Source organism: Lutjanus erythropterus, chromosome 2 (genome assembly GCF_056507025.1).
Source record: "Lutjanus erythropterus isolate fLutEry1 chromosome 2, fLutEry1.hap2, whole genome shotgun sequence".
NCBI lineage: Eukaryota > Metazoa > Chordata > Actinopteri > Lutjaniformes > Lutjanidae > Lutjanus > Lutjanus erythropterus.
Window position 1 is genome coordinate 43,094,570 of NC_139318.1, and position 554,137 is coordinate 43,648,706.

At 39.6% G+C, this 554,137-nt stretch overlaps 4 protein-coding genes and 1 long non-coding RNA gene across 6 annotated transcripts in view; 3 read left to right on the top strand and 2 right to left on the bottom strand.

The window, feature by feature from the left end:
* Positions 1-4,137, bottom strand: part of abraa (actin binding Rho activating protein a) — a 7,787-nt gene extending 3,650 nt beyond the window's left edge. Inside the window, exon 1 of the mRNA XM_084740739.1 lies at positions 3,084-4,137. Within this exon, the coding sequence (XP_084596865.1) occupies positions 3,084-3,722 (639 nt within the window). The 5' untranslated portion in view covers positions 3,723-4,137. The remainder of the gene's footprint in view (positions 1-3,083) is intronic.
* Positions 4,138-38,263: 34,126 nt separating this feature from the next.
* lsm3 (LSM3 homolog, U6 small nuclear RNA and mRNA degradation associated) lies at positions 38,264-44,755 on the top strand. Its single transcript, XM_084740752.1, has 4 exons — positions 38,264-38,377; positions 42,173-42,283; positions 42,468-42,563; positions 43,743-44,755. Exons 1-4 carry the CDS (start codon positions 38,357-38,359, stop codon positions 43,821-43,823), a joined length of 309 nt encoding a protein of 102 aa, XP_084596878.1. The 5' UTR covers positions 38,264-38,356; the 3' UTR covers positions 43,824-44,755.
* Positions 44,756-108,060: 63,305 nt separating this feature from the next.
* Positions 108,061-109,984, top strand: LOC146332241 (uncharacterized). The gene is made up of 2 exons (XR_014772624.1): positions 108,061-108,562; positions 109,822-109,984. It is a non-coding gene; the product is annotated as an uncharacterized LOC146332241 (long non-coding RNA).
* A 71,993-nt stretch (positions 109,985-181,977) lies between these two features.
* On the top strand, positions 181,978-222,368 carry LOC146332242 (sodium- and chloride-dependent taurine transporter-like). The gene is made up of 15 exons (XM_084740765.1): positions 181,978-182,217; positions 196,472-196,701; positions 196,899-197,033; positions 205,476-205,564; positions 206,089-206,240; positions 206,789-206,921; positions 208,977-209,111; positions 210,606-210,709; positions 210,816-210,940; positions 213,762-213,874; positions 215,076-215,213; positions 218,206-218,308; positions 219,567-219,667; positions 219,977-220,147; positions 220,257-222,368. Exons 2-15 carry the CDS (start codon positions 196,473-196,475, stop codon positions 220,413-220,415), a joined length of 1,887 nt encoding a protein of 628 aa, XP_084596891.1. The 5' UTR covers positions 181,978-182,217; position 196,472; the 3' UTR covers positions 220,416-222,368.
* Positions 222,369-243,172: 20,804 nt separating this feature from the next.
* grip2b (glutamate receptor interacting protein 2b) lies at positions 243,173-486,692 on the bottom strand. Of its 2 annotated transcripts, none has more exons than XM_084745930.1 (25): positions 486,536-486,692; positions 310,260-310,337; positions 304,798-304,933; positions 302,716-302,861; positions 300,486-300,572; positions 299,269-299,344; positions 290,598-290,743; positions 290,035-290,182; positions 288,003-288,172; positions 278,252-278,407; positions 277,951-278,103; positions 277,674-277,860; positions 270,901-271,046; positions 269,014-269,094; positions 265,964-266,027; positions 265,601-265,746; positions 264,296-264,440; positions 257,990-258,129; positions 256,755-256,949; positions 256,457-256,613; positions 253,139-253,253; positions 251,343-251,556; positions 250,960-251,168; positions 246,958-247,104; positions 243,173-244,585 (listed from the first exon to the last, which is right to left on the bottom strand). In XM_084745930.1, the coding sequence occupies exons 1-25, from the start codon at positions 486,690-486,692 to the stop codon at positions 244,427-244,429; spliced, it is 3,558 nt and encodes a 1,185-aa protein (XP_084602056.1). In that variant the 3' UTR covers positions 243,173-244,426. The 2 variants fall into 2 exon arrangements, with proteins under 2 accessions (XP_084602056.1, XP_084602064.1); XM_084745938.1 differs by lacking the exon at positions 486,536-486,692 and adding an exon at positions 366,389-366,461 and having other exon boundaries at positions 256,755-256,964.
* Between the last annotated feature and the right edge of the window lie 67,445 nt (positions 486,693-554,137).

Below are 554,137 nucleotides of genomic sequence, written 5' to 3' on the forward strand. Positions count from 1 at the left end.
TCCACCTCCCTGGTATTTTCCTCAGCTTGCCAGGCCTTCAGATCAGTGTCACCATATCTCTTTGGAATTTGCTCTATGAAAAGTGAGGACTTGTCACAGAGCGACCTTCCACGAAACCCTGTGAACCCTTAAAGCGATAATACTCCTGATCCTTTTTTTTTTTTCTATTTTGCCACCATCTTTCGTTCTTAGTCATTATTGCTGTGGTGTTTCAGCAGTTGCATATATTCATGCGCTACAGTTCAGAGGGTATTTCCATTATATGCTCATTCATACATTTAATTCATATTTCAGAGGAAAACATACTTTTAATTCCACTGCATGTATCCAATAGCTCTAGTAACAAGCTATCTTATCGATAAAATTTTCAACTAAAACATATGATCATCTTATAAAACCCATATAACCCAGAAGGCAGAACTTGCAGTGGGAATTTTTAAATTATGGTATTGTTGCTTTCACAGGGTTTCTGCAGGTTTCAGCAACATAAATTAAAATAACATGAAGTTAAATCAAACATGATAAAAGTAATGCTAACTTCATGACACGACTTTTAAGATCTCTAAAAATCATGTATAGAACACTGTGAGACATATAAAAGGCCTGAATCTCAGATTATTGGATTCTGGACTTTTTAAGGACCTGCAGAAGCCTTAAAGCTATCTTAATCTCTCTTTACTTCAGTAATTTTATTTAAACACTGAGTCCATGTGTAATGTGCGTGGTGTTACCGGTAAAGTCAAATATACAGACTACACACCTGACTTTGCACGTCTCCTCAGAGCTTTCTAGTGTCTTTTAACTCGTTTTATGCACCTTTACTGTGGTTCATGAACCTTGTTTCCGAAAGCAGAAGACAGACATTTTTATAGAGGAAAAAGCTCTAACAGATCTACTGAATGCCAGCATAAATCAATGGATATACAAAGAGCATGAGGAATGTGCAATCTGCAGCAAAATACAGATTTTTCTGTTATGTATTTTGTTGTTTATTTGCCTGTGACGACATTTCTTTAATGGCCAGATTGCAAAGAAATCTGTTTCACTGTTAAACCAACCTTTCAGTTTTCAAATAAGCACATCCTCTGAGGTGTCAGTGGTAATAAAACAATATTTATCAGCACATTTATTAGCAATGCCACCATCAGGCCAACATTACCATCATTTCTTCTTCTCCTTTAATTATTATTATTATTATTATTATTAACATCTAATTATGTTACATACATTCAGTAAATCAATTTAATTCAGATTGCACATGAATAAAACATATGAAAGAGGAAGGATATTTTATTTTAAGAATTTCTTATTTTTCTCTAACTTATTCTCGTCTCGGTGTCTGTCTCTCGCATGACGTCTCTGGTCCATGTCCCTCACTGCCCTCTCTGCCTTCACCCCATTTTCCCCTCCCTTGGCTGTTCCACCTGAAGGTCAGGTTGGAGAACACGTTGAAGAGTGTAACTATTTTTATTTACATATATTCCATTGCAGCGCAGTCCAGCTTGTGTTTTTATGAGCTGGACCAGCTCTCTGGCGACCCACTCCGCATGTTGGGGGTCCGCCGCCTGGCTCCTTTGCCTTTTATAGGAGAGTTTTTAGTGTTGGAGTTATGCAACTGTTATGCAGTTTGGTTTTGGATTTCTGCAGATGACATCAAAGGGACTTCTGTTTAAACTTGTTTATTCACGCTGTGCGACTTGTGTGTGAATATTTATGCGCTAATTTAGGGTTTTTGTCCTCCACCGCGTGTTTGATTCAGGGGCACAGAATATTTATAGAAATATTTATTGTTGTTGTTGAGAGAGCAGACAGGAGAAACTCATAAGTGTCCGGTCAAAACACTGTCTCATACTTAAAATGAAAGGGCAATTACACAAGGTTTGACTTTTGTAACTCTGCTGCTTAGATCTTCTACGCTTGTCACCAGCAGCACTAAAATGTACAAAGGACCAATTCTCTCACGACCTCTATCGCAATATAAGAGGTCTGGATGTTAGCCAGAGATAAAGTGTTTGGCCTTTTCTGCCACCACTGTGTTTTCACTTGACTTTTTGTACTTTGTAAGAACAAATTGCGAAAAGTGTCCCCGAGCAGCTTTCCCCTCTGCATATAATTTTATTTATTTGGAAAGGACATCAGTTAAATCTGCAATGATATGAGCTGCATGTTGAGATGTTGTTTCATACTACCAAGGCAAGCAAAAACAATTTAAATTCCATCAATGCCATTTTTAAATACAAATAACTGGAACTTGCTCATAAATTTAAGGAATGGACAATAATTTAAAGGACATTTAGTCATTAAAGGTACTATGTGGCATGAGCATCATCCTTCGGCCAAAAAAGTCATGTGACATACACAAAAAAGTTGAAATGAAGAATAACGTTGCTGTCTAGAATCTTCCCATTTTTGTTTTGGAGCATTTGCCCCATTATACTAACTAGCTTGCCATTTATATATATTACTTTACAACCAATGCCAAATCCATGCTGTGTCGCTAGGTCACATGGATCATATTAACTGATGAAGCAATTTGGCAAACTAGTCAACTAACTCAAATAGTATTTTGCCAGCATTAGCAAACAAGCAAGCTAAGGTTAGCCAACTAGCGGTAACTTAGCTATGCTGCATGGATCTGGCGTTGGTAACTCAGTGACGTAAAGTAATTTGCAAAGGGCAAGTTAGCCAATTTACCAGCCAGACAAGCCCCAGGCATCTTCTGAATTAGCTGACAGTATTTTGGTATGTTAGCTGGTTAGCATTTCGTTCACATTAGCAAGCAAGCTAACATTAACATAGCTAACATTGCCTATTTTATGAATGTATCAGCCATGGAACTATGTTATTCATTTGGGGTTGTGTTTCTGAGTATCCAATGAATGCTATTCCAACATTTACTCTACTTTTAGCTCTTGTTTGTACTTTAGCAGCTAAATTCTCCATTATGTTCACCAGCTAGTTGCTAATTTGGCAGGTATATTTAGCTTATCACAGACTTTTGCCAAAAATGGCTGGCTTTTTTTCATGTAAACTGAGGGAGGATAAAAACTTCTTTACATCCATTTATAAATAAATCACTCTACCTTGGGCCTGTTGGTCTGTTTCTTGGGCTGGATGTCAGTTTGCTCAGATTTTGTCTCGCTGTTGTCGCTGAGCGCCGCCTCCTCTCCCAGCCCGCTGTCCTCTGTGTCCACACTGCTGCTCCTTGACCCCAGCTTCTTCTCTTTGTCCTGCAGCATCAGCTTCCTGTCCTGGATGACCCCTCCACCTTCGCCCCCGCTCTGCAGCGCCCTCATCTGGCGCCGCCGTGTCGGTGACTCATTGCCCAGGAATGGCTTTGTCTCTTCGGGACCGGACTCCATCTTGCCGCGGATCGCATTGACCAAATCGAGGCTGCTGCACTCGCTGCGTTTTGGCTGGACAGTCTTGGTCACGGTACAGGCCCGGATCTTGCTCCCACTGCTGTCGCCGGCATCAGCTGTGATTACACGTGGGGTGACGGTAAGTTTGACCACATGGCGTTCTTTTTTGTCCGCCTCATCAACAGAGGAAGGCATCCAGCCGGTTGGGATGCTGTCCTGCTTCTCGGAGTGTTCATTGGCCCAGCCCTGCCAGCTCTTGGCCAAGTTAGCCACCATGGCAGCACATTTTATCTTTCGTACCGCCCGTTTGAAAGCCTGCGGCTCCTGTGGTTTAACTGTGGTGGTCCCACCGCTACTCATGGTGACAGGATACCAGAAGAAACACCACCAATTCCAAAAAATTCCAATAAGATCTTGCAGAATGTGTTGCGGTGAGTCTTTGGTTTGCACTATTTCCAATCAAAGTCACACTGTTTGCAAACTATTTCCAGACTTAAATGTATTAAAAGTACTTTGAACCTCTAAAAATGTACTGGTTGTGCTCTGGTAAAAAAAAAAACAAATTAAGAAACTACTTGTCTTTTTTTGATTCTAGATTCCAACTTGAAACTTGCAATGTTAAGCCTTCCAGATGATTGTGGGGAAAAAAGTCTGTTCGTCTCAGCCTTTATAGTCGGGATGGATCTTCACAGACACATCCAGAGCCTTCCAGATCATCAGTCGGTCAGTGGGTGAGCTGCTGGTGTGAAGAGTGCGCGGACTTTGCCTTTAATCCCCTGATGAAGCCCCTCTGGCTCCACACCGGCCTTTAAATAGGGAGGGGTCGTAAAGGAAGTGATGTTGCATGGTGCCCACGTGAGACAGGAAAGTCCAGTGTCAACATTCTTGATACTCACACAGGTTCAAGCACACACACACACACACAGACACACACACACACACACACACGCACACGCACACACACACACACACACACACAAACACACACAGTAGCTGAGGGGTGGAATTTCTCCCAGTGGGATCCAGGGAACAGGTGCCCAGTGTTTTTAGCTCGGAGGTTTCTGTCCTTGCGCACAAATACTCTGAAACACAAACAGGCCTTCACTCTGAGTCAGCCTGCTATACATGGGGGACCAGTGTGTGTGTGTTCATTGTATATATATAGGGATGTTTTCATTCAAATGCAACTTTCATTTATGGCACGACAAGTAATTCTCTGCAATGTGTGAGCGTTGATTCTTAAATTGTGGGTCACATTAAAGGCAGCTGGAGAGTTTGCCTGCATGTGTGCGCACGCAAAGCTTGAGCTATTTCAGTCTGTGTATATTTGTGAATATTTAAGTGTGAAATCCTGAATTATGATTCATGTACTGTATGTGTGTCCATATTGGCTTTAAATGCAACTTACTCATTCTCTGAGGTCACGGTATCTTCTGTGTCATCTGGTTGTAGTAAATTAATTAGTTTTTAATTTCTGTGTCATGGAAAGCATTTGGCCCGTCCCACGCAGGATTACATGTACCAGTATTTAATCAAAGATCAAAACAGTATAGCATGCATCTTCCAGTAACTGATAATCAGGAACAAATTTATGCGTTTATGGATGTGTTTATGTATCATTCAAATTATTCAAATGCTAATTATTGTTCTTATAAAGGTTTTTTTCTAATATCATGGGTTTCTCAAAGTTGGTGGCTAATTTAAACATTCTAACCAAATCAAATACATACATATATGTATACATTTATTTATTTATTTATGCATATACATAATATATTGTATTAATAATGCCGCAGTGTCTGTGTGGTGCTGTGCTCTCCTGTGCCCAGGTTCTGCCCCTCCCCCCTTGCAGATTGCAGTGATCGGCATCAGGTGCAGCTGCTCTGCAATCAGGACCTGGTGCTTAAAAGCCTGCAGAGTGCAGCCATTCAGGGCAGTGGGCCATTCGGCGGACGAAAGTCTGTGTTTCAGGGCCAGTGGGCCATTCGGCCAACCAAAGTCTGCAAGTCTGTAGTCTAATCCTGCAGCAGCGGGTTAGACTACTCGTGGCAGTTGACAAGTGCTTTGCTAGCGCTCTCAGCTAGTGAAGTCACTTGTCTTTGTGTTTCATGTGTCTTGTTTACCTCCATGGTTGGCGAGGGCACTCGTTTGGGCGTCCTCATGTGCTTTGCTAGTCCCGCCAGCTAGCAAAGGCACTCGTTGTTTTCTGTGCTTGTGTTCTTGTTAGCCTCCCTGGCTAGCATGGACACTTGTTGTCTTGTGTGTGTGTGCATGTGTTGTTTAATTTAGTAGCTTAAGTTAATCCATTTTTATCTAATCTGTTAACCTAATTTTACATATACTGTTAATAAAAGAACCTTTGGTTACACCTTTGTCTCAGTTCTCCTTCCTTGCTTTTTCTCCTGGTTAAATTTCTTTAATGTTACACCCCTCATCCCCTAGCCCAACTTGGGGGACGTAACAATTGCAGTATCAATACTTCTGATAACCCTAAACTGTATATAAATGTCAAGTATCAAATATATGAGCATTATAAACCAATTGCTGCTGTGTGTATATATATATGTATACATATGTTTACATTTGTAATAAACAAAGATACAATTAATGAACCTGCTTATTTTTCAGTACATATTCCACACTGAACAGCCATTATAATCAACACAGGAGAAAGTGTATTAAAACCATTAACGTGGCTGTAGGTTGAGTGACAGACAGACTGAGAGATTAAATAATTCATTAGCAGTATCCCGTCATTAGTGTTCATTAAACAGAATTAAAGGAGACATTTCACCAAAGAAATCTCAACCTATGATTCTTTTCTATTCATGCTTTATTATTTTTTTTATTGCTGCTGTAATGAATGTATTAGAGCAGAAACATGTTGATGTCTGAAGAGGCTTTTAGTTGTGTTTGGTGTTGATCATGACATTTAGTTGAACTTTGTTGCATCACCGTCATGCACAAAACAAAATATAAAGATAACGCAGTCAGGTGTAACTGATTTATTAGCAAACCAAAGTTTATTCCTCAGAAAATGTAAAGTTTGATGCTGTTTGTGAGAATGAATAAAATATTTCAGTCCTGCTAAAACACTTTTATCTCTCTGCAGCCAGACAAAGCGCCTTCTGAGCGTCTGTGGACTAAAATAACCAACCAGGGACCGGGCCGTCACCAGCTCAGGTTTCTGGCATATGTGTGTGCATGTGTATGCGTGTGTGCTTTGGGTTCCCAGCCGTTTGCCAGCAGCTGCCTCACGTGCACGCTCCTGCCGCCCGCTGTGCACGGCAGGCTTGCATGGAAATAGACGTGGCTGGCACTCGAAAGCTATGAGAGGAAGGTGTGAGCGCCGTGTGTAATAATACAAGTATTTTTACGTGACTTAATCAGAGGAAAAGTACTTTTTATACTGTATGAGTCACTGGCTGAATAATAATGTGGTATAGTTCGTCGGTCCCTGCAGGAAAACTCTGCAGGTTCAGCTGAAGAGCAGTGAGCCGGCAGGGAGTCTGTATGTTGCTTAAGGGCACTTTGGCAGAATTTAGGCTCACTGAAATCAAGACTTTTCTTTTTAATTTAACATTTTTGTGACAAAGTAAAGAAAAAACCTAAAGAAAACATACAAATGATGGTATTTAATAAACAGATAAAAAGTAATATAACCACCAATATTCTAAACAGAGAGATATGTAGGTCTACGTATTAAAATACACAACATGGCTGCAACTAATTATTAATTTTATTATCGATTAAGCTGTCTGATCATTTTCTTGATAAATCATTTAGTTGTTTCGTCTATAAAATGAACCCAAGATGATGTGATAATGTCATGTTTTGTAGACAAACCAAAAATAGCATTTGAGAAGATAAAATCAGAGAATTTTTCTTCAGAAATGAGGGGAAAAAAAATTGTAATTGATTGTCAGAGTTGCTGATTAATTTCATAGTTGACATCAATTAATTGTTGCAGCTCAAAAACACACCTTTACTCAGATTTGCTCCCAGGGATTTCACTCAAGAATAAAAAAATGTAGCATTGCTTAATTAGAATTTCTGTATTACACAAAATAAGACAAAAAAAGAAGAAAAAAAGGAAAAATGTAATAAACAAATAAAAATATTAGTAGAAAATTGGTATAGTTTACTCTTAATAATAATAATAATGCATTTTATTTATAGGCGCCTTTCTTGACACTCAAGGTCACCTTACATCATCAACATAAAAGCAGACATAATATTAAAAAGACAATAAAATACAAAAATACAGTTTAAAATTAGACAATGCAATTGTGATCAGAGGGAGTAAGCCAGTTTAAACAGATGGGTTTTGAGTTTGGATTTGAAATGTGGTAGTGAGTCTGTGTTACGGAGGTCAGGTGGGAGTGAGTTCCAGAGCTGGGGAGCAGAGCGGCTGAATGCTCTGCTCCCCATGGTAACGAGACGGGCGGGGGGGACACATGATTATGAGTGTTACCAATCAATATACATCACTTTATTCTTGCTTTGAACATGACTTTGGTCACATACGGAAATCGGAGTTTGCTTTTACAGACTTGTAAAATTCTGTCAAAGACTTTAAAATTATGTCTTTTTGAAATCCCTGACTTATCCTATTTTTCTTTGCCTGTTCTATGTAAACCCACACACTGGTGTTGACATTACCTGTCGCAACAGAACACACCACCGTCTTTTTAACAGAGTAAACGCAAAAAGTTACTTTCTTAACATATTCAATATCTTAGGATGGAGTCAGGTTAACATAAAACATTAATAAAGTCAGAGACATTAAACATAAGATATGAGACGTGTACATACATACCTCACCAAACCTCAATGAATGATTCATTGTTATCTTCAAACCTTTCAGTCTTTTCTGTGGGGCCTCTGCTTTTCCATAGAATAGAATAGAATAGAATAGAACAGAATAGAACAGAATAGAATAGAATGCATTCATTGTCATTGTAAAAAAAATTCTATGATGAGTTTCTTCTAAACAAAGGAGGAAAACAAAATCTGCCATCCTGCAGGACACAAGTCAGCTGAGAAATTACTTTTTGATTCATATGTAAGAGACATCTATTTTCGGATTTCATTCCACACTTTGTTCAGTTTTGTACAAAACCAGGAGGAGTGTCTCATTATTTTTCTAAGCTTTTTTTTTACATATGTGATTCATTAAAGGGAGCATCTCTGAACACTTGGATTTTCTCTGGCTCCTCTGTGGACAAGGTGAAACTTATTCTTCAGAAATAAGAATATTCAGACCTTTACAAACTGTAAAACATACTGTAAGTCTATAAATCATATTATTAAATGTTATAAACTCACTACACCAAAAAGTTTAAGTTACTTCATCTTGAGTTTTACCTTCCTTGGTGATGCTTTATTTTGTTGTTGCTTGTAAGACGTCATTTTGGCTATTTAAAGCTACTGCAAGGAACTTTAATATTTTGTTGACTTTGAAGGCTCCTGTAGGCAGAAACGATAGTCTTTCCACAATAATTCGACAATACTACAAAATATTACATCAAAATTAAGAAAAATCCTCTGCTCCTTTTTGTCTGGCTCACATTTGCTAGGGAAAATGTGAACACAGTCTCATTTAATCTGATTTCAAGGGACTTCCACCTGCCGACAGGCATCGAGAACAACGATACAGAAATATCCGATCTTCTCTTGGATGGTCTCGTTAACCTGCGCTAGTCATATGGAGGTGTAAGTATTAAACTGAAGCTGTTTCATAACCAGTTAAAAACTCCTTGTAGTAGCTTTAAGATATTTTATTCATGCAGCTTTGCATTTGCCTTTTCTGTTTGATTCTGTCTGAGTTTTGTCTCCTTTTCTTTATGTTAAACAGTTGTAGTCAGAAGCTGTATTCCCTTCTACAGTAGTTAGTTTGGACACAAAGGTTCACCCTCATGTTACTGTGTCCACTGTGATTCAGTCATAACTTCACCACAACATGGGTACATACTTTTATCATTTTGCTTGTTCCACAAACACATCTCACATGTGTATCTGGCTGTATTTGATTAAAAAAAAGAAACTGACTGAAGTGTTTGGTCACAAAAGTGTTTCTTTTGACCGAGGTTTTCCTCTAATCTCAAACAGCCAGGCCTCCATCTGGTCAGACTCATGATGATAAGCTGTTGGTTTTGCAGGATGGAGAAACAAGTCAGCACATTCATGGCACATTTAAAAGTATTAATCATTCTCCGGAGTTTGCCTGAACTGAAGTTTTCAGAGATTGATTGATCCGATGTAATTGGGTTTCCTCGGCATTAATGACAAAATGTTGAGAGAGTCAGCAAGAGGCAGGATTTATGAGCTGGACTCAAACGTGCAGCGTTGAAAAGTACGAGCGTGTGAACTCCCTCTGCAATTTATTTTTGCAGACATTAGAATTTCATTGTTTGATTATTTTGTCAAATGTGGCCATGTAACTGAAACAACAACAACCCTGACTGCAGTGCAGTGCTGTCTAGAGCGACTATTGCGACTTCACTGTTAACTCCAGTTGCTTGTTCCATTGTGAATGACACTGGCCGTAACGCCTACTGATTGCTCAAACCAGCTCCAGAGGTGGCTTTGTTTTTCTTGCCAAAATGCACCTTGGGAGTCAGAGGTAAAGTCTCCGAGAGGAACAAATCGACTCAAGTGTAGGTCACTGTCCTGTGCTAGATGGAGTCCCCATTTTTCAGGTCGTAGAAACCTAATTTAATATACTTTGCGATTTTTTTAAAATCTTTCAAACAATGTGAAAAACCGAGAATGTATATTTCTAACTGCTTTACGTAGACTTTAACTTCTACCTCAAAACTTTTATGTACACAGGCTTGTATATTTTATACCACAGGTGTTAATCATTTGTACTGATGATTTATCCAGGAGAGTTTCATTCTGATCCAAGCTGTAGAAGTGCTCCAACAGTGAGTCACATAACGTTGTCTACGGCAGAAATGAATGTGACTTTCATTTCCAGAGCTGCCTGAAATAGCTCCTCTGACTTCACAACTCTATTACCTGCACATTCGCTCCTCTTGAATTTATGTTTATTCCTCACGAGCAGATTTCACGTGGGATGTTTTATGCCACAATATGTTATATAAAATAAAAAAACACACGCCACTCAACTGCTGGTTTTGTACTGGCACCTTTTTTTTTTATTCAGACACAGCCTGATTATATCCTGGATTTTTGTTTTTCCAATTTAAAGTTATTGTGATCTTAATAAATCAATTTTAAGTACTTGATTGCCTTAATTGCCCTATGTCAGCTGGGATGGGGTCCAGCACCCTCATGACCCTTCAAGAATAAGCAGGTACGGACAATGAATGAATTAATGAAATAAAGGGGAAAAAAAAAAAAAAAATTATTGGTTGAAACCAGATCACTAGCTAATATTAAGGACATTTAAACCTGACAACTTTTAGCAATAAAATAAAATTAAAGTCAAATTTTCTGTTCTATGTATTTTCTGGTATTGTGAAAAAAAATGCTGACATGGGGAAAATTCCAGAAAATAAAATTTAGCTGCTAACTGAAATACTAAAACATGAATAGTCCAAATAATTTAATATCTTCACATCACATCACATATTGCACCATTCAAATGCCCAGGTCAGGTTACATGTACACTTCAGTCCAACCCCATGACAGCCCTAATTACCCATCATCACCTCAGCAGGAGGATTTTATGGCACACAAACTCTTAACGTTCTCAACAAAACAGAAAACTGACTTTCCCTCAGGCTTTTTTTCACTGACAAAACATATTTGCACACAGATCACAGTTTTATTTTTGCCGTATGTGTTTCTGTCTTGCATAATGGTTATATTTGTGTCTAATTGGAGGATGTCTTTTTCTGTGTCTGCTGACGCCATCGCTGCAGGAAGGAGAGCCAGGAGTGAGATCTCATTACTGTTTGGTTCCTCTGGCTGAGCCAAGTGCCAGTCCTGGCAGGGTGAGACACACACTGTGACCGTACAGCCTGTGACACACACACACACACACACACACACACACACACACACACACACACACACACACACACACAGTCATACACATTTACACTTCTGTTCTTGTGAGGGCACACAGTGGCATGATGCGTCTCCTAAAACATAACCTTGATCATCCCAGCTACGGGTTTATCCTTACTATTAACTAATTATAACATTGACACCAACCCTCAAACAGCCATTTAAAGAAGTGAGGTCACTTCCTAAAAGTCCTTTATTTTCCATTTCTAATATGTCCTGACAAAATAAAAGATTTTGGAGCAAACATGCATACAAGAGAGCACAGGTTAACACACACACACACACACACACACACACACACACACACACACACACACAAATGTGCTGTCCAAGTCTCGCTGCGAGGAGACAGATTGGAGTCAGTATGAGAAGAGAACGTTTCTCTGGCTGCCATTGACGACAATGACATCATCGCGCAGCCGTGGCAATGAACAATGCGTTCTGATCCGTCTCTGATTAAAAGAGCAACTGTCCCCGGCTCTGATCAGTCTGGATCAAACTGTTAACAGTTACAGTGTGCTACAAAAAAAAAACTTGCACACACTTAACACTTGCCTCTGTCCTCTGTTTTAGTTGAAATTACACTGAATAAAACTGTTAGCATCGTAGTAACGCTGTTGCAAACAGTGCCAACTGGCCAACATGATAATGACCACACAACAATTTTAAAATGATCCATTTAATAAGATGTGCAGCAGGTAAATTTTTGTTTTTGTGTGACATTTATCCTATCATGTGTGCACATTTCTGACAGTGCCTGCAAAAAGTGCCTGCCACTTTCAGCTACAACTATGCAGAGTTTGGGATGCTCTTCACTCCTTCATCTTTAACTGAACAGCCTGTCAAACCACGTGACAACTGAAACCATTAAAGATTCCCTCCAAACGTGTTTTAAGATATATAAAATATTCTGCACACAAAACTTCAATTTCATCGTTAAACATTCTTAAAATTATTCCTTCTCCCACACTGAAAAACCTGGGATATATGATTTTACAAATATTCTTTGAATTCAAAACATTAATTTGCTGGACACAAGATGTCTTGAATTCAATGAAAAGTCCTTTCTCGGAGTATGTGCACCAGAGGCTTCAAGTTTCCAAACTGCTTATCGACCCACAAATAACTCCAACTTAGTTGTGATGTCACACATCCTGACTGTATGAGTATAAGCTAGCTGGTAGGGCATTGACTATTAGTCCACTCTTCATCACATCCATCACATCTTCAGCCATTTTCTTCATCCTTTCATCACCACCAGTGTTTCCTACACTTCTCACCACTTCACCACCCTCTTTAAATATGATGACATCACGATGGGGTCTAATCAGCAAAGACTTTTCACATTTCTCGTGTTTATTGGGCACCTGTCAATCAATAATATTTATCCCTCTCATGATTTAAATAGTTAGTTTCTTGCTTCAGTGCCTCTCATTAGTCTTGTTTATCGGCATTTTCCCTGTGCAATAGTATAACACCAAAGGGATGTGCATGTGCAACTTGTAATAATAATATTATAGAGACAAGGACTTTAGCACACATATGGTGTCAAAGCCACGTGACTTGGAGGTTGTGTTCAGAGCAGCTTTTCAATGAAAGACTTCTTAGATTCAGTCCCAGCCTTATAGTTGAATATAAAGTTAAATATAAAAGTATAATTACTTTTATTCACTCCAAAATAAACAGCGCCGCTGACAACCTCTATGTACTACAATGTATTACAAAAGTCATGGCGATCAGTCTGTGGCGATTCATATTTGTCCTCACTGTCGGACAGTGGTGGACTCAAGGGGAGGCAGGGGACATGAGTGCTCTCCCTAGTTGGCCTCTGTGCTTTTAAATGGTTTAATCATAAATTAGGGGGGTAGACTTTCACCACATTTGCGCCTCACCGTGTACAACTGGTGTCCTTTTTATTATTTTTGCCCCTGACCCCCCAGACGACCTGAATCCACCACTGTTAGGTGACCTGACACTGAGCCCTTTATTTCAAATACCATACATCCAGTCTATGTCAGTTCTTATACTGAAAAAAACAGTGATTCTAGAGTACTGCATGGAAGGTATAGTCCAGTTTGAAAATATATTGTTTGGACAATGGTCAGCAGTGATGTATGCAGGATTTTAGGGTAAAATTATCAAAAACTATTTTTGCATGGTCCTTTTAGTTATTTCATTCAGTTTATTTTTTACTTTACGGGTTGGCATGGCTCAGTATAGAGCTAATAATCAGAAGGTTCCTGGAACCCCACGCTACTTTAGTTGACACCTCGTATGGCCTCTGCTGTCACTGTGTGAATGTGTGTGTGAGTGGGTGAATGTTGGCATGTGTTGTAAAGCACTTCGAGTGGTGGGTAGACTAGAAAAGCACTAAATGAATGCAGTCCACTTGTGTTTGATGCTACCTTAGTAGCACTTCACAGTTCAGGCAAACTCTGATCTTTTCAAAAGTCTCTACTTTCAGTTCCAACTGCTACTACAGTACAATCACTGCACAACTGGTCACAAAAAGGTACCAGCAGGGCAGATAGTCAAAGCTTTTGTGTTTATATTATTTGTGTAGAGGTTTGGTGGAAGACGACGAATGCTGCAGCACTCCCATCGTTTTTTTTGGGTTTTTTTGCCATCATGCGGTAGATGGGACGGGGAAGTGGGGCAGCGGCAGATCAGAGCATGAAGCTCCGTTCACAGCCACACCGTCGCCCAGGCAAGAGGCAGCCTGAGACAGAAATAAACCTGACAGGCGTTCTTTAATTCTGCACTCCTCGCTCTGTTCCCTCTCAGCTGTGAATATGACACAGCTGAGTCACACAACGATGTGTGTGTGTGTGTATGTGTGTGTGACACAGGCAGAGTTTGTTAATGTGCAGCTCATTTGTGTGTGAAGCGCTTTCAGGTGTATGTGTGTGTGTCAACAGAGGAACCTAATAGGATCAGTCAACTTCAATCTTATATCTTGACAATACACCAACGCACCTACGCACATCTTCTCTTTGAAGTGTGTGTGTGTGTGTGTGTGTGTCCTTATTCACTGCTATAGGCTAAGTAAAGCGGATTAAAGCATTTTATCATCTTGCAATTGTCATCTCCAATGCAATCTAACCACTGATGTGACTGAACGGACAATACAGATACTTTGCATGATATGTTCAATATTGTACTACTATTAAAGGAGCAATATGTGCCAAAAAAAATTAGTACTGCAGTCTAAATTGCCAGTTGGAGCCATAGACGTCATATGAAATAGGTTGAATCTCTATTTAATATAAGATCTGTGGTTTGTTTTCACCCGCTGGCTCCTCCCCAGGCACAAGGAAGCTCAGGCAGGTTGCAGTAACACTGCAGGAGCGCAAGACGAGTGCAACATCGTAAATTGACAATAACAAATGACAAAAAGTCCTACACTGTAAGCTGATCAGCTATTTACAACTGTCAACTGTCTATTAATGTAAAGCAACACCCGCTGCTCTGAAAATACACACTGGAGCTGGAGTTCAGTGACCGCCTGCCAGACTCCATTAACAAACAACATTAAACTGTTTTAAACACCAGCACCCTCTACAAGGTTATTAATGAGTTCTTACATCTTATAAACAGAAACCCAGTCATTCAGTGAACATTCGGCATTAATTTGAGCTCCAATTAACAAGAAACATGCAAACTAAAACAGTTATTCCAGCCTGGGATAGAAAAAACGAGGACACTGAGAAGAGTATTTCAACATGTTTTCTTAAGCTCTGATGACATATCATGGTCATTTTATGATTTGTTACAGTAAATATAGCACAGATTTCTCATTTAAATTCTGATGTTTGCAGCATTTACAGCATCAGCACAGCATACCTCTCCCTCCATCATTTTTTTTCTTTTATACTTATTAAAAACATATTTTTTCCTTATCAGCATGCAACAATAAACTGCTACATAACTGATTTGTATGCCTCGCTTGGCTGTCTTTTTTTTTTTTTGTTCTTTATACATTAGCCATTGTTTTTGCACAGCTTGGTCTCTAGTGGACCTCTGTGGTGTGGCTGATAGATTTGTAATGCAGCTGCAAAACTTCCATCCTTTAATAAAGTGTAACATCACCGGCAATCTTCACAACATTTCCCCATCTTTCTCCTTCTCTCCCTTGTCTCCCTGCATCTATTCATCTCCTCACTCCTGTGGCCTTTGTGGAGAAAAGTGGTGAAAAGTATCTAGGTGAACAGCTGTGCAGAGGCTCACTTATAATTTATGTGAGGGGTGTTTGTCACACACACTGCAGCCACGGGGCGTGTGCGTTTGTGTTGTCTGGGGGATGACCTGAGGCTCCTGTGGTGAATTTCACATCAGTGCAGCATTGCATTCTACCAGGCCTTTTGAAATGATGTGATTTGTTTGGACTGATCACAAAGAGTGGACATAGTGAAGTTCCACAACATAGAATTCAAAGTGAACACAAAAATAGCTTAATGTTCTACTAAGATGCAGGGACAGGGGTTTGTGTCTTGCCTCAGAGCAGCAGTTACTGTTGGATTCTTTAAATAATTAGGCAATCTCCAAGAGGCACACACACACACACACACACACACACACACACACACACACACACATACAGTACATAAAGTCTTTGAAGGTGGTGGGTAGTAATTATCTGTACTGAAGACACCACTACTGACTTGGTTCAACAAACACAGGAGATGGGGATTCATGGGCAGAATATATCCATCCATCCATCTTCAACTGCTTATCTGAAAGCGGGTCATAGAGGTAACAGTTCCAGCAGAGAATCCCAGACATTCCTTTCCCCGGCTACATTAGCCAGCTCTGACTGGGGGATCCTGAAGCATTCCCAGGCCAGGGTAGAGATATAATTCCTCCACCTAGTCCTCGGTCTGCCCCGTGGCCTCCTTCCAGGTGGATGTGCCTGGAACACCTCCCTAGGGAGGCGATCAGGTGGCGTCCTTACAAGATGCCCGAACCTCCTCAACTGGCTCCTCTCTACGCAAGCCTCTCACCCTATCCCTAAGGGAGATGCCAGCCACCCTCCTGAGAAAACCTATTTCAGTCTCTTGTATCCGCGATCTCTTTCTTTCAGTCACGACCCACCCTTCATGACCACAGCTAAGAATAGGAACGAAGATTGACTGGTAGATCAAGAGCTTCGCCTTCTGGCTAAACTCTCTTTTCGTCACAACGGTACGGTAAAGCGAACGCAATACCGCTTCCTCTGCTAATCAGCAGAATATAGCATAAAATAGAATATGATATTCATAAATATATTCCATTAATTTATAATCACTTGAAAATAAGGATCGATGTGTTTTTGTTAGCCATTTGTATCTATAGACGGCACAGGTCCTCTTGGAGGCTGCCATGTTTCTACAGTAGCCCAGAATGGACAAACCAAACACTGGCTCTAAAGACGGGCTTTTTGTTGAGTTTTGGAGCCATTGTAGTTTTTCATGCTTCGAAGGGGAGGGCGAGACGAGTCGTATTCAGTTGGTTGCAATCTACAATCTCACCACCAGATGCCACTAAATCTTGCACACTGGTTCCTTAACTTACATAAGTTACATTACATACGTGAGCTTATACATCTAACATGCTTATTTTAACCCCAACCATTCAATTAAATTAAATTCAATCAGTGTTTATTGTCCCTGGAGGCCAAATCTGTTTCAGCATAAAAACATAAACATGACTGACAATAACTACATGAGAAACATTTACTGTACATTTAGCAATGACATAGACACTAGCATCAACAGAGACACAGTACAATGCATTTACAAAAGGTGCAAGTAGAAGAATGTGCACAGTGCAACCATAAAAGATGGACTATAATTCCTTTTTGATGGCAGCAAGTACCTTAGAAATGAAAGAGCCTTGCGCTGTCATGCTCCTAAACCGAGAGGCTCTATGCCTCTGCCCAGAGGGCAAAAGGTGGAACTCTTGGTACCAAGGGTCTGACAGGTCGGCCAGGATGGAGGTGGCCTTTCTGACCAGGTGTCTATTATACAGAGTGGAGAGACTCAGTGAGGACACTTCTGTGATCTTAGAGCAGGAATTCACCACTCTGTGCAGTTTTATCTTACTCCTCACTTTGAGATTCCCAAACCAGCAGGCCAGTGTGAAAGTTAAAATAGATTCTCCTCAGTAAAAATATACCATTGGAGTTTAATGTCAATTATTGTGTTCAATCAATCAACGCTGTCATTGCTAACCAAGTAGTTTCTGTACCTTTATTTTGAAAGTCTGTATGGATGTTGCACATCTGTAGTTGCTATGATCTGCACTTGCAAAACCAATGCTAGAGAGGTATCTACAGCATCACAGTTTGAATGGTAGGGCCGCTGACCAAAGTGCCGTATTTTACATATTGGGAGTGAGAATGTGTTGGCAGGACTGTACTTAAGCAAAGAGGTGCTTTAAGCTTAACACTAATAAAGTATAAAATGTACCATGTTCGTCATCTTAGCATAGCATGTTAGCTTGCCAACATTTGTTAATTAGTAATAATTACAAAGTACAGCTGCTGGAAATTACATTTATTTTGCAGATATTTAGTCATAAAATAAAGTAAAGAAAGGAGGTGGAAATGTCAGAGAATCACCAAAGTTATTAGGATAAATCATCGTGCAACCATGAATGTCTGGACCAAATTTTGTGCAAATTCATCCACCGTGTCTTGAGGAGAAAACTGACCTTGCAGTGGCACAAGATGAAAAGTCAGATTATCACAAAAGTTGTTATAATTCATCATCTGGGACGGTGAAACTTTACTAAATTTCATGGCAATTCTTCCAATAGTTGTGGACCATCTTTTTGCAGAATTGTCCAACTTCAACTTTCTGTCTGGTAAAGGCATTGCAGCTACACACAAACACACACACACACACAAACACATTTTCCATAAGAGGACAACTGCACTGCGTTTTGCTGTTAAATTTAGTTATTAAAGTGAAGTTAAAAACAGTATGAACACAATCATTTCTCTACAATTTCCTCTCTTTTGTCACCACTCTCCATCCATTTACCCCTTTTGCTGTTGTGATAACAAGGAAAATGAGTCTGCATTCTCATAATGGAGATTAATAAGTGATATTAGAAACAGCATTGCCAACATTAATCACTTTTTCAGCTTTTCTCACTTCTTTTCTTTCCCATTTCTTCATTCCTTCCATTGCAATAATCAACCCAATAAGTGAGTATGTAATGGTGGAAGATATTTGATGACACAGTGTTGTAGCAGACTTCCTGTAAGTGCAGTCATATCCAACCCATTAGATAATGGAGCTAATATTGTGATGGAGCAGATAATGCCACCCTCAGCTCTACTTTCTTTACACAATGTGGAATATATGGATTTGAAACATTTCCTGGACACTCAGTTTTAATTGGCTAAAAAGCATCAATAATATTTCAGTGTTATTACAACTATTTAAAACATCTTACCATTGCATATTCTAAAAAAAAAAACTGACATAAAATAGTAAAAAGCAAGAAAGACTGCTAACTCATCGTCTTCAGGAAGCTGTGTCCTACCCGTTTCTCTTGTAATGAGACTGGGCTGGCCTTATGCAGGACAGACACAAGACAAATGCACAGGGGAGGATGTCTGCAGTGGCTCCAGTATACAGTATACAACACTAATAGCAGATATATGCAGATTACACGGATGCCAGATAGTAACAACTGCTCTTGGTCTAACAAGCTGTGTAATAAATGATCCCCTCATTCTGCAACAAGCTCCACTGCACACAAAAAATATTGCTGCTGTCAAATGGTTTTAATATATTCATCATGTGCAGCTACCAGCCTCTTCTTCTCTGGTGCTGATTGGTCAACATCTCTCTGTTTTAATGAGGAGCTCGTGTCAGACACGGACAATTACGTCTCTTGGATCAGCGCTGGTCCTCACTGTTTGGCTACAAAAATAATGCTTTACCTAACACACTCTGAGATTAATGATGTGTACATTTTTACATAGATAGCCTCATATCTAGAGATATATTGCTGCTGTCATTTGTTGTTTGATATATTGTTGATGTCAAATGAAAAGTGAACACATGTTTTTTGGCATGTTTTAATGTTGTAGCTCTATAGGTCTCACCATCCTGTTGGGAGTCTGACACTAAAACACAAGGTACACTTGTAGGGTTTAGGGTAACACCATGTTTGGCATTACAATAACTACGTAACATAACATAACCTAACCTAACCAAAGGTAATGTAATGTAACATAACAAGGTTATCTAACATAAAGTAGGCTAACATAACCTTATGTAATCTAATGTAACCTAACCAAAGGTAACCTAACATAATGTAACGTAATCTAATATAATTTAACCTACTGCAACCTAATTTAAGGTGACCTAACATGGCCTAACCTAACTTAATGTAATCTAACATAACCTAACCTGCGTAACCCAATGTAATGTAACCTAAACTAACCTAAAGTAACCTAATATGTTAGTTACTGACATAGTACCACACACGACTTAAGTTACATGATATAAGTCACATAACAAAATGCAGTGATGCACATAACATTATGTACACATAAACTTTTAAATTAACCTTAAATAACATTTTGTTCTCACATAGGACACAATGCCCACGGTGTCTTATCCCCTGATGGGTTTCCATTTAAGTCACTTGAACTGCCTGGGGCATCGCTTTCAGTCACTCACAGGTACCTTCTGCATGTTTATGAGTCGCCGAGGGGCGGTGACAAATCATTGGTATGAGACAAGTTGGGAATGAGACCGAGCTGCAACTACTGAATGAATTGCCATGAAACTTTATTCAGACATTCATGTCTCCGGGGACCATGGACCGGGACCATCGTAAAGTGGAGCAAATATATACTGAAGATGAAGGAAGAGGTCTGTGTTTGTTGTGCAAGTGAAGGTAAACAAGTAAGAAAAAGGGTCATTCCCAAAAGTTATGTTTTTCTTCAGTGGCAGCAGTAGAGTGGCACTCTTTAGAGCTTTTTCAAAACAGCCATTTTGACTCGAAAAAGTAAACACAGGTGTTACCAGTGATGCTAATTATCCATTCAGGTCAAACAGAGTCACGGCTATATGCCGAGTCTATTTTTGATGGATGCCACGTCAATTAGCACAGAGCAGATCGAATAGGCAGGAAGTCAGACACAGAAAAGGCAGGGAGAATCCAGTTAATTTTCAAAATAAAAGACCCAGTGCAGACACATGAAAAAAAAAAATAATAATAATTTAACCACGTAGCCTCTTATTCATGGTAGAAGCACAAAGACCAAGGGAAGAGGACCTAATCAACAAAATCTGAGCAACTAAACATAATCAGACAGGCAAAACACTCCGCTGCTGTGAAACACTGCTGCTGGGGCTTTGCAGCTGTGCGGAGGACGGATCACAACCGTGGCACAGACGTGCTGTGCTTGGTGGAATTAATCGGTCAGGGTGCTGCTGAAGTGCATGTTGTCTCACTGGTAAGGCACTGCCACATTAAATGGACTTTAATTAGTATCATTGGTAACACTTATTTCATATCAGTGTGGCTGCTGTGGAAAAAGTCTATTTTTCACTCTGAAGTGGTGTCCTTTCTGTGTGTTTCGTTAATGTAACAAGCATGTTAATTTACAAGTGTGAATTATGAACCTTAAGGTGCTGCATGTGCATTTTAAATTTCTTAAAAAAAAAAAAAAAAAAAAAGCAAATTTAGCATAGTTTTTTTTTTTTTTTTACATGTTTTCTTGCATGCCAGCTAAATGTTTTTACATCATTGGTTACTTTTAGTACAGCTTAATTTCCCTTTTTTAAGTTTAGTTAATAGTCACATACACCCCATGGCCTCTGTAATGATTTTATTTTGTAGTAAAAGGTCTCACTCACCTACACAGGTGTTTTGAATTATTCTGTCTAACTGGACCACTGCTAAGGTTGATGGTGATGGAGACATGCTTGAAAGTTTAAAGCATTTTTTGGGGGGATCAGTTTGGTCCTTGTACCTGTAATGTTGCTGACAGTGATATTGGTATTAGAGCCCATGACTGTATTTCCAGAGGTTATAAGATAAGGTGATTGAAAAATAATTTCTCTATTAGGCTCCAACACTTGCGCCTGGTTGCAGCTCAGTGATGAATGAATGTGTTAGCGGAGTCGTTGCTCCATGGAGACGTGCTGCTGGTGTCCATTAGTTTTCATCATGTCGTCCTCCTGGCCAGTAACAAATACTGTCTGGTCTCTGCTGTGAGGAGCCAGCTGACACTCTGATGTATTAATTGGTCTGGATAACAAGCTTCATCATCGCAGGGGACACCTCCCATGTTACGACTGACCCAGAGCTCTGCGTGTGTCTGTAAAGTGTGTGAATGGACGTGTGTTCAACTGTGTTTGTATTTGACTTTGTGGTTATTAGGGAATGCATTATGTCCTCACAAGTATAAAAAGACAAATGTGTGTGTGTGTGCGTGTGTGTGTGTGTGTTCTATAAAAATGTATTGTCCCCCTGACTGTTGTCATTTGCGCTGGTCTATTTCTGTGCTCACCTCTGACTGTTTGGCTTTGACTTTGCTGGAGCACATTACCATTACAAAGAGCCAGTTAATGTGTGTGTGTGTGTCCTGGTGCTCCTCCTCAGAGATGAGCCTCTGACCCACTAATAAGTCCTTGATTCACAAACACACTCACAGATATTATTAACCTGCTCCTCTGGACTGCTGTCTGGCAGCGGCTGGAATTGTGTCCGTTGCATTGTGCTTGTAGCCTCCATTTTCAATACATGTAGAAAGAAAAAAGAGTAACTTCTCAACACGATTAGAGATGAAAACAGTTTTTTATCCCCAAAGTCCCAAGTCCCTCTAATATCACATTTGAATGCAATCTCAACAAATGCTTTAAACCCGGGGTTCTTAAAGTGTGGCCCATATGCCAATGGTGGCCCTCGAAAATATTTTGTGCAGCTTCCAAACATGACATGAAATACATGCATTAATACTTAGCCTATATTTAATGCAATTAAATAATGTAAAAGGGCAAACAGATGTCGCATCAGGATTAAAATGTATAGAATAATTTAGAAATACATCGAGCTCTAAATCGGATGATTCGATTCACAGTGTCCCAGCTGTGTTTACAAAACACACAAACCATTATACATCGGTAACAGGTGGTAATTTTAAAGGTTTCTCAGCAACTTATGAACATATATTTAAGAATTTTTTAGCACAAAATCCTCCTGGAGTGGTGGTGGCACATTGCATAATCTGGTTTAAACTCCTTAAATGGCATCAACAATCTGTTAATTGACCCTTTGCTAAACCCCACCTCCAACGGCAACTGTCCAATCATAGCTTAGCAACCGTAACTAGAGCTGACAAGTTTTTCATTTCTCTACATGTTGAAGGTGTGCAGGAGGGTCAGAAAAGAGCAATACTTGGCTTTTCATGAGTCTGGACGGTGACGTCTTTTTTTGTAGTCTCTCAAAAATGTGAATCACAAGAGCACACGTGTGTTGAATGGATTAAACTCTGTACTCAACTGCTTTTGTTTACGTCTCTAAGGATTCAAAAACCTCGTGTTTCAACAATTACCCCCAATTTTGATGTTAAATCTGCCACTGTAATCACTGTAAACTGCATAAATGCAGTGCAAGAATAGAAATTTTGTCAAGCTTAGCGACAGTAACTAAGAAAGGTGGGGCTTAGCAAAGGGTCAATTGTGATTATGAGTGCAGACAATCAACACAGGTGACTTAAGTTACAACACATGATAGGCCTACCGAAATATTTACATTGGGGATCAAGGGATCTCTTGCTGAGCTTTTCCATGATACATAGATTAAAATTTTTTCACAAATAAGCAACATCACTCTAGCTCCAGGGGTTTGTTTTCCTTGCTCAAATGTTATCCTCTCATCCTTTCTTTTCCTTTCTACAGCTCTCCTTTCTGCTTTTGTGTTACTTGTTCTCCTCTACTGTCAACTTTATCTCAATTTCCTCTTATCCCCTCTTCTTTCATTTCCCTTTATACCTCTCCTCTTCTCTCCTCAGTAGTATAGGACATGTCTAGCCTCATGACAGATAGCTATCATTTCTGCCTGCTCTAATTCACGTTGCTCCAAATAGCCAGCAGTGGGTCGCAGCCTAAATTGCTGTAACTCCCTTCTTCTCCGTAATGGGTTCCTGTCACAGAAAGCAAACAGACACGGCAACTTTTCACCAAAGAAACCAGAAGTTATTCTGGTGCAGGAAACTTCAGCGGCAGGCGTTCTGGCGCTGGTGATTCTGAAAACGGTAAGTAGTCTGATTAATACAGCACATTCACACTCAGCGGTTGTGTTCCTCTCTACTTTAAAGCAGGGCTCTTGACCATGGACTGAGAGAGATGGAGCAGGGACTCCATTGTATTAAATATTTTCAGGTTTTTCTCTTGTTTGTGCTCACCTGTAACTGCTCAGCAGCAGTTATAGCATCTCTAATGTGAGGTGCATTAGCTTCACCCACAGCACTTTTGCTGGTAGTTTCTGAGGTGGTGGGTAGGTCAGAATTTTGCTTGTTAAAGTTACAGGACAATCTATTATGGCTTACAACAGAGTCTGTGCACTGGATAATAATACAGCTAACTGCCAAACTAACTAGTTTACCATTATGGATATGTGCCGCACGGTGGTTTAGTAGATTAGCTCACTCACATGACTGCAAGAGGATTCATGCATAGCCTTTTGTCAGTCCCTTAGAGCTCATGGACCCCTTGTTAAACAGATGCTTTAAAGTTAAATACATAAACAAATCCATATGCAATGTTTCAGCCTTTATCTAATGAAAAAGTTGTCACAAACAAACTGATTTGCTCACTATTCTGCAGTATAAACTTTGGAGCTGCTCTCTGTGCACAAAGTGTGCAAAATCAGTAACTGTTAAATCTCATTGTCGGGTTGAAAATTTATTGAGCACTGACTTGTGGAGTTAGACTGTTTAACCATTGTTCACGATTTCTGTGTTCAGGATTTTTTGGGCTTGTGATGTGCCGGAACCATGGTCCCCTGACGCTGTAGAACCTTTAGCGACTCTCTTAGCACTAATCAGCCCAGCAGTCCACTTAAGCTCACTTCAGTTTCGACAACCCGACAAAAATAAAACCCCACCCTGCCTCTGTCCTCTTGCTCTGGTGGCTCAAACGTGTCTGGACATCTCCAATAAAGCTGCTGGATGGAGTGATCATGTTTCAGGTCATTTTCAGACTGTAGTGGTGTTTGACACACAGGCAGCAGAGTGGACACACCCCCAGTGTTTCAGATCATAGAAATCTGCTCCTTTTTCCAAGATTTTGAGACCTAATTTGATGCACCATATAGAATTTTTTTCAGTCATTCAAATTTAGCTGGGTGGATAATAACACACGATTCTTCTGAAGTTACCAAACAGCTTCAGGAGGGAAGACGAGAATTAGGGAATGCAAGCTTGACAGCATTTTGGGTCTAATTTCAGGAAACTCTGCTCATCTCACAACAAAGCACGAAGACACATTAGCAGAAATAAAACCTTGAAAGATGGTGAAAAGGATGGCGTGCATGACAGCAAAGATGAGTAGCAGTGAAGATGCAGGCTTGGCATCAGACAACAGAGTTTTGACATCATAGTCAAAGGATAACGTCAGTAAATCAGAGTAAAATGCAGGCTTTGCTTATCCTGTGCGAATGTTGCGCAAAACACAGACACGGGGGTAATTTTTTTAATCAGTCCAGGTGATTTTGCTCCAAATAGGGCTTAAATGTAAACAAAAATGTATTAGCGTATCTAGATTTTACAGTGTCTAGATACAAGACATATGAAATGTTAATTAAATCTAATCAGGGTTGAGGAGTCTTTTAAGGGAACCTGAATAAAATAATTGAAACAGCGTCCTGCACGTTGACACTCAGTCACATGTTCTGATTTTGTGCCTCCGCATGATTTGTTGCTGATGCTTGGATGCTCGTTACCAAAGGACAGTATTATTTATGTCTTTTTTGTTGCATTTTGGAATGAATAATGAAGAGTAGATGTGCATGGATCATGTGTGTTTTCTCCCGCAGTCCTCCGCAGACCCTGACGTCCTCATCTCCTCACCAGCCCGCGTTTTAAATAGATCCAGTAGAAATAGCCACAGAGGAGACAAACTGCTCTGACCGAGCAAAGTGCGTATGTGACTTTGTATTTCTGCGTTTTTGCCTGTGCATACATATTAGTCTCTGCACGTGTAAATTCGTCATCGGTTCACTCCATTGACTTTGGCTTCATCCATAATTAAATCCCTATAAATCAGTCTGTCAGTCATTGCTGCAATGTGAGGGGCTGAATGGCATTTTAACGACTGCAGGGCTATTCTAGGGTCAGAGCGACCGAACAGGTACGCAGTTTCATCACTCATTCGGTGCAATTAATTATTCTTCTATACCCTTCCCTCCATTTTTTGACTTTCATCTCTTGGCTCTTGTCAGAGTTTATTTTTAGATCCTCGCATGGAATATAAATTTCATCTTTTTAAAGGATTATGAAGTCGATAATAAACAGCAGTCCGTCGTGGTGTAAACGTGTCCTCAGCTGCTCCCTTGTGTTACGCCTCATATTTAAAAGGGGAAAAAAAGATGCAGTCCATACAAAGTTTGGCTTTCACTCATATTTTAATGTCGACTTTAATGGATAAAGAACAGATCAACATGTACAGGACAAAGACACTTTTTAAAGTCCAGAATATTTTGCCTGGTTCCAGACCTCTGAATCACTGCCCACATCTTCCGATTTCTTCAGTGGTCCAACAGGTCTGGTGTTGTTCTCACGGACAACTGTTTGTCCAGTTGGAAAAACAACTGAGCCAATCACAGCTTTATAAGTGGGGACATCATCTCTTTTTTTTGGCAGAGACACAAAGATGGCCACGAGTGTGGATGAGATCATTGCTATGCATGTTGTTGTTGTTAGTCCACTTAAAATAACAATTAAATTGGCAGATTTCTTCAACCAACATGTCAAATGTAACATTAACTGGTCCTCGCAACTGCTAACCGCTTCTGTGTTGGCTGAAAATGACGTTGGTGGGTCAGAAACGTCACATATTGTTAGAGACCCTTGTAGTTCCGACGTCATGGTTACATCATGGTGTCAGCTGGAGGCAAAAAAACACATAACCAACCAACATTTTCTTGAAAATAACATAACGTGAATTCTCAAATACTGCAAAGATGTGATGATCTGACAGAATATGATGCATTGCTGTAGCTCAAACTACCCCAAAGTATATAAAGTAGTTAGATCCGGATGATATGGATAATGGTGCTTTCAAAGAATATTAACACAATGAGATTTTTGATAAATAATCATCAGTGATGTTGATGCAATATGATATAAATGATAGAGCAGCCTTTGAAACCAACTTTGGAGAGGAAATTTTTGAATTTGTACTTTGTATTTTTATGAAAACAGTTTGGGAGTTTAGGTGGCAGCTCTCATACAAATTCAAAATAAAAAATAACCGTTTACATTTGTGTTTGAGGTTTCCAGCAGGCGATGACGCTGAACAACAGGCTGACTTACGGCTGTGAGTCTGTTCAAGCAGAAACAATGACATCAGTCAGCAGACAAACACTGGTGTCACAACGCTCAGATTGTCCCTGTTTATTTTTAGATTTGGGGCGAAACTGCCAACAGGATATTGTGGTTGTAAGCAGCCATGTTGTGAACGCCATGCTATTATGTCATTTGTCTGGACTGAAATGTTCTGCCATCAGGCTCTGATGCTGAGTGTGAATACTAAAACTGTTAACAAAGAACTGGGGTGAAAACTTTGACTTGAACTAACTGAACTTCTAAGAGATTATTTGTATACCTTTACTGTATAGAGAGAAAGTTCCTCGTACACAAAAGCTGTTTTTCAGGAAGGCTACGCTTTATGCTCACATGGTCACTCATCCATACCTGAAGGCTGCCCACATTTTTTTCAGACCATTTGTTATTAAACTCAAGATCCTCAAGATGCAATCAAGCTCAAGAAACGTGGGGCCAGATATCAGGGGTTTCCGATGATTGGAGAGGTGTGGCTGGAGGTGGTTCAAGGATCCAGCAAGCACTTCAGTTACAGCATTATAATGCCTCATGCCCTTTGAGTGTAACCATAATTTTTCTATTTTGGAACTACGTGTTCTCAATAAAAATATACGGTTGTTGCTCAGGGATGATTCAGCCTTGTTCTGCTCCCTAGTGCAGGGGTTCTCAATTTTTTGTAACTGAAGGCCCACTTCTGATTCTTGAAAAAATTACCACCTTCCCAAAAAACAACAGTAACAAAAAAAAAAAGAAAAAAAAAGAAGAAAATTCAATCACTGTCTACGCACCACAATGCTGACAGAAGGTCGGGTTTAGTTTTTTAGTCCACAAAACACTGCTGGAGTTTTACAGGAAAACAGCTTTGCAGTCTTCCAAACAACTGAAGTGAATGGTGACCATTTTTCAAACAGAAGAAACAACAACAGACCCCATAAAATGCCCCCATACTGCTCGCCTGGCATAATCCAAGTCGTCTAAAGCCCCGACACGCTGTTCACTTGCAGGTCCGCACCACTGTACCATGCACATCCAGTTCAGATGGCGTGCACATGAACATGGGTCTGAGCTTTACAGTGAAGATTTAGGCTAAAATCATGGTGTGAATGACATCTTTCAAGTCAACTTGGCATGTCAGGGCTTTAGAGACCAGACACCAGACAAGCAGTGTGGAGGCATCTTTGTTGACTGGACACCATCAATTTACATTGTCTGGAGGATTCTACAGTGGTGTTTTCCTGTGAAACTCCAGCAGAATTTTGTGGACTAATAAAACTAAACCCAACCTTTAATCAACATGAAAGTGAACAGACCCTTTAAATTTTATTCTAACCACTTGACAGTTTTACTGCCTGCATGATAGGCAAAAATCTTCTAATATGGCATATGTAATTTTTACAGTATGGTAACAGTATATACCACAATATAGTAAATGCTCTGTAAATGCAATCACGAAAATTTAAATAACCATACCAGACTTTACTTCATCACTTTGATTAGCTGCTTCTTTTATTTGGATCTTCCATACAAAGACAAAAATGCAAGACAACACCTGAGTTAAAAACAAAAGACTCAAAACAGTAAAAGTGACGTTCTTTTAAAAGCTATAAGGTTCCGAATGAGAACAGAAATTTCAAGGTTTTAAAGTTAACAGGTGCAGTTAAATACCAGCCCAGTGAAGACGCCTCCTGCTCTATATTTACAGTTTCACTCTGGTCTTCCATGTTTTCTTGTCACTCTTTTCCTTGGGTTCCTGGTTAATAACAAGTTTCTGTCATGTGACAAACTCAGAACACACAATCATCACAATTTGGCCAATCTGATCAAATAAAATTACGACACTGGCAATGATCACTTTTCTAGTCACATGCGCTGAATCTCACCTGCCTCAGAAACAGAACAGAAACTGGGCAACTTTTTGTTTTCGCCTCTTTCATCTCTAAATTTGAGTGTTAATTTCTAAACATGGGTGTGTCCTGTGTGCACTTCACTGACGCCACATTAAATCATTTCCACCTTGGAGTTTCCAGAATGTGAGGTTGCTCCGTGCAGCTGACAGTGACCTGATATCCTTTTAAATAAAAAAAAAGTCATAATGTTTAATTATGTCCCATCAATCATTTTGTCAGATGAGTTTTTTTTAAATGTATGCGTCTCAGAAAACCTTTCATTTGACCTCTCAGCAGCACTGTGAAAAAAGACACTAACAAAAACAAGAGCTGAACTTGAAAACAAGACTTCATCGTCAGAGTTATGAACCACAAACATTGACCCTGTTCTATCTTTGGTAAGGTAATCAGAAAATGCTGTTTTCATGGTTGTGTTGTCTTAACTGGGTCAGTGTTAGAACATTACAGTCCATGTAAATAACAGCCACACACAGAGATGAGTGTGTGTGAGCTGCTGGCAGATTTCTTTAGAAGCTTCTGCCCTCTTCCAGATGGAGAAGATGTTACTCATGTGAATGAGTCAGTGTGAGTAATCTTCATGAAACAATGCAGATGAGCTGCACCGCTGATAAGGTTTGAATCTACTGTATGTGAGTCTTTAATAGGCGGTGTGTGTCTGTGTTTGCATGTGTGTTTGTAGGATGATGACCGGGGACAGCTGCAGCTTGTTTAGACTCCTCTAACCGTGACTCCTCCCCTCTTCTTCACTCACTCAGTCGATGCAAAACACACTATATGGTCAAATGTATGCAGACGTCCCTGTCCGCATACTTTTGTGTACTCTGTCTGGTGCTGGTTCATAGTTTGAACTAGACTCATTCGTTCGATTTGTCCAAGCTGTTCGTAAATGCATCAGGACGTCAATGCCAACATTTTGAGTTGGTGAAATGTTTTTTTCCCAGTTTGGTGTGGGAGACCTTGACTGGTCTGCACAAAGCTCTGACCTCAACCCCATCCACCGCCTCCGAGATGAACTGGACTATCAACTGCGAGCCAGATGTTACCACCCAACATCGCTAATTCTCTTGTGGCTCAGTTAGGGCTGGGAGATACAGCTGAAAACACCATAATAATAAAATGTTTCATTTCACTCAATAAAGATAATTATTTAAATATTTCAAAATGGCGGCAGCTCAGTCTGTAAGGACTTGGCTTGGGAAACAGAGGGTGGTCCAAGTCCAGCACAAACCACAATAGGGAGTGTGGACTGGTAGCATAGAGGGATGCCAGTTCACCTCCTGGTCACTGCTGAGGTGCCTCTGAACAAGGCATCGAACCCCTAACTGTTTGGAGCGCCGCTGTGAGAGGCAGCTCTTTCACTCCTGACATCTCTCCATTGATGCATGTCTACATCATGTTTGTGCATGTGTGTGTATTTTGGGCCTGTGTGTATAAAAATTACAACACAGTGAAAACATGTCATTTCCTCAAGAGAGATGAATGCAGTATGCTCAGTATGTTCTTCCTCTTCACACAACAATAAAAAACATGCAAATAAACAAGTTTAATACAAATAAATAAATATAAATAAGATGTACTTGTGTGCTTTTGTCTTACATGTCACTCGTGCGTGCTCCATTGTCAAGGGATAATGTAAGATGAGATTTATTTTTCTTAATATAGGGCTGTTAAATTGTCATATTATTATTATATGTTATTGTCATATATTGTTACGCACCTTGCGCGTAACAATATATGATTGGTGATGTGATATGATGAAAGAAGTGATGTTTCACGCAGTGTTCAGATGTCCTACTGTTGAACTGGACATTAAAGTGGACCAGATTACACAGATGAAGCTGTTATCCTGCTCTTGTTTTACCTGCAGCTCTAAAGTAGTTTATTTCATTAAGTAAGTTGATAATTAAGGCTCAGAGTAACCAGCATTATAATATAATATGTTGTTTTGTATGTGCATTTATGGAGGTTTTTATTGATACATATCACTGTTGTTTAATCTCACACCAAGTCTCGATGGAGCAGGTCCCTGCAGTCAGGTTTCAAAATGTTATGGAAAGTTTTCCCAGAGGGGTGGAAGCTATTATAGGAACAGACTGATGTCCATAGCTCTGGAATGACTTGTTCAATAAATAGATATGGGTGTAATGTCCACATACGAGAAGAGAAGTTAAAAAAAATTCTATATTAAACCAGCAGTAGAGGATAATTAATGATATAGTTATTCTTCATGAAATGTAACAAGTGGTTAAACATTTCATCAAGTAAATCATTAACAGAATACTCATTGGTTGTAATGTGACCCCTGACCTTTGTCCAATGCTGTCCATCTCTCCTAATCTGTCTCATTGCACATTGATCTGTTAAATCAATGTGAAACTAAAACACATTTTAGGCATTATTTGATTTTAAAATATCCTTTAGAGGAAGCATTCTTCATTTTAGACATGCGGGTGTTATATTTAGAGCGTACCACAGTGCAACAGTTTAAAAACCTAGATAAGTGACATGTTCTTCACTGAAAATGATTATTATTTGTATATTTAAACTTTCCAGCAGATTTCTATTCTACTAGCAGCAGCAGACTGTCCACGCAGGAGGACACAGGGTTTTTTGTGGTTCCACACTGACCTGCTGTGGACGTTGATGTTATTGCACCTGCCTGGTCCTCAACAGTAAATTGTCCTTTTGCAAAAAAAAAAAAAAAAGTCAAAATAAGTGCATAGTTAATGATTCAGTTAGAAATTCCTAATAGCTCATTTGTTGTCCTCTGAAATAAACCTGTCTGGGAATTTATGCATTTATTTTTAGTTGATTTGTTTTGGTGGATCCAGCACAAAAGATCATTACTTGAACTGGCTCAGCAAAAGAGAAAGCACTGATAATTTTGTTTGTTTGAAGTTATATATTATTTGTTACATTTGATTCAATAACAAATAATCGTAGTGTTTGGAGATACCTATTCTACTGCTACATTCTGGAGCAGGAAAGCTTCATCCACACGCGATTATTCTGTGATGGTCAGTTCTTTCATTCTGTACTGGATTAATCAATTTTGGAAATTCACTGTCTGAATCTTGACCCTCTTTCCTCATATCATAACCATTTATCTCATTGCCCTCATTTTATTGCTATTCTCCAGCAAAACATACTTACAGTAATTGGTCCTGCCCAGAATAACCATTGGCCATTTTCACGAAAAGACATTTTAACCTGCCACTGTAGGAAAAGTGTTTTTATCAATAACAAAATTAATAATGGCTGTTTTTTATTTAACTGCTCCAGCCTTAGAATCTCCTGGCAGGTTTAACAATGATAGATACTGACTGGCTTAGCTCCAAGTAATAGTCAGACTTGACGTGCCGGTTTCACAAATTTTTTTTTTAATTTTGCCTTAATTATTTCACTTAGTCTAATGTAAGTAGTGCAGTTTTGCATAACCCCGCCCCACTAGTGACACCTTCTGAAGAGTGTTTTCATGGTAACAGAAAATAGTGTCGCCTGATGACCACTGTTTCCATGGTAACAGAAAATATTGTAACCTGACAACCAGTGTTTCCATGGTAACAAAAATAGTGTTGTCTGATGACCAGTGTTGCCATGGTAACAGAATTAGTGTTACCTGATGACCAGAGGTTCCATGGTAACAAACACTAACAACTGTTGATAAGTGTTTCCATGGTAACAGAAAATAATGACGCTTGCTGACAAGTGTTTCCATGGTTTTTTTGTTTGTTTTGAAACAAATCTTAATTTGCCCATAATTCAGTGAGAATCAGTCCTACTTCAGACACTCAAGATTTAGGACAGTTTTGTGCAACAGATGAAATTAGATATCTGAAGTCTATTAGTTTGAACTTTGCCAAAATCTGTGTGAAACTTAACCAGATACACTTTTAGTTCTCGCAGAACTTATTTCAAGACTGTCCTACTGCTTGTTACCATGGAAACACAGGTCAGCAAGTGTTACTGTTTCTATGGAAACTGTCAGCAGGTGTTGGTGGAACAAGGCTTAGTTATTAGTCTGAACTAGGATAAGAGGGCACTTAATCTTTAAATAGTCTATGATATTGTGAAGCTTTTTGTCTAACATACACCAATTTAAAGCAAACTTAAAACTTGCCAAATACTACAGACCAGTCTAAAATATCTTTGTGAAACTAGTTACAGTGCATGCTGGGTCACTGTTAACTAGAATGCTAAAACAGAGCCATCTTTAATGGTTTTCTCCTCATGACAGGTCAAATTTTCAGGTTTATTGTTGAGTCACTGAACCTCTGATCAAATGCATCGTGCATGATCAGGTCGTGTCCTGATTTAATATTCCCCACAGCAACAGCATTTATATTTACAACTGACAGGCAACATGTGGAACAGCCACTACATGCGTAGGTCTGTAGCTACATCATAACCCCATAATGCAGAACTATAAATCAAACTTAAACACAGACCTAAGGTCTCAGGTTTAAATCTTCAGAGGTTAGCAGCTTTCCTTTGAGGAAACTGATCTTATCTGCACATTTCACCTTTTTATTTCAGGTTTTCTTTCTCCTTCACAGAGGTTACATCATCACCATTTGCCAACACTGAAAGATCAAACAGACATGTCAAAGTGATAAGATGTGACTTTATTAAACAACAATGTGCATCAAATTCAGAAATATTTTAAGACATTCCACTGAAATATGTTACACAAGACTTCCCTAAAACACATTCACATTCTCTTAGCTAAGAACTCAAGTAGTATTTCAAGCATTTCAAATCAAATATATACAAAATAGTTTTACTGTAAACTCACTATTTAGACCAAAAGTTACATCCAGTGAAAGACTTAATTAGATTATACAAAATTCAAACATGTCATACAATTAACATAATCTGCTGCATGTGCATCTTCTTCATACTGTTTATTTGACCATGTTGTTCACAGTGTTGCTCAGCCTAACTTACAACAAAATAAAACAAAGGAAATGCAGTAGATGAGTGAAAGTAAACATAAAATTGTATGTTATGCTGTATGAAAATTAATCTGATCTCTAATCAGTTTAAAATATAACAGAACCTCCCTGGAGATCTACATGATATTCTCACCTTCATTTCTAAAACAGTTCTGATAACCCTGTATCCTTGAAAAAAAAAAAAAAAAAAAAAAAAATCCCGCTTCTACAGTAGTAACAGCCTGAACTATATGAAGACAACTTAACCTCTCAGTCTCAGTCACTCAGTTGGTTTGACGGCCTCTTCCTGATGTCGGGCGCCATCTTGTGGCCGGTCTCTCCAGTAACGGCTCTGATCACAGAGCAGGGAGGGAGGGAGAGAGGGAGGGACACAGAAGAGTGACGGGAGGAGAAAACAGACAAAAACGTTATCACTCTTTCAGTAGTTGAATAATTACACCATCTACCTTTTATAGGTCACAGCCCACGACTGTGTGAGTTAATCATTAATGATGAATGTCAATGATACACACCTCTCACAGCAGCAAAGAAGAGCTGGCATTTCTCACTCGGACACAAACACACACACACACACACACACACACACACACACACACACACACACACACACACACACACACACGTATCTCATGTCTGCGGTTTTAAAATGTGAAAATATCAAACGATACAAGAATGACAGTATAGTATACAACTATTTTAACATTAAATGAGGTTAACCAGGGAAAACTGTCATGAGTTAGTCGTCGTGTTTAGTTTGTAGCAGGGATCTCTTCCACCGCAGAGCCATGCTGTGGCTGAGGGTGGAATGGGTAACACCACTGCTCTGCTCTGCCTCCTCAGCCTGCACACACACCCAGTATGAAGCACTGGGCTGAAGGGGGGAAAAGAGGCATACACATATACATATATACACAGACACACACACACACACACACACACACACACACACACACACACACACACACACACTATCTGTACAGAAATGAAGAAACACAAAGAGGAATAAGAGACATTCCAAAAAAATGAACGAGTTGAAGCTTAATTCAAAGTAAAACATGTTAAAGATGTTCTAAATAAGAACTGCAACCATTGAGCAGTCAATCAAGAGACACTGATTCTGCAACTATTTTGATAATCGATTAATTGTTTCAGTCAGTTTTCGACCAAAAATGCCAATAATTTGATGATTCTAGCTTGAGCCAGAATGAAACTGGATTTCTGGGTATTAGGAGTTAAAAAAAAGAAGCAAAATACCCATTATTTATTTATATATATAAAATCCAAAATGATATCAGGACACTTAAACAGTAACCTTTCTAACCGAACTATGAGTTTAAAACAATACCTTGAATTAAGAAAAAGGAAAGAAGAACAAGACACCAATGACTTGAAAAGGACATTGATAGGCAGTTTTCATAGTTTACAATGTTAAATGTGCCAAACAATTAATTGATTGGTCAAGAATGAAATCAGCTGATTTATCAATAAGCCCTAATTAAAATAGTTTTAGCTCCATTCTAAATAATCTAATCTGTAGTCTTAGTACAGATCATACTCACACGATCTCTTCCAGTAGTTTTCAAGATGGGTTCTGGGGTCGAAATTAAGGATGTTCTGTTAAATTAGAGGACCTTGAGATGAGGTTTTTGGTGAAACTACCAGTGTTGGGGAGCCAGACGAATCTTCTCATCTGTTCTGGCACGCATCAGTGAATTAGTCGGGCGAAGTCAGGGTATTAGTGTTGGGGAAACTACTTTAAAACTATAGGTTATAAAAAGTGTTTCAACTACATCCAATTGTTACACAGAGGTGCAACTGAACTGACCCTGAATAAAGAGTAGGTATGTTTTATTTAGGGACTGTTGCAGAACAGTCCCAACACCTGGAACACAAAGTGTTCAGCGTCTGGGAAAAAACATATAACAAGTGTCCCGAACTATATATGCTTTCCATTGTTTGGTGTTCGAAATATTTGAAATGGCTCAACATTATAAGTGTGCTTATAGGGAACAACTAGCAGAATTTCCGTAACGGTCCATAGTGAGTCAAGATGTTATTAAAGTTACTGAAAGTTATGAAAGCATTTTCATTATGTAGAATTAAAAAAAACCAACTCAATTTGGGACAAAAGTTAGAACAAATTGTGGGACACTTAGGAAAAAGGTTAATTTCAAGCTGTGATAAAGGGTCCCTGGCAAAAGGAGGAATAGAATATTTTCACTTTTATCGCATTTTTTTGAAGTCGGAACAACAAGGACGAAAAAGGAAGTCATCCTAGTTTGATTATTGAGTATGACGGCTTTATTATCTTCAAACCTAAAAGTACTTAGAGAGGACTGATGATCATTTTTGCATTACAATTTTTATATATAAGGAAAACCTATTAAAATCATGATGATGTCACATATATTGAGATCTGTATCAAACAAACATGTTTTCTTACATCTGGAGAACAGATGTGTGGGTCGGGGCATCTGCAGCTCTACAGTACTTCATTATAATGCTGTTTTGGCATACATTTTCATTTAGTTAAAAAAAAATTGCCTGTAATTCGGATATTGCACTATTTGCACAATTCGATAGTATTGAAATTAATCGTGCAGCGCTAGAAACAATCCTGTAAATCTGTGGTTTAATGTGCATCTATTGTGGTGGTCCTTGACATGTATTTACATTTCTGCAGGAGAAACAGAAAACATTCAAATCCAGTTCAAGTTTTTTTTTCACCAAAATCCTGCAAAACGCCAAAAAAAATGCACTACCCCTTAATTTGCCCTCGTATCCAACTGTTCAACCTGCTGCAGGACACGTGGCATAAAGTACTGAGAGCACAGTAACACATGAAGACTTTGGCACAAATCTATTTTATCTGCAGCGAAAAAACAGCCTCGTCCATGAATGTGACACAGTAAAAACGCACCTATGTCCCTGTTGTGTCTCTTTATTTACATGCTAAAGTTGCAGTTTCCATTTTTTGCTGTCTTTGCATGACTTAGCGGTTACAGTGAACAGTCCGTCACAGGACACGGTGTCATATTAAAGCCTGACTTGCATTATAACCCTCTGAAGGTCGCGTTTCGGTGGCTAACGGTTATTTTAACCTGTTTTAACTCAAAACACCGCTGACCTTGTAACGGCTGGAAATTTGAGACGCTGAACTTGTTGATTTACAGTCGCTCGAAATATCATAATGGACTCAGTGAATATTGTTGATACTCGGTGACAAGGAGTGTAAAGAAGTGAAGATACTGATGTTTAGGTTAAATTATCACTCACCATTAACCAGTGGGATCCGCGGCGTGCGGACGAGGAAGATGGGAAGGCCTGGAAAAAGGAAGAGAGAGGAGAGTGGTACTGCTTATCTCAACGTAGCGGGTTGCCAGGTTCGAAGTTTATTCCCCAGCACGCATGTGTAGGATGCAGGGGTGGAAAAAGCATTCACTTCCATTAATTGGCCCACGTGAAAAGTACAATTTCAAAAGTATAGAATTACTTTATTACACGTTAAAGTTCAACATTCAAACTCATACTTCAGATGCAAAATGTACTTAAACTATCAAAGTAAAATTACTTGTTTCACAGACAAATTGCCCAGGAGTGGTTGCATTATATTGTCAGTTAGTATTGGTGCATCAGTGTGTAAGTAGCTTTTTATTGTTATCGGTTTAATCTACGACAGAGCATTGTATTCTCATCGACTCATCATATGTTTGTTTGTTTGTTTGTTTTTTTTAAATAAAAATCCTATTATTAACTAGTAACTGCAGCTGTCAGCGAGATAAACAAATAGCCAGATTACAAGTAGTAATAGTAGAATTATAAAGACATAATTGTTTGAGGATTAATTTGAGGTAAACCACAGCAATAACTTTGATTAAAACAAGTCAAATAAAACGGACAGAGGAAATCAAAGCATAAAAATACACGATTTTGCCTACAATTTGATACACAGAAAAAAAAAACATTTGTAGGAATTAACCATGTCTGGCAGAGTGACTGAAATACAAAACACAATAGAATAATTGAAAAATAATTGGAATAAGACCACTGAAAATGTGAATTTGAATATAAAGACCAATACATAACTTGAATACTGTTGTCTTTATATTTATACTTTGCATAATGCACATCCAAGTCACTTTGTTAGAGAGCAAGTAGGCCTAACACAACATGGAGTGAAAAAATATTCTTAAAGCAAAAGTGTGTAGTTGGTGATGAGTTGATTTCAGTTTTAGAAAAATGCAATGACACTAGTCATTCATGAATTATAGAACCAAAAATTCCAGCTCTGTGAATTAAAAGAACACACAGGCTTGTTATTTATTTATTTATTTATTTATTTTTATTTAGATGACTTGTGCTTACACAGCTCATGTAAGTGTTATATATATAAACATCCGCCTGTTGTTAATGCAGGAGAGAAGATTTACAAACAACAGTGCAGGTCGTCCTCTTGTAAATTGTAATCTGAAAACGCGTGTTTCTACGGACCTGGCAACCGCCGTACCGGTCAGACTACTCTGCGCAGACTCAACACCGATGGCGGACGAAGTTGAACAGGTCTGTGCATCTGCATTAAATTGTAGTTATTGTCTAACACAGCGTGTATTTAATCATTCCGAGAGATGGACAGGAGATAGTTATACTTGTGTACTTGTGTTAGGAGGCATATTGTTTTACTTTGTTTCTGTTTGTTGTGTTTACAGCCGTAGAGGCCTGTCAAACAAGCTAGCTATATTAGCCCGGTTAGCATGTAATGCTACCGTCAGTATAACAAAACGTGTTTGATGCGCGCTGCTCTTTGTTGAACAAGTCAGAACTCGGCTTCACTTTACTTTAAATGCAGGAAAGATTAAAACTGTGAAACAAAAGACAGCATTATGTTAACACTGCTCACAAGTTTTCCTCTTTGTTGTGTTGGACAACAGCTGGGTACCAGTTAAACCAGTTTGATTTGTTTAAGCTAACACATGTCCAAGCTGGTCACAAAACAAAGGTGAATTCTTGAAGAGAAGGTGTAGTAAACACAGCGGTGGGATCTGTGGTGAAGGAAACAACAGAACCTCACTGACTTTCCTCCACAGCTCCATCTCTTTTCTATCTGCTCTCAGAGTGTTGTGTCAGTTTGGTTTTGGTTTGATTTAGAGCTGCAATCATTATTGAATTAGTTGTCAACTATTGAATTAATCGACAACTATTTTGACAATCAAACTTTCTGAGTGACTTTTAAGAGGAAAAAAAAGCCATAATTCTCTGATTTCAGCCCTTCAAATATGGTTATTTTCTAGTTTGTTGAAACATCTGTTACAGTAAACTGGACATGTTAGGCTTGTGGACAACAAACAACACTTGAGGAGGTCACCTTGGACTTTGGGCAACAGTGTCAAAAAATGTTTTATTATTATTATTTTTTAAAGTTAATCTATGTTTTTCTATATTTCCATTTGTATTTTAATCCTTTCACCCAATCTAATGAACCAGTCAATCAAAGAGGGATTTATGTCTAAATCTCTTTATACAACCTTATGGTGTTTTGATGAATAAGTCTTCTTATATCTTGTGTTTAGTTGCCTTAAATGTATTGTACAAACTAGTGATGTTAATGATTAATTTTTTGATCACCATTAAGAATTTAACAAATAAAAAAATGTATTAATCAATAACAATAATCGATAATGTATTAAGAAATAATTAATTGATAGTCCAGAAATAGCAGTAACTGCATTTGTTGAATAAGGAAACTTAAAAATGAAGGGCACGAAAGAAAATATGTGTTGTGTATCCTACTAATGATCAATCAGTTGGTAGCATTTTCAACTATTTATTAAGAAAAATGCCTAAATTTGCAACCTTTTGTAAGAACTGCAGTGAGCATTGCCCTAAATTGCAGCTGCATAGTGTTTGATAGCAGCATTGATTATGTTTACCAATTCACTGAAAGTTAAATTAGTTTCAAAGGGCTGCAACTAATGATTATTTTCATATTGATTGTTCTGACAGTTATTTTCACTGCTTTCAGAAGCTGGAACAAGCAGATGTTTTAACCCTTTTGCTTAACAAATGACTGAAACGATTAGGCTAATTAATTATGTAAATTGTTGAAAAGCACTTTTCTTTCAACTGAGTAATTGTTGTAATTCTGGAGTTACATAACTCTACTCCAACATAACATGTTTTATTTCCAAACTTTTTTGGCCATTTAGTGCAAGATGGCTCAACAGGCTTGTGTTTGTATAATTTTGATAGATTTGTACTGAAGCCCACACTTGCCTGCAGTTTGCTTTGTGTGGATTAGAAACTGTAATTGTGTTACACACACTTCTTCTTCCTCACATCTCTTCTCATCTGCCTGCTCCTCCCATCGCAGATATGCTGCAGCTTCTCTATGTCACCGTTTTTTTTTCTGTGGTTGTGTGCTGGTGGTCTGATTTACTCTCTGATTGAGGGAAAATGTGTTACAGCTCTAAATTATGCATTAAGAATTTCACCAGCTGCAGCCTCAGTTTGTGCCTCTCATTTATTATAATTAGAGTAACGGAGCTGAGCATCTGTTCTTCTTAAAGTAAGAAAGGATAGAAGTCCCTGGTGATCTCTGAAAAGCCCAGATGACTTGTTTTACAACACTTACCTTAGTTTTTGAAGGTATTTCAAAAATCCCAGATGACTGTTTGAACACCTGGATTTTAAACAAATCTGTATGCTGCACTAAAAAGACATTTTAACCAGTTTCCCTAGTTGCATTTCCCATTTTCTCATAACACGTCTTTCCCTTATCAGTTTGTACAATGTGAACCAAAATGATCAGCTATATTTGTCAGTATTAACATTACTTTACATAATTTTCTATTCTCACACACAAGGAATTGTTTTTTTTTCAAAGTGCAGTTCCAGCTGTTTGCCTTTGAAGACATAAGTTGTTGAACAGATTTTTAAAAAATGTTTTGCCATGATGCATCAGACAGAATTGTTTTTAATCCAATGGTTAGAACTAACAAAATATTGTCATTTCACACATACACTGCAACTCTGCATTTATCCAGACACTACCCAGAGGAGCTGCATGTGTGAAGACAAACAAATACATTTTTTGGCCCAGGCTTAACCCTTTCTAGCTACTCAGTCCTAAGTCCTGTGAGCTTCATGTGTGAATAGAGCAGCTCAGTGTCCAGAGTGAGCAAGTGGGCGTTTTGATGACACTGTGCGTTGTGCAGCTACTCACCTGTATATACACTCTTTCATTGATTGTTTAGTTTTCATACAGATTATCTGCAGATCAATATCAGCCTACACGAGTCTACATTTTTTGAGCGTGCATTTTGATCATCATCTGTGATTTGAAAACATAAGCGAGAGAAAGTATAAATGTGCGTCCTGCAAGCAACGCACACCACAAAGCATCAGTGTTTCTTTTTTTACTTGTTCAGTTGGGTAAGTGGGTCCGAAATCTGCTTTCCCAAAGCCAGTATTTCATTACCCCTGTACCTATTGTTTTATTAGCAGTTATCAAATAACAACCAAGACTTACGTTTTATTTATTTATTTTTTATTTATTATAAAAAAGTTCAATAGTTTAATTCCTTTTTACCACCTACCCAGTCAGGCAAATGAGTTGCCAGATTTACTAGCCCAACATGGTATTTGACTTGCCTCAAGCAAGTGGGCAGTCTTTATTGTTGTGTCCTGTGATATCAGTGCAAAAACAGTAACGCTGAATATAGTCGATTAATTGGTTGATTAATTTTCTTGATTAATAGTTATTTAGTCAATAAAATGTCAGGAAATGATGAAAAATGTTGATCGTTTCCCAAAGCCCAAGATGAAGATTTTGTTGTGTCCACAATGCAAAGATATTCAGTTTACTGTTCTACAGGACTAAGAAAACACAAAAACACGTCTGACATGGACAGTCTCCTAGTTGTGTGCTGCATGTGTGAATGGACACAGTTGGATGATGTTCAGTCCTTATTTTCAGGTTATAGTTCAGAATGCATGACCTCTGTATTCAAGTATGGCCAAAAGTAATCTGTTACTACATCTGAATGAGCTGCAAACATGTATTTATACTTGTAGAGGAAGTAAAATGTCAACAAAACAATTCTAATGTTTTGTAAATGTGACAGATGAATAACAAACTTATGAAACATTTCCAGGAAACATTCAAGCCGTGATGGAGGTGTGACTGACCTGAGTACATTTGCTCTTAGGTCTTCAGTGAATTTATGCTGGGCTTGTCTACCTTACAGAAATATAAAAGCATCAGTCCACAGAAGTGCCATTTCTTTTTTTCTTTAATGTTGTTAAAATCAATGTAATATCTGTTTTAGGCCTAACAAATGTCCTTTATGTGTGCTGCAGCAACCGACAACCAACACGGTTGAGGAGCCGCTCGATCTGATCAGACTCAGTCTAGATGAGAGGATCTATGTCAAGATGAGGAACGATCGGGAGCTCCGCGGCCGACTGCATGTAAGCTACAACACACAGTATCTGCTTACACCGTCCAAAAACCACTGAAAGGCCTGGACGTGTGTGTGGTTGTGTCGAGGGTTTTTATATTTCAGAGCAGTCAGCATGCCTACAGAGATTGCCTTTTTAAATATGCAGTTTGATCATCATTTATTCAATACTTCTGGCTGTTTTTGTGTCCCAGGCCTACGATCAGCACCTGAACATGATCCTGGGTGACGTGGAGGAGACGGTGACGACAGTGGAGATCGATGAGGAGACGTATGAAGAACTCTACAAGGTACAACATGCTTTTCTCCCTGTTATAGCCTTATTTCTTATAACTTGAAGAGTACTTTTGTTGTCTTGGCTCCTGAACAAGTCTGGACCTACTTTGCTTCCCTGAAACAAAAGAATAATGCTGCTTCACTGTTATGTTCTACTAAAGCGGCATCATTCCACTTCTAAGGTAGAATTTTCAATGCATATTCCTACAAAGTAACAGCTGTAGGCTCAGATGGCGATACACAAGCTTGCCTGCAGTGCATTCTGGTACATTTAGGAACTGCTGCACAGCTTGTTTGCAGGATAACTATTAACTATTTTCTCAGTTATTATTCCAGCACTGAAGAATTTATTGCTTCAATTGACTACATTTAGCATCAACATTGACTGGACAACCACATGAAAAGTGCCATATTTTCCCTTACAGATGTTAAATCATATGTTGTTGGGTTTTTTGGGTGCAACAGATTGCAGTTGTCACATGTTCCGTATGGATCATTAGCGGACTTCATGTAACCATCATGGTGTGAAAAAGAGTATTACTACCCCTGTTACTTTATACAAGTAATAAAACCCAAATTCTGAATGCTGAGTTGCAGTGAAAGGCAGGACAGATGATACACCATAATAATATTACACCATACTGAGAGTTTCTAATATTATATCCCATATGACCCATAATCTTGGAAAAAAAAGGCTTCAATTTGCTAGGAAGCATAAAGATTGGATTCCAGAGCAATGGATCAAGGTCATATGGTCTGATGAATCCAGATTTACCCTGTTCCAGAGCAATGAGGGTATCAGGGTAAGAAGAGAGGTGGATGAAGTGATGCTCCCATCATGCCTAGTGCCTACAGCACAAGCCTGTGGGGGCAGTGTTATGATCTGGGGTTGCTTCAGTTGCTCAGGTCGAGGTTCAGCAACATTATGACCCAAAAAAATGAGTTCAGCTTTTTTCTTCCTTGATGGCTCGGGCATATTCAAAGATGACAATGTCAGGATGGTGGAAAATTAATGCAACTCTGGACAGAAATAAATGTTGTGACACTGCATAAGCTTATCGAAATAATGCCATAGTGAATGTGTGCCGTAATCAAATGAAACAAACTATTAGAATTTGTGGCTTCGGATGATTTTGACAATATTACTCAAAGTAAAGATAATAGTAAAAGTCAAAGTTTTTGTGTCCTTTTAGTCAACCAAGAGGAACATCCCTATGCTGTTCGTCAGAGGAGACGGCGTTGTCCTTGTAGCTCCGCCTCTCAGGGTGGGCTAACCTGGACTACTTCCTTTTGTGAAGGATCGTTCATCACAGCTGGGAAGTTCGTAACCTCAGCGGGGGAGGACGGTGCTGTCATGACGGACCGGAACAGGGGTGGGGTTCAAACATCTTCAGCCACCCTGAGTCAGACTCTTGTCAACACCGTCCTCTTATGACTCAGAGGACGGATACCACACAAATTCTCAACTTTTTCATTTTATGAGGGCTGCAAAAATATAAAATGTTTTGATTTAAGAAAAAAAGTAAGAGGACTTTTGTCTTTGTTTTGGCAGAGGGACGATTTTTCAATTCTTAATTAGGAATATTATTAAATTTAATTAGGGATTATGGGTGTTTTCAGGCCTCCATTTGCATTCTGTTTCTCAGGATATTTCATTTTGGTTTTGCTCAGTGCAGCAGTTAATAAATTTCAACCTTTTTAGATTTTAAACCAGACAAACTAAATATTATTGTTGATCACCTCTACAGGATTTAGGTACCTCTTATTCTCAGACGCTGCAAGTAGCAGAACAAAGTAAAAATGTCTCATCATGGTTTTGAGAAGCTGAACTGCTTCAGATGTAAGTATGTAAACTTGTTTTGGTCTCATTTGTGTGGCGTTAAAAGAACTATTACCAGACAACAAACTGAGCAGAGGGGCTTTACGTTAGGTTTTTTTTATTTTGAAATGTCTCAAGTGAAGCTTTTATGTTGATTCCAAGCAAAAGTCTTTCCACATTTACTCCAAGCCTGTGATCTGTGAATGTTTAGGAAGTTGTTTGAGTTTCTCTGGGATGGTTTTAGTTTAAGTTTGTTTTATATATATTTTTGTAGTGTTTGTGGCACTTGGAAGTACATCATCATGCTCAGATTTGTCAGATGTGTAAACGTGTTTTCATTCGGTTTTTGGTAACTTGAATAAAAAAAGGCCTTTTGAAAAAGAAGAACGTCTTCCAAGTCTTGTGTGAAAATAACCACCAATTTAAACTAGAGTTATTTTAACCAGAGTAATGTATGGCATGACTTGATCACTATTGCAGGTGCATCAATATATAAGTAATATTATAATTTTTCAGCTACTGGAGTGTCAGTTTTAATTACTTTATACTCATACAGTATATTCTTTCTGCAAGGCCCCTAAAGGCTCATGTTCAATTTGTCAGTTGCTTGTATTTAAGTAAAATTAAATTCAGTTGTTGAGAATAAGCATAACTTAAGTACAGTATCAACTGATGTATATCCTTTATTTTAAACTGTGTTGAATGAAACTGCCTAATTGATACAGGGAACCTGAGCACTGTAGTGTCCCTGCATACGAGGCTGAAACACACATTTTTTTTTGTCCTGTCCCCCTGCAGCAGGTTAATCTACCCAGGCTGTTTTAATGAAGGCATTTTCATTTATAACAGTGCACCATATTGTATAAAGTGTTCATATGTTTTCCATGTAAAATCTTTCAGCATCAAATTCATGGTGGAGTAAAAGGAAAAATATTTCCAAGTACAGTTAAAGCACCAGCATGAAAGACAGGTAGTCAAGTTTAGGACAAGTGCCTCAAAACTACATTTGACTTAAGTAAATGTACAAAATTATTTGTATTGTATTGTTAAATTTTAACCACTAGATGGCAGTATAGATCTAACAAACCATCTGGTAAAGATGAGGATGACCTATCAGGACTGGACCTGAACAGGCTGCTGCCCCACTGCACAGACTGACATTTCACTTTTGCTTAAGAAACATACCTGAGGTCCATAATTTATTACATAATTTTGTCATACAGAAGATCAAACCAAATGTTTTTTGTTACTGCTGCAAATATGACTAGGTTGTAGAAAACAACCAGTCACTTACAGTAGAAGAAATCATGGTCAGAAGAAATCAATGTATAAAAAAAATGTGTGTAATCTTAAACTCATGGATAATTTTCAGACCTCATAGGCACAGCTTTTACATTAAAAGACATTAACAGCTAAAACTGTAAGGTAGTTAATTATAATCACTACAGAGCTTAAAGTATTTAAAATGTGTGGTCGATTTTACTTGAACGCTCAAACTGACGCTGGGATTTTTTCAGGAAAACATGTAGATAGTTATTGGAGATTTCTCAACACTTGAGTGGATGGATTGTGATGAGACATTCATTGTCCACAGAGGATGATTCATAATGCTTTTTGTGGCCACCTGACTTTTATCTAACAGCATCACCAGATCAGAATATCACTTAATCCACAACCTTTGGTTTATGATCAAATACTTGCAAAGTCCCACCAGCCTCAGCTGTACTGTGTGTTTAGCATTAACATGCTAACTAGGGATGCATCTGAATATAAATTTGTTACTCAGAAAAGCAAATAATGTGATTGAAAACATATTTCTTCCATCTGAATATTCTTATTATATGAGAACAAAATATTTCCATAATGTTTTGCAGAAACATTCAGAGTAGTACTATTTTGTTTTATACTATAATAGTAATATATTTCTAATATTCTAGTACTGTGAATTGCTGTATGATTAACACATCAAGAGACATCAACGCAGCATCATTTATAAAACTTTTTTTTTTCAGTGTCTGATTGTTCAGTGTCTCCCAGTTAAAGCGTTGGTGGTGCTGAGGCTCAACTCATAAAACTTAGTTTAGTTGAAAATTTAAATTAAAAAAAAATAGAGGGAGATGAAAAGCACAGCAAGATGATGTGGAAATAAATAATCTATTATATGCCGACATTTTAAATCAACTTGATGTTTCGAAGGTGCAGCAATTGCCAGTGAATATTAGATTATAAAATAAAGCTTTTGGCCAATTTAAGGTGACTTCTGACTTCTGAAACCACGCCCACATTTGTTCTTCTATCCAAAAACAGTTACAGATGATTTTGTTGGTTGAACGGATGCAGATGCAGATACGAATAATAATGTCTTTGTGCACCTCAACACGCTTAACAGTAGGTAAACATTAAACCTGCTAAACATCAGTTTGCTAACCTCGTCACTGTAAGCATATTAGCATGCTGACCTTTGCATTTAATTCAAAGTGCTGCAGCGCGTAAGTACAGCCTCATAAAGCTGCTCGCATGGCTGTAGTCTCTTCGTCTTGTTGAAATTACTCTGCCCTCCAGTCTTCTCTGAAGCCGAAACTGAACTTTCACATCAACTTTACAGTCACGAGCACAACATTCTGCAGAGAGCACAGTTTGCACTTTTACATTAGTTGAATATGTGTGGCATGTTTAGGACTGTGTTCAGCACGGGATGCAAATGAGACTGAACGTACATGCTGTTCTGCACAAAACAAGGCAGAGTAGTTTGGAATGAGACCTGATTAGCCTCTCCATGTCTGCCTCGCTGTCTCCTGTCATGAACACGTGGTTTTAAAAAATTTTACATGTCAAGATGACATCTGGCAGCAGTACTGACACTTAGAATCTTGATATGAAACCATTTATTTCCTTCATCTCTGTGCAGATACTCAGTATCATAACTATGGTTATAAAGGATCAGTTCACCCAAAGTCAAAAAATGGTTTCTCACTTCCCTTTTCTGAGATTTCTGCCTTTGCTGTTTCATTTGTGGTCCTTTGTCGGGGGTAAAGGCCTTATAATGGTTTAACAGTAAGAAACATGGCATTTGTTCGATTTTGATTGCAATATTTTCAAATGCTCATGATGGCTTTGTGGACCACATGGAACCTGGAACCGTCCACCATGCAGCATTTTGCCTGGGACTGGTTTAAAGGCATAGTTCAGGTTTTTTGAAGTGGGGTTGCATGAATTACTTATCCATAGTCACGCCAGTTTGGATCTGACAACACTAAAGATCAAAGATAAATTAAATGCAAAAAAAATTGAAGTCACTTTTATTTGTCACTTATTTTTATCAAAAAGAAAGACAAAGAAAAATCTGATATTGATTTGCTGTCTGTTGTGTTTTGTGTCTTCCCCTCTGCTTCTCTAAACTGGTGGCATGCTGACTGTCATCTACTGCAGGTGATACACTGACTATGTAGCTCATTTAACTCTACTTCCAAAAAAAAGTGAACTATCACCTTTAGACTTCAGCAGCCGTATCTGTTGTCAGAGTAAACCTGTTCCTCTGAATAGTTTACACATGTTGTTGTTTTCACAGAGAAGTGCCAAAGAAAATCGTTCTGCTCTGAATCATCAGTGTTGACAGCAGAAACCTTGACTGTAATTATATTTTCTGATGCTTAAGCAGGAATGTAAACCAGTCAGCAGCACAAAAGCATTATGTAAGAGGAAGTTTTAACTGAACTGAAAGCAGCCCGGCAGTTTGTCTCTAGGACTGAGGAAACCTGGACATTTTTACTGTTTCAGCTGCTGTTTTGTTTTGTTTTTTTTTGTTTAAATTTTGTGTTTCCCGAAGCAGCGTTTGTATAAAATAAGCACTCACCTCGAGGAGGTTCTTCACTGGGAGTATGAAACGTTTTGTTGAGGCCAGCGGTACTCGGCTGCGCAGCCTGTCGCGCCACATCGCTGTCATTGCCCGATATCACTGTACAGAGCCTCCGAGGGGCTATTACTGTAATGTCGCATCAAAAGGACAAGATCTTAATGCACTTTAATGAGGAGCTCAGCATCTTGTTACCTCTAAATGTTTGTAAATGAGGCCTGTTGTGCAAGTCATTTAATCAGGGTAACGGCAACTAGCTTCTTCTGGAGCTTTCAACCATGAACCATGAACCATGTCTTCATCATGGAGATCTATTGATGCAAGTTCACAGGAAATAGGAGTTTGACTAAATAATCCTGTGCTCCACTTACTTATCTTTTCCAAATCATTCAACCACTCATTAAATATTTCTATTAATGCTAATAAATAAATATGAAATATGGAAAATATATAAATATATAAAATATACTGTCTCCCAGAGGAGCTCCCATCTCACCTGTGCATGCTAATAGCGGCAGCTTTAACCGGGGGTGTCTCCACCACATTTCCATTGTTATTCTGATTCAGCTTTTTAGAAGTGAATTCAGAGTTATCAAGTGATGAACTTTGCTTTCTCTCTGACATATTTTCGAGACTTGATGTCTACTTACTCTGTATTTTTAACTAAGCGTAACCATGATGGCAAAGCGGAATAAAGTCTGTTTTTTCAGGTTGCGTGGGGTAACGCTATCTGTTATGTTATCTGTTTGGATTGCACACCATTTGCAACAGCAAAACCCATGAAGGGAATCCTAACCAGAAACAACCGGGTATTCAAAACCCCAAAGTAACTGAACTGAATAATATACTGGACTTAGTCAGCTTTTAACAAATAATTTCTTTCAGAGACTCCCACCCGCAGGATTGAACTGTTGAGGCTTCAGGTGGTCTTACGTGTGAACCACGACCCCCCTGTTACGTGTGGTACCCTGTCCTCTCTCTCTCTGTCAGTCTTGTCCCACTCCTCCCTCTGCCTGCTGCACACCTGAGTGCAATCAGCACTCAGGTAGAGAGAGGAGGAGATAAGAAGGGCAGAGTGTGCTTTAGTTTTAGTCTTTGGTTTTTTTCAGTAGTTAATGGGGAGACACTGGGAGGGACGGCGGTGGTTGTCCCAGCGTCAAAAGAAGGGATTCTTTTGTTCATTTTGGCCGTGGTCTCCTGGCCCTTTTGATTTACCTTGGTTTATGTTTGTGTTTTGTTGAACACTTTGGGTTAATAAAGGTTGTGGGTTCACTGTTACCTTTCGTCTGGTGTCCTTTTGCATATGTTCCTTCCCCTTTGAGCCTTAGTTTACTTTTAGTCTGTAGGCTGTAACAACCCCCATTGCCCATTTCACGCCATGGACCCACTGCCATTTTATCTAGTGCCACCATGAGGTTGATATGTGTGTTTCTGAGTGAATTGTCTCATCAACTATTGATGACTGTTGAATTTTGTACAGACATTCGTGTCCCTTTCAAGTCGTGTGAACTGTAAAAACTTTTGTTTCCCCAGAATCTGGCCCCATCATCGATTAAATATGTTTAATATGTATGAGAGATTAGATTTAACACTAAAAATGTTGATCTTAGAAAACGTGTGTAGATGTAATTGCATGAGCAACAGGGCTGATCTGACACTTTGAGCATTGCCACGGTAATTGACATCCAAATTGGTGTTTTTTGTTCTCTTTTTTTTTTTGAATAGAGGAAGGAGTCGTGTCAGCTGCATCGAAAAACTAACAAAAAACTGATCCAGAGCGGGAAATGGGGCTCCTCTGTGGCCTTTCAATTATCTCAAAACCCGTGCTGATAAAAAACCAGGCGAACACAAGCGGTACGAGTGCACAGAACCGCATCCGTGGGCGGGAAAAAACATCCAATGCGAGGGATCGTTTCTGCTTTCTCTGTTTCAGCACAGAGTTGTGACAAGAGCGAGCTTGACCCTCCTGACGCGCTTGCCACCGCTCAGCTTGTCAAGTGGACTTTGGAGGCGGGGATGGAATAGACAGTGGCTGATGTCTCCCCTCCCGTGATATACAAGTCAAGTGTAGCAGGTCCCAGGGAAATTTCGTCACACCTAATTGTTCTTGACCACACTGGTGTGATTTTGCCGGTTACTAACCTTTAAAGAACAGAGGAATGATGTGACAGGCAACAGGTAATGTGCGTCCTTCCCACGCTTCGAGAGCCGACTACCACCTGTATCAACCCGTCTCTCTCAGGAGACGATGCCCCCTTGCGTTTGCTCGCCGAAGCCCCAAGACAGCTCTAATGGGTTTGGTGAAAGGCACACCACTGTGTTGTGTGTGTTGTCACCTCCGCTACACGGAAGCAGATCTTCAAGTATGAACTTGTCACAATACAATCATAGTAGGGACTTAGCATAGCTGTTTACTGCATCAGGGACTTGAGCCCTCCTGTTCTCCTTCTGGCGTGTTGCCTCTGCTGGCAGCGCCTGTTAGTGTTAGTGGATGACACACATCACATTTGGGGAAAAAAATCTATATTTGCAGAAAAGTTTCATTGTCTGCAACACTTCTGAGTTAGCTGCTGTTCCACAAGTTTTCTCTCGTCAATGTGAAAAGCTAAAACATGCCTCCTGGGTTTTTGATCTATGATTCAATTTGCAGCTCACATGACGCTCATGGGATGTGTTGCCGAATGCAGACAAAATTATGGGAGAGAGGAGGCTGTAAATATAAAAGAGCTTCATTCTTTCACAGTCAGATATCACCAGTTTGTGATTTTCAGCACATTCCAGCCGCAGCAGTCGGAGGTGCTGACAGACAGGACTGTCTGTCCTCGCACATTATGTCATCCAATTCCTCGAAGCGGTCAACAAATAAATACTTAATGACTTCATGCTTCTCGTGTCTTTACGCTCGTGTCAGAGATATTTTTTGACTTCTAATCACTGGAGCTCTGATGTGATGAGGCCGCGACGCTCGGCATTCGCACTCAGGCTAACAATGTCTCTGATGTGGCTGGAGTTATTTAAATCTGCTCCTGTCACTTTTCCTCCAGCACCCAACACTCACACATCCTCCTACCCTCATTATTTATGGATTAGAGGGGCCGACTTGTGACTGGAAGGTTGTTGGTTAGGATTCCAAAAATACAAGAAGTAAAGTAAGAAGTAGCAATTTTAATGTTACTTGCCTCACCAAGTTTTTATTGTGTTTTTATGCTGTTGTGAGAAATGGACACCGGTGGAAAGAGTACTGAAAATCTGTACTCAAGTACAAGTACTGTTACATTACAAAAATGTTTCTCACTTACAAGTAAAAGTACTGGGATTAGAGGAATACTTGGGTAAAAGTACAAAGTGCTTGTCTCAAAAACTACTCAGAGTATTAGTTACTTTGGCCCCATAATTTCATAGTAAATAGGTGGTAATTACCATGTTCTTGCATAAAAACAACACTTGCGAATCATCATGTACTTTACCATGAAATTTTGGGATAATTTGTTGGTAATTTCTAAGAAATTTTAAACATGTCACTTGGTAATTACCACATATATACCATGAAATTATGGAAAATAAAGCGTTATCTTACTTTTTAACGGTTGATGTTTAATATATTATCAGTAGAAGACATTCTTTTGTCATTTTTTTAATCTCATTTTAAGTTTTTGTTTCCCTGTTCAAATGGTTCCACCAGATAAAACAATATTGAATTAGGTGTAATTACTGCCACTTCTAGTCCACATGTCCTGGTTTTCATGGCTTGTTTGTGATCAAATCACACGATTGGCTACAAAAATGCAAATGAAAGGTTTGGACATTAATTCAACTTGTACTCAGTGCTCGGTTATGATTTTGAGAATAACTAAATTGAAGTAAGAGTAAAAGTAAAGACTTGGAAATCATTGGAATCCACAACTTTTTCAAAAAACAGCTTTTCAGAGCCACCTGTCAGTGGTGATTGTTTTATAGGTTCTCAGATGAGTATTTTTAAAGTTTACAGAAAATTATATTTTGAAAGCATGTTCCCAAGTTTTACTCATAGGACCTAACAGACAGAGGGATCATTCAACAGTGTGAGACGTGGTGAACAACATGCAATCTTACTGGCAGTAAAAGTAAAAGGGATTTGGTAAATGCAATAAACTAATATCGTTTATCACAGGTGTGGTGAAAACTATTTAGGATATACGTGTCTTCCCAGACATAAAAGGTATAGATGGATATTTAATGGGCGTGCTGCTGGCGGCAGGTAAAAGGCTTTGACCAAAAGATGGATGATGCATACTGGACCTTCTATACTTCTAGAAAAGTTACCACAGGGATAACTGGCTTGTGGCGGCCAAGCATTCATAGATTGATTTAACAACAGAGATTTATAAGATGGGAAGGGTTACTTTTTCTGTGAAGTCAAAGATGGACATTTTCATACAACACTGGTAAAAATGTGTCGTATGCAATAAGTAAAACCTCTGAGACCAGATTTGATTAAGATAATGAATTGAAAGAACTTTCACAATTCTTATTTATTTGTCATTTATTGTATTTCTGCCAGGTGTGGAAATATCTAACCATAGCATTTATGTAACGACGTGAAGCCAAACTGCTTCAAGCATTTTCACTTATTAATTTTCTATTCTTTGAAATTGCCAGGAAAGGTGTCTATAAACATGACTCAAACTGAACAAACTAAGGATGAAAGACTGTATATTTAGTCAAGATATTATCTTATGGCTCTTTTTGTTTTTGTTCTTTTTTATTTTGGACCTTGAAAAGGTAGCATGTATACATGTCATGTATACAAATATGTATTATGTATATAAATATCTATCTTTTTCTCTCTTCTTTTAGTACCTGTATACCCATTTGTATTACTATAAAAAATTAAATTAAAAATAAATAAATAAAGAGGTAGACCACGCAGCCCTCTGACAGTGTTTTGGTGGTTTTCTTGTAAAGTTAAAAAACTTGTGGTCAGAATTTAACACTGAAAGCAATCCTTCACTTTAACTATGTGGTTTCTATTTTCCTTGGTAACTTGGTAAACTACAACAAGCCTTGACCGTATGCACACACACACACACACACACACACACACACACACACACACACACACAAACACGGCACCATGCTATCAAAAAGCCAAACAAATAATGTTGCAAGCAGAGGTTCCCATTACAATGAATGATTTGAAAAAACACGGTACTGTAAGCTGTGAGTGTGTGTTAATGATGGTAACTTGTATCTCTGGATGTGTTCACATAGCTAAGGAATACAGTTAATGAATAGATTTTGGATGTACTGTAATTTCTAATGCATTTAAAGTGGCGAAACATCCCAAATCTTGTCCACCTGCCAGAGCCCATTTTACCCCCAAAAAACACCCTATCTGGCAACACTGACGACAGCCACCTTTTCACTTCACTTTCAAGTGGCTCTATGCAGAGCGACTATTAATACTTTTGATTTCCAGTGTGGTCACATGCCGCACATTTTGAATATTCCCGTGACCATAACTTCAAAATGTTGTGCGCTCTCTTCTCGTGGACAGGTACTGTGCAGTTGTTTTGTTGCAGCCTATTTACTGAGACTGAACTGAATAAAACAATGTGCTATAAAACCAAAATAATGAGCTAAATGTGGCTGTTAATTCTAAATACATCACCACAAGTGCCCCCTATAACACCTAATGAGTCACTGCAAATGTAAAATTCACTGGGGCTTGACTGGAGCTCCTGATAACGTGCTGCTCTCACCGTGCTGTGTAAAACTTTTCCATTAAGGTTAAACATTTAATTTATTTTTTTAAGCGCTGGGATTGTTAGAGGGTTACCTGTTGGTACATGACTGCAGTCGCAGCGTTGATAAGATCTGAAAATAGACTCATGATGTCACACGTTGTGAAGCATTGTGAACAGGAGTAACTGCCTACAGAAGGACACGTTGCACTCGTACGCAGACACACATGCTCACGTACACACACTCTAAATCTGCCATCGAGGCAAGCATGTGACCGACATACATAAAAATAAACCGAATCAAGGTCCGTAGAACCTTGGATCAATGTGTCCTTGAGTGAATAAAGTAAACACACACACACACAGACACACACACACTGCTTCTCCTGTCATGGAGGCGTCAGAAATATCACTGACCTCCTACTGTCTGCTGCCTATTTCTGTACTTAACACTGAGCAGCGTAACAAAACTAGTGCTTGAGTGTTTAACTTAATAGTCGGCTGTTATTGGGTTTCTGTGGCTGCAGCCAGCTGTTTCTGTGCTGCTGTTTTGCACTGGACTTTAAAAACCGATGCAAAAAAAAATCCCAAATACTTACTGCTTTTATTACAACTAATGTGACATCAGCACGTGGTTTATGTGAGATCAAAACTTTCCTTAGAAATCCAAATTGAACTACATCCCTCTGTGTTTTGTTTTTCCCAAGCGAAGCCTCTCAGAGGTGTCCTTAAATGCAGCTGCATCTCCCACTTCTTGTTAAAATGACCAAAACTGGAATGAATCAGCTGGGAAGGTTTAGCTGGACAGTAAAGCACCAGTAATTTTGTGTTTTAGTTTTGTGACCTGCTAATGTTTTAAAGTCGAGCTGTTCACTTTAAAATGTTTTCTGAGCTGTAAACTCAGTGATGTGACTGTACCGTGATGTTAAAGTTTGGAGAAGCAGAGAGGAGCCAAAAAAACCCAATAAAAATAACACCAGGGACACAGAGATAAATATCAGGGACAATTATCAATGGGACAGTAGAGAAAATCATCTCAAATGAAATCATTACATTTATGTGGCATCATGGGATGAATATCACTTGATAATTAGGTGTTCAGATTTGAAAAATATTAAGTTGACACCAGCACAAACAAATGAAGTGTTTTACTGTGAGCTAAAATGTGTGAATGTAAATTTCCATTGTTGTTCAAATCCAAAAGAGGTTTGCATTTGCATTTATTGATCACAGTTAGAAACAGTGTGTAACTAATATATTCACCAGTGAGAAGCACCTCATACAACCCCACTTCAAATAATCCAAACTGTCTCTTTAATATTTACATTTCTTACCAAATGCATAAAAATCATTAAAAGAATGTAAATCAGCCTCAAACCATGCAGGGCCAGAGCTGGCATGGAGTCAAACAGTTTGGACTTATCTCTGTCATGAAATTTATATTTAAGAAATCATATCATGTCATATTTCCAACTCTCACCCCTACTTAGCCCGTCCTTTTTCCTCCTCTCAGCTCCTTGCCCACTTTCTAGTATTTTCCAAACTTATGCAGAGGGTGGAGTTAGGCTCTGACCTGGGAGGTTAAATTACACTTAAATAGCTGCTGCTGCTACAATAAATGTGCATATGCTCTTTTGTGGTGTTACGTTCTTGTTAGTTCAAGCCTTTTCTGAAAAGTTGTCTAAAAAAACAGAAATCAGTGAGCTCTGTGTGTCCTCTGTCCTCCTGGTTGCTGTGGAGAGGGGAGGAGCGGGAGTCCTCATCAGATTGTGTTTCTCGCTCATTCCCCTGAGTCTGTCTGCATGCTGGACAGTTTAACAGAGTTGAAATATGGCCGTGTGTGTGTGTGTGTGTGTGTGTGTGTGTGTGTGTGTGTGTGTGTGTGTGTGTGTGTGTGTGTGTGTGTGTGTGTGCGCGTGTGTCTCACGTATTACATAACATCATGTCACGGCTGCTTGGCAGAACACACACGTGATCTCATTGCTAAATCCCCGCTATCCTCTTTCTGTCTCACTCTATATTGTACATTGCACATGTAGCCTATTTAGTTTCTGGTGTGTGCGTGTGTGTGTGTGTGTGATGTTTTTGTGTTCATGCAGAAACAGGAACAACCAAACTACTGTGATGACTGTGCAGACTATGTACTTTCTTAAGCGACATGTGGACATTGTTCTTGTAGTTGGTTACAGGTTTTTTTGGCTTATTTAAACAAGGCAGTGGTTGCAGACTCACAGAGGCAGAGACAAAAACACAGCAGGCAAAAAAAAAGAAAAAAAGGATGTATTCATGGTGAAACAGTTCCAAACCCTGATCTTAGACAAGTATAATTACAACACCTCTGTAATACAAACACACAGGGAACTTCCATTTAGAGGCATGTAGAGGCCAGTTAATAATATAGGATTTAGGGCAGCTAATGTGGCGCTGCATTGTCTTTTCTTCACTGGAAGGGCAGGATGCACTTTATATTACGTTTTCTTGCACACTGGGCCATTGTAGAGGGAACCTAAAGTCTGTGTGAATGAAAAAGGGACTTTTTCTTCTGCTGAATTGTGGAGTTAGACCAGTAAACTGTTGCCCATGATTTCTGTTTTCAGAATTTTTTTAGGTGGACCTGAAAACATGGCTTGTGGTCCCCCGACACTGTATAAGTCCCACAAACTTATGACACAGGCTAAAGGTTGAATGAATTAATAAAATACCAACAAAGTGATTGGCAGGCTTGTCTTCACGCTGAACTGGCGATCGATATTCTCCTCTCTCCTTGATCCTCGCTTGAATCGGTGGTTGTTCTGGTCCGCTGTTTGGCAGGCCATCCCTGAGCTCTTATTTTCGCTCTGAGAGAGAAGTGAGGACACCCGACTGCAGCTCTCCCAGAAGACTTTCACTTGAGCGCCATGACGCACATCCCACCCCTACATCTGGCACATCTGACTTCAACGGCAGAAAAACAAGACAAATCACTGTAATTCAGACACACCAGCATTAAAGACACAAAGAGTAATGATATTTAATGCAGGAATCATACATATTTCATGTTTCAATGAACTTTATTTCATCCCTGTGTCATAAATCTCACATCCTCCTCTTCCTCCATGCATCCTTGGTGGAGGGGATAAACATGCAAAATGCAAGTGAGAGGAAAAAGGATGCAATTGAAGAGATCTGAGATGTACTCATACTGCCATCTTTATTTTAGATCAAACTAAATTTAAATTACCTTTCACCACCAGAGGGGGCGACAAACTTCATCATACATCCTAGTAACTAAACAGCTGTGTATCAGTCAGGGTTCTGATTGGCTGCCTGCAGACCTGCTCATAGAGTGTTTGTGTCTAAACTTGTGTTTCTTTGCTGCCTGCATGGTTCTTAAGTCTGATGTGGAATTTGCATAAATCATTTATTATTAAGTGGGAAAAAAAATAGTCATTTCATATTGATACTTAACCCTGTAAAGTCATACACATCATTTTTTTTAAAACATTTCTTTAATGTTACTTACATATATGATATTTTTTTGTATCACATTTAATATGCCGGTCATTTATGACATGTTATTGCTTACAATAATTTATTTTAGTAACAAAAACCACAATCATGACTATACATATCACCCTAAATCCTTTTTTAGTTTCCCTCTGTGCATCAAAATGGGAACCACATCACTGAGAAAAGTAAGTAAGTGAGAAAGCAGGGCTCCATGGTTTGTGTGACGGGGGGCTGTCAACCTCAGTTTTTGTCTAAAAAAAAAACAGTCTAATGCCTTAAGGCTGGGCAACATCTCTAAATCTTTTCATTATATAACAAGAGTCTTGTAACATTAAGAGATGTGATAAAATCAGGTTTTGCTGTAAGATCATCAACACAACTCAGTTTATATGCAAATATGGGCATAGTCATGTTTTTGCATGTGTGATGTGTTTATAAGGTGTGTGCATGAGCCACAACGATAAGATTATTAAGATTCGGAGTTTGTTTTTTTGCATGAAAAGAGTTCATGAACCACTGATGTCAATGACTCAGATGTTTTGTATATCAGCAGCAGCAGCCTGCTCCTTCCAGAAACTTTAAACCCTCTGGTACACATTACATAGACCAAGTGCATACCCACACTTACCAGGGCTGGTAAGAAAAGAACAAAGAGAGTTATTGCTCAAAATTTGAATAAAATTTATTTCAATATTAAAGGGAAATATTCAAGGGCCTTACCTTAACTTTTCATAAGTTTGTTTTTCTGAGACAGTCTGTAGGAATGAACGTGTTAACCAGTGTCGGCACCAGATTGTAAACTGACAGAAAGAGAAACTTTTGGACCATTTTTATGGAGAGACATAATGCAGCTGAACCATGTGAGGAAGGCTACCAAAAAAATGACCCCCAGGGAGACATGTGACAAATTGAAACACTGCTGTTAGTTTCTAGTTGTTTTAAAGTATTGCACCATGATTGAGAATTTGTTATGATAGTTTAAAAGACCAAAAATGGTTACCTCAAGGCAAAACTATACCATATGACCCTGGAGTAACCAACACAGTGAGCTACAATAGCAGAACATTAACATACATTTGACGTCACACCAAAAAAAGAGAATTTTGTTGCTTTTTATTGGGCAGTGAGTGAAGATTTCTGTCTCCATGTCTGAGGTCTTATAAACACTCCAGCTGTAAATCAGACAGCAGCAGCACAGCGAACCACAGGGCCGCACACAACAACTCACTACTGATTTTACTGTTGCAATCACTAATGTTGTGACTTTGCTCCACTCTGAAGTCAAAGCTGCCTCTGACATGTTTTCTCAGCTCATTCTTCTTTCGCTAACCCGAGGTTTGGCACATGCACAGGGCGTTGGCTACTGTCCCAATAAACTGTATTTCACACTGAAAGACACAGGAATCCAAACCTCAGTCTTGGCATGTACATTGAACATACCTTTGCACCTGAGATTCTCACCCAAACAGATACCAGGGACGGGGTTTCTCACGCTTATATTGTATTTTTCCACTGAAAGTTAGTTAGTTAGGCTCCTAAATTCATGCGCTGGGATGAGTAACCATAGCAACAGGGATGCAGTCACAGCCTCTGTTTCATTCAGTTCATTGCAACACAAATAACAATTGCAGTGGCCGTATCAGCCATCCAGCAGTGTTAGTGCTGTCTCATCACATTTCACACTCATACATTTTTTCAAAATAAATTGTTTTCATATGATACACATTATTTAGGACACAAAATTTAGTTAAGCTGCCATACGGTCCTTTAAATTTGCAACAACGCTTACCTTTTCTTTTTGTTCCAGAGCTCCACTGGCAAAAGGCCTGAAGCCTGAGAAAGATAGCCTTTTGAGGACGGCCCACAGGAAATTCAGTCCCAACTTTTTAAAAGTTTCCTTTTGTTTAGACCAGCTATCATTTGTTAAAGTTATTTGTTTTTGTGCATAGTCTTTTTTTCATATGCTTATGTTTAGATATCTTTAAGTCTGGTAGATGTTTCATGTTATTGTAGTCAGTCTCCCCCTGTGTGTTGGTTTAAGGACTAGCACACTTGTATATAACTCTCTCATGTGTCAGTGGCGTTCTTCTGCCTCAGTAGTAATTAACACTGGAATGTGCGGGATCAGTCGACTATTCGATTAAACGTCGCCACCCTCACTAGTCAGCAGTAGAAATACAAGTTGATTAAACTATTTATCAATATTTTATTCATGCACAATACCAGTTAGCTGTTGCCACCCGCCACTAGTCGAGGCTGTGACACCATCAGACGGCAGCTCCTCTCACCGTGCGCTGTAAGCGCGTGTGCCCTGATGGCTCAGGGAACCCTAGCTGCCGAACAGATGACAGCTGTCATGTGGACTGTGACAGAATAAACTGGCGGTAAATAACCACTCGACTGGAGCACCATGTGACTACATTCAGCACAGACACCATCATTAACATGCTGCAAGCAAGCAGCTGCTGCTGCTGCTAGCACTGCTAACGTTAGCCACACTGTGTAGCAGGCTGGCAGCTAACGACAGCGGATCGTTTACCCGCCGACACTGTGATCCTCTTTGGTCTGAAAAGGTGAAGCATTCAGTAAGTTGTTGAGATATTTTGTAGGTTAATGTCCTATGTTTTTATTGCACAGCGCAAAGTGGCATGCACACAGTATTTTTCCAGACAATGTTTAACATTATCAATTAATAAATTATGCTCACTTTTAACTGCATTCTGAATGTTTATTCACTAGTCTGAATTAAATTTTGCATTTAATCGACAGGGAAATTAATCCCCAGAAACATCCCCAATTAACATCACCAGATAATAGACTGAAGTGGTCACATACATGAGGATGGTGATTCACTGATCCCAGGATAGAAAATGTGTCAGATTCGGGAAAAATATGAATCCTTATTCCTCAGCACATGATAACTGCTAACATTACATAGACTGACATTTTGCTCCCCCCTCAATGTTTTACAGAGTTCATATTTTATCGGCAAATATCATGCTATGACAGTTGAGAGGATTGAGTATTTGCATACATAGTGTTTTTCTACTTTCAGTCAGGAATATGTACTACTAGACAGTTTCAAATAGATGTTGCAATTCCATAACTGTGGTCCTCTGAATATGGTGCTAAATGTGTTTTTTAAAAGGAAAATAACCAGTCAAGCCTGAAACCGTGTCAGTCCCACGTCACTACCATGCATGTTGTTTGTGACTGAGCTGGATGAGTAACTTTATGTTACTGTGTTTTTTTTCACAACCAAGGGTTTAAGGATCAGGAGAAAAACAAACTTCCTGAAATTCTTTATAGGTTGGACATCATGATCCCATAGTACCAGTATTTATGTGGTGATACCCTGCTGGGAACCAGGACTATTCTGTCATTTACCATCCAGCTGATGATGAGTGCACAGCACATACAGAGCAGAGAGTAAACAGACAGAACATCCACACTGCCAGCGTGTTTCTTTGGAATTTGAATGAGACGCAAAGCCAAGAATTGAAATTATTTTGATAAAACAAATTATGGCCCTTTTTCTTCAACAAGTGACCCATTGTCGAAGTTGAAAATAACAGCCCGGAGGGATCTGTTATACAAGAGAGCGGGACAGATGGCCAGAAAATACCAAGATGCCACAACCGTTTTACGATGCCAGCGCAGATCTGCCTGCTGAGCTGAAGAGCAGAGACCCAAGCACTGCTGTGTGTGTGTGTGTGTGTGTGTGTGTGTGTGTGTGTGTTTATGAATGTGAATTTGAGGTGCCACTTAAAGTTTGGATGAGAATAAAGTTTCATCTGTTCTGACTAATGTGACTATTATGAAATCCAGGTTACCTATTAAAATATTCCTCGCATGCATTTGTGTTTTCTATACTTTTCTCATTCCTGGTTGCATGCTACAAACACTGAACTGAATCCTCAAACGCAGCCAAACCAGATTCCTCATTGCCAAAACCGAACTGTCTGCTAACCTCCTTATGTACGAACACATGAAAACAGGGTGTGTAATTTGTGGCTTTGTCACTTCATCTTTCCATAACAAAGAATTGAAGAATATTATGAAGCATTATATAATAACCTGAGAAATGAAATCCTCATGATCATCATGAGACTTACTCAGAAAAAAAAAAGAGAGGCTTTTGTGGTGACTCCAGACATTCATACCTGAGAGCTGCCCAGTGTGACCGCAGTCTTCTGCAGCAGCACTTACACTGTAAAAAAATAAACTGTTTATTTAAGGTTTAAATTGATTGAATTTGAAAAACAAGTATTTCCTTGTCAAATAAACTTGACATTTATTCAGTTGTGCTTGAGAAAACATGTTCAATAAGCTTGAGAACCAACAACTCATCAGGCACACTGACAGATGTTACAAACAAATCTGATTTCCTTTTACATTTTCTCAATTTAAAGACTCAGTTCTTCTTCACACAACAACACAACTTATGGCTAAATTCTACCAGCTGTGGCTGCGTCGTATTACAGATGCACCATGTCAGCCGGAGCTGATCGCGGCCATTCTACGCAATGTTTGTGATTCCACCAGTAGCACCTTGGCGCATTGCAGAAGAGGCTTTCCACTTCAAATACAGACCAAATCTATTTTTGATGGATGCTGCAACAATTAGACAAGAGCAGATGGAGCGGACAGGAAGTCAGACACAGAAAAGGTGGGGAGAAGCTGCTTAAATTTCAAAATAAAAGACAGTGTACAGACTTATGATAATAGAGACAGACAGAAAAGAAACTATTTTACCACGAAGCCTGTTTTTCCATGGTAGAAGCACAAAAAGCAAGGAAAGAGGACCCAATCAACAAAATCTGAGCAAGTAAAAATAATCAGGTGGGCAAAACGCTCCACTGCTGAAATGCTTCTGAAACGCTGCTGGTGGGACTTGCAGCCATGCAGAGGACGGATCAGAACCGAGGTGCAGACACACCGTGCTTGGTGGAATTAACCGGTTACTGCTGCAGTTGCTTCAGTTGAGACTTTTGTTCAAGCATTGGCACAAAGGCAATATGTGAAACTTCTTGCAGAGATTTTTTAGTTGTTAAGTTTTGAAATAAACATAAAGTTTTGCAGATCTATAATCTTTTGCTGAGATAATTAACTTCTCTTTATTAGATAAACTTGAATCTCCTGGAAATGAAATGGTTGCAGAACTGTTATTCACTTTCACTGAGTTTATCAGTGTTTTGAAAGACATTTTTTTTTTGGGGGGGGGGGGTCGAAAATGCAAAGACTCAAGAAAAGTAAATTATCTCAACAACATGATTATTTTTTTGGTAAAACTTTGTCAAAACTCAAGAGTTTGAGTTGGACTCAAAAATCTATTGATGTAAGTTGCCTTGAAATTTTGAGTTTTCTCAGCTGTTTCATGTTTACAGTGTACAGGGATATTGACTGAATCCTATATAACCCTCATCATTGTTTTCTTCAAACTATAAAAAAGAAGAGTCTCAGGAGAGTTTTAAATCTCAAACAATGGATGCTGGGAAGTTTGCTCATACACAGATCATTCATTCATTTTCTGTAACCGCTTATTCCCGAAGGGTCACGGGGGGCTGGAGTCTATCCCAGCTGACATTTGGTGAGAGGCGGGGTTCATCCTGGACAAGTCGCCAGTTCATCGCAGACATAGAGACAGACAACCACTCACACTCACATTCACACCTACGGGCAATTTAGAGTCACCAATTAACCTAGCATGCATGTTTTTTTACTGTGGGAGGAAACCGGAGAACCCAGAGAGAACCCACGCAGACACGAGGAGACAAATACAAACTCCGCACAGAAAGGCCCCATCCCAACCAGCTGGGACCTTCTTGCTGTGAGGCAGTAGTGCTAACCACTGCACCACCCGCTCATATGCAGATCGAGTTGATTAAATGCATGTTAATTCTTTGTCATGTGTTCTGAAAATAAATATTAGAAATTTTAAGTTTTTATAGACAAGTGCATATCCCAAAATAATGTCTGGATGCAACCCCTTTGGAATCACCAACATTTTTATTAGTAACTGTAATTTAAATACATGTTTTTGTACAGATTTAACATGTTAAAATTATATTTATTTTGTTATTTCATTACATGTAACTAGTTACATGTAACTTGTAGTAGTTTGTAGTTATGCACTGCTAGTAGACATTTGTTCACTTCAGTTCAGTTCAGTTAAAAACATGAACAAATGAAATTTGTTGCCCAGGTCCAGCAGAATACAGAATAACACCAAACATTTATCCAAATTATTAAGTATGCCAATATCCAGTAGCTGAGAACTCACTGCAATGCTAAGTGCCGCCATAGCAACCAATTTGTGTGGAATGTTGTCATAATCAGTGTATGAATTCTTAGATTACAGTGTCATAGAGTGTTTTGTTTGAATACTAAAATATAATCAGTTCACCTTTGAGTCCAAGTGGTCATTTGTGCCAAGTTTGAAGACATTTCCTTCAGGCGTTCTTCCAAAACATAACGCCTCTGATCACAACTGTCACCAGCGTGGAGCCTTTAAAAAGATTTTTCAAAAACTGTGAAGCTGAGTGTTGATTCCACTTAATTCCTCTATGATTTTTTGTTTTTACAGTGAAGTTACATGTCTTCACTTCAGCCGTAGCTGTTGATGGAAATAAAATATATTTGTCTTCCTCTTTTCCCAAACAGATTCGCTGTGTGGGCCTCAGGATTTAAACCAACAACCCTTTTGGTCGGACGCCAGCTCCTCTAACCACTTGAGCTACTGCCACGGTGCCACCGCTGTCTCTCCTCTCTGTTATTGTGCAGTAATGAAGGCTTCGGAGGCTAATGAGGCTGAATTCCTCTGAAATTGACTACTGGCACAGTCAGCGGTACGGAGAGACACAGCAGCCTCATTTTTATATTGTTTACTCCTCAGAGTTTCACCAGTCAAACGGAGTTTTTATCTGTGTCTGTTTGTTAAACTTTCTGCTAATACCCCCTTACTGTAAGCCCATTAAATAACAGCATTTCTTCCTATCCTGATTTAACCCTCCATGCATTTTCACTTATAAGTTCCACTCATCCCTACACTTTCCTCTCCATCTCCGTAATACTTTCTAACTTTTGAAAACACAGGGTTCCTGCAAATGCATCATAATAACAGCAGGACAAAAAGTCATATTCAATCATATATATATATATATATATATATATATATATATATATATATATATATATATATATATATATATATGTATATATATATATATGTATATATTTGTATTTAAGCAGATTTTCAATGTGACTGAGAGTGTGAGTCAGTTCTTCAGTTTTACATGTGCCTGTATAACGTGACTTCATATGGCCATGTGAGTGTGTTTATTTTGATGTAATCAGTGAGATGTCCTCTCATTCAGCTGAGGGGCAGCAGTGACTCATGGGAGCCAGAATGTTCTAAAAGTGCCCCAGTCATGCCCTGAAATTATTTGTGTACGTATATGTTCTGCTGAAGTTATGATGCATGTGTTTATTCACATCCTGTTTTTAAACTTAACTTACCACTCAGTTTTTTTTTTTATTTCATTCTTATAAGTCAGAATGAAAGGCAATTTACCACCACATTGTTCATTCTGAGATCGCCGTCTTTTTGGTGGGTTATTTATGGTGACTGATCTATCTGTATTTTCTCATACCATTTTAAATCTTAAGCCAACGTACATTCAGAGGGCTGTGATGATAACAGCATTTCCGCAATACTGCAGTCACAAGATGCCTACCGCAGGGTTAACCTCAGTGCAATCATCATCACGAATTTTATTTTGAAGGGTCAATCACATGTTGAGGTCAGTGCATTGACCTATTACTACACCTAAGGATCAGCACTGTCACACACAAGTCAGGAACACAACCTCTATTTGGTTAACAAATCAGGAAAAGAGCCACTGATTGGATGACAGACTCATCCTAAGGCATCTTGGGATTGCCAGCAGGTGGCTAACAACATGCTTTTAACTACAACAACTGTTTTCAAGACAGAGAAATAGATAAACAGCAACAGAAGACACTGGATGTTAGATTTATCATCATGAATTTATTTCAGCATGTCTCCAAAAAAGACGCGGCAGTTCAAGGCTGGATTACAAAGCTTCTGAAAGCGGTACGGTCACATTGAAGCCGACGTTGTAAATACCAACATTTCTGTTAGCATTAGCTTGACGTCAGCCTGTCTTACTCAGCTTACGTCAGGGCTAACAACGTCACTTTTCTAGCAGTTAGGAAATTGCAGATGTTTAGATGCTGCAGCCTTTAGCTTACACACTGTAACCTGAACTGTACATTCACTGCCAGATTGACAGCTTTCTGCTAAGTTTACATCTCTGCTCTGCTGTGAGCAGCACCATCAGTCAACTGCTCGTTCTCCTCCACTTGCACACTGCACACATTTAAGCACTGCCTGATTCTTTAACAGGAGACGCTACGCTTATAAAAGTATTCTTCAATAGAGTTCAGTAAATTGTAATTATTAAGGCAGCCATGGTAAATTCCCATCCATGTTGCTACCTGCCACACAGCAAGAAGGTTCTGAGTTCAAACCTAACAACGAGCTGTTTTTTTTCCTGCATGGTAATTTGGTTGATTGACGACCTTAAATTACCCGTGTCAAGGTGGAATGAACAAATGGCTGCCCATCTGTAGTGTGAACCCTGTAATTGACTGTCAGCCAGTCAAGGGTGGAAGGATGGATGGATGTTGTTACTGCAAACACTGTTAAAGGTGCCTTATGAAGTTTTATTTAAAAAAAAAAAAAAGAAAGAAAAGTTATTCAGGAATTCTCACCAAAATGTGCTGTGTGTGAGGTTTAACAAATGTGTAAAATGTATTGACAGTACCTGGAATAGTGTAAAACCATATGCAGGATCTGAATAACATTGCTTGTGTGCTGGCATGCACACACAATGTGTTTCACTAGCATTAAAGGACCAGTGTGTTGGATTTAGTGGCATCTAGCGTTGCTCTTGCAGAGTGCAATGAATTCGCCTCACCCTCCCCTTCTAGCAGGATAACTGCCTGTCTGAGGGTTGCTTTGCCATCATTTGGAAATGGCTGTGTTTCTGCAAAAATGCAAATGCCTTCTCTAAAGACAGTATTTCATTGGTCCCTTCCGGGCTAAAGTAGAAACAGTCAGTGGCAGTGCAACAGGTCAGAGTCCATGAAAGATGACCCGTTAGAAACATAAACTGCTCATACGAAGGTAACAAAAACACAGTTCTTATTTTCAGGTGATTATACACTAACTGGAACTTACTTATGAATATTATATTCTATTTCTACCATATTCTGCTAATAGATGCCCCTAAAGCTAACACACTGGACCATTAATTAAACTGTTGTTGTTGCCTGAGCCTTATCAGATGCAGGACAGGATGGTTTTGCGTGCATGTGGTGTCTAAATCCTGCACTTTGTGTCCACCAGCCACCCTGACCACCTACTTATGGCTTGCAGTGCATGAACACAGCACCTCTTCACCAGGAACAACTTTCCTGCCAAACATAATATTATCAGACAGGAATTACATTTCCCTAAAAATATAACTGGCAAAACAAACTGGTATTATATAAGAGGAATTTCTGGGACAGAGGGTTAAACCACTGAAAAATGAATGATAACCAAAGGTTGGCCACATGTATGGAAAATCTGAAACTCTGCACCATGTTTTTAAAATTGTTGCATAAATAATTCATGATTCGCACTTGGGAAGATAATGCTTGCAAAAGTAGTGACATGCTCCTTTACAGAACTGCTTCACAAAAATCCCACCTCATCTTATTAACCCCGGTTTGATGGGGAGATTCAGGGGCTTAACAAGCTTAAGTTAACAAGAGCTGCCTCGTTAGAGCAAATGATTACACCTGCTTCTAATCAGGACTTCGTCAGTAAGTCTGTGAAAGTGAAAAGAGCCGCAGAGGTGAGCTGGTCTCTGTTTCTAAGTACTGGTGCTTAGTGTACTCTGCGGGGCTCATGTCCAGCCAAGCTCGCCGTGAACTTAGTTCTGGGTGGTGGGTGCCGTTTGCAAACCTTTACGACTGCTGGCAGTGAAGATAGTTTTAGTGCAGCAGAGTGAGGTTCCTAAGAGTAGCAATGGCCTAGTTAGCAGTGGATTGGGAGTTTGGCGTTCTTGGCTGCTCCTCAGAAGAATAAGAGCCTTCATCTCACTCTGCCTGGAAGCTTCACGGCTTTGGAGCGACTCTTGCTGCGTGAGCCAAAAACTGAGATCAGATGAGAGTCTGGGGGAGGGATCATAACTCCTGGGTAAGTTATGTGATTTTAAATTACTCCATTTCTTGTTGATCACTGGTCTGTGTCGATATCAATTACTTTTTAAATGGCGTTAAAGTTTTATCACAGTAATGTGAGGCAACAGGCAGTCACAAGTTAGAACTTATGCTAAAGTAAAAAATGTATCAGTGGTGGACAGGAGGAGCGGGGGTGAAAAGAAAGTTAAAAAAGCACCGGCTGGATGTGGTGGGGCACCAGCATGTTGAAAGTTGTGATAGTCTTTATCATGTTTTGTCCAGTGGAAGGGCACTGTAGAGGGCATTTTATCCCATTTGTCTGCTTGAAAGGGACTTTAGAGGACACCTTATCATGTTTGTCCTCTCAGAGGGCACTCTAAAGCACTTTACCACATTTTCTCCAAAGGCACCCTAGTGGGCACTTTATCATGTTGCCTTGGACTCTGGGCCAACCAGAGGCCACTTTATCATGTTTTCTCCATTGGAAATGTGCCCTAGTGGGCATTTTGTCACGTTGTCTTGGACACTGGGCCACTCTAGGGGCCACTTTATCACATTTTGTCCACTTGAAGGGGACTTTAGAAGGCACTTTATCATGTTTGTTTGGTGGAAGGGCACTTTAGAGTGCATTTTATTATGTTTTATCCATTCGAAGGTGCACATTTTATCATGCTGTCTCAGGCATTAGGCCCCTCTAGAGGGCACTTGATCAAACTGGGCGCTAAGCCACTCTGTCACATTGTCTTGGATACTGGGCCATACTAGAGGGTATTTATCATGTTTTATTTACCCTAGGGGCATATAAGGAGGCACTTTTGTTGATTACCTCTCTTGCCTGCCCCCTTGAGTTCACCAGTACAATGTACAATAACATATACATGTCAACCTTCTAGTTGCAATTGCAAATTAGAGGAGTTTCTGATGGTTACAATGTCTCTTAGTTAATGAAAAGAATTGCAGAAGTGTTAACAAATAGGTGACAAAATGTGTTCTTGGGAAATTCGGTGTAAATATAATCTGAAATTAATAGGAGGTGCAAGTTGACCAGATGCTAAAACCAGTACATAGACTGCCCTATCTTTAGTTACATCGCACACACACACCTGGGTCCTGTCTCCATGTGCCTGCAGTCACCTGTGTCCATGGACAGGAGGTATGGCGAGGTTGTACCAGCAGGCAGAGCGTAAGGCCTCAGAGAAATTAACATGACAGAAGGTCACATGGAAGAAGGAGCGAGGACACGTGACGACACGTGAATGCAAAAGCACAGCCAGACTCCGCCGGGCTGGAGATACTTTGCAGTCACATCACTAATTTCTTAGCAACCTCGCCCGGCGCTATCATGGAGGGTCATCAGAGAATTAGCTGTATATTAGCTGCATACAAAACATATTAAACAGGGCAGAGGATAAGAGGCAGCTGTGATATAAACAGATAAAATCAATGAACAAATTAATCCCATTACTTGTTGTTGCTTTGATTCTTTATACTTTATTCAAATCTCTTGTACTAATATCCCTCCTTGCATTTGAGATTACATATTTGCCAGTGCACATTGTTTAAAGGCAAGCTGAAATTCTAACTTTTTTTAAAATTCTCCTTCTTACTTATTTTATTTTATTTTTTTTGCATTGTTATTGCTTCTACCTTGTTCCCAATCTTCATACCACAATCACAAAATGCTCAACTATTCCTTTCTATATGTATGTACATGGTCCATTAGCTTGATGCTAACACATAATGGTAATTCCCATTGTTGCGCTAACAGAAATTAGCATAGAAGCAACATTATCTTAACAAATGGATCCATTTCAATTCACATTCTGATGAAACGATGACGTGTGCTCAGACTTTAAGGCATATTTCCTCTGATCTGTGGAAACAAACTGATAGCAGCTGATTTTAATTTGCTAATTCAATCTGCAACTCTGGCTTCATCACTTCTCACTGATCAGGTACAGCAACCTCAAAAGGCCAAAACTCAAACTCAAAATACAGCTATTACATGGAGGAGACATTGTGTGCCACAAGAGGGCAGCACATATATTTATATTTTATATTTTATTTATGAATCATTATTTGTTGAGCAGGAACAGCTAGATGTAGCACTTTATTTCAAAAAGTATATACTTTCTATTCTATTGTGCATTTTATTCACCACTATTATATGCAGTCCAGGGTTTTGAAAGGCCAGTTTTCAAGTTAAATTTTTGTCAGGGTCTCTATTAATTTTGGCCAAACATTATTATCTTCTTACGGCACCAGCTTGAAGAGTAGGAACAGCTAAAGTTTACTTCAAAACATATTTTATTTACTTTTATATTCAGTATAGCAACGATGCTGCTGAAATAAAACAAAAAAACTGACTGACAACTTATGTGCATTGTGTCTGGAAATATAAATCATGATATCGGCTACAGCCTAGAGGTGCATGATTCAACTTTTTCCTGTGGTCTAGTGTTAAAAAAGTGAATTTTGCAATAATACAGAGCGCTAAAATCACAGCTGCGTTCCTGTCATATTGAAGTTACCGACATGTCCCCTCCAATCTCCAAACTCTTTGAATTCAGACATTAAAATCATGGAATAGTAAAGTAATAGGTGACATTTCTCAGGAACTATGTGAGGTTAATGTTATGTGAGTGGAAGTAATGCGCTCTGCAATTAAAATCCTCAATGAATTATAGAATAAATTTTGACCTAAACTGCGGGAGCATTTCACTAAAACCTGTTAAGAGCAAAGCGATGAAAAGTACTGGCCCTGAAATAACCTGCTAATCCTGTCTGGACAGGGGTTCTAAAAATGTTTGTGCCTTTAAAAAAAAAAAAAAAAAAAGAAGAGAGAGGAAAATATGAAAGAAGCGGAAAATAAAATGTTTATTTAACAGCTCACTGACTATAATAATGTCACATTTCATCATTTGCAGACACCTGGTGCCTTTTTTCATGTTTTCCTGTCTGGCCGTATCACAGCTCTCATCTGATTGGTTTGTTGTGAATTGTGAAACATCAAGATGACCACAAGTGTGACAGACAGATGAGGAAGCAGCAGCAGCATGTGGTGAGGTTAGCATGTCCGAGCTTGTTAACGTATACAGCTGCTGGTTTGTCACGACCACGGCAACAATACTGTACGTGTCTGGAGGAGTTAGTTTCACGCTGCTGGCTTCCCAGCAGCCCCTTTGTCTGACTCCTAAAGGGTTTTTGTAACAGTCGGTTACAGGACAATGCACGGGATAATGTCATGTATGCTGTAATTATCAGGGACCAGTGGACAGCAGTTATTTCACAGTGGAAAAATAAAAACATGTTTTTTGGGAAGTGGTCACTTGTGGTTGGTGCTTGCGGACGCCACCCACATTTCAAAATACCAGACGCTCAGAGGATGTTGTGTGAGAGCAACTATATGCAACAGCAGCAACAAAAGTATAATACTGTATGTTTAGTAAATGTATTATCTCTCTTTGCAACAGTGTCAGCTTTTCTGGCATTTATGGTTTATTCTGAGAAACTTGTTGTGGTCCTGGTTAAATATTGAAAAAGTATCTCAGAGCATAAGACAAGACATGAACCCTGTTCCCCCTGTTGTCAAGTGCTTTGTGCACCACCTCAATCATCCACCGCACTCAGTGGTGTGTGGCTCCGTCAGGTTAACAGACCATGCAGTGACGTGTCATATGTTTAAATGAGAGACTTAGACACACCAAAACTTGAGATAAACATGTTTATAGACATTGCTTAAGACATTCTAAAAGTTCAGTCTAATGAGTACTTAAAGTTAGTCTTAGTCTGTTTTGTTTGACTTTGATGGTGGGGTAGGTGGAATAATTCCACTTGGAGCCATAACATCTGCATATTTGCACAAACCATATTTTGGTCTTGTATCACCATGATTCTGTAATGTCCACAATAAGACAGCTGTTGTAGGGTGGCTCTAAGTTTATATAGAGGTGGCAGTGTCCACTTTTTCTGTCCAAAGAAAAAGATCAAATATGTTCAGTTGCTAAATGGTTGTTGTTATTTCGTGTCGTTATTTGTTTGATTCCCATGTGGAATGCTCAATAATATTAGAGCTGCAGCTATTAATCGATTAATGGATTGATGACTTGAGTAATTTTTTTTAAAAAATGTCAAACTTCTGTGCGTCCAGCTTCTTAAATGTGAATATTTTTTTTTGTTTTTTTTCTCCTTTATGACAATAAATTGAAAATGTTTGGGTTTTGGACAAAACAAAACACCATTTTCTGACATTTTATGGAGCAAACAACTATCAATGATTAATCAAGAAAATAATCAACAGATTAAAGCGATAGTTCACCCAAAAATGAAATTTTACTCAACATCTATTCACCCCTGTGCTGATGTGAGGATGGGTGAAGATCTCCAGTTCACAAAACACTCCTGGAGCTTCAGCGGAAAACAGCGTTGCAGCCAAATCCAGTACAATTGAAGTGAATGGTGACCAGTTTTAAAATGTAAAAAGACACAAAATGTCTCCATACTGCTCTTGTGGTGTAATCCAAGTGTCCATAAGCTGTGACATTAAAAATTTGACCCAAAAAGACGCCATTTAAACCATGTTTTTAGCCTAAATGTCAACTGTAGCCTCTCAGACCTGATCCGCGGGTACACAAGCTCTCGCCCAAGCCCCGTGGCTGCAGCAAAGAAATGATGTTCCTTCGTACATTTTTTTCTTTGTTGAAGGTTTGCGAAGTCAACTGTACAAGTCACTATTTCTAAGAAGATCTCTCTCTGTTATCTGAGTTGCCTCCAGGTAGCATGTAAACACAGATGTGAAGGTAGCGCGAGATCTCATATATCTCATGTCGGGCTGCTTGGGCGAGAGCCTGTGTACCCGCTTCAGGTGTGTGCACGCCTGTATTACACCACATGAGCAGTATGGAGACATTTTGTGTTCTTTTTTTACATTTTAAAACTGGTCACCATTCACTTCAATTGTAGTGGATTTGGCTGCAATGCTGTTTTCCGCTGGAGCTCCAGGAGTGTTTTGTGAACTGGAGATCTTCACCCATCCTCACATCAGCACAGGGGTGAGTAGATATTGAGTGAAATTTCATTTTTGGGTGAACGATCGCTTTAATCCACTATGAAAATAACCTTTAGTTGTAGCCCTAGATGATACTTTTCCCCGTTCAATACAGAAACCTTCAGTATTTGCTCATACTGATATTAATACGAGACTCTCTTTCCCTCGCTTAAAGAACTAAGCTGTTGATAATTTGTCTGGATCCATTTTGCTGAATCTAGCCATCTAAACAACATTAAACTAAAACTGTGAAACAAATATTCTACTCCCATGAAGGAAGAAATACATGTCAAAAAAGCAGACATAGAAAATTTAGCAGCATTATTTTTTACTGGGCATCATTATTCAAAAATTGAAAATTCAATTTAAATAAATGCATGAATTGCTGACAGGTGTCGCTCACATTTTTGCTCCTTCATGTAACACATGCAGCTCATCTGTGTCCCTCCAGACACATCTGCCTTTACAACATGTTGCACATTTAATTAAGCACTAACATGATAGTTTAGGGCCAAAACATCAGGCTAATAGATCGTACCAGATTCTTTTTTCTTTTTTAATATCCAATCCAGTGATTTTGGCCAGTGTCAGATCAATATGGACACTGAGTGCAGTCCAACAGACAGGCACAAATGATTTTACATAAACATTTGTTTCCTTATCTGCCTCCGTAGCTTTCTTAAGTGGAGGACAATGCAATGAAGCTATATGTTTAGAAATTTGATGAACATCAGTGCGACATCAGCCTCATGATCACCATCTGCTTGTTTTCCACCCGTGGAGGCATTAATGGACAGCAGGCATCTGAGCCTCAGGAGAGATGACTGACAGGTTTTAATGAGCTGAGGGGGAAGACAGCAGGACTAAACACACACTGAACATCCCGTCTGAAACGATTCATATTTTTAGTTTACTTTAAATTTTAACGTACAGTTTGTCTGTTTCACCTGATGACATACTGTGTGTATGTCTGTAAAATCACCTGTTGCTGCAGTTTAAAACTACATGATATAATGTGAGGTCACTCTGGGTGTAAAATACAGATGAATTCATCATGCAGATGATACAGAAATAAGAAAGGATGACGATTACACTGAAATTTATGTACAAACCTAACCAGAGGGAAACGCTAGTAATGAGGCAAAACTATGAAAGGTCACTTGTGTAAAATCACGAGGATCTATTAGCAGAATAATGCAGAAATTAAATATAATAATCATAATGTGTTTTTGTTACCTTAGCATGAGTTATATCTACAGATGGTGCGGGTCCACTTTCACAGATGTTGCCATATTGCACCACCATGTTTACGGAAGCCCGGAAAGGACAAACTGAACGCTGGCTGTAAATGTGGCCTTTCACATTTTGCATGAGTTTTGCAGTCACTGCGGGTTCTCCTGCACACACTTGGAAGGGGAGAGGGAAATGAGGTGTTTGCAATCTGCAAGCTCACCATTAGATGCCACCAACTCCTTTAAGTAACATGATGACAATAAAATGGTTACGTCAGTGCAATATTTGAATGGAAAATGGTAATATAGTGACATTAATGAAGTAATAACCTGATAATAATGAGGTAATATAGTTTTTTTTACATCAGCATACCTGCAAAATCACATGAACATTCTTGGAAGTCAAAATTGGTTATTATCATATATCTTGTCATCTCAGTAAAATTTTTATTTGTAGTGACCAAAGACTGTCCTCTCCTGAAAAAAAAGCAGCAATGATCAGTTTAAAATGATATTTGTTTGTATTCAGAGGCAAAGCAATAATTAATATGATGTTCTGTAACTGCTGAGGGCTTCCTGAGTGAGAATCATTTACATGCTGATGAGGTGCTGCTTATAAACCCCAAAATGTAGGCCACTCATCCAAAACATGTCGCCAGAGAAAGAATTTAAAATTTACCTGAGGTTAAGATTAACTACAGTCACAAGTACTGCCAATATAAATCAGTGCGTTTACAGTATGTATAAATGTATTACATAAATAGATTAATAAAGTAAACAAAAGCACAGCAGTGTTTTTTTCTAAAAGAAGGAGAATAAATGGACATGTGCTTGAGTTCAGACATTGTAATTGTTACATAAAAATAATTTGCTCATTTTTATGGGCTTGCTTTTATCTGTTTGTCCACATTTTCTAGTCTGCACTCATTTTTGGTTTGAGGTAAAAATTTAATCTTCCAAGGTTGTTAAAATGAAATTCAAAATATTAAAAACAACACGTTTGTGTGTGTGTGTGATTGTGTGTGTGCGTGCACGCGTGTGTTCATCTGAATAGTTCCCGGCAGTAAGCGACCACACAATTTGGGCACAAACACTGACCAAGATAACCCACTAAAGAGAGTGAAGCACGCAAAAATGTCTAATTTTACCAAACAAGAAGTCCTCTTGCAGACGACGGAGGATGAGATTTTAATTTCTGTTTACTTTGTAAATCTGGCAGTTTATGCAGCATCTGCACACTACAAGGCCTGCAGCTGACAGCAGTTCACATATGTGCTGGTTTAGGATTAGCAGAAGGATTTGAGGGGAAAAAATACTTCTTAATCTTTTTATTTTTAAGCTGGTAATAGTTTACGGTGCTAACGCTGAATTTGTGTACATCTACAGTTGGAGGCAGAAACATTTCACATATTTGATCAAGAAAGAAAAAGTCATCGACCATTTTTGGTCTGCCAGCCGTCCCCACAAAAACTCAATTTCATGACACTTGCTCTTTTTCTGAATTGCCCATAATTGACTCGATTTTGGTCAATTAAGACAAAACATAGCAGGCGAAAAAAATATAGATGTGTCACGAGTGTTACAGTAAAGTTGACCACAGATGGCAGTGACAGTGTGTTTAAAATAAGTTTGAAAATAATTAAAGCCAGAAACATTGGCAGAATAAGTAAAGGAATTCTCTGTGATTGTTTTTCTTCATTTTTGAGGCTGATTCCGTGTCTCCTCTGCCTTGATCTCTGTAAACGATGCTTCACTGGGTTAAAAATATTCCAAACTACTTGAGGTGATCCAAACTTGATGCTAAACTTTCAAAAGACAAATAGGAACTTCCACTCTTAAATGAATGAGGAATATTATACAGTAGGCTAAATCTTTTCAGAAGGAAATCTGGTTAAAAGGTGTCGAAAAATAAAGCAATAAGCTCAAAGAGGCTCCGGTTTGGAGTAACTTTAGTGCAGCTGTTTTTAGAAAACAGTTACAAATACCTGGCAAGGTTCCATAAAACAAACACCCAGCAACCAAAACTTTAAAAAAAATAAATAATGTATTGTTGACCAGGCTGTGGGAGTTATGCATTACATGTAATGGGGTAACATTATCTGGATGCACAAAAATTAGATTCAGATTACAGATACATTTAGTAAAAATGTGGATTATTAGTAGGATTACAGTTTTAAAATAGTGAACGATATGTTGCCTTGCACAGTGTGCACACAGGTGCCAATTCATTATCATGGCCTCTTGTGAAACACTGGGTGACAATTTTTACTTTTGTCTTTAAATCAATCAAACAGTCAGTCAATACATAAAAGAAGGAACACCTGGACGATATTAAACACTCTTCTATGATGATTAATCTATTGTTAATCAACTATTAAGTCAATCTGCATAAATTCTGATAATTAGTTCATTGTTTTGAGTCATTTTTTAAAGAAAAAAGGCCAAATTCGCTGATTTCAGCTTCTTAAATACTTTACTCTTCTCTGACAGTAAAATTAATATATTTGGGTTGTGGACAAAACAAGACATTTGAGGACATCATCTTGGGCTTTGGGAAACATTGGGAAAGTGACAGGATTGTGACAGGGTTCATTTATCGATTAATCGTTCATCAATCAATCAATCATTTTAGTCTTTTTTTTTAATTAAAAGGTATTAAATCTCTCTGATTTCAGCACCTTGAGTGTGAATATTGTCTGGTTCTGGTTCTGCATAAGATACCAAATGCACCTGGCCACGCCTTCATTTTGACTTCAGTTTTCGATCTCTCACCCAGGGGTGCACAGATCAGGCATGGGTTCATTTGCTATCTTGCAGATGTGGCAAAAATGGCAGCTACGCTAATGTAAGATAGCAGTGCCTCTTGCACCACTGTTGAAGTAATGCAGTTAGAGGTGTTTTACTTTGTGAGATAATGCGAGAATACATCTTGCCAGGCTTCAAGTCATCCGTTTGTGTGGTGCAGTGAAACAGCGTCCTAGGAGGGACTACTGGCAGCTACGGCTGTGGTTTTAGGTGTGACGCCAGTGAGAAGCATCCATGGAAACAACTCATCTGGAACAGTGGCAGTTCTTCTAAAAGGATGGCGTAGATACTGTGATAGCATCAGCTATATCAGAATTGCAGAGTATTTCTTCATTGAAAGAAGAGCAAAGAAAGTTTTTCTTGATGGATAAGATGTTTTCGCACTCCCTCGAGTTTGATCTGATTGGTTGAAATTAGTCCCTGTTAGACATGCTAGAGAGACGGTCCATCCAATCACCTGCCAAGTGTTTTTTGAAAGTGCCTGCCCTTTTCCAAACAGTTTCTGAAGTTATGCATAAGAAACCACCTGGCATGTCAGGTTAGTCACAGGTGTGTGTTTACAGAATGTCTTGCGACAGCTTCAAACGTGGCTCAGTCAATCACAATCAAAGATTGGATCTGTTTTATTACTGTATGTATAATTCCCATCAAGCATGAGGACAAAGATTTATTGTCCAGGATTAGATTTTTTTTTAGTTAAAAAAAACAAGCTATTCGCAGTCTGTCATGTTTTCTTTTTTTGGCAAAGAAACTTTTGCTATTTTGTCCGATTGTTCCAGAAGCATGTGGACCTGTGACCATGTAGTCTCAACACAAAATGTTTCTATGGTTTCACCACATCACAATGTGTGCAGGTCTTGTGCTGATCCAGCGGGACAGAATTAAATGTTCATGTTCTGTTGTGTTCTGTTCTTTTCTCTTTTTTTTATGTCTGCATCATTTGTTTTTATTCTTTTTTCCTAGTCGTGACAAACGTGAGAATAAAGAGGAACATTTAGAAAGAATTTAATCTTAAACAGTAGTACATATTGTTCCTCAGGGACTCGCCCACTCAGCTTTATGGGCATGAGTGTGTTTTCTTCTTAAATTGCCTGATTAACCCAAACCTAAAGTGGCCACAGAGTATTCAGCTGCTGGTTGATGGAGCTGTTTTGACTGTGGAGCTTTGTGGCAACTGGCCGCCCAGGGTGTCATTGTGCCGCCACGAGGTCTACGAGAAACAGCCGCTGAGGCTTGGACCGCAGTTAACCATGTGGTTCACCACACAGACCAGCATGAGGAAGAGGAGGAGGATGAGGGGGAGGAGGAGGAGGAGAGGCAGAGAGCATGGAACAGAGGAGAGAGTAGAGAGGAGGAGAGAGTTAGGGAGTGACAACAGAAAGGAAAGAGTGAGTGGATGTAAGCTCCAAAATGTCTTTCTTCTCTGCTTTACCTGCTTTTCCTTTGCTAACTCCTTCTTTTATCCTTTACTTCCTCTTTTCCTCTGTCATCCTTTTACTGACATAACTTCTAACATAAATTCATTAGCTTCACATTAATGTGCACATGTTTTTCTTTTGTATATGCAGACTTAGACAGCATCAATGATGATAATCGCATATCCATTTCCATAATTAAGGAGGATAGAAAGGGAGGAGAGGAAGGAAGAAGCAAATGAAAGGCACTGAGAGACAACAAAGGAAGGAAAGTGATTAAGGAATAAGTTGAGAGAGAGGTGATGGATAGAAAAAAGAAAAGTAGTCTGAAGTAGATGGATGAACACCAGAAACACATGAAACAAACAGACAGATGGACAGTGCACTTTTGAAGAGTGACACCCTTTGTGCAGATTTACCTTTAAGCAAAATCTCGTGACCATCCTGGGCAAATTTAGGAAAAATTTGCAAACACCTGATTTGGCTGAGGTGACCAGCTATGTCCTGTCTTCCAGGGTTTAGTATTAGCATAAATCTCATTTGCGTTACACTTTTAATATAAAACAAATAACGAGCAGTGGCTCTGCACGCCATTTACTTTTGGACTACCAGCCAAGATTGAAAGCAAAACCTCACCTTCCACACATAATGCAAGAAAGTTCTCTAGTGTGTTTGCTGCTGTAAAGCCCTGGTCACATTTACACCATGCAATCTTGTCTTGTAATCATGAGTCTTGAAGCTGTTTGCACACTACATGACTGATCTGGGACACAGGATCGCACATTACAAGATCTTTCACCTGAGGAATCCCCTATAATTCTGTCTGCTCCTCAGATGTTGTCATGGAAACACATGCTAGAGGTGACATTAGCTTATTAATACTGAAACATGAGCATGCAGCATGTTACTGTTGTTGTCTCACATAGTCAGACCTGTCTCCACAGCGCTGCATCGGCACTGTGCGGAGATGGAGCTCATTTGACTTACTTTATAACTTTATAGCCACTACAACTGCTTTCTAATTACTTTTTGCTCTTTTTTTCTTCTATATTTGGGCTTTTGCAGCTGCTGCTCCAGTGCTCTTCTGTCTGTCTGTTCTCACTCCTCTGTCTCTGCCTCTGAACTCCTCTCCTCACTCAGCACATGCAGGTCTCGGCCTCTGTCTGCTCTCATTGGCAGAGCTGTTGCATTGCTCATCGAGTTGTCCCTGACGAGATCAGATATTAAATCAGCTTCATATCGGTCTGGGCGTTGGTGAGGCACCGGCGAGGCGTTGCCAGGCTCTGGGTCTTTGAATAGTGCACACAGTGAAATCTTTGTGATATTCAAAATCAGTCAGAATGTAAAATTAGTTCTAGAATCGTGTAAGGTAGCCTCAGTTTAAATGTCACTTGATATAAACTGGATTTCCATTGGTCATTATTTCCTTTTTCATTGGATTAATTTGCTGATCACACAACCCATGTAACTATAATACTTTGACAGTACAAATAAAGTTAAGACAAAGGTTACAAGTCCCCTTTTAAAAGTCAAAGTGTTTTTCCGGCCTCTGCTGGGTGACTTTGTTTCAACTGAAGTGTAAACACTCTTTTGAGAGGGTCTCGAACCACCGCCATTCTTACATGCAGAGGTAAATGCTGCATCATACGTGTGAGTTTTTCTTGGCCAGGAGTTCTTCTGATTTTTTGCAGCTTTTGTCAGCCAGGTTGTTGTTCTGTTCTGGCACTAAATTTGAGAGCAGGGCAGCTTGGTGGCAGACAGCAAGTCAAGTCATGATGTTTTGAAAAGAAGGGAATTAGAATGACGGACATGGCAAACAGTATTCTAATATGAAATGTATTCAATTTTTTTTTTTTTTTTTACATTTTGACTTAAGAAGAACAAGAAATTTATGTATAAAGTGCTTTTCACAGACATGAGTCACAAAGTGCATGTATATAAAGTGCAAGATTAAGTCACATTAAAAGGAAATACAAGACACAATGAGAAGCACACCCTTCCCTTGCATGTTTGTGTTCAATGCAAAAGATATGACATGCTTTTCAGTGTGGAATTCTGGCTACTGAAGCCATTGCAGAAAGAGCCTTGAGACAGAGTAACACCAAGACCTTTTACGCCTGCACGTTCTTAACAGAACACCTTACATATAAATGCTCTTTTAATGCCCCGCGCTCATGATTCACAGCAGCCCTTGAATGTGCGCGGCAAGCCTGGGGATGCCAGTGATGAGTGGAGTCAGTCACAGATCTAGTGGGTTGCTGAGGTAGGCATGTGAACCACCTGACCCTGTGAATTAATAGCTTTGTTCTGAGTGTGGGAAGCTCGTTTCAGAGAGTGATGAGGAGGAGATACTGCCAGTCCCTCATTTACCACTGCTGTCTTATAAAAGTAGCAATACTATCATTTCAAATGGTGCAGTAACAAGTAAAAATACAAAACTACTTTGCTTGTTTATTTTCTTTAAAAAGTAACTAGTAACTATCCACAGTTGAACAGAAAGTACATGGCCTCTGAAATGTGATGCAGTAGAAGCAGACAAAGTACAAGTATCTCAAAATGTATTTGAGTAAATGTACTTTCTATCACTGCTGAACAGTGACTAAATCAGTCGTCAACTTCGACACAGACTTTGGCTCCTCTGGCCTCTCAGTCATCTTATTTTTGGCATATTCCTTACACCATACAAAAACAATTGAAACATGGGAATTGAACCCACATCATCAGAGCTAAAAGTCAGTGTCTTCACCTGTCTGAGTCTGGAGTTCCTTCCCTTCAGGAACCCTTTCAGTATTTTAGCAGCTAGCTGCTGAGGTTCAGTCCAGATTTAAATGTTTATAACAGTTAAAGTGAGCGATATGTTCATGGAGTCTGGCAGACAGTGAGACAGACAGTCACTGAACTCAAACTCCAGTTCTGTGTATTGTCAGAGCAGTGGGCTTTTTGTTTTCAGGATAATGGTTGTCGCTTTACATTGACAGACAATTGACAAAAACAGCTGATCAGCTTACGATGGAGGACTCATCATCGCTTGTTACTGTCTGGTCAGACCTGGATGTTAACTGGATCTTTATTCTATACAGCTTATTCTCATCCTCCATTTTAAATCCTATATGAATAGTCCTGTGTTTCTCTTCTCAGTGCATTTTATATCTTATGTAAAACACTTAGAAATTCCTTGGTGTTGAAAGGTTATATACAAATAAACTTGACTTTCCCTGAACACCCTGACAGAACAGAGGCAGCCATTAGACAGGCTGCTTGTTGCAGATACTGGTCATGTTTTGTATTTATTCTGGAGAGAATGAATGCATGAAAGTGTAATCTCATTTCAGGGTTGTTTTGCACAAATTACCTCAACTCCCACCTGACCAGTAGCACCGCCACTGCATTTCATGAATAAAACTGATTGGACTTTCACAGTCGGTTTTCTGTCACCACCCTGCCTTTAATATCCTCTTTAACCAACACTATGAAATTTGCACTGGACATCACAAATTCATTTACACAAGAGTGAGAAACAAACAACAAATGTGTAACAAAATATATAAAGAAATGCCGGGAAAGCTAATGAGCCATGGAATTTTCTCTTATGTAATGGAAGCCATAATGAGCTCTTGTGTCGCCTCAGGCATTTGTTTACTCGAGATTCTGGCAGGAGTCATATTTTCATGCGGAGCTGATCCAGCTACAGCACACACAATTAGCATAGACTGATGCTTGGCTTGGGTTTAAAGTCTCAGTCATTCTTTAAAAGCTTTATCTTATCAAACTTTTGATCATATAGCCTATATTTCACATAATGTATAAGACAAACTTTTAAAGAGCTTTGGGGTGACAGCAAGCTAAAATTTAGTGGATATTGTTGGTCGACTGACCTTTTTATTTTCATCTGGATTAGACACTGAAGTTGCACTGCGGTCAAGTATTCGACTGGCAAGTTGAAATTCCGACTTTCCAGTTGAAATTGAACGCACCATAATGCATGGGAACTGCATTGCATGGTGTGAATCTGTCCTTTTCATTCTGGAACACAATTTCCACTATTCGGTGAAGTTCACACACTTCATGCAACAAGATCTACCAAAGTTTTTATATCACCTCGACGTCTCTGTCCGTATTTGCGCGGTCATGACCAAGTGACCACCGTTATTGCGCGCAAGAGTGAACGTCACACACGTTCTGTGATTGCAAACTGATCCGTTCAGTTCACCAAAAACAAACAGCGCTCTTCCCCATTCATGCACAACACCGGTCGGCACACGCCCTTTTTTCTCTCAACATCATTGTAAATAAATAAGGGCACTCTCAATGATTCCTCAAGATTAAATAAAGGTTGAATTAATGAATTTAGAGAAAGTGGATAAGGTCAGCAGCAAAACGTATCAGAGAGACCTAAAAAAATCTGTCAATTTAACTGTATGCTAAATTTAAGATGTTTTTGTGTATGTAAATACCTTTGGTGTTGGTAGCATTGTTATTTAAACTGGTTACGCTGATGTTTATTTTGGTGGATGCTTGAATGGAGGATTAGTCTACTTTGTTTAGTTTGCAAATCCATTTGTTAAGTACTGGTGCATGTGATTGGTGACTGTGGCCACATCTGACTTGGTAAGAGCTATGCATCCTCTTTGTAGGCTGAAGTGGTTGATCTCAACACAAGGCCAACCAGTTTGTTCTTTCCACTTGGTGTGATGGAGAGCGTGGCTGAAGGCAGTAGGTTCGTTCCAGATGAACTGCGCTTCACCTCGAAAACTAAACAAGATCAGGTGGCCGCAGGAGGAAGTGGTGACAAAATCTGAGGTTTAGTTGGACAGTTTCCATCAGCTGGAATAAACAGGAAGTGACAGAAATATTTATATCCTGTTGGCTCATCTGTAGTCTGCAGAACATGTTGGGATAGTTATAGCTGAGGAAATAAATCTTGATCACTGATCATGGACGTCTTACACTTTTTAGTAAAAATTGTTCCCAAAGGGTTCTTCCTGAGGGGCTGAGGTTCTACCCTGTACCTTATGAATCTGACGAACTCTTCAGTGGGTTTGTCGGTTCTTTGTAAGAATGAGAAAGAACCCTTTTTAGAAGAGAATGTTCTTCAAGCATTGTTGAAATACTAAAAGAACTCTTTCGTGAAGAGCTCATCAAGGGTTCTTTGACATAATACCATTACAGCATATAAAAGTTCACTGTAGGACCTCTCAAAGGGAATTCTGGGTGAAACATTTCAAAAATGGCTCTACATATAACCTTTTATGTTGGGTTCTAGGAAAAACGGAACTTTTACAAAAGGTTTTACAAGGAACTTGGACAAGCAGACTAACCTTAATGAACTGTAAATGGAAACAACAGCTGAAAACAAAAGCTGAAACATTTATTGTATTTAAAAATTCAATATTTAACTGTAAATCTGAACACCTAAAACACGTGTGAGCACAGTATCGGGATGGCACCACCTCAGCCTCATTTTGAGCCAAGAAAGACCCTGATTTACACATCTGTATATACTAATCTTGTGCTATAGGGCTATGTGCAATTAACACCAGCACTTTATATCATGATGAAATGTGCAATTTTCTGAAGGATTTTACATCAATGTGAAATGGGGCAAAGTGATGTCTAAATCAGGCTCTACATTATCGAGCATCTCGGGCAATGTGCAATTGACACCAGTACTTTGTTACTCAATGGGCAATGTGTAATTTGCATTTGCACCTTCATTTAATGTGTAACACAGCCCAATACAATCATTCTGACCTGTCCAGAATCTAACCCGTTCTGTTCTGGTCACGCCAGCTAACAAACAGGGCTCAACCAGTCTACCAGAACCTGCTCACAACAGTTTAGGTTTTGAACTGTAAAATTGGGTGCCTCTGCTGTGCAAATCTGCCTGGCGTCTTTACTGAGTCCGCTGTTTGATGGTGCGCTGTATCCTCTGCGCACGCCGGAAATGAGTGAGACAGTACAGCGGATCTGCTGATGTGAGGGCGTGTGTCCTAACTAGCCCTTTAATCCCTCAAACTGTCCAAAGAGCCTCAGCCATGACGGTCAGTGGAAAAGACCACAGCTCTTCCCGTCACGTTGTGTTACAGTGGCCAGAATCTCTTAGTAACATCACATCTGCACATACAGTATACTGTCACAAAAATACAAGATTTGTGCAAGAACTACAAGCACGAAAATGACTTGTAAAATCTAGACTTCTCAGCACCCAGCCAAGTAAACACTGACTTGTTAGTTTAATGAAAAACCATATAAACCCCAGAGGACTTGGTCATTTTGCTCAAAGTCAGGAAAATCCTTAATATTTCCTTCTTAATTATTTTAGGTCTACAATAAATGTAAATTGTGTTTATACACTGGGGTTTTGTTTTGTCTGTTCTGTTTTTTTTCCCAGTGAATGAAGTGCTACATTTTTGTCCTGCATACAGCATGCTGGGACTTGGCAGATCGATCCAGTTTCCTAGAAGTCATGTTTATGCAACTGATCTGAAACAGCAAGCACATCTAGGAGGAAAAACTAAATCTGCAGATCAAATTTTTCAAGAAAGGTGTTAGGGAAAGGTTGTGGTCTTTGTTTAATACAAAAATACAGCATTAAGTCTTTAACGCTCGAGACACGATGTGTTTACCATACAAGTATCAAAGTGCTTTGCCTAAGTGTAACTGCATGTCAGAACTGAGGACTCTGCTGACAAGATCCTGCTCTTTGTACGCCCACCCTCGACCCCAATGACCTCCCTGACACATCTGCACAGCACATAAACGCCCTCGCAAAATGCCTCTCATAAACATCTAGCCAGTGTTTGTTTGTCACCACAATGTAATTGGAAAAATATCCGTACAATAAAAATACAATGTAAAGCAAATTCTTTGACACTGGGTTGAACACAACTGTCTGTAAACATCTTCTCATTATATGAATAAGAGAACGAAATTCCAGTGGCATTACATTGCTCTCAAAACGTATCTACTGCTGCAAATCAGTCGTATACAGGTGTCATTTATAGGAGACAGGGTTGTTTTATGTGAGAGAATTTGTCACCAGATTTTTATGAAAGTTTGAGGAACGTTCAGGCATGGAAGTGGCATGAGCTCTCTGAGTGGTTTCAAGTTTGGATGAGTTGAGATTAACTGGTTGCATATGTCAGATATCGTTAAACACAGGATGAATGTTGGGTTTACAAACCGTAACTGACAAATCCTACTCAAAGATGGACCCTTCTCCTCGTCTCAGTGACACCAGAAGCGTACTTTAGCTAACTAAGGTAATTGCCAGCATGCTTACCTGTACTGCTATGAGTTGCCGAGTTTTGGAGATAGTTACTTTCTCTGAGAGTGTAATGGAACCCAAAATAATCTACACACCTTCTTGTGAGAATAGAATAGAATAGAATAGAATAGAATAGATCTTTATTATTCACAAGGATGGAAATTTGGCTCATCAAACACACAAGTAGTTTCATGTAGGAACTATTTTCTTTCAACCGAACTACATCTGCCAACCGTATCACGTCTTTATGCTCTTGACAGCGTGGGATGTAAACATTAATGCCATTCTCCTTGGCTGAACCCTCCTCTGTGAACATGTGCTTCTTTCTACAAGTAAGAGAAAAAATATGTATTTTTTGACCTTTGGGTCGAACTTTCCCTTTAAGTTTTGAGCGACGCAGGATTCATCCGACCCTCCGGGAAATCCGTTACCAAACGGCAGCTTGCATGTGAAAAAGGAATTTGGATGAGCGTGTGGATTTTGGTTTGGAACAGTCTTTTTTTTCCCCTGCTAATACGATGCAAAACAAATCAGACTACAGAGTAAACAGGAAATCAATAGATCAGACGTGTTGTTTTTGTCGTCAGACGGCAGTAAAAGCTCCACTGTGAGAAAGAAACCGGAAGTGTGAGTGGTTAGGTTAGGAAGCTGTAAATATTTCTGCAGAACTAATACAACCTACAAACACGAAGGCTAATGAAGGATGTCTTGGGTTTAGTCCTGTACAAACAGGGGCGTAGCAAATACTGTTCCTGACAAGCTATTTTTATTGTTCAGAGGTTTTCTTTATTAGGAGGAGTTAAGCGAGACAATCGTATCGTTGCCTAGAGGTGATAAATTCTCTCAGCAGCGGCTGAGCACGCTACCATGTAACAGTCAGAATTTTAACTGGTCTGGAAGCACAGTTTTGTTGGTATTTGTCTGGCCTGTCATTATTTTTATGATGTTTATGATCAGTAATGTGTTGCAAACAGCAGCAGCTTGATTCGATTTAATTTGATGTGAGGATGCTAATGAGAGTTTTGGTTTGGGCTCATTTATGAGGCTGGTTGGGGTCTCTTTTTGGTATTCAGTCTATCTTTAGCAGTCCTGATTGTGAGCCGCTCTGCACGCTTGTGGCGGCTTTGGCTTCTCTATGGGAGGATTTTTTATTTTCTTGTCTTTGGTTCCAGTGCAAGGGTGCTGACAAAGTGTCTAGGTCAGGGTCTGTAATTGGCTTCATGCACGAGACTGCACTCTATTACAGTATACAACTCTAACCACTGCTTTCTAGGCTGCATAACTGAAATCCTCTCTGAATAAACAAGTGGTGGCCAGTAATGCTGGAAAAAGAAAAAGTTGAAAAAACACCTCTTAAAGTTTCAAGGCAGCAATCTGACAACATTTCAAATGCCAATTTAACTTGATTACAGGCACTTACAACTTAGATTTACACTTCCATTAAAGGAATAGTTCTGATTATTTGAAGTGGAGCTGTATGAAGTACTTATCAATAACCAGTGTATGTATGCTATATTTAGAATATTTGCACTTCATTACTTTGCCATCAGCAGCCTTTTCTGATGGGAAACCACTTTTATATAAACCAAATATCGCTCTCTCTCGCTCAAGCAGACTCTGTTCAGGAAATCAGGCATTTCACCTCACAGAACGCGGGTGCCGCTGGTCTGCCACTGCCTCGATCTTTTACTTTGTTTGCGCTGTTGTGTGACTCTGGTGAATCTGAACTAGCATTTTAAAACAGAAGTCACATGATAAAACAGACTAACTAACCAATAGAGGCAGCAGTAGACTCCAAACTGTGGGGTAAAATTACTGATTTCGCCAATGGAGTCTGGTTGAGTGAGAGAGTGATATCTAGCTTGTATAGGGGCAGTTTCTTTTTGGACAAGACTATCTGACGGCAAGGTAAAGTGGTCAAAGTATTTTAAACATAGCATACACTTAAATGCTTGCTTTATGAGTACATTAATTAGCTTCCACCAGTTCTCCTGCTGCTTCTCCAAACCTTGGGCATGACAAGTGCCATCTACTGTAGATAATACACTGACTATGACTATGGATAAGTACTTTATACAACCCCACCGCAAAATTCGAACTATCCCTTTAATTTTTGTCAGCTCTCTTTTAAATGATACCACCTTAACAGGACTTCACTTCTTGATTTAAATGTGAAACAGTCGATCACACTATAGAGAAAATAAGTTAGATTTTATTGTCCCAAAGGAAATTTGTTCTATAATAACATATAGTTCCTGCCTTTAAAAGAAACAAGAAGTTCATATATGCATACAATCCATACACAGAGCTGTCACTAGTCTGCATTCACACACACTCAGTGCCCACAGTACTGCCATCAACCAACAAACTGCACGCTGCACATTGCATAACACATCTGCTTTACATAGTCATTATAAAATTACATAGTTAGATTGCAGTTAAGCCTGCAGTGGTGGACTCTAAAGTGTCTGTCTGAGGGGAGAAGTTTGTTGCCATGTGTTGACCTTTGACCTCATGTTTCACTAGAGTCTAAACAGAGGTCAAAAACTGTACCAGTGCTCCATTCTACACATGCTTGCTCGTGTAAATCCTTCTTTTTTTAACCACAAGGGAGCGTCATCTAACTAACCAATGTGGATCAAAAGCAATATGAATGAATGAGCGCAATATCAAAAAACAGTTCAAATTGAAAAAAAAAAAATGACTACTGTAATTTATGATCAACAATTCTTCTTTTTAAATGGTAAAAATAGACTGCAAAACAAAGTGTCTCTAGAGTTAACTTACTCCAGCTTAAAATAACTCAGTAGGCCACGCTGTGCCCACCACTTGGGATTTTTACAAGAGTTAACAAGGTCAAAGTGACTTTAAATAGTTTACTGCAACAATTAAAACGACACTTATAAAACCTGAATCGGTGCCATGTCAGATGCCTTGTGCACCATCTAATCATCTGTCGCCTGCAGCCACATGCAGGCTGGAATCAGTGTCGACAGATGTGACACCTGTGGCTGTGCCAGTGGTTTGACGGCCTCATTCGAAATCACAGTGACATTTTTAATCACACATCTGGCTTGATATTCACCAGTTTATCTGGTTGAGTAAATTATAATAGATTAATGGTTTTAATTAAAGTGAACTGAACTGGAACTGGAAAATTGCTGAAGTAAACGTGGCGTGAAGTGAAAAAAAGATATAGGCTTAAGGTTAGGGTTGTCGTTTTTATAGCGTGCTGCATTTAAAGCGTGTTGGATTTCTGGTGTTCGGTAACAGCACCACCGTGGAAGTGCTCACTTTTATGTTCCAGCTGTAGGCATACAATACTTTCTGTGTTTTGTAACTCGTAGCCCCCTGTGGCGGGGTGATCCTTTTCCCCTCAACAGGTGAGTAGGTCAGAACAATCATCATGTCTGAGTGAACTCCCCACCCCCCCCAAACACACACAGACCGATGTGTGGTCTGATTACAGGTGACCTACATCCCTCCTCTGTGAATCAGGGTGTTGATGTTCAGCTCTGTGTTCTTCGCCGTCACTCTTCTCTTGCTCCTCTGCCTGTTCTCCAGTTCCTCCCCTTTCCTTCTCTTTCTGGTTTCATTAGCTGAAAGTTCATTCATTCATTCATTCATTGTCCGTAACCGTTGATCTTTGAAGGGTCGCGGGGGACTGGGGCCTATCCCTAGCCTAAAGTTATGCTCACATTTGTGCTCTTGCTCCTGTTTCTTCAATCACAAAAATGTAATGAATTAAAGGTACAATTTTACAAATATTAATTGGCAGAATATTGCAAAAGTTGAATAGAATATTTATTAGTATGTTTTTAGTGTATAATCGCCTGAAAATAAGAATTGTGTTCTTGTTTTGTTCTGGTTCCGATTGTAGTCTGTTTTTAATGTTGTGTTATAGAGTTATAGAGTAAAATGTTTCAGGGGAACCCTGAAACACTTTTCTTCGGCCGTGTCTAGAAGGGAACCCTTGATTTGCGAAACTCTCACAAGATTTTGTATGTTGTTCCTGTTAAAATCCATCGTGAAAGATCTTGGGGTTGCCTTCAAGACTCGACCATCAGTTTCTCCCTCCTCTGTTTGTGTCACTTCCACACATTTGTGGTATCTTCTACCTGCGTCGTCACGTACAGCCGTTATCTCACTGTGAGGTGTTTGCAATCTAAAAGCTCAACCGAAGATGCCTCTAAATACTCCACACTGGTCCTTTCTACCTTCTTAAAAAGTACAAAATCAAAACACTTTCCTAACCATTTCAAAGTGTAAATTATCTTTGAAAATGTTTTCTTTTTTTGAGTTGAACTTAATCCACTAATCAATTCGTGAATTAACAGAAAATTAATCGGGAAAACATTTTGATCTCCGACTAATCATGTCAGTCATTTTTTAAGAAACAATCACAAACAATCTCTGGTTCCAGCAGCTCAGACTTAAAGATTTGTTTATGTTTTGTGATACTAATATGATAGTAAACAAAATATCTTTCTTAGATGTGAGGGAGGGGTTTCACAATTTCTTGATGATGAACAAAACAATTAATTGGAAATAAAAAAAGGCAGCCCTAGAAGCTACACTAATATAAAATTGAACCCTGACAACAAACAGTAAGCAAACATGAACAAACTCAAAAAGATAATGTGATTTGAAGAACTTCCTGCTTTTAAAAAAAATACAAGATAATTAAATAATACATCATTCTTAATACTTTTGTATTTATTGTCTTGGGTGATTTTTGGTATGTGAGATGTGTGTCATTACCCTTTTTTCACAGCTGCACAATCAATTCAACCCTTCTAAGTCCCGCCCATTTTTGGTCTGTGCTCCAGTAACAGTTGAGAAAACTTGAGACAGAAAACTGACAGAGAAAACTGAGACAGACTTTTTCTGTCCTGTTTCCTGGAGCCTTCATTGTTATCTGCCAGGCTCATCTGTGTTAAAAAGAAAAACAAATTTTGTAGGTGATTAAAAGACCTCGCTGAAGGACCTGATAAAGAGCCATATCTTAAGTTGGCTAATGTTTACTAGCAATCTACATCAATCGTTAGTTACATCAATTATTAGCTAGCTAGTTAGGTATCTGTGCTGACATCAAGTAACTTAAGATGTGACTTTATGTCACTATTTTCAGGAAAAAGAGAAAATTGACTGTCGTACCAAGTTTGCTTACCTGTTATTGCAACAGAGAGCAAAAAGGGGCGGGACTTAAGACCTATGAGGACAAATAAAGTTCTACTTGACTTGTCTTGACGCATGACAAAGCTCATGTCAGTTTCAGCACTTGCAGTTGAACTCACCACCTAATCAGCATTCTAGTCAAACCATATCACCACACTTTCACCTGCAGTCTGTCACTGATGAAACATTGACAATAAAAGCAAACTTTACTGTCAATGTGAGAATTATTTATTATAATGAGGCTGCAAGCTATTTTCCCGTGGCCTAAATACACACACATACATGCAAGTATGCACATTCAGTCTCACACAAATGCATCTCCATGTCTCCTTAACTCTCTCACTGTTTCTCTTGTGCACACACACACATGCACACACACACACACACGACAGGCAGTAAAACGTGACTTCCCCGCAGAGCTCCATGTGGATCTAACCTCTTCATCCCATCTCCTATAATATTTAAACGAATAATTTAATATCATCAAATATCTGGTTCACAGCAGGAGAGGGCAGGGGAACGCAGAGAGACAGAAGTTCAGGAATAATACATGCACAAGATTTTACATGCATGAGGGATCATGTGTCCTGGGAGGAGACAGAACATTTGAATCTTCATCTGTAGCCTGTTTTCTACACTCTACATGTCAGACTTGATATTTATATTTAATATTAAATCCACTGTACATTTAGTTTCTTGAGGCTGAGATGTTTTCAGAAGTGTACTGTTTGTACTGTCTGCCAGCTCCTCAAAGAAAACATGTTCACCCAAATCAGAAAAAAATCAATTTACATAATGGTTTGCTGAGATTTCTGCCTCCACCCAAATAAAATGAGCAAACAGAATTTTATTTAGAGAAACAGCAATGCTAAATGCTAAACGGCAGCATGTCTTTTCAGAGAGTGTCCCCGTTACTGTGTTAAAGGTTGAACCTGCCCCTTTAAGAAAGAGTTGCTTTCTGGGTCACCTGTACAAAAACAATATTTCTTCCCAGGATGACAAAGACATGACCGGTCCTACTCTGCCTCTGATTGGCTTACTCTGATATATTTACTCAGTCTCACTCCTTGTGCTAACCAAACCAATGAAAGCAACGAGTACTATCCAATCACAGTAGGGGAGGCCGTGACTTCACCATCCTGAGGGAAAAAAATGCTTTATATGTTTCTCCTATAGGCTAGCATCTCACCTTCTCAAAACATTATTTGCTTTGCTTTTCTGACCACTTGGGGGCAGTAGAATTAGTTGTAAACACAACATTTGCATATTATCACCTTATAAATATGTTATGGTGAACTTGTCATCAACATTTAGTGCAGGGCAGGTAGTGTACAGTGGGTTAATCAGAGGTTTTTCCACTTTAGACAGCTGCCTGCTGCTGCTGGCAACACGATGGGAGTAGTGAGAGAGAGAGACAGAACAATAAAGTATCGAGCCAAGAAAAACAGAACAATGAAAGGTGCCAAAATGCCTCATGGAGCTGATGGGAACTCTGTAAGTGTCTATAATAATTAGGCATGTACCAACTTGTTTGGAGCAAAGTTTGTCAGGTTTGTCAGAAGTTGCCGGTATGGTCTACATTTAGAAACAGAGTAGAAGAAGTATGCGTGTGAAAAAATGGAGAGTGAGGAAACAGACGATCAGTCATGTGAGTTAAATCTTCGCTACGTCAGAGCTTATTTGTAAAAAGTGTTTCTATCTCCCATTAAGTGCATTAAGCAACAAAACTTTTTCTCATGAGATACTTCACATCACAATATAGAGGTTAAAATTAGCCAATCTTACTATATATTATTACAGTTTTTGTTGGAACTTTCTACCAAAAGAAAAGTCCTTATGAAACAGCTCACAGTGAGGGTTACAGATTGTCTAGAGTAAAGGGGACGACTGGAAAAGTTTTGCTTTTGAATCTTTAAAATGTAATGTGAGGAGGACCTTTTTAATGAAAATCCAATTTCCTCAATTTTTTCGGGGAAATGGCAGCGGAAACCTCAAATGCTGAGCACGCAAAACCAATAATATCTGCCTGGGCAGACGCCACTAGAGGGTAGAAGATATGTGTCTTGTTATTTGGGTGAACCACTTCTTTTAAAATCACTGAACCAGACAGTTTTCTCCACAGGTGACTGAACATTTCAAAGTCGCCATTGTTGCAGTGACTTGCTGCTGTATACATTTACCTGACGTCTCCTTTCACCTCAGCTGTCAGTGGACCAGCCCTGCAGGTATAACTTTACACTAAACTGACTGATGGCATTCACTGCTTTCCTCTCTTCTCTTATTCATGTAGTTACACTGTGGCGGCGGATCGTTTTCCTCAGCATGCTCCCCTCTCCTGTCCCGCGTCGCCCCGTCAGCTCCTGGTAAAGGATTGCAGGTAACTGAAGACCTTGGCTGACAAAATGACAACAGTGTTACAGACTGGAGCCTCTGTCTGTGTAACAAAAATGCTGAATAATGACCTTCAGATTATCAAGATGTTTTTTTCCAGTTAGATTGGAAACATTGTAATTTTGTGACAAACCTGTTAAGCCTATGAAAACTGACCACTGATGGACGCCCCCTGCTGGCTTGGGGAGGTCATGATGCTGTTTAAATAGATTATTCAATCTTTTTGAAACAGAATAATATAATTTCATCGCTTTGTACATTCAGGATGACCCGTCCCATTCCACTCCGCTTCAAATACGCACAGTCTTTTTTTGAAGGATGCCGTGTCAGTTAGCACAGAGCAGATCGAACAGGCAGGGAAGTCCGACGCAGAAAAGTCAAGAAGAATCTGATTAATTTTCAAAATAAAAGACCCAGTGCAGACTTGTGATCATGAAGACAGAAACTGTTTAGCCACACAGCCTGCTTATCCATGGTAGAAGCATGAAGAGCAAGGAGAGGGGACCTAATCAACAAAATCTGAGCAACTAAAGATAATCATGCCACTCATGTCATCATGATCATCATGCCAAGCGCTTGGTGGAATCAACCGATTAGGTGCGGTACAAAATGTGGCGACAACACAAGGTGATGCTGTGAAGTGGCACCAGCAGAGGAGCAGAGAAGTAGGTCGATATTTCACGTCAGACAAAAATGACAAAAAAGGACAAAAATAGGACTGTGTCAATATTTTTTGGCTTGGTTTGTACAGATTTAAGGAGTATGAAGCATTTTAAATAATATAACAAATGAGGTCACAATAAGAAAAATACCAATATAGATACTGGGGAAATCAAAACCAAAACACTTTTGCACATGTTTTACAGAAAAACACATGTTAATAATAGGTGTAAATGTTTTGTGATCAGATGTACTTGAGCACATCTGGAGGTAGTCTGGCTTCAACTGTGTTCAGATCTTTGGTATCTTTGGAGTAAATACAAACCGTATAACAATCTGGATAACGTGTCTGGATACAGATCACTTGCTTGACAGAATGGGGAAAACAAACAAGCAGTTGGACAGAACACCAGCACGCCAAAAACAAACACACGTTGCTATGGTGATGTATTTTGCAACAAATGGAATTTAATACATCAAATAAAATGATTTAGCCTGTATTGCAAACTCAAACTTAATGTCAAATTCCCTGCAAAACGTAAGGTAATTCTTTCAATTCAAGAATGAATTCAGTGAATTTTTATGAATCCTGTCTGCATGTTTAGAAATGTGAACATTTCTTGTAACATCTTTGGTGCCATTTGCTGCCTAGATCGGCCGTCTTTTCTCCTTGTGTGAGGGAGCTATGTCACATCTGGTTGTAAATGTTGTTGCGGAGGACGAAGAAGAAGAGTTCAAATATTTTAACTTTGGTCTGCAACGTTGCCATCAGTGGTATTCTCTGCCAGCCTCACCTAATTTTACCATCCTTATCTCATCCGCTAATATGATATCCAGTTTGCTGTCTACCATCTGCCTGAATTCATGTGAATGCAACATAAATCTAACATGTTTATTTAGTGAAATATGATGAAAAAAGTTTGTTTTTTTAAATAAAATTTATGACCCAGTTTTAACACTTATTAAAATCATGATTTAATGACTTACATGTTAACTTAAGTTGTACAAATATGTGAGATATGATGCATTTGAAGACACTTCAAGGATTACATCTTACAATAGACAAACGTAGGCATGGGTGCATATCCAGTTTGCTCCAACTCAAAGCAGACACTTGGATCCACTGAATATTTTGAGCTCGGGGAATTATTCATCCCAGATTATTTGCTTCTTCCTTTGTCCTCAGTATCAGGATAAATGCAGGTAAGAGACCTGTTTGGTGTGGATCATTTTCTTGTAGCAGTTGTGAATTCAGCTTTGAGGTCAAGTTGTTCTGTTGGGTTTTGGTGGCAGGTCGAGTTGCTTCCTCTGCCTGTCACAGTGGTTACAGCCATTGTGTTCTGGTGTGGGAGCTGAAATTTAGGAGAGCAATTCAAAAGCAATGATTATTACTGAGGACAAGTTTTTAAAAAGTGTCTTGCAGATGCTGAAGTGCTTTGCTGTTACATTTAAGTAATTTATAAGAAGTGTCTCTTTGTTTCACACGGTTGTTATCTAATTTCATTAACCTCTTGGCTTGCAGTATCAAATAGCTGAATTGCTCTTGAAGGCTCAGGCCCTTGTGCTGCTGCTCTCTTGTCTGGCTGATGAAGGAGGTCTCACATTGCAAACGAAACTCTTGAGATGCTCAGCTGTTTATATAAGATTGTGCACTCGATTCTTCTGCTACTAAGTCTGAGCCCTGCAGCGTTCATGCGCACTCTCTTTCCCACATGTATTAGTAGCCTGCTGCTATTCATCGAAGCATTGTCTCAGTGCTTCAGGGTGCCGCGCAGTATACAAACTGAAACCAGTTGTGCCATGGAGGAATTGGGGGCTTTGAGGCACCATTTTACCATGTGATTTTCAAAACAATTAGCTGTTTTAATTTTCTCAAAAGCATTGCCTTCCCCCCTCCCCTTCTTCTGCAGTTAACACCCTTTAGCACATGCTGATAATCATTTGGTTAGACATTACTGAAATACTGTAAAATGTCATTTCATCTCCTCTGTTGCACTTAAACCTGTCAGAAACATTCAAGTGTACAAAGATATTGTATTGTCTGTCTGTTTGTTGGTCCAACGCTTATTACTATTCTGATTTTACATCTCAACCAACTATTTAATATCTAGCTTGCCTTCAAATTTGCTGCAAACATCGCGGTGCCCACTTGTTAGCATAAAACAGCCCAAATCATGTTAGTTAACTCACAAAATTTAGTTGCTAACATGATAACCTGTTAATGTTCAGTTATGTTAATGTTGAACTATGCAAGTGACAGAACATTAAAGTTCAACTTAAAGTTACTCCAAAGTTATTTTTGAATGTACTATTATGGAAAAACCATAATAGCTAAAGCATTCATACTTGTTGCAGCAGATAGCTAAGGCTTCTGTCATGGTGAACGTTCGCGATGATGTCATTATGTTGCGTTATGTCGAGCAGAAAATGTGGTGACAATACAAGGTAACGCTGTGAAGTGGTGCCAACAGGGGAGCAAAGACGTAGGTTGATATTTCATGTCAGAGAGAGAATTAGAAAAAATAGGATTGGGTTAGTAATTTTGTTGTTGTTGTTGTTGTCGTTGTTGTTGTCACTGGAAGGAATAACCTATGGTTTTGCTCCAGAAATGCTCCTTCAGGTTGCAAATGTTTTGTGTTGGAGCAGAAAACAACATGCTGTTTCAGAATACTAGCATGCTCACGATAGTTGAAATTAAATTAAAATGCCTTTTTAACCATTTTTAGATCATATCCCCAGTCATATTATGCACCCATTTAACAATAGGTTGTATTGTATCCAATCATGTTTTCTTCCTGTAAAACAAAATAATGTGATATGTGCTCACATAGGATTCAACCAACCAGTTTCAAACAACAATATAACATCCACTCATCAATCAATCCTCCACTTTTGGCTGCATAGAAGTAAGATTTGTTATGACATGCCCACTTTTCAACATTCAAACCAAAGTTCCCTGAATCCCATTTGACTTTAAGCGTCAGTACTAAGAATTGTTGACATCGATGTTAATGTGCACTCTGTATGAACGCATCTTTGTGTTCGTAACATAACTATAGACAAAAGCATGAAGGGCTTTAAAAGCTCATACAGCTCAGGTTGATCCCACCTGCTCCCTGGAGCAGCAGCTGCTGCAGCATTGCTGCTGAACTAGATACTAACCCAGTGCTCAGAAAACTACATAAACCCTGCATAAATAAACTGTACGACAAGATTGTAAAACCACAACACAGACTTGCTTTGCTGTCTACTTTTTCTGGGTATTTGAACATCATACTTACGGACACCTGCAAAGCCAGTTATGTCGGTCTGTCTGTCAGTCGTCCTAATTTTTCTAAATTTTACTTTGTAATGTCAAGTGAGCTGACTCTGACATTCAAGTTTCTTTTCTTTAAAAATGCTGTTACCTTGGGAGATAAATGCATAATGTTAGCTGGCTTGGTGACATTGCAGCTTCAGAAAAATTGAGAACACAGTGACCTGACACTCAGCGAGGTGTGTGTGTGTGTGTGTGTGTGTGTGTGTGTGTGTGTGTGTGTGTGTGTGTGTTAGAGATAGAGTCCCAGAGGGAAACCAGGCTGTTGATGTAACACTTGGTCTGAATGCAGACCATTATTTTGCTCTGTGATGGTTAGTAATAGTATCTGACACTGTGTGCGTCTGTGTGTGTTTGATACCTTTAAGGTTAGATGTGCATAACAAACAAATTCTTACTGCTTAATATATGCAGTTTAATCCCACCTAAATGCAATGTACTGTATGTTCAGTGCTTTTGTTTCATTTAACATCTTTAAAAGAGAATATCTCTGAGACATCTTACCTTTAAAGCAATCATATATCACATATTATTTGTATTATAGAGTCTTGTGTCAGTGAAGGTGTCTAATTTTAGAATAAAGCTCTTTATTTGCTGTGTTTCTACTGAAGAAGTGAGTGTGAACACTTCTCAGCGCAGATAACACCTGGCTTTTCGAACAGGAGATGACGTGTGGGATGACAGCCACAGTCGTCAGTCTGCCATCGCTTTGCTTTTTTTCTCAGAAAATCCACTGAGTCAAAACTTTTCATGTAGCATTTCAAAGACCAACGCAACCTCTAGTCGAGAAAATAAGCCTAGAGGCTGCCATTTTGATGTGTGCAATAACTTTGTTCAATTAAAAAAAATACAATGCCGCTGGTATCTGATGTTTTTTTTTAAACATATTTCACAAAAGGCAAAGAAAATATTATTATTTTTCCTGATTTGGGTCACAGTCATATTGAACACAAGGAAATTGCCACTGCTATATTGTTACTCCTTTGCACAGTTTGAAATGCATCTTTGTTGTGGTCACCATTTCTAATTTCTCGACATTAACATACAAGTAATTAATTAAGTAGGGGAGACCAGGGATAGTTGTAACAGTTTTTGTCTCAGCACCTATAACTCACTGAATTTTTGTGTTAAAGCTCTCAAATTTTTGAAACAAAGCACCCTTAGTTATTGCAAATAATGTTTCCTCCTTTTGCTGGTTTTATTACTCACTATGATTTTTTTTTGCAATGGTTCTGGTTGGAAATTTGTATTCATTAATGTTAACATAACATGTTCATTATCATACATTTAACCATTTCTCACTCTGAGTAATTCTGGATTAATCTAAAATTTGAATCAGAACACTGCTGTGAATATTTGCTACACATGATGGCATGAATATTGCTACATATATGAATACATTTTACAAAGATTTAGATTTTTAGGTTTTTGGCGTTATTTCATTTTTCATTTTTTCCTGCACTTGTGTCAAAGAAATACTTTTAATATTGTTCATGTACGAGAAATAACAATTTCTTTCCATATTTGACCATGTTAAAAGTTTTTTTTTTGCTCTTGTCGTTTGAATAGTTTTTATATCAGTGCTTCACTATGTTCTCTGTTTCCTGTCGGTCACAGACCCACAGGAAGAAAAGGAAATATCTACTGTTGAATATAATCCCTTAAATACAAATGAGCAGACATCGAACAAAAGGAAGCCAGTAAAATGTTAAGCTGATAACATACAGCATGCAAAGTTTAAACGGTTATGATATGTGTATGAGGAAGTGAAACTCATCAACATATTTTTAGTAAGAAATGTGTTGTAACATCTTGGTATGATCTCTAAATAATATAACACAAACATAACATTTGTTGCTGTGAGCTTGACTTTTCTACTCGACAGCAATCATTACAGACCGGCATGTTTCACGTCCCTTCAATATGAATTAACCTGTTTCCAGTCCCTTGTGTTATTTTTAGAACAAGGTATGCAAGTTTGTATCGAAGTATTCGCTCCTTTAGCTGCCTTGTTTTATTGTGCCGTATAATCATCCTGGATATTTTGCTTCCCCCAGCTTCAAACCATGTTTGGTTCCTCAACTTCTCTCATTCTCACACTGTCTAAGTTAGCTATGTGGAAAATGAGGAAGTCGGGGGTGAGGGGTCGGAGGGCGTCGTGCTGATGCTGACTGAGCTCCTGGGCTCAGGGTGGAGTTTTAAGTTTTACAGAACATCTGGGGCATTCAGGATGTGGTGAGCTCCATCAGAGAGAGAGTTTTCTGCTCCAGGTTTTTTCATAAATTCGTCCTTTTATTAACTGCAAAATGGGTGTAAACTGAGTTATCTTGAAATAATGGTTTATTTTAAACTTCAAAATTAAATTCTCTCATTTTCATTGCTGGAATTATGGAATAGAAAAGAAGGAAAACATAGCTACCATGAGCAGATAGACAACAATGCTGAACAGAAAGAGAAAAGAGAACCATCTATTGTAACCTAAACTTTATCAAGTGAGAGGTGATTGTTTGTCAGATGATCTGTGGAAACTGCAGTCTGTTGTTCTAAGTATGTTTTAATTGCTTAACACTAGAAGTGCCAGAATGCCATAACTTAGTTGGTTTTATCTTTTTAAATAACATCAAAATGTAAATTTTGTTAAATGTATTTATATATTTATCAGTAAGCATGTAATCACATGTAACCATAATGATTGCATCTGTTCACAGCAGTATTTTTCTGTAGGAAAATAACAATCAGTGAGCTGATTCAAATTTTAGATTAATGTGAAATTACTGAGAGCAAAAAACAGTTAAATGTATTTGATACGATTATAATCATGTTACTTTAACATGAATAATAACAGTTTAACGGTGGCAGTTTCTGTGTGGTCAGGATGACCAGCCAATGGGCAAAATGGGTAAAAATTGACCACATTTTCATCTTCTTTGGTGTAATTTATTTGAAAAAAAAAAGAAAATACAGACACTTTTAAGAAAAGTTTGCTGTCAGAAACTAGTGCCAGTCATCTGAGGTTCACGTTACACCTGTTCTCATTGTCCTCAAAGTGTCTGTTAGACGGAGACAGGAGGAAAGAAAGTGAGAGAGAGAGCAGGAGAAAGAAGCAGTGATGAAATGAAAGGAAAAAATTAAGAAAGGGAAAACTGGTAAAGACACAGGAGTAAAAGTGTCAGGATACTTTCTCACAAATGTTTGCTGGATGGCGTAAACTGCCTCCCCAAATCTGTCTGATCTTGGCATTGAGGAGAGCTGGATTTGACAATTTCTGTAACTTTATGAAAGCTATAAACATAATGCGAATGTGCAGAGTCTGAATTTTATCTGAAGATATCAGCCTCCCACTCCATTCTCGCATCTCATGTTGCAAACATGAGTTTACACAATGACTGGCACACAGAGGAGGAAGCCTTGGCCCAAATATCCTTTCTCCGTTGTCGGGATATCTGCTGACTACACTGGAAGCCCCAAAACATTGGCCGTTGCACCCTGAGTCTAAAACCATCAGACGGCTATCAGATAGCAGATGGATTCCCAGATTGTCTGAAACCAGGAGGTGGAGGTGAGAAAGTATGCTGAGTTTGAACACAGTGCAACACGGTGAATGGCTTCCAGCAGAGACTGAAAATGTGGGCTATTATCCTCGTGTGTATAACTATCATGCCTGCACCCTCTCTGCTTTGCGTGTGCCCATTAGGAACAACTACAAAACAATTTTTCGTCTGTGTGTTTGGACAACACGTTGTAATTCTTTTCCAACATCAGACACACACACAATGGAATAAAGATTTAAGTACTTGCAAAGGCACAACTTGTAAATCAAATGTAAATAGAAGTAGTGGACCACCTCAGTGAAAAGCGAAAGATGGGAGCCTGTTATCACAAACTGATTCAGAGGCTCTTTAACAAAAACCTCCAAAAACAAGTTTGCAATTATTGTCCCTTGAGAAACACAGAATGCAAATGTTTTAAAAGTCAGATATGGATGAACCACAAATATGTTTCATCAAAAAAATGAAAAAGATCTTTAATACCCACATATTTTGTCTCTGGCTCTACACACACACACACACACACACACACACACACTCCCTCCCACTCTCTAGGAAACTGTCTCAGCCCCCTGCTGCACCCAGTAGAGATCAGTTACACGTGTGTGTGTGTGTGTGTGTGTGTGTGTGTGTGTGTGTGTGTGTGTGTGTGTGTGTGTGTGTGTATGTGTGTAATCTTTCTCAGATCTTCTCAAAACAACATACTTTGTCACCACCACCATTTTAACTGACAGGAAGTCAGGATGATCTATATTTATATACAAACTGACTTACACATTCCTGCATGTACACAACCAGTCACAAAGGTTAACTGATGAAACTGTAACTTTGTATACTGAAAACAAATGAATGGAGTTTTGGTTTGAATTGGCTGCACTGTCCTCTTTCATGGAGGCCATGACATTACGCCAACATGCTGGCTCTAGAGAGGGCCTTTCACTCTTTTTGCAAGTTTCATGGCCACTGTGGTGTGAGACCCGTTCTAACCAGACGTTGAAAAGATGTAAATGCATTTGTGTCTCCAAGATGCAAACGCAACCTTTACTTCTTCCAGCTGTAACTATGGCTACATCCACAATACTTCTTTTTTGTTTTAAAACCCATAAGTTTTCACAGTGTCCACACTACCCACACTGTTTTGGGACACATAAAACGTTCATTTTGAAGCGATGCTGGCCCTATTTCAATTTTAAAACTCCCCCATGTAGACACCACAACATGGCTAATGGAGCTAATGACTTCTTAGAAAGTTAGCATGCTCAATGCATCAGTGTTTGAAAGTTCACTATTATATGTTAGCTGCTAGCTTTGGTTAGCCTGCTTTTAGCGTGGCTACTACGTCTTAACTACTAGTTTTGGTTAGCAAGCTATTAGTGTGGCCACTATATGTTGGCTATGGTCAACCTGCTTTTACTGTGGCTACTATTTGTTAGCTGCTAGCTTTGGTTAGCCTACTGTTAGTATGGCTACTATGTTAGCTGCTAGCTTTGGTTAGCCTGCAATTAGTGTGTTCAACCGTGTCTTTAGTCACAAACAGACATTAAAAAATATAATGATGGAAAAGAAAGACAAAGAACACAATGTCATTAAAAAAGTTTATTTAAGAATCAGAGAGGATTATGTGAAAAACAGTCTTGTCGAGCTTACTGCTACTCACTTTAACATCAGTCACATGACTATGTGCCTGCAAGGCAATAAAACTTCTAATTTCCATGTTGCTCATCCCAGCACAGAAAGAGATGAGATTTCTGAGTGCATATGGAAACCTTGTTTACCTCCAAGCTCAATATTTGCAGTGCATTTGGGAAGTTATGATTCATTTTTTTCTTCACAGTTCAGACACTCACCCAGTAAACACCTGGACCTCAGCAGCCAAATGCATAGAACTTTTTTTCTTTCAAACCTGTGATTCAAAGCACAGAATTTTACTACTGCAATAAAAAAAAACATTTGACCTGAGGATCTTCTGCTCTTCTGTACTTGATGATGCACACTATGGGCATTTTTTGAGGCAGCAAGACAATTTTCGCCTCAGCAGGGGTGAATCACACACGGACGGGAATTCTTCATCTCCAGCTGTTCAGAGTGGATGTGACATATTTGTTCTCGGCTCGTGTCAAAACATGTCACATCTAATAAGTCGAACAGGAAGAAACGGAAAAACAGCCGCATTACATTACAAACTACAGGAGCAATATGTAGTAATTGTGCAAAAGTGAGCACAGCAGTCCCAATAGTGAGTTCAAGCCACAGACTGTGTGATAAATAGGTTGAAATCCTATTTAATAAACAATCTATGGTTAAGGCAAGTTGTGTCCCCCTCCTCCCTGGACTAGGCCACGGGAGTGCAAGACGTGCAACATTGTCAATTGACAATAACAGTCGTCGACGAGTCCTTCACTGATCAGCAGTTTATGACTGTCAGTGGTCTGTCAATGCAGTTAAGCCTGTTATCCTAAAAACAAAAGTCCACTGCTCTGAAAATACACACTCTGGAGTCGGAGTTCAGTGACTGCCTGAAAGACTCCATTAACATCAGTTTAACTGTTATAAACGTCTACAGCTTCTATAAGATTTCTTCTGTCTAACAGACACTCTCTCATTCATCAAACTAGGGTTGATAACTATTTATCGATGACCGACTAATCGATCATGTAAAATTTAATGAATCATCTGTCAAATAAACTGAGCTAAACTTAAAAAATGTGGCTCTTTATATGTTTCATGGGCTACACTCCTAGAAATAAGGGTTCCAAAAGGGTTCTTCCTGAAGGGCTGTGGTTCTACTTAGAACAATTTGCTTCTGAAGAACGCTTTTTGAAAGAAAACAAAAGAGTTCTTCAAGGATTGTTGAAATCCTAAAAGAACTCTTTCCATAAACAGCTCTCAGTAGAAGCCCCTGGGTTGATTCTAGATATAATCCTTGGAATATAAAACATTCTCGGTAGAACCCCTAGTTGGATTCTTGTTTGCACCCTTAGAAAGGTAGAAAGGTTCTGGATAGAACCCCCAGAAACATATATAGGTAGAACCATTGCGTTTCATGGATGGTTCGAGGTATAACCCTTTATGTTTGGTTCTATGTAGGACTCTATGAAAGGGATTTTAGTGAACTTTTATAAAAACTTCTACCAAGAACCAAAAATGTTTCCTCTGTGGGGACAAGCTGAAGAACCCTATATGGTTCTAGTTAGCACCCTTGTTTCTAAGGGCGAATGTGACGCTGTCAGAGAATGTTGCTGCGGAAATAAAACTTTTATTGAGGGGAAAAATACAATTCTTGTTTGGTATATGTAAAATGTTTAAGACTAATTAATCAATTAATTGATTCTTAATTTTACCAATGATTGATTAAGGAAAGACCTTACAATTTGCAGCCCTACAGTAAAAGTTTGGCATTTATTTCTACTCTAATTAAGGAGAAATGGGAAATCTAAAACCAGCCCAGAATAGAAAACTTCAAAGGGAGACATGTTTCTTTGATCTCTGATGACATATCATACTCATCTTATAATTGATTACAGTAAATTTATCACAGATTTCTCCTTTAAGGTTGAATTCAGTTTGCTGTTTGTCCTTAGAATACAGTATATTTAATTTGGCCTGTTTGATCTCAACTTAAGCCAGCTGATGGAGTCACCTGCATCTCAGCTTGTCAGAAAGGCACGTCACCTGTTTCGACAGCCAATCAGCTTGCAGCAAAGTCAGACAGTCAAGTTAGTTACAAACTGTTGGTAATGGCAGAGTATTGGACGGGGGAAAGTGAGACTCACTTCCTCAATCTGTCTGAGGAACAGCTGTGTCTGTATCACACAAGTTTTTCGGTCTCGGGGTGGTTATTTCTGCTTTGAAAATAACTGCTGTGAAACAATCAGAAAATAGCAGTCTGCACTCTGTGGAAATAGCCACTAACTGTGATAATGGAAGCTAAAGTTACTCCGAAGTGACACTGAAATTAGCTGTTGATTTCCCCGTTGTTGGAGATGGGGATAAAAACATCTCGAACGTGTGAGTTGAAAACACTGGAGACATTTCAACTCACACGTTCATACAGAAGGCGTCCAAGTTGCCGTAGCATTTATCCGATTGATGCAATCACTCAGTGCTCCATATGGGTGGGTGAGCCATGTGTTTGTAGATAATTTGTGGATAGTTGTAACTAAAATGCTCAACTGGACAATTTGCCTTTTTCTTCTTCTGGCAGTTTTGGCAGTTACTGAGCAGCATTAGGGGCATTACCACCTCCCTCTGGGCTGGAATAAGGCCGACGCTGATTGGATGCAGCCCAGGAAAAGACAGACTGCAGTCAGATTTGTGATGTGACCAACTGAGAAAAGGACTGTAGCCGGGATTTTAGAAAGACTGAGGTCATGCGTCATAGCCATACTAGGGGGAGTCAGGGGTATGTCCCCCTGAGAAATTTTTAAGAACTACAAATCTCTGCACTTTGGTCATATTTGTGTCTTGTCTTATGTTGGATTCTCATCCAATTCTCATCTATGTGCTGGCATTGACATTATTAAGTGATTACTGTTGCATCAAATTAGAAATTAGTCTTTTTCATTTAATTTTCTTATTGCACTGAAATCACTTTCACTGTCATACAAACTGCAGTATCTTTCAGGTTTTGCCCTAAAATCACCTGATGAGTGTTCTAACACTCATTATTCAAATACATCCAAATAATTACCCATAATATAAAAGTTACACATGGTATAACAATGAAAACTCAGTGTGTAATCACTGTCTTGTCTTGAATTCTCTTTAAATTAAATATCTACCAATACAATACATAGTATGTAAGAAGTTGTTCACTGAGAGCTGCTTAGTTCTGCTGGTGAGATGATGCATGCTACCTTTTGTGCACCACACACCATACAACTAAACAATTCATCACTTAAATTTAACATCATAAAACAGAAAAAATACAGAGGATGTGACTTCCGTGTCCTAAATGGTAACTGTGGTCCAGACAGAGAGAAGTGTACGCTGCACAACAACTTGTTCCATGTGGATTTTATCTTGATATGAGACTTTTTAAAAGACAGGTGCAAATTGTGCCAGTCACTGTAAATCCCTAATGCAAATATATATCTGCCTCTGCAAGTGATCTCATGCACAATCATCCAATAAGCAACCCCACCAAAGCAGGGGATAATTATTATGCAAAATGTCAGTTCAAACATACAAACAGAAATCAGCATCATTGAATGTGGCAAACAGCAGCCCAAAGTAATATGAGCTTCATTAATTTGCATTGCAAATAGCTGCACACACATTCGCAGAAGGTGCAGCAGCTTGATAAGAGCAGGAGTTTGCAGCCAGCAGGCACCATGACGTCACCCACACACAGTTCATGCATAGAAGTAATAAAATACCATCAACAAATGCATGCATATGATAACTAAATATGACTGTCAACCTATGATTCTATCAAGCAGCACAGCAAATAAATGTAACAGAGTGCCAAGCTGCATTTCTACACCTGAACACACCACTGTGAACATCCCCTTGCACACCCACCCACGATCTACTCACTGATTTACTTCTGATTCGTGCCACCATTCAATTCTATTCTCTTATCCATAATTCAGTTTTGTCAGGACATACACAGCTGGACCGGCGCGTTCAGCATTCACAGTGAGGCCGTTTAATTTCTTGCAAACGTTTCATCTGCCTGGCACAACTGACAAAATATAAAAAATTATAATAATTTTAAAAGAACATCAGAAGTCAAACTGTCACAGTAGAAAATGACGGCAGCATCAGTAGCTTCAGAGCTAGCTGGTATTTGCCAAACATGCAGACACCAACAGAGCTACACCAGGACATCCATCCATTTGTCTCATATGCATGTTTGCACAAGGGTTAAAGTGAAGTTAAAAAAAAAAAGTGATCCCTGAATCTTGGTTGGGCAGAAACCATTAAGCAGTGTGTTTTGTGGCTGCAAGCTGATTTGGTGAAGATCTGACAAATTCACAAAATGCCCTTATCGGCGTGCAGAGTGCAGCCTTTGCTCCATTCTGTCCTCTACACCTGAGGCTAATAAGAGTCAGCTAATTTACACACTTCAGTTTCAACATTCGCCTTTAGGATGGATGAACAATGACATATGAAATAAACTGTCATCTGTCAGACTTTGACTTTTCTTCATTTCCAAGAACAATAGTTAGAAGAAGGATACCTTTCCAGCTAGAGGTGCTTCGTGCTCAGCTTTCATAACATCTCTGCGTTCCCTCTGGCTGGGTGTCTGATGAAAGAATCTTTATGTAAAAACCTTTATTATATTTCAAGACAATGGTACAAGTATGATATTTGGGGAATAACCCAAACAGTGACATGAGAATATTTTGCGAGGCACATTGTAATGGCTTCAAAATGCTCAGTTTGTAAACCACAGTGAAGGATCTGAACTGAGACATGAGGGCATGTGGTTTCTCTTATTGTTCTTTGGTAAGTCAGTGCATGTAGATCAATGAAGCCATAATCAAACTGCGTCATCAGCACTTTCACAATTTAAATGGAAGCTGCACATTAACATCTGTATCAGATGGAGAGCTGATTCACAGGACGGATTCTTTTCCAAGTCACTGCGATTAAATTAATCTTGGAGTCATGAAGTCACTGATAATACAGAAAGAATTTGTCATATGCAAAGAAAGGAAGAGAAATTAATAGTCTTAATTTGTGTGCAAATACATAAATGCTTCACAATAAAAAAAATTTGCTCTTTGAATGACTTATTAAACACAGAAGCTATTTACAAAATATGTAATAATCTAGATGAAGCCATTTTATAAGCAAACTACATGTCAAAATTAAGTGATAAGTATTCATTTGAAAATGCACAATATAAGAACAACATACGTACATGACAAGTTTTGTCACTGCCCCTTGGCGTCTCATACTGAAGTGTACCCTGGCGCTGCCAGAAAGCCTTTTTACGTGTGGTTAATGGTTAACAGTCACAGTTTGGTTATGTTTAGGCACAGAAACTACCTGGGTAGATAAGATGTTAAGTACATCACGGGACATCACTGAAGCGACTCACAAGACAACAGTCACGTGATGCACATTTCGTTATGTACCTTACAACTTTTAATGATGTTTTGGTCTTCACATGGCCGGTCTCCTGGGTGAGAGTCCTGTGTTTATTGGAGCCATCCATCCACGCCACCTCCTCCAGAAGTGGACTTTCTTCCTCTTCATACTATGTTGAAAGCCTGACGCACCTCATACAGTCGCTAACAGGTACCATGCCTGTCTGTATGAATCGCTGTGGTGTAGTGACAAAATGTCTGTATTTGACAAGTTGGAGATGAGTATGGCTTGAAAAAGACAGATCTAATTCCTCATGAAGCTCACGAGGGGATGCTGTGCCCAGGCTTAAAATCCATCTAACCTTCGTTTGTGTGATGGGTTAAATTTCCTGGGACCTCAAGTCTGTGGAGAAGTGTCCCTGTTGAATGACCAACTTTGTCTTGTTTGCTTATGTCACCTTTAGCACAGCCAGAGTTTGTGTTGTCTTCATATTCATGCTGCCTGAGGAAGAGCGCCAAGTCTGACACGTGTTGCAATCCAAAGCAGCTGCTGATCCAAGGCCTTTCTGTGTTCTCAGTGTCACTGAGTGCATACGTTTTTGGACATATCAGTTTGTGTTTTTTATTCAATAGCTCCATTATCTTTTTTTTAGTATAATCTAAAGAACATTGAAGACATGCGTCACCAGCCTACATTCAAAATGCAATTAATTATATGCTGTTCACCGATTTCAGACAAAGGTGCGTTGTGGAAGCTTACCTGCCTGTATTGTATGAACATCATGCATATTCCACATGTAAAGTAGCTTGCAGCTAAATCTGGTACAAAAGCACCTCACCTCTTTGAGTTTTTGCATAATGTCCCTGACTTAGTTCATAAAATAAAAGATTTCATCTGTCATTTCCTGCAGGTTTGAGTCTCAACTGCGGGCCAGATCGCTGACAGAGATTTAACACAAAGAGTCCAAACTGAGAGGTAAACTTTTGTTAATTCCTCTTGCGTGGCACCGAGAGCCTGAGGGCATTAGTTTGGACACCCTGTCAGGTTTTGGATGAAAGGTTACTCTGTTGTTGGTCTCCAAGATTTAGATTAATGGTCTCTCTCGGAGGGGTCTGCCCTAATTATTCTGCCTCAGCTAGAGCCAGGCCACTTTTCATTTCCATCAGGTTTTCAAAGTGGAAAAATACAGCAGCTTTTCTGTAAATGTCAGATTCCTCCTATATCCTCCGAAAACATTTTTATCGATACATAACACATGAAATAAAACATGCATTAAAGTACAAGTTCAGATGAGTCAAGAAGTGTATAATTGTGATGAATCAGCTCTGGGTTTAAGTCCAAAATACTGTGTAGTGTTGCTTCATTACAAAACAACACTATCCTCTGTCCTCTGTCGTCAGCTGGAAATGAGAAGCTGCTTTTGTTTATGTCTCTAAGGTTTCAAAGACCTCCTGTTTCAACAGTTACCCCTAATTTCAGTGTTATATATGCCACCGTTATCACCATAAACTGCATAAATGGGGTGCAAGATCGGAAAGTTTGGCAGGCTTAGCAACAGTAACTAAGGAGGGAGGGGCTTAGCGAAGGGTCAGTTTTCTTAATGCTGCAGCATTGAGATTTTCCTTGATTGGAAGGGGCCTAATGATAAACCATCAAAAAACAGATTGGGTGATCAGATGGCCCAAAAAATTAAAGACAATCCTGAATTACAAGTAGTTGCCCTGAAACCAGTTTTGATTGTCTTGACAATTACACTAACTACTATTAAATACTGATCGTCAAACATTCTTTTTGTGTCTTTTATACTGTGCTGGCTCTACATTGGCTACAGCAGGGTTGCCTTTTAAAATGTAAAGGTCCATAGCCTAAATGAATTATGTCCATTCTATGACTCGGTTCTAGAGGCAAAATAAAACCCCACTGCTGAACACTCAGCCCAAAAGCAAAGCACCTTCCTCCTGCAGGTAGGAGGAGGAACGAGGAGAGATTGCGTGGATAATCGCCGCCTCTGGCAGAAGTGCTTCTCACAAGCTTATTGGTACCCCTCACTGCTGATTTCGCCCCGAGCTTTGAGTTAGAGGGCACAGCCCTACTTTTCTATTGCAACCAGTGCCTCCAATAAAAGGCCATGTGACCATTCCCACCCAAACGCCCCTGTCCCGAATTTCACCCACTCTCATCTGGTTACACTAGACCCAGATCACTGTGTACATACTACGCTTTTGTCTTTTTAGGGTATCAGGACTTGCATCTCCAAGACTCCGATACCTTCCTGATTGGCCTTCCACCAGCAAGGCTCTCATTGGATGTTTTCCAGAATCAAATCTCTTTGTGAAAACCGAGCTCCAGGATTTGGGCTCACTTACGAGGCTAGTAAATAATGCAGATGAATGAAAATCAGAGTCATGTCTTATGTTTTTATCCCAGTAGGCCTCCGTGTTTGTTCCTGGATGCAGCACCTTATATCAACCGTAGATGAGAGCAGCGTGAAGGTTTCGATCTTCATTACAACCACAGAATGTAGCTTAGGGCGATGTAAGCACACAGGGACACACAGTTCTGTACCAGCTTGGCAACCTGCTAACATGATCTGGCTTCAGTGGGTGTTGAATTATAATGCAGTTATATATGTGTGTGTGTGTGTGTGTGTGTGTGTGTGTGTGTGTGTGTGTGTGGGTGAGATTGTGTGAAAGAAACTGAGAGTGAGAAAGAGATGGAGAGAGTGTGATTAGAGAAGGAGAAGAGAGGTGAGAGTGAGCCAGAGAGAGGGAAAAAAAAAAAAAAGAACATGAGAGAGATGGATGGATGGAGAGAGTGGTGTGGTATCAGTTGTGTCTGAGTGAGCCAACTGCCTGTCAGGATGCTGTCTCATATTCCATACAGAGACTGTCATAACACACACACACACGTGCACACACACACAGACACACACACACACACGGCAGTAATGAGTTATATTATCCTCCGGGCTGCCGGTCAGATGGTTCAGCCAGTTATCTTCTTATGGGCTCTGAGCAGCAGCTCCTCTATATCAAATATTTATTTTATAATGTTTATTGTGTACAAATAATCTATTGTAATATCATTTATAATTAATAATATCATAATTTTTATTCATAGAGCAATCCGTGTTACAAAGTGCTTCAAACAAACAAACAAATTCAAACAGAGGAGAAGTTGTAAAATCATCAGGTTCTGGCTCGGCTCAGTTCAGCTCAATTCACTTTTCGTACCAGGTACTTTTCTCGATTTCATTTTCCACTGCCGACAGTGCCCCTTCACTGTGCACTGTAAAAAAAAGTTGTGAAAAAGGCTTTATTAGATTATATTTTTGAGTTTTTAATCAAACTCAAACTTTTAAGTTTTGAAATTAGTTAACAAGTTAATAAGATAGTAAGTTTTGCCAGAATATAATCTTTGGTTGAGATAATTTACTTTTCTCATTTCGCTGAACTTGAATCCTTTAGTTTTAGACACCCCTAAAAATCTGTAACTCGTTTAAGTGAAAATGAAAAATGGTTTACAATTTACAGTTTTCAGCTGCAACCATTTGATTTTCAGTTATTAAAATGACAAATCAGCTTTACAGTTCACTTGAAATATATTTCTAGGGGATTTCTAAAACTCAGAAATTATACTAACAAAACATCATTAGTTAGTAAAACCTTTTCTAAAACTTAAGTGCGTGTGAGTTGGGCTCAAAACTCAAATATCTAGTTAAGTAAGTTGCCTTGAAATTTTAAATTCAACTTTTTTATTTTTACAGTGTAAGTGGGATGCCATGTGAAACTGCTGTGACATCTTTACACAGGAAGGGATGTCGTTCTACACTCTTGACAGAAATGGGACCAAGTCATTGTTTTGTGAGTCTCTAGTCTTTGCATTTAAAGGCTGAGTCAAGTCCCAAGTCCTCACAATGTCACACAAAGTTGGAAGTTGTGTCTCTGGCTGTATTTCTGGACTACATGTTTTGTGTACTGCAATTTGGTTTTTGTTCACCATCGTGCAGTTTTTGTATGTGAATAAAATTATCTTTGGTATGACTTTTTCCAACCGGAGCTCTGTAACGTAACATTAGTTCTTCATGGTTCTCTCCTGCAACTTGATTGGATGCTGTTAGTTTGGTTCAGTCTAAATGGATCTGTGGAACTGAGTGTTGACTTGCTGAGAATGAATAGTGTTAATGTTATTTGATTTAGGAAATGAAGGGAAAAGAATTAATTCATGGCACACTTTTTAATCTTTGGACTTGGGGGTATCAAGTATTTTCAAGTCAGAAGTCCAAGTGAAGTGACAAGTAATAGGTGTTAGTCAAGTTGAATTGCGAGTCTTAAGTCATGAAATCTGTGACACAAGTCCAAGTCATGTGGCTCGAGTATACCAAGGAGACAAACTTTGCTTTTAAAAAAAAAAGGCTGAAGGCAGCGTGACAAAAGACTGATGAAAGAAAAGGAGAGGGCAGATGACTCTGGTCGGCTGAGGTCAGCGATCTGCAGTGTTTCCACTCCATCTTATTGATCAGCTCAGGTCGCTTGGAACCTTGGCCAAGGCACTTGAACCAGGTTTTATCCACAACCTTGGCCAAAGGAAAACCCCCCAAAAAACTGAGCAGTTTCAAGGAAGCTGAATGACCATGCAGCGGAAATGAGGCATTGGATTGTTTAACTTAGAAACAAGTCTCTTGTTTCCATGCTGAAATTATTCTTTCAGCTCTGGGGTACAGAATATGTTCTCTCAGTTCCACTGCATTATTTCCTTAACTTGTTCGTGGTTAATGGACCATATATATATTTTACTGCCAAATTTGATTCATGTCTGTTTCTAAGGCTAATGTCTGCTAAAGTGGGCGACAATTGAGAGGTTGGAACCAGGGTAGATTTATGATGCTGAAAGAAAAGAAAAAGAGATGACTCTCCATCAACTGATGAAAGATCGTAATTGAACTCAGCTGCTAGCCGCAGTGCAGACCACAGTAACACTACAGCCATGTGTTGTACAGCTGCTGCTTGAGCATGTTTAAATTCCATTGATGGTTCTCTGTGACAAAGTGACCCAATGTTAATGAACACCTTTGTTCCTGTAGGGGATATTCCCAGTGACTAATTTCCTTGTCAATTAAACAGAAATTTAAATTTAGATCAGTTGACAAGTGTAAAAGTAAGAAAAAACTCCGAAAACAATGTCATATTGGTTTGCAGAGTGTGGCTAACATTAGCAGTGCTAACACCAACAGCCTGTTCTCTGTGCAGGTTAACGTCCACATGTCTGTTTTGATTACATATTGATCCAGTAAAGTGATTATGTGGCAGTTTTTTCTGACACAGCTGACATAAAACTTATTTTACACTGATTCCTTGTATACTACATGGAAAACAATATTTTGTGACAATTCCTATGTAGCACATACTGTATAGTACATGTCTGTGACAGCCGTTATCTGGGGACTAAGCAAGAAACAGCATTTGGCTTGCTAGTAAACCTGACAGGGAATTTTAGTAGGCGGCAATGGATGGGGTATATATTAGTTTCACCAACTTGAAGAGTTTTACTACACATTGTACATTTTGTGTACACTGACTGTCTTCTGCCTAACAGTAACATTCAGGGGTCATCAGGGTTAATTCAGCTCTGATCAGATGCTTCGCTGTTTGAGCTGTTGTGAGTCTGTCGCCTGACTCACTGTTTGGTTGGCTCAGTTGTCACGTCAGAATGTGTACTCATGTCTCAGAGGCTTATGTAAGAATGCTGTGTATATAGCTCTGTATGCATGCCATTGTGCATACTATAGTATCCAAGTGCTTTACCTAGTAACATGAGGACAATATATAAATACGATCCAGCACTACAGTAGATGTCATTTCACAAAGGACCGACAAGGATTCCCCACTGTAGTTCTGGACTGAAATGCAGATGATTTTTTGTATATTTAAACAACCTATAAACTGCTGTAAAAATCAATCTGTGAAGTACTTCAGGTGATTTAGCATAAGTAAATAAATATTTGCAGATTTTTCCAGTTACATGCTGTATCTACCTTCATTTTTGACTTAATTGTGAGCATTTACTGATCTTTTTAGGACAACATTCAGTGGGATACTGATGGTAGTGTGCATCCAGGGCTTATGTGTTAGGGATATATATATCCTTCTACAAAGAGCAGCAGAGAGGCTGAGTAAGAAATCAGCCGCTGTCACTGTCACGCTTCACATGACAACTTAAAGAAGTATTTCTATTTTCTCTGACAGTCAAGGGTAGGTTGCATTAGGAAGTCCGAACGGATTAGCTCCGTACCATAATGTTTTCTCATTGTCAGGCTCAACTCATTGTCGACTGTGCACTGATGTATTTGCACTATATGTAGATTTCTGTTGCAAATGCAGAAGTGCAGTTGCAAGTTTATTTATGATGTCTTTTCAAAAGTCTCCTGCAGTATGTCTGTATGTCTGCATGTGTGTGTGTCATGCATGCTCCACCTGACTGTGGCATCAGACCAATTAGAGGTCACTGCTGATCATGTTAAATGTGACTTGAAGGGCATTTTAGGGCATTATTACACACCACCAGCTTGTGTCATATATAATAAAAAAAATAACTTTATTTATATATATTTAAAAAAAAAACAAGTTTACAAAGTACTTCACAAGCATAAAATAGTGTATTTACACAACAGAGTAATATCAGTGAGATCAAGAAATAAACAAAGATAAGAGACAGTTGGATAAATAGAATAAAATAAAGGCACAGGCAAAGAGACTCTACAGTTAAAAGCCATTCTATAAAAGTGAGAGATGTTTAAATTGAATGTCTTATGCTACTGGTAAGAGAAACATAAGTATCTACTGTTTCTTTTGTTAGGTTTAGCTCTGTGTTGTTTGTGTGTGTCTGTGTGTGTTGCGTAAAGGGCAATAAAACAAAACTTTTGTTATACAACCTTGATCCTTGAACTACTGATCATTTTATACACATTCCCGCAAAATTAAGACTGACGTTTAGAATTTTTGGAAACTTTGGGATCGCCACTGTAATAATAAAAGAACTCTACTGAAAACGATGAGCAAGCAAGTCAGGAAGAAGAGGAAAAAAGGGAAACAGAAAAAGAACTGCAGTGGCGAAAAGAGATTTTTACAAAAATGATTTAAAATCGATTTCTTCATTGAGGCCGGGGGAAAGTCATGGCATCAAATTTGAAAATTCAAAAAGTCTTTCTCTGGAGGAGTTTCTTGAGAGTTTTGTGTTTCAAAGAAACTCAGCTGCACAGCATGAGTTTGTAATGATGGACACACCAGTGGGTCAGTGGGGTTTAAGAGGGTTTCACACTCATTTTATGTCTAAATTGATAGTTAACAAGCCTCATGTCCCTGCCTGAACCTGCTGTGTCTTCACCGTCCCTGAGGTCAGAGTCCTGCACATTACCTCGTTAATGAATACATTTTAGGAAATAATAGACTTATTTCCAGACATTTGTACAGTTAATATAAAGCTACAACCAGAAGCTGACTTAATTTAGCACAAATACTGGAAACAGTGTAGTTTTGTCCAAAGTTACTAAAATCCTAAAACTGGCACCTCTAAAAGCTCACTGTTCCTGGCAAAGAGATAATCTGATACAAAACACCCCATATAATGACAAGTTGTCATTTTTACACTTTGGATTTTTTTTTATGGATTAAACAACCAAGATTTATGTTAATTAAAGCTTTGGAGGCACTGGTAAGCAGATTTTGTTACCCTTGGACAGAGCCAGGCTAGTGTTTCCACTTTCTGTGCTAACCTTAGTGTTGGCTGCTGGTAGTAGTTTCATATTTACGGTACAGATACGACAGCGATATCAATCTTGTGATCTAACTCTTGGCAAGAATGTATGCTTTTTCCTTTAACCCCTGGGCTACCGGAGTGTGCCAGTCATAATGTTTGCGCAGGCATCTTTTTCATCTTTAGCATTTTGAGCCTTTCATAATCAGTCGTATCCATACTCATGATAAATAAAAAAAAAAAAAAAAAAAAAAGATTGATTGTTGGAGGTGGATTAGGGTAGGTATTATTAGATTTTCCAGGTTTGCGCAGGTCATAGGAACTTGACACCAGTGTTCATAATCAGTGTTGTTGCTGGATGCTGTTGGGCCTCTGAAGATCTGAAGCATGTCTGCGGAGGGCGTGAGGTCTGCTGATCCTCCTGCCTGCTGCTGCAAATCTTCTGTGGAACGCTGTGATGACAGGCGGCAGCATGTGTTCAGCAGACACACAGAGACAGAGCTGAACTCTACAAGCTGTGCTCATTTGTTGTTATGTCATATGAGAAAATAGACCGTCTGTACCAGATTTTAGTACTATGCTGCCCTTTTTACATTTTTTGATTTTTTTTACTTACTGTAGTTTGATAATAAGCAATAAAAAAAAAAAAAAAAAAAAAAAGGATCAAAAGAGGGGGATTCGCCAAAAATCTGACTTGGATCATCTAGATAAACACAAGTTGCAATGCTCATAGTCACATTTTCCAATTTTTCACTAAATGTTCAAAGTAAATGTAAAGAACAGGGCTCCCACACCTTAAGTCAAATTCAAGCACTTCTCAAGCATTTTCAAGATGCATTTTCAAGCTTTTCCAGCAAATGACTCTATAGATGCTTAGAATGATTTAGCCCTGTTTCATTTCTTCATCACATTATATCCAACATTATTGTGTTATAAACAACCAAAATTATGTTTAATGACTGAATTCTACAGGAGGGTGACAGATTAAATGAAAAAAGTTTCATGCTTCATGTGTCAAATGTGTCACCTGCCTGTAAGTAGACTTGGCATCTTATATAACCTGACTGACCCAATTTAAAATAGTCACTCAGTCACTGGACATATAACATCAGTATCAATAAAACCTTTTCAAGTGAGGCTCGACAGGAGTTATCTTCATTTTGTGCAAAAAGGTCTGACTTTTTTTAATTTCTTCACTTTACAACTTTTGAAAAATTTACATTAAAATTCAAGCATCTCCAAGGATTTCCTGCACCGGTAGGAACCCTCTTAAAGAATTTCGGTCAGGTTTCACAGTTGTGGCTTTTAAAAGTGCGGAAAGTAGTGAGATGCACCAACGCAGCAGAAAATAACACAAAACAAACTGAGAAGCAAAAGAGATAACTTTTAATAAATGTTGTTCATGCACAAATGTGTTGATATTAGGGGTTTCGCATGAAAGTCATCAAGTCACACTGTGGATCATTGTAGACATCGTTGGACAGTCATGTTCAGTAAACAGAATTTAAGGTATTTAGCGAAGGAAAGACTCCCGCTATCTCTTCAAAAAAAGCAGCTGCAGTCAAGACAAGCTTGCTGGGGGTTTAGTCCAATCAGATTGCTGCTCTGCTTTGTTTTCGTTTTATTTATTTATCTTTTTTATTAAATTAATTGCAAGACAAAAGACATGATGACGATAAAGACAAAACAAAACAGTAAATACAGGACAGGACAGTTGGCCATGAAGCAGGAAAGCAAAACAATCATTTGTCATCTTGTGTTGTATCAGTTTCGTGCGTGTGTTTGTGTGTGTGTGCATGTGGGAATAAGTGTGTGAGGTACGGAGGGAAGAGAGAAATGGGGTGCGGGAAGAAAAGGCGAGGGTGGGGAGCAACAATGAATTAAATAGAATAAAATCATTTTTTATTAATGCCTGTGGGCTGGCAGGGCAGACATGCCAAGTCATGCTAGTGGTCTTTTTTTTTTTAATATTTGTTTGTTTGTTTTTTCTTTTGCCTTTTTCTTCTCCTTTCTTATCTTTTTGTTTGTTTGTTGTTGTTTTTTTCCCTTTTCTACCCATTTATTTATCATGTCTAATGCCTGTCCGTTTTGAGACGCCCTCAAAGCTCATTTGTGAACAGCGTCTTTTGACTGATAGCTGTTACTGACTAACGTCTCCTGTGACTGGGCAACTAGTCAAGTACTTTGTGGCAGTAGTGACATAGATGACTACCAAGATGGAGTAGGCATGACTGTGCGTTTTCTCAGCTGCAGCAGAGGAGGTGCCAAGGTGTTCAGTAACCTTATTACAAAAGGTAGAACGAGTGTGAGGAAAACATGTATAATATTTTTATTTACTTAATCTAATGTATTTAAGCCGTTATTCTGATAGAGTAATAAGTCATGTGTTATTCATTTAATCACTTCAAGGACAGACCTATTTATGACTGAGGCCAAACTGACAGTGATGCCAAAGCTGATTTGTAAGGCATCTCTCTGCCGCAATTTGAGGGTCACCTTCTCCTGATGAGAGCGTTTTTCGTGGGCTGAACAATTTTGAAAAAAACATTTGCTATATTAGGGGGAATGGTAATTTTTAATATCACAGTTATTACTTTAATTGAAGGATCTGGACAAATATGTTTTATTTCAGTATGTAGAATATGATGTGTAGGCCTGGACATTTCTTGCAGCACAACAGTATTTTGATATTTTGACACATTTTGCATTTAAAAAATACTGTGCATCGTGTGATTTGAATATTGCAGTAGGCAGGTGCAGCACAGAATGACTTTTTGTGTACAAGCTTTGATTTTATTTTATACTTTTTAAAGGCCTACAACAAGCCTGTACTTCACAAGAAAAGGAAATTCCAAAACAAGCATCAATCTCAGGGCAGCAAGTTGTTTTTCTTCCTTCATATTTCAATAATCAGTAGAGATTAATCTTGTGACCCCTCGGCGTGCTCCTGGCACTACAAATTAGGAACTTCTGAACCAGCAGCAAAAGTCAAATTATGATCTCAATCTCTCAGAATTAAAGAGTCTTCTTTCTCTGCATTCAGCCATCTGTAGAAATTTATAAAGAAGACAGAGGCACCAAATTCTTCAGACACAGTTGACCAGAATGTCTTAGCACTCTTAGCAGCCTGGTGAACACTGTGATCCACACAATGCAAACTTGTCAAACATCGTGCTCCAGAAGAGGGACCAAGTGTGCAAACATTCAGACAAAAGTCTTCAGGCGCAGGAGAAAATACAACTGGAGAACACAAAGGAGAAAAGACTGCACACTGTTAGGCAATGTTTTGGCCTACAAGATGTCCCTCAGGCCAAATGGCAGAGGAGAAAATCTCTGGTTTGCACACTTTGTACCTTTGTACAAAACATTTTGTTGCACCTAGTTCATCTATGAACAATTTCTTTCATTTTTTATTTTTTTATGACTTAACTGTACCACGGGGAAAATTCCACAGGCATGCAAACATCCACAAGCTTTGTCTGAAGCAGTAATCACTGCTAATCATTTAACCAGTAGAAAGCTTAACATGGTATTTTGTCCTGGTTTGACTGTTGCCATGCAGATTGGCAGGAAGGGCTATGATTCATGACCTTATAAGGTCATGAGGGTCCACGGTCACAATGACTGGAATGTGTCTCCTACCAGCTAAGCGATGACAGTTTAAACACACACCCCCTCAGACGTCAGCAACACCTGATGAAATGTGTTTGTGAGTGAGTGTGTGTGAGAAATACATGCACCTGAATGCTCTGGTGTTTTTCCATGAAAGTCTGGTTCTCACTGACTTACCTCATTTCTTTGAAACTGTTATGTGAGAATCATTGCTGCGTCAGGCCGTACAGATGAATAACACTGATCATGCCTGGTGCTTGACAGGTGTTTCAGCCTATTGCACTGAACCTTGGGCGCTGTCTCCACCTTCTTCCACCACTGCTTTATTTGGATTGCAAGTGAACCCAAATCTGATCTTCAAAGCCGACCTTAAGACAGTGGTTCCCAACTGCTTTTCCTTGGAGACCTCACACTTGTATCTTCGTCAGTGGAGGTTTGTTTTAACTCTCTCTTTGTTTCCAACCCAGTTTTAGCAACAAAAGCTCAGAGACCGTCCTCAGTCTCTACTGAGTGATGCATTTAGAGACTTCTGAGTCTAGGACCAATGATTGCAAGGCTCCTGGCTCAATAAAAATAATCTCCAACATATATCTATTTCAGAGGAAAAGGAAGCAGAGGGGCTTTTTGGAAGTGTTTTTTTTCTTTTTCTTTTGGGAAAAAAGTTTGATTTTGCAAATAGAGCAACAAAAGGTTAACCTCAAACAATAGTCCAGCTTGATGTCTGTGTAAAATACTCAGCAGTTTGCATCCTATAGTGGATTTTGGGGTTCAACAGCTATGTTTAGAACAAAGGCAACAACATATCCAGATAATACACATAATCGGAGGTTCTTATCACCAAGATGACCTTGTCTGTGGTGTCACAATGAAGATAGGATGACCAGTTAGTGCTCATGACAGTGAATGAGTGCTCTGGAGTACAAAAACCCTACTGTTCAGAACCATCATGTCATCTAGGAGCAAACTCAACATGAAGTTCATCCAGACTGTTCTCATTACCAGGTCATGCCCCTTGGTCTGTCACACAGACCATGGGTGCATGGATACAGCGTTGGAGGTGGGCCTCCGTTCATTCCAATCAGAGCTGCTCATTGGTGCATGAAGCCAACTTCAGTCTTCTGCATTATGCTTCCACGTTGTGTGGCCCATAGAGAAACCACAATAGAGACTTCCTTCATCCAATCTTCCGGTTTAGCTTATCTTGAATGGAGATGAAATGATTTAGTCATGCAGCTCCTCTCAACTTTCTAAATGTCATTGGGCCGAAAATCCCGATTTACATACATAAAAAAAAAATGTATCTGCAGTTTTAAAGACACTTTTTTGGGCATCACATGGCATGGTTTGGCCACTATGCCATATCGGATTCAAAGCCCAACACGCTTCCTGGGTTGCACAAATGCACAGTGTACCCCTCAGCATCTGTATGAGACACACCGGGAGAAAGTGGTGGTGTGGCTGGATGGGTCAAAAAAATATATGACTGTCACCCAGGAGAGTAGGGTTTGTATCCCATGTGACACTAAAAGTCAGCCTTACCGAAACCAAGTAGTTTTGGTGCCTAAACCTGAAAAAACTGTGATCATTGCACAAAATTAACCACCTGTTAAAAAGACTTAATGGCAGCATCTTATACAGCCACAAAGAGGTGCATCAGTATGAGAAGCTGAGAGATGTGACAAAGACGTCGGTATTTGAGGATTAGAACAGGTTGGCAATTTATCCATCTTTGTATCTATAGGAGAATGACCTGAGCACATTAAAAAGCTTTTATCTCACAGCAAGATGATGAGGGTTGATGTGTAAGAGAATGAGAGAAGAGGAGTGTGTGTGTGTGTGTGTTTGTGTGTGTGTGTGTGTGTGTGTGTGTGTGTGTGTGTGTGTGTGTGTGTTTGTGTGTGTGTGCGCGCGCGTGAGGGAAGGGTTGTGCCTGTGCACAGGTAAAAGTGTGTGTGTGTGTGTGTGAAAGAGGGTGGTAATGAACCTACTGAGGGCGGTATGATCAAGGCTGAAGAAATACACTACATTGCCAAAAGTATCAGGACATCTGCCTTTACACGCACATAAATTTTAATTACATCCCATTATCAATCTGTAGGACTTAATATGGAGTTGGCCAACCCTTTGCAGCTATGACAGCTTCAACTCTTCTGGGTAGGCTTTCCAAAAGGTTTAGGAGTGTGTTTATGGGAATTATTGACCATTCTTCCAAAAGTGCATATGTGAGGTCAGGCACTGACGTAGGACGAGAAGGCCTGGCCCGCAGTCTCCACGCTAATTCATCGCAAGGGTCTTCTATCGGGTTGAAGTCAGGACTCTGTGCAGGCCGGTCAAGTTCCTCCACACCAAACTCGCTCATCCATGTCATGTTGGAACAGGAAGGGGCCATCCCCAAACTGTTTGGAGTATGAAATTGTCCAAAATTTCTTGATATGCTGACGCATTAAGAGTTTCTTTCACTGGAACTAACCCCTGAAAAACAACCCCACACCATAATCTGCCCTCCTCCAAAAACTTTACACTTGGCGTGATGCAGTCAGGCAAGTACCGTTTTCCTGGCAACTGCCAAACCCAGACTCATCCATCGGATTGCCAGACAGAGAAGCGTGATTCATCACTCCAGAGAACGTCTCCACTGCTCCAGAGTCCAGTGGCGGCGTGCTTTACACCACTGTGGCCGACACTTTGCTTTGCACTTGGTGATGTAAGGCTGTGATGCAGCTACTCGGCCATGGAAACCCAATCCATGAAGCTCTCTACGCACTGTTCTTGAGATAATTTGAAGGCCACACTAAGTTTTGAGGTCTGTAGCTATTGACTCTGCAGAAAGTTGGCGACTTCTGCACACTGTGTGCCTCGGTATGCTCTGGCCCCACTCTGTGATCTTACTTGGCCTACCGCTTCGTGGCTGAGTTGCTGTTGTTCCCAGTCGTTTCCACGTTGTTATAATACCACAACTAACAGCTGACCATGGAATATTTAGTAACGAGGAAATTTCATGAATGGACTTATTGCACAGGTGGCAACCTATCACGGTACGTTTGTGAGCTACTGAGAGCAACCCATTCTTTCACAGAAGCAGTCTGCATGCCTAGGTGCTTGATTTTATATACCTGTGGCTGTGGTGATTGGAACACCTGAATTTAATGATTTGGAGGGGTGACCTGATACTTTTGTCAATATAGTATACATTAGCAGAGGGTGTGTGCCAGATAAGGTAATCATATACAGTACACAGTGTGTATGTGTGTGCATGTGTGTGTTAGTATCCTTAGAAATGTGCTGCTAATAACTACTGTTAAAGTCAGACACAAGTTAATGTGGTCGTGTGTGCATGCCGCAGTATGCATGTGTGATTTCTAATGACTAATATCTGACAAAAAAGTCAGATTTTATCTCCGCCTCTGCTTGCTTTTACTTTTTCCTTAGGATTTTTTTTTTTTTGATAGTAATACATTTATGTCTGTAAATAATTGCACTTTTATCTCAATGTAAAACTAATGAGCTCAGTTTTACTATAGTTGGCAGGTCAATCAGGAAGGTATTAATTTATCTGCCGTCAATTGAGTCATAAATAGATTAGGCCATAATGCAGCTGTTTTCGAGATAACTTGACCGACACACCATCCATTGGTTTGACCTTTGTGCTTCCTTGGCTGCTTGATATTTTGGGAATGCCAAATGTCTTGAGTTCTTGTTTGTATTTTTTGATTGAGCCACGAGATCCAATTTGCTGTGAAATCTGCAGGGATGCATTGTGGCTCAAAACAGGAAGAGTGCACTGATCAAACAGGGTCAAAGCTTGTAATCCTGTTTCACAGTTCTACATGGATTGTCCTTATCTTGCTATAACCTCTGATACATATTTGCTGTTATAAGGTCTTCCCCTTCAGAAAAACAGACCAGATGTTTGTCTGAAAGAGAGATTTAATAAGAAATCATGTTTTTAAATAAAATAATGTTCACCCCATTTACACATCTGCTTTATTAGTGGTAGTATTAATATTATAGTTACCTGACAAGGCAGCTGGATTCACAAGATTACTAGATCACGCAAAGTTATTCGTTTGTGTCTGCACCGAAAGTGGTGTAGACAATCAGCATCCTAGGATGGACTACTGGCAGCTGTGTTTGTGAAAGTGCTTACCCTTTACCAAACAGTTTCTACAGACGACTTCCCACATGGTTCTGTGTATCAAACCATCTGGTCCGTCAAGCTGGATCGAATACATGTAGGGCCTTGATGTGTATGTGTATGGTAAGTATTAGAAGAATTCTATGCTGTTGATTGGCAGTACTAGAAAGTATAGTGGACATGCTGGGGTTCATGGTTTGATGGTGTCCTGACCAGTGTCTTGAATTGGAGATGTGCAGCCACTGGTAGCTGGTGCAGGGTGCAGAGGAGCCCAGTAGTGTGGGAAAACCTGAGTAGGTTGAAGACCAGCTGGGCTGCTCCATACTGGATGAGCTGCAGATGTTGGATGGCACATACAGGCACACCAGCCAGGAGGGAGTTGCAGTAGCGGAGTGGCCTGTGTCCAGCTACAAGTTAAATCATCATGCTTAGCAGAAATGCAGCAATCTCTGGAAAATCATCAGCTAAAATTATTCCTCTCTGCACATGGACTTCAGCATACACCAAACAAAACTGAACCTTTGCAAAGCCACCTCAGCAAAGAGCAACTGTCCCATCATAGCTTAGCAACTGCAGGCCTGCCAAGCTTTGCTTTTGCCTCCATGTTGAAGCAGTCTGTCTATGAGTTACCCCATGACTTCCCTCATGGACAGACAGCAGTGTGTAGCTATTGGAAATGTTAAATCTGAATTTGGGCAAATTGCAAAAGGTGTCCCACAAGCCTCAATTCTCGGGCCTTTTCTGTTTACACTTTACATAGATTATATTACTTCATCTATAATAAAATATTCATATTTATGCAGATGATACAATTTTTTACTGTAATACGAATGATGCACTCCACTGTTCAATCCCTCCAAGATTTCCTCTCTTTACAAGTTACACTCAGTAACCATAAATTAGTTCTTAATGCAGAGAAAAATAAATTCAGGTTGTTCAACAGATCTGAAACTATAAACAATAATTACCTCATAATTTCTGCCAAGAATGGTACACATATTAAAAGACTGACAGCATACAAGTATTTTGGTATTTGGATAGATGAGAAGTTAACTTTTAAACATCATGTGTCCATGATTGTGACTACTCCAAGGAAGAAAACTGGGTTATGGGGAAATTTTATACATGTGTGCTGCAGCTGCAATTCTGAAGCCCTTGGACTCCACCTATGACTCCGCTGTAAAGTTTATTAGTTGAGATAATTACAATATCACTCTGTCCTGTACGCTAAGGCATGAAAGAGACTGGGTTTTATTTGTTTGCAAAGTTCTTATTGGTTGCTTACCTCCTTAAATCAATTTAGTGCTGCTTTTTTAGTGCAGGCTCTTATCGAACTCGGTCAAGTGATTGACTGAATTATGCTGCAGGTGCCAGATGTTTTGTACCAAGTTTGAAAAATTGTGCTCTTTGTGCACCTATAACAATATGCAGAACAATGTAAAGCTTTCCTCATTTTTATCGAGAAGGCAAATTAAATGTTTAAGTATGTCACAATTTACTTCCAGATGATGTTGTTTTAATTGATTCTTTATTTATTTACATTATTTCAATTTGAACTGTTTGCATATTATCCCCGCCACACATTGCTTGCATGTTTGGATGCATGATCTTCAGAACTGGAGCTTGTCTGCAGCTGATCTTGAATACTGCTGGACTTCTCAGCCTAATTGTTTTGTGTATATTCACAACTGTGCTCACGGACAGCAGGACAGGTGCTTCACCATCTGTTACCCATCAGGGATCTGCACTCTACTGAGTGCACTCTTCTAGTTAAGGTTTTTACATTATTCCTAAGGTTTCACTGTGGCTTTTATTGTTTGTACTTCTTATCATAAATAAGAAGTTTCGCAAAAATCTTGGGTTCCCCTCTAGGCACAACCCGCCCACCTGTATATTGTGGATGTTTTGTATTGTTCTTTAAGTGTTTCTCATCTGTGTACAGGTGCTGATCACAAATTTCCTCCATTGGAGAACAATAAATTATCTATTGATCTATGGTCATGATCTGTCTTGTATTACAGCTAAATAGTACACAAGACTTCCACTGTCTAATCTGAAAGTTCGAACTGACTGTTATAGGCCCTGTATTGCACTCTGGACTCACAGAGAATGACCTGTCAATCACAATGTAGCCCTGCCCTAAAGCATACACTGCTTTATAATCTATTTTGCTTTAAATGGCACAATAAATTAGTAAAAGAACATCATGCTGTATTGGTGAAAACTAGTGATTGAGACCATAAACTGATTAAGAAACTGGTTACTGAGGTCATATCATGTTCAAATAAGACTCAATACAATCTGACTTCTTTTTTGCAATCAGCAGAATCGCCCCCTGCTGGCCATCAGAAAGAATGCAGGTTTAAGGCACTTCTGCAATGGCTTCACTTGTCAGACCTGGAAGCTCCACCCACTTCTACTTCCTGCACTGTCTATGGTTTCATTATGAAAGTTATTAAATAATCATTGAACATATTCCTATATATTTACTTTATATGATTAGAGATAGATAAATAGGTAGATATACAGACACAGTTTTAGTGGTGAGTTTATAGAGCTTTGTGCATCTGGCTCCAGGGTCTGTACTCATGGCTCCACAACTAGACCTCACTGATGACACACTGAAGATAGAATCAAGACTTGTGAATCTCCCACCTGTGACACTGTCAACAAGAGAAGACATGCCAAGAAAATAACGTGTTAAACTGCCCCTGTGAACATATGGAAGCTTATTGTGTTAATATATATGTGATTATGTAACACTGAGCCGTTAGGCATATTGTATCTCTATATCACACATGTAAAAACACGCTTATACTGTACACTGATAATTTCATTATTAGAACATGAAGTACAGATCCTATGTCAACATGGGAGGTTCTGTTTGTTTTTAGCAGTGAGAACAGATTTGCTGTTTGCAAAATGAGTCATCCTCCAATTGTAAATGGTCACCATTGTGTCCATGAGGGTGAAACTTGTGTTTAAGGGAAATGTAATCAATGAGATTATTTAAGATGTATTCATGTATTACAAAGCAGTAACACACGGGAGACGACGTCTAACTCTGTCAAGAAATTCAGTGTAGCTCCAAATAGTTCATCAAATTTTTTGTAATGGTCTTTGTGGCTGTTTTAAGATCATTATCCCACTATGGATAAGAGAAGAGAGGAATGCGTGGGGGTACGTGTTGGCTTGATTAGCAGGTGCCTCATCCTGTCACATGGCTGTGGTGTTTGTCTGACCTCAGCTTCACCCAAGCTTCAGTAACTGAGTAGAAAAATGAGGATGTAGTTGGACTCTTTTGTTTGTTCTGACCCTGCAGTTCCAGGCCAAACTGTATCACTAATAGTGCTTCATCTGCTGGTGCACACATGCTGTCTACATGTGACAAACTGCAGGTTTTTTTATATTATGAATTATAATGTGTGTGTGGTCAAATGTTTATATTTTAAACTTGTAAAATGTGAGAACTGGAAGTTGCATCTCCAATACAGTATTGATCCATTATCCACATGGCTTCATTAGCCCCCAGTACTATTTCAGAAGTTGAGTGTTTTGTCCAACTGATTTTGCTGACTTACTCAGATTTTGATCATTTGGTAATTTTTCCTTGGTGTTTTGTGATTCCACCATGAATAAGTCAGCTACATAGTTAAATTGTTTCTTTTTTATCTGTTTTTAATGACCCAGAGTCTACACGGGGTCTTTTATTTTGAAAATTGACCAGATTCGGTCTGCTGTTCCTGTGTCCGACTTCCTGTCCAACTCGATCTGTTCAGTGCAGCTTGATGCGGCTCGCTTCAAAAATATATTCTCTTTTTTTCACGTGTTGTTAAAACAAAAATTGCACGAAAAAAGATTTCATGAAACTATCCTATCTTTTTGTGCTGAGCTGATTTAGAGAAGACTGCAGGATCCCAAAGATGTTTTGGCACCTTAAATGTCAACTGTTGATGACTTGCCTTTTGCAAACAAATGTGACACCCAGCTAAGCTCTGATATGCATACAGGTGAGCTTCAATAACAAAGTCAACAGTCAGAATGGGTTAAAACAAGCACTTTTACTACAGCAAGGGTCACTAACATCAGTCACCAAAGGTTAAAAAGTGGAATGTCAGCAGGCCAGTGCACTGGAAGTATAATTGGATAAAACAAAAATAAAAACAAATAAACCCTCTTTTTACCCTAAAAAAACACCGAAACTAATACCATTGCCACAGCAAACCTAAACTAATAGCACCACCAGCTGCAGCACTAGAACGAGATAAAACTTTAGATTAGCAATATACTCAAACTACTAAAAGTCAACAAACAAAATCCAAATAAGCAATACTTAGTCAAATTGGTTTCAACACCAGTCACATTTCCTGGGGGCTTAAGAGAAACAAACCTTTGATCTAAATTCCAAAGATCACATCAAAATCATGCTCGTGTTGATGACAGTTCACTTTCTGTGCAGTTTTCCTTCGATACATGTGAATATTCATATCTATTCTTCCATCAACACAATGCATATAATTGTGGCATAAACACAGTAGTGTTTACATGCCTTTGTGTTTGCAGTTGGTGTGGATGAGCCAAAGAGAAAAGGAAAAAAGAGTGCTGGTGGCTACAGATGTTAGTGATCAGAGCAGGGAAATTAAAGTTGTCCTGTGGCAGTAAATGCACAGTTTGTCCACGAATTAACACCGCAGAAGAAGTTCAACAAGTACGTTCCTGTGTCTTGACTCCCAGCTGCTGGGTAAAGTGAAGGGAGAGTCTGTGAAATTACAAACTGGAGCAGAGAGTGAGCTGCTCTCTTGCTCTGGAGCACACACAGTGCTCTGCCAAGGTTATAAAATGTGGATAAATATAGGTATTCAGTGCCTTTCTACTGGGCACCAACCTCGCGTTTACCCGTGTACTGTCGAAAAACTAGTTTTGGAGTCTAAACAACTTAAGGTCATGTTTACGCCTGTTAGACACACAGCTGCATTTACAAAATGAGAGCATTTCTGTTGTGTGACACGTGAAAAACTTGTCCAACATGCTTATGGTTGAGATGGTACAGCATGTAACACAGCAAAACACACGCACACAAAGAGACAATGCATCATAGTTGTGACCATGCCAGAAATTTAAATTAGTCATTTGATGTTTGTCGTGCACAGTGCCTAAGGTTCAATGAGTAACGACATTTTTTTAACTCGCTGTTCCACAGTAAATAAGCCGCAGAGCTTCTGGCCTTCCATGCGTGTTAATTCAAGTTATGATGTAGCATCAAAGGTCAAATATTATGTAATATGTATGTGTTTGAATGTGTGTGTGTGTGCATTTATTTTCAGTTTTGCTCAAAGCTCACAGTGCTCTGCTCCTCTGTCTCTAATTTTGCAATTCTCTTATCTGATTGTCCTCTTTATCCACTTGACAGATAGGACAAAAACATCCTCAAATACATTCACATTTTCCGTCTTCTGTTCCTCACATGATTGAAACAACAAGACTCCCATCGTTCTGATCAGCAGATCAGTTTTATTTCCCTATTTGACTTCTTGTTTTTTTATTTCAGCTCCCTGCTTTTGTTCTCTAGTTCTGTTAACTATCGTCTTTCTGTCTCCTGTGTGAAAATATTGACATGTTGGTGCAGAAGGTGGCTTTCTCTTGCTGGCTCTGTGTTGTGAGTTTGCCACTGTTCTTCAAGGTTATATTGTTTTTGTCTCTTGTAGGATTTTTGTCTGTGTTGAGCTGTGAAACAGTACCACCAATGATGCATGCTGGAAAAAAGAACTGAAAAACAGCCTTGAAAAAACTGTGGTATCTTGAGAATTTGACAGAAAGAATGTCGGCCCTATGAACAAGTGTTTCAGCCTGTCATTATCAGTAAAACTACTTTTGTAAGAAAACACAAAGAAAAAAGTGATACATAAATAACAGCACAAACACAAGGAAGTAAATGGTTAAAATGTTCTATGTTAACTGCTCAAAATGCATGAAAATATGTATCTAATAACCTTTTTTTAGAATTTAAATGTTGCAGTAAGAGACAATGATGCAGCAGTCTTTGTTATGTGTCTCTAACTCCACTTTTAATAGTTAAATGGATGCAAAGTGAGGCACAAAGGGGACGTATTTATTCTCTTAATTAACTATTGGTTAAATTAAACCAATCAGAGTGTTATCTCCCATTCTCTTTAAAAGCTAGGTGCGCCCACACCTGGCGCATTGTTATTAAAATGGCACATTTGGCAAATTGGAGAAGATAATGGTTTTTTTTTGTTTGTTTGTTTAGGAAAGAGATTAGCTCATGCGTGAACTCAGGGGATACTGGAACAACACAATTGCAAAGAAAAGCAGTGCAGCAGTGACTTTGAAGCAACATGGAGCACATCAAACAGGAGATTACACATAGCTGGCAGGATTAGCAAAATTGAAATCAGCATTTGTCTCTGCTGAGGGACAGGTATGTTGTCCTTGGCAGGTGTGTCTCCACCGTGTCCAAATCTGTGTCATCAACAACACCATATGACTGCATACAAGCATGTACCTCTGTGTTTGATAAGCAGCGCAAGATGGATGGATAACTTTAGACCATGTTTATGTTGGGCAACGGCACAATAGCGATGCGCCAACAATGCGCCCAACCACACCTCATTTTAAGACCAACACAGATGGGTGCAATACAATGTGGGAACTGGGCATGAAAGTTAGAACTGCATCTGTCAGATACTATATGACAGTTACGCTGTGCTTTGCGGTGAGTGTAACAGAGGGCCCATTATCTTGTTTAAGGTTGCGACACGCCAATATCCTACTGTCACCATTTAGGACAATACTCGTCTAACAGCATTTCTTAACTTTCACTTTCCTCACAAATGCACACAAAAACACAAACAAGACTCTGGTGGTTTCATTGTAGATCAAGCTTACTACCACTTAACATGTGATGTGTTATTATTTGTCTCCTAATAAAATATATACAGAGGGATTTGGAGCACATGTTAAACCTGGTTATATGAAACATTTATTATGTTCTAGCCAAAACAAACAGTTACTATATTGGGTAATCCAACCCAACCCTACACTGTCAAGGATACTGAAGTCGGAAGGAACTTTCAGAATCTTGTCTCTCCTACAGTAAATCCTTACAACACAAAACAAAAAATTACCACACTTCTAATTGTGCTGAAGGCAGCACATTAAGCCAACATTATTAAGCTAACTTTAAGCTGTGTATTTGCTGTTTTCACTGAAAATACTTCTGATGTAATAACTGCCAACATTTTTAAGTATCCTCCAAAATCTTATTCCAAACCTCAATCCAGCTACTGATCCTGATGTGCACAGGCTCCAGTGAATTTACCGTACCTCTGTTGCATGCGATGCAGATACCACATAGTAGTTCATGATTGGTTGGCAGAGAGATGTGCTGTCCTCTCAGGTGTGTTCTGGGTTTAACTTTTATTATGCTGGAAAGAGATTATTATTCCAAACACCTCTGAGACAGACAAAGCTCTAAATTGAGGTACTGTGGTAAATTATTCCATAATGCGCATTGATAAGACAAAGACACACAGCTATGCCAATGCTTGAACTCAGAAATGATATGAGAATAAATTAATTGCCATGTAAAGCAGTAATAAAATTCTACCATGGAAACTGTTACGTAACTCTACAAAGGCACCATTTTTGTACCATGAACAGTAACACAGTTGCAAAAGTAAATTTTCATTTTTTAAATAGATATATATTACGGATAGATAGCTAGATAGATTGTAGATAGAATAGATAGAAAAATTAAATACAAATTATTTTTTCGTAGTTACAATGCTTTCCATATACTGTGCATTCTTCAAAATGTAATGTTTAACACACTGGTGTGTGTTGCTCTGTATAACATGCACTGATTTAACCACCCAAAATCTATTTCTAGAATATGATGTACCATCTGTGGTCTTGAAAGGCGGCTCTGAAAACCTTCTGTGCAGCAGCTGCTGTCAGATTAGATTCCTTACAACACCAGTGGATTCTAATATTCACCTGGTTGTGCGCCAGAAAATATCTACATGTCAACCAAAGATTTTTGTAAAATCTACTTCCCCGCTGTCTCTGATTGGATGCTAGTGTGTCATGTTAAGTCTTTATACTTGATGTCTTGGAAGCTGAGCTTTATGTTCAGAACTAGAACATTGTATTCCCAAACTTGATGATCTTGTTTTGTGTTCAGCATTGTTCTATAGTTACACACTGTACTTTTTTTTCCTTTACTTTTTCCACAGTCAGCATCACACGCTTGTCAAACATTGAACATGTTGTGTGCAGTTTGCTGGTGTCATCTTACCAAAACCAAAGCTGACTGATGCTGCTGTGTGTTCCTTTGTATCGGTCTTTGTCCGCAATGATGTATGACATCACCAAGTCCTGTCTCCCCTCTCTGCCTGTGACAGAGGACAGTGTGAAGTGACCACATGCTTATCTTACAGTCGCACTGTAATATTTACATTACAGTGAGTAATCAGATTAGCTGCCAGACAGCTTCTGATCTGATGATTCCTAAAATAGGCTCAAAGCAAAGCGAAAACACAGCACGTACAAGCGTGTAAATGTCAGTGCGAGCTTAGCTGCGAGGTTCGAAAGGTTTGATTTCCACTGAGAGGAAACGCACACAGTCATAGTTATGTATAATTCAGTGTTGAGTTCAACAAGCTGGTGGCTAGTTTTAGTTCAGAGCAGCACTGCATGGCAACTGATAATGTAGATGAAAACACATTCCAACAACACCTGTCAGTGACCAGAGCCCAATTTGATTTATTCGCAAAAAAACCTAGAAGACAATGGTATAAGTCACGTTCATTGCTATTGAGGAAACTAGTTATGTTCCTCTAGTACCCAGCCAACCAAAACTCCTCCAGGGAGCGGCCTTGCTAATTTTCTGGTGGTGCTGCCCAGAATGTCATCATGGAGATTCTGGATCCAAAGCAAACAAATTACTTTCACTCAGCGATGAATGGTTTTATTGATTTTTGTTGAAAAAAAAAACAAAAAAAAACAAGGATGAACACAATTCAGATCTAAACTGTCACCGGTGTGATCCAGAACAGCAGAAATGGTAATTTATGAACAGGTGAGGTTCAGCAGTGAGAGGAAACGATTGTGCCGACCAGGAACAGCTTCTCCTAATGAAGGAGAGACCACAAAAAAATGACACATATCACGAGTTGAAAGATAATAAATATGCGCACATGAATGCCCAAGACTGGAAACATGAAACCATAAAGGAGCTGCAAAATCCATCCAATGATTATCTGAAAAGGTAGAAACTTAAAAATATTCTCATTTTATCTGGCCTCTATTCTTCATTCTTAAATAACAGATGTTCTCATTTTTGTTGTAAATTTTCAAGCATATGCAACCTTACAACAAAATGTCATTATAAATATGACTAAAGTAACATTTCCTTAATGTATACACTTATTTTTTCAATTCAGTTCAAAAATATTTGTGGTATTCAAATTAAAATACATATACACTTAAAGTATATAATAAAAAAAACTCTGAAAATGTATTTATTACACAGCAGAACACTGCTTGTCAAGAAATGCCTGCATGATGCGTTGAAATGAGTCCTGAGACGTCTTCTTTACTTTGAGGTGTTCCTCATGCTACTTCAGCTTCTTTGAGAAGATCAGGTCATCAGTTCTCCCTCTTGCCCCTTTCTCTTTCCCATAGGGGTGGTAGCAGTGGCAAGTAGAGGTGGTGGAGGTGGTGCAGTTCTCTGCCGTTGACTGTTCTGCTTTGGTGTTGTCCCTCTCCAAGGCCTCTGGTCGCTACACCTAATACAGGGAAATCTTCATCATGACACCCTCCAATTAGCACACCGATTTCATGATAAAACTGAAATTTTGTTGCACCTTTCCCTGTTGAATTATTTCAGTCTTTAACTTTTTCAAAGCTGTGTAACTACGTACTTTCTGGATACCCTTTCATGGTAAAGTCCTTCCTGAAACCGGTCACCCTCTGGACTATATTGTGCCAGAAAACCTTTCTTTGGCCTCTGGTTTGTTTTACCAGCTCACTCAGCTCAGCACCACTTTTAGGAAGGTCTGCATTGCTCCATGAAAGGTACTCATTCATCAGATTAGTTCGAAAGAGAGTTTGCGCTGTTGTGAAAGTCTGATGCTGTCTATGTTAACTTTCATCTGCCATGTTTCAGTGTAATATGTCAACCCAGCAAATCATGTTCTAAAATTTTCTGACTTGAGAAGTTGTTGTTGCAACTTGAGGGGCGTGAATTTTCTCAATTTGGAGCTCATGATTATTCCAAAAATACATGAAGGTTTTATAGTCTAGAAGTCGTCTATCATAACCCCCTCCCTGCATGGACTTTGATGCTTTTTACACTTTGTCGCCTGTTATAATTGCTACGGCCACTAGAGGCTGCTGCCTAACAATAAACGTACATATGGATCATGCGAGATGCTTGCACAGGCAACCTAAATGGTCTTTTTTCTGGTGAGGGAAAGCTGTCATTTCCTTTTTTTTCCGACCACAGAATTCATAAACAGCAAACACGAAAAGCTTAATTTAAATGGCAAAGTTTTATAAAGACATCCCCAATATCATGAATATACTTGGATAAATGTTTCTAAAATACATAATGTATTACATACATCCACAAATTTGACAGTTTGGCTTTTTCAGATTTGCAGTTGAAACTGTTGAAATGCCCAGAAATGTTTTTTTAAAATGCTCATTTGCCAGCTGGAGATGTACTTATGAACTCAAACAGTTACATGACCCATTCAGTGCCTTTGTTTGCCTTTTCATCAGATGAAATTCTTAAATCACTCAGAGACAGGCATATAATTTTAATATCCAGGCAAGCTGCGTATAATCTATTCTTGCAACGTTTTAAAAGTTTGAATATGATTAAATTGAATGTAAGCACGCATTGACTTTTCTCTTCATGTTTTGTAGCCCAGAACTTTTATTTCTTACACTTGATTCTGCATTTTAGATAGTGAGCCAAAGGTCGCTATAAAAAAAAAGCTCTTTCACCATATCAGTCACATGCTATCTGCGGGGGTCTGGTCGCTTTATATCAGGAGGTTTGGGCTATAAACAGCAGCTATGAAAAGGTGATGGTGAGAAGTCTCACAAGCTTTAAAAAAAGCTGACATAGTTCTGCACAGTTTGCACTTTCAGACATTTATGGCAATAGCAGTCAAATCAGGCAAAAGTCCAAAAATAAGGAGGAAAAAGTATTTAACTGACAATAAACAAAAACTGAGGACATAAAGTTTCTCAAAAAATGTTCCCAATTTATCACAGCTCCTCTGCTGTGACATTTGGTAGCCTATTTCATGCATTCCAATTAGTTTCCAATTAGTGCTGCAAACATCAGCATTTGCAGACTTAACACTCATTGGGACAGGATTAACATTCCAGTGGGAGGTGGGCAATTAAATGTATGAGGAAAATCATGTGACCCTTGTCGCACAGGGCTCAGTAGAGGATATGCTGCTCTTTGTGCAAAAAAAAAAAAAAATCTAAGACACTTTAAATCATGGGTTCTCTGTCAGGATTCTATAAGTACAATGGCTCAGTTTTCCCAAATTGCATTTGCGTGTGTTGTAATATACAACATGAAATAGGCTGAAAAAATTAACTTGTTCCAATGTCTCATTGTTTTACAGGGTAACTATTAGATGTCAGAAATTCAGCAAAATATTTATTGTGACATTTTGAAATTATAAAATAAGTAAAAGTTGTTTTGAAATCCCAGGTCAGTGTCGTCTGAGGTTTTGTTTTTCTGAGTGCGTGTGAATGTCGGTATGTCTTTCCGTGACTGCAGCAGTGAAGGCAGCTTTGCTCTGAGCAATGCTCAGAGCAATGTGTGGGTGGAAAGAAATTCTGCGCTGGAACTGAACCCCCAAGACTCAACGGCATTCCCGGCTAGATTTGTCTCCAGGCACCACACAGAGAGCATGACAAGCATCCAGCACACGGTGACACACAGTGGAGAGTGACAGGTGGGATGAAGGGGGGCAGATTTATGATCAGTGACCCGCCCACCCCCACTACCACGCACCCCCTCCTGCACGACCTGTCACCAATTTGCAGCATATCTCTGATGGTTAGATTGAGCTTTCAGCATCCATGTTGAAATCAAATACCCTTGTTCTTTACAAAACGGACATCAGAACAAATCATAGACCTTTTCATAATATTTAGGCCTTTGTGTTGTGACTGTAAACGTTTCCTCTTACTCAAGAACTACAAATATGTCAACCGTCTGTTTCTGTAGAACAGTTTTAAGAAATTTGTTGAAAATTGTTTCACTTGGTTTCACTTTTATATTTTTAAAGGCACAATTTTTAAACTTGAACTTGCTGATATTTCTAATACTCATGAATGTAATTTGAGTGAGTCCTGTTTTGATGTCACTCTCCTGTAGTGCGTCTTGTATCACAGTGAAACCATCACTTTTGTTTGGGTCTGCCTGTCTTCCATTTCGACCATGTTCTCCGTCTTTCCTGCATAACAGACCTGTTGACAGCCTCGACACGACTGTGAAAACAATGCGAGCCTTGCTTTCGTTTTCTTATGAGTTTCATAATGACTTCTAATCCCCAGCAATGAGCCTGCAACCTTCCCTGGAACTTTACCCCCCCATAACACTTGTTTCCTTGCGGTAATATTCACTCCCTTCTTTCAACACATCCATCCAACCACGCCCGACTGATGCAGATAAAAACCTCCCTACTTCCCTCTTTCCTCCCCTCTTTCCTTTCCTTCCTGTCTCCTTTCTCCTCTTCTGGCTCCCCAACTCCCTCCACCCTTTCTGCCTTCCTAACCTTTTGTTTTATATATCTAATGCCATCACCCCTTTCTGCCCTTTTACTTTCATGATCCTCTCCCCTCCCCTCCTCCTCCTTTCATCTTCACTCCTTCATTCCATTTTCCTAAAACAATGACAAATAAAAACTGTGCTGTGTCAGCTGCATTTCTTGAGTCTTTATCACATGATGTAGGAGCTGTTACAAAATGAAGGGGCAAACAAGCAGATTATGACATTTCGGAATGAACCTCTGAACTTCAACCTCTTTATTTCTAATTTAATTTTGTATGCAACGATTGTCATCTTGAGTCAAGCCAGTGTGAATGTGTTTTATTGTTGGTCTGATGGATGAGCCCTCCATCATCATTGCATCGCGATATAAAAGTCCTCTGTATTAGTGAGTTTCCATGGAGTTGTTGCCTAAGTTTCATTTTTGACATATGGAGAGAAATAAAAAAAAGAAGAAGCTGTTGCTGCTGTTCATTGCACCACATCTCCATGCTGGAGATGTGATGGAAGCAAGCGTGCACCTGTGATTCAAATCTAGCTGTGATAAATCAGCACAAGAAAGGAAAATTATGCTCCCTTCTCCCTCCAAGGGGGACTAGAATACACCAGTGGCGTTGATGAGCAGGTCCCCTTTGTGTTTGCATCTTGTTGCTCATCTTGCACAAGCACGAGTAGGTGAAACTATACTGCTGCAATTCATGCTATTTCACAGATCAATATTTGGTTGCAGTAACATCTAGAAATGCATTTGGCGAGGTAGGTCAATTGGTAGAACATGCACCCAGTGTACTAAGGATGTAAGTACTCTGCAGCAGCCGTGGGTTTAGGGTTAGGGTTAGGGTTGACTCCCACCTGTGGCACTTTCCTGTGAGTCATTCCCCCCTGTTTCTCCCCCTTTCCTGTCATATCTTCAGCTGTCTATCCATTAAAAGCAAAACAACAGCCCTCAAAAAGAAAGAAAGAAATGCATCAATGCAGCAGCAAATTTAGAGGCTAGCAGATTTAATGTACATGTAAATGATGCAGGTTTCCATTTATTTTTTTTAAGGATTTGCAGACACTTTATTTGAGAGAGACACTTAAGTCCTCTGGTCAAAAAAACTGAATGTAAATTTAATTGAGAGAAAATTCCACATCTTTAATGCTACCTTTCTATAAGTCAGGATTGGGTTATTATTTTTCAAGGGGAGTCAGATAAGAAGTTGATCAGTCCTAATAATGACCGAATCTCTTAGAATGGAATAGTCAGAAGTGTTCTATGTAGGGTACACCGGCACATATACGTCTATGAGCTACTTACTGTGGGTCACCTGCATTCCCATGTGATGGAAGTACATCACATTAAACAACAGTAGAAAAACAATGCAAACAACATGAATGTACGTCATCAAGTGAATAAAGCTATAGTTTAAGACGGTTAATTTTCGGTAGCAGTAAACAAAGCACTGATCCCTGCCAGAATAAAGCCCCTATAAAGGTTTGACAATAAGACCTCAGTTAGATTTTACATGCAGTATTTCTAAGTGGTCATGATGTCATGGAAGCTTTGTGTTTTCTTACATTTTCTCTGTCATTGGAGAGTGTTGATACCGAGCACAACATCGGAGAAGTTTAAAAAAAGGCTCAGTAATTTTCTCTTATTCAGTGACACAATTTTAGCAAAAACCATCTGCACTGGAAACCTTGTGTTTGCAGAAATCTACTCTCTTTATCACAGTGAATAAGAGGACAAAAACACAGTGATTGCTCAGCAGCAGTCTCTTATTCAGAAAATAAAACAAGGTGAAACAGAAGTCCCCTGGATGTAACTCCAGTTCCATGATGAAATTACAGAGTGCTTTGGAAAATATGATTATAGCACAGCCTGATCACGTACAATACATCAGTCTGAGCTGTAAGTCTGAACCTACGCTACTGTGGTATGTAATCAGACAGCCCTGTCGCCTAGAAATTCTGTTTATGTACAAATAATGAGCAACAGCAAATATGTTTTTTTTTTATGCTGCTATATACATAATGAAGACAAGTTATTAATTAACACAGTGGTTCTCGACCTTTTTCTCTTGGAGCCCCCCTCCCCAACTTGTATCTAAGGAAAGCTGAGCCCCCCACCCCCCCACCCCCCCGGCCTGAACGCAGACCTTTATTTAAAGTGCTGCATTTGTACAGGCACTGGAAATCCTTGAAAACACTTGAATTTTAATGTTTTTAAGGTCTGAAAAGTGCTTGGGTTTTAGATAAAGTGCTTGAAACTGTAATTGATTAAAAGTACAAAAAATTGCTGTCTGACTGAATTAGTTAACTTTTTAGATAAAGAAATAAAATAAATCAGATATTTACTGAGCCAGATTGTACAGGAAGGTTATGATTCATCATTAATCAATTAATTGCCAAATAAGAATTTAACTGATTAAACCTGTATTAATTGATAATTAATCAGTGTGCCTCAACTTTTGTTTTGGCAGAGCCATTCTTTGGATAAAGAAACTTTAAATCAAACTTAAAATATTAAAAAAGAGATAACTGAAAATGAGACAAATGTGTATATCTTATTAATTATTAATGATTAATAAATATGCTTAAAGTACTTGAAAAAGGTGTACGAACCCTGAAACTGTGATTTCAGTTAATGTAAAAATCTGATTTTGAGGACCTCAGAGCAGGCAAAGTCTTGGGGACTATTTCCTCACCTTAACCAAAGAACTGTAAAGTTGTAAGAGTCTGGATGCAAATCCTCAAACCCTGAGAGACACAGCTGCGTATCCACAGTGTTCCTTGTACTCTGCAAACAAAACTGACATGTGACTGAATTTACACCTTTCACCAAGTCACAGCAGTTTATATGTATCATCCCTGCTAAGACTTGGAGGTCTCTCCACTAATAAGACTAACTTTTAAAAACTTTCATCTGAACTAGCTGATTTAGACCGCTGGAGTGACCTATTACTTCTGCCTGTACTGCATGTGACAGCATCCTAACATACCTACAGCACTACAAACCTTCCTTAATGCAATAAACTTTAATTCAGTTTAATCATTTTTGCTCAGACACCAATTATCAAACAGTTTGTGAGATTTCTCATCCAGCCTCCTCTGTTCTACTGTCCTTACTGTAATGCTGCAGACACACACACACGTGGTCACACACCCTCGCTCTACTGTAAGGGCTCTTGTGTGCAGCTGCCTCTCTGCTCGTCCCTCATCTATCTATAGCTGAAGGCGATGCTCCAGGCTGTGACTCAGCCTCTATTAATGGGACGGTGGGTTCAGCTGCCTGGATGACTTAAGAGCTTACAGTTACAGTTAGACAAACTAGTTATGCTGGCTGCCATTCACAGGAGCAGGGAAAATTCCACACATAACTCGCTGACGGATTGAAGCAAACTCAACCTGAATGAATGATAGAAAACAAGCATGCCCACTCTCATGAGTAAAGTCCCTGTCTGGGGTTTTTCTCAGGTTAAACTTAAAATGCACAGGAGATTTAACTGAGTTTATGTAGACACTATTCTGCTCATGACATTAGCTGTTTATGCTTAGTGTCACTACATGTCTTAGATGGGTTTATATTGTAATTCTCAAGATAATTAAGGCTTCTCAGAAAAGCCATTGTTTAGCATGTCAGTTGAAATGACATCCACAAGCTTTAAGCACATATACCGCATATATACCATATCTGTATGTATTTATGAGGACAGAGGAGAGTTTCAGCCTTTATAGAATATAAAAGCAATGCTGCTGAATTTTTTATGTCTTACTGTCAACACAAAAAAATCTCTTCTTCTGTCTTTTCTTCTCCCCATTTATGGTGGACATTAAGCTTTATAACAACTGTTCTCATCATCTTATTAAGACCAAATAAAAGTACAATGCTGCCCTGGAATTGGAGGTGATAAACCCTGTCACTTTGGCCTGAAGTTGTTTGTACTTTCTCTTTTGCGCTGTCATTATGGATAAAAAAAACTGGATTATTTTTGATAGTGAAGAAAAAGTACGAATTTGCACTTGTTATCAGCAGAGTGTTGGGTGTGTTGTTGAGTCGATCAGTAGGACACACTCCCCTGTAGCTCCTGCAGATGTGAAATAAAACTACATTTACACAAAGCCAAGAATTGTGTGTATCATATAATCACAGATCATTCTTTCAGAAATTGTATAGCACATAGGTAAAGGCCCACAAAGGTTTTTTTTCTTCTACCTTACGTCTTTAAGTTATGTTTTAAAGGCACTATTTTTGTCAGCGGCACTATGATCTTATAAATTAGTCAGCACAAGCTCGCCTGTCTATTAGTTAAAGCCACATTTAGACAGAATTAGGTGTTGCGGTGAAAACAACAGTCATCTCATTCATTTTGAATGGAGTTATTGCATTTGGGCTGCCGCGGTGGAGGCAGCAGTCAGCGTCTGGAGAGACACAACCTGACGTCACACAGCAGTAGCCAATCACGAGCCGGCAATCAGACTGCTCCCTGAAATATCTGTGAAAACTGGGTGCTATTCAGGCAGAGTTCTTGAACCAAACAATGATAATCTCCCATTTGCGTCCTTATTTGGTTTGCCTTGTGTTCCCAAAGATAAAGAAATAAGTAGAAGCAAATAACTATAAATAAAATGTTATTTCCTGATTGATTCACAGCAGTTATGTTCTAAGGACAAATAAACATCCTCCCCCATGTGGCCACGTAACCTTTATTTGTTTACATATTTGTCAGGGACAGTATATATAGCCATTGTTACATTTAAGTAAAAATGCAACCAATGCAATATACATGGGGCTTTTAGCCATAGGTAATTTGCAGACCTTGTCCCTGGTTAGGCTTTTAATGGATAAAACACAAGATACAACAGTCTAAACCAATGTAAAAGATATGGACTGTCAACCACTACAACCAGTAAAACAAACTGCAAAGACAGAGAATACCAAACACTACTACAACTGACTAAAATCTGCAATTAAGTACAAACCAAATACGACACTTAAGAACAACACAGGTAAAAGAGAGTATGCAAACTATGTAGACTCATGTCTGTGTCAGTGTTGACAGATTTGCCGTTGCTTTAGCCATAGTTCAAACTTTAAAATCAGTTAATGCTTTTAGTTCAAGAGGCAAGGTATTCTGGGAAATACTGTGTTAATGCACAAAACATCTTCCCCGCATCCTGCCTGAGTCTTCTGTGTTACGTCACTTAGAACTGGTCTGCTCGTCAAGTGGAACAAATTGATGCGGGACGTTGTTGAGAAGGTCTCTGTAGGATGTGGGCACAACAGTCTGGTTTCCCATCGCTTGGCCCATTTCGTTCGGTTCATTTTCCTGAGTGTACGTTACTCAGGAGCAGCCTGAAGTCCAAGCTGGGTTAGCATGGCTCTCATCCCCACTCTCCTCCAGTTCTCCCGGGGTGGTCTGTGGTGGTACGTCGTGCTGATCTTGCTGGGTGGTCCAAAGATGTTGTGCACATTGTTGCTCATCTCAGGACCCGCTGATCTTTAATCCAAATGCCACTACTTCTTTTCCACTGCCTAAAAAGTGTATTTCTGTCATGTGTTTCAGCAATTAAGCAGAAAAACGTGCTACTATTTAGTCATAGTAAGTAACATCTTCTGTCTTAAAATACACAGACACAAAGCAAAGTGTTCTAATGATGGCAAGATAATCACCAAACATCAACATTGTGCTCTGCCTCTCATCCCATCTGTGTGTCAGCATTATCCAGGCCGTCAGCCCAGAGACCTTGTCTGTCAGGAGTAGGATGCAGAGTCTCTGGGCTCGGAGGATGCCTTGTTTCCATGCCAACCATCTGTTAACTCATATCCTTCAGCTTGCCCTCACACTCCTCTTTTCTGGAAAATCACATCCGATGGAGACGTCGCTCTCGAAAAAGAGTCTCTGAGGGGCTGCCGTGACATGTGGGCCTATTGTGTGACGTTTTTGTTGTGTAGTTAAATTCAGTTCACAGCATCTTGCTGTGGTTTGTGTTATTGAAAATAACAGCTGCCTCTTTGGCTCCAGTCAAAATGGCCTCCGCGCTTAATGAGAGAGTCATACGATTTTGGACGAGGCAAAAACCAAATCTCCAAATCATGAAGCAATATATCTGCACAAAAACAACTCCCTAGAAGGTAAAACAGCCTTGTCAGCAATGCTGTCATAAAAGAAAATGACAGCAAACAGCAGGTATACTACTTGGTCAATATAATCATTTAGTGAAATACAAGCTTGTAATTTGATCTCTGCGGCCATGCAAATAGTAGAGTTTAAAGTCCTCCTCCTTCCGTGGTAACAGCAACCTCAAAACCATATTATAAGGAAATAAACTACTTAGCCAAATGAACTCAGCCATTAGAAAATGATTAAACGTGAGCTGGACTCTTAATTTATTGATTTTAATTTGGAAAAATCTTCAAGAGCACAATAAAAACATGATAGTAATAGTTATTCTCATGAACATTAATCAGCCAAGCCTCTGCCTGAAAATGTAGAAATCAGTCACAGAACTAAACCTGAAGGCAAGCCAGTAACTGTAGGTGCAGAGGAAATCAGGAAAACGACTCACTTGTGTGTAAAGTTAGTATTAATGGATCTCGCAGAAAAAACTGATATCAGTATCTTCATGAAATATGATTCAAACAACCAGAGGTGGGGGACTCGTCACATGATCTGACTCAAGTCATGCTTAAAGTTGCAAAGTTTAGGACTTGACCTGGAGACTGGAGCTCTAAAGTCAGTGACACGACCACCACAACATCCAACTTCATCCATGATAACAAACCCCCCAATAAAATGTGCATGAATATGTCTTTTTAGCTAAATTACTGAGCGGTCAAACGTGAGCTAACATTCAGTTTAAGCTATGCTAGACTTCTGTTTTCACTTCAGAGCAATTTAGAGCTATTATGATTTCAGAGCTCCACTCTAGTGTTGTGCATTTAGGAGGCTTGTTATTGATAACATCAGGTGTAGGCAGCAGGCAGCAGGCAGCAACAGCTGCCATTAAAGGAGCAATATGTAGCAACTGAGTCTGCATAAATGAGTCCTGCAGTCCAAATAGCAAGTTGGAGCCATGAACTGTAAATTAAATAGATCGAAATCCTATTAAATGAATTATCTGTGGTCAAAACAGGTTGTTTCCCCTGCCCCTTCCTCCCCAGATTCAGGGATGCACATGCAGGCTGCAGAAGCGCTGCAGGAGCCGCCCTGCCCTTCTGAAAATACACATTCTGGACTTTGTGTTAAGTGTCTGCCTGTCTCACTGCCTGCCAGACTCCATTAACATATTGGTCAATTTAACCGTTCTAAACATCTACGCCCTCTGCCACCTACTCATTCTGCCAGCATTCAGCTCTAACTTGAACTGTAATTAACGTGAAAGGAGCAAAAAAAAAACAACTGTTATTCCGCCCCTTAATAGAAATTTCAAAGGGAGACACCACGGTTGCAGCGTTGTTGTCACAGGAGCGAGTATTTCAACTTATTTGTTTGATCTATCTTGACATATTGTGGTCATTTTATGATGTATTAGATTAAATATATAACAGTGATCATGACCACTGTCTTTTAACTAATTTCATAAGTGGAAACCTGGGCAGGTCTTTAGAATTTTTTATGACTTGATTTGTGACTTGATGTAGCAGAGACCCGACTTAAATAACTTAATTCTCACCACAGTAACTTGAGACTTGATTGAGACTTAAATGTTAAGACTTGAGACTTGCACATGTGCGACTCACTCCCAGGTCCATTAGCTTTAGCATGAATTTGTCTCAACCTTGTCTGATACAAAGTCTCAGATACAGCAGCATTTTAATTCAGTGAATGAACTTGAATTGTTGTAATTGATAATGATGAGTGAATAAACAGGATATGCATCATAGTTTTGTAGCCAATATGCTAATTTCCTGCACTGTCATCTCAGTCAGCTTAGCATTTTAGCATTCTAATGTTAACAGTAGCACCCTATCATTTACTGAACCATAAAATGCTCACTTGCTCACAATGGCGTGCTAACATGCTAACGGTTGCATGATAACCAACTCTTGGCGTGTTGAAATCAAAATGGCAACGTTATCACTGAGAATCTGATATTCTCTGGAAACTGATGATATATCCAGCTTAATTTTTTATATTTTTTCTTTATTTGTTAGGTCCATGAGTAGGACATTAACATCACCAGATTTAGGGGTTCACTTCCTGCTGGTTTTAACAAAACAACTGAATACCCTTTGGCACATTTCCGCTGTCTGGATAAAAGCATCCAACAAAAGCATCCAGAGTGATGTAAATGCTTCTGTAAGAGAGTGAGAGAAGCTTCCAGGAAGACTGACAGAGAAAACATTAGACAACATTACCAGTTAACTGTCCATCAATACCAGGCTGGACATGACGTCTCTCTCTAGTTCAATACTGCAACAACAGGAAGATGAGTGCTGTGCTCTCACTGTTACTCTACCGATACAGCGTGTGTCTTCAAGTGTGTCTGTGTGAGTGTGCACACATCCCACTCTCACTGTGTTAACGCCTCTCGCTGTCTGTCCATAAAAATCATCAGAATATATTCTCGCACTGCCTCATGTTTATCTCCTATCACTCTCTCGGATACACAAGAAAAGTGAGGATGTACTGCACTCAGTCTCAGTCTGTATTAATTTATCACTTACTGTCACTTTGTCTCCAAAGCAAATTACAAAATGTAAAGGAAAAAAACTTCTGTCATGAAGGCAGCATCCCCTGCAGATCTTTAAAGCTAGACTTTTGCAGCATCAGTAAGTATTTTTCTAGTAACAATGGGTCAGATGAAATGAGTAATATAAAGCTGGTAAGCTGCCATAAAAAACACAGACAGTTATCATCAAACTCTGCAGCTTGGCTCTGCAAAGCATTTTCATGTCTTTCAATGTGTTGTTTTGGTTTAACGGCATTAACGGCTAACTTTAATGTTTAGTGGTTTGCTCTCACTGTTCTCATCAGCTTCATTTTCAGCTGCAGCAGACAGCTAAAAACAGATAAAGTCACAGCAGGCCTGCACTTCCTGCTCAGCGCCACATGGCAGACAAAGTTAGCAAACATATTTAATGCTAATTAGTAATATCAACAATTCAGCTGAGCCGATTCCCAGGGTAGTTAGCAAAACTAACAATCGAGTCAAGTCAAATTTTACTTACTTAAACAATGTTATATCCCAAAATCACAGATCACAATTGTCCTCAGGGGGCTGTACAGCATATGACACCCTCTGCCCTTAATATTTGACTTTCATTAGCATGGCAGAGCACACTAGCATTGTGAAAAAGATTTTAAACCTCAAGGTGCCTCAGATGTATATTGTGAGACAAGTGATGTAGTTCATTGAGCGATCTCACACAAAATTAAAGAAAACGCAGTTTTGTCTTGTCTTGTCTGTTAAATTATCAAACAATTTACATGAAATTCATCGCATAATTCAAATGCAATTTTTTTTTAAGACAATAAGTTTGAAATGTAAATAATGTAGGGATGTAGAGTTTGAAAGAAGTGAACTTGTTTTGCTCTTCATCTCTGCTTCAGATCATTCAGCTCAAGGTATACAGAAATGCACTGCGCAGCTTTTTTATGCATCTGCGTCTGCGACAGCCCTGACCTGAGGCACTGTGCTTTTGGGCTGTCGGTTTGTCCCCTTATCATGACAGTGGAACGTCCACTAGAACTTAAGGATGAGCTGATTAAAATTCGGTGGTCAAAGGTCACATTTTTAGGCATTACTCAAGAATTCATCAATCTAATTATGGCAAAAAGTCATACCAATGTCTAATAGGATGAAGTAATGACATTTTATAACCAAAAGGTCAAAGGTCAACTTCACTGTGACATCATAATGTTCATGTATCTGTAAAAAATAGTCTCTGAGAGAGAAAAGAGCATGTTTCTTACTGGAAATTATTTACTGGAATCATACATGTCAATATGTTTATTTCATCCAGTTTGATAAAGTATACGCCTCAAAGTCTTCACCACATGTATGAGTCATTCATTTTGCAAGAATGCACTCCTGCGATATTGATGGAATTAGAGTTTTGAACTCATCTTTCATCTGAGTCAGACATAACCACATTTAGGCAGTGAGCTCGATCCACTCCTCCTTCCACATACTTAAACTGTCAGCTCAGTTTACTCCCCGTCTCAGTATTTACTACTCCCAGACTCCCATCTTTGTATCATGGGGCAAGGATAAAAAACAAACTGACCATAAACATCCAAGTACTAAAACTTTCCTAAAATTCCTGAGAGAGAAAGTTTACTTTGCAGCATGAAGGCTTTGCTTTTGTTTCTCTTCTACGATGTTCATACCTCTTACAGTGATGTTTGAATGCTGTTATTTTTCTTTGGATTGCCTTTTTGCAAGGAATGCACCACAGACTTCATTAAAACAGCATGTTCACTCTTGTTTTGACCTCCTCACCTATCCCTGAGGATGAGCTGAGACAATCGGCAAAGGAAACTAATGTGCAGTGCTCATCAATCATCTCGCTCTTTTCGTCACAAAAAAAGGCATTAAAACAAGATATAAATTAAACAGAATGCAATACAAAAAGGCACATGTAATATTTAAAAACAATAAAATAGAACAGAAGATGAAAATAAATGGAAATCGAAAAAAATACATACTTAAAACAGTAATAAGAATTCTAGAACAGTTAAAGTAAAGTTAAATTAATAAAAGGTATTGGCAAACAAAAGTGCTGAAAAAACTGTTAACAAAACCAGGAAAAGACAAAAGTTGTGTTTGTAGTTGTCACAGTCTTGGGGTTCATCTGGTCATTTTCTGTTTTATTTTGTAGTCCTGGTCCCCCTTCATGTGCCTTGACTGTAGTTCCTGTCTTTGTCCTTTTCCCACCCTTTTTGATTATCATTTGTTTCACCTGTGTCTGATTAGCTCCTTGCCTATTTAGTCCTGGTGTTTTTTTGTTTCTGTGTCAGTCTGTCGTTGCATGTGGTGTCAGCCCCCATGTTTTGAACTTTTGTTGCATTTGTTGGACTTTGGTTTGATTTGTGGTTCTTTTTTTCGGACTTTTGTTCCTCATTTGCTCCTGTTGGATTTGTTTTCTCTTTTTTAATACTCTAGTTTAACCTGCCAGCCTCGCAAGTAAGCTTTTTGAATATTGTTTCTTTATTGAAGCACATTTTAAACAGTTTCTGCCTCGCCCCATCTGCATTTTTGGGTGCAGTATCTTGTTTTGTTTTACACACTTTAACAGTAGCAAAGACTAGAACCCATCATAACTGCTGTGAATCCAAGATGACCACAGCTGCAGTCCTGCTGAGTGGTGTCTTAATAAGCAAAAGACATATTCTAAACAATTAAAGGTCTCCTTTCATTCTTAAACCCCTTTTACACGATACAAAAAAACTCAGATGTTAGCAACAGTGGTTGCAACTCAGCCAACCACTGCAGTTTACACTCACTCGAAGGTGTGTATTTAACTGATAAATGCTCCTCTTGAGTTGTTTCTTCACAGTTTTGTTATTTTGTGAACTTAAAGCTTATTATGAAGCACCAAAATCAGGAAATGCATTTTCACCAGCAGTTACTTAACACGACTCCTAAGACCTGAAAGTGAACATGAAACAGTAAAATAAAGTAGATACCTGAACAGTAACATGGGAGAGAAGCTAAACTTTGAATCACAGAGATTCAGTTAGAAGCTACAAAAGTAGTGACAGCTGAACACACACACAACAGGAAAACTTGTCTACTGGTACTGGGAAAGGAGTCAATCACCTATCTGTAAAGGATTTAGCCATCCTTAAAATATATACATGCAAATTTTGGAATAAAAATAACACAAGAGGATTTCAACACAGTAGATGCTTATAGAATTATCACTTGCTCACAATACTTTCCATCATATAAACACTGTGAATAATATCCTAGAATAGGTCCAGTCACTGAATGAGCGCCATCCTATGACCGTGCTGGAAAATGCCCACAATGCACCAGCGGCGGCAGTTATTCCCTTTTGTGAACTTCAAAGAGGTCGTGACAACCCACTCCCTCCCCTTCAGCGAGTCATGACTGAAACTAGCTTTGGCTGTCAAGTTTAATTAAGAAGTAAACCTTTAATCACCTGTTTCCCCCCCTGCCTGTGGCGCACTCAACGTGATGCAAAAGCAGGTGGAAAGGGGAGGTAAACGGGCAAAGAAGAGAGGAGGAGGAGGAGGAGGAGGAGAAAGTGGAAGTAGGAGGGTGAGACAGAATGAAGGATGACTGATAAGAGGAGGGAAAAGGATCAGTAAGATAGACAAAAGAGTAGGGCATGAGGAGAGTTTGGAGAGGAAGAGTGGGAAAATAAAAAAAGGAAGGAGACACTTGGTGAAAAAAAGAAGATGACAATGAGAGGAAGATGCAAAATTAGAGGCGAGTGCAAGGAAATAAGGATGGAGAAAAACTGAGATGGCAAAGAAAGGGAGGAATGGGGCTTCAGCAGATCTCAGCAAGATGGCTGCTTGGTGCCTCCCGTGTTCAAATATCCCTTAGTTTTTTCAATTAAATCTCACTTGTTTTTCAGTTCAGTTTTGCAGCTACTGTCATTGATTTACTTAAGAAAAATTCTGCTAGACTCCAGCTGACTTTTGAGGTACCTTCCCACACCACCCCTGGACATCTGACATGCAATTTGTCTAATACCAACATGTTGCCACTAGCCTTTGGTGACTTACACAGCTGGTGCAAAAGTGACTTAAGTGTTGAGATGGAGCAGTCCACATGTGGAGGAGGTGGGGTGGTTTGATGGCTTAAACAAATGCAGGACTTTTATCCAGGAGACTGGAGCTCGTGTCCCATATGAAACCAAAACATAATTTAAAGTTGTAAGGTACATATTGCTGTGCCACGTCACTTAACATATGTAATGTACTTGTACCGTAAACCAACCCAAACTGCAACTGTTTCTCATTACCTATGTGTTAAAAAGGCAAAAAAGGTCTCATACAGTCACTAAAGGGTACCTTGTGAAGATGCTGAGGGGTGTGACAAAGCAGTGCTGGTAGTTGACAAGTAGGGTGACAACAGGTTGGATGCTCACAGGGTCTTAATAGCACCACAGATGTGACAAAATTTGATTGAGTGGCCAGTTAGCGCTCCTCTGTGTGAGTTGCCAAAGGGGTGTAACAAAATATCAGCATTTGACAAGTAGAAATGAGAACAGGTTGGAATATTTTTCACATTGAACAATGCTTTGACTTATTACAGTTCGAGCTGGCGCTTGCTCGCTCTGGCCCTGCCACTCATCTCTACAGAAGCGCACAGAGAGGATGGAGACAGTACAAGCTCACTGCTTCTGTTAGCAGTCGAGGAAAGTGGCAGATCTGGATGACCAAAGACACGGAAACAATGTATGTGTCCATAGAGTTTCCAAAGGATCAGAGGACGAAAACATGATTGATGATGATGATTCATTGATGCACTGATGAACCTTTGCTACTTGAAATAAGCCCACATCCGAGGCACGAACAGGGACTGTTTGACACCCTGTATTCAGATGTAAAGCTTGCCGTGCTTAATGGAGAGAGAGCTTGATAGGTTGGCTGTCAGGCCTTTCTGATCACTCCAGCAAAGTTTTGTAAGAGACATGAACATATCTTGCTGAAGGATCCTTCCCTTGCTGGGCAGAGAGAGGTTTTAGTGATATCGCCTTCACAACGATTGGATGTCCCAAAAACATGCAGCCACAATTGTCACCAGCATGGTGCCACAAAGAATTTTTTTTCAAAAGATGTGAATCACAGAGGTCCTTTAGCATACAGTCATGAATGTGCACAAAAATTAGGCTGATTGGTGCAGTAATATGTGAGATTAGGACAAACTTCATGTCCGTTGGTCATGCACACAAACACATAAGCGATCATATGTCCACGCCTGACAGCGATTATAACAGTATCATCCATAGTGATAAAGGTCATGTAGGAGAACTATGCCATTTATGTTACAAAGTAGTCCATCAAGAATGCGCACTTGCACAAAAAGCAACATCATCATTGCTGGATGATGTTGATTTTTTGCCTCAGGGCCCTGAATGTGAACATATTGGTTTTGAAATGACTGAAGGGACTGTGTTTTTGAAACATAATGTCAGTTTGAACATAGCATTATGATCAAGAAAGGGGAGAAGCCTGAGGAGCAGTAGAAGGAGGAAAAGGAGGGGAGCAGTCAAGCAAAGTGCCCCGACAACCAGGAGGCAAACTGGGGTAAACACATTCCAGAGGGCATGAGTTTATCCCTGTGATCAGAAAGAGAATATTAACTTAGAAAGAAAAAAACATGATGGCAGCAAGCAAAGGAGCAAATGTTTTTATCCATATGAGAGGTAATAGAGTGGGTATAGAGGAGAAAGAGAGACAAGAAAAAGAGAAAATTAAAGAGAAAGAAATTAGAATAAGAGAGACTATGAGCACGTTTGTTTGGTGAAGTGAAAGTGTGTGTGTGTGTGTGTGTGTGTGTGTGTGTGTGTGTGTGTGTGTGTGTGACAGAAAGAATGTTTGAGAACGCATTTATCCCAATCAAGTGAAAAAGAGATTTGACGTCTGTTTCTAAGGAGAAAAAAATAAGTGACTTAGAGCGTTTAATGAGGGAATAGCAGAACGGGAGCTCAGCCGACCGGATAATACTTCGTTAAGGAGACGCTGATTGGCCTGCCGGCTAAATCCCCCACCAGACCCACGACAATAATGAGGTCTTTTGTTAAGTAACAAGTGAGGAATATAGACGCAAGACAAATAGAGTGGACACTTCTGCAAATATGGCAGAAATTATAAATAATGTTGTAATTAAAATGCCTCCTGTTTTGCGTATTTCACTTCACAACATGAGGCTGAACATAGATGGTAAACTTAATGTGTCTGTGAAAGTGTCTTAATTCTTAATTAGATTTTATCCATGTACAAGACACTTAAATGAAATATGTAAATAGGGGGCTTATGCTAAGCTAATCACCTCCTGCTTCCACCTACGCGATACAATAATACATATACTTCAGATGTAAGAGCTGTATTAAACTTCTCATCTGACTCTCATCTGACTCCTTACAAAAATAGGATGTAGGATGTATCATATAGTGCAGATAGAGGAGAAAATATAAAACACATAAGAAGATGTTTAAAAAAATATATACAGTAAACTATCAAAGATACACAGAGACAACATGGGAAAAATATATAGTAAAACAGAATATATACAGTAGAGGTATGTGCTTTGTAATAATAATATACTGATATAATACAGTTGTTATTATACATATATACTGTAATGGATTAGAAGTAGAGATAAAAAAAATGGAAATAAGAAACATTAAGGAATATGAACATAATGATGATCATAATCTGAAAATACGTTTATTAAACAGTGTAAATAGAAATGCTGTATGACAGTAGAGTCATTGCACAAGTTGAATTATTGCACAGAGTAATTACACTGTCAGTTATTGTACAGGAATATTATTGTATCAAGTCAGCAGTGAACTGCAGTATAAATATAATATAATAATTTATGGGTTAAGTTGTTGACAGAGGGTGAAATAGTCCAAGGGCCACTCAGAGGGAGGAGCTGTACAGTTTGATGGCCACAGACAGGAATTATTTCCTGTGGTGCTCAGTGGTGCATTTTGGTGGTATGAGTCTTTCACTGAAAGTACTCTTGTGCCTGATGGTGAAGTGGGTGTGAGACGCTGTCCAAGATAGTTCGTAGCTTAGACAGCATCCTCCTCTATGACACCACCACCAGAGTTACACAACTTCACTGGCCTTGGCCTTGATCAGTTTGTTGAGTCTGTCGACCTCCGCCACAGTATAGAGAATAGCACTGGCCACCACAGACTCATAGAAGATCCTGAGCATAGTCCGGCAGATGTTGAAGGACCTCGGTCACCTCAGAAAATAGAGATGGCTCTGGTGAGAGAGCGTCTATAGAGCGTCAATGTTCTTTACCCAGTCCAGTTTATAGTCAACGTGTACCCCCAGGTACTTGTAATCCTCTACAATGTCCACACTGACTCACAGGATGGAAACAGGGGTCCCTGGTGCCAGGTCCTCCTCAGGTCCACTACCAGTTCCTTAGTCTTTGTCACATTGAGCTGCAGATGGTTCTGCTTGCACCATGTGACAAAGTTGTCCACAGCAGCCCTGTACTCATACTCATCACCCTTACTGATACGTCCAACTATTGCAGAGTCATCAGAAGACTTCTGAAGATGGCAGATATCAGTGCAATAGTTGAAGTCTGTGGTGTAAAAGGTGAAGAGGAAGGGAGAGAGGGCAGCCCCCATGGGGCCCCGGAGTTGCTGACCACTCTGTCTGACACACACTGTTGCAAGCGCATGTACTGTGGTCTGCCAGTCAGGTAGTCTACAATCCAGGACACCAGAGGAGCATCCACTTGCATTGCTGTCAGGTTGTCACAAACTAAAGCTGGACAGATGGTGTTGGATGCACTGGAGGGGTCAAAAAACATGGCCCTCACAGTGCTTGCTGGCTTGTCCAGTTGGGTGGTTGAGCAGGTAGATGATGGTGTCCTCAACGCCAAGTCAGGGCTGATAGGCGAACTGGAAGGGGTCCAAGAGTGGCTTGACCATGGACCAGAGCTGCTCCAGGACAAGTCTCTCCAGGGTCTTCATGATGTGGGAAGTCAATGCCAAGGGTCTGTAGTTCCTTGGAGCCACTAGGATACAACATCTTTGGCACAGGAACAAAGCAGGATGTCTCCCACAGGATGGGGACCCTTTGGAAACTCAGGCTCATGTTTAAGACATGGTGAAGTACTCAACTTAGCCGGGAGGCACAGGCTTTGAGCACCCTGGGGCTGACACCATCAGGGCCTGGTGGTTGCCCATGACAGACAGCAGAAGAGTCAGGGGGGAGATGAGCAGGGCCTGCAGTGTCAAATATGTTAAAAAACAGATTCAGTTCGTCGGCCACGCTGCCTTCACGTCCTCTGTTGGTGGTCGTCCTGAAGCCAGTGATGGTCCTCATTCCACTCCAAACTTCTCTCAAGTTGTTCTGCTGGAGTTTACACTCCACCTTCCTCCTGTACTTCTCCTTAGCCTCCTCAATCCTCACCTTCAGTTCCCCCTGTATTGTTCTCACCTCCTTGTTACCAGCTCTGAAAGCCCTCTTCTTCGCATTCAGGAAGCTTTGGCTTTGATGTCCTTTGTTTCCCATTGTTTATTATTGGGATAACAATGGACAGTCTTGGCTGGGAGAGCGGAGTCCATACAGAAACTGATATAGTCCATGATGCACTCTGTGAGCCCATCAATGTCCTCTCCGTGCGGCTAACAGAGTGCCTGCCAGTCATTCACTTCAAAACAGCCCTGAAGTGTCTCATAAGCCTCCTCCAATCATCTCCTCACGATATTGTGAACAGACACAATAATGGCAAGTATAAACTCCCTGGACAAATAATACGGCCCAAGTCCAACAGCAAACAATGTCTGGGCAACAGATACATTCCTTGATCACCTCACCTTACCCATCATGAGAGAGGGGAGACATGGCTTATATCTCCTCTTCGTCTCCGTTGTCTCAACCCAGCTCTTTTCCTCCACAGTTTAAACGTTTAAAAAAGGTTCACATTTACTGTATTTTCAAAATACCAGCAACATTGCTACAAAAAAGTCAGCATGGCCAGCTACATTGTTGCCTGTGAAGTGCTAAGCGCTTGTCAATGAGCGCTTGTGTGTGTGTTTGTCAGCGAACATGGTTTGCCAAGTAGTATTTTTTGTTGTTGTCGCGGTAAGCAAAAAGGGGAGAGTTAAATAAAACTGGGAACTGGCTAATGGCAAGTCCATTGTTTATGTGGCAGAGGAACTGTGGGGAGACAGACGGCAGAAGTGGTGAAACTAAAACATATGATTGGATGATGCGACACAGTGTCATTGTAGCACTGGAAATAATCAAGGTCAGTTAAACCTTGATTTGTTGTGGCTCGCTCCTGACACGCAGAACAAGTGTTGTACATCAGTTTCTGGCTTTGTGTTGTTGGCCTGATGCATTTTCACCAGTAATGTGAACATACTGTTAGAGTCACTTCCATTTGGCTGCAGAATCATTCCTGATCTAATGAGTCATCTTGTTTGATAAAAGAATTCAAGACTTTGAAATTCATGAAGTTATTCCTCGCATGATGAAGCCTCTACATGTGGTTGGATTTTTTTAAAGCACAGTCTGGCCCTGCACTGTTTCTTACTGCTCATTAGGTGTTTTGGTCAGTGTTTTACCTCATTTTATTTTAAAGTCCATTCATATACTGACAATACTATATTAGCATTACTATATTAATTAAAATTTTAGTTACCTAACTGAAAGAGAAGTTACCCTCTGTGAACTTACAGTAATTGTGGCTATTTGCAATGAGAGAATGACAGTGACATGACAGTTTGCCTTTGAATGATTGTCCAAATTTACTGAGAAACTGGGACAAAATGACTGTAGTGTCACTTATGATGCATCGGGAGCTCCAATGTAGCCTCTTGTGCATTAAGTTCTTTTCTGTGCCAATGATTGTCCCTTCCCTGGACAGTTGTTTGCCTCTGACATGCTTTGTAGATCTTGTCTGTATAGTAAGTGTCCTCACAGGAAAATCAAGTTAAGAATGCAACTGTATTAAATGCACCATGTACACACATTGCTGTATTGTGATTGATAACCTCGGTACACATCAAGAAAAAGAGTGTGTCATGCATAAACAGACCAACAGACCCTGGAGAACACAACTCTCTCCCACAATGCTCTGCAAAACACAGCCCCTGCCATGGTAACAGATCGACTTTCTGTCTTACGCTCCGCAGCAATGATTATTACCATGGCAACATTATCAAAAGTTGCATGGCAACAATCATAAGCGTGCCAGCCAGATCTGAACAGTAATGCCTCTTCTATCCTTCTTTCATCATTATCATTCTGTGCAGAGAGAATGAAAATGCCACGGTTTAACATCACATGTCCCACATCTTTTTGTTCTAATATTGTTTCTTTATCGTTATGGAAAAGTCTATTTAACTGCAGGCTGTTGTGAAGATGTAATGAAAAAGCTTGATTAATTCATTTATTTGCAAAGTGAACGGCAACAGAGGAAACAGACGAAAGAGAATAACATCCAGAGGCTGTAATGAAGCCATATTTTTGCCTTTATATCACCTGATTGAAATTATATCTCCAGTGAAGCATGAATGTAATATGGCAACATTAATCAAAAGACCTCTTGGGACACATTTGCTGCTGCAGTGTTGAATTTAGATCATAAAACACAGTGCAGCAGCAATATCACAACAGGACATCCTGCCCCTTTTTGTTTGATCAGTCATAAAACTGTCTCAAACGCCGCTGCCAACTGCACCTCTTTCTACACTTTCAGTTTAGCTTCCAACAGTATATTGTCCTCATTATGAGTTCACATGACTGTGCTTGGCATTCATTCACACAATCTTTATACACATTTTGGACAAGAAAAAGGTGTAGAACTAAACTCAAAATTGTACACAGTTTGAACACAACCAACAAATAAGCATTCTGCACCCACCTACAATCTGCTATCCTGAAAAAAAGATGGATTTTGTCTTTTTACCTGCATTAAGCATTTTTTTCCTGGGCTCTGACATATACAAAACAAGAACAAAAAAACCAAAAAAACAAACGTAACATATAGACAAAGGATGAGTGGTCAGGTGGAAAGAAACTAAATAATGTAGGATGTCATTCACCTCACCCCCTTTGTCCAGATAAACTGGGTCCCAGATAGCTGAAAATTCCCTGATTGAGTTTGTCCTCAGGAATCTTTCCAACTGTATGACTGACTTCATATCAGCTATCCATTTCTGGAATGAAAGAGGAGAGGATGACTTCCAGTCTCTGGATGATTCTTTCGGCAATAGTCATCCCCAACATTAGAGATTGTTGTATAGCTGTAGGGAAGCTTTCGGTTGACTGTGAACAGCTAAAGATGGTTTATAGGCCTTGGAGTACTACTCAAATACAATAAATCCCACGAGGAGATTTTCACTTCAGGTCTGAAGTCTGTGCAAGTGTCTCTAAAATAAATGGAAACCAACTGCTGCATGGAATAGAGGACATCATTGTAAGAAAAATGCTTCATGTGCTTTTAAAAATGGTTGCCATTTAGATAACTCATGCATGATTTCCAGTTTAAGAACTGGTCCTTTAAATAATCCTGATGTCATGACCAGAGGTAGCTGTCTGACTGTTCAGAGCTGCATGAAATCACGCATGAATGGAGACGGAGAAATAGGCTGACTAATGAGATTGTGTGCTAAGATGTGGGGAGAGAGAGATGGGTTTAGTTCCATGGAGGATAAAGACTTCAACCTTTAAACAATGTCAGAAGGTTGTAGTGAGTAAAGTCCAGCTACTGTTGCTATGAAAGAGCATAAGCCCATTGTCACAGTGCCCTCACTTTGTTCCAGGAACTGATTGAACAGCTGATACGTCTATTTCTGTTACTTCTGCATCTTGGACATGCAATCTATCTATCTATCTATCTATCTATCTATCTATCTATCTATCTATCTATTTTCTAACTTTTTACAGAGATTTAATCATATATATAATAAAGGCATTTTCACTCAGAACTCGTCTATTTCTAGAACATTTTTCTCTGCTCAGAAACTATTCAACCCCCCATGCCTGTAATGCTGGTGTTTACTAGGAAGTAGTGCATTTATTTCAGTTTAATCCCTCTCCCTGGCCGACCGGGGCGGTCAGATGACAAGCGCTAATCTCTGGACTGCCTGCCCGAATGACTGCCTGCTTACTAATATGGGATTAAAACCTAGCACGCCTCCATCACGTAGCAGGCTCTCAACCCAACAAGTGGGGTGAGTGGAGATGATGACCCTGATGAACCAGAGCAAACAGATGATGAGCTGCGTCACCTCTTTTTCACCCCCTACCACTTTCCTTCCCTCTAAGCCGTCTTTCTCTGTTTATGTTTGTGTTCTGTCTTTGCAGTTATATTTCAAAGCACTTTAAGTCAGATTTTAAAAATGCACCGGGAAAAGGATTTTTAAAAGCTCTTTGATGAGCCTCAGGAGTCTGCCACAATATTACACTTAATTTGTAACATCAAGCAAGGTGCTCAAATTCCTGTAAAACAAAAAAAATATTAGCTGGTATGACAAACTGTTAGCCCTTATCATGGCAGCATACTAATGTGAAATAGTGGGTAAACACAGGTGTTACCAGTGGTATTAATTCAGAGCCTGTCCAGTGGGCCAACATGCACAATAGCAGCACCCTGACACTGTTAAGTCCGCTAGGCACTGTGCAATTTTGGGCTGTCCCAGATGAAAGATTACCAAAAGTGAAACAGCGATATCTTTTGTCATGGCTCCAAAACGATGATCCTACAGAACGTTGCACTGTGAGAGACGTTCAAAGACGGCCGTTCCCACAGTCTTGCGACCAAAAATAGCCTGAGGCAAAATTTTCTCATGATATGACTGTTGCTACAACTTAGATCTGCTAACCAACTAGCCAACCAATAGGAATGTAGTGTATGTCAGTGGACAAAGACATATCATATCAGTAGATGCTACAACATAAATTCGTGCATGCTATTTTAGCATCCTTAGCATACTACAAACATACTCAAGGTTACCTCAAGCTCTCTTTGAAAAATTGTCGTCCCAAGTTGGCATCTTGTCCCTCACTACATTCTCCACATTCTCCTCCTCATCATCTTCTTTGGAGTTTGTTTTTTCATATTTCATAAATTTAGTATTTAATATGACATGTCAAAATGGCGACTGTGAAAATGGGCCATTTGTTTACATCATCTTTCCACTTGTCAGACAGTGTTCCTGTCATTTCAGCATCTGCTGTTCCATTTCCAGGGTCTCATTATAGCCATAATCCTATCTTATCTCAGTTTAGGATGATATTTAGGATTTTTTGTATTAAACCTGCGTTTAAGAAAACATCCTATGTCATCTAAAGACAGGAATTTAGCTATTGCAGAACCATCCAAATTGTCTGAAGAACTGCCTAAGTGAGTAATCCTAAATTAAATTAAGATGACACAGACCATGTCCTAAATTAAAAATAATTGTCAGAAATTGCAGCACCACTGTTGATGGGAGGACAACATGAACACAAAATATTATGACTCAAAGGCTCCTCAAACCGTGTTATGATGCTTCAAATTTCCCTAAACAAATATTTATGGGTACATATCGACTTCCAAGATGATTTATTTTGAATTGATTGACGTGCTCCGTCCATTTAAATGCTTATCACAGGTTGATAGTTGGCAAGAAAACTTCCCAAAAGGTAGTGTTTCCTCTCCTCCAATTCCTCTAACTCACCAAAGTCCAAAGTGAACACCCGTCATTCTAGCCACTGACAAGTGAAGTGAGACAGCTGTTGTCATGGATACAGGCCTTCTTGTCTACATTTTAAGCACAGACACAGGGTTGAGTACTGATTGAGGAATCAAGTTTACTCTACTAAGTTCCCAACTTATGATCAGAAATGAGGTCTGAGATAGAACAGGACACAGCTGTGAGCTTAGGAACTGCTTCTGTAATAGGAAGATAGGATTTTTATCTTCTTGGAAACATAAGTTAAGATAAGACAAGCACTTTTTGTATTCCAAAGAATTTTCCCACCCCCACCAGCACACTTGCTCTCTATTCCCTAATCATTTCTTCTGGACATATATTGGGCAACTTTCCCTCAGTTCCCCACTATGAACCTTTCCCTGCAGTTGGATTCTTTGAACCATGACAGTTCCTTGCATTAAGTGCTTTTTATTGCCTAAACTAACCATTTTGTCATTTCGGCATGGTAACTCAACGAGGGAAGCATGTTCAGAGAATTAGCAAGCAAGCAGAGTTAATGCATTGTGCAGTTTTCCTTCAATATGTGTAAATATTTCTGATTAATTTTTCCATCGACACAAAGCATATGATTGAGGCATAAGTATGGCAGCGTGTGTGTGCAAAGTGGGTGTGGATGAGCAGAAAAGAAAGAGAAAAAAAAAATAGAGCTGGTAGCTGCAGCCAGGTGTTGGCGATCAGTGCAGAGAGATTAAAGTGTAGCAGTGAACCTGTCTAGTGGCAGTAAATGTACAGTTTGCAGACATATAAATACTGCAGAAGTTCAAGAAGTTCTTGTTTCTCAACTGCTGGGTAAAGTGAAGGGAGAGTTTGTACTCAAGAACTACAAAAGAAGGCCCAGACTCACCTTCCCCCACAGTTTGCAAGATGTTGTGCCAAGCAGCACATTTTTGTTTGTATCTGTAATCCTGGTAGCCAGGGACATAGTAAAGATGAATCCTCTTGGCAAACTTCAGCGCACCAGGCGAGTTTAGCCCTCACTTGCCTAATGCAGAAGCTCCTTGCCATCTTTTTTTCTTGTTTTATTTATTTATTTAACAGGGACAATGTGCAGCTACTTAGCTGCACCAGAGTTAGCTATAAGCTCATTTTCATCTGTAGTCCCTGACATTGCTGGTTGGTCCCACATTGTCATGAATTGTCAATGCCCATGAATGGGGGCGAACTTTGCATCATGTCATGCTGCTATCAGTGGGTCTTCACTGTGAAGGACAGGACAAGCTGCTCGCATGGCTGTAGACTTTTAGTCTTATTCTGTAGAAAGTAGAAAATACTTTCTTACGTTTTCTGAAGAATGAATGAACACACAGCAGCTTGGTAACAGGGAAACAATAAGACTTGAAATCTTTGTCAAAAAATGATCAGAAATTGTTGAAATTGTTCAGAAAGTACAGGATTACTGTCTATATTGACAAACTATGGGCAACTATTGAAATATTTACAAAAATGCAAAGATATGCGCATCTGGTTTATCAGGTCATAGAGTTCAGTGGACTCAGATTTGACTGGCTTGATTGCTTCAAAAAATGAATGAGTCTTGCCTAAAGTTTGGTTGTATGAGGTGAGATTAGACACTGTGACATTCTGAGGAACCGACTACGAGCTTGGAAGTACACCTTCACTTCCTGTAAAGCGAGAAATTTTAGCTGTGATTCTTGTGATTGTTCACCGCTGCGCACCAAACTTCATCTTAGAAGCATCTCACACCTTTGAACAACCCCCTCCCTGCTGCCAAACTAAGCTGCCTTCCTCTTTCTTAAATGATATCCCTTTCTACACAAACTCTCCTCCTCCCTCATCATGTCTCACTCCACCATTTTGCTTTGACTGGAAATACTTGACATTAAGGACGCAAGATACACTTTAAAAGTAGTTTCATTGGGAGTTGAAGCTCCCGACCTGTCTTCCTCTTTCTCACAGACTGATGACACAGAGAGTGATGCTCTGCATCATCAGTCTGGTGCAATATGCTTCTCTCTTTCCTCTGGGGATAAACAAACTGTTTATCTCTTTTTTCCCCTCTCACTCTTCCTTGCTGTCCCTCCATCTCTTTCTCATTTGGTTCAGTTTCTTCAGCTGTTATCAGAAATGACTTTTCCACAGCAAGAAACAAAATAACTCACATGGAAACAAAGCAAACAAGTGAAAATAAATTGGTTCACACATGCTCATAGCCACAGTATATATAATTATGTACATACAGCAACAACATCTGATAAGATCCAGCTTTCTACTTTTGCCTAAATGAAAAAACAAAACCAGTTTTAATGATATCAGGAGTGAAAGAAACAACAGGAAGCAAATACAAATGAGACTGTTTAACGTTAAACAGCCTTGCATTGACTTTTTCTCTCTCAGCTTCTTTCAGGAAGTCGATCATCTCAATGTTTTCCTGTCACATGACCTCCCGTCCAACAACGCTAACAGCGCCTGTGCAAACACAACACCATTCAGGGTGTTAACAGCTGGCAGTCTGCAAAGAGAGCTTCATCCTGGCTGCAGGCCGCTGTTTAAAGAGAGACTGAAAGAAAGAAAAGACCGTGAATAAAAACATTTTGTTTTCATGGAATTGCACTGCAAACTGTGGTATTGCATTACTCACATAAACATTTTCCTGTCATGCACTTTTGCAAACACATGTATTCAGAAGATGACTGAGAGCTTTTTACTTTCTTTTTTGTTTGTCTCTGGTCTTAAAATAGCATAGCTACTGTTAAAATTCACAGCAGTTATAAAAAAATGTCAGACCAAATCAGACAATTCCAGTGGCTCAGTTTCAAGGTAAAAAAATAAAATACAACAAAAACTGTGACATAATCACTTTGGTCTTTCTGTATGTTCACTCTGTCCCAAATAAGAGCATAGTTAGTGTTTATCTGTGGTGCATGCAACTTCATTTGCTTACCTTGCAGTGACAGCTCTGACTGGTGGTTTCTTAGGTGAGATCTATATCAGCAACACGAAGGGTGCTTTTGCCTGTGAAGTGTGTTTGTAAAATCATATTTTTTCTCTCTGTCTTCGTCTATCTTGCCACCATGCACCCCATGCCAGCAGCCAGCGCCATTACATTAACGACAACTTAAACAGCCCAACAGAAACCATGACCCTTAACCAAAGTGCTTTTGTTCTCTGGTGTCCTGCTGTCACCTCAACCACTCTGTTTGACCTGTGCCAAAAGCAATTACATTTCTCATCACAGTATAACTGAGACAAGGGAATTTGCAATAATGAATCTAGATTATTACATAATTTTTAGGAGAGTTGTTTTTACTGTCCATCCAAAAATATAAATATGAGATGGAGAGTCATGCTCTCGCTCTCTTTCAGGAGTGGTTTGAGAAGTTTCTGTGGATTTTTTTTTTCAAGCTTGCTGCAGCTGCACAAGCTGTGAGTGTCTGATGTTTTGTGGTGAAATGTTCCTTTAACGTTTCACTTTGCTTTCACTTTTTCCTGTGTATGCTTCCTTTTTTCGACTTAAACGTTGGAATGTAATTACCTCTATATGTTTAGTACTAGTATCATCTAAATTTAGTTTTATTGTAAAGTATAGACCAGATGTCCTCGGGGATGGACATTCAAATTATTAATTTATTTATTGTTAATATTAAGCCTACAAGTTCAAAAAGTTTCTTACTCTTCTTCCTGCCGTCCTGTCTTGTGTCATGTCTAACAGTCTCCTGGGAACTTATCAAAACTTGACATGTAAATTGCACACATCAAGCATGTAATTTAAACATGTAATGTAATTTAACATGCAAAAAAACATGAAATCGTATTTTCACTGACTGAGATCAGTGTGCACTGATGTCTTCTTCAACTGAGTCTGGATGACATAATGCTGGTGTGTTTTCCTATATAGGTGATCTAGATAAGTCAATCATGTGTCACCTTCACATCAGCACACTATATCTTAAAAAAAAATTTTTTGTCACTTTTGCTTCCCGTCTCTCCTGCTGGCCGAGGTTAGGTGGAGCATGAAAATGTTCACTGACCTAGAAACAACACATCACACCAGGAATAAAAAAAAAAAAAAGGTGAAGACAGTTTCACTGTTTCCAAAAATAGAGTGCGAAATTACGCTCATCTTAGCTAATTAACATGTCAACCACCACAAAAAAACATTGGGTTTGCTCAGTCAAGTTTCTCTCTGGTCTTGTTATTTTTGTCTGTGTCACCTTCTTTTCTCTGGAGGATTAAGATTATGTCAAACTCTATGAGGAAGCTCAGGGAAAAACTCACGCTCTAAAATGTAATTTGGTGTAGAGTAATTATAGAAGGTGGCATTAGAGCTGTTGGAGGACAAATACTTCCTCCTAATAAAAAATGTGATCAAAATCTAATGAATAAACATCCTATCATAGTTCTTTGTCTATCCCCTATTATAGCCTTCTACTGTCTTACAAGGGATAAGAGAGCAGATCATTATTGTGAAATAAACCCAATGTGGTGCTCCACGTGTTGAATCACCCTGAAGTGGTTTATTTCACAATAATGGCCTGCTTATTGTACATAATCCCATTTTTTCCATGGTTACTTACCAAAATAAACCAATAAACTGACACAAAATATTGATTTTAAAAAGGTTTTTTTTAAAAAAACCCCCACAGATTTTATTATTCCTCCAGAGTTTAGGATCAAACTGCATCCATAGCAACAGCCTGTTCTTCATAGCAATGGTCTCTTATACATAGCAACTGTCTGCTATAAAGAAATTACAGACCTTGGAATATTGCAGTTGACCAATTGGGATCAAGTATGTAAGAAAGCCATGTAATAAGTCAAAACAACAGACCGTTGCAATGGAGCGTGAGATGAGCTGGAGAATCGGAGCAGCAGGAGCGGTCTTGCGTTCCTTTACTGCACCGTTGTGATGAACAGAGAGCTTAGCCAGAAGCCAAAGCTCTCAATCTACTGGTCAATCTTTGTTCTTACTCTCTCCTATGGGGTCATGAATGGCGGGTCATAACCGAAAGAACAAGATCGCGGATACAAGCGGCAAAAATGGGTTTTCTCAGGAGGGTGGTTGGCATCTCCCTTAGGGATAGGGTGAGAGGCTCTGTCATCCGTGAGGAACTCGAGGTAGAGCCGCTGCTCCTTTGCGAAGAAGGGAGCCAGTTGACATGGTTCAGGCATCTGGACGCCACCTGGTCACCTCCCTAGGGACGTGTTTCAGGCACGTCCAGCTGGGAGGAAGCCACAGGGCAGGCCAAGGACTCGGTGGAGGGATTGAAGACCCTTTTACAGTTTGCAAGCAATGATAAAGCTGTGCGAGCATTTTGGCAACGGAAGTACGGCGGACCGCAACAGCCTGCAAACATGAGCACTTTTGATCGCATCCTCAGTCCAGTAAACACATTTAATAGCTTGCAGCTGTAGACGCCACCGGTTGCTCTGAAACGGCCACTATCCTTTCAAAATTATGAGCAAATATGTTGACGACTGGAATATCAATTCTGAAGTATCATATACCCAACAAACAGACATTCTGTCGATTTTGGTGCTGGTAAAATGTTTAATCAACCTTTGCAGCTTGATAACTCATCAGGATGACTGAGGGAGGCCGCTACTTCTGTTGACAAAATGCGTGCACAGCTTTTTGGTGACGTCGGCTGTAAAAGGGACTTCATCTCTGCCCTGGCCTGGGAATCCCCCAGTCAGTGCTGGTTAAAGTAGCCAAGGAAAGGGTTGTCTGGGGTCCCAAGCCAGAACTGTCTACTGACTGCTCTTACTCTCAGCACTTAGCAGACAGCAACAGTAAAATCATTTTAAAATCAATAAAACCATTTTAAAATTGTTATCTTATATCAAATTATTGGGTTTTTTTTCTAGTAAACAGCCATGTAATAAGAGGGATAATGTACAGTGAGCAGGTTAACATGATTCCTGTGCTCTGAGTTCACAATGTTCTATTCATGACTTTACATTTTATTACACGGCTTTGTTAAATACTCGATTCTGATTGGTCAATTACAGCATTGTAAGGTCTGTTATTTCTGTATAGCAGACCGTTGCTATGAATAACAGAACGTTGCTATGAAGAACAAGCTGTTGCTATGGATGCAGATGTCATCATAGACTCTGGAACAGCAGTAAAATCACTTTTAATATCATAAAATCATTTTAAGAATTAATATTTTGTGTCAAATTGTCTTTCCATGCTCTTGTCAAATTGTTTGTGTCTTTTTTTTTGTAACCATGTAATAAGTGGGATAAAAACCAAAACAGGTTTATGCAGGGTCATGAATCATCCTTTACATTATCCCTTTACGTCATCCCTTTATCCCTTTATCTCTTACATAATGACCCACTCTCTTTACATGCATATCATATTGTTATATTTTCTATTATTTGATTAGCCAAAACAGTGTGGAGTCCACACATTAATTTCCCATATATGTTATGATGTAAATCCCTTCCTTCTCTCCATCAGATGTTGGATTTTTTTCTTTTCTGAGTGATACACTTAAAGCTTTCTACTACATAAATTATTTGTGCTGCTGAGCGTAATGATAACATATAGGATATAAGGCTGCTAATGGTTGTGATCAGCCATTTCTTTAATCATCTAAATGTATCATAAATGTAGCCCTCAGCACCTGTATACACACAGATGTGTAGCCCTCACTAATGGTTGTCAATTATTCGCTTGTACTCCCATTGTTTTGTTCGTGTGGTTATATGCCGCATGATTCAATAAAAAGCTGATCACAAAGACAGACTATCCTGTGTGTACGTGTAAGGAAAACTTGTTTTGTAGATTTGGGGATTTGGGAAACATGTCAGCCAAATTGTCTAAACCACTTTAATTGGAAGTTAAGTCTAAACTGAGCCTGTGATGTCACAAGTAATCCCTCACTGAACAATAATGGCAAGAATTGTGAATGTGAGTCAAGAAGTCGGTCTAAACTGGAATGGATGTTTACCAAGATCACCAACCTTTGTTTTCTGTTGATTGTCTGCCTGTATGACCTACTTTTTGCAATGAAGCCATGGTCATGGATCTAATCTAATGAGGACACTGTTATTATCACTGATAGAACTGATGGTCCCAACCATGAAAATGAAACCCATGTTGTAATAAACTGCACTCTGTATTATCAATCATCAGTTCTGGCTCTGAAACTTAATCAGCAGGCAATAACACCTGAACCAGGTCATCTCGAAACAGCTGCCCCTTGGTGTATGAAGCCCAGATACGCAGCAAATACAGCTTCAGTAAATCTGTCATGAATGGTTTTTATAATGTATTAAACCTTCAGTTTAATGTTAAAACGTATAGAAAACAGGCAGTAAACTTGATGGATCTACATTTTTGACCCAATCTGTCATCGAGGTGAATGTCAACCACAGTTTTACATCTGTATCCAGTGGTTTTTAATGTCTCCTCTGGATCACACAGTTGCCTGAACTTTATTGTATTTTGATTTGCATTTGAGCAGTAGAGAGTATACAAGGCACAGTCTCCACTGCACCAAACAAGCTTGGATTTAACCTTGTGATTGGACATCTTAAACCATAATTTGCATGAGAGCGCGTGTTGAAACAAGCAATGACTGGTAGTGACTTATCATAAGTTTGTGAGTGATGCAGTCTACAGTGTAATGAAGACGAAAAAAATGGAGTAAATGTTCCACTTAAAGGGACAGATCACCTCAAAATCAAAAATAATAATCTCACCTGTGATGCTATGTATCCATCTAGATTGTTTTCTTGTGTTTTGCTGAGTTTTTTTGGCTGTAGAGGTGCCTGCCTTCTCTCAGTATAATGGAAGCAGACTGCACTTAGCTTGTGGTGCTAAAAGTCCCAAATAATACAGAAGGAAATATTTTCTTTTTACCACAGAAAAAAACTAGTCCCTCATAAGACTGCTCACAATAATGCCTGTGGATATATTTTTGATTTTTTTGTTTGTGTGTTTCTGTTTTTTCCAGTCTTTATTTAACATGAAAAATGAAATACAGACAACAAACATATATCCAAAACCTGGCCCCCTGAACATTTTGGAACAACTTTGAGGGGACTGGAGAAGTGGTGGGACACACAAACACACAAACTGCTCTCCAACTGCATTAGTAGAATGTAATGCAACACCTGTGTGTTGGTATGCAGGGTCTTTTAAAATTGTCCCAGTGTTAAAAGACATTTTTCACACCAGACATTTTAACCTCTTATTAAAGGAAAAGCACAGGTGTTGCTAATAATATTAAATTTGTTTTGCATTTTGAGCGGCGGATACCAAAGAAGGCAGAAATCTTTTTTCCTGATCCCGCAGCTTACACCAAGACAATCTAAATGGATAAATAGCACTACAGGACAGAGGACAAATATGTATTTTTTATTTTGGCGTGAACTTTCCCTTTAAGTGGCATCTGGGACAAGAAGCAGATGTTTTTCAGACAATACACTGGAGTGGAATTATATAATATTAGGCTTAAGGTCCGTTGTTTTTTTCAGCAGGATACAGCCAACAAGTAGCAAAGGGGATGGATTTTCCATTGTACTGTTAACATTTAACAACTCGATTATTATCACAGATTCACTGATATTCAGAGTTCCAACGTGTACAAAAATGAAAAAAAGGTTTTGCGTGTGGTGAGGATAAAAAGTGCTTAAAAAAACATAAATAAATATGATAAATAAGGGATAAGAATGAAAAAAAGGGCTATGTGAACTGACACACTAGCTGTGCTCAAGGTGTCTATATTTTAATTATGTATTAAAGGTACAGTCAGTAGGATGTCCGAGCTGTTCCTAAATGCATCAGGAGGTCAAATATCTATGTCCCGCAGCAAAACAATGAGAAAAAAATAAGGAGATACAGGTGGAGGTCAGGGTCTCTGTAAATATAGATGCCACCACAGACCTGTGGTGAGCCATAAGTGATGATTTAAAGGAATATCATCTGAGTCTACAGATAATTTTCCTCAGGAAAATGTTGCAGACACTACCTTTAAAAAATATGTTGTAAATGTTTATGCTGAGTTTGTCACACCACAGGATTGTGTAATTAACCACCCAGCCAAATCTGAAAAATTGGGTATAAAATTGGGTCTCAAGTTTTAAAAACTGAGCATTTTTCTCTGCTCTGAAACGCTGGCAGTGTGTCCTCTCAGCTGTCTCATTGTGCAAGGACACTGCATCTAGCAGCTCTATTGGAAATGTACAGACAGGGGTGAGGCGGAGTGGTTGGGGTTGTCATTCATGTGTTAGTTTGTGAGCTCCATCATATCACTGAGTGATGTTTATGGTCTGTCCCCCAAAAAACAGTTTACTCTTCCAGAAAAACAGAAAAACTCCATGTCCTTTACAGCCGCCACATCAGAGTCGTCATACAGCCCAGCATGTTTGCAGTAGTAAACAGAACAATAAAGAATAACCCTTAACCTCTTCCATGTGCCACAATAAAAACGTGAGACCAAAGGTCACACTACAGCAACTGCCTCACTGCTGGTTTTGTACCGAGCCATAAAACAGTTCCAAGCTTCTACTGCACTTCCGTTCTTATGCAGTCACCACCCACACACATTCATTTAGGACCTTTGTGAACACCTTGTAAGTCTAAACCTCTATGATGCAACTTTATCAACTGTATATTGCAACCATGGTGACATCATCAACATAACGTGTTCCTGTTATAGTGTTGAAACTTACCTACTTTTGTGTGCCAGCAGGGTCTGATAGGTATCGCCCTGCAGTTAAACGGGCCAATAAAAAGGTTCATGGGAAGTTAAATGAATGAGGTGACTAGGGGTTGACAAATTAATCTGAAATGGTTGCTAAATGATGATGATTCAAAGGTGCGCAGCTCACCTGAGTTTTCCAAATCAATTCTCACAGGAAGCCTCATGTCACCGTCAGTCAATCACAGTTGTATTTGATCTGTGTTAAGTTGCTGCTAATCAGTGGTGGCGGTGAGGCATCAGCACGCTGAAAGTCATGATGAATTTATAGTGAAACCAATCCCTGGTTTAAATTTTACAAAATTATGACGTGACTTAAACAACAACAGTTTCTACACCTCTGTATGAGGTCGGCTAATTTTCTTTCTAGATAATCTTTTTGACCTTTTGCTTTTATTTGATAGGATAGGTGAAGGTGAACAAGAAAAGTGAGAAAAACCAAACGTGGTCCACTGAAATAAGGATGAGGTGCATGCTCTACATAGTTAACTACAAGGGTGCCTGAGTCCACACTAGAGGGCATATAACGATGTTTTCAACAGAGGGGCAGTCTGAAGTGTACTTTGTTTTCTCCACTGGAAATGCACCTTACAGGCCACTTTATCATTCACCTTTGGTAAATATCTTTTTTCTAGTATAAGCTGAACATTTTTTCTTTTCTTTCAGCCAAACAGAAAATGCTCATACACATTTACTTTGACAAAAAGAATAATAATGACTTGTTATCACAGAGCTTTAAAGGTCACAGAGGTGCAGCCTACTAAGTGGCCTACTGCTACTATTAGTTTTGAATGAGAGCAAAAAATATTTTTCAAATTCATATTTCTGTATAAACTGTGATTTTAGATAACGTGTAAATCTAACTTGACAGAGCAGACAATGCCTTGGGGATAATCTGTGATTTTTGCCATCCCTCTTAGAGGGGCCTGGACCCCATGTTGGGAACCACTAAGTCACTTTGCCATGTTTTTTCCACTGGAAAGTAGGCCGAGGTATCATTTATAAAATTACGATACCATTGCCAATACCACTACACTTTAAGTGATATCATTACCAACAGAGTACATCATTTAATACCCATCTTGTGAACTGAAGCAATACATGAAATCCTGTCTGCATTTCATGTATTGTGTATATATTTTTTGCAGTGTTTTTTCAAAGTTTTTTGCTGCAGCTGCTTCACATCACAGTGGACCAGAGGGAGGCTTTTATAGTGAAGCAGCAATAAGAAAGGCAATGTATTTCAATCATTCTGAGTGTTTGAAATATATTTATTGACATGTGCACAGTCTGGATAAGAAATGTGAAAAGTCTTTGGTGACTAGACCCCAACGTGACATCACCATGTATAATGGGGTATTGAAGTGAACTGTATGAGATGCAGTTTGCTTCATCTTTTGAAGGGGGAGAAAGTCCACACATGGAGGAGGTGGGATGGATGGCTCAAACAAGAACAGGACTTTCACCCAGGAGACTGGGGTTCATGTTTCATGTGAAAACCGAAATGTTGTGCAATGTTGTAAGGCACATGATGTGATGTGCATGATATGACTTTTGTCTCACGAGTCCCCTCAGTGATGTCACACACCACACATAACATACTACTGTATATACTGTAACCCCAAACGCTGTCTTATCTAAACCTCCCCAAGTGTGTAAACCTGCCCAAAACTGCAAAAGTTTCACAGCATTAACCAGATATTAAAACGGCTCTCTGGCGGTGTCTGATATGGCCGCTGAAGGGCAACCTTGTGCTTCAGTATGAGACATTGAGGAGCAGTGACAAAATATCAGTGTGTGGTGAGTTGGGATAAGAACAAGTTGGAGCACCACCTGGATAGCGCCCAGTCTCACCAGTGTCACAGGCTGACACACTACCTTTGTTCAAATGAGTGGAAGGACTGGTGTTTTCACCACGTCTTAATACAGCCTTACCTTGTTGTACTTTCCCACAGAAAAAAAACACATCATGCTCGCACAGCTTAAATGGTCACTGTGTTTGACATTGTATTGATGAACATACTGTACAAACCATATGTACCTTAAGCCTTACTGTACGACGAGAAATACGAGAATTTGAGAACACTTTTCTTTGTCTCCCACCCTCACCAAGCATCAGTGTCTTATTTGTTTACTCTTGACACCATGGTGTCCTAATCAATTTGAAAACAAAGTTATGATTTGTGAAAAATCTCCAGATAGCACCTTTATCAAGATACTTTCTTGTGTCATCACTGTGCAGCTGCACTAAAAAAAAAAAAAAAAAACACTTTAGAAGGTCTCATATTCAGCACCCGAGGAAAGGTCAACACGTGCAACCGCATCACGGCAGTGCACTCATATCCTTGAATGTGACTTTATTATCCAGACCAGACCACTTCATTTGATAGGAAAGTAAGCAGGCTGTTTGGTTCCTCGGAGCAGATTTCAGTGGCTGCTGAGCCATTTGGATGATGCAAAGTTGCCTTTAGGGGCGAGTGTGCGCATGTTTGTGCAATTTATTTGAGTGAAGCATGTTTTGTTGCAGTGAAAAAGGCTGTGTGGATGTGTTTGTGTGGATGTGTTTCTGTTTTTGCGTGAGTGCGTGTGTGTGTTTATGGAGATCCTAAACAAATCTGGTCCTTCGCGCTTATATAACAGGCAGAGAAACAATGCCAAAGCATGGAAAATTATGTGCTCCACATCCGACTGCCAGTTTACATTTGTGTGTGTATTTGTGTGTTTGTGTGTGTGTGTGTGTGTGTGTGTGTGTGTGTGTGTGTGTGTGTGTGTGTGTGTATTGTTTATCTTTTGGTGTGTGAAATGCTCGCTAAAATGTGCACAGAATTCATTGCAATCCATTGAATGGATTCTTTGGCAGCATAACAAACAAAAACTAAATTTCCTTGTTTCATCACGCTACTTTGTGTACAGTAATAGACAAAGTACTCAACCCCAGTACTTGAGTCAAAGTATAGATACTCCTGGTCAAATATTACTCAACTACAAGTGAAAGTTGCTCAGTCAAAATTTTACTTGAGTTAAAGTACTAGAGTACTTGCTTCTAATTACAACGTACATTCTCAGTACAATCCAAGATGGTGGCACGTGTACATGCTGCGGCTTCTCTCTCTCCTGACAAAACTGTTTTCGTATTCTTTGTCGTGTAAGTCACTGTGCTTTTGCAAGTCTTTGTCACATCTACCTGTTCTGAGGCACACTTACACCCACAAGTTCCTGCTCGACGTTAGCAGAACAACATTCTTTGAGTTAAACCCCGAGTAAAGAGAAGAGCTACGAGACTGCGGTCTGCTCCGGAGGCCTGCACCACCTCCAACCCCGACTCCCGCACCTCGCTCAGAGTGGAGGCGCCACAAGCGGCGTGACAGGATGCAGAAGAGGGGTAAGCGCGGAGATATCTGAGCCAGGCTAACATACTGGCCAATGTACGCTATCACATATGGCTTCCATGGACCAACCAGAAGACTGTGAGTGACTGTTGCGTTTTTGTGTTTACGGACACAACAAAGTTTCGGACCACGCCATTCAGCTCGAGCGGCCAGCATGCTATAGAGCAGACAGAGCTCTCGGCGATGGTGGTACACCCCGTGGCGGGGGACTCTGTGTTTACATCAGTGATGCCTTGTGTCATGACGCTGCTGTGGTCTGCAAATACTGCTCACCATTAGTGGAGCTTATGGTCATTAAGTGCCAGCCATTCTACCTACCGAGGGAAATTACAGCCATCATGGTCGCCGCTGTCTACATCCCTCTGCACTGAAAAAACAACCACAGGAGTGAGGCACTGAATGAACTGTATCAGCACATTGGTGAGCAGCAGACAGCCCACCCAGATGCTTTCCTCATTCTGGCTGGGGATTTAAACCATGCAGACCCCAAGACCTACATCAACAAATAGACTTTCCAACTCGGGGAAACAACACACTGGACCATGTTTACACCACCCAGAGAGGAGCTTACAAGGCTCTTCCCCTCCTCCACCTCGGTGCCTCAGATCACATCACTGTTGTGCTAATGCCAGCATACAGACCACTGGTGAAAGTCACCAAACCAGTTCGGAAACAGGTATGAATGTGGCCAGAAGGGTCCTCAGAAGCATTCCAGGACTGTTTTAACACCACAGACTGGGATGTGTTCAAACAGGCTGCCACCCACAATAATACCACTGACCTCCAGGAGTACACTGACACCGTCACTGCCTATATCACCAATCAGCCAATCAGAGCAGGAGGGCCTGAGGACAGCTAGGGCCAACCTGTCCGACAGCATCAGGAAGGCTACGAGGCAGTACTCCAGGAGACTCATGGAACCTGCCGGCGGGGGATACAGTCCATGACGGACTATAAGCCCTCACAGCAGACCTGCAACAGCTCCACCTCTCTGCTGAACAACCTGAACCAGTTCTTCGCTGGGTTTGAGAAGCACAACAGCATGCCTGCACAAAAGTCCAGGATCAATGCATCATTCAGCAGGATCAATGTTCGGAAAGCTCCTGGTCCTGACAACATGAGGGACTGTGCAGGGGACCTTACTGATGTCTTCACAGACATCTTCAATTGCTATGTCCGAATGCTGTTCATTGACTTCAGTTCAGCATTCAACACAATCATCCCTCAAACAGCTCATTCTCAAACTGGATTGGCTGGGGCTTAACACCTCGCAGTGCAGTTGGCTGCTGGACTTCCTGACTGGGAGACCACAGGTAGTACGGGTTGGCAACAACACATCAAGCACCATCACTCTTAGCACGGGCGCTCCCCAAGGATGTGTGCTGAGCCACCACCTCTCTGGCCAAGAAAGCTCACCAGCACCTCTAGTTTCTCCGCAAGATTCAAAGAGCCAGAGAGCCAGAGCCCCAGCCCCCATCATGTGCACATTCTATAAGGACACCATCGAGTCCATTCTGACCAGCTACATCACGGTGCGGTATGACGCCTGCGCGGCATCCTGCCACAGGACCCTCTAGCGCATCGTGAGAGCAGCTGAGAAGATCATCGGTGCCTCTTTCCCCGCCCTCCAAGACATCTATAACAACCGCCTCACCCGTAAAGCCTCCTGCATTGCTGGGGACCCACCCATTGCACACCTCCTTCAGCCTGCTGCCGTCGGGGAGGAGACTGCACAGTCTCCGGGCCAGGACTAGCAGACTGAGGGATAGCTTCATACATCAGGCTGTCAGGACACTCAACTCCCTCCCTGCTCTGCACCCCGCACACATGAGCTCCTGAACTTAATGAATTTTATTTTTGTCTTTCTTCTGCCGTCAACATTACAGAGTTTTGTTTGAATGAAAGAGCTTGCTTGTTCTTGTTACTTGTTCTTATGGCCTTATAACAACATAAAGAGTCCAAAGAGAAGACCCTATGGCCCATACTAAATTTGACGATGATCAATTTACATAAATTGACACCCGTGGTGCCATTTATAAAAATTGATGGGGCACCAAATGGAAAACTACACGTCAGTTTTCACGTTTAATGACGAGCAGGTCTTTTACACATTTACATTTTCGCCATACACATGTGCTGGCCTGGTTTGACGTGGATTGATTTTGCATGTCAGCCCAGCACGGTAGGGATGTACATCTCCATTACAGCAGGGCTGCCCGCTTGAAGGTGTGTCTCTTAACTGACGACAAGCTCAGCTCAAATCGAGCAGCTGTAAAACAGCAAATAAACACTCAGTCACCCTCACACACAGTCTACAACATGAATCTGAATATAATTCTACCCACAGTTTGAGTGAATGCAATATCCTGGAGCTGGTGGATGCGGAGACGATGTAATTCCAATTTCTCCCCCAAATTAAGGGCTTCAAACTTATGCTTGAATACATCTACTTTGTTGTTTTCTCAAGTATCTGGCTTTAAGTCTCCCTGGTGACTGTAAATGCAAGTGCTGGTGCTGCCAGACAGACAGACAGACAATCAACTCTGAAATATGAAATGATGCTGTTGAGGGGGCTGTGAGCTGTCTGCCCCACGTATCATCAAATTTGCAAGATCTACAGTACATTCTGAACACTCTCAGCATGCATATTCATGTTTTCCTATGAACAATACACAATGCATTGTGACAGCAGGCTAGCCCCACATTCAGGGATCACTACATGACGTAAAATCCTCACACAAATGAGATTTATGAGGTTGCTCTATCCATATAACAAATATAGCAGATATTAACATTTGATATTTAATAGTTGAATTCAGTTTTCACGACTCTGAAAATCCAAGTCACTCAAACTCTGTATATTCTATAGTGTAATTTGCCTTGAGGTAAATAGTTTCAAGATTCTGCATGTCAGAGAACTATTTCTGGAGGGTGACATTTCCTTCAGGTGCTAAAACTAACAAGAGTTTGCACATTTATCCTCCGCCTTAAAGCTAGCTATGGCTTCAAGGCCCTAAAGCATTTACATAACATACAGAGCTGTTACATAACAGAGTTGTTATTCTAAAAGGTTGTTTGTTTCACATAGCCTATGCAATGTTTCCCATCATGCTTACAAAAAATTATAAGGCAACATTGTTTTTTAAAGAGCATGACTGTCACCAACAATAATTCACTAATATTTCATCCTTAATACTGCTCATGTCTCTCTTTCGGTTGTACCTTCTGGTTTTGAAGATCGTTGTCGCTAGTGAAAACTGGTGCAAATGTGACATCGTGGGCAAGAAGATGGCATTTGTCCCCATTTACACTTTCACAAATCTCATATGCAATGCTTGTGGGTTTACTTGTTTAGCCAGAATTCCATCTTCAGTGTGTTACACTGCAAACACAGACTGTCCTGGCTTTGTTTGACACGTTAGCAAATAAATGCTGTTTACATACGTCAAGAGAATTTCAGTGTATTTAATGTTGCAAAATGCAGTAAAATTTAAGCACGTGCAGATGGGAGTAAAAAAAAACAAAACTACATTTTTACTTTTAGCATTTATTGGATTATTAACCAATGTCTGAGAATACAAATGATTCAGATATATATATATATTAATATATATATATATATATATATACATATATATATTAATAAGTGGCAGGACAAGTACACACATTCTTTAATCAAGTAGAAGCACAGATATTTTCTACTCTAGTACAAGCAGAAGTTCAACTTCTGTCACAGCTCAAGTTATGTTTTTTGATTTCATTCATGTTGTGCTTCCTGTTTTACGTTGAAACTCACATCTCTTCTCATCTCAGATCACTTCACTTCCTGCCTCTGTGTGTTTTCCCTTCCTTTTTGATCAGCTTCACCTGTGTCTGATTGTCCGTCCTGCCGTGATTAGCCTCACCTTTGTCTCGTTATCCTCCTCCTTGCTGTCACCCTCACTGTCATTTCATCATTTTTTTTTTGTTTTTTTGGATTTTGCCTGTTGTTTGACTCTGCCTCTTTCCTGTTGGATTTGTTTGCCTCCTCTGATCGACCTTCTGTTTACCAAACCCAGTTTTTGACCAGCAAAGACGTGTGTAATTTTACTTGAACTGTCTCCAGAGTCACACATTTGAGTCCACTCTCACCTGGTTCACCAGTTGCAACAACTTCTTTACTTAAGTAAAACTGAACAAAAGACAGATTCTGAAATGCACTCAAAGTATAAAAGTAAAAAGTTGCATGTTCATCAGCTGTTTCTGTGAAAAGCTAAATGAACCTTACATTTTCTACACAGTCAAGTTTCTCTCTGCTCTGTTTCATCTTGTTCCACTTTTTACATCATTTTGTCTTGTTACAACTACCTCGTCTTGTTAAATCTTTTTTGTCATGTCACATCTTTGCATGTCTTTTTCATCTTGTTATGTTGTTTTGTAAGGAGTAGAAAGTACAGATATTTGTGTTAAAATGTTGGTAAAAAACAGTAAAAAGTTTTCAGAAAAATAAATATACAAGTACAGATACCTGAAACAACATATTTGTACTTTGTTACTTCCCACCCCTGGTAGTAATAACGCCTCCAACAAAGTATTAACTATGTTCATGAACACATGAACAAACATGTTTAATTGCATTATCTCAGGTCACACTAGTGACAGTTAAAACGATGATCTATGGCAACTTGGGGCTTTTTTTTTTTGACATTTCTCTTGACTTTGATGATGTTATGCTGATGAAGTTAATTTCTGGGATCAGCGAGCACAGCAACATTGCTGACATTCTGTACAGGGCAAGAAACGAGCAGTCAGTTCCATGATGAATGTACAGAGGACACAGATAACTCAAACCAAAAAGGACACAATCTAACAAACCCAGACAGAAAGTCAAGCAAATGCACACTGACAGGGCATGCATGCAGTGACTTGGTATGAAGGTGGGTCTGTTAACAAAGTTTTAATATATATATATATATATATATATATATATATATATATACATAAGTGAGAATCTGGAAGATGATTAAAATGTATTGGCAATATTAAAGCAAATGATAGGCTAATGAGTTCATCATGACATGGTGGAAATGAGTTGTCCCCGCCCAATGAGTGGCTGAGAAATCCTGTCATCCAATGAGAGAGCACAATGCAGGAAGGTGCAAAATATTCAGGTTTTGCCACATAAGAATACTTCATTTCAGTAAGAAAAAAAAACAATTAATCAAACCACTATTTTCTTTTGTTTCTCTACTTTTTCTAAATTTTCCGAGATGTTTGTTTTCCGAGATGTCTCAAAGCCGTAAAAACCGAAACCAACCTTATCTCCAGCCCGCTGCCGTGGTTTCGTGCCAGTTTCTTGGTTAACTTTAGCAACACATGGACACTCCCTATTTGCTCTGAATAGATAAAGCAAATGGTGGGTGCATTTGGGTGTCCTGGCCCCAAAGTTCATGTGGCACTCATGAAAATAAACTTTTAGCCATAATAAACATCAGCAGCAAAAATATTGTTTTAAAAATGTTTTTTTCAACAGTTTGTCAAATAGTTTAATTTGGACAGCTGAAAAAAACATCTAAAATGAAGTAACCTGAACTTTGCAGAATAACACAAAAAGCAAAAGACAAAATAAGATGCAAAAAAAGCATTTTTATTCCAATTCAGAATTGCACAGCAGACTCCTGAGTGTGCTGTTGATTGGTTCTGCATCAGAGCGTTTCAACAATTGCCTTACTGTTGCATGAACAGTAGTATGTTTGTCATGAGTCTGCTTTTATTCCCCTGCCCACAAAGTTTCTTTTTATGATAACAGATCTTCACTGAGCTGACAGGAAATCTTTTTTTGACTCAAATGTAGCTTCATCATGTCATGTGACGTGCTACTTTAAAAACAACATAACTTGGGCCACTGCAAAGAGCTGCAGATGAACATTTAACATCCAGGAAGTTTCATTAAAAGAGGCTACCACTGACTGTGTGTCGTATGGTAGTTTTAGACGTGGTGTTGTTAAACTGAATCAAATCCTTCCTTGCATCCAGGTGCTTGAGGATGAAGCGGAGGGCCATATAGGCCAACTTGTAAGTGGTTCTGGATTGGGTCCGCGATGGCTTTTAGAGGTTGGACAGCACAAGGCGTGCAAATGACTTATTTACCACAGAGGTCAGGGCAACAAACAAGGTGTGTAGTCATTAAGGTGGTGGAAATTTTGTAGAAGTTTTGATGCAGGCTGGCACGTGGCAGATATCTGTGACGACCAGTGACAGCTGGTCAGCACAATGCTTCAGGGTGGCTAGAGAGACAGAGCCTGTTCTTTGCTTTGCAGAGATTCTGCCTCGTAAAAAGTCTGTTAACATCTTTCTCTAATATATAGTAATGCTTCCATTAAGACATAACAGTAGGTCTGGCTTATAACATACACATCTGGCAGCAACATTGTTTTCTATACAATAACGATGGCTTTTACTGTCCCTGTTAGGGCTAGGTTGGTGGGTTACAGATTAACTTTTGGTTGTTCCATTGACGCGCCACTGAAATTAGACTTAGACTCCTGTTTAATATCTCTTAATCTTGTTCCTGTAAAAAAAATTCTATACCTCCAGATTTGTATTCTGTTTTAATAGTACTGTGCTGATCATGTTAGGTAGGCCTTTCAATCTGTTCTTCTTACATTTCCATTAACCCAATTTCTTCATTTGTGCCTTCCAAAACCATAACATGAATCTGGGAGGGTGCAATCAATCATTACATAAAGCGAAAGCAAACACAGTAGTAAGATAATGTTTGAAAAACAGTGTAAGGGTGACATTCACTCCCAGTCAAGGGCTCAAGATAAGATGGGGAGTTTTTAGGACATAGGTTAACACTAGCTGTCAACACATTGTCCCTGGAGTTATAAAATTTCCATCATATCCTCATGGGAAAGCTTCTCAAACCTGCCTAAACATGAATGAGCAAAGAAATTCAGTAAGAGTCAGAAACCTATCCAAAATGTCCGTACACATGACAAAGGTCAGCCAGGGCCTACCCCTACAAATTGTTTGGGTAATAATTTGTATGTACTTCCTTGATATTTGAATATAGTACTAGACACACATGTAAACAAGCCTCTTTTCATGTGCTTGTTCTTTTCCCCATCATTTGCCATCCCGTCTAAGTATTCAAATCATTCGTCCAGCTCTTTCCCACTGGTTATTTCCTTGGTAACACTAGAAATACTCAGCCACACAAAGCAAAAAAAATGGAGCAGGGGAGCAAATGAATGCTTTCAGCTATAAGTCTGTTTTTAAGTTGATTTTCTATTTTCTGATTAGTCTGCTGAACTCCTTAGCAGCTTTTCCATGTTATGGTATGGTACACCTGAATTTACTCGCTCTTGTTTGCATTTCCATCGTAAATCGGACCTGCTACGTTTTTTTGGTATCAACTCCATCAGGGTTCCGAGTGAGCTGAGTTGATACTAAAAGTTGACAACACTGCAGATCACTGATTCGTCAGAGGGAATCATCACTTGTGTGACACAAGATGTCCTGTACAAACCCAGCATTTTTAAATTCCCGCCATCAATAATGAAAATAATTTGGCAGGCCGCAAAACCACACCTTGCTCAATTGACTAAGTGCAGTGAAGTTGCCACTTTAGCAGCAAATGCAGTTTGGATGCAGTGAAAACTTAACATTTGGTACATCAAATACAGAGGTTTCTTGTCATAAAGGGGTCACATTTGTTAAGGTTTTGAATATGTGCATGATAAAGGTTTCTATTGGTCTCCAGTGGTATAAAGTCAAGCTGCTCCAGCATTTCTCATTCCTAATCGAGGTCCTGAGTCCCAAGAGTCCTTGAGGGTTTTCAAGTCTGAAAAGCAAACTTCCAACCAGTCTGAATCTCCACCAACATAAGAAGTTTCCCTGAATTCACTGCATTTATTTCAGCATGTTTGTTAGTAAGCATAAACATGCTCAGTAAATGTTTGAAGTTGCCCATCAGAATTTAAAATTTCTTTGGTGCTAGAGGAAAGACCATGGAAATCACCAAAACATTAAATTGATCATATTGGATCATTGTGGTTTCATGGTAATCCAATTGTATTTTTTTAATGATAAAATATGACTTTGTGGTGGGTGCTGGAGAAAAGGTTACTGAGTCAGTCATTCCCTGTGGACCAACTACAGTGTGGCTGCAATAAATCTTATTAAGATGTAAAAATATATCACTGCAAAACTACAAATTCCTCTGGGAAATAAAATACAAATAATGCAGAACACAAAGTGCATGAAGGAATAATGGTGATAAAATGGAATAAATTATACCAGAGTGTGACCAGATTTGTTTAAACTAAGGTACTGAGTGTAATGGAGACACCAAATTATACAGTCATCATTAAAAACACCCGAAAGATTCTAATAGAGTACAGTAAGGCTGATTAAACCCCTAAAGAAACAACACTGTTGCATCATTGAGTTTTGAATTTGAGCTGAGTTTGGGGTGTTGGATGCATTACAATGGGTTGCATTATACTGTAAGCTGTCCTTGTTATTTTGTTTGCAATAGGTCTAATACTGTATTTGTTATGGTGGATTTTAAGTTGCTAAACACTTAGTTTGTGCAATAGCCCATAAAAACACAGTACATTGAAAAGATGGCTGAAAAAACACAAATTCACTATAAAAACTCTGCAGTATAGCTTACTGGAAATTTGAAGTGATTAGTGCAGTGTGCTTTCACGTTTGAGTGCACACCTGTTTGGAAAGGGTCGATTGATTGGCCCCGTTCTCAATAACCCCTCCTCTGATGGGTACCACATTTGACACTGCGCTCCTTTGGGTACTCAGCAATATACCCGCCAAGCATGAAGGCGATCAGATGTACAGTTCTTGAGATATGCAAAGGACAGTAATACAGATTTCTTCTTTTATAGTTAGATGATGCTGTTACAGCGCCCCCTATTGGCCAAATGGCACCGAATTTGTCACGGTCACACATCGTATCTACACATGTCTGTTAAATATGGTTGCCAATGGCAAAAAATGTTCAGAGGATATGACATAAGTATTTGTAATTTGAGTGACCTTTGAGGAACAGCTATAGCAAAACTGAATGGAATATCAAAAATCTGAAAAAAATTAACTTTTTCTGGCTTTGTCCAGAGATGTTCTGTACCAAATGTGGTGACAGTTGCTCAAAATCTATAGGAGAAGTAGCAATAAAAATTTAAAAAATGAGTAAAATTCAAAATGGCAGAAAATCTAGATCTTCTGATGTTCTGATCTAGATTTTCTGGCCAATGGGGATGGTTTATATTGATAGATTTGTATGGACTATTGGAAAACATGAAGTGAGGCCAAACCATTTTGATTGATCCCTGGTGGCTGGCTGCAGTACCGGCTAGAAATCCTCCCCAGTGTTAATAGATAGGACATGGACCAAACAAAAACATCACAATACATTTCTGTCATTTTGGATAGTTCTTGTTCTTACAACATTGCCACAGCATGATGGCAGTACTTATAATTGGGGTATTTTGACTTCAGTTTTATGCAGTAGGAGGAAGCAGAGTCACAGTATTATTCTTTATTTATGTCAATGGTCTGGACCCACAGTATTCAGAAAAAATAGAGCATTGTTAATGACACATGGAGTTCAAAAGTGACCACCACATAAAGTTCATTGTTATAGTGCCACCAACTGGCACAACTGCACCAAATTCAAAACTGCACTCCCTTTGGTAATAAGTAATACTTCCGCCAAGTTTAAACTCGATCAGATTAATGGTTTCTGAAAATTGTGAAAAAAAAAAAAAAAAAGCCATACGCGTAGAGTCCTTCCTTTATAATTAAATTAGATACTTATTGAACAGGTTAATATATTGAATAATAATAATAATTAAAAAAAAAAAAGCTTAATTTTTTTCAGTGAGAATCAGAGCTGCTGCTGTTTCTCTGCGTGCAGAATCAGCTGCATGGGCTCCTCATCCTCACACAGTGTTTCTTTATTTCCACCCCCCACGTGCACGCCAGCGCCTGTTCACGGGCACGCGCACGGGGGGTGGGGGGTAGTAGGGTGTGGGGTGAGGGTTGAGGGTAGCCGGGAACGCGCCTGAGAATGCGAGCGTGTGCCCGTGGGAGCCGGTTAAGATACCAACCAACCAACTCGTGAAATGGGTGGGGGGAAACTACCACTTTAATGCTCCTTAATGATGCGTTCGCGGGCTGCTCGTAAATATCCACTTCGTAGTTTGAAAACTGAAAACAGTATCTGTATCACTCAGCGGAGCCTTTAAGTGCCTATGTTTGGTAGTTGGAGATAAAATTGACTTTGGGACAGAGCTACTTTGTGGAAGAAAATGTGAATCTGACATGTTTTATCTGTAGTTTTATCCTGGCATGGATGTTGGATATTTCACACAGATATACTTATTAGTCATCAAATTAAAAATCATTTTAATTTTTGTAAAAATCGATTTAGATAATTGTCAAATCCTATAGGGTATGTGACACGGTGGTTGTTGCAAGAGAACAAGAAGCAAGAAGAACGCGTCACTTCCAACATCACTTTCCCCTGCCTCCCTCGTGTGACGGCGCATGTCGAAGAATTCCGAGCTTGTCGCAAGCCCTGAAGGCATCAGACACACACACACACAGGTCTCCTGTTGCCTAGTAGGCAGGCCGGTGATTTTCCACTGCCGCTGATGTCTCTGGTCCCCCCGTTTTAAGAGACAAAGGTCAGAAAGAGAGGCTTATAGGCAGGCTAAAATATAGGCTACCGACGCGTCCATCCCTCAGTCGCTCTCACGGACACAGGAGGACACGGACAAGACGAAACGGAGAAGGGACCGCGTTCAAAGGACATTAAAAGGACAAAATAACACACAAAATCACATCAACAGAACAGGTAACGGAAAAAAAACGATATAATCGCTGCACACCTTTTAAGAAACGAATGGAGGGATGCATGTGCCGCTTTTAGGCGTTTTATTCGGATTTTTATAATAATTTTACTTCAAATGTCTTAATTTTGACCTGTATTGTGTTTGAATGAAAGTAATTTATTTTCTGCAAATCAAGAGACGCAATTAAGAAGAGATGTTTTTTTTTGCATTTGTGGGTGGAAAAATCAATTAGCAGTGTTTTGCTGTAGCCTATGTATTGTTGGTTTTACTGATGTGTGCAGGGATGTGTTTCCTGGTGAGGCTGATGAGGAAGCTGTGATGTAGATTTGGATAAAGGCTGTTTTCTCTCCGTGTGTGAGCGTCCGTGCGCTCAGGAAAGATCGCTGGTAGATTCTCTTAAAACATTTAAATGAAACACGAACACACATTAATTGTGTTTAATTTTTTTTTTCTTTCTGTCTTTCCACGTGTTTTTTTTATGTGCTCGATGCAGACTTTTATCCACATGCGTGTGTAAAATGTTTTCACGGGAGCTTTTGTTTGTAATTTGTTTCCCTTTTTTCTTTTTAGTCTTGTTTAGGATGTCCAGCTGTCCGCTGTCCATTTGTTAGACTGCAGGTCTTCAGTCATTTATATTCTTTATCAGGATATGCATTTACTGCCTTATAGCCTTTGTCTTTTTTCTGTGAATTTTTTTGACATCTCTGTAGATTCATGTGCTATGTTAACAAAAAGAAATATTAATTTTCTTCCGCTGCATTTGTGTACTTTTTCCGTTTAATTCCGTTATTTAACCGAGGCAGAAAAGGGAAGTGAGGCGCTCTGAGCGGTGAGAAGGCGGAGATGCTCGTCAGGCGCACGTTGCACACCGTGCGCTGCTTCTCCAAACCCTTAGCCTCCTCTCTCTCTCTCTCTCTCTCTCTCTCTCTCTCTCTCTCTCTCTCTCTCTCTCTCTCTCTCTCTCTCTCTCTCTCTCTAGTCCGTCTCTTATGCCTCTCTCTCTCTCTCTCTCTCTCTGTATATTTCCAGTCTCTCTCTGCCTTTGTTTCGCTTCCTCATTTTCTCTCTTTGTCGGACGTCTTCGCTTAATTTGGCGTTTTGGGTAAACTGTCGCCTTGATTAACCACTTTTCTGTGACAATGAAGAGGAGACTTAAGAACATGTTTACAGCTTTGTTTATTATGCAGTAAAACTTGGGCTATTTAGGCTACATTTTGAATAACTTTGCATAATTTGCAAATAGCCTCGCAGACAGTCTGCATATTGTTAACACTGCATGGGAAGTACGACATGCACTACACTTCAAATGCCACCTCAAATGTCACATGCATGTAGAAGTGCTCACCAGGGCCAGACCAAGGCTTTATGGGGACGAATTTGCAGAATTTGAATTGGGGTGGCGGGGTGGGGGGCACCATCACAGTGCAGCCAGTACGACCGACTGTTGTTAATGCTTGATAATTCACACACTTACTGCAAATCTAAAGTCCCTTTTACACTGGACAAAAAAATCTACTATTATTTGTTTTTTGTTCTCAGTCAGCTGTAGTTGCCTCTGTTTATCAGCTCCAGCTCTGATTGGCAGTGATGTAAACATAACAATTGGTTGACAACGCAATTTTGTGCCACTTTTTGCTTCCTCTTTCGCTAACTTCTGCAACTCTTTTCTGCCATTTTCTCCCTGTGTTCTGCTTGGTTTGACTCATTTTGATTCGGCTCATCAGCCCAGCAATGCAGAGTTTGCGCCTTGAATGGTGGATAAATGTCCTATGTCCTATAAATTCTCCAGTTTGTCACTAAAAGCTTTTATTATGAAGGCGCAAAATCAGGAAATGTGTCAGGTTTTCATCAGAAGTACTTAACATGTCTGAAAGCGTCATGAAGTGGTAAAATAAAGCAGATACCTGAAAGTACAAACGGAGAAAGAAGAGAGAAAATAAACTTCAAACCACAGAGGTTCAGTTAAAAACTACAAAACCACTGAGAGACATTTGAAGAGAGACACAGCTGCATTAAAAAATCCGCAGATATGCATCTGCAGATTTATTAGTTGCAGCTGTGTTGTTTACTTCATACTAATGTCAGTTTGTTTTTACCTTTCTGTGGTTTTTAATCTGAAGTACTGGTCTGGTGTTCATTTGTACTTTAATATTCAAAGTAATAGGCTTTCAATGTTTGCATGAACGTGACACCAGCTCTGACAGAAGCAGCTGGAATTTTTTAAACTCTGCAGTATTAGCTAGCCAGTCCATTAACATTGTATTTTGTTTGTGAATGATTACCATTGGCAATAATATTTCACAAAAAACAAAACATTTGAGGGTCTCTTGGGGGCCCTCTGGTGGCCACAGGGGACCTTAGCAGGAGCTTAGTTTACTTATGCCACTGGCCCTCATTCTTTGAAAAACTTTGCATACAGTTTTGACTAGAGATGAAATGGTATGACAATTTCATATCATGATTATAATGGCAGTATTCTCATGATTATGTGTAACATTGTGGTATTATTAAATGTGCTTTAAATATTCAAAATGTACAGATGTAGACACTGAAATAATTTCCCTATCCCCTATATTTATCTTGAAAACCTCTCAAAGATTTGAAATCACATCTTGTCTTTTGTGATGTCAGTGTTTCCACTGGCTCAAAACAAACCCAGCGGCAATGAAACGCTGTTTTTGAATTGTGAGAATTTTATTGTGGTTTGTTTCATTTTGGATCACTTTCAACTTTTGATTATTGGACATTGGAGTTGTTTACACCCAAAGTCAAACCGGTTGTGGAATTTCTTTTTATTGCCAAGGGCCCTGTACAAACCATTCAGAAAGCCGGGTGTTGATTGACAAGACAGTGTGATCTGCATCCTTGGAACATAATTTTTTAAGTTAAGGTGTTACTTATACAGTCAATTATCTCAGTGTCACCTCAAATGTCAAATGCATGTAGAAGTGTCCATTATTTATTTATTTATTTTTTTATAAAAAAAAAAAAACATCTCTGCATACAGTTTTGATTGGTCTCTGTAATTGCGGTTGCTGTATTTGGTTTTGGGTTTGTCTATGCTGTCTTTTGGGTTTAAATATAACTTGACATGTCTTGTAATGACAGAAAAAAGAGCTGCAACATGTCTTAAGTCGGGTTGGGCTGAGACAGTTGGTTTAATTTTGGACCAGTTTCAACACTAGATTTTTGGACACTGGCCCTGTTGACACCCAAAGTCTAACAAACCTGCAATAGAATTATTTTTTAAATTAGCAAAGAGGACAGTACAGATCATTCAGGAAGCCGTGTGTTCATAGACAAGACAATGTAATCTGCTTGGCAGAACATGAGTTTTTGTTCTTGCATAAAAAGTCACTTATATGATTTAAATTTAAAGTTTATTGAAGTTAGGCCTTAATATATTCATAAGGCTGTTTCCAAACTGGATTGAGCATCAACACGTGCCATCAAACTTCAGCCCTACAGTTTTGAGGAGGATTACCATGTATGGCGTTGCAGAACATGTGCTGCAAGGTTAGGCTCACACAGGCTTTTGAAGAGTGATACTCTTAATCTTTATTTACAGTTCCTGCAGTTTCGAGTCCAACATTGCAAGGATTCAGTGTTTTTCCAATAGTTGCACTTTTATCAGGATGGAAAATCCCCTGAAAAGGCTGTTAGAACACAACTGGACAATAAAACTCTCCCTTGATACCCAGAATAAAGATGTTTTTGTTGGCTCGTTAAGATAAGGTGACACACTGAAGGCTCATTCATGCTCACTATACATGAATTTTTAACGTTATAACCTCCACTGCCCACAACAGCCATTGGCATGGATGTTAAGCAATTGACCCACTAGAGGGCGCTGTTCAAAGACAGAATCTACCCCAAAAAGGGCAGCGACAAACATGGCTACGCTGGATGTAATGGATGTAATAATTTAGCTCTTGGGAAAGAAGCAAAGGCAGATGCAGCGATGTAGATGGCCATGGTCTGTGTAACCATAAATACATTGCAACGTGAACTAATCGATGATGCAAGTCGTAGCAAATACTTTCAGACTTTTAAAACTTCTTTGCAGGGTCAAGTCTCACTTGAACTACTGGCTACACTGTTGCACTGCCCCCACGAGATACTGCTCTACTGTTTCATCTGGATCTGTAAGCTTGCAGGAGTACGGACAAAGGCTTACATAATTGAACGTAGAGCATAACTAAGCCTTTAGGTAGCATTTTAGGGAAGTGTAAAAGGTGGCAGAGAAAGTGTAACATCACATCTTACTCTAACTGTAGTTAGGGTGGATCCTCCTTTGTTCTTGAGCTGTATGACACTGACTGGCTGATAAACTGCTATACAGGTCCTACTTTAATTACTAGTTCGCAGACACAAAGGCGTGTGTGTGTTTGAGCTCCTGGCCCTGAGTTTAATCTCATCTTGGCTCATCACTGAGCCGATAAGCATCACTGCTTTGAATCGTCCACTGTGAGCTCAGAATGGCATCAGCTATTGCATCCTCCGGGTTTACCGTAGGTGAATCAGCATCTGATCCATCAAAGTTCTGTGTATCTACACTCAGCCATGTGCTCAAATGCATGCCGTGACTTGACACATCCCAGCAGGCTGCTTGGCTTTGGTTTGAAGAGTGTGATGAATCGGGCGATCATGAGAATTTCTTAACACCCTTTATCACTCTGATGCACTTTAAGGTTGCATGATCCAAGGTTTACAGTAGTAATCCTCGAGATCCTGTGAGTTCTAGCTCCTGTAGGTGGCACACTTTCTCTTGATGCTCATGCCGAGTCCTCGGTTCTTAATCTGATAATGAAAAAAGCATCACATGAACACATGAAATGCATCTCTTCCTGTGTGCCACAGGGTATTTCAAGGAAGAAGTATCCAGTTGCAAGTTTACAGAAGCAAATTTAACAGCTTTCATGGACTGGGTGCATTTCACAGCTGTAGTGTAACCAAATGGACAGTTTATTTAAGTGAAAATGCACTGGAAGCTTGAAATGTTTGAGAAATGGTTGTTTGTCCTTCTGTGAGTCAGTCCGTCCAATCAGCAGCGAAAGCAGCTGTATTAACTCCAGGCTTGTTTGCTGTTAAATCATTTAAGTCCGTAACCTGAGGTTTGTGGAATCTGTGTGTGTGTGTTTGTGGCACGGCAGCTTTCCCAGACCAGTTTCTACGATTGAAAACTGAGAGAGGGAGAGCGAGCTTACAGTGAAAGTATCACCCAGTTATGCTGCAAGAGCTGCTGTCAAACATTTATGACTGCGTGCCCTTGACTAGAGCTGCAGCTGGACTGTCACTGTTACTGTACATATTAACCAACCTGATCCACTGACCCATTTACACGGTGACATTAGTACGCAACACCTTCAATGTCATTAGAGCTGCCCCATTAATCTTGTATGCTTTTGTATAATTGTGTTGTAGTTGTAGCTAATAATTGTGCTCAGCAGCTTTTAAAGATTTAATTTACAGCCAAAGGTGAAAGAGGTGGGGATGTTGCTTTACAGCCAGCTCTCAAGGGAGGGTCAGGCTTAATGTTATTAAAAGACATATTAGTTATATTTGCAGCCAGGTGCCAAGTGCACAGTGTCAGGGTGATGGAAGCCAATGATTCTGTTTGAAGGTGAATGACTGTTACCAAGCGGTGCTCTCTTTTGGCCACTGAACCGAACAAAAAATAAATAAATAACTAAAACTTTTTCTAAAAAATTGAAGAAACAGAACTATGGAAAGTTTGAACACCTATGGTTTGGTCAGTCAGTAAAGAAACTCAGGTCTGAGGATTATATCGACAGATGGCCTACACTAAAACAAAAGAAATGTTTACCTGGTGTAATATTTATGATTCTAATTTTAAAGTTATTATGTGCAGACGTAATGTGATTTTACTATCTTTTGTGATGGCATGTATTTTTGTAACAAAATGAGACAATCCTGGTGAAAACAGTAGCAGTATGTGCGTCTGCCAGCGGTACCTGATGCTGTTTGCTACAGTGTCATTCTCCATGCTATCACCAGATGGCGCCGAACTATGGAAGAAGTTTTTGACAAATATGTTGAACACATTCAACATGTATACATCGGAGAAGAATGTTGTTTTCACTATCAGTAAATTTGCAGATTGTTTTCTGGGTTAATTGTTTTGCTGATAAAACATATAAAAAATAGTGGAAAATGTCCTTCAAATTGCTTGCAATGAATCACAAACCCACATTATTGTAAGACTTAAACACAGTTCTCATTGGCTCTACAATGCTTTTTAGCATCTTTCAGCTCACTGTTTTGTTTTACTTGCAATTTAACTTTTCTGAGCCAATTATTTCCCTACAAAGTCCCCGGAAAGCAAAACAGAACTAAAATGATTTGGAGGCATCAAGTGGACGCAACCAAACCCCCAATCAGTTAATGTCGCTCTATATCTACTGGATGTTAAATAGGCAACTGTTTGCTAACAAGTTATCAACTTAAAAGAGGTCCATATTGTTTATAGCTCATGTCTGCTGCCCCCTAGTGGTCAACAATTTGTTATTGCAGATTTTAATAAAAAAAAAAAGCTATACTTTGCTATAGGATACACTATATAAATCTTTACCTTATCCAGGATGTCATCTGATCATCTGCTGCCCATGTAGAGTGACTTGTATTAGTCAGAACAAAAAACAACAGCAACAGTTTTAGCCTGCTCGGATTGCAACATCAATCACTTAGCCAACATCGCCCGGATGCCAAACAAGTGTAACAACCTTACCCTGCCGAACCCTTCCCAACTGGGGAAATGGGACCACAGTGTGGCTTCAGCGTCCATGTAGAATCTGCAAGTTAGCAGTTTGTGCTTCCGACATATCTGATAAGACATGAATGCGGGGTTAGAATGATAAAAAGCTGTCGTTTTCTTGCAACAAGCACATAATTCATGATAAGCGTTGGCTTAGAGCGAAACTGACTCACTCAGGATGAGAACAGGGACCTCTGTGAGGGGAAACCTCTTATGAACAACCAAAATAACCCAGGGATTTTTTTCTTTTTTGGAAGTAAAACTGATACTGATGCTACACATACGTGTCTGTCGCTTATAGATAATTTAATGAAAACAGGCTCAGTTACATTCTGACACTGTCCAGATAAGCATCGTAGTCCTGGAGTGTTTTTTTATGTAGTGGATGTTAGCAGTGTGTGTGTGTAGGACTGAAGCGCAATGAACTGCTGTAACCTGAAGTTCTGTAATGAAAAAAACTCACAAGAATCAATAATGACTGTTGACTCTAGTTAAAGAAAAACGGAGAGGCCTGTACTTTTTCAGTCTTATCTTTAACTTTTTATACTTCCTGGTATCTCGCACCATTTCTCTCTCACACTCGTTCTTTATGCTCTTTGAGCCAAATTAGAGACAGCGCAGAGTGACAGACAGAAACATCAAGAGTAACAGTTTGTTTTTATCTGCTTCAGTCGCTCCTATTTTTATCTTTTGTCTTTACATTCTGCCTTTGTGAGATGTTTAATTTTTAGTAACCACCGTCAGTATCTGTAAAACCCTCCCCTTTTTCTTTTTCTGACTCCCTCTGGTGTCCCTCTCTTTGTCCTTGTTTCTCAGTTAACTTTTATCAGCACTTTCTTTGTCTTTGTCCTTGTGTTTCACCCCCACCTTATTTATCTGTCCTTCCCTCTTTGCCTCCCTCCTCTCTTCATTCCCTGTCTTTTCTCTGCACACTTATATGCACAACTTCTATGTTTTTCTATTACTGTAAAATGAAAGTAGACTGTATAAAATGCAGATGTGGAAACTTGTAGAAAAATTAAGATTCAGATAGAAGGAGGGACGACATATGTGCAAAAAAATGATGGAGGACAGGATGAGAAAATGGAGGTAAAAGAGTGTGGAGCAGAAGGAGTAACTGAGATGATGACAAGTTTAAAGAGGATGAAGAAACGACGAGGAGGAGCTGATTAAAAATAAAGTGACACAGGAGGAAAAGGATGAGTGAGCAGAAGAAAGAGGAGGAGAAGGAGCAGAGAGACGAATGAGAAGGGAGGGAAAAGTGAAGTGGAGGAGGAGGTTGAGGATGAAGAAGACAAGAGAAAAGGTGGGGATTAGAAACACATCAAGGGATAGATGATGAAGGAAATTTTAGGAGAAATAAAAGTGATAAAAAAGGTGAAATAGGATGCTGAGGATAAAATGGGAACTAGAAAGATAGAGTGAGTTGAAGGTTTAAAAAAGACTTAAAAAGAAGAGCAGAACGGGGTGCAAAAGTACACAATTTGTTGCTACACACAAGAATTGTCTTGCACACACAGTGACCAGTATTTATAGCAGTTGAAGCAATAGACTTCAGGGTGAAACAAAGGCCAAAATAACAAACGAAACCACACTATTGTCTCAATTAAACCCCAACCAAACAAAAGAACAAATAAAAGACATGTACCAATCCTAACTCCTTAAACTGATGAAAAAATTAAGAAAACGTTAACAAAAACAGCAGTTCACCCCATACAGCTTTGTGCTGAATATATCTATACAATCTATCTATATCAGCAGTAATTTCATCACTGCACGTCATATCGCAATGAACAGGAAAAGTAGACTACACAAGTGCCGCCATTAAATACAACTGTGTGAATACCTTTTCTGTATTCACCAAAATTGTTCTTTGACCAACAAATTTAAGGGCTTGGTGTCCTGAGGGTCCAATGCCTAAAAGTAGTCCTGTCTATCCCTGCAGTATCTGAGAGATTTACAAGGAAATCTAGTGCTAAACCTCACAGGAGACCAACACAAGCAAATGATTAACATAAGCCACAGTCTTCCAAGCGTAACACACAAAGTTCACAAAATTACACAAAATTGGGAGGGCGAGCTATTGACCCTCAGCATCCTTGCGATAGGTCGCCCCGAGCAATCAGCCAATTTGTAGCGCTGGAGATCAGCAGGTCTGTGCTGGAAACCAGTACCTGTTACACAGCACATAGACCCACGAATATAACATAACCAAAAAACAGTTAAATGCAAAATGCATAGGAATATACAATCTGCATATGACTTAGGCTGTAACAGGGGAAAAGCGCATGAAGAAACTGGAGGAAGGAAAGGACAAAAAGGAAAGGTAAAGGAGGAGACAGGAGAGGGAGTGCAAGAAATGTGGAGCGGAGGAGGAGAGGAGAGGAGAGGAGAGGAGAGGAGAGGAGAGGAGAGGAGAGGAGAGGAGAGGAGAGGATTTAATAGGCGGTCAGCCCAGTGGAAATGTACATGGTCTTAAAATAGGAGAGTGTGTTATGTAAGTGGTTAGTGAGTGTGTGTAGTGTTGGCTAGGTTCTGAAGTCACCATGAGTCTGGGTCCAGCAGTCACACACATAAAACGCCAGACAATGAATCTCTATGTTTTATTCTAAACTTTTGGCCTGAGCTTTAAATCGTCCCAGAGTTCATTGTACGTTCCCACGGCCAGTATCACTCTCTGGAGGTCGCTTTGTAGACGGCAACAACATTTTCTGCTGATAAATCACTGCTGTCATCTGAGAAGTTATGGCAGTAACTCTGATCCCTTTCACCGCCTTCATAATTTACTGAGGACGAGTCTCCTTACTTGAAATGTGAATCTCGTCTGATAATAAAACTTTAAAACCATGTGGTGATATTTTGATTTGTGTTTTCTGATGGAGCTTCTCTATTTGGCACTCTTTCTTTGCCTGATTAGCCCGCACTCACCACTCAGTTCCATCCATTCTCTGCTGCGTGCCCGAGTTCGGGTCATCAGCGAGTAGGCGAGGTAGAGCTCATACGTCCCTCGCCCCAAGAACATCATACAGCTCTTCCTGGTGGGATCCTGAAGTGTGCTGACTGGGAAGTGTCCAGGAGGCATCCGAGAATCAGATGCTGGAACCTCCACAGCTGACACCTTTCAACATAAAGGATCTTTTCCGAATGTCTCCTCACCTCCTCTGAGGACGTGTTCACACAGAAAGCGAAGTTTAACTCGAAAGTACAAATTACACAAATTTTAGTATATTGGCGTCACATCATTTGCATCTTTGCATGGACTTTTTCATAACTTTAAAAGCTTTTGTGAACTTGAGAGGGTTGTTGCAGGATGCAGGAAAAAGCAAAACAAACATCTATTATATTAACACACACGGATTACTTCGTTAATAATTAATATTAATCTGCATCAGTATTGATTGCGGATCTCATTAGCTCTCATCATCCTCCTTCATTGTATCTCCCATTTCTCCTTCCTCTTATTCAGCATCAGATATGTTGTTATGTGTTGTAGATGGCTCCATGTGCCAATTAATGTCTAAGAAGAGCTTAATGTGAGCTCATGTCTGGGAGATCAACATTTTAAAGATAAAGATTTCTTTAATCTTCTGGCGTTTTTGCAACCACATTTAAATATAACCTATATTCTATGGAGCGCCACAAGGCTCGATTCTGGGTCCTCTATGTTTCAATTATCATCTGCAAGATATATGATATTTTTAAATTGTTTTGACTTTCATTTATTTGCTGATGACACCCAACTCTACAGTGGTGTCTGTCTTATTTGTTTAGTATTAGTAGTAGGGTTGTTGAGGGATTATTTGTGTTTTTCGCTGTTCCAAAATGAACCAAAACAAGGTAGTACTGTACTTTAGTAGGCTGCACTAAAGTATATCTATAAACATCACACAGTATCAGCAAGAACTTGGATAACCTATTCAAAATGCGGAAAACAACATATTATGTGCCTGGATATAATTCATTTAGCTCCTGGAACATCATGTGATAGTTTCCAGCCTTCTCTCCCCATCAGTTCGTTTTAGTGTTTCTGTAAACACAGTCTCAATAATTCCATTCTCTCAGTGGTCAGAGAGCATTAGCCAGTGTTGCAGGATTTCCTCTCATACACTGCAGCCAGTCTTGTTAGTCACATTAATATGTCAGTCTGCTTCCATACTGGAAGTAATATAACTATCATGGTCATTCCTATCTACTGCTCATAACAGTTTGTCACAGACATAATGGAGTCCACTGTCTCTCCCAGCAGGAAATACTCTCACACATGCAAAGACAAACAAAGTTCTCAGTTTCCACTTAATGTTATTAATTAACTGTCAAGGAAGTTAGTCATGAAGAGAAATGCGTGTGCGTTTTTGTGATATCGTTAACTGAGGGATCTTTAGACACACAATTACAAAGATGGCATTATTTACTGTACATATGCACATACACACACACACACACACACACACACACACACAGAGAGAGAGAGAGAGAGAGAGAGAGAGAGAGAGAGAGAGAGAGAGAGAGAGAGAGAGAGAGCAGGACAGCTGAACACAGGCAGATAAAGCTAATTTTGTTTTGCAGATTTTTACGAGAATCCACTAAAGCAGCGGTAAAAGGTTTCTTAGGTAGGAAGGAAAGGGAAAAGTTCAGCGGTTGAACACAGACAAGTCAGATTTTTTTTCCCTCTCCTTTTATCTTTGTGCAGATCTATATGCAAATTTTGGAAATTTTTCCCCAGTATGTCACCATGATGGTGTCTTTTATCTCGGTTTCTTTTCGTTGTATTTTTGTCATTGCAAAAGTATAGCTTCTGTGTCAAGAATATGTTTGTGGTAAATATATTATTTTGGGAAAAAAACAACACATTGGAAACAAAATACACGTCTATAGACGGCTACAGAAAAAAGAATATGGGATTTATCTAAAATTTTATCTCATGCTCAACACCTCCCTGTATAAACATTTAGTAGAAAGTCAGACAGAGTGAATGAATGGGAGAGACAAAGAGAAGTTGAAGGCACAGCAGCCTGGCAGATTAAAAGAGATAAAGACATGACATTTTCCACAGTGACAGACATCTGCTGACTACTAAGTATGTCTGTCTCTCCCTCTGACTGGCTCTCTGTTTCATGGCCAAAGTCAGGTGGAAATTTACAGCTCTGGTGGTGTCACTGTGGCCCCGATCGAACTGCTTAGTCACCCAACCAATCAGAGTGACCCATTTAATAGTTTTAATGAGGAAGTGAGGTAGGAGGAAGTGGAGAGGTAGAGTTTAACATGTAGTTTGTCTGCCTTGATTTTGAAGACATGAGCAAAACAGTCAGTTGTAGTTGGGACCGTAGACGTATGTAGGTGCCGCATCGGCCTTTGGATTATACATCAACATAACCACCATATTGGACAGAGCAAGACTGGCCTGTAAAGAGACAGAAGTAAACAGGGGACGTCTGTTTTTTTCTGGACCAGTAGCACTATATGGTTTACATTCCTCAACCAGTTTCAAGGGTCAATGATCTAAATGTTTTTTTTATACAGATAAACCGCAGCGCCCCCATGTACATGCATTTGTTCACAGGCCAGTCCAGTATGGCAGCGACATAGGCACATTATCTGTTGATTAATTCTCATTCAGTTGATTAGTTGTTTAGTCTATAAAATATCAGAATATGGTGAAAAATGATGATCCGTCTTTTCCAGAACCCAAGATGACCTCCTCAAATGCCTTTTTTTCAGTTCAGTTCAGTTTATTTAATTACTCTAGACCACACAACGTGTGATGAAGTACAAACATAAAACAAAACAACAACATAGTGGTAAACAACCACAATAGATCGATATGACAAACTAGGTAATTTAAAAAAAGGCAGGACATTGCTAAAAAAAAAAGCACCTAATTTACGTAGTACTCTTGGTTTATGTGTCAGCAGTAATAATATCAGTTTAAACATCGACAGATGACTAACAAGGTACTTTGGCAAGTACCTCCTTCCATACTCGACAATGGTTGAAGTTTTGTCCACAACCAAAAGATATTAACCAATGAATTTATTATCCCTAGACTTTATCATGGCGGTGGTTCACATGATGGCATAAAATCAAGGTTTTATGGAGACCTTACTATGTTTTGCTCTTTAGAAATACGAAATCCTTTAATAAAAAAAAAAAAAAAAAAACTTTTTGACTTTGAGATGAACCTAATTTGGTACCACGTTTCGATTTGTCCCTCCTTCAGTTTAGTTCATTTGGCCGGATCTCAATGATGCCATGTAATCTGAGCTGGTATAAAATAACCAGACTGAGCAGTTTTCTAATACAGCATGAAGAAAAACACACAGTAAGTGCAACTACATCCTTGGCGAGTAGTCAAACGAAGACAAACTGCTATTTTTCGTTTTGTTTGTTATTTTACAGTGTTGGCCCTGAAAACAGCAATATAATCAGATTGGTAATATAATGAAATAATACTGTTAATGAATATGATTACAGGCTATATCCACTTGTTTATCACACCAGAGAAGCCAAGAGCGTAGGTTTTGTGGTTAGGTAATGATATTGTGGTGGCTTGCACAAACAGTTTATATAATTTAGGGAATCCTGATTTATCTGCAGTTTGTCTGTTTCCACTTCAAACCTCGTTAGTAACGAATCCCTTTGCAGCGATTGGCTCACAGAAAAGAGCAGGCCATTAAATGTGTCGGCTCGGTCAAACAAGAGTAAATCGTGTCAGGCATTTTTCGAGCAAAAATGTCAAACATTTCAGCTTCTTTTAAATGTAAGGATTTGCTGCTTTTCTGTGGTTCTCTGGTTGGGGCAAAAGAAACAATTTGATGATGTCACTTTCAGTTGTAGGAGCAGGAGAAACTGAGCATTTTTAAACAACTAATTGGAAATAATTGGTAGTGTTACATCAGCTTACATCCCTATTGCCTTAAATCTAGTGGGAAACAAACTGTTTATGTTCTTGGAAGTTTGGAAAATCAGCAGTTATATTAATATAAACACACTTACTCTACTGCCACAGTTTTATTAAAAGAATTTGGAATCTTGAATATTGCTCCTAATTGTAAAATAACAAGTTTTATTATCATTAAAGCATTAAAGCTCTCATATCTACTAGTTAAATCTGGACTACAGTCTGAATGGGTAGAAAGTAATGCACACACACAGATCTGTGTTAAAAAAATAGAAAAAAACTCTTAAACTGTATACAGTGCTTCCTAGTATTTGTTTTTTTCCAAAGAGCATTTATAACAGCTTGGAATACATCCTAGTTTCCCAGTCCCAGTTAATTTTAAGTTGGTTAACACAGACTGGGAAGCTACAACCACCAGCCAAATTATGTTGGAAAATATTGGGTTGTGGTGCCTTGAATTGGTCTACCAGACACGATCAATTTAGCTTTTAACGTATTGACAACCATATTTCAAGGCTGCTGACAAGGGATTAATTTCAGCCAATTCTCACTGCATCTGTCTCTGTTTCTCCTGTCTGTACAGAATGGCTCAAAAAGAGAAACTTCAGTGCCTGAAGGATTTCCACAAGGACACCCTGAAGCCATCTCCTGGTAAGAGCCCCGGCACCCGGCCCGAAGACGAGGCAGAGGGCAAACACCCCCAGCGGGAGAAGTGGGCCAGCAAGTTGGACTTTGTCCTGTCTGTTGCTGGCGGCTTTGTTGGTTTAGGGAACGTCTGGCGTTTCCCGTACCTCTGCTATAAGAATGGTGGAGGTAAGGCAGTCACGACTTTTTACCTACATGTGGGGATCTTGTGCTATGCTATGCTATGTAAACATGTTTTCACTCTTATCTTTAATCTGCTTTTTCCGCATGTTATTTCCTCATTCCATCTTCTACCATTCTGGACTGTCTTCTTCCCTCTTTGTCCATTTCCTGCTGTTGCTCCATCCTTCCTTTCCTTCATCCAGGTGCATTTCTCATCCCCTACTTCATCTTCCTGTTTGGTGGAGGTCTGCCGGTCTTCTTCCTGGAGGTTGCCCTGGGTCAGTTTACCTCTGAGGGTGGCATCACCTGCTGGGAGAAGCTCTGCCCCATCTTTACCGGTATGTATCCCCTCACCGAAGCCTCAGGGCTGAATTGAATTGAACTGATCGTGTACATTACACTTTGGGCTGGTGTGGAGGTTGGACTGGGCGGTGGACAGTGTGTTCACCCTCATCACCGGTGTCCCAGGTGTGTCATGTTTCATGGGGGCTCTGCTCCTGGAAACCCCTCCCTTATACAGCATTATGGACTCTAGAGCGTGTAACTTTGAAACTATGGTTTACATTCACAAGGAACTAGAAACACTCAAACACATCAAGATTGGCTGAAAAAGGCACAATATAAGTAAATTAATTGACTGAATTTGATCCTCAAAAAGACCAAACTAAATGTTTGTCATGGTCCACAGACTCTTTTTAGTAGCGTCTAGCTTTGAGCTTACAGATTGCAAACACCTTGTCTCACAGCAAAAAAGCTCTAAAACCTCCACTGTACACTTCATCCTCAAGCAGATGGACACAGTCAGCTGGAGACAAAAGTAGAGCATTTTGCAGCTAAAGACGAAAAACAAAACTACAACATAGAGAATATGAAACACTGGCCAGGAAAGCAACTGTTTGCTAAAGGTCCAGTGTGTGAGATTTATGGGGATTTATTGGCACAATATGGCAGAAATGGAATATAAAATTCATGTTCAATTCAATGTTTTCATGAGTGTATAATCACCTGAAAAAAAGAGGAGGCCTTATAATTTCTACAGAGGGTCCTCTTCCACAGTGGCTGCCATAATTTCTCCTTTACACTTGTAAGGGTGGAGAGTGAGGAGAGCGGTGATTCAGTTGGTTGCAGTACCACAACCACACCACAAGATACCGGCCTTATCTACACACTGGCTTTTATAAAAGGTGATAATATGTTAATATTGTGTTCAAACTGCACAACTGATCAAAATATTCTCTACATTGTAACATGGCAATTAAAAAATTAAAAAAGCACAACGTCCAAATCGCAGGAGGTAGTGATAATCACAAAGGGTAAAATGTGTCACAATATTATGAATAAAGCACTTTGGTGCTACACAGATGCTCCAGCCTATAAATCATATTCTCCAGACGTAAGGGAACATGCTTGTTTGGTACAGACCACAGCAAAAATCACATAATCATTTTTATATTTTTTTCAATAAAAGTGAAATGCTGAAATTACTGTTCACACTAAAATTGTGGCTCATATCAGAATATCTTTTTTTTTAGTTTGCACCTTGTTTCTGGTGCCTTACTGTAGATTTACGTGTACATTGTTCATTTTGTTTTCTTTAAAAATAATATACATAAGATAATAATAAGCTTTTGGGGCAGACAAAACCCACAAGAAAGGAAGTTTTTTATTCGTCACAGAGGAATACCTGTCATACCACCATTGTTATTTCATCTAAAGCCTTGATGAAGTCCTGGTCACATGATACACATGATACAGAAATAATCCTTTATTGTCTACAGCACACATTTCACTGCAAATGTAGCAAACATAGCTGATTGAACCAGCTGTCAACCACTTGTCGTCTGATGTCAGTAGCTCCACCTGCAGCACCTACAGCGCCCGACCTCGTGAGAGCTCACCGATTGAACCGATGAGCACGTAGCACCCCGTCTCCAGCCTTTTTTTCCCGTTTCGACTGCTGGGTTTAAATTTTTCCAGACCTCTGTTGCTTTTCACAGAGGAATGGCTGTGCAACATAAGGCTGAGTCACACCACACTCCTCCAATCAGACTGCTGAGACTTTACCCTGCAACCGTTACCAGGCAACCGGGCCTGCGCTGGTACACCAACACACTGAGGCCTCTATTCTGCTTTAACCTTCTCCAGCTCTCACCTCGTCTCCTGTGAAAACCGTCTCTCTTCCAAGAAAGCACATTTAGAGTTCTTAGATGTCTCCCCTGATTTTACTCCCGGTGTCAGACGGAGATTTTTGTTTGGTTTCCCCGTCTATAATCCTTTTTTTTCTTCAGTCTGTCTCCTCCGTTCTTCGATCATATTTCCTTCCTTCTTTTCCCTCCTAAGCGTCTCCACTTCTTTTTCTCCATTTCCCTCATTGGTTCCTCTCACCTCCCCCTCTCCCTCTGTTCGACACCAGCCAAATAAGGTTAATTTATTCATCACTGTCTGCGTCTATTCCGCTCCAAGTGATATTTTTTCTATTTTCTCTTCTTAATAATCATGCTGACTATTCATTGCGAGCAAAAACACATAAATCTCTCTTAATTTCTACCTTGCATACATAAATTTAGCTCAGTAATTTTATGTTAATTGTTTGTTGTTTTGTCATTTAATTATTTACTTGCTATCTACTTGCTATTCTCACTTCCACATAAACACGGTCCTTCTTTCTTTTAGAAACATTATCTCCCCCGCTGTCTCGCACACACGTACACACAAACACACACGACTGAGACGGTGTACATAGTGTCCCAAATCACACGTTGCTACGGCAACAGCACGGCAACACATCAGAGAGATGGGAGAGAGGGGAAAGAAAAGAAGCAGAGCAGTGAGATCTAAGGAGCCACGAGAGATGGAACGATAGAGACGAGAGAAAAGGGGGGAGAGAAATTAAAGGCAGAGAGAGAGAGAGAGAGAGAGAGAGAGAGAGAGAGAGAGAGAGAGAGAGGAGGGTGAATGGAAGAGAAGAGAGGGTGAAGAGAGAGAAAAAAGGAAGAGATAAAGGAGAGGAGCCAAAGAAAAGATGGTGATAGAAGGGAAGGGAGACAACACCAAGGGGAAAGAGAGAGACAGGAAAGAGGAGAGGACTAAAAAAGGAGAGACAGAAAAAATGAAAAATAAAAATAATTGAAGCAGGAATAGAGATGGGGAGAAAGAAAAGGTAGGTGGATGACGTAGAAGACAGAAAGCTCCCTCTATTACAGCTTTTATGTTAATAAAACCTTTGATTCAACATGGCTTGGAAATAAAAAATATGTTGCTTATTATGGCTTTGAGCTGAAATGAGAGAGAGAATTGAGACATGTGATTAGTCTGGTTCCAGACATTTGAAGTGCTGCCCACATCTCTGATATTTCAGGGATTTAAAAGGGTCTCGTGTTCATTGAGAACAATCGAGTCAGTCAGAGTTGTGTCTGTTGTTTCCCAAAGAGAAAAATGATGAAAAGCCTTGTTAAGATCAATGCAGCAGTACAGGTTGTTGACTATAGAAATGATGACTGTTCCTATCAGCTGCTTCTGTGTAGACTGAAAATGATGTAAACAGGACAGAGACGGCACATCCATCACTACCTATTGCTCAAAGCTGGCCCCACACAACGGGAGCCGATTTACCTCAGATTCAGCCCTCCCAAGAATCAGAGAAGAAATCTGGGTGGGACTTCGGTTGGTACTGAAGTTCAGCCCAGATTATCCGGCAATGTGAGGGGTTATCAGATCCAATCTTAACCCCCTCTGCTCCTAGACTTGTCTGGGCCATGCCGATAATTTTTAAACATTTGATAATATCTGGATGATCACTGAAGAGTAGACATGCCGTGTTGACCGCATCTCCCCAAGCATTTTCTCAACCAGACTTGTTTAGCCTGCTTGTGGTTTTTCTCATTGCAAAGTGTAAATGTTACTACACAAGTTGTTCCAGTAAGTCTGTCTCAGTTGTTTACATCTGCTTCCCCTTGAGATCACACAAGATCGCATTCGATCACTCCTTCGGCACAATTATCTTGTGCCATCATTTTCAAATCTTGTAATGTGTGTGTGTTTGAGATTAGAGAGAAGAGAATCTGTTAAGTTTCTCCTGAAGTGTGTGTAGCAACCAGATGTCAAATGCGGTTAGGATTTTTGAAACTACCTGACCCAAACTAAAAGTGTTGAACACAACATGAATACAATAGCTGCATTCAAGTAATAATTGGAATAATTGCCCAACCACAATAAAAATGCCTCATGTAACCCCTTCAAACGGAAGAGACGGGTCTGATGGGGAGGAATTTTCAATTGGGTTGAGAGGGGTGCTGTAAAACCTTTGATAATCCACTCGATTGGAAAATATTAATGCTTGATAACCAAACACTTAATCAGATTGTTTCTCTCTGGGTCCAATAAATGTTTGCCCCAGGTGGGGGTAATGTTGCCTAAAGGTTGCACCTATATTTATGAGGGTTTTAAAATAAAGCCACAGAGGCTCCATATAGTCTGAACCAAGACGGCACACTTTTTATTGCTTCCAAAATTGTCAATAACCATGCATTACAGATCTATCAGAGGGAACCTAAATTCACTCAGAGGATTTCAATAAAATAGCTTACAGTATTATTAGGTGATGTGAACAAGGCAGATCCATTTCTTCTTCTGCTGTTGTATTTCTGGCAGATTAGACACTTCATAGTGGGTGGTACCACTTTGCAAATAAAAAAAAAAGTCAAAATAAGAGTATTAAATATTCAGATCAAATGCTTTGGGGCAAGTGCACACACATCTGATTAGATCACTTAGCATCCATGGAAACAGTTAAGTTGGAATCTCTAATCAGAATGATTGCATTTTCCATTTACTGTAACCACAGCTACGAAATTCTGTCTAATTATCAGCCAACATATGATGAGCCTGATTTCTGCTGGGCACAAGTTTAAAGATTTTTTTTAAACCTACAAACTCTAGATACTCCACACATAACAACTGTTTCTACCAACATAACGTCATTTGTCAGTCTTGGCATTCAAGAAGCACATATTGAATGACCAAGTAAATGCACTGAAAAAACTCTGGGAGAAAGGTAGGCTATTATTAGAGTCCTGTCGCTCAGCAACTGCTAAAATCAGGCTCTTGACATGTTCTTATACCAAAATAGAAACAGGCATTCATCAAAAACAGTTTGTCTTGCTGCTTTAAACTGCTGTCCACATGGAAAAGTAGAGAAGAAACGCTAAATTTGGATGAGATGGTGCCAAGAGAGCTGCTGCTCTGTATTACAACCTGATGAAGTGGATTATAGAATAATTGCTACTCTTTACTCAAAGCAGTGCACACAGCAGTTTACTATTTGGTTGCGGTTTTCAGCCAGTTCTGTTTTTCTAATAATTTCTCCCACTTGCACAAAAGATGAATGGTCCTGGGTCCAGTCTAATTCCTATTTTTTTTTTTAAATATATTTACGGCTCTAAATGAGTAATACTTACAAAAAGTTTTGGACTTAATCCAGTAGATCACCTCTGCTGGCAGCCACAAAATGGGCTACAACGGCTGCAAAATTGTGCAGTTAGAACAAATTGTGCCCATCAAACTACTTCCACTAAAAGTGCTTGTTTTTGCCACAGACAGGCCCAGTTCTCTAAGGGTCTGACAGCATTATGGAAAAAAAAATCCCCACAGAGATGGACCTTTTCACGCTGTCCTTTGCGACAAAAGACTGAAGCCTTTATATTGTTCTCTTCAAAGCCACCAGACTCATTTGACAAAAACTATAATTTTACCTTTCAGAACACGGTCATACAGCCGGTGGGTAAAAGACAAGAAACAGCCCAGTTTCTACCTGGATATCGTACATCATGGAGTACCATTGGGTTCTGTTCATGTTGGTATCTGGAGCAGATGTCAGCAGACTTTAGAGGACCACACATATGAATGTCACATAGGACAGCGGGTATTAAATAATTTATCGGCACAGTTATTTCTCAGTCAGTTGTGAGTCCCAGTTTGTCCGCTGCCAGTCGACATTTTGGTATCAAACGCGGTGCAAGTCGCCAAAAGCACCCCTGCGAGGTGGACCAGAGAGCGGTCATTTGGTCTGCAAGTCTGCCGTTCACACCAAGCCAAATGACCCACACCAAGAGGGTAAATGCTTCAGTTCAGTTCAGTTCAACCAGACTAAACAAAGCTGGTCTGAACCTGCCCTTAGACCCTAAAATCTGTAAAAAAAAAAAAAAAAAATGGGGCCCAGGTTCAAAAATAACATAATTAAACATATTCTGCTCAATTTAAAAAAAACATCTTTGTGAATATACATGTAAAAGCTGAACCATGGATCATAATACAAGCCCACTTTTTGAAATACAATCTCTAGAGCAAAATATTATCTTATATTTAGATGATTTTAATGTCGGACTGGATCAGAATCCTTCAGTACCACACATTGTATGATTTTATGTCCAGCTGCCCCGAACTGGAACAGGCTAAGTCCAACTTGACAGGATCAGTCATTTCACCCAAATCTTATTCATAATCGGCTCAACAACCATAATGTGTGTCTTCAATATTACTTAATCGTGCTTGTTAGATGTGATTATGTGATTTGCAGGTCTGCAGTGTAAGATTGACAGGGATCAATTGGCAGAATATGATAGATAAGGAATATATTTTATGTATAGTCACCTAAAAATAAGAATTGTGCAGGTCCTCTTCCATGAAGGCTGCCATGTTGAACCGCCATGTTTTTACAGTAGCCCAGAACAAACAAACCAAACTGTGGCTCTACATACAAGTATGGCAGCCACCACGTAGGTTCTCCTAGATGCTAAGAAGAGGAGCGAGAGACAAGTGTTTACAGTCTGCAAGCTCACCACTAGATGCCACTAAATCCTAAACACTGGTATTTAAATACCTGCATAATCAAGCCTATATTTTAAAGGTTAATGACATTGATATGAAACATTTTTTAAAAAGGCCAAAAGCAGCAAGTTGCATCACCTTTTTATTAAATAATATTCGACAGTTATTCAAGGAGACTTTATACCTCCTCATCACATATGCAGTGATAGAATACATTTTTACAGTAGTTATGTGCGTTCAAAAGAATCAACTATTAATGTAAACAGAGCGCGCGAGGTCAGGCGAGGTCAGCAGATGAGCACAAGAAGTGACATCATGGAGGAGGACGCATCTGTTTGTTTGATCAGCACTGTTCCATGTGATCCGAGCAAGTCGGCGCGTTTGTGTGTGTGTGTGTGTGTTAAGAGATGAAGGTGGTTGTCAGCTGCTAATTAGCTGAGTGATTAAAAGGACATGATGCGATGCTGAAATAGTTCACACATTCATACACACACGCGCGCGCACATGCACACGAATAAACACTCTCAAAATCATGCGGACTGTTCACAAGACCAACACACACACACATACACAGATGGCCAATGACGTTGAAGGACATTAATTTGGATGAGTGGCCTCTGTTGGCTCTGTGTGCTGACTGATAGTACACACACACACACACACACACACACACACACAGTTATACTAATATACTTGTGAGGACCTTCAGCAACCGCAATCGTTACTTAACCCTGAACCAAAAACCGAATCCATGGTCAAATCTTGACCCAAATCCGGACTCCTGCACCTGCTCTCATTTTGGGGGATTTATCTTTATATCCTTGTGTAATACAAACACAGGAACACACACACAAGCACACAGTCTTGATCTGTGTTTACCGGCTCTCTTCTCAAGGCTGGTATTGACGCAATGACAGTCAGCTCGTCGTTCTCCTTAACATGTCAAACAAAGTTTAAGTGCACGGCAACACCACTAAAGGTTAAAGGAACTAAAACATGATTGCTGAAGACCTTGAGCGAGATAAACATAACGAGTATTTATGAACACAAGATAAAATACCGACATGAATACCACCAAGTGACAGTTTGGTTATGGTAAATCCTGTGAATCAAGAGCAGTTTCTCAGTGCAAACAGTGAACACAGGGTTTCCTCAACATAAAAGACAGAATCACCCAAAACAGGAAGTTGTACTTTTGACACAGAAAGACACCCATGCAAGGTCAGGATGTGGGCAGGTGGATTTCATCTTTCACTTTTTGTGACCAAGTTTCAGTTTGCAATACTAGGAGAAATATTTTTGTAAGATTTAGCAAAAGTCTTTATCACTTGAGGTCTTTTTACCACTGTATCATTCACAGTCACTTATATAGATGATGATTTGAAAATGCATCTTGCCAAATGAAATTAATGGTGAAGATACAGAATCGGCATGTAATTTATCCACCAAACATCATCTGTATCTGTTCTGAAATGTGACATGAAGGTTTCATAATGAGTCAACTACTTTTATATCCTGTTTTCTGGCCAATCAGAATCCAGCACCAACAACCCTCCTCTTGCACAAACGGAGACACTACACTGACACACTACATGGACTAATATGGTGAAAATTGTGGGTCTTTTTGAGGAGGCTGACAGTGTTGTTCTGTTACTTGGGAAGGGGAAAACCAGTGCCCTCTATTAGTACTTCTATTAAGTCTAAGCCCCAAATGAGTTTTTCTTACATGAAAGAAGTGTATATAATTTTTAAAGAGGTTTTAGTTCAGGCCAATAAAATATCTGTTTGTACTTGCTGCTATCTGCTGCCAGCAGAGATAGCAACAGACAACAGAAAAATAACTGTCACCAGAGAGTTTGATCACATTGTAACCTTCAGTTGTTCTTGGCCATTTTACTGTACTTTCGCTGTCTTCCTGTGTCATCACCTTGACCTCTCCTCTCTCCTCTCTCCAGGTATTGGTTACGCCTCCATTGTGATCGTGTCTCTGCTGAATATCTACTACATCGTCATCCTGGCCTGGGGTCTCTACTACCTGTTCCAAGTAGGTTTGGGGGAAAAACATAATTTCAATGAAAATATATGATAATCTGTAATCAAGGGACAAGATTTTGGTATCAGAAGCATTCTGGTTCCTGTATGTAGTCTGAGTGGTATGGACCTACAACTTGTGAAGAGGCTTTGGTCAGCTTCATTCTTGTGTCTCCAGTTGTTAATCAGACTTTAAATAATGGCCTGTGCATAGAAGACAAAGTCTTGGCCCAAATGTCCATTATCTGGATGTCCTGCTACACCAGAAGCATCCAAACATTGGCAGTTGCCTTTAGAGGCTAACTTGTCATCAAACGATAGGTGATGCATTCTGAAATTTGGGAAAAAGAAACCCTGATGGCAATAATAATAATAATTATTTTTACCTTCATACCAAAAATATACTCTTAATAGCTTTCATGAAATTCCTTCAAATTCTTCACTACATGAGTCTGGACAGATGTTAAATGGGCGCCTAATGCAACTTGACAGGTTGGCAGAGATATTCAAAATCAATTCTCTTTTTTTGCATTTCAGTGTTTTCAGCCAGAGCTTCCCTGGGCCAAGTGCAATCAGCCCTGGAACACCGATCGCTGCATCGAGGACACCTACCGCAAGAACAAATCCCTCTGGGTGGCTGCCAACGCCTCCAACTCCAACTTCACCTCCCCCGTCACCGAGTTCTGGGAGTGAGTTACATAAGTGCACACACACCTGCTCACTTGCATAACCACGCAAAATTTCCACATTGAAAGTTCAGTTAGGGTCTGATGTCTTTGATAAATATTTGGCAGTTTAGATCAAAAACCTACCATTTTGTGCAGGCCAAGGCGGTCTTAAAATAACTTTGATACAGAGGCTTTGTTTTACTTTGATTTGATTGGCTAGCACTAAGAGAGGCTGTAAAGGGACCTTGACACATTTGGAAAACAGATGTAAGATTGCAGGGTTATTTGATTTCATATACTCAAATATTTAGCTTTCAGTGTGGTTGGTGACCCCTGTCAAAGAGAACCTATTTGACTGTTCAAAGGACACAGAAAGTAGTTATTTCAGTTAGTTATTTCATCATTACACATGTAAATACTCCTATGTAGGCATGCATACACCCACTCTTATATACACAAGAGTGATTAAAAACATTTCAAAAGTTGTTTTGTCACCATGTCATGAAGTGTGGTGATTAAGTTGCGTAGATGAAAGCACACACTTACAGAGCTTTCCTTCTATGTTGCAGACATAATGTGCTTGGTATCACCAATGGCATACAGGACCTTGGTCCTGTTAAATGGGACCTGGCTCTGTGTTTACTCTGCGTCTGGGTTATCTGCTTCTTCTGCATCTGGAAGGGAGTCAAGTCTACTGGCAAGGTAAACATATGCTTCAGTTATCCTATACTGTCCTTTATTTACTGCCATATATTGCTGGTTGTGTTTTGCACAGTTGAACTCGCTGAACTTAAAAAAAAAAAATCTAGAGCTGACATGTTCACTTTTATCAATGCTATATCACAGTGGCCGCCAAACCCAGACAGGGTGATTCTCATATGATTTCTTTCACTGCGGTCTCACCAAGAGAACAATAGGGGCTATGTTCAAACTGCATGCAGGAAAATTCGAGTTTTCCCGAAGGCTTGAGCGGGCTGAGAAAGTGGGAAGTGCATGTGCTTCCAATGTTGTGGATCTAAATCCCCTCTTCTGTGTAATAAAACAGAAATAGAATTTTCACCTCATCAAAATAAACGAAAAACAGACGTGACAATCTGCACAACTGTACATCGTGTGTCGTTGCTTCATTTGTGTGCAGACTTTAGTTTTAGTCTAATCTACAGCAAACATTTTGGAGGCTTCGGGGAAGAATAGAATACTGTCAAGGCAACATCTGGTTTTAATTTGCACTTGTAGGTCCTCCCAAGAACATGCGTTGCACAGCAACATTTCTCCAAACAAATATATCACCTGATATGCATTTAAGTCTACTAGACAGCAAGCAACAGTTTAACATACTCCATGGTATGGAGGATAAACAGTACCTATAAGCTACTACCTTGCTAACCTAGCCTGAACAGAGGAGAGGGTTCATTAAGCTTCCTAGAAGACAGAAAGAACGTGTTCATGTTCGTTTGCTGAAGAAATAGTCCTTGTTCATCATAAACTTATGACACATCTTTAATTGTTACTTTTTTTGTGAATAGTACAATTTTTGTGCCAGAAATGCTGTGACTGATGCAGCGTAGCTAATTTTATGATTAGCATCGTGTACAGTTAACATTCATGTGACTGGAGCATCAGAAGGTTAACTAGCTAACAAGCGAATAGGCTTACCAGTGCAGCTGATGCCACATTTGAAGTTGGAAAGTAAGCTAGGCTAATTAGCTTACCTGAATTATTAGGAAGTGTGGTTACTGCATTGTAAGGCCAATACAGTTCTCTGCTGTACAGAGTATGTAATTACTGCAATTAGGGTTGTTCCAATTACGATACCTGTACCAGAAATGCCTTAGAGGCAGCCTGAAATGCTGGATTGGCGAGTACGCAAAGATGCATACTAAATGGGACATTTTACAGTGGAAAACAACACTTTTCAGAGCTCTCTGCTGGAGAAAGTATGTATTGGACACACAAAATCTCCAAAATCCTAAATATATCTTCACTGCAATTAGTGTTATTCCAATATGTCAGAAATGCCTCGAGACAGCCTAAAATGCTGGGTCTACGCACTGATCCGATATCACATAATTGATATGTATTTTGTCTGTGCTAAATTGGCATCAGTATTACATTATACATGCTGTATGTCTCTGTTTAACAATTTATATTTGAGAAAAAAATCTGTGACGGGGAATTTCTGCACTGGTTTCCTGTTTTTTTTTTTTGTTTTTTTTTTTACCATATTTCAAGATGAATTTCTTGGATGAATGCAGAAAAGGAAACATTTCAGACCTTGTTCATTTGCTCCTACAGCAGCAGCAACAACAACAACAACTCACCCCGAGACCAGAGACAGCTCAATCAATCCCAGACTACTCTTTTTATAGCTTCAACACTCTTTATTGATTGGTCTGGCCTGATTTATGCTCTCCGGTTGCTCCAAGTTGTAACTCTGGTAATAAAGTCGCTCCTACAAGGCCAAGTGTGGTCACGCTTTCCAAATAACAGATACTGATACACTGCTATTGATTTAAGGGACAGCCTGTGGTCTGTTCTTGTCATAATCCAAAAATAACTTACAGAGTTCACACATTTATCAAACATAATTCCCTGTAATGACTAAAGATATTAGCAAGTCAGCCAAGGAACAAGTAAACATCCATGTCATTGCTGAAGCAGATCATTTTTGAAACTAAAGTTTAATAATAGACTTCCACAAACTGCAGCGTTTACATCATGGTGACCTTGGTTTTCCCATTTTGTGATCTCTCTCAGGTCGTCTACATCACAGCCACTTTCCCATTTGTCATGCTCATCGTGCTGTTGATTCGTGGCGTGACACTGCCGGGTGCTAGCCAGGGCATCAAGTTCTACCTGTACCCTGACCTTGCTCGCTTGAAGGACCCAGAGGTAGGTGCCCCCTGCCCTGCCCGAGTGAGAAAATCCTATAACTGGGCTTCTGTTGTTGTCACTGTGTTGAGCCAAACATCTGTGTGTGCTGAACAAGTCAAACATCTGTCTTGCTACGCATGAAGTGTCTGGAATTGGTGACAGAGGCATCTAAAGCAGTATAATCCATTGGTACAATACATTATGCCAGTTTGAGAGGTGGTACATTCACAAACATCAGGTAAAGTTAAGTTACAACAGAATTACTACATCTGATTTTCTATTTTTTTCAGTTGACAAATGAATTTAGACACTCTCCGTACAGATGGTACATTAGGAGTTTGAGATAAATAAACACAGTCAAAACATTTCAGAATAATGTTGCAAGCATAAACCGTAAAAGAAGAAGATAATGGAAGTTACAGGTCAAAGAAAGTGAAGCCAATGTGGAAATGCCTCAAACCTGCAATCTTTCTAATGCCCAGCAGGGGTCGACTGCGCTGGTTGCAAAACAAGTGTGATTTTATTGAGTCTTATATGAAAATGAGCCTACTTCTCACTTGATTTATGACTTGAGTAAATAATTTCCTCATGAGTTTAAAGTCTCATTTGCTAGTTTCGTGTTGAGAGTGAAATAGACGATAAAGCAGCGTATGCTTCAGGGCGGGGCCACCATGTGATTGATGAGTCATTCTTGGTGAGACCCTCCAGTCCAACACGCACAGCTCACAAAACTCAGATCAAACTGTCAAACTAGACAGTCAAATATGGATCAAGATTCTGTCACTACATTGCCCATTTCTCATTTAAAACATTTTTAGAGACATAATTTAGTGACTGTAGGATAATAGGGGAAAAATCATTACCAGGCAGCCGAAATTTGTGAAATTCATGTAAGATTTGCACACTTTGTTTCTTCATTGTGCACATTGTATTGATCATGTTTTGTAATGTAACACTGCTTTGGTTAAGATATTGGTAGGTTTAGGGACACAAAACACCTGTTTCAGGTTAGGGAAAAATCATAGTCTTGCAAGATCTTTCATGGAGTTCCAGGGGGCCACTCTTGCATTTCTGGTTTGTAATGAATCCCTCTGAAACCAGGTAGGCCGCCATTATTTCCAACCACTGTCCCAGTCACAGTTTGTCATCCACCAGGTCCACGCTCTCATTGATACTCCACCCCCAGTTAGGCGAAACTTCAGAAGCTTCAAAAAGTTAGTCCACAAACCAATGGGTGACCCTGTCCACTAATAAATACACTCAGTGTTCGCAAGGCCAATGTATTTTGTGTTCAGTCTGAACAACCCTTTAGACAGTCCATCCATGGTGGTTTCCAAGTCAGACTTTTACTACTACTCTCTGCTTGACTCTGCTCTGGCTTGCCTATCCATATTAGTGTTACCCATGATTTCAATTCCTCCCCTAGCTGCTCTACATATTGCTCGTGCCTGTGCTTCCCCTCATCAGCAGGCCTCAGCCTTTCTGTCCCCATTCTCTCCCCCTACTCGGCAGGTGTGGATTGACGCCGGCACCCAGATCTTCTTCTCCTATGCCATCTGTTTGGGCGCCATGACGTCCTTGGGGAGCTACAACAAGTACAAATACAACTGCTACAGGTGAGGCATCAGTTTTCAGAGGGGTTAGCTATAGGGGACAGAGGGAGGTGAAGGGGTCCTTGTGTGTTCATTAACAAATCCTCCTCATGACATATGTGTGACATAGGGACTGTTTGCTGCTGGGAGCCCTCAACAGTGGTACCAGTTTTGTGTCTGGCTTCGCAATATTTTCCGTCCTGGGCTTCATGGCACAAGAGCAAGGGGTGGACATTGCTGATGTGGCAGAGTCAGGTACGAGGGTTCTGTAAAGGCGGCAGTGATGGTGGGCGCTGCTTCCTGGTTAACAAATTAAACAACAGTAACTACAAAGAAAAACAGCAACGAAACGCAAAAGAGAATTGGCCGATACGTTTCATTTATTTTTAAATGGATTCCTTGATGAATTATTCAAATGACGGCATCGGAATATGGAAGTTTCCGCAATCAAACACTCCTTGACAAAAGCAGAATGTGAGAAAATATGAACATATGTGGTCGGTTGTTAGCGCATCATTCAAGTGAAGCAAGTTGGATGGATTAGGGCCTAGAGAAGGATGGAGAGAAAGATTGGAAAAATTATTCTGTTTCTGAGGTAGAGACGATAAGAGTGAAACAACATAAGGGACAGTTTACCTTTACAACTAGCTGTGTGATATAAAGTTGTGCATCTTGTGCCAGTGTCCTGGCTTAAACATGCTATAAGAGTTTTGGTTCTTAGAGGTTCATTTTTTCCCTACGCATAACAAATTGATGTCACCATTGTTGTGGTTCCTCTCTATTTGATTGATATATTGACATATGTGGTTATTAATTGTTTCTACAAAAGAAATTCTAGCATTCAGCATGTTTTGGCAAAGTTTTCATGCAACCATAAGTGCCAACATCTTGTCCATGGACTCTCATACAGTATTACCTTAGATTGATAATTACTCTGTGAGGCTGCAAAAGCAACTTTGCTTTTGTGAGGAGATGAAGTTAGCCCTGTTTAAGGCAGAAGTCATGCCTGGTTTTCCCATAGAATCACACAAGACTTTCATTAATGCTTGACTTTTAAATCCCATAGTAGATAAAAGATGACTGTTGACTCACTTTTCTTTTTAAAAGTAGCAGTTACACTGAAACAAAGAAAGGTGTTAACACACCGTCTGAGAAGTGAAAGTTTTCGGGGCTTGTTTGAATATCCTCTTTTCGGGATGCTTCTGTTACATGCTTAAAACATAAGGCATTTTGTTTGTCATCAACTAAGGCACAAAACTTGTCATTTTTGCATATAACAGCACAATGATATTGTTAGTGTCAAGTGCTTTTGTGAGACCCAGGCTTCATATTTTGCCCCCAGATCATCCAGTTTGACAAAAGCAAATTTAGCTTAGTCAAGCTAACGTCAGGTGCTGCCTATGCTGCCAACCCTATCAGAATGACAGTTCTGGAGTCTCACATTTACTTCAAGTGCCAAATTAGCCATTTTTTGTAGAACTGTGCAACATCAGTATTGGGTTTTGCAAGCGGCTTGATGATCCACAGGTCACCAAACAATAGAAGTATATATCAGAGGACCACGGCACATGGAGTTCAGTTACTACCCTAATTAGGAGGTAATTTTCCAGCCTGAAAAAGTGTGTCCATGTGCTGTGAACCTGTAGAGCAGGTCAGCTAGGCAGCAGAATACAGTAAGTCTCCATACTCTAGATAGGAAGAAGTTTAGGAACATCACAAGTAAGTCTGCTTTAATTGTGACTGCTTGATTTGGATGTACACAACAGATGAATTGATGCTGTCAGCGTTAAATTTCATGCTGACTCAATACACAGAGAATACAGTGTGGTTTCCACAGTGCAGTGTAAGCACACATGCTATGGCTTTTGTTGACTCAAGAATGTGCCAAAAAGCAAAAGAAGAAAACCTAGATTTTAAAATATAGTGTTTTATGTTTTGTATAGTCAGATAATGCCTTATCACACTGTTTAATGTGGATCATATTTCATGAATTAATAAACCCCAGGTCTGATAAATGGTCTGCTAGCATTTCCCCACTCAGGGAATGGAAGTTGGTACTATTTTTTGAGTCAACGCGGTGTTTGGTTGGATGCCTTGTCATATTTCTCAACAAAAAACTGAACATATTGATGTATCTTGCTATCAGCTGCAATGCTGTTTTGCTGTTACGACTGCTTTCTTGTTTCTTAACTTCTGTTTTACAGTTCCCAATGTAGCAGCATCAATGTCAAATTAGACCTCAGAGAAAAAAAAGCCTTTGCATTTTATTTGACATCCCAGGTTGCATCTGCTGCTGTTTTGCAATAGCAATTTTGCATTCCTCATAGAAAGGACCATGCTTAATTCAGGCAGGAATGCAAAATTGCTTGAGTGATTTAGCTGTTGACATACCTAAGTTATTTGAGAAATCAACATGCTCTTGATTTCCCTTTTCTAGCAGTTGTTTGCCTCCACATTGAAGGCTTTCAGCTGCCTGGAAAGGCGAGTCAAGCATACCATAAGCAGATTAAATATTTAATGTAACTGCTGCAATGTTTACAGTGGTATACGGTCTTCAGCACACATACTAGTTATGATACACATACATACTGCACACACTTCCATTCATAGCTTGCTTCACAATTTCTCTCATGACTTCAACAGAGATGCTGTTACATGACATGATTTGTTACATATTACTATGTTCTTTATTATTGTTGTGTTTTCGCTTAATATTCGATGTTTTCTTTGTAATATATCATTGTAAATGTGTGAAATTGTATCATATTTTAAGTCCATACATCTAGTAATGTGTCATAAGTAAGTACAAAGGAAGTAATGGGTAAGTAAGGAGGACACTTAATACCCTTTTCTAGACAACACATAGCTCTTTACAAATACATGCACACATATGCATTTGTTTGCAGTATTGTAGTGCAGGTTTGATCATGCATTCATATCTGGTTCTGCGTCTCCATTGTCTGGGGCCCTCTCTTCCCACAGGGATGCAGATCAGATGAGTTTACCTTGATACTAATGTTACCTCCCCCCCACACCCCTCTGTCTGCTCTTACCCCCGAACCCCCCTCCTCTGCAGGTCCAGGCCTGGCGTTCATTGCCTACCCCAAGGCTGTAACCATGATGCCTTTTCCTACAGTCTGGGCAGTTCTCTTCTTCATTATGCTGCTGCTGCTTGGCCTCGACAGTCAGGTTAGCACAAACACGAGCACAGCTGTTCGAGCCTAGACGTTAAGGAAGTGGTGATAACATCACACCAACTGTCAAACGGCTGTTTTTGAGCTTCCCATGACCAAAGCACTTAACTGTTCTTTGGTCAACCGTAGATGCCTGTGCACAAACTTTAAGGGTGTTATTATTTTTTTTGTGCATCTGAATTTTTAGGCAAACAAAGTTTTCAAGTGGGAAAAACAAGCACTTTTAGCAGATGTGCTTCGGTGGTGTGACCTGGAGGGATTACCTTGCAGTTCCGTTTCACTTCTGCTAGCTGCAGCGTTCTTCCTTAATTCTGGACCAATTTTAAAAAAATCCTGTCCCCCATTAGTCACGTAGACACAAACACGTGGGGAAATGGGATCCAGGTTGAAAAATACAGAAGTTACCCTTTAACTTCTGCTTCTTTAAACCACTTGAACAAAGTTGACAGAAGCCTTTTGAAACAGTGTTAAAAAGTCATATGACTTACTGAGATGATATACAATAAAACAGTATATATTCAGTCATGGTGTTTGGAACTTTAGGGACTTTCTACTACGTGTCACAAAAAGAACAGAAGAAAATAATCCACTGCTACAGTCTTTGTGTGCAGCCATTAACATGCAAACTGAGCCGAACTGTGTGAATAATAGATTTTGAATAAAGGGATTTAATAAAAGCTGCTTAAGCCAAATTCACATGAGTGGTTCCAAACAAGAGCAAGAAATGTTCAACTTCAAACCAAAAGATGTAAAGTTAATAGTTTGAAGGTGTTTAACCTGGCCTGCAGTGCCAAGTGCCTTTCAATGTCTCTTTCCAAAAATCATGACCCGGTTACTTGAGATAATCCACAGATGTTGTTGTGAGCAGTTTCATGTGGGAACTATTTTCTTCCTAGTAGAAACAAAGTAGTTCTTGTAGCTTCTAAAGTAGTTCAGGTGCTTTGAGCACCACAAGCCAAGTGCCATTTAGTCCTACTGTACTGGAGACAAGGCAGGACACCTCTACAGCCGATATCTCCAAAACTCTACAACTCACACCTAAACTATCTGGATGGATAACTAGCAGGGCATGCCAAGGGAAATATATGTATTGTTCATTTTGGGGTGAACTGTTCCTTTAAAATAGCAGGTGATGTTGTCTGTGGACGTGTATCCATCCTTCTTTTGATGACACTGTGTCTCTGTGTCTCCTGCAGTTTGTGGAGGTGGAAGGGCAGATCACATCACTGGTGGATCTGTATCCGTCCTTCCTAAGGAAGGGTTACCGCAGAGAGGTCTTCATCGCTATCATCTGCTGCATCAGCTACCTGCTTGGACTCACCATGGTTACCAAGGTAACAACATAAAAAAGATCAGCACCAGAAGTCATGACCAGAACATTTATAGGAACACATTAATATATGTTCTATGAACTCGATGGACCTTAAAAAAACAATACCAGTGCTTCGTCATGGTTGAAAATCAAAAATTACACATCACAGTTACAGTATTTATCCAGTATAAATATGCACACAGCAGTCACTGATAATGGTATACATATACTGTGGTTGCTGACCTCATTTCAGGCTATAGCCCACAGCTCAATATACGAGGAACAACAGCGTTCAGACAGCTATTAGTGTCGGTCCCCGGGGAGATGACAGGGGGCTATTTATACTGTCAAGTCATGAGAACTTCCCATCCCACCCCCCCGGTATTATTAGATACATTAGAACTGACTTAGCTTCTCCAAATCTTTCTCGTTCTGTTAATTCTCTGCTATTTCTGTCTCTCGTTTCCTTCATTTCTCATCATTTCTTACACGTTCATCTCCTCTCGTTCACTTCCACCTCTCTTCTTTCTATTTAAATCTTCTGCCTGATGTCTTTTCACTTTCCTCCCTTGTTCTTTCTTCAACTTTGCATCATCCACGTTAACTCTCTAACTTGAACCTCGCCCCTTGAATTATACAAACACACCATTAGGATGTATCCTCCTCCCAGCATTTGGCCTTTACCAGCAGACCTTTCTCACTGCTGACATTTTGTCAAATACGAATGTAACGGTCATAATGTGCCAGGGTGCTGGCGTTTTGCATTTTGACCAAGCGGAAGTGCCAAAAATAGTAGTTCCTCAAATGGCCACTTGAGGCTGGCAAGCGAGTCAATGTCCATGAAGCCCCATATTAAAATACTTCTCTATACAGCAGAAATAAACGTGTGCAGTCCTCTCAAGTTTCTAGCTACAGTTTTTAGTTTTGCTGCTTAAATGTTAATATTCGCTGCAGTGACATTAATGCATGCATGGAAACATTTTAAATAACTGAAAGCACCTCTAATTTAAATTATGCTGAAAAAAGGATGTTTTCCAGGTGATTTCTATATTGTGTTTTGTATTGATTGACAGTAATTGATTTTGATGATCAGAAAGGCTGCTTTCAGTCATTTCAAACTTTTCCATGCACTCCAAGCTTAAGTGCCAAAAACTGCAGTTCCTCAAATGGCCACTTGGGGCTGATTCAATCTCAATGGAGCCACATACTGTGCTGTTGCAGGTGGCCAGCTGCTAGGTAGCCACTTTGTTCGACCACCTCAGCTCCATTCACACTCCACATCTTTGCCCATTTTTGGAGCAATGGGGAGTCAGACATAGTTAGGCACTACCAAGATGGCAACAGCCAGACTCACCACAGAGGACTACAGAACAGCTCTTCAGAAACCTACAGGCGACATCATTGAGACTACATCCATGTTTTATACAAAATAGAGCTGCCACCGTCTTAAGTTCAACCTGAGCTTTTCATGAAATGACAAATAGTACAATCTGCTATGAGAAAGATCTACTGAGGCTTGTCAAAGTTTGACATTTGACCTTTAGTGAAAGCTCTGATGAAATAATTATATATATATATATATATTTATAATATTTCATCATTGTTTTTGCCAAAATGGGACCAGAGGCATCACCAGTGGCATTTTCATCGCCCATCTTCTTTGAGAGAAATATCCCAAGACAGACACCACCAACATTTTCTTAAGCTTATCGCCTTTGGGAAGCTGAACCAGTTGTTTTTTGTTTTTTTTTTTCCCTTGACCTTTCTAATATCGCTGTAAAAGTCTTTCAAGCCTAAAGGTCTTGGGGTGAAACAAATTGGATTAGACCTCTTACCTTGAGCCTAAAGGTCTGGGGTTGAGACAAATTGGAGTAGACATCGTACCTTGAATTAGAGTCAGACACCATTTGGTGAAACCGGTCTGGTTTAATCAAAATTACACCACAAGACTGATTGCACCTTCTGTGCACAGACATGTCAAATAAAGGTTGTTTACTTGCCCAAATGTTTGACAGAAGAGAATAAGTAGCAGAAAGCTAATCAGTAACTTCCCACATTTACTGGAACTGCCAGTTCACACAATGCAGTTACCATGACAAGACCCTTTTTATGATATATTTGATATTTTGGTCATTGCTGTCAGTCTGTGTAAGCTGGATACACCCCTTTCTTTGAAAATGGTTACTGCCACTGCTGTTGCCACTGCAGTTCCTCTATTTATGTCAAACAAAATAGACATGTAAAGTACCTCATTTCCCCTGAGCTAAAGGCTTTTTTCATCCAAAAAACTGCTTTAAAACAGGAAATAAGAAATGAAAAATCCACAGGTTGAATCAGTGATGATACAAAAAGCAAACAAGACAGAAATAAATGTTCATTTCTGGTGAAAAGTCTTTGTCCATCCAGTGATTCCACTTTCTCCACTTAATTGTATCCGCTCCCTTCTTTTCTTCACTCCAAGCACCTTCTATCCACACTCCTTTCTTCCTCTGTCCTCATCCTCTCCTCCCTCTCAAACCACCACCCTCCCAGCCCTCCTGTTCGTTCTCACACAACATCCAACCTTCTCACTGTCATTCTATTTTCTGACCTGCCACCTCCCCCGCTCCCTCTCTCTCTGCCTCTGTAGTTCCCATGACAACATCTTTTTATGGCTGCGGTGGCCTCGTTCAAATTTAGGATTCCCATGATTGTTAAAACAGTTTTCACGCTGGACACACTCACACACACGTGAGCGCACACAGCCATCCACGCCCATGCTCAGACACAGTCGCAGTCTCATGTGTGGACATGTCCACTTCTCACATTTGGTCATTTTGAATAGGCCTATTAAAGGACCTGTGTCTCCCCATGGTATCTTTCCATGATCAGAATTATTACTTCATGATTTTTCAGGATGTACATGTCAAGAATATAGACCCTACACAGGTTTTTCTATTTAAAGTGAGGCTAAAAAAAAAAAAGAAAATGATGCCTGACATGTACCTTTCTTTTGTTTGTTTGTCTCTCTGCAGGGTGGCATGTATGTTTTCCAGCTGTTTGATTACTATGCAGCTAGCGGTGTGTGCCTTCTGTGGGTGGCATTCTTTGAATGTATAGCTGTTGCCTGGGTTTATGGTGAGTACCTTTCCTCAATAACAGTAATAAGCAAGGATACTCAATGACTTACCAGTGCACAGGAAATAAATGCTTTTAATGTATTGTCTTGTAATGCATTGAATATCATGTCCAGTTGTCTTTGCACTCTTGACTTTAGAATAAATGGCACAGATCGATAACTATATCACAGCAAAGCCCATTTAGAAACAGCAGTTCTTGCTTTCAGACTGAATACCAATTACTGGCAATGCAACTGCAGATTATTTATTTATGGTTTATTTAGACACAGTATACATAGACAAAGTGAAAAAAGCCACTAGATACAAGTATTTTGTGATACTAGTGATTATAGTGGATTAAATTTGCAACACCTGTCCATACAAGTACTTTTATGAAAAGAAGAGATTGAAACAGTGAAGTAAAAAGAAGGTAAATACAAGAAGGCTTTGTGCTTGCATTGGATATTAAATGACACCAGGGTGGCACCTGATCAAAATGGAATTAGCCAGTTGCTTGGCCTCCGGTATTTCTCGATAATCTTTCATCCAAATAATCTTGACACTTGACACTGCGCTTCCTCCGGTCCTGAGGAATACACCTGCAGTGACATGGTCCTCTGGCTAGAGTATACACATCACATCACCAGGCTATTTCTGGGAACAAAAGTGTTCAAAGTGACAGTTAAATCGCTGATCTTGAAATCTCTGAGTTTTGTGAAGCAAAATGGAAAACTTCCATGACTTTTCTACAGTGTTAAATCTCCGGTCGCTCCAGTTTGTCTTTGTTCATCTGTTCTTGAATGTACTGAGTGACAGAGAGCGAGCTGTACCCAGCATGCAGTTTAACAGTTAATAGGAGTCTCCTCTCAACACACTACAGTGTGTACTTCTGGCAGTACTAAGACACTACTAGTATGTCCTGCACATCTCAAGAGCTCGCTCGGGTCCTCAGCAACACACCCACCAATTGTGAAGTCGATCAGATGAACAGTTGTAGAGAAAACTGAAGGACAGGCACACATAAATACTGACAGACAAACAGAGACTCCTACCATTTTGGTTTTCATAGAACGTGGGATGCCAGTTACTGTGGACCTGTAAAAAAGAGAGGAACTCATAGAACAACAATAACTTGTCTTTTGTTGAGGTAAAGACTGGCTAGGGACATTGCCTGTTAAATTTGGTGCTATGTACATGCACTGTCTGGTTGTTGCTGTCCATTGTTTCTACATTTTTACTTGCAACAATAATCAGAAGCTGTTTGAATCTTTTCACAGGCGTTGATAATTTCTATGATGCGCTTGAGGACATGATGGGCTACAGACCAAATCCTTGGATGAAATGGAGCTGGACTGTTATCACTCCTTTACTGTGCATGGTAAGGGACTGCTTTTGTTGTAATTAACGGTAAACCATTATAATAAGTTACAGTAACTTCAGTCTGCAGTGCTGACTTGAAGCTAGAGTTTGACTTCTTCTTCTTCTTTTTATCACAAAAAGTTTTCTGCTTCCTGAAACTACAAACCTCACGAACTGTCATATCTGCTTTGATGCATGTTTGCTTCACCAGTTTGTCACCATTTTGGTTTGGTCAAGTTTCTTCAAATATACAGTGTTTGCCTTTAACCTTCTATAAATGCTGAAGCAGGAGTTTGTATTCAGACATGTTGCTCCTCTTCCTCTCCAGGGCTGCTTTATCTTCTCCTTGGTCAAATACAAGCCATTGACGTACAACAAGGTCTACGAGTATCCTGACTGGGCCATTGGAATAGGTTGGACTCTGGCCTTGGCTTCCATGATCTGCATCCCCATGGTGGTTGTCATCAAGATCATCCGATCTGATGGGCCGCTCATTGAGGTGGGTGGAGCAGCCGTCTGCTAGTTAGATACGTAGCCGTCAAATCTTTGTTTTTAAGGGTGGTTCGGATCGGAGTTTCACGCCTTCGTTCCCTCCTTCTTCCCTGCAGAGGATCAAGGCGGTGGCAGCCCCGGTTCGCGGCGGGGCCAGCTCCCGCCCCGCAGACCATCGTGGCCTCAAGGAGCTCTCCTACCCGCTGGACCCCAATGGGAACAAGGGCCTGCTGATGAAGGCCCCCACCCACACCATCGTGGAAACCATGATGTAAAGGAATGAGGCGGAGGCTCTCCATGAGATCGCTCTCCTCTCCTCTCCTGTCCTCTAAAAACGCTTTTAAAGCTAGCTAGCTCTCTGTCTATCTGTCTATCTGTCTGTCTGGTGGACTGATAAGGGTTTTAAGGAAAAAAAAAATGTTCCCGTTTCAAATCTTTTAGGAATACTTTGGAAGTAGTTTGCTCTTGGTGGTTTTCTTAAGAGGGTAGCAATCACATTTCAAATCTATTTCTGAATTACTCACAAGTTGTTGTTTTTTTCCTATTTGTAATATTCATGTGACTACACATCCCACTGTTGCCTTGTTTAAAGGCAACAAAAAAAAAACAGCACCAGCCTCTGGTCATACACTGGTAGATTTCTGTTCCACCAGCTGTACTTTAGCAGAAAACCAGCCATTGTTCTAAAAAAAAAGGAAGAAAGTGGTTATTGAGTCTTGTAATCAAACAGCCTTTTGTAGCCACAATATGAAAAAGGTTTCTGATCACAGATTACCAAAAGCAGGTTTTCTGAGCCGTTGTTTGGATCCATAACAGCTCTTTGCCTGTGATACAATGAACAGGGTGCACTTATCTGAAGGCATGTGCCATAGGGTTTGACTTTGGCTTGTTCTGTTCCACTGTGTTCAGTAGGAGTGGAAGATCGAGGCACTGCAGGTACAGCATTAACTAAAAAACATGTTTTTCTTTGCCCATGTCACAATTAGAAACAGACAGGTATAAATGAATGTCCCTTCAGTCAATGATGTTGTTTCAGGTGCACAAGGCAACATCATTAGTGAGAAATACGGCTGAAACCCTAATTTTATAATGTGGCTGTCATAGGAAAAGTATCCCAATCGCACAAAATACACTTCCTTCAGAAGATCTGGAGGAATCTAACAAAACTAACTAGAAAAAATCCAAAGTTGCAGCCACCAAAGTTTTTTATGTGCATGACGAGAAAAAATCTGATAAATGCGTAATTGGCACAGCCATGATAGCCGACAACCCTTATCAAACCAGGTCCCTGGTTCTTAAATGCACCTTAGCACACATGCCCCCCCATCTTCCATAGCCGTAAACTATGGGTCAAAGAGAAAACTAGCACTGAGAACGGTGTCGGGGAAACCCGCTCCTGCACAAAGAGAGAGGTATCTGAAAGGATTTGAAGTGTGGAGGTTGAACCCTTGAGTGTGTTGTCTGTGGCGTACTGTACAGTAGTAGCTAATCAGTCTATCTATTATCTATCTCTCTATCTATCTTTCTCTGTCCTAGACCAGTTTACAGTACATTAGTGACTGCACTAGGCACTCTTGGCTTACGATTTTTTTGATTGGATTTATTTTATTTTCTACAGAGGAAGTTACATTATTATTAGTTTTTCCTCTGTCAATGTTTAGAGTTTTTTATTAAGACTATAATGTTATTGGTATTCACTATTGATGATAATTGCTGTAGTTTTACATAGAAGAAGGAACACTTCTTTCATCTGGTGAAAATACTAAGCTATTATACAAATCATACATTTACAGTGGCAGCCATTGTAGTAAGAGTCCTCATCATTTCTCAGCATTTCTACAGCGTTGGTTCGACCAACAATTCCGTCTTTATCGTCGCATAAACAAACAATGCAACTGGTTTTTCCCAAATATTTTCTCTTGTGGGGGTGTGGGTCAGACATTCAGTGAGCAGTTTAGTGTACAGTGAAAAAAATGGGAATTCTACAATGGCTCCATCTGTAAGTTTGTAGGTGTTTGGGGGTTTATAGCTTTTTCCTCTTCTGTAAATACCAGGGGACAGTATTTAATTTGGATAAATTTGTCCAGACAGGGCACTGTAGCCAATGGTTAAACAACATGTCACCAACTCAATGACTCAAAGCGACCACTGGTTTGGTGACACTTTCAACGAATCAGCCAGAGTCACACCGTCGACTCGTCTGAGTGTCAAACTCCTCTCCAGACACTGTGTGACAGAGTTTGGTCACGTTTTTTTTTTTTTTTTCCAGGGTCACCATGTCGCTTCCTCTCAGTTGTAATGATAGCTAAAAGAAACCCCAACTGTTCTAAAAAGCAAGTTTTCAGATTTCTACACATAACGTAACTGAAATTCCCTGCAAGTTAGTGACCTTTCCTACGTCCTGCCCCTTTTTACTTTCTCCTGTGCTCTTTATGCTATGTGCTTGACTCGACTAGCACATGTCATATCTAGTAACCAGCAATCTAATCTACATCAATAATTGACTAGCTACTTAGCTAGAGTTTTGCTAACATTAGCCAGCTGGTTAGCTAACTTGAGACCCTAAGATTGGACCCTGTGTGTCGTTTTAACAGGAAGGTAAGAAAGTTGACCAAGGTACCAATCATGCTCAGCTGTTATTGGGGCAGAGAGAAAAAACAGGCGGGACTTTGGCTCATTTGGGTGTCTGCCATCATTTGGGATGATTAGAATGTGTTTTAAGTCATAGCAACAGTACAAATAAAAAATAATCCAACAAAACTTGAAATTAAGTCAGACTCAGACCTTGTAAGACCATAAAAAGCTGCCTTGATCAAAAGTGAAGACACAACAGTAGTAAACTTCACTTCTGATCTCAGACTATACTGTATTTGCTGACACCTGTGGCGTTGTGGACTTTGTAAGAAAATGACATGGGGAAATTGTGTCTGACGCCCCTAAACCTTGCACCAAACATGTTAATAGATTTAGGGCCTTAACTTCAGCTCTTAAACTCTAACATCGAAACAATTTTGAGAGGTTGACATGGCTGCTGTTGAAACCAGCAACGCCCAAACTCTGTTAATCACTGGTTTATGGTGAAGAAATGTGCCCTGCGATACTTTAACAATCTCTGTATCTTCGACTCTGGCTGATTTCTTTTTTTTTTTTGGTTTTAATCAAGCAAAACTACATTACATTCTTCATGATAATAGAGGGCCATAATATTGACAATGTGAACTATTAACAACTGAAAGCGGACTATCTGAGAAGTATGACAGTTACAACTGTTACATTCATTTTAATATGTCTGTGTAACAAGGGGTTTCCCATGTGTATGTGTCACCAGCGACCATCCACTCAGGACCTTCTCTGTAGTGCTTTTATCTACTGTATAGCTGCTTTAACCCAGCGTCCAAAAAATTAGACTCGTAACTGTGGGTGACAAAGAGCGGACATTTTAATGGTAGCAATCAAAATTGATGTTTTTTGTGCAGCTTGAGAGGCACTAGATCAGTTCTTTGCCGCACAGAATGGAAAAATCACACACCTTAACTGCCTATTTTATCCACAATCAAAGACAAAAATGCAGAGAGAGTGAGTTTTTATTGCACCTTATTTGTATAATTTGGACTTCATATCGAATGATGAGGCCAAAAAAAAAACAAAAACAACAAAAAACAAAAAAAACACTGCCATCTTTTTATTCAGGGTCCTCATGTTAAAAAAAAAATCTGAATATTCTCAAAACACTTGAGGTTTTCGCTGTAGGTGCTTCTGTTCTCCCAAAAACAGACATATTAAAATAGATCAAAACATTATTAAGCTCATTCACGTCAAATATACAGTTATACAGTACACATGCATTGCAGGAATTTGACCAATCGTGAGACCATGGCCTCATTTCATATTTCATCCAAGCTTTGATCGTGTTTTTTGTCAGTTCATTTCATTTTTTTCAAATAGAGTAAAGTAGTTCATATCATTAAAAGGGATTTGTGAAACCAAATCCACAGCAAACATCTATTTTCATACAGTAACTTTTCCTATATAAGTCGTCTTTGTACAGTTAAGCTCCCATTGCAGACTTCCCATTTTAATACAGATACAAAGCTTTGTTTTAATCTTAAACTTTTGTACAGATCTGGTTCTCGATTCCCCCTGAAGGATCTTTGCACTGAGGTGAAAAAAATGCATGCATGAAAAGGAATAATTTTTGGCAATCTCCAGTATGAACAACAGCACAAAATTATTTATGAAAACCAAAAAAATAAAAAAAAAATAAAAAAAATGACCAGAGCACATGTGGAGAGTTAAATATTCTGTCTTATATTTAGTTTTTCTACTCAGGTTTTCGGCTTTTGTGCATATATAATTTACAAATTTTGTTTTTGAAGATGCACAGAATGGAAATATTCAAAAAAGCTGCCAATAGCAATGTTGGAAATTAAACATCTGTAGCAAAGAGTAAAGACAAAGATACAAAAATAGAGATTGGCCCTGTAAATACTCTCTCAGCTGAATCAAATCTTTCCCTAGTGCTAAGATCCTCCTTTTGGTTGGGAAACGTGGACCAGAAATAATAACTAATGCAGTCATTTATTGGTTTATTCTGCCTCTCTATGTATATTTACAGTATGTACCAGTCCCTCTGCCTTCTTACACTCCCCGTCAGTTAGCCTATGTAAACCTTCCGTTAACCTAAGCTAACCAATTTCTTCTCAGAGATAATGAATTTGCAAGAGAATCGAAGCATTAGCGATGCACAAGTTTTTACCGCCGAATGTTGAAATGTGAACGTCACCTGCGGGTGAATGTAAAAGTTTCTGAAGATTTATTTTTTAGGGGTAAAAAAAAAGAAAGAGAAGCTCTTTTTGTTTTTTTTTTAATTTTCATTGATCTTGTTTTATTGAATTCAGCAGTTTCTTGTCTTATTTTTTGTTTTTGATTGTGTGTCTGTCACATTTGCCTTTTGTATTCCAAATATAGTGTATTTGAACCTCTGTCATTGGAGTAACATGTACAACTACCAATCAAAAAACAAACAAAAAAAAGCTACAATTTGTTACGTGCAATACTTTGTAGAATACTTTTATTTTTCATGCTGTTTTTTTTCCAATAAATAGGTGGTACTAACCTTTTTGAAGTAAGACGATATAGCCTGTGAATTCTTGGGGAAGAAAATTTGAATCTTCAGGGTCCAGTGAAATTAAAAATCTGCCACAAAATGCTCTGCAGTGTGGAACTAAACCAAACTAAACCACTATTCCATCGAAGATCTTGTGGTTTGTAATGCACTGAGAATAAAATGATTACTGAACTTCATCACATCAAACTGAATTTCTTTGCGAAATACTATTTTTTTTTGTGACAGACTGCTACGTTGTGAGTTTGTGAGGGGGTTATGAAACACAGTAACACTGCCACTAAGCCCACCGTCTTTCTACCTGCCTATAATTATCTCAGTACTGTTGTGTTGCTGAAAATCCAGCGGCCTTCCAAAAGCACGCCGCCACCGAAAGTTCATCATTTCTAATTTACAACTCATTGGCAACACCTTAAAAATCTGACCTTGTGAGGCTTGTAAGCCTAATTCGCTTTGATGGAACAAATACCTTGGAGTAATTTGCGCTGCTTTTGGGAAGCCTGCCCCTCAGCAACAAAGAAGTAAATCCAATAAAAAACAGATTACACCATATCAGATGTGGGCTTTTCTGTATGCAATTTCTACATTCTGCTTATTCAGACATTTCTACTGAGATTCAACTCCGCTCTGCCAAACCCTGCGACCTTAGTGCTTTATCAACGAAACTGAGAAACCAAACTGCATCTGCACAGAAACAGAAACCCGATTTTAAATTCCATGTTGCCTACATCGTGTTTCATCACCATATCTGCAGGATTCAGAATCGGACTGTCTGTTTCCGTGACATAGATGCAACATTAGACCATACAGATGTGATCTTCGGGGCATATATAGAGGTTGACACAACATCTGTGTAATCACTCAAGTCAATCTGTGACTCTGCGTGGCTGCGAAGGAAGATAAATGGGGCTCCATTTCCTGGCAGCATCCTTATCGCTCAAGGATCTTTTTTTTTCGTTTGGTTTAATTTCATCCTCACTCAGAGAACTATAGTTACGGTGTAACCGAATTAAAATATTTGGCATTTTTATCATTGACTTGCGAGGACAGTCAAACAAAAGGCTGTAAGATCATCTGTCCTCCGTTCACTTGCTGAAATAAATGATGGTTGATCTCAGTGCTAAGCCGTCTGGGAAATGGAGTCCTTGCTCATCCTCCCCATCCCTCTCTGTCGTCAGACTCATTCTGATCATGGTCTCCAATGACAATGCCTCTGTCTTTCCTGCATTATACTGTATACCAGCCCTTCCTTTTTTGAGAATGTACATGGGAAAATGTTTTTTAATTCTTGGTGAAGGAAAAAAAAAACATTTTTAAAAGAATTTGAAAGCTTTTATTTTTTATTTCTATGGCCAACCTGTAAGCTAAAAAAAAAAAGACAAAAAAATATGTGTTTGAACAGGTTTTACAAAGTTGTAAAACTTTTTTTATTTCTTAATAAAAAATTTGTCTTCAGAAAATGAGGTCTGAGTTTTTGTGTCTTGGATGATTATTAAACATTTTCAAGTGCACAGACACTACTGAGACGCACGCACGCACGCACACACACACACACACACACACACACACACACACACACACACACACACACACACACAGATCCATTCAAGTTCAATTTCCCAACTCAGGGGACTTATGTACCTAAATCCCCATGACAACATAATAAACTCAAATCTTGTATTACAGGCTTTGTAGGATTAAAGGTATTCAAGCCAACGCAGGAGGCTGCATTCCAGCACATTCACTGCTGCCAAGTTTTCTTAAACACCATGTGAATGTGAAATGGGTTGAAAACTGCTCTGAGGCACTTACAGTAACAGGGCAACTGCAACCTGTCTGTAACGGACGTGTCATCTGGCACCTGATTACACTGCGGTTGCTTTGTATTATCATAACTGAAAGCCTGCAAAGCCCTAGACGCTAGAACTGCTGGCTGTTTCTGCGTTCAGATCAGGGGTGTCAGACTCCATTTCATCTCGGGCCACATCGGCATATGGTTGTCCTCAGAGGGCCGGTTGTAAATGTGAGATTATATAATGTATTCTTGTTATCGTATTACATAACTTCCTCTGCATTATTAAAGGTTGAATCAGTGGGATTTGTCCTAGCTGTTCATGAATGCACCAGAAAGATTGGTTTATTGTTATGTCTCAGTGCCAGGACATAAAATGCTGATGTTTTGGGTCGGTAAAGCGCCTTGAGCACAGCAAAATAATGAGACATACAGGCAGAGGGCAGAGTGTCTGCACATATTTGTTACACAAAACAAAACAAATTTTTTAGCAAAATGCTGTGTATTTCTCCTTTAATAATTAATAACTAGCTCTGAAAGCAGAAGTCTAGGAAAGATAATGGCAAGCAGACATTAAAGTGACTGAGGGCTGCGACTAACACATTTAATTTAATCTGTCAATTATTTTCTCAATTAACTGATAAGTTGTTTGGTCTAAAGATTTTTCTGTTTACTGTCATTAAGGGGTAAATAAACCAGAAAATGCTGACATGTGAGACTTTTGACTTTTGTTTCTTAAAAATGTACTTAAACCGTTTAATCGATTATAAAAAACAGTTGGTGATTGATTTAATAGCTGACATTTAATTGATTAATCATTGCAGTTCTAGTACCACTATTATATCATTTGTAAGTGATGACATTTCGCTAGGCTGCTAATGTTACTAGCTGCAATCACTTAGCACTACAACTGGAAATGTGTGTCAGTGGACACAAACATGGACAACACAATGGTGATGCATTCTGGGACTTATGGACACCATACTCCTTAAACACAGCATAGAATTGATTAGATAGATCAATAGACTAAAACTCAGTTTAATGCTGCTCCTCGTCAGCACTGATTAAAAGGAATAATATGCTACCATCCATTGTACCATCCGTTTATCCCAATGGGTTGCAGGCTGACGCAGGCCCAGCTGACATTGGGTGAGAGGCCGGATACACAATGGACAAGTCTCCAATTCATTGCAGGGCTGACACATAGAGACAAACAACATTCATAGAGTTATCAATTAACCCCTTATGCTGCATGTCTTTGGACAGAACCCACGCAGAAAGGTCCTGCCCCAGCCTTCCAGCTCGTACATGAACATAATCCTCGTCAATCATCACTTATGACCCAACAGAAGAGTCTGAGTTTGCTGTGATCAGGACGACTTACCAACCCAAAACATCAGCATTTGACATCCTGGTATCTTTCTGGTGCCTTTAGGAACAGCTCGTACAAATCCTACCAATTCTACCAGTTTTCAAAGGAATCTTTGACCTGCAGCTCACCTCAGGTGTTTTAGATGTTACACAGCAGCTATTGTTTCACTGGAATTTAAGACTAACTGGATGTTGATGTGGAATTTGAATGCTGTTGAGAGAAGAGTTACATATTACCACCTGACATGGAAAGTATGTTTTCCTTTGAGTTAAACGTAGTCATTTTTTATCAATACTTGAAACTAAAATTGACGTCAGTGTTCAAGTACTTTGCTTATTTGCTTCCATTATTAATGTATTTTCATCATACTTGCAAACAGCAGTTTCTATACATTTTTATGAACATCAGTTATCCGTGCATTGGACACAAACAAAGCAACTCCACGTCATGTTGAGTATATAGCGTGAAAACTCGCTTTCCTTTCCTCCAAGCTGTCCTTTTGTGGACATAGATTGCAACATACAATCTTTACATTTTCAAAATTGAATGATGTTTTTATGTCAGTTGAAGAGTAGTTAAAATTGCTATGAAAAAACTTGAAAAAACGTTTAAACCAAAAATACAAATTAGTCTATTCATTCAACCAATCATTTAAAGTCAAAAGACTTTAGGAGAATTTAAATTAACTTGAATAAATTAAACTTATGTTCACATTAAGCCAATGAGACAAGATTAATTGATTCCACTTAACTCCTGTGCGATTTTTTTTTATAGCGTACCAGTAAGTCAAAGCTTTGGTTGAAAACAAGTGTTTCAGATGTTACACAGAGTTATTGTTTCAGCAGAACTGAAGACTAACTAAATGTTTACATAGAATTTGAATCCTGTTGAAAGAGAAGTTACATATTACCACCTGGCCTGGAAAGTGTGCCTACATATGAGTTATGGGTCAAAATTTGGAGATATCTACAAATTCTTCAACTCGCCCATGAAGGCCACATTTGAATTCTGTTAATGATTCAGTATCCTGTTCACTACTATTTCCACTTCACTTGATAATAAAAAACACTTGTTTGCGGTCATGACATCCTGCCATCTGAGAACATGACAGTTTTCAAATTATCTCAAACTGTGAAACTGTCGATATTTTTGAAAAAAAAAAAGTGTTTTATTTTGAATGTATCATCATTAAAATACCATTATTAATGGTAATGAAATAAAGGGGTGGGGTTGCAGGTATCTAATACTGATAAATGTCTTGCTTTGTGACATGCAGTAACAAAATCTCTTGCCAGTTCAGCCTTAGTGCTGCCTTCTTCTTCCAGAGGGGTTTCAGTGATTTTTTCAGTGAATTTTGCAAATTCCCTTCAGTCTTTCTTGACATTCTCTCTCAGCAACCAGTTTCAGTTGTGAGTTTATGGTCAGTTACACTATATTGAGTTCAGGTTTGTGTTTTTGGGGTTAAACACTGGGCCAGTTGAAAACACCACACTGTTCTGTGTCTGATGAGTTGCAGGTGAGCTGCTATGATTGGCTGGGGTGCATGATTGCCCAGCTGGTTCCTGGTAGGTGATTGGTTCCTTCATGGCAGCCTTTGAGGATACAAGGCTGGCTGCCAGCAGTCTTACCTTTTCCTTGATCTGTGTGTTGTGTTTGTAGTAAATAATCTGATGCAAAAAACCTTTGCAGCCCTGGGAACTGTTGGGGTGAGTAGCTTTTTTTCACCCCTTCAGGAGTGTTTTTCTCCAAAGTTAAGAGCTTGTGTTGGCTTCATGGTGGCACTACAACCCACAGAAAGTGAGCTAAATCATTATACTTACCTAACCAAACAAAAATACACCAAAACAGAAATCACTTACCTAAGCTCCTAAACAGGAGAAAAACAGTACAAACAACCCCCGACTCCTCCTGAACAAAGCCGCATGTTCTGAAGTAATGTCAGTAAGCAGCTCTGTGAAGCAGACAGCTTCAGTTTATGGAATATTTTGACCCAAAACATCCGTTTCACAACAGGGAACTAAAGGCTCAGGCATGCTGGTGATTAATAGAAGCTGGGTACTGAACACAACTAATTTTCCCAGACTGTAATTTTCCCTCAGTAGCTGCGGTTACATGAGCCTTGTTTTTTCTTCTTTTTAAATCAAATCAACTGACTCCGGTGAAAGTATTTACATGAGTGCTACACAAAATACTAATTTAAAATGCCCTGTTTATGCCTCGCAGTAAGTAATCAGGAATGACAGAAAAGCTCTTTGAGGCACAGTACAAATCCAGTCACGAGTCTTTGCTCCTCATTTTCACTTGATTTATAAATTTGCCCAAAAAAGGTACTACACCAGCATGATTATTGTGATTATTGCTCCCATGTGACCCAACAAAAGCCTGTTCGTTCAGCAGGAACACAGAGGAAGTCGGTGGCTTGGACCTGCAGTTAATAATAATAATACAAATGTTAATTTTTGCCGTTGTGTTGCGGCAGTCCGAGCTTTAAATAACTGGCACTCCAGAGACGGAAATGCAACACTGACATTTCCATTCTCTGCCTGCCAGCTCCAAGAATAGACTTTGCTGCTGAGAATTTCTTTTTTTTTTTTTTTTCCATTTCATCTTCTTGACAGTTTTTTGGCTTTCACACAGGGCAAAAAGCAAAAACAAATGTGTGCATTTTTAGTATTAGTGTTTTCGTGGTACTTTCGCCTTTTGTTCTCTGGTCAAAAATAGACGGGAGAGACAGGAAATGGAAGGGCAAAGCAAGTGAGGGATGATGTGAAAATCAAATGTGACCAGTTTTGATCCCAGGATGTTGCGGTCACTCGGTGCAGGCCATAGGGACACTGTATGTGCACTTTTTCCCATCTGTTTTTGCAGATTTTTCCCCTGTTTACTACCAATTGGCACATTAAGTTCCCTCCACATTGCAGTTCAGTTACTGTTAACAACTGTTTTCCTGTAAAAGGCTGCATGAAAACAAGTGCCACCTCTTAGACACAAGATTTTGCCTTTTTTTTTTTACTTGCCAGATGTGAATTTTACCTGAGCACAATGTTTGCACTGTGTTCCTCAGTTCCACCCTCAAATAGAGGTGCACAGAGACATCTGTATCTGTTCAAATAACAATATTATCTGTTTCTATTGTTATTTGGACAGAAGACCAGAAGTGGGTGCAGTTTATATTAGAATTCATTCATTGCTAATATAATTATTTAAGTTTGGTTACGGCATGCATTCACTATGGCATAATTTTGCTAAACTTATGCAATGTCACAGCATTTTTTTCTGTCCAGAGTTGCATTCATTTTCCTCAAAGATCTTGTATTGATGATGGGAGAGAAGATTCTCAGTGGGGTTCAGGTCTGGACTCTGTTGTCCATGTGTGAAAATGATGTCTCATGCTCCCTGAACCACTCGTTCACAGTTTGAGCCCCATGAATCCTGACATTGTCATCTTTGAATATGTCTGTACCATCAGAGAAGAAAATAAAATCCATTGATAGAAAAACCTGTTCATTCAGTATATTCAGGTAGTGAGCTGACCTCATTTTTTGGGCTCATAACGTTGCTGAACCTCGACCTGAGCAACTGAAGCAACCCCAGATCATAACACTGCCCCCACAGGCTTGTACTGTAGGCACTAGGCATGATGGGAGCATCACTTCATCTGCCTCTCTTCTTACCCTGATGCCCCTATCACTCTGGAACAGGGTAAATCTGGACTCATCAGACCACATGACCTTTTTCCATCGAGTCCAATCTTTAAGTCTTTTTTTCTGATTATCCTCACTGATAAGTGGTTTTCTTGAGGCTACACAGCTGTTTAGTCCAAATCCCTTGAGTTCTCTTCACTTTGTGCTTGTGGAAATATTTACTTTTGCTATTAAACACAGCTGTGACTTCTACTCTTGAGTTTTTACAATTTGATTTCACCAAACATTTAAGTGATCTCTGATCACGATCATTTGAGATTTTGTTTACAACCACATTTCTTCCTGGAAGATGATGGTTGGACAGTTCTTAACATAGTTTTAGTAGTTTCATCAGTCTCCTCAGTTGTTTTCTTTACTTGATGCAGGTCAATAATTGGACTCTGAAACTGAGTAAAAGTTTCTTTTTCTCGACGTATATGTCTTCTGACGTGGTTGTTAAAAAATGAGAAGCTCCTCACTGCATCAGTTTGGGTTAAATAACTTGACTGAAACATATTAATCACTGCAGTAATTATCCAATGGAAGGATCTTAACTATTTGCTAAATCCAGGTGGTGACTTCATTTGGCCAGACAGTGTAATTATTTATGAAATACATCTTCACATTCTCACACTGTATCACTTTCTCTCTTTTTATTTCTAAGTAAACTAAGTTTTATTAACTGTCTTAAGTACCACCACTTCCCCTTTAACTGAGGATATTAAAAAAATCAGATATACAAGTATATAAAATATCCTTGAGTTGGAGGGAATGATGTTGGTGTATTATATCAGTGATTTATTAAGGTAGATGTGATCTTTTATAACTGAGTTGAGGTCATCATAAGGCAGACTTTTTCCAAATAGTAATGGTTAACTTCAGGTTGGAAGAAATTATTATTTTCGCTGCATTATATGTGGTTTCCTGGATAACATTTTTGGATTTGGGTTCATCCCCACCGCCTGCTGTACAGGTGCCAACCAACAACTAGAATTTAGAAATGCTCTGTGACGCTGATAACCACAGGAACCACATCAAGTAAATTAATGGAGGAGCCCAAATAATGACACTAAAGATGACACAAAAAAGTTAAGAATGATTTGCCAGGGGCAACAGTAACTTAGGGACTTAAATATAACTGATTTCTTTGAGTTGTGAGTACGTCAATATACCTCCTTTTCAGTTGATATGGTGAACTTACTGGCAAAGAGTTGCTTTTTGTCCACTTGATGAATGTAAGATCAATATTCACACTCTTTAGTTCCTGTTTTTGATCTCAACAAACTGAAGTTACTAAATACTCCATTGTGTTCACCAACTAGTTGCTAACTATGTCTGCTAACAGCTGCCTCTTAGAGCTGAAAGCAACATTGTGAGAGCAGAACAGTAAAGTTATAGCCAGACAGCTAAACAGATTAAAGGGGTAGTTCACCCAGAAATGAAAATTCAGTGATTATGTACTCACTGTCATGCCGATCGAGGGTTGGGTTTATTTTGTTAGTCTGCAAAACACTGCTGGAGTTTCACAGGAAAACTACTTGTTTGGATTAGTCCAAGTTTCTAAAGTCCCAACATGCCGTTTGCACACCGTCACACTACACACAACCAGTTCAGACAGTGTGCATGTGAACGTGGCTCCAAGCTAAAGAACTACAGTGAAGATTGAGGCTAAAATTACGGTGTAAATAAACATTGTTTTAGTCCACTTACCACGTTGGGGCTTTAGGAGACTTGGTTTACACCAGACAATCAGTATGAAGGCATTTTATGATTTTTTTTTTTTTCTGTTTGAAAACTGTTCACCATTCACTTCCACTGTTTGGGAGATTCTTGTGGACTAAAAAACTAGAACCAACCTTCAACTGGTATGAGACTGATTAGATAATGACTGATGATTCTTCATTTCTGGGTGAAATATCTCTTTAAAATGATAAATTCCTCATCACTAAGAGCTTTTCACATTGTCACATTATAATTTGAAGTTGTGTATATACTGTATGAACATGTGACCCCTGTGTCATGAATTAATTACTCATTTTGAAATGTCTTTGCCAGATTTTTGAGATTCCTGTGAAGATCCAGTGCCTCGGACAGTTCAAGCCATCGTCGTCCTACCCAGAGGAGGAAACAAAGTCCTCTTCAGCTTCCTTACTCGCTGACATCTTTGAGGTGGGACCATATGTTTTGCATGTAAAATCTTCACCTTAATACTTGAAGTAATGCAAGTACCTCAGTTGTTTTAAGTGCAGTCTTTGAGTAAATACTTAAAGTGTAGTGACACAATATCAGGCACATGCACAGATAGACCCCTTTTTGCAACACATTTTTTTCCCCTATTTTTTTCTCTAATTTTATAAATTAATTTTTAAATTTGGCCCGAGATCAGTTCTCAATGAAAAAACAAGTTGTAAAGTCCCCAACTACATTTTTATTTCTTATAATTCTACAAGACCACACTTTTTCAATTGTGTGTAAAGATTTGCTGACTTCGGATGCTTATTTGAGTTTATCGACCACTAAAGCATGCACAATATGGCATTGTTTTCTTTGTGTTTGCCTGTTCTCGTGATAAATGTGGAAATAAGAAATGCAAAATGCATCTAGTGAACTGATCATTTTGTAGAAATCTGTATTAAACATAAAACAAATACATGTAAATATAAAAGTAAGTAGAAGATGTGCTACTTTATGTAACTTTATGAGCATCTGTCCCCCAAAATGTCTGTGCATGTCACTGCACATTGTGATCATTCTGCAAATTATGAATGTGATTTGGGAATTGCGACTTGTCAGACCAACAAACTTTTTTTGTCTAAAACTCTTCATGATGTCTGTTTCTGTGTTAAAACAGAAATACACAATAGCTTCTGTTGGCCTTGTTGAATGATACAGCTCTTATCAAACTTTACCTGCTGCCCAGTGTGTCGTCTCTGTGTTTGCTCGGTTGCTTTGTTTGCGCTCCTTTCTGGCAGTCATGACAAAAAGTCAATCATTAAGTGTGATCTGTCCAGTCTTTGTAGGTTTTGGTTTGTGTTCAGGTCTGTCCACAGCTTTAGTTCCTCTCCACCACTGCTGGTGAAAGTGGAAAATCACGATGAAGACCTGTGATACAGTCCAGAGACAGAATTTCCTGTTTCAAGGCTGGCTTGTTTGTGTGCACGTTAGGAGGCTGCGTGCATACTTGTGGGTGCGTGAGTTTGTGTGTATAAATGTGTATATAGTGTGCTTTGGATATTTAACTACTTTTCCATGTGTTACTGCTGTGCCTTTGTCTGTCTGTGTGTGTGTGTGTGTGTGTGTGTGTGTGTTGGAGCTGTTATGTAACAGTAGACTCTTGGGGATAATTAAGTCAGCAGAAGCAGAATGTACAGTACAGTATACACGCACAGAATGAACCATGTTATTTAGCAGATTGAGAGAAAAAAAAATCACGTGTACACACAGACGGGAAAATACATACAAAGAGGCTCAAGTACTTACATTCTCAAACGCTCTTTTTTCAGAATAAACAGACAAATGTACACACTTTGCATGAGATAGAACATGTAAATGTACACATGCCTGTTTGTGGCAAGGAACCCAAATTAAAACCAGGTGTTCCTTTAGTTGATTAATCCTTTTAAAAAGTTCTTGTACAAGTTCTTGAATTCTGGGTGGAAAACTTGTGCATACGGTGCACAGGGATATGTGTGATTTAAACAGTGCAGCCTGCTGCCACTTAATCATTCACACACATGAATGTGTCATATTGGCACTGAAGTATTCACTGTAAAAAAAAAAAAGAGAGAGAGAGAGAAAACGGTGAGAAAACTCATGATTTCAAGGCAACTGCCTTTGAGTTTTAAATCAGACTCCAAGTCTAAATATTCTTGAAATAATCTACTTTTCTTCTTTAGATAAACTTGAATCTTTGAGTTTTAGAGGTCCGCAAAAATTCTATATCAAAAAATGTCATTATTTGGGTACAATTAAATGGTTGCAACTGAAAATATAAAATTATTAACCATTATTCACCTTCACTTCACTGACTTTACTCAGCAAATTTTGAAATACAATTATTGGAGTTTCTAAAACTGACATTCAAGTTTATATAATGAAGAAAAGTAAAAACATTATTTGTAAAAGTTTTTGAAAACTTAAGAGTTTGGGTTTGGCTCACAACTAAAATTGATTGAAGTTGCCTTGAAATTTTGAGTTTCTCAACTTTTTTTTCGTTTTAACAGTGTTTGAGATTCATTCAAGTTCACAAAGACACTCCGGAATAACGACCCGACCAGTCACCCAACAAAAAATTAGACATTTTATTTTTCTTTCTTTTGATCTTTTCTCACGTTCTTCTCGAAAAGAGAAGTATAGCAGTACACTCTTTGTTTCTTAGAAAATGAAAAAAACAAACAAAACGACAACAACAACAAAGTTATACATTTTATTTTTCCCTTTCATAAGTTTTGTTTTGTATTTTCTCCCATGTTCCGGAAGAGTAATATTGTCATAGAAAAATACTATATTACATAGAATAGAACTTTACACAGTTTGAAAAAAAAAGAAAGAAAGAAAACACAATATCAACGCATACATTATTAATGGCCCAATCCGGAATCGCAGTAAGCCTTGATGCTGCTTGTCAATACACTTTTTTTTTAATGTTAAAATAAAGACAAAACTGTTACAGGCCTGCAAAAAAAATAAGTTGTGATGTATCATTTAGAATCACTCTTAGAACTAAAGCTTATCTCAAGCTGAATTTACGTGTCTGCTAAAATCTTGCTGTTTAGCAAACCAGATAATACAGTAAACTGTTAATAACTGCCTAATTCCCTAGATGACCATAGCCTACTATGATTAGCAAGTCAACTGGAGTGTCAGGGACAGTAAGCCAGCTAATGGTTAGCTGACTGGGAGTTATGGTTCAATAGTTAACTACAGTTTCCTGGGCAGAAAGCCATCAGTTAGCTGACCACATAAGTTAGGCTAACTGTCGGCTAGTTTTCTGGGCATTAAGCTAATGGATATTTGACCAGATATTATGGTTAACAAGATAACTGTAGTTCTGTTTGCAATAAGCAAGAAGTTAGCTGATCCAATATAAGATTAGTTAGTTAACTTTAGTTTTGTTTGCAATACAGTAATGGTTAGCTGACCCAATATATGGTTAACAAACTACTTGTAGTTTTCTGGGTAATGGACAAATAGTTCCATCAACATATAGCCTATGAATAATTGGCTAGTTTACCACCATTTTCTGGCAGCAAGCTAGTTGTTAGCTTAATATTCTGTCTAGTTGATAGTAATAACTATTAGTAACTGTAGTTTTCTGGACAGTAAGCCTGGTAATTGTATACTGACTGGGTATTATGGTTCAATATTTACTGTAGCTAATGGCTAGCTGACAGATGCTGTGGCTAGCTAGTTAACAAGTTAAATTTTGGTGGCACTTAAGTAATGGTTAGCTGACCAAAATACTATGGTCAGTAAATCAACTGTGGTATTCTGGGCAGATAGTCTACTAATGATTAGCTAGTTTGCCAAAGTTTTTGAGCATAAACTAGTGGTTAGCTTAATACTCTGGCTAGTTTACTGTAGTTTTGTGGGCAGAAATTTAATTGTTAGCTAACCAGATATTATGGTCATCTGTTTAACTGTAGTGTTGTGGGCAGAATGCCATTAGTTTATTGACAAGAAGCTATAATTAGCAAGCTAACTTATAAATTTGGTTCGCTGACGATATTCAACCTTTATCTAGGTAATAAGGTCATATTTAGTAAACCATTATCAATTGTTACCTGCAATTTTCTGGGAAGTAGAATGATTAATTGAAGGGATACTGTGATTTTGTAGAAAACATGTAAAATCTGATCAAATGATCAGACCCAGTGGAATACAGATGCCTTAATCCTGCTCGGCTACCTTTAGTTGTATAGTTCTTCTGCAGCTGTTAGCTAGCAGCTGAGAGCCTCCAATGTGGCCACTGTAGGGTAAAAAAATGAAGGCAATGAAAGCAATGTTTTTTTTGCCACGTGCATCCAAATTAAGGTAATGAATGAATCACTGTTTACACTGCACAATAGCAACTCATGCAGGAGGAAACCCCAACACGTGCAGCATCCCCAACAGGAAGTTGTTATAGAAGCATACAGTAATGACCTGCTGCCAGAGCTCTCATTAAGAGAAAACAGGAATGCAAACTCATTGCACTTCACCAGCCTGGTGTTTTTAAACTGACTGGTTGGAGGGTTTGACCATCCTCTTCCTCAAAAACGGGGTTCTTTTTAGGCGTTGGGTTAAAATGAACTGTGAAAACACAATGCATTTTGTAAGAGTGTGTGTCTGAAGGGAGCGTGCACAAACGCTGCAGCTGATGATGTAATAAATGCCAGATTATGTAAATGTAATGACATCCTTTAATGGGCTCGGGGGTAATGAAAACAGGCCAGTGTAATAAAACGCAGTCGGCCTATATTATAAAATCTTCAGACTTGACATTGCAACATTTCTCCCATTCCCATTTGTGATATTAGTTTAAAATGATTACAATATTAGTCGCATTGTCACAGTAATTGAATGTTTTATCATTTTTACATTTAAAAACACTTAACTGTAATTTGTCACATTTATTACATTAAACAGCTCAGAGGAATTCTTCTTTATTCTTACAGACTTTTGTTGCGGTTCCGGATTGGGCTTTAAACTGACCTTTGACCCAGAAATGCATAGGGAGTATGGATGACCACACATACATACGTACATACATACATACATACATACATTAAAACCAACAGAACAATTTGGAAGGCTTTTCTCAGCATTTTGTCTTTTTGTTGTTGTTGTTGCTTTACAAAACTTTTTTTTTTTTTTTTTTTTTTTTTTGGCCACTTGACATTGCGTAAAAAACACTCAGACAAGTTTGTTCTGTTGTACATGAAAATACTTACAGTGCATGGTATTCAACAGTGTGCTTCTTTTTTTTTGTAGTAAGTGCTTGGAGAGAAGTAAATGTCCCTTTTTTGTTATTTATGAAAAAGTTCCTCCGGCTCGCTCACAAAAACTGAGTTTATACTGTTTTCAGTCTCATTAGGGTTTTGTACGGGAGAGTGAACGGCCCACAGCCCTGAAATTTAAAATCACCACTGTACAATGAAATGTACACCACCTGGCTCTCTCTGCGACACACACACACACACACACACACACACACACACACACACACACACACGCTCAAATGCTCATGCTCAAAAGGAAACACAGATACGTACATGTAAACACATGTATAATACACACACAGAAACCTCGACACAAAAAGGCACACATACCAATACAGCCATATACACACAGGCTCCCTCATTTTCTCACACACACACACTCCAACACACACACATGTGTGTTCTCAAAGGGGGCAGCTGGATTCTAACTGTATTATGTAACAACGTGAGGAAAGAGTGAGAGACATAGTGAGAGAACAGAGGTTGTGATTGTTCCTGTCAAATATTTTTCCAATCCTTCGGAGCACAAAGGCTATTTTCTGTCCTCTTCTTTCACACACAATCTCACACATTATTCCTGTGTGTGTCTGTGTTATATGTTTTGGCTTGATGTTTTTTTTTTTTTTAACACTCACACCATATTATTAGAGCCACACACACAGGATCACATGTATTAAAAAAAGTTAGCTCCAGCCCGTATACACTCTTTCTCGTAGTCTCGCACTCATTTCTGTTAATCCACAGATAATTGGGGCAAAGAGAGAGTTTTGGCAGGAGTGAGAGAAAAGCATGAAAACAGGGGGTGGAGGAAGTGAAAGGAATCTCTGTTGTTACCAAACAGACCAAAAATAGGAGGTGAGGAGAGGTGGGAGCGTGAAGGAAAGTCATTAAATGATAGGTTCAGATTTCCACAAGTTTGTTTTACTACAATACCCACATGCCAGAGTTGCAAAGTGGGTGGAGCTGTCTTGGGTGCACTTGAACGGCTTGAATGGGCATAAAATCCTCCCAGTTAAATTACCAGCGCAGAAGATTTTGAAAGATTAAAAAGTCACATTGGTCCACTTCAGGTCAAAACATCTGATCACAGATTAAAATTCTGCTACTTGCCTTTCCAGGCTGATCAAAGTAAAAGTTTCAGAAGTCAATTTAAGCTGCAGATTGTATTATTAGTTCTCTCAGCAGCATAACCATTAGACCTTTAGTGTATTTCCTGTCAATTTTGGATAAATTCATCAATTTTAATGCCCTGTTTTGTCCTCATTCCCAAGTTGTCTATACTGATATTTTGTCTTCTTTCAAGTTACTTCACATGATGTATGTAAGATACGTATTTTAACCTAAAATATGAACTTTTTCTAAACCTAACAGAGTAGTTTTGCTGCTTATTGCTAAGAAAGTGCTTTTGGTGCCTAAACCTACCCAAACTGTGACCTGGGATGTGAGACTGGGGTGTAAGAAAGACGCCAGTATATGATGTGCTGGTTGCACTGACAAAGTGAATTCGCACCACTGATTAGCTTTGTTTCCAAAGCAGCAGCAGCAGCCATGGCTCATGGGTATTGTAGTATTATGCCAGTATAAACGGGTGCACAAAAGGCTAACATGGTTTCAGTTAGCAAAATCGAGCGCGCTACAGCATGTATATTCACCCTTTCAGACACACCTATGAACACAGAAATGTACAGACACACATGCAGATCACAGACACAGATGCAGCAATACAACACATCCAAACACACAGAAACATGAACAAACGCATACACTCACAAACTGCATTGTTTCGTGTCCTTCTGTCATCTGTGCATGCTGGCCCTGTTATATAAGAGTGTGTGTGTGTGTGTGTGACTTGTTTCTAGTCTGAACAGTTTATCTGCAGCCTCCTGATGAATCTCTTTGTATGCAGATGATGCCTTTAACTTTGTTCATGATCCTTGTCCTGCAGAAGGGCCAGTCTTTCCTACAAAGCCAAACAGCAGTAACATCTTAGCGTTGATCTACATGGTTGATCTCTACTGTAGACATTGCTCAGTTATCAGTTACCAAAATAGCTGTTGTAGCTTGTAGCTTAAATGAAACTGTGGTTGTGATGCATCTTTTCCAAAACAGTGGTGCTGTTAATGCTTGGAATGTTTTTGTGGTGTTGTTTTTAGGACTGCATTGCCCATGAACCCGGTTGCTTCCTATAGCAGAGAGGATGTTACTTGTTCTTGACTTTGCTTGTTGTTAACAGTGTTGCACTCAGTTTTGACATAGGAATATGTAGAGTTAGCCAACTATCTATGTATCTTTCAAGAATACCAATAATGCTAAACATGCTTACAGTAGTTATGCCTGTAAATTTTGCAACAATCTGTATCTGCAGCAATATGTGATCAAATTATGAGCACAGGGAGTGTGAAGCTTTAATGCTGACTCACACTTTTAGGAGAAAATGAGACCCATCAAATAGAGTGTTCTCTGAGAAACTATTGTTACTGTTATCAGTGGCTATAGAGTGTTTTCACAGCGTGCCGTCAATCTGGAAATTGGCCATATTGGTGATATTGCTTTCATAATACACGTCAGTGATGGGCTGATATTGAGCCTCTGTCACCTTTTGAACACCAGCAAACATTTGTAATATTTAAGGTCCTCAGCAGTCTGTGGGCTTGGCCAAAAAATGAGCTAGTTCACTTTGTCGGGATAGGAAGTAGAAGGAAAAATCATCAAGTTATTATGACAAGAAGAATGAGTCAGCTCGTAGGGATCTAGACCACTGGTTCCCAACCTGGGGTCCAGCCCCCCTTAAGGGGTCACCAGAGGTCACAGGGGGTCCCTAAGACTTTGTCTGTTCTGAGGTGCACATGTCAAATAAAATCAGTTTCAGGGTTTGTTCTCCTCTTCCAAATCTAAGCTCTTTTTCAAGCATTTCAATCTTTTTCAGAACTTTACAGCTGTGGTAAGTTACATATTTATGTACAAAATGATTATTTCACCTCTTCATCACATTAAATCAGATGTTATTGTGCTATTATCAAACAAAATTATGTTTTGTGACAAAGTTTCATGTTTCAGAATGTGCCACCTGTCTGTAAGTAGACTTGGCTGTCTGTTAGGGTGATGCATTTTGTGCATTTTCCTTAACCAATAGCTGAAAATGCTAACAATTGATTAATTGATGAATCATTAATAATTAATAAGATATAAAACACATTTTTTCTCATTTAAATTTTTTTCTTGTTTATTCCTGTCTTTTTTATTTTCTTATTTTCTGTTTAATTTCAAGTTTCCTTATCCAGTACATGACTACAAGTGTTTTCAAGGATTTCCATCACCTGTACAAACCCTGCAACTTATACAAAAGTCTGCGGGTAAAAGGTCTGGTGAGGCTCAGCTCTTCCTTAGGAACAAGTAGGGGGGCTCCAGGGGAAAAAAGTTGGAAGCCACTGATCTAGACCACCTGTTAACCTTCACCCTTTCCTGCTGACGAAGTCATTCTCTGTATGTTTTAGCAGCTTCCACATGTTTTCTTGAACTTTTCCATGGTTTAGACATCCTGAAGTTGGCTTGGACTGAATATTCAAAATGTAATCTATTCGGTTGTTTACATCACAGTATCTCCAAAATGGCTGCGCATCCCGAAGCAATGACGTTGGTGCAAACACTCTTAAGTGTGGCCACTTGTGAGATGTGTGCCAGCGGGAATTATAAACCGTTTACTGTAAAGATAAACCATGTTGGATAAATATGTCGCCATCAGCCTTTCATTTCTTTTAATTTTTGTTTTCACCGGAAACTTGCAAGATTTCATTCTGTTTGTTGTTGAAGAACATTGCTTTATTGCTGTTTTGTGTCATAAAGCAATTATTCCCCCTACCTGCCTCAGTAGCTCACAGTGTAAAATACAGTTTTGATGCTGATGAAAACTGTCAGGCTGCTCTGTTTATGGCAATTATACTAATGTCTAAAATTTAAGTGGTGTGGAATTTCTCATAAGTGCTACAAACAGCACCTTTAATGGCATAAATAGGTGTTATTTCTGATTATGCGGATCCTAAACCCTAATCATGCTATTTAAAATGCGTACATAGTAGCTACTGCTCTCAGACAAATGCACTGACAGATTGGGCAATGTAGATGGGCAGCTCTCCCAGCAGTTGGCAAAGAACAAAACCAAACCAAACAGAAAAGGGTCAAAAATCTCTAATAATCTTGCAGGACTATGTTCTTCCGTTGGCAACACAGTTTCTTCCGGGGGGAAACCTCCATGAGCACAGCTTCCCAAATGTGTTGCAGCTAAAGTTGCCTTTGTTAGATGCCATGTTTCATCAGGAGAAGAAAGAAATTTCCAATTTCCCTCCCTTTGTTCTTATCTCTTTGATGACTAGATTGAACAAAGCAGTTGGCAGTTGTGATGAAGTTTTCTCGAGCTTGTAATGATGTAAAAAGTTTAGATTTGTTTTAATATCGCTGTGCTGATTTTATGATGTGCAGAGGTATCCAATCTAGAAGTCCACCATGTGAAAGCTGGAAAAAGATCTAAACTTGACATTTCCATAAAGTGACTTTTGGAATTGCAGTGGAGCAGCAGTTTTTGAGCAGACTCTTAGCAGCAATATGGACTTCTACAATGGCTACATCTATATAGATCACAGTCATACTATATTCCTTCATAAACCGTTGGATCAATCTTCTATTGAGTCTCAACTTTTCTTAAAACAAACGAAATCTGCAAAGTGAGTGAGGCAGTTTCACTTGAAATTTCCTAAAATCCCATTATTATGTAATAAGGCAGATCCCTCTGGTGCTGTTGGCACAAGAAATTTCTATAAACCTGTGGCCTGGCATTAAAAATAGCTAAAATTACCTCACCCAAATTGCAGGTTTTATTCATTTGTCCTAAGTAAACACAAGATTTAAAGAGTCAGATTCATTTAAAATGGCCGGTTAAAGTGCCAGCTAAGTGGTTGTTAATGTTGGACCAACACTGAGGACTCTGAGCCAGCCTTCAGGAGAGCGTCTCTGGTGGTTTTTCCGCACTGTGGCTGTGCTTCCATAGAGAAATATACCGTTTGACAGCAGTTCAACTCAGTGTATATGGGGGGTGTGAGCATGCAAGTGCGTGAGTGTGTATGTGTACGAGTCTTTGTGTTTAAGTAGAGTTATTGCAAGCCAATGTGTGAAGTGTGTGTGTGTGTGTGTATATTTGGGCCAGTTCCAGTATATGTAACTTTGCACTTCATCACCAGTTATACTATGTCTCCTGCCTGAGTGTGAAAGAGTGAATGCATGTGTGTGAATGTCTAGAGAGTCATCTGACAGTCTTTTTGTGTGTGCATCTGTGTGTGTGTGTTACAGGTCTAGTGGATGGTCCAAAGTGTTGTTATTGTCCTCTGTGTCTTCGTTGGCCAGTGGGTTGCGGCTGATGACCAGCTCCAGTCTGTCTCCAGCCTCTGTGATCAGAGGCACCGCCAGGCAGCAGTCAAAGTCCCTCGTCCTCACGTGGTTCACCTGGACGGAGAGACGCCAACAATGCCTGCTCTGGCACACGGTACTGCTGATGGTTCATTTCACTAGCAGTAGCTGTGTTTCCATCTACATGTTTTTATGTGCATTTTTAAACAACCTTTGAAAAAAAAACTTTCTCAATTTTGCAGAAAACAAGTTCTGACGTAGCGAACATAGAACTCACATGATCGCTCCTATGACTCTATAATACATTCATGACAAACAGAAATGTCATATTTCCATCCCATTTTCCTGTTTTCTAGATTGTTTTTCACCGTTGTAGGTTTGACTAGTCGTCTTTTAATCGCGTCATATTGTTGCACACATCAGCAATGGTACAATCTCACAGAGGCAGTGGATGGAAACAAACATTAATTCAGTTTATTTTGTCGATTAACTTGAAAATTCAGTTGCAATTTGCAGTACATTTGGATGGAAACAAAGCTAATGACTGACCAGCTTCAGCTAAAGGCTACAAGATACAAGATAGTTACAGTTTAACATGGTTAACCACATTAAAGAGGTGCATTTGAGCTTTAATTAGAGTGTGTTCACATCCACATTAGATGAATCATGTAGTAATTGTACACATTTTTATACAAAGTGGTCTAATTTCATGGGGCTGAAATTTAGAAGACATTAACTCATATTTATTATTTGGAGCTAAATCCTTTATGGTGAGTAAATGTCTGAAAATATCATTAGATTATTAGGTATCTTTCCTAGTGATGCTCTTCCATGCCTTCACTGCAGCCATCTTGACTTCTTGCTTGTTTTGAGGGGCTTTTTATCATCAGTCTGGACTTAAACAAATGAAACATAAGAATAGAAGTTAGATGACTAACTTTACCTGTGACAAACATACAACTGCTATTTGGATTATGTATAAAAGAGCATCTGGATTTTTTGATGTTGGGTTGTTAAAGCGATAGTTCACCCAAAAATGAAATTTTACTGAATGTGAGGATGGGTGAAGATCTCCAGTTCACAAAACACTCCCGGAGCTTCAGTGGAAAACAGCGTTGCAGCCAAATCCAGTACAATTGAAGTGAACGGTGACCAGTTTTAAAATGTAAAAAAAGAACACAGAAAAAACACAAAATGTCTCCATACTGCTCATGTGGTGTAATCCAGGTGTCCGTAAGCTGCACAGCTGCAGCAAAGAAATGATGTTCCTCTTCTATGTCGAAGTCCTCTGACATTTTCTTCTTTCTTGAAAGTTTGCGAAGTCAACTGTACGTGTAACAAGTCACTATTTCTGAGCAGATCTCTCTCTGTTGTCTGAGTCGCTTCCAGGTAGCATGTTGTGAAGGTATCGCTATATCTCGTGTCACGCCGCTTGGGCGAGAGCCTGTGTACCCGCTTCAGGCGTGTGCACATGGATCCAGTCTGAGAGGCTACAGTTGATATTTAGGCTAAAAACATGAACATAAATGGCGTCTTTTTGGGTCAAATTTTAATGTCACAGCTTACAGACTCTTGGATTACACAAGCAGTTTGGAGACATTTTGTGGGGGGGGGGGGGTTGTGTTCTTTTTTTACACTTTAAAACTGGTCACCATTCACTTCAATTGTACTGGATTTGGCTGCAGTGCTGTTTTCCGCTGAAGATCCGGGAGTGTTTTGTGAACCATCCTCACATCAGCACAGTGTTGAGTAGATATTAAGTGAAATGTCATTTTGGGGTAAACTATCACTTTTAGGTAATTATTGAGAGTCACACTACTCCCTACAGTAGATGGCAATCAAAACACCCCCAGTCACGTGAAGCAGATAAAAGCACTAGCATGAAAACTAAGCAATGTCCTGTAGCAGAAAAAAGATATTTTAGCCCCTTACAAAGGGTAATGACTGTTATTTAAGCCTAATATCATTCTCTCACAGAACATGGAAGTTGCTGATCTATTGCTGCGTCGATCTCTTAGTTTCTTTGAGTTACTGTGTGACTTTGATGTTTTAAAAGGTTAATTCGGATTCACCAAAGTCACACAATAATTTAAACAAATCCACAAATTAAGGCAGCGATAGAGCAGCAACTCCTGTGTTCTGTGAGATAAAATGACTGATTTCACCAGTGGAGTCTGGTTGGTCTGGAGGAAGTGATATTTAGCTTATATAACATCAGTTTACCATTTCAAAAGGCTGTATGCTGACCCTGTCTAAAGCAGTACCTTGCTTAGCTTCCTACACCTGTACTCCTGCTGCTTCTCCAAACTGGGGGCGTGTCAACCATCACCCACTGAAGGTAATACAGTAAGTACCTCATACAGCCGCAATACAAACTATCTCTTTTAATGGATTTCCTTAAAATTTCCATCATTTCTTGACTTCAAATTGCCCGAACTATCCCTTTAAATTGAATCCCTTTTCATTACCTGCAGGATCCTGTCGTAGGGTTTGAGCCCGGCTCGGTCAGCTGGCCCATCAGGTCTGATCATGTTGACGTAAACGCCTTTCTCCAGGAAGCCGTCTGACACGCTGAAGCCAAAGTCGTCGATCTCCGGGTCCTTTATCACCGTTACCTACGGAAGACAACAAACAGATGTGAGGTTGGTTTGGTCAAATAACTCAGTTTAGCTCAGTCAAGTTTAAACATGCAATACAAGACAATGCAATGTGTCAGTCTTTACATTTTGATCCAATTAATGCTACGTTTGTAGAGTGCTGTTAGTTGCCAAAAAATCCTGATAGTTTTACTAAATATAGTAACAGTAGAGACAGAGAGGAGACATTACAGTGGTGTTTATATCTTATTATGAGTCTCGTGTGTAAATGAGATCCTGTAGCCTAAATGAGAATCTGTGAACAAACTTTAAAATATCAGTATTTCTGCAGTAAGATGATCTGCTGCTCTGTTTCATATGAAGAGTGCTGTGGTTTTGATTAGTGTGGAGGAACAGTGATGCTCTGTGACATCTTTGTGTTTCAGACTTGTGTCTCTGTACTCCACCGTTTTGCATAAGATGATCTGCAGCAGCGTTTCTCATCTTTCTTATAAAACACAAACTTATTCCACACTTGCGCATCGTGAAAGTTTGGTGGTGCGACGCGGTACAATGTCACTTCTGTCGCCTTTTTCAGCGCCGTCTGTTTTGAGCAAATGAAGAGGAGATGCGGGAGAGGGAGGAGGGAGCGCTTGTTTCTGTGATTGCGGCAGCAGGCATCCAGCGAGAGCGGTGCAGGTAAAAACAGCGGGAGGGAGCAAACGGAGGAAAGTTAACAGTGGCAGCTCCCTGATGCCAAAAAATGAAACACATGCGCGTCCTAATGAGATGTATCGATATGCTAGTGCTGCATCGATTTGTTTCCGATACACGATAAATTGATCGTCACATGATAGTCAGTGTATTACCTATATCATATGCCCATTGGCTAAGGATGCTGGATGCTAAGGATGTACTGCTGTAGACAGGGTCAGCGACAAAAATTCTGCTACTTAAAAAAGGTCCACCTTAAAGGAAAAAAAAACATCAATATTATTTCAATTTAATTTTTAGCACTATATCTAGCAGTCAAGACAGCCTTCTTCCTGATGGGAAGTTGTTGTATGAGCAAAATACTGCCCTCTCCGAAACAACCAAGCAACATGTGTGAAATTGGTCATTTTATCTCGCACAACACTGGAGTTGCTGGTCCACCATCTCTTAGTTTGTTTGTTTTTTGGTGTGACATCTGTGAATCTGAACTATCCTTTTAAGACATAAAACATACAAAGGCAGACCTGCAATTCCCGTGTACTGTGAGATAAAATTCCTGATTTCACCCATGGAGTTTGGTTGGTTTGATAGAGCTTAAATTACAGTGGTTTCCTGTCAGAAAAGCAGAAAGATAAAGCAGTGAAAATATTACATGCATATTATTTTTGTTTTTATGTGGACCATTCTTAAGTAGCTGAAATACCTTTTATTTCTGATCATGTTCTCTGCTTCTCCAAACTTTGAACCAAGTATAAACATTTGAGCAACATTTCGTATGATTTCATCCTTTTTTTTTTAAGAACACTGAAAGAAAAATGCTAAATTTGACCTCATACCTAACATGGATTGAGGGATTTCTGTGTGATTGTAGTAGCTGATTTAAAAGCATTAGGTCTTAAGCTTTGTGACTGTGGATCTATTATATAGGACATAATGTACAGTATCCACCCAAGCTGCATGCTTTACTGATGGATAATTAACTGCAGGATAAATGCACGACAGAGGTTTTACAACTGGTAATGCAGGCCAGATGTTTTCTAAGAACTGTGGTTTAACAAAAAAAACCCTGAAAAGGCTGTATTATATGATATATGAATATTGTATGATCTTTTAATGAGACCATTTAGACGTTGTAAAATTTTGGCTGATGACCAATGAGCTCATCAGAGTTTAATGTATTTTTTCCCAGTGGATATCACATGTATTTCTCATCCTGGCCTTGGGCTCTGCAAGTCTGAGCAGACCCCTGTATGAAGTCATTATTATCGTGTAAATCCACAGGACAGACATGTAACCGCCAGCATAATCGTTGCCCAGGGGGGGTTGGGCTGCTATACTGTACATTCTATGGTGTATTACATAATACCCTGCCTGCACTGTAAAAACTTTGTCTTCCTCAAACTCATAAAAGTTTAACTTTGACCTCTTAAACCTGAACTAACTCCATAAGTACAGATAAGCTTTTTTTTTTTTTTTTTACAAAAGATGTTTTGACATGTGACGGCAGGAAAAGCACATGTGTAAATCAAAACAGTTTCATGTTGGCTGAATTCCATTAAGCTGCTTCAGTTTCAGTGCTCTGGTAGAGCTGTATTATTCTTAGTGTTATCGCTGTGATTTTCCTCCTGTCAAAAAAAAATGTCTGCTCTGAAGCTGGACACAACACAAAACAACTTATTTCCCTCAGTCTACCCTTTGCTAAGCCTCACTCTCCTTAGTTACTGTTGCTACACCTGTCAAGTTACAGTGATAACGGTCGCACATTTGGCAGAGAAATATGTCATATATCGAGAGAGCGACAAGACATACGCAAGAGCAAATGATATTATTTCACATGCGCGGATATTAACTGCGACATACGATAGAACTCCTTGCATACAAATTCAACAACCTCATCAAGAGAGAGTTGTACAGGCTACAACACAGGGGAGTGCAAAGAATGTTGTGTGTATATTGCACTATACATTTAGTGGACAAGCAGCCTGCATGCAGGGACTTGTCTACTTTGAGAACTCAGGACTGCAGCAGCTCTCTCTTTCTCCCTCTCTCTCTGCTCTTGAGGTTGAGTTCAGCTAACGCGGATCATTTGTGTCAGTTTCAGGGTGGAAACCAATGCAGGCTGTGGCCCTCTTATGATTGGTCACTTTCACCGCCAATCACTCCCATGCTGACCTGTTTTTCTTTTTTAAATCTTGATGACCCCTTCTGTCCCAGTCAGGAAGCTCTGAGTTACTGGCAAAGGCGTTTGTGAGGTAACATTAAGTATGGGCAGCGGTTCCCAACCACAACCACACTCCATTGATAAATCTGCACGCAAGGAGTGATATCTTATACATGGCGGCATGTGAAACAATATAATTTGCTTGTGTGCATATTTTATTGCTCTCTTGGCAAATGACACAAGATTACTGGCATTATAAAGAAATGGAAATTCTGATTTGTAGCTGATAACTGTGACAGTGCAGCTGACCTTATGACAGTCACCCAGCCTGACCAGCTGGGTGTGAGCCAGAGAAAGATGCATTGTTGTTGGCCTACTTTTATTCTGCACTTGCCCACATTCTCCTCCTCAAACCCCCCATATAACTAATATTTAAACCCTAGTTGGAAGAATACATGAGTTTGTTCATGCAGTAGTTTCTAAAACAAGTTTTGCTGAAGGTAACATTTCTGCAGATAGTAAGCTAGCGTTACAGCGTTAGCGTACAAAAAAGACAGACCACTGTCCAAAGTCATTGCTTGCAGCGAGGTAGATCAACATCATGATCATGTCTGTGCAGTAAATACGGACCTAATACCAGGTGGTGATCAGCAGTCCAGTCTTTATGCTAAGCTAAGCTAATCTTCTCCTGGCTCTGGCTCTGTACTTCCCAGACAGACATGAGAGCGGTGTTGGTCTTTTTTCTCCATGTTCCTTCAATCAGAACTAATAGTTTGCACTGAAACCTTGATGAAGTAGATTACAAAAGAATACTTTTGCTAACAGCACATCACCCATTTTCCCACTGACTGAACTTATTTTCTTACAAAAGTGAACACAAAAATTAAGGAGTTTTGGATTTACTTTACCTTTGTTCTTTGTTCTGTTGCTCTCACTTCACCTACTCCTGTCAACATTTAATGCAAGTCTTACCCAGACCAGAAGACACATCCTGGCTTCAGACAGAGGATTGTACTCACTTTGTGCAGCTCCAGAGGCGTTGGAGACAGAATGCCCTGCATCTCCTCTTTGATCCGACGAGATTCCCACGTCCTCTCTGACACTCTCAATGAGGCCTTGGGTTTGGGCTCGTGGTGCAGGAGAGGGGATTGGTTATCTTGGTGGATGTGGGCTCCTTGATGCAGGTGGACCTCATGGTTGAAATGGGCCTCCTGGTGCAGGTGGGCATCTGGGTGGAATGAAAGTGTTTTTAAATTTGATTAAAAGTATTTCAAAGCTTTTCTTTTAGTTCATTTTCTCTCAATTAGAAAGACATTGTACTAGACTTTAGAGTTATCAGTCCTATATTATGGGTCTGGAGAGACAACCCCCCTTTGCTCTGTCACATTTGCTATTAAACTACCTTGGTGGAGTTGGGCCTCTTCATGCAGGTGGGCCTCCTCGTGCAGATGGGCGCCCTGGTGGAGGTGTGTAGTCTGGTGGAGCAGGTTCCCCTGGTGCAGGAGAGAATTTCTCCGTAAGGGGCTCATCCTGTTGTGACTCAATATGGGCTCAGCTGGAGGCTTGTTGACACCGTCTACACCCAAACTGATGGCTGTTCCTGTCATGATGGATGCCTGCACAAACCACACAATCAAACTACAGTGGTGCAGTGGTTTAGATGAGAATAAAACTGCTAATTAGTGAGTGATAATGATGGTAAAATACCTGTAGTATACAAGATCTTACAATGTTTGACAAGTAAAATTACTGTTAATCATTCAAAAGCACTTGGCGTCTGTGGCTGTTATTATGGATGGAGGATGTAATTATATTAGTGTGTTAAGTTATGGCATAGATACTGAGCATACACACCCAGCTGCCATTGTTCTGCCATAGTCTGCATACTGTGCTTTCAGTAAATGAGAAAATACAAAATAGACATCATAATCTACCATCACTGTGTATCACAAAGTAAATGGAAGAATAAAAACAGTTACCGTGGGGATTATAATTAAAGCATGATATGGCCTGATCATGTATGATAGATCCATCTTATGTTGCAGGGGTGTTAACCAACGGGAGGAATCTGTCGTCTATTTATGAATCATAACCTGCGGTGGGACTACCATTAAGTATAAATCCAGTTTGAGCGTATAGAGTACTGCATGAACGAGTCCTAGAACCTGGAAATGAGTTAGCACAGAGGTTTTCAAAGTGGTTGAATGAATAGAAGTGAAAAATATTCCGTGATATATCAAAAGAGATCATAGAATAGCCTAAACGTATGTGATTTGGGTCAAAAGACGGTTCAGACAGAAAGTAGTTTTAGGGAACTTTGCTGTTTTTTACCACATTCCCAGAGTCAAAAACTAATAAATACCATTTTGATGTATTTGGTGTAGTTTTATCTTGTCAAAAAGTAATATTAGGCTAACTTGGCTCAACTGTTGAGTGTCTATAGGATCAAATAACTCTATGATCCCATAGACATCCAGGAATTGAGCAAAACTAAGCAAGTAAACTAAGTAGGGGCCAGTTTTTTCCACACTCCGTCTGTGGGGAGTCTCACAGTCTTAGACAATGAAAACCACTGAGTTAGCATATTAGCACCTCCCGTTCCCTCGTCTCAAAGTAAATGGGTTTTTGAAAGGGTTTTCCTTTGTTTGCCTGAAATTAAGTCTGTGGTAAACACAAGCTTCGGAGACTTTTGTTGACACATTTGTTTTACAACATAAAATACGTCAGTAAATACCTTATTTGTGAATTTTGAAGCTCTTTAAGAAAGTGGTTGTTAACACATGGGTAACAACAGTGGTTGTTTTGCACTTTGGAAGTCTTTAGTGACTTAAATGATGATGTTAGATCATCATCATTTGGTGGTGGTGGTGGTGATTGCATTTACACTTCACAAATAATAAAAGTGCTGTTAACGTGAACATTATCTTGCTGACCAAATGTGTAAGTGTCAATAACCTTTGTTCACTACAGAGCTTATTTTTGGCACTAATCCAAAATCCAATAGAAAAATCCCATTGGCTTTTTATGGAGGGAGTCAGAGCGATGCTAACCTTCAAACTGGCCTATAAAAATACATCATCCTGCAGAACTCTGTATACATGGATAAGGTTTGATGCTACTGTTACCTAGAAAGAAGAGGTCACTTGTTTGTGGTAACTGCAGTTTAAGCTAAATGTGGATGCTAACATGCTAACTTACCTCTATCTCTCTGAGGAGCTCCGATTGGCCACAGGTCTCCAGATCTTCAAGCGCCTGACACCAGAAACTGTCATCTGGATCCAGCAGAATACCATCTGGTTGTTGGCCAATAAATCTGTCAAACATAAACACAGCTGAAATTAAATAAAGCTGCTTTGGAAAAAAAAGTTCTCATTGTGTCTCAACTTACTAACAATAAATAAAACAAAGCGTCCACATTTGGACAGTGTTTTTGGACTGAGTCTTGGTAGATCTGCCTCTTGGCCGTGACTTTTACATTCTGATAATTGTGCTTTTTTTCTCTGTAGCATCTTAAAACAGTAAACTAACCAATCAAGAGTCATTGTAATGTTAACAAATGTGTCCTGCGAAATTGAGCCTTAAACCCCTTGTGCTCTTCTCTGTGCATTAGCAATGGCGTCGCATCATCAACAAAAGCCGCTGTGAATCCAGAGCGGTGTCATTACAGGACAAGGCTATTCGCTCTGGTTAAATCCAACATGAGTAATCTTTTAACGCTGAATGTCCTTGACTGACAAGATTAATTCACTTTCACTGTGCAGCTGATTTTTTTTTTTCTCGCCATCCTTACCCTCTCACTCTCCACCCCCATTAGTGTTATATAACCCCAGTGAATGTTGCTATCCTCACAAGGCTTAACCTCCTGACTCATCACCACACACACACACACAAAAACACAGAGACTCAGTCAGAATTCATGACTCAACAACCAGAGTGAAATTTCCACTGTACCACAAGCTGTTGGTGTTGATCCTGGCACAACCAGAGAATCACACGCAACCTTCTAATTAACACTTGCATGTAGAAAATAAAAGACCAGAGTTATTAGGGTATACAATTACTCAATTAGAGTGATATCAAAATAGTTGGCAATTTTCTGTTATCAAATAAACTTATTTAATACATAAAATTGCAAACCATTTACCAGTTTCAGCTTCTCAAATTTGAAGATCCAGCAATTCTTATTCCTGATTTATATCATTATATATATGTTATGATTTTGGACTGTTATGCTGGTCATTTGTATTATTGTAACACTGTGTAGACTAAATGATGAATTGATTTAGCCACAACAAAACCTTAAGAAAGAATAAAAGCTGAATAATAAATAAAAACATAAAATTTAAAGCAAATGAATCAAAACATGAACATCTGGAAGTGAAGTGTGGTACAGTTAAAGGTTTACATTGCCCTGAGGAAAAAAAAAAACATGAGATAAGCTTTAGATTGTTTGGCATGTCGTTCCATGCTGCAGGTGCACAATGCGAAAAAACTGGATTTTCCAAACTCAGGAAGAAAAGCCGGCACCTGCAGCGTAATCCAATCACTTGAGGGTGTGCATCAAAGTGATGTAAGGGGGTGAACTAAGGGCCTTATAAATAAATAAAACCCAGTGTCTATCGTGCCTTTTCAGGACAGGGGGAGGGGGCCACCCAACTTTAGAATACAGCTCACAATGATGAGAACTAGGGCCTATATATTTATATTATAATGAACAAAACTGGCACTTAATGAATTCTGTACTCCTCTTTTGGTTGAAAATAAAACAATATCAGAGCAATTATCTAATTTTCAACTTTAATTGTGTTTTTAAAGTGATCACATCATCCTATTTCTCATCTTCCAAAAATGATTGGTGTGGCAGGAGAGTGACTGGCCCATGTTCAATATGACTCCAACCACCCTTAAAGGAAAGTCCTGGATATAATGCTAATAAGCTGACGAAATATTGTGCTATGTGAACAACTATTTTTGCCCAAATTGTCAAATGGAACTCTTATGTATTTTAATATCATGAAATAAAATGACTGAATCATTGCAGTCAATCAAATAGATTCTAAAAGAACCATATCAGTGGTTTCATGCTGCAGGGTTCAGTGTTAACTTTTTTTTTCTTTCACTTGCCCTGTTGGGCAATTGGGTCGGTCTACTTTTACTTGCCCCTGTACAAATTGTTTAATCTCTATTGGGTTTTTTTTTTTTATAACCACTGATAAATAAAAGTAATTATCATGTTTAATCTAGGGCTGCATGCCAGAAAATACTGAAAAGTCCAACCTGGTTTTCCAAAGTCCAAGGTGATGTCTCATTTTGTCAGTCCAAAAACCAAAGATATTCAGTTTAATATGATATTAAAAAAAGTGGGGAATCTTCATATTTGAGAGGTGGAAAACAGCATTTTCTGCCATTTTTGCATGCAAAATACTATAATGATTAATTAAGTATCAAAATAGTTAAATAGTTTGAGTCTTTTTTAACACTTGCCCAGTCAGGCAAATAAGTTGTCAGACTTAGTAGCCTTGCCTTTAGCTTAGAAAACACGAACAAACGACTTTCATCAGTTCATACAATGAAGATTTGTAAAATATCACTTTCATGAAGTTGTTATTCTCAGAAGACAAATCATAGACAATACAGTTTGCATTTCATAATTCTGGCAGTCACAGTCAAGTTTGAGCTTGATGTGAAGCTTTTCTTAATTCTAATGTTGATGGACATAAATTGTGTTCTTTTGTCTTAATAATGATCAAAATAATGCACAAAAAAGGTCAGGTTAGGAACACATACATGCCTAATTATTCTTGTTGCTTTTAATGTTGCTTGAAATAACCAGGGCTTAGCTGAATTTATGCCTTTAAAGAAAAATAATAACAATAATTTCCCGGGATTCACGGGAAAATTGGCTTCTTTTCCCGGGATAGAAAAGGTCTCATTTTATAGAAAAATATTAACCCCTAGTCTGCAGTGTGGTTCATACACTTTAGACTTCATGATAAAATAGTTTTTTTATATCATGTTGTCACTTCTGTCCATATTTGCACAATCTCTCTTTCTGCTACAAGTCTGCATCACACTTTTTCATCAACTGACCATGTGTGTATCATTAAGTCCCTCAGGATTTTATGATATTCATGTTTATTAGTTGTAAACCCACACGTTCAGTTCATCTGAAAACATGGGCACATTCAATGAACACGCTCTTTTAGTGCATTCATGCACAACACTGCAGCTAACCATTGTGACAGCCATGCTACATCGCTCCAGGCACCCACTGGTTTTCATTCATTCCCATTAGGTACAGAAATATAGTAACAGTTGCTTTGGTTACATAATCATCATTAGATAAATGATGCAAGTTTCAGATCCACATTATCAGATTTTCATGCAGTACGAATATGAATACAAACCAATGGCTCCTGGGATTGAATGAAAAGATCTAAAATTATGCGTCGTGCTTTCAAAAATGGTAATCAAAGATATAAAGGATGCATGATTTATTCATATGTTCAGTCCTACCCTGGTGGTTTGTCCCAGTCATCCTCACTGAAGCCTCCGTCGCTGAAAGGGTAGTTCTTCCGGCGCCCAGGAGGAGGTGTGCTGCTGCGCTGCTGCTTGGCACTGCGCCATTCATGGGGGTGGAGGGCGATACCAGCTGCCTGGTGGCTGTACGTACCTGCAGAGGGAGCGAAGGAATCCACAGCAGTTTGTATCAGTTGTGTTCCATCAAAGTTCTCGAAGAGTTATTCTAAACATGCTTTGCAGTGTGTGGCAATGCTGGTCTTTAATCATCTACATGTGTTAATCCAAAGCTTACCCTGGCTGCCATAGCCGGCATCCATCCCTGAGCCATCCCATGACTCCATGGCAGAGTCCACGCTGGGTATGGTTGTGGAGTAAAGCTCTGAGAGCTTATTTGTCTGTTGGCTGTCTGTCAGATCATCCTCCTCAGGGTCACTAAGCTCATTCTCTGTTGTGTCCTCTGCCTCTGCTGCCTTCCTCTCCTCTAAATCTTGAAGAGAAAAATCTGGAATTGGGTTTGTCCAGTGAAATGATCATCAAACGACAAGGAAGACAATCAGCTTGCATTCAGACAAGGTTCATTTTCTCTGGATTACCAACTAATTACATACAATGAATGCAAGTCTTCACAAGAAGAAAACATAAGTAAAAATATGACAGAACCTTTAAGTTACCTATTTCTAAACAGTTTACAGGCATCCAGGAAGGGTCTTAAGGGTCTTGTCTATAAAGCTAACTCCAAACACACTGAGTTCAGGACATAGACAGTATAAAAGAAGTGGACGTAGCCTCCAGCTCTGAAAAGTGAAACTGATGTGAAAGTGACTTAAAAGTGCATTCTTTCTAAAGGCCACCAGGAGGCGACTCCAGTAGTTGGTTAGTCATATTTCAATGAGAAAATTAAATTATTTCTCAAATTTCAGAGGCTGAAGCAGAGTGTGCTTTATGATGTGGCTACCTTGTGGCTGAACTTGTTTTTGTGCTTTGGTTTAACATTTTGTTTGCCTAAAAACATCCTGTTCAGCTGTACTGTCAGGCACTTTTTGGAATCAGCTGTTCATCTTTACCATTTTGTTTTAAGCCTGTTTTTCACTAGCCAAAATTAGCATCCCAATTAATATCACAGAGATGCATCTTGCTAACCAAGCAAGCTAGCTAGTGTAGAGCATTAGCTGATAACCTAATGTTTGCCATGTTACTGTCCAAATATGGGAATTTCTAGCTCCAAAAAACAAAAACAAAATGGTGACTGCCAAAATGCCAAACTAGAGGCTTCAAAAAGCCCCAAACTAATGAATGACATCACGGTGGCTACGTCCACTTCTTTTACAGTCTATGGTTCAGGACTGAGTACAGAAGCTGGGTAATTGTTATAAAGATGAGGCATCAAAAACATGCATTAAAAAAAAGAAACAAACAAACAAATAAAACTTTATTGACTCAAAACCAGAAATCAAATCAAACGCCAGCTGTTATAGGAGATTTTGTGATCCAAGTGCAGAGTTATAATTAACAGTTGTTCATACTTACTGTCAAGCTGTTTCTTTATCTTGAGGGTGACAGTCTCTCCGGCCATCTGCAGCAGGTGGATCGCTTCACTCAGAGGTTTGCCTTTCAAACTGACACTGTTGATGGCCAGGATCCGATCACCTACGTGAATAGCCCCTGTCCTGCACACACAGTAAAACACGCATTAACATACACGCATGCACACAAAGTAATGTACAATTCAGTACGAGCAATGCATTAGCTTTGCTGTTCATATACTCAGTTATAAAATTACATTTACAAATAAGAAATATTTCCACCATGGCAAGAACTACTGCCACTTGCACCTGTCACTGCAGGAGACTCTGACGGTGACTTTTTGTATTTGAGACACAGCACAGAGAGCCTTCGGTCTTAGCAGACACTGAAATCACAGAATATCTCAAGATGTATTGAGCAAATTACCCATGATCAAATCTTTCTTCAATCCAATACTCAAACACCATCCAGTGCACCTCTGGAGAGGCTTTTTAGTGACAGTCTCGTCAGTGGAACTGACTGGGCCAACCTAACACACAAAAACTGCAATATAAAAGAGTAAACTAAAGAGAACATCGGTTGATTGAGTCTACATGATTTGAAAAGCCTGCACACTTTTGTAGTTTGTATGTAGATGTATTATGAGAAGCTAACCGGTTCATTAGTTGCATGTTGAAACATGATGCAGAACATATTGTAGGGAATATGAGCCTGTGTTTTATTGTTTCGATACAGGCAGCTGTGTAATATGTCTCTGCAAAAGTTCACTGTCAGATCATAAACAGTTAGAAGGCTTCACAGGTGCCACCTGTCAGGTACCCTCAGGTTCTATTTAATATGATGTTCTTGAACTTGTAATCAAACATAATAAAGAGCCGTAAAGGGAATGTTGTGTCTCTCATTCCTGTTATTAGCCTGCAGAGTTACAAATTATAGGCTGTGGACGAGGCCATGCAATTACGGTAGAGTCGATGTCTTCAAAGGTAGATGAGCAATAGGCTGCGCACTCTGTAGAAAAAACAACATACTCAAACAACAACAAAGTAGTTTTCAATAGTGGTAACACAACAAGACTTTTTCATGCTGTAATGTAATGAGTTACTTTTTAACAGCAGTAAGGTTGCGATGTTAACAAGTTACTTTTAAAAGCAACACTACCTCACACTGATTAAGATCAGACATGGTTGAATTAAATAACATGATTACTAAAACCACAATTTAAATCAGCTCTTAAGGGACACGATGACACCAATAGAACATTTCTACCCAACGTGTTCTCATCCCAGCTCGTCGACTCTAAATGTCTGTCACCGGTTGATTGCACCATGTACAGCACGTCTGTGCTACGGTTCTGATCTGTCCTCCACACGGCTGCAAGACCCACCAGCAGGGTTTCAGAAGAATTTCAGCAGTGGAGCGTTTTGCCCGCCTGATTGTGTTTACTTGCTCAGATTTTGTCGATTAGGCCCTCTTTCCTCGCTCTTTGTGCTTCTACCATGGATAAGCAGGCTACGTGGTTAAATAGTTTCTTATCTGTCTGTCTTTATGATCGTGAGTCTGCACGGGATCTTTTATTTTGAAAATTAACCAGATTCTCCCTGCCTTTTCTGTATCTGCATTCCTGCCCGTTTGATCTGCTCTGTGCTAATTGACGCCGCATCCATCAAAAATAGACTCATCGCTCTTGAGTCTTTGAGCCATCCATCCATCCACCCCACCTCCTCCATATACAGACTTTCTCCCTCTATACAGTACGTCAAAAGCCCAGTTCATCAACAACAACAGGTACGTTACGTGTCTGTAGCAGTTGCAGAGGGGCGTGACAAAGCATCAGTATTTGACAACCTGGAATTAAGAATGGGCTGCTCTATCCAGGGAATTTTGCGCAGCCTGCACAGACAAATTCTGCTTTTTATCATTTGTGTAAACTTCTCAAAAAGTAAAACTTTCTCAAACACTTTTTCAATATTGAAACCATGATCTATCCATAAACTTGACACATTTCCAAAACACATTTTGAAGCCCAGAATTAACTGCATACAAACTTAATTTGCAGGGCAGGGTACTGAACACAAACTAGATGCTGAAGCATTAGGCTTCAGTGCCGCTGTAACAATGTCATTGTTTACAAATCAGATTTGGGTTTGGGAATTTCATTTAGGGTCATTACTCTTCAGACAAATTCATATAAACAACCACATGACTGATCTTGGGTCACAACAAGGTGACTCGAGATTGAATAACACCGGCTCCCTTTCATCTCACTATCGCTGGCCACTGTATTAAACCTGCCCTGAAATGTAAATCAGTCCTTTGTCTTGTGACATACGCTGATAGAGATATTATTTTAGCTCTTATCTCACACATGCGCTCATGGACCCATATGAACTGGATTTTTATATCTTAGATTTTGTTACAACAGGTAAATAGAAGCTAAAGCACTTAACCAGCTCAAAGAAAAACTGGGTCGTGTGAACATTTTCCACCCAGATGCAGCGATGTCGGCATCATCTGTATTCCTGCACTTTCTTCTGTGTCAAGCTGAGCCAAGTTTATTTATAGAGTGCTTTTAACCAACAGGTCTGAGGCGAAGTGTTTTATATCGACAACAGTTTAGGGACGGGAAATAGAACAATTACATCACAAACTCCAAGAAACGGGGTCACAGAGTGTGTGTGTGTGTGTGAATGAAAGTGTGGCAGGGTGAGCAGTAAGCCGTTTTGCTGGGTGTGTTTTGGTGGAATAACATGTGAGCCGCTTATAAAAGCTGACATTTTATTTTGAAATCCGCGTGGTGTGGTGGACTGGATGTGAGCTGAATTCACCAGAGGGTGATTATGACTCAGGAAAACCATTATGTCATCTTGCGTTCGGCCTCGTTGCTGTGGACACTTGCCGCTCCGCCATCACCCCACCGCATCATGTTTCTCATTATCTACACTGTCATCGCTCCATGTCACAGGGCACCTGCTGCACACTCTGCTGGCTGGTGGGGAATCCCTCTATTTATTGCCCATGGAGCCTCTATTATTTCTCCTAATAAGGTTTTTACCCCACTAATAGGGAGGACTATATAAGGCAATGTAACTTGGCTCCTTCATCTGTCTCAGTTGGGTTTAAGTTTCTGTATGCGTTGCCATGATAACACAAAGCTCTAAGAGATTCTATCTATTGGTTTAATCTTGATATGGATCATGAACACACAAGATAATAATTACTCCAGACAAAGATGTGTTTTGAATGGGATTGACCCTCCTGTGCCGTTTCTTCACCTGCTGCTCATGGGAGACAAAAAAAGACAAAAGGTCAAAGCTCTTGAGCTACAGTCGAAACCTTTAACACCAAAGGGGATGATTGTCATTCTAACCACGGACGGAGGGACTCTTTTGTCAAGGATGTTTTTTTGGGGGTTTAATTATCTACTATGTGACTCACACCTGTGCACATACATGTGGCAGTTTTCTGTGCCGTCTGTGGAAAACTTCTGCCCCAGTTTTCATGAAACTGAAAGGTTGTAATGTGGGCCAAAGAAGAATTATTCAATTTTGGAGTGGATACGAATCAGGGGACTGATATGTAAATCATTTTTTCAATTTTGCTTACATTGCAGGATAGTGGATTTGCCCTTGGTGGAATAAATGCCACACATCTGAAAACTCCTCTAATGTCCCGCCCTTTTTTGCTCTGTGCTCCAATAACAGTTGAGCAAACTTGATACCCAGCGCAGCCTCGGTCGAGTTTCTCCTTTCCTGTTTCCCGTACTTAGATATGCTGTGTGCTAGGCTCTTCTATGTTGACCTATCAATTAAAGGCATTACAGCCCCTTAACATTTAGTTACCTAATGTTAGCAAATCACTAGCACTATGTGACAGCTGATTAGCTAGCTATTTAGCTAGTGTTTTGCTAACATCAGATATAACTATCTGCTAATGATTGATTAGCTAGCTAACTAAAGATGTGACTATGGTGCTTTTACAGGTCACATCTTTTAACTATCATCAAAATTTCAACAAAGATAAGCTTAGCACGTAGCATGTAGAAGTACAGGAAACAGGAAGGAGAAAGTTGACCAAGTTTCTGCTGGGTGCCAAGTTGCTCAGCTGTTAGCCTATTATAGCGCAGAGCATAAAAGGACTTTGGGAAGGGTCAATTGTAGCAATATGACTCCATTTCACAATCCATATTCACTGGTATCAGTAATCCTCTGGGGTCACCGACACATGTAGTTGCTCAAACTTCATACAGAGGGCAGTCGTTATGGAGCACGTGTGGACAGTGGTTTCATGGGAAAACTGGTTCAACTGTAATATCACTTATCTTCTCAAGGTGTGGCTATGGAAATATAAATACACGCAACACACATCCAAATGTGAATTGTCTGCAATAAACTTCACCAGACATGTTAAGGTTAAGTGTTCGAACTTTACGCTTGGTCGTGAAGTTTGCGCTCGCAGATTTGCATATCTTAGGCGAGAGGACTATTGTCCTTGGCAGAGGTCTGCGATCTCCGAGTGCCCTTCTAGTTTAACAATGTAATGCAAGAACAGGCATGAGTGGGGCAGACTCAAAATAGATTGCATGTCTGAAATTTATTACAAGTACATGTCTTTGGCTCCCCTCCAGTTGGTGGCACCCTTAGTGACAGCCTAGCTTTCCTATGCCAGAAAACGGCCCTGATCACTGTCTGTATGTGTCGGGGCCTTGCCATCTAAGCTTAATTAAAGTCACTTTAAGTCGCCCAGGTTGACATCAATACATACAAGATTAAGTGTAGCAATATTGTCTGCCAGAAAGGACTGGAATCATAATTCACAGAATTAAATTCAAGACACATTTTCAGACCTGTGAATAGATCCATCCACCCCCTAACGAACCACAGTGAAACATGATAGTGTGGAAATGTGGGAGTACAACCAACACAAAATTCCTTCTTTTTTTGCTTTGTCCTAAAAAAGATGACCTTTTTGAGGGTTTTTAGGGGATCACATGTCCGCTGGTAAATTAACAAACCAGTTATCTAAAAATGAAACAATGAGCCAGAGGTGATTAAATTATATGTTTTACGCTGACTAAAGACATACAAAACCTTTATGTGCTGAGCCTGAAATGACCACTATGTAGAAATCTACATGGTAGAAGTGTCTGTGCGAAGGGACAAAGTGTTCCTACTTGTTGCCAGTAGAAGGGGTGTAGATTGGCAACGTGAGCTCACCTGCCCCACAAAGAACACAGTGTACACCCACATGATATCTCTGATAAAGCCACAGAGGACCAGCTGGTGAGCTGTTTCATGTTGTGTGGGATGTTGTGCAGTCAGTGAATGAAGACTTGTGCTGGTTCATCACCACCACTGATGGTGCATAAATTGTGTTTTTAGAGTAAAATTATTTGCATGCTAGGTGCTTTGAATGTAGATGAGGCCTAATTCTAGAAGGCATACATTTTGTTGATTTTTGAAAGGCCAAGAGTGTTCATCAACCACGGATGCAGAGCTTAAATTACAATTTATTTAACAGTCAGAATGTCTTTTACATTTTGATGGATAACTAGAGTTTTTGCACATAAACCAGGCGATCCACTCATATTTAAAAATTTTAAAAGAGTAGAGATGAAAGCCTTAAACTGCAACCATGCCTCTGTCCTTTCTTGGAGTAACTCTACTTTTATGTTACACACAAAAACAATGCCAAAATATGCCACAAGATTTTGTGTAATTTATCATTTATCTCTGTTAAAGGTGCCCAGTTAGATTTACATTCAGTCTTACTCCCAAAAAGGCATCGTGTTTGTCCTTAACAACCATGTGCTGTTTAATATCCAATATTTATCTTTCTTGCATTCTTCTGTCTTGAGTCTCTTGCCAGATTTCTATGTTGTTTTGTGTATCACTGTGCAAAGAAACGGTGCATGGTCACGAAAAATGTTGCTCCGGAGGTAAAATGCCAAAGTCACACAATAACACAAATAAACTAACAGATTGAAGCAGTGGTAGACCAGCCTCTCCTGAGTTCTCTGAGGTAAAATCAATGGTTTTGTCTATGGAGTTTGGTTGGTTTGGAGAGAGCAATATTTGGGTTATACTGTAACTGTTTCCTGATTAAAAAAAAGGCTGTCTGACAGCAAAGTAAAGCTGTGAAGATATTCTAAATATGGTGTACACTAAGGTGTATACAACAAATAATCCAAACTATCCCTTGAAAATATGTGAAAAAATCTCCAGCTGCAGTACTTTTCCTCATGCTCCACAACTCCAAGTGGTAACCTAGATTTCCATGTGCATGTGCGTGTGTGTGTGAGTGAGCATGTACCTCTCGGCCAGGCCTCTCTTGGTTAGGCCGGATATAGTGATGGGGTCAAAAGGCTCCTCGGTGCCTGAGATGGTGATACCCAGAGGGCCTCCGTACCGCTTGAGCTCCACTGTGTAGATGATGCTGCCCGACGTCTCCTGCTCATCTGATGCACGCACGCACGCACGCACGCACGCACGCACACACACACACACACACACACACACACACACGTACGTTATTCTAACCTATCAGTTCCAAGGAGCAGACGATACTACCTGACGTGTGTTGCTCATTTGAAACACACACGCTAAAACACCTCAATTCACTGGGTGATACTGCATCATGTTACCTGTTCATTTGAAATGCAGACATACACACACACACACACACACACACACACACACACACACACACACACACACACACACACACACACACACACACACACACACACACACACACACACACACACACACACACACACGCAAACACATTTCATTCCAGAAGTAGGTCAAAACTCTTGTCAAGACAACACGGGTGAGGAAGACACAGTTTCCATGGTAACCATGGAGGAGACTGCCTTGTCATCATGTAGCATGAACACATAATCTCTGCATTTCACTCCCTGCGTGTGCGCGCCGTCCTGCTTCTGCGCATGCGCGTACACCCTCTGAGTCATAATCTAGAATGATTACACAATCCCATCCTGTGTTTGTGCGTCTGTGTTTTTCTGCATCACATCAGAGCTCTCAGTGGAACAGGGTGACATGTCTTTGCAACAACCTGGATGCATCCATTTAATTGACTCATCGAATTGCACAAATCCAAGATGGTGGCTGTGAGATGTGCCACATGCGACTAAGTGGCCAAGCACAATGGTCCTCAGCTGGATTATGACTCAGAAAACCAGGGCCTCTACATGTTGTTCACGATACACACACTAGACCAGAAGGTACCATTTTTCTACATCTTGTCTTGTTATATCCGTTATATTTTTTTGTTAATTATTATTTGTTGTGTTTGTCTGTTATTGTTATTCCCCTGGATTCAATCATTCCCTTTCCAACAGTTTCTGTTTCCCCACTGGTATCTACTGAAATGCATCTTACAGTATCTTCAATGACCTTAAAAGTCCCTAAGTTGTGGACAACAGCACCACCCGGTGGTCAAACTCTGTTAGTGTAAACTGATGCCTCCTCAACATTATTCAGTCAGAGAGACTTTTGCACAGTGCAATGATCCACCCCTCGCTCTATGGTTATCATGTTTCCTGAACCACCATACACAGACTCATCTTGACCATATGCATATGCACACATATACCTGAGTTGTCTTCATCTTTGCGTATCTTTAGCTTGACCAGCTCCTCACACTGCTGCAGGATCTGCTCTGCGTCGTCCCTGGAACAGTTCTCCAGTCTGATGTTGTCGATGGCCAACAGCTTATCACCAGGCTCCAGCGTCCCTGTTCTGAAGGAGAGAAAGAGAAAGAAAGAGACAGAGACAAAGCGAGAGACAAAGAGACAAAGCTTTGTATGAGGTGGTCTGATTGTGTTTTCACCTAATGGGACAAACATACAATAGAATGTCCACCATAGAATAGAATAGAATAGAATACAACAGAACAGAATGGAACGAAACAAAACAAAGCAAAATGGAATGGAACAGAACAGACTCTATAAGATACCTGTGGGCCATGCTGCCCTTCTTGATGTCAGAAATGATGAGGGGCTCTCCTTGCTTCTTACTGGCTGTGGAGGGAGATGACATCACACTGAGCAGCAGCAACAACACAGTAAGTACGAATGCCGTGGATACATGAATTATTATTACTATCACTATTACTACTAATAACACCAATGATGATAGTAACAACATTTATTACAAGTTTAATTCAGAGCTTCATTCGTTTTGATATGGCTAAGCATTTCAATCTGTAATTATAAGTAAGTCATTATAAGTAATAAAATTCTTGAGCAGACTGAGGCACAAAAAAGTTTTAATAGCAGTGGCAAAAATAATTTATTTATTATATCAAATCTCTCCTGTACTCTTATCATATAATGTTTTTGACTGCAAGATCCTTTTCAGTTTCAGCTCAAAACATGTCCATTCAGGAGATGGCGCCATTGCACCGTTCTCTGCCTCAGAGACGCTCACAGTCTGTTATTTATACAGTAGCATGACAGAGTAAAGCTGCAAACTCTCAGATTTTCAGACTCTAATAAACCCTCGATCCCTTCTAGGTTTTGATGTATGTAAGTTAAGGTTGAATCAGACCTATTCAATTACTTTTTTAGAAGGGACAAATTTGCAAAAAGTAATGTGCCGAGTGGCCATACAGTTACATTTACATTACCTAAAGTTAGGAAATTAAATTTGTAAAACAATGTACCTCTTTCTTCTGGCATCAGATTCTTTTATTTTAACACATTAATGCTGGTATGTTACTGTTTCATATACTCTTTCTCATGATCTCAGCCAAACTGAGGATTCTGTTGAACACATTCCTGGTCTCAATCTCTACAATATGCATGTAAGTATTTATATGGCTTTACTCCAAATATTTAAAACATTTCCAGGTTCAACAGTTTACCTGGCAACGAGATCATGCTACTTGAAATATAAGAGCACATGTTGGCACACTGATGTATCCACACATTCCAGACTAACAGTAATTAAACACTGAGTGCAGGTCACTCTGAGTGAAGTGAGAGTGTTAATCACTCTCTGGACAGCAGCACTAAAGCTTTTACAGTGAAGTAGGTGACTAATAACTTTATGATTACAATGAAACCCTCGACTGGAAGAACAATAACAACATAAACTGGATCCACTATGTTTACTATATGTTGGTAGTTCAGTAAAAAGTGTCTACGTCACAGCTTGGTAATAGTCCTAAATGAAGTTTTACATTTTGCGGCACGTTTGTTAACACTGTAACGCCAAAAGTATGTGGACACCTGAACATTGCAGCCATATGTGATCGCTGATCTCATCCTGAAACAGTGGGTCTTATTCTGCTGCTGTAACAGCCTTCACTCTTCTGGGAAGACTTTCTGCAAGATTTTGGAACTTGGCTGCAGGGATTTACTGCCATTTAGCTAAAGGAGTGTTGGTGAGAATTGGCACTGATGTCGGGCAGTAAGATCTGATCCGTGATGGGGGTCAGAGTCAGGGATCTGTCAAGTTCTTTTACTCCAAATTGTGAAAAAACAAAACAAAATGAGGGGGTGTGTGTGAGACAGGGATGAACTTCAATAACCTCATGTGGTAGTGATAGCTGATTGCTACTTGAGTCTGTGCCCAGTTGCATTAAATCACTTAGTCTAAGATTTACCTTATATTTGCATGTAGAGCTGCATAAAATTAACATAAGAATTTCCTTAGGATGTTGTACAGCAAAACCCTTTAATTTTTAAGTGTTTGTCCTTAGCTACTTAAGTATTCCCTTATGTGTTGCTAGAAGGCCCTTAGTGACCATTTTCCTCAGAAAACGGACCCATAACAGTCACTTAAAAGTGAATTTATTTATTGCACAACAGACAATGGCTGAATTTATGATAATTGAAGAGGAGGAGATACCAAGACGCTAGCCAGACGTTAACATAACTCTCATATATTAACATCAGTTCTATAGTTTTAGTCTGTTAGCTTATCTTTTGCCATGTCTTTTTTTATAGACATTGTAAATTTTCTTTAATTTTGGACTTTCCAGAACAACATTCTCATCCTCTGTCCTGTTTTGCTTTCTTTTTCTTTTTTTTCTCTTTCTTGTCCATTTTGGAGAAGATAGTTATCACAGTCTAAGTGTGTTAGCTAAGCTAGCAAACAACTGACACAAATGCTGTTAAGAAATTAATAATGATTAACATTATTAATATATATTCATATTTATTTAACTTTTTTCATAACAGTTTCTTGAACTGATTTTCATTTATCACTTCTGTAGGCCTAAAGTGATTCTTAAAAACTCCAGCTGATTTAGTATTACATCAACTAAAATGTGCATCACAGCCTTTATCTACAGCTCAGCGCCTTGAGTGGCTAGTGTTGAGTCTCCCTATGCCAGCTAAAAAAAGAGAAGTCTCAGAGGAAAATAGAGAATTTAATAGCTGTGACTCCAAACAGATTTTCCCCCCCTTTCTTTGGCCAAAAATAGCTCCTGTGAGAATAAAGGCTGCAGACCTCCAGCCATAACACTCAGATCAGGAGACAGAAACTTCATGCAATGGTCCTGAGTAAACCGCTTAACTTAAAGTTCATACAAAGTTTGTCCCTCAAGCAAAATATTTCAAGATGGTTTACGCAACCAGGCACTGGCTTCCACAAATCACTGTGTGCTGTAAGCATAAAGATCTGGATTTATTGCAACAGTGGCCTCAACCAAACCACGACAAACAGCCTCAGAGCAAAAGATCACAAATGTTCAGGGCTGTCCACATACTTTTGGCCTTGTACTATGAGGCCAGTGTCTTGTGATTAGTGTCATCAGAATGAAAAACAGACTGTGAATGTGTGACCTGGTATCCATACCATTTTATAAACACTGCTGATGTTAACAGTAAAGCTTTCCTGCAGGCTATAGTTACCCTGACAAATGTGTGTGCCTCCTTGTGTGTGTGTGTGTGTGTGTGTGTGTGTGTGTGTTTCTAAAGAAGTGCAGGGTGGTCTTGCCTGTCGGCAGCCGTTCAAAACAAAGCATATGTCATATGACCAATGTTTGAGTGTCCCTACCACTGATGGTGAGCCCCAGCTCCACTCCTCTTTTCTTCGGCAGTTTGACATGGAAAGTGCCGCTGCTAGGCACCACTGACTCTGTGACACAAACACACAGACAGACACACACGGTGTTAAACACATGCAGAAAAGCCATTAATATTGAAAAAAAAAATGCAACAAATAATTCTTTTCATCCCGCTTAACATTTGTAATTACAAGACATTTAGCTCTTGCTCTTATCTTCTCTGAATTGCTCTTCTCCAGGGCAAACAGCGACTTCAAATCCGCACTGTTTGCCTGCGTGAGTCATAATACTAATTCCACCAGTAAAACAACCCTGCATCCCCACACAAACACGGCGAGTGCAAGTTGCGAGCGGAGCAACCACTTAAGACTTTTTAACAAGCTATTTGGATCAGCTCGTCACTTCAGGATCCTTCAAGCTCGCAGAGAAGCTCTTATCATCGACACTGCAAACATTTCTTTTCCTCGAGAGCTGCGCGAGAGAAGGCTCTGATAATCTGAACAACGATGTCAAAAAATGTGGCAATGAACATTGCGTTATTAGCTGTCCATCAGTCAGATTTCCTTGCGAATCAAAGTGATTTAATTTCATGAGCAGTGCTCTGCCTGCCAGCTACAAACAGTGGATGATAATTTTATTCCATTCAGAGCTGCCTGTCTTATTTTTTTCTAAGACTTCAAGAGTAAAGTCTTAAATATTATGCTTGGGAATTGACTGCATCATCTTCTGGGGTTAATGATAGGGTGAGAAATCATTCTAATTTCTCTCTGTTTATAGGGTAAATGCTAATTTCATAATTATTGCCGGCTACGTTAACTCATTAAATGATGCAACATTATGAAAGGCAATGCCAAAACAGTGGAAAAACATAATGTGCTGCACTGCTGAAATCAAGTGAAATCAAATCCACAGTGTGAGCATAATGCAAAAAAGTTTCAATAGTTTTCACAAAACAAACTATAGAATGATGAAAAGTCAGGCGTTTACACGGGTGTATTCATTCTATAGAATGTGCTTTGCAAATGTTTTATGAGGAAAGAAATGCGTTAAAGAGCTGGTACACAATGAGATGTGTGAGTAAAACTAACTTTTGTTGACAAGAAAACTCTGCAGGGCACCTTTAAATTAACTTTAACAAAACAACGTCAAAGCCAAGTTGTCTCTTCGAATGTTCATCTAAAAGTTAAAATGGAAAAATAATGGAAAAACAGCAGAGTGCTTCTTCCTACAGATCCCACCCACAAATCTGCAATCAGCAGATTCACTTCAAAAGAATAAAACTTGGACTATTATTCATCTGTGTGAGTTCAGAAACCTTTGTCAGAATGCGTTTGGGTGCGACTTCTCTTCGACAAAGAAATCAGAGCTAAGGACGGTAATAATACACAGCTTTGAACTCGTGGGGTGTAATTGCAGTTGTTACATTTTCATGGGGTTAAAAGCATTTAGATGGGGGCATGAAGAGCTGTAATCATTGTGTCCACCCCTGCCTGCGGTGAGACTAAAGCTTTCAGCAGCTCAGTTTGACCAGTTCATTCTGTGTGTGCAAACGTGTCTCTTTGCATATTAAAAAAAAAAAAAAAAAACTGTGTGTTTGTTAATACAGATTGTACAGTTGCTCCATTCTCTGTAATTATAAGCAGACTTTTATTGACAAGCAAAAATTGCAGCAACCTTACTTGGCGTCTGACACCGTGTTGTTGCAACAACAGGTCCGACACAATCTATAATATTCCACAGTTGGCACAAGCTATAATAAAGTCACACTTCAGCAATACAGCGGATTAAAGTCTGCGGGAGAGGTAATACATCGTGGTGTGATGATACAAGAGAGAGAAATCTGAGAATGTGGCAAACTTTTTGTTCATGTCACAAACCTGCTACATCGAACTCTATCTCCAGTGTGACCTTATTGGTCAGCGCCGCATCTCGGAGCAGCTGATTGGCCTCCTCTAGTGTCCCGTCTTCTGTGGGGATTCCATTGATTGACAGGAGGCGATCTCCAACCTGCAGCAGGCCACACCTACGACGGGAGTACATTTCATTTATCTTCATATGTTATTAAGATTATACAAGAAAAGATTAAAAGCATTTAAATGTAAAACTGGTTCCTGTTCTGCAGCACATAAAAGACAGAATCACATCGCAATACAAAATCAATCAACAGAAACAAAACAACACAACATAAAACAGCTCCACAGAGAATAAAGACGACTTAAGACTTCGAGTGGGTAAGATGGCATGTGTTGAATCAGTGGTTGCAGGTGTGTCATTCCATCGGAGTGTGTTTATATGCCTGTTGGGAACATGTGCAGAGGTTACTGCTCCAGTGAAATATGGGATCTCGTTCCTGGTTTTATTTCATGTGTGTAGGGAGAAAAGATCTATCACCACAGCTGTTTGTAAAGCTGGTACTGGAGTAAGTGCACGTGAGAGTGATCTAGTGATGTACTCCTGTCTTGTGTTCGGTCTTGGAAGTAGAGCAGTGAGTGAGTGTGTTTCAGATTTTTTCTGGATCTGAAAAATCAAGTGCAGCGGAGTGGTGAGGCCAGAAGGGAAGGTTGCCATGGAACTTATTAACTCTGTTCTTTGTGGAAAGGGACAACATTGAGAGACGGTATGATACTGTTGAAAGAATGATTGCATGTGATATGTGTCCTAGACATTATGGGTAAGATAATGTTTTGCAAAATGAATAGGGTCAGACATAAATATAGATTTCTTAAGCCCCAGTTAAACAAAGCAGGCAGCAGCTTGCAAAACACAAGGCACATTGTACTGGCTGTTTTTGTTGAAGCTGCTGTTAATTAGAAAAAGAGCAAAATGTGTTTTTTACTTGCTGCTAGGAACCAATGACTCAGCTTAGCCTGATCATGATTTGCTATGAAGTAAACTCTGATCTATAACCTTATATTTTGGTTAGCTAGAAGTACTTAACTTCCCAGTTAGCTCATACTAGTTAGCTACCTAAACATATGTCTAAATAAAGACAGAGGACACCTAGTCTGGCTCTGATTAAGGGGCTAGTGGCTGTTTCCAAATATTACGCTGGACACAGGAAAACAGATGCTGCTTTGAGTTGATTTTTTTTTTTCAGCTTAAGGCGTTCAGACCACCCCTGCAAAAACACCAGGCGCCTGGGGCACATTAGCAGTGTGTAAAACACTCACTGCCTAGAGAAATAAAACTGGAAAAAATCACCTTCGATTACCAAAACTGTGGGAATACGTACATTCTGTTTTTTGACATCGAAAAAAAGTTTTGAGTTTATGACATTGGGGTTTGAATCAGAAAGAAAAAGGACAGTATCATCTGCATACAGTAGACAACTAGAGTGTTGATGATATCACAAAGTTTGGAAACACTGAATATATCTTTTTCTAAATATCACAGTTTAGCGCTTTGAGGTTGTAATCCCACAAATCCCTTGACTGTCAGCTTTCAGATGTTGTGTTACCGGTACAGCAGCATGCATGACAAACTATACTGTACCATTTTACCACTGATTCCCCCTCACCTCTGATATCCTCCAACACTGTCAATTTTTCCAACTTTTCAGTTACTGCACTGCTCTCTAAAAAAATGTCTGCAGTCGTGACTGTTAATGTGCAATGCTCTTAGGCTCTTTTTTCATTTCAGAGCTGGATTTTTGGTAATTTGTTAAAAATGTAAATGTGATTTTGAATGAGATTTTTTTTGTCTCTGGAAGTGAAGCTCTGGTTTCACTTTGACTCTCCATAGACAGAGGATGAGATTTTGTTCAAAGCAATATCTTTTCTCGTTGGACTGGGGTCTTAAAATCTGAGTTAATTTGAATTAAAACTTGTTTATTTCACCTGATTTTTTTCAGTCTAAATGGTAAATAAAGGTTCCAAAAATCAGAGACAAAAGTTTCCAAAACAAAACAAAACACCCCTGACACTACTTTCTTGAGTGTTTACATGTAGCAAACACACAATACCATGTTTGTGCACCCTGTCACTTTATATCGCCTGAGGTAAAACATGATTATGTAGCTATTTTCTGTGCCTATTTAGATACAATTATCTGCAGGGTTAAAATGCTCCCAAAGGGGGAAGAAAAACTCAAGCACGTAGGTGTGCTAATCGTCAGCCCCCCTGCCTGGGATGCCTTTTCCCTTTAATTCATTTTACAAAGACAGACGACACCAGAAGGAGCCGCAGACTCCCTGCTGTGGCACGTATCACGTTATTTTTAGCCGCTGCAGCTTTCAGTGCTGCTGTTTGGATATTGAAGATTTCTGTTTCCAAAATATCCACCAATTAGAAGCCCCCAAAACCTGGCTCCTCACTACATAAATCAGGGCTGGAATGGAAGTAAAGCACATTAGTGTCGACTATTAAAGTAATGAATCATGTAAAAACCTTTCCTTGGCAAAACAGAGGTATATTACGAAGGAGTCATTACGTCTTTTGAGATATTGGTCTGTGATTCAAGCAATTTTGGAGCTGAAGCCCCTCATACATTATGTGGAAATCTGACTGGATTTCAAGTCGCTCAGAAACCAGAAACAATAGTGCCAAGAGAAAGTAATTTACTTAATGATATGAATCTTACAAAATAATTAATGCACACATCTCAAAGTAAATTAACATATCTAGATCATATCATATTAGTTTTAATTGTTTTTCTCAGTAATGCAACTTTTTCATTTATTTGTTTGGCAGACGCTTTTCTCGAAAGAGACATACAAATGAGATTGGTTGGCCCGAAAGCAAACTGCACTTTTTGTAATTGAAGTTTGGCTCACTTCTGTATGCAGGCAGCACGACAGCAGTGCTACCTTGACTTATGTGGTGTTCACCGGCATTGACCTGCCATTGAAATTAAGCCATTACTCTCCAATGAAAAGAGTGAAGACGCTGAACCTTGTGGCAGTGCTACCAGCGTCAAGAGGCTTTATTTAAAGTCTGTGCAAGGGAACTCAGAGTTTTTTCTTCTAAACTATTCTTCACATGTTTAGGACTTTTTTGGGGGGGTGGACCTGAAAATGGCTCGGTGACACAGTGGTGTCAGCTGTTGCCTCCAATCTGTGTGCTCCAGAATACTTTGGACTAATTTTCTAATTCTCTGCCGTAGACAGGCCACGAAATAATACCATGATCTCTGCAGAAATTTAATAAGCATGGTGGAACATCAGGCTGGGCTACATGGTACACAGAGATGTCAAGCTATGCTGCAACATGTGATTCTAACAGCAGTAACTATTTTTCTGTTTGGTTTCAGGGTCAAAAGTCAACATCATTACAGCAGTTATCCCTTTCTGCACTTTTGGCCTCACTTTCATGCAGTTACTGCCCTTTGGATTTGCACGGTAGGTTGGTTTTTCACTTGTCTGAATACCACACACACACACACACACACACACACAGACACACACACACACAGACACACACACACACACACACACACACACACACACACACACACACACACACACACAGACAGTTGATATATCCTCCATTAAGCCATGAGTGGGTGACCTGCATTAATATACAGCCAGACATCTTCATTATGATCTACTGAGGATTAAATTGCCTGCCAAAGCTATGATCCCTGTCACCTCTGTTTCCCTCTTATGCTCGGGAGCCAGTTAATACCTGTCTTCACTTCTTACCTCTGTTTCTGTCTCATTTTTCAATTATTTCTTTTTGTACAGTTTGAAGAATGGTCTTTACTCCCTCCTTTTGCTTTTCATTCATCTTAATCTTGCAAAGCGTGTTTATATGAGGTGAGAACCTTTCATAATCTACTCTTAATCTGTGGTTTACAATGTTAAATTTAACTAGCAACATACAATATCTGTATATATACCAATACAATACATATATATACCTGTATATGTGCTTGGTCGTGTTTGATTTTACAATGACGCTGCAGAGAACTTTCTGTCTTTCATCATCAGTACTGCAGGTCTGACAAAGTTCAAAGTTTACAGGCTTAAGTCAGGACGAGGATGTGATTGGGTGTGTAAGCACATACTGTATAAAGTGGCCCGTCTCTTTCTGATCCCTCGGCTCAGCGTCCCTGACTGACCACAACTGAGTATATGGGTCCAACAGTAGTCACTGTTCTGACACCAAACTCCCTTTAAAAATCTGACACTTTAGCTGTGCAATGCTACGACAAACTGTATCGCTCCTCGCTGAATATTATCTCTAGCTGCTTCTTAATTGTTAATGTGTTCTTGTAAATTCAGCATTAAATGTAACACATCATGTTTCAACCTTTTCAGGAAATGTCCATCTTCAAATGAACATGTGATAGTGTTAACAATACACACAACCATTTCTAAAAGTTACTTTGTGCTGTTCTTTTGCGTACTTCTACATCTTCTCATCAGTTTTAATCGTTCACTGTATATTTTTGGTCTAAAATGAAATTGTTGCGTTACAGTGAGCTCCACAAATCCCTTCTGGTGGGTTACTCACTTCTAAATGGCTCACTGCTGGCTCAATAATATCACACCACACCATTTTCATTGTGGGGAAAATGAACCAAATGAAACCATCAACATCAGCAGCATAATGAATTCAGATGTTTTGAATACTTTACTGAGATTTATTGGACTAAAACCTTTTGTAGGTGACACTTGTTCCTTTCTGGGTTGGTGTAGCTTTTAGTAATAAGTGTTAGTTAATAAGTATTACGGCTCATATAAGATGATTATAATATTATTATGTGGTCATAACTATACACATGTTAATAATAGCATCATAAACAAATGTAGTTAGATTACAAGACATTTAGAAACCCTTATAAGTGACTTGTTAACAGTTTATAGACTGCTTTTAAAATTTTCTTCTCATATAATCACATTACTAACACATTTACTGCCTTTAACTTGGCTATTATGTGATTGTTAAACATTGACTAAGTTTCATTGTTCCTTTCTGAAGACTAATACATTCTTCATTATGCATTTATTAGCCACTAACTATGTTTTCTGCAGCTACCAGATCTAAAACAAAAACAATGTCTTATTAATTTAAATCACACAATGTTTTAGATTAAATAGTTCAGATTCTCAATTTAACATTGATAATGAGCAGCTTTGTGTTTTCTGGGGGCTGCTACAATATTAAAAATTATTTAAAACTTCCAGCAGCATCGATGCAGAATAATTGCAGGTCAAAACCTGAAAGAAGGACGTCCACGCTGGTCGCCGCTGCACATGATTCATGGGTTTAAAGACTATAGGCTGTGGTTAAGCAAGTGGTGTGAAAGGGTTTATTTGGATTCACCCTGTCTGCGGGTAGGAAGGTACTTATCGATTCCTCCGGCGTGGGCGAGGGGAAGCTAGCTAATTAGTGTTGTTAGCGTGGGCGCTAATGGAGAAAGGAGTGTGGCCTCAGGGTGCAGAAACACACCCAGCACTTAGAGAAGCTGTTAATGCGACGGGAACATCAGTCAGTACGCACACACACATACACAATGCACATACAAATGAGAATTCACACAGAGACTTAAATGACATCGTGAACACATATGCATGAATTAAAGTGCAACATCAGATATAAACACTCTTGTGAACGCACACTTGCACATCGATTTTTTGAAAAAAAACCCCACCTACACTCATGTACATACAGTGAATGCTTAAAAATGTTCATACACCCACACATCACACAGAGCCAAGCAGAGCTCTTAATACACTGCCAACATCAGTCTTACACACACACACCCACACACACACACAAAAACAGTGACGTTCAAATAGACACAGGAAAGCTAAGTAAAGCTCCTAATGCAGCATTGAAGTCAGCACATGCACTCACACGTGTGCAGTTGTGTGGACAAACGCACAAAAAAACATCAGTTTAGCTGTTTTTCAACAGCTGCTATTTTAGGTTCGGAGATTTTAATTATATTTGTAACATTAGTAATCTGAACATCTTATCTTCTTTTCAGACCTGCTTTTACTGTCAGCCTTCTCATTTTCTTTAGAGTTTAGACATTTGCTTAATATTTTATCAATTATAATTACCAACTATCAACAAACAAACAAACAAACAAAACACCAACAACACTGAAAACACTTATAAGCTGATGTATCATCAATATTTTAAATTAAACATCCATGTTTTATTATTTATATTTTCATATGGGTCCAAGTCATTCTTGTGAAAGTCACAAGTTGTTTGAATTGCTTCTCTTCATTTGTTTTACTCATTTGTTTTTTATTGCTTTATTGTTCTTCTTTTATTTACTTATTTTTATTATCCCTTTATTTTATTGCTTTTATTGATTTTTTATTTATATGTATGTGATTTGTATTGTATTTATTTTGACATTCTGCATCCTGCTTTTTACTGTCTTTTCTGTCTTCAAGTATGTTGAAGTTCAGGTTTTTTAATTTGACATGTTAAGTCATGAAATTTGTGTCCAAGTCATGTGACTTCAATCTACACCTCTGCTGTGATATAGATTTCATTATAATATACACATACAGTAGCTGCACATTTGCATAAGTGGAGTAGATCATGAAAAGGTAAAGCTGGCAGTTTGTTATTAAGGAAGTGATAGATTATATATTGCCAAAATAAAACTAGCAGTCGAACTTATAGGCTATGGCAGACACATTTGTAAAGAACATAAAGTTTATTCATGTGAACGTGTGTGTGCTCACCTCTCTGCAGAGCTGTCAGGCTCTATGAATCTGATAAGTGGGGGTGCGGACAGTGTTTCTGTGGCGAATATTCCTCCCTGCAGCTGGACCCCAAAGCCATTGAGTGGGTCGCCTGTTAGGACGACCTCACTGGTCTCTACATGAACCACCTGACCACCCGGACCCACCGAACTGGACGCCAGAGACACTGAACACAGGAGATTAATATCTGGATTATTCATTCATTTATATCATATATACCATTGTACCAACAGACTGACAGATATACGTAGCTTACAGGAACTTTTGTGTTCTTTCTTCCTCTGTCGTCGTTTGAGCAGTGAGTTACGTGGACTCATGGGAACTGTAGGCCTGGGCAAGGTGCTGGAGCTCTGGCTACTGGGGCCTGATGTAGTCGTAGAGCCGGGAGAGAAACTAGCAGATACCAGAGCTGCAAAAAAGAGAAAGAAAAGAGGGCACTGTGTTCACTGTTTCCATACTGCAATACATGGGTAAAGATAAGGACCGAATAATAAATGAAGAAAGAAAGTCTGACAGTTAGATGAGTTTGTCTTGTCAAGGTGTGTTTGTGTTCTTACACTTGCAGTAGTCGAGGCTGTTGATGGTGTTGTTATTTGAGGCAGTCCATGACTTGTTGAGGGTGGAGCTTGTGTTGCAGAGGGTGGAGTTTTGAGGGTGACAGTAGTTGACACAGGGGTCCCAGGAGTGGGGGTGGTCCGACTTCTGAACCTTCACTGGAACACACACAAACGATTTTGTTATTTGGAGGACAGGGTGTTGACTTACATTAATTTCCCAGAAGCTCACTGTAATGTGCTTTTGCAGGCTTTTTGTACCGTATTGTCACAAAGCAGCTGATCAGCGGAATTGCATGGAATCAGTGGAAACTGTGTTAATTATAAAACATTAATTAATAAGCTTTAGAGATGCTGGTAGGTGTGTTTTGATGTCCAGATAACAGATAACAGATATGCCTGTTAAGAGTGCCTCTTCTAAGTGCTGTTCATTGTGTACAGTCCAATTAGCAACTTGAGATATGATACAATATTTCATCTAATCTCTATTAACAGATATCTGCATATGAATGCAGATAAATTTAAAAAAGCTAAATTGCTGACAGACAATAGCCGAGATTGCATTTCAGCCAATGAGTTTGTCTCTTTTGCTTTCTGTGTGGACAGTTTACCTGCATGCAACCAAAGCCCACACAGATGCAACTGTTCATACTACTTAGACTACAAGACTACAAATGGAAACCAGGATGCTAACAATACCGAAGATTCTGTTGCTTGCCCAAAGATTCTGCATCCATATGCAAATATCTGTTAATAGAGATTAGCTGGCTGCAGGTGATGGCTCATATTTACTGTGCAGGCACGAGTGTGTCAATTTTCTTGTGATCTTGCAAATCCAGCTGCCTCGCAAGGTATTACTGGACTACCGGTCTTCTTTTAGATTTTTCAGTGCTTCATCATTGGTAGTAACAGAATTGGTAACATAGCTTAATATGCTACTGTACGTTATCTGAGGCCACTTCTTCAGTTTGTGTTCCTGTCCCTTTGTAGCAGAAAGGAGAGGTATGATCCCATTATTGAAATATTCAGTTAGTTAATTAGCTACATCCTGACAGTAGTATACAGATAAATCAGTGCTCTATGGCATTTGCAAGAATGCACTGAACCTAAATGAAAAAAAATAATCAGAGCCAGGTCGAGTCTCTGATGCAGGTGGCTCAGACAGAGTGCCCTCGCTAAGATGTCTTGATGACCTGGGAATGAGACTCAACAATCAGCAATCTTTCTTTATAATCACCTCTTCCGCTTTAAGGTGTGACAGGCTGTGTTTTCACTTCATTAATTTAACAAAAATCTCTAAGAAAAGAGGAGACACCTGTTAGATACCGCAAACTCTAGCAGATGGCAGTTCAGTTAAATGAATGACTGGAAATTTACATTAATTCAGACAAGGTGCCATGGAGCTAGGGCTAATGTGGATAGAGATATAATGAACACCTGCTAGTATTTTCCAAAAATATCAATTGGCAATCTGTAACTATCATGTGTTGTCAATTAATGAGACCAACAACACAGCGATGGAAAAACAGGAGCCTGATTACAAACAGAAATTCTGGTGGACTGCGCCATCTGTTAAAAAGTCACTTTCCCTCAGATGTCGGGGAGAACCTCTTCTGGGGAAACTCCCATTGAGAGCATCAGCATACTATCAAGGCTAAAGTCTGACAACCTACACAGCTTCATGTGTAATTCCTCTCTACACACACTTATCTCAACTCTGAAGTTGATCCTAAGCTGCCCTGTGCTGCCACATCCATCCAGCAGAGCTTTTGTTTCCTCGACATGTGAGTCATCTTATCTAAACCGCTCTGTTGGCGGGAGGTCTGAGGAGCATAAGTGCCGGGCGGCCTCAGGGTGAGATCTGAGAAATGCGGAAACATTTTCCTCCTCTAATCCTCCCCGAGTAAAAATAAAGTCATTACGTCCGAGGGAAAACACCGGAGAGACAGATCTGCTGACAGCAAATGGCTGCGGTCACACAGAAGCACACAGGCGGGACACACACAACAAAGACATTGCACATGTACACTTTTGCTCACTTACACACCTTACATAGATAAGAAGATACATAAATATAAATGCATACATCCAGGGTCACAAACTCTAATCTATGCTGCAGTGACACACACCAAAACACAATAAAAGTCAAACACACATACTCAAACACACACACACGTGCAACTGCAAAACCTTTAATCAGAGTGTCTATTAATAAAGCAGTGGCAGGCTGGCCGCAAGGTCTCCTGCAAGGCCATCAGTATCCTAATGAGCTGTGTTCACTTCCAAACACACTCACACACACACACACACACACACACACACACACACACACACACACACACACACACACACACACACACACACACACACACACACACACACACACACACACAGGCAGTCACACAATCATGATTACAAGAAGGAAAGAATGAATTTTGCTTCGTAAAGACAAATGAAGGAGATCCGAGATGAGATGGCGACCTTTGGGGATTGTGTGTCTCAGTATATGTGTTATCGGTTAATGTGTGACTTCCAGTAAACAAGGGTTGCAAACAGGTTCTTTCTGAAGGGCTGGGGTTCTTTTAGTTATTAAAGTATTGTTGAAGATCTCCTTCATCAAGAGTTCTTTGTGCCATAATGTAAAGGGTTCTCAGTAGAACTCCTGAGAGGTTTCCAGTTACCAAGTATTTTATCTAGAACTGGGTTCTAAAAACCTTTGGAAAGTTAAAAGGTTCTTGTTAGAACCACCCAGTGAGTTCTAGATAAGCCCTCGGAATATAAAAAGGTTCTTGGCAGTGCCCCTGGGTGGGTTCTGGATGAAACCCTTGAACTAAAAAGGTTAACAGTAAAGCCCTCTGGGTGGATTCTAGATGAAATTGTTGGAATATAAACAGGTTCTTGGTAGAACCTCCCAGATGAGTTCTTGATAAAACCTCTGGACTATAAAAGGGTTCTTGGTAGACATCCACAGGTAGGTTCTTAAAATAGGAAAGGGTTTTAGGGGTTATCTCTGGGTTTAAGATAAAACACTTGGTATGTAAAAGAGCCCCCAGTGGGGTTTCATATAAAACCTTTGAAATATAAAAGGGCTCTCGGTAAAGCCCCCTGAGTGAGTTCTAGATCAGACACGTGGAATATAGAAACGGTTTTTGGTAGAACCCCTAAGTGGGTTCAAGATGAAACACTGGGAACATAAAAGGGTTGTTGGTCTTATCTTTGGGTTTGAGATAAAACCCTTGGAAGATAAAAGCGTTCTTGGGAGAATCCCCTGATTGGGTTCTAGATGAGTCACTTGGAATATAAAATGGTTCTTGGTAGAGCCCCAAGGTTGGATTCTAGATGAAACATCTGGAATATAAAAAAGGTTCTCAACAGAACCCCCCAATGAGGTTCTATAGAAAACCCTTGAAATATAAAAAGCCTCTCGGTAAAGCACCCTGAGTGGGTTCTATATGAGACCCTTGGAATACAAAATGGTTCTTGGTAGGACTCTTTGGATGGGTTCTAACTGAAACCCTTGGAATACGAAAAGGTTCTTGGGAGAACCCACTGAGTGGGTTCTTGTTAGCACCCTTAGAAAGTGGACACGTTCTGGATTGACCCTCAGAGACAGTTCTGGGTGGCACTTCTCTGTAGAACCTCTCATAGGGGTTTCTGGGTAAAACCTTTCAAAGATGGTTCAAAGTATAACCCTTTATGTTAGCTTCTTGGGAGAACTCTCTGAAAGGGTTCTAAGTGGAGCCTTTACAAAAGGCTCTGTCAGGAACCAATAAGGGTTCTCCTATGGGGACAAGCTGAAGATTTTATGGTTCTACTTAGCACCTTTATTTGTAGGAGTGGAAAGAATAGAAATAGAAATAGAGAGATATTAGAAAAGAAAAAGGGACGAGGATCAAAACAAAGAAGGTGTGAAACAAAGAGAAGACGGACAAGATGAGAAAAGAAGGAAAGTAAGAAGATGTAGGAAAGACGGCAAGAAAAGACAAAAGAGAAGAGAAAAGAGGAAGGGGTGAAACAAAATTGGAGTCGCCTAGAGGAGAGGAAATCAGGAGAGGAGAGGGAAGGAGGAGGTGTCAGGCTGTAAGCAGCGTCTGACAGCATACAAGAGAGGTGTAATGACTTTAATTAAATACCATCCTGCCTGTACACTCGCTGTCACTCAGCTCCCATTCATCTGTCACATCTCTTTTCAACTTTCTCTCCTTCTGCCGTTCTCATGCTGAGATGAAACTCCCTCCCCACGCATATTCTATCGAAAGTAGAACTGAGGCCGAGGTTTGAGTCTATTTCAGTCTGGAATTCATCTTCATTTTGTGTCTATCAGCCTCTTCTTTTAATCCCGCCTCTCTCATGAGTCTCTAATCAGGTCAAAGAAAAAACACAACACACAACAACACAGCAGTTTTTTTTTTCAACATGGAAAACATTTGTCTGACAATATCGGTGGCTTTATCACAGGTCCTACATGTGTGCTAGCCTGTGCACACATGTGTTTCTATGTGCGTACGCGTGTGATTGTATGTATGTATACACCTGTCATGCTTAAACCCCTCAGCTGTGAGGCATTAACCTGGGATAATAAAGCAGCCATTGGAATCAGCGTTTCCCCTGTAAATCCACTGGCACTAATTCTCCCGCAGATGAAAAGCTGTCACTTGGCTACGGGTGAAGAAACACTCCTTCAACTAATTAAGCACGAAGTTGCTGCCGCACGCAAAATATTCCTCAATCAGTGTTCCACGAGAGAGGACGGCGAGGAGGAAGACGGTGGGATGAGTGAATTTTTTTTCCCCTCTCTGATTTGCTAACTTCTCTAACTTGCTAAATGTGCACGGTGCGAATTAATTTGGGCTAAATCCGAACAGCATCTTTGTTGTGGTTTGTACGCTGACCTAATTCTGGATCCCTGTGAATTCAAAATGAGTGCTGAGGAAGGTGTGATGACATGAAGCTCAAAACATAAATACATAATGTTAGTATACAATCTACTGCCTTGGTCATTTGTTGCCATCTCAAATTCAGAATATTTAATGTCTTGCATTCACTTTAATATTGTGACATTCGGTTCACATTTGTCCAACTTGTACAGCAGGCATTAGCTAGACACAACATGTAACAGTGCTTCTAGCATTTGGTACAGTGGTCTTGAATTTGGTGCCATGCCATTGTTCTGACGACTCATTATTCTGAAACCCCAACAGTCTGAAAAATGTCCCATCGGCCCAAAAGCCCATTTGTCCAACAGCCCATTATCCTGAAAACAAATGCCCATTGCTTGGAAAAAAGACACGCTCCCTGCAGTTTTTAGTTCAGTGACTGCTGGCCTGCTGAATCAGTGGGGCTTTTGACCTTAACAGGATTTCTGGTCTCACCCCAAATGACATTTCAAGTAATTTTACTGTCACAGGCAAATTTACCTTATTTTTACCTCTGGCAAAGTTTTCGGAGCTGTGGCTGTGTTTTGGGCTAATGGGCTATCAGACAAATGAGTGTATGATCTAATGGAAAATCTTTTGGACTACGGGGGTTTTAGAATAATGGTTGCGTTTGTTGCATCTGCATGTGTTTCTTAATTTGTGATGCCTTGAGCTCTCACTGCTGTCATAGTTTGGTGACACAGATGATGGACAGTTGTCTCTTTCACTAAAGACATATAGATTGGACTGGACGCAATGAGCGTGGCATGTCTTCACCTCAGTTTTGATCCGTCTCGAACACGTCTGCATGAAACCCACCAGCAGTGTTTCAGAAGCATTTCAGCAGCAGAACAGTTTGCCCGCCTGATTATGTTGCCTCAGATTTTGAGCCTTGCTTTCTGTGCTTCTACGATGGACATACAGGCTACGTAGTTAAATAGTTTTTTTTTCTGTCTGTCATCATTATCACAAGTCAGCAAGGGGTCTTTTATTTTGAAAAATGACTGGATTCTCTCTACTTTTTCTGTGTCTTACTTCCTATCCGCTCGATCTGCTCTGTGCAATTTGACGCACCAGCTAAATTTAAAAACAAAAAGAAAGAAAAAAGCAAGACACTTCAGCAATTGCATTTTAAGAAGTTAAAAAATCCCTAAACATTATGGAATTTCCTTCTCCTCCTCTTTTAGCAATATAATCATGCATCTGTCATTTAGTTTGGACAGGGTCTATTCCAATATACATTGTGTTTTAATTTAGCAGAACACACAAGTTATTTAAATGCAAAGTGAGTAGTTGTATTCCCTCTGGAAAGCATTTTTTATTAAAGCTCAGATTTTAAGACTTGTACAGCATATTGTGGACAGAAGCCCACAAGACTGGCTGGAAAGTTGTCTGATGTTTTCTGAGCTGTTCTACTGAGGAGAAACTGCAGGATAAAAGCAGGCTGAGGATGACAAACACATGGTGTCTTACAATATCTGCCACAACATCCACTGTCCCCATTTTCATTATTGCCTATCTTGTCATGTGCACAGAGCCAATACAGTGTTTAAGAAAATATTCACTGTTGTTTATGGGTCTTTAGCATTATCAGGTGGTAAGCAGGTTTTCCAGCTGAACAATATCAGTAAAAAACAGAGTTTCTCTTCAACAACAAATCAGCAGACAGCCATTTAAGCATCTGGCTGAAAACACTAAATTAGATTTTAGTAGATCAATAAGAAGCTGGATAACTAGATGTAGATAGAAACACACAAACCACAGAAACCGCACTTGTTTTAGAGACACACACACACACACACACACACACACACACACACACACACACACACACACACACACACTGAGCCTGTACGATGGTCTAGTGCTGGCTGTGAAAAGCAGACTGACAGCCAACAGTTTCAATCTAATCAAGAGATTATTCTACTCATCAACTTCAAAACCAGGCACACAGACACAAATGCAGAAGCAAAAACGCTAACGCACACCCCCCCCCCTGAATAAAGGAACCTTCTCACACTCACACACCTGACTTCTACATCACTTCAGTAGCGGCGGAAAACCAGTTCACCACAGCGCCGTTTCATCACATATCTGACAGAACACAGGCCAATCAAACAGTGTTAACAGCTGCCGTGGAGGAACACTACGAGGTGTAAAAGAGGAAGAACAACAGCATGAATTTGGCCACATAGCGAAACACACACCATCTGGTTGGCAACAGTGCAGACATTTTAAAATAGCAGGATCAATAATTGGTTTGTGCGTGATTGAAAGATAATTACTGCGCTTTGTTTCAATTATGTTTTGATGACATTGAATGTATTCAGTTCTGTATTACACCGCTGTCTCCTCCACGTCGGAAATAATTCTATAATAACGCATAGCTTTAGAATTCTTATTGTCATTTGAAGGTCATTTCATATTAGATGTCTTTATGCCTCTGGGTACCCACAGTGATGCTTGAAATCTACAGACAGAAAAAAAAGATGCATAACTGTAAAGTTAACATTTAAAAGTCACTTTGAGGCAAATTGTTTTTGAGGAATAAATTCGCTTTGACTCCAAATGACAGTTTCCTCTGTCATTGTGGTTTAACCAGTCATACAGCAATATGTTAGAAATCCAAGCAAATCATCTGGATCTGATTTTTCTAATAAGACTGATGTTTTATCTATCAGTGACTTTACAATGAGGGATTATGACGAAGTTGCAAAGGAACGGTGCGGGAGACATGCTTTCACTTAGGAAAGACAGGTTGTAGATTTGGCCAGGAGTTTCTGTTGTTGATATTATATTATCGACACTATTGTAAAAAAAAAAAATGCAAAAGACACATTCAAGTACCACACAAGTATTCAACAAATGACTACCAACTTATTTTAAGTGATAAAAGAAGACCTCAACTTGTCTCTTTGCGTCACATGTCACCAAAGATCAGCTATGCACAGCTTGGGTATGTGCAGAATATTAACACACATTAACACTTCATGACAATCTAGTATAATCATATTATATATGGATATCTGGATCTCCATCATGCATGTTGTATTTAATTTATGTCCTTTAGTTATGGCAGCTCTGACTGCCTGCATGTGTTAAAACATGGTTATTATCAGTGTTACCTGGCTGTGTTTTATTGCTTGGTGTTGCTTGCTTTCATGGTTCCATGTCCTGAATATTGGATATTGTTGCTGCATTACTGTAATCATGATTTTGCTGCTACCTGTTGATCTTCACAGCTTCTGCACCGTCTTAAGAATGCTTATTTTGTTGCCATTGCTTGTTGTCATCTGTCTGTAAATTTTAAGCACCACCTCATCGGTTTCAAAACATCTCACCAAAGGACTGCAGTTGGAAACGATCCAGCTGGCTGACACTGGCATCATTTAGAAAAATACTGATTAATGTCTGTTGTCCCTATAAATAAAATGAAATGAAAAAGATGATGATGACAGATGGACAAACACATGTTGTATCATATGCTTAGCAAGTCATAGCATATATACATATAAAATTAGTTTCAGTTTTTTTTAACAATCTGTTGTAGATTTCTTGCTCTGTGTCTAATTAGAAGCAGCTTTTTATCCCATTTTACATGAATGTTGTCATAGATGAGACTTAGCGTAATTAAAGCTGGTGCAACTGTGGTGAGTTTAGCGTGAAATCAGCTAGTTACACTGAAGCAGTTAGTGTTGACTTCACACTACCTTTTTTGCTCAACTGTTGCAACAGACTGCAAATGTAAACGCAAGAAAGCACATGACCATTTTCAGGTTTTTTCCTGTTGCAAACCAGCACCATGGCCAAAGCATAACAGACCCCTGATCCATTGTCACGTTGTCACCTTTAGCCTTGCCAGGGAGTGAAAAGGACACGTACTCTCATTCCATGGCCAACTTAACACAATACATATGCAACATCTGGATTTTATTTCCTAGACTTTCAAATAAAGCATGCTGAGAAACATTTCTGGTGACGGTCACAGTTTGATTAGGTTTAGGCTACAAACCTCCTTAAAACAACCAACACTGACATACAAAGAACCAACAGGACGCACAGGATGTGAGAGACTCGTTGTCCTCACCATTATTCACTAATGACCGCAGCGACTTTGGACACTGTCTGTAAAATTCTACGGTGTAAAACTGAAGTAAATGCACAGAGAGCACCTGTAGACCGCAGCCAGCTGCTGTCCAATAAGTCCCAGCGGGCGTAAGCGGCGGGTGTAGTTGAATGCCTCAGCTAATTAATCCGAAGACAAAGAAAAAAAACACTGCTGCCACCAGTCTGTAACCCTATTTTCTTGGCAGGAAGCTGCTACAACTTCTTTTTGTGTATTCTCCTGCTACTCTTCACCAAAACTGCATGACAATACAGTCCACCCAACTTCACTCTTTGGGGTTCACAATAGGGTAAACAAATCTCTCCTAAATGATGACAGGTAGGAACTAATTAGCTCTTAAATGAGACGGACATGAAGAAGAAACTTAAATACTAGATATGTAAGTGTATAATTAAAGTCCTAGTTAACATGCTGTAAATGATAATGAAATAATTATATGTAACAGTAAACTTAATTCTTCACGTCTATCATAATGTTGTGGAATTATTCCTACTGAAATATATCATGTACACAGGAAACTGCACAGTTTAATAAGGGAATACAAAATTAGTAAAGTAACGTACTACAAATAACCCAAAAATGTAGTATACAGTAACTATAGTTACACTAGCAGCAGAAAACAGCAACAATGATTTGTTATATTTAGAAAGTGAGGAATATCTGATGAAAATAAAGTTTTTAAAGTGACTGTAAGAACAGCTGGTACACCCACCTGTGTCGTGCTGCTTCCCAGTTAGCCTCGTTTGATGGGAGGGGAGAATTTCTAATTTCACCAGTTCTGTTGTGCTTGCTAATAGCTGCGTGGCCTCAAGCACTGTGCAGTGTTCTGTCGACGTCCCGTCTATGGACAGCAGGTGATCTCCAGCATGCAACGCTCCACATCTGGAAAAAATGACAGAGACAGGGAGAATAAGGAAGGAGGTCTAACCATAACAAATCACAAGAGAAAGACCTGCAGAACAAAATGTTTCTTCTCTGTTTCAGGAATGCTTTTTGTCTGTGTTCTGTTTGAAATCCACATGTAGGTTACGCAACTTAGCCTCGGATCAGCATGTGGCAGGGCTGGTCAGCCTGGAGTCTCTGCATTTCATCCCGCAGTTCAAATTTTAAAAATGAGTTTGCAGCCATGTGGGAATGAATAGTGACAGCACATTGACCTCCTCAGTCAACCTGTTCAGTAGACTGAGGTTATTTCAGTGTTCGTTTCAGCTCCGACACAAAGTTCAAGTGCTTCATGTATATTTTAGAGCCAGACTGAGGCTCGAGGCGATATCCTGTCTCCTACTGTCTGTGTTAGTTATAGGCCTGGATACAACCTATGTGTGTAAGTCTTTTTTGTGTGTCAGTGAGAAAGAGAATAATACATCCTGCATAAATATGCAACCATTGCACATCTGTAATCCAAATGCATAGGTTTAGTTTCAGAAGTGACTGAAGTGAAGGGGCAGAATGAAGCCACTGAAAAAATGAATGTATGTAAACGCTACTTCATGCATTCAAAGACATTTATATTAATATAGCAAGAAACACATCACAACCTTGGTTACTGTGCTTTCTATACTTATGGAATTAAAAGTGAAAAATGCCAGGCACATTGCTTCATTATTAATGCACTAACCTTACTCTGAATCACATTTAGTTTTGTCGTTTTATATAAATCACATAGGTTATACTTCCATCTTTATTAAAACATATTGCTGTCCTTAAGTGCTTTATCTTTGCTTGATTTTCAATTCCAACGTTCCAGTTTAAGAGAAAATTATTATAATGTCTCCCAAGTGTGAATAAATGAATTTTTTTGTCTGCAGGTCTTCCTCTTCCTCTCTTCCTGTATACGGCCCCAACAAGCCCCACCAATCTGAGGTTCAGTCTGCATGAAGCCTGAGAGGTAAAACCCAGGGCGAAACAAGGTCCACAGAGTCCAGTCGCTACTGTTTTAAAGGGAGAGTTTGTATTATTTGACATGGGTTGTATGAGGTAGGCTTACTTAGCAATAGTCAGTGTATTACCTGCAATAGCCACCATTATATAAGCCAAATAAACCAACCAGACTCCATTGGCAAAATCACTCCATTGGCATTTACTCCAGAAGACGCTGCACCTTGAGTGACTCCCAATGGACTTGACAGAGATGTGGACTGGACTACCACATGTTTACATTCACAGCTGTAAAATATCCACAAATGAAGCTCCTCTTTCCCTCACCTGTCACTTAGCGTTGGATCAAACTGGTCATGGTGCACACCGCAGCGTGCTGCACGGGGTTGATGCATGTGTTGTTTGAGCGCATGCAGACACAGACAGCAATGGAGCAGCAAAGAGCACATGCACTTCATAATTCTTCCTTGTTTGCACAGACAGTTCTGCTCTTTTATGAAATAAAAACAGTAAAATGTACAAGAAAAAAACTGAAATGGATCCATATTTGGGGATCACTCCTTTTGACACCAGAATCGATCTGCAAAAACAACACGTTATATTGGAAGTATCAATATTTTGGGATCGATCCACCCACCCTTAACCCCGTCCACAGCAGTACATTGCAGCTTCCATGCTGGTGCTCCCCTCTGCTTCTCTAAACTGGGGGCATGTTGACCAGCATCTCCTTTATGTAATACACTGACTATGGATAAGTATGTTGTGCAATCCCTCTTTCTCTTCCCTTTAAACCTTCGAGCTAAGACTGTGTGGTACATGTATGCAGACACACTGTATACTGTGTGTGTGAGAGTGTGTGTGTGTACCTGTCCACCACACTGCCAGGTTTCACCCGGTCGATGACGATGACCTGCTTGTTTCGATGATTGGCCGACGTCAGTGTGATACCCAGCGTTGCTCCTGGCGACTTGGCAATCTCCACTAATAGCGGGCCAGAGGCGTTTGTTACAGTGTCTGATGGGGGACAAATGATTTTGAATCATTTTGCTTTTTACTATGAACTGGTGCTCCCGTGTGCGCACATGAAAGACCGACAGTGATGCAGCAGAGTAGCTTTCAATTTCTGTTCTACCAACATTAAGTATCAGATGAGCTTGAAGCCAAACTGCCCTTAAAAGCAACAACCACCAGATGTGAAGAGAAGAGGATTGTTTGCAGTGCATTCTGGTTGAATTAAATTGAGCAGTTATACACAGAAAAGAGGCAAAGCTCAGCCTGAGGCTTCAGAAAATGCCAACACATCAACAAAAAAACATCCAATTGTTAATTTCAGTGACATTTCAGTAAGTGTAGAAACTTTTGCCCTAAGCTTTAATTCACATCTGAGTCTGGTGTGTGTGTGTGTGTGTGTGTGTGTGTGGTCTCTCACCCATGATAGTGACATCATACTCTATTTGGAACAGGGCTTCCTGGCCGCACTGAGCCAACACGCTGAGGGCGTCACTGTGGTTGGCGTTGTGCAGCGGTACGCCATCCACACTGAGGAGACGATCACCGGGACGCAGCGTGCCCTCTCTGAACAGACACACAAAGACACGGACAAAAACACAACGTCTGATGTTAGAGTACAGTGAGAATACACTGAGAAGTACAGTAGAAGAGAGTAAAGGAATAGCGTAGAAAAGAAGATAAAAGAAGCATCAGTGTTGGCCAAGTAACAGAAAATTAGTTACAGTTGCTAGTTACATCTCTCAAACGTAATAGAACGTACAGAAAGAGGGTCAAGGTTCAAAGCACAGTGTTATGATGAAGTGGTATGTCCCAGTTGTATGCATACTACAAAGGGTGTGCAAAGCTATACAATGTCCTCTCACTTGGTGGGTGTGTCAGAGGTGTTAACCAATCCATAGTGACAAGTATATGAATATTGCCATATTTAAAAGGCAGTGCAGTGCCGTGCACTTGCATTCACAAGAACATGTTCACTGCACTACTGTTTCTGTTGAAATAAATGTTTTGCTACATGTTGTGGGGCTGAATGTGGCCATGGTTTACAGTAGGATTTCATAGAAAAAGACTGATGCATATATACATGTAAACCAAGCATTGTTACCAAGCATTGTTAATAAATGATTATGTGATCAACAGGTTATATTATGATGAAAAGCAAGCTCACACTGACTGAAATGTCTTGTAACCACTATAAAGTTGAATAGTTTGGGGAATAGTCTGTTTGTCAGCTACTTCTGCTGTCCTCTGCAGTTGTTCACTATTTTCAGGTAAGACAAAAGTAAAAAGTGCAAGTGTGAAGTGAAAAATCCCATCAAACTAAGGAGCACTTTTCAACCATTCCCTTTGTTATTCCTGCACTTTCTCTGTCACTTCCTCTGACACATTACTCCACTTTCATTAATCACGACTTCCAAACTTCAAATTTTTCTTCATCTTACTCATTTCCTCGCTGTCCTGCTTGTTCTTTTCTTCTCCCACCTCCGCCACTCTCCGTCTTTCTGATCACCCTCTTTCTCCTCTCGTCTTTCTGAGTCTCAGAGTCTCACTTCTCCTCAAGTTCGAGTGGAGGACCGACGCAGTGGAAACGGCACTAAGATGACAGATGATCCTGCTGCGCTTCACACACTCAAAATACCGAGATTAAACATCATGCCATGTGATCTGGTTTTATTTAAATGATGGGAGTTTTCAACAAAGTCCCTGATCGACAAAAGCACTTTCATGGACTGGATGCTCAATATTTGAGAGGCACTCAGTGGCACATTTCAGGCAATTATTTATTCCTGCAAAAATGGATATGTAGCATTTTTAATTTTTCATGCACAGGGCTGCATTAAGGAGCTGATAGATGCTTTATGCATGATGCCAGAGTGTGAGTCATACAGAGCTGCCATCGCAGCAGCCAGAAGTTGTAAAGCATAATGCTGGTAGCCCTGAAGCTTTTCAACAACATGATGCAAGCGAAGCTGAGACCAACAGGCTTTATTAAGGCTGGAATTAGGTTATGGAAGAGGTTAAGATTGATGTTTCACAAGAAATCTGTGGAGAGGATTTGATGACTGTGAAACTCAAACAGGTTTACTCTCAGATCTACCTGAGAAACAGGTGGAAAGAGTAATAGTGACATTTATTTCACAAATTAAAAGGCTGTATTCAAAAGCGAATATGTTCAGTGGGATTGGGGCATATTTGGAATATTTTGCTTAACTCGGATACACTGAAATCTATGGACGAGTATTAGGATCAGGCATAAATTTAAAAAAATAGAGGAGGAGGAGGTTTTTTTTAAATTTTGCATTTCAGGTTTTTTTGGTTTGCATTTTGAGAATAAAGATGTTGAGATTAAAGTTGAAATACCATTTTGAGAATACAGGGAAAAAGTTGTAACATTGTGAGAATAAAGCTGAAATAGTAGTAGAAGTAGAAAAAAATGCTTTGAAAATAAAGTTGATTTGTCAAAAATAAAGTTGAAATAACATTTTAAAAATAAAGCTGAAGTGTCGAGAGTAAAGCTGAAATATCATAAGAATAAAGTTAAAATACCATTTTCGACTGTTCTCAAACTGTAAAAATATTCCTCCTATGTTTTGGCTCAGAAACTTTGACTATATTCTAGACATTTCCACTTTATTCTCAAAATGCAAAATCAAAAAAATAGCTTGCCTTTTTTTCTTGTTCCAGTCTCTAATACTCTTCCACTCTTCCACACTTCAAACAGGAAAAAAAGGACACCACCCACAGCCATTCTTTCAAAAGCCAGAGGTGGATTTAACTGTGTTTTACGGTGGAGTTTCCCTTTATAGACAGCTCTAACTTCAGTTGCTGTAGTTGAAACAAAGTCTTAAGGACTTCGCTGACATTTAGCCTATTTTAAAGGCCTGCAGGCTCCCTATCTGTGTCTTTTTTGTTCGCATGATGATGCAGTAAAAGCAGTTTGTGATCCCGCATGAAACAGCGTGGCTCTCGAACACTTTGAGAGTTCAGAGTAATTCCCACTGGGTAATGCTAAAAATATAGGCACTCCTGGGACAGTATGGTGCTGCTGTGGATTAAGTTTTTCTCCAATTGGCATATAAATGGGAAATAAAGCAGCATGAATATCTCATTCGCTTCCCCTGCGCTGACCCACATTTTTCAGATGATTTTCTTCAGAATGGTGTTAGATGAGCTTCGGGGCAAAATAACTCAATAGTAAAAGAGAATTTAATCTCGGTCTTGTCACAGTCTGTCAATCTGTGTATGCACCTGCGGAGAATGAAATAAAATAAGACCATGGATAGTTTTGGTTGATCTACAATCAATTTTTGACAGACATAAAGAAACGGTTCTTTCATGAGCCCCGAAGATCTCCGACAAGCATTCGTTTGCTTATTCGGTGGAGAAATATCAGCTTAGTTTTCATGTGGTTATTCTGCATGTGTCCTAATTTAGAGCTGCATGCGGTTCTTTCACAGTCACCACTAGAATAAAAATAGCTTCTCACACTTCTGAAGTCTAGCATCAACTGATTGAAGCTGCTGAGTGATCAGAGAGGGGGGTTACACTTGTTTAATTTTTTGCTATCTTGGCTCGAGTAGTGGTGTAGAAACAGCTGAGTAAAGCATGCTGTTCAAAAATTGGACTGAGGGAGAAGTTAGATTTGCGTATTGGCAATATGAATGGGTGACAAATTAAAGGAAAAAAACAACACAAAGTGATTTAATTACTCCCTGTCATAGATTATCAAAGTCTGTTGAACATTTTTCCCAAAAGATACTCTCAGATTTGGTTTGATGATGGTGGGAGAGAGCAATGCTTCACGTGTCACTCCAATCTCCCATGGATGAGAGCAGCCGATTTGGGTACTTTCCCCCGTTTTAGGTGAAAAACTACACTACAATACAACCACTCTAATTTAACTACAGATTCCAATATCCTTGCCAGTTTAAATGCATAAAATAAGAACACTGCATCACTTTTTAGCTATTAGGAGCACAAATCCGCTGTGTCTTTGCTAATCAACATCGAAAAATTAAAGAAAAAGGTCAGTCTTCCTCCATCAAAGTGGACAAACCTGACATACATAAGGTTATTAACTCTTCAGGTGAAGTATTTCAGACATATGTCACTTTTCATAACTTTTAGAGACTTTATTTAGCTACTTTGGTAAGTTATCTCTGTGATAAAACTAGGCCACTGTCTCCATTTTAACAGATGGTTTTGCTCAATACAGCATCCTGTTTACTATGAACAAAAAGAAGAGCTTTCTATTTATTATTTTGTGCTTTTTACAAGCTTCATTATTAGATGGTAAGTCCACTTAGTTTATGAATTATTAATGTAACAATACCCTCTGCTCCTGTTGGACCAAACTCCATTCTAAAAGCAGATGTTTTATGGTAGGGTCCTATTTTTTCACAGTAAAAACTTTAGTTACACCATCACTAAGGCTTTTTTCTGATTCACTTTCATCTACAGGCACAATCGGCCCATGTCATTTACTCAGTAACATCATTAGCTAACCTGTGATGGACTCAGACACCGACTCACAGGCCGACACAGACTCACCCAAACAGGGGCGTGGATGTTCTCTAGACAGAGACATGACGTGCTGCTGCTCTCATCCATGGCCGATCGGTTGGGTTGAGATCTGGTGACTTAAATCCATGACGGGATTCACATTTTCATACGCACTTGTGTGTGTCCTCTTTCACTCTCTCTTTCTTGAACTGTTAATCTTAAAGTCAAAGTAAGACTAATGTGAGATTAGAAACAATCATCTACTCTACTGAAGCTGCTGTTAGCAGTCATTTCATGGCGTCAAGTATTTAAACAGCAGTTTCTAAAAGGAACAAATCACCATTTCTTTTTTATTTAAAAAGAGTTATACTGAATAGATCCAACATTTTTTAATGATGATTCTGTTTTGTTTAATGCAAAAATACCATCTAACTGTATCTACATGAGCCACAATGGTAATGTACATTACTTTTAGTGCAAATAGGAACATTTCTATCAGTCTCAGAGGAACAAAAGCTTCAAACTAGCGTTGCACAATAAACCAAATTTATCAAACAACAATGACAATGTTTTTCTGTGATGGCCTGTCTTAAATACTGTCTCTTGTTTTGTCAATCCAGTTGGCATACTAACATTTGAAGTTATGACATGACGCAGTTTTTTGTTTACATGCTGCATTATTTACTGGATGCCACGACTCATTTTGTTTTATAATTTGAATGAAAGCCATCTAATTAAGATTTTCTCATTGTTGCGCTCATTAGAAGTAAAATAAAGAAGTATATTGTGTACCTTGTCTGAGTTTCACAGATTCATGTTGTGCCTTTGTTTGAACAAAACATGTGCAACAAGTCAAGATGGCCTCTTATACTCCTCAAACAGGAAGTGGAAGAGTCCAACTGTGTGTGTTCATTAGGGGAGTCCACCACCTTGGAGTCTCACTAAATCCATTGTTTTCTGTTTTTTTCATACAACAATAGTTGTAATAAAAGAAAATATTTAAAAGCTTTGAACTTCAAAGAAAAAGATTGCATTGGAGAGTTTCTCCTTGCGTTTCTGTGTAGGAGAGGTGGTGTGGATAAACCTCCCTGTGTGTAGTGATAAGTAGATGAAGCAAAGAGTGTTTCAAGGCAATCCTGTTAAATTTGATTTTTACACTGGAGGCTTCAGGTGTTCACTCGCTGATCCAGAGAATTCACAGCTGGAAACTACGAGCTCAGTAGAAGTATTTTTACTCGCTGCATCGTGCCAGCTCCTATGTATCTTAGTGACGAACATTTAGGTTTAGTTGTATCAGGAGGTGGGATGCGTCATAAATAGGGTATTTTTACTCTGAAATTAATAGGCTTTCAATGGTTAATATACTTGTGTAACTGAGCAGAAATCAACAAAATAAAAACTAATATGCATTTATGTAACTGAGAGAAATCTAATGGAAATGTACCTGAACTACAGAGATAATGGCAAGCGTGGGGGACTTTAATGCGATACACTTTCAGCCCAAACTAACATGATTCAGCTGCCAGTTGTGGGCTTAGCACTATACTGCTTTTTACAAATCATCAGAAACACCTGCAGACTTATTTCAAGGCCTCTTCTGCCCTTGGTAATGAGCTACATCGGATTATCAGAACAATTATTGCTGCGGGTTTAAGATATCTTGAGAAACAGCATTTTTTTTTCCATGTGTGAAATGTTGATTAACAGGCGCCGTCCCTGGTGAATGAATAAATGAATATTTATTTGTTTATTGCTCCAATTGCACAACTGCAATGCATTGTGGCTGATATGTACCTCAGAGTGACCATTGTTGTTGACTCACTCCCTCAGCACCCCAAGGGTCAATCTACCCGAGATCCCCTCAGTTTTTTCGGACGGATGGGATGACGCTTATGACTATGACCGGGATTCCCTCGAGGGCACGTCAGTGAGGGCATGTGCACGCCGGCCGCGCTGATGAAATGCAGTCAGTGTGAAACAGGCTTTGAGGCATGTTTTCTCTCATTTGGTGGGTGTTTCAGAGGTGTTACCCAATCAGCAGCGACATGCAAACACTTCCGTGTCAAAAAGGCAGCACACTTGGGCACACAAATTTACATAAAATACATAACAGGCTGCACTGACCACTTTGGCCTGTTGCTGCGATATATCAATGTTGCTGCCATGTTGGTCTGGTCAAGACTGGAGAAAAATGGGAGAGCTGCTGTTTTACTGGATAAAAAGCAGTAAAATGTTTACACCTTAAAGGGATAGTTTGCCAAAAAAATTAAAGTTCAGTTATTATCTTCATACCCTCATGCAGATTGAGGTTCAGGTTTATTTTGTTAGCTGGAGTTTCACAGGAAAACAGTGTTGCGGAATCTCCCAAACAATGAAAGTGAATAGTGGCCAGTTTTCAAAATCACAGGGAAAAAGGCATAAAATGCCTCCATACTACTCATCTGGTGTAATCCAAATCTCCTTCTGTCCTGACATGCTGTTTGCACACTGTCATAACACACACACACACACACCCTTCAGACAGTGTGCATGTGCACGTGAACATGGCTCCAAGCTAAGGATCTATAGTGAAGATTCAGACTAAAGATATGGTATAAATAACATTACTTTAATCAACTTGGCATGCTGGGGCTTTAGGAGATTTTGATTACACCAGACGAGCAGTATGGAGGCATTTTATATTTTTATTCTGTTGTTTTTTCAGTTTTGAAAACTGGTCACCATTCATTTCCATTGTTTGGGAGATTCTGCAACACTGTTTTCCTGTGAAACTCCAGCAGTGTTTTGTGAGACTGAACAACTAAACCCGAACTTCAATCAGCATGAGGGTGAGTAGATAATGACTGAATTTTTATTTTTTGGTGAACTATCCCTTTAAGTATTTTTAACTCTGCAAAGTGACAAATGAGATTTAAGCTAGGGAAATGACATGAAATGCTTTTAGTGTTTCATGGTTAATGTAATTTGACCTCATGCATGTATTTGTTTTTTACTAACTGCTGTGCTGTTTCTTGTGTTTGGTAAGCCGCAGAAAAATTCCCAGACTGGTGGAAAATAAAGATTTATTCTGTTTCATTCTATCTCTCAAACAGAATTTGATGAATAATGTTAGATTCAAAGGTCTATGATCTACATAGAGCTGGGAAAAAATGTATTTCTTTTCTAATGTACTTAATGTACATCAAGGAACCTTGAATTAAAAAAAAAAGTGACTCATTGACATTGGTTGAGAAATGTGAAAGTTTTAGTGGATTTTATCCAGAAAAAAAACAGTTCTCCCATTTACTTGTATGCATTTACAGGCTTGTCTTGACTGGACCAGAGTGGAGGTGACACTGACTTACGAACCTATATATGTATATATATATATATATATATATATATATATATATATGTATATATATATATATATATATATATATATATATATATATATATATATATATATACGTCTAATCCATCCATCTCATAAAATACAGAATTTTCAGCTGGTCAATTAGAACAAATTAGAAATGAGAAAACAAGAGGGTATCATAATTTGGTGATTAGAAACATGGTATAAATACATTTGTCTTTATCAAAGTAAACATTACAGTTTATTGTGATGTAGAATTTAAGGCCATTGCTCAATCTTGCTCCATTAAATTTGCGCCCACAACTTGTTTAAGCATTGAAGCTTCCCTTTTTTCACTTTTTCCTGAGAACATCAGGTCTGAATTTCCATAAATATCTTTATATTTATATAATATTTTTCCCAGGAGGATTTCTGAACATTGTAAATGTGTAAGAGTTCACGCCCTGGATCTACACAAGATTGAAGAATAACTGCTGCGTTACATCAGTTAACAGTTGCAAAGCTGACATTTACATGAAAATGTCATGGATTATTTCTTAAACATGAAGACTGAGACAGACACACGATGGCAACATTAAAGGGATATGAGGTGACTCATGCTGCTGCAGCTATGAGTAACAGATAACTGTCAACATACCAGTGACGGTCACAGGAAATGACACCGTTATCCTTGGGGTTTATTCGCATGAAGGCACAGACAAATCTCTCAGACTCCTGACTGGAACTGGCCGAGCTGTTAGTTTAAGCTGAATGGCAGCCAGTGCTTGGCTGGATTTTATTTTTCCTAGACATCATTTTTTTTAAGAAGTCACTGCCCTTGTCACCCCAAAAAAGATGTGATTTCTCTCTTTGAAAGTGACTGTACTATATGTGTTTTCATATGTGTTTTTTTGTGTTTGATCAGATTTTGTCAATATAGCTGCATGTGAGTGATTATGGGCAAGATGTTGGCTCAGTGGTTAGTGGTTCCAGGGTTCCTGACTGGGGTAGACCCTTTCTGTGTGGCATTTGCAAGCTCTCCCCATGTTTGCATGCTCCAGTTTAACCCTGTCAGTGCTCTTGCACAAGGCACTGGCTTAGAAGTGGAATTGATCCCCAGGTGCTGCACAGTGGCTGTCCTCTATGTCAAATGCAGAGAATGCATTTCACTATCTGTATGTCACAAATAAACATGATTGGCCGCATGTGCAGATTTTATGGGTTTATGTTTGGATTAGTGTGCAGTCAGTGCTACCTGTCTGCAGGACCTCCTGGCCTGACGTAGGTGACCACTAGGGGGCGTGACTTGTGCCAGTCCTCATGGGTACCACCTGAGAGAAGAGCATAGGTTAAAACTGATCACATTAAACACTGAAGGCTTGAAACATTAACTTTTTTATTTTGATTCAGGGTGACAAATATAAAAATTTGTTCTGAAAGGTAATCCATCACAATGAAGAATCTATTGCTTTCGTATTTTGGTCAAAACTCCAACATTGTTTGTTGCTGTGCCAATTTTAAAACAAGTTTAAAACTAAAGGCCCAGTGTGTAACATGTAGGGGGATCTACTGGAAAAATATGGCAGGGATAGAATACAATATTGACATGTAAGTTTTAATTAGTTTATAATCAGCTGAAAACAAGAATTCTTGTGTTTTTGTTATCCAGGAATGACCTGTTTATATCTACAGAGGGAGTGTGTCTTCCTCCATGGAGGCTATGTTGCACTGCCATGTTCCTACAGTAGCCCAATGATCTTTTGTGTTTTTCGTGACTTTTCCAGCTATACTCGGAAGGGGAGGGTGAGGTGACTGGTATTCAGTCGGCTGCAATCTACAACCTCACCACGAGATGCCACTAAATCCTACACATTCATCCTATAATCATACCTGAACTGAGTAGTTTCAGCTGTTTAAATCTAACCAACCTTTAACTATAGTGGCAGTTCATGCATGCTCCCCTAAGTTGTTTTTGGTGCTAAGTGGTCTTTAAATATCAGAGCTTGTTGTAAAAAACAAGCAAGCTGATTTTCTCACTGGACAGTGAAAACAACTGAAAGAAAAAGGTCAGAATACCAGGACTCAGCATGCCTGAGTAACACAGCACAGAGTGTGGAGAAAAAGGTCAGCAGAAGTGTAAATATGCAGTTTGTGGCTAACTGGATTAAACATTTAAATCACTTTAGCCTTCCCGTGAACCATTTACCATCATTAAATTGTGCAGACATCAACAGATAAAAAAGGGAATGCAATTTAATCTTTCTCACATTTTCCAACTTCCACAGCTTCATTTTACTTTTCTTCGGTACCAGCACAAATAAATGATGCAATTTTTTTTATGATTTTACAAAACAGGAAACTGCAGCAGTCTCTCAATCTAGTGACACAGTCCCAGTATGGTTCCACGTCAATCAGAACTATTCCTGTAGTTCGCCAAACGTACAGTAATTGGCTTATTTTACTGAAACTTACCTCTCATGACAAAACCAAAGCTGTTCCCCTCTTTGTGCAAACAGATGTCGATTGTCTTTGATATAACCCCTGAGGTGCTGTCTGGTGCTTTGAGAAAGGGGGGGGGGATATAGAGAGAGAAAGAGACAGAGAAAGAGAGAGAGACAGAGGTAATTTATTCAAGTTTTAAAGTTTAAAGTTTTGATCACATTCAATACATTTTTCATCATTCCAATAAAGCAGAAACATTTAATACACATAAATAAAAAAAACTATTACTAAAACACAATAAATACTCATACTACTCTACTTTGAAGTGCAGCTCAATCTCAATAAGTATGCAGTATAGAGTTTGGGTTTTAATTAATGATGCTTATGATCCCTTTTACTGCTATTACAGTGGCTAATAAAACTACAATTCTATTACCTTAAAATACATTATAATGAAATAAGAACACATTAAGTATAGTACATGGAAGCATTGTTGGTGTTTCAGTCAGATAATGAACTCATCAAGTTCTAACTGCTGTGTGCTGCATTAAAAGGCATTCAGACTGAAAATGGAACAGCAGTAAAAGAAAATGCAGGGTAGTTGGTTGGTGTGTGTCCCTACCAGGGATACAATGGAAAAAGTTTGACCCTGTTTTTTGTTTTCTTTTTACCACAGCCCTCAGGGGTATCAGGGCCCCCTGCTGTACAAACAGTGGTTGCTTTGGAATGACTGAGAAGGCTGCGTTTTTCCGACCTCCAATCTAGGAGACATCTTCATATCGAACAATTCTATATCTCACCATTTACATCCAAACATTCGGTGCCATTGCAGAAGTATTATGCACTTTATGTAGCAGAAAGCAGAATGATGGAAGGTATGGATGTGGATGTTGAGGTTTGGGGTGAAGGATGGATGAATAATGAATGACAGACCTGCAATTAATATTTCTCTTTATATTAACAATAATCACCATCTTTCCCTAACTTTAACAAGTTTTTTGGTGCCTAAGCCTAACATACCCCAATCTTAACCATCACTACAACTTACTGTAGCCCAGCATTGCCAGACTCAATTTATTTTTGATTTCCAAGGGGCACAAACCAAATCTGGGATTGCATCTGGATGTAATCGGCCAGACCTACAACAACAACCAGTCATATGTGACGTGCTGAGCAACAGATGAAACTTGGTCTGGCTTAAAGCTGAAAAAAGAAAAGGCAGCCTGGTGAGAAAATTCTCAAAATACAGCTAACCAGAACACCAAAAAGTGTTCCTGAAAACACCTGAAGCAAGAAATAGGCAGTGTGGATCAGAATTTTTTGAGCCTGATGTGTTGTGCTCAAAAGGTGTGATGTCACTGACATGTGACTTTCAAAATCTGGACTGGTGAGAGTCCTCATCGTGTCAGATCCACCCCATATTAAATATTAATTGGTTGTGACTGGCCTGACGAGATCCAGGTCAGGTGGAAATCTCTCTGAATGGCAGGGTAGTCAGATGTATCTGCCAGAGCAAATGAAACATGAGCTCACAGATTTGCCTGGTTCCCCAACCGTTCTCATCCCAACTCATCAAATCTGGATGTTTTGTCATCGTCCCTCTGTGTCTCATTCAAACACACAAAGTGGTGTTTATCATCTGTATGAAGCACTGCCAGAAAGCTTGTTTTAACATGTGGTTAACGTTGTGAAACGGTCATAATTAGGTTAGGTTTAGGCACAAAGAGTACTTGGGTAGGTTTAAGGTTTAAGACCATGTTTGACGTTACAATAAGTAAGTTATGTAAGTCACAAAACTTTTAATAACTTTGGTTTTCACACAGGACACAACACCACCTCCATACGCAGACTTTCCCACTCAGAAGTCTGGTGAGTCTCATACAGCCTCAGATGGGATTACACTGAAGTCACATGGACGCCAGGTGAGTTTCTTTCAGCTGCTAACAGGTACCATGCGCATCTGACTGAATCACTGAAGGGTGGTGACAAAACCTCAGAGTTGGGAATGAGAATGGGCTGCGTTCCTAAGCTTGACTTACTATAGTTTATTTGCCACGGTTGTTCCACGGTCTTAATCATCTCATAGTTGCCATGTGCAGATATTGTAGAATTTTTTATATTAAATGTAAAAAAAAACAATTATCACTAAATGTACTCCTGAGTTTTATCATCCAATATTGAGCTACAGACATGGCCTCACTGCAGCTCTTCACTTTATGACCTGAAATGTGAAAGCATATGGAGCTGAACCTCTGTGTACCTGTAGGTGGCAGTTCATACTCCACCTCCAGCAGAACTCTCTCTCCTACGTTCTTCAGTAAGCTGATTATCTCTTCATGTCGCAGTTTGGTCAGATTTATGCCGTTCACCGACTTGATGTAGTCACCAACATTTAGCTGGTCACTCCTGCACAGAACGGGAGACGACATGCAAAAAACATGCACAACTGACATTAATGTTTAATGACAACAGTGTTGAAACAATCAGACCAGATGTACATTGTTTGCGAGATTTATACTTTAAGACAAGTTTTTGGTTTTTTTTACCTCTTAGTGGGTTGCATTGCTAGGATACAATGTTAACGCACATTTAACCTCACTTAATGTGTCTGGTCTTCATCCTCTGCAGGGAAACCAGAATCCCGCTGCAAGACTACTCACTAAGTCAAACAGACGGTCTCATATAACCCCCATACTTAAGTCTCTTCATTCTTACTCTTATTAACAGAGCACTTATACCACAGAGCTTATACCACTGAATTACTCTGCCCTTACTATTCGGCTCACCCTCTTAGGTCCAGTAACCTACATTTCCTATCAGTCCCAGGTACTTGTATTGATCGAGCTTTTGAGGCTGTAGTACCTAAACTGTGGAACTCTTTGCCTGTCACTCTTACGATCTGGTGATTCTGTGGACTCTGTGGATTTAAAAGGCAGCTGAAGACTCACCTGTTCTGGCATTTGGGTGACCTGTATTCACGAGTTCTGCATCTTATGTATTGAGTGTGCATTCGCATTGCGTATTGTGTCTTTTCCATTGTGTTTACATTTTAATCTTTATTCTTTGTAGATTTGTCTTCTATATGTTTTTTAATGTTGCATAAAGCACTTTGTAACCCATGTCTGTGAAAAGCGCTACATAAATATACTTCTTCTTCTTCTTCTTCTGCTTAACAATACCCTGCTGTCTTGCTGATTTGCAGCTGATCATTTCTAATTTACAGCAACATTATGGACTATCAAAGATAAAGAAAGGGCCATTTCATCTCGTATTGAGGTAAGAAAATTACTAGAGCTGCACAGCCAGCACAAGAAAAGCAGAGCAGTCCGAGGTAATAACACATAAGAAGCACACAATTTGGAGAAAAATAGCCTAAATGGTGGTTCAGATAAAACAGATGGACAGATGTAAGTGAGCACACTGTCTCGATCGATTTCACTACTCGATCAAACTGAACTAGTGCGAACAATATCCCCAAATTTTGTTAGAAATCATGCAATTTTGAGGGTTTTTGAGTGAGGATAAACTTAACAAAATTAGTCTTGATATACTTAATGTGAGAAATTCTACATTATTTGGGCCTTCTTGTAAATTCTGCAAATTCTCATGTCTGATATTATGTTGAATATCATTCATTTACTGCTTTAATTTTCCACAGTTCTGTTGAATAACTCGTAAAGTGTTAACAGCTGAGAATAAAAGATATCCATGACTGAAGGCTGCATATCTGTATTAATCACCCAGATTCTGACTTTACCTAAATCTGCTCTTGGCTAAGAATAAGATTTACACCCAATCTTAAAGAAGGCTTAAGCCGAGATGGTACAACTATCATAACTATTATGTTGGATTTAGAATGGCTGACTTAGCTTAACACCAGGTCACCATATCGCAAATATATTTTAGACTAGTCAGTAGTGTTAGTCTAGTCTCAATTTTGCTCAGTGTATTCCAAGTTGGACTGTAAGCCAAAAAAATTACATCTTACCCTCTGGCTGATTCAGGCTTAAGATCCATGTTACCATGGTAACAATCAGTGTATCTTGTATCATATTTCTATATCTTTTTTGAGCATGTTTGATGCTCCTCTTTGTTGTGGGATTAACACTGTTTACTGTCACTGCATTTTTTTCCAAATCTGTTTTTTCTTGTATTGTTACACTCTTTGCTAAAATTTCCAGAGCTGAGTGGTTAGATACAGTCACTTAGTTGGCCATCTTTTTATTTTGAAAAAGGTCTTAATCTACCCAGAATTCATGTGTAAGTATAAGTGTAAGTCCTGTTGGTGCTACATTATTGTGGGATGTTTCTCCCTCTTCTTCTTTGCTGGTGTTGCGCCCACCTGGCCGCCAGTCCTCCAGGCCGTAGGTTCGATACCCGTGGTTTCCCATCCTTGTCGGTTCCTCCTGAGATGGTGAGGCCCAGTGTGCTGCCTTCTTTCTTCACCAGCTCCACCATGGTCACCCCCCGCAGAGCTTCTAACCAAAAACACACATACACATAAAGACAAATACGCACACACACAGAACAGGGGAGGAGGAGGACATACCCACACACACACACACATAGATGTATACGCAGACATATAGACACACACTCAAACACACAGGATACAGAGATAAGTGGTTAGTGGCTGCCCTCTGTCCATTCTGATTTCCGGATTAAAGGGAAGCCGAGATACAAGAAAGATAAACCCAGAGACGTTTGCTGCTGTGTGTCCTTGAGTGAGACACTGATCCTCTGTCTGAACATTTTAACAGAGTCAGCTGAAATGACTAAAATGTAAATGTGAAGATCAGATAAGATAAACATCAGGTAATGAGAATTAACAAAGCCACTTTGTTTCATTGTGTGTGTCATTCCACTTGAAAAGATCTTGGCAGGGATGAAAAGGCCACAGAAGGTTAAAGGACATCGGCAAATATGTCCAACAGTCACACCACTTTTCAGACAAAAAACAGAAAGAAGACTTTATGAAAAGGCAAAAAAAACATTATTTAGACTGTAGGTTATGGAGGACATGTGACTGGAGACATTTATTTCACCATGAGAATCTATTCATCCCTGTCAAAAACCCTAAATACATCTATTGTGATTCATTGCTGGAAAGCAGAACATAAAAAGTACAAGGTAGGTGAAAATCTCATTCATTTCATGCATTTATCGTTGACTGTATGACAATGTCACACATTCCTTTGCAACAATCATACATACAATATTTCAGGACATTACTTATTTGGACCATGATATTCTAAATCTCCTAATAGAAACCAAGACTATTGACATACTTTGAAATAATTTGTAACTTGTGTAAAACTACAACCCCCCACTGTGGAGTATTCTCCGAGGATTGTGGTAATGAGGATCAAGGAACGGTGGACCACTCTGACTTATTTCAATAGGAGGACAAAAAACTCGTACAATGCTATATTCCCTAAACACTTAATTAAGCAACTGCAAAACAAAGGCAACACAATATCCAGAAAAATTGCATGTAACCTCTTTTCTAACAACTTTTAACTGCAGAGGCCCAGCTATTCTCAGGCTGAGTCAAGTCTTGATGAGTAAACAAACTTAATGGGTTGACTTGGGAATGACGCTGCAGAGCTGCAGAGTTCAGTTCACCTTCATCCTGTCTCTGCTTTGAAGATAAGAGATGATGACAAAAGTTCAAGAAGGCTAATTTCTCCTTGACTATGTGCACAGTTGTCTGAAAGAAAATCCTTTCACAGAGGAGAGAGCTTTGGACAGAAGTTTAGGATTACTGTGTGGTTTTGGGTTTGGTAATGGCAGCTGTGGTAATGGTCAACTTACAATAAGGTAAATCAAGTTTAGCATTTTGGACTACATGTTTGTTTGCTTTTGGAGATTGATAACACTTACATGTTTGTGCGCTTAGGATGAAGCTACCGCCAGCAGCGGGCCAACTCAGATCCTGTTGCATGGCAACCAATGAAGACTCCAGGAAGTTACTGTTACTGGAAAAAACATTTTCATCTCCAACTTGTCAAATACGGTAGCTTGGTCTGTGGCCATATACACTTACTTATACACTTATAAACAACCTATGATGTTGAATGTGCTCCTCTAGCATCAGTTTTGCATTTAAGTTTAAGTTAGCAATAATAAATCTGCAATGTCTAGATAGACTTTCAAAATAAAGGCACAAAAAGTAGTTGAGTAGGTTTACAAAAACATCATGTTTTAGGTTAAAATAAGTTACTTACACAAAATCATGTATGTAACATAACATAACATTATGTACATAAGTTGCATCACTTACATAATCTCTTAAAAATAATTCAACTGTGACTTTTCATTTCATGTGAGACATGAACTCTGGTCTCCTAAGTGAAAGTCCTGTGATTGTTTGACCCGTCCATCCACCCCAAATCCCCCATGTGTGGACTTACTAGCTTTTTACAGTGGCACATTAAGGCATAACACTATAGGGTTGCCCTACAGAGGCACCTACAGTGTCCTTTGAAGCAGAAGGAGTGAAAATGGGCTGCAAGCTCGCATTTTCTCCTTGTTTCCAGACTTTGTACAAAGCCTAGTTAGATGGCTACTGTAGCCTCAAAACAAGTTATGGTCACTGTTTAAGTTGGTATGGCAACTGTGTTTACACATTCAGCATTTAAAGAGCAGCAGTGACTTTCATTAAGAGTTACGTTTCTGGCTTCCCAATCTTGAAATCCATCAGCTATTGTCTAATGACAGTTTAGACGACCAGTGTTTCAGGGTTTCCGGTGTAGCCATCTGTATAATGGATAACTTGTTACTACAAATCATTTATCTGCATGGCACCAAAGCCTGCTCAAACATGATTGGTTTGACTACAAACAGAACCCAGAACACTTCCGATACCAAAATCTTGTTCCTTGTCTACAGGTTCTGCATTAATATGCAGTCTTTACATGGTCCATTATGTTCACCAGCTGGTCTCTAACTGAGTCTGTCTGTCTGTCTGCTAAGCAGGTAGTGTACATAAAATCTTTAGAGCTTTGTGTACATAAAAACAACATTATGACAGTGGTGAGAAGTTCTCAAAACAGTAAAATTACAGACTGGACAGCTTAACAATGAGCTAATGAAGTGCACACAACTAATTACAAATACTCAAAATACTGGAATTGAGGGTTACTTGTACTTTTAGAAGTATTTTTTCTATTTGTCACTCAGCTTGCCCCTTCAAATCACCTGCCGGCTATAGCGATATAGCTAATGTTGCAGGAAGTGTACGCAGATTCATTTTTGTGACGGGATTAATAGTTCACAGCAAGTTCAAAAAGCTCTGAAGCAGCCAGGAGAAGATTGGTGAAGATGTAATAAGTGATGCTGATAGGCAGCTATCTTTTTATTTGTCTGTATTTGTATCATTATCATTTACACATGCACAAGAAACACTGAGTGAGCACTGCAGATAAATCAGTCTCTGTATCTTCCTTTCATACTCATGCACACACACACACACATACACACACACACACACACACACACACACACACACACACACACACACACACACACACACACACACACACACACAGGTGAGATGAAGCTTTGGAGTGATAGATGGCTAGATTAGGTAAATCCCTCAGGCGACACTGAGGATCAGTGAGGTGCTTCACACCACAGTTATCTCTCCTGGGTATTACAACACACACACACAAGAACACACATACACACACACATTATCTGCAGCAGAACGGCACTCATTCATTCATTAGTCCTTGTACTGGTCATATTTGCATAAAAGCACCAAAGCTTTCACAAATGTGGCTTGATGCGGTGAACATCTTCTGAACTGAATCCATCACAAAATGAGTTTTTCCTCCACAGATGCAGAACTGACCGTGTTGGGATTCATAAAGTTTTATCTACCACTTCATTTTAATGTTCGGGGAGTACAGAATACACATGAGAAGCTTTTACACTACACAGAAAGAAACTCATGAAATGGTTTTATGTCGACAGACAACAAAGACATTTATTTTACATCTAATGATGATCAGAAAAATGGAAAAAAGTACTTGTGTGTTTCTCTAACACACACACACACACACACACACACACACACACACTGAGATACATGCTTATGAAGACAGGCAGAGTCAACAACAATGTGGCTTTGGAAGGTGAATGAGGCAAGTTGAAGCTGAAGCCAAGCGCTGAGCTGAGTTATGTAACTGTGCAATGGATGAATAAAGATTGATAAAGAGAAGAGGGGAAAAAAGTACAAAAGAAATAGAAGAAAAGAGGAAAGAGACAAAGACAGAGAGAGAGAGAGAGAGAGAAGATGGGAAACTGAACAGAGGGATTTGGCCAAAGTGATAAGGAGGCAGGAACAGAGAAAACCTGATACACGGGATGAAGAAAAATGGCTGATTTGATGTGAGGAAAAAAAATAATGTGAGAGAATGTAGCAAAGAATAAAGCAAAGCAATTCCCTCATGTGACAAAGAAATATATTTCTTCTGTGACATTTTTGTTGGTAAGCAGCTTTCTAAGTTTTTAAGGTTGTACTGTTAGCTCACTTTTATGCATGTTTCTGCCTCTGTGTTTGTTTTGCAAAGGATATTTTCTGCCAAATAATACTTTGTTTGTTCTGCTTTTCAACTTTAAAGTCATAATAAAACTGTGGGCTCTCTCAATGTGATAATATGAGAAGGGGGTCATTCAAATGTGTAAACCAGTGTCAGATAAGTTAGGAAGAGAAAGGTGGTTGTACTGGAAGAGAGTTTATGGGTGAGACTAGAAAAATCTGGGCTGTTAGTCTCATGGCAGTTTGCATGTTCTCCTCATGTCTCCTCGTGGGTTCTCTCCAGGTTCCTCCCACAGTCCAAAGACATGCAGTATAACGGGTTAATTGATAACTCTAAATTGCCCCGAGGTGTGAATTTGAGCATGAGTGGTTGTTTGTCTCTGTAAGTCATGAACTGCCAGCTTGTCCAGGGTGAACCCTGCGTCTCGCCCAATGTCAGCTGGGATAGGCTCCAGTCCAGCCCCCCCCCAAACTGTCAAGGACAAGCAGTTACGGAAAATGGATGGATGGATGGATGGATGGATGGATGGATGGATGGATGGATGGATGGACAGATCAGTGTATACAGACGCTAATTTTCCTAGTTTTTTCGTGACACTCAGCATGACTTTCTAATAAAAGTATTATACACCACAGTTCTCATTCCGTGGTCAAGTTAAAGCTTGCCGAGATACATTTCAGGTGACGGTCACAGTTTGGTTAGGTTTAGGCACCAAAACTACTAGCTATGCAAACTTTGTTGCTCCTTATACATTCATCTTTATTAGTTTAAAAGTCTGTCATGAAGAAACTGGACAGTTTGTGACCATGTACAGAAATCTATAGATTACATTCATGACTATGTCAACTGCCAAGATACTGACTGAACACAAGAAAATACATTTAAAATTTTGTCAGTGTGGGTTTTTATATATTAAATGTACAATATAGCAATGGATGTTGAAATAAAAATGTTTTTGTGAAACAGCTCACACTCAAGGACACTTTCAGCAGAAACACATCTATTCACAGACGACCTGAGACCTTGCTGTTATCATGTTGTCTGTGCGGTCATCAGGTCACCCTGCTGATCACACACAGTCACAATCTGATAGTGAACTAGAGTGAAAATTATCCAGTTCACACAGCGGGAAGCTTAAACAAATTGGCAAAATCTGATTTAAATTATGACGAGAGGTCAGTGTGATGCTTCAGTGTGGCGACACTGAGTCTGGATGACAGACGTTTTCTAAGCATTACAGTGATGAAGATGTATGTACCTGGTATACTGTGTCTTCTCGAGGCCAGGTTCTGTTCTGGTCCAGAGATATCCTTTGTTTTTCCATACGGCCCATCATCTAGAGAGAACAGAGACACACAATAAAGCTTTAGCAACTTTAAAAACTATTTGGTTAGGTTTAGGGTAAGACCATGTTTGGGGTCATGTACATCAAATGATGTCACTGAAATGAGTCACAAGTACTGAAGTAACATTACATGTACCATACAACTTTTAATAACTTTTGGTTTCACATGAAGCCCGGCCTGCTCGGTGGAAATCCTTTGTTTGTTAAAGCCATCCATTCAACCCACATCCTCCACCTGCAGACTCTCACCCTCCTTATGCTACATCAACAGCCTGATGTGTCTTATACAGCCACAGCACAACATTCAAGCGCCTTAAAAACGCTGGTGCGTTGCTCGCAGCTGCCAGTGGGCACCTTGTCCATCTGTATGAGTCGCCGCGGCCCGGTGACAAATCATCAGTATGTGACGAGTTCTGAATGGCACTGGTCGCTCATCCATTGATGAATTTCTTTTTCCCTCTCGACCCGTGGATCACATCACCTCCTCTACACACTCTGCATCGAGTCTCCACAGTCCCCCCACACGCTGGTGCTGATGAACATAATAGATGTTATTGTGAGTTTATTTGACTGCGATCTGAGCTCTTTGGCTGTGCTCTCTGTGCTGTGTTTGAAGCGGTGAGATGATTAAGTTGCAGATTGTGCTGATCAAGTTCCAGAAAAACCAAAACACTATTCTCTAAACTTAAAACACTCCTTCTCCGCCTCACTTCTTTTTGTAACTTGGCAGAACTGGGTCAGGCATATGAGTATACAAGCTTTTTGTGGCTTTAGTACCTTAAGATACTAGATAAAAATGAGTCCTTCCTTTCCATTGCAAGTCATTATGAATTACCAGTTATTCACACTGGGCATTGCAGGTTACACCATGGTTTTGATTTGTCCTCCACACAGCTTCATGCATTTCAGAAATGGAGCATTTGCTCACCTGTTTATGTTTACTTGCTCAGATTTTGTTGATTTGGTCCTCTCTCCTAGGCTTCATAGTTAACACAGGGTCTTTCATTTTTCAGTACTGACTGGAGTTTCCATGCCATTTCTGTGTCTGACTTCTTGCCCACTTGGTCTCCTCTGTGCAGAATGACGTAGCATCCGTCAAACACACACTCGCAGGGAGCTGCTTCTGGGATGCGCTGCAGCGCTGATGGAATCACAAGCACTAGAATAACCTTGATCAGCTCCAGCAGACATGGCAGACATGACCCTGATGAAGGCCAGAGCTGAAACATGCTGGACTACAAATAAAGATGTTCCAAGTACTACAAATGTTGCAAAAGTTTTGCCCTTTTTTTAAAGTTATTTTCCTTTTCTCTGTGCACCTTGTAAGCAGATGAAGTTGTGCCAGAAACCCTCACTTATTTAAGCAGCTGTAACGTGATGCCGCTGTGCCTGGTGGAGTCAAGCTGTTACGAGTATCGTGCCAGCCTTTAATGAATGAAAAAATGAACAAACAAAACAGCACGTTCTCGTCTCATGTGCTGCCATGTATTTCTGTATTTTATTCTTTGCCAGTCTAGCACAAATAACCACACTTTGCATGACTTTAGGGATGCAACATCAGTTCATGGTTCAGTTGGTCCACCATTCCGATCAAGAGTGAAATATCACATGGGTTGGATTGCCATGAAACAAACACCCAGAAATCCTCAGAAGTGTCATACACTGCCACCTATGCACAATTGCACTGGTGCTGGACTACTGCAGTCATTATTGGTCTTCAACGCAGCATAATCCTACAGTTCATCCAGAATTTAGATGTACAAGTACTGTAACCAGGACAAAAAAAAATCTGACCACATAACTCTAGTCTTCAAAAACGTCACTGGTTACCTCTTCTTTTCAGAATACATTTCAAACTCCTGCTCTTGGTTTACAAAGTCCTCACAGGTCTGACTCCACAGCACATTTCAGTCAGCCTGTCTGTTTACAGTTCCAGCAGATCTCTCTGTTCACAAGGTGGAAATCTCCACCATGTACCAAGGGCACTTTCAAAGTTTGACGAGAGTATTATGCAACTCAGGAATGGATCAGTTTGCCTGCTAATCGCAGCCTTGCTTTTCTGAACACACTGTATTTGCACAGCACATGTACATTTCTTTGTGTCTCCACACTTGTATGGATGGATATTTCTGTTTATAAGCATTTATTTTAAACTATGCTTCCTGCCAAGCATTTTAAACTGCTTTAGCATGAGATGGTGCTATACAAATAAAATTTACATTGAATTTGAATTAAACCTCGAGGCATACTTGCCAACATTGAGACCTCAAAAATACAGAGGATTTTAATACCAAAACACTGGAAACTTCATCTCCTGCATAAAGAATAATTTGTCCCTCTAGCATAAACTTGCATAAATCTCTGGAATTAACATAATATTCATCAGTTTTCTTTGATTAATTTATTTGTTATCCCTACCCCTGAAAGAAAATTGCCGTGGCAGATTTTACAAACTTTCCTTCTAAACTTTTCCTTAAGAAACAGGAATTCTTCTTAGGAGGTCTGGTTTGATGTAGCTGTATTGTTGTCTGGGTGGAAACAGTACACTTTTAGATTCAAACATTGCTTATACATGCTGTGCAGTGTCAGATATAGGCTGTGATAATGAAGAGGAAAAAAAGGAAAAATTGTCAGAAAAAGGGAGAAATACAGGACGATTTCGATCCAGGGAGGAAATAGGGAAAGAAAAACAGTATCCCTACAAGTCAGAAATTCCACTTGTGTGTCATGTCCGCATAGTACATGAACACAGCTGAGGCTGACAACTGCAGCAGTTACTCTGATGAAGGTCTGACAGTGTAGATATGAGCTTGAAATCACAGTTTTTCTTCCTCTCCCACTGAACAGGTGCAGTCACAGCGGGTCTCACTCCCTAAAGAGCTCTCTGCATGCTCTGTCAGGGGCGTTTCCTCCATGACAATTTACAAGAACTGTACAAAAAAAATGCTATGAAAATACTTGAAAAACTTCCCTAATATATAATCTACTTACTATCACAGTGCAACTGCATCCACATTGTATATGCAGCCTTGAAAGACGATTACCTGAAAGCAGATTTCCCAAGTACCTATGCAGTCAATTACTGAAACTAGCTTTCAATAGTTGGGTGCACTAGTTGCAGAAAGGCCATTTGTGAAGTGTTGATGAAGTCTCCCTGCTTGGACAATAAAACAGAGGCCATCTTTGTTATATGTCACAGGGGGGAACAGATGTCCTGTTTTATAGTCTCTGGCAGACACTTTGTGGCAGAGACGTGTGAGGATTACAATATTTCATAAGCTATAAGTTCACTTCTGCTCATGTCTCCTTAGGTGTCATCACTTTCAAATGCCAGTGCTAAATTACCATACAACCAATCAACCAGTGAACCAGTTCATCAATCAATCAAAGGCAGTTTTGGAGAGGCGCAGAAGAAAGTCCAAAGGGAAACAAAACAAAGGCTGGGATGCAGGAAAGAAATAAATACGTGCGCTGGATGTTAAAGTGACATAATTATGTTCCATTAAAAAAACAGTGAACAGGTGCTTCAAGTGTTCAAGAGATAAACGTCCACTAGCCTAAACTGACACTGTTATTACTTCTCTTTCCTGCAGGTTGGCAGATTTTTGACACTCTCTTTTTGGACAGAATGGCGAGGACGTGAATCACCTGAAACCAGGAAGAGAAAATGTTTTTTAGCAGCAGGACTGCAGCTTCAGTTTCGCAACCGTGGACCTGTAGCTTCAGTCCGACAGGGCCACCGACTGGCAAGAAAAGTAACAGCAGTAGCAATAACCGCTTTCGATATTTTGACAAGGGAGCCATGTGCGTTTTTCTTTTGTCTGTTTGTCAGTAAGATTACAGAAAAACTACAGGCCTGATTTTCATTAAACTTAGCAGAAGATTGCAGTATGGACCAAGGAAGAAACCATTCAATTTTGAAGTGGATCTAAACCACAGGGTGGAAACACAAATTATTTTTCACTTTTGCTAATATTGCAAGATATGCCATTTCGCCTTCATATAATAAATGCCATATATCTTAAAATCCAGTAGGTGGTGGTAAAGTTCAATGCTGAGCTGACAGTTGTCACAATCCACAATCACAGGTACCAGTAATCCTCTGTGGTAACCTCCACATCAGTGATGCGCAGGAGGGCTCTAAGTTCATCCGAAACTGAACGTATGCATGGCTATGATGACTTTAATGATCAGAGGTGCTGCTTTCGGTTTTGTTTCCATGCGTGCAGGAATGTCATTGCAACACATATCATGGGATATTTAAGCAGCAAAACTAAAACCTGCAGTTATAAGCTTGACAGGAGAGAGGAAACTCTCTAGGAAACAGGTGTAATAATCAATGAAGATGAGCTGCTGTGTCTCGTACATAAATGCGCACGCAGTGTCTCTCTCTCTGAGGCGATGCACCCCATTTCTCAACCGCAACTCATCCGCTATTAATCAAAGATGTTCATTTCTATGCCCTTGTGCTCCCACCCATTGGATTAAGCACAGTGCCCATGGTTTTTACTGTGGTCACAAATCATCTCTACTACATACACAGTTCAAACTACATACAGAGAGCAGTTTTTATGAAGCTCTCAGGAACAGTGGTGGAAGAACTGCTACAATTGTCACACTTTTTAAAACATTAAATACACATTTCATGCAACTAATTATACTCTCACTCACAACCAAATGTGAATTGTCTGCAATAAACTTGAACTTTATGAGTTCATTTACACCTCAGGAGAACAAGCATTAATACTCACTGGGAAGTGTGCACTTGCGTATTTGCATATAATATCATACAAAATCAAGGACTATTGTCCTTGGCAGATATCTGTTCTCTTCAAGAGCCCCTCTAGTTAAATATGTGCTTAGAAGGAAAGTCCAGAGGAAAAAACAATACAGTCTGTGGTGCACAAGGCAAAAGAAAACACTTCAGAAAGAAGTGCAAGGAATTAACAATGGCTGGCAAACATATACATCATATATATGTATGTATAATTAAAAGTTCTTCATATAAACTGAATTTAATACCCAGTGTGAAACAATAATGCTCCATTTTCCTCCAAAAAGTCAATGTAGTGAACAGATACAGCCCACTGACATAAAATGTCTTACTTACTTTCTTTACTTTCTGTGATGTCCACTGTTCTTGTGCTGCTGCTAGAACTTTTCTTTTCTGCGGCAGTGTCAGCTTGCATGTGCAGATTGGTTTGGATATTTGAGAAAACATGTAGTGGCACATATGTGCAATCAAACTACATCATACACAGATCACGTTATTAAGGATTCATGACTGTTTATTCTTGAGCACATTTGGATTTTATTGTACATATTCTAGTGCCTCATCTATGATAAATGTAGGATATTAAGTATTTTGCTAACCCGCACTCTTTAACTCAGTTTGACAGCAGCTGTGGAGCCGAGGCTGTTGTTGTTGTGGCTCTGAGGGGAGAGGATGTGTCCTACTTTACAACCTCTGTTCCATCGGAGGGGTGGGAGAAGTTTAACAATTCATAAGCCGAATTCTCCAACTACTTTCATACCCTACTCCAGAAGTGTCATTAAGCTGCATTATAATCAGGGACAATTATGCCACAGCTTAAACAAAAATGTCTCTTCTAAACTTTTGGAATAAATAGGGTTTTTTTTATGCTTTTCAGCACCTGAAGCAGCATTTTAAACCAGCTTACTATCATCAACAGAGTTAAGCAGTTCAAGAAGGATTTTCAAAATTCAGAGTGTCCTGCAAAATCCTTTATCTCCTACATTGTGCTTTTAATTCTCCTTTAAATTACATTCACGCACTGTTCTGCAAGACTGCCTTCAAGTCTCAATTTCACCGGAGCAAAGAAACTTTTTTCTTTTTAGCAATTGAGTCAATGTACTGAATGTAGGGCAACTTTCATGATACTGTCACCAAGTTTAACTAGAGGTTTTAATTTTTCTGTATTTTAAAAAAACTGACTCAGTGCACTGCTTCTTCCCAAAATCCAAACACATGCAGGTTAGCTGAATGTTAAAGTCCATGTAGTCTATGTATGTGTTTGTCCTGTGATAAGCTGGCAGACGATGCATCACCCTGATTAAGATGATCAGGACTGGAAATGCATGGATGGACAAATCCTTTGCTGATGTGACTTTGGTGAAAGTACATTATTGTTGTGAATTTCTGTTATCTTTCATGCTCTGAACATTTGATTGCAGCTTTTCTGTCAACCCTGCTTTGAGAGCTTCTTTAGTGACAAATTCTTCTGTCATCATATCTCATCTATTGGCTGTTAAGTGCTGCTCTTTAAATATTGGCAAAGCAATTATCCTTCTCTTGAAGAACCTCAGATTTTTACAAGTTCAGCTCAACAAATGAAGAACATTCATGAGCAAGTGTAGCTGTTTAAGAACTGACGTTAATGCAAACTTTCTAATCTCTACAAGGAACTCCTGACTTAAATGATGTTAATTGATTTGGTCATTTGTGGGCTGCTGGACAAAGCACAAAAAGAGCATGGACATACTGTCACATTATAATGTAACAGTGAACATGTGAGCAGAACAGGTGATGATTTTCACTGGATTAATCACTACGAATCTTTTTCATGCAACACCATTAGTAATATAAAATATTGATCAAAGCTAAGGATGTGCACATTTGGTAAACTAGTCGATTATTTGTTGCTACCCTCACTAGTTGGATCAGAAATACTAGTCCGTTAAATTTAGTATTAAAGGGGATCAAGCAATTCAAATCTACAGATGGCACAGGTCCTTCTTCATGAAGGCCACCATGTTGAACCTTTTGTGTTTTGTATGATTTTTCAGCCGCTGTCAGTTGTCCTACTGAGATGAGATGAGGTGCTTGCAATCTGCAAACTCACTGCTAGATGACACTAAATCCTACACACTGGTCCTTTAATGGCACTTATGCCCAGAAGCAAACCACCATGGAAAGAGGTGCAAAGTGGAACAAAGATCACTTCTTGTAAAACCTGCATGGTTTGGCAGTATTTTAACTGAGGAAATGAAAAATAAGGTTGTATAAACCACATCCAGCACAGGCATGTGGAGGTTAACTTGTATGGAGAGCAGGCTGCCGGTGCAAAGATAATGTTATCCATACACTGTAAACAAATATGACATGTTTGTGAATTTGTATTTGTGAGTGTTTTCTTCCTTTTAGACCAGTCTAAATTAAAAAAATTGCATTCAGTTCACCAGGATATCAGTTGTTGGACGCATTCCAAATTCAAGACAGTATGAAAATCTGCTGAGTTAGTTTATAGTTAGTTCACCGGCTGGCAAGGAACAAGGGAAATTTAGCAAATAAACTGATGATGACATTTTGTGTAATTTTCTGCCAGACACGAGCAAAATAGAAGCTTATAAAATGAAATTACCCCTGAGAGCAACCCTCTCTTCTCTACACATGGATATATGCAATTATGATAATGCACCAGGTGTGTCAGAGTGCAGTGTTAACCCTACAGATAGCAAATAACCCAGTGTTATGTTTAAATCCAATTTGCACATCTGTCCTAACCACAAACTTTCCGAAACTCACCTAATAGAAACAGTTTATGACAACGGATGTTCACCGCCACCTTTTTTTCAAATGGTTAGCGTGATATTAACTGCACATAACAAGTGAAGGAGAATTAAATATAATAAAACTGACACAGGTTTGACATAAGATACTTAGGGACACTTTGTGAAACATGAAAATCTTAAACTGTCTGTAATTTCTGTCTACTTTATCAGCCATTTTAAGTTCTTCCTCGCATAAAGGTAAAGTAATTACATGAAACAGTCCAACAACATTGCTATATCTTACAAGTAGTTTCCTACCTTCCAACAACCTCAATATAAAGTGGTTTCTCTCTAATAATTTCCGTACCTGACACATTTTCCTGCCATGTAACACCTTTGAAATATGCAGCACCTTCCCACTGGTAATGCTTAGAAATCAGTTCTCTTCCCAGCAGTGACAGTGGAAAGGAGGCCATTGTTGTTGTGCTTCGGAGTTTAGCGATCTTCACAGAGGTGTAATAAGTTTAATAATTCATAAGTTGTGGATTCAATTTTGCTTTAAACCGCTTTCATAAGTTATCTGGCTGGCTGCTTTCCTGCTGTGGGGCTGTCACAGGCATAATGGACCCCAGAGGCTGCTCATCAACACACACAAATACGCACACAAACAGAAACACATGCATACCAAACTAACATGCGCAGGCGTCTGGTTGCTGAGAGTGATGCATATACCCAAAAGGATTTAGGCCAGATGTATACCTGCATATGCACAGGCACTCACACACACAAAATACACTAATGCAAATACTAGTCTCACTATTATATAAACAGTGGCTTGCACACACACACACACACACACAGTGAGACATAAAGAACACTTTAGGCAACTTGGCTGTCTCTGTCTCTGTGACTGGATGTAAGACAAACTGCTTTAGTCACAACGTTTCCCTCCCAGCCGTATGAATCCTCAGCCCTCGTCCTCCAAACCCACTAATTTCTCGTGCCAGAGGTTTGGTGGCTGAGGTATCAACACACTGCAAACATGTTTGTCACAACAGGCATTTGGAAGCAAAGCACATGATCTGTTAGCACTAATAGTCCTTTTGAATGGATACACACACATCAGCTCCACTCTGACACATTTTCTTTTTCAGCCCTCTTTTCCGCTGCCTTTTCTCTCTGCTCTCCAGCTCTGCCTGATAAATTAGCGTCTCCTGGTGAATAATTTGAATGTGATTAGGCTAATGACTGCTGGCGCTGTCAGCTTACTGAACAGGTTGAGTTATAGACGAGGCATCAGGCCAGATTTTCCACCTGCAGCAGAGGCAGTGGCATAATGCTTACAGCGTGAGCATCTTTTCAAGCGGAGACGGTAATGACTTTAGCACGTGCGAGGCGAGTCAACAGACTAAAGGATGGATGTCATCGTAAAGATCTAACTCGCTTTCGTACAAATCTTTTCAAATCAGGTTCATCAGGAATAATACAGCAACAGTAATGAGTGAGGGAATACATGCTTTGAACTTTTTGCAATTCTTAAACAGTAATTAAAGACATAGCTGAAGTTTTTTTTTACTATTACTGCATATTTAAATAATTATTAACAGCTGCTTGCCATGTCTTTAAAATCTGGGGCAGGTCATTTTGGCGAAAGATAGTTGATTGTTGAGACTGATTCCAGGTTGGAAGTTGGTTCTGATTGATAGTTTTCATTCAGGACCGATGGATTAGGAGCACAAAGAGAGGCTAGAGGAGACTTTTCACATATTATCTGCCTCATGTCATACTGTCAGGATATAGTGACAGTTTCAACAAATGTAACCAAAACTTATTTTCATATAAGCTACCAAATGTAGTTTTAACTGCCTATTTTTGAGCACTTGTTTTATTTTGAAAAATGCAATGCAACAATGTGTTTTTTTTAACCTATTCTTCTCTGTGTTATTATCAGTAATGGTACAAGTTACAGTAATATAGTGTAACATTGCAGGGTAGCTAAGTTGATGGAGGAAGAACAGCTCAACTGAGCCCAGTTTAAGTCCCTTGCTGCAGAAACAGCAAACTCAAAGTTGAGCTGTCTCAGGTAAAACAAGAAAACAGGGTGGCTAACCTGCTGGCTCTTTGAACTTGTCATCACGAAAGTTAATTCTCTGCTGACATGCCCTGCATCTCTTTCTCCAGATGCAGACGAACTGGCAAACAAAGGCAAAAACACACACACACGCACTTATACCCAGCGTTACAATTCTAAGCAACAATGACAAAGGCTATTTGTGTGCTTTAAATGTGAAAAACCACTCTTGCTAATACCTAAATTGGCTAGCCAATGTTTTCATGTCTTATGCATGTCTTAAATTAAAGGTAAAGTTTTCTTGTGAACAGACATTCAGTGTTACTCACTGAAATCTGTATCGTTGAAGTCTAAAAAATAGACTGTGCATGCATTTATTTCATGTGTGCGCATACAGACAAGCAGGCAAATGCACATTTAAACAGTTGAAAGCTCAAAAACTTGTAGACAGAATTTCAAAGAAACTACACAGCTCACATCTACAGAAAAACACAAAGATTGTAGGAAATGCCTCCAGTGAGTTGCATCTTTAGTGACTGAATTTTCCAGCACAGGAGTTCTGCTCATGCTAGCCCTGAATGAAGACTCCTTCCTCTGGCTGTCGGCCGACTTACCTCACTGCCAGGAGGGACTGGAGGAGCTACTGTAGACTACATCAGGTCAAGTCATTTCCTCCTGCTGATCCAAATAAAGCAAATCAGACATGATATTTCTGCCTTCAAAGTGATGATTCATTTCTCTTAACCCAGGAAATATGTCAGTATTATTTTTGGCAACTATCAGAGGTAATTTACACAAAATATAGCCAAAAGCGAACATCCAGAGATTTTCTAACCATGAGCTTTAACAAGTCTCATAAAAAAAAAGAAAACTCAATAATGTACTGTGTGATTGTTAATGGTGCACTTGAAAGGTTTGTGCTCAGTCACTGTTGCCCGTATGAGTCAATGAAAGAGCCTGCAGCAGTCATCTCCACTGCAAATAAACACCACAATAGATAACAGAGGGAAGAAGTAGAGACAAGAAGAAGATGAAGAAAACAAAAAAGGTAGTGCTCTGAAAGAAAGACGCTGGGTGCGGTGCCTTTTGTCTAGGCGGCCGCGTGCTGCCACAGACGCTCTCTCCTCGTTTGGAGACACTGAAAAAAGATGTTGGCACTAAGAAACAAACAGTATGTGGACACTTACTTGTTACCAAGACACATGCAGGAGAAAAATCAGGAGCCAGCAGTAGTTCTATATCTGATAACAGAGAATTCATCTTCTGATAAATACACAACCACAGACACACATAAAGAAGCTGAAGAAGAAGAAGAAGAAGAAGAAGAAGAAGAAGAAGTACAAACTACAGGTGCAGTATCATCTGCTTGTTTTACAGGTTGTAGGTGAAAAATCCCACTGGTCAGATTCAAAACATCCAGCTTTACACAACAACACCTGCCAGGCATGTGTGTGTGTATTTATGTATGTGTGAGTGTGCATGCATGCATGAAGGAAATGCTAACAGACACTCCTGTGTAGTATCTCGGAGGATTCCCTCAAGCTTTCACCAAACCTTTACACAAACGCACACAAACACGGCGTATACAGTATAATCACACACACAATCTCTTTCTCTCCTCAGCGCAGGCTGTTGAGGATGAGGCGGTGCTGCCGACAACTGACACTGAAGTAGATGTGATTTCACAAACTTCCACGTTGCCTCCTCATAATCCCGCAGCAGTTTCAGGTTCGCTTAACCAAACTGCACAACAAAATCAGTAGATTTAATCTGTTGTTTTTATTCTGTTTAGATTAATATCTGGGGAAAAAGTTTTAGAAGTTTTAAACAGATGTTTCCTCTGCTTCACACTGAAATACGCTATAGATGTCTACAAAGATCATTTTAAAGCAAAGTTTGCCAAGTTTTAATCAGTAAGTCTGTGTGTCTTCAGATCTGAAAATCATCAAGCCAATGCTTAGCCACATGCAGCTACATGAGATTCATCAGTGTCACAAGAATCAAGCTGTGAATTAGCGTGAAACCACCTGGGAATATTTTGCCGGCGATGTAAAAAGCTGTTTTAGAAGCAGAGGTTTTGTGCAAAGCCATATTTTGATATTTTTTCACACCTGGTACCACACTGAGGCAATGCTCAGCTCCCCTGACTGCAGAGCTAAGAAGAAAAACAACACTACAAATGCATGGAACAAAACGCACTCAGTCAGAGCTCAGTGTTCACCTTAATAAGAATCAGGTCATACATGCTAAACCTGAGAATCAGAGGAACACCACCTGTCTGCTGCCTGCATTTCTCCAACAGACTCACCTGCTCAGCATGGTGGGGCAGGACACCACCTCAAGAACTGATTCATCTTGATGTGCTCAGAACAGGAGACCCAAATCTTTTAGGCTAAAATCTAAATTTGTTTCCAAACAGCCTTTTGCAATATATTTTTTCTCCTGTGTTCCTCCTCTGTTGTTCAGGTTTTGTGATGGGACGTCTCAGTTCATTTTTGATTTCCAGGGGGCAAAATCAATGAGTGCTGACCGAAATGCCTCTGGACTGGAAGCAACTAGATTGACCTACAACCAATCAGAGCAATGAAACGTGTGACAGAGTGTAGTAGGTAAATTAAACTCACCAAATCCTGTTGGAAGTAACACATCAGGCACTTATTTATCCAGTTTGCAATGCTAATGTGATAGTGCTCTGACAGAAGCAAATCAACAGCTAAAGTCATCTTGATTGTTTATGAAAATCCCTCATCGACCAATAAGGTCACGCTCTTCTGTACAGACGTCATATCAAAGCTGCTCCATATTAAATGGTTGTGATTGGCCTGACCAGATCCAGGAAGGATGGAAATCTGTTTGAACTGGAGGGGGGAGGGGATTTGTTTGTCTCCCAGAATAATTTCATATTCCCTTAAGGCTGCCCCACATTTTGGACAATATGCTTTGTTTTCCTGTGAAGACTTATCAGATTTTATGATGAAACTGACAGAAACTTCTGTACATCCGCTATCAATGCAGCCCTGTGACATTAAGCTTAACCCACCACAACCGGTGGAAGCAGGGTAAAACAGCTCGCCTAGCTCCGACAATGGTACCTTCTAACTCCAAACCTGTTATATTTATACAGTATGTTCCAAATTGTGAACCTGAACACAGAAGGAAAGATCTGCACACCATGACGTTTCGAGCTCCAGGCTGCTAGCAGTCTGAGGAAGAGCCTGGAGCTCAAAATGTCACCCAAATAAATATGTTAAACGGGAGCTTTTTGGTATGCGGAGCTTTCCTTTTCCATTCATATATGTTCGTGATACAGCACCCAACCCATTCAACTTATGGATGTGCTTTTTTTTTTTTTCCTAAATTGTGAAGCCTACTGACCATCAGCAGTGTTTTAAGGAGCCCTGTCCTCATGGAGATGCTTAGTTTTTGCACACTTCTGTCGCTCTGAATAAAACACTTGATCTAGCCTATTGAAGATTAACTAGCTAATAACGATACAAAGTGTCAATTTGCAATTTTGGACATGTCTCAAGGTGTGTTCCTCTTTGGTTGAGGCTCTCTTTCCATCTGCTTTCATCGTTTGAGCTAAGCTTGGCTAAATACAGTTTGGCAGTACTTCTTGATTAAATGTAGATGAAATTAACATTGACTTTTCTCACCTAACTCATAAAAAAGGTTGGATTATTCCTTTAATATTGGTCCCACTCTCTGCTTCCTCTCTAAGAACCACCATAAATATTCCCAAGAAAGCTGTGTTCTCCAGCTACCACTGAGTCTATTAACACACACAAGCATGCAGCAGAAACACAGATATACACGCGCATCTAGTTATTATACATTTCGCCTCAAGGTCACCAGAAACGTACTAGACAGGCAAAGGGCCAGACAGACAGACAGAGGGAGAGACGGAGCTCGAGGCGGTCCACGACGAAACACACAAACACACACAAATTCACAAGACACATATGAGCACGCTTCGACAGATAACACATTCAAACACACACTCTCTGCTTCTCTTTATCCGTTTCCCTCTTTCACAAACACACACATAAACATGCACTCTGCCGGAGGGCACTGCTGTGCTAGTTGCAGCTGTGGTGACCTTACGTTATCTATTAGGACTGTGGACTATCATCTGTATTTACATGTGCAAAAAACGTGCATATTATAGGCAAAGTGAATGCAAGTACAGGGGCAGACACACAACACGTAAGCACACATGCGCACCCACACAGCTTGCAGTGTGTCTTATATTCACAACACATAAAATCTTCACCAACTAGCATTTATCATTTAGGCACATAAGCACACAAAACTCAGCCACAGGCACAAACACACATGAACACGTACTCATACACATGCATACACAACTAGTGGAGTGATTTCTCGGCATGCGACAGGGACGTGGGAGTGTGGGCGGACCTGCATTATGATCAAAGTTTCACCTCATTATGTTGGATGTGACACACACACAGCTCAAAGTGTAGTGAGGGTAAGGCAGTGCCACTCTAGATCTGTGCGTTTGTGCTTGTGTTCATAGGAACATGAAATTGGACAAGCAGTGTGTAATGACCGCAATGTAGTCATTATGGCAATACTAGACTCTTCAAAACAAGGGCGTTCTAAGCTGAGTTTATGGCTGAGGTTCTCTTCCTCAGACTGACACCTGATTGATACAAAATTGGATGCAGGAGATGAAACAAAAGGAGATCGAGAGCATGACTGATCCAAGAGGGTTTAGTAAAGTTGTCATCAAAGAAAAAGGTGGGCACTCTGAAGAACTTAAAATACCCGAGAGCAAAAAACCTTTGCCCCCGTATAGGTTGAAGGGTGTGTAGGACTAGAATAAAGAAGCAAAAGTGTAGAATAAAAAGCAAAAAGGTTCTTGCACACATGTCGAGTGAAAAGAGCACATTTATACTGGAACGAGTATAACCTTTCTAACCTTCAAAGAAAATTTAACACAGGCAAAAGTTTCAGTCAAAGCTTGCTGCAAAACATGTTTTCTAATTAAAATAATAAGTGCTACAACATGAACAAAAGAAAAGATACAAGAAAAAAAGTCTGTTGTCAGTCTGTCAAAAATTGGCTTGCTGATAATGCAACAGATGGAAACAATCTGTGAATGTAAGAGCGAGGTTTGGAATAGTTTTATAACAAAGACCAGGAAAGGAACACAGATGCTTTAGGGGTTGTTTGTTTTCTTTGACGGAGGTATCCTGACTTCTGTCTTTAAGGTCTGCTCTGTGTCTGTGTTTGTGTGTGTATACATCTCTTTCTGCAGCTCTCACAGACAGAGAGCAGAGGAAAGAGACAGAGACAACTATATAGCCAGTGGTGGCTATGTTTTTGTGGAGCCCCGACCTCAAAACTTGCTCACTGTATTGGCCGGGGGCTACACAACACTGCCAACAGGCTGAAGCCCAGAAACATCCTGAACACAGCAAAATATGCAACAGTGAGAAAACACAGGCAGAGGACTGCCGGGTCTCTGCTAATACAGACGCCACCACTCACTTCTAGTGGCTCATAACTGATGACTTAGTGGGATTATGTTTATATGAGTCTAAACGGTTTTTTTTTTTTGTTTGTTTTTTTTTGTTAGTAAAAGGCTGCGTAGTATGCCTGTAAGACTTTAAATCTTTGAGTTTCTACCTGTATGTATCTATTATCCTGTGGCTATAAATCAATATTAAGACCGCTGTTACAGTTGAGAATCCAGTATCAGTAGTTTTTTTTTCTGTTTTAGGGATATTAAAGCTGCTGAAATGGTTGAAAACAAGCTATTTAACCTGGAATAGCTTCCCCCTTATATTGTTTTCTGTCACATTAAATCAATAAAAGACACATTTCCGGCTCCTCATCGTGGTTCTGAAACCCAAAAGTGTATTTCTTGGTAGAAATACAGAGACACGCTTTGCTTTTAGAACGCACAATGATGAAAACTGTGAAGCAACAACAGAAAAGGATTTAAAACTGCACTTATAAACTAAGTGAATCTCTTTCAGCTTGTCCCCTGGGTTTCTTCTGTTGCAACAAAACACTGATGCATTTTTATAACAACAGCAGCATTTATTGCTTCTCTCTGAGCATCTGAAAGCGCGTTTCATCTGTGAGCAAATCACAACTTGGACTAGCTTTATTATGACCCAGACGATATAAAAAGAACTTCATATTGTGAAAACAGAAAACACTTAATGAAAATCTCCAAACAGCAATTTGTTTGCAAGACTCCACCGACAAATAGATGTCCGGGAGGTACGAGCACTGGACACAATAGTAAACATTAGCATAATAATGCTTCTTATTTATGATATTTTGTTGTCTGAGTTAATACGCATTATACACTTGAATGAGATGAAACTACAGGAGTGTGCTGCATTTGTGTTGGACAGCTGCCAGGTAACAACGTCTGTATTAAAAGTGAAGCAGCTGCTGCTGAAGAAAAAAAGAGCACCGACACTCAGCGAGGCTTATCTGGCCACATAAAAGAAAACACAAGATGCCATTGAAAGCAGCTGAATTGAATGAAGTAATGCACTCAGCCTGTTTCATTTTGTTGAATAAGGCATTTAAGCCGACACACTATTATAATCAACCAACTATTCAGCAAACCACCAGGTAGGCGTCACAATACAAATGAAGTAGAGTGCTGCTGAGGAGTTCAGATAAAAACAGAAGAAGCACCTGTCTGTTAAGCTACAATACAGAAAGATTGGCAGAACAACGGCTGTTAGAAATCCTCTGATGCCACATACAAACATTCATATTATCAATCAGTTCTTAACCAGAGTTTCCCATGCTATGGCTAACTTTTTAGTCACATTTTAAGTGCAGATGATGTGGTGTGTGACCTCCAGCACTCACTGGATCAGTTCGCAACTGAGCATGAAGTGGCACCTCTGAATCTGAGGCCATGGTTCTCAGCAGGAAACCGGTGGATTGTCTACTCCGAGTAGGCAACGAGTCCTTACCCCAAGGCCCGAAAAACACACACACACAATAGGACCTATAGACGTGCATCAGCGAGATGACAAAGCGAGGGGGCTGCACACGTACATATAGTCAGGCACCCTGAACAGTTATGGGTTCGATGCCTAGATCAAGGGCACCTAAGCAGTGACCAGGAGGTGAACTGGCACCTCTCCAGCTACCAGTCCACACTCTGCATTCCCGTACCAAGTCCTTACAGACTGAGCTACTGATGATGAAGATGGATGGATGGATGGATGGATAGATGGACAACTTAACTGGACCTCAAGTTTGCCCAGTCTTCAACTCAAAGCTTCTATAAGTTTTCTATCATTTCAGCTGTGGAAACTATGCTTCTCCCTCGTCCTTCATCCTTTTAAGATAACCTACCTCTGTCAAAAAGTAACTCTTTCTTCACTCATAACTTAGAGAGTTACTTGGATTAGTAACTGTAATATGTATAATCACTGTTTTGGAAATTGTAATCCCCTACACTATTTATTATTGAGTAAAGTGATAATATTGCAGTATTATATGACTTAGAATGTCATTATAGCCCAGCACTGATGCTGAAATGTTTTTTGCCAGTAATGCCAAAGTAAATAATAAATAATCTACCACAGCTTTAACCCTCCCCTTTTAAGCCTGTAGGACAAACTACGGTGGCCAGGAAGAACACAAACAGCTGTTTCCAGAGCCAGTGTTTGGTTTGGTCCATTCTGAGCCACTGTAGATACATGGCAGTTCAACATGGTGGCCTCCATAGAAGAGGACCTGGTTACTCTGTAGATATGAAAGAATCATTCTAGGGTAATTTTAAAACTTAAAATGTCCACTTGTAATATGATGTACGGAGAGAACAGAAACTGCAGATATAAACCTTAAATTTGCAGAATTTCTTCCATAGTCTTATTTATTTGGGGACCCAAATAAAATCTCCTGTGACCCACCTGTGGGTCTGGACCCAGACTTTGGGAATGACTGGTTTAGAGTAACAAAATAAAACTGAAAGTGAAACTGAAACTGAAGACACAACAAGTCTTATTTTCAGGGGATTATAAACTGACGAAAACAGACTTATTTATTGAATGTTATTTTCATTTCTGCTATATTCTGCAAATAAATCACTATAAATCTTACACACTGGATCTTTAACTCCAAGAAACGGCATTTAGAGGTTTTATCTGCCTTGCTGACAGCATGACATAATTCTCCACAGACAACCTTGTATGTTAACAACCTAAAGCATTTCTTTCTTGTGTTTAATAACTTGTGTTTAACCATGACAGCAGATCAGGAAACGCTCCTGGATATAAAAGAAGACAAATGACTTATTCACCCTTAAAATATGAATGCATGTTGGTCACAGACAATGCACAGCACAGGAAAGTGAAGCAAAAAGATAGTGGATATCTCCAGGTACTCACACACACACACACACCCAAACATCACACACACACACACCCAAACACACACACACAGGCTCTGAGTTACTGAATGCCACAGTGTCTGATTGCGGTTATTATGATGCTGAAGGCGATGAAGATGTGTAATTAGCTATTGTCCGCGACAACGCTGGCACACAGCACGACTGCAGTTTACACACGTACCCAACTCGCACACACACACACACACACACAAACTGTATCACCCCCACTCGCTGAACAAATATAACACAGATAGGAAAAATAAACAGATAAAACAAAAGACACGATTTGTAGAAATTATACACGTACAGTACTCTCTCACACACACAAAAATACACACATACAACCTCTGTCACCCCCTGCACAATTTTTTTACATCCACACACACACACACACAGACAGAGCTATCTCTCACCCACACATATAGAGCGGCTATGGAAGGAACAAGCAGTAATTAGGACGGTTAATGGCTTCTCTGTTGTGGTTAATTGTAGCCTGTATGGATCTGGTTGAGGGGTGGGCAGGCGGGTGGGGGGTAGAGAGTTGAAGAGAGGTGTCACCACCATTTTAGCTCTAATGATCTCATGCTTCTTTTTTTTTCCAATCCACTCTTTATCTCTTTTCTCTCAAAGCTCTAAACTTTACCTGTGTGAAAGTTTCTAAAACCAATGACACAAAGTGCTCTCATTGGAGGAAGATCGATTGAAGGGCGGGTTTAGTTTTTTAGTCCACAAAACACTGCTGGAGTTTCACAGGAAATCAGCTTTGCAGAATCTCCCAATGGTGACCAATTTTCAAATGTAAAAAAAGACACGTAAAATGCCACCATAATGTTCATCTGGTGTAATCCAAGTCTCCTAAAGCCCTGACATGCCGTTCAATAGCGCCAACACTGTGACACCACACATGCCCAGTTCAGAGTGTGTGCACACGCATGTGAATGTGGCTCCATGCTAAGGATCAATGGTAAAGATTCAGGCTAAAAACATGATGTAAATGATGTTTTACTTGGCATGTCAGGGCTTTAGCAGACTTGGATTTTGCCAGACGATGCCTAAAACAGAACATCACCAACATCTCCCACCTTGTTGTAACTCTCAGGGGTCTCACTACCTCAGATACAGAAGGCTTTTTAATCTCGATGTTACAAAGGCAGGGAGGGTCAGTGGTTGATGAGTGTCAGCCATCATGAGGGATGTTCTCATTCCCAAGTCATCAAACACCAAAGTTTTGTCACCACCTGTCAGTGACTCATAAAGACATGCAAAGTTCCCTTTAGCAAGTGAATGAGACATACATTCATACATACATTTCAGGTAACTTCGATGTAAACCCATCAACAGCTGTATGTGACCCACCATGCTTTCGACATAGTATAAAGAGGGAGAAAGTCCACAGATGGAGGAGGTGGGGTGGGTGGATGCATAGCTCAAACAAAAACAAGACTTTCACCCAGGAGACCAGGGATTGTGTCCCATGTAAAACCAAAATGTTATTAAAAGTTTCAAGGTACCTAACAATAAGTTACAAAATGTCATGTGATGTGCATAACCTAACACAGTATTTTAACCCAGAACATGGTGTTTTCATAAACCTACTGTTTTCTAAACCTACCCAAAGCTCAATACGAGATACACCAACAGTCATTACTGCAATATTGTTGCAATATTTATAACAATGTCTGTCAAGGAATTTGGGCAAAAATACGGTGGTATTTGATTTTGTCTGTACTGCCCAGCCCTACTGCCAGTTGTCTTTCCAGAAGTGACTGTTGTTGTTGGACATAATTCTGATGGATACTTGTCTGAACCTCCTGTGGACGCCATCACAGACATGTTATTGTCCAGTCCAAGTTCTGCTATTTGAAGTCATCAGAAATGACGAAAGCTTTCCCACAAAAAAAAAAAAAAGACTGACTGCACGCCAGTACAGCCCACCTGGTAGTTTCCATCCAATAAAAAAAGAAAGACAGACGTTTGTGATTTGTGCACGTTTTGCTTTCCTATTGTTAGACACATAATATGTCACTAAATCCTCCTTAAGAAGAGGCAAACCTCCCTGAAAACATGACAAACAAAAGGAACGCTGGTTGTGAAAAAAATAAAGAAACGGCTCGCAGCTGAGGAGGAGCGGGCGTGAGGAGAAAACAGCTTGGCAGGTGTAGGGCAGGAAAGAAAAACACATCAAAAACTCCTTTGAAGTTACAGTTTAGTTTCTTTCTGCGAACGCTTCTATGCTGCAGATAAGACACGACGCTCGGTTAACTCTGTTGACAAGGTTCAGCGGAGGGCCGGCAACGGCAGACAAAGAGATGAAAGACGAAAATGAGAGGTAAGTGGGTTTGGTGGAGAGAAAGACAGTCCTTTCATTAATAAGTCACATGATTTGGTCCCCATCACACTAACATGATGTACCTGTACACTGCTTGTAAGCTGCTCGGGGTGACAGTGTTATCTAAATGCTTTAAAATGTAAATGACAGAGAGAGGAACTGAGAGGTAAATAAGATTTGCATTTCTGTCACTGACAATAGAGCAGACAACACATCACTGTCTTTACAATCAGGATTGGGGAGTAATGGATTACACAAAACGGGACTACATACTACAAAAAGATGTAGTCAGATTACAGATACAGATTATTTGCAGGATTATAATTTCAAAATTCATGTTAAAATAAAGTACGATATACTACCATGTGAAGTGTGCACACATTACAACACTTCACGAGTCTCACAACACCACTCTAGTCTCAATATAAGCAGCTAATCTTACAGTAACGTCATTATCGTGGCGTCTAGTGAAAAAAAAATACTTTTGCCATTATTTTGTCTTTAAATCAGAAAATATAAACAACATGACTGTAAAGTAACAGTTATGCCGTCCAACTGTGAAAATACTGTGATCATCCAAGGACTCAATATCTAATCTAAATAAATATTTACAAGTAACAATTAACACTACCTGCGCTAACATTAGCTACACAGAAATACAGTTAGCTGGCTAGCCTGTCAGTTTTACAACTACTAATACTAAGAAATCCACATTCACAGAAAACAAATGAAGAAATAGTGGAACAAACAAGTAAAAAAAACTAACAATGAACATTATCAACATATTTGTTATTGAGGTAGGAAGTAAGTGAAAGTAATCAGGTTGCATTATTTAAATATTGTGATACAGACAGCATTTTTAACAGGTATATAATACTTCTATTAGAATTCATCCTTAAAGGAACCCTGATTACAATATGTGGAATATTCAAATCCAGTCTCTGACTAGAACATATTATGAGTGTGTGCATATACAGTATGTGTGAATCTATGTTCACTGAGTTCTTATCCTTGTGTGTTGTTTGCCTGCATCGCCATCACGCTCGCAATCACAGAACAGACGCCCTCCTGGAGGATTATAGCTACAACATGCTGAGCAAAATGCAGTTTGTAGGAGACAGCAGAGAGAGCTGCACGCGTCATGCACAGCTGATGATAACATCCAGCACACTCGCTGCCTCACAACAGTCACTATTAAATTCTCAGTGCGGTCAGCTCAGTAATGCTCAGAAAATGAAGTGGATCAACTCGCGCAGTCGGCAGAGAGCCAAGGCGGTGATAAAACCCCTCATCATTCATTTATTCTCCATTTCTCAGCCGTTAGTATTTCATGTGCTCATTTTTTAAACAGTGATAAAAAGATTAAATCAATCCCAGAAACAAAAGAAATAATGAACAATAATTTGATGTTATATTCTCAAGAAAAACTGAGGAAAAAGAGATCCCTAATGACCCAACCTTGCAACACAAATAATCTAAGATGCGTCTTCTCATGCCTCCAAACATTTCCTTATTACTGCTTGACTTTTTCAATCAATCCCTCTTGAGGATGGAGCCAAAGTGCAGAAGTATTTCACAAAGCATGCAGTGAAATGTGAGACCTCTATAGTGCCTTTATCTGCATAAAACTAAAAGAAAGAAAAGCAGCTTTCAGAGTTTTCAGCACATTCCCAGCACTGCTATCAGCTTAGTTAGTCTCTGAGGCCATTGCAGAGAATATAGCTCCCACTATGCTCATTGGTGCATGAAATAGGATGCCGCTCACCTTATTAATACCCCTGATGCATCTCTCTAACTCTATTACAGTACATTATAAAGGAACAGTAAAACCAGCTTTGTGCTATGTCATATTTCTTGTGTCCTGACTGTCAATGTGCATAGAATACTTCAAGCTGACAGTCAACAGTGGGCATGAGCTTAGTTTGTGATCCTAACACCTTTAAAGCTTATTTGTCTTTGAATGCATAAGCAGTACAATGTAGGCCTGTTGATGGTAGAGAGAGTAACAGCTGGTCTGTACCACTGCAGGTATTTCACATATGGAAGTTCAACAGGGATTAAATTAAAGTTTCAACGTCTCTGGCTACAGCAATCCAAGCAGATGAACAAAAATGAAAATGTAATGAATGTCATTAAATTTTCTTTGCAGTTGAACTCTTCAACCTGACAGAAGATGTGTAGGTGATCTGACACTAAGAAAAGAAGAACCAAACAACAACAACAACAACAACAACAAAGTTGAAACTTTTGGGCTGCAAGTGCAAGTGATGCCAATCAGTTTGCTTGATGCTCAGATCTTTTGTTGAGATTTGAGAGTTGTGCACATTTTGGGGGCCTATACATTCTTTGCCCATATTACCATCTCTGACTAGACCAACATTTGTATGACCCCTTTTTGCTACAATGACAGTTGAGCAAACTTGGTACCCAACAGAACCTCAGTAAACTTTCTCACTTCCTAACATACTGGCTAGCTAAGATAGGTAGTTAGTATGGGGGCTGCAGTAGCCCAGTCTATGAGGACTTGGCCTGGGAGTAGGGTTGGGTGACGTCTACCAAACTGGCACATGATGATGTCCACAGCCAAACATCAGTGGAACAATGGACAATGATGTTGTTCGTTTCGACACCACGTCTGCAATTTTCCTTTCATAATGAAAGAAAAACAAGACATGGAGAAGAAGTGCAATGACCAGCTGCAACAGCATTTTTTCCTCTCTCCCATATGTCAAAAATAAAACTTAGGCAACAACAAAGAAGGCTTTTAAATCACAGTGTTATGATGTTAGAGAGCTTAGTGGTCGATGACTGTCAGCCAACGTGATGGGCGACAGCATTGGCCCAACCCTAAACAGGAGGGTGGTCAGTTCAAGTCCAGCTCAGACCAAATTCGGAGTGTGGACTGGTAACATGGACAGGTTCCAGTTCACCTCCTGGGCACTGCTGAGGTGTCCTTTAGCAAGACATCAAACCCCCAACTGCTCTCTGCACCTAATCTGGGGTGGTCCCGTCAATCCCAGTAATGGGAGCCTTGCACCAGGCCTGTCGTAGTATGGATTTTTTCTTAACACGGTGATAAAGTAATATATTATTACTGTGATTGCCTAAATAAGTAAGTTTCATTGGACTTCATTGAAGCATTCTGTCATTAGCATAGCATAGCCCCTTTAAGGAATAGGGCAGTACGGAAGTGTGTGCAGTGTGCAAGTGAGGGAGAGCAAGCAGCAGACAAGTGATGATGCTATTCATATCGGAGCAGAAAATTAAACTTAACACTAAGTTTTCAACCTGGCAGTAAATGTACAGTTCAGGTTACAGTGTGTCAGTTAATAAATGTTGCAGCTTATCAAGACCAAGCAAAGTCTTTTCTGTTGTTTCCCAACTGCTAAAACAGTGACGGGTTAGCCCCAATGTAAACTAAGCGAGAAATACAAATGTTAATGCTAAGATGAAGCTAATGCTAACACTAGCATTGGACTGTTACAACTTCAGCTCTTGTGCAATCGTATCCCTTTCAGAAGTGTTGTAATACATCCTCGATGTGCTTTGTTCCATGGTAAAACAAATCCATGATAAAACATGGAAGGTCCTCTGTAATTTTTTTTTTGCGCTGACCTCAATATGAGACTGACCCTTCAAAATGAAATTTGCGGTGATGAGCTCAACCCTGCGGTAGGCATCACGTGACTGCGGTATTGCGGTAAAGTGGTTATTGTCACAGCCCTACCTTGCACATAGCATCTAAGTATAGGAAACAGGAAAGGAGAAAGGTGACTGACTTTCCAAAAGGGGCAAGACTTAGGAAGGGTCACTTCAAACCTTGAAAAATATTTAGCTTCTGTGAGTTCAATGAATTCAAATTTGGGATAATTTAAAATCTATAAAAATCAACATCTTATTAAATTGAATTTACTATGTATATAATGCTTTCAGCTAACAGCAATAGTCTGTTTTTCTTTGTCTACTTTATGTTTCCACCTACATTAAATCTGTGTTGCGTGGATTATTAGCCTACTTGTGCATGAGGTGTACATCATGGTGAATCACTTAACTGAAACGGCTAAGAGCTGCGATTTGCTGGACTGGGACTGGGACTGCTCCTGCGCCTTTCTGATGCTGACACAATGACAGAAAACAACATAATGCAAGTTGAACAAAGATGGATAAATTTTGTCCTTTTCAGGAGGCACAATATTTTACAGTCTAGGAAAGACACTTCCACGACCATCGCTCTCAATCACAGCACATGTAAGAATATTAATACGACTTCTGCTATTAAGAAGCAGAAAACAGTCATAGTCGCCTTTACATCAACAGCATGACCACTCCAACACCTCATACAAAAGCCATGTCTTTTCCAAGACGAAACTGTCTTACATTCCTGAAAGCAAAATTGGGAAGTTTGAGAGCAAAAGGCAAAACAAAAAACACAACTGAAAAAAGAAAACTGAACCACCTACAGAAGCCTAAACTTAATCAGCAGAATATCCCAGCAAGAAGATGCGACAGGACCTCTATACAATGTTTGAATGACAGGTGATTTCTGGGAAATGTAGTTCAGAATCACCACAACAATGAGACCTTAACACCAATAAATGGATAACGAAGAGCATCCCCCGTGGGCTCCGCACTCACCAACATTGTTTGCCCCAACGTCCCTCCTCAGACCGCAGAACATGACAGCAGACATCGAGTTTTCCTTGTTAGAGTAACATCCACAAAGGAGAAGAACAAGGGACAGACAGACGATAAAAGAGAAGAAGAGAAAGAAGAGGACAGAGGGAGAGATGTGGACTGCCGAGCTCTCAGGGAGCACAGTGGCGATGATAAGAGATGACTGGCGCTTACGTTACGACCGCTCAACCCCCAAGAGAGAGAGAGAGAGAGAGGTACACATTGAGAGAGAAAAAGAGAGAGTGTAGGATGAGCTTAGGAGAGAGAAAGTGTGTAAGAGTAAGAGTGTGTGAGGGGAGGGGAGAGGCAAAAAAAAAAGAAAAGAAAAAGGAGGGATGCTGAGAGAGTTTTTTATGGGAGCGTGAGAGATGAAAGGAGCTGGACGGGAGACAGGAAGAATAAAACCCAAAAGCAAAAAAAAAGAGTGGTTCCAATTCAGCCATTTAAGTTTACAGTTGTACTAATATGGCAACCCTGTTTCCACCTCTTTTCCTGGGTTTGTTTGTCTCCATATTGCCAATATTTACAGACGATTCGATATTTTATGCACAGTGCTGAGAAGTATTATGCATTCCTCAGGGTGTTTTCACACCTGGGCTTTTTAGTTCGGCAAAATCAGAATCTGCTTCCTTTTCCCCCTTGGTGTGATATTTCATTCTGGGCAGGTGTGAAGACAGTAATCTCACATGGCAGCGATGCATCGATACCACTTTTTTTTTCAGACTGAGTACAAGAACAAGTACTTAAATTTAGGTACCTATTGATACATAGTACCAATACCAGTACCAGTACTGTTCCTCACTTTCTAAATGTAACAAACTGTTGTTTCATATTATATTTTTATATTTTTCTTTTAAATTACTGTGCTAATTTTATGTTCTTTATTATGCTGTGCAGTTTACTGTGTACATTATATATTTGATCAGGAAAAATTCTCTAACTAACTATTATTTTAATTATACAGTTACATAATATTCAAGCGTCTTCTTTGTGGCCCCTTTACCTAAGGCTAATTAGTTCCTATCTGTCATTGTTTAGGAGGGACAGGTATGAGTGTAACAGTAGAGGTTTCACCCTGTTGTGATGATGATTTCCCACACCCGAAAGGACTGGAAAATGCTAACAACCAAGAAAATAGAGTTACATAGTCGTGGCAGTGGTGTTTTTTCTTCGTCTCTAGGTTAATTAGCCAAGGCATTTAAGTAGTTTACCCACTTCAGTTGAAATTTCCGATTTCGAACTTTTAAATTTTGACCTCCCAGTTTGTGAGAAATTAGTTAGGCTATATTAAGTGAAAGATCAACATTAAAGTCATCATAGGTAGTACAGCACAATAATCGCAGTCTAGTAAATATACACAAGAGTCCACAAGAGTTAAATTTTAAAGAATAAAATACACAACTGTTATCCCAACAGTAATCCAACAATTATTTGGAAATTTGCATTTTGCATCAGCCTCAGAGACTCAGCTTGGTTAGCTTGGTTAGTATTAAACCGATCGTAGTAAAGCTTAACAGCAAAAAACAATCACAAAACAGCTGTGATAAAGATGTACTTACAGATAATGTGGACTAGATGAAAGATGCCTGTTACAGATCCCGGAAACAGATCTGACTAAATGGTGGCTTTAACTATGTCGGTTCACCTTACATGGAACTGTTCCAGTAGGGGTTGCTACTAGCAACAGAACAGCTGACTGAAACCAACTGTTGGTCACAGAACTGATGGAGGAGGATTCTAAATCCAAATTCAGTAAGCAGGCTACAATACAGATGCTAATTCCAGTAACAGTTTGTTATTTGGGGGGTTTACTGTGTTACTGGGGGTTGATCAGTTTGGTCTCTGTGGTTCTAGACTGAAGCAGGGCCTGGAGGTGTTGGTAGGTCACTAGCCTCTACATAAAGAGACGACTGTGCCTTACGGTAACTCCATAGTTGTCTCACTTACATGTTTTGCGTTAGCTAGCTAGCAAACATTAACCCTGATGTATCACAGTGGAATACTGAAAGCTTTAGAGTTGTTAAGTAACATGATCTAACAAGTAGTTTAGATAAATTTTTTTGCACGTAATATGAAATGAGTGGTTGACTACATTTCTCAAGTAACTTCACGCAACACAAAGTTTTACAGTAACTAATCAATATGTTTTGCCACCTTGTTACCACGTCCTTCTACCAGATTGAGTCAAAAGCTTTTAAAAATCTACAAAGACGGGAAAAAACGTGTGGTTATTCTGAGATCGATTGATCAGATTTGATGAGCGAATGTTCTGTTGTTTAATCGGACTTTTGCTGTAGAAATTATGTGGCTGAAGGACGCTGCAGAGGGACATCAATACTGAGAGTTATTTGCAGAATTTTGGGTCTTCTTTCTTAACATAACTGAGAAATTTTAGGATCAAATCATTTAAATTTTACTAAATATGTAGCTTATATAGTTTATCATTTGGTTGAGGACACTGTTGGGGCTGTTGGCCTTCATTATCAGGGGTTGAAGTTTGAAGAATAGTTTAATGGGCTGCAAAATTGTTTTGGTCTAAGTTCTGACATGAAGTTTGGTATACTTCTTCAATGTTATTCTTCCATATTTTATGTCATAATTTTGGAAAGTGTCAGTATTTCCAAAGTGTCAATGAGTCAGTTGAATTTGTGGTTACTATGCATACACTTAAACCTTGTATAACCTTCTTTTACAATGTTGTATTTAATTACAGTATGGTCAAGCAAATAAAGCAATACAGTGTTTTCTTTTCTCTATTTGAGAGGTTAAATGTAGCTAAAGAAAAAGGGAGAGAGGAGAGCAAGAGCTGGACTGAGACAGAAAAAGACTGAGGGAGAACATGGAAAGAGAGAGAGAGAGAGAGAGAAGGTATGAAAAGAGTGTGTGGAGATTAGATAGAGAAAGCAAGAGAAAGAGGATTGACTGGTTCCAGACATCCCACTCCTCCTCCTCCTCCTCCTCCTCCTCCTCCTCCTCCTCCTCCTCCTGCGGCTTCTCTCCACATTTGCATTTAACATTTTGCTGACGCTTTTATCCACAGCAGCTTCCAGCGAATTCAACACACAACAACTTTCATTTACTAAATAACCAATAATAACAAATAACAAACCACCAAAATACATTTGATTTCAGCTAAACGAGCTTGGATTCAGATTCTTCAGTTGTCCCTCCCCAAGTAAATTATTCTGAAATAAATTATAGAATTGAAAATATTTAATGGAAGCTGGCTTCACTTTTGAAGTAATTCACACTGCTTCTTGAAGGTTTTGTTTATGGCTGTTTTTAGAATGGAGTTTGGTTTAACAGCCTGCCTCTTGAAAGACCGCTGGGAGCAGAGGGGTCACCAGATTTCTGAGGGGTTGCCAAATGGTTGTGGAGTAGGAGCTGGAGATGCCGCAAAATTTAGTTTCAGTCTGATACCAAACAACACCAGCACCAGGATCACTGATCTCAGTACCTGACCCGAGGGTCCTGACTCGAAAAGGTTGAGAGCCACCAGTTTTAGGCGACCAAAACACTTTCTTAAAGTGGAAATATGAAACCATTGCATACACAAAGTTGTTGGAGCCATAGACGGTAAATAAAATATGCTGTAATCCTGTTTAATATACAACCTATAGGCGATGCTAGTTGTTTGCCCAGAGACAGGAGACATCAGGACCTCAGCAGGAGTGCATGCATGCATGCAACCTCGTAAATTGACAGTAACGAGCAATGTCGAATCCTCCACTGTAAGTTAATCAGCTGTTTATAACCATCAGCTGTCTGTCAATGTAAAGTTAAGCTCATTATCCTGAAAACAAAAGCACACTGCTCTGAAAATACACACTCTGGAGCACGAGTTAAGAGGCTGCCTGTCTCACTCCCTGCCAAACTCCATTAACAATTTGCTCAGTATCAGCAGTTATAAATATCTACGCCTTCTACAAGATTATTAATGATTCCTTATGACTCATAAACTGATACTTACTCCTTTGGTGACAATTCGGCAATAATTTTAACTCTGGTTAATGTGAAATGGACGTGCAAAACAGTTATTCCAGCCTGGAGTGGAAAGGAAGGGGACGCCGTAGCTGAGGCATTCATGCAAAGTGTTCATGACGCATTCTGGTCATTTTATGATTTATTAAGGTAAATACATTACATATTTGGCCTTTAATGTTCATTATTTATCCAAGACATTTCACAAACCCTTACCAAATGCTTTGAGAGACATAAACAGAGCTATAAAAATGGGAGTCGTGCTTTAGTTGCCACAAGGAGATATTAGGAAAACAAATTGCATACTTTGGCAGATGCAGTTTGCAGATACGTTCAATATAAACATTTCCTCAGGCTGGAATGTTCCCTACAAAGCGTATGTATGTGGTAATGAGAATGAATTGTAAATGAACGCCATTTTTAGGAGACATCACATTAGAAACACTTTAAACAAATGTTAAGTCCTCAATAGCAGCTATATAGGATAAATGGAACACATATAAATGCATGAATTCATAAATACATAAGAATTCTATGGACATATGTTTCTGGCTGCAACATCATGAACATAAACAAAACTTCTCTTCTTCATACCAACAGTTTCTCTCTCTCTTTGCTTCTCTCAAATCCTTCCTTACTCTTTCCTCTTTTGACTTCCAGCGCTCTCATCCTCTTTTTTTTCTTTTCGTTTCCATCTTCATCTCCCTCTTTCTGCTCTGTAAGGTAGCAGCTTCAGGTTTTTTTTGTCCTCCTCCACTGTCTAAAATCATCAAAGCAAAACACAAACACACAGTAAATACATGCATGTCTTGCACATGCACATGCACAGATGCCTTGAATGTGCACACACACACACACACACACACACACACACACACACACACACACACACACACACACACACAGAGTCTAATCTGTCTGCTGGCTGGGCGAGGGGGCAGAGACACTAATAACCCTAGTTATTACTCGCTCTCTCTCTCTGCCTCATGGTCAGTTCATCATGAAGGTTGCTCGCCCAGCGCTGTCTGACCTAGATTCATCTCAAACAGCTCCAACACACACACACATCTTTACATCAGCAGAGGTTCTGAGTCACATCCCTCCGTCTTGTCTACTACAAATCACTCACAACAGTCGATGCCAGCGTCGCACGCAACCGTGCAAACAGATTTTTCGCTTTTTTGAGTAGTTAAATGTGCAGTCCGATTTTCATAATGAAAGTGAGGCATGCCTCAATGCCATATGTTTCAGGTAGACATACACACCATGAGCCTGCTCAATAGACTGCTTAACACACAGGCTGATACACGCTGAACAGTGACTACAGTAAAGTGATCCAGAAACCCTCCACATTCACTCATACATACATATACTTAGATGTTTTCCACGAAAATGCCAAGGTCATTTTGCAGTAAAAAGCCTGAGTGCCACAGAAATTCAGACCATTTCTTTAAGTCACGTCTACTTGTAATTAAATTGATTTATTCCACGTCATGATTTAAACAACCAAAGACTGATAGTCACATCTAGTTTTAATTCGTTTTTTTTATTATTTATTCATTTATTCCACATCACGGTGTAAACAACCTCCGCTTTCCATGATGCCCCAACTTGTGTCTAACCACCAGTGCCATGATGTGAGCCACAAAATACACGAAAAAAAAAACAAAAAAAAAACAGAGCTTTTTCTTGTTAACACTCCTCACAGTGAAAACACACTGAAGCAGAATGTCAAGTTCTCAGGCTGAGGAATAAAAATACTGGTAATGTCTTATTTCATTTTTAGTGTTATGGCTGTTTCAAAAAGAAAAAAAAGAAGACAAAAAAAAAAAAGTCCTTGCTGCATCTCAACCACTGCAAGTGGATGTTCTTCAGTTTTTTTTATTCTTGTGTTTTTGAGGTGATAATAAAGTGTACAGAATCAATTTTTAAATACAAAGCAACCCACGACCTGTTCTCATCCAACATCCACACACGTCTCATACTGATGCACGAGGTCACCTTTAGCGGCTGTATGAAAACGGCAGAAATCCTCAGCACCAAAATTACTTGGTTAGGCTCAGGAAGTGATCACCGTTTGGGTTAAAATAAGACATAAGTCATGTGATGTGATGCACTTAATGATATGTAACTTAAAACTTAAGATACTGTTGACTTTTGTTTTCATGGGACATGAACACCACGCCTTGTTTGTCTGACCCATCCATCCACCCCACCTCCTCTAAACATGGACTTTTTCACTCTTTATACTATGCCACACGATACAGATGGTAAATGATGCAAAGAGGCAGGACAAAACATCAATACAGGTATGTGACAACCTGGGAATCAGAACTGGCTGATCTCAGGAAGCAGTGTGTATCATCAAGATGTTTTCGGTGCCTGTGATGTCTGGGAGGTTGGACGAATCTACAGCACGATGAGCATTAAGAGAACCAGGCTGCAGAAAACACATCAGTGAGTTTCGAGGAAGCCCGATCTGAAGCATCGAATCTTAGACGACACAAAAAATACAAGACGAACTCTCTCATCTCTCTGTCATTTTCCACCTTGAAGTCAATGCAGCTCTGTGATAAGTCATTCAAACTACCTCGTCGTCATGGTGATTATCATAGTAAGTAACATTGTGAAGCATTCAGTTTGGTTAGGATTAGGCACCAAAATTACTTAGGTTTAGATCATGGTTTAGATTTAAGAAAAAAAGAGTTACGTATGTTACTTAAGTACATCACATATGTGACATGGGTAGCAGGGGTGTCGCAATTTCAATATTAAATCGAAAAATGGTGGGAAATGAGCTCTCAGTTCCAAGAATCGAATGAAAAGGCAGAATAGGTGATTTTCAGTGTATTTGTTTTTCTCTTCACCACCACCTACTTGTGACATCCAGCCAGTTTCTGATGAAAAAAACAACACTGAAAAGACGACCCAGCATTGCTTACCGGCTGTTATGTCACACCATATCTTTTTAAATAAGAAATTAAAAATGTAAATGACAGTTTCACTGGCATAGCAGTTAGTGCAAAATAAAAAAAAACAAATGTCTAAATTGAAAAATTGAATTGTGTCCTTAAAATTTAAAGACTTATCTAATCATAGATTTGGAGAATCATGACACCTGTGGTAAGTACATTACATAAGATAATTTACCTTCTTTAGTAAAAATAGGTCAACGGTGACTTTTGGTTTTACAAAGGAGAAGAACTGCTGTCTCCTGGCTGAAATGTTGATTTGTTTGGGACAACCAACGCCAGACCACAGCATTTTTAGCCTCGGCTAAGGCGTAATGCCCATCTTTAGCTGGGCCTATAAGCTGCAAAAGACTCGGCTACAAATCCACAAGAGGCAGCACAAAACACAAACTTTACACACTTAATAATACAGTAAGGCAAAATAAAATAAGAAGCGCCAGATTATGACTGCATGACTGATTCATCTTCCATCCTTCTCACTCTTTATGCTATGTCACCTGACATTGTTTTCTCTATGAAACACTGTCTCTTCATAATATTAAACTTGTATGCATGGTGTGTGTGTATATTTATGGGGCTTTATTCATGAATAAAACTCAGAGTACTTTCATATAAACCCTAAAATACTCAACCATATATAATACATGGTGACAGTATAACTTGTGGCAGGATCTGCTAGACTGCTGCAGTTTGTAAGTGAACTCTGATATGATGCGCCAAAGAAATAAACTCATAATCAAAAGGAGGATTCCCTATTTTTTTTGTTTGTATGCACAAGAAAGTCATACAAAACCACACACTGAAGTTTTGTTGTGTCCAGGCTGTCAGACAAGCCTGCAGTCACAGATAACAAACACAATTTTGTTCTTGCTTTCTTAGACTAGTTGTTTGCCTGGACAAGTGCTCTGAGGCTCAGGAGGTTTTGAAATTGGTGTGAGTCACTCTTTTGAAGATGACTTTTTGGCAGTTTTTCCTTTATTAGAGAGTTCAGAGAGGAGAATAAAATGTAATACAAGTTCTGGAGTGGAACCAAAAAGGATTTTGTGCTGTCGCCTTGACAGACATTATTTGGACCGACAACTTAGAGAAAGCGAAGAAAACCGCACCAAGCTGCAAAACTTTAAAGCAAAATTTTAGCCAAAGTTTGAATTTTTTTATGCAATAATACGCAATTAGGTTCTGAGGTAGCTGTCTGGTATCTTTACTGTTTTTCTGATGACTTTTTACTTTTGCTTTCTACATTTTAACATAAAAAAATGTACTTCCAACCACTTACATTTTAAAAACAGGCTTGTTACTTCAGTGTTAATACATTTGACAGGCTTTCTCTGGGAGTGTTGCAGCGTAAAATGTCTTGTTTCATGCCAGATTTTCAAAAAATAATGATGCATGCTGCAAAGTTTTCCACCGCTGAATTAAGATGGCAAAAAGTTGCTATTGTTTTTGTTTGTTTTCATTAAAAATCAAAAGCAGCTTGTTCCAGAGAAAATAAAACCACACTCTGTTTTGAGTGTTCCAAATAACCTCACCGAAAAAGGCTCAGGTTTACAAAAAATTGATCAAAACATGCTTTATTTGTAAAAGTGCACCTGAGTGGTATTCCACAATTCTTGCAAAATCATTTTCAAACTCAGTCAAAACAGCAAGCACAAAATATAAAAGAAATATAAAAGTGCACAGAGCATTGATGAGAAAAAATAAAAAAAACAACAACAAACAAATTCGCTGAAAGGTTGCAGTGATTGGACGAAACTGCAATGTCGTGCAGAATTGAATGTTTTTATTTTTGTGATCGCAGCATTGCAGCTTCCTGTAGGGACTGATTTGAGGGGAATTATTGATTATTTTTATTTTGCATCATTGTGCACCGACTTTCCAGTATCAAAACCACTTTCAACCTAAATGGTCTCCATGAGTGCATATCCTTATATGCACGTCCTTCAGACGAACACTTTTTACTTTTATAATTTGATTACATTTCAGAGCCTGCACTTTTTCACTTGTACTTGGGTGAAGAAGTTGAATCAGTACGTCTACCTTCACCTGGGTCTTGATTTTACACAAGTATCTGTACTTCTACTTGAATATGGAATGAGAGTACTTTTTCCACATCTGATTAAAACGCTATAGAAGAACTCTTTAAAGAAAAAAATATGAATGAAAGTAGAAGTGAGCCAAGGAGAAGTAGATGTCTGTTTGTCATTGAAGAAAGAGCCACTAATGGAAGCGAAAGATGGGAGAAAGACAAAAGGTGAGTCTCTCTCTTTAACACACACACACACATACACACACGCACATACACACACACACACACACACACACATACACACACAGTGTGGCAGCAGGAAAGTGAAGTTTGTCAGAGGAGGATGGAAAGTCACCGCTGGTCTACTGAGACAGAAAAAAACCCTTCACTCTTAACTCTACTCTTAAAACCTGTGTGCTGAGAAAGATTAGCTTGTGCATTCATTTGTGTGTGTGTGTGTGTGTGTGTGTGTGTGTGTGTGTGTGCATGCCTGCTTCTGTCTCAATTAGTGTGTTTTATGCATGTCTCATACATATATTTTTCTGTGTCTGTGGGTGATTAAGTATGATGTTTGAGTGTGCGCATTTGTGTGGATAAGTAGGCCGGCCAAGTGTGTGTGTGTGTGTGCATCTGCATCAGTGTTCAGCATTAGTGAGTGTGTATTTGGGCATCCCTGTGAGAGCTTTCCTCAAGGCTCGGAAAGAAAAAAAAGATGGAGAGAGGGAAGACAGAGGCTGGAGGAAAGTGAGAGATGCAGAGGTGGAAGGAGGCAAAATAAGCAGTCAGGAAAATGAGTCATGTCAGCTTGCTCCTCCAGACACACGCGCACACACACAGCCACACAAACACACACGCACACACACACACAGTCTCGAGACACTTGAGATCACATTTTATGTTGCACACGGTCAGAGTTTTCCTCATCTTGCGTCTGTGTCTCGTTTGCTTTCCCCTCTCTCGCTCTCCTTTTCCCTCCTCTCTCCCTCGTTCTGTGGGTTTCAAGTGCAAATGAATCCACACTCCGAGGATTATGGGTAAGTACTTTGAAGTGGCATATGATGGCCTCCTGTGGCTCGGTGCAGGAGCCACACATGCACACGGGCACACATAACATAGGCACCCACATTCAGGCATGTGAACACACGCACATGTGCACTTTTACACATGGAGCAACCCCTTTATACACACAGACACACACACAGTAGGCAACTGGTTAAGAAAAGTTAAGAACACACACGTCTAGATGTTAAAACGAGAACAGACACTCAAACACAGACACACAAAGACACAGTTTAGCTATCTGATCTGCACACGTGCATTCATTCTCAGACTGAAGTTCTACATGGTTTTAATAAAATTAAGTTAAATTGGATAAAACTTAACATTTGAAAAAATTGTTTAGCCAAAAAAAATGGAAGAAAAATGGAGAAAATGCAGGCGTTAGATGCTAGATATGCAGATGATACCCAACACTTCATCTGTGAGACACATTATTTCAAATAGAAATCTTTGCAACCCAATTTCCATTATTTTCTACAAAACAGCAAACATAAACAAAAACCACCAGTAAAACGTATTTTTTCATCCCAACCGAACCTTTTGCTACCCAGGAACCCACTGACCATTATAGACAGAAACCAACAGCATTCAGACACAAAGGAATTAGGTAGTTGCCTTGTTATTTCCTCCATCACCCATGATGATGTCTGCAGAAATAACCCAGCAAACATATAAAAACATGGCAGAAAACAGCTACAAATAATTACAATAAAACCCTGATTTTCTCTAGTTGCTTTGACCAGATAATGGCAAATGTAACTGTGCTGCAGGAAGCTCCAGCTGTGCAACATCTCAGTGAGAAGAGGGCCATTTCCTCACTGACAGTGCATGTGATGATTTCCAGCGAGCCATACCGTCCTTTTAGCAGCTGTGAGACCGGCTAACAAGAGGCAGCTATCATTTGTATTTAACTCCAAACACAAGAGGTGTTATTCAGTAATAGCAGACACTGTGAATGAGGCAGGACTCTCTCAGTAATATTAGACATAATACTGGATTTTTGTTTATGACATTTGTTCATTTCATTTTATTTCCTTACCAGGTATTTTCTGTGACTGCACTGTGGGCGGAAAGCCACAGTCTAACAAGGTAGCAATATCATATATATAATGGAAATACCTGCCAGAAATTCCACTCATTTTATGGGCTATTACTGTAATATGAAACAGGACCAGGTCCAAATAAAGGTTACATTTGCAACAATGTGATGCACTTTAGTTCTTCATTGTGGCTGCAAACCTCTCTGCCTCTCTGTCTCATTTTAACTTCACTTCACTGTAGCTCTACCTACTTTTCACTCCCTTTTAATTCCCTCTGTTTCCTTCTCTCTGAGTCTATATCTCCCCCTGCTGTGCATCTTCATTCTATCACTCTAATAGCACTCTGCACTGCAGGACACAAATGAGGACAGATGGAGACTAAAAAACTGTCTGACAACAGCAGAAAGAGAAAGAGGAGGACAACTGAGTAAAAGAGAGGACAGGAAAATGGAGTCTGAGAGGGGGGAGCAACTGAGGGAAAGAGCGGGGTGAAGGAAAAACATTAATTACAAGAGGAAAAAGAGAAAGAAATGAGACAGGGAAGGTGACAGAGATGGGAAAGAAAGTGCAATGAGAGAGATTTATTTAATTTTAAAGAGCTCTGCATTGCACCACAATCAAAGACCCAAAATCCCAAAGATGAACATCTGCTGGAAATTGTTTCTTCATAATTAAGAACTATAGAAAGAAAAATGAAATATAAGAGAAATGGGGACAAAATAGGGCAATAGACCAATCCAAGTCTGCTCATATTAAAATTAAATAGAGAGTAGCTTCAACAACCAGACAAAAAGCCAGTCAAACAGTCAAGAATCCACAGTCTTACAAAATACTTATTACACTTGTCTTGTAGATTTTAGGTTATATTGTCCTGACCTAACACAAAGACAAAGCAGGTGGTGAAATAGATGGCAGCAGGCAAAACTGGGAGGCAATTAAGAGGGCTGAAAGAAAGACATGAAAAATAAGACAAAAAATAAAGATGTTAGAGAGAAACAGAGAGGATGACACATGGAGATGGAAAGAATAAAACAAGCTGAAAGACTAAACCAATCTGCGAGAGAGTTAGAAAATAGACATTTAGGAAAAAAAACTGCATTAAATCAGGAAAAATGGAGATGGAGATGAAATGAGATAGAGAGAGAGAGAGGAGAAGAGACAGAGGAGAGGAGTGGAGTGCAAATCAGCAGGTTTCTGGCATCGCAGGCTGGATGTCGGGTGAGTTTGAAATGCAAATTAACCCCAAATCTGTTTTCCGCTCTTCCTCGGCGGAATCACAGCTTTCTGCCATGCCAGCTCCCCTACCTGTCAGTCCTCTCATAATTCACTCTCTCATTTCTCCCACTGCTCTTCCTCTTTTATATTGCCTTTTCTCTTTCTTTCCTCTTGCTGGAATCAGGCTGCCAAGTTTGGATTACACACACAGAGAGCAGGATTTTTCTTTGTTTCTTGTTAGGATGGATGTTCTACACAGAGAGCTATAATGACTCAAAGAAACTGCAGATTTTTTATTATTATACACTACCACTATATGCTTGTTCTGTGCTACCATATACACTACATACTACTGTGTGACATCTTTCCATCCTCTTTACCACCAAAGCTGATTGATGTCTTAAAGGAAAACTCTTATTTATGCCACGTTAGGTGCAAATGCAGAATGCATTAGCTGCAATACATTTAACAGACCTCAATTAAAGGGCACATCCCACCAGCACTTCAGTCAGAATATGTATTTCCACTGTTTGCATGGCTAAAGATAATATAGATGGAGTAACCACTTTCCTACAGTTGCACAAACCACTTAAAGTTTCAAAGTCAAGTTTGTCCCTTAAGCTAAATATTTTCTTAAGCTAAGAGGTTCACTTAGGTGCTTTGCAAAACACCTCTTCGGTTGTTTCTTTGCCTAAGTGTTTAGATTAACTGCATGTTCAATTAAGACTTTTATGGCAGGAACTGTTATAATGGCAGTGTTCAACAAGTGTGCAAGCTTTGTTGTTGAGCCCTGAATGTGCACTTCAGTTACCATAGTTAAGCTTCTGTTACATCCTTCTCTTTTTTTTTTCTAAATGCTAATTTGTTAGCTAGCTTAGCTAACACACTTAGTTAGCCTGCGTTAGCTTGCTTCACCAAAATGGACAACAAACACGACACAAAAAGAAAAAGAAAGCCAAACCGGAAAGAAGATGAGGATTTTGTTCTCTTTAAAGAATATGAAACGCACCAGCACATAATCCAAAGTAAATTTAACCCAGCCACAACAAATATGCACAAGCATATAATGTGGCAAAATAGTAGGCTAACTCACAAAAACAAATTGAAATTAAGTAATTAAGAAATATAAAACCACCGTGACAGCAACTTAATGGTCTTTACTTGTTACTAAGGACCTTCTAGCCACACATGGTTTTCTCTCACCCTAAGGAAATCCTTGGAGTGATTATATGCATTTCATTTTTCCTGACGTGGCCTTAGAAAAAATTAAGAGAAACTGGGCACTGGCTATATAATGAGACTCACTGGATGCACACTGCTGGTACAAATCCAGCCACTTGTTGCATGCTCCAAGTGGCATCACAGTGTCTGCTTCTATATTTTCAAAGTCCCTGGGAAACAACAAAAAACCTCTGAGATGCAACCTAGACACTGAAAACAGCAAATTAGTGGCTGGGAAGCTAATGGGCTGAACATAAACAAGCTAATCATAAAATATTACCAGTGATGTAGACATTTTAATGTCAGAGCTCACCTCCAGATCTGCAAATGGTCCCCCAAAACGCCACCTGACACTGTTTTGCACTACTGATGCTGCATCCTGGGCTTTGCACCACCCAAAACGTTTGTGATTGGTTTAAAGAAATGCAAACATAGTAGGGCGTTCTTTCCCAGTCTGGAGTCAGACGTATCTCCAGCGCTGAGTGCTGTGGAGAGAGGTCTGGTTATGCAAGACCACTGGCTGTACAAACCACTGCTCAATGTTTTGGCTGATGGTTCAACTAATTTTCATAATCAAGAGACTGTCCCCGAGACCAGTCAACGAGGTGGCCTGAGACTGGTTCCAGTTGGTGCAGTTTGTGTGCAGTCACAACACAATCTGTGCTCCTGCAGGGAGAAAATCTATGATGTGCATGGGTCCGGATAACATCACCAGTGGATTTCCTGGATTGTTGGCAAGAAAAATTGAAGTGATAAAATGCTTCAGTGGTGTATGAGCAGAAATTATCATGCAAGCCCAACTTAATGCCAATTCAGTGGATGAAGGGGGCTTTATTTTGTCCTTCTTTGTTGCCTGAACGAGTTGTTACGCTCCTTTCAGCTGTGCACACATGGCTTTGTCTGCCTGTATATTATATTACTTTCTGTCAGACAGCCTAAACCCTTTCCCCAACCCTAAACTTTTTGGCAGACAAGCCTCGAGCTCTCTAGCCCTGCAGGCAAACTTCTCCCACAAGCTGCCAGCGGTAGTAAGAAGCTGTGCTGGTAAAACAAAAAAACAAACAAACAAACAAACAAAAAACAGATGCAAGTGGACCACAGATCAAAACAGAAGGGAAAAAAAATAAAATCAGACCAGCAGGGTTAATGGAAGTCACAAGAATCAAACATCACTTATGTTCAGATTCAAAGAAGTAATTAAAGAATCAGGTGTGAAAATTTACAGTGTCCCTGCTTATGTTTATAGCCTATCCTTAAAACACAGCTACTGTAGACAATAATCAATGTATGTGCATACAGGACAACATAAGCCCTGCAAGAATACAGCCAACAGACGGTGTTACCCACCTACTTCTTGTAAAACGCTCTCATGCATTTCTCTTCCCCGAGCTTGTTTCCCATTGTATAATATTCATAGACCACCTTCCACATCATCAAGACAGTGTTAAATTAGACTTTTTGCGTAAATGTTGATAACCATGAGCCAATGGCTCAATTTCCTGCTCTGTTTGCAGCATCGTATTCAGCTTCTCTCATTCCATTAATTAGCTTTTTCTCATTTCGTCTATGTGTTGGATCCCTGTAGCCTACTTCAGCTTCTCAACAAGGCCAGCCTGATTAAAAAACATGCATCATATTATTTTGCCTCAAAAACAAGTCAACAATCACTCCAGTTCCAGAAAGCTAAGGAAATGCAGTTCTGCAGACTTATGTCACCCTCAGTGTTTCTTATGGGCTCAGTGAGTGTGGAACACATGCCAACCTGATGGTAATTTATGGAAATAATGTTGTGTGATGACTTGCCACATCCAAGAAACAGACACGAACCGTCACTGAGGTTTCCTTGTAGGGTGAATTTATCACACAGATGTTACCAGACATTTTATGATAAGTATTTGTAAAGTAAAAATGACAACCATCTATTGACTAGGGGTGGGAGGAAAAAAAATATCATGACTCTTCTTTTTACGATCATGAACCAACGTTCTAAATTCTGAACTATATACTTAACTTAATAATTGATGTTGTTGTAGTTGTTGGACATTGAGCGAGGATCTCGCCTTTTCATGTCTTCCCTAGCCAAATCTGAGTGAGTTTTTTGTAGCATAAGTGCAGTCTGCGGTGAGGAGGGTCTGAAGTGGATGTGGCTTAATCAAGAAAATAATCAACAGATTAAATGACTATGAAAATATTCAGCCAGCCATTGTCAGCCCATCCGCAATATATTATATCATAAAGACAGACAGAAAAAAAAAAAATTACCCACGTAGCCTGCTTATCCATGGTAGACGCACAAAGAGCAAAGAAAGAGGACTTAACAAAATCTGAGCAAGTAAACACAACCAGTCGGGCAAGACGCTCCACTGCTGAAATTCTTCTGAAATGCTGTTGGTGGGCGCTGCAGCCGTGCGGAGGACGGATCAGAACCGCAGCGCAGACATGCCACGCCTGGTGGAATTTACCAGTAAGTTATGTGTGCTGCATACGTTCACTACACCCAATAAACAAAATAAACTCACAAACCATTGAAAAATTAAATGATCTCACACCTATTTTCCAGACAGATACAACCGTACACCTTCTGACTTCGGGTTTCTCTATTTTACCAACTTATGGTCTGGCTGAATGGTTGTGAACTCTTACAGAGATTATAAATCAAAATGATATATTTTTAAAAATCTATTGTTGCATGTCAGCAGTCAGCTCTAGAAAGTTGAATTTAGACCTGTAAATATGAAATTTGGACAAAATAATAAGTAATTTAGTCAAACAGAACTGTGAGCCAAGATTTCTGCTATATTCAGTGAATCCAAACAATACATTTCCCCGGTGTAAAAGAAAGTGAGGGTCATTATTAACTGTTATTATATGGGCAAGACCAGGATACTATGCACCAGCGTTTCTCTTAAATCTCCACAAAAGGAACAACTTGAATCAGTGTAAAACATTTTAAAGAATATCTCTTTGACTTTGTTGTTTAAAAAAAAAACTTTTGCAGCAATAGCCAAACTGCAAATATCTCCAGCAAATGTGGACCAGTAGGATAAGACAGAGGATGTACTTTGGTTTTCTTGTTGAAAAGTTTGACAAATTGCCTTATTTCTATTCTTAGTTTGCCATGAGAAACAAATTATTTGTCTTGAGGCTTTGTTTTAAATCCAAACAACTATGCACCGCACTCTTGCACCCCAGGAGCTGAATTATTAAAGACCAGAGAATTGATCATTTCAGGTGTTTAAGGTTTGATGTAATTTATTATCACTCTCCTCTCTGTAACTGTGCAGCTCCTCCACACACACACATACGCACATAGGCACACACACACAGAGCGAGCTCAGTGCAGTGAAGTGAACATGAATCCGGCACAAACATGAATCCGGTGATGTTTTGATCTGCTGCGGCCGCCATCTCTCATCCATCACCCTGCCTCCCTCCATTTCTCTCTCCTGTCTGTATCTGATCTGTTGACTTTCTTCAGCAGCAGGTTGTTTTATAAAGTCGCCCAAAAACACAGCTCGTGTTTGGGTTTTATGTGTTCAATGGCGATTCAGTTTTCACAGCAGCAGAGAGCTGCTTGTTGTTAATGATGGAGTACTGAATGACATCAACTCCGACCAGATACGCTTAAAAGACTATACGAACGTGTAAGTAGGTCTATACATTTAAAGGAGACTGTGTTTATCTGTCAGAAACTGTCAGAGCTTCTCACAGCAGAGCAAACAGGTGAGGGGGAAGATGCAGACCGATCCATAATCGATCGCAAGTGAAAAAATAAAAATGCCAAAATTGGTCACAAAATACCCTTGGGTGCCTGCCAAATAAAATATCAGCGTGGGAGACACAGTTGAGTGTAACATTATGCTGTTCACAGACAGGTCCTCTGTCGTGAGACCCACAAAACATTCAGTGAGTTCGAATATTTTGCCAGAAACAACTGGTGCAAATCTCAGCAGAGTTTTGCAAATCAAGGGTTCCCTTCTGGACAGGACCAAGAGAGAAGCACAGCTCAAAATTAGAAAATAATTTTGTGGTGGCTTTTGTTTTTAATTGCCAGGGCAGGGACATTTTGATATAAACATCTACTGTCTTACCTGTGTAACATAAAGAATATACATGTATCATTTTATATATTTCCTCTGTCTTTCGAGCACTCTCATCCTGTCTGTCTCAACTCTTATTTTGCTCTTTTTCTAAATATTACTCCACCGTTTGTCTCTCATTTCTCCCCTTTTGCTTTCATATAACCCTGCCTTGACATAATGAGGCCAGCGTACCCAAAGTGTGAAGCCTCTGTCTCTTTTTCTCTTTGTCCCTCTCTCTCTCTCTCGACTTTTTTTTGTTAGCTGTTTTTTTTTCTTCTTCTGTGGACTCATTGTTGTTTCTGGCAGTCGACTAAGGCAGCTGAGAAAGGCCAAACAACAGTTTCTGAAAAGGTTTCTGAAAGGGCTTCTTGAAAGCGTCAGCCGAGGCCCTTATCTGCCTTATACCACCAAACAACAGTGGCACTTGTCACTGCCTTCATTCTTCACCCCAACATGCAACACAACCTGTCATCATTTCCTCGATTTCTTTCTCTCCTTCTCTTTCATTTCGCTCTTATTTTCTTCCTCCCCCCTCTTTCTATCTTGCTCCTTCTCATGTCCTGAAGGCAGTTTTTCTTCTTTTAACCTCTCTGTCATATTTCCAGTCCTTATTCCTCTTTGCCTGTCACTGCAGCGTTTCAGTCCAGTTTTTCTTTGTTATCCCTTCAGTTTTTTACTCATTCTCTCCTACGTCCTTTTGGCTGTTTTTCTTGTTGACCTTTTCTTCCGCATTTCTTATTTTACTCATGATGCTTCTTTGCTCTACCTTCCTATTTGTCATTGTGTCTGTCATTTCATTTTTATCACCTGTCTCTCTTGCTTCGCTTTTCTTCATCTACCGTTCTTTGGCTCATTCTCAGTAGTTCTATCCAAGTATCACAGTAGCACCAAACAGACAGTGCTGCTGATATGCATAATAAATAATCGTGGCTTCTGTTGTTTGTTCCTAAAGTACAACCTGAAGCCAGTCCCCATCGACTCCGCCACCCTAATGAAGCTAACTGTCCTGCTGCAGTTTGTTCCTGACAGATGGGTAGCATTCAGAAGTGGGCTCGTCTCGAGAGCCTGCAGTCATCTCCCTCAATCAGAAGTCACGTATCAATATGGTGTCGCCACAGAAGTGAAATTTAAGCCAAAAAAGTTGCCGGCTACTCAAGTCTTGTTTCCTTTTAGATTTCTGAGGAGTGAATTGGGCAATAGCAATAAATGTTGCAGCTGAATGAATTTTGCAATACGATGCAACATAAATGAAATAAGCTTAATTATCAGCAATTTTTATGCCTCCGTGAGGGCGACAATGGTGGCCAGAGGGATACTGTTTTTGTTGTTTTTGTCTCAAGAGTGTCTTAAGTGAATTTCTTTAAACTTGACACACATGTCCACTTGGACCCGAACTGATTAGATGTCAGTAGTCACAGAACATTTTTTTGCCATAACAAAAGAATGCATGTACTAATAACGGCAAAATTTCACATAAATATCTAATGGGATAAAATTTTTTAACAAAAGTTTTAACATTTTATATCCATAAGATGAAACTTCACTGTGACATCATTATGTTCAGTTCTCTATCCCTGTACTCATGGGAAAAGTGAGGACAGCATGTTTGTCACTGGGAATTATTCACTGGAATCATACATGTAATTATAGTTATATCTTAACTTTGCAAAAAAAAAAAAAACTCTTCTCTTGTTCATTGGTATCGTTTTGGTATCTTTTGCAGATGGAGCTAGGTAGCAGGCTAGCTATGTAGGAAGATGACGCCACCTTCAACGCTCTGATTGGTCCATTGTTTCTCCAGCCAGGAGGAACAATCACCAGCGAGCAGAAAATTGCTAAACAAATCAGAGATATGGACTGTGATTCTGAGGTCTGAGGCTCGCCATAAGAAACCAGGCCAACTGCTAACCATGTAAGCTAGCCATTCAACTCACAAACCCAGTTATTAGCTATTAGCCAAACAGATGGAAAAGTGAATTATGCTGCAGGAGGAGTCCATTATGACCAGCATGAATCGAAGCTGACTACATCTGTAGAGCTGCACAAAAATGCTAACACATATTTAATCTGCACATGTTGAATATTTTATACTGGAAATACACACTTTGGTGGACTGAGCACATTCTGACTGAAACATGCATATTTCAGCTCTTTCTCAGGTTTATAATGACCATCATCTGCTACACCTGGATGGGAGCTCCAGCTCCCTTGACTTGCATGTCGCAGCTGTGAGCAACGCATCGAACAGCAGGCAAGTGCTGAACAAAGGGTTAAATCAATCCAATTGCTATGCAACAGAGTTTGACAACAACTTTGGAGCAACAGAGTTTGACTTTGGAGTCAACTTTGGAGCATTTGCTGACTACAAAGACACAACAAAGGTTGTACTGTTGTTGAAATGAAACTGGAAAAGCACCTGTTTCTTGCTCTTGGGAAAAAGATGAAACTGTTCTGACGTTGTTCGCAACTTAGTGTGAAGTGCTGAAGATCACACTTCCTTTCAGATAGGCTATTTCAGAGAAGCTCTGAAAATAACTAACAAGTGCATCCTTCCTGCCTCCTGGATGGAACAAATTGTGCTGCTGAATTTGTATTTTATTCAGCAACAAATTAATAACAAAACGTTCTTTTTTTTTTTTACATTTTCGTAAGTTTTGCCTCAAAGCTAAAGCTTTGCAGGGATTTGCAGGCAGGCAGACAGTTTTAAGAGTCACAGCTGAGCTTAAATCCAACAAGAATGTGCTCGTTTAAAGTTTTAGTTTCAATAATCCATATATTTTGTGTTCAGTTCAGTATATTCACTCCACTAGGCTGAATATCTTACATCACTCTCATTCTTTCCTCCTTTATCCTGCTCTCCATCTTCACATCATGCCTTCAGCAGGCATCACCACGTGCCTCTTTATCCTTCTTTTCTTTTTTGTTACTCTCCTTCTTGTCTGACTCTACCAGTTCCTCTTCAACATCACAGCATGTCTTCAACGGGTGACTCAATCTCTGTTTTCTCCCACCTACAGTATCTCTCCCCTTCCTTCTTCACCTCTACAGTTTCTTCCTCCCCTTCTTTGTGAATTTACCTTCATCTTAACCTCCCACTCGCCTTCTTTCCTCCCACTTCGTTCCTTTCATTCAGTTCTGTCCCATTCTCACACTCATTCATCCATATCCCTTGATCTCACTCTCTCCTCACCTCCCACTTTACTTCAGTCAATCTTGCCAAGACCGGCCTCGCAGAACGGAAAAAAATAGTTCTGCAGACAGCAGTGGTCGTTTCTTCTGTACCTCAGTGTTTATTTTACAACCACCTTATGGCCAATAGTTTTTTTTTTAATTCTGTTGTGCAAAGAAACATGCTGCCTGAATGTTATCTGGTAACATGAAGTACACTTTTGAAAATAAGGGTTCCAACAGGGTTCTTGAATAGCTGTTCTGCCCAGAACAATTCACTTTTGAAGAATCCTTTTTTGAAGAAATGGTTAACCAAGGGTCCTTGAATTCTATAATAAATATAATAAAACTCTTTTGTCAAGGGTTCTTTGTACCTCAAAGGGTTCTTGGTAGAACCCCCTGAGTGTCCTCTAGATAAAACCCTTGGGTAGGTTCTTGTCCTTCGAGGATTGTTGAAAACATTGAAGAACTCTTTCGTCAAGGGTTCTTTGTACCATAATATAAAAGGGTTCTCAGTAGAACCCTTTGGGTGTGTTCTAAATAAAACCTTTGAAATATAAAAGGGTTCTTGGTAAAACTGCTTTGATAGTTTCTCAGTGACACCCTTGGAATAAAACAATGTTCTCAGTAGAACCCCCCAGAAGGGTACTTGTTCTTAAAGGATTGTTGAAATTCTTGAACTCTTCTATCAAGGGTTCTTTGTACCATAAAAGGGTCCTTGATAGAACCTCCTGGATATCTTTTAGATAAAACCCTTGGAATATAAAATGGTTCTCAATGGAACCCTGTGTGGGTTTTAGATAAAGCTCTTGACATAAAAAAGGTTCTAGGAAGACCACCCGGGTGGATTCTGGTTCTTCAAGGATTGTTGAAATCCTTGAAGAATTCTTGACTTCAAGGATTGTTGACACCCCCAAGAACTCTTTCATGAAAGGGTTCTCGGTAGAACTATGTGACTGTCTACTAGATAAAAACCTTAAAATATAAAAGGGTTCTTGGTGGAACTCTTTGGGTGCGTTCTTGTTAGCATCCTTAGAAGGTGGGAAGACTGGATAGAATCACCACAGAGAGTTATGGGTGGAACCATTACTCCATGGATGTGTTCTCTGTAGAACCTCTCACAAAGGGTTCTGGGTGAAACCTTTCCCAGACTGATCGAGGTGGAACCCTTTATGGTGGAAGCTTTATAAAATGTTCTACCAGGATCCTATGGAGGCATGCTGAAGAACCCTATGTAGTTCTAGTTATCACCTTTTTTTCTATAATATAGAAAATATTTTCTACTTTTCCATCTTATATATTTAGAACGACTTCTTCATCCTCTCTTCCTGTCTATTTCTCCTTCCTGTTGCCTTTTCATTCTTTATCCTTTCGTCTGTTTATTCCTTTCCTTTCCATCGTCTCTCCCACCCTGCCTCTCTTTTTAAACTGCATGTTTATCATCTTTTCAGTTCCTTCCCTCCTTCTTTCACTTTCGGCTCACTTCTCTCTATTTTTCCGACTTTCCCTCTGTTTCCCCACATTCGTCTTTTCCTGACTCAATTTCTGCCTCAGTCTATCAGTCTCTCACTCCCACTTTCCCTCCTCTCCCTCCCCTCCTCATCTTTCTCTTTCTTTTTCCCCTCTCCCGGCTGGAGGTATAAATAGGACTCCTAATAAAGTGCTAATTAATCTCTGGTGACAAAATCAAAGAAAGCACATCTGCATCGCTGAGAGGAGCGACGGAGGGAGAGAGGGAGGAAAGGAAAAGGGGTAGACAGGAAGAGGAGAGGGGGAACATGGGGAAGGATGGAGAAAGAGGGAAAGAATATGTAGAGAGGTAGAATGTGAAAAAAAACAGAGTGAGAGCAACAGTTTTAGGCAAAATGCTTTCATGAGGTTGGAAAAAATCTTCTGAGAAGTTAGGATTTAAACATTTGAATAAACAGCATCATCAGTGATCGCCCAGCTCAGTCTCGCCAAATATCGTATGAGCAACACACCAAAGTCTTTGCTGTCTGTTTAGTCTGTTCTCACTTGTATTGTGAAGAAATGTCATTTTACATGTGGATGTCATAGATATAAAAAGGTCAGATAATGGAATATAAAAAGCAACAAAGACTTTGGGCTGGATGGATGCGTCAAACGAACAAAAGACTTTGACCCGGGAAGCTGCAGTTTGTGTGCCGTGTAAAAAGTCAACGTTACATCAAATACGTAACATAAGTTAAAGGATCAGTGTGTAGGATTTTGTGTTATCTGGCAGGAGTGTGTGACTTGGACTTGAGTAAGAAATTTGATGACTTTAGACTTTACTTGACAAAATCAACCTGATTCAAAACTCAACTTAAACTTTAAAAACCAATGACTTGTGACTTCACTTGGACTTGAGCCTTTTGACTTGAACATAACTGATACTTCCCTTAAGCCCAAAAATTAAAAACTGTGCCATGAATCAGCCCGTTGTCATTACAAACTCGCCAAATACCAACGATATATCACTGCTCTTCTGCAACTCTTACATATGTGTGTGGTTTTTAAGGCAACATCAGATATGGTCTAATCCCAAACCTACCCAAGTAGTATTTGTGCCTAAACCTCCTCAAACTCAGACTGTTTCACAACTTTAACTACATGTTAAAGGCTTTCTGGCAGCACCTCATACAGAAGCTGAAGGCTAACTTGTGCATCAGTATGAAATGCAGATAGGCGGTGACAAAACATTGCATGAGCACCATAAATCCGACACACTTGGCCTTTAAATTATATAATTTAAGTTACCCTAGTAACATTCTTTTAAACCAACCTAAGATCTTTTCCTCGACCTGACCAAGTAGCTTTGGCGCCTAAACCCAACCAAACTGCAACCATTTCACAACGTTAACTGCAAAGTCACCATGAGGATGAAGCTCAGAAGTTAATGGGAAGGATTGGTGTGTACCTGCACACAAAACTGGACTTTTCTGTGTGTACTGCACACAATTTGTAAGTGTAAAGTTTTTCTATTTGTATGCAGATTTGAAGAGAGCGTGTTCTTCAAGGTCTGTATTCCACACCACAACCAAGGCCATTACTGTATATTAAATATAATGTAACTCAATGTTATTCATAATTGTCAGCAGGATGAAATTATATAATCGGAGAAAGAGATAAAATAAATGGTGCTACTTGGGAATGACAGACAGAAATAGGTTATGTGATGGAGAGGAACAGATAAAGTGTGAGGGACGGATGGGGGGAGTCATTACTTTTCGCAGGGAGACAAAAAGATGTAGACAGATGGTGAGATGAAGCTGTAATGGGCGGTCATTTAAGGATGTGATGAGAGCGAGAGAAGTTTCAAACTCTTCAGAAGGATTTATGTGCAAAAAAAAAAAAAAAGATAAAAACTGTGGCGCATAACTTTGAGTCACATCCGTCATCTTCTCAGCTCAACTCCCACTTAAGAGTCGGTAAGTTGGACACTCGGCTCAGTCGTCAATCAGCTCATTTCTGCTGCTGAATAATTTAAAGAGCTCCCCTCAAGTCTACATCTCAACCACTTAGTGCAACCACTGTCACTCTCCGGTCATTTATGTACCTCACTTTCTCGGGGGCACCCATTTAAACATTATTGATGCTATACTATAGAACAATATCAAAGCAACGCAAAATGTTTCACAACAACACATTCATGAATATATTATGGCATGGGAAAGTCCATTGATATGATTGCCAGAGTAACAGCACCGACTTGACCGCAGTGCAGTTCTGGATTTGAAAGAGTGGAAGTCTCCGCAAAAACTTAAGCTTCATCTTCAGGCCTGTGGTGTTCCCTCCTTAATTATTTTTGACAGATTGGAAAATCCTTTCAGGAGAAACGTGTGCACTTTTATGAAAAGGAATCTATTGCTTTCTCATTTGTGGAGGGAAAGTGTGTGTGAGGGATCGCTTTCCACCTCCACTGAGCGGTTCCCAGTAAAACTCTCCACTGAAACTCAGAACGATGATAACAGCAAAACACATTTATATGAAATTTGATTCCTATTGAATTAATCACCAACCATTTTGCTAATCGATTCCAGCTCCTTAAATGTGAATATTTTCTGGTCTGATGACAGTAAACTGAATATATTTGGGTTGTGGACAAAACAAGACATTTGAGGATGTAATCTTGAGCTTTGGGAAACACTAATTGACACATTTCACCATTTTCTGACATTTTATACACTAAAGAATGTATTGATTAATCCAGAAAATAATTGTTAGTTGCAGCCTGTCATGAAGCAATACTGGATTTGAAAAGTTCCCCTGCTCTGAGTGATGAAGCTCTCTACAAGTGAAAAGACTTACTTGCTGACTGTGTGGTTTAAGTCTGTTTACTAACTACAGCCTGAAACCACCAAACAGCAGAGCCATTGTGTGAGTGGACATTTAGCAAAATGCTCGTTTAGCTCCCTGGACCTAAGTTGGCTCATGCTGTTAGCTACCACACTAACGTCTAAACAGAAATAGGATTTGTATGTTGTGTTGCATTTATAGCGTTTTAAATGATGACTTTCTTTTTGTCATCATGATTAGAGTGTGCACGCAGCCTCAGACACCTGGAAACATGGGAGCAAAGTACAAAAAATAAAAGTTATCATGTGATAAAATACCCAAAGTGAACACTTTAGTTAAACTACTTGATAACTATAAGCATTTGTACAGGTTGACATTTTGCAGATTCTTGCCTAATTATTGATGATTTCTGCAATAAAATATCAATATATTATCGCTAAAACTTTAAATCAAAGATGAAAAAAAAAAATGCTGCTTGCTCATACTGCCAATATCAGCATCTGAGTCTGCAGATCTTTGCAGCTCCAGCTCTTTAGGACCCCATGAATCCATCTATGGTCCACTCTGTTGCTCTGCTCACATGCTAACACTTGGCTAAATGTACGTTTGAAAAAAGCAGAATAGGCAATTTCAACACATTCTCAGCTGGTCGAATGTCAACGCTGCTTTGTCACCGTCCCTTGGCGTCTCACACTTATGCACAAATACCCTTCAGCGGCTGTATGAGACGCTGCCAGGGAGAATTTAAAGGTGTTTTTAACTGACGTGTATTCGTGCTGTATGTCTAATCTTACAATACCCAAGGAACAGGTAAATATATCAATTCTGCTTTCATAAATAAAAGCAACTGTGCTCTAATTTTCCCCACTGAATCACAAATAGCGTCACAAATGTAATTAATTAAGGTATTAAGCTTTGATTTTAACAAATTCTTTTTTTTTTTTGCCTTTTTTTTTAACATACCAAGTCTTATTAAGTCTGAGATAGATCCCTGTGGAACCTGCAGAAAACGGAGACAGAGCGGGCGGCGCTGCAGCGGGAGGTTCCCAGTGGACGGGCAGCTAATCTGCAGAATAACCATCAGCTGGAGAGCTGAGGAGACGCCGTTTTCAAGGCCACCATTGGTTAGTTATTCCCCGAGGTTCAGTGTGTAATAGGTTTGATGTGACTTCACAGGCAAACCTGCAGGTCTTGGAATTATTAAGCTTCAGAGAGACTTTGAATTGGCAGAAAAAAAAAATCACAGGCAACCTGTAGCCCCTGCAGCACTACAAAGCAGGACTGATACCAGCTTTTCCTGAATGACTGGAGGGACTTGGTGTATTTTTTTGGAACCGAACAAAGGAACATTTTTTACTCGGAGCAGCATGGTGACAAGAAGGGAAAATAGGTTCATGTTCTTCGTGTCAGCAGGGGAACTACAAGAGAGAACAAGACACTGAGCAGCTGACCTTCTGATCCTGTTCCTGACCTCTGACCTCCCTGCTGGGAGTGGGAAGTAAAAGAACGTCCAGACAGGGTTTTATTATCTATAACATTACAGTGGATATGTTTGTTTAAATGTCCTGTAAACAGCAGATGGCTGAGCTTTTTCTTTTTCTTTTTTTTACTTTCTGAAATCACAAACAGGTGGAGGAACATGTTGCACATTGTTTATGTTTTGATTGTCTAAGTTTTGTTTCAGAATGAGCGTGACATAATTAATACTAGTACTTAGATATCTTCAGTTTTTATAATCCCTTTCCCAGTTGGTACTTTTCAGCTTTATAGTTTATTCTTTTTTCGTTAAATTTTTAATGAGGTAGAAAACTGTAAGATACCAAACTGGGAACCACAAAATGCAAAGTTAGTTGATGCAAATGATGCTTTCTGGTGTTCAGTTTTAAAAACATTCAAATTTTGTGCTGATTTTCTAAAAAAAAAAAACAAAAAAAAAAACATTTTGGCACTTAAGCTAAAAGCACGCTTTATCATTTTCTCATGAATTGTGAGAGGACTCTAACAATAAACTTTTAATAAACTTTGAAACTCTTAATTGTTTTCTGAGTTAACTGAGTAAACTGAACAACACATTACATTTCATGGCATCTTTCGAAAATACTGGTTATCAGACTGTAATATTTCTTTATAAATGTGCATTAAAGGGATAGTTCAGATTATTTGAAGTGCGGCTGTATGAGGTACTCATTCAGTGTATTACCTACAGTAGGTGCTGGTTGACAATGTACTGTTGTGGACAGAGTCAACAGCAAAATTAGCCACCTAAATAAAAAATAAATCTATATCAGTGAAAGTGAATATTTAGAATATCTTCACTGCCTTACCTTGCTGTCAGACAGCCTTTTCTGATGGGACACCACTGTTATAGAAGTTAAATATCATTCGCTCCAAAACCAACCAAACTAAATTGTCATAATCAGTAATTTTACCTTGCAGAACATGGGAGTTGCTTATCTTGATCTGTTAGTTTGTTTGTGTTATTGTGTAACTTTGGTAAATCTGAGCTTACTTTTTAAAACACAGAAGCCACACAATAACACAAACTAACTGACTGATCGAGGCAGTGGTAGACCAGCAACTCCTGTGTTTGTGAGGTAAAATGACTAATTTCGTAAATGGAGTTTGGTTGGTTTGGTGAGGGCAATATTTGGCTTATTTAATGGCAGTTTCCTGTAGAAAAACGCTGCCTGATGGCAAGAAAATTAAGTAAAAACATTCTAAATATCACTTACACTTTAACTGATGTTGATTTGTTTTGGTGGGACTTTTTTTTAAGTGGGTATGTTCTGCTGACCCAGCTTGTTAAACCACAACTCCTGCTGCTTTTCAAAACTAGGGGCTTGTCGAACTTCATCGACTATATATACAACCCCACATCAAATAATCCAGACTATTCCTTTAAAACAATAGATGTAAATGTGACTGTCTGTTAGAACAAACTTAAAATAAATACTAATAACATAACCCGGGACAGGGCACGTCTGTGTGTTCAGATCTCTTGTGTGTCTCAGGAGATGAATTTTAACTCTTCGTGCCGTCATGGTTCTGTGACTCCAAACTCTGACCTTTTCACGATAATGTCACTGATTTTTAGTGAAGCTTGTTCTCCTCTGTCAATCTAGCATCTCCTAAATGTCACAAGAGTCCTCATTATCACACACATTTCATAGGTGCGGCGCGCTCCGAAATCCTTATCTGCGGTGCAGTGATGAAGTTAGATTCAGTCATTGTGGAAGTCACGGTTTTTGCAGCAGACTGAGCGACATGCCGTGGTAAAATCTCAGATTTGTTCTTCTCGGCTGTCACAAGTTGCTCTGATACTTTCTGGTCGGTGAGAGACATCAGGCTTTAAAAATAGGCCTGCGCTCATCGGGTGGAGCTGTGACACTTTCAGAAACATCTCCACAGTGTTAACACCAGATAGTTGCGGTAAATACGACAGTGATTTATCTGCTACACCGTGTGGCAATAAAGTCAACTCTAAGTGGCACTTCCTCTGGGTATTCAGATTGTTGTTATTATGATAGTAATCCCAGGACGGGCTGCAGTGCGCCCTGACAGGCCGATAGGCGGCGTTTTGTCCCCATTTGCCTCCCTCTCCACTGCGTCTCCAGGCTTCACTTCAAAGCAATAGATCCCCGAATTCATAAATAAATCAGCAGAAGAGGAAGAGGGAAAAACTGCACATCTCTCTCCTACAAACACAGGCAGAGGCGACTGGAGGAGCGCCACATGCACACGGAAAAGTCAGCAGTAGAAATCATAGGATTATAAAAACACTATGAGCCAAATATAAATACAGGGAAGTATATAGAAACACAATAAAACCTCCTGTAAAGCCACTTTAATGAATATTTTAGCACTAATAGTGACATGTCTCTTTTAAAAAATAAAGTGACTATAGAAATATTATAGATATGTTCAATACCACATATCTCTAAAGGAAGAAGAAGTTATTATAGGAGTATCATGAAGATATAGAGATACTCAACACCATGTCTCTTGAGGGATATTAAAGACACACTAACATGAAGTAACCTCCAACTAAAAACATCATATATCAGATACTAACCATAGTAAAACATCAAATGTACCATGTTACATATAGAGATATTATAACACATGATTAGGTCACTATTCAGTGCCTTTGGGGACAAAAATATGAGTGTTACTAGAACAAACAATCAATTTAATTAATTCCATCATGTCACTGAAATTTGCAATTAATCACAGAGATCAGCCAAAATGCTAAGAACATGGATAAAATGAGCATTTGGGAAATAAATGTACTAATGTCTATATTATTCAACACATGAGTAGCATGCAGACACTTCAAGTCCTCATATAAATATTATAGAACTCATTGATTTGCATGATAAAAACAGGCAGGGCAAGACAAATAATTTAGTTGCCATATCAGTATTTGCAAAGATAAGCCACAAAAACATGACCAGCAATCGCATTTAATACAGCAAAACTCTGAACTCAGTGAGTACCACGTAAACATGAAGTCCTCATAGGAATATTTCATGACTTATCGATCTGGCAAATAAAAGTATGCAAAGCAAGACTCAATCCAATCAGTATCCTCAGAGATGAGTCATAAAACCATGAAAACATGCACATAAATTGCATTAAAGAACAAAGTTTAATAAAATCACTGTGAACTCTATATGATAAGGTCCTGATAGAATGGAACTCAATTATATAATAGAATAAAAGCACGTAATGCGAGACAAACTAGTCAATCAGCTCACTATATCTGTATTTATAAAGATAAGCAAACATGCAAACATTAAGTCTTTATAGAACTAATTGGTATGTGGGCTTATAGCATTTATGACAAGACAGACAATTCAAGTAGAACAGTACTTTCAAAGATAAGCCATAAAACCCTGAAAACATGGCCAGGAATGACATTGAACAGGGCACAATCTACTAAAAGACTACTGTGAACTCATTCAGTATCACGCAAATATTAAGTCCTTAAAGAAATATTATAGAACTGATCAATTTGTCAGCATAATAAAAGCACCTCAAGCTAGAAAATCAACTCAACTACTATATCACTACAAGATAAACCATAAAAGTCTGCGAACACGGACAGCAATTTCATTAAAAATTTGTGAAATCACTGTAAATTCATTCAATACCACACAAACATCAAGTCTTTATAGAACTAATTGATATGATGACATTAAGCAAGACAAACAACTCCACCTCTATTTCAGTGTTAAAAAATTTAAGACATAAAACAAGAGCAAAAGCAATAAAGAAAGCCTGCAGTAACACCACTGCACACAACATCAACAGCACACAAAATTAAGTCCTTATATAAATATTATAAAAGTGATTTCTCAGCATAATAAAAGCACGCAAAGCTATAAGATAAGCAATAAAAAATCTAGAAAAACAACATTAAAGAGTACAAAATGCACGAAAAATCGACGTGAACCCATTGAATATCACGCAAACATTAAGACCTTATATAAGCATTATAGAACTCGTAGTATTTTATAAGTTATTAAACACGTAAGACGGACTACTTTGTGTGTATTTGGAGGAGGAGGAGGAGGGATACTACAACAGTTTTTTTGGAGGTTGTGACATTAACACAACCGCTTAACCCACAGCGGTAAAAGATCGCCCTTCCAGATATAAGAGCACAGCTTTATCTTATATGTCTCCTCTCTGATGACTGACATCCGGCGTTTTACATCACTATAAAGTGAGATTTACACGTCTGATGGGAGAAATAGTCAACTGGCTGCAGCGCGCAACAACAACAACAACAACAACAACAAAAAAGCATGAAGTAGAAAAGAGATCAGTCAATCAGAAGATGATCGATGGCAGCAGCAGCAGCAGACGTGCGGAGGGAAAGTAGCCCGGAGCGCTTCGGGAGCTTCAAGTTGCAGCAATAAGCGCAAAACAGTGAACTAACGACCGCGATGATGAAGAGAAAGACATAATTTTGTCCTTTTTTTTTTTTTACCTTTCAGCAGCAGCCTTTTCTTCAATATCGCCTGAAGAAAAAGCATTTTCCCCCACACCGGTTCCAGCCTGGATGGAGAAGAAGTGTCTCCTCATGGAAGAGCGGAGGAGGAAGAGGAGGAGGAGGGAGGAAGAACTTCTGTCTGTCTGCACTCCCCCCCCCCCCCCCCCTCTCTCTCTCTCTCTCTCTCTCTCTCTCCTCCTCCTCCTCCTTTCTCTCTCCGTTTACTCTCTCAGGGTGACCCCCCTCCCCGTTGACACCAGCTGAACTGTAGGCTGCGTGTGTGTGTGTGTGTGTGTGTGTGTGTGTGTGTGTGTGTGTGTGTGTGTGTGTGTGTTTGTTTTAACACTCCTCAGAGATAAACTGGAATAAGAAAGAAGCGTCCCCCTCTTACAAATAAGGGTTTCAAAAGGGTTCTTACTGAAAAGATGAAGTTCTACCCAGAATCATTTGCTTATGAATTACACTTTATTGAAGGGTTTGTTGTGTTCTTTTAAGAACCTCTTTCATTCAAAGAACCCCTTTTAGATGAAAATGTTCTTCAAGGATTCTTGTAACCCTTGAAGATCTCTTTCTTTTTTGTAACATAGTATATAAGGGTTCTCAGTAGAACCCACTGGGTGTGTTCTAGATAAAACCCTTGGAATATAAAAATGTTCTCAGAAAAAACCCTGGATGGGTTCTAGATTAAGCACTTTGGATATAAAAAGGTTCTTGGTAGAACCTCATGGGTTGGTTCTAGATAAAACCTTTGGAATATAAAAAGTTCTCCTTAGAACCCCTTCACTTTGCTCTAGATATAACCCTATCAAAAGGTTGCAGGTAGAACCCCTTAGCAGGCTCTAGATAAAATCTTTGGAATTTAAAAGGTTATCCTGATTGGGTTCTAGATAAAACCCTTGGAATGTAAAAAAAGGTTCTCTGTAGAACCCCTGAGTGCGTTCCAGATAAAACTCTTACAATACAGAAAGGTTCTTGGTAGAACCCTCTTTGTGAGCTCTTAACACAACCTTTGAAATACTAAAAGGTTCTTGGTAGAAGTCTCTGGGTGGGTTCTAGAATAAACACTTGGAATATAAAAAGTTCTCCTTAGAACCCCCTCAGTGTGTTCTAGATAAAACCCCTCAAATATAAAAAGGCTCTCAGTAGAACCCCCTGTCTGTGGTCTTGATAAAATCCATGGAACATAAAAAGATTCTCAGTAGAACTGCTTGGATGGATTCTGGATTAAACCTTGGAATATATAAAAAGGTTCTCTGCAGAACCCTCAGTGTTTTGTAAACAAAACCTTTGAAATATAGGAAGGTTGTTGGCACTCTCAGAATGTAGAGAGGTTCTGGATAGATCTGGGTGGAACTATTACATCATAGAACAGTTCTCTGTTGAATCTCTCATAGGGGTTCTAAGTGGAACTTAACGCAGATGGATCAAGTATAAACACTTTATGTTGGGTTCTAGGTAGAACTCTCCAAAAGGGTTCCAAGTGGAACCTTTATAAAAGGTTGTAAAAGGAAGCAAGGTTCTCCTATGGAGACAAAATCTAAGAACACTTCTTGGTTCCAGTCAGGATTTTTATTTCTAAGAGTGTATAATCGACTTTAATCAGGTCTGTTCTCAGTCTGGTGCTTCCAGTCTGGTTCTGTTCTGACAGAGCTGATATCCGTGTTCTCACATGTTCTCCTCCTCATTTTCTTTATGCACTAATTTAATTACAGCATTCTCCCTCTCTGCTCCTCTCCCTCTCTCCTGATTATGCAAAAAAATTGTAGCTCAAAGCCTTCGGGACTTTTGATGCCCTAGTTTTTTTTCTTCAGAGTCTGTGTCTAGTGGGCTTGTATGTGTATGTGTATGTGTAGCAGGTTGGTGTGTGTGTGTGTGTGTGTGTGTGTGTGTGTGTGTGTGTGTGTGAGGCCAAGTGTAGCCAAAAGATGAAAGCTTCAAACGCTGAAACCCACCAGATCATGACTTATTTCTTGGCTGCCCTGTTGGTTGGTGATCATAAGGTGACCGATGTCGCTTGAAGTGACATGAAACCAAGAAACACGCCGTCCCTCAACACACGCGTTTGTCTCATTCATCCGCCATACATACAAAATGATATCTGTCCATAGTATTTCAGGGTGGGGATTGGAGTCAGGGCATTCACTGAAGAACATCCTGTATGGGCCGACCCGTTTTCATCCCAGCTCATCGAATACCGCTGCTAGTTTGTCACCGCGCCTCGGCGTCTCATACTGATGCACAAGGTACCCTTTAACGGCTGCATGAGACGCTGCCAGAAAGCCTTTTTAATATGTGGTTAATGTTGTGAAACTATCGCAGTGTGGGTAGGTTTAGGCACAAAAAATTAGTTGGTTAGGTGAAGGAAAATATCCTGTTTTGGGTTAAAAATCACATGAATGAAGCAAGTGGCAAGACGAAAGTCACATGATGCATGTACTTATAAACTTTTAATAATGTCACATCAGACACAAACTGTCCTACCCATCCACCCCACGTCCTTCATTTGGCTATAGGCTATACATGAAAAGATTTCCCTCCACAACATAAAGTCATTAGCAGTGTGAAAAACTTCAGTAGAGGTCCAATTTTGATTTGGGTTCAAACAAAATGATGAGTAAGAGGTGCAGACTCGCAGCTTTAATCTAAAAGTGTTTACATCCACATGAGGGGAGCCATATATAAAACCGCAAAGTCTCTAATACCTCAAGGGTCACAAGGGCTGCAAGCTCTACATCGTTCTGCCTTTATGGATGTGAGCATGCTTAAACATGAAACCAAGAAGCACTCTCACTTCAATATTCAACAGTAAAATTCATCCAATCCATCCATCATACCCAGTGATTCCTGTTTGGAGTCACTCAGGGTGGAGCTGGGGGTCGGGGCTGAGGTGTAGAAACAGAGAAACATCCTGCATAGATGGAGGGTTGCTGGGGATATAACCAAAGCCAAAGCTGTGTGCTCTTGCAGCTTTACAACTCCAAAAAATTGCACCAAGTGCACCTTTAACCGCCACCACATTGTGCACAAGCTGTTTAGCTGGAAATGAAAAAAAAAATCACTCTCCAGTGGAAAGTCCTCTGCAGAGTGAAAGACTTCCATAGAGGTATACAGAGCAGCACAGTTTTTTTTTTTTTTTTTTTTTCCATGTAGTGCAGCTGGAGATGAGAGAGAGAGAGAGAGAGAGGATGTCATGCAACAAAGGGACACGGGTTCACATGCTCTGCCAACCAGACTTGGGGAGTAATGGATTACATGTAACGAGATTACGGGATACAAAAAAGCCACTGTATTCAATTGCAGTTACAAAAAATGACTAGATGACAGATTATAATTACATTTAGTAAACTGGGGTTACTAAATCAGTTCACAATCACAGCCACTAGTGAGAATATTCAATGATCAAATATGATCACTAGAAATTATTAAATTTTATCTTGTTGTTCCAACTACCAAAAATAAACATTAAAATATTTTATTTCTCCTTTTGAAGACACACAAAACCACAGTAGTGTGTAGGTAAATAGCGCTACATGCCAGAGCAAAAGCATGCATTTTTGATTTTGGGGTGAACTGTCCCTTTAATATATGCAAAAGCTACATATTCACACAACGTGGCATTCAATTCCATATTTTCTTTCTGCTATGCAACAGTGATAATAAAGCCGCATTGCTTCCAGATACAAATCCTTTGCAGGTTAATTTATATGCAGACAAATATGATTCAGACTACTGTGACTGTCAAACAAACGCAGGAAATGTAGGAGATTGCCAACCCTCCTGACTCTGCATAGAAAGGTACCAGCTGAGTTTGAAATAAACTACTTTGGCATCCAGCACATGTTAGCAGTTTGCACAAATCTTGAATATGAAAGCTAGATAAAGACAGATAAGACCCAGAGGGCTTATTAATACTGAACTTCAGCACCATGGACAGCGACCTCTCCCTCAGTCTGTCGGTCTGCGCTCGAAATCCCTCATTCATGTTTTTTTTTTCACCGGCTTAATGCTACTTAAGGTCACAGGGGGGCTGAAACATATATGGCCAAACATGCACCGGGCACTGGCAGGAGGCCAGGCTACACCCTGGACCATCGCATGGCTAACCAGACAGGCTAAACCCTGATGCACAGACTCAAAAACTCCTGCTGAGTCCACAGGAGCTTAGGACTGTGTGACTGCAAAATCAGCAAGCACTTAAAGGCTCTGGTGTGAACTTTGGGGGACTTCGACATTGATATTTTACAGAGTCTGCAACCCTGGACACTTTTTAGAGGTAAATGTCCATAATGCAGGAGAACATGTAATAATATCTGCAATTTAAAAAAAACCCACCAAAACTTAAGTCCTAAATATCTTTAAATATGTAACTTAGTTGGAATATTCAGATAATTATGTATCATAAAAGTGAAAATCCAGATCTGTTATATGGTCAGCAAAACTGTTTGGTTTATTCCAAAATTTAACTTAAGAGATTGAGTTTGACTTAGAACTCAAAACTTTAGTGAGGATAGTTGAAATTATTAGTTTTTTCCAACTTTCTTTTTGTACTGAAATATTGCTCTCTGCAAAGCCACCAGACGCATTTGGCCAATACAGTAATTTTCCTGGCAGAACACAAGAGTTTCTCATTTACCACCACCTCAATGGGTTACTTAGTTTGAGTTACTGTGTGTGTGTTCTGTGAGGTAAAATTACCATTTACGTCTGGTGGCTTAGGAAAAAGACATTTCCCACTGGATAAGGCACAGATTGGTTGTGAGAAAAAAACTTCTCTCTAGATCTGGGTACTATAATGATCAAATGCAGGTATTGTTTGACTGGAGAAGTTTCGATACCGCTTGGGACTTGGTTATTTCAATCAATGCCTTAATGGTATTGAGTACCGACACCCAGCCCTGGTGTAATAGGAACCCTGCTTGTCACCAATGAGTCTGGTCAAAATCCAACCATAGACAAACTCTTAACTCTTTGTCGGGTTGCTGCAGCAGAGGAACAACACACGTCTATGTATCCTCAGACTTGCTCACTGATTGGTGCAATAGTGAACAGACTTTTTCATCCTCCAAGCCATCAAACAGTGGAAGGATGCAGCTGCATCAGGCAGCTTCCCTACATGTGGAATTATTAAGCAGGACACTGCTGTAAACAAACAGATCTTTTCTGTCAACATCACCTGAGTAACATAAAGGTTAGAAAAAAACTATGTATAGTCACCAGGTTTCCGTCTTTCACATGCAGAGACTGCTGCGCTCGGCTGCAAGAACTGTCACAGACAGAAGTTTCACAAGTTTCTGTCTCGGGAAAGAAATCTTTTAATGTCTTCATGTGTCAGCAGTGAAATATCTGAGGTGAGGAGAACGCAAAATGCAAAAGCTACCACAGAATGTTTTGATTAGATATCCAACATTGCACAGCAGTGACACACTGAATAAAAGATGGATTGTGCAGAGTATATAAAAAAAAGTAAGATGTGTTAAAGGTGTCTTCTGCAGGCATCGGTTTTAACAGTGTGGAGTTTCTACATTTCACAGATACTAAACAATGTGCCTGAGGTAATAAATTCTATTTTCACCAACGTTATGTGTAGCATTTAATGTTAACATTCATTGTGATCACTGGTTCTAAATTATAGATGGAAATTAAATCAAGGATGTGTATACCCTACGGGTTGGTGAAGCTGTGAAAAGCAATAAATGGAAATGGGACAGGGAAGAATTCGATCTTCATACCACAAAAGCAGAGAGAATAGAAACAGGAAGTAGCTTGGCGTTTAAATAGTCCAGAGGACGGTCAGGTCGTGGAGGCCAGCGACCCGGTTCAACTCTCACCTCATAAGAATGAATTTTCCAGCTCATTTGACTAAAGTTTTGATTCTGAAACTCTCTCAGGAGTTTTACTTGCCAGAATCGAACAGTTATCCAACATCATGTGTCTAAAATGCTGAGTCAGATCTGTGCACTTTTCACACAGTCGTTTCCCAGTGAAGGAATGAAGTTCATATCATTTCTCACCACCACAAAAAATCTGTTTCAGATTTTTTACTCATTCCTCTAAACCCTGCGAGACCCTGTTATATTGTACTCTGCTGGCAGTTCTATTCATCACTCTCCTGCCACGACACATTTTCCTCCAACCGAGTCTCTGATTCCAGTCACTGAAATACCAGAGAGCAGTGAATAAAGCAGCTGATTTCATTGATTAGTTCTGTAAAAGGGAACCTCTTAGAGGAACATTTAGGAGCAAATGCCCTTTGGTGTAACTTGGAAGCTGTGGACAGTTTTATTAGGTAGATTGACACCACATTTGGGTGTTAAAGTGAGAATACTAGTAGGACTATAAAAAGTGTTGAAACTGGTTATACTTTTAACGTGTATGTGGTATTGGCTTCTGGGGGCTAAGAACAAAAACAGATTGTCCAGAATCATAAGCGTGGCCAGTAAAATTATTGAAAAAGAGCAGAAACAACTGGAATGTGTATATAAATTGCAGGTGAAGCAAAAAGCCCAACAAATTGTGTCTGACCCTGTGCAGCCCCTTTTTAAAGAATTCATAAAAAATGCCCTCAGGTAGACGTTTCAGATCCACTGTAGTGACCAAGAATATTCATAAAAAATCTTTCATACCAAATGCAATAACCTTGCTAAACTTGTTAACATTTGTGGGCAATGAAGATTATTATTATTAAATTGTAACTTAACTTTTCACGACCATCGTCTTTCAAATGTTTTAACTGTGGAAGAATTTCATATGACCTGACTTGGCTTGATTCTCACCACAGTGACTTGTGACTTGCTTGAGACTTGGAGTCCTACCTGTTGATACATGTGTGTGACTGGTGTTATATTGTGGCCAATGTGTACATTAATACGGCCCCCTCAGACTGCAAGCTTTATGGTAAAGCCTGTTATCATCTGTAGCAGAGCAATATGGCATGTCGCTGAGGTTTGTGTCTGCATCCGACAGACGACAGTAGCCTACATCAGTTACTTAATTACTGAAGCAAGGGCAATAAAAGTGATTTTCAATAAACATCACCTTAGTGGTCTTCACTTAATTTGTGCAATCACAGACAAAAACATAAACTGGCACCTATGAGTGCGAGGGGGGTGTTCAGGATGGGTTATGAGGTGCTGACCTCATAAGTCATCCTGACAGCCAGCTTCCTTCTCAAGGAAGAGAAACTCCAGCCTCAATCAATATGTGTGAAAACATCAGTAAATATTGCAAGTAATAATAATAGTAATGAATTCAGAAACAACAAAAGAGTGAGAATACACAAGCAAAATTGCAAAAATGGCAAGCAGGAGTTGGACCTGGGATATCAGTGGCCACCTCTCCCAAGAAAACCTTTTTTGTTTTGTTTTTTCTAACTTTTTGAAAAAAAAAATCATCATTCCTCATTGGTGCTCCTCTACGCTTGCAAACACACTCACCTACACACCACATGCACTTGGATTCCTACACAGCAGACCGCCTTGCACCATCTCTAGTATACACAACCCACATCATACGAACTGCAGTACCATGGTCACATCAGTCTCAGATCATATTTAGCCTAATCTGTTTGCTGAGCCGAAGACAGATTACCACCCTGCTGGACAATAAAGATCCATTCTGTTCTATTCTATGCTATTCTACTCAGAGAGAGGCCTGATCATGTATGAATACTGAAATAAAACTTTGACTAAAGTTCAATAGGATAGTTTTTTCTTAATTACAAGAACAATGAGCCTCATGCAGAAACATTTTCATACTCTTGTCTTATGTTTGTTGTACTTTTTTTTATATGAAGGGCTCGTATGAACATGCCACATCAAACGCTTGTAACTTTAGAAAATTGTGTAAATGATCTACCTGTGCATATTTGAGTGCACGTGTCAGGAAGTGTTCATTCATGAAAATGGCATCAAAGAGAAAAAAAGAAGAACTTTACGAGTTTGGAGTTTGACGTCCTGCTTTCAGAGATACATAAAGGAAAATCTGTCATTTTAACAGCATCAGCAGTGGAATTAAAAGACCTGCTAAAGCAAAGAAATGGGAAATGTGAGTGCTGTTAATGCCGTGTTACCTGAGGGTTGGACTGTCACTGAAATAAAGAAGAAATGTCTTGATATGAAAATCACTTCAGAGAAAAAGAACAACTCGTCACAGCCACAGCAAGGGACGATCATTCACAGCAGCGAGAGGAGAGGGTTAAGGGTAAGTTTTCATCACAGAGACAGAGGACAGAATGAGTAAGGACGTTCACCTGGACAGAGGCTTCATAAGCCTGCATGTGCAGATATACGACCAATACACCTGACAGCAGGTAATAATAGATCATTGAATGAATGATGAGAGGATTTATGTGTAAATTTACAATCATATTGTCATTTGAAATGTAATCAAACAGGATAATGTCATCACTTGACCAAACTGTGGATCTTGGGCCTTGTGATTATAGGCGGTCATAACATAGAACAGAGATCATTATTCTGTCCCCATTTAAGGATGGGCTCCGGCGTCTGATATTTCCTTTCTTTTTACTAGTCTTAATAGAACCATTATATTTTTCAGAGTTAGTGTTTATTGCAGGGATATTGCATTAGGTTACATTGAACTGTACAGTACAGATGTTCTTGTTGTGTCTACCAACTCTACTAGTGTGAGCATGTCTTTGACTGACAGACAAAATGTGAAAATAGAAAAATTCATCACTTATTCATCCTGTATGATGCAATCAGTTAGTCAACAGGCTGCCCCAAGCTCACGTTGTTGTTTTCAATCCCGCTTTACAATTTCCTGCACTCTTTTCAATTGATGCCGATGGATTTCAAATGAAGACTTTTAACTCACAGCCGGTCGCAGAGGCGTTGTCGCCAAGAGAAGCATCGAAAAAGTTTTCGCCATCCGAGGGTAGAGCGTCTTTTCATCTTTTCCTGTGTCAACAGTGAACCATCTGAAGTGAGCGGTCCTCCGAGAGAAAGGATGTGGAAGTCTGCTGGCTCTGAGTCCTGCTGTGATATTTTTCGTCTCTCATCTGTTAGAGGAGAGCGTGACCTCAAACTGCACACTTAAAATTGGTAGTTTGAGGTTCTCTCTCTCCCTCTTGCTGAGACACTGTTGAACATAAGGTCTACAGTACTTCTCACATTGGTCTGCACATGGCCCACAAAACACCAATGACTGAAAAAGAAAAAGAAAATCATCCTATTTAGAATTTCAGCAAAGAATCTGAAATTGTATTCATTATGGTTTAGAAGGTGTAGCTGCCAACTCAAAACCGGTATGTGACATTCAGGGTTTCCTTTTTTGTAGTACTTTGCAGTTAAGGAAATGTTTAAAGACCCAGAGAAAGTCAGGAATATTCCACCTGACAAGGCATTGAAAGCAACAGAGTAAAGAAAAGATAGTAAAGGTACTATGGTTCTTTCTAGCGTCTTGGGGTTCCAAGAGGAGCTCCTACGATACGTTCATATCAGTCCTGTCAGTGCTCTTCAAACCCTTACAAAGGGCTTCAACGAGAAACCCTCTGGAGTTCCCATATAGTGTTCAGGGGCCACAGTTCATGTTCCAAAATGATTATTAACTCTGAGGATATAGTACAGACCTGATCATCCACAATATGCTACCAAAAACCCTAAACCCCTGACCCTTGGACACATGGACTCCACAAGACCTCTGAATGTCTCTGAATCTTTGTTGAATCAAAAAATGCAATGCTGCTGGTACCCAACTTTTCATTCAAGATATTTTCTGTGTATAAATCACAGAAAAGGCAAAGAAATTGTAAGAATTTTCATCTATTTCAGTCGGACACAGTCATATTGAAAGCATAGAAATTGCTGAGTTGCTCAGCAACTATCATGGTCTCTGGTGACTTTGTAGACTGTCTGGGTTGAACTAAATTGTCCAATAAAAAAAAAAAAAAAAGAAAAATTGCACAGAAATGACAAAGATAACAAATAGCAGCTAAAGCAATCACCACAGCCACCAAAACTGAACATATTATATGATTATATTATTAAATTAGCTAATTTTCCATAGGCTATGATTATTTTCTGTGACAGTTCTAGGGAGGAAATTTGTCTTAAATGTTTTATGATTTTATAAATTGCATTTAATTGTTCCTTGTTCTTATTAATTCAAGATTAATCTAAAATGTATGGTTATTACCCTAAAGAAAAATTTTGCCATGAATATATGCAATTATTACAGGTTACTACAGAATAAAGGCATCGGTTTCTTTACTGGTTGTTTATCACAAGAGGTTATACAGTTTTAATCCAAAAGCGTTAAAATCAAACTGGTTTAAGCTTGTACAAAGCCAAAAAGCAATCAGAAAACAAGGATTTAATTTCCATTTATTGTCATCAAGTAACTTCCAACAAAAAGCTTGATGACTGTGTTGTTGACTGGTCACACGCGAAACGAACAAAGCCTTCGCTTTTGAATCCATTACCTGCCTAATTTGCCTAATCTGCACAGTTATTAACTAAAGCTTCAGTCAGCATCCGGTTAACTGGCTCGAACTGGTCCAGGAGAATCTTCATTTTATCTCCAGCGTTCATCCCCCTTATCCCCGGACAGCCGAAGCAAACACACGTCTCCTGCTTCGGCTCATTACGATCAGCCTTCATCAGCAGCATTTGGGCTGGCATGGAGCATACATAACAGGCAAGCTAAACTGTTGTGCTGGGAGAGCATTCATGTCAAAGTCATTCTCGTTCTCATCACATGCTGTCATCTTCATGCTCATCATCATGACAGTCCTCAACAAATACGGTGAATAAAAGAAAACACGGATCCAGTCACCAGCATCTCACGACTTACAGCATTATTTTCACCATCAATGTAATTAGCACTGTCACTGTCACAGTAATTAAAAGCCATAGTCCTCATCTTTCCCTCTCTACGATGCTGACATTGCTTCTACTTCTGCTTATTGACCCATTCTTTGAGATTTGACTCAAATTCAGTTCGATACGGCTGACGCATCAGTTGTGAGATGAAGGTTTAAAAAAAGCACCCCTCATGTTTATTTCATGTAGTCAAACATGCTTGTCTTTCCCCGAGGTATTTCACACCGGACCGGTGTGAATGAGCCATATGTAAATGCAAAGGTTTGCTTAGAGTGCAAAGACAGACAGAGCATGCCCAGTTGACTGGAAGACAAACTGCACGGTGAGTTGGTCCAACACTGTTTCATCCATCATTCCTGCTTCTAAATGTGCTACATATAGAAAACATACAACTTCCTTCATTAGCATTGAACAGAAGCACTGGATGGAAATTGTCTGCTGTAGAATTATGAGCATAAATCACAGGGAGGTACACTGCTGCTATTTTAGTCTAAACCTCTGTTGGTGTGAACCTGAGCTGTCAGGTTTACAAATCCTGCAATGAGACTGCAGCAACGTTTCCATTTATCTCCCTCAGCTGATGGAATTTTAGCCACTACGGGGATGCATAAATGCTTTGACTTTTCTGGTGCCAATGCTTTTAGTGCCGACATCGAGATTATGTCACTGCGTAGGCTGGAGACAAACACGAATCACCTCAGAGCAGTCGACCACGTAACCAAGCCAAAATGACACCTTGGTGTGTGTCGGGTGCCAGAATGAAAGGAGTAATAGCTCAAAACTTGAAAAAGTTTTATAGCATACCAGCTGCCCCTGCCAGTCAAAAAACACAAAGATTACATTAGTTGCATACAAGCGAGCCACGACAAAATAAACAAAATGAACTCACAAACTGTCAAGAAAGGTGTCACAATTATCTTTCAGAAAAAATACAACTGATCAGCTTCTTTCTCTCCAAAGTAAGACGAGCTTTAATTGCCTCATAAGACATCCATCCATCGTCCATAACTGCTTCTCCTGGCAGGTCGCGGGGGAACTGGAACCTATCCCAGCTGACATTGGGTGAGATGCAGGGTACACCCTGGACAAATCGCCGGTTCATCGCAGGGCTGACACATAGAGACAACCACTTATGCTCGCATTCACACCTATGAGCGATTTAGAGTTATCAGTTAACCTATTATGCTGCATGTCTTTGGACTGTGGGAGGAAGCCGGAGTACCCGGAGAAAACTCATGTGGACACGAGGAGAACATGCAAACTCCGCACAGAAAGGCCCTGACCCAAGTTCAAATCCCCCAAGCCAGCTGGGGGATTCGAACTTAGAACCTTCTTGCTGCTAACCACTGCACCACGGTTCCCCCCACCTCATAGGACCTCAGTGCTTCATAAGACAAACTTTATTTAAACTTGACAAACAAAATGTCTTGGTCAGTCTTCTCACTGTTATAACAATCACCATCTCTGGTTCGATCAAATGAAATCCTTAATCCGATGCGTTAGATGTGAAAATAGTCTACAGGCTGCTTCTTCTCACTCGTCCTCTGGCTCAGTGGGTGTGTGCTGTGCTGCTAAGTGCATCATGGAGCAGCGCCTGTCACTTGTGCAGACCATTATTAGCAAAATAAAATGACAAAACTTGCCTGAAAGCAACAACCAGAGATGGACTGACTAACCCTGTTGCAGAAAGATTGTCTCAGTCCTCACTGAGGGGACCCGTTTTCAATTTTGGACGAGCCCCCAATTTGTTATGGCCTGATAAAAACTGTATGAGATGCAGAGTGAAGGCCAATAATATGTGTGAGGGTGAGTATGTGCTTGAGTGTGAAATACAGTGAGGTGAGATGATATTTGGCAGCAAACCAAAAAGAACCAATCACGGGAGAGGTGGAAGGGAAATAGTCGGAGCGCACTGGGCCCAGCTGCCTCCAACTAACAATCACTCGCAAGTACTCCGCCTCTCAGGTACCTTCTGCATAGAGAAACAAGACAGAATGAATAATAGCCAAAGGACCGTCACAGGTCTTACTGGTTAATGTGACCTTTTTTAAGAACAATCCAACAAAACTTGCTTGCTAGTGTCAACAAATATCCTTAGGGAAATTTCCCTCCATCTAAGCTTTGCCCATAAAAAAAAACCTCTTGATGTTTTCTAACAGAAAAGGAGTCTAAAGACTTGTGCCTTGACTCATTTTACCTTGTGATGGAGAACAAGTGCTGAGCTCTTGCTGTTCTTGCCTTTCTGTACCCGTGGAGCTAGGCAGGGCTGCTCCATGAGTCATGACATGATTCAGGAGAAGTGAGCAGCTGATGTGGAGGCAGTCTGTTTTTTTTTCACTCATACAGTCAACCCATAACAGCTTTCTCTAGAGTTTCCCTGTCCATGTTTATTCTGCACAATATGGTCTTGTATTTTTTTCCCACGCCCTTGATATCCCTCTACCTCTCTGAGTCTCTTTCTCCATCTGTCTCCCTCGTAACTCTCTCCTCCTTGCTCCTTGTTTAGCATGATAAACTGAAATCGAATGCGCCCACGGCTGGAGAGTGTTTTTTTTTTCAGGGTTAGGTCAAGGTGATTAACTCCGTCCCACCTGGCGTGTCAAGTTGATTAAATCGAATGGCAGCCTCTGTTGGATACAGCGGCCGACAGGAGCTAAGTGTTCATCATACGCACACACACAAACACAGACGGAGGGAAAACAGGACTTAAACTTAAGCTGACAGGTCCCAGTTCGTGACAACTTTGTGCGCAGCCGCTCAGGGGTTTCATTTTATTGGACGATCAATACGCCCCCGGTGTAATGTAACTGGGCAGGTGGGGCTGGAGTTATAATCTACTTGGGCAGCCTCTTGTTAACAAACACAGGTGTGGCTTAGAATGATGTCAAAATCTGCTTCCTTTGTCCCTGCTTTAATATTCTGATACTATCACTTGGAAAATGTATCAATATACAACTCATTTGCCTTGATTTTGGATGATTGTTGGTTGCATGGTTCAATGACAGCTTTAACTTTTACAGCCAAAGCAAATGCTCAGATGCACTTTCTAACATAGTGTCACAGTTGCTAAAGCAGGGTAACAAGAAACATGAGGAATTGGACCCAGACAACTTGAGGCAAAACTGCAGCAGCTCCATGATAAATTAACAAAAGTAAATGTGCAACAAGCATATGGGGATTATGAGGCAGGTGAAGGTTAAAACCAGATGAATGCAACGGTCCAAAAAGGCAAACAAGTCCAACAGGGAGCAGGTGAGTATCAACATCCAATAAATAGACGAGGCACTGTGACCATAACCACATTACCTATACCTACTGCTGGGCTGAGCTCATTTCTATTATCACTGCAGATTTTATTTTGCAGGGTCAATCTCATGTTGAGATCACCGCATGGATCTATTGATACATCTATGGATCGGTACTGTCACACACAAATCAGGAACACAGCTATTGATTAGGCTCAACCCCAAGGCATCCTGGGATTGCCAGTGGGAAGTCAACAACAACTGACAAAAAATGCATAAATAATCACAGAAGAAATTTGGTGTTGGATTAATCATTAATAAGTAATTTCACCACCCCAAAAGGAGTTAAAAGCTCGATTACAAAGCTTCTAAAAGGGACACAATCTCATCAAAGCCAATGTTGTAAAGGTACAATGCTAGCCTTTAAATTAGCATTAGCTAAGCCTTTCTTGCTTATCTTAATTCAGGACTAATCTTTAGTTTTCCAGCAGTTGGGAAACAACAGACAAGACTTGTCAGGGTTTTGAGACGCTGCAGCATTTTTTTTTTTACCCTGCAACACTGTATATTTGTACTGTATATTTACTGCCAGATTGACGGCCGTCTGTTCCGCTGTGGGCATCACCGTCACTCTCAATCTGCTGCTCATTTTCCCCACATGCCGCACACACTTTATCCCTCAGGAATATTTGTCATCGGCGTAAGAAAAAAACTTTCACAAACAACAGTCAAAACAGTCCAAAAATATTGAAAGGATAAACATGGTGGAAGCTTGGAATGCTTGACACACAGGCGAAAATAATGAGGGACAGGGAAACCCAGTCAGCAATTAAAAAGGCAGAAAACACACAAAGCAAACCAACACACATTAGACAGACAGAATTCAACCAGCCTTAGAGCCTTTCAAACCAATCACACCTTGCTATTTAATATTGGGCGGATTCTGTACAATGATTAACAGAGGAGCACCATTGGTACAGATTTGAAAAGTCAGATTCCACTTGTTTTGCTGCTCTGACTGGTTGTAGGTCTATTCAATTGCATTCAGTCAGCAGGTACGTCCATCACCACGCATCACGCTCCAAAAACTCAGATCAAACTGTTATATTTGACAGCACTGATCAAATGTGACCTATTACAGTTTGTCCTATTTCTTATTGCATTTGCAAATTAATCTGCTAATGCCAGGCTAGAAATAACTACCAAAATCACAATATACAGGTGATCTGCATGGTTATGCAAAGATTATGTTAGAGGAAATACACTTTGGTAAAGGCTAGGCAACTAAAAGTCGTTGTTAATTGCAGGTGTATGATGGGATGAAAGCTCTGATCACCTCAACGCACCACACGCCCCTCCACCACCTTATCCCAACATCCTAACTTTCCACCTTGCAACACAACACACACTTTTTCCTGCACTGACATTGAGTGTAAATAGTGAGGTGCACTTTATTATACACTTTCTACCAACACCATCAAACTTAATGCATAATGCATAAAAATATTATACAGCATCATATCTTATTTTTGGCTGTTTATGAAAACCAAACCACTGTAAGAGCCTTTATGTGTACGGGAAAATCCCCAGCTTCTGCCCCCCAGTACAATACAAAAAAGTGACAGTCGCTTGGCACACAGCAAAGCATGCCACATTGTTTTGTATTTTTAGATACAATATATTTGTCCTATTTGCTGCACACTGACATGTCAAGTCAAGTTTATGCAGTTTATATAGCATCAAATCATAACAGAAGTTAACTTTTCATATACAGGAGGTCTAGACTGTACTCTTGACACAATACAAGGATGAAGTCAGTGCAGTGGTGGACTCGAAACAAACAAACAAATAAAAAACAAATAAAAAGGGCATCTAACTGGATACAGTGGGACATGAGCAAGCAAAAAGTCCTGATTTAGATTAATATTGTTAAAAACACACAGGGATCAATTAAAAATGCTACCATTTAGTGGCAGGTGGTGGCCAGTGGGGCAGTATATGACACTGCATTGCGTTTTCTCCATTGGAGGGGCACTTTATCATGTTTGGTCCACTGCAAGGCACCTGAAAGGGTCCTGCATCACATTTTCTCCATTGAAGGGCTTTTTGGAGAGCTTTCTACACCGGAATGGCACCCTACAGGGCTTTGCATCACACTTTCTCCATTTGAAAGCACCCTATTGGGCACTTTATCATGTTTTATCTACAACTGGGTTATCCAAGAGGGCCTTAAACAACAGTTACAAGGCAATTGCCTCACTTGTTTAGAATGGCACCCTATAGGACACTTTATCAATGTTTTCTGAACTGGAAGGACACCCTAAATGTCGCTGTATGACATTTCTCTACTGGAAAGCACCCTAGAAGGCACTGTGTTGTGTTTTATCTACAATGGGGGCATCGAAGAGGGCACTTTTGTTTTGTTTGTTTTTTTAAACATTGGGTCAAAAGTGGTCAAATGCAGTCCTTGACACTTTATTTGACTGCAGCAACATCCTCTTAACACGACACTTCAAGATAAAACACAGTCCATGTTTTTGAGTGTTCGCTCTGGATCTTTTCCCGATATTCCCGTTCTGACTTAATGCATGCAAATGTGTTGTGACTCCCACCGAGTCAACATGTAGATGTTTGGTGCCGTATCGAAATCAGATGGACACTGACGGACAGGCGAGGTAATACACGGTTCCCCCGCCGCTCCACATTATCCCCTGAAGGCTCCAACGACCACATGCTGTCTTATCAAACAACTACAGTACCATCAGAAAGAACAAGGCCTGTAGCAAAGATAAGAGTTATTCAGCTCCACGAGTCTGCCTCTACCTTCAATAGCAGCTCATCGTTCAACAAGCAGAGTCTGTGATTAAGGGCTTAAATCATTCTTTCCATCATCTTAATTTTTTGAGCCATTTTTCTTGTTCTCTGCTTGTCTTTCTTTCTTTTAGACAGTGGTCGGTTGGTTGTAAGGTAGACATTGTAACGGAAGCCTTTAAATTTGATGAAATGATAACAATTAAGTTTGTATTTTAGAGGAATTTAAGTTGCCTGCAGAGTAAACGGACTGCACATAACTGAGGTCTTCTACACCGGCCTCCTCGGTATCTTGAGTCTAAAATGTCCAAGTTTTAAATGAGCTATGACTTGATTTGAGATTTCCACTGGCTGCCACTGTGAATAATGGATTAAAGATCTGCTGACTTAAAGGTGTCATGCTGCAGACAAGACGAGCGCTCCGACCGCAGTTCTGCTGAAGTGAAGCAAATCTAATAGCAGGCCATGACAAGGACACATGAATAATTTGAATAATTTTACTTTTTGCTTGAGTTTTGATTTGAATTTCAGGCCAGTCTTATCTTCTCATTCTCCTTCTGCTATTTCTTCTTTTATTTTTAATACAGACATACATACCACATCATCAAAACAAATCATTACATATGCAGTTTCAACACACACAAATAAGACATAACAAGCTGTACTCAAATGTATCAAATCAGAAGTAATCTTGAAATAATATGTTCTTTAATAGACAGCATTAGGGCCTTTATTGGACTCTTATCAGGCTTTATTAGAGGGTAATTAGGGACACATTAGGGACTCTTTTATCAATATTTGCCTACATTTTTACAATAAGTCTGTGCAATCACCAGTAGAAAAAATATGCCTCCACTGCTGTAATTTTAGCCTTAACTTGGTAGATCTGGTTCAAATATTGTTTTTAAATGGCAAAGTAACAGATTTCACTTTAGTTTTCAGTACAACTCTAGTTATTATTACCCTCTAAGAATGCCTAATAAAGGGTGGGAACAGTGGGAAACAATACACTTTATTTTACAGTTTAGGTCTGATGTAATGTGTCCCAAATGATCCTCTAATAAAGGGTCTAAAAGTTGGAAATAATACACTTTAGTTTACAGTTCACTTGTGTCGTAATGTGCTCCTAACTGCCCTCTAATAAAGTCCAATAGAGGTCTAACAGTGTGAAATAATATACTTTAGATTACAGTGCAGTTCTACTTTAATGTATCTCAAATTACTCTTTAACAAAGTCTAATAAGGGTCTATAAAGTGGGGATTAATTCACTTTAATTTACAGCTCAGTTCTGTTCTAATGTGTCCCTGATTGTCCTCTAATAAAGTCTAACATGGGTTTAATAATTGGAAATAATACAATTTATTTTACAGTTCAGTTCTGTTGTAATTCCTCTCCAAGAAAGTCTAATAGAGGTCTAAATAAAGGGTTGAATACTGTATAAAAAAAGAATACATTATTTCTAGTTTCAGCTTGTTTTGTCTAATTAGGGTATACTTGTCACTAATAATGACTCTTATATTTCTATTTTTGGTCTGTATGTAATTCAAAATATAGCTTGGGGTGTCTTCTTAGTGTACTGTAAAAAAAGTGACATAATATATAAGAAGGAAAAGTATGAGCATGCAGCTGGAGCAGATGTTTGTTTGCTCCCTCTCTGTCTCCTCTCTTGCTTTTTCTTAGCGTGTCCCTTTTCTTGTATTCTCTTTTGTTTCTTTCTTTCTCTGTTTTGCTCCCTGCTTGTTATTTATTTATTTATTTATTTCAAATATGCACAGTAGCACAGCCCTGTTTGTCCACATGCACAACATACACACAGAAATACTACATGCACGCGTGCTGGACAACGTCCTGCCACAGTTAATAAGGATCCCATCTATGCACACACATACTGATACAAGCACACACACAGACACACACACAGAAATAAAGAATTCCTAGTGAGTTCTGTTAGACTTAATTAGGATCGTGGACACACACACACGAGCGTTAAGCCACAGTTAATGAAGCATGCTGGGTAAGATACATGGGGCTCATTATTTTCAGCTTTTATTTAAAAAAAAAAAGAGGGGTAAATATCAAAGAATATCAGGATTGATTTTTAAAGTTCACATTTAGATCAACAAAAATCAATAACGCACAATTTTAGATGAAGATCATTATAATTTGTAGCACAAATGAGCTGGAGAGACCCTGGCTGACATGCAGCATAATCTGTAGCAGTTTTTCTCATTTATTCTCACTTTCAGCACAGACTGTCCTCACAATCAGTAAACTCCTTTTACCGTAAACTTCAGTGAAGAGCGGCCCAACAAACACTAAAAAATATATATATGTTTAGTGTGAGTGTTTATGGAGCTCAGCTCTAACCAAATAATGTTTTACTGACCTTTGATAATATTGGAGAAACTAGTAACACAACACAAAGTATATTTTAAATGAAAAAAGATGAACTTTCTCTTAGAAATGTTGCTCATTAGTGACTGTTGTGCAAATGAAAAATGTGAATTAAACTCTTTCCAAAATGCCAAACTGTGCACTAAAGGTGGTAAAGCAGAAAGCAAGATAAGTTTTATCATATTCAGTGGCAAAGTTACTTGAAATATACATATTTCACATTGAAAAAGTAAATGCCCTATCACTTTACAGATTAAATGAGTTACATAAATGCTCCAAAAACACCATCAGCAGTAGAGATGCGACCATTTGTTGGGATATCAACTAGATTGAAAGAGAATTTGTTGGCAACTATTTTGATAATCTATTAATCTTTTCAGTCATTTTTCATGCAAAAATGTAAAACATTTTCTGGTTCCAGATTCATTAATGTGAGGATTTGTTGCTTTTCTTCATCATTTGTGACGGTAAATGAGGAGTCTTTGGATTTTGGAGTGTTGTCTGGGCAAAATAAATAATCTGAAGATGTCACTTTGGGCTCTGAGCATTTTTCAATCGACTAAGTGATGAATCGGTTGAGCGTGAAAATAAATGGCAGATTAATCAAAAATAATCATAAAATGAGTGATTTGCACACCCTCCAACTTCAAACCAAACTGAGCTAGCGGCTAAGAAAGGTGCAAGTAAGAAAACCTAGGAGTTACCAGGAACTGCATTTGTCCACTTTTTAAAGGGACTAGTCCCCTCACACCACCGCTGGTCCCTGCACCAAACATGCACCGTACCAGCCTGTCCACTGAACAAACAAACTGATATCAAACTCCGCATCAAACTCCACAAAACGTAAATTAACAGTGCTACTTTCATGAATAACTTTAATATACTTCTGATTAATTAATTATTTATTAATTCTTTGTCATCTTGTACGGTCTGAATAAAGCTTGCTAGCCTAAACCTTGATAACTTTATCAGCAGCGGAGCACAGATTATCACTAATGAGTCAGATTCATGTGCAGGGCCCCCGACAAGGCAAAGATAGATCCTTGTTTTAATAGTAAGAACTTTTTGTTATAGCTATAAAATCTGTTCGTCAAGGTTAGCCCTTTAAAGTGAGAAATTAAATCTTACCTTGTTCTACTCTGTACTCATCTGTGCTGATTCATTTGAGGAGTAACTCGTGTAGGAGGGAGAGAGGGGGGATTTTCTGTGTTTGATCAGTGGGAGCAGAGCAGAGGGCAGGACTCACTCGGGCCGCATGGGTCTGAATAATGAACCAGAACATGAGAGGCGGGAGGGGAGACAGACTGTTGGAGGTTTTGTTGTTATTTTCTGTCTTTCACTCGTATAATCAGCACATTTACTTTTATCGCTGGGTGTGTCTGGTGTGCTGCACAAATGAACTGAACTAGAAATGTGCAGTTTAAAAAAAATATGGGACAGAGGTACAGAGGAGCTGGAAACAGACTGGGAAAAAAAGTTGACTGGGAAAATTCTGCACGAGATGAAGAAGGGGACGAGACACAGAGTGGTGCCGCTGTTGAAGGGTCATTGAACAAATCATTAAAATGAAGGAGGCTGAATCTCCAGTGCCCAGCGAGAGAAAACAGTTTTTGTAATGTTATCACTGCGGGACCATGTTGCTGTTGCAATAACGTTGATTTGCAAAGAGCGCACTCTGAGGACTTCTGCCCACTTTTTTTTTTTTCTGAGCACTAACGTCTTTTTTTCAGATTGTTCCCAATAGAGAGAGTTTGTGTGGCAGCACGCAGCTGTCTAAAGTGCTCCGCTCTGGTTTCATTTTTTTTTTTTCAGGCAACCAATCACATATTATAATCATAAAAGCAAACCCCCACACAGTGTGTTTTTTTCTCTCTCTCGCTACACATACACTTCACACCAGCACTCCCTGCCAGCGATTTTCTGCCAGAAAAAGACTCAAAACTGTATCGACAAGAGGTCTTAATCCAGTGCTGTAAGGTAGTTATGAAGGGCCCCGATTCAGGCTATTATTATGGGCCTTGTGCATGCTAGGTACGAGTATGACGCACACAGACTCACACAGACCATTAGGGCTTATATATACTATCTTACCAACAAAGAGTTTGATTTTACAGTTCAATGAGTTACTCAGCTTCCAGCTATCACCATTCTACTGTATATCTGTATATGACAGAAATACTAAAGAAAATATAAAAACAATTCAAATGTTTAAATTGTTTTCCAGTCACCAGCTGGATTTAACTAACGAAATAGGTAAGATTCTTCCATTGGATAATTACTGCAGTGATTAATATGTTTCAGCTGTCAACAAGTTATTTAACCCTAACTGATGCAGTGAGCAGCTTCTCATTTTTTAACAACCATGTCAGAAGACATATCCTGTGGTCGTGGAAAAGATGTTAATCTGTTTCAGAAGAGTCATAGTATTGGCCTGCTTCAAGTAAAGAAAACAACTGAAGATATTGATGAAACTACTAAAATTTGGTTAAGAACTGTCCCACACATTATTTAAACCTGGAAGGATAGTGGTAAATATAAAAATAAAAATAAAAAAATCAACTCACGGCTATGTTTAATAGTGAAAGTAAGAACATTTCCACAAACACAATGTGAAGAGAACTCGAGAGATTGGGACTAAACAGCTGTGTAGCCTTAAGAAAACCACTTATCAGAGAGGCTAATTGAAACAAAAGGCTTCAATTTGCTGGGGAGCATAAAGATTGGACTCTGGAGCAATGAGAAAAGGTCATGTCGTCTGATGAGTCCAGATTTACCCTGTTCAAGAGTGATGGAGGCATCAGGGTAAGAAGAGAGATGGATGAAGTGCTGCTCATGCCTGGTGCCTACAGTACAAGCCTGTGGGGGCAGTGTTATGATCTGGGGTTGCTTCAGTTGCTCAGGTCGAGGTTCAGCAACGTTATGAGACCAAAAAAATGAGTTCAACTCACTAACTGAATATACTGAATGAGCAGGTTTTTACATCAATGGTACAGACATATTCCAAGATGACAATGTCAGGATTCATCAGGGCTCAAATAGTGACAGAGTGGTTCAGGGAGCATGAGACATCATTTTCACACATGGACTGTCCAACACAGAGTCCAGACCTGAACCCCATTGAGAATCTTTAGGATGTGCTGCAGAAGACTTTACACAGCGGTCCGACTCGCCCATCATCAATACAAGATCTTTGTGAAAAACTAATGCAGCTCTGGACAGAAATAAATGTTGTGACACTGCATAAGCTTATCGAAACGATGCCATGGTGAATGTTTGCTGTAATCAAAGAAAATGGCGGTCCAACAGAATATTAGAGTGTGACTTTTTTTGGCCAGGCTGTGTATATTCATAGCATAGAGAACAAGCACATCATTTTGTTAAAAAGTGCTACTGACTATTTTACCCGCCTGAAATGAAAACCACTACTCAGATGCGTCTGCCTTTTCAAGGGCATACAGTGTACAACAAATGGCACTTTCTTTCAGTTTTATGAATTTGAACACAGGCATATTTCCAGTCTGGCAATCTGAATCATTTGCATGGGTCTTGCATGATTCTCCAGTGGTGGGTTTGCTCTTACCACATGCCCAACTCACCCCTAGGGCCTCAGTGCAACCGCACTCCTGCACAGTGTATATTTATGCCCCTGCCTTGTTGCAGCTGAATGACCATATGGATGTAATGAGTTGAAACTTACAAAAAACATTAAATCTAGGAAGTATTCCAATCATAGTAGTCCGTAGTAATCCCATTTCAAGTTTTGTGGTGAATTTCTTTCATGCCTCCAGAGAAACTTCAACCAAAACCAGAATTCATATGATGCAGAGTCACACTCAACAGAAAAATAAATCAAGGACACATTTTTATGCACCCAACACAAATGTTAGTTAACCTCGACCAGGTGAAGGCACTAAGACGTTTGTGAAGTGGCGACCTTCGGCAACCCCACCGCCCCCGTCACAGCTGCTTTCACTGCCTCTGTCGTTGCCTCCGCCACCCAACCAGCAACGAGCACGTCGAGTCGTGATGGGGAGATGAAGGCGAGTCCGACCCCGAGGACACAAACTGTGTTGACTTCAGTTCATTACGGACTCGCGGAGGTGAATGCTCTCACACCACATTACATTAATAAACGGATGCTTCCTCCTGTCTAAGGTCAGCCATGCATACACCTCCCCCTCCTCACCCGTCATGGCTTATTACGGGTGAGGCTGTTAACACAGTGGAAAAGCCTTGTTTGTTTCAGAGCGTAAAGACTGTAATATGAGAGAAAATGTTATAATAAAGAAAAGAATCACCATAACCAGAGCGCTTACCAGTCTTAAAGGAGCAATATGTAACAACAAGGCATCCAAAAATGAGTACTGCAGCTCAAATAGCTAGTTGGAGCCATAAACAGGACATTAAATGGGTTGAAATCCTGTTTAATGTACTGTCTATGGTTGAAGCGTGTTGTTTCCCTCGCCCCCTCCTCCCCAAAGTCAAGGAAGCTCAGGCAGGTAGCAGGAATACTACAGGAGCGCAAGACTGTAAGCTGATCAGCTGTTTGTAACTGTCAATGTAACGCTAAGCCTGTTATTGTGAAAACAAAAGTCCGCTGCTCTGAAAATACACGCTGGAGTTTGAGTTCAGTGGCTGCCTGTCTCACTGCCTGCAAGATTTAATAGTTATAAACATCTACGTATTCTAAAAAAATATTAATGATTTCTTAGATCTCATAACAGACCCTCATTTGGCAAATAATCTGCATTCATTTGAACTTTGATCAATGTGAATCAACGAAAAACGATAACTAAAGTTACGGAGCGGAATAGAAAGGAGGACACTGTGGCTGTTTTCATTTCTTTTACAGAGTTGCCATTACGATGCTTGACCTAAACTGCCTACATTTTCTCCATAGTTTCTCATTTGTGCTGTGTTTTGACCAGATTTTCAATATATTTTGCACTCATTTTCCAAAACCATTTTCACCTTGTGAGCTGTCTTTTGTTACATTTTTGTATTGCTTTTTTTTTCTATGAAATAAACACTTAAAAAAGGCTATTCAAAAAGAGCAGGTTATCAGGCAGACTTTTCTGATGGAAAACCAGCATATTATATTGTTCTTTCTCACTGAACCAGACTCATTTCACAAAAGCAGTAATTTTAACTTGCAGAACTCAAGCGTCGCTGGTCTACCACTGCCTCAATCCGTAAGTCTGTTTATGTTATTGTGTGACTTTGGTGAATAAGAAGTATGCTTTTGAAACACAGAATGTTTCTTGCAAGAACCAAAAATAAATTGCTTTGGAACCTGAAAAGTTGGTTATCAGGTTGAAACAAAAAACAAAACAAAACAAAAAAAACAGCAGGTTTTCCTTGGGATCCAAAGTGGGCGTGTCGTGCAACGCCCTCTTTTGGTGACATTCTTGATACTATGGTTCCACTCCAAACAGAACCGGTTCATAAACCAGAGCTAATTTGGTAGACAAAGGCCTGGGTTCTAGGTGGAACTTTTCTCATGTTATTCGGTAAGCTGAAACAGTATGTGAGATTCTTTATGTCCAGAACTAAACTGTAGATGAAGTGCATACTGAGCAATATTACAGTGTGCAAGCACTGGACACTACAGCAGCAAATATATCCCATCATGCAATGCAGTAGTTACCACAAGAACAACATGACAGACAAAGAGGGACATCAGTTAAACAGAGTACAGTGTCCAGTAACTTGTCAGTGAACTTGTAATGTTAAATGAGGACAAAGTGAAATTGTTTGGCTGAGTAAAGATTTATAGCCACTTTAGGAATAATGCAGAATGGCTGGCTGGATAAGGTCGTGTTCACAGTCAACCGTCCCGCTTCAGAAAAGAGTGTCGTCTTCTTTAGTGAAGATGTAAAGCTGCTTTGGGAAGCAAATTAGAACTCCTGAAATATCAAACAAGTCTTTCATAACGTCTTAGTGCTGAATAAGTAAAGTGTCCACACAGAGAAATTGGATCTGCTCGAGCGTGTTTGAAGTTCTAAAGTCACGGCGTGGCCTCAGTGATCCTCCTCTCTACAAAGATACAAAGAACGCAGGCTTACTGTTGGCTCAGCTCCGTTTGAGAGACACTTTTTTTTGGGAGCATTTGCAAATGAACATCTTGTGACTCATATCTGCTTCTCCCCCCCAAAAAACACACCATGCATCTTTAAGGAAGGAGCTTCTCAAACACTCTCTGAATCTGACTGCTGTCTGCTGTTTTTACTGACACGGCTTCCCCAGATCGTTCAAAGGCTGCAGTTCCGTAATTGCAGAATTATCATAATTATACTAAATTGCAATCACTGTAATTATAGAATTATTGTGATTATTAATACACTGAACATTTTCCCACTTAACAGAACGATTGTGTTAGTGTTTGATTCAAGGACTGACAGAGACCTAATTGCTGCAGCTTGTCTCTTTCCTCTTCTTCATGTTCCTTTTCTTCTCACACACACTTTCATATAGAACCAGGATATAAACCTACATCTCCTTAATCATCCCTGTTTCCACACACTCTTAGAAATAAGGGTTCCAAAAGGGTTTGTCCTGAGGTTCTAGCCAGAATCATTTGCTTCTGAAGAATTCCTCTTTGGAGGAAAGGGTAATTCTTAATGGAACCCTTAATCTAACAAAGAACCCTTTTTGGAAGGATGAGTTCTTCAAGGATTGTTTGTTTTAAATAAAACCCTTGGGATATAAAAGGGTTCTTGTTAGAACCCCCTGAGTGTGTTCTTGATAAAATCCTTGGAATATAAAAAGGTTCCTTGTAGAATACCCTGCATGTGTTCTCAATGAAACCCTTGCAGTGTAAAAATCTTGACAGTAGAACCACCTGAGTGTGTTCTAGATAAAACCAAAGAGCCCTTTTTTGGATGAAAAAGTTATTCAAGGATTGTTCTTTGAATCCTTGAATCCTTTGTACCATGATATATAAGGGTTCTCGGTAGAACCCACTGAGCGGGTTTCAAATAAAACCCTTGAAATATGGAAAGGTTCTTAGTCGGCTTCTGAGTGTCTTCTCAGTTAAATCCTTGAAATATAAAATGTTTCTTGGTCAAACCCAGAGTGTTTTAGATAAAACCAAAGAACCCTTTTTGGAAGAAAGAGTTCTTCAAGGATTGATGAAATCCTTGAAAAACTCATTTTTATAAGGGTTCTTTGTACCATAATATAAAAGGGTTCTCAGTAGAACCCACTGAGAGTGTTCTCGATAAAACCAAGGAGTTCTTCAAGAATCCTCAAAGGGTAGTATGATCCCCTGTGATAAAATCCCTGGAATAAAAAAGGTTCTCTGTACACCCCTTGAGTGGGTTCTACATAAAAGCCTTGGGATATAAAAAAGTTCTCAGTAGAAACCCTTAGGTGGGTTCCTTTTAACACCCTTAGAATTTGGAGCTCTGGATAGAACCCCTAGAGAAGGTTTTGGGTGGATCCATTATACCATAGATGGGTGCTATTTAGAACCTTTCATGGTTCTAGGTGAAATCTTTTATATATGGTTCTAGGTATAGCCCTTTATGTTGGATTCTAGGTAGAACTCTCTGAAAGAGTTCTTTGTGGAACCTTTACAAAAGCCTTTATCGTTCTCATTTGCTCCTTTATTTCTAAGAGTGAACCTCTTCTCTTGATCTTAATGATCATCTCCTTACTTTTACGTTTTCCGAGCTCATCACCTTCCCTCTCTTATCTCTCACTTTTATTCCTTCTTTTTTTTTGTAATTATTTCCTGTCATAACTACCCGTCCATCCATCCATCCGTCTGTCCTCCCCCTTGCTCCCTTATTCCTCATCCGTCTCTCACCTTCCTTTTCCTCTAATGAGCAAAATGTTGTCTGTCTCTGCTCCAGATATGTCAGAAATCTCCCCTGACACAATCAAACATTCATCACACAGACACACACACACATAGAGAGACACACACACACACACACACACACACACACAGCAGGCTGTGCATCCCCCTCGTGAAGCTTCTGAGGATGGTTTGATCATCTGATCAGAACCAACACAGGAGCTCCTCTGCCTTCCTTGTCTGCTTCCTTGCTTTCTGTTTGTATATACAGGTAATGGTAGGTTTAAAACAACATGTTGCAGCCTCGGAGCCCCCAGGACAGTGTAAATGTTTCCACTGGGATTCAAAGCAAAGACAACCGTGATCATGTCACTAGATGCAAAACGAAAACGAAAAGATTATACAAGCGACAAAAAGATAAGGAGAGCAAACTCACTGACGATGAACTGTATGACATACAGTATAATGTGGCAAGACAGGAGGTATTTTCATAACAAGTTTCTGTACTTTGAATAAAAATGCAAGATATGAGACATGGGATCATGGCGTGTTTAAAACTTTACATCAGTGAGACAATTTTCCAACAGAGCCAGTACCGCCCACTTTAATTGCATCCTGTTGCAGATACCTACAGTAGCCTATAGCACAGGTTTTGACTTATAATTTAGTTCTGTTGAAAGCATCACCCAATGTTAATGTTTATCCCTATCTTGAATATACAAAAGGCAAAACAGAAATCAAAGAAGTTGAAGAGATGAAACAGAACATCATCCGTTGTTTAGAAGTGTTTTGGATTTAGTGCAGCACAACAAACTGGTTCAACCATCTGAAAAAACACCACAAACTACGGGACAATTAATCCATAAAGGCCAAGAGGAGTAATGTAAGGAGTTGTAACCTCAGTAAGTGGAATAGAAATGATGCTTTGTCGCTTTACTGAGAGGTAAAACATTCTTTCGTACAAAAAGACGTCAATAATGTTACCTCACTGAATCCCCATCATTGTCCACTCAAACATCCATTACAGCTGCACAATGTGAAAGTGAAATTAATGCTATGATGATTTTAGTTGTGGGTGAAAAGTTTTAGCTGTAATTTTACTGATATTTTGCTTCAGGAGATGCATTGAGAATAAGGACCAGTCTTATTTCGATGCTCAGATTTGTACACTGGCAGCATTTGAGTGCAGTGCTTCATTTTTCTTTAAATGCAATCATAAACATGATCTCAATATTCATCGTAATAATAAAATGATGCAGACATGATAAAGCTTTCATCACAGAAAAGTGGCAGGTTCACATTGCATGCTTGAGCAGGGCATGTGTGTGGCATTCCCTGTCAGTTTTTATTATTTCGGTGCCCATGTTAACAGTATAGAGCAGCCACGCTTGAGTAGAGCTCACACGCTGCTGCAGCCACACTTTGTCTACAGATTCAGAGGCTCGCATATTTTCTGCACGTGACGCATGCAATTGTAGGCATCCACACACATTGCAGTGCAGTGTGCTTCCTTTTTCTTTCTCTCTCCCTTTCTCCCTCTCTACTCCTCCCTCTCTTCTATCTCTGTAAGAGGGGAAAAACACTGATTGCCATGTGTTTACAGCTCTTTTCATCTCTTCAAAACTCTTCTGCAAACTCAACGTGGAAAGAGAAGGCTTTCAGCAGCTGCCCTGCTTCCTGTGTGGACACCACAGGCAGCTGTTCACTGAATTAGCCATCACGCACAGCTGCATGCATGTAGTGTGAACCAGCCGCAACTGTTAGCATACTTTCATTTACTTTCTGTTACGAGCGATGGTGGTCCACACATGCAGTTAAAGACACTGAGTCACAGCTAAATGATTTCACCTTGTTTCATTGCTAAATACAGACTACCGCTGTGCAATCGCTGTGTTTTGTTATTTAATTCACTGTGATGGAGAACGACAGTGAGCAGAGGGTTTGCAGTGGAAATGGCTGTGCTGGATGTTTGTTTAAAAGGAGGTGATAACTGTGCATTTCTTCAGCTTGATTAAACTGTAACTGCACCCCCAATCTGAGTCTAACTCCACCCACTGCGTCATCTTAAAAGAGGACAAGGGGTTGAGAAGGGATGCAACCGACATAGAGGTTGCAGGTCTCAATCAGCATATATTTGAGAGGAAAGTGCTGTTTCACAAACTCCCACTCAAGAGCAGGGGCTGGGGGAGGAGCGCAGCCCAACTCTTGTTAGAGCATGTTACCTTTTATTAAAAATATAAATCTAGTCGACTCTATCTCAGCAGTGGCCTTGAAAGTTGATGATGATTAAAAGAGGAGGATGTATTCTGAGCCATTTTCTATCCATGCAATGTTGATTTTGATGTTTTGTTCTAGTGCAGTAATATAATTTAGTTTACAACTCATAAAATGTTTGGAGCGTGCAGTACCTCAGTGTTTTTTTTACTATCAACTGCTGCAAACTTGCAGAACAAAACACAAGCTGAGCAAACACAGTTCTTGTGTTTTCCACATGGTAACTCTGCTAAAAAAAATTACAGTTACTCATTTACTATCTGATCACAAAGAAAATCCATACTGCAAATACCGAAAAAAATAAACATGTTTGTTGAAAAGTGTGCAGGAAGTCACTATGTCCAGTCTGCAACACATCATCACCACAGACACACACAGCCATTACTTCTAACAGTTTGATCACAGTATCACAGTTCGACTTCTGCATCGGATGAGCTGTTAGCTAAGCTGTAAGACTTTGTCTTTGTAAGTGATGAGACGAGCTGAGACCTGGAAGGAATTCAAAGAATCAGCATGTCAGAGTATTGTCTTTTTTTTTTAATTTCATTTGTCTTTTTTTCTTGTGGTCTTTTAAATGTAATTGGGTCTTAAAGATAATAAGACAATCAGGGACAGGGCTTTCATTTCTGCTACATTCAGCCAGCGTTAAAAGATTTGGAGCCTCATAATGGATGCAATCAGTGGAAACAAAGCATTGCCGTAGTTTGACTGATGTTACATGCTAATGTATTAGATGATATATTGACATCCGTATTGAAGCATAAAAGAGCCAATATGTCAACTGTCATTTCCTTCTTTTTAACGGTAATGATGCCGTAGGATGGCCGTGTAATGATTTGATGACTCATATTAAATCGATAAAAGACTTGTGTAACTACAAACTTAGCAACACAAACTTAAATGTATCAACTGAACTTTGGGAAAGGGTTTCATGCACGATGGATTTTCCTGTAACTGCTGAATTAATTAGAAAATTAAGGTAAAAATATTTTTTAAAAAGCAGATTAAGGAGGCAAATAATCAGAGTAAACAAAATATATTTTGTGAACTCAAAGAGAAACGGGAATCTTTTTTTTTTGTACATGCAATATCTAAATGTGTATTATCATTATTCTCCCACATCTGGTCCTACTCTGGTTAAAAAGCATTTCCCAAATGGCAGAGTGTTCATTTTAGCACTCTATCCAAAGTGGCAAACAGCATGAGAAAAAGTGGGTATTTTCCATAGAGACATGATGTAATGGCTGGAGGGCAAAAAAACAACTAAATACAACAGTTTTTAAAGGTGTCAGCTGCTCAGTAAAGCCACAGTCCAACAGTGTTGGACACCTGGAAAACTGTGAGAGAACGTCTGCTCAGCCTCCTCTGTGCAATGTGAGGCTGACATGAATCAGCAGAGGGCACTGATGGCACGGAGAGCGGAAGAAGAAAGCCGAGAAAGCAGCAAGGGGGATATCAGAGGGAGGCAAGAGAATGTGAAAAAAAGGAGTAGAGGGTTTAAGAAAAGAGAGGAGAGAGGAGCAGATGGATGGAGGGGAAAAAAATGTATGGTGTATGGAGAGGGGTTGAGGGGGAAGGATGCAAAAGGTTCAGGAGAGGCAAGGCTACAATAAGAGTAAGGATGGACAAGGAGAAACAAGAGATGAAAAGGCACATGTCTATTTCATTGAAATACCTGATAAAAGCTGTGAATAAATCGATAACCCCATTGAAACATGCTTTCATCTCCATCTGCTCCATCTAATATCCACAGACTCAAACACTTTGTTACATTCAGTCCCCAAAAGCATGACTTGCTACTCAGACATCAGTGTAATCAGTGTAAACAAACAAGAGCATCACGATCAGATTCAGAGTTACAATCACATTCTTTATGCATGACAATTATTCAAATGAGAGTATGAACGTTTGGAGCGTACTGAGAATGAGACAATGATTTGAGAAGTTTGTTTAAGACTAAGGGCGTCTTGACTTTGAAACAAGTTGAGTAACACACATGCAGTAACACACTAAAACCTAAAACCTAAATCCTAACCTGAACAGCTACAGGAGGAGGGTGTCATTTTTGGAGCAGTGGGACTTTTGGAGCAATCAGTGTTTCCAGGATAACTGGCAGTTGGACAGTTGGCCTTTTTTCGGTCCAAAACGACATTTTTCAGACTCTAAGGGTTTGGAATAATGGACCGTTGGAAAAATGGACAGTCGCCCGTCTCCATGAGTGGTGCTTTGAGCTAAATAAACATTAGTATGCTCTCAATTACAATGTTAAAAGTAGACTCTGTAGAATTTGTCCAAGCTGGTCGCAAATGCATCAGGACATCAAATACCAATGTTCTGGGTTGGTGAAACATCTGGAGCACAGCAAAATAATGCTAAAAAATATGGAAAGACAGGTAGAGGGGAGTCTCTGCAGACATACACTTCACACACTTCTAGCGGGTCACAGATGATGATTGAAAGAGGTCAAGTTATGCATTGTTTCATTAAGGAAAATGTTGCAGATTATACCTTTAACAAGTTGATTATGATATATAGCATTGCACGTTTTTTTAAACCGAAGCAGTGAGAAAATTAAAATTCACCGATGAATCCGATGGCAGCTGTAGACTTTGACTTTAAAAATGCCTTTATCAAACAATTAAGGAAACTCGAAGCAAATGCAAATAATGACCCCCAAACAACAATGACAAATCAAAAGGAGAGCAACAGTTCTCCTGTCTCCCCAGCAGAGCACAGGACCCCTCACACTGCCCAGACTGGTATAAAGGTGTCAAGATTATTCACTGTCCAACAGCCGGCATGCTCAACCTTCAGGCGAGCTGCACCCGGTTCCTTCATGACTTTGACACTATCTATACATCCTGCAACCTCACCTTTAGATGGAAAGTCAGAGCATCACCAAAATCATCCCGAGGAGGAAACAAATGTCTGTACCAAACTTTATGGCAAACCATCTGAAAGTTGCTGAGACATTTCAGCGTTAACCACAAATGCAAACCTCATTAATGACTGTTCAGCATTTTGTGCCAACACATCTTTAGATGTTAATATATTCAGCTGGATAAGTAAAAACTCTGAAGTACTGGGAGAATCAGTGGAAAGCTCAGGGACTTTTTCATCAAGGGGCCTTCACCTGATAAGAAATTTGTCCCGGGCTGATGGCGAGGTCAGGCTCAGAGAGGCAAAGCACAGCGCTAAACTTTCTGTCTGCCTGGCAGGGGTGAAAGTAACTAATTACAAATACTAAAATTACTGCAATTAAGTGGTTCTGGTGATCTGATCACAAATGGACCAATAAAAACCAGAACATATGGATTAAAAACATAACAAAACGCTGAGGCAGCACACATTTGGGTAAGGATGTTAATGATTAATGCTGCTAATCATTACGAGAGTTCAGACCAGCCCTTCGTAGGGCTGCAACTAATGGTTATTTTTATTATCAATTAATCTGTCAGTGATTTTTATAATTAATCGATTAGTTGTTTGGTCCATAAAATATCAGAAAATTGGGGAAAAAAATAATCCTGTCATAATCTTGTCAATTGAAAAATAGGTCCAAACATGAAAACATGTTGGGACTTATTTTTCAACCAGTGATCAATCTGGCGATAATTTTTCCACTAATCGATTAGTTGTTTGGTTTGTAAAATGTCAGAAAATGTTGATCAATGTTACACAACTCAAAGATATTCAGTTTACTGTCAGGAATTTAACCAATTAAAAATGCATTCATGGATATTTATATGATATTTTGACATTGTTTTGTCTGGCTGAGCCATTGGTTAAAGAAGGAAAATTAAACTTGGACTTAAAATAGCAAAAATAACAAACAAAAAAAAAGAAAAAATGGAAAATTAGGAGAAAAAGCATATTTTGTATGTTACAAATTATTTATGATTGATCAGTTGTTAGTATTTTCAATTATCCATTCAGCAAAACACACACAAACTGTAACCCTAGTTTGGAGAGGTGACCTTTTGTGGGTCTGGAGTTCCCTTAAAGACTCGACCATCACTCTCTCCCTTTCCATGCTTGTGTCACTTCCATATGTTTATGGTTGCTTCGGCCTACATTGTCACATTCAGCTGTTATCTCATTGGTTGCGCTTTGAAAGGTAAGCAGCAAACAAGGTCGAGGTTGAAATAACTTGCATTTAGAGTGCATAGGAAAACGATGTGACAGCCAGCGCAGAGCGGGTTTGCCACCGATCATGTGAGGGGGGCCTTTATAATTCATCCTATGGGGAAAGTTTCATGGCAATCTAACAAAAAGTTGTTGAGATATTTGAGTCTGGACTGAAATGGTGAACTGACTAAACAACACAGAGAGACCAACATTTCAAGATCAAGTGCCTTGATATTTATTCAGCAAATGAAACTTGCTCTTTCTGTCCTTCAGTCAAGTGGTGACAAGCAACAAGGACAGATTATAACCTTTTTTTTTTTTTTAAAACCTGACCTTTGGCGTTGGTGTTCAAATCGACCATTTAAACTCTCTCGGTCGATGACCCTGACGGCCTCCTCGCCCCTCCAATCCATTACAGCTAACATGAATTCAACCTGACAGCCGCTGTTCTCTGAATGCTGAGCCCACAGGTGGCGAGTGCTGAATCTTCAAAATCTACAAAAAACAAAAGCAGCGAGTCTACAAAACTTGCTATTTTTGACCTTAGAAAAACAAACAGATTAAATGTGTAATTATGCAAAAAAAAAAAAAAAAAAAAAAACACCAGGAAGAAACACTTGGCTCATTGCTCTGCTGTCTCCCTCCTCTTCCTCTCTCTCTGCAGTTTCAGAGTCTCTTTTACCTCGAGCAAACAAATAAACATGTATACAAATTATAAATGGTGATTATGCAAACATATACAGACATAACATTAAGTTGTCTCATTGTTTCACTTCAAGTCACATAATTACTGTGCAAAATGAACTACCCCCGACCTTCAGCAAACAAATAAGCATTATGTGTACATATAATTAATATTTATTATATAAACACACACGTATATAAATATTATGATTAAGTTGGCTCATTGTTTCGCTGTCTGTCTTTCGCTCACTATTCAACACTGTGTGAAAAGATCCGATCCTGACAGAACAAATCAGACGCCTTTGTATGACAAACAAAAGCAACTAACAATAGAAGCTAATAATGCTTGTCCTGTCCTGTCTCGATCGAGCATGATTATCTGAAAAAAATATGTCTGTCATAAACTAGAAAAGATTAAAGATCTAATTATATGAAAAGAACATTCAATATTGTATTTTATATATTCATACCATTCATTTTGTGCATCATAGTAGCCCAGAGCAGTTATTTCAAGAATAAAATGATTTAACTTGTCTTGAGGTTTGAAAATATTCTTTTGAACATCTTCGTCTCGTTATCTTAAAATAATAAAATCTCATTCGTTCTCCAGGTCACTGTTGTTTGTTACTCAAAGATGACCATGAAACATTAAAGGGGAAAAACATGAGGTAGCACCTAGCATTCAAAAATGAGCTCCATGAGAGAGAACTGGAGACATAAATGGCATAAAAACAGATTGAATCCCAATTTAATATACAATCTATGGTTGAAGCAACTTGTTCCCAGCTCCTGGCACCCAGCAGGGACTTTATATAGTGACAAGTGACAATGAGTCCTACACTTTTGATCAGCTTCTTATACCCGTCAATCGTCTGTTGATGTAAAAGAAAACCTCACTGCTCTAAAAATGTCAACTCTGGAGTTTGAGTTCAGGGACTGTCTGCCCTACTCCCTGCCGGACTCCATTAACATTTTGCTCAATTTAACCATTTTAAGCATCGACTCCTTGTAAAAGACACTTGACACAAAAAATGTGACAACGGACCGAACAAAAATAGTAATTGCAGCCAGGAATGTAGATTTCAAATCAGAGGAGAACTTGCTGGTGTGTTTTTGGAGAAGCCCAAGAATCTATATATGAGCCAGCCCAGCCTGAATATCCAATTATTCAACTTTACTTGAGGTCCGACAAAAGCTAGAAATTATTTTCTTTTGTTACGGGGATAGTTTGGATTATTTGAAGTGGGGTTGCATGAGGTACTTATCCATAGTCAGTGTATTACCCACGGTAAATGGAACATCCCAATTTGGAGAATCAGCACCTCAAAAATCTGTATCAGTTTAGTTTCATTGTCAGACTGCCTTCGTCCAACAGGAAACTGGCATTATAAGACAAATATCCTTCTCTCCAAAGCAACCAGGCTCCTTTCATTTAATTACCTTGCAGAACACAGGAGTTGCCCGTCTACTACCTCCTTGATTAGTTAATATGTTTTGCTCCTGATCCTGTCCACAACAGTACATTGCTTAGTTTTTATGCTGGGGGCATGCTGACCGCCATTTACTGGAGAATACAGGGATTATGGATAAGTACCCCAACCCTACTTCAAATAATCCTAACTCTCCCTTTAAACAAGTGTAATACAGGATGGGTCTTTGTCAATAATAAAAACAAAACAGTTTAGATAACTTTTTATCTCTACATATGTCGAATTTGTGCAGCATATATTTTTAAATCATTAGACTTTAAGACAACAAGATCAAGAACAGTGTCCTATATTTTATAACACGTTGTGTAAAGATAATGATTGATTGATGAAGCTTATGTAACATCCACAGCTGTCAGAACTTCAGTCACTGTGCAACTTCCTTAATTTCATCTCTGCTTGTCGCTCTCTTTGTATCCTCGGTTGTTTCGTAAAGCACTCTGTGGCAAACATTTGTTAAATTCATTTGAGCATAATTATAGATCAAAAAATAATGTGTCTCACAGACACAGGATTATAAAATCAGTGCTGCAGCTGCAGACATCTCTCTTAAGAACAGCCATCCCAGCGCGCACACACACACACACACACACACACACACACACACACACACACACACACTCACCATTCAAGCAGATTTGATCTAATTGTGGTCTCCTGGACAAGATCAGTGTGTATGAGTGTGTTGGCTAATGCATACTATATGTATAATGTGTCAAATGTCCTGGTACTATGAATAATATACAATCTGAATTTCACACTGAGCTGACACTATAAATAATGTATATATCTGAATTGCTCAGAGCGTGTGTGTGTGTGTGTGTGTGTGTGTGTGTGTGTGTGTGTGTGTGTGTGTGGTTTGACACTGTATAATGTACTAAGCCACAGCAGAATGCTCCCGATGTTGGGCTCTTGAAGAGCAGAGACAGCAGCAGGGAAAAGCCTCAGCAGCAGACTTAACGTGTTACGTCCTCGCAGTTTAAGAAGGCTAAGCTCTGCTGACACAGTGTGGGCTACAACCTCCTTTTTAAAAACACAAAAGCACAGACGGGTCTCGAAGACAGACCGGGAAACACAACCGCAGTCTCGCATTGCATGCTGAAAGCTCGTCTCCTCAGGAAAAAAAATTAAATGAATCCTCATAACCATTCTCCTTCTCTGCTTGCTTTATCTGCTCTTGCCTTAAAAAAAAATGAAGCATGTAGCGTTCCCACATGCTAAATCAGAGGTCACAGAAACATGTTATTCCATCTGTTCTCAGGTGTTTGTGTTGCCGGTTCTGTAAAAAACAAGGGCAAAACCTCCTCTAGTGTAAATACAAAATGACGACTCGTCATGCACTGCAATTTAAATTCAAATATGCTGATGTAAACAAGCAGTTTAGTCAGCCAGTCCACAAAACAAATAATGCCAACACAGAATATTACAGAGCCCTTGAAAGGTTATGGTAGGATTCCCCTGATCTATAGAACGGTTTGTGCTCGGCCAGTCTCTCAGAGTTACAACGCACTGCCAGTTTGAGGTACCACTCTGCAGATACAACAGAAAGGAGAGCTGATGTGACACTTTATATATGCATTTATTGCTCATTAGGCTCCGACAGCGTACAGCCACTGGCTGTGAGCACAGCTGTGGCTGCCTGGCTGAGGTGTTTGCTGGGATGTGTGTATGGCTGCGTTACAGCTACAGTTGTGGTTGTTTGAACCAGGTAATTTGTTCATTTTTAACAGGACGGTGGGGTTGATCTGGCTCTTTTCTTCCACCTGCGATCAGTCAGTGTTACAGATCCAGGGCAAAACTGACAGAAGACTGAGACTCAGAACTAATGAACGAAAACATGAGTGTGAACAATGCTAAGTTTGGCATCTAATTAAAAAAAGTGTGATGCAGACTCATCACAGAGAAAGAGAGTGATTATGTGAAGCCAAATGATATAAAAAAAGACTTTCTTTGATCATGAACTGAAACAGTCTCTGAAACAGTGACGAACATAGATACGCTTGTCTTTGTCTTAATCTCCTTGTAGTTCTCATGCATTATGGTGTGTTCAGTTCGAAATGGAAAGTTGGAATTTCTGGATACAGACACAATCACAGCAACAGAAGCAGCCAAGTCTTTATCATCCCTAATCTTGTTTTGTAACTGACACAGAGTGAAATTACTTTTGTCAAAGTATTTTTAAGGAGCACTTCTGACATATGGTATGAGAATAAAGAAATATGTCCGATGAATACAACAGTACAAGTAAAAGGCTGAGTCAGGGCCCTGAGGTGGATGGTGGGCAAATTAAAGTCTGCCCCCGTTTTTCTGCTGAAGTTAATATCCTAAGTTCTGAAGGTGTCAGCAGTGTTGAGTTGTAGGATTTTTCCCTATAGGTGTCAGGTATGTTAATGTGTGTGTGTGTGTGTGTGTGTGTGTGTGTGTGTGTGTGTGTGTGTGTGTGTGTGTGTGTGTGTGAGTGTGAGTGGAGGAGAGAGAGAGATGTCTACGATAGCTGAGAGAAGAGCTCGGGGCCCGTGTGTTTGTTCTCAGTCAACGTGAACAAACTTCACCTGGAGCCAATGAAGCCTTTCCAAGTTTCATGTTGGTGAGAAAGTACATAACCTGGATCCACTCAGGGCTGTGTTTCACAGAGCGCGGGTGTTTAAGGTGTCACAGTTGTGAGCAAATACAAGAAAAGTAACTTTTCGTGACTATCCATGTGCTAGAAAACGACAGAAAACTACATTATACAATGAGAATACATGAACAGGCTCTAAATAAGACCTAGATTAATACGGGTAAATGAATTTAAAAACAATGACCAGCTACCATATGCATCAACTCATTAAGTTTAAAGTTGTAATTCCTGTAAAAAGTTAGGGGTGCAGTAGCCAGTAGCATTGAATGAGCTTTAAGTTTACGCCCACCACAGCCATACAGCTACAGGGCAGTGGTCCATCAAAGTGGCTGACCTTTCCCAGTGAACATGGCGAGACTGCGACCGAACACCGGTTGATTATTTGCACGATATGACTGGGGATGTGATCTACAAGGTTTAAGAAAGCATTTTTCATTTTGTTTACTTTTCCATAAATCAAGGGATCTTTTACTTGTGTCAAACTTTTTACCAACTTTATAAGTTAAAGAAAATGTTTTTAATTTTGAAAGCAGAAATCTAGTTTGAGTTAATAAAATATAAAAATCAGTTTTCTCCTTGCCATGCTGGATTCTTTAACCTCTTGAGCCAAATACATTTATCATCCTGATTACACTGCGATTCTATAGGACACGGTTTGTAATACATTTTCATTAGACTGGGTCTCCATATGAGAGTAAATGATTAAATTATTATAATATTTTTAGAACAGAGAGCAGAGCCACTGCAGCGCTGCACTGTGATATGAGTAGTGGTCTGAATCGTAGGAGCTCTACATGAAGCCAAATATGTTTTCATAGATTAGAGAGGGGTCCAGTGGATGGAGGGAGGCTGAATGAACTTAATCAGACTCTGCATTTGCTAATCAGTGCTGATTAATCAAATTCAATACGAGTGCTGTTATTCGTATTATTGTAATATTGTTATTGCTAGAATGTTTAATTGCCTTTTAGCAACACAACACACCCCCATGCAGTGCAGCTGAGCCTCTGCAATGGTGGACAGAGATGGTAAAGAACGTACAAAATAATATCTCCATGAGATCAAAAGTGAGCACATTTATTATGAATAATGCAGGCGTTGCCTCGCCCACAAATCTAATTCAAGTTAGCTGATTTCACAGATGCTGGTGTATTGGGATTTTAATATTTTAAGAATTTAATTCAAATGATTTATCCACTGTTTGAAAAGTGGGACTAAGGCTGACGAAAACTGCTGCTGACATCAAACTAGCAGACTAGCAGAGTTCCAGCTGAAACCAAGCTTTGGTGCTGGAAATCAATATTGCGATCAATTTCAAAATAATACTACAAAAACAACACACACACATACATACACACAAAGAACTCTCAAAACAGTAACTATATTACAGTTAATAATCCAAGTAACTGAGTTACTTTTTGACCTAGGTAGGCTATCTTATGATGACGTGTACGTGTGACAGGTCAGGGCAGGTCAGGTCAGCTGTTAGCCAAAAAGCTGAACGAAGGATGGGGATGAGGGGGAGCAGGGGCCTGTACCACGAAGCAGGCTCAACATACCCAAGGTATCTTTATGTGACCTGGCTTGATTAAACCTAACAAAGGCAAGCAAGGATAAGCAGTCACACGATGCTGGTTATCAACTCGGTAAGTCCACCCCAGAGTTTCCTGAACTAGACATGAGCGCGTTCACATTAACGGGGTGCCATTTGCAGCATCTGACCAATCGCATCACGGACAAGACTACCGACAGCACACCAGCATATTTTACAAATACAGAAGGTGATCATAATCCAGGCTGAAAGAAACACTCCTGCAGCTGCCACATGCAGGAAGGACAGCTGGTGAAAGAAAAAAAAAAAAAGAAAATGCCAACTTTGTAAATAATAATAATAATGATAATATATTTATTGTATAGAGCACTTTTCAGGATCCTCAAAGACACTTTATCTAGTTAAAATTATCAAAGAAAACAAACACTAAAATATTTGTAACACACAACATTAATCACACATTAAAAACAGTTCAAGGTGTAAATTAAAAGTCTTCTCACAGCTTCCCCAATGCCTCTCGAGCGCTCGCAGCTGGGTTTTTACAGGAGGTGCCTGCTGTTTTTAGTCAGAAAAAAAAAAACACAGAGCCTTTTAATATCACTGCTCCATCATTACAGCACGAGTAGATCTGACTATAATTTGTGTAAACTTTGTGTATTCAGTTAAATTAATGTGCTGCTTAGACATATTTGTGGTGTGTGAGATAGTTTCAGTCTCATCCTTTCAGCTGCACTCAGTCGTGTCAAAGTGACTTGAAAGAGAAATACATGATTTAATACATTTATTGATCATTTGCAGACAGCTGGTCAAATGTATTCAATTATATACATGTAAGTGCAACTGTCTCTGCTTTATATGGACACACTTGGAGCAAATTAAAGGTAAATTTAAAATAATAACTCAAAGTGTTTAGAAGGCTTACTTTCATATCTTTTTAAGTAGAACAAGTGCAACGCTTTAGGTCTTCAATCAGTTGTAGGATGAAATCCGCACAATAAAAAAGAAGCACAAAGAAAAACACTTTTTCCTCCTCTGCGCACTGCACACCGAGCTCCACAGGATTCTGGTGATGCCCAGTGCTGTTTCATAAAGTGATTTGACTGGTCAGTAGGCGGTGCTTTATCCATATCGATCTCTCTCTATTGATCGTCGTAGGACCCAGAGTTAATCCTGAAAGTTACCTTGACAACCACAAATCCTGCTTCATAGTACGGGCCCCTGGTGGAGGTGTTGTCATTACTTTGAGTTTGTTTGGCTCCTCCAGAGAGAATCTGATGGCCACACTCAGAGATGTAGGGCTTTATCTTACACCTGGCACAAGTTGCGCTGGTGGCGCAGGTGGATTTACTATCTTATGCCAGCGCAGTTGCCATTTTTGCCATGTCGGCAAGATAGCAAATGGCCTTGCGCCTGATCTGCGCGGCCATGGGCTGAAGGCCTAAAAATGAAAGCAAAGTGAAGGCGCATTCACTATCTTTTGCTCGGGGCATTGGAGTAAAAACACTCGCTCCTTAGACTGGCTAAAACCTGGTCAAAGCCTGCACAAGCCAGCACAGTCGGCTGAGGCACACACACACACACACACACACACACACACACACACACACACACACACACACACACACACACACACGTCTCCACAATCACAAAACACCTTCATCTATGTTCAGTCTTTTCCCCACACAGGACTGTGGATTTGTTAAGTGTTATTTGAGCATATTTTCTATCAGAAATAAAGTGTTAATATTGAAGTTAAAAGTGTCCCGGTGTGTGTATTTTGTGCTTGGCTGAGACACACACACACACACACACACACACGTCTCAACAATCTAAAAACACTTTTCATTAATGTTAAACAGTGTGTGCACCTGTGTGTGTAAAATTACTCTCTCTAATAAGGAATCAGGAATTATTATTAGAATTAAAAAGCCTAATAAATATCAACAGACCTGAAAAGTGGATCAGCCACATGACAGCTGGAGCAGCTGTAGTGTTTGTGTCTGAGTGTTTATTGGGATCCAGAGAAACAAGGATTGAGCGATTATGATCTTATATCATTATATCTGACCACGAGACCAGTCTGATCCGGGGAGAAAACGGTCTGTGTTCTTCTGTCAGAGCCTGATGCTGGGTGGATAATCTGTGCGTAATTTGGGGTTGAAGATGCGCTTCAATCTGGCTCAGGTGGATTTTCAGTCGGATTGAAGTGCAGCCTCACGGCCAGTTTCTCCTCTCCCCGGTTCCTCACTCATCTCCCCAGCTCCCGCCCACCAGCTCATTCTTCAGCCGGTGGAGCTTAATAATGATGATGATAATGAATTATTAAATATGACATCATGTCAAGGTGTTTTAGCATGAAACATAATCAGTTACATATGTACATGACTTTTACTGTTCATGGATTATATTACTTTTTTGCAGGTGTTCATGTAAAATAAACTGGAGCTGCTTAGGAGACGTCCTGTCGTCTCCATACGTTGCACGCTCCACACTTTCACTTCTAGAAGCAGGAGATCTGTCTCCTTGCTTCAAAATCCTTTCTCTTTGTTTCCTCCTGGTAAATCTGCGGTCATGCTGCCACCACTTGTGCTCCTGGCGCACCTGCTTCTTAAAGGTGATGAGAGACGACTTTCTCGCTGTTTCACTGCATGTTCGGCTTAAACTCGCCTGTGAATTAATCAAGGTACTTGGGCACAGCTGATAGGTGTATCCTGCTGTGTGCTGCTAGCACAAGGGGTGGGACAGGACAGGATACCCCTGCACCCCCGGTGCAAGCCAGCAAAGGTGGATTTGGACACACCTTGAATGAATTAAATCCACTGCACTTTCCACTTGCACTTTCGAACAGCATAAGAGTGTAGACTTTGTTACACTGCACTCAACATCTGGACAGAAAACAACAAGTTTTATGGATGTTAACAGTTCACTGGATAGACAGCTCAACTCTGGAGCGTGACAAAGCTGCCACAAAGGTGCAAAAGTAATAAAACAAGTAATGTAACAAATTACTTGATACCAAATAATACACAAAGTAATATTACTTTTTGAAGGAGTAATATGGAAAAAAGTAATTTGTTACACTTCCTGAGTAATTTGAACACTTCAATTCAGATTAAAACAGATTATATTGGGAACGAGTAAATTTTATGTAATGTTTACATATTAATTAATCGATCAACAGGATATTAACTATTATGATAATCAGTCTTTTTTTTTTTGTAATTTTAATCTTTTTTTTTAATCATCAAACCAGTTCTCTGGTTCCAGCTTTACTTCCTGGACTTGATTTTTAAATTTTTTAGAACAAGCTATATGATTATATTACCTCAGCTGACACAAGCTAACTGACATTTTTCACTCCTGACATTTTATATGGGCCAACAATTAATCAAGAAATTAATTGTCACTTATTGATGATGATGATGAAAACAATCATACTAAAAAGAAACCAAATAAACTCGGCACTGTGGCCATTAACAGTTATCCTGCTCTTGTTATCTGCACTAATACAATAATTGTGGCAACAGAAGGTCTTAAATGAGTCTTCCAGAGGCTCCGTGCTGTGACAGAAACATGTCATCTGAAGAGGCCTGAGGACGGAATTAAACCAAGCTGTGACAAATGAAATGAGCCTGGAATGAGGAAGGAATGGTGCTTCCTTCAGGCCAACACAGAACCATCACACCACTATAATCCAAGACTTACCACAGACAAGCCGCACAAAAAAATATGGAAAATAATTTACATATGAATTCTGCATTCATCAAAGCATAAATCCAATCTGAAGACAGTGCAGTCATCAAGCTTGGCGCACTACAAAACACAACCACAGTTTAGTCAGCGTTGAAGTTATTCCACAAGACTAGAAGCTTCAATTGCACCACATAACTTTGTATACATTTTTAATCCTGACTGGCTGACTCAATTAATTCTGAGACCTGTGACCTCCATCAAACTGTCTCATTGCCATAGCAGTTTGGCTCTGCAGCTTTAACATGGAGGACGAGACATAAACACGGACTGAAAGCTGAGCCTGACTGATATTTTAAACTCAACCTTATTGTTATTATTATATCTAAGGCCCCTTCAGTGTGGCCTTAAAACGATAATCCCTGCAGACACAGCGGCCTTGATGCCAGCACAAGGTTTTCAGACACCATCTTTTTAACATCAGGTGAAACGCTGCGCACATAACCAGTGGTGGGTTAGACTCTGAGCCTGGTATGAGTTGGAAACGACTCGCAGCAGAGACAGACCAATCAGGACGAGCCTAAGAGAGGCAGCATGTGAATATGGACAGAAATGTTGACATGATATAATCTGTCTTTGATCATTAAGCCTCTATCTAATCTATAATTCTGTGGTTTACACTGCAGACTGGAGTCTCTGTTGACAGTTACGAACAGCTAGATCGGCGTAACATATACGTCTCCTCTATGAAACTTCTGCATTTTCAATGTGCTGCTTTCCAGGTGCCCTATTGAAGCCCATTTGCGCCAATGAAATGAAAAAAGCAATTATTTTTTTCTCTTTATTTATCATTATAAGTCATTTTAATAAGAAACTTTCTAAAAAATAATGGCTTCTCTCAGAATAATTAGGAAAAAACTCTTTCCCCGCCAGCATTTTTTAAACAACAACAAAGTCGTCAGCTAGCACCAGCATTTTTTACAAAATTCACCACAGAATATTCAGTTATATGAATATGTTCACATGGAAGGTATCAAAAGAAAGAACAAATCTTCTAGTTTCAGACACAAAAAATATTATTTCTAGCTTCATTCATTCTTTTTTATAAGCTCTTGAATGTTAGGTGGTTTTATCAAAAAACCTACATGTCAGCATTTTTGTGAAAGAGCCATTTTAAGCAGAATATCGACTTCACGATTTTATTTTTTGTTTTTTATCACTTTGTATTACACGTGTGACATCACTGTCACCAGTGTGGTTAACATCAAATGTGTGTGTCCCACCCCACCGGCCTGAAACACTGTCTGAGAGGCCTGGGGAGCTGAAGTGCTCTCTGGACATCAGTGTGAGCAGCCCCAGTGTATCATGGCTGCTCTGGAGGTCCAGAAACCACAGCGTGAACAAGCCCCGCTCTGCGTGTGGGCTCCGTGCTTGGATCACAGCGTGGCTTCCAGGCGCTGCAGCATCGGCTGCTGTGGAGATCCGGGGGCTTTAGCATGATCAGCCCCACTCTGTGGCTGAATCGTGATGCTTTCTGACCCGCGGATCTGCAGCTGAGAGCCATGTTTTCATGCTAGATAACACCATCTTCTTCTTCTGCTGCTTAACTCTAATGGTTCCCTGTGTCTTAGAGTTACAAATTTTTGTCAGATGATGTGTCACAGCGTCCCTAACTGCCTTGCAGTGAAACCAATTGCATTTGACGGACTATCTCATTATTGGTGGGGAAGCTTTGCTTTTGCATTTCTGCGGACTTAAAATTATTGTTTCATTTGATGGTCTTGCTGCCCTGGCGTTTGGAGTCTGTGCCCTCAAAAAAATGTCAATTCCAAAGGCCAAGTGGCCTTACTCCAAAAATGACAAAATTGCAAGCCTCAGCTTGCCTTAACTGAGTCTTCTTAAAAAAGTTGAAAGATGTTTTAATACTTTTGTATGTGGAAGGTGTATGTTTTATGGTTGAACACTGAGATATTTTAATATGATCTGCTGAGGTTTTCTGTCATAGCTTCACACATTTAATTTCTAATTTTATTAAGCAAATAATCATAAACTTAGACAGACTTGAGTCATAGAGGGAGAAAAGTATGATCATGCAAATTTTACTTATGAAAGTCTCACCAAGACATGTGGCTATGAACATTGCTGCTTTTTTTTTTTTTTTTAAGATTTAACCAGTGACAATGTAATTATAAGCCTGTTCTTTTACTCTCTAAAGATCAATGTCACCCACAACACTTTAATTTTACTTCCCAAACATGAGGAGAAATGAATACTTTAAGGTCCTGCAGAGACATTGCAAAGATGCGGAGATGAGTTGCAGCTTACAGACGAAATCCTCTTGAATCCGGGAGCAGGCAGACAGAAAATGTAATGCTGGAGCCGCTTTATTAGACTCATAACTCTAATCCAAGTGAGCAACTACACATGATACCCTCTGGGCCCTGCCTCACAGAGCATGACTCTGTCATTCCTGTGCAGCTCAATCGGTAAAACAAAGCACCGACACTGACAGGGTTAGGGGTTCAACTCCCATTAGAGACTGCCAAGGTAAACACAGGAAGCGCTCGAGGGGAGAAGCATCCATATTGTTACATTACTAAATAGAATGTATTCAACTGTCATAAGCCGTGTCTGTCTTTCATGCCTAAATCCCTTCTCTTGAAATGGAGCTTAGCAAAAGTTGAATCAGGAAGACATTCAATTTGTGTCTTCTATCTATTCACATATTTACTTGCTTCTTTCTATATGCTATCTGTTTGAAATCCAAAGGATTTGTCATGATCTTTGCAAACAAACAGCCAGCATTGGCCATTGAACCTCATTTGACATCAACATCCATATTTGTTGAACAATTAACTCCAGCCCATCCTCTATTTTTCAGTCCTCCTTCTTACAGTTTTTCTCATTCATTCAAGCAAATTCAACGTTTTGGCACGTGTGCAAAAGAGTGGCAAATTTTCTGTACATGACTTTGCATGAAAGATTAAAGGTGAATTTGTTTATAAAACATGTAACCAGAGGGGTAGCAGGAGCTATTCGTCTTTGAAATGACACTAACCGGGGGTTTCTACCAGACGCGGCTTTGTGACATCACATGTGCGCTGCGGTTTTGTTCTGTCATATGCGGTTCCCACCAGCAGCGTTTCAGAAGCGTTTCAGCAGCGGAGCGTTTTGCCTGTTTGATTATGTTTACTTGCTCTGATTTTGTTGATTAAGTCCTCTTTCCTTGCTCTTTGTGCTTCTGCCATGGATAAGCAGGCTACGTAGTTAAGCAGTTTCTTTTCTCTCTGTCTTTATGATTGTGAGTCTGCACGAGATCTTTTGATTTGAAAATTGTTTGAAAATGTCTTTTCCGTGTCTAACTTCCTGCCCATTTGACCTGCTCTGTGCTAATTGGTGCGGTGTCTGTCAAAAATGGATTCGGCACGTATTCTCTGCGGAGCAGAGCGCCGAGGTACTCCTGGGAAGAATCTGAAATGCGTCGAAACACTTCTGGTGGAAACACAAGCATTGTCTAGAATGGCCAATGCATAAGAACTGGATCAATGCATAAGGAATAAAGGTGAGTAGTAACACTACATCATGTAACACATTGCTACACAATACAATACAAATGTGCATATTTTTTTCTGTGGACAACAGTATTGTGAAGTATTGACTTCTTCTTGTAAACTTTCACCTACTGCTGAAATCTGCATCTAAAAAGCTCAAAGGCAAACTTAATGTCACAATAATTTGGTTTTGAAGCATGAATGAAACGTTTTGAATGTGTTACTACCTTTTATAAACATGCAATAGAGTTGTGATGTCCCAGGAAACAGTTGTGATAATTGCACTTACAGTTTTGAGGATGCTGAGACTGTGTCAAAAAATACGCCCAAACAATTGAGAAGAACTGTAATCCTAATGCTTACACCTAACCTCTTCTCCTAAATAAGCTAAAATAAATACAGTGGCAGATTTTAAAAGAAAGTATCACACTATGTACTTCTTTGTACTTGTACTAGAAACTGCCAATCAATTAATCAATCAACACCAGTACCTGTATCAGTACATACTGCAAACACACTGCCTTCCTTACAAATACCAGCAGTATAAATAAACTAAGAGTGGACACTACTGTGGAGTTTTAAACAAGCAGACATGCAGTGTGTGTGTGTGTGTGTGTGTGTGTGTGTGTGTGTGTCTGTGCGTGTGTGTGTGTGTGTGTATGCCTGAGTGTGGTGATAACCAGTTTTATGATACTGCTCATCCTGGATCAACAATGTTAGTTTTTGTAAAGCAAGTAACCCAAAGAGAGACAGAGACCTCAGGGCAGCAGCTAACAATATGGATTTTGGCTGCCTGCCAATGTCTGCAGACTCTTTTTTTTTTCCTTCTCACCCCAGACAAACTCTCAAATAATGAACTTCAACACAACATACAACATGCTGCCAACGATATTGTTATGCAAGTGTTGTTTGAGTAAAACAATGTTGGTGCTCACCTCAGATGCATGTCTTATCAGTCTGTTTTCATCAATCTGGCATTGGGCACAATTTTTCACACCACTGAAATATATAAACACAGACATGACAGCTCCCCAAAAGTCAACCAAAACATCTTGATTGCCCCCTGGTGGCAGGCTGCAGTATATGTCATTTTAATAGATGGGACATTTGCCAAACAAAAACACCAAGGTACATGTCAGATACATTTTTCACAACGATGGTTTCCGTCATTTTAGGAAGATCACCCACATGCACCTTAAAACTATGTGAGAATTTTATTTTAAAATATTCTAAGACATAAATTAACTAAAAATAATTAACAAATGTGAAGAAATAACAGGTTTGATGTTCTGTCAAAGATGTCTGTGTATTGGGCTGCAGAAATATCTATTGAAAGTAGCACGCTAACCCGCGACCTTTGGCCCATCCTGTCTCATAAACCACTTCTTACCTAAAGAGACGATGGTGAGTGACTGTAGTATATATTGACATACGTAAATAAAGATGGATAACATGACAGCTCCCCAAAAGTGACGGGACATTAATCCCGCCAACTTCAAGTTATGCAGATGGGACATGAGTCAGTTAAATTTTTTCCCTAGGATGGTTCCTGTCATTTTAGGTAGTTGATATTATGCTGATGCATGTTCAAGTATTCATTTTCTAAGAATTTTTGGTTTTATTTGATGCTATCAAAAGGGGTTTCACATCATGATTGACAGCTGAGGCCTGCTTGTGTGTGAGTCAGCTGGGTGTATGGGCAGGGCCTTGATACCAGAGCTCCAATTGGATCAGCTCATCAGCATATTTTGGCTTCATTTCTGGTCGGTGGGAGGAAGGGGAGGCATGTCATCCATTTTTTATACAGTCAAGGATTGTTTTCTTTTGTGGTACACCAATGCACCTAGTATGCTGCCTCCACCCAACCAAGTTTCATTTAAGACAAAGGTATGGGCTCAAACTTGTCAATTACAAGCGGTATGTCAGAGCAACACAAAGGGAAAGTCAGAGCAACAAGTGATGGGGACAAGAAGGCAAAGACAAATGTATAAAAAAGACGATCTATGTTGTTAAATTATAGATTCAGTTTCTGCTTCCTCAGCACTGATTACCTCAGCCTCAGGTTAGATGACAGTTCATTAAGATGAGTGACAACTATGGTGGAAAGACATTGACTAACTGAATGGGGAGAAAAAAATGATTTTGCACCCTTGAGGCCCGTAGCTCTAAAGAACCGGCAACTCATTAAAGATTGAGGGCTTCACACAACTGATTTATTTCACAGGTGAAAACAGGAAGCGCGTATCTGATCCAAAATAAGATCTACATGGCAATAGAGTATTTTTCCACAAACATCTCTGTGGAATTATATTTATTTAATTAGCTGAGGAAGCACAGTTGCAGACAGGGAGAGAGCACAAGTGCCCTCAGGCAAATTACCACCACATTGCATTTCTAATGCATCATGCCCGACGTCTTGTTCACTCTAACCTCATTTAACCTACATGTTAATGTGCTCCGTTGGGAGTAGAGAGTGGCGGCGCATCAGGATGTCACTTGTACAGTCTGTTCAAGTGAGAGACTGGGGTTTGTCAGAGTCTAACGCCTTCTCCACATTAAGTAGCTCTGCTCTGAGCCTCAGGGGCTCGCTGACGGATGGGAAGGTTTAGCTAATGAACGGCAGAATTTGAGAAGTGCATTATGCATACCTTGGATTAGAATCCGCTTTGAGTGCAGCACTGAAGGAACAATGAAGACAAAAATACCAGAAAATGACAGCCAGTATTGTCTTTTTGCTGCTTTGAAAGTCAGTCAAATGTTCTTGTAAGAAGGTTAAATTACAAAAAGGAATATTCATGTGAAGCGTTTTGTGTCCATTTGCCGAGAAGCTGAAGTCATACTGGTCAGCATTTTTTTTAACACTAAACTGGGGAACAATGCATCCTGAAACACTTCTGGTGGAATTGGGGCACATTAGACACACAAACACACCCTCTCTTTCATGTTCTCATGCTCTCTAGACACAAAGTGAGTGGCAAAGGATGCTGTGACAGAGACTCAAACATCCTGTTCCAGCAAGTGTCTCAGGTTTCTGTCTTAGATACTTCATCTGTCTCGCTGTCTGTCTCTCCCTGGGAAGTTAAGGAAAATAGGGTTTGCAGAAAAACTCAAAAATAGCATAAAAATTCCTCAAGTGTTATTCAGAGGCAGAAATCATTGATATGTATGACATGTAAGATCTGCAGTGCTCTGTAGTCGAGGGCAAAACCAAGTTTACAGAAATTTTCTGTCAGTTTTTCTGGGTATTCCAGCTCAAATAATCACGGAAACACACATATACATTAATCAAGCCTGCCTTAGAACTGCAAGTGTTTTTTCTTGAGGAAACAAGGGAGTGTCTCCAAAGGGAATACAGGTGGATACAAACTGATCTGTTAAGACAATTTCTGTTCAGCATAAACTGAAACTGCAGTGAGAGTTTAGCAAATCAGCAACATACTGTAAGTGGGAAAATTGCTACATGTGTAGGAGGGTTAAGTTCACAGTTTATTCCTTTCACTGCCTTTAGTGGAGTACCACTCAAATACTAATAGGTGGGGAGGTCATCATCAGTTTCCAGAACAACTGGTACAAAAATTAGACTTGAAAACACTTCTCTCTTTTAATATTGTCTTCACACATTTTGTACTCACTGAAACTTTGCAGCTGGATATATCTGTAACTGTTCTAATGAGAAAACAAACTAAATGTCTGTCACATATTGTCTTGTCAAGAATGGAATAAAACAGAAAAAGATAGAAAAGATAATGGCACTATTTTGCACACTTGAATGTGCAGAAAAACTGCCATTAAAAAGGTTATTACATAGATATACAGTAGAAGCGACATTAAAAGGAGTACCAGCTGCTTGATGGCGAGGAGTGAGTCAGGGTTAAGAGAAAAGTTGCACACTTGAGTAGGGTTCAAAATTATTGGCCATAAAATCATGAAGGTGGCCCCCTGTGGCACAAAGTTTTATCCCCATATTTGCAATGTGGGGATAAAACCTGGTACCACAGTTTCTCCAACAAAACATTACAGTTCCACACAATTCTTGAACACATTTAGTGCAACATTCTACAAAAAGAGCAAGTATGGGTTTAGTAAGCCTACTCAAACTTCTAACATAACCCTTATGGCTAAATTCCACCGGGCGCAGCTTCAAATATGTGCCGAGTCTATTTTGGATGGACGCCCCGTCAATTAACACAGAGCAGATCGAACTGGCAGGAAGTCAGATGCAAAAAAGGCAGGGGGAATCTGGTTAATTTTCAAAATAAAAGACCCACCCCCAGACTCACGGTCATAAAGACAGACAGAAAAGAAAGTGTGTAACCATGTAGCTTGCTTATCCATGGTAGAAGCACAAAGAGCAAGGAAAGAGGACCTAATCAACAAAATCTGAGCAAGTAAACATTATCAGGTGGGCAAAACGCTCCACTGCTGAAATGCTTCTGAAACTCTGCTGGTGGGGCTTGCAGCCATGTGGAGGACGGATCAGAACCGTGGGGCAGTGCTTAGTGGCATGAACCAGAACCATCTTAAGAAACTGTTTGGAAAAGGGCAGGCACTTAAATAAAACACAGGCAATTGGATAACCCATCTGTCTATTGCATCTATCACAGGCTAACTTCAACCAATTGCTCTTCTGTCAATGAAGAAATACTCTCCAGTTCTCATATAAATGCTAATGCTAGCACAGTATCTATTTTTACCTCTTCAGGAGCCACTATTGTTTGTTCAAGACAAGTCGCTTCCATGGACGCTGTCGTCGCACCTAAAACCACTCACATAGCTTCCAGTGGTCCCTCCTAGGATGCTGATTGGCTGCACCACTTTTGGTGCGGACACAAACGGATAAGTTGAAGACTGGCAAGATGGATTCTCGCATTATCTCACGAATCCAGCTGCCCATGGGGCTGATGCTTTTCTGTGTTGGGTATGATGATCATCATTTTCATGAGTTATGCAGACTGAAGTAAATTAATTGTAATACTACAATTCAGAATAATTACAGGTATAACATCAGTTCAATACCTTTTGGATTTTTAGATATGCACTCAAACGATGATCTCTTCACAAGCGTCCCTCTCCAAACTTTGTTCCATCAGTTTCTATGTTAACTTTCTCATCACAAAATATGTTTCATGTAAACTGAAAATGTTTGTATGAGTAGTTGACGTTCTAGCATTTATGAAAAATAATTTCTTTTCCAGCGCTATCAGAATGACTCCAGCTGGCCCGATTCCAGCACAGCTGTTCCTGAGGTTGACTAATCAAAAGAATGACTGAAATCTGTCCAATCAGGACAGTTTATGCATGGACTGGAAAGTCTCCCCTCAGCAGGTTTTGACCTCAGTTGTACTGGAGGAGTTCCTCTTGATGACTAATCAGACTCCAGTCATGCCAGTTGTTCAAAGTCGTTAAGTCCACCTTAATGAACTAATTCTGCCAACCTTTCACAAAACATTTATTTTAGAGCAAGCACATTATCAGAAACAACTAAGAACCCCTCAAATCTGTAACCTGAATAGATGCAGAGCAAGCTGTTGTTGGCTTTAATCAGCAAAGCTGAATAGACCAGAGGGCATTTAAAATCAAATGTTCAACCTTTTTAACACAGCTCAGGAAATGTATCAACCGAACACTACCACAATACATATTGATGAACGCAAACAACATCAGAAAAAATCATGTACATCTCTCAAAAGACAAAATTAAAAGACTTAGATGGCTGTACTACAGACATTAAGGCAAATATGTTCCAGCCGGGTAGATTTATAGAATAAGACGTGCAGTGATTGTTGGTTATCTGCCAAATGGCCCTCAGAGACATGGCAGCACTTAACTGGTAATCATCCCCCTAATTTGTAGATACAAAAGGAAGCACAACTCCAAATGGCTTTAAGCTGGGTTAAACTGCAGGTTAAATTGCATCTTAAAACACTTCCCAGTTGAGTTTAGTGCTAATTGGTTTGAATTGTTGTGGAACAGAACACATTTTTTTCCTTTATTTACTACATTGTCGAGCCGTTGGATCCTTGCTTCTCTGTGGTCTGCATATGTGATAGCGTGTACCATTTCAGCACCTCCCCAGGTCATCAATTACAGACATATTTAGTACACCCTGTGGCATCTCATACTGATGAACAAAGTACCCTTTAGCATCTGTGTGAGACGCTGCCATAAAGCCTCTTTTAACATATGGTAAATGTTGTGAAACAGTCACAGTTTCATTAGGTTTATGTTAAACCTAACTACTTAGTTAGATGTAAGAAAAGATCAATTTGGTTAGGTTTAGGCACCAAAACTACTTTGTAAGATTTAGGAAACAAAACTATGTGGTTAGAATTAGGAAGCAAACCTACCTGGTTAGGTTTAGGTACCAAAACTATTTAATTAAGTTTAGGAGATGATCTGTTCAGTTAGGTTTGGGCACCAAAACTACTTGGTTAGGTTTAAGTATCAAAACTACATGCTTAGATTTAGGTTCCAAAACTACTTGGTTAGGTTTAGGCACCAAAACTACTGTGTAGGATTTAGGCAACAAAACTATGTGGTTAGATTTAGGAAACAAACCTAGCATGGACCCCGTCACAGTCCTGTATTTGTTTGTCATTCTCATTCTTTATATTGTATCACAGAAGCAGATGGGTTTACACTGAAGTTACTGAAAGCCTGGACAATAAAGGGCATCTTGTTCGTCCGTATGAGTCACAGAAGGGTGTGCCAAAATGCCAGAATTTGAGGACCTGGGAATGAGAACAAGTTGGCCATTTCTTCCTGGGTATGATCTATATGTGAGTACGTGTGTGACTTTGAGAAAGAGAGAGAGAGTGACACAGGAAGAATGAGAGACATCTGTGGATGGCCCCTCGAGGGAACTGGGTGTCCCGCTTGGGCCTTTATCAGGTTCTCAGGGCTTTGATGCTGCTCCTGCTGTCTCCTCTTATGCCGACTCTTAAACCCTCAGATATGGCCGGGGATCGACAGTGGCAGATAACATGTATTGCATTTGTGACTCGATCTTCAAAGAAAATCATCTGAAACCTTTGATGCTCCCTCTGCTACATTTCCAGTGCTCTCACGCAGGAGGCCATTATGATGAGTGAGCTGGCAGAAGCCTCAGTGTCTTGCCTGAGGACATTTTTGTCAGCTGTTGTTTGGGTCAGTTTAACTGAGAGGCCAATCTGTTGCCACTTCTGCTTATACACACAGTGTCCTCTGAAACAAATGGTGTTACACAGCAAAATGAGATGGGTCGAATTAGCAGCCAAAATTGTGCGACATTTCATTCCAACTATAGCTTTTGCTCTTCACAGTTATCACAAACTGCAAAGAAAATAGTTGAAGACATAGTGTTTGTTCAGAATAATATATTATAATGTAATATGTGATAAGAGACCTTGTTGTTCATAAAGCACTCTAGAAACTGAAACCAGAGTCTTTATGTGATATATAACTAGTATATGCAAAGACATCCAAGTAAAATAAAAGGTTTCTGTATGAATAAAGTGTTTATGAAGATTATAAGCCATCCAGGTCATGGTATTTGTAAGCAAATGGACTCAGAACCGAACTGAAATATTTATATAATATGGTAAAAGGTAGATACATGAGGATTTCTCTAAGCTGTTAAAGCATCCCAAGCACAGCAACATAATGAGAAAATAGGGAATTACAGCAGAGGGCAGGATCTCTGCAGATACAGCCACCACATACTTTTAGTGCATCATAAGTGATGACTGAAAGGGATCATGTTCATGCCTTTAAAGACTCAGGAAGGGTCAGATCAGCTGCGGTGAGATGGTCCTCAGCATTATCCTATGTCCCACTGCTTTTCGCTCTGTGCTCCAATCACATTTGAGCAAGCTTGGTATGCGGTGGATCCCAACTGGTCAACACATCTTAAATTAGCTAATCTTAGCAAAACATGCTAGCTAATCTACATCAATCATTAGTTACCTAGTTAGCTACTATTTCTTGAACATTAGTTAACTTAAGATGTGACTGTGTGTGTGCTAGATTTTACAGTAACATCTTTTAATCATCTTCAAAATTTGGCTTCCTTTTGAATTAAAAAAGCATAGCGTTCATTTTGAAATATATAGACCCCTTTTCTGTTGGTAAATATTATGACTTTGTGGGCGGGGCTTAGGTGGACGCAAAACTATTCCCTGAACAAGTTAGCTAACACAAGCTAGCACGTTTTCCTAACTTGTTTCTTAACAACGGCTGAACGAAATACAAGCTCTTCTGTATCTTTAACTGTCACTCACTCTCTGGGACGGTGAGTGTTAACTGAAAAAGTTCACATGAACCAATGGGACCAGACTGGTCAATCCATACACTCTCACTCAATGGATGGACAATTGCCATAGGTTTGGACGACTGGACGAATATATTGCAAGTTGTTTTGTTTGTTGGGGGGTAATTTTTGTCATTTTGCTTTGCTAATTTAATGTTCTGCATGAGTGATAGGCGCCGCTCCATGATGCACTCACCGGCACAGTAGGCACCAACTGGGCTGGAGGACAGTGCACTGACCCCGGAAGATGAGCCAGAAGAAAACAGCCTATAGCACCAGACCATTTTCACATCTACCTTGTAAGTTAAGGGTTTACTTTAACCAAACCAGAGTTATTTATTGTTACAACAGTGGATGAAAACTGATCAAGATGATGTTGTTAAGTTTTATCTTCTTTCTGTCTGTTGAGTTTATGAGACAATTTAAACTCCTCTTCATTCAGTGGTAAACAGAAAATTTAATTCATAAGGTGTTCGGTTGTATTTTTCTCTTTAAAAAGGAAAATTGTTGGGGGGTTATTTGTCTCAGCTTGCAAACATCTCCCAGCTTTTATCTTATTCACTTTACCACAGTTGGCACTGGTAGCTGGTATGTGATATAACTTCAATTGCTTCTGGCACCCAGCAACAAAGCAAGATGACATCTTGGCTTGGATACGTGGCTTACTACTCTGGTGAGTCATGCTTGCCTCCAGTTTTTCCTTTGTTTTGCCTCCAGCTAAACACAATGACATAATCGTGACGTCGGCTCTAAAAAGATCAATAAGGGTGGCACAGCTCCAAACACTGGCTTATATGCAGAGATTGAATCTCTCTGTATGTTAGACTTTGTGTAATTATGTAAGAAAATAAAGCTGCCCTTTGGGTTAAAGATTCAAGAAACACTCTGACAACCACGTGACTGTAAACTAGTTGCAATACAGCAGGACATAGAATCAATCATAGCTCCAATATAAGATACTTTGCAGAAACTTCTCTTGAGCTAAGTAAATAAAAAACAGCCCCTCCCCACAGGGATCAATAAGATATCACATTATTTTTACATTAAGGTATAAATAGTCCTTCAGCCAGGCAGGCTAAAAAGAACAACCCTGACATTGACTTATTTGTACATTATTTATTGTGTTTGTTTGCCTTAGTCATAACAAAGCTATCACTAACCAAAGATTTGATGTTACCTAGCAACTACTGCTATGGAGCTATGACTGCTGATCCTGGATTTACCAGAAAGCATACAGTAGGTCATTGTGGGTAGACACAAGACACTTAAGAGGATCTATGTCATGACCTTTTCATTTTATTAAGATCTCAATGAGCAGTTAGACCACACTGTCATTTATCTGCTGTCACTGGGATTTATTATAGAAAGGCAAGGATAGAAACACTGACTTCCTTTGCACTCATGCAGAAACACAATTTGATCTTTAGTGCCCCTACTGTGGATAAAAAATACTAGTTTGAAACATGCACACAGCGAGATGTGTGGAGGAGAAAGCAATAGGAGGGAGGGAGTAAGAAATGTTATGCAAAAAACTGCATAAACCTCCCAACAGAACTTGGGGACAGATGGCCACGCTTTGCACAGAAAATCCAGAAAATAAATGCAATATTGTCCATATTATGGGAAGATTACGGTGTACCATAGCACATGTGCTGAGCATATTGACTCTGAGGTTTCATACTCTCATAGAACTGGTTAAATAAGTGTGTGTACTCTATAATAAGCTGAGCAGCACAGAGAGTGTCTGAAGGCCAGAGATCAGCACCAGGGACAGCGCCACAGGGAGAAAAGTAAATCAAGTATGGCAGAGAATCTTTATTCCAGTCCAGGTGCTCCAGTCAGATCATGGAGCCGGAGACTCGCTGACCGCTCAGTCATCAGCAGCAGAGCCTTTTTATCCGGTCACGCTTACAGAGGAAGCCTCTGCTTGGAGGAAGAAATACAGTCAAACAGCAGGTATTTCCCACAGAGGAGCTAAAGGAGCATAACCGACCCAATAATACAGGACAGTCTTGGGCTCACCATTCTGTTTTCTGTTCCCCGCAGGAGGATAGAAACACAATCAGATCCCGAGACCCTACCTGCAGACAAATATCCCACGTCTGTGAGGAATTTCAGCTGCCATTTCTTGAAGAAACTGCCACAATTTTTCACTGCTACATTTCTGATGTGAAAATGTCCAATTGCAATCCCAGTGTGACAACTTACTGTTCAAATACATGACATATAAAACAGTGTACTTGTGGTAATGCAACCCCATCTCCTAGAAATTATGTTTGTATATTACTAAATTGTTTTCTTATTTATGTTAATGGAAAATGTAAATTCTGCTTGCATTATGTTGGATTATATTATGCATTAGATCCACACAAAGGTGGTTAGGATGGATGACATACTGAGCATTACCTGATTTATTTTTTGACATAATTACTGTGATTGGATCTAAAAGGTCCTGCTTCAAATGCAACTATTAACAAGGGTAGTTGTTGATTTGTTAATAACAACAATAAAAATGCTCATACAAAACAAAGGAAAAGTACCACACATAAAATTTACCTCTGCAGCGTATTTTGATTATGTTATCAAGACATTTTTCATAGCATACTTATACATACACACACATATAGAGTATATGGAAATAAAAGAGGTGAATTAAATGGAATTTTCATTTGCCTTCTGTGGGTGGTTTTATAGGAATATTAATCTTTCAGTTCACTTTGAGGAGTGCCTGTGGTTTCCATGTTCCAAGTTTATCATACATGTGTGATGCACTATGAGACTCACACTGGTCTCGCCTTGCCTTAGTCTTGACTTGATCTCAACCCCTGAAAGTCTTGGTCTTTACATGGTCTCATGTTCCTTTTGTCTTGGTCTTGATTAGATCTCAATCCCTGAAAATCTTGGTCTTTACCCGGTCTCACATTGTCTTTGCCTTGGTCTTGACTTAGTCTCAACCTCTAAAAGTCTTGGTCTTTACTCAATCATGCCCTACCTCGGCCTTTGGCTTGACTTGGTCTAAACCCCTGAAAGTCTTGGTCTTGACTCGGTCTCACCCTGCCTTTGCCTTGGTCTTCATTGGGTCTCAGTCCCTCAGAATTTTGGTATTGTCTTGATTATACTCTGGTCTTGGTCATGACCTGGTTTTGGGTTAGTTGGTCTCACTAGTCACTACTGACTAGTGGCATACTTGAATTGGACAGTATTTGGTATATTAAGAAGTAAAGGGTAGCCCTTGATTTAGAATAGTTTTCAGTTTATCTGCCCTTGAGTATCCTTTTATGGTTGTTTTGTTTTTTTAGATTCCTGTGAAGTGAGTGCTACAACACAGTCTCCCTTTGGGAATGTAGTAACCTGATTTCTTTTATTCATGCAGTATAATATAGCACTTCGGTGTGAAGCTCTGTATTTCACTGTATTACTTTATATTATATCTGTCAGTCTTATACACCTAGGTGCCATGATAAATCTAATCCAAGGCTGGCCTGGGACAACCTGAAGCCATTTGAAGCCTTTTCTTTTCAACTAAAAATGGGTTACAAAGCTGAGGTAATGTCTCGCAGTGTTTAGCCCTAAAAACAGCAATGATGTAACTTTTACATTCAGTGTTTCTGCTCATCGTTGCAGCCTGCTGGTGCAATCGACGACCTATGGGATCCCTACCCCTGACTGCGTTAACTATGATACACAGTCTGCACACTTTGCTGACATTTCTGTTCACCAGGAGGAAACACTATGGGGCAAGAGCAGTTCAAAAACAATCCAGCCAATTTCAGTGAGTCTAAAGTATAACACAGCATGATGTGAGGACAAAATGTGTCAAATCAAAGAAGTGTCTTTGCAGGTCTTTACATTATTGCTCTATGTCTCCTGTTGTGTTCAAAGACAAAGACACACAGCTCCTGATGTCTGAGAGGATTCAGAACATTTGAAGTTTAAAGACCCACGCCAGTGTATTTTGGCATTTTGACATTTTATTTCATATTCTTCTAAGTAGTTTCCTGACAGTGTTGATTAAACACACTGTTCGGCAAATATTTTGTGACAAATATTAAAAAATTAAAGCTGTGGCTAAAATGGAACTATGATGTAAGATTATAATAGAAGCTTGAAGTCATTTGTCATTCTCCAATCTTGCACAGGCATCATCTCTTTGTCATCCTCGACCCTTTGGCCACTCCCTCTCCAGTGACATGACATGAGTGTCAGGTGGTACTAATGTTCCACAGCTGGGGGCTGGGATGGGGTTATGAGCATACACCGTGGGGATGTAGTGTTAGCTGTAGTGTTAGCCACCGAGCATCCAGCTCAGCAGCTAACTGTTAATGTCCCGCTGTAGTCAGTTCTGCCCTTCTACTTTGCTTTGTCGACAGGCATCCTGGAGTGAAGTGCAAGCAAAGCAAGGGAAGGAAGCATTGACCTAACCAGCACAACATAAACAGCTGATAGAGAGCCCCTCCCCTTCTTGTGGACCACCATGGCATCTTGCTTCAGAAAAAAGATTTATTGTAGTCAAGTAATTTAGCATGAGACAAATATTTCTTGATCCAGTTTGATTTGTGCCACGAATTATACATTTGAGGTTTGTTAATGAGAAAAAAAAAATGTACAAGTCAAGACAGTCACAGTTTGTCCTAAAACTGTGAAAGTGTCAGACAGTGAAGATCCATAATTTGAAAGACTACACGACCAATGGTGGTGTAAATGACATCAGAACTTTCTTCCTCCAAAACTGAAGCTATGCTAAGCTAAGCAGCTAGATAGAACACCTCAGGTAAGATGACTTTACAAGGGACAGCGATGTTAATGTTACTGTGTTGGACAAGAGATGTACTTTATGGAGTGGTTTCACACAAAACTAAACTACGACAAACCTACAATATAATGCACACTTCTCAACTTGTAAAATTATCTTTTTAGTTAGGTCCCATGGGGGACAGCAGAAGTGGACAGACTTTGCATCTGTATTAGTCGAGCGACGTGGAGGATGAGACCTGGGACTAACAGGTGCTCACTCATGAGGGAAGAGTGAACACTGGGTGCTGCCTTCCCATCTCCCAGCAGACCCCCATCTTCTTGAGTTCTCCTTTTTAGGTGAAGAAGGTGGAGAAAAATCTCATATCCTCCACATCACCTCTGCTGTTACTATTCACGCTAGTACACATCTGTCGCTTTCCATGCAAATGATGATGTTGCAGCCAATCCGGTTTTCATGGTAATGGATTATATTTGACAAACATTAACTGGCTGGAGTGGAGCTTTGTGATGAACAAACTGTATGTAGGAACACACGATGTGAATTTAGCAGTAGCAGCAAGATAAGGTTCAACAAATAAAATTGTATTTTCTATTTGAATCACTCGAGGGGAATCTCCACCTACAGAAAGTGATGAATCACTAAAGAATTCAACTCTTCATCCAAAAAAGAAGCAAGTGAACAACATGTCTGAGTGGAGATCACCATCTGCACTCCACCCACTGCTGGATACAAATCACATATTTACAGCAGAAGGATCCTCAGTCCGTGTATCACATGACAGAATAATTATGTTATTTAAAGTTTCAAAAAACAGTTACTCTATGGCGAGGTGATAATTGGGTCTCCTGAATCACAAGATTGGTTAGTGCTGCCACTTTTTTCTTTTCAAATTTGACGCACAGTGTTCAAAACTGTTTTTTGAGATGAATGTAAATATGGAAACTGCCACGAGGAGCTCTTCCCACTGCGCAGCAACAGATAAAACTAACATTTCAATTTCAATAACATTTCCGTGACCCTGGGATGATCATATGTGACAGAGGAGTGAGATGAACAGGAAAAAGCTGAGCACAACACTCATTTAGACACATTGCAGACTCTTTATAGTGGCACACCTCTGCCGTTTAGCTCTCTGAACCGTGCAAAGCTCTTATCTAATGCAACCAGCAACACCTCTGCTCTATTGATTTCTACACAGACAACTAAGTGAGGAATCCTGCACACGGGAGCTTTCCACACAAACCACCTAAGCTGTATTTCAAAAATGTATTCCACCCAGGGTTAGTTTGCTGAGCACATCTTTCTCATTTTCAGTCGTGGTCTCACACTGACACACGCTTGTACACACATACTGCCCTGTGAGAGGAGCACGATACAGTTTAAAGTGCACCAGCTTCACTGCAGCCCTCGTTAATAAGGGGAGTATGCTAAATGTGGTGCTTGTTGCTCTGTTGGTTGCAAAAGCATCTGTCGCTTTCTCATACTCTTCAAGGACTTGGGCATTTTTAAAGCTATTTTGAAAAAGAAGTAATAATCAGAAAATGTAGCTGGACTGGACTAGTATATTTACCTTTGGTGGAACTCTACTGTATTTCTACTTGGGACATTGTCGTACCCCACAAAAATCCCTGCTTAGGAGTTTTTTTTAAAAACTGTGCCTGGAACTGTGCGAAATCCAGCGGGAATTGGAAACACAGATAACGATGCCCGTCCGTCACTTTAAATGGCATCATCATTACTGTATGGCCACATGCAACAAAATGTGTGAAAATGGCTGTCGCTTTTTCATACTGCAGTGGACTAATTTGCCTAATCTTCACACGTCTTCGGACTACAGTGAAAACGCAGACAGCAACGAGCATTTTGTACCTTGAAAAACTAGTTCCTGGGACTAAAAGGTCTGGTTACTTTGTGAGGCAACATGTCTTTTGTTCTGCTTAAAATGCTACCTATTGTTGTTGAGCGGAAACTGAATGTCACCTTACTCATAAGATTGACAAGGCAGTACAAGATATGGGGAGAGCTCAGCAGCATAATAAATAAAGTAACCATTAATGACATTGTGAGAGTATATGTTAGCGGTTGTGTGTCACATAATCATGTTGGATACCAACATTTACACAATCAACATCAATATCAGAGCTTCATCATTATCATCATTAGTGACAGTCAGCAACAAGCTGCAGGTACAAAGGACCTCCTGAATGTCTCCATAGAGCGTCCTGGCATAACAAGCCTGTTTCTAAAAAAGCTCCTCAGGTCACTAAAAACATTCTTCACTGGATGTTCCTCATTTTGCATAACACTCTTGAGCTTCTTACCCATTCTTTCCTCCATCACCACTTCTAGCAAGTCAACGGTCAAACCATTAATGGATCCTTCCTTCTTAATAAATGTATTAATCTTGTTTCTGTTCTCAGACCCATTTATGTTTGTTTTTTTCTCATGCAAATAAAGGCTGTCCTTGAGCGCAGAGTGACTACTCATACATCTGTACGCTGATAGGAAGCTACTGTCAGCAGCCAGGTGACTTAACTGAGAGCAAAGACTGGAAATCCACAAGGTAGGCATGCTCTGTCCAAAGGTAATAGAATCCACTAGCACCTCTAAAACTCAGTGATGGATAAATTGTATCTTGTTTGTTTAATCTGACCAGAAACTAAAGCAAAACGTGAAAACAGTGTAGATAAAATGAGAATGAATCTTCAGTAACTTGACATTTTAATGCAGGAATGTCTCATCTTATATGTTTAAGCAGTGCTGGTGGGTGGACTTTGCTACCTTTGGACAGAGTTAGGCCAGTTGTCTTCTCCTGTTTCCATTCTGTGTGTCTTTTGTCATCCTATTTAGCGAACAGATACGAGACTGTGGCATCAATCTCTCCCAGCAAGAAAGCAAATAGGCATATTTCCCCAAATGTCAAACCTTCCAAACAGAAAACAATGATTTAAATCCTTTATGGAGTCATTTGGTAATTTTGATTTATCACTTAAGTCCCGTAATGTGTTTGGATTTGAGGAAAGTAACGACTTGTAGATGGGATGTGAGCCACTGTTGATGAAACTTCAGTGAAATGCTGAACCATGAAAAGTGAGATGACTGATGATTTGTATTCAGCTGCAGCTTCAAGCCACATCCTCTGTTGCACACTTTTCTCCCCTTTGAGACTAAACACCATTCATCTACAGTACATACAAACACACACGCAGTCTGTCAGACCGTACAGACATGCAGTGGTTAATGACACATTTCTCACACATATGGACAAACATGCCAAAACACACACAAACTCACACACACACTGTGCATACTGGGCACATACTTTACATGGAGACCATATGGATGCACACACTCATGTCACCTCTTTCAGCCACATAAACACACTCACAAAAAAAGAAAAGCCACAATGCCACATACTGTGAGCAGTGGCCTCATTTATAATGAAAGTCAGTGAGCAGGGAGAGAGAGAGAGAGAGAGAGAGAGAGAGATTTAGTGGTCCCAACAGCTGCAGAGATTTGGAGATCAATCAACAACAACAAACGCACACACACAACAAACTGGCCCCAAGTTCCACTAGCAACCAACCATGCATCTCACTCGCTCTGCCTCACACACACACACACACACACACACACACTCACATAGACACACTGAAAAACACACTCTGGCAGACAAACATGAAAAGCACATTCAGTTCCAACCTATGCCATACATGAAACATTACACAGAGCTCACACAGCTAACCCACATAAAGCCCCCTGCTGCAATAATGAGATGCAGGAAGGGTACTACTGTTATTGTCTGTGCCATAAACACTGTGATCAGTGTTAATCCACACACAACAGACTGTAGGTTTCAATAATCTTACTAAACTTTCAAAGACTAGACACCTCACCTATTACAACTTTTGTAAGACTTGACCACAAATGGTGTGCCATGAGGCACGTCCAGATGGTTCTGCTGAATGGCTGAAGATAAGCTGGTTAGTGCCTGGCTAGAAGGCCTCATGGGAGAACTAAGTTGCTGCTGGAAGCAGTATTGGTGGACCAGTGGGGGGCAGGCTTCCCTGCGGTCCTTACTAATCCCAGTGCCCCAGTGCATTGATAAGGACATGTGATGCAAGAGATCCAGTCCTTCAGATGAAAAGTTAAATCGAGGTCCTGACTAACCATGGTCATTAAAGATAACTCATCACAAAGTGTAGAGGGTTCCCTGGTGTCCTGGCAAATTTCCCAACCCTGGCTCTCTCCACCTGGCCAGCTAATCATGCCCCAGTGTAATTGGCTCAATGATTCTCTGCCTCTCTGCAAATAGCCTCTATAACCAATCTAACCAACAGAGCCAGTGAGTCCTAACCAGTCACAGGCAGTTCCCCGTGTGTGAAGAGGAAAAAAAAACTCAGATGTAAATCAAACAGGACCTTTGATGTGTCACACCCTAATAAATTCCCACCATCTGGCAACTGCAGGAGGGTATAGAATTTCCTTCTGTATTGGGAAATGAGTGCATGCATCCTTCCATTTTCTTCTGATTATCCTTGGTCATTGTGGCAGCAGGCTGAGCAAGGTATTCTAGATGTCAGTCTCCCCAGCGATGCCTTCCAGCTCCTCCTGGGGGATCCTGAGTGCCCAGGCCAGATGGGGTATGTAATCCCTCCAGCGAGTTCTGGGTCTACCCCGGGGTCACCTCACAGTTGGATGGACCATCCAGGAGGCATCCTGATCAAACGAACATGAAGGAACAGCCATTCTACTTCGGGCTCCCTCCAGATATCTGAGCGCCTAACCCTATGAAGGGAACTCATCTCAGCTACTTGTATCTGTGATCTCATTCTTTCAGTCACAACCCAAAGCTCATCATTGTTGAAAGCTGGACTGTAGATTGACCGGTAAATCAAAAGCTTTGTCTTCCAGCTCAACTCACTCTTCGCCCTAAACTTTCCAGAGCAGTGCCAGCATTACAGCCGACGCTGCACTCATCGGCCTGTCAATCTCACACTCCATCTTCCTGTCAGTCATGTGTGAGACTCCATGATTTGGGGCAGAAACTCATCCAGAGGTAGTAATCCATCGGATTTCCAGCAGAGAACCATGGCCTCAGACTTGGAGGTGCTGACTGCCATCCCAGCCACTTCAAACTAGGCTGAAGGTTCCAGTCAGATGAAGCCAACAGAACCATGTTATCTGCAAAAAGCAGCGAAACAATTCTGAGGTTCCCAAACCTTTGCACTCTCCTCACCCCGGCTGTGCCTTGAGATCCTGTGCATGAATATCACAAACAGGATCAGAGACAACAGGCAACCTTGGCCAACACCCACTGAGAACATGCTTTACTTTGTGCCGAGAATACAGAAACAGCTCTCACTTTGGATACAGAAGGACCGGTGGCTCGTAGCAACAGCCCTGGCATGCCATACTCTTGCAGTGTTCCGCCCCCAACAGGATCCGCTGGGGGACACGGTTGCAAGCCTTCTATAAGTGTATACAGCAATAATAATGTTAATAATGTTATTTGTCACAAAATCTTAAGGTAAACCTCAACTTGCCTCACAGCACACCAGGGTTCCTCTGAACACTGTTTGGGAACCACTGGTCTAGTAGAATAGTTTAAAGTCATATCACTTCCATCAAAAAATTGTATTTGTGATAGTTTTGCACTGAAAAGATAAAAAAAAGACCCTACATCAGGATCAGATGAACTCCACAGAGAGAGTTCATCAGTGTGAGTTGAACTTCATCTGAAACCTGATGAAAATAATTGGTCCAACAATAATAATGTCCATTCCTGCTGTTACTGGCTGTAGTGTGGGAGCTTGCAGGTTTAAAGATGTGTAAATCCACATGGAAATTTCACTAAATTCTTAAGAATGCTTTGAAACATTAAATATTAAACAAATACAAGCTTTGGGTGTTCTTTATGCAGCGAAGTGGCTTTTCATGCATTTTTCATCTGTAATGGCGTTTATATAACAGTTTTTTTGTTTGTTTATTTGTTAGCAACATCTTAAGTATTTGTCATGTTTTCAAGTGATTATTTGGATCTTGTTTCTTCCGTGTTGTTTTTTTTCAGCTGTCATCATTTCATCACTTCACACTGTTGCAATAACATGGGATGTTTTCAGGAAATGTAACCTGGAAAACAAACAAGAGAAGGTTGGCTGCGTCCTTGCAAATCGCACCAAACTCTCCTTTGGCTATTTACCTGCTTTGCCTTTTACTGCAATTATTTAACTTTCACACTCAACTGGAGAAAAAGTAGTTCCCTCGTGATAAATAATAAACATGATCTCCTGCTTCATTTCACTTAATTGAGTGAGTTTGTTGAATAAAACAAGAGTCATGAGTTTCATATACCCCAGTCATAAAAGTTTATGAACTGGCATTCATCCAGACTGTCACTGAGCTAAAGAAATACTACCTTTTTCTCTCTCTGTCTGCCTCTCTCTCTTACACACACACACACACACACACACACACACACACACACACACACACACACACACACACACACACACACACACAAACTCACACACACACACGAGCTGTCACCATTATGTCCATCACTTTCCTACTGTGCAATATGCCTCAGTCAGCAGGAGGTGATAAGTGATTTCCCTTTTAAAAGAAAGAAGAGATATGTGCACTCATCACTGTGTCAAAACTGAAATAAAGTTTATTTCAAGTTGAGCTTGTCTTCACTCTGTTAGCAAGTGAGCTTCGGATTAAGACAAAAAAATTTTTGCACTAAGTTAGACTGAAAAAGATCTATTTCACCTAATGATGATCAAGTTTCCATCAACCACCACTGCAAATAAAAATCTCCCTGACATGACTCTGACAGAAATCATGTTCATGGACGAGGTAATGTATAAAGTTTTACGCACGTCTGTCAACTTACTTCTTAACTCTCTGATGTATCCCTGGGAGTTAAATAGCAAGTAGCGTGCAGTATGAAATGCACCGTTACCTTGAATTTGAACATTTGGAATAAGTATGAGCATATAACTCAGCAACATATGTCAAGAATTTTACATTTTACATTTTTTTCTGCCAACATTTTAAGGCAGAAATGTTACATATTATAGCTTTAATACTTAATATGCATTAATCACAATGCCAAAACAAAAAAAAAGTTCATTTAAAGTCAAGCTTGTTAGCAAGTGAGCTTCAGGTTAAGACAAAAACTATTTTGCAAAGAGTTGGACTTAAAAAAGAATAAACTGTCAAAAAGATCTAAGGTTTTCTCATCATCAATGACAAAAACAGACATTAAACCCGCATCAAAATGTGTCTCTCTTCTCTTAAACTTCACTTCAGACACTTTAATGTTCCTTTTAGGGAAACCTGCAGCCATCAGAAATCAAACATCAAATAAAGTTCTCAATTGAAGCATGTCTCCCAAGCCTGAAACCCTTCATCCAGCTCAGACGAGCCAATAAAAATTCCCTTGTTCAAAATGAGATCAGTGCAACTCTCTAAACAGGATCTGAAGTTCTTCTTCCATATTCATGCCAAAGCAATCTAAATTCACCCAGATGCAGAACAACCCACCTGTTGTGAAAGTGATCAGCGAGGGCTCAGTGCACAGGAAGAAAGCTGAAAGTGGTTTACGTCTCCAAACACCAGCCAAAAAAACGCTCTGTTTACTCACATCAACACAATAAAATTGACTTGCTGAGAGGAGAATCTGATCCTAAACGCAAACCTAAATTAGAGTTTGTGTGGCCTCCTGTGGACATGGAGCCTTTGAAACAGAGATAAACAGAGATAAACAGAAGAAGAAGAAGAAGAAGAAGAAAGGAAGGAGGACAGATGAGAAAATAAAATGACAGCATCAGCAGGAGGCAGGCGTTCATGCTTTCCTTATGGCACACAAGCAGAAACACATAAACAGACGCACAAATGCACTGTAGCTGCACACACACACTCATGTGCATACACACACACTTGCACATACTGTTACACACATACACTACTACATTGTGCACATACACACATTTCAATGCATGAGAAAAATCACACACATCAAAGACGCAATTAAACAAACATCAAAACCACTTAAACACACACACACACACACACACACACACACACATCATATAGTTGACACACAGTGGCAGCAGAGTTGGCAGTGGTCTCTCTCTCTCTCTCTGGCACACACACACACGTACACTACACACACACACACACACACACACACACTCTGTACCCTTGATCCGGCGTCTGATGACCCCTAAGCGGCACTTAAGCGAAACAGAGAACATCCTCTCCTCTCTTCTTTTATCTTTATCTTCTTCCTGCTTTCTTCCTCTCCCTCCTCCTCCTCCTCTTCTTCCTCCTCAGTCAGACATAGTGTGAGTCGAGTGAAGGATGGGAGAGAGGGAGAGAGTGAGAGAGAGAGAGAGAGAGAGAGAGAGAGAGAGAGGGGAGAGAGTGAAAGAGAGCGGTATTGGAGCGTTGGCCGGTCACATGGCGAAGACAGGGAAGAGAGAGAGAGAGAGCAAGCGGATCCTTTTTCTCTGAAGGGGAGAAATGATTACACACTCCTCTCTCTCTCACCTCTGTCTCTCACTCTTGTTGTTCACTCTCTCTCTTTTTCCTTCTGTGTGGGAAGTAGTGTGAATTTAAGCTGCCTCCCTCTCTCGGTCTCTTACTCACACTTGTATTCTTCCTCTGTGCTGCCTGTTTTCTGCCTTGGTGTTACTTCTTATCCCCTTACCTGCCTCTCTTTGTCCCTCTACACACTATCTCCTCTTTTCCTCCTGATCCTCTCTTTCATTGCTCTGACTTTTTCTCCACTGTCACACACTTAATTTTTTCTTCCTCCGATTTTTAGGAATTTCTTGCAGCTTCTTTTTCACTCGGTCTGGTATGTCTGTTTAAAAACTTTCGCAACATCGTGTTCTCCCTTTATTTGACTCTTGTTATCTTTATCCTTTCATATCCAAAGTTAAGTGCTTGTCTTCTTTTTTCCTCTAGTAATATTTCAGTCTTTTAGTCACACCAGTGGCAGAGCACCAATCAGTTTAGCACAGACTACGGCTGTAATTTCCATTGCCGATTAATCTGCCAATTATTTTCTTGAACCTGTCACAATCTTGTCAGCTGAAAAATAGGTCCAAACACGTGGACATGGTCCACCTATTTTTCAAGTCTTTCCTGTAATCATTGGTTTCATTATTAATCAGTCATTTTCCCCACTAATTGATTAGTTGTTTGGTCTATAAAATGTCAGAAAATGCTGATCAGTGTTTCCCAAAGTCCAAGATGACATCCTCTAATGTCTCGTTTTGTCCACTACTCAAAGATATTCTGTTTTCTGTCAGAGAAGAGTAAAGGAACCATAAAATATTCACATTTAGAAGCCGAAGTCAGAGATTTTTGATATCTTATTTGAAAATGACTTAAACTGATAAATCAATTACCAAAAAAATTAATTAATTTAATAATCAATTAATAGTTACAGCACTAGAACAAACATTCATGGTCCACTGAGGATAAAGCATGCTAACCCGATTTTACAGGAAAAGATGAGAAAGGATGCTCAATATCTGTAATGTTAAAGCACTTACTTTGAGCTTTAAAACATTAGATCTTCTCCTTTCTAAACCTAAGTAATCTACACACCAGGACATTCACAACTAGTGCATTTAGTAATCATTTACTACCACCAAGTCTTGAAGCAATAGTGCGTGGTTGTTAATTCAGATACAGATGAACGGCAAACCTACAGCCAACCTCAGAAATAAGGCTTGCCTGCTTTACTGCCATGTCAGGCGAGTAAATCTGGCAGCTGACTTGCCCGACCAGGCGAATAACTGTAATTCCATTACAGTTACAGAAAAACAAGACAGAATCAAATTACAGTTAAATTGAGGTTATTAGCAGGAATACAATTTTAATGTGCGCACACATTACAACATTACATGAGTCTCACAACTCCGATCAGGTCTTGAGTGAAATTTAGCTGATCTTACGGTTACGGTCGCTGAAAATGCTTCGCTGGGTGAAAATTTCACCACAAACGAGGAACATCATCTCAGTACAGTGACAGTTATGCCTTCAGTTATGAAAATACTGACATCATCCAAGAACTAACATCTAATTTAAAACTGGGCAACCTTTCAATACTACAACTGCTACTTCAGAAAAATACTTTAGGACTGTAGGTAACAGCGGAAGGAACAGCTGGACAAATAATTAATAAACCTAATAACAAACATGAAACATATTTAACATATTTTTTATTGAGGTATTCCAAAAGTAATGGAAAATAATCAGGTTACTTTAATATTGTGATAATTGGATTAGATTACTGACTACCTTTTGTATAATTGCTGCTGATGTTTATGATCGATTTTGTTCTACTCTGTTCTATTCTATGAATATGTGCTTGCATGTAGTTTATGTGATTGGTCAATGCAGCATCTAGTCGGATGACGCCGGACTGTGCTGCAGTAAACGTGGAGCCAGGTTCAAGTTTTGCCGGAGAATCCTGCATTGATGGACTGGCCTTAGATTTCCTTGATCACCTCTCATTTTCCCCAAAAAGTACTTTCTTTAGCAAATTGTCTATTTTACGTCTTTAGAGTAAAAATAATACGGCTTGTCTGTACATCTCTTTTTCCTCAAACCATCTGTTCTTTCTTTCTCTCTGTCGTTTTCTTTGTTGACGTCTCCCACCTCAACGCTGATCTCCTAACTCACTTTTTTTTCTCTCTTTTTAACCTCTTTCACTTGATAACATCTTCTGCACGGCTCCAAATTTGTACAATCCATCTCTGTTTCTCTTCCTCTTCTCTTCTCTCTCTCCCAGTGTCATGGTAACAGTGTGAGTTGAGGGGGTGGAGGGGAGGTTGAAGGGTAAGCTATAGCAAAATAACAGAGAGATCAAAGCAGCAAACGGCTAGGCTCAGCAGAGGAAGGAAAGAATAGAGAGATGAGGAGGTGACGGAGGACAAGGTGTTGAAGAAGGAGCAGAGGGAGGAGAGGAGACCGAAGAGGAGAGGCGAGTTGAGAAAAGGAGGGAGGAAGAAAGAGTGAAGAGAACGTCCAAGCGGAGAAGAAGCAGGACGTTGAGAAGAGAAAGGAAAAATGTGGACAACAGATGAGAGAAAACATGATGGGAGAACAAGGAGGAGTGGATGACAGAGGAACAGAGAGAGAGAGAGAAAAAAACAGAATAAGGAGAGGGGGAAAAAAGTGAAGCGAAGAATAAAGCTGTTTAGTTGCAGTGTGATGAGCAGGGAGACACAGATTACAGCCCACAGAAGAGAGGAGGATGAAAAAAGGACAGATGAGAGGTGGCTCACACAGAGGTGGAAAAAGGAGAGATGACAGGTAACAGATAATGAAAGAGTCGACAGGATGAATTGGGAAGGGAGAAAGGAAGAAATTAAGGAACAGAAGGGAAGAGACAAACGTTTGTGAGATATCACGGTGGATGTTTCATCATTTTCATTATGTTTTCGCAAATAAACAGATATACTGTCACGTTCGTCTTGTGAGGAACCGGCGGAGTTTTTGAGTTAGATGCTGAAGGAGTCAGTTCAGTGTTACAGCAGTCCTGAACGGACCCACGTACATCCACATAGCAACAGTCTATTTTAAGTGCAGTATGTCCGTTTTCCAGCTTTTATATTTATAAAATAGTTGGAAGAGAAGAAAAAGAAAAATCAATATTCCGGTGTCCCTCCATGCTTAGCCTCCGTATTTAAAATCTATTTTTGAAGCTCTCTAATTATTACATGTAGGCTTATACTGTTGTAGATGTTAGGACTCTTTTTGGTGTTAAAAGACAGTTGGAACTGGTTATATGGTTATATACAAAAAACAAAGTAATTATTTTACTAATTATGATTCATCACAAAATCATAATTGGGATCATCATAACTGCCTGGATTGGCAGGCAGAGCAACACCTCTGACCTGTGGTGTTCCCCAAGGCTCCATCCTTGGCCCCTTATTGATCTCCATATACACTATACCATACAATGGCAATTTAAATGAACATTTGTCCTCTATTTCACATATTTTGGTGACAGAAAACATGATCAGATTTTACAGGCATTTCTTTCCTCAAAATGTATTTGTTTTTACAACTTAGTGGTATAACTGGACTTTCCAGGAGACAGAGTTGGACCTGAAGTACGTTCTGAGCCGACTATAAACTGGCAATCAAGCCCAGCCTCATGCCAAAATGTGTAACAGACCTGCTGATCCACTACAGCAGGGGGTTCTGGAAATGCATGGTGCTATTTTTCTCCTCTCCAGTTGCTCCCTGTTGCCTTGACAAAATACTACCATTTAAAATTTTAATTTTCACTCTAGATCTAAAGTAAATCTTCTACTGTTACCAACTGAGTAATTAATTTGATACCTTTTTCTATTGCGTTGATTGGCTAAGAGCAAAACCATGCAAGTGTTTTTTTTTCTAGCTCTGGGTACCAAAAGGGTTAAATGCAGGTATGCAGGATACTTTGTGTGCTGTGTTGTGCTGATACAGGATTTTTGCAGAGATTTCTTGATAATATTTTTTTATATTATATATTATAATTTGAAGAGATTGAGGGCATATGGCCAATCATCGTGGCCGGTTCTAGTCGTGTCAAGTGAACTCTGACAGCTCTATTGATTAAACTGAACAGTACAACTTATAAATTGTGTCTAAAACACATTTGCTGTAGACCCTGGAGCAATTATTTGTTAGAGCATTGTGGGAGAAATGTTGCCAGGGGTGACCGTTCTTTATTTTAGTGCACTTCCTGAGGCAAATGATTTATATTTAACTAGAAACAGATTGTTAAGTTGTCACCAAATGAATGCGAGGGCACAATTAGCTTTAATTAGCCTTTGTTTTGTTTTGCAGGACACGTCCTCCAAAGCTCCCAGTCCTTCAACTGGGACACAGTTTACTAAAAATAATCGAGCCAAAAGAAGGTGGAGGCTTTGCAGCTGTAAACTTGGGTGCTAATTCTCACTGGGTTTGGTGGAACTAACATCCCTTTAGATATACATTAGAGACATTTGATATCAAAGTTTACTGCGTCAATTTAAAATTAAACACAGTTAAAAAGACAGTCGAATATTGAGCTCCATCAGGAGGGGCATCAAGGAGGAAGGGGGTTTCTTTTGTTTTTTTTTACCACTACGATTCTGACGCTCCATGCACTTTAAAATGTCATTGAAAATGTCATCCAACACCCATTTTTATTTATAAATGAGTTGGTGAACGTATCACACAGCTTCTCCCACTCAAGTCACACAGAAACCTTTGTGGTTTAACAACTAAACTGCTTAACCACAAACTGCAAATCACAAATTAATGCTCTACTACTTTTACACACAGGGAACAACACAGTCAAATCCAGCAGCAAGCTGGAACCTGTCGATCACAGCTGTCAATCAAGACGCACATGCCAGAAGACGCAGCCCTATAAAAATTATATTATCTAGGTAAAAGATTTTGGCCACCTGCCTAAATCATACTTCAACAAATACGAGGCAGCATATCACCGACTTTGGCCAAACCTTTCTCCTAGAAATTCCGTATATGTATTACTAAATTGTTTTCATAATTACATTGTAGTGGCAAACATAAATCCTGACTAATTTATGTTCATCGACAACATTTCTTTGAAATAATACATTGATATAATGCACTGGATTTGCGAGGAGGTTGTTGAGGTGGATGGCATTGAGGTGTAAATGCAGGACTTAACAGCATTATTAACAGCACAGTCTGAGGTTCATGTCCAGACTAATGCAACAAAAGCGTTTTGTTTAAAGGAAGAAAATATTATGATTTTGGGTAGGTTTGGGCAATAAAAGCACTTTGGCTTAGATTAGGGAAAGATCATCATAGTGGAAAGAGAAACCAAGATGGTTTTGTTGGTCAAGTTTGCCCAAAGTGTGTTACAATGAGCGAACAAGGAAATTAAGCTGTAAACCGTGGTCTTTTTCTGTTTAATAAGGAAGCGTCATTTGTACACATCTCCCAGCTGAAACTATGGGCAGAGGCCTTAAACATATATTATCAGAATGTTGAGTTAAAAAGTGATAATATGAGATGGGACAGGCTGGGGCTAGCTAGTTAGCATGCTAACTTCCATTGATATCTCTGCAACAAAATACAGAGTCCTTGACATAACAACAAAACTGTTATTTCTTAACATTCTGTCGACAATTTTTAATGTTACAACACTAAAATTCTTACATTGCTCCTTAACTAGAAGAAGTGAAACTGGTAAATTAGATCATTTTTGGATTCATCCAAGGTGCATTGCACCTTACGACTCCACTGCCTTCAGTGTTCCACTATGTTAGCTGCTTCTTGACAGTAACACAAACACTTGAAGTAAACACAATGAAGAGTACAGCTGCAGCAGACAAAGTGGAACAGAACAACCTGAACTGGATGAGATAGAAGCTTTCTGCAGGATGCTGGGGCAGATACAAGTTTTCTCTTGACATTTCAATCCATCAGAAGCAACTGATCAATATTTATGATTCTCACTTCCTGGCACGCTCCTCTGCTTCATTTTACCCATGCATACATATTGTGCACACACAAATGTATATGTGCACACACACACACGCGCACGCACGTATACACTAATGAAAAGGCGAAAAAAAAGAATTTAAACCTCATTTTATACGGTCCTTTCTTCAAACACAAACAGGACTCACAAAAGCATTACATTGTAAACACCCTCTGTTTTTGGCTCTATTTATTTCTTATCCATCAAACACACACAACAGCTGCATCACACACAAGTACTGTTATACGCACATCCTCAGAAAATTGCAGGCAAAGGATACACCCACACACACACACAAACACACACTTGAGCAGAGGGCACTGGAAAACATCCACACAAACATCTGCCTACACAATGCACAACACATACACACACACTCACACACAGCGAGGGAGAAAGAGAGAAAATTAAAAAAAAGAAGAGAATTAAATGATCAAAAAGTCGAAAACAGAGAAAAAAAGGCAGTGAACTGGTTGAGGAATCGATATGAGAGGACCGCAGGCATGTTGTCTGTTATCGTCATATAGTTACAGTTTGGTTATGTTTAGGCAACAAAAAATACATTAAGTAAGGGCAAGATCAGAGTCAAAGCCAATAACCCCTTTTCAAAACACGACTCGCTTTGACTCAGCAATGACGCGTCAGCAGGTATTTGCTTCTGCATTATAACTTTCAGAACTAATAAAAGTAAAATCAGGAAAATGCTGGGTTTTCATCACCAGTATTAACACAACTCCTATACAACTGAAAGCAAACACGAAAACTGTGAAATGAAGCAGATACTTGAAAGCACAAACAGTAACGCAAGAGAGAAACTCAACTTCAAACCTCAGAGATTCAGTTAGAAGCCACAAAAGTACTGAGAGCTGGACACAGCAGGCACATTTTAACTTTAGAGGCCTAGTGTGGACTCCACCACAAACGATTTTTACAACAATATTTTTATAGTTCTAGTTCTAGTTGTAGTTCTTAGTGTGGATGGCCCTTAACTAGAGCTACACGATTTGGTAAAAATGTCACATTGCAATTATTTTGACTCAAATTGTGATATGCAATATGATATGGGAATGATCAGTTTTGCATCACAATTTTCATGTCCACTGAAAAAAACCCACTAAAATTGTGATGACATGATATCTATTGAGGTCTGAACCAAACAAACATGTTTTCTTTCATCTGGAGAGCAGGATTTCTATGCCAGGTCATCACTGCAGCACCACAGTACTTTCTTTGTCCTTTTACAAAAAAATTCATTTTGGTTCTGCAATTTGGATATTGCACTTGGTCCCCACAAAAAAACATTCTGCAGAAATTCCAGGCGATATTTCTGAAGCTTGGTGGGAGCTCCTTATTAGTCTTTCCATGGAATAGCAAATCTGACCTTAGCTGCTTGGTTAAGCATGACACTGTGCCAAAAAAGTGCCAAAATGAAATAGAGAAGGCATTTTTGTCTGTGTGTGTCCAATAAGAACAATATATTTTGAGGCTGCTTGCCACATATATTCCCCACAACCATTTGGAAACCCGTGGAAATTATTTTGCGACCTCCAGGTTGAAAACCACTGCCCGAGGAGATGTGACGCTAGAACATCATGCCACGTCCTCCCACAGTTCTGTCAGCAAACAGTCAGAATTTGGCAGATGCTGTTGTTTTTCTGGTGAGGACACTCTCCATATTTAATTTGCTTTCAAGATTTCAAAGCTTTGGTTAGAATTTACCCGGCAGTTAGAACATTGATTAGTTCAGAGGAGCAAGAAGTTGATGAAAGACGTTTACTGTAAGTAATCAACATACAGGAGCTTCGCGGAATGCAACTGCATCATTTTCTGGTTCTTACTCGAGTCTCTTGTGTGTATGTTCAGCAGAGTTATTAATCACAGCACTGCTGCGTAGCTAGTACACTTTATCACCCCTCAACACACTCACCGAGTGCAGATGTGCAGAGCGGCAAGCCGCTGCAACACCACACTTGTTCAGTTAATTGGTCCACACAGCACAGCACACAAAGAACAAAATCAGAGATGTGTTGCACCAAGCTAATGTGACCTAGAGTCTAAAGCTCTGTCTATTCACAGAGCAGCGCACAACAGAGTATTAAAGGGATAGTTTGGGTTTTTTGAAGTGGCGCTGCATTAGGCAATCACTGTATTAATTACAGTAGAGAAGCAGACAGATGTACTGGCACAGCTGCAGAGAGGGACAGCAGCAAAACACATTTTAGCCACTTAAAAAAAAGGCCCATCAAAAAATGTAAAGTATCAGTTTAAATGTACGCTATATTTGGAAGATTTTCACCGCTTTACTTCGCTGACAAACAGCCTTTCTGTCAGGAAACAGCAACTGCTATATCACTCTCTCCAAAGCCAACATGACATCTTTGACAAAAACAATAAGTTTACCTTGAAGAACACAGAAGTTGCTACAGACTTTGATGATTCAGACTTTTTTTTTTTTTTTTATTAATTAAAAAGGGACACAATACCACAAACAAACTGACTGAGGCATCAGTGGTGATGACAAGGTAATGCAGTTAAAATGCAGTTTACACTTAAGTTAATGGTAAAATATCCTACATTGTTGGTGTAGCCCCCGTCCACAGCAGTGCATTATGTAGCTTCTGTGTCGGTGCACCTGCTACACAACCCGACTATGGAAAGTAGGCTAAATCATACAACCTCACTTCAAAAACCCTGACATATTACTCATGAGAAATACCACACTCCACCCCACATTCGGATTGGTCTGAAAGCTGTCAATCAAACCTGGGTGCAGACCAAACAACCGGAGCATTTGAAAAGATGTGCCCCGTCCATTTCCAAGCAGACTCTGGTGCAGTTGGATCTGTATAAGCCATGGATAAATTCATGCAAATCATTTAATAAAACATATGCACGTCAGCGCGTGTATTTTCTTCGTTCTTGTATCGTACTCCATGTACTTTGTCAGTTCATTAAGTCCATTTAAGAGCGTGTAACAGTGATCCCACGGTAATAAGCCCTAAATCATAACTGTCGGCTACAAGATGCCTCCTTTTCATCTCGTCCCTACCTGTCAGCCATTATTCATATCATGCTCTGGTTTTGCAATATAATAATAGTAATAATACTTAGTTATTCCTTCATGAGCTCTTTGTGACACCAAAGAACATAAATGTACACATCAGAAGACTTAATATGCTACAAAAAGTCAGCCATCAGACATTGATTCCCTCACGTGGGTGCTGATAATGCAGATAATCACCAATTTCTGAGTTACCTGTCAGCCTGTATAACATCATGTTTAATCCTTTTGGTTTATTTGTACAAAGTCAGCATGAACACAAACTGGGCCAGAATTAGAATCGAATAATGTATAATTTTCCCCTGGCTTCAGATCAACTAAATCTAACTACCGGTGTGAAAACATCCGTAGAACCATGCAACCCTCTGTGTCCCAGTCTTTCCTCGAATGAATAAAGCAAATGTCAAAGTCTAATCCCTGGTCACTCAATCACGATGCAGCAAATAATAGCAGAACGGTGCACTCGGACATAAACCTCAAAACTTTGAGGAAGCGGAAAGTGTTTGACTGGGAACCCACAATGCAGATGAGCAGAGCAGGAACTAACAGTCCACAGCTTGTTTAATAAATCATCACAGCAGCACAGTCCACAGAGTATAGCAAGGAGCCAATATGACTGCTCAGTACAACACTTAATTCAATACAGTGGGAAAATATAGATGTCTGGAGGGTTACATAGATTACCATCCACCTCCAAAAATTCAATATGCTACGTTCTAACTGATGAAATGCACCTTTGGTAAAATATTCTGAGTAGTTTGGCTGCCACCCATACGGTTCAAGGGTACGTCATAGCTGGCAAACATAATTGGCTAAAAACTGGTGTGTGTGTGTGTGTGTGTGTGTGTGTGTGTGTGTGTGTGTGTGTGTGTGTGTGTGTGTGTAAACTGTGGAATCCTTTAGTGAGTGTGGGTGGAAAAGCTTCTGACGATGTACAACAGAAAATGAATATAACTTTAAAGGTCGAAACTTTTCTATTTCCAGGGCTTGCAAATTTCATGTGTGAACAAGTTCTCATCTTCCTGAGAATACTATCTTTGTCCTGCAACTGACTGGATACCATCCTTCACCTTCTTCTTCTTCTTTGATATGTAAAAACAAGAACGCAGCACTTAAAAATTAAACCTCACAGCGTTAACAAGTCAGCTTACTTTTTTTTGAAGATATGACTTTAATTGACACATACTGCACAATACTGATGTTGTAAGCATCCACTGCAAAATTGTTGGTTGATTTTTTTTTTGTTGTTGGTCAAAAATTATACGTACGGTAAATACACATTAGCATGAGTTGGGTTGTATAGAAAGAATACCAGTATGAATTTGCCATACAGTATGGATTTTGAAAATAGCATTATACCATCCTGACTGGTAAAGTCCTCACTTTGCTTGACCAAGTGTCAACAAGACAAGAAGCACAAAACTGCAAATTACACTTGGTGAAAGATGCCAGTTATACAGTTAGGAGTACAGTAATGGTTGTTTTACTCCTTCAGAAGCATTTATGTTGAAATTTTAAGAATTTTAGGCCATGCTGCCCAGCTCGAGCATACATCCAACATAACAAAGACAAACCGGCCTATTTGTTAAAAAACAAGACAAAACGCTACCTATGAAGACTCATGCAACAATGTGAGGTAGCTCCCACTAAATCGCTGTGCTGCATCTATCCATGTACTATCTACTGAAAAGTGTTGGTCAGTTAGCTTTATTATTATCCCAAGTGTAGAGACACTCCTGTGAGCCACAATGAATTATTTTGTAACTTCATGAGCACCTCCACCTCAAAAACCACAGGTGAAAGTGCAGAGGGTGAAGGGTAACGTTAGCCATGCTACAAACTCTACTGACTTAGTGGCAACATGTAAGTGCATAAAAGAAAATCACCTAAGGTTTCCATGGCCTGAAACATGTTGAAAAACCCTCCACTGGTTTGATTAGCAGCAATTAGCAATGAACTCTTAACACCATAAATAAGTAATGATGAAAAAGAAGCTGAGCATAAACCCTCTTAATGAGCTGGGACGTTCTGTGGACAAACATGACATATCTAGACAAAAAAAAAAATTTAAACAGATAAATAATACTGCAACTTCTGTAACTGTCAAAGTGTAGAATCAGCAAGTAGAACGTAATTAGGTGTGTTGTTGTGGATTTCAATTATAAAGCTGTTTGCTTCTCTAAAACTTAAGGAGGACCAAAGACACACATCTGATGATGAGAGACATAGAAAAGAAAGCAAGTCACTCATTTCATGGGTGCTATCACCCTCAGACTGTAACAATCAATCGATTAGTTATCAAATACTCTGATAACTCAACAAGTCATTTTTTAAGGAAAAGCCAGGACTCCATGTCCAAATTCTTCTAAATGTGAATATTTTCTGGTTTATTTCCTCCTTTATGGCATTAAACATTTTTAAGCTGTGGTAAAAATCATTAGCTGCAGCTCTACCTCATACCATTAGGCTACAAACCCTACACACACACACGAAAACACACACACACAAACCATTGTGTGAGGTCCAGGCATCAGAGAACGGGTGCTGTGGCTGGATTAACTCTGCTCTGCTCTCATTAGCTTAATCTTCTGTGTGAAAACACACACACACTCAAACACACACAGACAGATGCAGCTGTATCTTCACAGATGCACAAAAGCACATAAATACTCCTGCATGTATATGCAAATATGCAAACATGCACACAAAAGTATGAGAGTTTACAGTCGATCGTGATTCTGAATCGTTGTTATTTCAAGTACATTAAGTTTTCACACACATACACACACTAAGTGAAGTGAATACTGAAAACTATACTTTACACTTTGTAATACTAAGTATTGAATAAAAGAAGAAAAATCTCATTGAGTTTATATTCAGTGTGCAGAGGGTCATTTTAGACTTTTAAACTTATTGACTTTGTGCTGCCACCTTATTGTTAAAAGCATGGCCACTAAAGAAATAAATTAATATGTCATATTTTTCCGTGTTTGGTCTCTTTCCCTAGACTCTTGTTCTCTTTTTATAAAATGTCTGATTTGGGGTCACCCCTCTTCCTCTCCCTCTTTCTTCCTCTCCTGCTCCTCTTTTTCCGTTTTGGCAGAAATGGAAATTAGTGCTAATCTCAGAGCAAGAGGCTTAGTGTTCACAGACACACACACGCACATACACACCCTCATGTATGTATGCAGATGTTTATGTCAGCATGGTGTGTGGGTTTGTGTGTGCATGTGTGTGTGCACGTGCAATCTTTTGCGTACGTGTGCATTTGTGCAAATTCTTGTGCTGCATTTGTGATGTCTGTTTTTTTGGGTACTCATTTGTGTACATGTACACGCAAGTGTGCTCTAGATTTGCGGACGGGTGTGTTACTTGGATGGATGTGGGTTTGTGTGCACTGTGTGTGTGTGTGTGTGTGTGAGTGTGTGTGTGTGTGTCAGAAATCTAGGCCACATCTTCAGATCTCGACGCTAAAACAGCATCACATTAGTGTGTTGGATATTTGGAATCCAAAAACAGCTCAGCAGCCAATGGGGAGCAGAATGACGGATTTGGCCCGACCTCATCTGTGACATCATCAAGTCAGTCAAACATCAAGGCTGCACTGGAACTGGATTTGCAGCATGTGGAGAATAAAGGTTCACTGATCTCATGTCAAGTAGGAAAGAAGTGAGCTGAGCTGCAGGAGCAGCTTTGATCAGCTTTATTGTATGAAAATACAAAATGTGTGTGTATATATGTATATATATATGCACATATATTCTTTTTAATCTTCTTTAAATTGTGCTGTTCTTGCTTAATTTTTATTGTATGTATATATATATTTGTACTTTTTACTACTATTCTTCATAGTCTCTATTATGTGAAGCACTTTGAGCTGCATGCTTTGTATGAAAGGTGCTATATAAATAAAGCTTATTATTATTATTATTATTATTATTATTAAAATATGTTTAATATCAACTATCTTTCCTTAAAAAGATTTAAACACCACTTCTTAAAAAGTAGTTTTTTTGTATTTTATAACTTTCTACTTTGTTTGTTTACTTGACAAGGAAAATGCACTGATCCTTGGTTGTAACAGCACGAATTTCCTCCCTAGATCTTAAGCAGGAAACAATAACATCCCTGCTAGAAAAAACATATATTTATTGTATTTTTGTACAAAAAGGTTTCTGTTACTGTCTTTATTTCACCACCTCTATGTCTGAGGCCATGGTTCAGTAATATGGCTGTTTCGATGTGCCAGTTGTTCTCCGTTCAAACCCTCGCCTGTGGTCACAAGCTTTAGGTACTGCCTGAAAGAATGAGGCAGCGAGTACGAGCAGCCGGAATGAGTTTCTTCCGTATGGTGTCTGAGCTCAGCCTTGGTGCTGAAAGGAGCCAGCTGAGGTGGTTAGGGCATCTGATCAGGATGCCTCCTGGACGCCTTTCATTGGAGGTTTTTCTGGGGGCGTCTGACTGGGAGAAGACCCCGAGGTAGACTCAGAACTCACTGGAGGGATTATGTATCCCATCTGGCCTTCAAAACACCTTGGGGTTCACCAGGAGGGACTGGAAGGCTGGGGAGGCGTTTGGAATACCCTGCCTACCCCGCTGGCACTACGAAAGAAAATTATTCTGTGGCTGATCTTTATTTTGTCCTCTGTTCTCCTGCATTTATTTTGTTTTGGCTGTCTTTCAACCATAAAATGTAATTATGAGGTTACCGAAGGAATGATTTATTTAAAGCAAAGTAAACCAGTCTTGATATGGCCTGGAATAATTCATCACGTAACTGTATCATTTGCTGTGCTGCTTTTCCAGATGCACGTCAACATTGCTGCAGTTCTTAATGCCAAGGAGGTCTATAAAGTCATTCAAGCCATCTCAAATTTAGCTTTGTGAGAGTGGGTGAGAAATGTGCTTAAAATAGTTCAAATTTAAACCTAAACCATCAAATAATGGAAGCTGAATATAGTAGCTTCGATGGAGTGTTTGCACCAATGTCATGGTTCGGTTAGTTACAGGGATGCACAGCCATTAGGGAGGTACCGGGATGTAAACAACAGAAGAGGGTGCTCCTATGGCTCAGTTGGTGGAGCGCACGTCCCATGTGCTGAGGCTGTTGGTCCTCTGCAGCAGCCACAGGTTCGAGTCCCACCTGTAGCCTGCGTGTCATCCCCCCTCTCTTTCTCTAACCCCTTTTCTGTCATATCTTCAGCTGTTACTATCAAAATAAAGGCAAAAGAATAAATCACATGCTGAATAATCACTTCAAGCCGACTTTAGGATGTCCACACCACATCCAATGAACAAAATAAACTCCAAGTGTAGAGAAATTAAACATTCTCACACCTATTTTCTTTATTTACAAGAAAAATACAAGCATACACCTTCTGAATCCAAGTTTCATGAGCTTAATTGGCTTGTTAACGCTTCAAAAAACACATGCTTCATTCAAACTCGACAGAAAAACATGTAAAATGCACTTTGTTAGTTTGTCCACTGTTCTAACAATCACCAACTGCAGTTTGGTTGAAATCAAATACTTAATTTGCTGCGTTATATGTGAAAAGAGCTCTCATTCTACAGACCCTTACATTAGCAAAATAAAAAGACAAATATCACCCCCCCCCCCAAAAGAAAAAAAAAAAAAACAACTGATGCCCAACCCTAGTCTAAACCTTGGAAAAGTTAAGGAAGTTTAGTTTAGGAAACTGCTAAAAGTCAGAGCAGGAAAGGGGCGAGATATTGTGAGAAATTACGGTCAACAGGTGATGAAGATCCGTGTGAGGCGGCTCCTTTATCTTGGAATGACAACCTGACAACTTTGCCTTATATTTTCTGTCCCGAGATAGTGAACCACCTCATTTGTTCATCAAGCCCACACACAGCTGAAGACCTTAAATGTCACAAAGGTCCGGAAGCCGACAACCAGATGGTGTGTGGGTAGAGAGTGAGAGAGGCATACTATTAGCTCATCAATGACATGTGTATTGTGAAAGCCGAGCTAGGTCATCGACTTTGCATTTTGGACAATTCAACTAAATATCTACCTCTTTAAGGATTTTGAGTCAGACAGTCAACTAGTAAAACTTTTTTGTATCTGTTATCACGACATGAGAAGCAGACATGACTCACAAACTTAGAACTTTCAGAAAAGTTCCACTCACAAGGCCATGAACACTACGAGAGTGGGGCGTTCACACGGACTCCTCTCCTGAGCACGGTAATCCCAACCCCTTTTGAAAGCAGCAAATCACCAGGAGCGGTTTGAAGTTTGCATGCTTTTATGTTCAGTTTCGATAACTTTTTTGCCAGTCTTTAGCATTTCCTCTGCCCTCCTTCGTAAACTTCCACAGAGTGCCAGAACTGATCAGAGGAAAACAATATGAAGCCAGAATTTAGGCTGGCCATAGTTTAATCCTGCTGAGCAGTTTCACATCGGTGCTCTCCACTGACACATTCCTGTCTACTTATTTATGATGTCTTTAAGCTAAAGCAGGATTACAGTAAATATTAAAAGGCACAAATATGAATGATACAGACACCATAATGTGAACTCGGTCTGACCCCTCTACTCTCCTGTACAAGCGTCCAACAGAGCCAAAAAGATAAAACGGATGTACATGAATTGCATTTGACAAATTAAATGATTCTCATTTGAAGTATAGCTCATCCTGCAGATCCACAGAGACAGATTGCGCAGGCAGTTCAGGGTTAAAAGGTCTTAAGTGAACCATTAGGATGTGAAGTCACAGCCATGTTTTATTATTCAGGTGGGAGGGGGAGGGATAATGGAGCCGTAATGGACAGAAACGGAAGAGAGTAAAAAGGAAGTAGGAGAATCTGAGGAGAGAGCGTGTGCGTGCATGCATGTGTGTGTGGAGGTGAGGGAATCCCAAAGCTGCTCTTCTTGGCACTCTTCATCTCTAGACTGGAGAGGCAAAGGGAGAGGAGAAGAGAGGTGTGTGATTTTTCTCTCTCTTGCACCCTCCAGTGGTAATATCAAAAAGGACACTGCGCCCAACAGCTCTTCTAAACTCAGAGACAAAATGTATCTGATCTGCCACAAGTATGACAACGGTTTGGAGAGATTTAGGCACAAAACCTACTTGGTTATAGATTAAGGAAAAATGTAAGTTATAGTCGTCAGAAACAGTACAGTCAGTAGGAAACAGTGGTATTCTGATCTTCTCCAAACAAGGTTTTGTGGTTCTGCCATGCAACTTGTGTCTTAGAGGTCCTTTTCAGGTCGAAAAAGTTGTGACAGTTTTCTTAAAAGACACTTCAGCCCATCTGTCTTAAAGTGGAACTGAAATATAAAAGTCTGTTTACAGAAGTTGGGAAGTACTACTGCATATGTGTATAGAGTTTGACAAAAAATGAGCTTACCAGATCATCGTCACCCATGAACTAGATCGTCAACACAAAGATGGTGCCCATTCAGTCCAGTGAGAGTTGTTCACCTGGCACATTAGCCAAAAACACTTTAGATGGATGGATTGGATTTACTTCCTGGTTGTATGGCCCAGTGAATATGCCCAGTGGTGTTTCTCCTCTTGCTGCCACCCAGGAGATCCCGGTCGGTCTGCAAACTCAAGGAAAGTTTTACAAATATAAAAACTCTATTGCTCAAAAATTAATGCTCGACAGAGTTACAACTGAACTTGTTTGCAGGTTGGGTGTCCAAAGAGTGAAACAAAGTTGAATGTAGGGGAAATAAAAGTTTTCTGATTCTATCCTGCTAACCTTTATTTCACTAAAATTCAGCTTTTGAATCCCTTTTTTTATATATAAGTTCCAGCCCTCATTATTTTTAATGATTGATAAAAATTGTTGGGCCAACAAACATGCCAGACAAAGTTTGGGAGCCACTGTCTTTTTTATTTTTAAGGGCAACAGTGTTTTCTGGGCTGGTTGGGAATATTTCGCTGCAGTACCACAGGTGACCACTGGGAAAAATGGCAGCAAGGACGAGCGACAATTTCCTGTCTGTGCTGTAGCTCAGTCCTCATCTCTGCCTGAGGCTAGTGGTTTGGGGCTACATTAGCCACTATGAGCATAAAACGAAGTTCGTTTGACCAATCCATCCACCCCAGACACCTTATTACACAGACTTTGATGCTTTTTATACTACATCCTTTGCTCCTGTCATAATCACTATGGCCACTAGAGGTCACCGCCTAACAATAATTGTAAATATGGGTAATTGTAAGCTGCTTGTTCAGATGATATACACCCATTTTTCTGCTGAGGACGGGCTGACAAGAAAAAAAAATAATGTGTGGAAAATCAAAGACGATATCTTTGGTACTACTTCATCAATTCTGATCATTTTAATAACTGTATCATGAGTCTGGCAATTTTACAGAAATGCAGCTGCTTAATCGGAGCAGTGCTCCTCAAGCTGACTTATCTTGTTTAAACTGCAAATGAATTGCCCCCTCTGCCCCCTCCAGATGTTTGGTAAGTACATGCATATATTTTAGAATATTTTATGTCTATTTCCTTTTTTCTGAAAAGATTCTTTTTTTTCTTCAACTGAAGCTGCTGTTTCTAATTGTGTGCAAAATCTCAAATTATGATTGCAGTATTTAAATGCCAAAAACCTACTTGCCTTCACTCACACTTTAGTTAATGACTTAAAAAGAAAAAAAGCTACACTAGGGTATTAATATACTATGGTTTTAATGGGAGAATTTCTTACTTTTGGATGCACCAATCACATAAATTCTACACATGGAGGCTTTGAATTCCAAATAAAATATTTAAAGATATGATCATGCCAAGCACTGAGAGCCAAATGACAGTCTTCACTTTGTAAAACAACACGGCAACAGCAAAAACACCCCATAACAAGGCAGCAGAATTAAATCATGCAGGCAGAACAAACCACAGCAAACAGAGAAGAACAAACACTGCACCAACTCATATGAGTTACACTGTTGTACAAACATTTAGACAACGTGACAAGAACACAGATGTGCTGGCAAGCAAATATTAGTAAGCTTAATAATGTAAATATGCATATGAATAGAGATAGATAAATCTCCTCTCCTTTTTGTTTTTCTTTATGCTAATCCCTATTATTCTTTTTCTTCTTTTTCCTCTCCCCATCTACATCCCTTCCTCTACCTGCCCTGCATATTTGTCTCTCCCCCCTCCACCTCTTCCCTTAATTCTTTCTTCTGTATTTCATTTTCTATTCCCTGTTCTCTCCCATGCCAGCATCCACCCCACTTTCTCCATCCTCTTCCTTTCCCACCCACCCCTAACTTCTCCCCTCTTCTCTGAGCATTTCTTTCTTTGCCGTTTAAACATCTGATGCAACCGAAAGCAACAGCACCCACTGCTGCTTCAGTCCCACAATGCAACAACACACCACCGCACTCCCCGGGACTGTAATGCCACAGAAGGAAGACAACAGCTGCTGCGTTGTTCCCACAGCGTACAGTGCACGATAACACCAGAATAATTTCTGTTTTAACTTTCCCGCTGAGTCTGAGACTGTTTTTCTCAAAGCGGAGCTGTGTATAAACAGAGCTGAGGGACTGCAGCCATTCTCACTGTATGGCTGTCATTTAAAAAGGCACGGTCCCATAAGTGAGATTTTGCGTGCAGAGAGGGTTTGTAATAAAAGCAAAGAAAAAAAATAACAGTAAATGTATCGGACAAGACATGAGAGAGAAGTGGCACAATTGTACTACTATGAGACACGCAAAATACGTCACGTGTTGCACGGTGGACAAGTTAAATCATTTAGTAAACAGACACCACATTCAACTGAAACACCGATGCACAGTTGTAACAGTGCATGTAAATGCAACTGGAACTTGATTGAATGTCAGAAAAAAAATACCTGAACATTATTTTGCATCCTGACATACCTTACAGCAAGAAAAGGCATGGAAACTTCCACCTGAAAAATCCCTCCCTCCTTCAGGGGTGAGCAGACTTTGTGATCCTGGTCTGGGTTAAAATAGTAAGTCACGCTCCCTCCTGGTTTCACACAGGACACAAACATCAGCCTCCTGGGTGAAAGTCCAGTGATTGACCCATTTATCCTCCCATCCAAACCTCCTCTTTATACTTGTTGCTCTGTTGTTGTACCACCAGCAAACACCACTGCCGCTTTCGTGTTCAGAAGCCAAACTCAATGGTGTAAGTAGGGTGGTTGTAACAATCATAATTTTGAAATACCACACAATTGACAAGCCAACTTCAGGGAATGGGAATGAAACTGCAAAAACTCCTGAGGTGATGTTTTTTTTTTTCTTTTTCCCCCTGCTGTTTTACTCTCCAATGCATGTTAAAGTACTCAGTCAATGCAAGCACTACCATGGCCATTGATGGCTGAAGTTCAAGGATGGACTGATACTGGCTTTTTAAGTTTTGCCATTTAGTGTTCATTTCATAGGTTATGGTGTTAGCATGCAGCATCGCAAGTGTGGGCTCTAAAGCTATGCTGGGCTAATATCACAATAACAATTAAACAAACAAGAGTGAATCGCTAATGCCGCATATTGCACTGTCAAGCCAACGTAAATAACAGCAGGAGAAACTCCGTCACTGCAACAGCTCCACTCGCAAGCCAGAAAGACTACGCCAACAAACCATCAGGGGGTTATTTTGAAGTAATGGACAGTTTTCAGTTTTTGGAAAGATAAAGGAGGGAAGGTTTCAGAAAAACAGATCATGTTTCATATATTCACAAATGATGCACACAGTTGCTCAAGGGGCTAATGTGACAGGCCTAAACACGGGTGTGATCAGGTCACAGGTGCATGCACACATTTAGAAAAAAATATATAGAGTAAGAATTGTGGCAACGTAACAGTTTTAACAGTACATCAGGCCTATTTCATCATAAATATTCAATATCAGTTGTTGATATCCCAAACAAAAATCAATTGATAAAAATTAAGTAGATTTAGCCTTTTTTGATGTGTATCTTGTGTAGGTTGATAAGGCAATATACTGCACATTGCAATGAGTCATATTAATAATATACATCAGCCTACAGTCTGAGAAAGCTTCCCTTCAACAATGTGATGCAAACGTCTGTTTGAACAAACTGATGCATTTGTGTTATGCAAGGGTTTTTTTCTGAAAACTGTCAAAGCGCTTCATGTCTCCAATTACTTTACAAAGAAGGAGTCTGCCTCAATCAACTTATCAACAGTAAATCACACCACACAGCCTCGACCTTCCAAACATAGGAAGTAGCCTCGCCGCACGCTATAAATAGTATAGACTGGACCACCAAAGCAAATAAAAGACCAAGAGAGGGCACCAGGTAAGCACTCTCAAGCATTAGCACTCACATCTAGCTTTCTTTCACACAATAAAACATTTTTTTGAAGAGGAATTGACACCTTACCTATAGCAGATCATGCATGAAAACGATCGCTGTGTGTTTCGCAAAGCCTTTGGAGACTGCAGTGCACTCAAGCATGGTTGATCGAGTACAGGTGCGTCAGCAGGGCAGCCAAATCAGCAGAAAAAAAGCTGTAGACCTCTCTCACAGCAGCCATTTTCATGTGAAATAGTAAACATGTGTTACCAATGAGACTAATTAAGGTTCAGCTGCATTCAGGTAAGTCAGGGTGCTCCTATGATGCACCGGCTATATAATTACCAGCAATGGTAACACCTGTGTCTCCCCTACCAATATAGCTGCTGAGGAAAATGTCCCAATATTGTACCTGTTTGACCAGTGTAAAACTAATTAGCACAACAATTACTTTACTTTTACTTTACAAAACGGTTATATAGTTAATGTGCAGCTGCAAACTAAACATTCAGAAAGTTAATCAAAAGAAAAAAATAATGCTTGAAAATACAGTCTCAGAGCTGCTGGTGTTTGAAAAGACAGAGCCTGAAATGTTAAAATATTGTTAAATGTTGTAAAATGTTTTATGCTTGAACTTAGACTCACCAACTCCCACGGTGTGCTTAAGTTTGATTCATAAAAGACACTGAGCATAAAAAAACCCTTCCTTATGCAGATTCTTTGTAACTTACACACTTTTGATCTATAAATCTCAAATTTCTTTTTCCCTTTATTGCAAAAATAAGGGTTTCACTGGGAATAACCACGGACCAAAAGAGAAAAGCAAAACTGTTTTTGAAGATGAGATCACAGTGAGAGGAGACAGAGGCCAGGAAACATGCATTACACTGGGGTTATAGCAGGTTAATAGCAATTAATAGCTTAATTGTAATCATAATGTAATTCCTGTCATGTTGTTCATGAAGCTACTGCAAAGTTCACCACAGGCTTGGATGCATATAAAACCCAAACTGAAAAACCCTTGCATCACCAGCACGAAACTCACATAAGTCAAGTATAGACTTTGCTTAGAGATGATTTCCACATCAAAGTAAGGTTTTATAAATAACTACGATATGTTATTTTGCATAAGTCATACTTAAGATAAAAAAAAGAGGGTTTTTTTTTTTTCATAAATGTGGCCCCAGGGCACGAAAGTAATGTCGTTATGCTTTTTGTTTTTTTAACTTCATATCTCTGCCTGTTGTTTCTGTTAGTTAGAATAACTCTGTCCCCCAGACAGTAGAAGCTGAAATCTCAGAACACACCACATTCAGAAGAAATAGACCCAATGGGGCAAGAAACACGGACAGTCTGATGTTGAGACAGGTTGTTGACAAAACCCCAGGTTGGTCAGATTTATTTAGCACATACCTGACATACTTGCTGTGTGTGCACTAAAAAATTTAACATGAATTGGGAAATTATTTCCAACATTACAGGAGCACTCGCTTTCACTTTTAACTCCTTGTAAAGTGCTTTAAAAACCTGGTAAACTTGTTTACAATTTGTCTGATAATCTGACTGCTCATATTTTTTGCAATCACTTTTTTCTTTTTTTTTTTGAGATTTCAGTTCCCAGATCTCAACAATTACTTTATAATTAGACAAATAGAATCAATGGCCAGAGCTCTGAAATAAGTTTTAGTAAACCATAGTTTTCCTTTAAATGTGGAGTAAACAATTCTGGATAAAGAAAGTTGATTCCTTGGCCATTAAATACAGACACTTTGGGTTGGGATTCATTGTTTTGGTAAGTGGTTCGGTCCAGCCATTGACCCAATGTTCTGTATTTGATGACCTGGACTCTCAACATTTATTGTTCTCCAAAATTGCTTGTTCCACCTTAATTCATGGTTAATTAGTTTTTAATTGGGTAACAGGACTGTGAAGCATCAATTAATATGTGTTCTGATCACCCAGCCACATTTAAATGATTAAAAAAATCACTAGCATATAAAATTAGGTGTCAAAATCCTGAAAAAATCAGCAGTCTTCTCTGTTCTGAAATGCTGGGTGCGTGTCCACATCGCAGTCTCTGTGTCAAACACCACTACGCAGAGCCTTCTGCACCGGGTTGTTGGAACTTAAGTGACCGGTCTGTTTGTAACTGATCATTAGGTAGGGTGAGGTGGTGTGTTCATGAGTCAGTTAGTGGGGCTTATATAGTGTACGAGCCACGTTGCAGGTCCGCCCAAAAAAATCCTGATCACAGAAATTGTAAACAACAGTTTACTGGTCTAATGCCAGAATTCAGTACAACATGTATACATCATGACCCCATCATACTGCTCAGACAAGTCTGAGGAATAGGGTTGAGATGCATTGATCAGCATGTGTGACCAACACAAGAGACCAGAATTTGTGCACATTTTTTCCTAAAGTTAAGTTAGAATGTGCTGTGTAAAAATGCATTGCTGGGGTTCTGCCTCACAAAGATGACTGAACCAAAACTAGCCTATCAAATGCTTTTGTATATCCCATTCTCATGCCTAAAGGAGACAGGATGTGAAGCCACTGTGGTCACTTAACTACTCCTGAAACCACTTTTCAAGAGTTTGACTGTTCTTCCAAAAGCTGCAAATAAAAGCTAACTTCTTGTGTCGTATTCAGCGCTCAGTGTCGCTGTGTGTCCTTTCCACTTAAAAACCAAGCTGATAAAGAAATCAAAGAGAGGCTCCCGGTGGACACACAGCCCGCAACAGCAGGCTTCCACATGAGAGGAACTGCTAGAGGGCAATTTCCCCAAATTTGACAGCGCACATGGCGAGCCATCCAATCTCCTATTTCAGCATAATTTTTCTCTTAAGTTTTGTAATTTGTATGGAGAAAGAATCCATGCAACAATCTGTGCTATTTGTGCCAACCGCTTTCCATTCAAATCATGATGGAGAAGAGGGATGAAGGGAGGTAAGGACAAAGCTTTTCTATTTTTTTTTCTATCTAAATATTCTTCTCTTCTTTTGCCCACCACTTTCCTCTCTTCTCCTCCCCTTCACTCATTCCATTCTCTTTTTTTTTTTTATCTTACTGAGTGTAAAATGTGATAAAAAAAATGAAGCCTGTTCCTTCAAAATAATGAGTAGTAGCAGATTTACACAAATAATGATTATTTTTAAAAGCTGTCGGTAATTCAAACCAACTGGGTGGCAAAATGATGAACCATGTTCTGAGTCTGGATCCACATTTTAAAGATGATCAATGATGCACTTCAAGCAGCAATTCATAAATCTTTTCCTTGAAAGAACTCCTCCAGTTTGTGCCTCAAGCCTTGAGCACTTTTTATTCGACAAAACGGTCTGAACTTTATTCTCTGTCAACTGAAAAACTTAATAGTAAAAGATTTAGGAGAGTCTGAAAATGCTCTGAATTCAAAAGACTGTCAGGCTAGTGTCAGGAGATTCAACCTCTTATTATTTATTGCTTATTTCATATTGCACTGGGTATTAAATGTCAGCTGATGCGCTTTTATCGAATCCTCTTCAGCAACGGTATTCTTTTTATTCTGAATTTCATCTCTAACCCTGGAAAGGACGCAGGACTGAAATTGTTTTGGATGGACAGAAATACTAAGGATGAGATATTCATTCATTGCCAGTCTGTTACCCACAGTAGATGCTACTCAGCATGACCACGGTCAAGAGAAGCAGAGTGGAGCACCACAGCATGGAAGGAAAGCAATGAACTGTTGTGGATGGGGTCAGGAGAAAAATGTATTTTAGCCATTTAAGAAAGATCCACCTAAAAAAAAAAAAAAAAAAAAAAAAAAAAGTCAGTGTAAGCATCCACTATAATAAGAATATTCACTGCTTTACTTTACCATCACACAGGCTTTTCTGATGGGAAGTCAACATTATATATGAGCCAAATATGGCTCTCTCCAAACCCACCAAACTCCATATATGAAATTTCTAATTTTCCTTTGCAAAAGACAGGAGTTGCTGGTCTACCATTGGTTCGATCTGTTAGTTAGTTTGTATTATTGTGTGACTTCAGTGAATCTGAACAATCCTTTTAAAATAAAGTCACACAATAAGACCAACACACTGACAGATCATTGGTAGACCGGAAATTCCACTGTTTTGCAAGAGAAAATTTCTGATTTTGCCTATGGAATTTTGTTGGTTTGGAGAGAGTGATATTTGACTTAGATAACAGACGTTCCCAATCAGAAAAGGCTGTGTGACACCAAGGTAAAACTTCCGTGCTGGTGCCCCTCTTTGCTTCTCCAAATTGAACATAAAAAGTTTTCTGGCATGCGCCGCTTCAGAAGCCAAAAAAATTCATGCCTCCCTACTCCACAATTATCATCAATCAGTAAAAATAATTGGGGCAGCATGACTGTATCAGCAAACTCTCGTTTGCTGTTTTACCCTACATAAATCATATTCATGCAACTTTGTTTCACATTTCTTCCCTGGCCTTCCCCCCTGCAGTGGCTCTACGTCCCCCAGTTTGGGAACCACTGGCCTACTTTAAACTGACCAGGCAAACAGTTAAAGTGAGCAGTAACAGGGACCGCAGTGCGATGGTTGTTTGCCATAAAAAAAATGGATAAAAAAGAAAAAGAAATTAGATATTGAAGGACAAACTAGCATTCAAAAATTTAGTGTCGCAGTCAAAGTGGTATATTAAATATGTTGAAGTAAGTTTCCTGTCTCTGCTCCTTCCTCCCCAGTCTTAAAGTTCAGGCAGGTTGCAGGAATACTAGTTCTACACAAGTGCAAGATGAGCACAATATATACTATCACACTAACAAGTTTTGATTTGTGTTTCAGTGACTTCCTGCCAGACTCAATTAACATATTGCTCATTTTGACTCTTCTGCATTAATTTTAATTCTAATAAGCATGAAACAGACAGACATAAACAGATGTTTCTTTTGTTGGAGAAGCCGGTATTTCAACTTAGGTCATTTCCTCAACCTCTCATGACATATTGTGGTCATTTTATGATTTAGAACAGTGAATATATTAAATATTTCTCCTTTAATTATGCAGTAACGATTTTATTTTCAATATGTATATGACATAAATCAGTGAAACGGCTACGATGGTGACTCACTCACTGATGGTGATGCGCATCTCCAGACACCATGAACTGATGTGAGCATAACTCTGCTAAAGTGGTGCCTGAGTTTCATAGAATCTGAAAAGTAGGACAGAGGGAAATTAGATTCTGAATATTATAATTATAGCTGCAATAAGCAGGCAGGAAAAAAAACACTGTAACCTCTACAGACAGTTGACATTTAGTTGACATGACCCTGAGACAAAGACAGTATGAAAAACTGTGGCAAGAATGCTGGAAGACAAAACACACAGTGACACATGAAGGTACGCGTTTGAGAATAAACAGCCTACTGTCATTTTACTCCCCTTTTTTTTATGTATTATTTAGCGTGGTTCTTGATATCTGTTACTTACAGTATACGGTGAGATTGCTCATTATACATTCATGCTGCAGTATTTATACTGCCTCCCTTTGATCACTGACTGGCAGTTAGTTTACAGCTCGTTCCACTGAAACCATTTTTTATGGAAGAAAACAATAGACATACACTGCATATGAAAAAATTCTGTTTTATTTCCCTCTTTTCATTCATCACACATGAGAATGAGAGTTGTCCTCGACAAGGTGACATATCTAAAAGTGTACTATATGTTTGACACATTGATAAAAACTCAAAAAATAACTTCCAAAACAAAGTCGATGATGCAACAAACCTAAATGACAGAATAGGTTTGCCAATAACTCCCAAAAGCACATTTATGATTGTTCCAAAACCGACACCAGCAACAAGAGAACCAAACTTTCATCATACCGGGCCTTCAACATGCGGTTAACATGCAAAACTAACAGAGTTTGGTGGGGTTTAGGCATCAAAACTACTTGGTTAGGGCTAAGGAAAAGATCATGGTTTGGGTTAAAATAAATAGATAATGTTACATTACGTATCTGAAAGTTAAGTCGAAGTTAAGTCCATTGAGTATCTCATCCATCCACTCTGACTTTGTCGCTCTTCATGTTGCCAGACTTCGTTTGCTCCTGTCATAATTACTACGGCCACTAGATGGCATCACCAAACAAGAAACCTACATATGGGCAGTGATAAGATGCTTGCACAGATAACCTGTATGTTTTTCTGGTGAAGGCGGGCTGGACAAATGAATTCACCAGTTTAATTATATGCGTGGTCACTGGTTAAATGACCAAGAGGCCTTTTGCACAGCAGGCATTTTGACATTAAAAGTAGGGATGTAACAATACTAAAGACCCGATACCACAATAAAAAAGTCCACAATATAATATTTATCATTATTTTAAAAGGCAAAGAAAAACGACCACTTGGGAAAATGGCCTTTAAATTAAAATAAATTTTGGATACAGCATTTTTTTGTTCATTTAAAAGATTTTTTTCCTTCTTAGTGATTCTCTGTCCTTCTGTAATTAAAAAGAAAATGCACAAAATGACTTTGGTAATGAACGTTTAAATTGTTTATGTACTTTTGCAGAACATAAAACAATGCCACAGTCAGTCAGTAGATGTCTTTTTATAAAATCCCTAGTTACCAGTGATAGTAATTAAAATTCTGAATACGTTCAGGTAAAACAGAGTCAGGGTGCTGCTGTTGTTCATGTTAGCTGTAAAGGCTCTGCTACACTAAATGATAGCATCGCTGGTAAGACCTGCGCTTAACCTCCTTTTTCCTGTCAGTGTGACTGCTTTGAAAAAATTAGATGCCGCAAACATAACACAAAATCACAGTTGGTAACAAGAAACTTTTATGTATTTTTTCCTCTTATCCCCACTACAGTATGAACTGAAACAAAAGTGAGACTCAGCTGAGCTCTGCATGTCCTCAACAAAGTCATGTCATCCCACAACTTTCAGGAACCTCGTGCATTGATTTTTTTGGCTCATAAAAAATTTAAGCACAGCTCAGAAATAACTTTCAACATTCCTATGCTTGAAAAATCTGCTCACCTACTGTGAAAAAGTGAATTGTTCCCTTATGTGAAGGAGATCAGTTCTGCCACTGCAATTTCCACCATACAGGCTATACATCAGCTGCAGGTCAAAGGTTTTAGATTGGAGAACGCAGACTACATCAGATTTTTTTGTTTCTTACTGTAAATGACACTGAGGAACAACTTCTTCCATTTCTTAGAGGATAAACTAATAAACTATGTCTCATGCTCACCAACTTTCACGAAAGTTGCAAAACTGTTGCCAGTCTCATCTAAAAACATACAGCAATAGTGCAACTTTTCTAAATAAAAAAAATAAAATCCAACCTAAAAAAAACAGTAACATTCTGATCCATATGAATAAATTGACAGTGATGCAGGAAGCACAAGTTTCCTTTCCAATGACAGCCCAAGCAGATGTAAAGGCTCTAACAGAACACATAATGTTCCTCATGCTCCAAATAGCATCAAGGAGACAGAGACAGCAAGGGAGAGAAAGAGAGACAGAGAGAAAGAGAGGAGGAGATCTTTTTTTTTTATTATTTTATTTTCCGCTCCCCACTGATGGCAGAACGTTCTTTGACGCCGTTCTTCCCCCCCGGTAGATCAAGGTTCGAACAGAAAGTAGACGTTTCTGAATTGAGCGCTTCCCGTCTCCTCTGCTATCCTGCTGATCTCCGTCTTTACACGCTCTCTGTTTCAACATTACGCCATGTGTGTGAGGGTGTGCATGTGTGGAGTTTCTGCATTAGAAGCTGTGTGTGTCACTATCTCTGTGTGTTTTTGAGTGCGTACATACATTTGTGTGGGTCTGTATGCTGTCAGACCTGTGTGTGTGTGTGCATTTAGTGTACATGAACATCTGTAGGAAAGAGATAGAGAATGAATAAGAGGGTTAAGACTGCCTGTACCTGGCTCTTTTGTCCTCTGCATCACTATCTCATGCTCTTTCTTGACCTGTCAGTGTGACTGTAAACCATTCATTTTCCTCCAGTGTCCTTTTCACCACACTGCTGTGGCTAACTGCTGTCTTTGGCCTGCTGCTCTGGGATGACACACCAAGAATCTGCAGGAAACACTTAATGCATGTAAAACACCGAAAAAAAAACACATTTTAAGTTGCAACATTAAACTGTTTAGACATACGAATGATACGTGAACAAAAAAGTGATACAGAATCAGTCTCACAATCTTTGTGTCCATGTTGAAATCCCTCACTTGTCTGACGTGTCAATCTTTCCAGGTTCCGAGTCGCCCAAACTCAGAACGGACAGCTTGTCAAGATGACTGACGGGTGGTAGAGAGAAAACCGAACTGAGGTGGGTTGAGGGTAGGACTATCAATAGAAGTCGAGGCGACGAGGTGCACAGTGTAACATATTTCTGTCTTTCTAGTAGTAGCAGCTGATTTCTTGAAAAAATCTACACTATACTATTTGAGCCTGTTTTCGGACCCAAGTTTTGAGCCGCACAACTTATTTTAGAGTCAGACCAAAGTTCAGCTTTGTCAAGTCAATCAGCTGCTCCTGAACGGCCGCAATTCAGATGAATTTCTGGCATGTGAGAAATTATTGTCGGCCGGTCGAAGCAGAGCCGCAAGTCGATTCTCCAAGGTCAGTACCTTTTTTCTCACCGCACGTGCATTAAGTGTCACATGCGCAAAGCTGACAGAAAATATGGGCAGTCAAGTGAATCTAACCGACCTCCAATTCTCTCTGCAAAATGGACAAGCCATAGTGTCCTTGTCTTCCAGCCATCTGCGAGTTCGTATGCGCCAGCACTTCCTTCTTTTTTTTAGAAGTTTCAGCACACAGGATAGAACAGATGATTAAGGCAGCACACCTTGTTTTTGCTTTTGTTCATTATTGCCAGCAAGCAATCTGCCTTGGATATTTTAAACAAATATTCACTGACAGTCTTCAATACCCAGAATGATCCACATTATATGCGTACAGCGTGAGCACTCAGGTCATGGCGTCACAACTGAACTTTACTGTGCAAGAAAATAAATCAGGAGCTTTGGGCTTTACATCACATATCATGTAATTACACAGTAGAAGTTGGAATGAAACATTTCTAAATCATACAGTGCATTCCCAGCTTAAATTGATTTGATCAGGGTCTGACTCAAATTAGAAAATCTACAGTTGACAACATGCAGGTTATTGTTTGGTTTATTTTAACCATAAAGGCAATCCCTCCATTAATTTATTAGCCTTAAGCAACTAAACGTTTGTGGTCAACAGACCATAAAATTATTGAATCCTGCAAAGACTTAATAGCCCACAGATAACAACCTATTTTGTAACAATATGCACAAAGTCTGGACATTCAGAAAAAAACACATTAAACAACTAAGAAAATAGAGAAGACAACATGTTGAGCAACTGGTTTGCATTTATACAGTGACAGTAGGACAAAGGGCTTTCCACTGCCTCTAATTCATCCATGCACACACACCCCAAACTCACTGCCCTCCTCATGCAGAGTTCAGATTTTGTTCAAGGACACTTTGGCATGTGGACAGAGGCAGCTTTACCACCCGAGCCCCAAGTAGACTGTGGTCAGAGTCGTGTCTCTCAGAGTCGGCAGCTCCCCAAATCTCACAAGAACACACTGGCAGCAAGGATCGCAAACCCTGCACTGTCTTAGAGGAGAGTGAACTCAAGTTGTGATGACACACTGGGTGAACTGTATTATCAAATATTATTATAAAGGGCCAACAAAATGTTATCTCTCAACTGTACACATCTACAGTAATGGCCCAGACTGGAACAAGGCAAAATTTAGCCTGATCAGCTATGACACCCAAATCATATAACCATTTGAGCTTGTATACAGCACATTTATATTCTCATATCAGTTATTCTGGAAATTACTGAAAATCAAGAAAGTATTATTGCAGTGCACTGACTGCAAATAAACATGGATGATTCACCTCTAAGCAGCACTTAATACAACAAGCAATTAAGTGGGGAATATTTATGTATGAAAGAGAAATACAGACTAAATTACATAAAGTATAAAGAGGGATGACACATCTCCACTTCCTACCACTGTACAAAATGAGGCCAGAATATTTCAGATAGCATTCAACCACGGTATTGAGCTCCAACCCATACAACTGGCCAGCTGAGCTGTCAATCATGAGGACTAACCCCCTTTTTATAGCATCAAATAACCAATTATAATGAAAGCTATCAGAAAATGGGCACTGGAACATTAATCGACACGATAAGAACTACCTAAAATGACACACCACCTCCCATCTATGGGGAGTGTTTATGACCTATACTGCACCCCATCACCACTTCACTTTTGGGTGGCTGTCATGTCATCCATCTTTATATATGTCAACGTTGCAGTTCCAGATTTTGTATCAGGTACCAAATTGAGTAACCATCATGACGTCTCAGATTCTTCCAGGTCTAATCTGCAGCAGCACCTCCCCTCTCAGTCACTGTAGGTAGCCGTGCATAGCTCAACTCCATCAGCTCCCGCACAGGAGGTGAAATGAATCGACCTTTCCAATCAGATGTTTCAGACGAGAAGCAAATTGCCAATTTGGCTGACAGATCAAATGAGAGAGGTCAGACTCTATTAAGGAAAGCAGATGGCAGCTCTCCGATCTCCCAAACTGTGCACAACAAATAATTTGTCCTCTGATGAGACATGCTTTTAAAAATACCCAAAAGTGTTATTAAAGCACTATAACCGTAAATTACAGGCGTCAGACCATGTCCACAAATGTTTTCAGTGATATGATGCTTCCAGGTATTGATCTGATATGGTCTGGTTTTCTCATACCTGCAGGAGTCACTGGGTAGTGGTGCATGGCTTGGTTATCTTGATTCTATCATGGGTGTCTGCCAACCAATCGACCTCTTGACCCAGACGTTCGAGAGTGGAAGCAAATTGCCAATTTTGTTGTCAGAGCCTGCTGAGCTGGCCGGACTTGTTAGAAGCAGATAGCTGCTCTTTCTCCCTGCGAGCTACCCACAATCACTGTTCAACCTCCACAGTGTGTATCAGCCCCATCAAGTACCCATCCAGACAAGTGGCCATCCCATCAGGCAGCTAAGAGTTTATGCTAAGTGTTTAATCAAAAGAAGAAATGCAATTGAACAGCACATTTGTTAAAGCCACTGGTGACAATGATTATATAACATCATGCTGAGACATTTCAAGTGCAGCTACAACGAGTTTTGTAGCATAAAAAAGCAGGTCTGATTTTGCTTAATTAAATAGCAGAGCTACTTTCTGATTATTTTCTTAAATATCTGATAGGATATGTCTTATTAATTCAGCATGAAGTTATTATAATCTCACATATTTTGATCTTCTACTTCAACTGCCACATTTTTTTTCCTATTTTTTTTGTTTTTACCTATACAGTCCTGCCCATGGAAAAAATTAAAAATTTCAATTTCAAACACTGCAGCATTACAGTCATTACAATCAACCAAACATAGTTTAAAACATTGGCAGTTAAAATCCAAGAATTTTGCCATTGAAGAAAACTCAGTAAATATTTGTAAAGATTTGCATAAAGATTCTAAATCAATTTTGTGTTAAGAGTTAGTCGTTTTATGATACTAAAGCAATATCACATCAGAGGGAGTGCTACTGTACTGAATATCAGCACAGCTGTGATTGAGTCAGAGGAAGATAATTGCAGCTGTGCCGATATTCAGTACAGCAGCACAACCTCGATATTACTTTTATACAACAGTTCAACAAGCGCAATTTATTAATAAGCAACAACAGATTATGTTGTTTTGTTTTTTTTATTTTGGCCAACTAACTCCACACCTACTATATTGGGACTGGACTGTTGTCAAGCAACACATTTTTCTGCACACTAACGTTAGCTTGCTAGCTTCTTCTTTTACAGGGGTAAAGCTCTCATTTGGATGGACCCATAAAACTGCCTTGAGTCTGTATTCATCTCAGTGATTTCAACTGCCTAAAAGTTTATGTTAATATTTTGATGCAGACCAAAGAACCAGACTGAGACCACTTAAAAATCGTGGACTGAGCAGACTCTGGTGTCGTTCCTTTTGCGGTTTGTAAGCAAACCAACCAACCACAGGATTTTATGATAGCAGATGTCTGATTTTAGCATGATTTCAAAAGTTGGACTACTGAACAATGCATCTGATTGTGGAGATAATTGTTAAATATGTTCAGGAAATTGGTCTGTATGAACAATTGACAGCTTTCACAGCAGTCCAAACAAACCATACTAACTCTGTAAATGCACCAGAGTCCTATGGGGTGCTTTCACCCCCAACCTGTTTAGCTCACTTAAAATGGACCTTGATGCGTTGGCTCGGTAGTACAAATACATGCAAATCATGAAACATGATGTTATGCACGTCAGCACAGGTATTTTCCCTGATTTATAGATCAAAAGTTTCAAAAACTGCTGTTCTTGTATCCTACTCAATGTACTGAGACTATCAGAATAAAAACTGATCCTACAGTAATAAGCCTGGAATCATTACTGTACAAGACACCTCCTTTTCATCCGTTCACCCAGTCCTGTTATACTCTATATCAGCACCAGGCTCGGGGTGGCCATAGGGAGAACCGGGGAAATCACCGAACGGCCGCTGCGCTCTCGGGCCGCGGCGGCCGCAGCGCCATAAAAACCAAGCCATTATTCTAGTAAAAATGCCGTATCGGAGAAACGGAAAAACGCTTTTTTACGCGCACGCGCGTGCATGAGGGCTGGTCTGGTGAAATCCCCGGGCTGAAAATGAGTCCCACCCCGACCCTGATCAGCACTCTTGGAATACCTTAATCACATTACTTGGTTGGAACTAATTGTTGTATAAAAAGAGCTATATACAAAGACAGAACATAAAATGCAGACATTTATAAATGGATCTGTGTGAAATGTGCGGTGCTGGAATAGTGATAAAGCACTACTTGTGCTTGTAGTTGCTAACTACTATAGCACAAGAGGTTTGTCCATTTTGGACTCTCCGTGTATCTGTTTCCTTAAAGGTCAGAGCTGTCAAGATGGTTTGCTTCGACCTGTTCAATCATTCATCTCACAATCATTGCTTATAAATTACTGATATCTGGCAGTGTGAAAGTGTAGACATGTCCTGTAAGAACTTTGCATTTGACTACAAAAAACCTGTTTGAAATTTTTCTCCCATCAATCTCCATCTTTTTTTTGCACATTTGCACTGACTGCTAAATTCAAGCAGCCCAGACTTTGTAAACAAAAGTCACACAGACTCAGAAGTAGTTTATTTTAAGAGTGAGTGCTGGCAACCTGCTTCCCCACGAGATTAGAAATTTGTGACACAAACACATCAGTCTGTAACTCAGGCTAAGCGTGATGGACTCTCTGTGACGGATGGACTCATGATGGATGCACTCTCTGCTGCAATTTCCCTCCGCCGGTGTTCGGAGGAGACTCATTCCTCAAGAATGAGGAGGTATTTCACCTCATGGTGTCTCAAAGTGTCCCTTCAGGAATTTCCTGCAGTCATGCTGGCTGTATAGATGTCAGCATTTGTCTCTGCACCCGTACTAAAACCTTGATTCTTGGGGTTGTTTTTACTGCAGCTGATATAGGTTTTGTCCTCACCCCTGAGGATCACGACTGAGACGCCATTCCCCAAATGCTACGTAACTGCTCCAGATACTTGTTTGTCTGGAAAGAACACGCTTAATCAAAAGTAGAGCTTTTGATGAGGCTTTGCAGAGGTTTATTATTCACAACTTTCTGTGGAGCTAATCCTCGGTGTACTAAGGGTTGCTGTGGGGTCAGGAGCTTGGCTGGTAATAATACTGAATCATGCTGAGCTAGAAAACTAATTCGGCACAAGCTGAAGCAAACCGCTTTAATAATCTCCAGATGGGTCAGGAAGCAAGAATGGACTGTCTTCTGAGAATATTTCACACTGCAAACAGCACAACATAGTTAGACATTGTTATGATGCTTCTTAGTACGGGCTCTGACTTAAATTGAGTGTGAAACTGGAACGGGCTTTACATTCTGGTTCTACATTCAGCGAAATGAGATGCAGTGCAAAATGCACACAAAAGAAGTAGAGAGGTAGATGGAATTTTGTGGCATCAAATACACTGTGTGGAGGAGATGGGAATATGTGAATCAGTGGGGAGAGGGAGATGTGAGCTGTGTCTTGCTCAGATGGGTTTACAACCTGTGACAGGAAATGGGGAGTTAGGTATAAATATTCAGAAGGTAGATGTAACTGTAACTGGGAAAATACGACAGACCTCTCATATGGAGATCTGGACTTGATTTCCATAATTTAAACTGTGGGATGAAGGGTCAGGGTCATCTAACCCTTATGGTGAAACATACAGTCTCTCATTGTCCTCTAAGACAGTATAAGTATTTCCTGATCCTGAATCTCTATCAACAGCATGACACAATTTTCCAGTGCCTTTCCATTACAAATGACCACTTGCTACCACTGTGGTTAAGGTGTGATTATACTTCAAACACCAGTACAACCGGTTGAGGTTAGAATAAGACCTTACTGTCATGTTTAATGCAGGGCAAACGGTGGTCACCCATGCGAAGGTCACATGCTTAGTTTGCCCAACCTTCAATATAAAAGGCTTGCTCTGCTGATAACAACGTCACACTGTCCCTGCCTCCACGCCTCACCGATAACGGTCATTAGAGATCAAATGAATCTGGACCTACATTTTAAAGGACGCAGAAAACACAGAGCACAAGCCATGACTGACAAGGTCATCCTCTTTGCCTCAAATTACCCACAAATTATAGTTGGAAGGTAATGAGGCCTGTAATTACTAACACTACAGGGTTTTGGGTATGTTTCTAACAACTGAGACATAGGTATTTTCTTCCTTACATAAGGAACAATTTCAATATACCTTATATAACATATATTAGAAGGATTTAAGTAGGAGTAGCAGTAGTAGTAGTAGTATCATCTTAGTATGTATTGGTAACAGAACATTTAGCATGTACCACCGGTGGAAAAAAAACATATTAAGTGTCCGAGAATATTTTATTAGCAACATATTAGAATTTATGCAGCTAGTATAATGGGCCTGCCTATGTCTCAATGGACCATTAATTTTCCGAAACACCAATAGTTTGAAAAGTGTCCCATTTGACTAAAAACCCATTTATCCTACAGCCTGTTACCTCAAAAACAAATGCCCATTGCTCCTGAGGTCCATTGCTCTGAAGATACACTCTTTGTGCAGTGGTTAGTTCGGTGATGACTCTGACCATGGTGCTGAATTGGCAGGGTTTTACTGTTGCTTCAGTTGGTGTGCTCCCCTGTCACCCAAGTTCTTAGGGGGTTAGCGTTAGCAAATGCATTGAAAAGGGTTATTTCTGAAACAATGGGCTTTCTAAGGAAGCGCAGTGGGACAAATGGGCTTTTGGTCCAATGGGAAATTTTTCAGACCACTAGGGTTTTGGAAAAATGGGCTGTCGCAACAATGGTATGGCGCCTAGCATAATGGCTAGCTTGGTCAGCACTGAACTGATCACAAAAACTAATTTATCATCTCAAATGACGTGCAGAAAAGAGCAAATAGAAAACGTTACAACAGTTGTTAACAACAAACGGAGAACCTGCAGATAATGGTCTACTGCACAAGTGTTTGGATTAAGATACAAGATTTTCTGACAAACTTTTTACGTCAGTTAAACTGCAGTTGCAATGGAACTGCTATTAGCAACAGAAGATTCAACACTAACTGCTGCTGGCAGAACAAATAAAGCTAAATCATATACTGTACAATAACACTAAACTAAAAAAATATATACTTTATAAGTACATATTATTACTATTATATTTATACACTTTATGTTGTGTTTTCAATTTGTTTACCATAAGAGTTTCATTAATCAATCCTGACTTGCAACCAGCAGTTTGCATTGCTAATGTGCCTCACACACATCAAAAAGGAAATTAAGACAAAGCAGCAGCAGCGGCACAGCAGCAGCAGATAAATGACACATGGAGCTGCAGTCAGTGATAGCAGGTTAGAAGGTTCTAGTGCTGGAAGAAGAGAGAGAAGGAGGAATGAAACATCCACCCACACACGACTGTAGTATCACCCAGAGAGAGAGAGAGAGAGAGGGAGAGAGAGATTGAGGGCAAAGCATGTGAGGGTGACAGAGAGAGCAAAAGGAGACACAGAGAGACAGGAGGGAGAGACCAAAGGAGTGAGATAGACAGAGGACTGTGGGTGGAGAGATGAGAGAGCAAAAGAAAAGGAGGATTTAACACCTAAATTTAGCTGCTAAATGTGTCTCATGAGCGCAAACACAGACTGATACAGCAGCCATAACATCTGATATTCAGGGTTGAACACCAGGAGGATTTTCCTATTTTATAGCCACTGAGACATTTATCATCATATTCACATTACATGATGTGTAAACACTCCTGTTAGTTTGTTTGAACTGTAGAATCTGTAAAAAATAATATTATCATCAAAATGTTACTGCCAGTATTGTTAATTTATTTTGCATTTTCATTATTCAGTTTTATAATTAGCTCATGACAGCACACCGATTATGATTCTATGTTAAACTGAATAAATTAAAGGGGAAAAAAAAGAAAAATCTGCTGTGGATGACTCCCACGATATGCCAGAAGATCAAGAGACACTCAAGAGTTGAGTCATATAACCTGACCTCGCTATTCGGGAAACAAAGTGAACCTTTTTCAATGCACATGACACTAAAGTGTTCAAGATTTTTCATGTTGCTGTAACTACAGAAATTTTTAAGTTAGTTGCTTAAAGGTATAATCTGAAACATTTTCCTTAAGAAATATCATGAACTTAGAAAGAGATCACAGCCAGTATTTGAACCTTAAATAATTAACATTTTCCAACACACTGTGTGGTCAAAACAGAACTCACAGGTACACTTTGAGTTATCAGTGGCTGCTAAGTAAAGTTATCATTTCAAGTGTTGAGTAAAGTGTCTTACAAATCAAGAAAATGTTGGCTACATCAAACAAAAGGATGATTAACACAGAAATAAGAAGTTGTTCGTATCTTTAGAACCACTGATCACACATGAAGAGCTCTTGTAATGATGTACACTCTACACAACTCTGCTGTTTTCATACTGAAAAGATAACATGATAACACTACTATCAGTCTTTCTACGGATGCAGCCAATAAGATTAAGAAGATATGATGAGCTTTGTTGATCCCCGAGGCAAAACTGGGTCACTCCAGCCCCTAAAAATAAATACACTAAAATATGTGTAAGACTAGCAATGCAGCACCCCCAGCTGCGGTAATGCATGTTTCTTGTTGAGCCCATTTTCCCAAAAAGTACGTTATAGCGAAAGACGTGTAGTAGTTTGACAATTTTCACTTTTCACAGATAAATGCAGTCAATGCAACAGGTCCAAATATGAAAAAAAGGGAGCAAGTAAATGTTCAGATGCAATCAAAAATCATTTAACACTTTTACAACCCCCAATTCCAAAAAGTCTGGGAACGTTATATAGAATGTAAATAAAAACACAGTGCAATGATTTGCAAATCCCTTTTCACCCATATTCGATTGAATACAGTACAAAGACAAGATATTTACTGTTCAAACAGATTAACTTTATTGGTTTATGCAAAAATACACTCATTCTTTCAAAGAAAAGTTGGGGTGGGCAACAAAACACTGGGAACATTGTGGAAAGCTCAGAAACACCAGTTTGGATCATTCCACAAGTAAACAGATTAACTGATAACAGCCAGTTTTCTGATTAGGCATGAAAGGGGCGTCTTCTTTCACTAGCATAAATGGTGCCAGGTTCACCACTTTGCGAAAACCTGCATTGGCAAAAAGTCTAAGAGTGTAAGAACATTTCTCAACACAGATCTGTAAGGAAATGAAGAGATTTCTCCAGCTACAATCCATAACATTAATAAAAGATTCAGTGAATCCTCAGAAACTTGCACAATGGAGTTCAGGTTGAAAACCAACATTGGATGCCCGTGACCTTCGACCCCTGAGGCAGCATTGCATTAAAAACCCACATAACTGTATAAAGAATATTATTAAATGGGTTCAGGAAAACTTCAGAACGCTGTTGTCAGTGAACACCGTTTGTCGCCGCATCTACATGCAAATTAAGGCTCCACCATGCAAAGAGAGAGACATATATCAACAACAGCCAGAAACGCCGCCGACTTCTCTGGGGCCCGAGCTCATCTGAGATGGACTGATGGAAAATGGAAATGTGTGCTGTGGCCTGACACGTCTACATGTTAAATTGTTCTTGGAAATCATGAATGCTGTGTCCTCTTGGCTAAAGAGAGAAATATTGTTAATAAGTATTAATAAGTAGAAAAGTCACCATCTGTGATGGTATGAGGGTGTGTTAGTGTCCATGGCATGAATAATTGGAAAATACAGATTTTAGAACAACATATGCTGCCATCCAGACAACTGCTTTTTCAGGAACGTCCCTGATTATTTCAACAAGACAATCACAACATACATTCTGCAGGTGTTACAACTGCATGGCTGTGTAATAAAAGAGTTCGGCTACTAAACTGACCTGTCTGCAGTCCAGACCTGTCTCCCATTGAAAATGTGCAAAATACAACAACAGAGCACTTTAAGTTGCATATCAAGCAAGAGCGTGAAAGAATTTTGCTTTCAAAACCTGTTTAATTACTGTCCTCAGTTCCCAAACATTTACCGAGTGTTAAAAGAAAAGGTGATGTAACACAGTGGTAAACAAGTCCCTGTCCCAACTTTTCAAAATTATCAAAATGATGTGAATGAATGTATATTTACAAAAAAAAAAACTGCAAAAATGTAATACAGGTCAAAATCTATTTGCAAATGTTCACATTATATTATATCCCAACTTTAAGCAGGTGTTGTCAGCTTTTCATTGTTCAGGCTTGCAAAAACACTCTGGAATCAAGTTGATTGGAGTAAAACTACTTTAATCTTTCAAAATATTAATTTGCTTCTGCTTAATGTTCAAAAAATATTCACAGATATCTAATGGAGGATTCATGTGTAAAAACAAACTCCAACTGCAGCTACTGGGGATGTTTCTCCTGAGGTTTCCACCTGATTTGAAACACCACATCACTGCAATATTTTCTCTTTCTCAGTGTGCCCCTGCCAGTATGTGTGTGTATCATGTTTTATGTGCACATATGTATTCATGCAGTAAAAAGACACTCATACATTATGAAAAAGTGAGTGTTTGTACAGAGAGTTGAAATCAGTGTCACCATGCTGATTCGTGATGATAGGAGGAAATGTGAGACTTTTCATTCCCCTCAGCTGTGGGTTTTTAAAACTCAGGGCTCACCCTATCTTTCTACAGTGAATGTTGAGTGCTTCTGAAATAAAAACCTTGATATCCAATCATTCAAGCATTGAAACTAAACTTTTATCATACTTTTTCCCACCATTTCCAACACAGGTATGTCCCCTAAAAACCAGAGGGGAAACTGGCTGATTCCCATTGTGACTGCATGTACAATTTTGCCTGACTGACCAAATATTGAACCAAAATGGACCAAATATTGACCCCATAACTCTTAATGCTGGTTTTCTGGTACTAAGAGTTATGTTCTAGACTCACACAGCCTTTGTAACTCAGATTGGTGTCTGGGTGAAATCTGGGGCTTTTCCACCAAACACTGTCTTTAAATTTCTGATCAAATTGTCCAGAAGACTGAAATAAAACTGAATGAAAAATTAAGCTTTTAATTTGGAGGCAAGATTAATTTTAGATACATCCTCTGACAAATATGGGCCACTTATTATTTCACTGACTGTCTTTAAGAAGTTGAGGCAGTCTTTGGTAATTTGTATGTCACGTCATCTATAGATATTTTTCATTTTGAAACACTCAACATTAATACTCATGGGTTTTTTCAATACACCTTACCTACCAAAGATATAAAAATCTCACTAATCTTGTCTTTTAATGACTTTGTTCATCATCTGTGATGTGCAAAGACCAGTTTTCCACATAGTCAGAGAAAGCTGCAGTGTCCTGGTCATAGATAAGTTATCAAAGTGCAGAGCACCACACAGCGCCTCTTCCTGCCGGGCTGCTGACAGCTCTGTCAGCCGAACACTCAGTCACACTGCCAGCATCTGATTCAAAAGTAGTTTAGCTGACTTCACTAACATTCAACACTGGAGCTGAGAGCATCAGAGCCAACGGACATGATTACACTGTCCGGCCTCCTGCTCTCTTCTGTTTCCATCACCCTTTTTTATTTCCCTCAAGGTCAGTTTTGTAATTTGGTCACTTTGAGACAAGGCTTGTTTGCAAAGTTTACAGCCAACCGTGCTGCTCCTTCTGTGTTGCTCTGGGTACAATGATGCAGCCAAAGCGAAAATGCAGTGATTCGACTGACAAAATGGTAGTTGACCTGGAGTCTTCTCGACTGAAAACTCGAATCATCAACTTTTAGGCTGCAGTCTAGCCTGGGAACCTGATTAATCTGCTGAGCTCATGTTTTCATTCGCTCTGGCAGATACATCTGGGTTTCCATTCAGACTGATTTCCACCAGCCTTGGATCCGGTCAGGTCAATCACAACCATTTATTTAATATGAGGTGGGATCTATATGATGATTTACAGCTCTAATTGGTTGTAGGTCTATCCAGTTGCATCCAGTCAGCAGGTAAATCAGCTCAATGCCTGAGGCTCCCAAAACTGAAATCAAACTGGCCAGTGCTGATCAAGTTTGGATCAAGATTTTGTGACCATGTTGTCCCATTGCTTGCCTCAGATGTTATCAGAAACCTGTGCACTATGTTGCTGTAATACTAGAATTTTGTGTCATTCTTCAAATAAAGGCTCCTGAAACTCAGGTAGAACTGTAAAACTAGGCAGCGCTGATCAAATACTGATCCAGCTTCTGTTGCTGCATTACCTTTTTCTCATGTAAAATATTTTGTTTTAGCATACCAGTTTAGCTGTACAATGAGAAAGATTGTAAGCAGGCAGGCACTATTTTATGCTTTACTTGGAAACGGATCAAGTGTCGCTATAACAAACATATCATTGGTCTGACATTTTGGTGATGCCGGGCTAAGTGCAGCCCTAAAAGGGAGAGAGTCAACTTGAAGCTTGATGCTACAGTTTGTACTAAAGTCTGAGTAAAATACCAGCAATTACGTGGCCTGTGAAGACAGCTCATTGAATAAAATGGCAATGTATTTTTTTCATACAGGCATGAGATGGACGATTGAAAAGCCTCCCGTGAATACACACCGTGAGGGTGAAACTTCTTGTTTGAGCCACAGAATCTCATTGTTAAGATTTACCTAATCCCAGTTTAATGTGTTTCAGAAAGAGAGGTGGGCCTATGTAGCCTATCTTTGCAGAACAGCAACTTCCGTGAATTCTAACTGATATAAATCCCACCCCTTTTTGCTGTGTGCTCCAGTAACAGTTGAGCGAGCTTGGTACCTCAGTCAAGTTTCTCTCTTCCTATCTCCTGTACTTGCTATGTGCTAGGCTAATCTATGATGAAAAGAAAAACACATTTTGGAGGTCATTAAGTTACCTCCAAAATTTTAATTAGCTAATGCTAACAAAATGCTGGCAAACTAGCTAGCTAATCTACATCAATCATTCAGTAACTAGTTAGCCAAAGTTTTGCGAATATTAGCAAGAGTTATTAAGATATGACCCTACATGCTGATTCTATGGTAAAGTAAAAGGTTGACCAAGGTACCAAGGTCACTCAGCTGTAATTGGAGCAAAGAGCAAAAAAGGGTGGGACTTAGCAAGCATCAGCATAATGGTACATGAATAATCACAAGTTTAGAAAAGTCAAAAAGTCAGCAAATTGATTCAGTGAAGTCTACCTCACAGGCCTAAAGCTACTAAGCCATGGTCAAATCAGACCAAGCAAGACTGCAGGGCCAAGCTAGTAGTGATGTTTAAATTTACCTCAGGTGCTGTACTGGCAATCAGCATGATGTTATTTACCCATTTGGAGCAGGTTTCCAATGTCACATTTCATTACCTGGCCTGTTTTGTGCCTTCCCTTTGCTGTGATCTGTTTTTTCTTTACCGACATATTCAATTATCTCCCTTCTCTGTTGCGCTTTTGATGCTGATGTAGCCATTTAGCTATTTGTGGATGTGGTTCAGCCTCTTCAGCCTGTGTGAGCAGCTTTCAGCAGGCTGATGTAAATCTGCGGTGCTTTTGATGTGCATCCACTCATTTTTCCAGTCAACAGGTCTATCACCCACTTCAGTTGTTGTAAACAAGCCAGGGAACTAATTCTAACTCCACAGTAGCAGCCATGGCAAATTCATCCCCAACCCCACCTGCCAGATTCATTAATTTTTAACAAATGAGAAGATTGTTAGAGTGAAAATGGACTCCCAGACGACTGCTGTTTGCCGCCAATATGGCTGTTAGAGCAAGAAAACACACACACGGCCAGTGACAAATATTTACAGACATTTGTCTTGTGGTTAATATTAATCTCCCATTGTCATTGTAAATTGGCTCCTGCTGTTTTTGAGAGATGCCTGTACATTTCAGTTCCAAATGCAAAAAATTAGACAACTTTTTCCAACCACAAACACATCATGTGGATGGAGCAAAAAACTGAAATAGGATGCATAACATACTGGTGGAGGGAGGAGGAGAGATCTAACTTCACATCTAATAACTAGAGTTAAAGGTGGACTAAATGATTCTGGAGAAAGACAGTTGATTGTTGAGTCTCGTTCCCTGGTCTGTCCGAGCCACAAACCCAAAGCATATGTGACAACCTGGGAATGAGACTCAACAATCAATTATGTCTCTCCAGAATCACTTAATCCACCTTTAATTTCAAATGTCTTTAAGTCAGTTTTTTTTATGTAACCTTCCTAACATTACAGTAGCAGTTCTTGTTGCATTGTCCTGCACTTCAGAATTAGGGAGCACTGACTTTTAAAGCTACTATGTTTTTGATTTTAGAGGCCTCTATGGACAAAAGCAATAGTGTTTCCACAGTAATAGGCACAAAAAATATTGCCAAAAATACAGTTATCTAAATAAAAATATCCTCCATCTTTTTAACTGGCTGTAACTCTGACTAAGAGTAACTCATGGATATCTCCTAAAAGTATAGAAGTCAAATAGAGGCATCAGTAATAAATAGAGACCATTTCATAACTAGTTAAAAAGTTGTTGTAGTGTATTTAAAGTTAAATGTAAGGTAAAGTTAAACAGCACATGCAACAAGCTTTGGCCCTGATTCAGCTGGTCAGTGATGCCTACATAGGAAATCACCAAAAAAACAAAACAAAACACAAGGTTGTCATTTGTCACTTCCTGTGAAGTGACTGTTGTTCATATCTAAAATTAAACTGCCACTTGGCTGGAAACAAAAGTTAGTATATATTGTCTTGAGGGGTCTGCTGCAGTGATTTATGCGGAACAAAATCAATGAGAGATTCCATATAATACAGTTTATTCTGCTGTTTTTGATATGCTGCAGGATATCTTAGAGGTTAAATGAAAAGGTCACAGTGTGCCAGTTAAATGCCTTTCTGTAGCACCCTGAACATGCCTGAATCTGAAATGTACTGTAGTGTTTGTTTATCTACAGCTCCACTAAAGGTGACGGTTTGACTGTCGGAGCAGGATTTTGGCTGCCGGCTGATGGTAATTTCCCACCTCTATCACACATCTCGTTTGCATTATTATTTGCCGGCTGCTGCAGACTTCAGCTGGAGTTTCACTGTGGAACTGATAATTTCAGTGCGTGGGGCACAATTACAAGATGCAGATTTGAGATGAAAATTGGCCCTCTTGGAAATAATGCAGTGGTTCAGCAGCTTTGGGGTATATTTAGGTTCCAGAACACACATGTGCCAAGCAAGTCTGAAAGGTTTTGACAGTACCAGTGGCTTGGAGGACAGCTTACACAGTACTTTCAAATCAAGATCCTTCTGAAGTAATAAGTCGTACATTTTGCATATTGGAGTTTCTCAGCGGATGCAATCGGAGATCTTTGGGGGCCACTGGAAGGAATATTTTTGAAAGAGTGTGAGAGAGAGAGCTGAGGTGTTCTTGGGGGACATTTGCTTAAGGCGACTTTACACTTAAGATCCACATTAATATGAGCTGAAACTTGCAACTACTTGCAAAAGAAGTTTATACTTATGAAACTAGACGAGATGGTGTATCGTTTCCAGCAACAACTCTTTATTTCACTGTCTGTCAGCTGTTAGTAGCTGGATAGTTTGTAGCACAGTTCCATGCTACCTTCACCGCAATGGGACGTTGGAGTATCATCTATGAATTTTCTCCAGCGTGGTGTTTACTGTATCAGCTCAGGAAAGGGTTCCTTAATTTCTCCAGAGATTACACCAAGAACACCATTTTATGGCTGTGGTTTACAAATTTACGAGAGCAAAATGTATCTATTGGACTTGACAAACTCATAAACAACTTGCAACTTGACATGGACTAACACCAATGACTCGTGACTTCACTTGGACTTGACTTGAAAATACCTGAAAATTTCCCCCAAGCCTGCGGATTAAGATGTTTGTTATTTAAAAAGTGTGAATCCATGAATCAATTTATTTCCCTTAATTTCCTGAATCGATGAAAAGAGATGGAAAAATTCTCAGCAAGGTGACACTTAATTACTCAGATCCACTTTTTGGCTGCTGTTTGAACTAATCCGACAGCATCCAATCAAGCTGCAGGAGAGAACCATGAAGAACTAATGTTCCGTTACTGAGCTCCAGTTGTAAAAAGTAATACTGTAGACAATTTTGTTGACTTTTGGTGGTCAACAAAAATGAAGCACAGTTTGCAAAATGTATGGGTCAAAAATTACAGACAGAAATGCAAATTCCCCCTTTGTTTGACATTTGAAGTTGCACAAAGGATGGCTAGTTGAACCTAATTAATATACTGAGCGAGCTAATGCTTACCTAACATTAGCTTAATAGCTACGTGATCTTGTAATCAAAGAGGCTGGAAACTCAGGATTACATTATGTCATGTTTAGGACTTGAAACTCAAAGTTTAGGGCCTAGAACTTGACTTGGGACTGGTAAAACAATGGCTTGGTTCCTCCCCTGCAACTTAGTTTACAGCATCCATGCACTCACTTCTGTGTAACACCATTCTAAAGCCAGACACCTGTCACCTGACCTGAGTCACAGCGAAGCCATCAGCCGACTTGATTCCAGCTGAGACAGGGGAGTTTTCACTGCTGAAACTTTCATCTGCAGTGTCCTAAAACAGAAGACCAGGCTGCTTCTTCCTGTTTACCCAACAACATGTCTTGTTGAGCAGGGATGCAGCCAGGTCGCCACATGCATGTACATCCAAGTACCTCAAATACATGGGCTCAGGCGCACTAAATTCCTGCTCTGATTTCTCTGCATAACGCAGTGAAGAAACTGGCAGAGAACCACAAGACAACAACCAAACAATTTAGCTTGTATCCCTCAAAGTTCAAATCAATAGACCTATAAAATAGGATACCCTACATAATCCTCTGCTCTTTTTCCAGTAGCCTCAGACTCTTTCGCTGGTAGGCTGCTTTTGTTTTCCATTGGAACAATTAATAAGAATTTTTCCTATTTGGCATTTCTGATTGGCTGCTGTTGGTGATCAATAACGTGACCCAATTAAAGTCTGAATGTCAGATTTATGCCATTTACCATTGCATTGGTGTAGCACTCATAAATATAATTTATATTCACAAGGCTTTTTCGCTCTCTGGGAAACTAATGATGATGATACGTCCAGTTAAATTAAACGTGTTACTTTGCATTCAACGGTGTGCATTTTTAATGATATAACACAGAATAATAAACTACATTAATATTCAGGGAAGACAATTAGCCTACATTTTATTTGATACATGCTTATGAATATTACATTACATTTCTGCCAAATAATATTATAAAGAGAAAGTTAGACCTGTTGTACCTTGAAATGACTTCCGTTATGACTTGACTAGGGCTGCAGCCAATGATTATTTTCATTGTCGATTATTTTCTCAATTGATTGTTTAGTTATTTTTGAAACACTGAGTCATATTTTTCACCCTTTTCTAACATTTTACAGACCTAAGCCGGAGATGACGTCCACAAATGTCTTGTTTTGACCACAAAATAAAAATATTTGGTGTAAAGAAACTAGAACATGTTCACATCTAAGAATTTCTTAAAAAATTAATCAAACCAATCAACTGATTATAGCTCACCATTAATTTAATAATCAATTAATAATTAAATAATTATCCTTGCAGCTCTACACTTGACTATATTCCAAATTTAGATACCCCTAAATCTTACATGCTGGACCTTTAACTAAATCTCTCAGTTTGCTTTGTTTGAACTGATAATTAGTTTTATTGTTGTATATGCTGGATTTGCTAAACCTTTGTCACTACATCATTTATGTGGGATTTATAGTATACTTACATGTCATTATATATACATGGATTTTAGATACCATTTCCAAATTAACTCAGTGCATTGCATCAAGTGCATTGTGTCATGAATTTGCTTGTTTGGTTTCCAAAATACACAACTTGTTTCCCTCAACTTGCAGCATGTCAACACTTATGCACGTTGCTTCCTGCACATATGGACTTTTATTATAGTCATTTTACCCCCGATTGCATGTGCAGCTCGCTTTCTACAGAATCTGTGCCTCACCCCGGCTTTCAAGCAGTTCACCTCAGGTAAATTTGAATTTTTGCTGCGGGGCACATCCACTGTGCTTATTCAAATTTAGCACAGGATGGTGGTTTGTGGCTTTATCACCATTCATTTGTGGCACAGAGCCATTTTGGGAGAAGAGAATATCATGCTTTGAGACAGCAACCATGTAATGGTCCAGCCAGGTCTCAAGGCAATGTCCTTATAATGTCCATAATTTCCCCATATTTCACTCTGGCCAGTAATTCCCCTCTTTGTGCACCCAAAAGATATTCAACACTTACACACAGATATACGCACACACACATCCATTGTTCAGAGACAATAGGCAAAGAGCTCCATGCTTTTGTCCTCTGGGATCACTGTAGCTTGTTTCTATCACCACTTTTGAGGAGGAAAAGTGCCATAAGGCCTGCAGTTAACAATGAAGATTGAATTGTACCAACCACAGGTGTGTGCATTTGATTGATTAGCCAATGTCTTGTGCCAACATTCCATGTATTTATTTGATTATACTGTTTTGGTCTGTTTGACCTTCATCAGGTATATGGGCAGCATCACACCACTTCCATACACACATACACATAGGAGCTGCCTCAATAATCCAATCATCCAATCAGAGGACTACAGAGATGGGTTTGACTGATGAGCTCCAATGTGTTGTGATGCCGCCCATATACCCAATGAAAGCTGGACAGACCAAAACGGTGTTATCAAATAAATACTTCAGCAGGAAGCGAGGCAGCATACAGGAGGTATTACTCATTTTTTTAAAGTTGCACCCTCCTCTGATGCACCTGTCACACGTTCAAGATTTTTTTTTTTTTTTCCCAAAGATTCCGAGTAATAAAATGCCTCAAAAACAACAAGCCCACCTTGCAAAGCCACAACTGTCCAATTAAACAACTACTAATGAGAATGCTTTCCAGGGTCGGGATCAGAACCAATCCAGTGCCGACATCGGGTGGATTGATGGCACGGATCCACACTTTAGTCTGATGAACACAGAAGAATCAAGACAGCCAACATTCTGAGGGAAAACTGTGCTTCAATGTACAATACAATTTAATTAGCTCATGCCAGCCAACAGCCAAAAAGAAAACTCCAGACAGTAGAACCCCACTTCTATCCAGTGACGCGTTAAACTTACAGCATACAACGTGAAGGCTAAAGAGATTACAGAAAAGTTGCTCAATTTATGACAAATCACTATCTGTCATTGCAAATATTGGATTTCACACCCAGTATTGGTATCATTGTATGTTGCGATGAAAGAGCAGTGCTGATGTTTCACTTCTTTGCAGCTTTTTGTCCTTCCCTTCTACTACTACTGGCGCAGCTCTGACTCCAAATTCATAGTTTCATTTCAGTTTCTCAGCATATTTCAGAATAGTTGCAACAGCAGGAACACTGGTAAACAACTGTGCATTTTTGGGCTAATATTGATGCAAACGTTGCACCTTTAAAACTCTCTTGCCTCTGGTGTAATCGTATCCCTTTCAGAGGTTTTGTAATCCAGCCATTAAGTGCGATCTCTTTTTTGGGGACGTGGTAAAATAAATGCATTATTATATATCCAACACTGGATGTGTTCTTTCATAATTTATCCATTTCTTCCCTCATTAAAACAGTTGTTGTTGTAGTTAGCATGTTTTTATGCACCACTGGCAATCCCAGCATGCCTTGGGTTGAGTCTGTCAACCAATCAGAGGCCATGTTACTGGCTTGCATATGATAGTGCTGATCGTTATGTGTATTAATAGATCCACAAGCTGATCTCAACGTGAGACCGACCCTTCAAAATATAATGACCTTAACTCCACGGTAGGCATCATGTGACTGCAGTATTGTGGTAATGCAGTAATGCAGCAATCCAGTTATTGTCACAACCCATACTTGCATATTTGGAAAAAGATTGCTGACTGTTGAATATCACTGAGTTTGTCAAACACCAGCAAAGTGTTGGTGTTTGGTGACTTGGGAATGATGCTCAACACTCAACAATTTTTCAATGGAGTTGCTTATAACAGCGTTAAAGTGGGATGACTGAATTTCAATTTTCTTTGTTTCAGAGGTAAGATGATTGGTATAATGGTTGATATCCAACATGATCCAGTATATCCAGCATTAACATACTCCTCTTTTACCAGTACTACATAACGGTGAAGGAATCCATTGGTCTAACTCATCTGGATTCAGACCAGGCACTCTATACATTTATGATCTGTTGCTGTAGCATGTGGCAGATAAAAGCATCCAGCAAATGGCATTTGTCATACGAGAAGAACAACATCATCTATTGTGCCGGAACAGAGGGGGGTAGTGGGATTTTTGCCTTGATATGCTCGTGCTCCCTCTTGTTTACAAAGTGACCTTTCCCCGCCTGCAGTGTAATGTTTGGTTCTCTGATGGCTGTTTGATGCTGTTTGAAGTCTGGCTGCTGCAGTTTCTGCTGAGTGATTACAAAGATTGTTTGATGAAAGGATGTATGGATGGAAGGGGGGAGAGGAAAATAGGCACACTCACACTTCCCTCTCCCACACATGTGCACTTTACTACAGTACACTCCCTTCCCTCCGCACGTTTTCTACCAGACTCAGCCTCTCGCTCTCCTCGCTGAGCTGTTTGTGAGCGATCAAAGCAAGTTAAAAAATAAACCTCGCAAAAAAATATGAACTCTCTGTGAAACACTTTCCCAAGTCTTTGAAGAACATGAGGTACCTAACAAACTGTAGCATCAACACTAACCAGCTCAGAGCTAATTAAATGGTAGCACTAACTAATTAAGCCAGCTGAACAGCAATGCAGCAAACACTGGCAAACAGACAACAAAACAGTGTCATAGGAAAACTCAGAGCCAAACTTCTGTCGCTGCAGGAAAAAATGACATCTCAGCTGTGCCGCTCTCCTCCAGTCTCTTAAGTATTACATTTATAAATAAGACCTCGGAAATAGACATTTCTGGTAATTTCAGACCAACATTGCAAGAAAGATAGTCTGATTCACCAAATGTGTGTATAGGCCTATGATTGGCCGACTTCTTCTATCTGCATGTTACGGCTTTCAAAATCCCTGTTGCTATTTAAAACGACAGCAACCACCGAGCTAGGAATCTACAGGCATGAAATGGCAGGTTACCCTAACTCTAACTGTGGTCGCTAACAGTATGAACGTAAACAAGCTAGCAGCTGTCAGTTATTTTGCAGGGATTTAGCCATTTTATTGCCAAGACTTGCTTCCCCGAGTTTCTCCAAAACAAGTTCCCCACCCTGACACTTTGCTTTTAAAGAAACTACCTATTTACAGCTTGGATGAAAAAAATATTTGATCACTATAGCTAATTTTCCTCTTCATGACAACTATACTGTTGAATTTCAGTTGAATTTTTATAGAACTCACCCATTTCAATTATATGAAAGCTCAAAGTTAAGTCAAGGGCATGGCCGCTTTGAGTGACAGGTGGGTGCCAACACAGGTGGCTAGCTGTGAGGTTGCCGCTTCATTCGGCCACCTGAGCTCCACCTCTTTACCCATTTTTGGATTAGCTGGGAGTCAGACGAAGACAGGCACTGCCAAGATGGTGACTACCAAAGCCAATGTGCTATAAACATCATAAAAGCTCTTCAGAAACCTATGGGTGATGTCATAGTGTCTACATCCATGTTTTATACAGTCCGCAGGATAAAACAAACCAACATCAACTCTCGTAGAAGACGGGACACAAAGCCTGATCTGTAGTGTTGAAGTCTTAACACTTCATAAACCCAACTGTCAACCCAGACTTCCTCCTTAAGACTTTCAGTGGTGGTTAAAGAACATCACATCACTTTTGGCTTTGCTACTCTAAACATTTGTCATTTTAACCTGTGCAATGCTGTCATTTTCTTTGGATAGTCTATATTTACATTAGGGGGGTCAACTGTTGAGAACATTGATGGCTTCAGGTCACTTGATCTTCTGATAAAAGCAACTCTATGTAAATGCATACTTCAAATACATGGGCAAAAGAATTTTCTTATTTTTTATCTAGACAAAAAAAAACTCTAGCTTTTGTCACACAGCGTTGTCTATAAAGCCAGCTAAACAATGTTGCAGTATCTTTTAAGTCCCATCCAAACAAAGCACCCGAAAGAGCAAAAGCACATGAAAATACAGACTTTCTGAAACACACAAAATACAGTATGCCTTCATGATAAAAAAGAGGATATACATAAAGACACAATACGTAAAACTCTTTGTTTTCTCTCAGAAGCGGTGTCTTTGAAACACATGCACACACACACAACTGTACACACTTGAACAAATAATAGTCCGCTGTAATGGTTTCATTCGTGATCAAACACCCACAACTTCACACACACACACACACACACACACACACACACACACACACACACACACACACACACACACACACACACACGTGGTGGTGCGACCTCTCACCACTGATGCAGAGGCTGAAGCGGCAGAGTTCGTCGCACAGGGTGTCCGGGCTCTCCAGCTCTCCTGGTCCTCCCCCTCTCCCCCCCCCTCCTTCTCTCCTCTTCTTCCTCGGCGACATCCTCTTCACCATCTTCATCACTCGCTCCACTTTGTCCATCCTGAGCGATGGATGACTGACCAAGGTTCAATTCAGAAGAATCCTCCTTTTCTTTGTCCCCCCTCCTTTTCTTTCTTCTTCCTCACTCTTTTTGCCTCTTCTTTGTCTTCCTCTTCTTTTCTCACTCTGTCTTTTTTGTCTTTTTGGGAATTCTGACAACTTTCGTCACTCTACGCTTACTTTTTCTCGTCTCCTTTTCTTCTGTCGTCTTATCAGCACAGTGGCTCCCCTGCTTTCCCAAAATCCCTCCTCTTCCTCTGCCTCCTTCTCTCTTCTTCCTCTCCTCCTCAGTCTGGTCCTCACCTCCAATTCTTCTGTTCCTTCACAATGCAGCGCTCAATTGCTCAGGTTTGGTCCCACAAACACCTATTCTGTCCTGTTCTTCTCTTCTGTTTTTTTCCCTGCCTCTTCTTCAGCTCATGGAAAATCCGGTGAACGAGGCGACGAGTGAAGTGAGACACTGAGGGAAAAGGGAGGAGAGGGAGAAAGGGAGAGGCAGCACACTCTCTCCCTCTCTCTCTCTCTGTGCACCCCCACCTCGCCACCTCCCACATCAAACCTTCAAAAGTCTCTGCCGGTACTTCCAGAGAGAAAGAAGGAAGGAAAAATAACATTTCTTTTAAAAGAAAAGACTCAGCGTGGTGCTATTTTTTTTTGTCTCTCTGCAGTTCCGTGCTTCATTATCTCTCTCTCTTGCACACACACACTTTCTCATCCTGTCAGTTAGCACGCACACACAAGCACACACAGACACACACAGTTTGTCTCTTTCCACAACTGCAAGCTCGGCTAACTTCTCCAATCAATCCGTGTCTCCCTCCCTCCTGCTCTCCTTCATTCTTTCCTTTTTTCCTTCCCCCTACATCCCCCTTCATGCTTATCCCTCCATCTCTCCCTCATCTTTTATGTTAGCTTAGTTAATTCAACACGTTCTCATCCTAACTCATTGCATACTGATGATTTGTCAGTGCCCCTCAGCATCTCAAGGTACCTCTTGGCGGCTGTATCTGATGCAGCCAGAAAGCCGTGACTAGCGCTGTGAAACGGTCGGATTGATTAGGTTTTGGCACAAAAAAAAATACTCGGTTAGGTTTAGGATGAGACCATGTTAGGCGTTACAAGAACAACGTTACGTACGTCACAGGATGTCACTGAAGCGACTCACAAAAAGAAAGTCACATGATGCGCATAGCGTCTTTGTTTCACACGGGACATGAACCCCGGTCTGTTAGGTGAAAGTCCTGTGTTTATTTGAGCCATCCAGCCCTCCTCATCCATGTGCAGAATTTCTCACACTTTTTACAACATCAACAGCCCAGTGCATGAGTTTCAGCCGCAAATAGATACCCTCCATGTCTGTATGAGTTGCCAAGGGGCGGTGACAAATCATTGGTATGAGACGAGTTGGGAGACCAACTCAGACCAGGCTGGTTTATCAGTTATTTTGTTTTGTTCTATCCACTACTTTGATATTAACCTTACGTCCTCCCTTCTTTTGTTTATTCCAGGCCTGAGCCTTCAGTGATCAGAGACTATCGTTTGTAGTGAGTTATTAAAGGTGGATAACAGAATGAAGGTGTAGAGTTGCAGCTCCTTTTGCAACTTCTTCTAGTCACCTGGAGCAGCAAACGAATGAGAAACAGCCAAAGGAGGCGCAGGCTTTTAGGATGACCATGTTAATTAAATTGTGAGAGCATAAACTGCAAATACCATTGGAAATATTGAGTAGTGACTGGTGACATGGAGGGAGGTTGCCAATGATTGATATGGAGTTTTATGAATGAACTGATACAAATGGATCAATCGCCCGGTCTGGGGTGATGGCCAGTTGACTAGAGAGTACAGGTTACAGTGATCAGTTTCATCCAATTACTAGGGGGGTTGCTATCTTGGTCTTTAGCAGCCAGAGTATGCACAGTACCATGTACAGCGTGGGGCTGGTGGGTGACATACAGCGACTTTGGTGGTGCGTGCCATGCCACAAAGTTTCTTGCATTTCAGCTAAACAGTACTGGAAAATTTTAGGCAACAAATAGGCAACGTAGTAGCAGAATCTGCCGAGTTTGATCTGAGTTTCGAGAGTCTATGTTGAAACTGGACACAAAAAAATGGTTGCCTGGTCACAATCTTTCTCATATTACAGCTAAAAGGGCACTAATATAGGTTTCTGACAACATTTGATGAGTTTTTCTAGCCTGAGGAGTTGTGCTGGACAAAATGAATATCATGCTGTATTGAAGAAGATATTAAACTAGCTTTTGAGACCATGAACTTAGGAAACTGTTTACTGAGGTCATAAATCAAGTAACAATTAGGTCATTTTGCCCTAATAGCACATTCAGTGAAACTTCTTTATGAAACCAGTGGAGCTGCCACCTGCTGGCCATTTGAAAGAATGCAGGTTTGAGTCAATTCCACACTGGCTTCACTTTTTTAGACCCAAAAGCTCTATCCACTATTTATTATACCATCTATGGTTTATGCCTTCAGTGCCTCATCTTTCCTATCTTCCCTCTATCCCTCCCTCTCTACCTGTCCCGTTGACCCTAACACAATCCATCCTCCCCTTCTCTCATCACCACTCATCCATCACTCTTCTCCATCCCATCTGACCCTCTCAGTCTATCTCTCGCCGTCCTTCTCCTTCCCCCTGTTCATCTTTTCTCCAATTTCTCTCTTCCATCGCTCCATCCCTCTACCTCTTCTCATCTGCTCTTTAATCTCTGTTTCGTGTCTCTACATAATAAGCTCATCATCTCCTCTGGAGGCGAGGTCACACACACACACATGCATGCACACACACTGTTATAGCAGGTGGGCGGGACAACACACACTGTGGACACTTCTGCTTAGCTCTCACACTCAAAATGACACAGAGTCACACACTAAAATATACCATCCGTTATAGATAGTCAGACTTTTGAGTTTGCTCACTCGCTCAGACGCACACTCAGACTTCAGAGCTGAAGGTGTGAGCCCCAGGTAGCTATAATGAAAACTCACCCAGGGGTTTAGGACATGCTTTTTAATCACTGACCCGAGACGATCCATACAGGCTGTACGATCCTGCGGTGAAGTTTTTGCTCTTTGAAAAGTGTGACACCTGACAAAATTGATTGCGGGCAGGAAATTAAAAGTCACCCCATGAAGATTATTGAGGGTTCTGAGTTTTTTGAGCCAGCTGCCAGCTGAAAGAGTCTCACACTGGAGGATGTTATCATCTGTGGGTTTTCAGAATTAATTTAATGACATCGAGCTAAAATATTTTTCTGAATTGGAATTTCATATTGTCATGAGGTCAGGAAAGAAAATAAGTTTCATTCGGGGTGTAATCTTGGGGTGTGAATTTGCATAAAGAAATTAAAAGTTATTGAATTAGCACATGAGGGTGGTGGGGATGGCTGTGCTAGCATGTGGAAAACTAGGGAACCAGTCATGTCTGTGACGCTGTACCTGCATCTATGACAGGGTTAAGCTTGTCCTTACCTGAAAAACAGGTGTATAAGTTTCTCAAATAACTATTTATGCCTCACATTTCTGTTTACTGTCAGGTGGCGACCTCTAATGGCCTGGTAGTTATTACAGGAGCAGTAAAGAAGGGCAACAAAGACTACATATGGCGGAGTTGGGATGGTTGGATGCCTCAAAAAACCACTGAAATTTCCCAGGAGATTGTGGTTTGTGTCTCATGAAAATGTATTGACTTGTTGACGTACTTACAGTTTTAAATTAAATAACATTATGTTTTTATGTATGACTTACATGTATACCATAAATACTCATTTGAACCCAAACCATGATCTTTTCATAAACCTTACCAAGCCATTTTGATGTCTAAAGTTAACCAAACTGTGACCTTTTTTACAACACTGACCACGTTTAATCAGAAGTGACATACATCACATGACTTATGTAACATAATTAAGGTCTGACACACCTGTGACTGCCAATACTCTACCAATCATATGTAATTTTGAGAGCTGGTTAATCAATATATTCTGTTGTTCAGGCATGGGGACATGTCGGACTGGTTGGTTAATGAGGATGTCACAATTTCAATTCTAAATCAAAAATCGATGGAAGTGACCCAAATCGAAAATTGATCGAAATCAAAAGCAGGATCAGAAAATCTTCTGGTATTTCTTTTGTCTTTCCACCCCCACCTAGTAGCCCACAACCAGAGCATGAATGAAGGAAAACAGGCAACACAGCGTAACTTACTGACAGCCTGCAGCTGAACTTTTCCATCTTTTTAAGAAGTATTAAATAACCTATTTTAAAATGTAATTGATAGTTGTCAGTGTGTAAAACCAGTGATCTCTTTATCTTTACAAATCAAGATTCTATAGTCTAACAATGGCATAACTGTGAGTTAGCTTTCACAAAAGAAAGAAAAGATAAAAATGAAACAAAACATTTCACTCTATTGTGAGAAACTGATAGTCAAATCAAATTGTAGATTTGGAGAATTGTGACACCCCTTTTGGGTAAGTCAGTGGTTCCTGCAGCATTTGTTCTTATGACCTTTAAATACAAAGACGTATTTTCCCCTTCTCCAAGTGTTTAATATGAATAGTTTTTAGAGGCCTGAAGATGTTAAACTATACAGTATTTCACCAGAAAAGCACTGAGGTTAGAGAGAATCCAAAAAGTGATTGTAGTTTTATGCAGCAGAATAATGTTTTTCATTATTGCCTGTCCCAGAAATCATTTGGCAACCCATTAGATTAATTTCCAGAGCGGACCCCCGCTTTGGGAACCGCTGGGTTAGGACATATTAGATGCTCTGGTGAAAAGAAGAGGCTGGTGGTTCCATCCTCACCAGAAAAAAAGGACAATGGTAACATTTGCTCAGTTGCTGTATCTTTACCATGTCCAAATTTTCTTGTCTAGAAACCTGTTATGGTCACATGAATAATGAATGTCCATTCTCAGTAGTAAAGGTAAAAGTGATACTGTTTTACAGTCTCAAAACCTCAAAGGGTAAAGGTCTGTGTGGACAGTTGGGCACTAACCATCTGTGACTTTGTCCCCCTACCTAACCATTAAGATAAAAAAAAAAAAAATCCTTATTAACGTCTTGTGATATTTATGTCACCAGGAAATGCATTGAAAGTACATTATTATATCCATAAAATTTTGGGTTTATACCTCAAAGCTGAGCCATTGATTTTTGGCATCACTGGCCTAAAATTCTACAATAATCTTTCAGCACATTGTAATTCAAAAGTTCTGAGAGAAAATTAGACTCCTGCACTTCTTCTTGGCTCTGATTTCAGGCTTTAGAAAACCTAACCCAGGAATGGGAGACTCTGGCCAATCACAGGTTGGTAATAAGATTGGTTGATGAGTGTTATTTGCAGGCTGTCAAATACCAACATGACTCAGAACACTGTGACTCAACAATCAACAATCTTTGCGCCAACTAGTATTTAACTCCCTGGCAATGGGAGACAACAATCAACTATCTTTCCAGAATTGATTACTGCATCTTTACAACAAAGTTTGCTGGTGTGAGGCAACCATTACTCTGATTTTTCTGAAATTTAGGTCAGCTGCCAATGTTGCAAATACAATAGTAATAGTCTAAAAGCAATTACGTTAACCACCATATGACATGAACATGGCAGGACTTGCAAAGACCTTGGACAAGATAAGTGTGTAGAGAAATTGGACTGATGAATCTCAACAGTCTTCACTGAATCTCAACAGTGACAGTCTAGTTGTTTTTCTTTCACTCAACACCTCCTTGATGTCTCTATCCACAAACCAACCTCAGCAGTCTCTCGACAATAATTTGAGTGAAGCTGAACTCAAAGTTTGAAAAGGAGGTCAGCTGCAGACTGTCAGACATCCTGAGCAGTAAAATGACTGTCCTCAGCTCGCAGTGTAACAACTTTCAAAGTATTATAGACTCTGCTGGAGTCGGAAAGACAGAAATAGACTCAATTCAGCATTCGGCTTTGTCAGCGGATTCCAAGACCTAAAACCAGTTGTTTCTTCCTGACTACTGCAGTGCATTAAGAGGAAATTAAACTCTACCATAGCAAAGGCATCCTGGCAGCTCATAGCATTTTTATGTACTTATTACATTGCTTGTTGAGTTTGCTTTGTAGGCTGTAATTTGTATAATTCCTTCCTAACACAACTTGTTTGGAGAGTATAAACTTCAGCTTGTAGGGATGAACAATGCGAAGATCATATTGTTTCAGAGCTTAAGAACTATATGACAACAGTGTTGGGTAAGTTACTTTAGTCATGGAAAAGGTAGTCACATTACTTTCCGAACAATAGTGTCTGTGCTTTACTTTTCACAGTGCTTTCTCTTATTCATAGCTCCTTAGCTCATTCAAAGGTGCATCCCAACAACTTGGAAACTACATACATGTACAGCACATGTTGTGCATAGGATATCAAATGTCTGAGGGGACACCAAAACAGCCTCTTACAGCTCTATAAACTCCACAACAACACCATCGTACTTTGCCAGCATCACTGTCTTTCAGAGGCTGTCCAAGGAACTAAGGCATTCATTGGTACCAACCATCTCAGGAAGGGGGATAAATAACAGCCTATAGTTAGGTTATAATTTGGTGAGTTAAAATAAGGCACCACTAAGCAGTTGCAGTAAGGGCACCCAGATGGCCCGCAGCGACCCTGCCAAAAGTGATGGCTAAACCACTCACTTCCTTGACATGTTAAACATAGAGATTAACAGCCGGTCTTTGCAATAAAGCTATTTACAGTGAACAAAAGCCAGCTTTCCCCTCTGGCAGTTTAGCCGTCAGCATCCAGAACTCCTGTCTTCACAGCCACTGCTCACTCTCACTAAAAAACTGAAACCAGCTGATTTTCTAAGTAGGTAGGACGTGAACACGGCGTCTAGTTGCTGTAGCTGAGACTCTTGCCTGATCTGCATGTGACAGACCATGGCAGCCCTCTGGATGAATTTTGGTCACATTCTTGTTCACTAAGCTACAATTACTGTAAACTTAAAAAAAAAACCACACACACACAGTTTTAAATCCTTTCAGACCCTAGATGAATTACTTCACATTTTCTGCAAAACTGACACAAATTCTTTCTCAAATCAGATCATAAAAGATCATAAAATTATATTTTTATAATTATAGTTCTTTGTGCGGACGGCCAAGTTTAGGGTAAAATCCTGCACAAACTTCTCTGGGTTTGAACATTGTTAGAAATGTTTGGGATAGTTGTTTTAAGATTTTTGAATGCAGAAATTTTACATATGGTATGATAAACATTCAGTTGGCAGTTATTTTTACTTAAGTATTGTGATGAGTCCAACTCATGCTGTTTGTTAGCATACAGCTTCAATTGTGGTATTTACACCTTACAGCTTTTGGCTCATTTTATGAAAGCTCCATTAACATCCATCCAAACCACTCTTCTTTGAATTCTGGCTGAACAAAAGCACATACAGTATATTTTAGTTGCATCACTATTTTGTGGGTATGTTTTTATATCTACAACCATCTGTCTGCACTTTCAAGAGCCAAAAAATTTAAAAGAAAAACATGAATACAAGAGTGATTACTCCATAAGTTAACAGGCAGAAAGGAACATAAAGTCTGTGACCTTTAACATTAAATTATTTAGGGATGTTTTCTTATTCATCTATTTTAGTGGATCCTCATAAGGCGGGAAACACAGACACACACACACACACACACACACAAAAAGCGCTCACCCACTCACTGCTCTCTCTCTCTCTCACACACACACACACACACACACACACACACAAGCTCCACAAACTTGGTGTTCTTTCATTAATTCACTTAGAGGGGTTTAAAGGGATGATTTTCTGATGCCAGGAGGGTGTTCAAAGTTTCATAACAAGATATATACTGCGTGTGTGTGTGTGTATGTGTGTGTGTGTGTGTGTGTGTGTGTGTGTGTGTGTGTGTGTGTGTGTGTGTGTGTGCGTGTGTGTGTGTGAGTGAGTGTGCGTCACTGGTACTCTACATGAACTGGTTATGAAACAGTCTCACCAAGTGGGGGTGTGAATTAATCACAGCAGTCCAACTTCAAATGACTTAAACTTTACACACAAGTACACACACAGATGGACACACACACACACACACACACACACACACACACACATACACACAAAACCTGAGTGACCCATTGATAGCTGATTAAAGCTACACAATAAAAAGCAATTTAAATTCTTCGGTGTTATCCTCTTAAAGGGTGCAGAGTGTGAGTGGCGTTAAAAGGTCTCCCTCCCAAATACTGACCTTAAGTCCATTTCTCAGGAGCACAGCGTTCCTGTGCGGTGGACTTAAGATGCAGCTGGACCAGTGAAGATGTCAGCTGTCAGAAGACTGGTTCAACTGACTCCCGACTGAGAACAGAATTGTGACAATGCCAGAGAGAGAGAGAGGGGGGAATGACAAAGAGCATTTTTAATCAGTTCAAGTGTGTGTGTCTGTGTGTGTGTGTGTGTGTGCGAGCAGTCCATTCTCACTCCTAATGCGTTGAATACATCAGCTTGGTCAGTGCCCGTACACTTCAAAGTGTCTGACACTGTTGGTGCCTCTGTAGAATCATTTCTGGTTATGCTTTAATATGCTGGCAAAGTCGACCTGTGTTTAGGGGAGGTTGGGTGGATGGATGGGTTAAACTAGTGCCGCAGATCAGCGCTGGAAGAAGATCTGGTTCCACGCTTTCACATTCTGCTATTAAGGAAAAAATGCCCAGCCTTGATTGCATTTCTGACCACCAATCACAAATGTCTTGGGTGGTGCTAATGCAGTGACGGTGCTGCTGCAAAATAATGTCAAGGGGGAACTTGTTTTGGTGGAACATTTGCCTGTCGGGAGGTGAGCTCTGGTATTAAAATGACTACATCACTGCAAAAGAAGAGGTAACAGCCGTTGTGTATGTTCATACCATTAGCGTCCCAGGTGCTAATTTGCCGTTTTGAGTTGGTACATTGTAACTAGGAGGTTGTTCTTGTTTCCTGGGGGCTTTGTAAACATAGAAAGTGGACACTGCAATGCTGCTTGAAGCAAGCAAAGTAAAAGAAAAGTAAAATGTACCTGAAGCTAAACTAAATCTCAAAAGCTTGTGTTAGGATCCATTTGAATTCATGACATTAAACAAGATCAAATCAGAAGCAGGATGTGGGCATGTCTCGCTCTTTTAATGTCACCGTTCCTATCTCTAGCAGCACAAAAAGTAAGATGATGAAAAAGAAGTTGCAGTTTCTTGAAATACTATTTGAAGGTCCAAAGAATGAACAGCACATGCTGTGATGTGTTGGTGGATGGATGTGTCATGGATTGTAAAGCCCAAATGAGTCAGTTTTTATAAAACCTTAATGTTTACAGGACACAAATCTGTCATTAAGGCTGGTTGTTTCCACATATCCTCCTCCTAATTATACAATTAGAGCATTAATGTTAATCCCAATTCATGCCTCCTCCACACATACACACATTCTGAGAGATTTGCAGATGCAGAGACATGCAGGGATTTTGAAAGTCAGGAACACAGCGTTCGGGACACAGACGGACTTTAAAAAAGTCAAGCACGGGCGATCTAAGACAAGAAGAAGAAGAAAGATAAAAAAGGGTGGAAAACTAAAAGATGCTGTTTAAAGGCTGCAGTCTTTAAACAGACTTCTGACTCAGCCTTCTGAAAGCAAGGTCCCAAATTTAACATAATAAAAAGCTTTTTTTAGATGATGCCTTTATATCTGTTTGTATCCTCTGTGATTCCTGGTGTCTTCAAACTTACACATGATGAAAAGCGAAAGAAAAAAAAAGCACTCACAAGCATATTTATTTTGGTGGATATCAGCCGATGTCATTGGGACACCTTCTGATTAACTTTGAATCTGAACATCTCATATCTCTGATTGCATATTCACTTTGCATTTGGAGCAAGCACTTGGTGTGACACCAAGGGAACTGGGCTCATCAAAACAGCCTGGTGTCATGTTGGCATACCACAAGAAGCAGGCTCATGACCCATTTTTTGGGCCGACTTTGCTCTAAATTCACTCCAAGTTTTCCTCTCTTTGCTTTGGATGGTGGATTGACAGACTGGATGATTTCGCACAGTGACAGGTCATTTGGCCAGGCGAGAACAATGCCAGTAGAACACAGAGATACCTGCATCTACAGGGATCAGCCTTCCTCCAGGTTTTGCCTTTCAGCTATGAAAATGCTCTCATCTTTCAAGGGCTCAACATTTGACCTAAATAACCTCTAACAGGTAAGATCAACTGTCAACATTAGCTGCACAGAAATACAGTTCTCTGGATAACCTGCCAATGCTACTACTATTACTACTACTACTACTGAAAAGAACTTTGGGACTGAAGGTGATGACACTGGTGACCATGATGGTATGTGGGTAGAAATACAAACCCCAGACTGGAACTAGTTTATGGCAGTTTACTTTAGTTTGAAAGTGAAGTGTGACTAGCAATAAGATTACTTAACAAACTACATCTAAATGCACATACTGCTATTAATCTAAATGTGTATTCATGCATAACGAAGGAAGAAATAGTGAGACGTAATAGAATACATTTTTTAAATAATTCTCCTAACAAAACAGAGCAAACAACTCCAAAATCCTATATCTTTCAGTATGAAAATATAAATGAATACATGTATCAGGAGATTCTCATGCTTGGAAGGTGAAGCAGAGGAGTAAAACTTTAATGTCTCCAAGGGGCAGTTTGCTTTACAGACAGAAATATATACTTCCTACACTGTACATGAATCATATATAGGTCTACTTCTGCCCTGTTGGAAGCATCTGGGACTGAACATGCAGATGATGTTTAGGGGTTCAAAACAATAGTCAGCACCCAGATTTGTTAATTCTAAGAACAAGTTCCAAGGGAAAAAACAATATTCAAGTTATTCATCAAAAATTTAAAAGGGATTTTTTTAAAAAGCGAGCAAATATTAACTCCCCTACTGCCAAAATTAATTTGTAAGCTTGCACAATGAAGTTCTTACTGGCTTGTAATTTGGTGGGGAAAACTCAAAACTCAAATCATATTTTCCTCATGCAAATCGCCATAAAGGTCAGAGTGATGTACCTTTGCTATCTGCCCATATATCACATATGTTTCAAGCAGGGTAGCAGAAATGAGAGGACCCATTAAATTACTTAAAAAAAAAAAAAAACTAAATCAAAATACAAAAAACCTACAGAACATAGGTGGGCACAGGTAAAAAACACAGACAGGCAAAATTCAAAAGGAAATCTAAAGTCCAATTAACTAGGGAGAAAGTCCTAAAAACCAAGCAGAAATCTAAAACACACTGGAAAAATACAGAGGCTAAGACACTTGACAAACAGACGAGAACAAATGAGGAGATGAAGGGGGGGAAACACAGAGACTAAATACACAGAGAGGCTAATCAAGAGGTGAAACTAATTCCTCATAAACTCTGTTGTATTCAAATTATTTTCTCTTCCTTCTAAAGGGCAAACAACATTCAAAAGGGCAACCAGGAAATCTTAAGTCCAATAAATCAGGAAGAAAGTCCAAAAAAACAAGAAAAACAAAGGCTAGGACGCTTGACAAAGAGACAAAGCAAAACTGGCAAATGAAGGTAGGAAACACACAGACTAAATACACAAAGACACTTGGGATTAGGACCTAAGAAAACTAGCTGGTGGTGTGAATCCTTGCTAAAGCATAAAGATTCTAAGCTGCTATCCTACACCTTAAAAAGAAATTATTACATAAGGACTAACAAAATGTTAACTTTTTCTCATAAAGCACTGTATCCAAATTACTGTCTTCCCCCCAAAGGCAAACAAAATCCAAAAGGACAGACAGGAAATCTAAAGTCTGGTAAATCAGGGAGACAGTCAAAAAAGCAGAAAGCAAAAATCCAAAACCACATGACAAAGTGACTGGCAAATGGCAAATGAAGGAAGGAAACACAGACTAAATACACAGAGACACCTGGGATTTGGATCAAAGAAAACCAGCTGATGGTGTGACTGAATGTTAAAGTTAAAGTGTCAGCATTTTTAGGTGTTATCCAAGACAAAAAAAAAAGAAAAAAATCATTATGTAAGGACAAACAAAAGGCTTACTTTTTCTCATAAGGCTCTATTGTATCCAAATTATTGTCTCTTCCCTCCCTTGTCCATCAATCTCTCCCACTCTCCTCCTTATCTTTTGTTTTCCTGCCCCAGCCTCAGCCATCCTGTCAAGCAATGATCTCAGTCTAACAAGGGGGATTGTAGTCTAAGTGCTAAATTATAATGTAGTGCAAACTGCAGCGAAGTGATGAAGTGACAGGCTGCCGTGTTGCTCGACACCTTGGAAAAATATGCGTGAAGTTTCCTGAGGCAGATTTAGATGCGATACAAAGAGGAAAATCTGTGAAACTAATTAATGTCAAACAACTTACTTTCGGTGAACGTCTTGGCAGTGGCTTTGTGAATGTGACTGGTGACTCAATAGGTTTTTCAGAACGCCAGGCACGGTGTGTATACACACACAGACAAAGTGTACAGTATCAGTTTACGGGGTCAGTTTATTCAGCCCTTGTTGTATCTAGTCATTTGCTTTTATTTTTTCAGGGTTTGAGATATCTACATGGGATTTTTGGTGTCACTCAAATACAATATATGTGAATGAAATTGTTTGTTGTACTCTAGCTACTAATGGCTTTCTAGTTTTCTCAAATGATTTTTCACTGTTGTTAGCACCACAAACAGTTCCATTCAGCTCCACCATGTATTAAAAAAAAAAGATTTATCCAAATATCCAAACTTTGTATTTTGTTTATTTATAGTGATGCACTCAAGGAAATCTGCATCCAGTCATCTCTCTTTGTGACCCTCATTGACATTGCGTACATATATGACCCCATTTACACCTGGATGATATCTTCTTGCTATCGCAGAATCTCAATTCTGCACACAATTGTGATCAGATTCTCAGTGCGAGTGTCTCGGGTCAGTGGAAGCAAAGTTACCTTTTTTTTTTTTTTTTTAATTTTTAAGGAAGAGCTTGTGCTTTGCTAAGTGACCTTTCAACCTTGGCAGATTTTGTGGTCAGTCTGTCCAGATTGCACTTACACATGGCTGATATATGATCAAAGTGCAGCCCACACGACTTCCAGATGTGATTATACAGATTGCAAACGCTTTTAGATTGCATTCTGGCTCCATACATTTATACCTGTAGCAGCTACATTTTAATGTCGGAGGGTTACAAAAACAGCAAATTCTTTTTATTTAGAAGCTAATGTCATCGGCATGCTCTGCTAGAGCAGCTGTAGGTTGCTCAGGGGTGCCACTTTCTTCAGTGCTCCTTCAGAAGATTTAGTGTCCCACTCACTTCCTGCATCTCTCCTCACCCTCCCCTTCTTCCGTGTCCTTGGTCCTGTGAATTTGACAATATAGTGTATTGGATTAGAATTGCATTCCCCACCTTTGATGATTCATCCGGTTATGCATGCTATCCTCAACTGCTTCCTCCATACTGGGTAATCTTGAACCAGACCAGCGATGTCTGAATTGCAAATTTACTCATTTACTGCAGCATATGTTCCTGACCCTGTGAGGAACACTTGGGCATGTCACATTTCGTCGCTTTACTGTTAGCTGTCTTAAGTTTGAAAAGAACTCATTACTTCAAAGAGATTAGACAGTTATTTTATGGCAGAAACACTGAAGAACTTTGTGCAGAGCCACTCCAGGAGATTTTCCAGATAAATGCATGTGCTGGCTGCAATAGAACATTTGTAGTGTTGATGACTCAAGTCAGGGCTGAGGTGACTTGTACAAGAGTCTACCTCTGCACTGCATCACTGAAAAAATGAGACGATTAGTCACAGACACATATGCATGCACACACATTCCAGTACAGGTATTATTATTTTTTTTTTTTACAAAAGAGGAACGGAGGCAGAAAGAGAGACGGTGGGAATGGGAAATGAGATGGGAGGGGAATGGAAGAAGAGAGGTAGAGCAAGGGAGGGAAAAAAACAGGGGAGGAGGACAAATTATAGATGTGAACTGCAGAGCAAACACTTTCTCTCCATCGGCCTCTCTAAATTCTTCTGGGTCACATACACAAACACACACACACGCACATGCAGCATACTGTATATTCCCCGAGAATGTTTCTGAGGATTTTCTGGCTCCTTCTCCCTGAGTGACATCCGAGTAAAGTCAGGAGAAATGAGCACGCACACACACACACACACACACACACACACACACACACACACACACACACACACACACACACACACACACACACACACACACACATACACAAACACTGTGAGCATAAACAAAGGGAAACGTAAAAACCAGGCCATGTTCCAGAAATTTCAGTGGGTTCTTCTCTCAGTTTCACTAAAAAACTTCCCCCGACATGGGGGCGGTGGGGCTGGAGGGTGGTTGGGATGTTGAGAAAAATATGGCACGCAGGGAGAGGAAAATAAAGTGAGATAGTAAAACCTATAGGGGAGCGAGTGGTAAAGACCGAGACTGCAAATAAGAAGACTGAGAGAGGAGCTGGAGAGAGATAAAGGTGCGTGGTACTTAAAAAGGAGCAGGATGTGTTTTCTCCAACAGGTTTTTTGATACGACTGGCAAGAGACACCTGCTGGTGCTGTATGGAAACCATATGAGAACCTCACTGTATAACTAGCACTACCAGAATGACTATAACAAACTTCTGGAGTGAGATGAAAAGCTGTTTTGATAATTGATGACTGCAGGGTACAATAAAACCAATAGTTCACTTCAAGCTGCACTAAGCATTGGCACTGTTCAGCCTGTCTGCTCAGTAATGTAGAAGGAAACTTGCTGATTTAGCCATTGTGTTATGGCATGTTTGCTTAACGGCCTTTGCAACTTGGCTCCATCCGCATGTAGAAAGTTTCAACACTTGCAAAGTCTCATCGTTCACTTGTTAAACTGTCGGGGGACAGCTGAACCTTCAGATGCTAAGAGGCTCGACAATTATTGAACACACGTCATTGACTCATAATTGCTTCATAAACCTTTTTTTATTCTTCTCTTTTTGTACCCAAGAACAGACTGATCTATTGTGCAGCTTCTATTTTGTCTGAAAAATCAAAAGTCATCAGAACGACCTGTATTTCTGTATTACAAAAGATTCACTGCGCCTTGCACTAGCTGGCACGCTGGTTGTTTTATAGTCACACATTCCATATAACCTCAGATTACAGCCTATATGGAGCTTCAACCAGGTTCAACTGGGAAGACAGTTTTTCTATACTGAGGCTCACTATCTCTCAGATATTATCCATTGATCTCATTGTGATTTGTTCAATCACAGTTCTGTCAATCAATGATCATTCTATCTGAATAATATCCATACCAGTGCTTGTTAACCTGGGAGTTGCAAGATAATTTCTGGGTGTCACCGGATGGTTGTGGAGAATAAAATAAAATAACATATTGTGGCAAACAGCATGGAGCGAGATCCAGAAAGCAGCTCTGAGCTCCTAAAAGACATTCAATATAAGGGACCAGCACTCAGAAAAGAAAGTTTGGTAGCTTCCACGTGTTATACAATAATCCCTGAACAGTGCAGGCAAACAGGGGAGGGTAAAGGGGTCGCAAACACTGACCTGATTATTTTGAGGGGTCGCCGCTCAAAAAGGGGAGAATCGCTGATCTAAACTACCATATCTTATTATTATGGCTTTACTTTTGTTGTGCTTTTTGTGTATATGCTCCTGCTTTGCGTGTTTTCAGAGCAGCACAATGTTGTCTTATTTACTGTCTAATAAATGTTTTAAATAGTATTGGATAATGTGCTATAAAAGTATCCTGTCTTAAGTTTTTTATTTGTGATAATATTCTCTTATTATTGCTCTGTGTGCTTAGAAACAATCTTACTAACTTATAAAATCTTATTTTAATGATATATATTATTTTTAGAACAAGAACAACATTTCAGCAGCTACTGAAAAAAATAACCTCTTGGCTTTTTACAATATTAAAATCATCTGTACTGTTTTTTTTTTTTTTTAAATAAAGCAACAAATAAATAAATGAAATCCACATGCACCCCAACACCATCAGCATCTTGATCACAATTCTTGATCACTTATGGCTTCTTCCCGGGTTTAAAAAGAAACTATAACCTACCTCTAACACGAGACAGTCCTTTGAAACTATTTGGCACTTTTTCTTCCTTCATACACCACTACTGAGCAATGCACCTTGCTGCTACTCCCCCACCTTCCTAACCACCTATTACCATTTACATTTATGTGTATTTTGAATGAGCCAGGCTCTTCTGGGGGTTTCAAGAACTCAGAGACAAAAATATGTTGTGTTAATGCTAATTTTGTAAATGTTTTTACACGCAAGAGTTTTGGAGTTCATCCTTCTTCAGGCAACACATGCTGAATTCTCTAATAAATACATAAACACACTCTCGCACACAAGTACTTAGAGCCATAAAAGAACTTTTAACCACACACACAACTTCTCATTTAAGTACGCACACTGCAATACACATGTTCAAACACATGCTAAACTTTCTCTTATAAACATGCAGTACATACACTTTTGTGCTCTATGACAAGTACACATACTAACTCTGTAACACACATGTGCTCGAGCCATGCGTTGCCATGGGTAACGGGACTGTGTCAGTGGTGTACAGAGGAAATTAAATGGGTCATGAGAGGAGCAGAGCGGTGTGTGCAGCAGAGATAATGTTGAGCTGTCTGTCACACACTGCAGCACCTCCTGAGCACACTCACACTCAGACACACACAGACACAAATGGACGCACGCACAGGACAGCCAAAGAGTGACTCATATCGTCCAACAATGCAAATGAATGGATTAAGTCTAATGAATGGACAAGCTTAGTGCCATGAATGCCATGTGACATGATTCAGCATAGTATGTCAGTACGTGTGCGAGAGAGATCGTTGAAATGTAGTGTGTATATATGCATGTAATGTAACCTGTGCATGTGTAATGGTGGTGCAGTGGTTAGCACTGTCACCTGGGTTTTGTGTGGAGTTTGATCTCCCTGTGCCTGCGTGGGTGCTGCTGCTGCTGCATGTTCCGGCTTCCTCCCACAGTCCAAAGACAAGCGGGTTAGGTTAATTGGTGACTCTAAATTGCACACAAGAGTGGGCACTTGTGAGCCCTGTGATTGACTGCCAACCTGTCCAGACCTGTCCCCACCTCTTGCCCAATTTCAGCTGGGACTCCATCCCCCCAGCAACCCTTGAAACGCATAAGTGGGTATAGCTGATTGATGGATAGCTCTTCATTTACTCAACAATCCAGAGATGAACACATTTTGGTTGCTTACTGATTGCAGGGTCAGTGATCTCCACCTCTGCTTGGCCACATGTTGATGTGTCCTTTTGCATGGGGCAAACTGAACTTGATTGCTCCCAAACCACTGGGGATGCACAAGCCAGTACATTCCCAAATTGCCTGTCCCAAGACCGGATAAATGTGGAGTGCTGCATCCAGTATAAAGCCAAAGCCAAATCAAATATGCAGATACACATTGGGCTGGGTGGGGCCCGGTCTGCCAGCAAGCAGGTGATCTGGCGGGGCAACAGCTCATGGACATATGGTCTTATCTTAACCCTACTTTTGTTGCCTAAACCTACCCAAACTGTGACAGTTTCATGTTACCCCGTGTTGAAAAGGCATTTTGACAGCATCTGAAACATCAAGGTGCAGTGACAAAACATCAGTATCCGACAAGTTGGGATGAAGAACAGGTTTTTATTTGACATAAAGCCTTGTGAATGAGTCTATGCCTCAAAGTTAAGACTACAAAGGCTTTCAACTCTTCCCGTCCACAGGGATCTCAGAAGACAACATCAGATTTAGCAGGCTCAGTTTTCCAGCAAGAATGAAGATAGTGGTATCATATGAACAGAAGACCTAAGGGATCCATTGGTCATGCTACAGTAGGGTTGACAGGAAGGAGGGTAAATAATGCTGCAAAGTTTGGCAAGGGAAAAACTGGCATCACCTCAAGATATCCTGATGAAAATGGGTCCTATTTGTCCCAAGACATACTAACTAGATGTTAATCCCATGAAGCTGAGAGCAAAAACCTTGCTGATTTATGTATGCAGTATGAATGTGTTATTTTTACCCATTCTATGTTAATACTTCTGCATACTGGGGTCCCTAAATGGAATCTGAATTGAATAAATTGGGTACGACTGGAAAGCTGAGACTCTTGTGGATTCAATAAGTCCAACCGTATTCATGTGTGGTAATGTTTGTGTCCACAGATGCTGTTTCACTGTCATGAGACAATTTTCTGAAACTTGACCTCACCGTTTTAAATGACCTATTGTGACTTCTAATATAATCACAGCATTATGAAACTCCAGCTACAAACTAGAGACCTGGAACATTCAGAGGATGGATGGCTTTCTGTAGCTTTACTGACTGGCCCAAAAAAAAAAAAAAAAAAAAAAAAAAAACAATTCTTGCAGAAATCTCCAAAAAGTCAACAATTTTTGATCTGATATCATAGCATGATTTTTTCTGTGGTGTTCCCAAAGGTTTTGGTGATTTAATGTGATATTTTGGAGGGATTTTAACTACTGTTGTCAGTTCTCAAGTGGTAAAAAATGGTTCAATTTTGCACCTAATCTGTGTGTTAAATGATATCAACCTGAAAAGTCCTGTAGCAATTTATGAGATAAAAACAAGCATGGGAATCAACATCACACTTTAATCACAATGTTTTAAGACCTTGTACACTTTAAACTTTGAAAAACTGGATGAAGCAGGGAGGTTTGATTGGAGAAAAACCCATAAACACAATGCACAAAGGCGTTTTTTAATTATTTTCATGGATTAGGTCAGTCAGCCATGGTTTTCAGTCTAAAATGAGAACGAATTTACCCAGTGTACATTGCCAAATAGTTCCTTTTAATGAGTGAAGAAGAAGACAACTTTGTTGAACTGAAAAAACAACCATTTGCTAATAAAGCACTCACTTGACAACTCGCCAGAATACACCAGTGATGACAGAGATTAACTCTCCATATAAGCACTGTCAGGGACCAAGCAGTGAGGCAAAGAGGAGAACAGGACTTTGTTGAAAAAATAGAGTTTTTTACTTACCCAAAAAAATGCCAAACAATATACACCAAGAACTTAATAACTATGCCTATAAAAGAGGTCAACAGAATATAACTAGACTCAAATGACAGCAACAAAACAAGGTGTTAACTGAATAAACTGACCTAACAAAATGAAACATGAGGGAACATATATACTGGCTTGACCAAACCAACTAACACAAAAGGGGAAAACAAAATGGGTATCTACTAAAACTAATACAGAGAAAAAACTAACTAAACCCAAAACCCCCCTCTGACATGGCTGGAGATGGTATGGCCTGATGAGCTGGCCACAGGATTTAACAGGTTGCACCCCTTGACCACACCTTTTGCCTGTCCAGGAGGAAACCACCCCCACCAGCACGGTAACTCAAAAGAAGACAAAGAAAAATGATTAATACAACAGAAAATTACTAAATTTAACCTTACAGTGTGAAAATGTGTGCACTCCATTTAAACAGTGTAAAGCTAAAGGAAACTAAAGAAATTATAACTCAAATAAACTGTAGTGTGGACCTGAATTGTTTGGGGTGTGGTTGACTGCAAATTAAACTAACCTGTGCATTGAACAAAGAAGTGAGGTGAGTGTGTGCATGGTTTTACCCTCTACTGTCCATTTGTGTGGCCTTGGCCATCACAAGCACCAATGGTATCACATTTGTTTTCTGTAGCTCGATTACTTCCTCTGTCTGCATGGCACGTTTATTGTGTGCTATGGGCATCGATTAGCGCACATTAAATGTCACACTGAAATGCTGCCAATTGTGTTTTGCACGTAAGACGATGACTGTAGTTTGTGTTTATGTTTGTCAAAACATAATGTATAAAAGACAGACACACACACACACATACAACTGAATTAACGTATGCATAAATTTATATGTATTCATTGTTGCTATTTGACTGCTGGCTATTATGTTTCCACGCTGATGGTAACACACTAAAAATATAACAGAGTGTTTATTGCTGCCAGCTTCATAGCTTCTCACTGCAAAATTCATCAGCTTTGGGCTACACACAATATTACAATATTAGTTGCAGGATTAACATATGATTTTCATGCCAAGTCTCTCTCCGTCTGCATCCTCTTTCTCACTCTATTTCCAGCTCTGTTCTTCTCCCTCTCACCTTCTGTCTCACTCAGTTTCAGTCACTCCCTCGGCTTTAATCTCTCGCCACTCTCTTTCACTTCTCCACTCTGTGTGTCTCTCTCTGTCTGCCTCTCTGTCCAATCACCAAACATATTTTAGCGATATCTCATAAAGTCCATACTTACAAAATGCAGAGGAACCAGTCAAGCTGGCTGCCTTTCATAAAAGGACAATATGTTTTTCTCTCAGTCATTTTGAAAGAACGGGGTGACGTCTGGAATTAAAATGCAATAAAACCTACAATATTTTTTTCCAAATATGAACTTGAAACATTGTTATGAATCATTTCATAAAGGCCGCCATTGTGTTTGAAATGAAAAAATAAACTAAAATAAATGACAAAGTACTTGGTGCTGATGGTGCCAACAGCATATCAATGTGGTTTATAAGGTTCTATTTGATAAGTGAAGATTCTGTGCATTTCTTTAATTCATCTACAAACAGCTCAATGTCCAAAAGGTTTTTCCAATAAGTTCTTCAATGAGTCTTGCAGAGAGGCTTTTAGAAAGTATTTTTTTCCCAAGGATTCTGATTTCTTCAGTACCTTCTCTTTTTCAAAAGGACATTAATAAAACATCTTATTTAGAGTGGAAGAAAACCATCTCAAACTATTTTCCCCCCAAGGGTTTATATCCATTTGCAGAGAAACCATCTTGGTAGGTTTAATTTTAATAGTGTGTGAGTGCACTTGCTCACATGCCCATATGCACACACAAATAGCCTGGTCCTGCAAAGTATTTACATTTGCAATAACCTGGATATGCATGATGTGCAATGTGCAATTTCCACAGCAATGCCTGATCATTAATGTACATTTGTTTTTCCTGGTTTGTTCATCAGCTGATGAACACATAAGTGGCGCTTTTATGACACCAGACACCTGAGCGCCTGCAGCTCACCTGTCTGTGTGTATCTGCTGCAACTGTACCGAGATGGAAGCTAATCAGCCGCACATTCTGTGGCTAATCACATGTGAACAACGAAAATGATGGTAGTTTACTAAACATTTAGGCTATGCCGTTTTTTGCTCAGTTTTAAACACAATAGTGTCATGGTCTTGGGATTATCTAGTCACTTCCTGTTTTATTTTGGTATGTCTCCCTGTGTGTGTCTTTGTTGTCTTTTCTTCCTGTCTTTGTCTGGTTTCCCACCCTTTTGAGCTCTGACTGTTGCCACCTGCCCCCAATTAGCCCTCTCTGTGTATTTAATCAGTTTGTGTTCCCTCTTTCAGCTGTCAAGTCGTGTGCGTCTACTCCCTAGCGTCTTCCAGTGTGTCGCTCCTTGTGTTCCTGCCTTTATCCTAGTTACCTTTTAGATTTTTCTTTGTTTTTTTGGTTTTTTTTTGAATACCCTCATTTGAATTCATTGTTTGCTGGACTGCCTTGGAATCCTGGAATCATCTGCCCTTTGTTGTCTTGTATTTCCTTTAAATAAGTTTATCAAGGTTACCAGATTTGTTCTATTATGTGTTTCTGCATTTTTTGGGTCCACCTAGAAAGTTGACGACTTGACAACTGAAAGAGGAAACACAAGCTGACTAAATACACACAGAGGGCTAATTGGGGGCACGTTGAAACAATCAAGGACAGATGAAAACCATTAGAACTCAAAAGGGCTGGAAACAAGACAAAGACAACAAAGACGCAGAAGGAAAGACCCAAAACTCCAAGACTATGACACAACACATTCTAATTACAATGTTTTACATTGTGTTTCTTCTTAGAAAAGGACATGATGCCCTCCATCTTTTACTTTTGGGGAGCATTTTTTACCTATTTTGACCATAACAACTGGTTGATGTTGAAAGAAACACCGTTTAGCGAACACCTGATACATAATCAACTGACTCATCGCAAATTCAACCCCATTTATTCATCTCACAGATGACGATACTCAGAACAACTTGAAGGTTGTCAGATCATCATGTCCCGCCATATATCACAATAATCCACTTTTTTTTTTTACATCACACATACAGACACTGTAACCCTGCTAATACTTTTCAAGTTAACCATAAACAAAGTTATACTGAAAAGACCAGAGAACCTTTATCCAACTCTGCAGCTTTACACAGCTTTTTAGCCTTTTTTAGTTTGTGTTGGTTGCACAGTTCACAAATCACAACCCCATTTCTAGCAGCAGCATGCAGCTGTTTCCAGCAAACAAACTCTGCCATACCACAGACAGACAAAGTTGGTGACTAGCTAGTGAAAAAGTGCAACATCTAACAGCTAAAGGGGCAGGTAGCAGATAACCAGAGCTAAAAAATCTAAAACATTAGCTATAACAACTGCAGACAATAGTATACACATAATCATTCTACAGTCCAGGAACATTCTCTGCATCTGACTGTGACACGCTGTAAATCGCTCCAAAACAGAGACCTGACTCAAATACCTGAAACAACAACAACTTGAAAGAACAAATCCTTGTTAAAGTTAAATGTAATAGAATTCGTTTGCAGCTCTCAAACCTGAAAAAGGAGTGTGAAACCGAGAGTGATTGTACATGGAATCAAAGATGGAGCAAACTGTTCACTAAATTCAAATTAGTCCCACTGAGGCTGAGAAGAGAATTTAAACTCAACAAAAATCCCACAGGCCATGAACAGCTCCTTACTTACATCTACCAGTATGTGAATATGTGTGTGGTGTGTGTGTGTGTGTGTGTGTGTGTGTGTGTGTGTGTGCATGTGTGTGTGTGTAAAAACCACATACACCAGAATTTGTACAGACTCACGTCTTTCATTCTGAAGACACAACACAGTGTGTGTACATGTATGTTTTGTTGACAGTTTACTGCACATGTGTGTGGAGCAGATACTTCAGCAAACATGAGAGGAACCGGAAAAAAAAATGGCCAAACTGCTCAGGGAGGAGTAGCTTCATTTCATTTTCACACAATTTCATTTGAGAAGCAAAATTTATTCAATTAAAAGTTTAAAGCGAGCAGAGAGAAAGTTCTGACAAATATCAGTGTGAATATTTCAATGAGTCCAATTTCCTTCTTCAACCAAAACTTTTTGTATCTTATTACACCTGATCTGGTTCAGGTTTTAATGCTCCATTTTTAAAACCCTGTATATCTCCATGATCTTATCAAGCTTAGAGGAGAAAAAAGAAGGCATCAGCCCTTTTTAAACAGAGCAATACCGCTGTAAAAAAAAAAAAAAGAAAAAGGTCTGTCAGCACACTGGCTTGGACTCCAGAAGCAAAAGAGGAATGACATGTAACACAACTGCATCGGCATCCCGTCCTGCCAGCTTCCCTGTTTTGTACTGATGTTGATTCAGCGCTGTTACTGCCTCTGCTGCCAGCGTGATGGTGGAGCAACAATGCCCCCCCTCCCCGCACTTTCCATGTTCATATGTTTTAAACAGAACAATGAGGAATAATGGAGTAACATTTCAGCCATCAACAGGCTGTTTAAAAGAGGCAGCTGAGACCTTTTCCATACACATGGCTTGTCTCACTTTGACTCAGTCCAACTGGATTTGCATCGCCATTAACAGGGCCAGGGCTAAAACTTGTAAGAAGTAGATTAAATGTGTTACATAGAGTAAACATAGAGTAGTATTTACATTTCCAATAAATTGCAAATTTTGTAGAGAAATACACAAGTTATTGTGCATTAAATTTACAGTACCCTTCTGCCAGTTGTAACAGCTCTTTTAAAGTACAGTGGTATGAGTGGTTATGTCTCTAGACGCCAGAGAGACATTAAAATTTAAACCACAGAGATTCAGTTAGGTGCTACAAAAGTACTGAGAGCTGAACCTGCAGAGACATAAAAACATCTTTCTTTCTGCTCCCCAGCACAGACATGAGTCTCACGCTTATTTGAAAGGGAGAGGGGGGGTCATCATGTTTTGGCCGCAGTGGACCAACATCACTGCAGCGCTCCTGGATGAGTCAGTCGCGCTTTGGCTCCACTCCGGAGATGGTTCATCACAGGCACAACTGGGCACAGCTCAACACATTGTAACTGGTAACAGAAGTGCAAAGCAGCGTGCCGTGGTTTGACTCAGCATGTGTAAAAGCCCCACACACTGCCATTTGATTGGCCATAAGTTTGCAAATAAGGATGACAGCGAAAGTTAATGCCTGCAAATGTAAATTATAAATAGAAACGTAAAACCACTGAACAAAACCATTTCTTTTCAATCCAAGTGTCCAATTCTTGCTTACCTGCAAAATGGACAAAGAGACACAATGCAACGATTTACCTGCATCTTTCACTCAGAGGCCGTGTCAAAGACCACCTGTGTTTGTGTTTGTGTGTGTGCGTGTGTGTCTGTGTAAGCTGTGATAGTGGCTGAATGCAGCCTGAGGAAACAGTGATATCTGGGAGACTTGCAGGAGGTGACAGGCTTTCTAATTAACTCCATGCTGGGTTGTTGTACAGGCTAATTAATTAACACAATGACCCAAGGACTTTGAGTTGTTGTGTGTGTGTGTTTGTGCATGTGCACGAGTGTGTATGAACAAATGTGCATAGTCGAGTGTAAGGCGCGTTGTCTATTTCTGTACCAGTACACTTGTGTGTGTGTGTGTGTGTGTGTGTGTGTGTGTGTGTGTGTGTGTGTGTGTGTGTGTGTGTGTGTGAGAGAGAGAGAGACAGAAAAAGTAAAAGTGAGCATGTGGTATAATTACAGAAATTGTCATTCTGTTTTTGTGTGTGTTCATGCGACAGTGTTGCTGTAATTTCACATGCTGTGTATAAGAAGACTAATGAGTGTGCGTGTGTGCGTGTGTGTGTCTGTGTGTGTGTATAACTTGTGGTTGTGTGTTCTGGCTCTAAGGCCAGGCAGCTGCATATCAGAGACAAAAGAATCATTATTTCTCTGAATTCTGAGGAGATTATACAACAACAGGGTAACATTCATTATGTTTTGGCCTCTTTTAGAGTCTCAATACTCAAAACCCTGGTGGTGTTACACTACATCACAGCTGGGTGTGGTCAAAGGTACAACAGATCACTCCTGATTAGGGCTGGGCAACATATCAATTATATTTGTTATATTCAAGTATGAATTAATGTGCGACATAACAGATGACCAGATCGTCATATTCAAGTTTTCAGTGTTTCACCACTGAGGGATGGTTACATGACTTCAGTCAGCCACAAAGTGGGTAGATCAACTCAAACTGCAGTATAATAGTTACTGAAAGGGTGTGTGTTTCGTTTGCTCCCACAAAAAAGAAATAAAAAGTAACATTACTACAGCATCTTCCTGTACTTCTCACAGCAGAGCTGGTCCGCCGTGGTGGAAAAAAAAAATCATGTGCAAATGCGATCAACCATCTGATCGCATTTTTTTCTCTACTCACACCTTCCAGGTCTGAAAAGTGTATGGAAGACCTCCAGTCTTAGACTATTTTAATTGTATTGGCCTGACTCTTAGCAGCTGACGAGCTAGCTAATTTTCACCTCTAGATCTCCGTCACTCAGATTACACACAAGCCCACCTTCCTAAAGGGGAAGACTCAGCCGCTCAGAGGCTCAGTGGGTTTGTAATTCAAGTCTATTTTCAGCAAAAGCACTGATACTCCACACTGAAAATCCACCACTACAATTAAAAGTTCTAAACTTTACTAAAGTTTGTATGTAGTATAGCAGAAATTATTTAAAGTAGTCATTGTGCAAAATAAAATAGTCCTTGTCAGTGTTTAACTATTAAATCTTTTAGATTAATATTACAGCTTCGTTAATGTGGGTGTTGCATTTTACTGCAGTGGATGTTTAAGGCTGCACTCATTTTAAATCCTTTATTTCTTGTTGGGTAGTTTAAATCTACAGCAAAGAATCATATTATGTAAGATCATCATATGAGCTGCTTCACAACACATCATATAATACTGTATATTCAATAGAATTAAACTGTGTTAAGTTAAAAAATCTATGAAGACTAAGATCTTTAAACATTTCAGAAAGCTGTTGATTGTTGTCAAAGCTGCATGCAAACTGTTTGAGTGTGTGTGTGTGTGTGTGTGTGTGTGTGTGTGTGTGTGTGTGTGTGTGTGTGTGTACAGAAACAAGCCTAAACTTGTAATACCCCTGACGTTACTGATGAATCTGGAGTTCATTAAACTCACAGCATGACAGAATGTCCAGAAGACAAGCCTCTCAGATGTCTGACTTGTTTTCATGATGTTTCCATTGTTACTGTTTATCTCAAGTTTGCCTAAACTAAAAATAGAAACGCTTAATATATTATAATTAAAAGAAATGTTTCAACAGATTATAATTCAAGATCTTAAGGTCTCTATGGATATGAAACTAAAGATAGCCCTTTGCGACACAGATACATGTAGATGCTGCAGCAGGTTTACCTTGCAGAGCAGCTAGATTTGCAAGATCATGAGATCACACAAGAATCCATCTTTGTGTCCGCACCAAAAGTGGTGCAGCCAATCAGCATCCTGGGAATGACTTCTGGCAGCTATGGGTGTGGTTTTAGGTGTGACAACAGCTAGAAGCGTTCATGGAAGCAACTTGTCTCAAACAAACAACGCCAGTTCCTGAAAAGTTTAGCATACATACTGCGATAGCACCAGTTATATGAGAACTGGAGAGTATTTCTTCACTGAAAGAACCGCAGCTTGTGTTTGACGTGTTTCATCCAATCACCTGCCAAGTGTCTTTTGAAAGTGCGTGCCCTTTTCTAAACAGTTTCTAAGTACGACTTCCGAGATGGCTCTGTGCAACAAACCATCTGGTGTGACAGGTTAGCAGCAGGTACCTCCTTCGAACTTCGCCACTGTTCTGTTTTAATCAGTTGTTTTTCAGCTTTATTGCTGAAACACATATCACCTTGACAGGAATACAGTTGAAGGCTCTGGAAGAGGAAGTGAGGAGTTTGGATTAAAGAGCAGCAGACCTTGACACCTGGACCCCTTTCGACCACGAGTCCGATGAGTTGAGTGACACATGGCACAGACCACCTCAAGAGGAGTCGAAAGGAACCACGCTAACTGGCTAGTGTCTGGTCCAGAAGATGAAACGGACGAAATGGGAAGGAAGACCAAACTGTTGTGCCCACATCTTACAGAGACCTGCTCCATCACAACATCCCAATTCAGGGTGTTCCACTTGATGGGCAGACCAGTTCTGAGCTGACAGAACGCAACGCACAAGACTCCGACAGAACGAGGGGAGGCAGACTCCATGTTTGCACTGATGGTGCATTCTGCTTAAGCACACTCACGATTGATAGTCTGTGTTTCCCAAATGTTGCAGCTGTTTACATGCAATCTGACACAAACCTATAATTTAAGAGGTTTTACACTAAAGTAATAAAACTCAGTTGTCAAGCGGCTTCACATCTGCTCTCTATCTCTGTGACATCAGGTGGGGCTCAAGAGCAGTCACCTTTTTTATATCCACTGAGTTTCAGTTTATTTTTGCCAGTTAACCAGCATGCCCAATACTGGGCCTCTAGAATCAGAAGACCTGAATGTAATGCAGTCATTAATGTTTAATGGTACTAGTTATACCCGTGCTGAACAGTTAAAAAAGCCACTCAACCCATAAGAGGATTGAATAGAGGATAAAAAATGAAAATAAATCATGTAAAATGTGGCCCATACTCCAATGGATATGTCTGTGGGGATTTCTGGTGAGAAGTACCTGTTATAGATGGAGTCCTATCTCCAGTTCTCAGCAATGCAGAAAATACATATACTTTGTGACACATAATTTAATTGGTAGTTCCACTTCTCCCACTTTACTGCAGTAATTTTTGATGGTGCAAAGCTCCACTATTCCTCACTTACCCCTGCTGATATGTAGCCATACAGATACTTTGGGCTTTATTTAATGAGATTTCTGCCAGCGCCTCACTATAGACGATGTCAATATATCATTTGTGGAGCTCACAGTACCAGAAACAGTCTCTCAGTTGCTGTGGATAATCCCCAGGCCTTGCTATGGACAGATTTCACAATTTTTAGTCTAACAGGTAGAAGCTGAGACCTGACAGGTGTGCAAATCAGCATAGTAGCATAATGCCAGGATCACTCTACTTTTTCTGTTATATTTTGGTGACCAGAAACGTGTCCGAAGCATCTTAAAAGTTGTCTAACCAGGCAAGAAAAGGCAAAGACATTCACACTGACATGCTCTTTGTCACATTTGGACATCATAAAGTGTCCCAGATACAAATTTAGTTGTGTTCATTAAGGCTGGGTTGCACAAATTCAATTAAATCATGGTTTAACTTTAAATTATGTTGCAGCAAACATACAACAATAGCTTAAAATGAATAAAGACTAATTTAAATCTATCTTTAAATCTTCATTTATTTATTTATTTTTTTTGGGGGGGGGGGTAGATTGAGCAAATTAATCAAGTTAGTTGAGGAAAGTAAAGGGACGGACTCAACCCAATTGAATTTTATGATTCATTTTTTCTTTTACTCCAGTTGATAATTCAGCCAACAGTTTTTCTCAGGGAAGATATTACAGCTCACATGACCATCCACCCATCATGAGCAGGTAAACTAAGCTAACCAACTTTTTAGCTTGCTCGCAAACGTAACATTTTAAGAACTTTTTAGGTTGCCAGCAAACAATGTAGTCTAACTTTTTGTTTTAATTTTTAGCTAGCTAGCCAACAATTGCTGTGTCTGTCTCTGTGTCTAGAAAACTAAACAGTAATCTCAGTGTATAGCGATAAAAAAAACTCTGAAGGACACTACACTCTACGCCTTCAGTTACATCATTGCTGTCGTTTTTCTTTCAGCGCAGTCTATTATGTGATATTGTGCTTGGTTAGTAACTACCTGTTTCACACTACTTTTCACAATGCATTGTGGGATACTTACAGTCAACTATATACGATATAATGATTGTTATTATACCTTTGAATGGCAATACAAAATGGCAAACTCACTATGTGGTGGACTGTAAAGTGAGTAGTGAGTGATTTCAGACACAGCCAGTGCAATGTCTTGTTATCTTTTCAGTTAGCTTGCAACCAATGTAATATTTTGTTTACTTTTTAGCTAGCTAGCAAACACTGCTACATTTAGGTATCTTTTTAGATAGCTATCAAACCATGCAGCCTACATTTTGTTGTACTTTTCAGCTAGCTAGCATGTAACTATGCATGTTAGTTAACTTTTTAGCTAGCAAAGAATATATCATTTTGTTAACGATTTTTTAAAAATCTATTTCCTTTCATTTGAGTAAGTAAGCATCTCTGTTGATTAAACTATATTTAATTTCAGTTTTCATCAATAAACTTGGATTTACTAAACTGAGATTAGTTTTGAATTCTTCAGCAGAGCTTTGATTAATTTTAAATCTGGATTTACTCATTAAACCTGATTTTGCTAAATTCATATTAGACCTCTTAGCCAATTTAATTTCCAGCAAAATTAGATCATTTTCAGGTTGATATCATGTTGTCTGATCCCATCATTGGACGTCTTTGACAAGAATATCTTGGTACATGTGTGATTTGTTATTTATTTGCTATTTGATGCCATTTTTATCCAGCCTTTATCTGCTCTGCTCTCTATGATTATTATCTGCATGCGTCCCTGTCTCTTCCTATCCCGGTATCTTTCAGTTTCCCTGTCAGTTTCCCTCTCTGTGCTTCTAACCGCTTTGAGGAAACTCCAGCTGGCTCTGTGATCGACTCGCCCTCCTGTGGTGATCCCCTTAATAAGCCGTGCGCTCCTCTCGCTGTCCCGTGGCGATGATGATCACACACCAGGTCTTGGCTCGTCTCACGTCCCTTGAGAGCTCCACTACTCTTATGCACACACACACACACACACACACACACACACACACACACACACACACACACACACACACTCACAAACACACACATAATTACAAATGCTCCTACACTCCTCCATTGGCCTCACCGCTCTAGTCTCTGCTTGTCGTTCTGTGCCGCGATGATTAAGCTTAACTGCAGAGCTATTGCTTCCCTTGGCTTCGACTAGGCGTCCTGCCATGCGGTGATTACTTTGGTCCAGGTGGGAATGAGTCCAGAATTCCCGCTGGTCCAGGAATTTCTGGAATATCATCCAATTTAGAGAGGTGAAATCCAGAATATAGAAGGCTGCTCAATTCTCTGAACAGCACCAGACTTCAGAAGACATTTTTTAACCTCCCTCGTTGTGTCAGTGTTGAAGTTTTTCCACAGCAAGCCTCTGGTGGAAGCCAGACTGTTTACCCCCATAGAGCTTTTCTGAGCTGGAAAAAAAACAAACCAGACAGAAATAACATTTTTTGGGTCAGGGAAGCTCCATTTAACCAAAAAGTCCTGGCTGGATTTTCACATCAGACCCACAGTAGGACAGCTGAGATGTGTCTGATTGTGGAGACTTTGAGACTCTGGATATTTCACAGCCTTTTGAGATCAAGCCTGAGTTATGATTTGCTTTTTTCAGACATGGGGAGAGTATAGGGAAGAGCAGGAGACAGTTTGTGTTAGGGCTGAACAGTTATTCAAAATCTGATCAAAATTGCAGTATGGCTGACTGGAATTTTCAAAATACCATTTTAAGTTTAACTTTCAAAAGTACGTTTTTGAGCAGATTCACATCGGGCTTAAGAAAAGATCCCTGCTGAAATCACACCACAATCATGTTTGTCAATGAAAATTTTGTTAAAATCTCTCTAATAATTGTAAATAGATGGGTTTTTTTTTAATCATTCAGACCTAATATGAATTGAGATGTGTTTTGGTTTCTGAGACAAAGACTTGAATGTACAGTAATCACTCATTCAAGTCTGCCACTCTGCTGTTGCTCTGAGGCGTTTTGTACCCGCCGTTATGAATGCTGAGTAGGGGAGGAACCAGCAGCCTGATTTCCTGTGGCAATATTCAACACGTCCTTGTGCTAAATGATAGCATAGCAATAAGAATAGGACTTGCAGATGCATCCCAAAATAACATACAGTATAAGTTAACTTTGACTTTTGGTTTCACACAGGACCTGAACCCTGATCTCCTAGAAGTCCAGTGTTTGACACGTCCATCCATCCTGTCCTCCCTGTGTGGCTTTCTGGCTCTTTATACTGATTCTACAGAATTACTACAGCCACTAGAGGTCGCCACCTAACAATAAATGTAAATAAGTGTCATTTTTTTCTGTTTTTTTTCTGGTGAGGACAGGCTGTAATAGTATTTCAGACTGAGAGAGAAATCGGTGTTTATGGTGTTTATGTGGGAAATGATAAGAAAATGAAGGTACAGTGGTCAGAATGTTTTATCTTGCTCTTATACTTTTTTCTTCAAGGAAATGAAAAAACGTGTGAAAGAATAGAATCACATATTCTTTTTAGACCTGAGCTTCAAAGGTCCTTATATGCTTTTTTGTGGAATTGCCAAAATACGGTTCTTATCCGACACCCATCAAGGCAGTAACACCAGTCCACTGGGCACGTCGCATCTGATCCATCCTCCATGGGGCTTCATGCATTATCATCAAGATTATAGATTAGATTAGATCAAGATTATATCAAGATTTTATTAATTTGGTTATTTTTTTCTTTGATTTTTGTGCTTCTACCATGGTTAAGTAGTCTACATACTCAAAAGGTTTCTTTTTTTGCTTGTTTTTATGAGCTGACTGAAGTCTGCACAGGATGTTTTATTTTAAAAATTAACCACATGCTCTGTGCTGTTTCTGCGTCTGACTTTCCACTTGATCTGGGCCGCATTTCCCAGTTTATACCTTAGCGTTCTATGGAGGTTTGTAAGGGAACTTCTTTTCCTACGAGTGTTTCCCAGACTGTCCCTTAGCAGCTGTCCTCAAGTAGAGCTGCTGAGGTACAATGTAAGCTGCAACCTGGACATGAATGACATTTTATCTCAATCTAGTACTACAACAAAGGAAGCTATGCCTACTAAAAATCATCTGCTAATCTATTTAAGAGTCCAGACGAGACTTTATGATCATTCCAATAAATACATAACATATAGCCTACAAAGTATAAAACAGTATGAATTGGGACATAAACCATAGTCTGAAGGATCAGGATAAACATATAGTTAAATGGGTGAATGATTTTGTTCCTATAAAGACTAAAGGTCTAATGCAAATTTGTTGTCATCACACAATAGGCACCTGTAGCAGCACATCCATGTTTAATTGCAGTGTGTGTGTGCGTACTATGCTCCTCTGCTGGCAGTGTTCAGCGCTCAGGGTCAGTTTGGGGTGCAGACTACTATAGCCTAGTCAGACCGTTAGAGAAGCCATATCCTCAGTTCTCTCCATTACATAAAAAAAAATAAAATAAGTAAAGATTGTGACAGGATGAACAAAGCTCATCACTACGGAACAGCTTATGGGCAGTTCAGACTGTCCTTCTTAGCTAAGGAGACTCTGGGAAACAGCCCGTAAGTTTAAGGGAGACCTTAACATACAACTTATGATGCATGTAGCTCTAAGGACGCTCTGGGAAACAGGGCAGTGATCTCTGCAGCTTGACCTTAAAAATAAACTTGGTGCGTATTTTACGTGGAGCAGAGAAATGCATCTGGGACGCGCTGCAGCGGGTCGACGACGTCTGGTGAAATCGAGCAAAACAAAAGCAAACAAGCAGCCTACACTGTGTCCAGTTTTTTGGTGTGCGTCCAGCCCAGTATCCTTAATCTGCATACAAATAACACAATTTTATACTTTGATAAAGTGTGCAGTGCATACATCAAAGTCTGATTATGTGCACAAATGGTATTGATACACCAATCCCCCACATTAAAAAAAAAAAAACAGTGGTGTAGCATAAAAAGCAAGAAAATCCACATGGAGGTGGGTGGAGTAGATGGATGGGTCAAACGAAGAGGACTTTCACACAGGTGGCCGGGATTCATAACATCATGTGATTTATATAACATAACATACTTATTTTAACCAAAGCCAGGATGTTTTACTAAACCTAAGAAAGTTGTGTCCTTCACCTAATCAAACTGCAACTGTTTCACAACGTTCACCACATTTGCTGTTATTACCATGACAATAAAGGCCTGACTAAGTTAATGGGATGAACTGGCACACGCACTGCACGATTTAAAGTTGCGTTATTTGTACTCAGATCGATGAGACCGGGCTGGTGTGTCCGTAAGCCTGCAGTGGACTAACCTGAGGCCTGACATCTTATCTTCTTCTGTCGTCCCGTGGATGTATGACTCTCTGCTTAATGCGAATATAACAAAATGGAGCGAAATCCTCCCCTTCATTACACAAAAGGAGATTATAACACTCTACTGAACAATGTCATTTATCACTTTGCGTTTAGCAGTAGCCTGAAGCCGAGGAAGCAAATTGACACCAGCCACCTGCCAAACGCTGGCATGATAATGAGAAATTGATGTTGTATCATGATATGAATAATACATGCATTTGGACTGAAATCTGAGTGTGCGTTCGACTTGTTTTCTGTTTATTGATGTCTTCTCATTTTATCTGTAAGAGGGAGAAGTGAATGCAAAGTATGACACTGAATTATGACCAGACATTTTTTTTGTTGCTCATTCTGCTTTACCAGTCACTTTGGCAGGTAATCAGCCATCTGTTTGAAGTTCTAATCAATTCTAAAAACACACTTGGCTGGGACAAGAGTGTTAGATTCCTCTCCATGTGAAAAACCGTGCTGTGAAGTGACACATGCATTTTTGTGTTTGCTCTCTTGTGAGTCGTTATGAGTTCATTAACTTAAAACTGCTAAAAATTGTAGCTTTAAAAATACTCAATGGGTCTTGGCAAAAGCTGCGCACACGAGTGTGAGTGGGACGGTATTGATTTTTTTTCTCTCCAATAGGACAGCACCCCCCAGTGGTCATGCAGCTAACTACCATTTCAGTCCTGTACTTTCTGATCAAACCCCACATTATTAAAACTGAGTGTGAGAGGTGGAAATATGCTTGCTCGAGCTAGAATACTGATTTTGGATGTTTGATGTCATATGCAGCTCTTCATCGCTGTGGTTGTTTGTCCTGTACCTCTCTGCAGCGTTTAGAGCTGCACTGGTGACGAGACATGGCCAACAGTGCACATCCATATCTTTCTGAGGACCTCTTTACATTCTAATATGCTGACTAAGACAATAGGAAACTGTAGCTGCTTCACAATAAAAGTCTGTGAAAAGTTGCAGGAAATGTAAAGGAATAGTTTGATGTTTTTATCCACTTTTTTGCTTAGAGTGACATAGGATGAGGACTCTGCTCTTAGCCTTTTTGTTCAGCAAGAAATAGCAAAATCATAACACCGCCTTAGGGTGTGAGTGGTGTGACCAGATGACTAGGAGGGAAACTAAAAGGCTGTCAGCATTGATTTTACCAAAGAAAATGGGTTGGAGGAGAGGCAGGGGCTTGAAATTTTGCAAAAATAGGACCAGGGTGAGTGATGCATCGCTGACACACACACACACACACACACACACACACACACACACACACACAGAGAGAGAGAGAGACAAGGTTAGGGTATTCTCATTGGGAAAAACTGAAACAAAACTGTAAAACTGCAAACCACAAACTGTCAGTTTGACATTTATCTCGTGTGCATTAAACAAACATGTCAATTAGTGAACTTTAGAGTCAACAGAGAGCCAGAGAGCTAGAGAAGAGAGCTGGTAGGTATATTTTTGGACGCCCCCTACTTCCAATCTCTCTTAAATTGTCAGAGTCTGGTCCTTTAATTATTCTTTTAACAAAGCCTACAGGTCCAAGTGGAACAGTGTCAAAGACTGGCTTTGCTATTAGCAATGTAGCCTGACTGTCAATGAGAATTAGTGGCCGTTTCGTTGAGATTAGAGGGAAAAAGAAACTGGTAGCAACAGTTGGGAGTTCAAACCCACAATAAGTGATGCATAACTGCAGGTCTGCTATAATACAGTAGCATTAAAACATTGGTTATCATTATCTTGGCTTATTGTCTTACTAAAACATATATATATTTGTAACTGGGAAACAATATTGTGTTCATTTTGTGCAGCAGAGCCGTCACAGTTATGGACCACAGCAGTAAAGGTTGTGTTAAAGTTAAGAGATAAGTATTACGACAGTAAAGCTCTTCTCAAGCATTGTAATAAAAAAAAAAAAGTACTCTTGTGTGTGTGAGTGACAGCTGATTGGTGAATGGAAGATGGCATCTTTGTATTGACACACACACCCAGGGGGACGCGTTCTGTCGACAAACAGGAAAGAGACAGAAAATAATAAAAACAAGTGAGAAAATAATAATGGAACAGGGCGGAGAAGGTGGAGACGTGTCGAGAATGGTGTAATGAAAACATGACAAATGGTTTTTGTGGGAAGGAGCAGACACAAGGGAAGATACAGAGAGCCAGACAAGAAGGGAGACTGCGCTGTGTGTGTTTGTGTGTGTGTGTGTGTGTGTGTGTGTACAAATATGTGTGTGTAGTCTGTCCTGTAAACACACACACACACACACACACACACATAAACTAATGAAAACAGTTCAGTCTACTGCTAATCTCATTGTCTGTCGACTAATTCATTGTGCACTGATGATAAATTTTTAATTCATGACAAAGCCCAGTGCAGTGTGTGTTTTTCTGTGTGTGTGTTTGTTTGAGAGAGGAGAAGAGTCTGACCGCAGAGCTCCGCGCTTGGGCCCACCTCTGCCGTCATGCCCTTTTCGGTCCCGAGACTGGAGAAGGAGGTGACGTCTGAAATTTTGTACACTACTGGGGATGATACTGATGATAGCGTGCCTCATTAGGCAAAGGTAAATAATACAACATTAATATTCAGATAAAACTGTAACTTATAAAGTTAGGTAGCATGACGCAAGCCAGCAAATTACTTGCACTAACCTAACCTTATGAGTTTGGTAACATCAGCTAGCTATGCTAATTTAGCTGAAATGATTCCATTTAGTTACCAACATTTTTACTTGTTGTTATTTGTGTATTATTGTTAATATTATTGTGTGTAACATACCAAATGTTAGTATAACAGCACATAGAAACAGTTTCGTTAGCTTATGTTTGGTAGCTAGCTTCATTTTAAAGAGTGTGACTCGAACGTGGTCCAGTTTGATTCCTCCTTTACATAATGGCTCATGAATTTTCTAGAAATACCATGGGGTCCTGGCAGAACCGGTGCATGCACTTCTACCGCTCAAGGCGAAGAACAATTATGTCGCCCGTTCCTTGAAACGTACTATACTAGCGACAGCATACAAACTGCAATATACCACACACATAAAAAACAACAAAAAAAAAAAAAAAACAGCAACAACACACAAAAGTAATATGCCATACACATGAGTGTATGCTAGAGTGCTAAAAGTGTCAACAGTAGTCAAGTATGCATTATGCAATCTGAGGGCATTTTATGGATCCATATACTGCATATTAAGTCCAATTACCTGGTTCCAGAATCTTTCCAGTAGAGTTATGACAGCACATACAATTTAAAGGGGCATATTCCTTGCTAACACTCCCGGGATCAAAATATTTTAATAATGAATCCCTCTGTTTTTGGAGTGTTTGCTCCTTCAATAGTCTCTTCTTTTTGTGTTGCATGCTGCATTGTTTACTTTTCCTCACAGATGCATTTTTTTTTTTAATTGTTTTTTTCATGGGGTTTTCAGTAAGCTAGACAACCATTGGCTCACGAGAACTGAGGGTGGGCGGCCAGGGAGGGACGCAGCTGCAGGTGCAGCGTGATTGACATGTTCCTCTGCAAATAATTGTGCTTAAACAATTAATAGTCTACTACCATAGGATACTCATTTCACTGCTCCTGCCAAAGTGCCGCTCCAGGCAGCTGCCTGGTTCGCCTATATGGATGCACCGGCATTGGGTCCTGGTGATGGAAATGAGCCTGAGTCTGGAGCTCTGCCACGGGATGCTAATGAGCTTGTTGTGGTCTTGCACATCTAACTTTTTGTGGTTTGACATTTATTCATTAGGAGTAAAATGATTTTTTGTGAGGTCACTTTTAAAAGTGGGGAAATTTTGAACATTTCAGTCTCCCCGACAAGGAGACACCAAGCTGGATGCAGCAGGGAGAGGGGAGAGATGGTAGTAATTTCCTCCCCATGGGGAAAATGAGGACATCCTGGGAAGGTGAAACTTAAGCAGTTGTTGTCAGAGTAGTTGAGTCCTGTTGACATAGGACAGTTTGAAGTTTAAGACTCAGTTTTAGTAATATTTTGTTCCAGAGGTGGCTCTGGAAAAAAGTATGACAGAGACACAAGAGACAGCAGTGTGTCTCTATGATCCTGTCACTCTTACACGACTACATGTTGGCACTTGTCACCTTGATCATTAAGGTGACGCTCTTTAAAATATATAGGCCACAATATGCTATAGTTTAAAGAATCCTGTAGATCCAAGACAAAATTAACAGAAGAAGAAAAAAGGTGCCACTTCAGCACCATGGATTTATCAATAAACAGGACTGTTAGGCCCAACTCCAACCCAGCCCCTACACACTCCCACTCCATGATTGAGTGCTACTCTGTGTGAAGTCACACTTGTGGCCGTGGAAGGTCTCTTAAGTAAGGGGGAGGCCTCACAGAAACAAAAATTCATCATGATAGATAGTGTAAATGTTTAATAATCATAAACAGTGCATTGACAAAGATAAAAGTGGCAATGATTTTGTACATTGATTACATCCATAGCATGGTAAGCTTGTGAAAGGAAAAATGACTGAATAAATAAAAACCCACCCCATGATTCTTCAGCCTCATTTTTTTTACAGTTTTGTGTGTTGTGTGAGCGCACGTAAACAGTCTATCAAATAAGGTGAGGTAACTTACTTACCCTTCTGATATAACTGCACTGAACTAATATTTGTAAGTATGTGGCGTTGCCTTCATCTCGGACACAAAACGGGTACTGCACCTGAGAGGGGTGTGGTTTGTGAGCCTGTATTAGGGCTGCACAATTAATCGCAATTGCAGTAAAATCGCAATATGGCCAAGTGCAACATCTAAAATCAGTGAACATGAAAACTGTAGTGTAAAACTGATCATTTCCTCTAATCATATTGCATTTTTCAAGTGCCATTCCAGTCAGAATAACCTTAATGTGACTTTTTTTCCAAATTGTGCAGCCCTAGCCTGCATCGATGCAGACCCCATGCTAGAAGGCTTTATAACCTATGACCTCTTCAGGCTAACCAGTTTGGACCGACACCCAATGTGGCAGAAATTATAGGGGCCAGATTACTGATATGTTAGAGCCATGGTTTGGGCCACAGATTCTGACACAAACTGCAGTCACAGTCAATGAGTCGAGTCAGACAGACTAGACTAACTGATTAAACTAAACAATCCCTCTTCCCCTGCACTGTCAGTGCTACTGGAGGACAGAGGGAGGGGTGGCAGGATAACAAAGGTCATTTTAGTAACAAGTGAGATGGCAACCCCCCCTTGTCCCCCCTTAAATCACCTTTGGTTGTGCAGCAGTGGGAAGTTAAGGGAATGAATTGCATCAGTGAAGGTCACCACAAGTACAGAAGTACACAATATAAGCGTTTGTGTGCATTTGTGTAGATTCCTCCTGTCCCGAGCTTGGACAGAATGATAAATAGGTAGAATATATTCGCAGCAGTCTGAATAAATATGAGTAATATTCAAATAAACAGAAAATTATTCACAACAAGTAGGGCAAACATCTCTGTGTCTTTCTGCTTCTCTCTTTCATTCTTCTTTATACATCTCATGTCCTTCTCTCTCCCGGTCGTTCCCCTCATACCTTCCTTTATCATCTCTTCATCTGTCTTTTCCTTTCTCATCTCATCCTTATTTCTCCTTCCTAAACCCACTTTCTCCTCTACTTGTCTGTCCTCTCCTGCCCTCATCCCTCTCCATCTTTCGTTTCTTTATCTGAGCCGTCCTGTCTCTCCTAATTTTACTTCCCCAAGTCTGCATCCTCTTCCCTCTCTCCTTGTCCCCCCTCTCTCTCTTCTGCCTTCTCCGCAGCCACATATGGTGTGAAGATAGTGCCCTCTTGTGGTTATGTAAACCAGATGTAAACCAGGCTGATTCACCCATTAATGCTTTTACTACTTGTATTATTACAGCACCAACAAAAATAACAGCGCAGCAGGATGCAGACCTGTCTGAATTCTGTTTTTTTACTCTTCTCCTCCCAGGGGACCTGATTCATGTGACCCATTTCCCAGAGGGAGACACAGAATTTACATAAAAAAATAACCAACTAGAGCCTCTGTTGGTATACACGAACATTTTCCTTTTATCTCCTGAGCCCTCAGTTACAAGATCAGCCTTTTTTTTTTCTCACACATACACATAAAACACAAACACGCAATTTGATCTTTTTCAAATAAGCTGCTATTCAAAACATGTTGCAACACTTACAAGCTGGTATTGGTGGAGAAAACAGCAAGGTGCTCCTTTATGAGGGCCATGATGACATTTTTTTAAAATTTCAGGCCGTCTTTAGGATAAAGACTTGCTGGGATACAAGTGAGGCCAATTCCCAGAGTCGTCCACCTGCTCCTGGATATTTTTACAACTTCCACTGTCCCCCTGGACTGCTGTTTTTTAAAAGTTTTTAGGACACACGCTAACAATGAAAAGCTCTGATGAAGATTTAGATCTTGCAGTGAGGCAGGCTCATTGTGTTAACCGTTTCAAAGTGGATATTTTTGGAAAATAAGCTGTCACAATATCCTTTAAACATATTCAAAGGAAGCTAAAGATAGAAATGAAAGAATTAGACATTCGCAATTATTCCCTGAAGCATTGCTGGATCGCTCCGTCACGATTGTCTCTCACCACCTGTCTTTCTCCCCTCTCTCTGCAACACCTTTAGGTGTTAACAATGTCTTTCTGAGTCAGTATGCACCTGACTAAGTGTTAAAAGAAAAAAAAAATAGGACAAGAGCATTCTATGTCCAGGCTGGCAGATAAAGGATGAGCTGGATATTTTATTGTTGAATGAGCAATTAGGTACTTTTCAGTCAAATTTCTTTTTATAATTCAGGTTGCACTCCTGCTGTCTGCAGCATCAAACAGGACTAACAGCAATAACAGGAAGTGGTGGTTTAGATCCAGGAGGAGAAACAGACAATGAAGTGGAAAACAAGTTACAGCATCATAAATGTTGGAAGCAGGGGTGAGCGGGATCAACAGCATTGGGGTCACATAGTCCCAAAATTGTCAATAGGCTACCTATATGTGTCAGGCAGGTGCAGGAAGTGGTATGACCACCTCCCCCCACCCCTTCAAGTGGATCTGTCCATCGTTATGTCACAGATAAAGTGGGAAATAATCAAATGAAATCAACGGTAAAGAAAAACAATCTCAGCACGGGTGCTATACATAAATGTGATGCCTAATTACTCTATAAACTGCAAACACTTCTTTGGCCACAGTTGTGGTTAGCTGATTACAAGAAATGTTAAAGTTTCACAAGACATACTGCGGCGGACATCAAGGGCCGATATCAGTATCCATACTGATACTTTTTATTGATAAAAGCAGATAATTTACCATGTGAGGGAGGGAAATATGTCAGAATTAATTACAAAATAACATGTTCAAACACAAGACTGTTCCTGATGGTAAATAAAGAAATGTTCATTATGTTTACACTGCAGACTGGAGTCTGGACAAATGTGTGTTTTATACACTGGTCTCCTCTATGAAATCACTTCATTCTCATTGCACTGCTGTCCATGCGCTGTCTCTCTATGGATGTCAATTCCTGCCTATATGATGAAGAAAAATGATCCTGTAAATAATTATAATGAAAAAAATGACTTTGTATTTGAAAATAATAAGATAAAAAATAGATAAACAGATTAATAAATAAATAAAATCATCCTCACGCCGGCATTTGGTCTTTGTGTCATCAAAACATTTAACAACACCAAAGGCCAAGAGGTGGCCTTGCTCCTATAATGATGAAATCCCAGACCCACAATAGAAGAATAGATTCAAATATCGCAGTGCTAAGAGGAATGCACACATGCCCAGGATCACATCATCTAACGTGATGCATCCTTGAGGCTAGTATCAATACTCAAAGCAAGCCTTTGTATCGGTAGTATTGATCCAGCCACCCGTAGAGAACGATGTTATCACCAGTGATGCTAAACGTAAAGTCAAAGAGGTTAACATTAAGATTAGAGCCGCAATTAGATTCAGGTGAGGACACACACTAGTGCTAAATCTCCTGTAAAGGTTAATCATCTCGAACGTTAAATTAAGAGCAGAGCTATAAAAGACTGCACATTGAGGGTTTGGGTTCTAGAAATTTGAATATTTCCTGAGGCTAAAGAAATTTAAAGAGGTAAACAGACCGACAGACAGACACAGAGACACACACACTCCATACAAAGAACCTGGCCTCCCTGGGGTTTGATGGAGAGCCTGGCAACCACTGCTCCTTCCACCTGAGACCAAAACACACAGCTGTTTACAGCAGCCTTCACTAATGGACCACTTAAACAGATAAATGCACGCGCACACAGTCGCCATGAGTACAGACACAAAATCACAAAATTGTGAGCAATTCCACAACATGGAAGAGACATTAGAAAGACATGCAGCATTGTTCTGAGATGGTTAGACACATTTCTCTTTCACACACACACACACACACACACACACACACACACACACACACACAAACACGTGTGTTTGTGTGTGTGTGTGTGTGTGTGTGTGTGTGTGTGTGTGTGTGTGTGTGTGTGTGAGTGTAGCCTGCAGTGTGATCAGAAAAAACATCAAGCAGCTATTACAGATATTCATGCCTCGCCAAATCTCATTGTGATTTTGTTATTTGACACAATTATCATTACATTTGCTCTCCATGCTCTTGGCTGACACAGACACAGTCATCCTGAGCAGTGTCTAATGACTCTGTACGTTTCTATTCATCCTTTATCACCAGAAGAAAAAAAAAACTGGAGCAAATCAGAGGAGGGAGCCTCAGAGAGGAGGATGTGGAGAGTGAATTCATGGCATGTCTGAGAAAAGGTGGACCTCAGCTGAAATCCAATGAAATCAACGGACTGAAAACTGGTCCAGCAGTCATTTCTGCCTGTACTAAGGATTAATTTTCGGATTTCTCACACACACACAAAAAAAGGGTTTGGACAGAGATAGTTCAATACATGCAGTTTCACCTCTCGTGAGACTTTTGAAAGCTAATGCCCCGGTGTAGTGAAAATATCATTTTGAGAAAATGAGTTTTTGTGGGGGCATACGATTTCCCTTTCTTCCTGTTTCCAAAGCAAATGAATAAATACATGTCAGAGCAGCAACCATAGTTTGAACTGTGTTCAATCAAAATCAACTTCAAGGGCAGCATCTCGTCTTTTTGTACCTGATGACAAGGTACAGATACTCATTTCTCAAAAAGATTGTTTGTATATATATTTTCTTTTTGAAAACTAATTTTAAGGAGTCTATTATCGACTCAATTTATACGATGAGGGTTGCATTTTGAAAAAGCTGAGCAAACTGTGTTTTTACTATGTTGTGAGCAGCACAAGACAACGACATCCTCAATAGTGTTGATAAAAGGAGAGGAAGCAAGCGTTAGTTTGTACAAGTCTACTAGAGGGAAAAAGAAAAAAAAATATGGAGCCACAGATGGCTGGAGGATGCCAACAATATGGTCTGTTACAGCACAGTCTCAGTCAGGACTACGGTTTAAGGCACAGCATGTAAAATTTTATTCCCATAATGTTAAACCAAGCTCACTACAGTTTATAATAGATCTTTTGACAGCAGCCATGTGTGAAATCAAACCATGGAACTGCTCGAACCGCATGACAGCTGACCAACATTTCTGACATGCCAGAACGTAGATCGTTCAGGCATTTTAATCAGACATGTAAAAAGTACATGTAAAATGACAATCCGATCTGATAGACATTCAGCCTGGTTCTAAAACTAGTTTGAGATACACAAAAAATTGCTGATAGGCACTTTAGAGCTTCTGTATGGAACTTTCAGAACAGCATCAAACTAGGCATCAGCCAAAACAGCGACATAAAATACACTGACTGAACACTGAAATGAACAGTGAATCCTAGAAAATAAATTACAGTCACATTAAAGTATAATCTAGGAATGTTGGAATGTATATTTTATTTGAATTACTGGCTACATAGCTTTCTGTTTGCAAGTCTTCCCATAGAGCAGCCAATGCCAGGCCCATGCCATACAGCCAAGCCACAACCAGCTGGCTAACCCCGGGTTTGCTTGGGACAGAGTTAGCTAGCTGGCTACCCCTGCCTTGCCCCACTCTTGGCTAGTAGAAAATAATCATTATATACCTTTGTTTTGTACCATTACACCATTTATTGTTGGCCTAAATCAACACAGAGTCTTCATACATAAGTTGCTATCATGGATGTCGTTAGCTATTGAAGTGAACTAGCCAATTTACATCTCTACTCAGATGGTGTCCTGCGAGCAATAATGTTAGCCAGCTAGCAAGCAAGCTAAGGCTAGCCAGCTAGCAGCAATCCAGCTGTGCTGCATGCCGCAGCGCCAGCCAGCAAAACAACCTGCAAACAGCAAGCCTACAAGCCAGATCAGCCTCAAATTTGCATGAATTAGCTGACATCATCCGCTCAATACAGTATTTTGGTAGGTTAGTTCACTAGCAATTTTTCCGTTTTAGTGAGCAAGCTAATGTTAGCTAAAATTAGCCACCTCAAACTATAACATCATAATCACAATATTGGACTCTGTTAGCAGACTCCATTTCTAAGCTAACGTTAGCTAGTGTTGTACAGTGTTTGAGCTGTATAGGAAAACAGAGGAGAAGACTTTTGGATTTTTTCTGAGTCTTTTACATAGAGATCACTACACAGGCTGGTAGGCAACCAAGAAAGTCAGGGAAGGTCTATTCTTTTAGCTACATCATGATCTATTCACACATTGGCAGTATGTGTAAACTGCCTTAGATTCTTACATGTTGCACCTTTAGTGATGGCACGATGCGGTGTTGTGAGATTTCTTTAAGGCTAGTCTTGGTGTCTCCTTCCTCTTTGTCCTTCACTGCCCTCCTCCTCCTCTTCCTCCCCTTCTACTTTCTCTCCCTCTCTGCACTAAAGCAAAAAGTAGCAGCGATGCACATATACGCCCATAACATAATGCATCCTGCTAAAACAATGGGCTGTCCTTATCTTAATTTATTCCTATTATACCATGATGATGGAGTTTGACTGGTTCTCTTCCATACAGACACACACTCACTAATAATACACACTCACACATGCACACACCTCATTAACCTGGAGAGAGGCTCTTAGTGCACAGGAAGCTTTCCACTCCATTAGCCAGTATCATTATTGCAGGTACTTGGACTGTGGATGGTAATATGTATGTGTTTTCCGTCAGATAGTGGAAACAGGTATGACCATTGAAATAAGTAATACCAATAGCTGAGACACATCTAATTGCTTACATAGTCTTTTCTCTGAATAAAACATGGACAGGAGAGAGATAATGTACAAGAAAAAGACGGGGGATCAATATCGTATCAGCACTGTTATAAGAAAATATTTATCAGCGGTCTTAATTAAGTGCTTTATCTTTTCATCTCAGGTACTGTTGCGTACTATCTGCTTTTCTTGCCACGGGGATGGGAAAAACTACAATTATTCACAAAGACGGCACTCCACAGGACATTTTACATTAACTCACACAACTGCTTCAACTCTAGTGCACCATGAACCCATCACCTCCTCCCGTCCTGTCAAGTCTCAGGTGGAAGATGAGTGCAAGTGGCAAATTCTCTACACCAAATAAATATTTGCGCACCCATTTTCCTTTTAAAACAGAGAAATACAACCGTTCACCTTCTGAATTCAAGTTTCTCTCTTTTACCGAGCTAAGAGCAGCTTAATTGGCTCGGCAGGCTGTCAACCTCTCACTCCTCACCCAGCTCAGTGCACTCACGGTCCTGCTGAGTGGGCCCGTACTGCGAGACCGAATGACAGCACGTTGCATTATTACATTAGCTAAATAAAATGACAAATATCGTTCACACCCATCATCAACGGGCAAAATATTTGTCCAGTCATCCAACCCTAATCGTACACAGGACTTGCACATGTGTGACCAGGGTTTGATTCCTATAAAAGGCCAATAATCAACATTGATTGTTTTAAGGAAGTTGTTATTTTAGCCCAGTGAAATTTTCCTAAACCTCACAAAGTAGCTTTGTTGTTTGAAGTTAATCAAACTATGACTGTCATCTCAAATGTTAGGGTTAGGGGTTAGGATTAACAGATATCCCTTTCGTATCCCCTTTTGAAGCACCAGTTCTTCCATATTCAGTGGTGTTTTTGCTCATTTGCTACTGCCTTGAAGGAAAAAAAAAACGTCTTTTTCTGTGTCTTGCTACTATAGTTGCTAGAATGTATTAATCAGGAATTCAGTAAACTTACATCATACTAAGCAGGTAGCATAAAATTAGCTTTTGTTAGCGCCTGTGCAGAGAGTGGCTTCCCACGGTTTTATAAAAGCAGTATGGCACTGAGTCAAGTGATTCAAAGTACTATTTGAAAGAAAAAAGCTAATGTGTCCAACAATAACTATTTATTGACGTCGCAGTGACGTATGTCTGCCAGATGTGTTTGTTGCACCTGGGACAAAAAGAACCCAACAAACCAAAGCAGGTTCTGACTGCGTCACACATCAGTGATTTAGACATTTTCTGGTCGGTAACAATGACAGGAGGAACAATTACACATTACACACTGACGTTCAAAAGATTTCATGGTGGCGGATGAGAAGAACAAGGAGGTGAAATAACAGCAGTCAATAAGGCAGTGGCAATAATCAAAATTTCTGTGTCTCTCTGTGTGTCTTTCGTGTCTTTCTTTATCTCTGCATGTGTCACACACACTCCAGTTATCACAGTTTTCAATTTTGGTGCAAACAGTTGACAATACCAATAAGTTATTTTCTCTCGCCCTCTCCATCCTTCTTTCCTCTCCATTTCCTCACACCATGTCTCTCCATATCCCGCCTTTGGTGCCCACACACACACACACACACACACACACACACACACACACACACACACACACACACACAGTTTCATTCAGAAAAGCAGTCACTGTGCTCCATCAGAGGCCAGAGCAGAGTGGAGGCACTCAGTCACTGTCAGTGGTAGAGACAGAGCCTGCGGACTGTTAAAGCAAACTGCAGCCAGCAGAAACACATCACCGGGACTGTCTGTTGGACGCTGTCCAACACTACGCAGACCGAACTCCCATGTCTCTGCACAGAAGATTAAATAATAACCATTTTATGTCCATTCAGTTCCTTCAGTTCAGTGTTTTATTTAGGTTAAAATATTCAAAAACACTATTTTTGATTAACTTTACTGTTAGTTTGCCTTGAACCCAGAAATTTGCAAGCCAATATGCTCAAAATGTTCCAATAGGTAAGCTGCGGGTGTCCTACTCTAGATGTGATCAATTGATTTGATTTCTTAGTTATAGAGAGCCAAAGACTCATCTCCTTTCCTTCCGTTTTCATTGGTCTTTCTGAAAAACTGAAGCCTATTTCAGGGGTTTTCTGTCCCTCACTGGCTTAATAAGAGAGCAGTGTAATAGATGTTATATTCACACAGACTGACCGATCAGAGTCAAACCTTCACATGCATATTATCAGTATGACTGTACCATTTGTACATTACACATGTATATGTATATTGCACATTCCCACTTTTTGTATATAGCATTTCTGTTTTTATCTCATTTATTTTGGACTCTATGTTATTTTTACTGCATTTCCCCCTGCGCTGCTACATTTTGAATTTCCCTTACAGTGGACATCTAATCTTAGCTTACACATCATATTGAATTGCTAATATCACTTTAGCGCTGTAAATGTAGAGCTTTCATCACTCCCCAGCTTCACTGTATTTGAATGCTAAATATTTTCAATTCCTGTATCTTATATGATCGAGTTATACATATCATTTTAATTATTGTGATGGAAGCCTCTACTGGTAAGTTTGTAAAATATTAATTGCAAAACGCAAAACTGACAGGCACAAGAATAAGTCATGGCATGACATCAATATAGATCTTCTAAGGAAGAATTAAGTCATTGCAGGTGAGTTTCTGACCACTGATAAACACTCAAGCACACGTGTTTGAGCATCAAAATACCACAGTCAGTTTACTGGGTGGGACTTTCTGGCGCGGTACTAAACTACTTAAAGGACAGGGGCTGCTTTGTATCTATAGGTAAATTCAGATCTGAGAGGACAACAATGACTCATGGTGTTCCCCAAGGCTCCATTCTGGGGCCTCTTCTGTTCAATATCTACATGCTCCAAACAGCTCAGATTATGGACAACAACAAAATATGTTACCATAATTATGCAGATGACACACACCTCATTGCCAGGGTCTATAATCCCACACAAGTCCTCAGTAGTTGCACTGAACTAAATTGAGAAAACTGAATTAATAACTTTTGGAACCAAGGAAGATTGATAAAAGTCAGTGCTCATCTTCATGTGGTAATGTTAAAAACCATAAACCAAGAAAGAAGAAATCCTGGTGTCGTCATGGACTCAGACATGAATTTCAACAGCCACATTAAAATAATTACAAAATCAGCCTACTACCACCTGAAGAGTATATCAGGAATTAAGGAACTTGCGTCTCAGCTGGAATTAGGCATTTCTCTTCAGTTGGCTCAACTACAGTAATGCTGTCTTTGCAGGTCTAAAAAAAATCAATCAGACAGCTGCAGCTGCTCGTGTTCTCACTAACACCACATCACTTCAGCTCTGAGGTCTTTACACAGGTTTCTTGTCTGCCAAAGAATTGATTTTAAAATGCTGCTGTTGGTTTGCAAAGGACCAGTTGGTTTTCGGGCAAAATACATTTCTGATCTTCTGCTATGTTATGAACCATCCAGACCTCTCAGGTCATCTGAGACAGGTCTGCTTTCTGAAACAAACTTCCAGAAAACTGCAGGTGAACTCTCAGTAAATCAAAGATGAAGACTTTTCTGTTTGCCTGTCACTGAGCCAAATCTGAGGCTTTTGAATAATATCTTAACTTTCATTTTCTATTAATTTTTTTATGTAAAGCACTTTAATTGCCTTGTTGTTGAAATTTGCTCTACAAATAAACTTGCCTTTCCTATCCATCAATAAAACCACTGCAGTTTATTGTATATATTTGTGTTTGTAGACATGATTGAGTTTTAACCTGAGTAGCTTTCACCTGGATGCTATTTTTCCTGTTTTTTTGTGAGTAATGGGCACAAGAATTTTTGAAATTGGTCCAGTAATGAGTGAGAAAAGAACCGTGTTTTAACACATTGAGAGCAGGAGAGCAGAATAAAGACAGACAGAAACAAGACAGACAGAAAATAAAGTACAACAAATCAATTCCATAATACAATGAGGAATATATCAATAGTATAAAAACTGCCAGGATGATGAATGATGGTTGGAATGACAGAAAGTTTAGTTTTTCAATTTCAAAATCCTTTTTCCTGAGTTTGCCAGAGACGGCGCAGAAGGCATGAAAGCTCCTCTGCCTAATTCAGTTTGGCCCCCAGGGACAAAAACGGTAAAAAGACTTCCTTTGACCGTGGAAAGCAATTTCCTCCACTTTTGTTTCCTGAAAAACAAAAGTGCAGAGTAGTATGTAGCACATGCACATCAAAATTATTTATTTATCCACATTGAAGGTTTAAAATGAAGTCATGTGAGCGTGCTGCAAAAACAACACAGTTTTCTTCACTTTGTAGTTACTGGACTGTTCCTCTAAACCTCAAGGACAAAATTATATTTGTATTTTACTTCCAAATAAACATTGTACACTGCTTTAAATATTTTTTCTGCACTCTGACTTGAAAAAAACATCATTTGAAAGCAGCTGTAAATCTTTGAGTTTTTAGTCAAACTTAAACTCATCTTTTGTTTGGATAGTTTACTTTTCTTCTCTAGATACATGAATTTTTGAGTTTTAGATGCTCAAAAAATACAGTATTTAAATTACAGTAAAAAAAAAAAATTGTTCACAGTGAGCTGTGGACACAAGTTATTTGTCATTATTTGGGTATTTGAAAATTAAGTGGTTGCAATTGAAAATATTAAATTATTAACAATTATTAACTTTTACTTTAAACAGTTTGCTCAGTCATTGATTTTTTTTTGTTTCTAAAGCTGATTGATTTTTTAAACATATTTTATTCAGGATTTTACCAATATACAAAATACAAAAACAAAACAAAAACAGAGACCCCACGCCCAATCCCAACCCGAAGAAAAGGCCAGAATATGCAGAATATATTCCACACGGTGTACAAGCATACCAAAGAAAGCAGTGTAGTGCTGATGCCACAAAAAATCCAGCAGTTTGGTGGCCACAGGAAACCAGATTCAATCACCAGGAGTGATAAAATAAGCAGAAACACAGAAAGTCTGTTCGATGTAGCCAGTCTGATCAAGTACAGGGTACTTAATATTACTCCAGACACAGACATAAAGAAATTATACAGTAGATGTGGACAGCAGAGATATGCACAAGTTAGACACTGCCTAATGTGATCCACGATGGGCCCCGAAATCTATTTATGCATTAGTAAAGTAAATTATCCCAAATGATCCCCCCCTTTTTTGAAATGTTTGAGTTTGATTCAAACTCAAGACAGATACCTTGAAATTATGAGTGTACTCAACTTTTTTTTTACAGTGCAGATGGGTATAAGACATTTTAAGGTTAATTTTAGCTGCATTACTATAAAAACAAATTAACAAATAATAAAAAAATAGAGCTTTGACAAAAAAAAAAGTATTAACATGTGAAAAAGAGACAACAAACCCCAGGGGGCATTTTACAAACTTAGAGAAAGAGACATGCTACAAACAAACAAGAAAAACTTAATGATACAGCAGCTGAAGATACAAAAGTGCAGAGATGTATGACTTACCACACAATCTATGTTACTGAATCTAACAGAGAGAGAGAAAGGGTCAAATAGGAAAATGCACAGACTTAAATTGAAGGGTAAATTAAATGAGTTAAAGTAGCTCTGATGGAGGAAATTAATTTGTAGAAAGAAGTGTGTGACAATGAGAGAGTTTATGTTCAAAGTTGTGACAAAACTTTGAAGGAGACCAACTCTTCAGACGGTATTGTGGACCGTAAGAGTGAGGAGACAAACAGCAAGCCAATAGTCTCATTTGTATTCACGGTAACACTTAAGTGAGGACCATCTGCAGCAGTTTGAGCAGGACTTATTTTTGAATCAAAAAAGAAGAAGAAAAAAAAGATTCAGTGTAAATAAAATGACCACTGGGTGATTTAAAGTTGTGAAGTTGATCAAATGAAGTTGTCAACTTGTCAAATTGCTCTCTGTGAATTACATTTATTAGCTTTTGCCCCTGAAATTCTTGAGGGAGTGAAAATATGTGACAAAGTGTCATTACAGTAATGAGAGTAATATACTATAAAATTTTGTTTCCTGTTTTTTCCCATCAACAGTTTTGTTGCTGGGGTAATAAAGTCAACCTTGAACCCTGAACCCTGAGCTGAACCCTGAGCACCATCAGCGACGCTCTGCCATCTCCTCGTTACTCGTGTGATTGACAGAGCGGAGCGGCCCGGCCCGCCCCGCTCTCCACACTTTGTTTCATACCTGATGAAGCGGAGACAGCCGCCATCAATCAAGCTCTCTGGAGAAATGTGAATATGAATCAGCAACTGAGGCCACTTTCCACTGTGGAATCCATTACAGACCAACAGAGTTTTTATTTACCAGTAAAATGTGCTGCCGCTTGAATACCGGCATCCAACTTTAGTTGATGTGAGCCGAGAGATTTACCAGGAGGGAATCAGAGATATTGTCTTTTATATTCCATGCATTCCACTTTCTTCACAGAGCAGTTCTCCCCAAGACCTGCAAAACTAGTCCGACTAACCGGATGTGCACTAATTCAGGTGTCATTCTCCTCCCCTTCCACTATCTGCATGTTTCAGTTTTTAAAATCCCCAAGCCTACGAGAAACAACAACCTCCCAGCTACTAACCTATATGCCACAAATTACAACTTACCCAAACCCAGTGGTTCTCAAGCTGTAGGAGGGACCCTCAAGGTGGAAGTGGGGAGTCAATGACCAGGGTAAAAACGTAGAGTCAAACTGAACTGATTGCGGCTTCTGAACCCCGGCATGCCAGAAAAAGTTTGAGAACCACTGCCCTAACTCTAACTTGGTCACTAACAGTATAGAAATAAACAAGCTAGTAGAGCTACAACTAATTAATCAACTATGAAACTGATCACCAGCTATTTTCATAATCAATTAATCGTTCTGAGACATTTCTAGGTTAAAATGTTTTCTGATTTTCTGATTTTAAGCTTCTCAGTTGTGAATATCTACTGGTTTCTTTAGTTTTCTGTGACACTAAACTGATTATCTTTAGGTTGTGGACAGAACAAGACGTTTGAGGGTGTTGTGTTGGGATTTAACTCTAATCAACATTTTTCACGATTTTCTAACATTTTATGAAAATAATTGACAGGTTCATCAATAGCGAATATAATCAATACTTGCAGGCCCACAAGCTAGCAGCTGTTACCTTTTCTTTTGCAGGGATTTAGCTATTTTAATGCCAGGGGTTGCTTCTTCAAGTGCAAATGTTTACTTGTAAACAGTCTGATGTGTAAAATTGGTGCATATCTTCTTTAATTTGCTGTCAACTCTTTTCTTTTGGCTATTGAAAAAAGAAGAAATAATGATTTTTGAAAAATTACCTAATGAAATCAGTCTGATAATGGCCTGACCTGACAAGAATGAGTGTCACACCTGAAAATTGCATGTTTTTTTGCACATCCAGTGTGGCATAGTGGAAGATAAACCACCCAGAATCTGGTACACCTCACGATATTCAGAGAAAAGAATTTTTGGAAACCTTCGCTAAGTTTGACATCTTCTTCAACTTGCTCCATGTTGTCAACCCAGAAGCACAGAGCACTTAGATGTCCACAAACCCATGTGCACATGGATGTTCATTGATCGATCACATCAAATGCATGTGAAACTGATCATTGTGAAAATATGAAGCGTTATTTGTTTGAGCTCATGTCTGAGCTGATGTATGAGCAGAAATATTAGCAGGTTATGAGTCTGGATAATATTCTGAATAAAGATGAATGATATGAGTGTGTCCCATTCCTTTTAAAGGTCTGTTCTACTATCATCTATGTGTAAATGTGAAAATGTGCATCATCTGTTCTCATTGTCAGATCAGGCATATGTGAATGGATGGATGTCTACTTTGTATTTCAGCTGCATGTATATGTGTCTATGTATTGATCTGTATTGATCTATATAAACTGAATTTTGCATCTGCTCTGTTTATGAAGCATGCACAGAAATATGTGCATGTAATGAAAAAAGAGAAAACTATTACTTGTAATAAAGATTAATGTTATCAGTGTGCCACTTTGGAAATCAGTAACAACTTATAAATACAATTAGCTAAAGAGAAGTAGTCGACTTTGTTATTAACAGCAGCTTGTCAGCACAACACAACTCAAACAGCATATCAGATTCCCAATAAACAAATTAAAAACATTTCTACAGCACAGTGAGAGCAATGGCAGCTTATCAGACAGGTGATACGTTTATATAAAGGATGTTTTGCACTGCTGACTCCATTAAGGCTTACAGCTCACAAAGGCACACTCAGCAAAAATCCAGAAACACAGCTGAACTAAAGCTGCAAATTAAAGCTGTTCAAACAACATAAGGGGATCAACAACAACATCATCATCACTAACAACTAAAATCAAATGTAATTTTACAAAATGGAGCCTCTCCAGTGCTGGATCCATTAATGCTCACGGCTCATATAACAACCTGGAAATGACACAAACTAATTAACATTTCTGCCAAATTAAAGGAGCGACTTGAGCTTTATGTGACATTTGTTTCAATCCAATCTTGTCTTTTATTTTGCCAAAAGTGAAACGCACCATTCTGAATTCCCTATGGATCTCATTTTACACTAAAATTAAGATTAAGTTGCACAGCTTGTAATTGCCTCATCTAATTTTAGATATTTTAGCCTGACAATCAAACTGTTTCAGCCAGATTTCTGCTTTGCAAGAGTAAGGTTTAGCCCTGACCCTAATGAGATAGTGAATGACATATCCATCCCTGCATGTAGGCTAATTTTCAATTGACACATAAGCTGTAGTAGGTGTTTACACTTTTGACTAATATAAAAGAAAAATGCTGACTTAAGAGCAGTGATGTCTTTGAATTGAGGTACAATCTCAACTTCACTAGTTAGCAGTTTTTATAGCTATGCTAGCTGTATAAGCAGATGTGGTCACTGTTCCCAACCCCAGTTATAGGGCAAAGACTCATAAAGACTCATTTTGTTTCTTTTGCTGTCTTTGTATTATGGTGTTTGCACCTGAATTGTCTGTTTTGTTGTTTGTAGTGTCTTATAAGCCCATGAGGGTTGGGCACCTTTTGGTGCATGACACTGGTCTAGATTGTATTCTTTTGTGGAGACCCAACGGTTCCCACCAAGAGCAAGCACTATGGCGCCAGTGGCAGAGAAAAACAGCCGCTGCATCCAAAATCACTAGGGCTGTAGTCAACCAAAGAAACTTTTGGAAGACCAAAAGTGGTTGAAGTATGTCATCTCTAGATGAATTAAATTGGCCAGTGTACTGCGTGCACACTACACACTACCTACACACTACACACTACCTGCACCCTAAATGGATGCTAATCAAAGTTACACAATGCTGCCAATGCTGACCATTTCTTTTGCACATCTGCCTATATCTTTACCTTCAGATCAAGTAAATTTACGCAAATATACACACGCAAACACACCAATAAAGGCCATACTGGCTTCCATAAACAAACAAAGCTCAGCACTGGCATTGAACTGAGTACTCTTGTCATTTACTTGACACACACAGTTTCTCTTGATTGTCCCTCAGTATTACAACATCAGTCCAACATCGCCCCAGCCAGTGAAACCACATTAGCAACACCAAATTCAGCAGGACAACCAATGGACTAAATACTAAAACAACACAAATCATGGCAAAACTTTCCAGCTTTCCAGTTTGAACAGCTGGTATTTATCCATCATTAGGCTTGAAATGTTACTGGCAGGTGCTCGTTAAGAAAGCAGTCAGGCGGAGTAAAATGCACCCACATGTTGTCATCAAAAATAAAGTTTTTTTTTTCTTCTCAACTCTTCCGTCCTCTGAGCTTTGGGGCTGAAGAGATTAGAGATATGCCCTGGCTCTCTAACATGGTGTCAGTTCGTGTGGAGGCAGTAAATGTTCAGTAAATAGCCTGTCACTCATACGTCCCTCCATCCCCCAACAATCATGGTTTAAGAGCCGCTTGTCTCCTTATTAAAATCATACCAGCGACTGTCAGACCAATGAGAATTGGTCAGGTATGAGCATAATGACCAATCAATGGGCCAGCTGATGACAAGTTGTCAGTCCTGGAAGTAATAGAATATGTTCTACATACCTAAATTGTGTAATATTTGTGATCATACCTATGTGTAAATTAACGGTAGTGCATTTCTCTTTGGACACACTGCTCAGCACCTTACATACTGTAATACCTCCCCAGAAATAGCATGCACTTCATGTACTGTTGATTTACATACTAAGGTTTTGGACAAACTAAAAAAACTCACATACTGTTTCTTTTTTTTTCAGAGGCAGCCACAGTGTTGCTCATGCATCATTCTAAAAAACAGTTAAATAACTGATATTTTTAGAAACACACAACAATCCAATGTTCTCCAACAGCAGGGAACATTCTAATGATGGCAGTTGTTTTAAAACTAACTGTCCCTATCACACTGATCAAACAAAGCAGGTGACCAAATTTAACAGGACAAACGGTTGAAAATGAAGAGGATAGCTCATATAACTGAGAGACACTCCTTGCACAATTATTCAGTGTTTAATAGTGGCAAGATGTCCTCATGCAGGAAATTGGAAATATCAGAAGAAAGAAAATCTGCTTTCATCCTGTTGTTTCGGTTGGAAAAATTGCTGAGATTACACATCATACAGCTCTTTTTGTTTGTTTGTTTCCCACAGGTCTACTAAATGTTCCTTCTTTTTCCAAGGTCCAAAACAAAGCCATTTCAGCTAAATCACCTCATTCGACAGAACAACAAATACACAGCCAGTCCAGTAAGTTTACCACTAATCCTGGGCATGCACAAGCTGTGTTCCTATGGATGCGCATACTGTATGCGTAATTGTCCGTTATAAAGCATGGCAAACTGATCAAACTGTCATCAAACACAGTCAAACATGGACCAAACATGTCAAATCTGACCAAACATGTTTGATTAGTGTACCATGGTCTCAGCTAACTGTTGTGTACTTTACTCTTTTTACCGTCACCCGTGTGTATGTTTACTAGATTAATTACTGTGCTGTGCTTCCTGTGTTCAGAGTAACGTTGACCTTCCACAGGTTTCTCCATGGCACTAAGCACAATTCAGCTAATTTGATAGCTAGTCTATACTTCGTGAGTCCAGTCCTTCTCTCTGTATTAATTCATTTTACAGTAGGACTGCTTTGGGTTTAATTCCTGTTCATAGAATCCCATTGTTTTCTAATTTGTAATCACAATCTTTGAACTGTTTTCATAGATTCATAATTGACCACCCTGCCTCTTTTTGTCTGTGCTTCGATAGCAGTTGAGCAAGCTTGGTACCTTCAGTCAAGCCTCTCTTTTTCCTGTTTCCTGTATCCATTTTGTCCCCCTAGGGGAGTCATAGTCACGACCCACCCTACTCTGACTCTGACTGGCTAGCACTCATTGCCTTCATTGGTCTGAGTCATTTGGATTGGGTTGATTTAGGCATGAGGTGTGTGACTGGGTAGAGTTTGGGTGAGAATATCAGGGTAAGGTAATCAGCAAAGGGCGGGTCATGCCTTTGCCATCCTGAGGAAAAACAAATTAAATATATAACTTCCAGTACTTGCTACTGCTAAACTTGTCTATGTTGAAAATCATTAGCTACGTAGTTACATCTGAGTGCTGATGTCACGCCAGCAAACTACTTAGCTAATCTGCATCAACTATAAGTTAGCTAGTCAGCTAGCGTTTTGTGAACATGATCTAACTCAAGATGTGGCTTATGTCACTTTTACAGGTGCCTCATCAACATCTTTTAACCATCTTCGAAATTAGATTTTCTTCTCAACATAGACAAGCCTAGCACATAGCCGAAAATCGTTTGCTACAGATAAAATTCTGTTATCAAGTATGGCCACCAGCATGACATTTGCAACACAAAGTCCACTACAGTCTGTAGCAATAAGTTTACAACTTTAAATCTAAATTAAAAGTTTTAAGTTTTTTGAGCCTTGTCCCAAAATAAGGCAGCTAGAGGACAGATCATGCTGTCTGTTTCTGCTGATACTGAGTAAAGGAGTTTACAGTATGCTTACTAATCATTAGCCTTCATTAATATTCAGTTGTAGTTCTTATAATTTGCTATTTTAAGTTGATTGTGTATGAAAATCTTGGCACATACCAAACTGGAAATAGATTTGTTCATCAGGACTGAGGAAACACTTCATCCACAGAAATATGGTTTTCAAACAGGTCCTCAGAGTCATTTGATGCCACAAATATGCAAAGCTGCCCAGAGGAGCTTCAGGTTTATAAGAAAATGAAGTGCAAAGACAAGTATTGGACCACATGACGGATCAGTTTACCAGCATCTGCCTGGTTAAAATTAAGTTAGATTAGACCACTTCTCAACTTTTAAACAGTCAGCAGGATTGTACAGAGTGAGGAAGAGAGATGGAGAGGAAGATACAGAGAAATGTGGGTGAACGAGGGGGGAGCTCAAGGGGGAGAGAGAGATAAAGAAAGAGTAGGAGTCAGCTAGAGAGGAGAGAGAGAGAGGAAGAAAGAAGAGAGTGTAGCATAAAAATCAATTCATATAAGAAGCTCTATTTTCTGCTGCATTCTGAATCACTGTTTCAGCACGGACACACACACACACACACACACTCACACACACACATACACACACACGGGGGAATTTTAATTACATCCTGCTATGTGAAGAAGCTCTCAGTCACTGAACCATTTACCAAACCCACCAACAGAACAGAGCACCAGGGACCAATACTCATAATGTGTGTTAGCACATATTGGGGTACTGGGTATAGAATGGAAGACAGGATGTGTGTGTGTGTGTGTGTGTGTGTGTGTGTGTGTGTTTGTGTGTGTGTGTGTGTGTGTGTGTGTGTGTGTGTGACAAAGCTGACGGAAAGAGGAGTAAATAAATGAGATACTGAGAAACTTTATGGGGGAAAAATAGGTAGTTTGTATGTATGGGATATCAATATTGTTTTGATATTGTAACGCCAATAAATTAACTGAATTCTGCTTTTCAATATGATGTGTTTTATGTGTTAACAATGAATTAATTTGTGAGGAATTATTTAAAATGATCCAACAATATTTAAATAAACTTTTTCACAAACCATCAAAAGCACAGCTGAAACTTAAAGTATTTCTTTTGAGAAACTAATCTCTCCATATGGTCCATTTAATGCACTCGAGAACCTCTTGTCTGTGACAGCATAAAAAACTGAGAGTCCTCAGCAGCAGCCATGGGTTTGACTCCCAGCTGTGGCCCTTCGCTGCATGTAAATCCTATCAAATTAAAGGCATAAACCACGGCCAAAAAGCTGAAGTTCAAAGTTCATTGTTTGCATTGGAAACAAAAGTTTAAAAAGTTTCACAGACTTGTCGACTGTCAAATCACTTGCTGACTGAAGGAAAACACCATCTCTTCAAGAAATCATTTGCTGTTATTGCAGTCAAACTGTATCTCCATCTCAGACAAGCTTTCTGAAGGTTTAGTCCAACCAGATCGCAGCTGATTTGCTCTCAGAGCCAGTCAAGGACTCGCTATTTTACCAGTCTCCAGGTTGGTCCCACCTACATTACTATTGGTTGTATTTGAAACAATTTAGATGAGAACTGATCATTGTTCTGGGGTGGAAAAATATGATGCATCTCGACTAGTTGACTACTTTTTGGGAGTACTAAAATGCATAGTTGTGAATGCCCTACTTTCCACTACATACAACTCTCAACTCTACCTGCTTTTGCTATTTCCACTTTCCACTGCAGATCAATGTAGGCATAGCTGGTGGTCACTCTTCTAGCAGCTAGGAAACAACATACACACTGGTACTTCAATCTTGTGTAGCTGCATCCTTTATTCACTGACAGACTGTCACCTACACTGTACATTTACTGCCACACTGACAACTTCTCTGTTCCTCAGTCTTTTCCTCTTCTCCACTCCTTTCACCATCACTCTCTCTCTCCCTAACTCATTACGCACACATAAAGGAGCTACGCTAAATCCCCAGGAAGAGCACCAGGCTTTGAAACCAATTTGACATATTGGCCAAACCATGCATTAACATGACGACATCACGTGATGCTGAAGATACAGCCACCACCACACACTTCCACTGGATCATAAGTGATGATTGAAAGGGACTAATTTGAATTTATACACTGTTTTTAGGGAAATACTGCAGATTATACCTTTAATTTATTGCTAGTTTATAATTAGTACAAAAAAATACTCTCTGGAATAATATGATATGATACATTAGTCAATAGATTAATGGAATAATCAGCGGTTCTCCAGAAAGCTGCAATCTGCAGCACCAGAGACCAAATAATTAACCTGTTTACAACAGACATGTTTTGAACTAATGATATAAAACAGAGAAAAACCTCAAAAATCCTCAAAAATGAGAGAATATTGGGCTTTTTGCTCGCCACTGGATAAAAGTTAATTCATTCTTTTGTCAATCAATATTAAACACAATCATTAGCCGTAGCCCTGTGGATGCATTGCTTATGTGTTTTAAAGTGTGTGTGTTTTGTGTGTTCCCTGTAGCTCAGCTTGAAGCAGATTGAATCCGAGCACTTAAAGATTCCCCAGAGACAAACAGACAACATTTACACCGTGCTGCTCCATTCAGCTCGATGAGCTCTGCTGCTGCTGCTGCTGCTCTCTCTCTGCCTGCCTGCTCACTCTGTATCTCTATTCTGTGTCTGTGATGTACAGTGTAGCCCTCGGCTCTGACAGATAGAGACGGAGCTTTATTGAAGTATGCACCAGGCCAGGTTAAACACAGCGAGCGGCTCACAATGCCTTCAGCCTTCCTTCTTTCATAGATTTTTCCTTCTTTCCATTCACGCATCTCTTTCCTCTGCCTCTCCGTCTGAACCTGCAGCAATTACCAACATCTTTCTCTCCCTCCGTCCATTTTTACTCCCTTCTTTCCTCCGTCTCGCTCTCTCTCTGAACATACAAGCTGGGGGTATTTCCTTTTCTCTTTCATCAGATCTTCTCTCGTGCCCTTCATCTCTCCCCTTTATTTATTCTTCTTCCTTTCTTCTCTTTACATTTCCTCCCTCCCTCACTCTCATTTCCTCTCCTTCCTTCTCTGCCCTTTATCATTTTTTTCTTCCCTCCCTCTATTCCCCATTCCCTCCCTCCTCGCTCTTCTACACTATTAGTAATATATATGATCGCTGGAACCATAAGGTGTTCTTCAGCTTGTCTCTATAGGAGAACTGCTTTTGGTTACTGGTAGAACCTTTTATAAAGGTTCCATTTGGAACATTTTCAAAGACTTCTACCAATAACCTTACAAAGAGTTATACCTAGAACCATCTGTAAAAGAATTTACCCAGAAACCCCTATGAGTGGTTTTACAGAACCCTTCAATGGTATAATGGTTCCCCGCAAACCTCTCTGGAGGTTCTATCCAGAACATTTCTACCTTCTAAGGGTGCTAGCAAGAAACTACTGGGAGCCCATTTATATTCTAAGGGTTTTATCTAGAACCTACCAACGGGGGTTTCCAAAACCTTTTTATATTCAAAGGGTTTCATAAGGGTTAAGAATTCTTTTATATTCCGAGGGTTTCTAGAACCCACCCAAGAGTTATACCAAGAACTCTTCAATATGAACCTTTGATCTATAGTTCTATCTAGAAACTCTGCACCTTCTAAGGGGGGCTAGGAAGAATCCACCCAGGAGGTTCTTGTGAGAACCCTTTTATATTCCAAGGGTTTGATCTAGAACACACTCAGGGGGTTCTATCAAGAACCGTTTTATATTAACCCCTGATGATGAAAGATTTCAACAATCCTTGAATAGCTTGGGATCACGGGATGAAAAGTGTTCTTAATACCCTTAGTCTTACAAGGAATGCTTGACAAACCATCGAAATAAGGTTCTTCTGAAGCAAATGGCTCTGCATAGAACCTCAGCCCTTCAGGAAAAACCCTTATTTCTAAGAGTGTACCCACACTGCTTCCACCCTTTTTTCTTCTTTAAACTCTCCTTCCATACCCTTTTATTCCTCCTCCAACTCGTAACCCTCATTTCCCTCTTCCTTAATCCATCATTTCTGTATTTTTTTTTCTTTTCTGCTTCTCTTTCCTCATGACTTCTTCTCATCCCTCCATCCCTCCCAGCATTAACATACAGCCTCAAGCTAATTAGAACTTTCTTTGCACCTTTTTCGTTTCTTTTTTTTTTCACCGTCTGTTTGCAGACCATGTGACCCAGAGGGATTCGGGTGTATCTGCATTTTTCTTTCCATTTTTTCCACCTCTTTCCCCTCCGTCGCTCTCTCCTTCCTTCCCTTCTCCATCTGCTCTAAAACACACTGTAGCCTCGGGCTGTCTGTATCAGCGATAGTAACAGGCTGCAAAAGGCGCTTTAATAATGCAACAGACACACTGCAACAAGCGTACAGTCTGTCTGACTGTGTCTTATGTGATATAGTTCATACGCCATGCTGACCTGAAACTTTAGGGCCATTTGCATTTCCATTATATGAATTACTCTTTAATAATGAAACAACCTCTGTCTCCATTATAGTGGCTGGTTGACAGACCAGCTGACTGGATGAATAAAGGGCGTTCAAGCAGGGAACCAACTGTTGATGGCTAAAGGGGAGCACAAGCAATTGACAGATTTAATAGTCGATGTCTCAATAATTCTGTAAAACTTGGCACAGTAATGCAGCAAATTTGGCTCAAGATAACAGCAACATAGGGAAAAGTTCCATTATTTTCTGCATGGACAATGTTAGGTTAAACAAAGTTACCACTCATTGACAAACGTTAAGCAACCATGAAAGGCAATCTGATTCTTTATCAAAAGGTAGGTTACCCTTCCTGTGCTATTAAAATGTGAAGGAAAACTCCAACTGTGACTCCCTAGGAAGATTTTGGTGTGAACCATTCAATCACAGCACTTTAATTGTGTTGCATTCACTGCAAAACTTCTGAGTCTACTGGAAAAAAAAAAGTATATTTATAGTAATAATGGCGACAAATGTTTGTGTTTGTCAGTTTGTGTTTTTTGGACTGTGTTGCTCAAACAATATATATATATATATATATATATAGCACTGTGCAAAAGTTTTAGGCAGGTGTGAAGAAATGCTGTAAAGCAAGAATACTTTCAAAAATATGAAATTTAAGTGTTTATATTTATCAATTTACAAAATGCAAAGTGAGCGGACAGAAGAAAAATCTAAATCAAATCAATATTTGGTTTAACCACCCTTTTCCCTTCAAAATGGCATCATTTCTTCTAGGTACACTCGCACAGTCAGGGATTTTGTAGGATCATAGTCAGGTGTTTGATTAACCAATCATACCAAACAGGTGCTAATGATCAGCATATGTAGGTTGAAACACAGTCATTAACTGAAATAGAAACAGCTGTGTAGGATGCTTAAAACTGGGTGATGAGCAGCCAAACTCTGCTACCAAGGTGAGGTTGTGGAAAACAGTTTGATGTCAGAGGTCAGACACCATGACAGGACTGAGCATAGCAACAAGACACAAGGTAGTTATACCGCATCAGCAAGGTCTTTCCCAGGCAAAGAGTTCAAAGCAGACTGCAGTTTCAAGATGCGCTGTTCAAGCTCTTTTGAAGAAGCACAAAAAAATGGGCAACAGACGCAGAGGTCGGCCAAGGAAACTTGGTGCAGCAGATGAAAGACACGTTATGCTTCTTCCCTTTAGGGTTAGGCAACAAAAGATCTTTGGCTGAAATTAGGGTTAAGGTTAAATCTCAAAACACACAAAATATGCTGTTTCTCAAGGTACCGCTGAAGTTTTCTTTATTAAAGTAAGTCCTTAATGCTCAGTCAGCAGCATATGTCAGTAAAGACTTGTGATAAGCTGCTGAGGTGTGGTATGTCAGTGTTCATGTGCCATATGCCATCAAAGAGCGGTGACATAACAATATTCAAAGTAGCACCCCATGAGGCACAAACACAACAGTGCATGTGCCAGTGAAACATGAGTGATAATAAGTCACGCACAGCTCAAATCATAACTCTGACTAGAATATGTGAAAATAATTACATACATAAGATGGTGAGTGCCACATTACATCACTAAAAGAAGCAAGATTAATTTCCAAACCACTTAGAATGAGGCATGTGTAGGCAACAAGTCAATTAGCTGATTGTTATGTTACTTCCTGTGTCAACTGGTGTTTCTTCCAGGTGATATTAAACCCCAACTGCCACCATCAGCAGATTCCTGGCACCTGCTGAAAGCTCTTTTAAAACCCTCTGAGACCCAACCCTTCTCTCTCTCGCTGGCATCCCAGCCTGCGTCGTAGCAATACTGTTTCCACCCTGCATTTTTAAAATGTCTTTGCATCTTTAATTGTAATAAGGCTTGTTTTGTATCTTTAAGTTGTAACTCAGTGATGTTTCTTCCTTTGGGATAACAGCATAACACTGAGAAACCAACATGCTGACCAACTGATTTGCAACCGAATGCAGAGCACATTTGACAAGAAAAAAGGAAGCAAGAGAATTTTACTGGAACAATTCCCAGTAGTCCATCTTTCAATTTTCCTCTTTTTTTTTTTTTAAGTGGTCATCCACTCACTAAATCTTACTTTTGATTTACATGCCATCTGTTGTTCTTTATCCAAAACACAGATGAAAGCGGGAACAAACTTCCAGCTCCGCTTCCGCCTGAACCACTGTGAAAGACAGACAAACCACAGCGGAACACAACTGGGACAGACGCTAACATCTGCCATTAATTATTCATTGACTTTACATCAACGTGCAGATTGCCTGATGAGATCCAACGCAAACTGTAACACCTTCTGTCTTCCCAACACAGGCGTTTCGTGGAGGCGACAGAGCGTACGGCTCATCGCTCAGTGTATCCATAATTAATGGAACAATCTGTATGTCTACATCAGACTGAGCTCATCGCTGCTCAGTCATTCCCATCAAAAGGTGGGAAACTAACATTTTCATGCAACAGGAACAGACGATGGCTCCAAAAATACTTAAGCGGGATTTAGTTATCAAAGGACAGCAAATTTATATTGAAATATGCCTCATATGAGCCACACAAACGGCAATAGACTGGTTAAATTTTCAAAGAAAAGTCTGATATTCATTTTGGGAGTACAAGTCAGACCTGTAGAACGTTAATTGATAATTTTAGTATAATTTTATCTTTTTTATTACCACCAATAGTTCCCCTGAAAAGACCAAAGTCAGCTATGAATTTATCCTGCTATTTCTCATACCAAGCAGTCTGTGAGCATCATCCTGAAAATGCTTATGCCTGAGTGTTGTTTTCTAAAAACAATTTAAAACATAGGTGACATATTTCTTTACTGCTTATCTCAGCTTGTCAAAAAAAAGGAGAAATTGAAAATAATCACAGATTTTTGTTGTTCCTTAGATGTTTTATATTGTTAAAGCTGCACAGATCGACATGTCTGCATTAACAATGGGTGAAATTAACATGCAACACTAAAGGAGTCTCTAGTTGTGATGAACTCTGGGGTAACCTCGTGTCTCACTTTATGTGGGACCGCACAGCATTTTTATCACTTGTCCCGCATCCCACACGATGAGTTGATGTCCCACATTTTGATTGGCTCTAAGTTTTCAAAAGTCAGACCATTGCAAGACAGACAGTTTTCTAAAAATCTGGCTTTTTATCCAATGGCTGTGAAGAAAACAGGCAAAGCTGTCATCGTGGGGCTGTATTTGATGCCAGTCAAACTGCGATCATGTGGGTCAAGTGCAGGTTAATCTGTCAACATCTTCGCCACCTACGCTATGCCCAACAGGAAGAACTGTGAGCGACTGCAAAGTCACAACTGAGTCTCACAAGAAGTTTGGAGCTCAGGAAGAGATGTGCTAATCTATGGATGTATGTGCCAATATATGGCAATTTTACCTTTTGTAATTTACTTGGATAAATCAACTGCACAAACCACCAGCTGTCAGATACTCTTGTAACTTTGCTCATACCTGAGTGAAATCTGATATCCAGTGTCTTTTGTTTGGGATCATATACGTCTTTAGTGTTAAATTATTAATACTGTATCTTGCATCTAAACTATTGTATTGTGGGAACCAATTCCTGTCTTTCAGGGTTGAAAATTTTAACTTTACATTTTTGTAAATTGCTGCAGTAACAGAAAGTTCTACTGGATTCTGTATCATTCACTTTTTTTAAAACTATGGTTTTAACCTAATTGTTTCTAACTTTTCTAACTCTTTCCCACAGGTCTCTACCCCAACTGAGTTGCTTGATAAGCACGGCATTATTGTACAATTTTCTGTACTTTAATTGCAGTGTGCAATTTCTGCCATGAGGGGTCTCTTGCATCAAAACAATGACAAAAAAGTGACCGTATTTAAGTTTTTATTGACGGGTGACTAAATCATATGCAGCGTTCTCTAGTTCTCTAGTATGAACATTGTTAGAAACATTTAGGATGATGTAAGGACAAAACTCAACAAAATATATAACATAGGTAGCAGAGGAGGAGAGAGAGGTCAGATGGAAATCAAGCTGCTGAGCAGGAGGTTAAATAGAACTATTTATGATGATGAATTTGATTTAAATGTTGGAGCATTAGTTCATTTTCCTTTGGTTCTCTGGCCATTTTTGTTGTTTTTACAGCAGTGCAGCTGTATAGTGAGCCTATGTGCTGGGGATGATAACTCTCATCCCTCTAATTCACTCCCCCTGCCTCTCGGTTGTTGCTCTCTGTGCTCATGGGATTGCATTTTTTAAGCAGTGAAGGGTGCAGAAAGGTAATGCAACTGAAGGAGATTCAACATAAAAAAAGAACCAGATATTTTAACGATTGCAGTATACCAGGTCAACTTATCACAAAGAAACACACTGTAAAATCCTAAAAAGTGACAAAAAACTAATCATACAGAGGAAAAAGTATAAGCACTGCATTCAGTAGAGTGCAGATCTCCACCGAGAAAGAGATGGTGAAGCACCTACTGCAATGCCACCACAACTGCCAGTTTGTTTAAGCTTTGTTTGTTCTCTGGTCTGGCTATATGTGAAGTTTTTTTTACAAAGTGTATAATTCAGTCTCAGGTTAGACCGCCCCCAGTAACTGAATTTAATTCCAACAAGTGACCACCATCATGTTCAACTTGTCAAGGTTTACAACAAACTAATTTCACGGAAACATTTTGCTGTGGAAAAAACACATCTCACACAAAATTATTAAATGAACTTCCATAACAGAGCGCATTTAACATTGTTAGATCTCAGTTTTTATTTTTATATCGTGAGGCTGTGAGAGAACTATCAGTGGAAGCCGTAGGAGTTTTTAATCATTTTTCTCCCTGTGATCTCTTTAATTTAACAGTCTTAAAGACATTCCTCTCAGAAAAAAAGAGAAGATTTGTTGAATCAAAATCTGAATGCTATTGAGGATCATAAACTCCAAATTATTTACCAACCAATTACTACAACCGCTCGAGCTTTAAGCAGAACAGAATTAGTCCCATCTTGAATTGAGTTTCATTAGCGAGGTTATTTTTTTAGCGGTTTTGCATTACAATGAGGTTTCGAGCTCCTGGCTTCCCTCTCTCACCTAACTCTTGACTTCAGTGTTGAAAGGATTATTGGACAGGGAGTACGTGGTAATATTTATTTTACACTCTGACACATTCTGTCTTTGATTCTCTCTCTCCTTTTTCTCATCTACATTTGTTCATTTATTAAACCTCTTGTTAATAAACTTACTATATGTTCAAGGTGCATTTTCAAGGTTTCCCAGCACCTTACAGCAGCAACAAAATGATGTTTTGGGGCAGCATTTTATACAGAAGGATGACAAATTGAAGACAACATTGTAAAGTTTCATGTTTCAAAATAATCTTTACAGCTTTACTAGTACCTAACAATGCCCTACACAGGAATCTATAGTAGAAGACTGATCTAAAACACTAAAATAATCTACTAAACTACGCTGTAAAATGTTACACATTCTGCTCGCTGCGATCCAAACAGAGTGAACCCAAAACACCCACAGCATGGTCAGTGAGCGATCGCACAGGTTTTTCATTTGATCCATATGTAGATGATGACAGGATAATAAAGAGTGGAAATGAAGAAGAGTCTGCAGTTTGCATTTCAAAATGATCTGTAAAGCGCAGCCAACGCTAGTTGGCTAGCTATGCATTGGTCTGACATTTGCTGCATTTTCAGTTGTGGGAAGGAACTAATAGAACTGTTAACATTATACGCTTTGTCCTCTATGGTGTAGATTCTCAAACTGTGGTACGTTTACCACTGGTGATACACAGGCTACCTCTAATGGTATGTGGAGGAATATCAGAAATATTTTCTTAAATAAATAATTTCAACAATATATAGTATTAAAATGCTGCAAAATTTTGAATGAAAACAGTCGACATACTTGAATTATAACTTAAGAAATTTGTGTAACTAAAAAACAACGATGCAAATTCCTGTTTGATCCATACATACAAGCTCGGCAGTGAAAACTCGACTGGTAACATGGTCTAAGTATAGCCTCGAACGCAGAGTCAGCAATTCTCCAGCAGATTCGTCTTCATTTTGTACGAAAGGCAAAAGCAATTATGCTCCTTCTGACCTGTTTTATTTCTTTATCTAAAAAGCAAACTATTTAGTCAGAGAGCGATTTATTATGAAAGTAATGCAATTACAATTCCAGGCAATTTTGCAAAGAGCACTTAATCCAAAATCTGACCATTTTTCACACCATGGAAAGACTTAAAACAATTTTT

Excerpts from the sequence above, each read along its gene's own strand:
- lsm3 (XM_084740752.1), top strand. The coding sequence starts at position 38,357 with ATGGCGGACGAAGTTGAACAG. Across the intron at positions 38,378-42,172 it reads TGGCGGACGAAGTTGAACAG|CAACCGACAACCAACACGGT; the intron begins GTCTGTGCATCT and ends TGTGTGCTGCAG. Across the intron at positions 42,284-42,467 it reads AGCTCCGCGGCCGACTGCAT|GCCTACGATCAGCACCTGAA; the intron begins GTAAGCTACAAC and ends TTTGTGTCCCAG.
- LOC146332242 (XM_084740765.1), top strand. The coding sequence starts at position 196,473 with ATGGCTCAAAAAGAGAAACTTCAGTGCCTGAAGGATTTCCACAAGGAC. Across the intron at positions 215,214-218,205 it reads GACTCACCATGGTTACCAAG|GGTGGCATGTATGTTTTCCA; the intron begins GTAACAACATAA and ends GTCTCTCTGCAG. Across the intron at positions 219,668-219,976 it reads TCACTCCTTTACTGTGCATG|GGCTGCTTTATCTTCTCCTT; the intron begins GTAAGGGACTGC and ends CTTCCTCTCCAG.
- grip2b (XM_084745930.1), bottom strand. The coding sequence starts at position 486,692 with ATGGACAAAGTGGAGCGAGTGATGAAGATGGTGAAGAGGATGTCGCCG. Across the intron at positions 310,338-486,535 it reads CTTCAGCCTCTGCATCAGTG|ATGATGGGCCGTATGGAAAA; the intron begins GTGAGAGGTCGC and ends TGTTCTCTCTAG. Across the intron at positions 266,028-269,013 it reads GCTGGGGCTCACCATCAGTG|CCAGTAAGAAGCAAGGAGAG; the intron begins GTAGGGACACTC and ends CTCCCTCCACAG.